General features: G+C 37.9%; 2 protein-coding genes and 2 pseudogenes across 9 annotated transcripts; 3 read left to right on the top strand and 1 right to left on the bottom strand.

Annotated features, from left to right (window-relative positions):
• Nucleotides 1–1,828: 1,828 nt before the first annotated feature.
• STAG1 (STAG1 cohesin complex component) lies at nt 1,829–410,046 on the bottom strand. Of its 5 annotated transcripts, XM_058295000.2 has the most exons (36): nt 409,658–409,858; nt 386,125–386,192; nt 360,133–360,167; nt 297,226–297,334; nt 276,112–276,214; nt 257,113–257,277; nt 221,538–221,634; nt 182,393–182,469; nt 159,512–159,716; nt 144,569–144,720; nt 135,518–135,591; nt 117,328–117,451; nt 114,572–114,670; nt 113,573–113,652; nt 102,715–102,822; nt 94,092–94,206; nt 86,777–86,894; nt 80,259–80,362; nt 69,628–69,720; nt 69,442–69,531; nt 69,088–69,291; nt 67,891–67,961; nt 66,182–66,269; nt 61,199–61,279; nt 31,391–31,483; nt 29,247–29,421; nt 27,465–27,604; nt 23,471–23,572; nt 19,040–19,188; nt 18,295–18,423; nt 13,937–14,142; nt 9,554–9,728; nt 6,332–6,442; nt 5,668–5,782; nt 3,953–4,033; nt 1,829–3,862 (listed from the first exon to the last, which is right to left on the bottom strand). In XM_058295000.2, exons 4-36 carry the CDS (start codon nt 297,252–297,254, stop codon nt 3,839–3,841), a joined length of 3,777 nt encoding a protein of 1,258 aa, XP_058150983.1. In that variant the 5' UTR covers nt 297,255–297,334; nt 360,133–360,167; nt 386,125–386,192; nt 409,658–409,858; the 3' UTR covers nt 1,829–3,838. The 5 variants fall into 5 exon arrangements, with proteins under 5 accessions (XP_058150983.1, XP_058150986.1, XP_058150982.1 ...); XM_058295003.1 differs by lacking the exon at nt 360,133–360,167 and having other exon boundaries at nt 409,658–409,998; XM_058294999.2 differs by lacking the exon at nt 386,125–386,192 and having other exon boundaries at nt 409,658–409,950.
• On the top strand, nt 185,424–186,770 carry LOC139438745 (ecotropic viral integration site 5 protein homolog; annotated as a pseudogene).
• Nucleotides 372,236–375,387, top strand: LOC105744634 (ras-related protein Rap-1b-like; annotated as a pseudogene).
• Nucleotides 410,047–501,755: 91,709 nt separating the features above from the next.
• Nucleotides 501,756–542,322, top strand: SLC35G2 (solute carrier family 35 member G2). 4 transcript variants are annotated; one of them, XM_058295006.2, is made up of 3 exons: nt 501,756–502,138; nt 503,064–503,142; nt 540,878–542,322. In XM_058295006.2, the coding sequence occupies exon 3, from the start codon at nt 540,896–540,898 to the stop codon at nt 542,132–542,134; it is 1,239 nt and encodes a 412-aa protein (XP_058150989.1). In that variant the 5' UTR covers nt 501,756–502,138; nt 503,064–503,142; nt 540,878–540,895; the 3' UTR covers nt 542,135–542,322. The 4 variants fall into 4 exon arrangements, with proteins under 4 accessions (XP_058150989.1, XP_058150988.1, XP_058150991.1 ...); XM_058295005.2 differs by lacking the exons at nt 501,756–502,138; nt 503,064–503,142 and adding an exon at nt 506,866–507,066; XM_058295008.2 differs by lacking the exons at nt 501,756–502,138; nt 503,064–503,142 and adding an exon at nt 507,232–508,360.
• Nucleotides 542,323–547,670: the final 5,348 nt, after the last annotated feature.

Below are 547,670 nucleotides of genomic sequence, written 5' to 3' on the forward strand. Positions count from 1 at the left end.
TTGCCCTCACCCTAAAGAGAAAAAGAAAACTGTTCAGTTTTATAACCAGTGAGGACTTGGGTTCACTGAGCAGAGCTGGCCAGTGTCTGCCCTTAAACTGAAAGCACGTAACGTGGCGAGGACTGTGGCGGAGGTTGGGGCACTGCTGGGGTCCTCCTGGACCTACCCTCGCTTTAAGTTAGTGAAGTTAATTTGTCTTGAGCTACAGTTAATGAATGGTAAACCTGGGATTTGAACCCAGACAGATCTGTCTGACCTCAAGCCTGTGTTCTTATTACTCTAGAATACTGCCACTCAACTGACATTGCAGGTGGATGAAGGAAGGATGGGCAAGAGTGGAGGTCAGAGTGGTGCTGGTCTGCTCTGCTGAGAATAGATCATAGGCCCCAAAGAGCTACTAAATTGGGAGTTTTCCTACCTCACACAAATCCCTTACACAGCAGTGTCAAGAGATGACCAGTCATCTTTTTTGAGTTGCTAGAGTAATGTAGAGCACATTCACAATGTAGCCATACTGTTCAGTGCTTGTTGCAAAAATTCTTTCAGCTCTTAAATCCTGACCATGGTCTTGGTCTCCCCAGCCCAGTTCTCTGCCTTGGATGTACTGGTTGTAATGTCATTCTTATTAGTGCTGATGCTTGAGATGTGGTCTGTCCAGCCAGAGAGAGCTGTGAAGGACACCAGACACTGAGTTAAAACACTTGATGTTGAACCAGCCGTCTTCACCTATTTGATGAAAGCAAGTATTTTATGTTCTTCAGTAACGAAAGGTTTTTGGAGAGCTGTGGCTTTGAATGAGTCCTGGTCCTCACGCTCTCATGCCTCTAGTGTCAGCATGGGATCCCACCATTTCAGCAGGAGCTGCAGCCACTTGAATGGACAGGGCTTCACCACAGGAACCTCTGCAGAGTCCTGTCAGCACACTTGGGCAGATGTGGCAGCCTCAGTTGTTAGGTTTTGGCCATGCCCCTGATGTCCTGGATGGTGAGAGCCACTTCTTCACACCCACACAGCAGGCAGGAACCTCCGGGGTTTGATCAGATATGACTACTAAACCAGTACTTTGTTTCCCATGAAGAAACTGTTCCCTGCTTGATGGACTCTTTCTCTAGAAGCAGGGACAAACAGGGAATCAATCAGTCAGGTCACAGCTAGGAGGTTTACCAGCCTGTCCCAGTCTAGAACTAGATACTAGTTCCCTTCAAGATAGGCTGCCACAGACCCCATCCCCGTCACCTTCCCTCCTCCTCTGCTGCCTCGAGAGCTCCCTGCTGATTTATCCCCACATCCCTGCCAGTTCTGCCACCGGTGTCTTAGGCCATTTAGTGGACTCAGCCCAGAAAAATACTGCCAGGCCATAAGGTGTGCAGGGTATGACTTTTTAAGAGTGCGGTATGGCACCAAGGGCAAGAGAAAATGCTTTTCTGCAGCTGTGTAGAATCCAGGTGGTTTTCAAAGGGCCACTGCTATGGGGCAACAATGCATAAATGCGTAAGCCCAGGGTTTGGATCTCAGGCAGGGAGAGGCCAGGGCGATTGGATGTTCCCTGAATACCTCTTCCATAACTCAGCCTGCGGAGATTTCCTCTTAACCATGGACTACTTGGTTTACCCATTCCCTCACTCTTGCCAGGGAAATCCAAGGAATCAAAGAGAATTAGTAGCTAGTCCTAAATTTCTGTTTTCTTTAAAAAAAATCCTCACTGATAGAGTAATCTTGTAATCACTTAACAAATTACCTGAAAGAGCAAACTCTCCTGAGAGCAGGACAGGAAATAGTCTCTTTATAGCTTTACCCAGTAGGAACAACAGGATAACTACCACAAGCCTGATTTTGAATAGTTTATTAAAGGAAAGGTGAAGCATCAGTTTCAAATTGTACAAAAGGAAAAAAACCTCATATTGCAAATGTACAATTTACAGAATTACTAGCAAAACCAATCAAGGAGACACTGAAAATACAAAAATTCGATTGACTTCAAACTGAACTGGAAACCCATTGGAGTAGATATTAAGCCTTTTTTTTGTTGTTGCATGGTAGTCTACAATTCTAAGTCAGCATTTGTTTTCCACATGAGACTGTCAAGCAAAGTACTAGTCTGTGGATGTGCCAGAGCCCCTCATGGTTTGCTTCCTGGCCAGAACCACAGGCGGGCAGGGCTGGTGTGTGGAGAGTCCAGTCATTCCTGCCCCTCCTCTTCCAGTGAAGCCCATATTTTTGGAAGAAAGTGAGACTCCATCCCCTCTAGCTGGAGCCCGGAAATTGCTTAATTAGCAGATAAAACATTTTTGGCGACCAAGTTTTTGTTTCAGAACTGTACAAATGTTGAGAAAAATCTCAAGTGTTGTGTCTGTTTACTAAAAGGATGAATAAAAGCATCTATTTTACTTTCCCTCACAAAAGATAATCATTGGGTATACAGATTTTTAAAAAATGCTTTTCATTTTTGGTAAAAAGAGAAAGCCTTATGATTCTGTTGAAGCTACTTTAAAAAACAGCTCAGAAACAGCTGTGGATGGATTGGTTTGGAATTTCTGAGGCTACTTTAAAATCAGAAAGGAAGAGATTTTTGAAAACAATAGCAGCAAGTCATAAAAGTCTAAGCAGAATGCCACTGAAGACTGTCCTGAAGATTCATAATTTCTTTCCCCAAAAGAATTATTTTTCATATGCACAATTAACACTGAAATGTAGCTGTATTTCAAGGTAAGCTTAAGAATTTCACCCTCTAAGGACAGACTTCTATACAGCACATACTTCTATAATTGGTAAAATTAATTCACAAAATTAGTGCTTTAGGGTAGTAAGTGTATGGGAAGAAGATACAGTTGTTACACTTAAAATTACTTTTGAATGGCAAAGTGATTACTTCAGGATTTCCTCATGATTATCCTAAGAAATTGGAAGTCTGTGTGATTTGAATTTGACAGGGCATGAAATAAGTGGGAAAAACAGCAAACTGATTAACTTGAGAACCATTTGTTTTACTGAGAATACTTTATTTGCTGGTAGAAGTTGCTAAAAATGCACAAAACAAATACCAATAGAAAATGTACTGTATTTGAATCTCCCTATTCTATATAAAATGAATGGCGTAACAGCATCTGTTGGAAAAATGGCTGCATGGACATTTCTTATTTATGCCCCCTTATAAATAAAAATAAACCTTTTTATTCAAGAGTATATAAAATCTGGGAATTCATATCCATATCCACAGAGGGTGTGTGGTTTTTGGCAGAGATGCACTGTGTCAGATTTCATCTTAGCTTGTCAATGTTCTCCTCCGTATTTCTGTGTTCCACAAGGTCAACCAAATCCAGTGAGCTCCAAAACACTCTTCGGCAATTAGGATGAGCTGCTTACTCATAGGTTTAATAAAAATGGTTAGCTCTTAAAACATAAAAAGGCAAAATGTTAAAACGGTTTTTAAATTGTACAACAGGAAAATAAAGTTAAAAATATTTTTTTCTTTACTCAATGCTGAGTTTTCATAAAACAGGTGTATAACAGTGTTTATCTTGACAGTTGTTTTAAAAATTTAAAATTTCTTCCTCCCTCCAGAAAAACACACACACATCTGTACTGAGATAAGTCCAATATTAGGACACAAATGATTTTTCAGGTCAGTCTTTCTCAGGTGACATTACACCAACATTTCCTTCAGTAATTTACATGCTCCTCTTCTCTGTCACTGCAAAAAAGGGATTGACCTCAACCATTGGATTAAAAAACAAATCAGATCACATCAAAAGTGTTCTTTCCCCATACAAGCTATCACAGTATATAGGCCTCTAGCTCTAAATAATAGAGTTCCGGATTTGTAAAATTTCTTCAGACTTCAGAACATAGGCATTCCAAATCCCTAGAAAAATGAGAAACACAGTTACTAACTTCATGCGTAAAAAAGTACCCAGAAACTCCAGATAAAAAGCAGCAATAATTTAACACTTACCGAATCATCTTCTATGATAGCTGCAGAGTCAAAGAAGTCTGGCCTCAGCTCAGCTCTCTCTCGCCGATTTCTTGAAGGGGGCTATGTAAAGAGATGTCAGTTAATTTTTTCCCCCTGAAATACATTATGATAACTGTGATAATAAGCAGCTATATTTCTGACATCATCATAAATATGCAAAAGTGTTAAGGAAAGGAAGGAAATAATCTTTTATTTGGAGCATAGTTTTTTTTTTAAACTGCTTTTAATTATTATTTAGAGAAAAAAGAAACTTTGAAAATAAGTTATTTGGCCCACAAAACATAGAACATACCTTGCCTATTAAGTCGTAAAATGGTTATAAAACTGATGAAACACGAGGCAGGAAACTTCAGTGAATGCCCCAAAGCAGATAAATGGAAAGCGACTGGGGGTGGGAAGGGAGCTTCAGTGTGGACTGGAGTAACATGTTCTAATTCACACGAGGCCTTTCCACGTACCCATGACTGAGCTTCAACATGGTGAAACTTGGTCATTTGGCAAATCTTGTTTCATTGGGCTTCCTCACTGTGTTTTCTTCCATCTGTCTTTCACCTATAACTACTTCAGTAGTATATATACTTTAGTATGTATCTCCACCTAATAAACTTTAGAAAAAAGATTTATTTATTTATTTCTCCCCACCCCCTTGTTTTGCACTTGTTCTGTCTGTTCATCTTCTTTGTTTCTTTTAGAAGGCACCGGGAACTGAACCCAGGACCTCTGATGTGGGAGGAAGGTGCCCAATTGCTTGAGCCACCTCCCTGCTTTGTTGTTATCTCATTATGTTTTCCTTCTTGTGTCTCTTGTTGTGTCAGCTTGCTGCATGTCGCCATTGCACTAGCTCACTGTCGTCTTTAGGAGGCAGAGGGAAAAGAACCAGAGAACTCCATGTGGAAGGCAGGAAGGAGTTCAATTGCTTGAGCCACATCTGCTTCCCGATAAACTTTAAAAATTTTTAAAAAAGATTTATTTCTCTTCCCTTCCCATCCCCCATTGTCTGCTCTGTGTGTGCACTTGCTGTGTGTTCTTCTGTGTCTGCTTGCATTCTTGTCAGACGGTCTCAGAAATCTGTCTCTTTTTGTTGTGTCACTGTGCTGTGTCCGTGCTCCGTGTGTGTGGCGCCACTCCTGGCCGGGCTGCCTTTTACATGAGGGGTGGCTCTCCTTGTGTGTGGGGCCCCTCTGCATGGCACAGCACCCCTTGCACACGGCAGCACTGTGCATGGGCCAGCTCACCGCACAGGTCAGGAGGCCCTGGGTACCGAACCACATCCACTTCCCCCGATAAACAACTTTTAAAAAGCATAACCATCACAATGCTATTCCTGATAAAATGACTAATTTCTTAATATTATCTAACGTCTAGTCCATATTCAATTTCCTTATCTCAAAAAGATGTCTTATTACACCAAACAAGGCTTATATGGTGCATTTGCTGTTTGTTAGAGAACAGTGTATAATGTTAAACTCCAATTTAAAAGTGCAAGAGGCCAAATGGACATGCTGGAAAAGAGATCTGCTATGAACTCTTTTTCAAGAAGGTACTAAGCAGCAGGCAGTTGTCTGACTGCTTGAAAAACACGTAAGTTCATCCAAATGTCTACGAGAACTACACTGGCCTACTGGTGGTCAGTGGTGTCTCCTTTCTGAAAACATGAGCATTGCCTTCACATATTTTAAGAAAAATTTCCTTACCAGATCAATAACCATGGTGTCTTCAAATTCTTCATTCATATCTTCTAACTGGCTCCTGGATGACATCATGACATCTTCAAAGATGGGCTCAGCATCATCCTCCATCAGACCCCGTCTGATTAGAAAAAAGGCAGTCATACAGCTGTTCAGACCATCCAAGGGAAAATTCTGGCTCTTTCCCAGATCAGCTCTTTTAACCAAGTAAGAACTACACAAATTATGATACTTAACTCCAAGATAGTTAAGGATTATTCCTGTGGTTCACTCAAAATTTCACCTTGACTTATGAGAAGTATAAATAAATTAGCAAAAATAACTGCAAATACTTTTTTAGCTATGTGTCGATCCTCACAAAACCCTTAAGTGACTAATACTGTTATTATCCTGATCTTACAAATGAGGAATCTGAGACACAGCTTTTAAATCTTGCTCAAGGCCACACAACTGGCAAGTAGCAGTAATCTAGTGATCTTGCTCAAAGTCACACAGCTGGCAAGTAGCAGTGCCAGGATTTTAGTACTGAAAGCCTCCAGAGTCCCTGCTTTGTCTTCCATTCCTATCCTGTACCATACCCTGAATAGTAATTTTAACTATTCTTCTAAGACTAAATATTGACAATCATATAGAGCAGTGATATTTTTGTGATACTTGATGTAACACTTACACGGCATGCCTTACTCCAGTTCTCACTTTCATGTAGTTCATTCCTGTTCTGTCCTTCCGATTTAAGTCTTCTAACTTCGGCTGGCCTAACCAAGAGATCTGCATCTGAGGACTAAGAGAGGGCACTATTATTCATTTTGTGGCAAGAGAAAACAGATATTGAATTTAGATAATCATAATCAGTTCCATGCTAAGAGGGCCATAATTGGCTGGCCTAATCCCCATGTAGGAGGGAATTAGCTGATCTATTCCAGGGCCAAGAAATCCTGCTCACAGTATGGGTGAAAAGTCATAAAATGGGCCAGGTGAGAATGTATATGCCAGGTGTAACATACATCTGTAGAACCGCAACACTGCCAGGTAGAAGGGTACTTGCCTGGCTGAGAGTGGGTCAGTGGCAGAATTTCTGTATAAGGAGAACATGTATTCACTAGAGCATTCTAAACAGAATTGTAAAGAAAGTTGATCAGAAACTGTTAATGTGGGCACTTATCTGATCATTCTCCATTACTAATCTTAAGGTTTATTTTTCCAAAGATGTATTTACTATCTTGTAAGATGATATTCTGTGCCTCCTAGTCCCTAGTTAGTTAGCGCAGAGGACCTCCTCCTGTGGAATCTCTGAAAAGTAAGCCATTTTAAGAAGCAAGAAATTTAAGGTTCTAATCTGGCAGCCTATCCATGGGCATGGACATGAACTTTGGCTCAGACCTGCCTTGGTTAACGGTCAGTAAATTGTTATTAAGCTCCTACTGAGTACAAGATGCTGCTTCAGGGGGTTGGGTATAGCAATGAAATGAGTCCTGGCCTCAAGACGTTTATACTCTGGTAGTGGTGAGTGATAGGAGAGACAATAAGCATATAAAGAAAATAATTCTAGCTATTGATAGGTGCTATAAAAAGATAAAACAGGTATAAAATATCTAAGGACGTGGTGGACTTGGCCCCGTGGTTAGGCGTCCGTCTACCACATGGGAGGTCCGCGGTTCAAGCCCCGGGCCTCCTTGACCCGTGTGGAGCTGGCCCATGCGCAGCGCTGATGCACACAAGGAGTGCCGTGCCACACAGGAGTGTCCTCCACGTAAGGGAGCCCCACGTGCAAGGAGTTTGTCCCGTCAGGAGAGCTGCCCAGCGTGAAAGAAAGTGCAGCCTGCCCAGGAATGGTGCCGCGCACACGGAGAGCTGACACAACAAGATGATGCAACAAAAAGAAACACAGCTTCCCATGCCGCTGACAACAACAGAAGCAGACAAAGAAGATGGAGCAAATAGACACAGAGAACAGACAACCGGGGTGGGGGGGGGGGAAGGGAGAAAAAAAAAAGTCTAAGGAAATATTATCTGTACTAAACTGTAAATGAGGAGACAGTTATGCAGAGATTTGGGGGAAGACTGTTCCTAGTAGAAGTAACCAAGTACAATATACCTGAGAGGGGAAATAACTATGTGTTCAAGGGTCAGAAAGAAAAGTCAGTGTTGCTGAAGCACTTCAAATGAGGGGGAGAATGGAAGGAATTGAAGTTGAAGAAACAGGCAGGGGCCAGATGGTGTAGGCCGTTGTAGGTTGAGGTAGGAAGCCTGGGCTCTACTCCATGTTATGGAATGCTATAAGGAGCATTGCCAGGTAAAAGGGTACTTGCCTGGCTGAGAATGGGTCAGTGGTAGGCAATCATGCAATGCAGAGAATGGAGAGAAGAGGAGCAAGAACAGAATCAGATGGAATCAGAAAGACCAGTTAAGGACTGGTAGACATTTACATGAGGAATGATGATGACTTAGACTACATTTTAGGGATAAAGCCTAATTAACGTACGGATAAGGACTGGAGAGAGTATAAAGCAGGGAAGATTCAAAGATGACTCCTAAATTTTTTGTCTGAGCAATAAGAGAGATGGTGTTGCTAGTATTGGAGCAGGCAGAGACAGCAATGGTAGGTCACAGGGGAAAAAAATCATTAATTCTGTGTTAGCTGTGCTAAGTTTGGGATTCAGCTGATCAGGTGCCTCTAAGGATTCGTAGACTGTATAAGGCAACTGTGTAGAAGTCAGTCTTCCTGGTGACAAGTTTGTCGATGGTCAGGAGAATCCTTGATATGATGGGGATGGAGAGTGCCCACAGTACACCCTAACCTCAAGAGCCCTGCTACAGGCAGAAGGGAGGGCAGAGAGAGGAAAGAGGGAGGTAACATCTGTGTTCCTACACGTTTATTCTCACCTTCTCTAGGCTGCTTACACTCCAACTCCTTGCAGTGGGTCCCTGCTCTTTCCCACCTTCATTTCTTTTCTAATTGGCTTGGTAAAAAAGGCAATCAAGTTGGCCAAAGAGATCCCTGATGTTACCTCTTTTGACTTTCAACCTACTAAATTTGTTGAATTTGAGTGAGAATTTTCTCTCCCAGAGTAATTCATAACATTACCCCAATCTGAACAGAAACACATCCAGCAAGGAGCTAAGAAAATTTCAAGTTGGATGTAAAACCACAAAGAAAAAGCTAAGGTTCTTAGTAGGAAAAATGTCATCCTGTCCTACTCAAAATTTTCAGAGCTTCTCTGAAGCCTTTTGTGTACTAGAAAACATTTTAATTGCTAGGATGGGAAAAAGACCATGATCCTCTCCTAGAGAGAGGGCAACTAATCTCAGCATTTATCAGATAAGATCTTAACAATTCTTAACAACCTACGAACAGTTTAAATTTAAAATATAAACTTAACCAAGACAAAATACTATTAATTAATTAAATGGATGATAAAAGTAATACCCAGTCTATTTATTTGGTGTCCAGACTGATGACAAACTAGCAGAGATGCTTTCAAGTTCTTGCTAAGGAAGTAACCTTGAGTATCTGCTTGGCAAGACCTTGAGAAGAAACAGATCCACCTGATGAATGTGCAAACTCCAAATGAAATCAGCACTTGGTAAGACATTCATTTAAAAGTGTGTGAACCTTGGGGAACTGATTTCCACAGCAGTGTTTGCAAATGTTTTCATAGATCTTTTAATAGAAATTACTTAACCTCTGCTTGTAGTTTTGTTTTCTCATGAATTGACCAGCATATCGATAGCCTAATGCTGTCATTGTGAGAATTAACAAATGTAAATATACTGAAATTATCACATTTTGGAGATTGTAGAAAATAAGCCCTGATGAACAAATAAAGTTTTCTTAAGTTTTACTCTAATGGTTAAATGTTTTATGTCAAGAATGTGGATTTTTACTACTTACTTGTGTAAAAAGTCTGGTTCAGAACCATGTTCAGACTCAGGTTCCTGAATCTGCTCTCCCATGGGCCGGCTGTTTTCTCGCAGTACAGTTGAAGTGAGCTGTGGTGCTGGCAGTGGTCCAGGAGTCTGAATCGTGGTGTCAGTCCTGTTTAGCCATGTGTTATCCAGACTTTCATCTGTAAAATTCCAGTGAGAGAATGTAATGGGTGGAATGAACCCTGGTGGCAGTTATAACACAGACTTGAAGAACATGCCTCTGACGTCACATTCCCAGTTACGCAACTCACTAATTATATGACTTGAAATTATTTAAACCTCCAAATTTCAGTTTCCTCATACATAAAATGCAGATAGCAGTATCTAACTTCCTAGAGTTGTAAACATTAAATGAGGTAATGTTTTAATTACATCACTCAAATGTTAATGTTTACCACATCATCCCTTTTAAGTCCCTCCAGCTCTGGGATTCATTCATTTACTCTAGAAGGCAAAGAATGAGGCCAGTTTATGATCTGGAATTCAGTATGTAATGTGACTTCTAGATACCTCTCCCAACTTCCTTTGCATAAGCAATAAAAAGAGCCTGGTGCCCGGGCCTCACAGGCACCCCCGGCAGAAGCACTTGGGACCTAGCTGGCCTTTTCTGAGAAAGCAGCTAAGTGCTGTGCACAAGTGGACACTGGTTGCTACCGCAATGATTCTTTTGGCCAAGTGATCCCTGTGGGATGGGTTGAGAACCTCACTGTTTTCATGCCTTAAAGTCCTACCTCCTCAGAGAAGCCTTCTCTGACCAGTTCACCCACCCCTTACTTAACATTTTAACTTCTAGAGAAATATAATCATTCCTGCTCACTTAGGACTTAATTACACAGGACCCAGCATTGGCAGCCAATCTGCCAAGTGTACATGTTATCTAATTATATTTACAATTGAGGTGTCAAGAACTGTTTATTCCTTCTTCTGAAGATGGTTTATAAAGATTTGGACAGACTAAATGATTATCTGCATGCCTAAACTGTACCCTGATAAAACATTACCAAATTATACAATTTCTAGGTATAAAAATTCTAAACTATTTTCTTTAAGACTTATTATTACTGCTGTTTTTCTTTCAGAAGAATTTTAATCACATAGTATGAATCCCATTGTTTTTCACCCCCTATTATATCTCATAAATGTGTGCACGCTAGGTTCCTCATTTGCTACTAAGCACTCCACCTCTCTGTTTCTCAGGTTTCTAATATTTTGTCAGACATGTGTATATTCTGGATTGGCTCTTCTGTCTCTGAAAATGCCTAATTATCTTAATAAGCACATTCCACTGATCTGAAGCCCTCTATTGCATCTCAATCAACAAATGTGTTTCATCTTCTGTTCATACCAGTTTTCATTCAACATCAAATTCAAAACTTTTATTCTCTGCTATTCTTTAAAATTTTTGTTAAAAGTATGACTGAATTTACATTCTTAACCTGGTCAACTCTCATCTTTCAGTTCTCTACTTACATGTCATCTTTTCCCAAAAATTTTTCCACTCCGTTCAAAGTCTGGTTACTCCCTATATGTTCCCAGAGCACCCTGTGTTTGGTCGACCAACGCACTTACCATGTTGAATTGAAATTGCTTGTTACTCTGTCTCCCTGTCTGTACTGTTGAGCTTTTATTTCCGCTCCCCCCCCGCTGTTTTTGCTGTGTGTCTACTCGCTGTGTAATCTTCTATATCTACTTCTCTCTTTTTTGTCTTGTCTTCTCGTCTTTCTCCTCTAGGATTCACCGGGATTTGATCCTGGGGACCTCTGATGGTGGAGAGAGGTTCCCTGTAAATTGTGCCACCTCAGTTCCTGGTCTCTGCTGTGCTTCACCTTGACTCCCCCCTTCGTCTCTTCGTTGCGCCATCATCTTGCTGCATGACTCACTTGCATGGGCACTGGCTCACCGCACGGGCTCTCAGCTCACCACATGGGCCCTTGGCTCACCATGCAGGCATGCTTTCTCTCTCTCTTTTTTTTTTTTTTTAACAAGGAGGCCCCAGTGATTTGAACCTAGGTCCTCCCATACGATAGACAGAGGCCTTATCACTTCAGTCACATCCACTTCCCGTTGAGCTCTTATTAATATTTAATCTCCAGCACCTAGCACAATGCTTAGGAAAGTACTTGGCAAATGTCTATTAAATGAATAAACAAATTCATGAAGAGCTCACTGTTCTTGAATAGATTCTCCTAACTATTAAAGATCCCCAATGAAAGCACTTCTTTAAAAAATAACTATTGTATTAGCAAAAACTGAAAAACAATAAAAATATTCATAAAAGAAGAATGGAGAAACTGTGGTATAATCATTCCCTAGAATATTAAATAACCATGAACCTAAAAATTATAACTATACAAATATAGATGATCAAAATCTAGTCTTAAATAAGAAAACAAGGTCCCAGAAGGAGATAAAAATCATGAAACAAGTTTCTGAGTGAGGTAAAAGATAGGAAAAATATTCATTGTAACACCTGGGGACTTTAATGTTTGAGGACTATAGAATAGCACACATCTTGGTCATTATAAAATGAAGGAGAGTAATGCTGTGTTGGAGTGAGGGATAGGGGTGCACAAAGGAAGTATCAAAGATAATGGTTCTATTTCTTATGAGTTTATGAATGAACTGGACTTTGCACTATAATTATTCTATATGCCATTTATATATATATATATATATCAATTTTACAAGTTATTCCATTAACATAAGTAAAAAGTACAATAACAATAAATCTGCTTTGATCCGTGATTACACTCCTCCCTTATTTTTGTTCATCCCTCAGTCTTGAGGGATTTGGGATGATAACACTCTGACTGCTTCACGCTGAGAGGGGACTTAGATATTATAGGGCAGAGGAAAGAAACTGTTTTGCTTGCAGTTTAAAGATACTTGTGTAAGGCTCTCATTCTCATCCTATATCAATAGATGAAACTCTGCTGCCTAAGGGTTCTGGGCATGCAGACTCTTTTAGTCATTTGGTAAATTTCAAACTGACATAGAGAAAATTTTCTTTTCTTCAGTTTAATGATTACCAAATTACATTACCTAATTTACTTACATGTTTCCCTTGATCTTGAATTACTGGAAGATACTTAATTTAAACAATTTAAGTCTTAATTTCTTCTGTGTAAAATTTGGATAACAGTGTTGAACCCACAGTTGAGGACTTATGAAACATTTATGCAGCATTTATTATCTGCCAAAGATTTAACCAAATGCTTTACGAACATCAGTCATATAAATGATTAAATGTGATGCATGTAAAACACGTTCCTGGTACATAGCAAGGATTTGATGAGTGTTGGTCAATAAAAGATAGTACATTTAAGAAAAGTTGAGAGTAGGGGGAAAAAAACCATACAGAATACATTTTCAAAGAGAAATGACTGGAGTCATCCTTTTGAGAAAAAGTCCAAGATCATGCAGTACAAAGACAGGGCTTTGTATTTTCATTCTCTGAAACAGGAAGATTTTTTGTCCCAAATCTGAAACTTGAAAGGAAATCTTCAACTTTAACTTAAATTTTGTGAAATAGCATATGTTTTATTCTTTCTGAAATATAAATTTGGCCTAATCTAGTCACTGATGTTAGATAACAGGCATTACTAGATGATGACAACATTCTAATAATAACAGCTAATAAGCCAGGTACAACGTGCTTAGCACTGTGTGTAAGCTAAAGCATTTTATTTGGATCTAATACAAGAACCCACAGGGTAAGTACTATGATCATCCTTCATTTGCTCAGTGAAACTGATGAAACTGAAGCTTAGACAGATTAAGTAACATGCTGATAAATGAGAAAGCTGAGTTTGAAGTCTGTAACTCTAATTTTAGAGTTTGTACTCTTGTACGACAGTCAATATTCCCTTTCCAATAATGAAAGAAGTATTAGATTTAAATTCTAATTAGTTTTGCCTCAGATTTGAGCAAGATTTTTGGTAAGGCACTTCTTTTTAGACAGAGAGAAGAGATACTGAAAGATAATTAAAACAGAAGGTTGTGAAAAGGAGCAAAAGAGCAGAACTCAGATCACTGCCTTCCTCTCTTGGTTTGGGGAAAATATATTAGAAGTTTGGGGAAGGGGGAAGATGGTAAGTGCAAGAAACTTTGAGGCTTCTTAGTAACTTTAAGAGTAACGTTTCGTTTGTTTTAATAATGTTTAGTCTTCCTCTATGCTCTGCGCACCTCCAACTCCTCCTTTCACTCTTTATGTGTTCCAACCTTTTCCCTGAACCTCCTCAGTATGCAACAAATACAGAAGATCACTATTACCTTGCTTCAACAGATTGTCACTTTATCTTTATAAAACCAGGTAAAATATATGCCTCAAAGTGAAAGGCAGACTTACCTTCCACTCTTTTTTTGTGAAGTGGAGGCCGTCCTTTCTTATTTCTTACTGATGAGGTTTTGCTGCTGCTACTTCCACTGTTCACAGACATTCTGTCATCTTCACCCCCAGTGACTAAAGAATTTCTATAGGAGATGAGTGGAAGCCATACATCTTCCCTCCTTTCCATCATCTGCTCGGTGAGGAATTTCTCCAGGTATGAATGACTAGAAATACAACAGAAGCAGCAGTAATTTTCATGGAAGCAGTTGTTGCATCATTTATCTAATTTTTTCATAATCTGAAGATCTCTCTCTGTAGGTTCTGAAGACTCCTTAAGGATATGCATTTGACAGTGGGTTACCTCTTGGAAGAGACAGACTAGAATTTAAGGTTTTGCTTCATATATTCCTAGAATAATTTTAAATAACAGTATATATTACTAAAGGGTGTAAGAATGTGTGCATCTCTGTGTCCTTCCTTTCTTCCTTTGCTTTTTGTTATTAAGTTCATGTGTCAATTTGGCTAAGTTATTGTGTCCAGTTGTTTGGTCAAACAAGCACTGGCCTGACTGATTGTTACTGTGAGGATAATTCCTGGATTTAAATCATTAGTCAGTTGTTTTTATCTATGGCTGATTATATGTATAATCAGAAAGTCAACAAAGGAGATTGCCTTCAGCCATGAGAGAAATCTCATCTAATCAGTAGAAGGCCTTAAATGGAGAACTGATTATTTCAGCAATCTGAAAGAATAATTTCTGTCTCTATTTCAGCCAATCAGCATCTCCTGGGGAATTCATGGAAATCTATATCTGAGTTCCCAACTGGAGACCTGCCCGACAGAATTCAGACTGCCAATCCCTATGGCCATGTGAGACAATTCCTGTAATGAATTTCATAATATTTACATATATATGTATATTCTATTGGTTTTGTTTCCCTGGAGAACCCTGACTTTTAACACCGAAAGTCTAAAAATCAGGCTCAAAATATTATGGAATTTTCCTTCAAAGTAAATCAGGGCAGGATGCCTGACATAACCAAAGGTTAAAAACAACCTTTGAACTTGTGGAAATTATAAAATACAATCATTTCAAGTCTCTGGTAATTGTCTTATGGGCATATAGCAAATGGGGAAACACTCATTCAAAAAATCTAGTAAATCTCCCTAAGAACAGAGTTTGTAGCACTTGAGCCATGACCCACTCCCTTCTGTTGTTTCCCCCATCCCCAGCTAAGTTTAACAGAAACTTTGTTCCAGATGGATGTGGCTAAGACAGTGAGGGCACACTCTCCTTCTGGTTCTCAATCTAAGGCTACCTATGAGGGGCATGCCACTGGTGTTTCTTATCCCCTTAAGCCTTGAATTGAAGAAGTTCTATTTTGGGCAGGTGGAGTCAGCAAGAATGAGGTTCCCTGCTCCTACCCAGACCCGATTCATGGGGTAGACACACTAACCTAGGTGTAGCAGGCTGAGAATAATGGGGCATGAACATCTCACCTCGGCTCCCTCAGAGGGCAGAGGTTCCCAGTGTAGAAGCAGGAAAGGCAAACCCAGAACCAGGGGTTACTATCACCCCAATGCTTATACATCAAGTAGGGGAGAAGCAGCTGCTGCCTCAACTTTATCTCCTGTTCATGGCCCAGAGACTGAGGTAGGTCATAAAGATGAAAATCTCTGCAGCTTTGCCTGAAGGGACTGACTTTGGAATACAGTATGGAAAGGTCCTTGCCTAAGGAAACAAGGCTGATTTTGGTGGGGAGCAATTAGGAGGGTGCTGGTAGCTCCATGATACCAACAAGCAAAACAGCATAGCAGCCAGAAGCTTAACAGAGAAATCCAGGGAAAGACACATTCAAGATGAGCTCCACCGATGTACTCACCAGACGCAATGGATGTGACATGATGATGGGGGAGAGTGTTATTGTGGGGGGAGAGTGTTATTGTGGGGGGAGTGGTGGGGTGGGGGCGGTGGGGGCGAATGGGGACCTCATATTTTTTTAATGTAATATATTTTAAAAAAATGAATAAATTGAGTAGAATTTGGAAAAAAAAAGATGAGCTCCACCAAGGATCACAATCAATCCTGGGCGTTGGGAAGGCAGTGAACATGTACTAATAAATTGCACCCAGTTGGGGGCAAACAGAGCAGGGGATGGAGTAGACCTGAACACATTCCCCAAACTACATGCAGATCTACCAACAAAGGGAGAGGGAGATAGGTGGCAGCAAAGCTGTACTAAAGTAAGGAAATGATACCAAGTGGTAATCTGATTCCATAGGAATAAAGAGAACCAGAAATGGTAAAAAAAAAAAAAAAAAGGGTTAATATACAGTCTCAAAAAACATATACTTGCTTTCCTTTCTTCTCTCAGCATCTTTAAAGATATAACATTCTATCAAGTAATAATGATAATGCATTGTTTGGTTTCTAACATATATGATGCAATATGTATAATAATAGCACGAAAGGGGACAGCTGGAGTTATGAAGTGGTTGTTTTATTTCACTGGAAATAAGTTAGAATAAATGTGAAGTAGATTTTAATAAGTTAAGATGTATACTGTAAGTCCTAGAAGAACCACTAAGAAAAAACTAAAAAAAAAAAAAGTATTAATTAAAATATTATAATAATAAAAAGTAAAAAAAAAACCCTACTATTACAGTAGAAAATATCCACTTAATATAAAAGGCAGTAAAGGCTGAAGAGAGGGGCCAAAAAGACACAAGGGATATAGAAAATAAAAAGCAAAATGGCAGATGTAAATCTAACCTTAGTAACACCATTAAATGTGAATGGATTAATTAATTCACTCAAAAGGCAGATTGTCAGATTGGACTTCTAAAAATGACCCAAATAGATACTGCCTACTGAAATACGCTTTATATTCAAAGACACAAAGGTAGACAATAAAAGGATGGAAAAGGCATATCATTCAAATAGTATCCAAAAGAGAGGTGGACTGGCTATACTAACATCACACAAAACAGACTTTAAGATAAAAAATACTAGAGAAAGAGAAGGACATTTCATAATGATTAAATCCACAAGGAAGACATAAAAAATTATAATGGAACTAGGCAGAGTATCAACAAGGAAACAGAAAACTTGAACAACTCTATAAACAAAATTAAACCAACTAAATTTACAACAATTTACAGAACATTCTACCCAAGAAAAGAAGAATATATACTCTTCTCAAGTGTACATGGAACATTTTCCAGTTCACACATGTTAGACCATAAAACAAACCTCAATAAATTTAAATGGATTAAAATTGTACAAAGTAAGACCCCAATGGAATCAAATTTGAAAATCAGTAACAGAAAAAAAATTTGTGAAATTTGTATATTTCACAAATATCTGGAAATTTAAACACACTCCTAAATAACCAAAATGTCAAAGAAAAAATCACAATGGAAATTAGAAAATACTTTGAGATGAGTAAAAACAAAAAAAACAACATAATGAAAATTAAGAGGTGCAGCTAAAGCAGTACTCAGAGGAAAATTTATAGGTATAAATGAAAGTATTCAAACTATGCTGCCCCCATTAGTAAATACCCAATGCCAGTCATTCCCTATTGTTTACCCCATTTCTGTGTCCTACACTCTCATTTCTTTTTTGCATTTTTATTGCTCTGCTTCTCTGAACACAGGCTTTCTGAAGGCAGGTGTTTTGTCTTATTGTTCACTGCTTGGTCAGATCAGAACATAGGCCACAGAATAGTACATATTAGGGGCTTTATAAATATTTTCTGACTAATATGAAGTCAACATCTTTCCTTAGAATGAACGATGACATTCATAGAAACTTTAACCGCCCCTCTAGATTTGTTATTTTCCTATCAATTTATAAATCTAGAGACCCATTTATTATTACTGTTTTTAAAAAAGTTTCATAGTTTGTTCTAAGCAAAACTTACCAAATTTTTTTTCTGAAAATTACATATATATATTTCTTTAAAATGTCATCAATTATCAAAATATGACAATAAGAAAAGATCAATCTTCTTGAAACAAGTCAAATAAAATAAGAGACTAAAACTAAAACCAAATTATGAAAAGGAAGAAGAAAATGTTACACGATGGCTAAGCCATTGTTAATACATCTTCAAACTGCAGAATAAGAAATCATATCCATGTTCTCAATTTTATCTTACATCTACTTTTCCAGGGTACTGAAAGGTGAGCAGTGAATGAATTACATAAATATTTGTGAGAAGAAAACTGTATTTCCTTAAAAACAAATTATAGGAGACCAACTTATCAGTATTAATTAGATATAGATGATTAAAAAATATTTTTCAAAAAATAAACATTTAAAATGTACAATGGAGTGATGATAAAAACTTTCCTTAAAATATACAACTTACACAGTCTTTTTGTCCTGTCGAAGAAGTTTAGAAGAAAATTCACTTAGTACTTCAAGGAAAGCTAGATTAGGAGGCGGATATTCTTGTCCTTTTTGATTTTGGTATTTAAAGGCAAACTCTATGCCATCCCTGAAGTAAAAGAAAATATATTATTCTGCCAAATAGTTAACTGTATTTCTCTCAATAGGCTAGAATTAACAAAAAGATTTGGGACAGTACTGAAATCATCATGGGAGGGGGTGAAATCTGATCAATTCATATTTGTATAAATAACAATTTTATTTACAGTTAGAACACTATAAATCACGAAAAACAATAAAAAAAACCCCAGCAAGCCAATGACAAAACTATATCCCTATGTGTATCTTTTAGGAGCAACATAATTCCCTGGAAAGATAAGATTAAGTATCAGAAAATTCACTTCTAGAGCTGGTCCTGGTACCAAGCAACTGTTATTTTTTGTAAGTTACATAAAGTTTTTTTTACTGATGGACACGTTGAGAATATTTTAAAGCTTTACTTTCTATGTTTCATATGATGAAAAGGGTGTTTTAATTATAGTTTGTCCAATTAAAAATGCCCTTCCAGTTGAGAATCACTAGATTAGGTAAGTCTCGAAAGTTCTTTTAATTCTAAAATTATATAAATTGTCACTTTAGAAATTGGACAAATAACAGTTTTATTTTTTTTCAGTTCAAGTAAATAATATTCTGTACAAAATAAAGTGTCTGTTTAGTTCACTCACTTGTGAAGTGTGGCAACTGCTTCTCGTGTCTTGATCTGGTCCAGTCCGAAAGTAAGGGCAAAGCGACGGGCCAGTTCTTTAATGCCACTGACGTGGGCAGATGTCCTATCTAGGTTGGGACCTTGCTCTTGAACAAGTTCATTAAACAACTGGCAGAAAGAAACAAAGATGAAAAAACCTATTTATTGCCAAGAAATAGTTATTTTAAATTGATTTATTTTTAGAATAGGTAATATAATTTAAAAATATGTACAAGGCATATGATAAAGTAGGCGTTTCTTTTTGCAGTGAACTGTAGCCAACCTGTTTTCCCTATACACTAAGTTATCTACTATTTCCAGATTCTTGAGTTCATCTTCATGCTAGGTGTGTGATTAAATATAGCTAGGAATTTATTTTTTTAAATAATAAAATAATGCCTTTGGTTTCAGAGAAGGAAAGGTTCTATGTATTTTCAGAAATAAACTCTGTATTTTACAAACATATAAGCATTCTTTTTGTTACCATTTTCACAGGAATGGTAATATATGAAATACAGAGCTCAGAACCTTGTTTTTTTCCCAGTTATTTGATCTAAGACAAGAACATTATAAAAAGAAAATGATTTGGAGATGAGGTTATGGTTTCTTCCAGCTAATAACAAAATATATGAAAACATTCTTAAACTGGGTGGAGTGGTTTTATAAATTACACATATTCTGTCAGAATAAAAATAAGCCCAAAGCCTAAAAAATACTAGGGGAAAAAAAAGGAAAAATTTTTTAATGCTGAAGATGGGAAACCTTGCTAAGAATATGGAACTTGAAACTATAATACAAAAGGGTGAAGGATTTGATCATATAAAAATGTAAGTTTTTTTTGTGTGATCGATCTATCTTTTAAAAATAAATAAAAAATATATTAAAAAATTCTTAAGATTTATAACCAACATAAACTACTTTAAAAAGAGCTAAAAGGTAAGTAAGAGGGGAGCAGATGTAGTGTAAATGGTTGTGCACCTGCTTCCCATGAATGAGGTCTGAGGTTTGATCCCTGGTACCTCCTAAAAAAAGAAGTAAGAGAAATGGGCATGGAAAAAACATTTGCAACATGCAACAAAGAATTAGTAGCTGAAATACACAAAAAGCTCCTATAAATCAATAAGTAAAATAGGCACAAGATATGAATAGAAAGGTCATATAAGAAAAAGCCTGTTTTAAAAATAAATAAAAAAAAATTTAAAAAATTAGCATACAGTAAAAAAAAAAAAAAAAAGGAAAAAGAAAGAAAAAGCCTGAATGGCAAATAAACAAAAAAGTTATACAATTTTATTAGTAACCAGGAAAATGTACATAAATAAAATGAACAAGGAGCCATTTCACTCCCATCAGATTGGGAAACATTAGAAAAATTGACACTACACAGTTTTGGCATCAATGGCTTTCCCTTTTGCTCTTCATTTATCTGTTAGCTTAAATAATTATTCTACCTCCAGGTATGGATCCTTTAAATGACCCAAATGTCCCACCTATAGAGGAATGGTTAAATGTATTATGAAATAGCTCTGCCACACAGTACTAAAGACCATAAAAGCAATTGTTCTACCATCAAATCTAGAAAATTTACCTGTACCTGTACATATATGCCTTCCCTCCTGATAGGAGGAATGAACTATCCACGCTGCCATCTAAGGTCACTCCCTTCCCTTATGTACTGGATCTCAGACACTCCCTTTCAGCTTCTTAACAAATTTGCTCGTGCTATTCTCTCCCTGCATCAGTTTTCCTCCTCTCTATTGAATACATGCCTCTCAAAAATACTTCGAACTTCTTGACCCCATCTCCCCTGCCAGCTATCAATCGATTTCTCTGATTCCTTTTATCGCAAAAGTTTTGAAAGTATTACTTACACTTGTTTTCTTCACTTCCTCAATTCCCAATCTCTCAATTCACTCTAAACACCTCATTCCATGGGAATAGTTTTTGTCTTCTAACACACTGACCACCTCTTTAGTTTTCTTCAGTAATGGACTGAACTGAACTACCTGGTGTGTTATTACTGGAAGCAGCAATTCTCCAAAGATTTTAAAAATTTTCACAAGCAATTGTTTATAAACTTTAAAATGAATTAAAAGATAGTTGCATACGATAGCCTTCAATTTTAAAATTTATTTTTACATTATGTATCACTTTGTATGGATTTATGATTTATTAATATGTATCAAAATTGATTTGTTAAAAAATTGACTTTTGGGGAGCAGATGGAGCTCAAGTGGTTGAGTGCCTGCTTCCCATGTATGAGGTTCTGGGTTTGATACCCTGTTCCTCCTAAAAACAAACAAAAAATTAAAAAAACCAATTCTTATTGGGGAGCAGATGCAGCTCAGTGGTTAAGAACCTGCTTCCCATGTATGAGGTCCTGGGTTTAATCCCCAGTACTTCCTAAAAGAACAAACAAACAAACAATTTACTTTTAAAATGAATATATTCTATACATTTTCATTGTAAAAAATTCAAGCATCATTAAAGAAAATGTTCTTTTTCTTTTCTACTGAACACCATTCTACTCTCCAAAGGTAACCAACATAAATGTTTCAAAGTTTTCTAATCAGTTAAGACACCTTTATATATTACATATAAAGTTTTAATTTGTACATAAATGGTACCATACTGAGTATTTTGTCCTGAAACTTTTATTTCACTTAATATTTTGTCTCAGAAATCTTTTAATGACTTCAGGGTAACCTAGTTTATTTAACTAATCTTCTGTTGATGAACAATTAGACTACCACCAGTTTTTCGGTTACAGAGACTGTTGCAATGAAACAACTTTTACATATATATTTATATCTTTATACATACCTGTATGTATCTATGTAGCATAGATAACTAGAAGTAAAATTACTGGTTTAAAGGGAATATATACCTTGAATTTTGAAATATATGATTAAATTGTCTACCAAGAAAGCAAGAACAGTTCTTTCAAGTGGAACCTTTTCCTCCACATCCTTACCAATCAATAGCATTGTCACTCATTTTAATTCATGCTACTCTGTTCAACAGTAATACTTCCTTATTTTAATTTGTATTTCATTGATTATAAATGAAGTTATGCCTCTTTTACTGGTCTTTCAGGCTTTCTTTTCTGAAAGTATCCCTTACTCACTTTTCTATGGGGTTTACCTTTCTCACTGATTTATAGATTTTAATGTTTTAAAATAGTTCTGTCATTTGTCTTTTATTTTTTAAAAGATTTATTTTTATTTATTTCTCTCCCCTTCCCCCTCCCCTGTTGTCTGCTCTCTTTGTCTATTTGCTGCATGTTCTTCTTTGTCTGCTTCTGCTGTTGTCAGCAGCACGGGAATCTGTGTCTCTTCTTGTTGCGTCATCTTGCTGCGTCAGCTCTCCGTGTGTATGGCACCACTCCTGGGCAGGCTGAGCTTTTTTTTGTGTGGGGTGGCTCTCCTTGCGGGGCACACTCCTTGTGCGTGGGGCACCCCTATACGGGGGGCGCCCCGCAAGGCACTCCTTGCACGTGGCAGCACTGCGCGAGGGCCAGCTCACCATACATGCCAGGAGGTCCTGGGTATTGAACCCTGGACCTCCTATATGGTAGGTGGATGCTCTATCAGTTGAGCCACATTCACTTCCTTCATTCGTCTTTTAACTCATCAAAGTGCTGGTTGAAGTAAAAACCTTTTAAAGTTTGTGTGTGTATATACATGTATATAAATAAATAAATAAATAAATAAATAAATCAGTAATTTTACTTTGGGGGAATCTTTCCTTAAGAAGGACTTACCTAATCCAACATAAGAGAATATCCTCATATTTTCTTAAAAAACTTTCAATTTTCAACTTTTACATAAAACCCATCTAAGTAGCTTTTTTGGGTACATCTTAGGTATGGCTGTAACTAGCTATTTTCCAGATGCACAGTCACTTTTACCCTTGCTATTTAATGAATAGGACCAATCCTGTCCCCTCTGATCTGAAATGGACCTTTACCATAAACTAAGCTCCCCCACATATGTACATACTCCCACCTTCCCTAAAGTGTCTATTTTAGGTTGCCAGGTATTTACTAGGAATCTTATTTATGCAATATATGCAACATGTTTTCTATCTGGATACTACTGTTGTTCCTTCCTCATTAAAAATATTTTTAAAATGTATTAAAATTTTTTTATTTTAAAATTAATATTTTAAAAACTTCCAATTCCAAATTTCATCAGGTCAAACAGTTGGATTTAATCTATTTGATACCAAGGTTTACCTCCTAAAACAAAAGATACATAACACATGTCTTTGTACCAGAAAGTATCCACAGTAATGTAATGGTATAATGATGGAATTTAAATGAGATAAGATACCTAGCACATAATTAGCATCCAGAAGAGTTCAATAATGTCATTTTTGACTCTTTATCTCCATCCCTTCAAATTTCTCTTACCTGTTGCAAACTTAGAATGAGGGTCTTAGCACACTGTATTTTATCAATCTGCCTGGTTTTGCTCAGTGTTTCCTTAATAATATCACCATAGTCATTGTAATACTGTGGGGAAAGAAAGAATTTTCATGAGAAAAAGAATGAGTTGGTTGAAGAAATGGTTAAGTGAATACTGAGATGTTTAATTTCTTATCTTAAACATGGGAATTAAAAGATATTGTCTAAAGTTAAATGAATACACATTGGATATTTAAAATTATTAAAAAACTAATGACAAACTAAAACAACTAGGAATTCCAGGAGGAAAGGGGGTGATATAAGTAAGCAAAATTTCTCACCCTTCATAATATGGATTCTTTTTAGTTGATTTTTATTTGGGGGCTGGCTGAGCCAAGGGGTCAGAAATTCTGCCCTTTGCCCCTACCACTTGGTATTCTGGTTCTGGTTTATAGTTTTGAGTTTTCCTATGCTGGATGTATTTATATTAAATCCCTGGTTAGTATAAAAACAAACAAACAACCTAAAAGGTGACAAATTAAGAAACAGAACTGTGGTAGAAACCTCCTGAAGAACAGTTAAGTTGCTTACCCATAGGAAGTGGGACTGAAAGGGATGTAGGGCAGATTAGGGTAACAGACTTAACTTTTCATGAGTAAATAATTAGGAAAGGTTTACTTGAAACCATTAAATATGGATGTTATTTCAAAGCGAAAGCCTAAAAATCCAAGTGAAGTGGTCATATTAGCTTGGTAACTGGAATTTGAAAAGTCTTCAATAAGATGGGTATGCTTTCCATGACTTGAGGCTCAAAAAGGGCAGAAAGAACCTAAAAGGATGATTCTCTCAGTGCAATTAAGAATCCTCCCAATGAGGAAGAAAAGAGAAAGATATATAAAAACACTAAAATGGTTGAGTAGGGAGGTCTCTGAAAAATTCAAGTTTGAAATGATCACATAGAGAAGCTGGATGGGATGAAGGGAGTCACACAGCCAAGAATATAGGGCAAAGAATATTGAACTTATATTAGAATACTCACAGAAAGATTAATGCCTATAATAAGCAAAGGCATGCAAAAAAAAAAGGATGGTAAAAATTTAGAAAAATGCTCACGACTTGGAACCGATGCAGTATTGTTAAAGGATAACAAGGAGAAACCAGAACTCAACACATTTTATGCCTCTCTATTTCTTACTAAGTGAAACTACCATGTAAGAAGGATAGGATAAACGTTAGTAAAATAAAACTGAAGTCCAAGCTTAGTAAACACCTATGAGAGCATTAAGGCAATACAAAGGAATTATTTTCCTAGCTAAGAGGAATCATATTCTGAGAAAATTTGCAAAGATTATGGAAACACTTCTTTAAGGAATGGTGAAAAATAGGAAAAGTGCTGGAGGATTAGAAAGAGACAATCATGGTTCTGATTTCCAAAGGGAAAGATGGTCACAAGGAAAATTAAAGAAACAAAAAACAGGCAAACACACAAATAAACAAAAACAAGGCCTGAGTAAGCCCTAGATATTCTCAGTCAGGCTGAGTGGGGCCAAGTATATGTACTTTTCATTAATGCTCCAGATGACTGATGCATGAACCCGATTGGATATAACTACTCTGAAAAATAATACATCAGTTAGCTTGATGTTGAACCTAAGCAAGAATACAGAATGCATTATTAAAAAAAGTGCTTGTGAATACTTAGGAATAAATGATGGTCACTAAGAACAAGCAGAAGTTCACTTACAAGTCATGACATTTTCTTTTTGAAAGATTCAACAGGCATATATGACAGTCTATCTGGATATCAATAATCAGAGTTTGGTAGTTCTTTCATGATTTCTTTGTAGACCACATGAAGGAAAATAAGCTGAAATATGTAGGTATATTTATGCTGCTATATTGACAAGAGATTCCCCGCCCCCCCCCCCCCATGTTTCTCTGGTAAACTCCTATTCATCCATTCAAACCCTGTTTAGACATTGCTTTAGTAAACCTCCTTTGGTTCCCCTCATTTAAGTCTCTCTACATATTCTGTGCTAACTTTGTACTCTGTTCATCTGTCACTACAATATCCATGTTGAGGCTTTGTGGTCCAGTGGAAAGAGCTAGGCTTTGAAGTTAGGCAAACCTAAAATCAAGGGGCATTTTTGGGACATTGAAATTGTTTTGCATGATATTGCAATGATGGATTCAAGCCATTATACATTTTGTCAAAACCTATAAAATTGTGCAGTACAAAGTGCAAACCATAATGTAAACTACAGACCATGCTTAATAGCAGTGCTTCAATATGTGTTCATCAACTGTAACAAATGTACCACACTAACAAAAGATACTGTTAATGGGGAAAAGTGTGGGAGGGGGGGTACATGGGAATCCCCTATATTTTTGATGTAACATTTATATAATCTAAACCTTCTTTAAAAATAAAGGAAATTTTTGGAAAAAAAATCCAATCCCAGGTTTTCCTAGTTTAATTTGCTACTTTTCTCCTTGATAGTTACTCAATGTCTTCAAACCTTCGTTTCCTTATCTGTAAATGAGGATACTGTTTCCTGCCTTACAGAGTCACTGTAAAAGAATGTAAAAAGTACAGTGTCTTTAATATAAACAATATAAATGGCACAATACAAATGGCAGCTGTTCATTATTAGCAAGCTATATTATATTATGTTTAATTTCAGTTTCCCCATTAATCTGTGAGCTTCTCAGTGTAGAAATGAACTTATTTCTCAACCTATGACCATCAACATGGTACTTATCAAATTGTAGTTGTTCAGCAAAATATGATGAGTTAGTTACTATGACATAACTGCAGTTAGTTCCTACCTAAATATAAAAGATGACAAGTGGATCAATAGCACGCACAAAGTTCTGAAAATAGGCAAAATAGAACACTTTCTCTGACATGAGAACAAGGCAAATACATGTAAACTGAGAAGCCTTCCACTCCTATTTGTCTGTCAGACGACACCATGAACAATTCTGAGCACTTCTTTTTTAGACGGCCATGTAGAAAATGGAGCTTATGGAAAAGAGAATAGCCAAGTGGTGAATGTCTATTAAAATACTGTCATAAAATATTGAGAAATGACTGAAGAAACTTAAAAAATTCTTCCACATCTTCGTACCTCCCTCAGGGTAAAATCCAAACTTCTCAGCATAGCATAATAAGGTCTGACCTGTCAACGTCTTTAAATCTTATTTCTGGCTCCATTCTCATAAGTAACCCATGTTGCTATATCAGATTGCTTGCCCTCCCCACAAACAATTCATATTCCTTTCTGTCTTTGTAACTAAATTTCCATCTGCCTGCAAAGTTCTCCCACTAGTTCTTTGCTTGTCTAATTTGTGCTTACCCTCTCAAGACTTTGTTCAGAAGTCACTTCTGAGAAGCTATCATTAAACTTTCCTAAGAGAGGGCTATCTTTTACATATTTCTAGAAGCCCCTATAATAGCTCTTTTAAAATTATACAGTGTAATTGTCTATTTTGATTATCTTCAGGTTTAGACTTTAGGGCAAGAGATTAAAAAAAAATCTTTGTAATTTCAGTTCTGGCAGAGGGCATGGTATATAGGCACATCTATAAAAATATCTAAGAGATGTTGTAAGGAAGAGGGATTAGTTTTATTTCATGTTGATATAGACAGCCCATGGTTTCATGAAAATAAGGTGTTCTTTCATGTAAATGCTAGGAAATTCCTATGCTATGGAAGTGATATAATGGTACAGACTGATACAAAGTCTATACTTATGGGGAGCTCAGTGGTTGAGCACCTGCTTCCCACAAATGAGGTCCCAGGTTCAATCCCCAGTATCTCCAAATAAATAAATAAAAATTTTAAAGATTATATTTATATAGAAGGGGGAAACTCTTATCAGAAAATCATCAACAATACAGAGGAGAAATTTGTCAATTTTAGTTTTGTTATGATCCTTTCATTTTAATTGTAAATTTCTGTCATTTACATGGAAGAAAAAAAAAAAAGAAACTGTACCTTCATGTAGTGTTTGAAGATGTCTGCAGCTGCGTGCATGTCAACAATATCATAAATGATAAGTTTGCTGAAGGCAGCAAGTAGATTCCTTCTTTTATGTAAGGCCTCAATTTTATTAGCTTCATCTTCTTCATCACCCTCTAACCATAGAAAAGAGAATGGTTATAAATTTGACCCTTTATCCAAAGTAAAGTAGATAGTCTGTGTAAATAAAAATCAGCTTAATATTAACTTCACAAATACGAACAATTTAGTTTTAGAAGGGATGAAAAATGTTAGTAAATATACTGAATATTTTAGTGTGCTATATTCAAACATTAAACATTTAGTAGGCACCAAGATTTCTATCTTTTAAGAGACTATCAATAGCAAAGATTGGGTAAGATAAGCAAATTATGTATTAAGATATTTTACTGATACCTTTAGTCATAAATACTGTGAAGTGGTCAATTTACCTTAAAAATGCTATCTTATTTTCAATATTCCTTATGTGCTAACATATTCCCACACAGAAAAACATTCTGGAAAATGTCAAGATATAGGGAAAAAGTTTTCTTTCAGGAAGTATTTGTTGAGAAATGGAAATATATGGGAGTTATTTTCAGTTCTTCCTGAACATGATTACCTTATCACCTGAGAAATAAAATATATCTTGCAAACCATGTTTTGGGGTATATATACATTTAAAACAAAACTAAACAAAAAGATCTATCAAATACTTTCAAAACATGTAGTGTTCTTCTTCCTCAAACTTTTTAGTTTTATATGCCACTGGTTTGTCTATTTCTAATCCTAGGAAAAATTTCCTTACAAGGCTCCAGAGGATGGAAATTAACATATTTCAGGCTCTGCCTCTACGTACAGAGCCTCTCATGTCCTGGCCTGCCTTATTTTGGGAAAGCCTTCTTTCTTCATAAAATAGTTTATTCTCAACCTCTTTATTTCCTTTCTACTAACTGGTCTTGTTATGAAGTATCAATGCTTAGAGAAGCTGGTATTCTTTATTTTGTTTCAGACAAGTAGCTAGTAAACTTTACCTCTTTACAGTTTAGTATTTTTAAAAATGTTCTATGGATCAGATATGCCTCTTACATTATTTTATAGTGCTTAAATCATCTATTTCACATACAAAAAACTATTCTAAAAAACACTTATTTACAACTAAACATTAGCAATTCAGTCTAATTTTGCCAAGTTATCATTCTGCATGCTCTGTACAATTTTGACTGGTTAGGTTTGATCATTTAATACTGTATAGTTATATTTTGCTCATTTAAGTAATATATATGATGATCTGTCAGGAACAGAGCCTGGATGCTTTCCTTTAGAAAAATTGTGAACTTGGATGCAGTTTTAATTAGGAACAATATGTATCCTACATCTACACTTGCACATATGGGAAATGACAGATATATAGACTTATTCATCATAGCACAGTTTATAACAGCAGACAGTCAGAACTAGCTAAATGTAAATTAATATAAGATGGATTATAAAAATGATGCTATGTCCATATAATGAAATACTGTGCAGTGGTTAGAAAAACAATAAGGACACTTTCCATTTAGTGACATGGAAAGATCTCTTAGGCACAATGTTAGAGGAAGATTCACTATGTACATTTTTATTCTTATTGGTTTTTGAACCACATGAATGTATTTTTATTACTTTTTTAAAAGAGAAAAATCCCAGCTTAAAGGATTGAACATGAATTTTTTTTTCTCACATCTTTTGGGATTGGTAAAACAAGATCAATATTGAGAAGATGATAGCTACAAATACCCATGCTCTGGTTCTCCTCATCTTGGTCAATGAAAACGTGATCCATCACAAAACTGAGGAGTTCAGACTGAAGTCCAGTATCTGGATTAAACACCAAAGGCTGAAGGCCCTCCCTGCCACCTGTCATTAACTGATGACTAAAAATCATCAGAAGGTCGCAGAGCAACATGAAAGCCTGGAATACAAAGGGAACTCATCAGTAAAATATGGCTACAACTATAAAAAAATGAAAACACACTAAATTAAATAATGGTTCAATAGGAGTACTGTAGTAAGAATTTTAAGTATTTAAATTCAAATTACTTAGTTTTATCAAACAAACTTAATAAAATGACCTTTTACTCATTAAACATTAGTCATATTTAAGATGTTTTCCCTTCAAATATAATTTATTTCTTTTCCTTGGCTGTTATTAACTCAAAAGCAGTTTATTAAGAGATTCTGACTTGAACTTTAAAAAAGTAAGTTAAATGAATCTCTGGAAATGCAAAATTGACAGATTCTGACAGAGGTTAGAAATAAATTATATACTGCTTGACAAAAATTAGCATGTCTGAAGACAAACCACATAGTTCAACAGTGTAACAGGTTTTCTAACTTGTAAGCTATTCTGAATTTTCTTTAAAAAAGAAGTCTAATATGAAAAAACAAACCAATCTTTATTTTCAATAGGTTTAGAATAGAATTCAAGACCATTTACTTAAAAAAACCAGTAATATAAAAGTCTCCCAATAAATATAATCACATAAGGGAAACTCTGAATATATTCTTATGAAGATAAATTATTATAGTTACATTCAATATTTGTCCTGTTTAATAGATTAGGTAAAATAAACTTGGGTCCTCAAGTTTACTAAAATGGAAAGATTTTATTATGGGATAATTGAGGACTCTAGGTCTTCAATGCAATTCACTCACCCTCCTTTAAAAATTGATTTCTATGGGAAAATACAGTTTGGGATGCATTTGTGATGGCTGAATAGCTGGCTGTCCACTTTCAGCAAGAATCCTGGCAGTTCATGCCCTGACTGCACAACCATAAAATAAATGAAAATATTTAGTCACTTGAAAAAAGGGAAACATAAAGAGAACCCAGGGGAGTATTTTTTATCTTGGCCATAATTTTTGAAATCACTAAGCAATGTTGATGCAGAAACAGAGAATTTTTGGTTCAAATGGCCACAGAGCTAAGTAGTGGTGGGGTTTGGAAGGTTGAGAGAATAAAGCTTAGGGAAGACAATCTCTATTCCCATTTTTTAAGTTAAATGCTAAAACTCATAGAGTCCTGTAAAAACCTATTTGTAAGAAAAAGAAATGGCAAAGGATAAATACTACTGTGCCCTTTACTTAGAATCTTTCTAGCCCAACATAATAAGAAACAGTATGGAAAAGGCACACTGGGCTTTATACAAAAGTACTCTCTACTAGAATAACACTTTCTTATAATTAAATAATTTACAAAATCATTTCAATCGTTTACAAAATCACTTGGAACTCACTCTGACCCCCTTTTGGCTATGCTCCTCTCACAAATGGTGAGGAGTCTATCTGACCAAAGGATATGTCTGCTTGTACCCCCATCTCTGTAAGAGTGGTGTTGACAAGAGTTTGGACACGTGGGCTGAAGTGTTCACAGGCATGCGTGAGAAGCTCTCTTACTGGTGGGGGAAAAGATAAGAGTGCAGGCCTGGGGTCAGCTCTTACAGCATAGAATTCTTAGAAGTCAAGAACTGTAAATTTCAACCTACCCTTCCAGGTCATTATGCGAATATTATTTGTCAAGATAAAAGGCTAGAACAGACTTTAGACAAGGGTTTGTTAACTTGCTTTTTGAGTTAAACATTCAGACATCTAGATTTTTGTCGCAGGTTTCATAAATGTTAGGAATGGACCTGTATGCTGGCTACAACCATTAAAAATGATACCTTCTTACTGTTTTCCAATGCAATTGAGTTTTTTTTTTTTTTAATCAAGAGTTCTTCACTGAAAGTGGATTGTAATTGTGTGGAAATGGATAGAGTTGATGGCAACACATTATAGTAAGTATAATACTACCAATCCATAAGTGTGGAAGTGGTAGTGTAGAGAGGTTAAAAATAAAAATAAAAAAGTAATAAAAAAAGAGTTCACTGATAATCTCTTACCTGTTCCTTCACTGGAGTATTAACATTAGATAGGCACTGCTGGCAAACAGCCAGAAAGGATTTCACTGTTTTCCTCAATACCAACAAATCCTCCTGTAAGACATATTTAAATTAGCAAGCATGAATCACAGTATCTGAGAAAATTAACCCAGAAGAAATGATACATGGAAAAGAGCCAAAGTGATTTACTGTTAAGGAAATTCATAATCCACATTTATTATTGGGCGTCAAATCATAGTCATTTACTAGATATCGGTACTAATGGAAGGGACAGTGAAACTGATAAACCCAAACATTAAATTTAACTATGGAATGCATTGTACAACTAACCCCAACAGATTTTCCTTTATAAACATGGTTTACTTAAGCTGATATTAAAATTGTCTGTCATTCCTGTAACACATACTAGCTGAAAGTAAGGTAGGGGAGCACAACAGCAGAGTGAAAAAGTGTGTGTGTGGGGGAATCAATTAAGCAACAAATGCATACTGAACTTCTCCCATTTTCTTGGTACTCTGTGAAATGTCGGGAAAAAGACAAGTTTACGATAGTGTCCAGTGCCCTCAAAGGGTTAACATTCTAGCAGGGACCTAGACCAATTAGAGAGTAATTCAATGCTAAATTTTTTCTATTAACTCTTAGTAGAGAGAGTTGAGTTGGAGGAATCTTTACGGGCTTTAATCTAACACTGGATGGGTAAAGAGGACTTAAGATGGCCACATGATATTCACATGGAACAACGTTTGAAAAGTATGAAAGAAAACTTAAATTTATCAAACATCGATAATGTGTAAAGCACTGTGAAAGCTTACACTGTTATATAGTTTAAGCTTTATATTGATACTGAGAAATAGTCATTATCACCAAGGATTTGAATCCAGGATTGTCTGTGGTGGTTTCAAACTGTACCCCAGAAAAATCACGTTCTTAAACCTAATACATTCCTGTAGGCACAAACCTGTTGTTTCTAAGACCTTTTGATAAGGCTACTTCAGTTAAGGCATAGCCCAGGGTGGGTCTTAATCCTCATAATGGGGACCTTTACAAGAGAATGAAATTCAGACAAAGAAAGAGAAAGCCACAGAAGCAAGAAGCTGAAAGCAAGGAAAGGTAGAAGGGAGGGGAGAGACCAGCAGATGCCACCAAGTGTCTTGCCATGTGACAGAAGAGTCCATGATTGCTGGCAGCCAGTCTTTGGGAAGAAAGCAGTACCTGATGATGCCTTGATCTGGACATTTTTCTTGAAATAAAAACGAAATTTGCAAGCTAATAAATTCCAATTGTGAAAGCCAATGCATTTGATGGCATCTGCTTTGAGCAGCTTAGCAAACTAGGAAAGTAGAGTGCTTCTACTGCAAATACCAAAACTGTTAAGAAGGCTTTCTGATTGGGTAATGAGTAGAGGTGGGAAGAACTATTATGTGCTTGACAGAAAAGGTTTAGATTGCTTTGAAGAGACTGCTAGTAGAAATACAGATGCTAAAGGTACTTCCAATGAGGTCTTAGACAGAACTGATAAAAACTGGTCAGTGCAAACTGGAAGAAAGTTGACTCTTGTTTTAAAGTGGCAGAGAACTTAGTAAAATTGAGCTTTGATGCTGGATGTAAAGGAGAATTTGAAAGTGACAAGTTTGGATATTTATCCGAGGAGTTTCCAAACTAAATGTGGAAAGTGCTTCCTAGTTTCTCCTTGCAGCTTACAGTTAAATTCAAGAGGAAAAGGTTAAGTTGAGAGCTAGACTCCTGGGCACAAAGAAACCAAAAAATTGATGCTCTGGAAATTCTGAGCTTCTGGAAAGCAAGTCCCCAAAGAATAGGGCTCCATATGAGGGTTTAACTGAATCTGGAACCAGTCAGCCATTTCAATGCATGTCAGGATTGGAATTGCAGTTATCCAGAAAGGATCTGTGGAAAGTTCTTTTGTCTGACAGTAAGGACCCCTGTGTAACACATGTGAAACCAACATTTGTGTGTGTGTGTGAGAGCTATATGAAATGAACTACTGCCAACCTGGATTAAAAGAGAAAGACTGAAGGAAAAAGCATTTTGCGAGCAGTACCATGGAATTTGAGGCCTGAATCAAAGATATCTTCTTGGGTCAAGATTCAGACCTACCCATGTATGTGGGAAGGATGAGTATGCCCTGAAGCATAGAAAGGGCAGGCCTACTGTCCTTCTGCTCAGGAAGAGTGTTGCCACCCCAATTTTCTCAAGATGCCTGGGGGATTGTGTAGAGCCTAGTGGCCACCCAATGCATGTCGAGGGTGGAGCCTAGAGTCTGGCTGCCAGCCTGATGCTTAAAGAGGGTGCAGCCAAGAGCCTGGCCATCACCCCATGCCTGAAGATTTTGAAGTCTTCATCTCAGCATTAGAGAAGAGCATAACCACTGCACAAGCACTTACAAGGGTGCGCCTGCCACTTGGTCAAGCCTGGAGGAGAAAACATCGTTCTATAGAGGACTATCAGATCCTGAAATCTAAAAGAGTATGCTCTACAGGGTTTGGGAGTTGTTTGGGACCCATGACCCCTATTTTTCTTCTAATTTCTACCCATGGGAATGGAAATGCTTATCCTATGACTTTCCTCTTTTGTATAAATGAAGCAGATAATTTGTTCTCTAGGTTTCACAGGTCCACAATCAGAGTGGAACTGTGCCCTAGGACAGAGCACACCTATGATGAGAGTTTATCACTGAAATGATTTAAGGCTTTTGAGACATTCTGATGGAATGAATGTATTTATATGTGGAAAGAACATGTAGTTTGAGGTCCAAAGGGTGGTATGTGGTGTTTTGAAACTGTACGTATCCCAGAAGATCATATTCTTAAACCTAATCCATTCCTCTAGATATAAACCTATTATCTGTAAGATCTTTTGATAAGGCTACTTCAGTTAAGGTGTGGCCCAGGGTGGGTCTTAATCCTCCTACTGGAGACTTTCATAAGAGAATGAAATTCAGACAAAGAGAGAGAAAGCCACAGAAGCAAGAAGCTGAAAGCTAGGAAGCATGGAAGAGAAGGGAGAAACCAGCAGGTGCCGCCTGTGCTTTGCCACATGACATAGTCATCCTGGATTGCTGGCAGCTGGTCTTTAGGAAGAAAGTATCGCTTGATGGTGCCTTGATTTGGATATTTTTCTCAGGCTAAAAACTATAAACTTGTAAGCTAATAAATTCCTATTGTTAAAGGCAACACATTTCATGTATCTGCTTTGAGCAGCTTAGCAATATAAAACTGTCTGATATTAGAGCTCATATTTTCAATGAATAGTGAGCAAGACACATGCAGATGATTCACCATAATGTTGATAATCAAAATAATAATGAAGTATAATTACATAAATAATGGCTAACGTAGAAACTTTAAAAACATTCAAACCACCATTTTTAAGACTTTCTGTTAATCACAGATGACAGCATTTATTCCTTTTTGAGAGCTTCACATCCTAAATAGTGATACTTTAAAAACCATATACATGGACATCATCAATGTGGTGACACAGGAGAGCCCTTGGAAAAGTCTCCCCTAAGAATCAATACCAGGGAGCAGATGTAGCTCAAGTGGTTGAGCCCCTGCTTCTCATATACAAGGTCCTGGTTTTGATCCCCAGTACATCCTAAAAGCAAAACAAAAACCAAAAAAGCCCAACTCTCATTGGGGAGTGGATGCAGCTCAGGGGTTGAGCCCCTGCTTCCCATATATGAGGTCCTGGGTTCAATCCCTGGTACCTCCTAAAAAAAAAAAAAAAAAGAATTTGTCAATTAATAAAAGGACAAAGCCCACTTGCTTGGAATTCTAGAGGATGAAAGAGACTGGAAAAGGACTCCGCAAATGCTGAATCAAAGAAAGACAAAAATAATCTCCAAGATCGGGTAGGAGATTTCAGTTCTGGACCTGTCAGTTTGGACCCCTCCACCTCCCTTGGTCCCATGCACCTTAGCAGTATCACAGAACCCCCTGGCGAGGATATAGACTGTGGAGGTACTCACAGCAGTGAGTTATAACCTCATTCATATCCAGACAAGGGTACCCAAGGTCTACAGAAACCCAGGCTGAGACCGAAGCAGCTGAGGAGTGCTGCGGTGAGGCGGTGGACTTGGCCCAGTGGTTAGGGTGTCCGTCTACCACATGGGAGGTCCGCGGTCAAACCCCGGGCCTCTTTGACCTGTGTGCAGCTGGTCCATGCACTGATACTCGCAAGGAGTGCCGTGCCATGCAGGGGGGTCCCCCGTGTAGGGGAGCCCCATGCGCAAGGAGTGCACCCCGTAATGAGAGCCGCCCAGCGCGAAAGAAAGTGCAGCCTGCCCAGGAATGGCACCGCACACACGGAGAGCTGACACAAGATGATGCAACAAAAAGAAACACAGATTCTTGTGCCACTGACAACAACAGAAGCGGACAAAAGAAGATGCAGCAAACAGACACTGAGAACAGACAACCGGGGTGGGGGGAAGGGGAGAGAAATAAATAAATAAATCTATAAAAAAAAAAAAGGGGGGAGTGAGGGGAGGAAAATGACAGCAGAACTGTTGGCAGAAGGTACACACACACAGTCTAGTCTTTGTTGGCTGGATGACTTAAACACAAAGCAGGCCTTTTGGACTGACCCATAGTTCTAGACTGATGCCTTCTAGGTCTCTGGGGGTGAGATATCTTAATGGAAAAGAAACTGGAAGAAGAAAAACCTCACAGAAAAAAAGAAAGGGGGACAACTGAACTGCTATAAGACAGGACAGGTCCCAGACTGAAAAGTTTAAGGAAAAAGGAACATAAAGTCACAGAGTAAGAAAAACTTAAACAAACAATAGGAGCTAGGAAGAAAATTCTGCACAAAAACAATGAGAATCTCAGAGAAGGAAGAGAGGAAAGGAAGCTTTCTCCTGGAGGTGAAAGAATTGCACAAAATGTACAATTTTAAAAATTTCACTGCATATCCAGGGCAAGAATCAAATGAAGGAGAGATGACAAAATCTGATATAAACATGGGCTACTCTAAAGGTCAAGAGTAAGTTGGACCAAGTGGCAAAGAATTTAACACAAAGCCAATAAACAATAAAACCCAAGATAAGGGGGAGAAACTGACTTTCAGAGTTAACATATCAAATAATCAGATATCCAGACATCAGCAAAACATTAAAAGCTATACTAAGAAAAAGGAAGATATGGCATAGTCAAGGGTAAACATTAAAACTTCAGTGGAGACACAGAATTTGTTCAAAAATCTAAACCAACAGAAGGAGATGAAGGAAAATATGGATATAGAGAAGAAGGAAAGTAAGACAATGTGAGCATGGAGAGGAATTTGAAAGGCTGAAAAGAAACATTACAAATTATGTAGATGAAAGGTACAATCATGGTGATTAAAAATACACTAGAGTGGGGGGCAGACCCTGGAGCCTCCCCAAAACAAAAGAACAAACAAGCAAACAAATGAAAAAACCAACTCAGGGGAGCTGATGTGGCTTAGTGTTTTTTTGTTTTTGTTTTTTTAAAGATTATTTATTTTTCTCCCGTTCCTCCACCCCCTCATTGTCTGTTCTGTGTCCATTTGCTGTGTGCTCTTCTGTGTCCACTTTCATTCTTGGTGGCACTGGGAATCTGTGTCTCTTTTTTGTTGTGTCATCTTGCTGCATCAGCTCTCTGTGCGTGCGGCACCACTCCTGGGTGGGCTGTGCTTTTTTCGCGCGAGGCGGCTCTCCTTACAGGGTGCACTCCTTGCACGTAGGACTCCCCTACACAGGGGACAACCCTGTGTAGTGAAGTACTCCTTGTGTGTCAGCTCTGCACATGGGCCAGCTCACCACATGGGCCAGGAGGCCATGGGTTTGAACTCTGGACTGCCTCCTATATGGTAGGTGGACACTCTAATAGTTGAGCCACATCCGCTTCCCGTGGTTCAGTGGTTAAGTACAGACTTCCCACATAGAAAATCCCATCCAATGCTTGGACCAGGTACCTCAAAAAAGAAAATAAAATGAACTTAAGTTAAAGGGAAGTGGCTGTGGCTCAACCAGTTGGGCTCCCATCTACCATAAGGGAGGTCCTGGGTTCACATCTGAGGGCCTCCTTGTGAAGGCAGGCTCGCCCACACACTGCAGAGAGACACTGGCCTTGGCCCCTGCAGAGTGTCGCCCAGCCTGCAAGCACCACAGAGAGCTGACTCAGCAAGGTGATGCAACAAAAAGGGAGACAAGCAAAAACACAAAAGAGTGTGCAGAGAACGGACAGAGAGCAGACAGCAAGCAAGCTGCAAGGGGGGGTGTGTGGGGAAAATTAATTAATTAATTAATTAAGGTAAAATACACTAGAGGAGGGGAGCAGGTGTAGCTCAGTTGGTTGAGTGCCTGCTTACCAATGTATGAGATCCCGGGTTCAATCCCTAGTACCTCCTTAAAAAGGAATAAAGAAAAATGTGAACAGACAGAAGAAAGAATCAGTGAACAAGAAGACAGGAGAATCAAAATCATGCAGCCAGAAGGAGAGATAGAGAAAAGAGAAATAATTGGGCAGTATCTCATGAATTTGAGGGACAGCTTGAAGCATACAAACAAATGAATCATGGGTGTCCCAGAATGAGAAGGGAAAAGGGGCAGAAATAATATGTGAGAAAATAATCGTTGCAAATTTCCCAACTCTTATTAAAGGCATAAATGAACAGGTCAAAGAAACACAACATACTCTAAACGGAATACACCTCAATAGACCTACTTCAAGACCATATTAATCAGATGTCAAATGTGAAGATAATGACAGAATTCTGAAAGCAGCAAAAGAAAAGAGATTAGTCACATACAAGGGATTCTCAATAAGACTAAATGCTGATTTCTCATCAGAAACCACAGAGGCAAGAAGGCAGCAGTGTGATTAATATTTAAGGTAATGAAAGAGAAAAAGTGCCAGTCAAAATTTATCTGGCAAAACTGTCCTTCAAAAAGAGGAAGAGTTTAAATTAAACAGATGAACAGAAAATGAGAGAGTTTGTGAATCACAGATCTGCCCTAGAAGAATTACTAAAGGGAGTATTGCAGGTTGAAAGAAATAGGAGAGATTGGAGTAATGTGAAGAAATGAAGATCTTCAGTAAAGATAAATAAAATGGTAAATGCAAAACTCAGTAGTACTTTATCCTCAGTATACAACACTGTTCTTTAATTCTTATAAGCGTAAGAACACAATGAACAATAAAAAGGCTTACTTCCTGATAATGTACATGCAAAATACAAAGAGGAAATGAGGGATGAAAACAACATAAAGAGGGGAAACAGAGGGATATGGGAGAAGGGAAAGCATATGCTACTGAAACTGTTTTGGTATTTTTTCAAATTAGTAGGTTAGGAATGTAAGCTGTGTAATACAGGCCCCCCAGGGAAACAACAAAGGAAGTAGTTTAAGAACAAGAAGAAATAGAAATGAGAAAGGGATCAGATACATTACCAAAAAATCAAGTATATAGAAAGGGAGGTTGCAATAAAGGAAAAGAGAGAGAGAGAGAGAGAGAGAGAAAAGATATGACATGTAAAAACCAAAGGACAGAGACAACCAGCAAGATGGTGGTGGAGTAAGGAGCTCCTAGAGTCAGCTCCTGGTACAGGGCAGTTAGTAAACACCCAGAGCTACCTGGAAGTAGCTGAAGCACCTGTTTGGGGGCTCCAGGAGACCAGAAGAGCATCCTGCAACATCCTTGAAGGTATGGAAGGAGAAGACTGCCCATTTGCAGAGAAGACTCGTAAGCAGAGTGCTCTATGCCACGGAGGCTGGTTCCCATCCTCTACTGCAGGCACAAGCTGCCTTGGGAGCTGTTCCGTGGCTGGAACTGAAAGCTCCAATTTCCACGAATGGGGAAAGAAGAGACGGTTGGGCACCACTTCAGCTACTGAAGAGTAAATTCAGCGGGCTAAACTATAATCCTAAGAACAGCTAAAGTTTGAGCCCATCCAAGTCAGAAAGAGGCTGGTGACCACCATCTTAACTCCATGCCTGGCACAAAGGGAAGTGGGGTGCACTGAGATCACAGGGCTGGTAGGGACTGGCTTCTTTCCATCCAGGCCAGACTGCACGTCTAGCCTAAACTCAAGACCCACCTCCAGCTGGGAGGAACCTGGGGGAACCTGTGCCAGCCTCTTCAGGAAATTTCTGGCCAAGCCATGACTGTCCTACTTTGGCAGTGCAAGCTGCCTCAGGAGCTGTTCTGTGGCTTGAATTTGAAGCTCCATTACCCAAAAAAAGGGGAGGAGGAGATGGTCACCAATTCCAGCTACTGATTGGTAGATTCAGCTGGCTAGAGTATAACCCTAAGAACAGCTAAAGTTTGAACCTGTCCATGTCAGAAAGAGGCCGGTGGCTGCCATTTTGACTCCATCCCCACCATGCGGGGAAGCCAGGTTGACCGAAAATCACAGTGATGGTAGGAACCGGTTTATTTCACCTAGATCGGCCTTCAGCCTTAGCCTAGGCTCCAGCCCTGCCTCTGGCAGACAGGAGGCTGGTGGGCCCTGCACCAGCCTATCCAGGTAACTGCATGTACAATTGGCTGGCACAGACTGAATAATCGGAAGTCTACCAGAGCAACTGTGGTAATCTTGGACCCATACTGCATAGATTGCTGCTCACACCTGTAGCTCCATCCCTGACCCAGGCAGGGGAGAATGGGATGTGAAACTTCTTCAGGCTCTCTGGGCAACTAGAGTCTAGGCCTGCAGGACTTGGATTATTTCACATACTTGTGGCTCTGTCCCAACCTCTGGCTAAGGAGAAAGTTGGGAAAAGCTTCACCAGTATTTGGGGTAATGAGGACAGGCTGAGCCTCCACCACTTAGAGCACCAACTACATCCTTGGTTGCTACTGCACAACCAGCAAGGGAGAAAGGGCAAGAAGTCCTAAACTAAAGAGAAAAACTGCACTCAGAATAAATACTCTAGTAAGCCAGATGCCAAGACACCAACAAAAAATTACAATCCACACCAAGAAACAGGAAGATATGGCCCAGTTAAAGGAACAAGATAAGCCTCCAGATGACACAAAGGAGTTGAGACAACTAATCATAGATGTGCAAACAAACCTCCTTAATACATTCTGTGAGATGGCTAAAGAGATTAAGGATATTAAGAAGGCAATGGATGAGCACAAAAAAGAATTTGAAAGCATACATAGTAAAATAGCAGATCTTATGGAAATGAAAGGTGCAGTAGGGAAGCAGACTTGGCCCAGTGGTTAGGGCATCTGTCTACCACATGGGAAGTCCATGGTTTAAACCCCGGGCCTCCTTGACCTGTGTGGAGCTGGCCCACATGCAGTGCTGATGCACGCAAGGAGTGCCATGCCACGCAGGGGTGTCCCCACATAGGGGAGCCCCACCCGCAAGGAGTGCACCCCATAAGGAGAGCCACCCAGCACGAAAGAAAGTTCAGCCTGCCCAGGAATGGCACCGCACACATGGAGAGCTGACATAACAAGATGACGCAACAAAAAGAAACACAGATTCCTGTGCCGCTGACAACAACAGAAGCAGACAAAGAAGAACACACAGCAAATGGACACAGAGAACAGACAACTGGGGCCGGGGGGAAGGAGAGAGAAATAAATAAATAAATCTTAAAAAAAAAGATGCAGTAAATGAAATTAAAAAAACATTGTAATCATATAATAGCAGATTTGAGGAGACAGAAGAAAGGTAAGGTTTGGTGAGCTTGAAGAAATGGCTTCTGAAAGTAAACATACAAAAGAACAGATGAAGAAAAGAATGGAAAAAATTGAACAAGGTCTCGGGGAACTAAATGACAACAAAAGGTGTGATAACATACGTGTCATGGGTGTTCTAGAAGGAGAAGAGAAGGGAAAAGGGGCAGGAGGAATATTTGAAGAAATCATGGTAGAAAATTTCCCCACCCTATTGAAGGACATAGATATCCATGTCCAAAAAGCACAACATACCCCCATCCGAAAAGACCAACTCTGAGACACATACTAATCAGAACGTCAAATGCCAAAGAGAAAGAGAGAATTCTGAGAACAGCAAGAGAAAAGCAATGCATAACATCTAAGGGATACCCAATAAGATTAAATGCCAATTTCTCACCAGAAACCATGAATGCAAGAAGACAGTGGTATGATATACTTAAGATACTACAAGAGGGAAGCGGATTTGGCCCAATGGCTAGGGCAGTTGCCTACCACATGGGAGGTCCAAGGTTCAAACCCAGGGCCTCCTGACCCATGTGATGAGCTGGCCCACATGCAGTGCTGATACACGCAAGGGTGTCCCCTGCGTTGGGGAGCCCCACATGCAGGGAGTGTGCCCCATAAGGAGAGCTGTCCAGCATGAAAAAACTGCAGCCTGCCCAGGTACGGTGCCGCACACACGGAGAGCTGATGTAGCAAGATGACGCAACCAAACAAGACACAGATTCTGGGTGCCCCTGACTAAAGGGGACACAGAAGAACACACAGTAAATGGACACAGCAGACAACTGGCGGGGGGGGGGGGGGGGGCGAGGAAGAGGAGAGGGAAAAACAAAAAGGTTACTACAAGAGATAAACTTCCAGCAAAGAATCTTATATCCAGCAAGACTGTCTTTCAATAATGAGGGTGAGTTTAGAATGTTCACAGATAAACAGAAAGTGAGAGAATTTCTAACCAACAGACCAGACTTTCAGAAAATTCTAAAGGGTGTACTAGAGCATGAAAGAAAAGAAAGGAGAGAGAGGCCGGAAAAAGAGTCTAGAAATAAAGAATATATCTGTACAAGTAACTAAAAGTGTCAAAGAGTGATAAAAATAAAGCACAGCATATAAAATTCAAATAGCCAGGAATAAACTTAACCAACAATGTAAAGCAATTGTATTCAGAAAACTGCAACTCAATGTTCAAAGAAATAAAAAAAGGTCTAAATAACTGGAAGAACATTCCATGCTCACAGACTGGAAGAATAAATACATTAAAGTGTCAATTCGGGGAAGCAGACGTGGCTCAACAGATAGAGTGTCCGTCTACCATATGGGAGGGTCCAGGGTTTGATACCCAGGGCCTCCTCGCCTGTATGTTAACCTGGTCCATGCGCAGAGCTGCCACGCACAAGGAGTGCACCCTGCAAAGAGAGCCGCCCCACGTGAAAAAAAGGGCAGCCCACCCAGGAGTGGAGCCACACACACGGAGAGCTGATGCAGCAAGATGACACAACTAAAGAGACACAGTTTCCCAGTGCCACCAAGGGTGCAAGCGGACACAGAAGAATGCACGGCAAGTGGACACAGCAGACAATGGGGGGGGGGGGGGGGAATGAAGAGAAATAAATAAAGTAAATTTAAAAAAAAGTTATCAATTCTACTCAAATTGACATACAGATTCAATGCAATCCCAATAAAAAGTCCACCAGCATTTTTTTTTTAATTGAAAACACAATTATCAAAATTATTTGGAAGGGTAAGGGGTCCTGAATAGCCAGAAACATCTTAAAAAGGAAAAGCGAACTCTCCTCTCTAGACTTTAAATTATATTACCTAGCTATAACGGTAAAAACAGGATGGTACTGGCATAAAGACAGACACAATAGACCAATGGAACCAAACTGATGGTTCAGAAACAGACCCTCACATGTATGGTCAAATGATTTTTGACTAGCCTGTCAAACCCATACAGGTCAGGCAGAACAGTCCATTCAACAAACTGTGCTGAAAGAACTGGATATCCATAGCCAAAAGAAGGAAAGAGGACCCTATCTCACACCTTATCCAAAAATCAACTAAAAATGGATCAAAAACCTAAAAATAAAAGCAATAACCATAAAGCTTCTAGAAGAAATTGTAGGAAAATATCTTCAAGCCTTGGTGGTAGGTGGTGGATTCTTAAAGAAGATAAAAGGAGGACTGAGATGGACTAGTGATGTTTAATATATGTAGCAGTTTTAATTAGCTTTACTGTAAAAGTGTGGAAATGTATAGAGTGGATTTTAACACATAGTAACAGCTAGTTTATAAATGGGGATGTGGTTGAAAATGATAGTCTAGAGATGTAAATGCCAATAAACAATGCTAGAGAATATTCTAGGAATAGAATAGCACAGTAAACCAAGAGGTGGATGAGAACTGTGGTTGATGGTACAGATGCAAGAGTGTCTTTTGTTAGCTAAGACAAATGTATATCACTATTGCAGGGTGGTGGGAATGTGGAGAAGAATGAGAAAGATACAACTGGAGTGACCTATGGACTGTGGTTAGCAGTAATAATATATTCTTGCCTCTATGCCAAAGATGTACTGTGTTGATAATGGGACAGTATGGAAAATGTGTGCCAATTGTTACACAAATGTAACAATCAGATCATATTATATTATTTGTAACAAATGTTCCACCACACTGTGGTGTTCTGATAGAGGGGTGTTGTTTGGTAATTCTGAACATGTGCATGAATGTTTAATAAGTTTATAACTTCTGCCTTAAAAAAAAAATTTAAACAATAATAATAGGGTGGGTTGCGGGAAAAATACACCAAATATAAGATAAGGACTATAATTAGTAGTAAGATTTTGACCATATTCTTTCCTAATTTGTAAAAAAATCCCACAACAATGCAAGCTGTTGGTGGAGGGTTGATGTATAAGATACCTGTATGATGTTATGTATGTTTGCTTTTACTATACACTTATTGTTTATGTAAGTTCATATATAAATGATATAAAGATAATAATAACAATGGAGGGGTTAGGAGAAAATACTTCGGTTAGTAGTAATATTTTGACAATACTCTTTAATCATAAGTTAAAAAGGTTTAACAACAATGCAAGGTATTGGTAGTAGGGTGAGGTGCGAGAGTCCTGTATGATGTTATATATGTTTGTTTTATAAGTTCACAACTAATACTGTACACTTATTGTTTATGTAGGTTTATGTGAGTGATATATGCCAATAAGTTAAAAACAAAACAAAACAAAAAACCAAGGGACAAAATAGTGGAAGTACTGGCTTTACAGGAGTAACCTGAAGGGTAATGCATTAAACTTCCCAGTCAAAAGAAAAGACTGCCAGAATGGGTAAGAAAAAAAAAAAAAGAAGCATGGTACAGCTATGGGTTGTTTACAAAAGATTCACCATAGACTTAAAGATACAAACAGATTGTAAGTAAAAGGAGAGCAAAAGATATTCCAAGAAAATAGTAACCAAAAAAGAGCTGGCATACCTATAACTAACATTGGACAAAACAGACTTCAAATGAAAAATTGTTATAAAAGACAAAGGGCATTATGTATTCATAAAATGGTCAATCCACCAGTAAGAAAATAAAATCATAAATATTTAAGCACCTAACCATGGTGCTCCAAAATACATGAGGCAAACACTAGAAAAAGTGAAAGGATAAATACCCAACACTACAATAATAATTGTAGACGTCAATACATCACTTTTCTTATTAGACAGAATATCTTGACAGACGATCAATATGGAAATATAGAACTTGAATAACAGGATAAATGAACTAGACCTAACGGACAAATATAGAACACTGCACCTCAAAACAGCAGGATACACACTCTTCTCAAGTGCACCTGGATTGTTTTTCAGGATAGACCAAACGTTGAGCCATAGAAAAAGTCTCAGTAACTTTAAAAAGATTGAAATTATACAAAGCATGTTCTCTGACCACAGTGAAATGAAGATGGAAATCAATAAAGGGCAGAGAACTGGAAAATCCAGAAATGTACAGAAGTTAAATAACATACTCTTTAACAATCAGAGGGTCAAAAAAGAAATTACAAGGGAAATTAGTAAATACCTTGAAATGAATGAAAACAAGAACAGTAAATATCAAAACTTATGGGATGCAGCAGAGGCGGTGCTAAGGGAAATTTATAGTCCTAAATGCTTATATTAAAAAAGAAGGAAGAGCTAAAATCAAGGGCCAAACTGCACATCTGGAGGAATTAGAAAAAGAACAACAAAGTAAACCCAAAGTAAACAGAAGGAAAGAAAGAAAGATTAGAGTAACAATAAATGATATAATATAAGAGTATTTACAAAGCAATTGTTAGTTCTTTGAACCATAATATTGACAAAACCTTAGTAGATTGATTACTGATTCCAAAGAAATAAAAAGAATTATAAGAGGATATTATGGAACAATTCTTTGTGAAAAAATTTGACAACCTAGATAAAATGGACAAATTCCTAGAAACACATGCAAAAACTACATGGACTCTAGAAGAAATGGAAGATTCAACAGACCAATTAGAAATAAAGAGCTGGAATCAATCATTAGAAACATCCCAACAAAGAAAAGCCCAGGACCAGATTGTGTCTTAAGGGAATACTACCAAACACTACAAGAAGAGTGAAATAATACCAATCCTGCTCAAACACTTCCAAAAAATTGAACAGGAGGATGTCTACCTAACTCATTCTATGAGGCCAACATCATGCTAATATGAAAGCCAGATAAAGATACTACAAGAAAAGAAAATTATAATCCAATTTCTCTTATGACTATAGAAATAAAAATCCTCAACAAAATACTTCCAAATCTAATGAAACAGCACATTATAAGAATTATACACCATGATTAATGGATTTTATCCCAGATATCCAAAGGTGGTTTAACAAAAGAAAGTCAATGAATATAATATACATTAACAAAATGAAGGGGGAAAAAAACACACGATCATCATGACAGATGCAGAAAAGTCATTGACAAAATCCAACATCCTTTCTTGATAAAAACTTAGAAAAATAGGAATAAAAAAAATTCCTCAACATACATGAAAAACCCAGTTAACACCATACACAATTGTGCAAGACTGAAATGTTTCCCTCTAAGATCTCGAACAAGACAAGTATGCCACTTTCACCACTGTCATTCCAAATTGTACTGGAAGTTCTAGCCAGAGCAGTTTGGCAAGCAAAAGAAATGAAAGGCATCCAAATTGGAAAAGAACTACACTTTCACTATTTGCAGATGACATGATCCTACATATGGAAAGTCCTGAAAAACCTACAGCAAAGCTAACTAGAGCTAATAAATGACATGTGGGATAGGGCGCATCTGGGGCGTGCTTTTTATGGAATATGAAAGTGAGTATCTTGTCAGAGGGTGGATAACCATACAATAAACAAGAAAATTACTAAACTCCCATCCTAGGGAGTCCTACTATGTTCTCAATTAGAGGGGCAAGAATCTCTTGAGAATATAGGCAGTGTCTCATAAAAGAAAACAGACCAATGTCAAGCCCACAATATTAATGTATGGAACTATGAACCTTTATTCTTTAAAAATTGTAACTTAGTGGTTACCATTGGTTCCGGGGGAGGGGAGGAAGGGGGGAGAATAGATGGAACACAGGGCATTTTTAGGGCACTGGAATTGTTCTGCATGATTTTGTAATGACAGATGAAGGAAGCCAGACACAAAAGACAAATACTGTATGATTGCACTATTATGAACCAAATATATTGTGTAACATATTGTATGATTTTTAAAAAATTATACGTATCTAGTATATTTGAGAAATGTAGTTTTATTTTAAAACAAACCAACGTTGTAAGTCAATATCAGTACACAGCAGTGAATAAAGCATATATTTTAGTTAGTTTTCAAAATTAAAAAAAAAAGAGCTCTTACGGTGATGAAATACAATGCAAAATTTTTTTCTTTTTTCTTTTCTTTTTTAATTTTTAAAAATTATTTTTATTTGTTTTTGAGGAAGTTTTGGAATGCAGAATGGTGGAAGGAAACTGGCAGGGGAGGATCACTGGTGTAGGGTGTACGTGGTGGTGCTAGGTATGAGGAGGGGTGCGCCTGGGGCATGCCTCTAAGGAATATGAACATATTCAAGTGGTCATGGGGTGTTGTCTTGGTGGGTGGAGACACATACAATAACCGAAAGAATACTGAATGCCCATCCTCGCAAGTCTGGCTACATTGTCTAATAGAGTGGCAGGAATCCAGAGACACGGGTACTGCATAGTGAAGGAGAACAGACCAATATGCCAGGCCCATGATACTGATGGCTGTACTTATGAACCTTGTCCTTGTGAAACTGAAACTTAGCCTAGTATTTTTTATTAAAGATTTATTTTATATTTATTTCTCTCCCTACCCCCCCCCAGTTGTCTGCTCTGTGTCCATTTGCTCTGTGTTCCTTTGTGTCTGCTTGTATTCTTGGCGGCACCGGGAATCTGTGTATCTTTTCGTTGCTTCATCTTGCTGCATCAGCTGTCCGTGTGTGGTGCCACACTCCTGGGCAGGCTGTGCTTTTCTCACGGGGGGAGGCTCAACATGGGGCACAACCCTTGTGCGTGGGGACACCCCTGCATGAAAGGAGATTCCTTGCGCATGGTAATGCCACACGTGGGCCAGCTCACCACATGGGCCAGGAGGCCCTGTGTTTGAACCTTGGACCTCCCATATGGTAGGTGGATGCTCTATCAGTTGAGCCTCGAACAGTTCCCTTAGCCTAGTATTATATATTGCGTAAGAGTTACCATCTGAAAGTCTCCTTGTTGCTCAAATGTGGCCTCTCTCTAATCCAAACTCAGAATATAAACACACTATCTTTCCCTGGCATGAGACAGGACTCGCAGGGATGAGGCAACCTAGCACCAAGGGATTATTACCAAGAGCCGACTAGAGATTTCAAAGTGAGGTGGGAGGTCATTTCAGAGGTTAGGCTTATGCATTCTCAACAGAATATCATTGACTACCACAGTAAACAGTTTCTCAAAGAGCGGGGCTCCTGTGGGCTCTAGAGACATCTAGACACTGTAAGAAGGGCAGACAGTTCTAGTAATTTAGCACCCTGTCAGTGGAACTTACTTTAGAGTATATGCTCCCCAATGTAACAGTTACACTCATTTATAATTTCCTTGCACATGGCTTTTCTGTTCCTTTTATTTGAACCTATAATCAGCACTATACTTGTTAAACATATGTCCCAGAGACTTAAGTTTTCAGGTCTGTTCATATGGCAGTTGAGCTTTGAATCTCAGCAGAGTTGAAACACCTACTCTCCAGTTCATTGGACTCACCCAGGACAACTAACAAAAGGATGATGATGGACAACACCTACCCATGAAGTGGAAAGTATCTACAACTGCAAGCAAGACAGTTCCATTCATCTGCTCCATGTGATCTAAGCCCCCTCTCAATCAGAAGCAGAGTGGGCATCACCATCCCCAAATCCTCAAGACTGAGGAATGAAGAAACATGAGGAGGGAATTCAACTATGGACTAAGTAGACTTATTATTATTCTAGTAATGGAGGAAACTGAAACACTGATATAAGGCAGTGGTCACCATAGGTTCTGAGGGGAGAGAGAGGGAAGAATAGGTATAACATGGGGCATTTTGGGGACATGATTTGTTCTACCTGATACTGCAATGACAGATACAGGCCATCATACATTTTGTCAAAACCTATAAAATGGTGCGGTGCAAAGTGTAAACCATAAAGCGAAGTATTGACCATGCTTAGTACCAATGTTTCAATATGTGTTCATCAATTATGACAAATGTACCACATTAATGGAAGATGTTAATGGGGAAAAGTGTGTGTAGGGGGGTTGGGGTGGGATATATGGGAATCCCTATATATATTTTTTCTTTTATTTTAACCTCTATATTTTTAATGTAATATATATGTAATCTAAAGCTTCTTTAATTAAAAAAAAAGGGTTGAGTAATTTAACAAGGATAAATGGCAGGGAGAGATAAGGATTAGAAAGCATCACAAGAATAATGCAATTATGAAGTTGTGGGTGAGCTTGGACTCAGCACTTTCAGTGGAGTTACTGGCTGACATCAGATAGCAGTTGATTAAAAGATAAGGAAGAAGTCAACTCTTCAAAAAGTGTGACTGAAGAGAAAAACAGGATGGCTGCGAGAGACATCTTCTGGGGTTGATGGAGGACTTTTGTTATTGTTGATTTTTAATAGAAATGATTTGAGAATGTTTACTGAATGAATAAGCCAAAAAACAAAGCAAGTAATACTAGATATGTGAATTTAAATAAATTACTTATATGTCAGGGAAGTTTTAAAAAATCTATAAATGCAAGGGTTGAACTAGGTATTTTGAGGGTCTGTATCATTCTATGATTCTGCTGAATCAACTACCAGGCACTCAAAAGAGAACAGATAGTTGCTAACCTGCAAACTTCCCAGTATATAAAATATGAATGCTCACTGTTAGTAATATGGCCTGTGCATAAATCCAAACTTATCTAATTCGGTATCCACGTTGGCCTAGTTTCTGGAAAGCCAATTAACTGATATAGACTCTATAGGCTTTGAATATTCAGGAAGGATGCAGACTGAATGTATATTTGAACTTATTTCCAGATGGAATGTGGACGATATGTTAATTCAAGCTACCTGGTATGTGGGTGATATGTTAATCCGAACCTACCTGGTATCCAAACAAACTCCTAAAACTCTGAGAAACCAACAAAGAAAGTCCTTTTTGCATAAAAGCGCTGCTTGACCCCACTCCGACATTCTCTGTATAAAAGGGATCTGGAAATCCTATTTGATTCGGGGCTTGGTTTTTTGGACAGAAGTCTGCCAGGTCTGGCTGGCTGCTAATAAAACTGCCTTCTCAGAAGAGTCTTGCATCCTGGCCCTCAATACCGTGATCACCAACTTCTCTCTGCTGCTCTAACATTAGAGTTTCCTTATTACAAGGTTTGCAATGATTCAACAACCTGTGACATAAATTGAAGAAAGGCAGCCCCCAGCCATAATCGACTGAGGAAGCCAAAGCCTACCGGCTAGGAGGCTGCCCATCCCCTCCCAAGAATAAACAAAGTAGAGCATATTAAGGCCTTCACCCTCTCCTGGCCCAGGCACCACCAACCCCTCCCACATTCCACGAATACTCTACCTCCTAGCTCAGTTCCCCCTGGCCATTTGGCCCCAGGTTGTACTATATAATCATATCCACCACCCTCCAGGGGTGGGCCAAAATCTATTCTTCAGATCCCCTCCCTTGGGAGAGTTTCTCAATAAATGTCCTGTCTACAATCATCAGTCTCTGTGTCCTAGTGTGTGTTGCCTTTTCTCCAAAATTCACTATGTCACTGCTAGAACCTAGAATATGCTTGGTGCACAATAAGTGCTTAAAAATATTCACTGAATGAAATGTAGGTATAGATAATACAGATGATACCACAATCCTAGAAGCAAATATATGTGCTCAGTCTATCAAACAATAAAAATTATTGAGTTAAAAAAATGGTAGGAGTATTAATGCTCTTTTATTCCCTTAGATTTCTTGGCCAGTGTGCTGTCACAAAGAAAAGTCTAGGTATTCAAGTATCTTTAGAGTTGGACAAAAAATTCCATCATAATGCAAATGTAATAAGAAATTTTTTGTCAATCCATCTGAAGAGTTGTATAAGTATTTAACATTACAACGAAATATGCAATCATTGGTTTAATGGATTATTAGTAGTAACATTTTAAAGAGAAACTGGAACTGTGACACAACCAAAGAAAGAGAAGAAGTGAAAGACCTTCTTTAACAATAAAGTTTGGCCTAGATTTGGATGCAACTTAAACATTATTTGGGTACTCAGGAAAGTTAATTTAATTGCTATCAGTTAGATTCCACCGAGAGGATTATAAATACTCATAGATTTGGATGAATGGGCACAGATAATGAACATATTTAGCTAATCTCATAGTAAATCCCTTCAAACAGCTGGGAATAGAATTTAGGTACTTGAAACACTCAGGAGTCAGTTCTTTTACTCATCCCACAATTATCTACTTCATTCTGTTGGCATCTTGCTAAATTTCATTTTATTTAATTTGTTGGATTTATGATTCACAAGACTGATTTACCTCAAGTTGAGGGAGGCCGCCATTATTGAGGCATGTGATAGTAAGTATCATTAGTAATATTCAGTAAATTTCTAAGTTCAGCATTTGCCAGTTTTCATTGAGTGGGTTTTTCTTAATACCCTTGAAGAACAACAATAGATGATATTCAAAAGGAAAAGAAAAATTAAAGGAAGAGCAAAAAAAAAAAAAAAACTGAATAGGGAAAATAATAAGGGCCTGGTATAAATGGCCAGTTACCACATTCACTCTGAATGCCTTTAAAATACAAATCATTGGCTACTTTTGAATTTGAGAAAACCCGATATATCAGTTATATTCTGGTTGTCTTCACTTACCTCTTGCTAAAATAGCTGTAAATCATTAAGAAGTAAATCAAATATGCTTAACTTACACTGAATAAATAGAAGCATTATATATGTGGCGCTCTACCCCCATGCCCTGGATTAGAAGGCAATACAAATAAAAGTTAACAATTACTGGCACATATTATGTGCCAGGCACTAATCCACACTTTTCACATTTTAACTCAATTAATCCTCTGAACTGTGGTAGGTATTGATATTGTTACTCTTCTCATTTTACATATGAAGAAACGGTTACAGAAAAGTTAAGTGACAGGACCAGAGACCCAATGCTAGTAAACAGCAAGTGAATTTTTTAAACCAGTCTGGCTCCAAAATCTGTGCTTTTAACCATTATGTTATACTGAGATTTTCCTATAATTTGATAAAATTAATATGTGAGAACAATTTTCCCAACATTGTGGGAATCCCAGAAAGAGAAGTAAGAGAGAGTATTCAAAGAAATACTTTGGAAAGTATTTGGAAACCTCCCAAATTTAATGAAAGACATGAATGTACACATTGAAGATACTCAGAGAGCATAAACCCAAACAGACCCACATTGTGCCATGTTCTAATCAAGCTGTCAAATACCAAAGATAAAGAATTCTGAAAGCAACAAAAGAGAAGCAATGTGGGACATACAAAGGAGCCTCAATAAGATTAAGTGCTCATTTCTTACCAGAAACCATGGAGTAAAAAGGGCAGTGGAAGAAATAGTTGAAGTGTTGAAATAAAAAACTGCCAACCAAGAACTCTATATCGAGCAAAATCATCTTTCAAAAATGAGGGAGAGATTAAGACATTCCCAGATAAACAAAAACTGAGGGACATTGTCACCACTAAACAGGCCCTATAAGAGATGCTAAAGGAAGCTGTGCAGGTTGAAAGGAAAAGACACTAGACCACTGACAGAAGTCACATGAAGAAACGAAGATCTTGGGTATATTTACCATTACTACTACATTTTTGATTTGTAACTCCACTTTTTACTTCCTACAGGATCTAAAAGACAAACGCATAAAATGTATTGGTAAAATCAATGGTTTTGGATTCACAATGTACAAATATGTAATTTGTGATGAAAACTACATAAAGGTTGGGGGACAGAGGGGAACAGAGTTTACATATGCTACTGAAGTTAGGTTGGTACCAAAGCAAATGAGATTCTTATAGATTTAGGATATGTTAAATTTAAGCCTCAAAGTAGCCACAAAGAAAATAATCAGAGAATATGCCAACTTACAGAGACATGCTCTCAAATATTCAAAATAGAAGGATAGACAGATGGATGATAGAATGATATAGTAAAAAGGTGGTAAATGTTAAAACTGGCGAATCTGGGTATCCAGGGGTGTAGGGGTATGTTGGAGTTCTCTGTATGGGTTTTATATTGCTTTTCAACTGTCCTGTACATCTTAAATTATTTCAAAATGAAAAGTTAAAAAACAAAAACAAACAAAACATGCCAAGACCAAAACCTATGTATGCTCAAATATGAAAGGTTGAAAACTGGTTTTGGTTTACCAGCAATCTGTTTATAAGGAGGAGAGAAAAAAATCTCTTTCAAGGAATTGAAAAGATAATTTCAAAATACACTCTGGTTAGCAAGATTTCAGTAATTAAGAACCCAAATAAGGTTGGCACAATATGACGGCTAATTTATCAAACCAGCTCCATTAGCAAGAAGCTTTCTCAAAAGCACAAAGGCACAAACTTGACTTACCTTAACATCTTGGGTAGGAAAAATAGGACTATATCTTAAAAAACCATATCAATATAATGAAAATTGGTGAGGAAAGAGAAGAGTTTAATTCCAATACATACACACATATACACATGTATATATGTATACAAATTGTAAGTGGGAGATTTCCTTTTCATTGTTTATCACAATTTTATATGGTTAGAGGAAGAATAGATTTAACTGTCCTTTTATCCACAGCTAATAAATACCATTAAGATAATCACAACCAAAGCTGAAGTCATGAAAAAACTGGTAGTAAATACATATAACTAGTTCAAATTATCTGCTACACATTTTTGAAATGGAAAGAACTAAAACAGAATAAAGTAGTAAAATAAGGACCTAGACCAGATTAATATTAAAATATGAAAATTAAAACTGTCTAATAAACAAAACCAAGGGGTTACCCTTAATAGACCAGGGGTTGACAAACTTTTTCTATAAAAAATTAGATAAACTTTGCCAACCAAATGGTCTCTGTCTAAACTACTTAACTCTGTCGTTTTAGTGTAAAACCAGCCCTAGACAGTACATAAGCAGAACTTTATTTACAAAAACAGGTGTCAGGTCAGATTTGGCCTGTGGGCCTTAATTTGCCAAGTTTGCAACAGGCAATAAAGCTATTTGGAGGCATAAGTTGAGTTATGTCATCTGCCCCTAACACAGTGAGGCTCACTGACTTCATTCACTTGGGACACATCAGTGAACAAGAGACAAAAATCACCACATTGTGGTAGGATAAACCTCCAAATTTGCTAGACCACTGAATTTGCTTTCTATGAATAACTGCAGTAACTTCTTTTTTGTAGGGGGAGGGGATGGCCACTTCTGTGAAAACACAATAAAACAACTACTGGATATTTAAACCCCAAATGTAATACCTAGTTTTCAGTGTTGCTGCTGTTCTTGGCGATTTGAATCCCCACCTGCTGACTCCTGCCATTGCCTCAAAGGCTAATCCACTTATGATCCAGGAACCCTTAAGCTGCCTACTGTAGTTCCAAAACATCTTCTGATTTCTCTCTCCTGTAGTATATAAAGATGATGGAAGCTGAAGAAGGAGTCACAGGGACAGGGGAAAAGTAGTGACTGTTAGGACCGAAGTGAGAGACTTGAATCCCCAAATTATCCCAAAATACAGAAGAAGGAGGGCAAAATCTACTATGCTGTATCTGCACCAGCCTCTGAGCATGTTTACATACTCCCTTAGCCTAAGACAGTAGTTTGTTTAGTATCAAATTTTGGTTTTGGTAGGGGAGGAGATTTTTAGAGAAACATTGACAAATGCTGAGTTTTAATGCCAACAAAACAACACTTATTGTTTATTGAAACACTGATCTCAATTTCAACCTCTCAACAACCCTATCCAGGAGTGAATATCATTTCCGTTTTACATATTACGAAATTGAAGCTCAAAGGTGAAGTAACTTACTTATCTCGCCACAGATGCTAGGGGGAGTCAAAATTTGAACTCAGGTTTAACTCTAAAGTTCATACTTCAACACAAGAAATGCTGGAAATATACACTATTTGTAAACTGGGAGCTTCTATTATATAAATTGGTTATAAGGACAACAGAAACAAACACAGCAACAAAAAGTCATTTATTTAACAAATACTAGCAATTGTGGAATGCCCAATGGAAAAAAACATTTTTTAAAAATTAAAAGCCTACTATAGGAAGAAAAATACATTACAATATCATTCGGGGGGATGTTAAATAGGATACGATACCTATTTACTTTCTATTCATATAACTGTCCTGATAGGAAAGTAAAATTCTTTTACATGATTTTTGGCGGAGAAAAATCTCTAGTCTCTCCATTATCAAGTGGAGTGTTATATTTTATCTAAATATAGTTAATGTTGCTTTAGGCCTCTATAAGCTCAACTAAAACACATTTACATTGTAATAACTGTTACTTAGAAAAGATCTTCTCAATCTTCGCTCATTAATTAGATCATGAGGTATTAAACATCTTAAGGAGCTTGGGTATTTGTAAATTAGGTGTTTTAAATGTCCCTCCCTGTCCCTGTGTAGGTGAAAACAGCACCCAGGTAGACAAGCCTTATGCTATCGTTGTAGGAATGGACGGGGATTCCTGGCCAGAAGGTAAGCTCTTAAATTGGAGGTCCAGGAATAATGCTGCAAACACAGGAAGGCATTCTTAGTGGAATGTGGAATTATGACCTTGATGTTGTTTCCTAAGTTAAACATATTTACATCTGGCTCCCAGGGGCTTTTAAAATGTTGGAGTTGGATAAAATTTTGAAGAAGTTTAGGTTTGGTATGCACAGCCACGTACTTGTATATTCCAGAGTTTTGGAAAAACACATTCTGAAAGCTGAACAAGAAATGGATATAAAACAAGATCTGTTATTCTGAAAGGTGGATAAAGGAGAGGAAGTTAATAGGTATAGAAAGCAGCCTGTAGATTTTTACATATCCGGACCTATTTCTAGAATTTTATGTGTGCTGGGAGGAGAATAAAAGTTTAAACATGTCTCCTCACAGGAAATGGTCAACAACAGTCCTACCTTCACCCTTACTCCTCCCTTTCCCAGTCTGTCTGGAGATGAACAAGCTGGAATTTGCAGAGGAGACCCTTCAGTCAAGAGGTGATGGAGGAACAAACTTTGCAGCTAAACACCTTAGCAATAATTTTACTTGTAGCTACCCTAAGGAATAGTGATTTTCTTTGACTTAAGGATTAAGTATAGGGCCAAGGTCCAGAAGGCAGGGGTGTCTGCCTCAGGCCCTTCTTATTATAGTCCCTATTGCAGAATAAGGCAGAATACTACAAATGTAGGATTACTGAGAGCAGGACAGCTCCTCCCAGAAGGAAAAAAAATGAGGATAAATTCTAGATCCCCAGGCCAAAAAGGGAAAAAGAGGGGCATTATTTTAGCCCTAACTCTTATTTACCTGGCTCTTTAAATGTCTCTGTATATGTCCAGAAGGAGCTGAAGGAGGAAGGATGTTTTCTGATACAGAGAAGAGAAACTGAAGGCTGCTTCTACAGGACCAGCACTAGGGGGCACCGGAGCAAAGTATACTGAGCATGACCTGTGAGACTGCCAAAGAGCTCCAACTCTGGAAATTAGGGGAACAGAGGAAACACCCAATGGTGAAACCCAATGCACTTCCATTTCAAATAACGATCTAACCCTGTTCCTGTTAAAGTCTTTCTCGTATAGTTTTGTGCTCACTTAATTTTATAAAATCGTGTGCATTGTTGTTAAATTATAACTTGCATTTAAATTTCAAATATAATACAACTATCACCTATAATCTTCTGAACACAGTGCTCATAACAATAAAGAAGAAAAATAAATTGTAGAAAGTACTTTCTACAGAGCGATTTGGCAATCTGTATCAAGAACCTTAAAAATGTATTCTTCGACCCAGCAATTCCATTTTTAGGAATATAATGAGAAGAAACAATGAAAAAACAGAACAAGCTTTTGCACCAAAATGTCCATCACAACGGTCATTTTATTAGTAAAAATGTTAAACTACTATATCCAAGAAAGGAGGGTGGTAAAATAAATTATGGAATAACTACCTACTATGCATACATTAAAAATATTAACTATAAACATTTCTTAATAACTGAAGAAAATATTATGTTAACTGAGAGAAGATACAACATTGTAAATACAATATGATCTCAATAATATTACAAATAAACGTATAGAAAAGTAGTAAAAGAAAATACACCAAAATATTAACAGTGGTTATCCACAGATGGTAAGATCAGTGATTTTCATTTGATTTATATTTTTCCAATTTTTCAATGAACATTCATTTAAGAGAGCTCCAAATTTATGAAAACCTCTCTACCTACAACCAAAAACTGATAAGCATAATTTATTAATTTAAATTTTATGTGACCTTTTCAGAACAAATTTCTATAAATGTATTAATAAGTGGAGCAAAGCAAAGAAGATGGTGGGCACTTAGCTAGTTCTCTCACTAGCTCATTCCCTTTCAACATAAGAAACGAATAGTAAAAAACAAACAAAACAACAAAAACCCAAATTACTTCATGTAATAGGCTTTTGGGTTACTTATAACTGAGCAACAATATGAATGTGAAATACATAGATCACAAGGACTTACTGCATTACCTTTAAATTTCAGGGAAAAAAAACTGAAAGGAGGAAATGGAAAAAGATTTTTAGGTATGCCATTATCAACATCCTCCGTATACTTTTTTCTCTGCAATCCACTGTGCACTAAAATTGAACCATTTAAACCAAAATAACTTTTCAACTAAATGCCTTTGGGGATACAGAATGATGGCCATTATGTGACATTCTGTGTTATAACCAACTGATTAACAGATATTGCTAGTTTGTCTTCAATTGGGGAGTCAACCAATGTGCCCTCAAAATTTTTGTTTTAAAATAGAAACAACCATAATAAGACCTTCCAGAACTGGTTGCAGTAAAAGTTCAGTAATTCAAGGGTTTTAAGAATGGTAACGGAAAGTCTACTAGACTGAGAATCAAAATATTTGTGTGACAGTTGTAAAATCTGTGATTTTAGCCAAGTCCCAATCTCTGTTAAGACTTGGGTTCCCTAGGTGTAAAAAAGGGATTAAGATAACATACATTTTATAGGATTATTGCAAAGGTTTAATTAAATTTGAGCATTCATGTTTAGGTGATTCACAAAATGTTGAATATGAACAAGATAATAACAACAATAAACAATGTTTCCTTATGAGCCTCATCTAAAATGAGCAGGTTTGATCAAATTATTTCCAAACCCCCTAACAGCGCTAATATTACATTAATAAACAACAAAATATTGCTACATCAAATAAAATACAGAACACTCTATGCATTTTTCTAGTAGTCATTCCAACTCAAAAAATACTGTGTAAATTATACATGATAAACGCAAACCTGAGATTAGGATGGAGAATCAAGTTATTTCTGTTCTAGCAGTTAAAAAAACACTGCTGTGAAAATATATGTCTACTTTTTAAACATCATCAACAACAACAAAACTCTCAAACTGTGTAAAGTGAAAATTAAGTTTCTCTCATCATGCCTGAGCCAAAGAAATCCTATTTCCTAGAGGAAACCACTGTTAAGATTCTTGTGTATCTATCCAGACATCTTCAGTGTAGCAGTTATTATATTATCCTCACCATAGATTGAAGAATTTTAGATCTAGAAAAGATTGGCACAATACAACTTTCTACTTTACAAGTAAGTAACCCGACACAAAGAAAAGTGATTTTTTAGATGTTACTGATATCTGGAAAATACTTCACAATTCACAAAATGGTTTAACATTAATTATCTAATTTAAAATTAGGATTTTAAATCAAGGTTACATGACAAGTCAATGACATAGCTTGAACTATAGTTAGGAAGTTCCTATCATGTGGGATGTTAATAATATAAATTATTTGTATAAAACTTACATACATGACAAATTTTCAAAGACACTGTACAGGGGATCAGAAAGTTTGGCAATTCCTGATCTAGTTATTATTATATAATGAGTCACTAGAATAATTATTTTAATAGACAGGAACCTTAGAAATGAAAAATCAATTTTTAAAGTTTTCACTTGCCTTGAGGATTCACTTTTCAAGATTAACACTTAAAGAACAACTTTAAAACTCCAGAAACAAACAATACCAAATGATTACTGAATGTACTCTGGATAAGAAAACTAGAGCTTCAAGTGAAAATAAATATTTCAAGAGAGACACCTTTATAAGAAGGATTTCACTAATTACATAAATGCACACAAAATTATAAACAGAAAACAAATGAGTAATAAAGTACCTAAAATATGCTGCAGCACTCTTTTTGGCATAAGGAAAATCAGTGTGGACCATGAAACCTGGCTTGTCCCTGTGTCAGTACAACCATTAAATCTGCATGTGATCGATGATAAAAATAAAGCTATCTTTTATTAGTAAAATTTGTCAGACCTAAATTAAGATGAAAGGCAAAGAATCTCAAAATAATTCTGCTGAAAACAGGATTAAAAAAATAGAAAATAGTCAAAGAAGTGGTTTCAAGAAAAAGAGATCCTCACTCTAGTTACGGAACATAATTTAACCATGAATTAACCATTAATTAGGTTAAATTTTAGGCAAATATCTAAATTTATTAAATCTAATTATCAACATTCAGTCAAAATACAAGCAACTAAGACAACCAAAATGACCTCAGTGGAAAAAAATGGAAGATAAAAATCAACTAGATGGGGGAAAAAAAACCAGAATAAAAGTAATTGTACATAACATATAAACTCTTGCTACTAAATTTTACCATATTAAAAAACATTTCAAAAAATGTGAAAAAAATGTTATACAGGTTTAAAGTGGCTTTTGTTACTTATAAAAGAAGGTTTGCATTGATTTCTGCTTTTCAAGACTGAAATTGTCAATAAAACAGGAAAAGTCTGAAGGCTAACGAGCATATCCTCATCCCTCTAATTAAAAAACAAACCAACTAACTTCTAAAGGCAGAGAAATCCTCAAATTATTAACCAAAATTGCAGAAAATTATTCTTTCTTTTGAAAGAATATTCCTTATTAAGCTCTTGGTTCTATATGGTAAATTACACATCTTTACTGGTAAACAGCTTCTGTTTTGTTAAGATGAGGATATGTAAACATCCTATTTGGTTCTTTTAACCAAATGTTTGCTCTTACTCATATGTTCAAGCTGCTCTCATTTCATGAAACTACCAGAACATATTTATCTTGTATTTGTGTCAGACAATTCCAATGTGTGAAGTATTTTTTTGGTCTGATTCTCTTATCAGTTGTTGTATGCCTGGTTCTATTCATGGTTCTTTGTTTTCTTTTGAGTTGAGTGACATTTTCCTAAGTTTCTCATTTTTTCTTAAATATTATTTGTAGAAAATTCTTTAGAGGCATTCCTTCAGAAAGTATTTGTAAATTCCATTAGGTACTTGGAATATTTCAATCAAAATCCCAACCTGGGAGGTTTTTTTTCGACCCCTGAAGTAGTATGAATTCAGGGTGAAGACCTGTATGAAAGCTGGCTCACTGCTACAAACTCTTTTGGGACACCTATTTTGCCCCCTGAATCAATGACAACCTTTAAGACAGGCTTTTTTCCTTGCAATCTCCCAGTCCATGAATGGAGCTGGTGTACATTTAATTCTAATTTACTCCTCTTGCACTGGGATCCCAACTTTTTAGGATCCCAACTTTACTGGAGGGATGTGGCCACCTATTAGACATTCCACCTTGGAAGGCCATGGGCTTTATCTAGATTAGAAGAGATCTTCAAGGTGAAGATCTTGGAATCTACTTTCACTTAACATTGACCTGTTATTTTATTTTTGGTTTTGCTAACACTGGATAGATTTTTTTAACTAAAAAAATTTACCCAGCATTTAAAAATTTTTAAAAAAAATTTTGTCTTTTTTTTTTAAAAAGATACATAGATCACAAAAAATCTTACATTACCCAGCATTTTAAGATGTTTTTAACAGGTGGGGTGTTCAGTTTGTGCCCTAAGATGCCATATTGCAAGAATTAAAAGACACATCCTATTTATCTTTCAATATTATTCTACCTTTTTATAGAATGTCACAGCATCAGAGCTCTTACATTTTCTACTGCAGTTATTTCTCACAAAAATCTTAACTTTTTATAAATATCTAACTACCCATGTATGGCTTGAAGGAAACTTCGGCTATCTTTCAAAAGGAGTAAAAACATAGTTACTCATTATAGAATAAAGCAAAAACTGATAAAAGACACAATGTGTCTTATAAAAATGTATAATATTTATATAATAACTTAAAACAGTAAATTATTGAATAACAAATTAAGCAAGAATATTATTTTGGTAGTAACAGTTCTGTCTACAGAAACTCTTACTTACTTTGGACGGAGAACCATCAGTAATTTTCACCAACTGCCAAAGAATTGAGTAATGGGAACACTGTAGTGCCTGCACGACTATCTGAATCAAGTGAAAAAGAAAAAACATTTTTTAATGGAAAAAATTCAAAAATTTGAAAGATCATTAAAATCTTCACATTAAGAGAAAAATATTAAAAATGGCTTTTATTATAATAGTGTCCAATTCAAATTTTTATAGAATAAGAATGTATAAAATAATAGTTAAAAAAACATACAAACCAATATAGCAATCTAGAGACTAAAGACAGAAGAAATACTGAAAAATATGGACCCTATAATGCTCAGGTTTTCAAAAGTAAATTGGAGAAATTATTTTTATCAAAATTTTATAACTGAATGATTTAAGCATTTTGCTTTAAAACATTTTTACTGTGAAATATAATACTCATACAGAAATGTATGTAAAACACATATGAAGCTTAAAAAGCAAAAAGTTGTTTAACCACACCCCAGGTCAAGAAATAGAACACCGTCAGCACCATTCCTAATATGATCTCTTTACTCTTCCCTAAGAGTAACAGTTATCTTGACTTATGTGACAATCATAATGTTTGAATGACCTATGACTGCTTCCCTAAATACTATGGTTTATTTTACCCATCTGTGGACATTATATAAGTGGAATCATTGAATATGTATCACTTTGAATCTGACTTCTTTCATTTAACATTTATGTTTAAGATTTATCCATGTTGCTGCATATTGCTGTAATCCAATCAATTTTTAGCCCTGAAAAATATTTAGATTATGTCCCTATTTATTTATTCATTCTATTGTTGATGGACTTTTGCAATGCTTCTAGTTTTAGGCCATTATGAATAATGCTACCATGAACAATCTTGTACATATTTCCTGGGGCACTTGTGCACGTATTTCTCAGGGGTAGAGGTTCTCAAATTTCTTAGACTTAGGATTTAGAATTTGAAAAACATGAAAACACACAATTCCAAATTTTTGGAGAACAATATTCCCACTGCTCATCCTGGCACCAGCCAACCATCTTCAGCTATGGTGGGGCTGAAGAATGGGGATGGTAGCTGGTTTGCTCATCCTAACTTACAGAAGATCAGCATCCTGTCCTTTCATTGAGCGATCCCCCATTATTATACATGTTCAGTCAGATTCCAGAATTACAAAACAATTGATGTCAATTGCTCTTTCCAGTTCAACATTGAGTTGCTTCAGTAAAGCTTTGTGTGCTGCCATATTGCATATTAACTAATATTTAACTTTAATGGATACTACTAAGTTTTTCAAATTGGCTAGATCTGGTACTCTTTGCTAGTTCCTATGGCTGTACATTTTCACCAATACTTTACATTATCGGATATTTTAAATTTATTTATTCTATCATGTACAAGTAGTTTAATGTGACTTGAATTGACCTTTCTCTGATTAATGAGGATGGGAAACTTTTCATTTGAATATCCTGTTTTGTGAAAGAAATGCCTGTTTAAGTCTTTTATCTCTATTTTCCAGAGAAATAAATAACACAATTCAGGAAAATAAAATTAAGAACCATAAAGTAAAAAATAATTCCAGTTTGGATAGGTCTTTTACTACATTTTTGTTTGAATACATGTTACACCTTTAATGTGATAAAGCATATTGATGGTATGATATTGCATTTGCTAAATTTATCTACAGTATCACTAATATTGTCTCCACTTGTTAACCTGAAAACCATAAGGATGAATACATGCTGAAAATAAAATAAGTCAAAAGAGAAGTCAGTAAATGAAAGGATACAGTAACTAGTAGGCAGTTTCACCTAGTTTTACTTTAAGTATTTCAGATTTCAGATCACTTAAGCAAAAGGTATCTCCAAACGTGCCTACTCAGCAGTGAAAATAATTAGAATTAGAGGGATGCTTTTGATGCACAATAAATCAGGTGATATTGGGGTTTTAATAAATATAATTATTAAATGATTGATTCAGTCAGAATGCCCAAAACAAAAGAGACATCACTATTACACTTGGAAGATGCTCAAGGACAGTGCATCTAATGGTTCTAAGATACTGTAGCAGTTTGATATAATTGATGAATTTCAAAAAGAAATATTGGATTATGTTTGTAATCTGATCTGTACCTGGGCATGATTGAGTTATGATTAGGGCATGGAGTCCCCACCCCTTGGTGGGTGGGGACTCCAGATAAAAGGCATGGTGAAGGACAGAGTTGAGTCTTTGATGCCGGGCTTTTAATGTTGGAGTTTTGATTTTAGAGTTTGATACTGAAGACTTAACCTGGAGCCCTGGGAATTCAGCACGTGGAGGAAAGAGGAGCCAGCCCCAGGAACACAAGAACCCAGGAAGCCTGAACCCTTGCAGACGTTGGCAGCCATCTTGCTCCAAACAGACTTTGGTAAGGGAAGGAATTTATGCTTTATGGCCTGGTGTCTGTAAGCTCCTACCCCAAATAAATACCCTTTATAAAAACCATCCGATTTCTGGTATTTTGTATCAGCACCCCTTTGGCTAATACAGACATGTTCTAATAAATTCTAATGTAAAGTACAAAAGTAAAGTGATTTATATGGAAAAGACAAAATTAAAAAAAAATTCTGTTAAGACGCTATGGCTCAATCAGTTCATGTCTTGGGGCCTCCTTGTGAAGGTAGGCATGCCCACAGGCGCGAGGCGACTCAACAAAAAAGCAAGACAAGCAAAAATATAGAAGAGTGTACCGCGAATGGACACAGAGAGCAGACAGCAAGCCGCAAGAGGGGAGAGGAAATAAAAAAAAATACACAGAAGAATGCACAGCAAATGGACACAGAGAGCAGACAGCACACAAAAAGCCACAATGCTGGGGGGGCGGGGGGCGGATAATAAAAAAATCACAAACACAAAAACAATTCTCTTGAAAATGAAACAATCTGAATTGTTAAATTACTAAAAAAAATGATATAAAAATTGACAGTAATAATGGGAAATTAAGTTCTAGAAAAAATAATGTTCACAAATTGCTTTATTTGGACTATAACATTTATCCTAATCATTATAACCTATTTTGTTTCCTTCTACTTCTCAACTCACCTATACCAGGAATTTTTCAAGCTGTCCCACAGTTTTGTGGACATTTCCTGGTGGTGATTATGATGGAACGGGGTAGAGAGAACCATAGTCACCTTGATACATATTCCAAATAGAACATCCCCATTTTAATGTTTCACGTATTGGTGTATGTCATAACCTTATTTTTAAAAAGGGCTCCAATGCATTATTTTAAAATAAAAGACCTCTATCATTGATTGGGAGCATTTTGCTTTCTCACAGTTATAACTATATAACAACACAGCTGATCAAACTTCAAAAGAAAATTCGAAACTCTTTTCCAAGCTTCATATCTGTCATTTGGATATTTTACCTTCTTCTCAACAATGTCAATCTAACTTGTTCAGAAATCATTTAATCACCAAATTCATCTTTCTGGAGAAGAGATGAAATAAGCAAGGGAAACAAAGAAATTGAAAAAGCCAAAATAGATTGTTGTAATGCATGCGCACCACATTCCTTTTGCATTTTCTTGACTAACATTGTTCTAACCCTGCAGAAGGTCTTCACATAACAACAAATGTTAGTCTGGTGACTAAAAATTTCTTCTAACTCTCCTCCCCTGTACTCATGTTTCCATAAGGGTATGTTATATCTGAGAAGGAACAATAACGTGGTTCATATATTTCTGGGTGAAAACAGTGAAGAAGCAGAAGTACCTTCTCCATCTTCTCTTACTCAGTCTGCCAGGATACCAATGCCTCAGGATTTTGGGGTCCCTGAATGACTGGGTAGAGCAGTGATACCCTCCTTCCCCTAAATGTACCTTACAGTTTATGGGGATGAAAAATAAGATTGGCATACAACCTCTAAAGGGATTATATCAATTTATTTTTTAAATAGTTTTTGAGTGTATGTCAGATAATTTTAAGAAAGCTCCATAAGGGTTTTCTGATGTACACATACAGCTGAAAGTTACTGTAACAGAGCTTAGATGGGAAAGGGGGTGAAAGTAAGGAGGTTAAACAAAACAGGCAGCTACTGCTATGATCCATATAGAAAATACAAAGGACTAAATTCAGGAAATGGTTGTGGGGATAGAAGAGTAGAGAAAAGAAGAGCTATTCAGGAGGTAGGATTTATAAAAAAAGATCAAAAGCCTCTTGAAATTAAGATCTCCTTTTAGTGTGCCATTATATCTCCAGGGCATAGAACTCAAATATGTTTTGGAAAATGATGATGAAATAGGTGGCAAATAATAAAGTGTGATCTAAGCTTTCCATATTACCAAATGGGAATGGATGAGGCCACCCCTACACACCACCTACATCTAACTGTGGGGTTGGTATTTTGGTTTGCATCAATGTTTGCAGAGTACAAAGTAATTATTTCCTTTCTCACATAGGATTAAATTGGTTAACTATTCTATTCAGTTTCATTCAGACAAGGGTAAGTTTGTTGAATTCCAGTCATTTCTACTCCAACTTGTATATGAATCCAGAAAGTTCTAAAATTTACTAAAGGCCTCTAAGCTTACTTAACTATGGTTTTACTATATAAAACTAAACCATGACTAAAACTTAGTACCATCATTCATAGAACAGAATGCCTTGAATATAGCCATGATAAAAATTTTTCATTAAAATGAATTAATCAAATTTTGAAATTTTAAGTATAGTTATTAATGGTATATTTCCTAGGATTTCTTGTTTCATTTTAACATTAAATTTTTGAGCTATATTACAGCAAGGTTCTTTAGTGCTCCCCCTGTTCCAGAATACCTGAAGATATGATACATCAATTAGTAACGTTAGATCACTATGGCAATAATTCTCAAAAGCAAGTGGCTACATGAAAAAATTATGAATACTTTCTATGACAGGTCTTTAATAATCAGAAAAGCCTAGTTTTCTAAAATGACACAGAGGGAATAAGACTCCTACCTGTTCTGGCATAGCTCCATGCTCAATTCCAGTCTTCAATAATCTGTAGCAATTACCAAACAGATCCCATTTTGTGAGATCATGAGCACTAAAACAAACAAAAATGCATTAACTTTATTCTAGAGTAGAAGAAAAATGAATTCTGCTCAGTTTTAATTATTAGAATAAAATACTTCATTTTCTTTAAGACTGAAAAAGAAAAGCAAGCAAGTGAGCAAGCTAGCAAGAGGCTGATCTTAGGAAGTGATTAAAACAAATCAGTGACAATAAAACTTTATAATTTCAACTTGATACTTGACAAAGTCAACATGAGCTCATATGAGTTCATGTAACGTTCTTACAAACATATTTTAAAGTACATTTTAAACAAGTCTATACACATTAAAAAATTATAACCACATGTGTATTTGTTAAACAGAGATCAGTATTCACATGCTTGAGGTAACAAACTATCTTGAGGGAAAGGAAATACAGTAAAGTGCAAAAAAACACTAGCGAAGCTCTATGTATATGGGCTGAGAGCTTCTGAATAAAATACTCATGAGTTGTACTAATAAAAAGTAGACTTTTTGAAACTCACTATCAACTTTTATTTCAAACATCAAAGTAGTTTTTAAAATAAGAGTTTGTTTCCCATGGAATTCCAAAAAAATTTATGTATAAAGAAAAGGTTTAGATTTTAGAAAATGCTTTTGAACTTTGAAGTATTAATTCATGTAAGGGCTATGTCCAAACATTGTCTTTGACAACAATGTTGTTTTCTTTTCTTTGTGGAGAATATACGTCTACCTGTTCATAAGGGACATAAAGTTACAGGGTGAAAATGACACCAATCTCATTGATTTGAGCCATTTTTCCTCATTGAAATTCAATCTCGGCCTATAAAGTAAGACCACAATGACAAAAACCAAATAAAATAAAAATAAAAAGAACAATTCATGGAACGCATGGGAATAACTTGTATAATATTCTCCAAAATCTTTTTTGTTTAGCAAGCTTTCCGAAATCTAACAGTTGAAAATTAAATCTATATAACTCTAGCTAAAAGAACAAATCCACTTAATTTGTGAAATAATTCTTCATACTACTTGACTGAAAAAATTATTTTTTAAAGATTTATTTATTTATTTAATCCCTCCCCTCCCCCAGTTGTCTGTTCTCTGTGTCTATTTTGCTGCATCTTGTTTCTTTGTCCGCTTCTGTTGTCCTCAGCGGCAACGGAAGTGTGGGCGGCGCCATTCCTGGGCAGGCTGCACTCTCTTTTGCGCTGGGCGGCTCTCCTCATGGGCGCACTCCTTGTGCGTGGGGCTCCCCTACGCGGGGGACACCCCTGGGTGGCACGGCACTCCTTGAGCGCATCAGCACTGCTCATGGGCCAGCTCCACACGGGTGGAGGAGGTCCGGGGTTTGAACCCTGGACCTCCCATGTGGTAGACGGACGCCCTAACCACTGCGCCAAGTCCGCCACCTTGACTGAAAATTTTACAGTACTTTGAATGATAAATTTTATCCCTTAAGTAATCAAATTATAATACGGAAACATAGTCTACTTGAAAACAATATTGGAAAAAAATAAAAAAATACATCAAAAAACTTCAGTAAAGTTTTCAATTGTTACATGGATGCTAAACATTACAAAGACAATTAGCTTGCTTTATGTTTCCTGGTATATGTTATTTACTAAATGTACTTTAAATAAAGCTACATACTTGTGAAAAGAAGTTAACCGCTTTAATGTAGAAAGAACATTGTAAATATCATCATCATCAGCTTCTTCTCCCTATAAAAAAAATAAACATCACCTCATTACCATAATTTGACTCATGCTCAAATTCACAGGGAAATGAATATGTACTACCTACAGAAAAATTCTTTTTAGTATATAAATAGTATATACTCACTGTAGATAAATAAGAAAATACAAATAAGAGAAAAAAGCCCCACAATCCCAATATCCAGAGATTTTTAATTTTGGCTATTACGACAACGTTGTGGTAAACCTAACTTTGTACACCTTTGTGATTAATACCATAGAATAAATTCCTTGCAGTTGAAATTGTTGGACAGAAGGTAATACACTTCAAGAATTTCAATGATTATTTCAAATATTTTACTGATTGGCAATTACTTCTGTAGCTTGAAAATCACAAAGCAAAATCATAAATAATGCCTGATAAAAATTAAAAGTTCCAATAGAAGGGAAAATGTCTTTTAAAAACTGGTTATGGGAGCAGGTATAGCTCAGTGGTTGAGTGCCTCCTTCCCATGTATGAGGTCTCAGTACCTCCTAAAAATAAAATAAAAAGAAAAAATCCCAAATTGGTTATGGATTAAAAAGAAAATTCTATCAGCCTGGTCAGAAGCGCATAAAGAGCAATCAGGGCTATGGATTGTTTTATATGTATTGAGAGGAGAGGGAACAGAAGCAGAGACACAGAGATAACAGAAATAATTAGGAAAATAACGAGTTCTAGATGCTTGTCTACGATTTTGGGCATACCCCTGGTTAGCATGCTTAATTTATATATTCTATTCATCAGCACATCATAATTTAGTAATATTAAAATGCAAATGATGTCCCAGGAATAGGAAAACAAAAAAAAGGAGTTAAGAAAAGCCACACCTTAGCTTTTTGAAAAAAGGAAAAAAATCTAGGTTTTATTAAATAGATTTTTCAAATGAAAATAAAGTATAAAAAAGGTTGATCTTTATAGGATGTACAACCTCAGTAATGCTATTAAGTTCTGAAAAGGGTAGAGAATAATTCTACTCGTTTTTTTAAAGGAAACAATTTACATATTATCAGCTACCTTGAATAATTATTAGCCCAAATTTACATATTATCAGCTACCTTGAATAATTATTAGCCCAAATTATTATATGTACACATCAACTTTAAACCAGACCTCTTGCAATAGATCTTCCACAGAATGATTGAATCGGTCTACAAACTCATCAATCAGCTGGCTTCGAGCTATGTCAACTCTGTTCTGGATCGTGTATTCTTCACTGCATAAGATGCTATAGGTCTTACTGCAGGCTTCTAGAACATCTGATTCTACGTGTTTCTCTACAACAAATTTAATCTGTTTTAACAGAGCATCCAGATGCTAAGGAGGAAAAAACAACAGTGATATATATATTAATAACAAAAAATTAAAAATTAGCACCTGTCAAGTAAATAAAACTACTGCAAAAAATAAACAATCTCAATAAAACTGACTGTTAATAGAGTTTCAATTATTTGATTAGTGACTTACCTTTTCCATTCTTCCTGTGCTGTAGATTTCTAAATCAAAATACTGTGGGATCTGTAACAAGTTTGCTACCTTCTCTGCATCTGCAGAATACTAGAAGGAAAAAAAACAAAGAAAAAATAATCACTTTAACAATGTACAGTGAACAAAGTTAGTGGCATACTATCACAAAAACATAAATGAAACTACCTTTGATAGCAACATAGGAAGCGTGATAATAAAATGCTCAGTCAGTTTGTTCCTATCATCAATTTGAGTTTTCCTTTCTTTGGCAGTTAGCACCTACAAAATAAATTAAAATGAGCAAAGGGTAAGAAAGTCACGTGTTAATTTGTAAATCTAAAATGTTTCATAAAAAGATGAAGCACTGCCTAATTGAAAACAGTTCTAAGAATAGCTTAGAAAATTAGTTACTAAAATAAATACATCAATTTTATATTTCTCAATTTTTTTTATTAGAGAAGTTAAGAGCTAACGAATCAATTATGTATCAAATATAGGATTCCCATACACCATCCCACATCAACACTTTGCATTGGTGTGGAACATTTGTAACTACTGGTAATAGCACTTTTTAAAAAATAATTGTACTATTTTACAGTTACCTATGTTACAACTGATGAAAGATCATTAAGAGTTCTATCTATTGTTTTTTATTTTTAAATTTTTCTTCCCCTTCCCCCCTCAGTTGTCTGCTCTGTGTCCATTCGCTGTGTGTTCTTCTGTGTCCGCTTCTATTCTTGTCAGTGGCCCAGGAATCTGTGTCTCTTTTTATTGCGTCATCTTGCTGCATCAGCTCTCTGTGTGTGTGGCACCACTTCTGAGCAGGCAGGACTTTCTTTTGCACTGGGTGGCTCTCCTTTATGGGGCATAGTCCTTGCGCGTGGGGCTCCCCTACACAGAGGACACCCCTGTGTGGCATGGCACTCCTTGTGCACATCAGCACTGCACGTGGGCCAGCTCCACACGGGTCAAGGAGGTCCCATGTGGCAGGCGGATGTTCTATCCATTGAGCCAAATCTGCTTTCTATCTATTATTGATTTTTTACATTTTGAGTATTTTCCCCATTACCACTATATTATTACCACCTTGTATTCATATTGTACAGTTGTTATAATTCATGAAAGAAAATTTTTATACTTGAATAGTCCATTGCCTAGAACAGGGTTCACTGTGTTGTAAAGTCCTGTGTTTTAATTGTAATTATAGCAATATATACATCCTAAAGTTTCCCGTTGTAACTATATTCACCTATACAGTTCAGTGCTATTGATTATAATCACAATAATGTGCTACTATCACTACAATCCATACCCGAACTTTTACCATCAGCCTGAATAGAAAATCTGCACAAGTTGAAACATCAACTGCCTGTTCTCTAACCCTAATCTATTTCCTAGTAACCTATAATCTAGACTTTAACTCTATGAGTTTGCTTATAATTAATTCATAATAATGAAACCATACAGTAATTGCATTTTTGTGTCTGGTTTATTGATTTATTTCACTCAACATATTGTCCTCGAGGTTCATCCATGTTGTTACATGTATTAGGACTTCATTCCTTTTTTTTTTTAAAGATTTATTTTATTTCTCTCCCCTTCTCCTCCCCTTCACCCCCGTTGTCTGTCTTCTGTGTCCACTGGCCGTGTGTTCTTCTGTGCCCACCTACATTCTTGTCAGGTGGCACCGGCAATCTGTGTCATGTCATCTTGCTGCGTCAGCTCTCCGTGTGTGCGGCGCTACTCCTGGGCAGGCTGTGCTTTTTTTGAGTGGGGTGGCTCTCCTTGGGGGGCGTACTCCTTATGCGTGGGGCTCCCCTACAAGGGGCATGGCACTCCTTGCATGCATCAGCACTGCGTGTGGACCAGCTCACCACACGGGTCAGGAGGCCATGGGTTTGAACCCTGGACCTCCTATGTGGTAGGTGGATGCTCTATCATTTGCGTCAAATCCGCTTCCCAGGACTTCATTCCTTTTTACAGGTGAATAATATAGCATTGTACGTATATACCACATATTTATGCATTCATCAGTTGATGAACATTTGGGTTGCTTCCATGTTTTGGCAAAGGTGAATAATGCCACTATGAACATTAGTGTACAAATATCTGTTCCAATCCCTGCTTTTGGTTTTTCTGGTATATACTAGTAGTGAGATTACTGAAGTGTATTTAGGCTCCTGAGGAACTGCCAAACTCTCTTCCACAGTGGCTGCACCATTTTACATTTCTACCACTAATGAATGAGTGTTCCTATTTCTCCCCAACCTCTCCAACACTTGAAATTTTGTTTCATTATTTTTTAAAAAATTCTTCCCCAAAGAGTCAAACTGTCACTCCATGTGTTTTTCCTTTTTTTTCCAATAAAATTCTTATTGAAGTATATCATCCATACATGAACATACCTAAGTAAGTGAATACTAAATGTTCTGAACTTACAAAACAAACATGTCTATCATCATACAGGGCTCCCATATATCACCCCACCACTACCACCTTACATTATTGTGAATGTTTTTTTTTAAAATAGTGGCCATTGTAGTAGGGGTAAAATGACATCTTATTGTAATTTTGATATGCATTTCCCTAAATAGCCAGTGATTTTGAATATCTTTTCGTGTGCTTTTTAGCCATTTGTATTCCTCTTTGAAGAAATGTTTATTCAAGTCTTCTGCCTATTTTAAAATGGGTTATCTTTTTATTGTTAGAATTCTAAGATTTCTTTATATATTCCGGATATTAAACCCTTATCTGATATGTGTTTTCCAAATATTTTATCCCATGGAGTAGACTGTCTTTTCAGTTTTGTGATAAAGTCCTTTGCACCGAAGTTTTTAATTTTGAAGAGGTCCCATTTATCTATTTTTTCTTTCTTTGCTTGTGCTTTGGGTGTAAAGTCTAAAAAATATTACCTAACACAAGATCATGAAAATGCCTCCTCTCATTGTTTTCTAATTTTAAGGTCCTGGTTCTTATAATTAGGACTTAAGTCCACTTTGAGTTAATTTTTGTATATGGAGTTACATAGGGATCCTCCTTCATTCTTTTGTATATGGATATCCAGTTCTCCCAGCACCATTTGTTAAAAGGACTATTCTTTCCCAGTTGAGTGGATTTGGCAGCCTGGTCAAAAAGCAAATGGCCACTGATCTGACAGTCTATTTTTGAATGCTAAATTGAGTACAGTGGTCAGTATTTCTATCCAAATGTGAGTACCATGCTGTTTTAGGCACTGTAGTAGGTTTTTAATATGCTTTAAAGTCAGGAAGTGTGAGTCCTCCAACTTCACTCTTCTTTTTCAAGATGGTTTTGAGTATTAGGGACCCTTTTCTTCCAAATAAATTTGATAATTGGTTTTTCCATTTCTGTAATGAAGGTTGTTGGAATTTTGATTGGGAATGCACTGAAAGTTATAAATTAATTTGGGTAAAATTGACATCTTAACAATATTTAGTTTTCCAATCTATAAGCTGAAATATCCTTCCATTTCTTTAGTTCTTATGTATTTATATATATATGTTTTAACAAAGTGTTATAGGTTTCCATGTTTAAGTTCTTTACATCCTTGGTTATATTGGTAAATACTCGATTCTTTTAGTTGCTATTGTAAATGGAATTTTGTTCTCAATTTCCTCCTCAGATTGCTTATTAATAGTGTATGGAAATACTATTGATTTTTAAAAAATGTATTTTACTAGAAAAGTTGTGAACTCACAAAACAATCATACATAATGTGCAGAACTCCCATATAACATGCTTTCACCAACACTTTATTGTGATACATATGTTACAGATTGTGAAAGAACATTATCAAGCTTATTACCACTAATCATGGTCTAGAGCATACATTTGGTATATTTTTTCCATACCACCCCCAATATATATATATTTTTAAAGATTTAGTTTTTATTTATTTCTCTCTCCCCCACCCCCGCCTTGGTTGTCACCTGTGTCCATTCACTGTGTGTTCTTCTGTGTCTGCTCACATTCTTGCCAGCAGTACTGGGAGTCTGTGTCTTCATTCTGTCATCTTGCTGCATCAGCTGTGTGTGTGTGCAGCGCCACTCCTGGGCAGGCTGCACGTTTGTCGCACAGGGTGGCTCTCCTTGCAGGGTGCATACCTTGCACATGGGACTCCCCTACACAGGGGACACCCCTGCGTGGCACGGCACTCCTTACACTCATCAGCACTACGCATGGGCCAGCTTACCACATCAACCTACTGATGTGGCCCAATGAAAGTCTTAATCATTATTTAATCAAGTAAAAGTGAAACCTCTGAATCCAATATAATGGAATATGCCCAGAGGGACAGACCAGTTCACAAACATAATCCAATATCTATTTTTGGAATTCATAAACAGTATCAAATTGCTACAAGTACCTTAAATACATCATACCAATTTCTTCTCTCCTCCATGATGGTTTCTGATGAGAAGTCGGCACTTAATCTTATCAAGTTTCTCTTGTATGTGATGCTTTGTTTTTCTCTTGCTGCTTTCAGGATCCTCTCCTTATCTCTGATAGTTTTCATTCTGAATAGTAGGTGTCTCAGAGAAGGTCTATTTGGATTAATTCTGTTTGGGGTGTGTTGGTTTCTTGGATATTGATATTTATGTCCTTCATAAGGATTGGGAAGTTTTTGGTCATTATTTCCTCAAATATTCTTTCTGCCCCTTTTCCATTCTCTTCTCCTTCTGGGACACCAATAATGTGAATGTTTGTGCATTTTGTGCCGTCATTCAATTTTCTGAGAAATTACCTGTCGTATTTTTTTCATTCTCTGTCTTTCTGTTCTGTCTTTTCCAGGTCAGGTGTTGGTCTTTGAAATCACTTATTTCTGTCTTCAGGCAATTCAAATCTGCTCTTATGTGTCTCTAATGTATTTTTACCCTCATCCATTGTGTCTTTCGTTTCCATGAAGTCTGTTACTTTTCTTTGCAGACTTTTAAATTGTTCTTTATGCTCTTCCATGTTTTCTTAATATCTTTTATTTCTTTAATCGTATTTTCTTTAAAATCTTTGAAGTGATTTAGGAGAGTTGGTGGTTATCACTGAATAATTGTATTACATCCTGTATCTCTTCAGGGTATTTGGTTTGTTCTTTTGGCTGGGCCATCTCTTCTTGCTTCCTAGTATGGGTGGTAATTTTTTGCTGATGTCTAGGCATCTGAATATGTTGGTGTATTTAGTCTGATGACTAATTTCTCACTTGCCTATTGTTTTCTTCTCTATTTCCACAGTTCTTCTTTGATATGTTGTTCAACTTATTGTTGGTCTTTAAAAGTGGCCAGCTTAAGTTTTCAAAATGATTCCAGGGACTCAGCAGTGGGACGCAGATTTTTCCCAGGGGTTGGATACTGCTCTATCCCATAGAGTGTGTACAGTTTTTGCCCATGCAGTTTCCAGATTGGCCAGCAGATGGCGTTAGTTTGTGCACTTCTCCATGGAATCGCTTCAGCCTCAGCTTTTCTACATTCCTGTGTTGCATCTCTAGATCAGAGATTCAAAGCAGGCTCTGCTGGCCCAATTCACTGAATAAAGGCACCCGACCTCCCCTGCCTTTTCCCTTGAAACAGCTGACAGGGAGGAGGATGTCTGTTCCCCTCTCAGTCCGCTGCAGTGAGCCAGGGGTTTTACCTCGGCTTAATATCATGGAAGTGGGGGAGGGGAGCTCTTCCCAGCTGCCTCTGGGGTTTGGTAACTCTGGTTTGTCCTTTTGGCTTCTTCTATCTGGTCCTCAACATTCTGTCAGTTGTGTAGCACTGATCTAGTCTGCTGACCCCAAAGCAGGTCCCTTGGACAGCTTTTGGCTCTTTCTCCATTGTTTTTGTGAGAGCACTCAGTTCTTCCTGTTAGTCCGTCACCATCTTCCCACAATCTCCCATAGCATTTTCTTATGCTCCCTTTTCATTTCTGTGGGGTCAGTAGCAATATCCTCCCCGCTTCATTTCTGACATTAAATATTTGCATCTTTTTTCTTTCTTTGTCAGTCTACCTAAGGGTTTGTCAATATTATTGATCTTTTCAAAGAACCAACTTTTGCTTTTGTTAATATTGTCATGTTTTTAATTCTCTATTTCTTTTATTTCTGCATGAATGTTATTCTTTCCTTCTACTTGTTTTGGGTTTACTTTGTCATTCTTTCATTCTTTTTTCAGTTCTTCCAAATGTGTAGGTAGGTCTGTGATTTTACCTCTTTTTTTTTTTAATGTAAGCACTGAGGGCTATAAATTTCCCTCTCAGCACTGCCTTTGCTGCATGTGTTCTGGTTTAACATTTGTCCTAAAACATTTACTAGTTTCTCTTTTAACTTCTTCTTTGACCCTTAGATTATGCAACAGTATATTACTTAACTTTGAAATTTCTATTAAAATACACCATTACTTTATTAGTTACTTATTTAAGAATCACTGAATTTTAGATAAGTTACTTATTGTCTTAATTTTTCTTTTTTTTAAAGATTTATTTTATTTATTTATTTCTCTCCCCTCTCCCCTCCCACCCCGGTTGTCTGTTCTCTGTGTCTATTTGCTGTGTCTTCTTTGTCCGCTTCTGTTGTTGTCAGCGGCATGGGAATCTGTTTCTTTTTGTTGTGTCATCTTGTTGTGTCAGCTCTCCGTGTGTGTGGCACCATTCCTGGGCAGGCTGCACTTTCTTTCGTGCTGGGCGGCTCTCCTTACGGGGTGCACTCCTTGTGCATGGGGCTCCCCTACGCGGGGGACACCCCTGCGTGGCACGGCACTCCTTACGCGCGTCAGCACTGCACGTGGGCCAACTCCACACGGGTCAAGGAGGACCAGGGTTTGAACCGCAGACCTCCCATGTGGTAGATGGACGCCCTAACCACTGGGCCAAGTCCGCCGCCCACTTATTGTCTTAAGAATAAACAAAAACAATTAGTTTCTGTAAAATAATAAATACAAAAATATGAGAAGAAATAATTTTCCAGATTTTAATCACAATGCTGACAGTGTTATTTCTATGTTAAAAACACACTTTAAAAGGTAATTCATTTTAAATACCATCAGCAGCCAATAAACTTTCATAATTTTAAAGCATATACAAAAGATATCTTGACTGATTTATATTACATTGTCCTTATAATTAATATCATAAATCTGTTAGGAAAGAATCAACCAAGAGTGGTATAATCTCTGGTCATGGAACAAATCAAGCGGATAATGCTCATTTCCTTAGTCTGTATCCAACTAGTTAAACTATAGGTGGTTCCAAAAATAAGATACTACAATGCAACCTCAGTTAAGATAAATAGTTCCCCAAAGTACTCTAAATTTTACCATTATATTGAAGGGATCTGTCATTCTAATGTTAAATGGTCTTATAGAACAGAAACATTCCAATATAAATTGCCACTTATAAATGTGAATAGCAATATTTGAGAATACTTAAAGAAGTAACTAGATCTCTTATATGATTCTTCCTCTATGGTCTTTATTGTTATTCAACTTTTTAAACATAAAAAAAGCACTTTAGAATGATGAAATATTGTGTTTTGTTCTGGACAATGTAACTAAGTGGACTATATATACAATGGAATATATGTCTAGGAATATATTCATAATATTGAGAAGTCTTAAAATTCATTTGACAATCTGTAAAAGGTCTAAGGATATATTTAGGGAAATAGCTATCTTTGATTAATTGAGCCTTATGTCAGGCATTCTTCATAGATGAATTCAAATTAAGTCCTCACAATACATCAGGTGGGAAAACGAAATTGACGTAACATCATGAAAGGGGAATTTGCCAAAAATCCTTTTAGTTTCAACATATTATGTTTTTGAAAGTGAAGTCTGTCTCTTACAGACAGCATATAATTGAATCTTCCTTTTTAAAAAATCTACTCTGACAATCTCTACCTGTTATGGAGTCTTGCCTATATTCACATTTAATGTAATTTTTAATGTGGTTAAAATTGTATCGGCCATTTTTCTATTTGTTATCTATTTGTCCCATGTCCTCTGAATTACTGTTTCTCTTTTACTACCTATTTTATTTTTGTGTTAATTTTTTTAGGGTTCCATTTCAATTCCTGTTGATTTTTCTTTTAGGTATGAGTACTCTAGGGATTACCAGATATATCTTTAATTTATCACAATATACTTCAAGTTAATATTGAATTAATTCGAACAAAATATAGCAAATCAGCTGAATATGGTTCCATCTCCTCATCCCTTCTTCGTGCTGTTACTGTCACATATAATATGCCAATATATATTATAATCTCAAAACTACATGAGCATAATTATTACTTTAAAACAATCTCATGTCTTTTTAGAGGAATTAAAAGAAGAAAAACATCTATGTATAGTGTCTTTTATATCCACACATGTATTTACCATTTCTGGTGCTTTTAATTGCTTCTTGTGGTTTAGAGTTACTATCTAGCATTATTCCTCATAGTTTAAAGGCTGTCTTTTGTGTATTTCTTGTAAGGGAGGTCTACAAGCAATGCACTCTCTTAATCGTTATTCATCTGGGGATGTTTTCACGTCTCCTGGATTTGATTTTTTTGTTTTTTTTTTAAGGTATTGGGGCTGAGGATTGAACCCGGGATATCATATGTGGAAAGCCGGGCTCTCAACCACTGAGCCACATCAGCTCCCCTGAGGTGGATTTTCCATTTATTTGCTTGTTGTTGTTTGTTTTTGTTTTTAGGAGGTACCGGGGACCAAACCCGGGACCTCCCATGTGGGAAAGAGGCACTCAACCGCTTGAGCTACATCTGCTCCCCTCCTTCACTTTTGTAAGATGGTTTCACTAAATATAGAATTCTTGGCTGGGCTGGCAAATTTGTTCTTTCAGCACTCTGAATATGTCATTCCACTGCTTTTTGGCCTCCAATGTTTCTGATAAGAAGTCAACAGCTGTTCCTATTGTCATTACTCTCTGCATGATGAGGTGCTTTTCTCTTGTTCTTTTCAAAATTTTTGCTTTGGTCTTTCTACAGTTTGAATACGTGTCTATATGTGGACCTTTTTGTGTTGACTGTACTTGAGTTTTGTTAAGCTTCTTCATCTGTGGATTAATATTTTCCATCAAATTTATAAAGTTTTTGGCAATTATTTCCTAAAATATTTTTCCTGCTCCTGTTTTTCTAGAATGATTTTAATATACTTGATATTATGTACACATTTTGGGGGTTCTGTTCATTTTTCTTCAATCTTTTTTTCTGTCTGTTTTTCAGATGCACAATTTATATTCATCTATCTTCAAATTTACTGTTTCTTCTGCCTTCACAAAATCACTGTTGAATGTATTTGATGAATTTTAAATTTCCATTACCACACTTTTCAACTCCAGAATTCCAATTTGGCTCTTCTTTATTGAATTCCCTATTCCTTGTTATATCTTCCTGTAATCTTTTGAACATATTTATAAAAGGTACTTTAAATTCTTTGTCTGCTAAATCCAATTTCTGGTCTACTCAGAACTGGACTGTATATAATACAGTGTAGTAACTATGAATTTTTTACTTATTTTTCTAAGTTTCATTTTTTAAAAAGTAACTTTCAACTTCAACTGTGTAATCTGTTATCTCTGTGGTGATGACCCTGCTGCCTGTTCTGATTTTTTTTTAATTCTTAATTTTTTTTTTTCAGTCTATCCTCCTAGGGCTTATCGCTGAGTTTGAATAGACTAGGGGTCAGCCAATAATTTGGGCAGAGGTTGTGCTCAAACACTTCAACCCTATAAAACTTATCCCCTCTGCCAACTATCTGTATTAGAGAACACACCCAACATTCAACCTATTTAATTTGCCTTGACTTTTACTTCCTGTAGACTTTTCTCACATCTTTCCTGCATATTCACATAGTTTCCCAATCATCTGGGGATTATGGAGAGCTTATTTAACACTTTTTCCCACTTACAGGATTTCTCAGTTAAATTTTGGCTGGTTCACCACTCTTACCAATTGGGACTACAAGCTCAGAATATCAAAGCTGTGGGGGTTTCCTGTTTGTTTCTACCCAAGTTTGCCTCTTCTAGTTTAATAAAGCTGTGGGTTTTTGTCACCCAGCCTGTATTGAGGCCATCTGCCCCACTGTGGCGGCAAAGTTGCTGATTTTTGCAACTAGTGTCACCCTGTAAAACCATAGTTCTCACTGACCAAGCTTGAGGGGTATGTGTATATTTTAATACCAGGGAAGAATGCTGAGACTTCTGCTGTGCTTACCCAAAGTTCTAGCACCTTTTCAAGCACAAATGCTTCTCAATTTGTTGTCTACCTTTAGTGACCTACCAGAGTCCTGATACAGTTTTTTGACAATTTTTTTTTTCAATTTTACACTTGTTTTTCTACAGAGAGCATCTGCTGACCTCTTCACACTGTCAAAGCCAGTAGTCCCTCCATTTGTGATACTGCAACTCATCTTTGGTATCAATAGCAACTATATTATTAGCCCCATTTAACAGATAAGTAAATTAAGATACAAAGAAAACAAGGAGCTAGCCCACAATAACGTAGCTATTAAATAGGAGAGCTTGCAAACTAAACTAGGCAGTCTGCTTTCAGAGTATGTCTGTACTTCTAGCAGACATAAATAAGAAAAATTTTAAAGTACTACGTAAGTACTAAAATAAAGCAGGTACAGGTGCAATGGGAACACTAAGGAAAGAATCTACTTTTGTTGAGGATAATAGACCAGATACAAAGATAAGGTGCCACAACCTTAAAAAAAAAAAAAAAAAAAGAAAACAATGTTTATAGGAATACAAATAGTAAAATTTTCAACAAGGTAAAATAATTACATTAAAAACGTTTTTGTAGATTTCTCACTAATATAACTTACTCTCTTGCCAGTACCCCTTCCCACTGGAGGATGTGCCTCAGCAGCTTGACGAATTGTACAAACCATCAGCTCTATAAGAGCGCTCTCTTGACGATCAGACATTGCTAAGGTGAAACAAAGCACATTACATTATTGTGGAATAACCATGCACTAAAGATGAACAGAATTTTACAAAGCTGCAACCATATTCTATTAGTGGTTATTTTAATGACTGAAGTTAAATTCTGTACTTTGCTTTCTTTTGCTTTTTTGAAGAAGTAATACATGCTCTATGTCATAAGGCAAGCAAGAATGAGGTATTCCATAAAGGTAAATAAAGAGGATAAAGTCTGGTCTCTTCTAATACTGTACTTCTGAGTTAATGCCAAAATATTACTGTATTTCATTCTATATCCTTTCAAAGTTCATATAATGTTTCTCTTCTTCTAATGAAAATAAGATCATGCTATATATACATAAATTTAGATTTTAAATCTTTCAAGTCAATACATACAGACATGAATTATATATTTACAAAATATTACATAATTTATGTGACATAATTTAGTCAACTTTCTCCTGTTAATGGCTATTCAAACTGTTTTCAGATTTTTGATATTCTTACTTTTATAGAATAAATTTCCAAGAAAGAAAGTAATTGGTCAAAGGGTAAAAATCTTGATATTGCCAATTCAATGGTTGAATAATGGTATTTCACTATTTTTTGCTCCTTCTTATTTACTAACATGTCAAATAAAACACATGTTCTTGTTCATTTGCTTAGCATTCTTTTGCTAAGATTTTTCTATGTCTAGTCTTGTCTATTTTTTTATTGTATTATTCACCTTTCTTATTCATCCATGAAAGTTCTTGCATATTAGGGGTTTATCTTCTGAATGACACAGATATTTTCTCCCAGTTTGTATCTGTAATAAGGCTCAGAGGTATCTTTTGCCAGACAGAAACTGTTAATTTTTATAAAGCAATTTCTGTCCCTTTAGGGTTTCTTTTTTTTTCTTCTTCAGGATTTATTTATTTTTCTCCCCTTCCCCCTACTCTAGCTGTCTGTTCTGTGTCTATTTGCTGCATCTTCTTCTTTGTCTGCTTCTGTTGTTGTCAGCAGCACGGGAATCTGTGCTTCTTTTTTGTTGCATATATTGTTTTGTCAGCTCTCCATGTGTGCAGCACCATTCCTGGGCAGGCTGCACTTTCTTTCGCGCTGGGCGGCTCTCCTTACAGGGCACATTCCTTGCGCGAGGTGCTCCCCTGCATGGCACGGCACTCCTTGCGCACATAAGCACTGTGCATGGGCCAGCTCTACATGGGTCAAGGAGGCCCGAGGTTTGAACTGCGTACCTCCCATGTGGCAGACGGACACCCTAACCACTGGGCCAAGTCCGCCGCCCCTTTAGGGCTTCTTGTTTTGCTTTCAAAATCTGTCCTGGAGATTACAGAAGTATATTCATCATAATTTAAAAAAATATTTCTACTGCTTTTAAAAAAGAAGTTTGCATCTTTAACCTGTCTAGAATTTATTTCTATTGATATTATAAAATATGGCCCTCTTTCTTCCCACCAGATGAACAGCCAATTATGCCTCCACAACTGCTATATAAACTGGCTTTCCCCTGTGAATTTAAAGGTTATTTTTTAGCACTTTTAAGGCTCTAATATATTCTTGATCTATTTCTGGAGTCTTTATTTTCACTAATCTACTTTTCTATTTCTATGACAGTGTCATACTGTTTTCCTTAGAGCAACTTTATATAATATTTTAATGTTATAAACTAATATGGAACTTAATTCAACTGATTTGAATATTTACTTGAACAAGTTTCCCTCATCCAATTCTCTTTCTAAAATGTTTGGGTCATTTCTGTGCTTTCTATAATGCTAAGAACAAACAATTTATTAAGTGTTTTCTATGTGTAAGGCACTGCTGTTAGTGGTTTATATGTGTCAACTTGTTTTATCTCAAAATAATCCCAAAGGATAGAACAAATATTCTTACTTTACAGATGGGCCACAGAGAGGTTAAATAAACTTTTAAAGCACTCAGTTAGTAGTAGAGCCACGAGATGAACCCAAATAGACTGACTCTAGAATGTGTGCTATTAAGCATTATGCTGTACTGCCTGCCTTTTTATAAACCCAGCATTCTACAAGAAAGTTAAAAATTATTTTGCTCAATTTGTCCTACCTCACCTCTCAGAGCTCATTTAAACCACTGGAATTTGGACTGGAAAGGAAATTATGTATTATATTGGGAAGAATGACATTTTTATATTCTTTTCAGCCAAGAACATTGTATATCTCTTCACTCATGAAATCTTATTTTCTAATTTTCATTCTTGAGATCTTGTCATTTAACAAAACATTTTGTTCCCCCCCATAGAGATTCTATACTTTCCTTGCTCAACTGATTTGTATATATATTTAAAGAGATTTTATAGTTAGTTAAATTCTCTCCTTTTCTCTGTGTATTTATTTATATAAAAGACCAATAGATATGGGAAATACAGTAACAGAACTAGATGTAAGTTAGAAGATTTAAAAAATCCTTTATTTTCTATCAAAATTATCCTATATATATGTGAATGTAAAGCTTATGCATATGTATTTACAGGAATGTACATGTACATCTTAATTCAATCATTTTTATTTCAACATTTTAATTGTTTTGGAAAAACACATGAAACTTCAGCTTTTCCATCTATATTTCCATGATCTAATGCCTAATCATTTCTAAAAGCTGTGCACTCAATAAAATACTAAGTTTCTATTTTAAGATTGTAGACTGTCATAATTTTTCACATTTGGCTGGGGATAAAGGAACTACAAGGTTTTCTAGGAACTATAGGCAAATCCTTTTATTTAGGAAGAAAATCTAGTGTCATGGGAAGTGAGCAGGAGAGTAAGAACAATAATCTCAAGAATGGGAGCATTCCTCATATACATTAAAATCACTGTTAGTGTTGAAGTATAATCCAACTTTACTGCGTCTAATGTTATCAATTTTTATAACTGAAACCAGTAATTAATTAAAAAACCCTCAAACAGTAAATCTGAAAGCAAAGCAAGCCTTAACCCACATACAAGAGCAAAACAGCCACAATGACTGAAACAAATGGGTAGCTAATAACATTATGAATTATAAGATAGCTACACTTCTAGCTTTTAGGAACCCTGTTTGCATATCATCTCCATTTCCTCACTACTGATTTTATTCTTATCAACTTGAACTCTGCCTCCCTCTTCACTAACACTTAGAATGAAGGCTTTAAAGTCACCAATGACCTAATCATCACTAAAGCTAATGATCTTAGTGTAGTCTTTTTTCTCCAGTGCAGTACATGATATTAACCATACCTCTCCTTCACCATCCTTTACTGGACGTCACTAGGGTATAATTATCTTATCATCTTTTTTTATAGCTAGCTCATTCTCAAATTTTTGCTTCCTCACTCCCACCTTACCCTTATTCATGCTTTTGTTCCCTATATATAATCTTTAAAACCCAGTGGTGGTCTCTTCTTTCTTTATCTCCCTCTTCCATATTTTTCACAATCATTTCCCAAAGAAATGATTACAACAGTAACCGAATTGGTCTTTCTGGTCTTTTGCCCATTCTAAACCATGTGTATAAAAGGCATTTTCTCAAAATATGGATTAAGTCACATTGTTCCCCTGTTTAAAATCCTTCTATGGCCCACCATTACACTTCGAATGAACTTATCAACTAAAATGTTCTGCATGATCTAACTCTGTCTCTATCTTTCCAGTCTCATCTCTTGCCTCTGGCTCACTATGCTCTAGCTATTGCAGCTTTTGTTACATAATAATATTCTTGCTTTAGACACTGCAATTGCCATTTTGTCTATCTAGAGAGCTATTTTTCGCCACTTACCATGGCTAGACTTTGATTCTTTGGTTCCTTGACTCACATATGTCCTCTTCTCTCCTCTTCAGAGAAGCCCTTCCTAAAGATTCAATCTAAAGATGAACTGCTTCCCATCATTATCCATCACAGACCGTTATTAACCCTTAAAATTATTTTGACTGTTTACTTGGTTTGTTTGCCTCCCTCACTAGAATGTAAGTTCCAATGGGTAGTGAGCTGAACTTGTTTACTACTGCATGCTCAGCACTTAGTATAATATGTAGCTGAATAATATATTTTTGAATTTTAAATGAATTACTGAATCTCTGCTTTGGTGAATTTCACTTATCGATACTTCCTTCAACTATCAACTGGATCACAGAATTTTAGCATTAGAAATAACCATAGAATTAGCTAGTAACATGTCTATATTTTACAGATGACAAAGCTGAGGTCCAGTGACGTTAAATGGCTTGGTTATAGTTATGTTGTTACCTGTCAGCACAGCTGTAACAAGAACCCAAACCCTCACTTTTAATATAAATTTGTTTTATCAAAAACTTGATTTCATTCTAGAATATAAAAAATTTCTCCTTAAAAACACTGCAAGATAGTCTTAAGGCTACCATCATTTAAACTGCTTTTGGTTATCTCTGATATTGTCTGTTTCCCCAAATTCTAGTTCTGTATCTTCAACTGCTAACTAGAATTTCTCCACCAGAATTTCTGTCATGCCTCAACTACTTAAAATGTAACTTAATTTCTAATTGGTCTTGTATTTTTGTTATCATAAAGCACCAGCACAGAATATTGATTTGGATGCCATTCCATGACAGAGCTTATGTGTGGCAGAGCATGCATATAGCAAATGTATGTAAAAAGTTGAGTCATGATGTATATAAGACATGGTTTTCCACTTATTATGCCTAATTTCTCTAGCCTTGTTTACCTAGTTTTTATCATATCCATGAAATATGGTACACTTAAGAAATTTTCCACCTTAAAACTCACTTGCCTAACCAAAAACAAAATAAAAATCCCAAGCCAAGCAAGCCAAGCCAGACCAAAGTGACCTCTTGATTGGAAGCTGAAGAAACCCAATTATCAACTAAACTCAAATCACAATGAAATGTCTAATAGTGTATAATTATTTTAACAAGATAACTCCGTCTAGAATAAGCTGATGACTGGCGGTAATTTAATTACTATTTACTGACATACCCTTCTTATTCAAATGAGAACAAAATATTAACAATATTAAAGCATACCAACTTGGGTCGTCTTCCCTTAAATTTATATCCCCTGCCTCCGTTCTCCTTGGAAATTGTCTTACAAAACCTGGGGTGACAGGTAAGTAAGGGAAAGTCAGAATACAGATGGGGTTTGGCCTAATGAGCAGAGGGTCCTGTTAAGTTAATAAGGGCCATTTTCTTTGCTTAGAATATTATGGAGGAAAAAATGCAAGTAAAATAATAGAGGTAGAGCCAAATATAATATAATAAGCCTGGAGAAAGTCTGGGAAGGATCTGTTTCACAGATAAAGAATGATGTCATGAGGCAAATATTCTGACTTAAGTTTAAAAGAGGTTTTTTGAGCCAGTTTACTGGCGTTCACCTGAGTATGACGCATACCTCTTGGCTCTCTCATTGAACTTTGTCAAAGCCAGAGTAGATGACATCAATTAACATCAGAGTTTGGAAAGACCACCGGGGAATATTCATATTCCTGGTGACCTAAGTAGGCTGGCTTAGGATGAGAACAATTTAGGTGGTCTACTTCAAGGCATGGTTTTTCCTCTTTTCTTATTATATCCCAGAGTTGAACCACATAGGAGGGTAGGGGAAGCAGAATAGAAAATCAACGGTATACTAACCCATTTAAAACTCAAAACAACTGTATAGGGTATGTAGGAAAATAATTTCTATGTTATAGAGAAAAGGAAACTATGATCGGGAAAACTGATATGAGCCACAAAGGGAAGAGTTTTCTAGGACTCTTTAATGGAATAGAATGAAATACTTTTAAAAGCACTGTTTAGCTAGTTTGAAAACCTAGCCACATATAGGAAAAAGCATTTCTAATTCTAAGGAGCTAATATATATCTAAACTTATAGAATACATATCCATTTTTGCGGTGCATGCTATAATGCAAAGTGTAATAAAATGTACACTTCAGAAATTACCATACGGCTTTATTTCCCCTTATTTCTTGAAAAGCTTGTCAAATGATCTTGTTTACATTGATTTTCTGGTTTTAGCTTTTAAGAAAATATAACAAGAGAGGACAGGTGGTATCTAATCAAATCCCTGTGAGTCAAAGGCTTTTCCAAGTTCACATAAATATAGAAAAAAATATTCTAATTTCTTTTTATGTAAAGTACATTTTGTGCCTCAAATCAGCATAAGGAAAAACTTTTAAAAATATTACACTATATTTACATGGATTGAAAAAACGTATGTGGCGTGACAGCAGACAATCTTGAATGATGTTATAAACAACTGAGATACCCTTACTTGTTACCTGAAATAAATTTTCTCTTTGCATAATGATACACTGCATGCTTACATATATTCATTTTCAAGAAGTAATCTATGCAGGATGTATAATTACTAATAGAAGTAAAAAAACATGTAAATCAATTTATTGAAATACTATACCTTCTTCTCCTTGAACAGGTTCTTCTAATAGCAACTCTGTCATACATTCCCAGTCTTTCAACAGTTCTTGAGAGCTCTCCCACAAACTGTCCACCAAGTAGGCTGCATGTTCATGTAACTAAAAATAACAAGTAAAATGTGACTAAAGAATATTTCATGAAGAAATTATTAATATTAAGATAATAAATTTTTCTTTTACTTAAAATTGGCTGTTTTCCTGATTATAAGAGCCATTAGAGAGAGAGAATGTATACAGTATTCTGTCAATAATATAGATGCAATATTTAGAATTACTTTTTTACACATTTATAGTAGTGAGGTTAAGGATCTCCTAGTTCAACCACATCACTTATGGAGAAAAAATTTATGGTAAAGCTAGTTAGCAAAATTCCTGAAATTAGAAGCTGAATCCAAGTCACTTTTCAGTATTCCTGTTTGTCTCTGTCAAACAATGATTCTGTTTGTTGTTGCTGTTTATTAAGGAATTGATTACTCTCTCCCAGAATTGCATTTGAAACACTGGTACCAGTCAATCCCTCCTTTACTTCACTTTTTTGCCATCTTGGTCAAGGTCTTTAATTTAAGCTCCTTCATCTTTCCTACTCTCTACTCTCATTTCCATTTGACTCAATGTATTCACTTCCACCACCACACTTCTGGTTGTTCATTATTCTCTAAGTAATTTTCTTTTGAACCCATGTTCCCACAGTAAACAAACACACTCAAGCACCTCAGCAAACACTTTACACAATACTCTTTACTACCTGGCAGTGATCCTAAAGAATTCTATTCCATGAAGTTCTTTAGAAAAGGTAAGAGTATTGATAAGTGTTGGCACTGTTCTAATTCCTAACTGCTACTTTTAATTAACTTTTCTATCTTGGTATGAAAGTGCTTCCTTCTTTGAGGCTCATAACATCCACCTAAACTACCCACTAAATCAGTGTTTTTCAAACTATATATAGACTGTAACTCATTTGTAGGTTAACTCTTATTTCAGTTATATGTGCTTGTACTTGGGATGTTTTTCTCAATATGAGTCATGGTCCAAAGAGTACAAAAGTTACTTTTCTAAGTATTCTCTGATATCCCGCCACATTTGGTAATTGAATTGGTTTTCCTCCTTACTACAAATTCTATCATTATTAACTTCAATGTGAATTTTTATAACCTATTCAATGCTCTGCCTCATCTGATATTAATTTGTACACTTCTGATGCACTTCAAAACTCACACTTAACTCCTAAAATGCCTCAGGAAAATCACATTCACAAACACATAAGCACAAAAGACTCAATGACTTATATCAAAGTCAAAGAAGATAACACTAATTGACATCAGTGCTTGGAAAGAAGACGAGCAAAGGTTTGCAGCAAGATATCCTTAAACTTTCCAAATTCATATATCCTGAGACTATTCCTAGATCACCAGTAACATCATTCCAACCGTGAAAGGCACAAGAGGTGCACAACAGCAATACTTGGTGTCAAAGACAGAAAATAAATCAGAAAACTGTAAAAACAATTGTGTCAAAATTGTTGCTATTAAAACCTATGCTGAATAAACATGCTTCCATGCCTTGACTGTGTATATGTACAGGTATAGAAAGGTTCATGAGTATGATGTTTTTTGCAGAATTGTATCTTCTATTCCCAACATACCTGTTAAGGTTTATATATTCTACTCCCCTCTCTATCCATTAAGGCTTCTGGTCTTAAATTCTGATTTATCTTCTATGATACTACCCCTTCTGCTATTTTTTTTATAAGCATTTGTCAGTTTTAAGTTTAGTCCTTTATTTGTAAACATCCTGCATTAGGTTAAGGTGTGTTTGTAAAGAGGATATGCTATTTTTCATTTCTTCATTTTACCCTCAAATGAGAACCTGTCTTTTGGTAAGGCATTTTTAATCAATTTATACTTACTTGGATTACTAATGTCTACACTTACTCCTGGCATCCTATTTTCTATGCTCTGCTTGAGACATTTTCTTGATTATTTTGTCAGTCCTTCCTTTGAAGTTTTACTTAGCACATTTATTTCTTTTCATTTAATTAGAAATAATACTCCTAAATTTTAAAAATAATTTTTAAATATTTACTTTAAGCTTCACAACCCTATTACTTAGCCATAGGTTTTCTGATCTGTACTGCCTGTCCCTTAATTTCTTTTACTTTTCAATTTAACTCTCCTTCTCTTTCAAAATAGCCTCTTCTTATATATGGGGTAGTCATTAAATTTTTCATCAGTATGTCGGGTCGTCTGTTTCTTTTTCATGGTACTGAATTTTTTCAAGTATTAATGATCCTTGGCTGGCTCAGCTCTATTAATAAGAGTCTAGACTGAAGAATATTGGTAGCTAGAATCCCTTCCTTGATTCTGATCTCAAGGTCCTCGTTCCCCTGGTTGTGCAAGGAAGTGGAAAAAAGGCACCTGTAATTAGGCTTTTTCCTCTAATACATAGGCATAACATTTATCTTTTGAATAAAAAGTTTTCTGTCCCTCCTGCTGGTCATAAATTATCTGGGGGCATTCACAATCTTGCTTTTCAGATACACTGTCCAGATTGCAAATGTCTGGACTAGAGCTCTAAAGGAATAGTTTCAACTAAGGGTAGCCACTTAATTATTACCTATAGTTAACTCCTTCACTAGTCCCCACTGCTCTGAACTCAGGATTCTGTCAGAGTGTCTCATTAAAAAAAAAAAAAAAAAGAATGATTTTCTACTTTTGCCTCATGGGGCTAGGGTTACTCAGCACTAATGGAAATCTTAGTATTTTCCCATTTACTTCATAGCTTCCAGAAATTCCTCACTGTTTTGGTAGGCTGGTAATATTTCTTTCATCTCAACATAGTCAGGTTTTCATTTGGATGAATTGACATAATTCAAGACTTTATGTAATTAGCATTGGCATTCGTTTTTTTTTTTTAATTTCTCTCCCCGTCCCCACCCCGGTTGTCTGTTCTCTGTGTCTATTTGCTGCATCTTCTTTGTCTGCTTCTGTTGTTGTCAGCGGCATGGGAATCTGTGTTTCTTTTTGTTGCGTCATCTTGTGTCAGCTCTCCGTGTGCGGCACCATTCCTGGGCAGGCTGCACTTTCTTTCACGCTGGGCGGCTCTCCTTACGGGGTGCACTCCTTGTGCGTGGGGCTCCCCTATGCGGGGGACACCCCTGCGTGGCACAGCACTCCTTGCGCACATCAGCACTGCACATGGGCCAGCTGTACATGGGTCAAGGAGGCCGGCGGTTTGAACCGTGGACCTCCCATGTGGTAGACGGACGTCCTAACCACTGGGCCAAGTCTGAGCTTTGGCATTCTTATGGATGACTTTCTCATAACCAAAACCAAGCATATTAAAATTTAGCTGTGGTATGTTATTGCTGTTTTTACCAGAAATATCCTGGAGTAGAAGCCAATTTTTAAAATGTAGACTTCTTTGACAATTTCCTCATCTTTCTGGCTACAAGATTGAAAGCTCAGTTAAAAGCATTAATACAAACAACCAGTTGTTTCAAACTTACTATATAAACCAAAAGGGCATGATAATGTGTTTGGTCCATTTTCTGAGATAAACATTTCAAATTTACTGATATTAGAATCAACAATTAATACAACATGGTTAGTCAGGGAATGGCTGATATGTTTATGATACGGTGTCTGCATTTTGGGGCATCAGTGATGGCCTCAAAACTTGCTGGTTTCAAATTTCTACTAGAATACCAGGTAAATCCATGACTGGAAGAAAAAAAAAAAAATCTAACATGGCCAGTAAAGGTAAAAGGTTATAATCACCTTTCAGACACTTTTATACCAAATGACCTTCTATTGATAGTGAAAGATGAAGGTATGAAAAAGTAGTCCTTGAGGCACTCTCAATGGCTATTAAAAAAGCCCTGGGATTAAAAGAGTAAAAACACCATAAAAATGAATTTCCTAAAAACAGTTTCTGGGGTCATGATTTTTAAAAACAGTGTGAAAATCACATACCTGTAAAGCCATTCTTTGTACTCTTCAGGAACTAGATGAACAAAAAAGGTAACTCTAATGGATAAAGAGTCACTGTATAGCAAAATGGCTAATGAAAATTATATTAAAGCTTACTTATAAATTATATACAATATATGTTACAACTATATATAAAACTGTATCTAATAGGCTTTCATTTAAAGTTTGATTATAATGCAAACGAATCCCATTTTCCTGCTGCCTTAAACAATTTTCTGGGTAAATGCTGATTCATCTTCAACTGACTTCAAGGTTGCTCCTAATATTTTAGCTCTGCTATCCTTTCTGTCAAATAGTTAAATGTACTACAAGTTCACTGTGTAATGGAACCTTATAGTGATTCTTTTTATGAAAAATAATTTACAATGCAAATAATCATCTCAAGTTAAGCCTAAAATTCCAAACAAGTATTGAGGATTGAACCTGGGACTTCATACATGGGAAGCAGGTGCTTAACCATTGAGCTACATCTGCTCCCCTCCAAACACTCTTATATAAAGGGTTTTTTACTTCTGCAAAATAGAGCTAGTCAATAGCAAAACTTGAAGAATGTTTTTCCTCTTAAAAAAAAAAAAACAAGCAAAAAGACAATCATTCCTTCACTAGGAATGAATATTCTGAAATTTCTAACATATATCAATAATACAACTGTCAATTACCTGTCAAATAACTGTCGCCACTAGCTTCATCATTCCATATACCTATAGGGAGAGGGACCATGCTTCTCAGTTTGTTTGGGAATGATTATTAATAGCACCCAATGAAAGACACTGCAGTTTATACAATAAATTATATGGTCACACTACATATAGGGGAGAATTTGGACTCATGATATTCTTGTACCAATTATCCTACTACTTATTATGCGCTTAAAATATCTAAGGCATTCATTGAGTCGGCTGACACCTATGACTGCTATAAAGGTTGTGATGGCTTAAAAATGTCACTTTTTGGTACAAAAAAGAGAAGAAAATCAATATCCAGTTTAGGCAGATTTACTCATCTCCATTATTCACCTACAGTTCATATATAAAATGGGAAGACTACTCCAGAGACTTCAAGAGCTCTTTCAAATCATTTTACAATTCTATTATTAAACTGTTACTACTTCACATCTCAGGAAAAACAAAGAAAACTGAGAATCAATTCAGCTAATACCAGTTACTTGATCCGTAATTCATTTTTAAGATGGGCTCCTTCTACTCTAATTTTTAAGGTCTCTTTCAGTAAGACATTTTATGAGTCTATTACTAAAATAATATCAATTAACTTGTATTGCAGCAGAACAAAATCATGGTAGGACACCATCAGAATCTCATCATAATATATGAATATGGCATCACTAAGCACTCAGCTCTAGGTGTGGTGTGGGGGTAGGGATTAGTGTAACAAGATTAGAAAAGAAATATTAAACAAAGAATGTTTTTTGTGACACACAGGAGACCATAAAGGTCAATATAATGACTACCAATCAACTAGATACCCTTAAATATGATTTGCAGTTGCCTTAGCAACTGACAAGAATGCCATACAGAAGGACTGGGAAATATATTTTAATGCTTGTAACACTTTAGCAAAGCAGCGAACTCAAGAATATGGCAATAACATCTGAAAACAGAGAAGTAATAAACATTACAAATTATTGGTTTAAATAAAAGATAAAATGTCTTTTCTGAAAGAAAACAACAAATCAAAAAGAAAAGTCTTGGAGCTTTCAGAGATCCAGAACATTTTCATTCAATTAATTCAAGTAGCTTAGATTATTAATTTTTCAGTGAACAGTTAGTACTTTATCCCATCCCTCTAAAACTTAAGGGGGCTAAATTGGTCTATTTCAAGTGTGATATTATGCTGGGTATTTAATGTTTCATCTTAAAAATTCAGAAGCTTTTAAAATTTTACTCTATAACATGTCCACACTACCTTTGACAAGAAAATAGTGTTTTAAATCCTAACTAAGCGTGAGCTTTTTAGACCAGGAGCACAGGCAACACCTAGGAGCCTGTTACAGAACTGGGAAACCCAGTCCCACCTCAGAGCTACTAATTCAAAATTGGCATTTTAACAGATCCCTAGTGATCTGTATGTATATTTAAAACACTGCCCTTATATACTCTATTCAGTATAACTCTCCAACTTGTTTTCTTTAAAAAAATTTTTTTTACTCTTTCTGATTTGATTCTTTCCCATTTTATTATCAACTTTTAGATTCTTTGAGCGCTCTCAAACTTGAACTGTCAGCACCTTTTCAAATTTCTTTTCTTCCTTGACATTCTAGCACAACCAAAATCATTTCCTTCTCATATAAAATTGAGAATCCTGTATGTCTAGATTTTCTTCATTTCCTGTACAACTCTGTTCTCGCTCATTTCTAGGCCAAAGGGTTCATTTACTTTGGAGTTCTTTAGGTTTAATATTTCATTTATTCAGGAGCTCTTCAGGTTTAGTTTACTATTCTCCCAATGTCATGGCAGTAGTAAGTAATACAGTTCTAATATCAAAGAGCAATTTACTGGGCAAATTAAAGTTTACCGGCAAGAACAGCTTTTGATAACTAATATATTATGAATATTAGTTACAAATTGTTTAAGTGATAACTGACTATGGCACATGGAAATATTGCTATGGTGGTTGTACAACTACTAACTAAAATATTTATATTTATGTTTTTTCTCCTTAAGTAATCCAATTATCAAACAAGTTAGAACTAATGGTTTTTAACAGCTTAAAAACTTTTAACAAATCAGTTAAATAATGTATCAAAAGCTAAAGACATAGGTGGAAGAGAGGGAATGGGGAGTTAATGATTAATGAGGTGCAGAGTTTCTGTTTGGGTGATGGAAAAGTTTTGGTAGTAGACAGTAGCGATGGAAGGACATCACTGGAGGCTTAGCAATGAAATGTATTAAAATAGTTAAAATGGGAGATTTTATGTTGTATATACATTACTTAAAATAAAAAGTCAATTATAGTGAATTAAACAACAAAAAAACTTCAGACACAAATTCAAGTAAAACAAAAAGCAACAATTGAAAAAATGTATGAAGTATTACAATGCTGTAAAATTTGAATAACTGCTAAACTAACTTAGGTGCTGATCCTCACCTACACATACATTCAGGAAAAAAGGTAGAGAACTGATTCCATTAACAGTCAACTGATGAAGGCAATTTTATAATGAAGAGTCTTGTTTTTATCTAATTGAAAATTATCAATTACAATGAATTAAATGACAATAATTTAATACTCAAATTTTTTGTACTAAAATACAAAATATAAAATGAGGGATTATGTAAAATATTCATACCTCACTTTCAAGAAAGAAGAGAACCAGCATCCTAATGAGGTTCCCATTTGGACTGTTCCTTCCCCTTCTCTTCGCTAATGCTTCTTCTGCTTGTGGATCATGCCTGCTGAACAGCCTGAATATTAATTACAAAACAAGAGCATTATAAATTTACATGGATATGAATGTCAATCTTTTCCTTCACTATGCAAACTATTTCAGTGTTAAAAAAACACCACCAGAGATCAGGCTACTTATCTATTTTAACACAGTAATATGAAACTCATGTTTTTGTGGCTCAAAAAATGGCTGGGTATCAGGGAGTGGGTGTAGCCCAGTGAATGAGTGCTTGCTTCCCATGTTTGAGGTCCCAGTTTCAATCCCCAGTACCTCCACCTGAAATAAAAAAGTTGGATATCGACAATTTCATACAGTTCAGCCTCACATAAAATGAAAAGGAAACATTTTTACTGATATTTTTTTTACTGGTCTGTTTTATTTTATTAGGCACTGTCTGTGTTCTTGAGAGAATCTTACTCTTCTAATTGTGAACATAGCAGGAATCCCCAGGATGGGAGTTTAATATTTTCTTTTTTATTTTGTGGATCTCCACCCACTGAGATAACACACTATGACAAGATGAACTTTTGTATTCCATAGAAGCATGCCCCAAGTGTGCAGTATCCCACATATACCCCATCCCCAATGCCCTGCACCACTTACCCTCCCTCTGCCATATTTGCCAGAACATTCCCACCATTGTAGTTTTAACTACAGTCTTATAAATCTCCAGTTTCCTGCTCCTTCCTCCACCGCCCCCCCTCCAGTTCCATGGATGGCCCAATATCCCCACACCCTACTGCCCCTTACATTCCTGCCCCATCCCGAGCTGATACTTAATATGGGCACATTTCAGCAACATGGTGAGCTAATGCTCAATATGGGCAAAATGTATGCTAAGTTGGAAGTGGATGGTTGGGCAGTGGACGGCTGTATGGATAGTGGTACAGTGATGTGATTGGGTTCAATGGTATAAAATGTTTAATAAGTGATTGTAAATGTCTGGAAATGGATAGAGTTGACGATAACATATGACAATGAGTATAATTAACACTGCTGATTGGTAAATGTGTTCATGTTCAAAGGGATAATAGAGGGAGTTCAATGTCAATTGAAAGAAAGCTAGAGGATAATCTAGGGACTGTAAAATGTAGTGATTCTGATGGTGGATGAGGATTGTAGTTAATACTACAAATATACCTATTAGTAAGTGTTTAGAATATGATGATACAAGGGAAAATTCAACTAATGTTAACTTATAGAATTTAACAGCAATATTGTAATATTTTTGCAGCAATGGCAAAGAAGACCCTATATCAATGCTAAGTGTCAACAATTGGGGGATATAAGAGGGATTTTTTTCCTTTTGGAGTAATGAGAACATTCTAAAATGGACTGAGGTGATGACAGTAAAATTCCGCAATGAATTTGAGGGCCACCAAGTGTACAGCTTGGAAGGATTGCACAAGGCAGAAAACATATAACACAGTGAACCCTGTGGTGGATGACAGACTATGATTAACACTACACAAATGAGAAAATTTTCTCATAAACTATAGCAAATACTAAGAGATAGTGTTAATAGTATGGTTTGTGGGAATTTTTACTGATATTAACTAATGTTCAAATATTTCTGACAAATATACACACTGCTAGGATTCTATTTTCTTAAATATTGATTTCATAGTTAAGTAATTTAACAAAAAGTTCCATCAATAAAAATTCACACTTCTAATCACAATTACTCCCTGCATTCTTTTCTGCTTATAACATAATACCTAGAAAGAGTTTTAAGCCAAAGGTAGTCACTAAAATGAAATTAATATTAAATTTATAAAAATAGCATTTAGTAATAAAATATCCAAGTTTGGCAAAAGAAGTGGTTTAGAATTTTTGATGTATTAAGTAGATTTATTCCAACAAAACTTAAGGACTTTATTTCTATACGGTCAATATAAATATATAAAGGTAAGGGTATTAGTCAGCCAAAGGGGTGCTGATGCAAAATACCAGAAATCTGCTGGGCAATTATAAAGGGTATTTATTTGGGGTAGGAGCTTACAGGTAGCAGGCCATAACGCATAAGTTACTTCCTTCACCAAAGTCTATTTCCACATGTTAGAAGAAGATGGCTGCTGAGGTCTGAGGGTTCAGGCTTTCTGGGTTTCTCTGGGCTCAGCTCCTCTGTTTCCTCCACAAGGTCAACTGTAGACTATCAGGAGAATGGCTGTTTCTCTACCTGGGGCTCCAGCTTCAGCATCAAACTGCAACATCAAAACTCCAACAACTTTGTTCTTTGCCATGCCTTTTATCAATGCCCTAATGACATGGCACAATTAAAGACCTAATCATAACTCAATCAGGACCAGGTACAGATCAGATTAGAAACACAATCCAATACCTATTTTTGGAATTCATAACCATATCAAACTGCTACAGTAAGTACATATTTATGTTTTTAATCTAGGATAGGTGCTGAGAAATCAACTGTGAAAAAAATACCCATGATTGTAACACTCACTGAGCTATCCTTAATTCAAAAAACTTTATTGAGAATATGATATATCTAGTCAGTGCTTTATAGAGATATAGCAGTGAACAGACAAAAATTCTTGTTGTCATGGGGCTTTTGTGTTAGTGGACAGAAATAATTAGTAGATATAATTATACTATCTCAGGTGTAACAAAGAAAAATAAGAAAATGGGGATAGAACATGTTCTAGTTTAAATACAGAAGCCAGAGTAGGCTGCTCAGATTTTAGACTAAATAACTGAATAAAATAATTTCATGTGATATGAAAACGAACCAATCCAAGCAGAAAATGATGAAGGAGAAGATGAAATTTTGGTGAGCTGGCACATTGATTTAAGAGAAGGTTTTGTTTACTTTAAATGGGTGGCTTCGGTGGGGGCAAGGGGGTGGACAGAAAATATGGGGGATACCTACCTGAAATGTAGTGATTTGGATAATCCCATTTTTTGTATATAATCATATAGTACTTAGGAATTAGCTTAAATTTTCAATATTAAAATGTAGAATTTTAGATGAGAGAGACTGAGCACATAAAATGGATGGTCAATCCATATACAAAAATAAAACTCTGGCCTATAGGCTGCAGCAACCAGATCAGGAAACTCTAACCTGCTATCTGCAGCAAGCCATCCAAGAAGATAACCATGATGTATAATAATCAGTCCAAGAGACTAAATCACAATCCCTATAATATTTGGCCCAAAATACCCAGGACTTGATCAATAACTGACAACTTTCCTAATTTTTGCCCCTGCTTCCAACCTCAGACAAAGTATAGAAAGCCAAATATATAGTACCCTAACCAATCACACAGGATGCATCACTTTAAGTTAGTCCACTTCTAGCTTCCCTATGCCAACAGCCTTCTATCAGGGCATACCTTAAGCCTTCCTTTTGAACAATATAAAGCTTCCATTCCTTGCCACCCTTTAAGTCTCTCCAAATCCAAGTTGTGGTGACTGATTCCCTTGCAATAGCAAGCTTGGAATAAATAGCCTTTGCCTGTTGTTCTCATTCCGATGTTCTTTGTTAATTTATTTTCATAGTTACATGCAAGTACCACAGAGAACCAGTTCACAGTATACATGACCACAGAGCCCAGCATTTGACCTACAAGGGAATCCTTGTAGGATTGGGTAAATCAGCACTGAATATGAACTGTTTTCTTTGTTTTGAGTTCCTCTAAGTTTGGTACCTGGATTTTGTTATTGGTTCCCATATGTGTGGCATTCTTGGCAGAATAGGGTCATGCCTTTTCATCCTTTTTTACTGTCTTTTGTATGACTGCTTTGTGTTGTGCTGTTTAAAAGTGTTATTTCTAATTAAGAGAACCAGGGGATAAAACACAGGCACAGGTCAATAAACCTGTTGTTTGAAATGCCCTCACAGACCAGTGAGTTTGTGATATTCACTGAAGAGGTGTCCACTTGGACAAAAGTTGCTTTGGGTCATGAATAAAAGTGGATGAGGTTCTCCTTCCATCTCAGTTTTCTGTCCTGAGAGCTTAACTTCGAGCCAGAGAGACTGTTCTGTTTTTTTGCCTGCTGTTGATGGGTGGGGAGGGAAAAGATGCAGCACAGTCAGGTCTGAGTACAGAAGTGGTTAATCATCAAAGGCTTGAAGACATAAGGTGCACAAATATTACATTCTGATGGATGACAACTCTCAAGGTCATCTAAGTCTAAATCCTCTCCTCAACCAGGATAAACTCCTGCTTCTTATATGTACTCTCATTACAATCCTAATTCTTTAGGCTATTTTTCTAAATGGCATAATTTGGGCCTTCAACGGCCACTCTAACAAACATATGACTTGAAGAAATTGTTTATTTGAGAGGGGAGATCTGAAAAGAGAGGGAATAGGATTTCTTAGGCCCAACAGGCAGCATTTTATTTTATTTTTAAAAAATGGTACTGGGGTCAGGGAATGAGCCCTGGACCTTGTGTGTGGGAAGCTGGAGCTTAACCACAGAACTACATCAGCAACCTTGAGTTGTTTTTTTCATGTGTGCTTGTTGATCGTTTTTACTCTTTTTACTTTTTTTAAAGATTTATTTCTCTCCCCTTTCCCCCCCAGTTGTCTGCTCTCTCTGTCCATTCGCTGTCTTCTTCTGTGACCACTTCTATCCTTATCAGCGGCACCAGGAATCTGTGTTTCCTTGTGTTGCATCATTTTTGTGTCAGCTCTCCACGTGTGCGGTGCCATCCTTGGGCAGGCTGCACTTTCTTTCGCACTGGGCGGCTCTCCTTACAGGGCACACTCCTTGTGCATGGGGCTCCCCTACACGAGGGACACCCCTGTGTGGCAGGGCACTCCTTGCGCACATCAGCACTGTGCATGGGCCAGCTCCACACAGGTCAAAGGGGCCCGGCGTTTGAACCGCAGACCTCCCATGTGGTAGGCGGATGCCCTACCCATTGGGCCAAGTCTGCTTCCCTGTTGATTGTTTTTAGAAGGCACCAGGAACCAAACTCAGGATCTCCCATGTGGGAAGCAGGCACTCAACCCTTGAGCTACATTTGTTCCCAGCATTTTTTGATTGGTACGTAGAGGACTCTAAACAAGATTTTGAATAAAGAATTTCTTCACTGAAAGATTGTTTGGACAGCGTTAATGGACAGTGAGAAAAACTTAAGCAGCGACAAACTAGACTCATTTCCCTAGTAAATTCACCATCACTGCCCTGCAGTTGCCCCCTGTATCCATCTCTTCTTCCCTCCTATCCATTTGATCTTTCTACTTCTACACCTCCACTGACTCCTCCCTGCTTTTGCTCCAAAACCTTTTCATACCAACTTTGCTAAAACTCCCAAACACCAGTTGCCACTAAAAAGCCACGCCCCCAATGAGACAGGTATGCAGGAAAATGTAGAATTTAAACTTGGACAAGAACAGAATTAAGAATTATCATTAAAGAGTTCCCTAAACCCAAACAAGACCTTAAGAATTGTTCTTGGGTGCATTTGACTCTGGATTTCCTGACCTACATCAACATTTACACATATTGGTCAGAACCTCAGATGTTCAGTCATTGATGGAAAAAGCAGATAGGACTGACCTAGAAAGGGATCTACAGGATTCATCGTTCTACAGTAAACCTGAGGGTCAAAAAGACATTGAAAAGTAGGGCAAAGTCTTCTAAAAGCATATCTGAAACATTTTGAATAAAAATTGAATGGACCATAATTCATTTATGCACACAGAGAAAGACAGTTTTTGGGACAGACTAGAAAATACCATCTAACAACTTTAGGGAGTTACAGAAGGTGCTGATGTAACATCCGCTGTTTCATCGTATTTTGTCAATTGAATTCAAAACCTGAAAATGTAGATCTAATTAGAAATCTCAGTGTGAAATAGCCCTTTTATATGAACTTAAAACCCTGGCAGAACACTTTGAAAGGGATTTAGAACAAAAATGAGATAGGATTTTCAGAGGGGCCATACCTGAAGTTTCCACTTTTTTCCCACTATAATCCTTTCCCATAGTTCTGCCTATCTTTGAATTTTTGCCAAATACAAGTGATAGTGACTGGCTCCCTTGCTAGAGCAAGCTTGGAATAGTCTTTGCTTGTTCTTATTTGGGTGTTCTTTATTTTCACAGGAGACAGAATAAAATATTTCAGGTGTGACATTATTTTTGGCATGTTTTGTTTATATAGTATAGTTTAAAAACAGACAAATGTGTGTGTGTGTATGTGTGCTTATTTTAAAACTTATAAAACTTAACCATGGAACTCCTGGGAGATTGCTACAGTTTAATTATTGAGATTTTAAAAGATTATTATATTAAATGGTGGAAGAATCATTAAAATCAAAATTTCTCAAATTATGAATTTCTGTAGGGCAGAGGCCTAAAGAAGCTTGAGGAGCGCATCTTTTGTTTGTAGAGACATTCACGAAGAAATAAGAAATAATGGAAGCATAATCTTCTGGACTTTTACATAAAGTATTCCAATTTAAAAAATTTTATCGAGATTTCAACCTCAGAAAAACACAATAAAATAAAATATGCACAAGGACAATTTCTGGCCTCTATTCTATAGATTAACCTCTTTATTTTCTCTTTGAAACTACTGGACCAAGAAATTTTCTCTAGAGGGGGTGGGAAGTGGGGTATATGGTAATGTCTTATATTTTTGATGTAACATTTTGTGTGATTTATATAACTTTTTAAAAAAATTAAAAAAATTCTAAAGGTACAGAATTTAAAAAAAAATTGAACAGAGATGAAAGAATACAGCTCTGGAAAAGGAAGGAAAGTGTATTTTTCTGACAGATACTATCTCAAAATAAATACATAAATATCACTATTCTATTAGCCATAGATGTTAGAGTCACTGGCAAATTCAATATATTATTTTGAAAGTCATGCCTAAAAACCAAAGCTTCCTCTTCACTTTCATCACCATGCTCTAGCACCCAACATCTTTTTTAGAAAGATTTTTCAGACACAACTTTTCTCTCTTTGCAAGGTATGACTGTTTAGACAATTTGTTCTTGCAGCACTGAGATGCAGATGCTGGATCTAGGGCAAAGTTAATCATCTATCCACATCAATTCCCAGTACATGATTTACACATGTGCTTCAACATAATCACAAATCACTGCATATAATGGACCTTTGGGTTCTCCTCCCAATATTCAAAGCAACTAAGTCAAATCTATGAACAACAACAAGAAAATCCCAAGAATGTATTTATATATTAAGAATGAGGGAAGCAGAGTTGGCCCAGTGGTTAGGGCATCCGCCTACCACATAGGACGTCCGTGGTTCAAACCCCGGGCCTCCCTGATCCTTGTGGAGCTGGCCCACATGCAATGCTGATGCGCGCAAGGAGTGCCTTGCCACACAGGGGTGTCCTCCGCGTAGGGGAGCAAGGAGTGCGCCCCGTAAGTAGAGCCGCCCAGCATGAAAGAAAGTGCAGCCTGCCGAGGACCGGCACTGCACACATGGAGAGCTGACACAACACGATGACGCAGCAAAAAGAAACACAGATTTACAATGCCGTTGATAAGGATAGAAGCGGTCACAGAAGAACACAGCGAATGGACACAGAGAGCAGACAACTGAGGGGGGAAGGGGAGAGATAAATAAAAAACCAAATCTTAAAAAAAAAAAAAAAGAATGAGTTAATTTACTAATTATAGAACATATCCATAATAGATTAAAAATGTAGTTCATAATATAATGTTTAATTATATCTATAAACTCAGTAGCTGTATACTTTCCCTCCCCCAAAAAAGAAAACTAGATGAGTCTGTTTAAAAATGAAAAGTTGGGAAGCATTTTGTAGGTGATACCGTTTTACATTTAAGATTTCAAATGCTGAGAAGGTAAGCTAAGAACTCAGAATTTTTATCTTTACATTAAGCAAAGAATAAGTTCCTTTATTGTTATGTACCATTCATTAAATAATTTATAAGATTTTTCCAAAGTACAAAGCAACTCTCAGAAATATAATTCTTATTTTAACAAACAAGGAAAAAGAGACATGAAAAATACTTTACATAGTAAGTGTTCTCAATAAACATGGTAAAATGTGGTAAAACCATCTCTTTAGCAGTTTTTCTAGTCAGGGAAAAATGCAGTATGACTTACCTCCTAAAAAAAGATGCATTGCAATACCAGATCTCTTGAGAGATGAACTCCAAATTTTAAAAGTAAAGAAAAAAACAAAAAACAAAAACCAAACAAACAAAAAACCCTCAAAAGTAGTGAAAAGAAGCAGAGATTTTACAAACATTATGCCCTTCCCCAACCTCCACTTACACCACCACCTGACAGCCACCGTTTCAGATTTCAGGAAAAAGAAATGTGTCACACGGTATACCATTCTCGGGGATGTGATTCATGATGTGTATACAGGCTGTGAGGATACTACAGTCCCCTGAGTTTGAAATGCCTACTTTCAGCACTGTATTCAGTCACTGTTATTCTCTTCTAATAACCCTAAAAACCAACCAACCAACCAACCAACCAAATAGACAAACAAACCCAAAAGAACAAAATGCAAATGTGGAACCCAGTTTCAAAGACAAGCAACTCACTTTTTGTGAAGGAACTCTCCAGCTGCAACAGCAACAGGGCGATGTGCAGAATACACCAAGTGATAAACATTTTCACAGTCTTCATTTGAAAGGGCTTCTTCACTTCCACTGAAAAATTGAGAAAGTGACATCTGAACCAAAATAAATGTTTACTTTCAGTTCCCTTTTCATTTAAGTTTTGTTAAGTTTATTGCAAAACCTCAAGACATATTGATTTTATTTTCATCTACTTTTATGTTAAGTTGAAAGTACTATTTTCCATTAATTATAAAAGACATCTGATCATTATATAAAGTTCAGAAAATAGATTAAACAAAAAGGAAATAAAAAGTCTATAATTCTTCCTATACACACCTACAGATAATGACTATTAAATATCTTGGGATATAAAAGCCCATTCCAGAATGGTATTCTTTTAAATATTTTATCAACATATTTATACTACTATTTAGTCTTCTTCACATGTAAAATGGACTCAGCAGTCACTGCCATTCCTTTACCAATATACCTTTCCCACCTTCCATTCACGTATTATTAAAGTTTGAGCCATTTCTTAGCCAGAATGTAGCTTCCCCGCCCCCCCGCTCCCAAAAAAGGAGCATCTATTTCCTGACCATTTTTATGTTTTTAAATGTTTGATATGATTTCAGATTAACAAGCAGAGGGAGTATTAAATGTTTGGGATGCATAGGTGCAAGAGATTCTAAAGGAGTTTTACAGGTTGAAAGGAAAGGACAATAGACAATAGATCAAATTCATATAAAAAAAATAAAGCTGTCCAGTGACATTGGTAAATATAAATTCAAATATTTTTGTAAGTCTACTTTTCCTCTCTAACAGCATCTAAAAGGCAAGCGCATAAAAAGTAATGATAAATCAATGGTTTTAGACAAAGTATAAACATGTATTTTGTGAGAAGAACTAAATGAAAGTACACAGGAACATAGTTTTTGTACATTCAAAGTTAAGTTGATATTAAAGCAAACAAAACTGTTACAGAATTAGGACTGAAATTTAAGCCCCATGGTAACAACAAAGAAATTATAAGAAAATATGAAAGCTTGTAGAAACAGAAATTAGGGTACTGGTTGTAAAGAGTGGGGATTTGGAGAAAGGGGAGTTAATGAAAAAAGGGTGGAGGATTTCTTTTGGGGGGGATGGTAAAGTTTTATTAATGTAAAGTGGTAAGGGTCCTGAAACAATGTGAATCTGATTAATCCCACTGAATGTTGTTATGCTTAGGCATGATTGATGGGAAAGGGAAAGGAAAGAGATACTAAAGAGATAATGACAATTATAGGAAATACATAATCCTAGATGGGAGCTAACAAGGGAGGAGAAAAGGACTTCCAGTCGACCAAAAAGGCGGTGTAAGGGCATCGGACTTGGCCCAGTGGTTAGGGCATCCGTCTACCACATGGGAGGTCCGTGGTTCAAACCCCGGGCCTCCTTGACCTGTGTGGAGCTGGCCCATGTGCAGTGCTGATGCACGCAAGGAGTGCCCTGCCACGCAGGGGTGTCCCCCGCGTGGGGGAGCCCCATGTACAAGGAGTGCACCCCATAAGGAGAGCCACCCAGCGCAAAAGGAAGTGCAGCCTGCCCAGGAATGGCGCTGAACACATGGGAGAGCTGACACAACAAGATGATGCAACAAAAAGAAACACAGATTCTCGTGCTGCTGACAACATCAGAAGCGGACAAAGACACAGCAAACAGACACAGAGAACAGACAACCGGGGTGGGGTGGGGAAAGTAAATAAATAAATCTTAAAAAAAAAAAAAAAAAAAGATAGTGTAAGATGTCCAAATGTTTTATTTCCCCAAAGAATCTCTGAACAACTAGCAAATACAGGTAAGGCCATTTACCCCAAAACTCCAGAAAATAGTTAAAGGGTTGCAGTAACTGGGAAAGTGTGGAATAAAGAAAAATTAGTCTGAAAAACAATAGACAAAGCTCCTGGTGCCCTTGATGGCCTTTCTTCAACTCCCTCCTGGGTGAGATCAGCCTGCATTACCATTGTGGGTCCTTGGAACTGTATCAGAGGGAGCAAAGGGACCATAAGCAAATACCCGGGTACCTGTCTGTCAGTAACAATCTATATAACAGAAACCGGAATGACCAAACCAGGATATCTGTCTCTGGCACACCCTCCCTCACGACATGCCCTGCAGGCAAAAGCAGCTTGTAGACAGCTAAAGCACTATAAGAAACAGTTAAGTCAAAGAAGCTTGGGGCAAAGAACTACCTGCAATAAAGCACAACAGGAGAGGGGGAAAATCTACTCATTGGGGAAGAGAAAAGGCATTGGAATTACCGTACAAGTGGCATTCCTAAGGCCTGGAGCAAGTACAAACCCAGAACAAGCCATAGGCTCAGAAAAGACGGGGGTCTTTCTGCACTGCACATTTACCTTGGGTGATCTTCCTGAGGGGTCAGGGAGCTAAAGTCTGAAGGAGAATGAGGGCCAAGTCAGCCAATTTGTGAAGACTATGAACAGCGTATTTTTCACTGGTTTGTTTCTCTTAGTTCTTGGCACTCACAGAAATCTCTCTCATATCATTAGTTTGATAAAAACTAATGAGAGTTCAGAGACTAAATCCCAGATTTAACACTTTAAAATATTAAAAGGTATATAGTGTGTAACAAAAAATTCAAGATAAAGAAACAGGAAATGATGGTCCATTCAAAGACACAAGATAAAGATCCAGAAACTGTCAACAAAGACCAAAATCTGGAAGACCAAAACTGATCATCAGTACACTTAAGGAGATAAAAAAAAACTCAAAGAACTAAAGCACACCTGGAAAACAAGGCATGAATGATATGAAAATCTCAATAAGGATACAGACATTTAAAAATGGAATCAGGTATACTAGAGTTGAAGACCAAAATAACTGAAATAAAAATTCTCTAGAGTGTTTTAACAGTAAATTTTAGCTGTCAGGAGAAAGAATTAATGAACTTGAAGATAAGACAACTGAAATTATTCAGACTGAGGAGGAGAAAGAACTTTTTAACAGAGCCTAAAGGACACCATGAATCACACAAACAAAAGGATTATTGCAGTCCCAGAAGGAGAAGAGAGAAAGGGGCAGAAAAAATAATGAAAGAAAATAATGGCAGAAAATCCCCCAAATCTAACAAAAGAGAGGAATACTGCACATTCAAGAAATCCAAATCTCAAACAGAATAAACTCGAAGAAAACTATTCCCAGACACAGAGTAGTCAAATTATTGAATGCCAAGGACAATGAGAGTTCTAAAGGCTGAAAGAGAAAAGCAACGTGTTATGTACATGAGAATACCAATTGGATTAAGTTTTGATATTTCATCAGAAACCACAGAGCCAAAAAGGCAGTGGGAAGAAATATTTAAAGTGCTGAAACCTAACAATTGCCAACAAAAGATTTAATGTCCAGTGAGACTATGTCTTAAAAGTGAGGGAAAAAGTAAGACATCCCAGAAGAAAAAAGCTGAGGGAGTTCACTACCCCTAGACTTGCCCTACAAGCACTGGTGCTCCTTAGACTGAAAAGAAAGGTCACTAAATAGTGGATCAAAATAATATAAAATAATATCATGAGGCAAATTTAAAAAAAAGCAACATACCAAAACTTATAGAGGAAGTGGATGTGGCTCAAGCGATTGGGCTGTCTACCATATGGGGGGCCCCAGGTTCAGTTCCCGGGGCCTGCTGGTGAAGACGAAGCTGGCCCATGCTGGGGAGAGCTGACTCGCACTGTGGAGAGGAGGCCCATGCTGCGAACTGATGCAACAAGATGACGCAACAAAAAGAGACAAAGAGGAAAGAGAATGAGAGACACTGCAAACCAGGGAGCTGAGGTGGCTCAAGTGACTGGGTACCTCTCTCCTATGTCGGAGGTCCCAGGATTGGTTCCCAGTGCTCCTAAAGAGAAGACGAGAAGACAAGCAGACGAAGAACATGCAGTGAATGAACATGGAGAGCAGAGAGCAAGCATAGGTAGCGGCAGGGGCGAGGGGAATAAATAAAATAAATCTTTAAAAAAATAAACTTATGGGATGTAGCAAAGGCAGTGTGGAGAGAGAAATCTATAGCTCTAAATGCTTACATTAAAAAAAAGAGAAAGAGACCTAAACATTCACCTGGAAGATCTGGAAAAAGAAGAGCAAATTAAACCCAAAGGGAGTAGAAGGAAGGAAATAAAGAGCAGAGCAAAGTTAAATAACGAATATGGAAACAATAGAGACAATCAAAGAAACGAAGTTGGTTTTTTGAAAAAGCAATAAAGTAGAAAAACCTTTAGCTAAACTGACCCAGAAAAATAGGATACAAATAACTAAAATCAGAAATGAAAGGGGAATATTACTATCCATTCCATGGAAATAAAAAGGACTATAAGAGGGATAGTATAACAACTATCGAGCAAGAAATTAGGTGACCTAGATGAAATGGACAAATCCTAAAAACACACAAAGTACTCACACTAACTCAAGAAGAAATACAAGATCTCAGCAAACAGTAATAATCAAGCTATTAAATCAATAATCAAAAAACTCAAACAAAGAAAAGTCCAGAACCAGACAGCAGCACTAATGAATTTTACCAAATATCCCAAGAAGAATTAACACCAATCCTGCTCACACTCTTCCAAAAAATTGACGAGGAAGAAACATTCCCTAACTCATTCTATGAGGCCAACATCGCTCTATATCAAACCACATATAGGACACCATAAGAAAAGAAAACTACAGACCAAACTCCCCTAAAAATAAAATGAAAAAAATTCAACAAAGTACCAACAAACCAAATCCAACTGTACATTAAAAGAATTACACCATGATCAAGTGAAATTTATCCCAGTTTTTCAAGGGTGGTTCAACATAAGAAAATCAATTATGTAATACACCACATTAATGGACTGAAGGAAAAAAACCACATGATCATCTCAACACAGAAATCTGACAAAATCCAGCTCCTTTTCTTGATAAAAATACCTAGAAAGCAAAGCATAGAAAGAAAGTTTCTCAACATGATGGTCATAGATGAAACACCTACAGCTAACTGGACGGTTATGGTGCAAGACAGATAATTTTCTCGGTAAGATGAGGAACAAGATAAGGATGCCCACTGTCATCACTATTATTCAACATTATATAAGAAGTTCTAGTCAGAGGAATTAGGCAAGGAAAAGAAATAAACAACATCCAAACTGCAAAGGAAGAAGTAAAAATGTTCCTATTTACAGATGACATGATCCTATAATACAGTAAATACTGAAAAATCTACAATAAAAGTACTAGAACTAATGAATGAATTCTGCAAAGTGGCAGGGTAGATTAACGTGGGGAAAAATCAGTATTGTATCTATTTACTAGTAATGAACAATCTGAAGAGGAAATCATAACAATTTCCATTTCCAATAATGACTAAAAAAATCATATCCATAGGAATAAATCTAACTCAGAAAATAATATAAGGAAGCATCTTCAGGATCTTGTACTAGACAATGGTTTTTTAGACTTCACACCCAAAGCATGAGTGGCAAAAGAAAAAAACAGACAAATAGGACATCATCAAAACTAAAAACTTGTGTGTATCAAGGGAGTTTATCATGAAAGTAGAAAGACAGCTTAAAGAATGGGAGAAAATATTTGGAAGCCACATAAGTAATAAAAGTTTACTATTCAGAATACATAAAGAAATCCTTCAATTCAACAGCAGAAAAGACAAACAACCCCGCTTAAAGATGGATAAAAGACTCAAGTAGATATTTCTCTAAAGATAAACAAATGGTCAAAAAGCACATGAAAAGATGTTCAACATCATTATCCATTAGGGAAATGGAAATCAAAACCATGATGTGGGAAGTGGACTTGGCCCAATGGATAGGGTAACCGCCTACCACATGGAAGGTCCGCGGTTCAAACCCCGGGCCTCCTTGACCTGTGTGGAGCTGGCCCACGTACAGTGCTGATGTGAGCAAGGAGTGCTGTGCCACGCAGGGGTGCCCCCCGCGTAGGGGAGCCCCACATGCAAGGAGTGCGCTCCCTAAGGAGAGTTGCCCAGCGCAAAAGAAAGTGCAGCCTGCCCAAGAATGGCGCCGCACACACAGAGAGCTGACACTAGATGACACAACAAAAAGAAACACAGATTCCTGGTGCTGCTGATAAGGATAGAAGTGGTCACACGGCGAATGGACACAGAGAGCAGACAACTGGGGGGCGGGGAAGGGGAGAGAAATAAATAAAAAATAAATCTTAAAAAAAATACTATGATGAGCTCCTACTACTATATCCCACCCATCAGAATCATTAGTATGGAAAAAAAAAAAGAGGAAAATTACAAGTGTTGGAGAGGATGTGGAGAAAGAGGAACACTTATTCACTGTTAGTGCAAATGTAAAATGGTTCATTTGTTTTGGAAGATATTTTGGTGGTTATTCAGAAAGATCTAGGATAGAATTATCATATGACCCAACAATCCCACTACTGGGTATATACCTAAAAGAAGTAAAAACAGGGACAACAATAGATATTTTCACATTAATGCCCAAAGTGGTATTATTCACATTGCCAAAAGAAGGAAACAACTCAAGTGTCCATCAACAGACGAAGAGATAAACAAAATGTGGTTTATATATATGAATTCGGATGTATGTGACAACATGGATGAACCCTGAAGACACCCTGTTCAATGAAATAATCCAGACATGAAACGATAACTATTGTATGATCTCACTGTTATGAAATAATTAGAAAAGCAAATTCATAGTCACAAACTAGAATACAGGTTTGCCAGGGGCCAGGGTAGGGGTAGGGAATGGGGAGTTAATGCTTAAACTGTACAGAGTTTGTATTTGGCACGATGGAAAAATTTTGGTAATGGATGCTGGGGATCTTAGCACAACAGTATGAATATAATAAAGCAGTGAATTATATATCTTAATGTGGCTAAAAAGGGAACACTTAGGTTGTGTAAATGTTACTAGAAATTTTTTGTTTAAAGTAGGACTACATGACATGAACAGGGAACCCCAAAGTAAATGATGGGCCATAATTAATAGCATAATTATAATAATATTCTTTCATCAATTTTAATAAAATGTACCACACTAATGCAAGGTATTAATAATTGGGGGATATATGGGTCCTCTGTATTTTCTACATTGTTCTGTAAACCTCAACTTCTTCAATTTCAAAAAATGGAATACAAATTCTAAGGTTTGTATCAATATTAAATTTCTTGAACCTGAGAATAGCACATAAGTGAATATTCTTCTTAAGAAATGTACACAGTAGTGTTAAGTGTTCAGGATGAATGTTGTATACAACCTACATTCAACTGTTCAAAAGATGGGGTGATTAATAGAAAGATATAAAGACAGATGGATAGTTAGCTAGCTAATTAGCTAGAATGATACAGTAAAATGGGCAAAATATTAAAATTAGGAGATTGAGGTATCTGGAACACAGGGGTAAGTTGGAGGTCTCTGTATTATTTTTGTTAATGAAGTTGTACATTTGAAAGTATTTCAAAATAAAAAGTAAAAAAAAAAAAAAAAAAAAAAAAAAGACAATTCCCCGAAGGGCTAGGGCTACCTATAGGGCAAGTGACCCCACTCATTTTAATAACTGCTTCAGTAAGAAAGGATAATTCTGGAAGAGTCTATGAGATAATTACTGTTCCTAGGACCTAAGGGAAGAGGAAATATCAAAAGAAAGATTACTACTATTTAAATAAGCAAATATTGAAACTAAACAAACAAGCGAGCAAAAAACAAGTTATCTTTAAGAATACAGAGTTCAAATTTTGGACAATACCAACAAAATGAATGGAACGTTAAGGTACTTTTTTGTTCAACTCAAAAACACTGTTTTGCTTGTAAAGTTTACAAAGAAAAATATAACTGGGGGATCATAATGAAATAAATTTAAAGAGAAAAACTGTCTTCATAAATGATAAGAAAGAATGTTATATAAGAACACACGTTATATAAGGAATGTTATATAGGAATGCTATATATGGACACCGATGTAAAGATAGTGTAAAAATGATAAACACAAGGTACCTATCTATATATTCTGAAATAAACAAAGTAAAAACTGATGTACCTATAAGTAAAGATAAGCCATTAATTGTAGTTGGAAACTTTCATATATCCTCTTGTAAGTGATTAAATCGACAAAACTTAAGCAAAGGCACAGATAATTAAAATGAGAGCAAATATATTCAAAGTAATGAATATAAATATGTAACTGCATATGTTTTTAAACATACTCAGAAACTTCAAATAATTTAACAAACTACTTATACTCTCAAATTATATACTAGAAAAGACAGCGTAATATTTGTGGTTATATCTGAGGAGAACAAAAATACACTAGTGAAAAATTCACTGTTAAACTAGGAACCACAAAGGTAATCATAACATTTATCAGTAATGTCTATGAAAATACATACTCAAGGAAGCAGACTTGGCCCAATAGATAGGGCAATCGCCTACTGCATGGGAGGTCCGCGGTTCAAACCCCCGGCCTCCTTGACCCGTGTGGAGCTGGCCCATGCACAAAGCTGATGTGCGCAAGGAGTGCCCTGCCATGCAGGAGTGTCCCCTGTGTAGGGGAGCCCCATGAGCAAGGAGTGCGCCCCGTAAGGAGAGGCGCCCAACACGAAATAAAGTGCAGCCTGCCCAGGAATGGTGCTGCATACACGGAGAGCTGACACAACAAGATGACGCAAAAAAAAGAAACACAGATTTCCCATGCTGCTGCTAAGGACAGAAGGAGTCACAGAAGAACACACAGCGAATGGACACAGAGAGCAGGCAACCGGGGGTGGGGAAGGGGAGAGAAATAAATAAAAAATAAGTCTTAAAAAAAAAAAAAGTCCAAATTTTTAGGACACAGGTAAAGTAGTACCCAGAGATATTACTTTAAATACAATGATCAGAAAACAAGAAACAAAAAAGCAAAGTGTTTGTCATGAGAAGCTGGTTCTTTGGGAAAAATATTAAGACAGAAACCTCTGTCATGACTGGTCAAGAAAGGAAGGATATAAATAAAATAGATAATAAAAAAGAGGAATTAATAAAAGATTTGGCAGAATTTTAGAAAGTAAAAAAAATTAAGTATAAAGTAATTATTTTAAAACTGAGATGTAATTGATATATTTTTTTAAAACTTTAAAAATGCCAAAATTGGTGAAAGAAGAGAAGAACTTCAATTTGAATAGCTAATCATTAAGGAAAAAGAAATGGTAATCAAAGATCTCTCCCACAAATGAAACACAAAACTGACATGGCTTTAAAAAAAGAATTATCGCAAAGATTCAAGGCATAATTAATCCCTGTCACAGACTACTTCAGAACAGAAAAAGAGCGAGAAACTAAACTTATAAACAACAATATAAACTTGATTATAAAGCTGGATAAAGACAAGAAAAAAACTTATGTTAAATTTATTCATGAACACAGATGTGAAATCCTAAATAAGATACTGAATACAACACTGTATTTTTAAACAAAACAAAATATATAAATAGTATTTATTCTAGAAATGCAAAGGTGATTTATCATTAGGAAAGTATATCAATTTAATTCAGGCTCAATCAATGGATAAAAGGAAAAAAAGTCTTTTATTTATAACTTTTCAAAAATCTGAAAAAAATCATAATACAAAGGAATTTTTATCATATACCAAAAATCTATCACACACAAAAAGAATTACACAAAGAATTTTAGATGCCTTCCTGGAAAAGAAAAAATATATTTGCTATCAATGGTATTGTTATAGTGTGGAAGGTTCTGGATAATACAACTACACAGGAGAATGAAACAAAAGTTGTAAGATTAGGGAAGGAAGAGACAAAACTGAAATTATTTGCAGATGATACAATCAACTATACAGTAAACATTTTAGAATCAATAAACCATCAAAATGATTAAGAGATTTCTAAAGGTTGCAGAATATAAGACCAGCATAATAGTTAAATGTTTCTCTACTTCAGCAATAACCAAGTACAAAATGTAACACTAAATAGTAGTCATATAACAACAAAATAATAAAGCATTTATTATATAACATTTTAAAGAACTCTATGCTCTCTTAAATTTATCATAAAATTGAGTGAGTTCTATTTTGGAAAATTCTAAAGTTTTAGAAACTTGACAAGTGTTATTTTAAAAACTTGCAAAGAAGAAAAAAAATCCATGAATAGCTAAGCGGATTTTTTTTTAAAAGGCAAGGAGGAGAGATTCACCCAGTAAGAGAAGAGGCCATATTATAACATATACTATGTATCATAAAGCTATTATAATAACGATATGGTATTGGAGCAGAAAGAGATGAAAAGATCAACAGTAGAAAAGTGAAAAACAGCCTTCTTCCAGATGATGTAGGTTCATGATAGATATGGCACTACGAAGTAGGGAAAGCAATACTTGCAATGTCTTTGCTAGGACTTATATTTTGCCACATAGCTGGTTCTTCATAGTTTTAAGTCAAAGTCCTACAGATCCTATAATATTACTATTTTTAAATCTCTACCACATTCATAATACAATTTAAATGCTTTATTTCCTTTCTCCAACTTCTATAGTATTCCAAAGAAGCCAGTCTAAAAAACACTTTTGAGTTCTTTTTTATAATAGAAAGGTATATTAGTTTACTAATATTTCATCTAATAGTCAAAATATAAAATAAGAGAACAGAAAATCCTTTGTTTCAAACTAATCTTAAAATGAAAAAGTAGAACTAAACAAGGAACATAAAGTGCTAAAATACATGTGTTATAATATAAAGAATATAAAAAATGCTGAATAAAGGACAATAAAATATTGATACATTAAAGTAAAATATTATCAGATATTATACTTACTGAAGAATCAGAGTAACCAACCGAATGGCTTCCACTGCAACATCATATTCCTTATCAAGTGTCATTGACACAATACGATCCTAAAAAGAAAAAGTTATAAACCAACCAACCATGAGTAGAAAATAAAATCAGGGCAGATCTGAGGTAATGTGCTTTGGGGAATACATGCAACACTAACAAAAGGTTAAAGGTATATCCTTACTCTTGAAACCACATTATCATAGTTGTACTCTTCCTCAATTAGTATAAACACTCATAATACAAAATCTTTCTCATCAACTGGGATTCCCTAACACTAGGGTCATTTTTTTTTTCTTTTTCTTTATTGGGGAGTGGATGCTTGGGCCGTGACTGGGAAGGAGCATACACGGGAGAGGATGGGGAAACCAGGTGCCCTGAGAGAAGTTTAATTTCTAGCATGTTAAAGCATGGGCAGTGGATCGTTTGGAGGTGGGCTGGGTGGTGTGATAGTGTCTGGGGAACACATGGTCAGGACAAAAGGCAGCAGAGTAGAAAGATTTCCCTTAAGCCAACAGATTCTGAGGATACTGATTTAGAAATCAATAATTTCTATCTAAGGAACGGACTCCCTTGATTTAAATCACATATTTCTAACTATATTTACAAATACAAAAATGATACAATATATTCTGCTTGATAAAACAAATTCAAACAATACAGAAGGACATAAAGTAAAAAGAGAAAGTTCCTCTCTTCCCAAACACTGGAATCTTAACGTGCAAAATTAATATATTTATAAAAAGCCATACATGAAGAAAATCGTATTTTAAGCAGAGAGCATTCTCTCAAAGGCAACAGGTAAAATCTTATGCTGGAATATATTAAAGCATAGAGTCATTCATCTTTCTTATAAGGATTTACTTTAAAAATGTAAGAATATGACCTAAATATTTGTTATTATAGAATCATTCATTAAACTAGTAGCAATTAGCATTTCAAAATGAAAAATAAAACAAGCTTGGCATTCTTGATCCTTACCTTGAACCGATTAGTGAAGAGTTCCAATTTGGGGAATAATTCTCTATTAGTATACAAACTCTGTAGAGCTTTCAAACACTTCAGCCTGACTTCCCCTTGCTTCAGAAACACAAATAAAAACAAAGCAGAAACAGTCAATTCCATGCAAAAAAGGTTGAACATATTTTCAAATTTATAGAAACTAAAATAATTTTCAATGTAACCATCTGACAACATCATACGCAGGATGGGACTAAGCAACTGTGCAATTTGTGTTGCACTTACATTTAATAAAAATGCACTAAAACCCTGTTACTTGGGAGTAAGGTATAATTTTTTTAAACATTCAATAACTCTAACAGCTGATTTAACATGGAGTATTTCCCATCCTATCCTATGGCAGCCAGAGAGAATTTTTAAACTATAATTTTAATTAGAGAAGGGTATGTACATTTGTCCTTTATACAAGTGCTGAATAATTCTGTGGATAAACCTACTTTCATATTAAAGGGTCTTTGATTATTCATGCAACAAGTATTTACTGAATGTCTTGAATATGCCAGAGAGAGCAGTTAGGAAAACAAATAAATGGCAGAATCTTTGAGAGGCAGGACAATACAGTGAAAAGAATGCTGGGGTTACTACTTACTAGTGGAGTGTCTTTAACAAAGTTATTACCGAGTAGAGAATGTTTGTTATCAGTGGGCATTCAGGATCACCTAAAATTCATCCAAGTCTCTGAAAGGATTCAAAAGAGACTGGAGTTTTTATGCTCAAAAAGAAGCAGGGAGTGGATGTAGCTCAAGTGGTTGAGCACCTGCTTCCCAGATACAAGGCCCCAGGTTTGATCCCCAGTACCTCCTAAAAACAAACAAACAAACAAACAAACAAACAAATGAAAAAACCAATTCTCATTGGGAAGCTGGTATGACTCAGTGGTGGAGCCTCTGTTTCCCATGTATGAGGTCCTGGGTTCAATCAATCCCCAGTACCTCCTAAAAAAAAAAAAACCAAAACAGCAGCAGCAGTAGCAATATGCTCTAACTGTAAGTTCAAATTCTGGAATTAGATAAAACTAGATTTCATTTTCACTTCAATATCTCATTAGCTATACAAGAAATTGTAAGCAGATCAATCACTCTGAAACTTAGTTTTCTCATTCCTAAAATGACATCAATTTCATAAGGTTGTTCTACAGACTAAATGCAGAGGTATGCTGGTAAATGTTTTAAAAATCAGCTTTGGGGGGGGGTGGGGTCATAAATTGTTGCATTTGTAGAATTCTGTGGCATAAATACACCCTCTAATTTCAAGCTACCAGGGAGAAACTATTTTACTCAGATTTAGGAAAAGATATGCAGAACAGCTTCCTTGAAGGCTGAATCTAGCTGGCTCTAGCATACCACCAGCTATGATGTTTGTTAGTAGAGTATCTAGCACATAGAAAGTACTGTAGCAGATCCTGCTGATGGCCCAACAAGATCCACTTTACTGGGCTAATCCTCCAGCCTTTACCTGAGTTCGATGTTAACCACTCATATCTGCATTTTCACAGAAGAAATGACCTTGGTTGACAAGAGCCTCCAGGGAACAGATCCCTGGGGGTTTTGCTCTATTTTGCTGAGCCTCTCCCCTCACCTCCAGGAGGCTAAGGCCTCAAACCAGTTAGGAATCATACAAAAGTAAAACAACCCAAACTCCTTGCCTCTGAGCAGGACAACCCTTGAGATGCAATTCCCTTTGGGATCAGGCAGAGGCTAGACTTGTCCTGAAGCTACATTTTTGCTTAGATCTTCCTTGCTTAATCCTATTTTTTTTTCTTTCTTTTTTTTTTTACAGGATACTCCTGAGAGTACAACCTTAATAAGTCACTAGCACAAAAACTTCTGGCTCAAGCTTGGCTTAATAGGGACAATGGCAGGACGGACTGCTATCAGGAAGAACACAATTACTTATGGTAGGTGAAGTAGTGATAGTACCTAGTGTGGGACAGTAGTGCATTTGCTAGTATTTTCACCTACAGGGTGAAATGGGATGCACTTATCTTTGAGGATGTTCCCAGCATTTGAGAGAGCAGGGTTAATAGTAACTATAAGGACCATGGAATTGGGCAGCTTTTGCTAACTGCCACTGAGATTCTGAAAAGATACAGACATAGGCTAATGAATCGCCAGTTTAAAAGCAAAGTGTAATTAATAATAATAATAAAAAAAGCAAAGTGTAAGATGCAGAGGACCTCTCTGGCAACATTTAAAAAGACCCATATCTCTCTCTAGTCAAGAGCTGATCATAGAGAATACCAGGCCCAGGACTCAACTGTAAGATAAAGTCAGATCTTCCTTTAGGGAGTAGAGAGAGAAACATATTTTTAATCAAACAATCTAGAGTCCAACAAATTGATCCAAATCTAATGAAACACTCTCCTGTAATATAATCCTAGATAATTCCAACCAAGAAAGCTTATCTAGATTCTATATATTAAGAGAAAGAAGGAATCTCCTTTGCTTTCAAACTAGAAACAGACTATCAATTTCTTGGGCTAATATATTCTCTTAAAACTCTAGAGGTACCGGGTCGTTTATCTTGGTTTAAAGACAGCATTATAACTAGTAAAAGACAGGGTCTTCACACATGGGCCAATATCTGAAGTTTCATCATAGTCATCAAATAGTTATTCAGCAAAATTCTTGAAAAATCAACTACTGCCATCTTAACTTCTTGGCATTTCAGTATTGAAACAAGCATATTTTCCATGAAAGCCTGGTAGAGTAACTTACCCTGTCATGAAGTGTCCAGCCAACATATTTTAGGTAACTGTCATTTAGAAAGGCGTCACTATACATTTTCATCCATACACCAATTTCTTCAATACAAATAGCTCTAATCTCAGCAATAGCATCACTAGAGGAATAGGAAAAAAAAAGACACACCTCTGATTAATATCCAAAACTGGAATGCACTTCATACTTACTTTCAACAAGCAATGTATATTAGAATTATTTTTAATACTGCATTTATACCTGTACTCTCAAAGGCTTCCAACTTTCATATCTTCTGTTTTCACACGGTTTTTGCAAATATAAACTACCAACATCTAACTGAAAATAATGCTTCCAAAAATCATCTTATTTTAGTCTAACTGCTCTATTTTCATTAGGTTAGGATACTACATTTGGAGAGATCCCCACAACTATTACGGAGCCAACAAATAAGCTAAACTTCTGAGGACAAACCAGGGTACCAACATACAGGTACAGAATAATGCACAGCTCAAAACTGTTTCTCTGAGGAATTGTGAATTTTTCAGCTAGCATATATTTAATGAATTTAAAGAAAATAATTTTTATGACAAGACAACAATTAGTTATATATCATGAGACAAAATCACATAGAAGTCAATATCATTGGAAAATGTGCAATTGTTTATAAAATTCAAGCAGTTTAACAACAAACAGATCCTCGACTTTAAAAACAGGTTTTTACTACTTCACTCAAGTCACGGCTCTTTCATCTTTAATTTATTTTTTAGGTTGAGGCACAGGTAATTCACCTTAGGTCACAATGGGGACAATTTTGGTAACTACACTATGAACTGGTGGTAGAACCAAACCCAGGAGTCAGGTTCCTGGCTGTGCCCAGAGGCTTTTCACCTCACTATAAGCTAATTCCTGTGATGATTTTCCTACTTTAAAATCTCTGAATCAAGAACAAAAAAATGTTACTATTTTCACCTTATTTTCCACCAGGGTATTAGTCCTCACTTGCAAAAAATTCAAATTAAGATAATAAGGTTGAGTCCTAATTTTCTCTTCTGATTTTCCATACACTATTATCAGTTTCTCTTGTGGCAAAATGCGTGTTAAGCATTCAACTATTTCTTTCCTAGTTCTGATAGATCACAGTTTCTCGAAGTCTATGTCTAAGAATTAAAATGGAGGAAACGTTCTTTTCCAAAGCCAAATCACCAACCATAATCTTTAGTTTTCCTACATTTTTCCTTAGTGCTTTTTGGGAGGGAGGTTTCCTATATCATAGTGGCTAACAGTACAGGTTCTGGAGCAACACATACTGAATAGAAATTCTGCTTCTGCTACTTACTACTTGTGTGACTGTGGGCAAGTTATTTCCCTCTTTCTTCGGTTTCCTTATTTGTAAAATAGGGAAAGTAACAATATCTTGCTCACAGAATAAGATTTAAATGACTTAACATAAGTAAAATACTTAGAATTGTGCCTGGTACATTGGAAACCTTCAATAAAAGTTGCTATTATAATCTTTCATATAAATTTCATCAATCTAGACATTTACAGAGAATACAATATTAAAAGTATCTTTACTTCAAATGTGAGAGTATGTTCTTAGACCTTTATAATAATGAATGAATGGATCCAGGACATTACTTTTTTTCTTAATATGAAAACTTTAAGAACTATGAAAGGTGTAAAGGACAATATAGTGAATACTTGTGTATTCACTGTTCAGTTACAGAAGAAAATAGTATAGCTGATACTTCCTATATACTTATCAATGCAATTCTCTCTCCAAGATTAAATGAATATACTTGATTCAGTGAGTATCATTCCTGTCCATATATTTATGATTTTGCTACATATATATTGTTTCACATACTTTAAAACTTTACATAAATATTGTTCTGTGCGTATCCTTCTGGTTTTTTTTTAACCATGTTTTGCAATTTATGCACTGACTCATGTAGTTCTAAACACTAATTTTAACTATTGCTGAGTGTTCCTTTCTATGAATAGATTGCAAATTATTCCTACCTTCCCTCACTGACAGACATTTACACAGTTTCTAAGTTTTGCTTTTATTAACAATGGTGCCATGAATATTCTTATACATGTCTCCTTGGCTTCATATAAGAGTTTCCCCAGGGCAGAGTTTTCCAAATGGTGTATCACTATCCGCTAATGTGTCATGAAATAAATTCAGTGAGTGGCAATAAATACTTAAAAAATACACAGGGTAGAAAATATCAGGTTGCTTTACATGTAGTAAATGAGTATTTTTCCTTACAACGTTTTGGGTATCAAGGTAGGTAGGACATGGCAACAAAGGTCTGCAAAGATACTTTTTATACCTAGAAGTGAAATTACTGGGTGAGAGAGGCAATGTAGAGTTTCAACTTTACTAGATAGTGACAAATTTCTTTCTAAATCAAGGCTTTACATCCTTGTCTGAAACTTGGCATTGTCCTCCTCTTTAAATGAAATTTCTGTCACTTTGAACTGCAGGTTCACATACTATAACCATTTTCTATTAGGCTGTCCAAATAAAAAGGAGTAACAGCAAAAAGCAAAATGAAGTAAAACACCTCCTCCCAAATAAACCAAAATAAACAACAAAAAACCACAAAACACCCAAATCCTAGTATTTTAGCTCTCTCAATCCTATCAAGTACTTGTCTCTATCAATGATCCATTATACTTATCCTCTGTTGCACTGCCCTTATTAAAAATCAATCCCAAGAAAAAAACAAAAATTAAAAAAAAAATTTTAAGTAAAAAACAAAAATTAAAAAAATAAAATCAGTCCTAAATAAAAACGAGGCTAAGTTTTCTACGATATGCTGTGGACAAAATCAACAGGTATAATATACTGATTAAAACCAGTGACTACTGAGTATGATAAGTACTTTATCATTCTTTCATCACTCTTAGTTTGATTCTTAAAATGGTCAGTGATACTGACAGTATGGGAATTCCCAAAGGCCAGAGAATATACAGGCTCAACTTTGTTTCAGCAGGGAAATCTTGTTCAAAATATATTTTATACCCACCCCTTCATCTTACCTTCTTTCTAATGCTTTTTTCTTTCCTACTAGACTCCTAAAAGATTAGGTTTTGGAAGACAGTGCTTCTCTATAAGAACTGTCACTATTTTTATACAGTTTATCTTGGAATCCCAGTCTGATACTCTCCACCTGAACTTCTTGGTTAATATTCCCTTTGCTAATATTATATATATAAATTCTTTGCTAATATTCCCTTTGGTAGAGACAATTTCCATTTTCTTGATTACTGGTATCCTTAGTAACTTCCTTCTAATGCATATAATGTGCTGGAAATGTTAAATTTTGAGTTCTCAGGCTAGGTCATAAAAGATATTAAAATGTAATTTGTTTTGTTCTCTCTCTTCAAGCAGTCTCTCTAGGGGAAGTCAGCGGCCATATCTCGAGGACATTCAAGCTGCCCAATGGAAAGGTTCATGAGGTAACTGAGGCATTCTGCCACCAATCATATAAATGAGCCACCTTAGCAGCAGATCTTCCAACACCAGTCAAGCTTGCAAAGGACTGAAGCCCCAACTGATGTCCTAACAGTCAGTTTTATGAGATCCTGAGGCAGAACCACCCAGCTAAGCTGCGGCCAAATTCCTAACCCACAGACATTATGACATGATACATGTTTGCTGTTTGCACTGCCAAGTTTTGGGGTAATTAGATACAATGCAAAAAGTAATTAATGCATCCTTCGTCTGGTATTAAAATCCCTTACCACTCTAGCTGTAACCTATCTTCTCATCTGGTTCATGAATGAGTTCTTAGGTTCACATTAGCTCAAATCAACCAGTGCTTACATGTCTGTGATTGTCCCTGTACCTACAATGTCCTCATAATGCTCTTTTTACCTATACTGATTATACTTTCAAGTTCCAGAGAAGTCTCAGCTCTTCCATAATTTTCGGTATATCTTCTTATTACTAGAAATATCCTTCTTGCCTTCTAGGAACTAACATTCTATTAAGTAGACAGTGTATTAAAAAAAAAAAAGGTTATTTAAAAATATTCCTTGATTTGATCACAACTTATCTTTTGATACACAGATATGTTTCTCATATACAAGAATCCTCCAATTCTTGGTTTCCAGATTAATTTTTTTTTAACACCTTAATCTTTACTTACAATGACCTCAACCAATTTGAAAAGTAATTACTTCAGGCATTTTTAGAGATTACAAGGCAAAGATTAAAAGGGTAGGAAATGTAGTAAATAAGACAAAAGATAAGGTAAAAAAATCATAAGATGAAGTAATTTTCATAGCTTTGTGATATTTGGGCCTTGAAATCAAGAACTAAAAGTGAAGTTAGGATACACTTTACTTGGAAACTCAGAAAAAGAAAATCAACTAGGAAAAAATAACTCTGATATATATTAGTAACAGCATAAACTAATGATTAAGCTTGTTTCAATGAAAAACTTATTTAATTTATAAATCCTTAGAGTTAGTATGTTTTTTTGGGGAAACATGACCCTTTAATATCTAGACGTAAGTTTTCTGTCTGGATTTTTTAGTAGCAGACAGAATTTTAATTATTTTCTACTTAGAACAAAATGAAATTTAATTCTAGTAAATTTTAATTAAATATTTCTTTACTACCCTTACATATGCTTTTCCAGTAAAAATGAAGACTAAATTAAAATGATCGCAACACATAGAGAACTCTAGGCTAATAATGATATTTTGACATTGACAATTATTCCTCATGCATGCCAAAAAAAGTCTACTCTAAACACAATGAATTCATGTCTCAACCATTTCTGTCACTAAGATTTGGCTGGGCGAAAAAAAATCAGCTCAAGGAGTTACTGATAAGTTACACTGTATTCTTCATTAGCATTTGAGCAGTAACTGAGAATAGAGACCATAACCTACAGCAAGATGAATAATAAAAATAAATATCTTGGTGAGTACTAAATGATCACAATGGGCATTACAAGGACATGAAGCATGTAATCTCATGGGGAAAGAGGGTATCAAGGAAGGCTTCTGAAAGGTACTAAAATTTAAATGCAGACTTGAAGAGATGAAAGTCTTTTGCTAATAACATACAAAACTTTCATTTACTGATTTCAGGCATTAGAAATTTAATAAGTTTATAAAATTAGAAAATATTTTTCATTTCAGTTACGTTCCATATTCATTAAATAGTGAAAACATAATAAAGAGAAAGGCAATTCATCCCTAATAGTCTCATACAATGCAAGTTACATGACCACCCTGTGTTTTACTCCTTAAATGTTTTACTACTAAAAATTTAAGGCATGAATAGCATTAAAAATTCAGTATCAAGGATACATTAAGGGAAGCAGACTTGGCCCAGTGGTTAGGGCATCCGTCTATCACATGGGAGGTCCACGGTTCAAACCCTGGACCCCCTGGACCCGTGTGGAGCTGGCCCACGCACAGTGCTGATGCCCACAAGGAGTAACATGCCACGCAGGGGTGTCCCCATGGAGGGGAGCCCCACACACAAGGAGTGCGCCCCGTAAGGAGAGACGCCCAGTGCAAAAGAAAGTTCACCCTGCCCAGGAATGGCGCCACACACACAGAGAGCTGACACAACAAGATGACGCAACGAAAAGAAACAGATTCCCATGCTGCTGACAACAATAGAAGCGGACAAAGAAGACGCAGCAAATAGACACAGAGAACAGACATCCGGGGTGGGGGTGGGGGAGAAAGGGAGATAAATAAATAAATAAATCTTTTGGGGGGAAAAAAAGGATACATTAAGATTCAAAGAAATGTATTTTTAAATTAATGTACACATTCCAATGACCAACCTGATCACAAATTCAAGGGGAAATGCTGGGAAAAAAAAGACTGAAATAACAGAATGAGAGCTTTCTCAAAATAACCATACTTTGATATTGAGTAAAAATAGCTCTGAAAATGATTCTCAAAGGTTTCATTACAGTAAAAAAAAAAAAAGATTCATTTGGAAAATAAACATTTACTTTAAGCCTCAAAACTGTTGAAATTGCCAGTTGTTGTTATCTATTCTCTCATTAATTTTGTTCTTTTGGCCTAATAAAAATTTTATTCTTTTATTATTACTGAAATAACAGTTACGGTCTTTCTTCTCTAGTTGTTTTTAAGACTTTATCTTGATCTTAGACATTTTGCACTTTCATGATGGTATGGCCTAGATATGGATTATTTTTCTTAATTTACTCAACACGCATTACATATTTTCAATCTGAAAATTCTACTTTTTAAAAAAGAACTGATTTGGTAAAAATTTCAGTTCTCTAATACTACTTCTCCCCAGTAGTTTCCTCCAGTTTTAAAATTCCTTTTTAAAACACTGAAGGGAAGCAGAAGTGGCTCAGGCAATTGGGCTCCCGTCAACCATATAGGAGATTCAGGGTTTGATACACAGGGCCTCCCATGTGGTGAGCTGGCCCACGTGGAGCGCTGCCCCGCACAGGAGTGCTGGCCCATATGGAAAGGTAATGCAGCAAGACAATGCAACAAAAAGAGACACGGAGGAGAGACAATAAGAGACGCAGCAGACCAGGGAGCTGAGGTAGTGCAAGAGAATGATCGCCTCTCTCTCACTCCTGGAGGTCCCAGGATTGGCTCCTGGAACCACCTAATGAGAATATAAGCAAACACATAAGTACACACAGCGAATGGACACAGAGAGCAGACAATAGAGGGAAGGGGAGAAAAAAAAGTCTTTATTTAAAAAAAAAAAGTTAGCCTTAAAAAACAAAAAACAAAAAAACTGAAGATGCATCTCAAACTAATCCCATGTATCATAAATGCCCTTCCATATTTTCTATCCCTTTAGACTGTGTTTTGAGTAAATTGTTCAGTATTACATTCTAATTAACTATGTCTTCAACAGTCTATGGCATATTCTGACCAAAAATATTTCCCTGAATATATTTTTCATTTCCAATACTTTAAATACTGTTTTTACACCTACTAAATCTTATTATAGGCCATTTATTTGTTGAAGAAACTGAGTTATTTGGTTTGTAGAATTTCCCACATTCTGAATTTAAGTAATACCATGAGGATTCAGTTAGACAATATGTTCTTTATTACATATTTCCTATAAACTAGCTGTCAACTCTATCACTGTGTAGATTGAGTCAAGTTTTTAAATTATACATATATATATAAAAAGAGCCAAGTTTTGTTTGAAGTAAAAGTGGAAGGTGGAAAGCAAAGTGTTAAGGTAAAAGGCCATCTCTGCACATAACCTTTTATTTCCATTATGGACATGCAGTAATACTTCTTAAACAATATAATAGATTACGTGATACTTTTAGAAAAGCAGCAGTCAATGCCAATGTCATGTTGATCAATTTTTAAAATTTTTCTTGTGTTAACATTTGAATAATACAAAATTTCCCATTTTAACCATTTTTAAATGTACAGTCTAGTAGTATGAAATACATTCACAATTTTGTACTACTATCATAATTGACCATTACCAACCTTCTCTATCGCCCCAAAAAGAAGCTCTGTATCCATTAACCAATAATTCCCCCTCTCCCCTCACCCTTGGACCTTGGTAACCTTTAATCTACTTTCTGTCTGTATGAATTTGCTTATTCTACGTATTTTATATAATTTGAATCACAAAAATCTGTTCTTTGGTGTCTGGCATATTTCATTCACCAAAATGTTTTCAACACTCAGCCATGTTGACGCACAAATCAGAACTCATTCTACTTTATGGGTGAATAATATTCTGCTGTATGTATATACCACATTTTGTTCATCCATTTTTCTGTTGATGGACACCTGGGTGGTTTCCACCTGTTTTGGACAGGGGCTGCGCCATTTTACATTCTCACCAGCAATGCTGGAGTGTTACAATTTCTATGTGATTTCTCCAACACCTGTTATTTTCTTTTTTTTTTTTTTTAAATAAAAGCCATCCCATTGTGATTTTGATTTGCACCTATCAAATGGTTCGTGATGCTGAACATCATTCCATGTGTTTATTGGACATTGGTATATATTGTTTGGAGAAATGTCTATTCAATTCCCATTTTTTAGAGTTGTTTGTCTTTCTGCTGTTACTTTGTAGGAGTTCTTCACATAATCTGAAGATTAAACAATTATCAGGGGAATAAATGCGGCTCAAGCAGTTGAGCGCCTGCTTCCCACATGAAAGGTCCCAGGTTTGGACCCTGGTGCCTCCTAAAAACAAAAAACAAAAACAACAACCAAACCAAAAACCCAGCTCGGGTAGTTGATGTGGCTCAGTAGTTGAGCACCAGCTTCCTACATACGAGGTCCTAGGCTCATTCCCTGGCCTCGGTACCATAAAAAAATAAAAACAAACAAACAATAAAACAATAACAAAAAAACCCACACTTAGCAGATATATTTTGTAACTATTTTCTCCCATTTGGTAGGTTACCTTTTCATTTCATAATGTCCTTTGATACACCAAAGTTTTTAATTGTGATGAAGTACAATTTAATTATTTTTCTCTTTTGCTGTTTGTGCTTTTGGTGTCACATATAAGGTCATGAAGTTTCCGCCCTATGTCTAATTCTAAGAGTTTTGTGGTTTTAGCTCTTATATTTAGGTCCCTAGTCAATTTTGATTTAATTTTTCTATAAGTTATGAAGAAGTAGATCATTTACATTTTTTGAGCTTTGGACAGCCAGTTTTCCCTGCACCATTTGTTGAAAAGACTATTCTGTCCCATTAAATATACTTGGCATCCCAGTTCCAAAGAAGCTGGCCATCAATATGTGGATTTATTTCTGGGTAATGAATTATATTTATTGGTCAATATGTCTTTCCTTATGTCGGTACCAACCTGTTTTGACAATTGTAACTTTGCAGTAAGTTCTGAGCTGATCACTTCTGGCAGGGATCATATTCTCAACCGTAAATGCAAATCTTGTTCAGAGTTCTGGCGGCGGACTTGGCCCAGTGGTTAGGGCATCCGCCTACCACATGGGAGGTCCGCAGTTCAAACCCTGGGCCTCCTTGACCCATGTGAAGCTGGCCCATGCGCAGTGCTGATGTGTGCAAGGAGTGCTGTGCCACGCAGGGGGGTCCCCCGCGTAGGGGAGCCCCACGCGCAAGGAGTGTGCCCCAAAAGGAGAGCCGCCCAGTGTGAAAGAAAGTGCGGTCTGCCCAGGAATGGCGCCGCACACACGGAGAGCTGACACAACAAGATGACATAACAAAAAGAAACACAGATTCCCGTGCCACTGACAACAGAAGTGGACAAAGAAGAAGACGTAGCAAAGAGACACAAAGAACAGACAACCCAGGTCGGGGTGGGAAGGGGGGAGAAAAAAATAAATAAATCTTTAAAAAAAAACCCTGCATTCTTTACTTATAAATTATAATCTGTGACAGTTCTAATACTAGCTTATGCAAAGTCTGATTTAAAAAAACATGTCAATGAAGAGAGAGTTGGAAATTTAAAAATTATTGTTTCTATGAGTATAATAGGTTGAAAGCTTTGGAAAGACTCAATGAAGGGAAGTCACTAAAATAAATGCTGCTTTATTTTGACATTAGAGATAGAGGAATTACCATGAAAAGTGATATGGAAAGGATTTATGTTTCTACCCTAAAAAATAACTAAAATCTGCATGAAATATTAAAAAATGGATTTTTTAGATGGCATCCATCAGGAAAAACAAGACTGTAATCTCTGGGAGAGGAGTAAAAATGAGGTGAGCCTTAAGACTGCCCTGGGTTATTGCCAGTCGACAGTTTTCAGGCAGCAGTAAAGGCAGAGAAATCTAAGCAGAGCCCGGGAATGGCCCAGAGTTGGGACTCTAGTAAGGTCAAGTGGCTACAGTCTGCAAGGCAGAGTATCAGAGATAAGACAGTTAAAAAGAGCAGGAGCACACTCTAGAGATGCAGAATGATGACCTAATTTTTCAGCTAAGTATAAACTAATGCACGCATGTGAATAAAGCACCTAAGGCTGGGAAAAGAATTAAAAGAGCAGAAAGAACCATCTCCGGAGTGAACATAGAGCTGGGAATAGTTTGTGTTTTAATAAGCTAGAGTGGTAACGTCTCATAATTTATATGGCATTGCGTAGAGCACAAAGACTGGTGTTGCTTCGGACTAAATAATCTGTTTTTGCTAAATAAATCCGTAAAACAAGTCATGAAAGAATCAAACACCTGTGTCCCAGAAATAAAGGGGGGAATAATTTATAAGAATATAAAATTATCTGGCATGCAAAAAGGTACAAACCACAACGGCTGGACCCAATAAAATTACCAGGCATGCAAAGAAGCAGGAAAATATCCCTAATTAGGAAAAAAAGTAATCAATACAGAGCCAAAAATGGCACAGATGGTAAAATTAGTAAAAAAAAAAAAAAGACATTAAAAACAGTGGTGAGAGGAAAGTGCACAGAGGAAAGCGTTAAGCATGTAAAGGATATGAACAGATAAAAGAAACACAAAGAATACATACCAGAAAAAAAATTAAAACACAAAAACATAGGACTGTACAAGACACTGAACCCTACTGTAGATGATGGACTATAGTTAATAGTATAAGAATGTTCATTCATCAATTTTAACAAATGTATGGTACTAATACAAGGTGGTAATAATAGAGTGGCATATAGGGAAAAATACACCTAATGTAACTAATGGGTGATAGAACTATTTTAATAATTTTTAATCAATTATAACAAAGGTAACTACTGTTAAAAAAAATAGTACAGTTATTGTTTTTTTAAAGTGCTACCATCAATGATAACAAAGGTTCCACACCAAGGCAAGATGCTAGTGACGGGAGGGTATACAGGAATCCTGTATTTTATGTATGATTCTTTTGCAAACACAATACTTCTCTAATAAAGAAAAAAACACCAGAGAACATCATAGCAGAAATGTTTAAAAACAGTGTTAAAGAGAAAAATCTTAACTGTAGCTAGAAGAAAAAGACCCTAAAAGAATGTAAGATAAGAATGACAGTAGACTTATTTTTAATTGGAAAGAAGGCAAACCAGAGATAGTGGATCAATATCTTTAAATTATTGAAAATAAAAAATATCAATCTAAAATTCCATACCAGATAAAGTATCTTTCAAAAATGAAGGCAAGGGAATAAGTAAGATGGCAGAAAAAGATACTCCTGGTGAATTCTCCCATCTCTGGAATATGGAAAAATAGAATCTATTAGAACAAACTTTACCAGCACTCTGGAAAATGGTGAGAACAGAAAACAATTGAGCAAATGCTGAATCAGGAAAAAGAAACCTAAAGAAGGGAGGAAATGTTTACTTGTCTTAGCCCCTCCTCTGGCTCTGCAGGATAAGCTGTAAGGTTTGCCTCGTATGGATCCTGAGGTCTGGTTATGAAAACACCTAATGTGCAGATGTGCTGTGTTTGTATGTCTGATTGAGCTTGTTCACTAGAGACTGACTCAAGGTGCGCATTTGGGTTGTCTAACTAGGAATCACCCAGTAAGGAAAAATGGAACAGAACTGAGCAAAACTGTAGCAACCTGGGGCAAAAGACTGAGGTTAAGTCATAAAGCACAGTGCCTGGATTCCAAGAGGAGAAACTAGGGAGAGAACCTTTTTTCGAAAGCCAAACAGAAGAGAAAATACAAAAAGCAGCCAGAAAGAAGTGACTTGTCATATACAAGCTTTCCTTGATAAGATCAAGTGTCAATTTCTCATCAGAAATCACAGAAGCCAGAAAGAAGTAGGATCATATATCTAAAGTTCTGAAATAAAAAAATTATCAATGAAGAATTCTATATATGGCAAAAAGTCTTTCAAAAATGAGGGAGAAATTGAGATATTCTTAGATAAACGAAAGTTGAAAAAAAAACACAGCTTACAAGAAAGGCTAAAATGAGTGCTCCTGAATGAAAGGGAAGAACTCTCAACAGTAAGTTAAAGCATTATGGAAAAACAAAGATCTATAATAAAGGTAATGACATGGGTAAATATAAATTCCAGTATTATTGTATTCTTGGTATATACCTTCACTTTTCTTTTTATATCTAAAATACAGGTGTATAAAATAATATTTCTACATTATAGGGCACACAAACACAAAGATGAAATTTATGACAAGAAAACATAAAGATGGGGGATAGAGGGGTATAAGAACAGAGACTATATATGCTATTGAGAGTAAGACGGTATCAATTCAAACTAGACTGTTAGAGATTTAGGATGTTAAATGTGAACATCATGGTAACTACAAAGACAGTATCTAAAAATATGTAGAGAAGAATAAAGGAGAAGGGGGAACCAAACTGTTTTACTCTAAGTAAAGATCTACTATACCAAAAAAGGCGGCAGCAGTAGAGGAAATGGGTGGGGGAAGGATAAGATTACAAAAAAACAAATAGCAAAATGGTTGAAGTCCTTTCTATTCAGTGATTACTTTAAATGCAAATTTAGTAAACTTTCTAATCAAAAGCCAGAAAATGACACAATAGATGATAAAGCGTAATCCAACTATATGCTGTTTATAGGAGGTTCACCTTAGGCCAAAAGACACAAATAGGTTTAAAGTGAAAGAACCGAAAAAGTATTTAATGCAAATAGTACCCCCCCCCAAAAAAAAAGAGACAAAGAGGCTATATTAATACCAAATGAAAGAGACAAAGTAAAAAACTTTTACAAGAGATTAAAAAAACCATTACATTGATAAAAGCGTCAACCCACCAAGAAGATATAATAATTACAAACATACCTGTAACTAACCACGGAGCCCCAAAATACATGAGGCAGATACTGACAGAATTAATGGGAAAAAGAGACCATTCTAAAATAATGGAGACTTATTAATATACCACTTCCAATAATAGATAGAACATCTAGTTAGAAAAATCAAGAAGGAAACAGGTACTGAACAATATTCTAAACCAAAAAGACCTAACAGACATATATAACACTTCACCCAACAAGAACAGAATATATATCCTTTTTAAAGTGCACATGGAACATTCTCCAGAGTAGACCACATGCCAGGTCACAAAACGAGTCTCAATTAATTTAATTTTTTAAATAAAAAAAAAAATTTTATTTCTCCCCACCCCCTTGTTGTTTGCATTCGCTGTCTGTTCTTTCTATTCTCACCTTCCTTTTAGGAGGCACCAGGAACTGAACCCAGATCTATGTGGGAGGGAGATACCTAATCACTTGAGTCACCTCTGCTCCCTTCAATTAATTTTAAAACAGTGGTATCATACAAAGCATCTTCTCTGAGCACAACAAAATGGAACCAGAAATCAATAAAAGGAAAACTGGAAAATTCACAAATATGCAGAAATTAAAAAGAACCCTAAACAACCAAAGAAGGAACTCACAAGGAAAATCAGAAAATTCTTACATATGAGTATGAAAAACACAACATACCAAAACTTATGGGATGCAGTAAATGCAGTACTCGCAGGGAAATTTATAGCAGTAAACACTTATATTATAAAAGATAAAAGATCTCAAATCAATAACCTAACTTCACATCTTGAGTAACTACAAAAAAAAAAAAAGAGCAAATGAAACCTAAAGTTAGTAGAATGAAAGAGAGTATAGAGATTAAACCTCAGATAAATGAGATAGGGAACTATAAACAACAGGGTAAATCAGTGAAACTAAAGGCTGGTTCTTTGCAAAGATCAATAAAAATGACAAAAGTTTAGCTAGACTGAAAATGAGAAAAAAAGAGTGAAGACACTCATATCTAATATAACAAATTAAGTTGGAGACATTTACTACTGATCTGGAACAAAATATTTTAAGAGACTACTATATACATAGAACAGTATACCAACAAATCAGATAATCTATATAAAATGGACAATTTCCTAGAAACACACATTTTACCTAAACAGGAACTCAAGAAGAAATAGAAATCTCAACAGTGCAATAACAACTAAAGACACTGAAAGAATGAAAAATCCCCTAACAAAGAAAACTCCAGGATCAGATCAGATGACTTTTGTTTGGGGTGATTAAAAAGTTTCTGTAATAAACAGTGCTGATGGTATTACAAAATTGTGAATGGATTCTCAGGCACAGCATCAAAAGGATTTATCCCTTTCTGTCTTTTTATCATTATCTTTTTTTAAAAAAGATACAAAGATCACACAAAATGTTACATTAAAAAATATAAGAGGTTCCCATATACCCCACTCCCCACACCCTGAACTCCTCCCACATAGGCAACCTCTTTCATTAAGTGTGGTACATTTGTTGCATTTGATGAGTACATTTTGAAGCATTGCTATACAGCATGGATTATAGTTTATGTTGTAGTTTACACTCACTCTCAGTCCTTTCAGTGGTTTATGGCAGGATATATAATGTTCTGCATCTGTCCCTGAAATATCATTGAGGACAACTTTAAGTCCCAAAAATGTCCCCATAACACACCTTTTTCCTCTCCCTGCCTTCAGCAACTCCCGTGGCCACTATCTCCACATCGATAATATAATTTCTTCCATTGCTTGAGTCACAATATTTCTATAGTAGAATATCAGTAAGTCCACTCTAGTCCATATTTTATTCCTCCATCCTGAGGTCCCTAGGATGGCGACGTCCACTCCACCTCTAAATCAAGTGGGGGCTTAGATCCCATATGGATGATGGATGGAATTCTCCTGCTTGCAGCTTCTGTCATTTTCTAATTGTGAAATTTGAAAACTTTCATGTGGTAAAATAGCTTTAGTTTTTTTTTTTTCTTCTCTGCCTTTGTTATCATTCCTCAAAAGCCCTTTCCATCCATAAATTTTAAAACTTTCACATTATTTCCTCTTAATTATTTTGGTTTGGCAGATAACTGGCAAAAACGTAACTTTATTTTTTGCTAGAAGTCTATCATTCTTGTATCTTGACCAATTGATCCTTAAGGCACTTTGGTTTGCACAGAGTAAACAGTCCTACATAATTCTGGTTATGAGATTTCTATCCTATTCTTTGTCTATTTTTTTAATCCTAGAGGTAGTAATTATTTTAATAATTGATATTTTACAGTATTTTATACATATCTATATATATAACAGTACAGTTTACCTTCACTGTTTGTAAAGTATTCTTGGCTGCCCCTTACTGAAAATGACTATTAGAATTCATTGTTTTCCAATTCCAAGGAAACAAAATCTTTCTAAAAAACAAAAAAAGGGGATTCTTTTTCTGTAAACCTACAACTTCTCTAATTAAAAAAAAAAAACACATTAAAAAATGGTGAAATGACCTGAATAGATATTTTTCCAAAAAGGATATAGAAATGGCTCAAAAAACATGTGAAAAGAGGCTCAAAATTAGGGAAATAAAAATCAAAATTACACCGAAATCCCACTTCACACCATTGAGGGTGCTCATTGTTTAAGAAAAAAAAGGATAATATTAAGTGTTGCGGAAGTTGTGGAGAAACTGGAACTCCAGAGCATTTTGGTAGGAATATAAAGTGGTGCAGTCACTGTATTGTGGAAAGCAACATGGTGGTCCCTCAAAAAGTTAAATACAGAATTAGTATATGACTCAGCAATTCCACTTCTAGATACATACACAGAGAAAGTGACAACAGGACCTCAAATAGGTATTCGTACCAACGTTTGTAATAGCATTATTCACAAAAGCTAAAAACAGGTAGGAAAAAACCACAAAATTCCATTAAAAAACAAGAGATAAATGAAACGTGATACATACTAACAATGGAATGTTATTCAGCAATTAAGAATGAAGTTATAAGACAAACTGCAATATATGGCAGAACCTTGAAAACATTATGTTCAGTGAAGCAAGAAAGGCACCTAAGGACAAATTTGGCTTCAACAGTCCTGCATGTGGGCCATGGAATCTACATACTAAATATTGCATTTAAGGAAAGACGATATATGAAAATTAACCCAATATCTGCACAATATGTACCATACTTCTAAGTAATCCAGGGGTGGAAGGGAGTAAGATGTGAAATCCAAAGTAAGTGTAAGGAAGGAAATAATAAAGCGTAGAGCAGAAATAATGAAATAGAAAACAAAAATAGAGAAACTCAGTGTAATTAAAAGCTGGGGGAGGGAAGGAGATTTGGCTCGATGGATATGGAATGTCTGCCTACCACATGGGAGGTCCAGGGTTCAAAGCCAGGGCCTCCTGACCCATGTGATGAGCTGGCCCACAGGCAGTGCTAACGCGCACAAGGAGTGCCGTGCCACACAGGAGTGTCCCCCACATAGGGGAGCCCCACGTGCAAGGAGTGTGCCCCGTAAAAAGAGCTGCCTAGTGTGAAAAAAGTGCAGCCTGCCCAGGAATGGCACCGCACACATGGAGAGCTGACACAGCAAGATGACGCAACAAAAAGAGATACAGATTCCTGGTGACAAGAACATAAGTGGACGCAGAACACACAGCGAATGGACACAGAGAACAGACAACTGGCGGCGGGGGGAGGGTTCGGGGAAGGGGAGAGAAATAAAGAAAAAATAAATAAATCTTAAAAAAAATAAAAATAAAAAAGGCTGGGGAAACAGCTGTGGCTCAATCAGTTGGGCTCCCGTCTACCATGTGGGAGGCCCTGGGTTCGTGACCCGGGGCCTCCTTGTGAAGGTGGGCTCATCTGCATGCCGTGGAGAGCCGGCCAGCTCGCAAGCACCACGGGGAGCCAACTCAGCAAGGTGACACAACAAAAAGGGAGGTAAGTAAAGAACAAAAACAAAAAAACAACACACAAGCAAATGGACACAGAGAGCAAAACAATAAGCAAGCCAAGGGAAGGAAATAAATAAAATAAATAGACACACAGAACAATGCACAGTGAATGGAAACACCAGAGAGCAAGCAAGATACAAGGAGGGGAGGGGAAAGCTGGTCCTTTAAGAAAATTCAATAAAATTGACTGGTTTTATTCAGATAGACTGACAGAGAAAGACAATGAAAGACAGAAAGAAAAGAGAAAGATAAATGGGGTGGGTGTGGGAAGAGGAGAATGAGAATAGAAACAAATTATCAATATTGGGAATAAGTGAGGGGAAATCACCAAAAGAATATTATGAACAACTTTAGGCAGGTAAATTCAATAACTCAAATGAACGTGCCAATTCCTTCCAATAGAAAAACTAACAAAAGGTCATTTAACATTTCCACAATGAAAACCTATATGCCCTGACAGAAGGCATATCTGAAGGAATAATTTCAATTCTACCAAACTCTCCCAGAAATTTTAAAAAGGGAGAAGACATTGCAACCCATTCTACAATGCCAACATTACTCTTATAACAAAACAGTGGCAGAACATTACAGTTTGGAAAATAAAAAAACAAAGCCAGAGTTTTCTACTACCTATTACTATAATATTTAGGACTGTGAGGCCAATGGATAGACAAATAGATTATCCGAATAAAATAAAGAAACCTTAAATATGCCCACATATATATGCTCAATTATACTAAGATATGCAAAGCAAAATTCTTATGAACTATTACTACACACTTACTAGAAAAGTTAAAATTAAGATGCCTGACAATACCAAGACAGTGGAGTAACTGGAACTTCCACTGATGAGAAAAATGTAAAATTGTACAAACACTATATACAACTGTTTTATAGCTTCTTTAAAAGTTCAACATGTACCTAACACATAACCTTGCTGTTAAACTCTAAGGAATTTACCCGAGAGAAATGAAAGTGTGTGTGTGTATATCTGTATGTATGTATATATATAGACTTGTACACAAACATTCATGGCAGCATTATTTCTAATAGTGAAAAACTAGAAACAATCAAAATGTCCATAACCAGGTAAACTCATAAAAGCGTTTACTCTCATGTGCATAATTTAAGATAAACCAGTGAAGCTGCAGAGCTGTTTTATTATCTGTAGGAGTACCCCTTAATGTCTTCTTTTCTTCCATCTTAATAGAATTATTTAAAAAGACTGTTGGTAAATTTGACCATGTAAACAAATGACTACTGCAGGGCAGAAAGTAAGGTATTTAATTTTTTCAAATTTGAAGATAATCAATGATATTTTATTAAGGCCACATTAAGTTAATGACATCTTAAATTTGGAAGTATGTGGCTGTGATAGTACAATTTCTTTCATACACAAGGTTGCTTTCCAGAAAACAAAACAACAAAAATAATTAGTGAGAATTTTATAGCTTTAGAATAGCTAGATACAAAAACACGCAAAAATTAAGTTAAAAGCCTTTTAAGTGATTTAAAAGAGAAGTCCCTTACCGGTATCTATGAACAAATATACCCTTAAAAATTGAGTTCATCATATTTTCAATTTCATCCTGATTTTCTTGTAGCTGAAATGAAAACAAAAACAAAAACAAAAACAAAAAACAAGAAAAAATGTAGATTAAAATATTGATCATTTTTTTTTTTTGAATGAATAGTTCTAACTGTTATCAATCTCTTTTCTCATGTATTGGGAAACAGATGTCTGAAACTCTCAATAAACTTGCATTATTTCTCTCCCATCCCCAACTCCACACAATACACAATATTAACAAGGAAGAATGGAATGGCTAACTGGCCACATTATTATATCCCAAATACCATCTACTTTAGGGGAATGCACCCACTTGTATGTTCCTCTCTATAAACGAGCACCCCAGGTTGGTTTTTCCTTCCATGGTAATAGATCATCACTGATTATCATATTTGTGATTATACAAGAAACTTTTCACTCAATCTGAAGTATGCAAATATTACCCTGCATTGGATTAGCCCAGATTACACAGAGTAGGCCAAGTTTCCAAGATAGCAGACATGGAGACTTCCTGAAAGATGGCATCAGAGGAGGAAAACGGGGCTAAACTCTCATAAAAACAATGGAGGAAGGGCAAAAAGCTGTCCAAGGGAGCTGCTTTGGGGATCTGCAGATCAGGAGAGGCTGCACATCCTTCAGGAGGGCAAGGAACAGAGAGGTGAAGAAGCCAAAATGAAAACTGTGAGTTACTTGACCCCATGGATGGGAATGGCACCCATCCCCCACCCTCAGGGTGAGCAGCCTGGGTAAAACTTGTAGCTCCCTGCAACCAACTGAAAGGGGAATGGATGTCTATCTCCCTGAGAAGAGGAAGGGAGCAGCTGTGGGAGGAGAGTGGTTTTTCTTCAATAATTTTGGCCAGGAGAGCCTGCTTTTAATTTCTGCTCCGGCCACACCAGAATTAACAGCAAGTGTAAATTGAAAAAAAAAAAGCCTCCAAAGAAATATTCATTGACAAGTTCCATCTGCTGGCCAGCCAGGAAACTGCAAGGAGAAAAACCGCTTTTTGAGGTATCCTTTTCCAGTTCCCCTGGTTTTGATCTAGGCCCCATTAGTGAGACCCTAGCACAATTTTGATAACTTAAGCTGGACAATTTTAAAGATTTAGAATGAGTTGAACCAAAAATCAAAGAAAAGCCGTGGGGGAAAAAAAAAAAAAAAAACACTGGCAAGAGAGAGAAATTGACCGTCAGAGTAAATTCACTAACATAATCAGGTGCCTAGACATCAGAAAAAAGGAAAAGACATACTAAGAAACAGGAAGAGATGGCCCAGCCAAAGGAAGAAACCAAAAATCCTGATGAGACATAGGATTTAAGACAAATAATCAATGATAATCACACACATCTTCTAAATCAAGTCAAAGTGTTGAAGGAAAATATAAAGACATATAGGATATTAAGACGACACTGGGTGAACATCAAGAAAAATTTAAAGCCCATAAAGAAAAGTAACAGAGCTTATGGGAATGAAAGACAATGGATGAAATTAAAAATATATCAGAGACATTTAACAGATTTGAATTGGTGGAGCACAGAATTAGTTAGTTGGAGGACTGAGCATCTGAACATAAAAAGAGGAACAGAAAGAAAAAAGAATGGAAAAAATGGAACAGGATCTCAGCAACTGAATGACAACGTGAAACACAAACATACGTGTTATCAGTGTCCCAGAAGGAAAAAAGAATGGAAAATGGGCAGAAAGAATATCTGAGAAACACTGACTAAAAATTTCCCAACCCTTATGAAAGACATAAATATTAATATCCAAGAAGGACAACGTATCCCAAACAAAATAAATCCAAAAAGACTGACTCAAAACACATACCATTCAGAATGACAAATAGCAGAGATAAAGAGAGGTTGCTGAAAGCAGCAAGAGAAAACCAATGCATCACATACAAGGGAATCTCAGTAATACTATGAGCTGATCTCTTATCAGAAACCGTAAAGGTGAGAAGAAAATGCTGAGATGTATTTAAGGTACTGAAAGAGAAAAACTGCCAGCTAAGAATTCTTTATCTGGTAAAACTTTCCTTCCAAAACGAGGTTGAGTTTAAAGTCTTCACAGACAAAAACAGAGTAAGTTACCAAAAGACCAGATTTACAAGAGACATTAAAGGAAATGCTAGAACCTTCTAAAGACTGTAGAAATGAATATTATTAATAAGGGTAATTTAAAGAGTAAAAAGACAATAATAAGATATGACAACAGAAACTAAAAGGATAAAATGGACAAAGTAATGCCTTTGCAGTAAATAACACTGTACATTAATGGAATAAACTGCCCAATCAAAAACAGACTGACAGAGTGGATGGGGGGGGGGTGGGGAACAGCCATCTATATACTCTTTACAAGGGACTCATCTCAGGTCTAAGGACACAATCAGATTGAAAGTGAAGGGTTGGAAAAAAGGTATTATTCAAAAAGTAACCAAAAAAGATCTGATACTAATATCACACAAAAGAAATTTTAGATGCAAAAATGTGATGAGAGTATATATTAATAAAAGAGGCAGTTCACCAAGAAGAAATAACTAAAATAAATATTTATGCACCTAACCTGGGTGCCCCAAGATACATGAAGTACACACTGGCAAAACTGAAGGGGGAAATAAGACATCTCTATAATATTTGGAGACTCCAATACACTGGTCTCAGAATTATTTTAGGAAATCTGGACAGAGAATAAAAAAGGAAACAGAGAGCTTGAATAATAGGATAAATGAACCAGGTCTAACAGATATTTATAGGGCATTACACCCCAAAACAGCAGAATGTACATTCTTTCCAAGTGCTCATGGATCAATCTCCAGGATAGACCATATGTTGGGTCAAAAGATAGGTCTCAATAAATTTTAAAACATTTAAATTATTCAAAGCACTTTCTATGATCATAAGGGAATGAAGCTGGGAATCAATAAAGGACAGAAAAAGGGAAAATTCATAAATATAAGTAAATTAAATAATATACTTATAAATAATCAGTGAGTCAAAAAAATTACAAAAGAAATCAGTAAATATCTCAAGACAAATGAAAATGAGAACACAACTTATCAAAACCTATGGAACACAGCAAAGGCTGGACTGGGGAAATTTATAGCCCTCAATGCTTACAGTACAAAAAAAAAAGACAGATCTAACTGAACACCTGGACAAACTAAAAGAACAGCAAACTAAACCCACACCAAGTTGACAGAAAGAAATAATAAAGATCAGAGCAGAAATAAATGAAATTGAGACCAAAATAACAATGGAGAGAATCAACAAAACCAAAAGTTGGTTCTTTAAGATGAACAAAATGGACAAACTCTTAGGTAGACTGACAAAGAAAAAAACAGAAGACGCAAATGAAAAAAAAAAAGAGAAATAAGAGGGGGAAAATTACCACAGATCCCACAGAAATAAGAGATCAAAAAAGGATACTATGGACAACTATATGACAATAAACTAAACAACGTAGATGAAACAGACAAATTTCTAGAAATGCACAAACAACCTACACCAACCCTAGAAGAAACAGAAGATCTTAGCAAACCAATCAAGAGAAAGAGCCTGAAACACTAATTGAAAACCTCCCCAAAATGAAAAGCCCAGGACCAGATTGCTTCACGGTGAATTCTACCAATCATTCAAAGACGATCTAATACAATCTTGCTCAAGCTCTTTCAAAAAATTCAATAGGGGCAAATGGATGTGGCTCAAGTGATAAAGCGTCCACCCATAGTATGGGAGGACCTGGGTTCAATCCATGGGGCCTCATGGTGAATAAAAAGAGAAAGTGTGCCCACACAGTGGGTCAGTGTCCACGTGATGAACCAGTGAGCGCAACTGCCCATGTGGTGAGCCAGCACCCATGCGAGCGCCCACACGAGTGCTCATGTGGTGAAACAGTGCCTGTGCATGTAAGTCACAGAGCAAGATGATGATGCAACAAAGGAGAGACAAGGGGAGAGTCAAGGTGAAGTGCAACAGAAACCAGGAATTGAGGTGGCACAGGTGACAGGGAACCTCCCTCCACATCAGGAGTCTCCAGGATCAAATCCCGGTGAATCCTAGAGAGAAAATGAGAAGACAGTGTAAACAGCAAAAAAGCAGCGTGGGCAGAGGGGAAGGGGGAAAATCAATCAATCAATCTATCTTAAAAAAACTGAACAGGAAGGTACATTACTAAAGGTACTCTATGAAGCCAACATCACCCTAAGACCTAAATAAGATAAAGATACTATGAAAAAAGAAAATTAGACTCGTTTTTCTAATGAATACAGATGTAAAAATCCTCAACAAAATACTTTCAAACCAAATTCAAAAGCACATTAAAAGAACAATACACCAGCATCAAGAGGGATTGATCCCAGGAATGAAAGACTGGCTCAACACAAGAAAATCAATTGGTGTAATAAACCACATTAATAAATTGAAGAAGGAAAATCACACGATCCTCTTGATTGATGCAGTAAAGGATTTTGACAAAATACAGCATTCTTTCTTGATAAAAACACTCCAAAAGAGAGGAATAGAAGGATTCATTTTGAATTCTCAAAATGGTAAAGTGCATATGAAAAACCCACTGCTAACATTGTAATCAATGGTGAAAGACTGAAAGATTTCTCGTTGAGATAAGGAAGAGGACAAGGATGTCCATTTTCACCACTGTTTTCAATATTGTTCTAGAAGTTCCAGTGAGGCCAATTAGGTAAGAAAAAGGCAACAAAATATGAAAGGAAGAAATAAAACTTTTGCTATTCACTGATTTGTCTCTTCATCTAGAAAATCCTGAAAACTCCACAACAAAGCTATTAGAAATAATATATGAGTTCAGCAAGATTAATATGCAAAAATCAGTAGCATTTCTAAACACTACTGACGAAAAATCTCAGGAGGAAGTAAAAAAAAAATTCCATTTATAATAGCAACTAAAAGAATAAAATATTTAGGAATAAATTTAAACAAGATTATAAAGGACCTGTATTAAGAAAACTATAAAACATTGCTAAAAGAAACCAAAGAAGACATGAATAAATGGAAGGACATTCTGTATTCATGGATTAGAAGAATAAATATCATCACAATGTCAATTCCACCCAAACTGATTTATGGATTCGGTGCAATCCCAATAAAAATCCCAACAGCCTTTTTTTTTTTTTTTTTTTGCAGAAATGGAAAAGCCAATTATCAAATTTATTTGGAAGGGTAAAGGGTCCCGAATACCCAAAAATGTCTTTTAAAATAAGAATAAAGTTGGAGGACTCTCATTTCCTAACTTTACATCAAGTTGCTCAGCTAGAGCAGTGGTTAAAAAAAAAAAAAAAAAAAAAAAAGCATGGAATTGGTATAAAGATAGATGTATCGACGAGTGTAACCAAATCGAGAACTTAGAAACAACTGTCCCTCACATCTATAGTCAAATGATTTTTGACAAGCCTGTCAAACCCACCCAGCTGCTGGTGCAGAACAGTCTATTCAACAAATAGTGCTGGGAGAACTAGATATCCATATTCGAAACAAAGAGGACCACTTTCTCACTCCCTATACAAGAAGCAACTTAAAATGGATCAAAGACCTAAACATAAAAACCAGGACCATGAAACTCCTTGAAGATAATGTGGGGAAACATCTACAAGACCCTGTAGTAGGTTATGATAGGAAAAAATAGATAAATGAGACCTTCTCAAAATTAAACTTGTGCTTCAAAAGACTTTCTCAAGAAAGCAAAAAGGCAGCCTCCTTAATGGGAGAAAATATTTGGAAACCAAGTATCTGATAAGGGTTTGATATTCACCTTACATAAAAAGATCATAACACTCAAGGATAAAAAGACAAGCAACCCAATTTTAAAAATGGTCAAAAAAAAAGAAAAAGAAATGGGCAAAAGACTTGAATAGACATTTCTCCAATGAGGAAAAACAAATGGTCATAAAGCATGAAAAAATGTTAAACATCATTGGTAAGCAGATGTAGTTCAACTGATAGAGCATCCGCCTTCCACACAGGAGGTTCACGGTTCAAACCCAGGGTATGGTGACCTGTGTGGTGAAGCTGGCCCAAGCACAGTGCTGATGAGTGCAAGGACTGCCGTGCCACACAGGGGTGCCCCCCGCGTAGGGGAGCCCCACGCGCAAGGAATGTGCCCTGTAATAAGAGCCGCCCAGCGCGAAAAAAGTTCAGCCTGCCCAGGAGTGGTGCCGCATACATGGAGAGCTGACGCAGCAAGATGATGAAACAAAAAAGAGATGCAGTTTCCCAGTGCTGCTAGATAATGCAAGTGGACGTAGAAGAACACATAGCAAATGGACACAGAGAGCAGACAACAGGGGGGGGAAAGGGAGAGAAATAAATCTTTAAAAAAAAAAGTTAAACATCAATAGCTATTAGGGAAATGCAGGTCAAAACTGCCATGAGATACTATTTCACACATTATAGAATAGCCAATATTGAGAAAAAAACAAAACAGAAAACTACAAGTGCTGGAGAGGATGTGGAGAAACAGGAACACTCCTTCACTATTGGTGGGAATGTAGAATGGTGCAGCCTCTGAAAGACAGTTTGGTAGTTCCTCAAAAACTGCTGTATGATCAAGCAGTCCCACTTCTAGGAATATATTTAGAAGAACTAAAAGCAAGTGCGCAAACTGACATTTGCATAAAATGTTCGTAGCAGAGTTATTTGCAATTGCTAAAATATGGAAACAGCCCAAGTGCCCATCAACTGATGAATGGATAAACAAAATGTGGTATATACATACAAAAGAACACTATTTATAACCTGGAGAAAGAAATGAAATCAGGATACAAACGACAAAATGGATATGTTGAGTGAAATAGGCCAAAATACAAAAAGACAAACATTGTACAGTCTCAATAATATGAACCAAAAACAAGTACACTCACAGAGATAAATTCTAGAGCAGGAGTTCGTAACCTTTTGTGTTCCATGGAGCCCTCTGCCAGTCAGGTGAAAATCACAGACCCCTTACTAAGTCCACGATACTGAGTATTATTTAATAAGTATATCATACCTGCACCAACACATCCCCAAAAGAATAATGTTTTATTGAATTTCAAGTCAAGCTCACGGATCCCTTGTGAAGAACCCTCTGCTCTAGAGCATACTTTACTAATAGATAGAACGTAGAGTAGGTGGTAATACATTACAGTGAGTTTAACTAACACTGCTAATTTATAAATGTGATTGTGGATGAAAGGAATTGTCTGTGGATATAAATGTCAATTGAAAGAAGCTAGAAAATAATCTAAGGAATGTATAACAGTGATTTTGGTGGTAGATGAAGATTGTCGTTAATAGTATAAATATAAGAATGTTCTTTTTACAAAGTGTTAAGAATAAAGTGATACATGGGAAAATTACAACTAATGTAACTTCTGAAAGATAGTTAACACTAATATATTTTTGCAGGAATGGCAAAGATGATATTTCATTCTAAGGGATAAAAATAGGGGGTTAAATGGGGTATGGGATTTTTTCCTTTTGGAGAAATGATAATGTTCTAAAATTTACTTAGGTAATGAAAGCACAACTCTGATGAAAATCAGAGCCACTTAGTGTACACTTTGAATGGATTGAACAAAGCATGGGACTGTATAATTAGGGAACCAAGTGGTGAAGATAGACTATGGTTAAAAGAACAACTATGAGAATGTTCTCTCACGAACTATAACAAATACATAATACTAACACAGGGTGTTAATAATCGGGTAGGTTGGGGGATAATACACCAAAAGCAAGTTAGTAATATTTTGGTGATGCCCTTTCATTTAACAACAGTGCAAGGCACTGGTGGTCGGATGATGTATGGGAGATTCCACCATGATGAGACGCATGTCTGTTTGCTAAGTTCACAACTTTTGCTAAACACTTACTGGCTATGCATGGTCATTTACGAATGATATATTTCAATAAAATATTTTTAAAATGAAAAACAATGTTAGCAGGCATAATAAAAGAAAGGGATCTTAGCTAGTAATTATGAAATGCAGCAACAACATAACAGTAAAAACAAATTTTAGGCAAAAACAAGTTTGAGTTTATTCAAGTCTCAAAAACAATAAAATTACTCATATACAATTACATTCAAACTTTACTATATAATTTACCTGTAATTTGCTATATTGTAATATTCAGTGAAATATTTGCTTTTACTGCAATGCATGAATGTGATGATAAAATTCTTTCAGACTTATTTTTTTTATTTCAGTTTTTCCGAAATAAATTTGGGAATACTTTCACAGTACATCATTCAAATTATTGCAACTTACTGCAAATTTTTAAAGTGAAACTTTAGCTATATTTATAATATAAAAATTAATTAGTTTAAAAAAGAGGCATATATTTTGGCTAGCAGTACTTACTGAAGCACAAATACAGTATTTACTTTCACCATATTTCTTGAATGATATGGATTGTAATTTCATCAGTAAGTCTGTTGTGGTTTGTTACCTATTATAAACCCATTTTTCACTGACAGTTATTTCTTTGCAGCAATGTGATATTGTTTTTTATTTTTTGGTTTAAAAGATAAACTAACAATGCAGATCTATTATTTAGTCTCCTAGTGGATGAATAAAAGTGTTTCCCATTACTGTAAAATCACTTCCAGCACATTTGTGAAAGTTTCATTATAAAACTGGGACCAATCTTATTCATAGAAATGCTTTATACATCATCTTTGGCTTTCTCTTGGATATACAGCACCACCAGCCCCAGTTCTAAATTAACATTTATTCTATTTTCTGAGGCCACAGCCTGACAGCCTTTCTGAATTGCCTAATTCCCAAGTCACTTTCTTTTAAAAGTAGGACTGTTCTTTGATTTCCCTCTGCCATTGACAGCATTCACACAATCACTGGTTGAACTTTCCAGTTTCAATGGACAACACTGAGATCAACTAATCTACCTTAAAAAAATCTTAGTACAGAGAACAAAAAACTAATTGACATATTTACTATACATTTACGGAACATAAGAATCTCAGTTACCATTAAAGTTACTTACCTCTTTGCGTTTCTGAAGTAGTAACTCCAACCTTTCATTGGCTCTCTTTCCAATCATTTTATTTCTCTCAGCTTCATACTGTCTCTGTGTATTATCCTGATGAATACTGAGGTTTAAGGCAACATTCACCAGAGCAGTCATGAGTTTCATGGCTATGAAATAAAGGAATATTATAATATTCACCTATGAATTAGACCATCACCCATAAGATTACAAACGTATAAAGTAAATGGATGAAGGAAGGAAATTAGTTCTTTCCATGTTTTACAATCCAGGCATAGTTTTTTTTTTAAAAGACACAAACTGATTTATAAAAACATACATTCCTATTAGTTTGCAACATAATTTTGTCTGCCTCATTGTCCCTCATAAATTGGCTCTCTGACATTTCCCCTTAAATAGGATCATCTTAACTGTGGGCAGGAAGAATTTAAGGAACATCTTCAACAACCCTTCCCCCACCTCCAAATACACACATCTCAGTGAGGGCATATTCCTCAAGTTTAAATCTTCCCTCTTACCAACGGACCTTTATATACAATTGCTTAAAGATGCCTTAAATGTTTATAACCAATTAATGATTTTACCCTCAAAAACAGTACTCTCCCTGTTCTTCACCTCAGTGAATGGCATAACTTCAACCATTAAAAAAAAAACAATAATGCTGCCAAACTCCATTAAGTTTATTAAAAATGTAATCTGTGAACTTCTGATTGACCTATTTTCCTCAGATGAAGTATTAAGGCACTTTAAGGATTGTATTTATAAATCATGTTAAATACTTTCAAATTTCTGATTTCATGTCCAATTATAATAGCTATGACAAAAAACCTCCAACTTTTACTTGTTCATTTGTATTTGTTTTCATTATTGAGATGGTGGGAACGTAGAAAATATTAGTAAAGGAATAAGAGATCTTGTGCTGGTAAATAATTTCTCTTCTTTTCTTTTAGATTATTCATCTGCAATATGAAAGTTCAGTTATAGAAAATGAAATTGTTCAGTGCTTTGGAAAAACTGATTCGCTATCTGTAAACACTTCCACATAATTCACAATGAGGATATATTTCTTCTAAGATTACCTGATTTCACTTCAACTAGAAATATAGCCACATATGCATGCATGCTGTATTTATCTATATAGGTACACACACACACACAATTTCTTATTCTGAGGTCATGTCTACACTTTGGCCAACTCCATGTTAGTCATGACTGCTGCTGCCCTTAGACCAAAATATGAGATGAAAATTCATGAAAACAAATGCATTTAAGTTAGTGACCACTAAAAACTGTATTTAATAAAAAACATTTCTCTTTTCCTGAGATACAGTATCTGATTACAATAAATTGAGAAATATTCTTGAATTTCAAAATGCAAGCTAGTAATTTCACAGCTTTATACATTATCTAATAGAAAATACTTTTGAAATTATTCTGTATAAAAAAGAAGCATGGTTCAAAGACAAGAGAGATCTGGAGTATTCAAACTGTCCAAGTCAGAGCTAACACCAGTTTCCAACAGCTCATCGTACATATACAAAATAATACCCAATGGACATCAATTTAATATAAATGCCTAGCTCTCTAAAGCAAAATGACTTGGAAATCAAGGAGTTGGAAAGCATTAAAATTAAAATCAGCCTGGCTGGAATTCACCAGTGGATGCTGAGTTACATCTTTTACTAAATTTAATGATTTTTGTTTCAGCTATATATCTCCATGTGAACCCAGATGCTAAACTCCAACTGCCACTGGGTAATTACCCTTCTCCCACCTCAGACTTACAAACAACAAAATAATAAACACAATTTAAAAAAACAAAACAAAACAAAACAATCATTTCCAGAAAAGTATTTCATGTAACAGTATTTATTCTGAGATAAATTATTTTCTGATCTATGAAATTTAGATGGCATTAAAATTTCCAATTCAATGACCAACATACAAGGAAATCAATAGTAACTTAAAGGGGACTTTTAATTTAATGACATAGACACAACTTGTGATGTTTTATTGAGTCCATTGAAAAAGACTGATTCCTGCATAGAGTGGGTATTTTTGAATTTTACTGGCATTGCTAAAAGATCCATTTTCTAAATTAGCACACTTTTATTCACATAGGAATTGAGTTGTAATGTGACATGGGCTTTTAAGTGGCTTCTCCTCTTCTAACAAGGAGAAAAATGCTTAATTTACCCATCACGTATTAACTGCTGGCTATGGAATGGTGACTGTGTTCTAGAGCAGTGCTACTCAAGAGTGGTCTACAAATAGGTGCAGAACACAAATGACTTGTTAACAGTTCATGAGGAGATAGTAAAATTGAAAGCAAATGTTCAGAAATGTTAAAGGAATCTGACAGTAATTTTATGCCTGTTGAATCTAATAATTAATTCACTTTTCTTAAAATCCAAAGTGTCATGTGGTGGCAGATTTGTAATTAGAACACTGGTCTTTCACTATAGAAGCTCTGATTTAGGGCTCCTCCATTCATCTATCAATCCAACATATATTGGACACTGTTCTAGGTGCAAGGGACACAAAATTGAACAAAGTACCTGCCCTCTAAGACAATAAACAAATAGATAACATGTGGTGTTCTAGAAAGAGAGGATTACAAATACAAAGTTTATGAGGTAGATTGTTGTAAGTCAGGCACTTAGAAAAGAACAAGGCATTTACTGTGGCTGAAGCACAGAGGTAGACGGATAGAAATGAGGTTGAGGAGGAAACCAAAGGCCAGATTATAAAGGGTCCAATACTAGTATCGGGTTAAGATTTGGGATATAAATCTAAGGTAGGGAAAGATCCACTGGAGGTTTTGATGTGGGTGAGGGGCTGGTTTAAACTCCCATGTGAAGAGACTACAGAAGATTAAAAGGAGAAGTAGGGAGGGAGACCAATGATGAGGACACTGAAGTAGAGCTGAAAATATTTTGTAAAAAGTTTGGAACGATGATTCTCAAGTTTTTGTCCTTGAGAAGTGAAGTGAGGCTGGTTTGGATTTAAAGCGGTGGCAAGAGAAATAATGATTAAATGTGAAGTGTATTTTGAAGGTAGATCCAGAAGAATTTGATAGATTACAATGTGGGAAATGAGAGAAGTAGAAAAGACACACACGCTTAGAGCAGATTGGAGAGGTCTAGTAAATATACATTTGGAAGTTACCATCATAGAGATTTGGTATGCAGAGCCATAAAACTGGATGGAACACCAATACAATGAATAGTTATTCAACCATTAGAAAAAAAATGAGGCAGGATTTTTTGTGCTGAAAAAGAAAGCTCACAAAGATATTTGACAGTATGCATCATCTGTACAGAAGGAAGGAATGTTATTTATTTTTATGCGCCAGTCACTTATACATTTATATTAATACCTCACAAACCAATGAAGTACTGGATTATTAGTTCCTTTTTACGTAAGAAAAAACTGAGGCACAGATGAGCTAGGAGACTTATCCAAGGTTACATAGCTAGTACCTAACAGAGATAGAATGTAACTACAGAGAGTCATGCTCCATAGTTCAAGGTCCTAACCACTACATTATAATGCCTCTCAGTATTTGCAACTATATGCCTAGTAGACCTCTGGAAAGATACATATGAAATGGTAACTCTGACTGCCTTAGGGAAAAGAATTTTATGTCTGAGAGCCATATAACATTTATCACCTTAAATCTTAAATCATGTGACTATTTTATCTCTCCCACCATCAGTGTTTTTTTAAATAAAAAATAAATAAAACCATGGAATTGGGTTTCACTTTATTCACTGAGGAGAAGATAAAAGGTCTGAAGACTGAGTCCCAGGATAATCCAATATTTCCATTAACTTTCTAGGATCCATCAGGTCAGTGTGGTATTCTAGAAAGCAAGTGAACAGAGTATTTCAAGAGAAAAGAAACAGCCATGTCTTTAATGAGAGAGAAAAATAACAATGTGGAGCTGCCCACTGATTTGGCCAGTAAGAACGTAATTGTTCACATCAACAAGAGCAGAGAAACAAATGGCAGAGACAGAAACATGACTGAAGTAGTAGGGAGGATCAAGGAGAATAAGATGACAGTGAGTGATGACATGACCGTGAATATAAACAATTCCTTGAGGGGTTTTAATAAAAGGAGAGCAATGAGCTTGTAGCTGGAGAGGTATGAGAACTAATGGAGTGTTTCTAAAAGATGGGAGCTGTTATAGCATATTAGTATATAAGAATTATTGTTAAATGGTTGGGGAAGAGGAACTAAAGTCAGGAGAAAGTGAGAACAATATGAAAAGCAAAGATCTTGAGTAGATTAGCACTAAGTCACTGCCCAAGGGCAACGACACGCCTTAGACTGGGGGCACTGTGATGAGAAAAGGCAGAGTATATTTGTACAACTGCAGTTAGACAAGTAGGTTTAATGCTCAAAGGATTCTCTTCTGACTGCTTCTATAAAGGAAGCAAAATAATCAGCTGAATGTAAAGAAGATGTGGAAGGAGAAGGTATAGATTTGAGAAGATACGAAATAATCTTCTAAGAAAGTGGGCGTAACCACGGAATATGATACTGTCACAAGATTGCTAGTAAGCACTCAAGGTTCATTTGAGAGAAAAATGTAAAGCCAAGCCATTACAGTTATGTGGTTTTCTCCAGAAAAATTTAGCTACTTTGGTGCAGGTATGGAGCAGGTGGAGACTTGGGATTTTCCTATCCTAGGGAGTATGAGGGAGAGAAGTACAGGCAAAGAAATTGAGCATATGTAGGACATGATTATAATTAAAGATAACGGAATCTAAACTGGAAAAGTAAAGGAAGTGAGAACATAAAAGTTGTGAAGAACAGTAAAGATATAATAGTGTCACAGGATTTGAAGTCCTGAGAGAAGAAAAACATTATTGGAGTTGGGGGCACTGAGGAACAACAATGGAACAAATGGAGGTGGCTATCAGCAAATGGGAGGCTTGAAATTAAGATTGTGGACACTGAATGTTTAAATTAATATCCAACAATTTGAATTTAGGTCCCCACAAATAAAACTGAAAACCAAAAACCTGCATTTCTGTTTAGTGATATCTACTATATATATATATTTTTTATTCCCCCCGCCTTGTGACTTGCTTGCTGTCTGCTCTCTGTGTCCATTCGCTGTGCATTCTTCTGTGTGTCTGTATTTATTTTTATTTATTCCTCCCCCCTTGAGGCTTGCTTGTTGTTTTGCTCTGTGTCCATTCGCTGCATGCTCTTCTGTGTTTTTACTTGTCTCCCTTTTTTTGTTGTGGTTATAGTGTCACTGGGCTGGGAGGCACTTGTAGGCCGGCAGCGCTCAGTGGTGTGCAAGCGAGCCCCAGGACCCAAACCCAGGACCTCCCATTTGGTAGATGGGAGACCAACTTTTTGAGCCACAGCCGCTTCCCCTCTACTATGCTTTTGAAAACCAACTACTATTACTACTCTAGATAACAGAACAAATTAGATACTGTTTCAGCTTTAAAAAACTTAAACTACAGTTTTCCAAACGTAGTTAACCAAGCCCTTTTTCTCTCAAAAACCCAGCCAAATAAAAAGGAGAAAACAATTTTCATCTCCAATGAATACAGAAAATATCTGCAACCACAATATATGAATAATGAATATGGAAAGCAAATGGATGAGCAGACAGCATACAACCAAACCAAAGAATGGAGAAAGCATTACAAAAATTATCTATAAGCGAAAAGAGCTGTAGCATCCAGAAGGACTCAGGAATTAGAAGCACGAGGCTCCACAGAAGATGGGGTGAAGAATGTAAGAGTACCATTTCAAAGTCTGTATAATAAGCAATTAACTCCCCAAATCTCCACTCTAACCTATGCATTAAAAGCAATTTCTCTACCACACATCCATCTTGGATGCCCAGAAGCTTATTCCCTGGTGAAAATAAACCAGAGATTTGAAGTTATCAGACACAGAGGAGGGATATGTGCAGAGTGCTCTGAGTTTTCTCTCCTCCTGTCCAATTCCCAGATGTTAACCAGTACCCAAAGTTAAAGTAAACTGAAAAATCCTTCTGCAAAGAAGTCGAACTTCCCCAGGAAAAATAATGATTGATACTAACATTTGAGAGCCTACAAAGAAAATGCTAGCTCACCACTACTGGATGACTCTGTTACACTGAAGTCCTCAGTTCTAGAAGCCAGAGTGAACCCTCAACCTGCCAATCTCAACACACACACACATAGTCAACCAGCCTTTTAGTTTTTAGTGTCTTATTCTCAGCAATGCATAGGGAGCCCAGAAACAGACATTTGTGGAAAGCTTCCAACATGAACAACAGAGAAAAAAGCAGAGAATCAGAAGAAAAGAGGTCAGAGAGCAGAAGAAAATCTCAAAGAAATAATTAACATAGTCAAAGAGATAAGACATTACATTCATGAAACATAGAATGTTATATAAAAGACCTGATGGCTATGAAAGAATTCTTAAAGTTTAAAATGATAGTAAAATTAGGTTCAATAAAGTTGAAGAATTACAAGAAAGGTAAACGAAAGGTAAACAAAAGGGCTAAAAAAATGGAAAATATAAGAAAAATATGAAACTCAAGACCGATTCAAGAGTAACATCCAGTCAATAGGCATTCAGAAACAGTACCGTATAAAAAATGGGAAAAACACACACACACACAAACTAGGGTATATTACCATAAAATTTCAGAGCACTAGGAATAAAGAAAAGCTTTTTCAAAGACAAGAAACAGGATTCAAATCAGAACCCAAAATGTTATTGGATGTCTCAAAAACAAACACTAAAAGTTAGATGACAAATTTGAAGAAAATTATTTTCAATGATGAATTCTATTTTGGGTCAGACTATTAAATATGAGGATGCAATACATTTAGGGGCATAAAAAGACTCAATTACATTCTTTCCCAATACACTTATTCTCAGGAAACTTTTGGATAATATGCTACACTAAAAGGAGAGAATAAATTAGAAGAGATGAGAGGTTGGATGATAGATGACAGAAGATGCAACATAAGACAAAGGATACAAACAAAAGCAGGGCAGTTAAATTAAAGAACATCGAAATAATAGAAAATGAGCCAGCCATTTAAAATAGTTATAAAAAAATTTAAAACACAGAAAAATGCTTGCTACAAGATTGATTATATTATACTTGGCCTAACTATAATCAACACCTGAGAGTTATTTCCTGAAAACCTCCCTGTTACTCAAACGTGGCCTCTCTCTAAGCCAAACTCAGAAAATAAACTCACTAACTTCTGCCCAATGTGGGACTTGACCCCGAGGGATGACTCTCCCTGGCATCATGGGATTACTGCCGAGTGCTAACCAGCAAATGCATTTAGAAAAAACTCTGACCAAAAGGGGGAAACATTAAATAAAAAAAGAGTTTTTATGACTGAGATTTAAAAGTGAGACAGAAGGTCATTCCAGAGGTCATGCTTATGCAGGTCTTGGAGATTTCGCAAACTGCCACAGTAAACAAAGCCTCAAGGGAGAGTGCTCCTAAGGTCTCTAGGGACATCCAGACTGTGTAGGAAAGGCACACAGCATCATGAAATGAACACCCCTTAGCAGGCCCTATTTGAGAATGTCTGATAATCTATTTCCCCAAAATATATTTCCCAATGAATAATTATACTTATTTATAATTCCCTTATTCATGATTCTTCTTCTCCTTTTATTTGAACCTATAATTATCATTTTACTCATTAAATACATGCCTCAGAGACTTAAATCTTCAGATTGTTCACTTGCTGGTTGAACCCTGAATCCCAGCAGAATTGCAGCCCATTCCTATTCTCTAGTTCTTTGGAGTGCTAACAAAATGATGATGACACAAGATGATGAGGGACAAGTCTCATCCCCCCAAAAAAGGGTATCTACAACTGCAAGCAAAACAATTCCTTTCATCTGCCCTATAATAACTAAGCCTCCTCTTGGCCTGAGATTTTCACAGCAGACATCATCATCCCAAATTCCTCAAGAGTGAGGAAAGAAAAAGCTTAATGTAACCAGGGACCAAGGTAGATTTATTATTACTGTAATTATTTTATGGTAATAGAACATTGATATAAAGATAGTGGTTACCAGGGGTTCAGAGGGGAAGGGGAGGATGAATAGGTAGAACACAGGGCATTTTTAGGTCATTGGATTTATTTTGTATGTACTGCAATGATGGATATATGACACTGTACATAGGCATTTGTCAAAGCCTATAAAACAACATATACAGTACAAGGTGCAAACTATAATGTGAACTATGGACTTTGGTTAGTAGCAATGTCTCAATATTGGTTCATCACTTATAACAAATGTACCACACTAATGTAAGATGTTAATAATAGGGGAATATGAGTATGTAGGTAGTGGTGGTGGGGTCATATGGGAATCTCTGTACTTTTGATGTATTTTTCTGTATCTTAAGACTTCTCTAAAAATAAAGATTATTTAAAAAATAATTGTAACATGATACTATTTGTTTTTAAAAATCTCACAAATATGCATATGAGAAAAAGACTTAACAGAAACACTAAACTGTTACGGCATTGTCTTATTATACCTAACTTTAAGTTTTGCATTTTTCTGTTTTTCAAATTCCCTGTAAGTACTACATGCAATTTTGGGTGTACAAAAATGTTAAAATTTACAATATAGAAAACAAATTAAATCTACAAATAATTTTCTCAAATTCTCTACTAAGTGACTTATATGTTAAACATTTAACATTATTTAAATTTCACAACACTCCAGTGAGATAGGACTATTTAATATCAACATTGTACTGATCAGAAAGTGAGGCACAGAAGTTAAGTAATCTGTCCTAGATAACCAAGTTAATAAACAGGAGATATAAAATGTTTACAAAATGATTTTTTTTTTTAAAGATTTATTTATTTATCCCCTCCAGACCCCCATTGTCTGCTCTCTGTGTCCACTTGCTGTGCATTCTTCTTTGTCTGTCTTCTCTTAAGTGGCACTGGGAACTGATCCTGGGACTTTCTGGAGTGGGCCTCAGCTCCTGGTCTGCTGCATCTTTTATTGTCTCTCCTCTGTGCCTCTTTTTTGTTGTTGCTGCATCATCTTGCTGCATGGGCCAGCACTGCGCATGGGCCAGCTCTCTGCTTGGGCCAGTGTGTCTTCACCAGGAGGCCCCAGGAAACAAACCCTGGACCTCCCATATGGTAAACAAAAGCCCAACCGCTTGAGCCACATCCACTTCCCTATAAAATGATTTAAAAACCATAGTCCGGGAAGCGCATATGGCTCAAGCAATTGCGCTCCCATATACCACATGGGAGGCCCCTGGTTCAGCTCCTGGTACCTCCTAAAGAAGACAGCGAGCTGGCATAATGGGCTGGTGCAGCAAGCTGATGCAACAAGAGACACAAGACAAAGAAAAAAAACATAATGAGAGATACAACAAAGCAGCGAGTGGAGGCTCCCGGTACCTCCTAAAGAAGACAAGCAAGATAGCAAGCTGATACAACAGGCAGGCATGGCAAGCTAATGCAACAAGAGACACAAGAAGGAAAACACAAGAGACACAACAAAGCAGAGAGTGGAGGTGACTCAAGTGATCAGGCATTTCCCTCCCATATCAGAGGTCCCCATAGTCTCCTGAAGAAATAGGAAGATGAACAGACACAGCAGCAGCGCAAACACGGGGGTGGGGAGAAATAAATAAAATAAATCTTAAAAAAAAAAAATTCTTGAAAACCATGGTTCCCCAAAGAAAGCTTATTTACAGACTTGATGAGTGAAAGTGAAAAAAGTAAATCTAAGGAAATGATAGTTCTTAAAAAGTTATATACGTCGCTGTATTTTATGTTTTATGGGTACAATTATATGATACAGTGCTATTGGCCTAGAGTGGGCATTAATCCTACACCACCACCAAAAGTCTACTATCCAAACCCTAGAAAACCGAATAACAGGGTTGCATTTAAAGGAGGGGTAAGAAAGACAAAGGTGATAAAGTAAAATACACAACGGTAAAATTACAAAGCAATTTGCAATGAATATAAAGAAAATAGAATACAAAGATAAGAAAGAAGAGAGATTATACCCTATGGCCTGTTCTTTGACAATGCCAAACTGACTGAAATTTTTCAGGTTCTAACCATAGAAACTAGAATAATCTCTCTAGTGAAGAGTTAAAAAATACTTATTGAACTCAATAATTAGAACTTCGGTGCTGAGAACTAAAGACAAGTAAAATGAAAATGCATGCTCTTAGTTTCCTTAGTAGCAGTTTTCAAAAGATCTAATTCATTTGTTTATTTCTGATCCCCTATTTACTATGTCTGTTATTACCCTAAAATAGAGTAGGTTCAATGAATTCTGAGGAAAATGTGAATGAAGGAAAATATTGGGAGACTACCATTAGCCCTTCTTGTCTTTTCAGAATAATGATGGCAATTTACTAAATGCCAGGCACTATTCCAAGCACACCTCATCTGTTGAAATATGAGGTAGCTGCCATTATCTGCCCTGCTTTACATATGAAGAAAGTGATTCCAGATAAGTTAAAGACTTACTGGAGGTTACCAACTAGTAAAAGACAGAAAGGAATCTGAACTCAAGACAGTCTGAACCCATTCTATCAACCACTATATTATATGGTTTCAGCAAAGGAAAAAGACAAAATGATTTTCAGCTTCATATGATTAAACAACAAAGCATTTTCAAATGACATATCTTTCCTCAGAAGGAAAAGTCTAGAGGTGCTGACTTGATAAAAAAATATTATCAATGAACCATATTGAACAAAATCAACCACATGTCAACATAAAAATGTCCAAAACATAAGGTGTAAGGAAACTTTGTCTACTTCCTCAAGAAGCTGAGAGTGACCTATTGTTAAAATGCTGGTGAAAACTGGTTTCTCAATCTTCTGAAGCCACTGGACTGTCATATGATGATTTTAACCACATTTTAAAATTTTTCCAAAATTCATCTTAGAAATAAGTAGAAGAGAATCAATCACCATGCCAATATTAATACAAATTTGTATTCTTAATCCCCTTTTAAAAAATTAGTATCTATACCTTAAAAATGATAGTTAGCTAGTATTACCCTTAGAAACATCTTAGGAAATTATGATGATAATAAAATGTAAAAAAAATTTAAAAGTCAAACCAACATTATTCATTCTGCAAATTGCCATCTAATAAAAACTTGAAGTCAACAACTTATAAAGTAATGGAATGCATTTAAAAGCAAAGCTCTAAAAATATGAAAGATTGTTATAATTCTCAAAAATAGATTCCTTAAGGATAAAATAATCTTCATAATACTAAACAACAACATGGTAAAACAATGGCAATAATATCTATTTTTGACCTTGAAATAAAATAACTTTTTCTCATAAAATGTGAAAATTTCATCAGATTGGGGAAAAAAATGTGCCCAGCTTCATAATTTAAATCTACCAAAAGAAGAACTAAAGAAATTATGAAAAAGTGCTTCTTATATATATTAAGGCTGTAATATGTCAACTGAGATAATTATTTAGAACAGAAAAAAGAAAGGGCACTTAATTCTGAAAGTTAACTGTTAATGAAAACTGTGCTGCAAGGTGAAGCATGTTTATTAAAATGGATCAAATAAATATGACAGTATATTTTAAGACTCCAAATAAGACAAAAATAAGAAGAGTATAATATAAAATGCAAACATAATGGTAAAAAGCATTTTAAAAAAGGGAGGAAAGTATGGTTTACCTCTAACAGAAAAATGAGAATAATTATTCTCAAAACTGGGATAACAGACCTGAAGAACTGCAGAATGATGAAAACTCTTAATAAAAATGTTGTAAAAGTAAACAAATAAATGCAATGCATAAACACCAACAATAGGAAGACATTATTTAATTCATAACAAGAAAGTGGGTATTTGGAAAACATAGTAAAAGTACTATTGATAAGACCACTATGATGACTTATGAAGCTCTGGAGCTCATCACATCTGTACCCTACAAAATAACTAACCTGATTGTCTCTCTTCTCAGCTAAGATATAAGCAATGTCAAGGAGCATTTTATTCCAAAGCCGATAATCATATCTGGCCATAACTGCCTTGTAACTGTCCATGCACATAGTCTTTGAAGCAGAGGATTAAATGTTCCTGCCCATTTTATCTAGTCCCCAAGACTCGTCCTGCAAAGTGAATAAAAACGATTATCTTTTAATCTACCCCTGGCACACATACCATAAAATGACAGAGAAGAGGGCACAGATGAGGAAAAAACTAAAAAACTAAAAACCCTTGAAAAGATGGATAATTACTGCCCAGCCTGGAAATAAGTTCTCAGCAAGCCTCTGTACTTTTTTGAAGGGCAGGTGAATGATTATGTCTCACATTTTATAAAGCTAACCCTTGGGCATCATGACCATTAATGTGAACACTTGGGAATTATAGCAATTTTGGAAATAAATTTAGACTAAACAACAGGTTTTATCCTTTGAAGAACCAGTATTAAATATAACATTGATCTGTTTTTCTTGATATTTGATTTTCAAAAATATTTTCAAATTAAAACTAGTTAGATGACGATGTAAAAAGAGCTTAGGGACAAACAAAATGGCATTTACCAAGCAATTTTAAAAGCTATCATAAACATAGGTAAACTGTAGAAAGAGAGATACAAAAAGGCACTGGAGATAAAGGGGAACCACTCAATACAAAGTGAGTAAGAGGAAGACCTTAATGAAGACATATTTAATCATGTGCAAATTTAGTAGATATAGATAACCAAAGGGATAGAGTTACAGAAAATACCATAATAAAATTTATTGAAAATGGGCCAAGTGAAAAGAGAGCTGAAAAGGACCCTCACTAAGTCAGTAAAAAAATATAGTAATGTTAAAATATAGTAATGGCAGTGAAAGACAAATGCAAATGAATCAATGTGCATTTTTCAGAAGACTGGAACACTGTTTTAAGAGGTAGAACATTCTGTGTATTTCCAAAATACATCATTCCTATTCCTATGCTCTTAAGAGTATGTGGCATATATTTAAACTTTATACAAAATGCACACAGCTTTCTGTATTAAAAAGCAGTAGCTTGTCCCTACAGAGAAGCCCCAGATTTCTATCTTGAGATTTGTAAACACATTTTTTTGTATTATGTTCTGTTATGAGTTGTTATTTAATAATACCATCAGCAGGAGGGGCTCTTAAGGTTGGCTTTTCATAATCTGTTCCTTCTCCTTCTCTGTTCATTTTGGGAAACAAGATAACTTTTTGTATCAAGGCAAGTTCATTAACTTTAGTGACAGCAAACTTGGCTATTCAGAAACAACATCTATCTTAAGTTTTTTATTTCAAACCACTGAATTTACCATCCATCTGAAAATCAACTAAATGACATTACTATACACATAAGAAAAAGGAGGAAAATGAAAGAGAAAAAGGAAAAAAGAAAAAAGCAAATTCCAAATACAAAAAAAATGTATAAAATAATTTTAAAAATAATAAATAGTATTTTTACAGTATCTTTTTAAAAAGGTCCCACTGGGTACATCTCCTTCTCTTCCTAATAATGAGGAAGAGAATACTCTCATCAACACTATGTTGATGTTTATACTGTACAGAAATTTTTTCAATAATAAACGGTGTTTTTTACCATTTTTAAATAGGTAAGATTGTATGAAAGATCTTCCACTCTTCCTAAAAATAAAGAAAAAGGAACTCAAACTAAAATGAATTGTTTTAAATATGTTTTGTTGTGGAAATAAATAAGAGACTAATGATGCTAATATGGCCTAACTACCTTGAATTTTTTAAAAAAAGAATGGAAAACAGGAGTGGAAATCTATTAATAACTCCAGATAATATTATCATATTGGCTTTAGGAAACAGTTCTATGTCAGAAAATGACAAAATTTTAATCAGATGCTTACAATGTATAGTCCCCAAACCACATCAGCATTACCTAGAAACTTGCTAAACTCTTGGTGTGGGGTCCAGCAATCTGTTTCAAAGTCCTGCAGGTGAATCTGATGTCTGCTAAGGTTTGAGAACTAATGCTTTAAGTAATTAGATACATGAGAAATTTAAATTCAAATGCAAGATGAAAGGCAATTAATGAAATTTAATCTGTTTTTTGGCAGGGTAATAAGACAACAGACAAAATTATTGATACTAAGAAATATCTAATTTGGGGATATTTAGATATATGTGTGTGTATACGTGCACATTCTATTATGAATAAAGAAAAAGAGTCATTTTAGGTAAGCATAGTTAAAGCAGTGAAGACAAAATAAAACAATTTCTAAATTAATGAAACTACCTTGTCATAGAAAAACGAGGGAAAGATGAATATACTTGACTGAGATGTTATCTAGACAATTCTAATGTGATGAAAGCAAAAAAACTGCAATCAGTGTTATCTATAGACTACCTGAATGAAGTGATCTTAGAAACACTATGTTTAGATATAATTCTAAGTTATTATAGGAATAGGAAGAATTATTTACTACCTTATTAGTTTGATGGAATGTTTCTTTAAAATATATAAGCAAATAAATATTCGTATATAAGTGTATAATAACAATGAACAATAAAGCAATGTAATTAAGTGGAGATAAAACACTGTGAATTTAAAATCTCAACTATTATTTGGTTTTACTAAGAATATGGCCTAGTAACCTCCTAAAATTACTTTGGATATAGAAAAAATAACTAAACCTTCAGAGATATTTGTTGACATTAGCCAGCAGATTTCATTTTCAAGATTATCAAATGCCAGTTATCAAAATAAGCATACATATGACCTAAAGAGATAAGAGATAACACAAACCATTCATATTAATTGGGGGGAGGGGAGGATGTTATTTTTCAGGGGAGAAGTGATTAGTTTAAATTAATAGTTAGTGTAAGGGAATTTTAATTAGAATAAAGCATATTTAACAAAACTAAATGAAAAGGAAATAAACTGTTGGTTACTTACCAGCAAGAGTACTTGTATGCCTAAAAGCTCTGACTTGGGAATCTGACAAACCAGTCAAAAGGGAGATTACTGTGTCCATCATATACTCATCATAAATAATGCTATACTGACACTGTCGAATCAGGACTCCAATAAATTCACAAAAATTTGAACGAAATTTTTTCCACTGAGGTCCAGGCATGGTAAGAGGATAATCACCACTGTCCTAAAAAAAAAAAAAGGAGATAAAGAACCTATTAAGTATAACATATAGTATCAGCCTGATAAAAAAAATTTTTTTTAACTCCTACCTGCATAGGTATCCTTTTGTTTAAAGTACATGAGGACAAGATAGAAAATGACTTTGACAAGAATACTTGATTTCTTTATCATTGTTTTTTGTTAGTCTGATTTGATCTACCACAACCACTTAATTCTTAAAATGCTGAAAATTATTATTTAGAAAAGTATTTACTGTTCTAAGTCATTCAATCAAAATAAAACTTTCAGGTTTATTGTGTTTAAGTTCTAGCTGAGATAATTTGTAGACAATTTAAAGAAAAAATTTAACGAATTTAAGAGTAGAAAAGATTTGCCATTCAATTTACATCATGTTAACCATGTCATCTGTCTCACAGCATTTTTCAGTTATTTTAAACTGAGTTTTTAAGAATTGATACTTTCACAAGTATAAGTATTACACTGAGAAGTCCAAAAGTAACCTTTTACAACTGTGGTAGACTGAATTATATACCCCAATTTAGACATGTTCTTTATCTTAACCTGCATTCCTGTGGGTGTGAAGCCCATTATAAATAGGATATCTTGAAGATGTTATTTTAAATTAATGTGTGGCCCAACTGAATAAGGTTGGTCTTAATCAGGAATACTGGAGACATTATAAAGAGAATGTGGAGGAGAATAGAAAAAGTCTTATAAAGAGAAGGAAATTGGAATCTATTGTCACGGAGAGCTACTGGGAAGAGATGGAAGTGGATGAGACATGGAAGGGACAGGAGAAGACATTGCAAAGAGGTAACAGCCAGGGATATAAGTCAAGGATTCCCAAGGATGGCAGACAGCAAGCACCAGAGTGTTACAGACTTTGAGAAGAAAGCATCTCCTTGTTGAAAGCTTAATTTTGGACTTCTCCCAGCCTCAAAACCCTAAAACAATATATTCCCATTATTTAAGTCAACCAATAACAAGTGTGGTATTTGTTATAGCAGCCTGAAAACTACAACATCTAAAATTCAACCCCATTTTCTTGTAATTTTTCTAAGAACTTAAAAAAGTTCTTAGAGTTACAAAAATAATTCATTTTTATTGAATGGATTAACTTTTTAAGTTAACTTAATAGAAAAATTCTAAGGTGGGTTCTTGATGTCACCAGATTATATTATCTTGTTTAAAACACAAAAAAACTTGAATTCAACTCAAAATTTGAAGGTTGTTTCCCACCACCATAGCCTAAAATATTTTGGTAAAGAAATGGAAATTCGCAAGGCAGAGAGAAGAATTCAGTGAACATGGTTATTTGAATATTCTTAATTTGTGGCTTTTTGTCTTTTCTAGCAAATTGCTGCTGGGAAAATTGGGTATAAGTAAGGCTGTGAGCACTGCTGGTGTCCCTGGAAAGAGAATAAGCATGATTCTTAGAGGAGAAGTAAATGGCAAAAGCAAGAAACAGAAAGGAGGGAGTGGCACTCAGGCGTAGGAGAAAAGTCAGTGTTGTAGGGTTCACTGGGCCCTCAAAAGATTAAGAACGGAAGAAGCAGGCTGAATGTTCCCAGCCCTTAAGGCTGTGTGTGTGTGTATGGGGTGAAGAGAGGTGTATAGACTGGACAAAGTAGATACAACTGGACAGTTTCCTAAAGGTAGATTTAAACAACCTGCCTACGAAATCTGTATCACAAAAGCCCACTAGGGTAAAGTTCCTCTTGCTTTATACAAACTGAAGTTCAGCATTTGGTGCTCAGCAAAACCAAACCTGGACCCTAAAGAGGTTACCAAGAAAATAAACCACCCAAAGAAACCTAAAAGCAAATGAAACAAAGGACAGGCAGAACAACAGTCACACAGGAAAACTTGATTTAAAAATTAAGCAAACTTCAGAAGATTCAAATGCAGCACACATTTTAGACTCCAGTGACCTAAAATATTTAATTTCCTAATTAAATAATTCAGTTGCTGGATTGAAGGAAAGAAGATACATGAATAATAGGCAATATATTAGTAGCCTAAAAAACAATATCCAAGAAATATCTGAAGAAACATGGGTAATTTGCTATTGGGATTTCTAGAAAAGGCCTTTTAAAGACTTCACTAGTACAGTTTCTTCAGTCTTCTGTATCTTCCTTCTTTCATTACCCTGGAAATCAAATGTGGTGCTGGATGTTTTGCAGCCATTTTGTAACCATGAGGGGATAAGTATGAGTAAGAAGAATGTGGAGGAGGAGAGAAAAATTCTAGGTCTTGTATTGCTGCTGAGTTGCAGTACTGGTCATGTACTATCCATTCTCATATTTATTTTGTATGAAACAAAAACTATTGTGAATTTAAGCTGTGTTGGTCAGGTTTTCTGTTACCCACAGACAAATGCATTCCTACTATTACAGGAGAAAGAAGAATTAAATGGCAGGGGGGAAAGATTAATTATTCAGTAAATGATTATGGATCACCCGGGTGTCCATTAGGGAAATAAAAAGATATATACTGCACATTACACAAAAAACACATTCCTAATGAACCAAAACACCTAAAAAAAATCAACCACAAAACTAAGAGGTGAAAACATGGGTGATATTGTGAGAATGGATTTTTTTTTCTAAATATGATACAAAATCCGTAAGTAATAAAAGACCAATAACTTCAACTGCATAACAATAATCTTTGAAAGTTCCATCATGCATTTAACAACAAACAATAACCATAAAGAACTATTCAAGTAAATTATTTTGGCTGACTGCTTTAATGCAATTAAAGTGAAATTACTCTTTATAATAGGGCCTCTTCTAATTAAATCTAAGCTAGCTTTTCTGACTCTGGCAAAGCTTCATACTTCTAAAATACCAAGAAATTAAAATAAAAATTTTCAAAGTTTTTAACAGATTTCATTTGGTCAAGAGAGTCACAGACACACCAATTAAGAAATGATGAAAAAATATATTTGGTCGGGACTTGCAGTTATCCTAAATGCTACTGCAGGGACAGATGCAGGACATTATATATCCTGTCATAACCCACTGAATGGACTGGGACAGAGTGTAAACTACAATGTACCCTATAATCCATGCTGTGTAGCAATGCTCCAAAATGTATCTATCAAACGCAATGAATGTACCACACTAATGAAAGTAGTAGTGGATGTGGGAAAAGGGCAGGGTGTGGGGAGGAGGGTATACGGGAACCCCCTATATATATATCTTTTTTTCTTTTTAAGATTTTATTTTTTAATTTATTTCTCTCCACCCCCCCTCCCCCAGGGTTGTCTGCTTTCTGTGTCCATTCGCTGTGTGCTCTTCTGTGCCCACTTGTATTCTTCAGTGGCATCGGGAATCTGCATCTCTTTTTTGTTGCGTCATCTGGCTGCGTCAGCTCTCCATATGTGCGGCACCACTCCTGGGCAGGCTGCACTTTTTTTGTGCAGGGCAGCTCTCCTTATGGAGCGCACTCCCTGTGTGCATCAGCACTGCATGGGTCAGGGGGCCCTGGGTTTGATCCTTGGACCTCCCATGTGGTAGGTGGATGCTCTATCCATTGAGCCAAATCTGTTTCCCTCCTATATTTTTTAATGTAACATTCTGTGTGATCTTTGTATATTTTAAAAATACATTAAAAATGTATTTTAAAAAATACAAAAAATATATATATTTGGAACAGCAATTGTACAAATCAATGCTGTAAAAATTTATTAAAATTTTCAAAGTTCATATCTTATTCATTTTTCTATCTCTGCATTTATCTAAGGCACTGTCTACTGTTGCAAGTATTACTGTGCCAGCTGGGCCCTGAATCTCAACAGAGCTGCAACACCTACTCTCCAGTTCACTGGACTCATCCAGGACAGCTAACAAGGAGATGATAATTGACAATGCCCATTACAAGCAACAGAGAGAATCTAGAACTAGGACATTATATATTTTGTCATAACTTAGAAAATTGTGTGGGAAAGAGTGTAAACTATAATGTAAACTATAAACCATGCTTAGTGGCAATGCTCCAATGTGTTCATCAATTGTAACAAATGTGCCACACTAATGAAGGATGCTGTTAATGTGAGAAAATTTGGGAGGGGTAGGGAGTGGGGCATATGGGAATCCACTATATTTTTTATGTAACATTTATGTAATCTAAAGTATTTTAAAAATAAAAAGTATAAAAAAAAAAAAAAGATCAGGGGGGAACTAAAAGGGTTGGGTTGAATTTTCCCAACTCTTGAGACTGGGAGTGTGGAAACAGACTGGAGAGGAAGGTGGACAAAACAGTAGACAAGAGAGGATTCCCACAGTATAACTATTATACTTAGGAGTAGAACAATGTTTTGGGGAAGGCTTCCTTATTAGCATCAGATTAAAATCTGAGTCTGGCATACAGGGTTTGTGATAACCTGGCTTCAGATCCCAGTTTCTTCCTATATATCCTAAACACTCCACCTGTCCAATGCCTCTTTCCTATTTATTATGGTGAACTTGTATTTTTAATCACCTAGTTCTAGGGTTAAATATTTTGTGAAGTTCTCATATCTCAGATGATTAACTCAATCCTATGGGTTTCTCACTGATTCTTGTATATTCCTCAACTATTAAACTTGTCAGTGTATTAATGGTATTAGTTTATACAGCTCTTTCCCAATTTAGAATGTGTTCATCATTGCCCAGAGCTACTATCGTATTGATCTCTATAAACACAGTTTCCAACTAAAAGTTGTGCGTATGTTTCTTAATAACAAAAATTAATTTATCCCACATAAATTTGAAAGATGAAATAATTCATTTATACAACACTTGTTAAAGTAAAAAGTTGTATCTATGATTAAAAAAAAAGACTCTCATGGAGTTAGAATCTAGAGCAGGGGTTCTTAACAATTTTTGCTCCATGGACCCCTTTGCTAGTCAGGTGAAAACAACAGACCCCTTACTAAGTCCATACGATACTGTGTATTATTTTAATAAATAGATCATACCTGCACCAACACAGCCCCACAAGAATAACGTTGTTTTGATTTTCAATTCAAGCTCACAGACCCCCTGAAATCTTTCCATGGACCCCTTGTTAAGAATCCCTGATCTAGAACATAGATTGCTGGGGTTTTGGTTGGGGAAGGGAATGGAAAGTTGGTTAGTGCTTTGTACAGAATTTCTCTTTGGGTTGACTATAAAATTTTGGAGATGGATGGTGGTGATGGTACAACATTGTCAGTGTGGTTACAGGCACTGAACTGTATATGTGAATGTGGTTGTAGAGGGAAATTTGGGGTCATATATATGTTAGTAGAAAAAGATAAAATGATAAAACATAGGACTGTACAACACAGTGGGAAAAATATATAGAATTTTTAATACTTAACTTTAATAACTTAACAGGTCTTATAATAACTAAAAAATATAAATGTGATTAAGTACCCTGCTGCAAAAATCATGTTTTACAGATATATCATAAAACTAAATGAGAAAAATCTTGAAATTGCCAAAGGTGTAATAATAATCTCAATATATAGTCAATCATGACTAGTACAGACAGGGATTTAATCTAGCACTCGTTGATACAAATATCATTGCTAAGTAATACTTAGGCTTCACGAGTACATCATTTAAGCTTCTCTCAAAATGAGTGTTTGGCTCTAGACAATATAATGAAAAGGCACAACTCACTCTAAAAACATTTCCTCTAGGTTCAAGATACTTGGTGTTTTTGTTTTTAATCTAAACTTATTTTAAATACTTTCTAACTTAATAGAAAGTTACAAAACACACACCTCATTCAGATAATTCCAACATAATCCTATCCCCCCCCCAAATAACCAGTCATCAATTTTAACATTTTTGCTACACTTGCCTTATCATTCAATCTATTCATCAATCTATCAACCCATATAGCTATCTATCCATCTATCCATCTCTTTATCAATCCCCTTTGTGAAAACTTCAGTGTAGGTTATGTACGCCATGCTCCTTGAACATTTAATACTGCCATGTATTACATGTATTACATGTACAGTCCCTAAGACCAAGGACATTCACGTTTATATGTAACTTAAGTACAGTTAGCAAGTATAAGAAACTTAACACTGATATGTAAGCTTAAAATCTATATCATATGTCCCAATAATGCCCTTTTGCAGCTTTTCTCTCCTCTCTTGTTAGATCCCATCCAGGATCATGTATTGCCTTTAATTGTCACTGTCTCTTTAGTTGCTTTTTTTCTTTTGTTTCTAATTGTGGGAACATATATACAACATAAACTTTATAATCTCAACCATTCCTGAGCATACCATTCAACAGTATTAATCACATTCACCACACTGCAGTATCCTCATCTCCCTCTACGTAACTTTCCCATCAACCTAAACAGATACTCTACACCCATTTTGTACTCACTCCCCATGCGTCCTGACCGCCACACCACTGGAAACCTAAACTATAATTTCTATCACTATGAGCTTGCAAATTCTCCAGTTTTGTCTTTGCAGTTACCATGAGGCTTAAACATAACTTCCTAAAACTAAAATAGTATCCTGTGCTTTGATCAACTTAACTTAAAGAGCATACAAAAACTATGTTCCTATACTCGTCCATCCTCCCATCATTCTTTAGTTCCTGCCACAAATTACATATTTATACCCTGAGTTCAAAACCACTGATTTACCATTACAATTTATGCATCTGCCTTTTAGATCCAGTAAGAAGTAAAAAGTGGAGTTGAAACCAAAAATACAGTGATACCGGAATCTATAATTACCCATTTTTTCACCCTATTGTTTCTGTGTGAATGTCTTGAACATACCCTCATTTTTTTTTCTCCTTTACTGGGGAAGTCGTAGATTTACAGAAAAAACATGCGTAAAATACAGAATTCCCATATGCCACCCTATTATTAGCACCTTGCATTAGTGTGGTAATTTGTTACAATTAATGAATGAACATCCTATAAAATAGGGTTCACTGTGTTGTTCAGTTCTAGATTTTCTAAAAAAATTTTATTCAAGTAACAAATATACCACCTAAAATTTCCCCTTTTATCCACATTCACATATATAACACAGTGCCGCTAATTATATTCACAAGGCTGTCCTACCATCAACACCATTTATTACCAAAACTTTACAATCAGCTGAAGTAGAAACTCTAAAATTTAAGCATTAACTATTTCCTATTCCCACCCTATGCTCTCATAACCTATATTCCAGATTCTAACTTTACAAGTTGGCTTATTCTAATTATTTCATACTGGTGAGGTGATACAATATATGTCCTTTTGTGCCTGGCTTACTTCATCTAATATGATGTCTTCAATGTTTGTCCATTTTATCACATGTATCAGAACTTTATCTCTTTTTAAGACTGAACACTATTTCATTGTATGCATATTCCACATTTTATTTATCTGTTGATCAGCTGATGGATACTTGGGTTATTCCGTCGTTTGGGTATATATGTAGAAGTGGGATTGCCAGGTCACATGGTAAATTTATACTTAACTTTCTGAGGAACTGCCTGTAATCGTTACATTCATGTGTCAACTTGGTCAGGAAATAGTTCCCAGTTGTTTGGTTAGGCAAGCAATGGGCTAGTTGTAAAGCAAGGACATTTCATAGGCTTAAATCAGCAGTAAGATGATTGCATATATGCCTGATTATATCTAAAATCAACTGAGCAGACTGACTTCAATAATGAGAGACATCTCATCAAATCAGCTGAGGGTTTTTAAAAGGAGAAATGATTTCAGTAATCAGAAGGGAGAATTTCCATTTCTACTTCAGCCAGCCTGCTTCTCCTGGGAAGTTCATCAAAAACCTTCATCAGAGTTCCCAGCTTGCAGCCTGACCTATGGAATTTGGACTTCTGCAGCCCACAGCCGCATGAAACAATGCTGTAAAATCTCTTATTTACAGATAGCTCCTGTTGGTTGTTTCCCTAGAGTACCCTGACTACAATACCACCAAACTGTCTTCTATAGCGGCTGCACCATTTTACATTCCTACCAACAATGAATTAGTATTCCTATTTTTCTGCATACTGTCCAAAACTTGTAATTTTCTGTGTGTTTTAACAGTAACCATTCTACTGAGTGTGAAATGTCATTTGTGGTTTTAATTTGCATTTCCCTAACAACTAGTGATATTGGGCATATTTTCATGTGCCTTTTGTATACGTTCTATGGAAAAATGTCTATGTACCTGTTGCACATTTTTTAATTGAGATGTCTTTTTTATTGTTAAGTTGTAGGATTTCTTTTATATTCAGGATACTAACCCCTTGTCAGATATGTGGTTCTTAAATCTTTTCTACTGTTGAGTAGGTTGTCTTTCTACTTTCATTATAAAACACCTTTGAAATGCAAAATCTTCCATTTTGATGAGGTCCCATTTATCTAGTATTTCTTTTGTTGCCTGTGCTTTAATTATAAGCTTCCCTTTGTTTTCCTGAAGGGGTTTGATAGTTTTGGCTCTTATATTTAAGACTATGATCCATTCGAAGTTGGTATTTTAATATGGTATGAGGCAGAGAATCAGTTCATTCTTTGGATACACGTGAACATCCAGTTTCCACAGCACCATCTGTTGAGTGACTGTTCTTTCCCCATGGAATGAACTTGGCATCCTTGTCAAAAATAAGTTGGACATAAATTTAAGTATTGACTTCAGAATTTTCAATTTGATTCCTTTGGTCTATACGTCTGTTCTTGTACCACTATCATAGTGTTTAGATTACTATCACTTTGCAATAAGTATTAATATCAGGAAGTGTGAGTCCTCAACTTCTTTCTTTTATAAGAAGGCTCTATTTGAAGCCCCTTACCTTTCCATACAAATTTGATTATTAGCGTTTCCATTTCTGCAAAGAAGGTTGACAGAATTTTGAATGGACTTGTATTGAATTTGTAAATCGCTTTGGTTAGAATTGACATCTTAACAATACTTATTATTCCAAACCATGAGTATAGATTGTCAAATGAATTATTTAGGTCTTCTTTGATTTCTTTTAGCAGTCTTGTAATTTTCTGTGTACAAGTCCTTTGCATTCTTGCTTAGATTTACTCCTAGGTATTTTTAAATACCTACTATTCTAATACCTATAATTCTTTAATTGCTCTTGTAAATAGCAAATTCTCTTGATTTCTTTTTCAGATTGTTCATAACTAGTACACAGAAGCACAGCTGATTTTTATGTGTTAATATTATACCCCAACACTTTGCTTATTAATTCATTTATCAGTTCCAGTGGCTTTGTTGTGGAATTTTCAGAATTTTCTGCATATAGGATCATGACATCTGCAAATAGGGAGTTTTGCTACTTCCTTTCCAATATGTAGGCCATTTCTTTCTTTCTGAACATCCAGTACGATGTTGGTTAGTCGTGACAGAAGGCAACCTTGTCTTGTTCCCATATCTCAGAGGGAAAGCTTTCAGTCATTCACTGCTGAGTCTGATGTTAATTCTGAGCTTTATATAGATGCTTTTTTTTTTCTTGCTCCTTCCCCCCGCCCAGCTGTCTGTTCTCTGTGTCTATTTGCTGCATGTTTTTCTTTGTCCGCTTATGTTGTTGTCAGCGCCATGGGAATCTGTGTTTCTTTTTGTTGCGTCATCTTGTGCCAGCTCTCCGTGTGTGCGGCACCATTCCTGGGCAGGCTGCACTTTCTTTCGTGCTGGGCGGCTCTCCTTATGGGGCGCACTCCTTGTGCGTGGGGCTCCCCTACACGGGGGACACGCCCGTGTGGCACGGCACTCCTTGTGCGCATCAGCACTGCGCATGGGCCAGCTCCACACAGGTCAAGGAGGCCCGGGGTTTGTACCGCGGACCTCCCATGTGGTAGAAGGACACCCTAACCACTGGGCCAACTCCGCTTCAGATATATATAGATGCTCTTTATTATGTATGTTAAAGAAGCTTCCTTCTATTCCTAGTTTACTAAGTGTTTGTATCAATAAGGGGTGATGAATTTTGTCAAATGCTTTTTCTACATCAATTGGTATTATCAAGTGGCTTTTTTCCCTTTGTTCTATTAAAGCAGTGTATCACATTGGTTTTCTTATGTTGAACCCTACATACCCGGAACAAATACTACTTGATCATGATGTAGGACACTTTTGCTGTTGGATTCAGTTTGCTAGAATTTTGTTCAGGATTTCTGCATCTATATTCATAATGGACATTGATTTGTAGTTTTCTTCTTTCATATGAGGGTAATGTTGACCATACAGAATGAGTTAGAGTGTTCCCTCTTCAAATTTTTGAAGACTTTGTTTAGGATAGGTGTTAATTCTTGGAATGTTTGGTAAAATTCACTTGTGAAGTCATCTGCTCCTAGTCTTTTCTTTGTTGGAAGGTTTTTGATTACTGATTTAATCTCTTACCGGTATTTGGTTTGTTAAGATCTTCTATTTCTTCTCGAGTCTATGTAGGTAGTTGGTGTGTATCTAGGAAGTTGTCCAATTCATCTAGCTATCCAATCTGTTGGTGTATGGTTGTTCTTATTATTCTAAGTCTTCTTTACTTAAGCGAGGTGACAGTCATGTCCCTCTTTTTATTTCTGATTTTAGATATTTGCATTCTCTCTCTTTTATTTGGTCAGCCTAGCTAAAGGCTTGTCAATTTTGATCTTTTCAGAGAACCAACTTTTAACTTTGTTCATTTCCTACTTTTTTAAATTCTGTATTTTATTTATTAATGCTCTAATCTTTGTGACTTCCTTCTGCTTTGTTTGTTCTTCTAGTTTTGAGGTTAGGTCTCTGAGTTGAAGTCTTTCTTCTTTTTTAATGTAAGAATGTAGAGTTATAAATTTCCCTCTTGGCACTATCTTTGTTGCAGCTCATAATTTTTAATAATGTTGTGTTTTCATTTTCATTTACCTCAAGATATTTCCTAGTTTCCCTTGGGAGTTTTTCTTTGACTCAAAGGTTAAGAATATGTTGTTTTATTTCCAAATAGTTATGAATTTTCCATTTTTCCATTATTGATTTATAGCTTCATTCAATTGCAGTCAGAGAAGATAGATTTTGGAACCTGTATATATTATCTACATATAATTATATATTTATAATTATTATGTCTTCTCATTGAAGACATTTATCATTATAGAGTGACCTTCTTTGTCCCTCATAATAGTTTATCACTTAAAGTCTATTTTATCTGATAGTATAGCTGCTTCAGCTCTCTTCGTTACTACATGCATGGTATATTTTTTTCCTACCCTTTTACTGCAAACTTCTTATGTCTTTGAATTTAAGGGAACTCTCTTGTAAACAGTGTTGGATCATGCTTTTGTAGCCCTTCTGTCAATCTGCCTTTTGGCTGGAGAGCTTAATCCATTGACATTTAAAACAACTACAGATAATGCAGCCCTTTCTTTTGCCATTTTGCTATTTTGTGTTTGTAAATCTTATACTTTTTGTGACCCTCAAATCTCCCATTAATGCCTATTTCCACATATATTTGGCTTTTTGTACTGTACCATTTTGAACCCCTTATTTTTTTAATAGTTAATAATATTTTAATAATCTTTCATCAATTGTAACAAAGGTAACTACTGTTAAAAAGTAGTAGTATAATTACTAAAAAGTGTTATAATCAGTTGTAACAAATATTCCACACCAAAGCAAGATGGTGGTAGGGTGGAATATGGGAATCCTGTATTTTATGCATGATTATGCAGGATTGTTCTGCAAACCCACAACCTCTCTAACAAAAAAATTTTTCTCCTCTAAAACAAATATACTTTTAAGATACTTAGATTATATAAATGTTACATAAAAAAAATAGAGGGAATTCCCATATGCCCTGCTCCTTTCATCTTATTTTTCATGAATTTTCTTTGTGGTTACCATGGGGGTTAAAATTTAACATCCTGTATATATACATATCAATCATATTTGATTTGAAAGCAACTTATCTTGAATAACATATACAGACATTGTTCGTATACCCCTTCATCCCCTCACCTTTTTTATACTTGCGACAAATTGTATCTTTGTACATTGTAGGACCAAAACCATCAATTTATCACACTTTTTATGTATTTACATTATACCTCTTACATGAAGCAAGAAGTGGGGCTACAAAACAAACAATACAAGCATACTGGTAGCTTTAATTATCCACATGGTTACCTCTACCAGAGGTCTTTATTTCTTTATGCTACTTTGTTCCACTCTCTACTGTCCTTTCCTTTCAGTTTGAGATTTTTCCTTTAGCATTGCTTGTAGGGTAAGTTTAGTGATGACAAATTCCCTCAGTTTTTGCTCATCTGGGAATGTCTTAATCACTCCCTCATTTTCAAAAGGAAGTCTTGCTAGGTACAAAATTCTTCACTGACAATTGTTTTCCTACAGCATTTTAAATATGTTGTTTCACTGCCTTCTTGCCTCTATGGATTCTTGCCTCTATTAATCTAATTAGTGTTCCCTTGTACATATCTCATTTAGTCTTTCACAGCTTTCTGAACACCCACCTTGTCCCTGGCATTGAACAATTTGATTATTATGGTTATGGGTGTGGCTCTCTGAGTTTATCCACTTTCAGTTTGTCGGGCTTCTTAAATGTACATATTTTAAGTCTTTCCTCAGATTTGGAAAGTTTTTAGCTATGATTTATTTGAATATTTTGTGTGTCCCTTCCTCTTTCTTCTTCTGGGACTTCCATAATGCGACATTAGTACACACGTTCCTTAGACTCCCATCACTTTTCTTTATATGAAAATTTCTTCCTTCTGCTCCTTAGACTGGGGAACTGCAGTTGTCTTATCGTCAAGTTCACTGATTCTTTGTTTTGGCAGCTCCAATATGCTGCAGAAACACTACAGAATTTTTAATGTCTGTTACTGTGTCCTTCAGCTCTCTTTGGTTCCTTTTCATAATTTCCATCCCCCACTGATATTCTTTTTGTTTACCTATCATTTTCCTGATTTCCTTACTTCTTTGTCTACATTTTCTTTTAGCTCTTTAAGCATATTTAGGACCATTTTTAAAAGTCTTTGTCTAGGTATGCCCCTAGTCTGATCCTACTTATTGATGGTTTCTATTGCTATAATGTTTTCCTTTGCATGGGCTAATACTTCCTCTTCCTTTGTATGTTTTGTAAACTTTCCTTGAAACCTGGACATTTAGAAATTTTAATGATGTGTTCCTGGTGGAATTTAGACTCTGAGGCTACCACTCCTTAAGCCTGTATCTGGTTAGTGTTATGATAGAACTTTCTTTGATTGCCAGGAGTTAACCACAAGAAGAAAAAGTAAGAGTAAGTAAAAAGAGAAACTCTTTTTCCAGTATTTGCTGACTAACCTGGGTAAGTGTGTTCCTTAGGTATTGAACATTAATGAGTTTATAAAAAAGCCTCCTTGGCCTTTCTGAGCATATGTGTTATGTGAGCCTAGGAATTTCCCCATTTACAGGGATGTGAATACCCCATCTTCCCTAGGATCCAATTTCCCCACTGTCTAGGGAAACTGCACTGTATATCCTAGAGACAGTGCCCCAGGCCACATGACTTGCCTGTTCTTCCACAGTGTTCTGTAGGAGGTCCTTGAGCTATCTTCCACGTACAGGGCAATTTCTGGGACAGCAAGTCCCTTAGGCCAGCACCAAATAGAGTCAGACACATATTTTCCACTAAGTGCACATTGGTTACTCTGCTCTCTCTGGTCTGGGACTAGGGATCTGGTTCCATGCCAAGCCAGTGAGTGGTGGTGATGGGAAAGAGGCCAGCCATGGCAACAAGGGAACTTACTGCTTTTAAGCAGCTTTTTTTCTTGATTTGGAACTCGCCTTGTTACTGCAGGCCTTTAACTGTTTTCGGGAACTTTGAGAAAGATGTTTTTGCCAACTCTTCTTCTTTGTACAGAGCTTTTATAATGGGATGGAGCCCTGTAGTGTCTCACTCTGATATACTCATCAGGTCAGGGTCCAATTGGTCCTTTTTAAAAATACTAAATTTCATAACTTGTCGGATTAGTCACAGACATTGGTAATAAAAACAGCCTGAAATTTATCATATCATAAAAAGCATACAAGTTGAAAGAGCATACCTGTCATTTGACTACTGTTTTCCCAGCCATTTTAGGGTTATAAACAAGGAGTTATATACTACCAGAATAGGCAGTGGTTAAGAAAGTGGAGCTTGATGATATGTGTTCAACTTTTGGCTTTGTCATTTACTTTTTGTGTGAACTCAACCTAAACTTTTTACCCCCACTGCCTCAGTTTTCTGAGCTGTAACATGGTATAACAATACTAGAGATAATTTGATCTTTCCTCTAATATATCTTTAGCATTTCTCAGTTTGTATACGATTTAAACTTTTAATCCTTTGATTAAATAAATGCCCAAATGTATAAAAAGATTAACAGTTCTTTAAGTTTATATAAATTAATGCACAGAAGTGCACCGATAAAAGAAAAAAGCTATAGGACAAGTTTTATAATCATATAAGAACATGACATGAAAAATCTGTATTAAAATTATGAGCAATGCAATACAAAATAAGAGACAAGAATGAAAAGTACTAAATGAATGCATTAAAATGTGTTGTGTTGCAACAATGTATTTCCTACATATAAGTCACAAAAACTTAGGGAAAACTATGCTGACATTTGAGAAATATACCTAAGAGTTTATGTACACATGGAGATGTGATTACAATAATCTGGAGAAGAAATAATATATCTTTGCCTTAGTCTCCAGAGGTTAGCTCCAACAAGTACAGAATGTAACTACTGACTAAAGTACAATTCACAGCTCTAGGAATTAATATATTTCTAAATTAGGCTGATGTTATAATTGCAAAACACTTTTGGCTGAATGCAGGTTTTAGGATTTGAAAAAAGGTCATCTAATAACAAACATTATAACCAATCTGTACTAAAGTATAGGAGATAAAGTGTACTTCCAAGGCAATACCAAATTCCTGGATTGCCTTACCAAAATTTACATACCTTCAATCTAAGTTACTTCAAATTCACCTTATCTTTACTTTTCTGTAATATAATATGTTCTTTCAGTCAGCAAAATTTTAATGACTATTCTTTGTGAATCAGACACTGTTCTACACTGTTGGGACTAAATGTTTGTTATCAGCTATTTCAAAATTTTATCACAAAATGCAATTTTTAAAAATTCCCTTCCCCTTGTTCTCCAGGGAACTAAATGACCCACTGAGTATTTTGAAGGGAAAAAAAATCACACACAAAATAAAATATTGTATATTTAAGATTACAAAGGATTTAAACACAGTTTCTTGGGAAGCAGATATGGCTCAACTGATAGAGCATCCATCTACCATATCAAGAGTCCAGGGTTCGATCCCCAGGGCCTCCTCTTGACCATGTGCAGTGCTGTGACGTGCAAGGAGTGCCCTGTCATGCAGGGACGCCCCCTGCATAGGGGTGTCCCATGGTGAAAGGAGAGCCACTCCGCATGAAAAAGGCTCAGTCTGCCCAGGAGTGGTGCCTTACACACAGAAAGCTGACGCAGCAAGATGACACAACAAAAAAGAGATGCAGATTCCCAGTGCCACCTGATAATGCAAGTGGACGCAGAAGAACACACAGTGAATAGACACACAGAGCACACAACCAGGGGGAGGGAAGGGGAGAGAAATAAATAAAATAAATCTTTAAAAAAAAGTAAAATAAAGCAAATACAGTTTCTTGGATATATACAGAGTAGCTAAAGAGCAATTATCTTGCTAAAGATGTTGAAGATATAACAGGCAGACTTAGAATACATCTAATATATAATTTTGCTTTAAACAAATATAATCATACTGAAAACTGTTAGCTGTACTGTCAATTATGAAAAAAGCGTTATGCTGATTTTTTTAACTTCTTTTTTCTTTATTAGAAAAGTTGTGGGTTTATGGAACAATTGTGCATAAAATACAGGATTCCCATATACCACCCTATTATTAACAATTTGCATTTGGTGTGGAATGGAATGCTGATTTTATAATTAGATTCTTCTTTGATCAGGGCACTCATCTCAAATATTGGGAGAAAAAGTATATAGTAATAAGAAATAAATACCTTTTCAATAATTTTATTTGCAAATCCTATGGTTAAACCATTATGAGTTTTGGTAACAGCTTACTATGCTTTCAATTTACCCTGAATACTTGACAATATTTACACGAATGTTTTCTTTGGAATATCATGACTCTTAATTCCATAAATTCCTTCCTCTAGTTATGTCAAAAATCTTACTATAAAAATAACAGTTTTGGAGAGAACCAGCAAGATGGCAGCGGAGTAGGGAGCTCCTAGAGTCACCTCCTGCTAGGGGCAGTTAGCAAACACCCAGAGTTCTCTGGAGCTAGCTGAAGCACCCGTTCAGAGGCTCCAGGAGGCCAGAAGAGCATCCTGCAACATCCTTGGGGGAGTGGGAAGAGGAGACTGCGCATCTGCAGAGAAGACTTGTAAGTAGAGCACTCCATGCCACTGAGGCCGGTGCCCATCCTTTACTGGAGGCACAAGCCACCTTGGGAGCTGTTCCGCAGCTGGAATTGAAAGCTCCACTTCCCCAAAAATGGTTGGGCACCAATTTCAGCTATGATGAGGAAATTCAGTGGGCTGAAGTATGATCCTGAGAAGAGCTACGGTTGGAGCCTGTCCAGGTCAGAAAGAGGATGGGAGCCGCCATCTTAACTCCGCGCCTGATACAAGAGGAAGTGGGGCAGACTGAAAATCCTAGTGGTGGTGGGGACCGGCTTCTTCCCATCCAGATCATATTGCAGGTCTAGCCTAAGCCCCATTGCCACCTCCAGCAGGGAGGAAGCTGCAGGGATCTGCACCAGCCTCTTCGGAAATACCAGCCAAGCTGCGGAGGCCAGTAATTGTCCTGCTCTGGTGGCACGAGCTGCCCCAAGAGGTACTCTGTGACGGGAATTGGAAGCTCCATTTCCCAGGAACAGGGGAGGAGACGGTTGGCTGCTAATTTTGGCTACTGAATGGGGGACTTGGCTAGCTAAGAGATAACCGTGGGAACAGCAGGGGTGAGAACCAGCCCAAGTCAGAAAGAGGCCAGTAGCTGCCATTCTGACTCCACCCAGCCTGAGGGGAAGCCGACCTGACTGAAACTCTCATCATCAGCAGGAACCAGTTTCTTTCACACAGATCAGCCTGTAGGCCGCCTAGGCTTCAGCCCTGCCTCTGGTGGGGAGGAGGCTGAGAAGCCCTATACCAGCCTATACAGGTAACTGCAGAGAATTTTAGCTGGCATAGACTGAAAATCAGAAGTCTGCCAGGGCAACTGCAGTCATCTTGGAGCCACATTGCATAGACTGCTGCCCACACCTGCAGTTCTGTCCCCGTCCCAGGCAGGGGAGAATGGGATGTGAAGCTTCATCAGTCTCTCTGGGCCACTACAGTCTAGACCAGCGGGTGGATTATTCCACACAGCTGTGACTCTGTCCCTACCCCTAGCAAAGGAGAAAGTTGGAAGACACTTCATAGGTCCCTGGTGCAATGAGGGCAGCTTGAGCCTCCATAGGTTACAGCACCAACTATGTGCTTGGCTCCTACTGCACAACCAGCAAGGGAGAAACGATAGAAGCCCTAAACTAAAGAGAAAAACTGCACCCAGAAAAAAAACTCTAGTAAGCCAGATGTGAAGACACTAATGAAAAATTACAATCCACATGAAAAAACAAGAAGATATGGCCCGGGGTAAAAGGAACAAGATAAGCCTCCAGATGACATAAAGGATTAAGGATATCAAGAAGACATTGGATGAGCACAAACAAGAATTTGAAAGCATACACAGAAAAACAGCAGATCTTATGGGAATGAAAGGTGCAATCAATGAAATTAAAAAAAAACACTGGCATCGTATATAGCAGATTTGAGGAGGCAGAAGAAAGGATTGGTGAGCTTGAAGAAATGGTCTCTGAAAGTGAACATACAAAAGAACAGAAGAAGATAAGAATGGAAAAATTGAATAAGGTTTCAGGGAACTAAATGACCGCAAAAGGCATGCAAACATACAGAAGAAGAGAAGGGAAAAGGGGCAGAAGGAATATTTAAAGAAATAATAGTAGAAAATTTCCCAACCCTATTGAAGGACTCAGATATACCTGTCCAAGAAGCACAACGGTACTCCCATCTGAAAAAATCCAAACAGATCAACTCCAAGACACATACTCATTAGAAAGTCAAAGGCCAAAGACAAAGAGAGAATTCTGAGAGCAGCAAGAGAAAAGCAATGCATAACATATAAGGGACATCCAATAAGATTAAGTGCTGATTTCTCACCAGAAACCATGGAGGCAAGAAAATAATGGTCTGATACATTTAAGATACTACAAGAGAGAACCTTCCAGCCAAGAATATTATATCCACCAAGACTGTCTTTCCAAAAATGATCGCAAAATTATAATAATCACAGATAAACAGAAACTGAGAGAATTTCTAAGCAAGACACCAGAATTTCAGGAAATACTAAAGGATGTGCTAGAGCTTGAAAAGAAAAGACAGGAGAGAGGGGCCCGGCAGAGAGTCTAGAAATGAAGATTATATCAATAAAAGTAACTAAAATTGTCAAAAGAGTGGTGAAAATAAAATATGACAGATAAAACTCAAATAGGAATAAACTTATCCAATGATGTAAAGCACTTGTATTCAGAAAACTGCAACTCAGTGTTAAAAGAAATTTTTAAAAGGCCTAAATAACTGGAAGAACATTCCATGTTCATGGATTGGAAGACTAAATATCATTAAGATGTCACTTCTACTCAAATTGATATCAGATTTAATGCAATCCCGATATAAATTCCACCAGCATTAAAGAAAAAATTGAAAACACAATTATTAAATTTATTTGGGAGGGTAAGGAGTCCTGAATAGCCAGAAAAAAAATAAAAAGGGAAAGTAAACCCTCATCTCCAGACTTTAAATCATAATACCTATCTACAGTGGTAAAAACAGCATGGTAGTGGCTTAAAGACAGACACAATAGACCAGTGGAACCAAATTTATGGTTCAGAAACAGACCCTCACAGGTATGGTCAAGTGATTTTTGACTAGCCTGTCAAACTCACACAGCTCAGGCAGAACAATCCATTCAACAAATGGTGCAGAAAGAATTGGACGTCCATAGTTGAAAGAAGGAAAGAGGACCCCTATCTCACACCTTATCCAAAAATTAACTCAAAGTGGATCAAAAAACTAAAAATAAAAGCAAGAACCATAAAACTTCTAGAAGAAAGTATTGGAAAATATCTTCAAGACTTGGTGGTAGGTGGTGGATTCTTAAAGGAGAGAAGGACTGAGTGGACTACTGATGTTTAATGTATGTAGAAGTTTTAATTAGCTTTACTGTAAAGTTGTGGAAATGTATAGAGTGGATGATAATACACAGTGAGTAACAGCTAGTTTATAAACAGGGATGTGACTGAAAATGGTAGTCTAGTTATGTAAATGCCAACTGACAGATGCTTGAGAATAATCTAGGAACTGGATAGCACAGTAAACCAAGAGGTGGGTGAGAACTGTGGTAGATGGTACAGAACAAGAGTGTCCTTTGTTAGCTAGGACAAATGTATATCACTACTGCAGGGTGTTGGGAATGTGGAGAAGCACGGGAAAAATACAGCTGGAGTGACCAATGGACTGTTGTTAATAGTAATAATATAATATTCTTGCATCTATGTAAAAGATGTACTGTGATGATACTGAGGCAGTATCGAAAATGTGAGCCAAATGTACACTATGAACATGGCAATAATCAGATGATATTATTTTATCTGTAGCAAATGACAGATGTGTTGATAGAGGGGTGTTGCTTGGGAATTCTGCACATGTGCATGATTGTTTTATAAGTTTATAATGTCATAAAAATATATTTAAAAAATAATAGTAGGGTGGATTGGGGGAAAATACACCAAATGTAAGATAAGAACTATGATTAATAGTAAGATTTTGACAGTGTTCTTGAATAGTTTGTAACAAATGTCTCATGACAATGCAAGGTGTTGGTAGAGGGTTGATGTGTGGGACCCCCGTATGATGTTATGCATGATTGCTTTGTAAGTACACAACTTTTATTATACACTTGTTTATGTGTGTTCATATAAAAATGATGTAAAGATAATAATCGGATTGGTTAGGGGAAAAATACTTTGTTTAGTAGTAATATTTTGACAATGCTCTTTAATCATTAGTTAAAAAGGTTTAAAAACAATGCAAGTTATCGGTGGCAGGGTAAGATGTTATATATGTTTGATGTTATGTATGTTTGATGTTATGTATGTTTGTTTTGTAAGTTCACAACTATTATACATTTATTGTTTATGTATGTTTGTGTATAAGTGAAATATTTCAATAAATTTAAAAAAATAATGGTTTTGTCACGACTAACCTTCTGTCTCTGGAATTGTTTCAATTAAAGAGTTATAAAATAATAATGAGGGAAGCGGACTTGGCCCAGTGGCTAGGGCATCCGTCTACCACATGGGAAGTTCACGGTTCAAACCCCGGGCCTCCTTGACCCATGTGGAGCTGGCCCACGTGCAGTGCTGATGCGCCCAAGGAGTGCCATGCCATATAGGAGTGTCCCCCACATAGGGGAGCCCCACGCACAAGGAGTGCACCCCATAAGGAGAGCCGCCCAGTGCAAAAGAAAATGCAGCCTGCCCAGGAATGGTGCCGCACACACAGAGAGTTGACGCAGCAAGATGATGCAACAAAAAGACATACAGATTCCCGTGCCACTTACAACAACAGAGGCAGAGAAAAACAAGAAGACACAGCAAATGGACACAGAGAACAGACAACTGGGGCGGGGGGGAAAGAAATAAAATAAATAAATAAATAATGATTTTGTTATTGTACATTTTCAAAATGTATTCATTTCTGTTTTACCCATTCTCTATGTGCAGTGTTTTAATTCTTGGCTTTCTTCCCTCTCCTAAAACTTGTAGCTCACAAGTTTTGCTGCAAATTAGAATCACCTGGGAGCTTTTAAAATCCCTATGCCCAGGCTGCACCACTTACAAATTAAATCAAAATAACTGGGGAATGGGGGAGGGAGCAAAATACCAATATTTTTTAAAGAATCCCAGGTAATACTAATGTGCAGCAAAGTTTGGGAAATATTTCCTTCAGTTCTTAAGAGCTGCATCACATGTAAGTTTCCTTAGATTCCAAAATGTACACTACTTTAAAATTTCTGATTGTAGTCACCTGTGTTGTACAGTTGGCAAGGCAGAGGCAGTCTGGTCATCGAAGAGTAAACCTGCCACTCACACCTACCTTAATCTTTGATTTGCCACATATAACTCTTGAAGTAATAACAACAAAATTATTTTTATCAGTAAAACGTGGCCCCAGAGAAATATTTCAGATTTCAGAAAGTTTTTAATTTTAGAAGTTAATAGGGCATATATACTTTATAGACTATCACATGCCAAAAGAATCTGCAGCACAGCAATCTAGGTTTTGTGACCAAGTGAATTACAAAAAAAAATTAATAATTTGGAACTTCAAATCTTCATGGAATTCAAGACAAGAGATTGCGCACATGTGTGTGCATGCACGTGCGTGCATGAAAACCTGCTGAGGGGGTGGTATGGATACATACACATGGATCACCAATGTAAAGCCCTAACTACTCCCCATGAAATGTGGCTATAACTGTGAAAATCATCGGCAGAATGTTTCTGTAAAGATGCTCATAAAAATGTTTTTGTATGTCTTCCTGGAATAGAGGCAAACACCTGATAAGAGACATATTGTGCTATGTGTGTTCTCTACTTCTGAATGTGTTCATTTTGCTGTTTGCATTTTTTCACTTGAAAAAATATCTTTAAAAATCTGAGTCTTCTCCCCCTAGAAGAATAGAACCAGAAGAAAGCAATCTTTGTTGTTAGTGTTGAAAGTCATGAAAAAGCAAAATCTACTAGATTACAGAAATCTTATTTAAATGAAAAGGGCAGAATGTTAAAATTGGTGGTGGCCTAAAGCATGAACATGAATAGGTTCATCAAAAAGACAATATTGTAATAAAACTGTGAAAATGTTTCAGCAATTATAATTAGTGTAAAACTACTCAAGAGAGCATTTCAGTGAAAACAGAAAAGGCAACTAATTTGTGAAGACAAGCAAAGAAAACATGTAATCTAAATGGAAATTAGAATATTTCTCAAAGTGAGAGAGTGTCCCAAATAGAAGCTTACATTTTATACCAAAAGGGGGAGGTTGGGAGGGGTGCCATTTAAATTAATTCTGGAAAATTCTGGGTTAAATAAAGTTAAACAGGATTTTCTCCATTAGGATTTTTCAGGACCTTAAATATAATGTATTTTGACAATCTCCAAGATGGGTACAATCTGAAGCCCTCCTCAGACCTCTTTAACTAAAGCATTTAGTGCAACTAGCATTCCACAGAACATGAAAGTAATAGAGATGCACCTGTAAATTTGGGGATTTGAGGTCTTCAAGAACGAATGCCAATTATCAACTTGTACCTCAGACTACTAATTCTCTTATCCTATCAGTCATTATATAATGATAGTCCATGCAATGTAATATCAAATCCCCAAGATTAAATGAATTTAGTCACAGGAATTATCATATAAACAAGAAATAGTATATCTTCCATTATGCTAAACTCCAATCAAAACACAACTTGAAATAATCAACAGATTCACCATTAAAAAATATAAATAGGCAATTTGTATAAATATTGGAATGCTATACCTCATCAAATTCTTCGGTCATTTTTCTGATGATTTCTGCGTTCTGCATATTGCGAAACATCTCTATTCTCACAGTACCTGTGGAACAACAGATTTTTCCTGTTAATCTTTTTCTATCCCATGCCAAACTTGAAATTTAATCTAGCCATTATTTAAGAAGTTACATAAAATTACTAAAATAGTGGATTTGTCTTTTTTCCTCAAAGTTCCATACCATTTATTTTAAAGGAATCTCTTCTTTGGGATCCTCATAGTCTATAGATATTTTAAAAGAACTGACTATCCTTTGAAATAGATAAATATGAGGTGAAATACTGAGAGGAGGGTGGAAGAAGGAGAAACAGAGAATGAGACAATAGATTTAACATTATAAGAAGGGACCTGAAGATGGATTTATGCCAATGCTAACCAGATATATAACTGTCTTCCTTTGTCTTAAAAACCTTCAAATATACAGTTTATATCCTTTCATGGCACTTAAAAGATATTTTTCCTCAGAATCTTTTTCTATAAATTAAAGCAATGGCACTTGACCTAATATCACATTTCAGTTTTTCTTTGAACATGAAAGTGGCTCAATAACTTCTACACCAAAAAAAAGTTAAAGCTTTCTTACCTTATTCTTTTATACCACTTCTAGCTACTTCATTTTTATTTCAAATATGCACAGTGAGATAAATATGATCACTTTTATACTAAACATAACAGTGTTTATAGAGAAAAGTTTCTTAAGTGTAAGTGTAAATATTAAATTTTAAAAATCACAAGATTACGACTCACGGAATCAGGAAGAAAAGAACTTAATCTATAGCATCTGACAGGATCCTTGACAGTGATTACAAGCTCCAAATAAAATAAAATTTAAGAATGTAAGAAGAAAATTGTCTTTGAACTGTATTATACTCTTATAGGAAAGAGCTTGAAGTACGAGAACAGCCCTGAAAGTCAAGAAAGTGTGGTCTTACAAAAATAATATTAATAACATTTGGCATATTAAAATTAATCTGTACATAGTTCTTACTAATCTGTTAAATGGGAGAAATGATACCTGCTCTTTTAACCAAACCATTCTCAAGCATGTTTGAACTGCTTGCTACATAGCTCCCTCCTTTATTTTCAGAACTCTAAATTCATTAAGTACTACCAGTAGGTTTTCCCTAAAACCAAATGCAGGGATGACAAAGGAGAGGTCTGGAGCAGATTTCCTCACAAACATGCAATCACCTGTTCAAAATGGAGAAATTTTATATTGTAACTTTACTATTTTAATGGCAGATAATAGTACTGAAAACATAGCTTGTACCCTAAAATATAACTTTTATTTTTGCAAGGATTTAAAAATATTAAATAAACAGGAAACCTGTTACACATTTTACATCTCAAGCAAAAGTAACTTTGTCAGACATTCCTAAAATCACACAAATCAAACAGACGAAAAAAAAGGCATTTAATCTTGTTTGGGCCACAAAGTACTAGGTAAATCTGAAATAATCTCCAAATATAAAAAGCGTAAGATTTCATGGCACCCTTAGTAGGTAAAACTCAATTAATAAGTTCTAAAGGAAGCAGATGTAAAATTAAGATTTTAAATTATTAAACATGAAGTACTTGTTAATATATACACATATAGATTCTAATGGCTATAATACTGCAAAAGCTGATAAAATAAAAAATAAACCCTTCTTAACAGCTTCACTCTGCAATTATATACTTCAAAGGGTTGGAGACCCAGGAGATCTTTAGGTATTTGGTTTAAATTAAAATTTGTAGCTCTGTTAAGTAAACCTCTATCATACTATAATGACAGCAAGGCTCATGCTCAATATAACTCCAAGTCAAGTTTTTTTATTTAATTCAAAATACTCTCACTAGAGCTACAAATTAAAGAAACTAGTTCATATGTAGAAATACTGACATGAACTGAAACCAGTGGTTCTCAAACCAATCAGGTCCAACATGTCCTTTAACCATACTGTAACAAAATCCATAGAAAATATAACAAATATAACATATACTATAAATATATATAATGCCCTATTTTATAAAGAAGTGTGAGAAAAATATTTATAATAAAATATGTACTTTATCTCATTATTTATTATGCTCAGGCAAATTATGGTAGCTCCACATAGCACAAAGTTTGGAATGCCCAAATTGTCCCAAATAAGAACTCTGAATCCAACAACCATCAAAGGATAAAGAGACTCTACTCAATCTTAAGCTTCCACAAGTCTATTTATATATTTAAAAAAAAAAAAAGATAAATGGATGAATGGACAGATGGAAGGAAGAAAGGAAGAAAAAGGGAAAGAAAAAAAGAAGGGAAGAAAAAGAGGAATAATAGAGGAAGGGAAGATTATTTAAAGTTTGAAAGCACCTTTACCACTAAATATGAAGAAAGAATTGGGGTACTATATATCTATAGTTCAAAATAAGATATCCACGCCATATAGAGGACAACAGATAGATATGACTGATCACTTGACTTACTCTAGATTCAAGGGACTGTGCAATATTGGAGATTAATTTTTAATGGATTAAAATTTTCCCAATTATTAGATAGCTAATCAGAGACTGAGACTGCCTAAGACATTATGATTGCTCCTTCTTATGATTTTGTTAATGGTTTATTATTAAACACTCATTAATCACATACTATGTGCCAGGCATAAATGTTAGATTCTAGGAACAAGGATACATAAGGCATAATTGGTATCTTCAAAAATCTTTGTGCTTTGTGCTATTAAAAATGTGTTCTGTGTGAAATTATGTAAAAAGAGGAGCAAAATAATCACCTTTTCCTTTTTATTTTAGAATCTTTTCTTGGCTGCTTTTCACAGTGGGGCAAAACTTTTCAAAATTCATTTTCAAGTAGATAAGGGTCTTGCTCTATAAGAAGAGTCTCAAAGGGTCAAGTAAATGGAATGCTATAACTCAATATAAAAAACAATACAGTGTTTCCTCATTAATCTTAAAATACATTTAACAATATCGAATTCAAATCTCCAGTCTCCTTGTCTGCTTTTCTTATCATGATTACCACCAAAATGACTGCTGTCTTTACAAACCCTAATGGGAAACAGATATGGCTGTTTTTCTTGACCATACCTGAATGTACTAAAGCTTTCAGAATACAACCCAAATGGTGGTGACAGACAAGGCTGCAGAAAAATTGAATTCTACTCTCTCATGGGTGAAGAATACATTACCACATACAATCAATCAGATGACCAGTCAGATGGCAAGTCCACCTGCTTCATTACACACATCCACATCTACCATACTATCAACACCAGCCCTTCCCCATCGCACTTGAGTGCAGATGACATAGAACTCCTGGCTAACCTGGAAGAACAAGAGAGATTGTTACAGATGGATAGTAAGTCTTGAAGATAAGTAAATGGACCAGGAAGAATCAGTGGCTTCTCTATTGTATCAAGTTCATATGATAAATCCTCTAGCAAACTTAGCCTCCTTGAAGAAGATTCTTGGATTCTGTGGGGAACAGTTGTTAATGAATGGGAAGATGTATGGAAAAAAGAGGAAAAGCAAGCAAACGAACTTGTTTGTAAAGGAATAAGACATCACTTTAGAATAGTATGGAAACTTTTATGCAGGGCACAAAGTAGGCCAATTAAGGATCAGTATTCAGGACTCTTGAAATTAACATTACCACGTGAAAAAGTGATCTGAAGGTATATTGGTAGAATATATCCTGAACATATTTTTTAAAGGAAAAAGATAGCCTTGGACAGGATGTTTTATTTAATGCAATGAAGGCATATTCTTTAGTGGACCATGAAGTTGGTTACTGTCAAGGAAGTTCTTTTATAGTTGGATTACTACTTATGCCAGATGCCAGAAGAAGCAGTTTTCTGTATTCTTGTTAAGTTAATGCAAGATTATAGACACCGGGAACTTTTAAAATCAAATATGGCAGAATTGAGCCTTTGTATGTACCAGTTTGAATGTATGATACAAGAGCATCTTCCAGAGCTTTCTGTTTACTTTCAATCTCAAAGTTTTCATACCTAAATATATGTATCATCTTGGTTTCTACCTTTCCTACAATTTTTCCACTGTCAATTGCTACAAGTCTATCTGATATCTTTATGCCTGAGGGTTTAGAAATAATGTTTCCAATAGGATTAGCATTTCCTCTGATGAAATCCGGCAGAACTAACGCAACTCAACATGGAGGGGAGGGTATAACACTTTCAGGAAGTCATTCCACATCAGTGGGATGGTAGTCCAGACAAATTAATTCAAGCAGTTAACCAAGACAAAAAATGAAAATACTCGAAAAGGAATATACTAAAATAAAAACCAAAGAAATGGAAGAACAAACTGAAATTAAATTATCCACGAATAAAGGGTAACATTAAATCATACCCAGTACTTCAACCTACTGAATGTAAAAAGTACACCATCCTGACAAGTAGGGAGAAAGTATGGTTATCACATACCACAAATATTTGGAACAGCAAATAAAGACTCTGAGGATAGGGAAGCCACCCTGTTCATTTTACCTTGTGATACTGGAAAAAAAAGTCAGTTACATGAACAATCCTTACTCGTGAAGAAGTTTCTTCTAAAATAAGTCACATGAATACAGCACCAAAATGCATTTCCAAAAGTAATCTTTAGAAGACTTTAGCCTGCATTCAGATTTTTTCATATTTTGTTTTTTGGGGTAGGTTATAATTCATACACTTCACCAAACAATTTTTAATACCTGCACCATGTGTCTCAGATATATACAGATGGTGTAAATGGTTTATAGAGAAGAATTTGAGAAAAAGAATTTAAAAAGTTGGTAGACCTATCAGTTAAATAAAGTATGCTGATTACAAACCAACAAACCTATGCTAAGATATAGCCCTAGAATTGAAGTAATCAGTGCTTTTAAAGTATATTGGCTGTAAATTTTTTTAAATAGAGTGAATATTGTTTTTCCATTCATTTCTCCCAGGAATTTTGAAGAATGAGGATTTATCTGCCCCAGAGTTCAACAAACTGATTATGATAACGGTAGTATTTGCTCTCAAGTTTTCACTTTTCAGAAGTCAGATACATAAAGGTAAATACGCATCATTTCAAAGTCAAGACTGTGACCGTTGTTAGGATCAGTCTTTAGTAACAAGCCTCTAAGATGTTCTTCCCAGTAATTGCGACCTCTTGGTATTGAAGACCTTATGTAACCTCCTCCATTGGAGTTAGGGCGAAACTTAGTCACTCTTGTCTAACAAATTCAATAAAGAGTCTGTGACTATGTGTGACTCTCATTAAGGTAGTGTGGCATCACTCTATTGGATGTCTAGTACTGGGGAGAAGCAAGTTTTCATGTCACAAAGGCACTCAGGGAGCCTATGGAAAGGCCTAGGTGGTAAGGAAATGAGGACATCAACTGAAGCCATGTAAGTGAATGTTCTTGGCAGAGAATTCTTTCCTAAACAAGCCTTAAGATGACTGTACACCTGTACAGCAGCTTGATCCAGAATAAGAACCACCGGAGGGATAATACAGGAAGATGGCATCTGAGTGAGTGCACCTTACAGTCAATCCTGCAAAGAGGAGGCCAAGTGGGGTTGGCGTCTTGCCGGAGCAGGCTGTCTTGGGGGCTTGCAGGGTGGAGGTGCAGGGAGGGTGTATGGACCTCAATTTGGAGAGACAGTGACGGAGGTGGTGCTTGCTAAAGGTAGAACTGCCGGTTATAAGTACAGAGGTCAGAAGCTGTGGGCTGGCGGGACCCCTCCCCCTGGGGCTGGCAGCAGTGGTGTTCCCTGAAAACTGTTGATTGTGTGGCGGCATTCCTGGGCTCAGTGGTCCCTGGATGCGTGGTTCCCAGGTCCAAGTCCCCTGAGCCCCCGTAGCCCATGTACCACGGACCTACGTACCAGACTTCTGGTATGTGCAATGTCCCGGACTTCCCTTTCCCAAGTCCAGCACTCCCGGAGGTCTGGGATTGCCCTAGCCCTCTGGTTTTGGACTGATGCCATGGGGGATGCAGCAGGGGGGCCTGGCTAATATGGGTTTGATTCTCTGGTATTTCTCACCTCCTTTTTTCTTTTGCACTTGGAGGAGCATACCAGCTGGCTTGGAGAGAGCCTGGGAATAAAGGAGTGGTGAATCTGCTGAGAAAGCCCAATTCACCTAAATACCCTAGGATAGGAAACTTGGTCTGGGAGAAGGTGGAGTCAGAAAATCAACTAGCCCACTCGTAGCATACCTAAAGGAGAGGGACTGTAGGAGGTGCTTTCCAAGCTTCGAATAGAATACTTGGGGTTCCTGGTGAGATGTGAGTGCTCTCTCTCTGGAAATTAAGAGTCACTGTTTCCTGTGGGGAATTGGTTCAACAAGTACCCACTTGAATCTCCTATTAGACGTCTCAGGCAGCTTTCCTGCTGCCCTGGGAAAGAGGGAAGTGAGGAATGGAGAAAGGGAGAACATCAGATCCCTAAGCGTTTTATTTAACTGCAAAGAGGATTCCTTGCTTCAAACTTTGCCTGGTATTTTTTTGGTTTGTGTTCTTGTTTTTCCATCATCTTTATCCCCTCAAGGCCCTTTTTTCTTTTTTCTTTTCCTCTTTTTCTTGCTTGCTTCCTCCCTTCCTTTTGCCCTCCCCTCCACCCCCGTGTTTTTCTTTTCTTTCTTTCTTTCTCTTCTTTTTTTATTTTTATATTAGGTGCTGCAAGGAGCACTTCACATTTACTGTACTTCCTCATCCTCCATTTACTCTTTTCTGTGTGTATTGATTTTGGCCACCAACATTATACCCATTCCTCTACATCTTTCTATCCCCCATCATTGATTGTTTCTCATATATTACACCTCTCTTTGTTTGCTCCCCTATTTTTCTGACTTTTTATTTCTAATACCTGTGTTCTGCTTTCTGTCGTACATTTACTCTTCATATTATTGTCCTTTCTTTTCTCTTTCCCTCTCTGCTGAACACAATGGCCTTTTAATTCACACTATATTCCTCCCCAAATTCAGTTTACTGTCTCATTATACGTATTCTACTTTTCTTACTGTTATAACTCTACATAATTTACATGAGTCTAGTATCCATTCTCCTAGATCTCACATGGTTCCTCTGTTAATATTTACTATCAATACTACTATTCATTTTCTTTCCTTACTCCTTTTGCTTTCTCTGGTCCTAATATTTTCCTTCAAGTGAACTTAACCAACAACAAGGAAATAGGATAAGAAGAACAAAGTGACAAAGAGAAGACTTAACACACACGCAAAAAGAACAACTAATTAAATCCAAAACTAGACAAAAAAGCTAAGCAATTTATTAAACTTGTCAAGAAAAAATGATGACCACACAGCAACAAAAAACTACAAACCAAACCAATAATCAGGAAAACATGCCCAATCCAATGAACAAACTAAAAATCAGGAAGAAGAGCAGAACATCGAACAAGTAATTAAAGTTCTCAAGACATACGTTATGGACCAATTCAATAAGGTGAAGGAAGAGATTAAGAATATGAAGAAAACACTTGGAAAGAATACAGAAGAAACTGCAATCATACACAAAAAGATAACGGATATGATGGTGATGAACAGCACACTTCAAGAAATCAAAAATACACTCTCAGCAAGTAACAGCAGACTTGAAGAAGCAGAGGAGAGAATTAATGATGTGGAAGACAGTACATCTGAAATCAAACAGATAGTAGGATTGACCGACAAAAAGATAGAAAAAATCCAGCAGGGAATTAGGGACCTGAATAACAACGCAAAATATGCAAACATACACATTATAGGCATCCCAGAAGGAGAAGAGAAGGGAAAGGGGACAGAAGGGGTGTTGGAGGACATAATGGCTGAAAACTTCCCAAACCTATTGAGGGGGATGGATGTACATGTCCAGAAAGCACAACACACCCAACAGGCCTACCCTAAGACATATACTTGTCAAATTATCCAGTGCTCAAGACAAAGAGAAAATACTAAAAGCAGCAAGAGAAAAGAGAACCATCACATACAAGGGAGGCTCCATAAGATTAAGAGCTGATTTCTCATCTGAAACTATGGAGGCAAGAAGGCAGTGGTACGACATAGTCAAGATACTGAAAGGAAAAAATGTCCAACCAAGAATACTCTGTCCAGCAAAGTTAGCATTCAAAAATGACAGAGTTCAAAATATTCACAGATAAACAGAAACTAAGAGAGTATGACAAAAAGAATCCTGTGCTTTAAGAAATACAAAAGGGAGTTCTGCAGGAAGAGAGAAAAAAACAAGAGACAGAATTGGAGGAGAGTGTAAGAGCAATTAAAAAGAAAAAAATGGAAAAAGAAAATCAAACAAAATATGACAAACACAAATCCAAAGAAAATATGGCTAATATAAGTAATTCCTTGAAAGTAATAACACTGAATGTCAATGGATTAAAATCACCTATCAAGAGACTCTGACTGGAAGATTGGATAAGGAAATACAACCCATCTCTACGTTGTCTACAAGAATCACATCTTAGACACAGGGATTCAAGGAGACTGAAAGTGAATGGCCAGAAAACAATCTTACAAGAAACAATAACCAAAAAAGGGCAGGAGTAGCTATATTAATATCAGACAAAACAGACTTTAAATGCAAAACAATAGTGAGAGACAAAGATGGATACTACATATTAGTGAAAGGGATCTTTCAAAAAAAAAAGAACAATAATAAACATTTAAGCTCCTAATAAGGGTGCCTCCAAATATGTGAGGGAAACACTGGAAAAACTAAAGGAAGGAATAGATGCCTCTACAATTATAGTGGAGGACTTTGATACACCACTATCAACATTGGACAGAATATCTCAAAAGAAAATCCCTAAAGAAACAAAGACTTTGAACAATACATTAGAGAAGCTAGACCTAACAGACATATACAGAATATTACACCCAAATACAGCAGGATATACATTCTTCTCAAATGCACATGAATCATTCTCAAGGAGTGACTACAGAGTAGGCCACAGAAAAAGTTTCATTGAATTCAGAAAGACTGAAATCATACAACATAATTTTTCTGACCACAGTGGAATGAAGCTGGAAATTTGCAAGGGCCAGAGACTCAGATTAGGAACCAAGATTTGGAAGTTAAACAACATACTCTTAGAAAAACAGTGGGTCAAGGAGGAACTCTCAAAAGAAATTAATAACTTCCTTGAAACTAAAGAAAATGATAACGCAAATATCCAAACTTATGGGATACAGCAAGAAAAGTATTGAGAAGGAAATTTGAATCCATAAATTCATACATCAAAAAAGAAGAGCTAAAATTGAAGACTTAACTACACACTTGGAGGAATTAGTAAAAAAAGACAAACTAATCCCAAAGGAAGAAGAAAGAAAGAACAGATCAGAGGAGAACTAAGTGAAATAGAAAATAAGAAAGCACTTGAAAAAAATAAACAAAACCAAGAGCTGGTTCTTTGAGAAGATCAATAAAATTGACAAACCCTTAGCTAGACTAATAAAGAAAAAAAGAGAGAAGATGCAAATATACAAAATAAGAAAGGAGAAAGGAGATATCACCACTAACTCCACAGAAATAAAGACTATCATAACATGATACTTTGAAAAACTATATTTCAACAAAAAGAATAATTTAGAGGAAATGGACAAATTCCTAGGAACACATAAGCAGTCTACATTGACAAAAGAAGAAATTGACAATCTCAACAAACCAATCACAAGAGACAGAATCAGTCACTGAATACCTCCAAACTAAGAAGTGCCCTGGGCCAGACGGCTTCACAGGTGAATTTGACAAAACATTCCAGAAAGAATTGACACCAATCTTGCTTAAACGCTTCCAAAAAATCAAAACAGAAGTAACATTGCCTAACTCATTCTATGATGCCAACATTACTCTAGTACCAAAGCCAAAGACATCACAAAAAAGGAAAATTACAGACCAATCTCTCTAATGAACCTTGACACGAAAATCCTCAATGAAATACTTACTAATCATATTCAACAACACATTAAACAAATTATACACCATGACCAAGTGGGTTTCATTCCTGGTATGCAAAGATGGTTCAATGTAAGAAAATCTGTTAATGTAACACATCACATAAACAGATTGAAGGGAAAAAAAACACATGATCTTATCTATAGATGCAGAAAAAGCATTTTACAAAATACAGCACCCTTTCTTGATAAAAAAACTGTAAAAGATCAGAATAGAAGAAAACTTTTTGAACACGATAAAGAGTATATAAGAAAAACCCACAGCTAGAATCATTTACAATGGTGAAATCCTAAAATCTTTCCACGATAAGGAATAAGACAAGGATGCCCATTATCACTCCTTCTATTTAACATAGTCTTAGAAGTACTTGTTCAAGCACTGAGGCAAAAGCCAGACACAACAGGCATCCAAAATGGAAAGAAAGAAGTCAAAATTTCACTATATGCAGATATGATCCTATACATAGAAAACCCTGTGAAGTCTACAACAAAGTTTCTAGAACTTATAAATGAGTTCAGTAAAGTCACAGGTTACAAGATCAATGCACAAAAATCAGTAGCATTTCTATACACGAATAATGAGCAAACTCAGGAGGAAATCAGGAATCAAATACCATTTACAATAGTAAATTTAAAAAATCAAATACCGAGGAATAAATTTAACTAAAGATGTAAAAGACTTATACACAGGGAAATGGACTTTGGCCCAGTGGTTAGGGCATCTGTCTACCACATGGGAGGCCCACGGTTCAAACCCCGGGCCTCCTTGACCCGTGTGAAGCTGGCCCATGCGTAGTGCTGATGTGCGCAAGGAGTGCCGTGCCACACAGGGGTGTCCCCCGCGAAGGGGAGCCCCACGTGCAAGGAGTGCACCTGTAAGGAGAGCCGCCCAGCGTGAAAGAAAGTGCAGCCTGCCCAGGAATGGCGCCACACACACTTCCTGAGCCGCTGACGACAACAGAAGTGGACAAAGAAACAAGACGCAGCAAAAAGACACAGAAAACAGACAACCGGGGGAGGGGAGGGGAATTAAATAAATAAAAATAAATCTTTAAAAAAAAAAAAAGACTTATACACAGAAAACTACACAATGCTTTTCAAGGAAATCAAAGGAGACCTACCTAAATAAATGGAAGAATATTTCCTGTTCATGGATAGGAAGACTAAATATTACTAAGGTGTCTATCCTACCAAGAGTAATCTACAGAGTCAATGAAATACCAATAAAAATCAACACAGCATTCTTTAATGAACTACAGAAACTAACTATGAAATTTATTTGGAAAGGAAAGAGCTCCTGAATAGCCAAGGACATATTGAAAAATAAAAATGAAATTGGAATAATCACATTACCTGACTTCAAAACATACTACAAAGTGACAGTAGTGAAAACAGCATGGTATTAGCACAAGGAGAGACACACTGACCAATGGAACTGGATTGAGAGGTCTGATATAGATTCTCATATATACAGCCATATGGTATTTGAAAAGGCCACCAAACCCTCTCAAATGGGAGAGAATGACCTCTTCAAAAATGGCGCCTGGAGAACTGGATATCCATATGTAAAAGAATGAAAGAGCATTACCAATTCACAACACCTTATACAAAAATCAAAACAAGATGGATGAAAGACCTAAATATAAGAGCCAAGACCATAAAGACCTTGGAAAGCTATGTAGGGAAGCATCTACAGAAAGACCTAAATATAAGAGCCAAGACCATAAAGACCTTGGAAAGCTATGTAGGGAAGCATCTACAGGACCCTGTAATAGGAAATGGCTTCATGAACTTCACACCCAAAGCATGAGCAGCAGAAGAACAAATAGATAAATGGTACTTCCTCAAAATTAAAGCCTTCTGCACCTCAAAGGAGTTTGCCAAGAAAGTGAAAAGAGAGCATACACAATGGGAGAAAATATTTGGTAACCATATATCTGATAGGAGACTTATTTCTTGCATATATAAAGAACTCCTATGTCTCGAAAATAAAAAGACAAACAACCCATTTTAAAAATGTGAAAAAGATTTGGACACCTCCCCGAAGAAGATATACAAATGGCTAAAAAATACATGAAAAAATGCTCAAAAGCACTAGCTATTAGGGAAATGCAAATCAAAACAACAATGAGATACCATCTTACTCTCATAAGACTAGCAGCTATCAAAAAACAGAAGACTATAATTGTTGGAGAGGATATGGAAGAATGGGAACACTTATCCACTACTGGTGGGAATGCAGAAGGATCCAGCCATTCTGGAGTACAGTTCGGCAGTTTCTCAAAAAACTAGCTATAGATTTCCCATATGACCCAGCAATTCCACTGCTTGGTATATATCCAGTAGAAGTGAAAACAAGGACACAAACTGATATATGCACACCAATGTTCATAGCAGCACTATTCACTATTGCCAAAAGTTGGAATCAACCCAAATGCCCATCAACAGATGAATGGATAAATAAAATGTGGTATATACATACAGTGGAATACTACTCAGCTATAAGAACAAATACAGTACAACACATGTGATAACATGGATGAATCTTGAAAACCTTATGTTGAGTGAAGCAACCCAGGCATTGAAGGACAAATACTACATGACCTCTCTGATATGAAATAAGTAAACCAAGCTGTGTCAGAGAGCTAGAGAATGGATGATAAACTTAAAGGAAGTTGGGGGGGCAGAGAAAGGTTGCAAGCTGACACCTACATGGGCGAAATCTATGATAAGCTGGAAGTAAGTATTTGTACAGGTAAGGGATAAAATTGGGCATAGGGTTACCTTTGGGTGGGGCTTGTGGACTTGACTGGGGCTAGGGATGGGAGGATGGGTCAGATGGCCCAAGAAATTGGGAGGAGAGTGAGGGGAACATTTGAACATAGGAGACTGTCAGGTATGTGACTGAAATTATAACACAGAGAAAACTCTTTAGAAAATATAATACAGAAGGTTACCTGTTTAAGATGCTTAAAGGAGGGCATCTGACACAGGGTAAGCTTCTTAGGGAGTGTGTGAGTGCTCATTTTGTCATGGTGTGTTATGTCATTGGGTGGAGACCCATGAGAGTGAAGGCATACCCATATCCTGGGGAGGACGGATGTTCTCAGACAGAGGGAATTGTATCTCTCGAGAGAACTGGTGGCTCCCAATAGGTTAGAGCAGTCAAGTATGTCAAGTCCTCAACATTGTTGCAAGTATCTCTGAATATGGTCCTTCAAGTAATGAAGACTGATTGTCATAGTGGTCCCTGAGGGGAGGGGGAAAGAGATGTTGAATAGATGGAATCAGTGTAACTGTGGGGCAATAGAAGTGTTCCACAAGATGATGGAATGATGGATATAGGACATGTTAAATTACACCAAAAATGTATAAAAGTCTATAGGCTAAAATGGAAACCATAATGTAAAACATAAGATAACTAAAAATTTAGAAAATTATATAATCTAAAATATAAACCATAATGTAAACCCAAATGTAACCACGTTTGAAAGTTATTATTTCAATACCTGTACGGTAGATGCAGCGAATATAATATGAACATGTAAAAAAGATCATTGCTGGGGAAGGGACAAAGGGTTTGATGTTGTATATGTGGGAGTACCTTATATTGTATACGTGAATTACTGTGATCTAAAACTTATGTGAAGAAAAACTTAATAATCTGGAAAAAAAGAAGAAAGAATGTAGACATTGAGGAAGAAATGGAAGAATTTGCCTCGCCACTGTACATACAGGGCAACACCTATAGCAGTGATGAAAGGCAAAATGTCAAAAACAAAGCTTTTTCATTTTTTCATACTCCAGTTTATTTTTCCTTTATTAAATTTTTCTAAATTACTATGTATTCTATATCTAACCTTCAAACCCATCACTATATTCCATTTTAGTATTAATGGAACCTGGTAATATATTAGGCTGCCTTTTTAAAGAAGTTTTGGACTACAGAGAGGTTCAACTATGGCAGGGAGGAACACTGGTGTGGGGTATTACTGATAGGGGGCATACAGTTGGAATGGAGTTCTCCAGGGCATGTATACAGGGTACATAAAAATGTCTGGATATTTTCATAGTGGTTTCAGTTAAAAACGACAACTGAGAGAGTGCTGAGTGCCTAGCCAGGGGAGCACTATCACATTCCCCAATGGAACAGCAACAATTCCCCAAGTGAAATGGCAAAGACCAATAAAGATGGATGGTCCAAAGATGAGCCCTTGATACTGATGGCTCCGATTATAAGCCTGTGTGCCTGAAATATGAACTAGGCCTAGAGCTGCAGGGTGCCTAAGAGTTACCTCCTGAGAGCCTCCATGTTGCTCAAATGTGGCCACTCTCTAAGCCAAAGTCAGCATGTAAATGCTTTACCTTCCCCACAGCATGGGACATGACTCCCGGGGATGAGCCTCCCTGGCACTGAGGGATTACCACCAAGCATCAGCTGACAATGTAACTAGAAAAAGACCTTGAATAAAAGGGTCAACTCAGACCAGCAGAATATCTCAGCCTACATGTAATACCAGGTGTTAAAAACTGCTTTTTGACCTTCAATAAAAGGGGGAAATGGAAAGGACAAATGAGTTTATATGGCTATGAGTCTTCAAAAAATAGTCAGGTGGTCATCAGAGGGGTGATGCTTATGCATGCCTCAGCAGGGTACTAGAGACAGCCAAAGTAAACAGAAACCCAGGTCCTGGTTCTCCTGAGGGCTACAGAGACCCACAGGTTCTATGGTCATGGCAGATGTCTCTGTAGTTCAGGGCCATGTCAGTTGGCCCTACTTTGGAATTTGTGTTCCTTAGTGTGATGGAGTTGGACTCAGATATGACCTTTCTACACATGCCTCTTTTGTGACTCTCTGGACTGTCCATGTGACAGCCAGCCCTGAGCCTCGGCAGACTTGCAACTCCTACCCTCTGGTTTATTGAACTTGCCCTGGCCAGCTAACAGGGAGGTGAAGAAGATCAACTACCACACCAGGGAGCCAAGAGTGCCTACAACTGCAAGCAGAAGAACTACATCCATCATCCATGTGGCATCTAATCCCCGTCTTGATGTAGAGGGGGACTGGACTTAACGATCCCAGGGTCCACAGGATGGAGGAAAAGAGTATAGATTATAGTGGACTTACTGGTGTTCTGCTGGGGAACTACTGTGATTAGTAAGGGAAAAAATTGTAATATTGAGGGAAGCGGACTTGGCCCAGTGGATAGGGCGTCTGCCTACCACATGGGAGATCCACAGTTCAAACCCCAGGCCTCCTTGACCCGTGTGGAGCTGGCCCTTGCGCAGTGCTGATACGCGCAAGGAGTGCCATGCCATACAGGCATGTCCCCCGCATAGGGGAGCACCACATACAAGGAGTGCGCCCCATAAGGAGAGCCACCCAGCACAAAAGAAAGTGCAGCCTGCCCAAGAATGGCGCTACACGCAAGGAGAGCTGACACAACAAAAAGAAACACAGATTTCCAGTGGCTGCTGATAAGGATAGAAGCGGTCACAGAAGAACACACAGCGAATGGACAGAGAGAGAAGACAACTGGGGGGGTGGGGGTTGAGGGGAGAGAAATAAAAATAAAAAATCTTAAAAAAAAAAAAAAAAAGAAACTGTAATATTGATATGGAGAAAGTGGCCACGGTAGCTGCTGATGGTATGAAAAGGGAAGAAGAGATATGATGTGGGCGCATTTTCAGGAGTTGTCCTGGGTGGTACTGTAGGGACAGATGCTGGACATTGTCTGTCCTGCCATGGCCAACTGGGTAGAATGGGGGAGAGTGTAGAGTACAATGTAGACCACTGTCCATTTGGTGCTGCCGTGCTCCACAATGTATTCACCTGGTGCAGTGAATGTGCCACGATGATGGAAGAGGTTTTTGATGTGGGAGGAGTGGGGTCGTGGGGGTTGTGGGTATTTGGGGACCTTATATTTTTTTAATGTAACATTTAAAAGAAAATAAGGAAGAAAATAAAATAAAAGATGCACTCTAAAAAAAAAGAAAGAGGACCAGTATCTCACACCTTATACAAAAATTAACTCAAATTGGATCAAGGACCTAAATTTAGGTTGTTTTTCACTTCCTTGATGGCATCCTTTGATGTACAAAAATTTATAATTTTTTTATTTTTGTAAAAATTTTAGGTTACCTAAATGTTATATTAAAAATATGGGGCACGTTGGGGGTGATGGAATTGTAGTACATGATCATGCAATGATGAGTGCAGGCAAAGTTAAGTTTCATCAACATTTATAAATGTGTATGGTCCTGTACTCCATGTTGCGTAGCCATGCTCCAGGGTGTATTCATCAAGTACAGTGAATGTGCCACACTGATGAGGGGGATTGCTGATGTGGGAGGAGTGTGGGGTGATGGGGAGTGGGGATATATGGGAAGCTCTTATATTTTCTAATGTAACATTCTGTGAGATCTATGTATCTTTTTTAAAAAGTTAATAATAAAAAAATTTTTAAAGTTAAAAAACAACAACAAAAACACCAAAAAAAAACAAAAAAAACAAAAAAGGAGACGCTGAGACTCAAAGAGGAGGCCTGGTAAGAGACAAACCCTATGCATGATCATTCACAACTGAGCTCCAGAAGATCGTAGATTCTGGAGAGCAGAGATCCATGGCCATCTTCACCACATGGCAGGTCCCCAGAATCAACAGTGGCTGACTTTGGTGAGAAAACATCTCTGCTGATGCCTTGATTTAGACATTTCACAGCTTGAAACTGTAAGCTTTTACCTCAAATAAATCACCTTTCTAGAAGCAAAAAAAGAATAAGAACCACCAAAGCTAGGATTCTACCAAATTCCTGACCCAGAAATTGAGAGAGAAAATAAATGGGTAATGCTTCTTTAAGCCACTAGGTTATGGGGTTAATTTGCTACACAGTAAATAAAAAATTAATACAGATTTCTTAAACATGTACAATTTCCAGAGAAACTGCTGTATTTTAAGAGGATTTCAAACATGTTTTAAAAACTTAAAGGAAAAGGACAACAGTAACATCACAATTTCAGAAATAATTTTGACAAATGATCAAGCAATTCCATTCTTAGGTTAGTCAAGAGGAATACAAACATGTCCATAAAGAAATACTTATACAAGAATAGTCTAGCATATTTATTCATAATAGCCATATATATGCATATGTATATGTATGTGTGTATATATAATATTCATGGAGTTACAACCAGTGAAATAACCTGGACCACTCAGTAATAAAATGAAACAAACTACTGATACAGGCCATAACATGGATGATTCCTCTAGACATTATGCTATGTGAAAAAAATTACCAAAAAAGGAGAACACATTGTATGGTTTCATTTTACATGAAATTCTAGAACAAAAACTATATAACTATAGCTATATAGTTAAACAGTTGCCTGGGGTGTAGAGGTAGGGTGCATGCATGTGTAGGGGAGGTGAGGGAATGGAGATTTAATACAAAATGATGGAAACTTCTGAGGCAATGGAAATGTTTTATATTTTCATTGGAGTGTTGTTACATGGTGTCTTACCTTAGAAAAATCATCAGTCTGAATATTTAAAGAGGGGATAAAAAAAATAAAACGGAGGTACATGAAGGTTGAACAACTTACTAAGAATATACAGGATGGTTTCCCAGTGTGAGAATTAGGGTATGCAAGTAGTGTGGAGACAGGGTCCAAGTTTAACCACTATTCTTAATTGACTCTTAAAGAATGTCTCTATACAATGGAATCTATGGCGTTGTTGAAAAAACAAAATTTTAAAAAGTGGTCTATGACTGATATGGAAAGAGCTGTAGGATATATTTATACATAGGAAAAAAAATACATATATTTGTATATGCATTAAAATATTTCTGAAAAGATTACACATGTGTGGCTGGGCTCCAGGAATGTAAAGAAGGCATTACATTGCATATCTCTGCATTTCTTCAAATTTTAACTACATGAATATATGACTAAAATAATGAATGAATACATTTCAATAGGCATTTTAAGATTCATTATAAAAATCTTGGGATGTATGTGATCTGTATAGGTAGTATGTGCAAAATAAAAAAAAATTTACCTCGCAAGTTATTATAAAGAAACATTTCCAAAAGCCTCCAAACAGTTTACAATGCCTTAAAAATAGAAATTGCTATATATGTATTTTCTTCTGATGAGTCTGTCTCTAGATGGCAGCCTGTACTTTTCGAGATTTCTTGGAGAAACTAATATACTTCTTTCTCTCTCAATTCAAAAGACAAGTGAAACACCAAACTAAATACTAAGAATAAATAAATAAATTATGTACAGGCACATGATATCTGAGTATCAATTATAGACTTTCATGACCACACTGGGTGTATTCCATTTATTTTAAAAACAGACATGGGAGCAGATGTAGCTCAAGCAGGTGGGCGCCTGCTTCCCAAGTACAAACGTCCCATGTTCAATCCCCTGTACCTCTTAAAAACGAACAACAAAACAAAACAAACAAAAAAACCGACTTGGGGGGGCCTATATAGCTCAGTGGTTGTGTGCTGGCTTCCCACCTATGAGGTCCAGGGTTCAATCCCTTGCTTTGGTACCTCAAGAACAAAACAAAACAAACAAAAAAAACAGACAAACTTACTAAGTATTAAGATTTCAAATTTTGGAGCTTGGTTGAGTGAGTCATGCTAGTATTATCCATGACCCAAAGGCGAGCATTGTCCTAGAACTACAAGTTTTCCAAGGATTGTCAAAATATTTTCACCAAACTATCAATGACTATTAAACTCAATTTCAGTGCTAGTACTGGTCAAATAAGATAAGAACTGGGGGAAATGACATAGTGGAAAATATAATTTTTTTAAAAATGTCTGCCATTTTCCCAAAAATATACAAATGGCCAATAAGAATATGAAAAAGATGTTCAACTTCATTAGGGAAATGCAATGCTCAAAAAACAATTTGAGAGATGAGCAACGGGTTAGGAATGGGAGGGGAAGGGAAAGTGGAGGGGAGGGGAGACGGGGGAAGGGAGATAAGTGCTGGAGAGGATGCAGAGAAATTGGAACTCTAGTGCATTATGAGTAGTAATGTAAATTGATGCAACCATTGTGGAAAGAAATACGATGTGATCTCAGAAAGTTACCTACTGAATTACCATATGATCTGGCAATAATTCCACACTAGGTATATATCCACAGAAAGGGAAAACAAGAACTGAAACAGATACCCATACACCAGTGTTCATAACAGCATCATTCACAAAATGAATTAAAAAAGGGTGGAAGAAAACCAAGTATCCAACAACACATGAGTGGATAAACAAAACATGGTACATGCACACAATGGAATATTATTCATCCTTAAGCAGTAATGAAGTTCTGACACATGCAGCAACATGGGTCAACACTGAAACCATCATCCTGAGTGAAATAAGAAAAGCACATAAGGATAAAAATTATATGCTGTTATTTATATGAGATATCTAGAAGTAGCAAATTTGCAGAGACAGAGCAGATTAAAGGTTACCAGGGAATGAGGTGGAGGGCATGGGGAGATTTTGCTTGGTAGCTACAGAGTATTTGTTTTTGTTTTTTTAAAAAACAGTGGCAGGTGAATGAATGAGGGAATTTTATGAGGCCACATAAATTAATGCAGCTATAGATTCTTGTTTCTTGTTTTGTCTGCCTCATTTGTTTTGTCAATTTTCTTCATTTTGTTGATTTTAAGGACAGAGGCTCTATCTAAATATATGATATACATGGTGCTCAAAATATACCATTTAATAAAGTTGAATATCAGGCTAATATTCTTCTGCCAAAATAAATTATGTGGTGCATTTCATTAGAAGTTTTTAAAACTCTTTTTGAGTAAGCCACTATGAGCAACATTTTATAAAATGTGGTGTAAAAATACAACGGAATGTTATTCCACTGTAAAAAGGAATGCAGTCCTGATACATGTGACAACATGGATGAACCCTGAAGACATCATTGTTGAGTGAAATAAGCCAGACACAAAAAGACAAATATTGTATGACCTCACTGATTTGAAACAATTAGAATAAGCAAATTCCTAGATTGACGATCTAGAATATAGGTTACAGGGACAGAATTGGAATAGAGAATGGGAAGTTAAAGTTCAAAACTTACAGAGTTCCTATTTAGAATGATGGAAATGTTTTGGTAATGGATGGTGGTGATGGCTGCACAACCTTGTGAATGCAATTAATAACACTGAAATATATATATCATAATATGATTAAAAGGGGAAATGTTCGATTTTATATATGGGAACAGAATGAAAACAAAAAAAATACATGCAACTACACTATGCAATGAACCCTAAGTTAAACCATGAACTTTAATTAACAGTAAAATTAGAAAAATGTGCAATCATCAATTGTAACAAATGTTCCAAACCAATGCAAGGTGTCGGTGGTGGGGTAGTATATGGGATTCCTGTATTTTATGTATGAGTGTTCTGTAAACCCATAACGTCTCTACTGAAGAAAAAAAAAGTAAGCAGTGATATAAACTAAGTTTGGGGGGAAAAAGTTTTGTGCCTTCTCCTTCTTAAAGATTTGCTATGAATATGGCCTAAATTCCATCTCCAAATGTGTGGAGCTACTTTATCACCTAACCCCAATGTTGGTCCAGGCTCTGGACTTCCAACCTTTCCACCTTCCTTTCTTGGTCACCCTGGACTGGAAACTTTGGTCTGCTTTGTTGGTGTACTATGTTGGCGGGGCTGTCCTTTCTTTGCCCCCTCTGACTATATCCTGTAAGAAAATTAGTCTTCAGATCATATCCATTGTTAATCTATATCATCTCCTATAACTGTCACACTCCCTCCCTCCTACTTCTACTGCCTCTGCCCTTGTGGAGACTTTATCCCCACATGCCAGTAACTTCTCAAAGGTAAAAAAAAAAAAGGCACAAGCCCTCCAGAAGGAAATGTTTTGAGGAGGCATGATTACTAACACAACCCCTAAACTACCTAACATAAAACTAAGTAAATTTTTATAAAAAATTTATTAGATATACCTCCATAAGGTAACCATTTGTATTTTCCAATAATATTAAAAATATGTTCCTGTATAGTCTCTCTATATTTTTTAAACCCACATAGTCAAAAACCAACAATTATAAAAGCATTCATTTAGTAAACATGTAATATGGAGCATACTAATGCAAAAATGGAGGCACACTCCCTGCTGTCAAAAGAGGTGTTATATTACAAACCAATCACAAGAGAGTGAATCAGTCATCAAAAATCTTCCAACAAGAAAAGTCTAGGACCAGAGAGCTTCATAGGCAAATTCTACCAAACATTTCAAGAAGAATTAATACCAATCTTGTCTGAACTCTTGCAAAAGAAGCGGAGAGAAAATTAGCAACACATTTTATGAAGCCAACATCATCCTAATACCAAGGCCAGAGAAGGATATTACAAGGAAAGAAAATTACTGACCAATCTCTAATGAACATAGATGCAAAAATTCTTAACAAAATACTTGCAAACAGAATCCAGCAGCACATTGAAAGACTTGTACACTACAATCAAATGGATTTTATCCCAGGTATGCAAGGGTGGTGCAATAAAGGAAAACCAATTAATGTAATACACATCACTATTCAAAACTCAACTCAAAATGCATCTGAGACCTAAACATGGGAAGCAGATGTGGCTCAACTGATAGAGCGTCCGCCTACCATATAGAGGGTCCAGGGTTCGATACCCAGGGCCTCCTGACCCATGTGGTGAGCTGGCCCCAGCACAGTGCTGCTGTACACAAGGAGTGTCGTTCCACGGAGAGGCGCCCCCACATAGGGGTGCCCTACATGCAAGGAGTGCGCCCCGCCAAGGAGAGCCACCCCGGGAGAAAAAAGCACATTCTGCCCAGGAGTGGTGCCACACACATGGAGTGCTGATGCAGCAAGATGACGCAACAGAAAGAGACGCAATTTCCCAGTGCCACCTGACAATGCAAAATAAATCTTTAAAAATGAAAGAAAGAATGAATGAATGAATAAAAAAGACTGACTGAATGAATGAATAAAAAAGACCTAAACATAAAAGTCAGGATCATAAAAATCCTAGAAAGCAATGAAGGGAAGCATCTATAAGACCTTGTAATAAGTAGGCATCTCTTAAACTTTACACCCAAAGCACAAGCAACAAAAGAAAAAAATTGATAAATGGGACCTCAAAATTAAATACTTTTGCATCTCAAAAGGATTTCATGAAGAGGGCAAAAAGGCAGCCCATCTTAATGAGGAAATATTCAAAAATCACACATCTGGTAAGGGTCTAATCACCATGATATATAAAGGAATCCTACAACCCAATAATAAAAAGACAAACGACCTGATTAAAAAATGGGCAAAAGACCTGAATAGATATTTTCTCTAAAGAAGAAATATAAATAGTGGAAAAACACATGAAAAAGTGTTCAACATCAACTAGCTATCAGGGAAATGTAAACCAAAGCTACAATGAGATATCATTTCATACCTTCTAGAATGGCCAGTATTTAAAAAAACAAAAAACTTAAGTGTTGGAGAGGATGTGGAGAGATATGAATGCTTATATATTCAGTGTTAGGGAGAATGTAGAATATTACAGTTACTGTGTAAGTCTGTTGGTGGTTCCTAAGGAAATCGGATATAGATCTACCATGTGACCCAGCAATACCACTACTAGGTATATACCCAGATGAACTGAGAGCAGTGATATGAACAGACATAACACATCAGCATTCATAGCAACATTATTCACAATTGCCAAAACATGGAAACAACCCAAGTGTGTATCAACTGACAAATGGATAAACTATAGTATATATCCAGGATGGAGTACTATTCAGCTGTAAGAAATGGAGACATGAAGCATGGGACTGTGGATGAACCTGGAGAACATTATGTTGAGGGAGGCAAGCCAGACACAAAAGTACAACTACTGTATGATTTCGCTATTATGCACTAAATATAATGAGCAAACTCATGTAGTTAATATCTAGAATATATCACCAGAAAATAGACTGTGGTTAGAGAATGTAAAGCTGAGGTTTAATCTGTGCAGAATTGGTAAAAAGTTGTTTGTAAATGTTTGGAATTGAACAGAAATGGTGAAAGCGCATCATAGGATTTGTAATTAGTAGCACTAACATATAGGTATAATAGTGGTTTTTATTTGTTTTGGGAGTAAAGAAAATGCTCTAATTTTGATTGAAGTGATGAATGCACAACTCTGTGATTATACCAAATGCAACTGATTGTAAACTTTAGATAAACTGATTTATAAACATTAAAAAAATTAGGGTGGGCTGGGAAAAATATACCAAATGTAAGATACAAACTATAGTTAGTCATAATACTTTGATGATGCTCTTTCACAATTTGTTACAAATGTTTCATAACAGCCAAGGTATCTGTAGTGGGGTGATGTATGGGAGTCCTATGATGTTTTGCATGTTTGTTTTATAAGCTCACAACTTACTATACTTATTACTATATACACACAATTACTATATACTTATTGTTTACAGAATGTTCATGTATGAATGATGTACTTCAATAAATTGTTTTTAAAATTAAAAAAAGAAGCTTTTGATTAAAAGTGGAACTGGCAACACTGTGAAATATTTTTATTTTTTGGGAAAAATAAAAAGAATCAAATATCAAAGAATAAATTTAACAAAGGACTTAAACATGGAAAACTGTAAAACTCTGATAAAGGAAATCAAAGATCTAAATAAACGGAAGGACATTTCATGCTCATGTATTGAAAGACTAAATATTGTCAAGATGTCAATCCCACCCAGAATGATATACTGATTCATCACAATCTCAATAAAAATTCCAACAACCTAGTTTGTAGAAATGGATAAGCCAATTATCAAAATTATTTGGAAGGGTAAGAGGTGCCAAATAGCCAAAACCATCTTGTAAAAGAAGAATGAAGTTGGGAGTACTCTCACTTCCTGACTTTAAAGACAATACTACAAAGCTACAGAGTCAAAACTGCATAGCATTAACCAGAGGACACATATACAGACCAATGTAAGTAAATGGAGAGTTCAGTAATAGACTTTCACATCTATGGCCATTTGGTTTTGACAAGGCTACCAAGTCCATTTAACTGGAAAATAAATAAAAGTCCCTTCAACAAATGGTTCAGTGAGAAAAGGATATCCATATGCAACAGAATGGAGGACCCCTATCTCAGTCCATATACAAAAATTAACTCAAAATGGATTAAATACCTAACTATAAGAACCAGGACTTTAAAACTTCTAAAAGAAAAAGTGCGGGGCATCTTCAGGATCTTGTCACAAGCAATGGTGTCTTAGACTTTACACCTAAATCACAAGAAACAACAGAAAAAAATAAATGGGGCCTAACCAAAATTTAAAAATTTGTGCGGAAGACTTTATCACGAATGTGAAATGACAGCCTACTCAATAGGAGAAAATATTTGGGAACCACATATCTGATACTGGTTTAATATCAGATTATATAAAGAAATCCTACAACTCAACAATAAGACAAACAGCCAATGGAAAAATGGGCAAAAGACTTGAATAAGCATTTGTACAACCTTCAAAGAGGACATACAAATGGCTAAAGAGAAATAACAGTATTCAACTTCATCGGCTACTAGGGAAATGCAAATCAAAACCACAATGAGGTACCATTTCATACCCCGTAGAATGGCTACTATTTAAAAAAAAAGAAAGAAAATTACAAGTGTTGGAGCAGATGTGGAGAAATAAGGACACTTATTCATTGATGGTGGGGATGTAAAAATGGCATAGCCACTGTGGAAGACAATTTGGCAGTTCCTCAGAAAGCTAAGTCAAGAATTACCATATGAACCAAGAATTCCTCTACTAGGTATATACCCAAAAGAATTGAAAAGTTCAAACAGATATTTGCACACTGATATTCATAGTGGCATTATCCACAACTGCCAAATGGAAGAAACCTAAGTGTCCATCAATCAAAGAATGGAAAAATGAAATGTGGTATATACACACAATTGAATATTATTTGGCATTAAAAATATGAAGTTCTGGTTCATGCAATAAAACATGGATGAACTCTGAAGACATTATGTTGAGTGACATAAGACAGAAAAAGATGAATATTGTATGATCTCACTGATACGAAATAATTAGAATAAGCAAACTCAAAGAGTTAGAATCTAGAATATAGGTTACCAGCAGCTGGGCTGGTGGTAGGAAATTGTAACTTAATCCTTAATTTGTACAGAATTTCTATTTGGGTTTATTGTAAAGTTTTGATAATGGATAGTGGTGATGGTAGAACAACATAGTGAAATATATTCATAAATGTGGTTAAAAGAAAATTATAGGTCATACATATGTTTCTAAAATAAAAATTAATAAATAAGACATAAGACTGTACATCACAGTCAACCCTATGGCAGAATATGGAGTATAATTGTATAGTTTAAAAAATGTTTTCATGAATTTTAATGAATGTACTGCACTATACAAAGTATTAATAATCCAGCCCCAAATATAGCAGTGTTGAGGTTGAGAGGCTGAGAAACCTGGATATGCAAATTCAATACAATACCACTGAAAATTCCTACAAGTTTATTTGAGAAACGTGATAATCTATTTCTAAAATACATTTGAAAATTAAAAAGGACAAGAAATTTCTAGCCAAGAAACTCTAAAAATTAAGAGAACAATGAACCAGAATAGTAAGCTAAGAAAACAAGCCTCTCATATATATATATATATATACTTAAAATATACCAGTGATGTCATTGCACAACAATGAAGTAATGAAGGATGTTTCAGTAAATGGTGCTGGAAGAAAATGGCAAATATGTAATCAAATAAATCACAACAGTTAAAAAATCCAACTCCAGATGAAGTAAATACCCAATGTGAATGGATAAACTATAAAGCCTTTATAAGAAAGCAAAAGTGAATATATTCTCAATCACGGTATAAAGAATTTCATAAACAACATGTAAAATGTTCATAAAAAAGAAGAGTAACAAATCTGATTATATTTAAATTAAGAACTTATCTTTGTTCACTCATTCAACATGTATTTGCAGGTGCCAGGGATACAGGAGAGAAAAACAAGACAAAAATTACTGCCCACAAGGGAAAGTTTACCATAAGATAATTAATGGAAAGGGGAAAAAACAAGATACAAGGAACAGATATGTGCAACAAAGGAGACTAGTATTAATTTTTAAAAATATTCCTCCAAAGACATACATCCCCCATAGAGTATTTAATAGATAATAACATTGCACACAAGAGAAAATCCAAATGGTTGTCAAAACGTATTCAATTTTCTTAATAATCAGGCAAATAAAAACCACAATGTGATACCTATAATCCTACCAAATGAAGTAATGTTAAAAGAATGACATAATTAATAACAAATGAACCATGTATCTGGATGTGGCTGAAAAGAAGAAACATTAGGTTATATATGTAGTATTAGAAAATAATTTTTTTTAAAAAGTCATGGAACTGCACTACACAGTGAAAGATAAATCATGGACTAGAGTTAAAAGAGTTAAAAGTACACTTAAATAAAAATGTGCTTTCATAACTTGTAACAAATGCACAACACCATTGCAAGGTGTTAATAACAGTGGTATATGGGAGTATATATGTTTTTTTATATATCATTATTTTGTAAACCAACATCTCTAATAAAAAATATAAAATAAAAAGAATGACACTATGTATGAGCAAACGTGAAGCCATTAGAATTCTGTAACATTAGTTGATTAAAGTGTAAAAAGTTATAATCACTTCAGAAAACATTTAGACATCAAGAAAAGCTGAAGATATTTATCTATTATAACTCAGCTGATTCACTTCTTGGTACACATACTACAGCATCTTCTGCACATGAACATCAAAAATTAACTTGTAGAAGACAGCCTATATAGTAGCACTGCTCATACAGAACGAAAGATGTAAACAACCCAATTTCCTTCAAGAGCAGAGTGTATAAATACACTGATATATTCATATAATAGGACATTTTACATTAGCAGTTTAGTTCTTAACTACGGGATATTTGGCAATGTCTGCAAACATTTTTGGTTGTCACCCCTGAGGGAGGGAGGGGTCTGCTACAGATAAACATGAGTAAAGGTCAAAATCCGGTTAAACTTTCTACAAAGTACAAGAAAGTCAAAGAATTGTTAGTTCAAAATGTGAATAGTGTTGTGGTTGAGAAATCTTGCTTTACATATCAATACAAATGAATGAATTGTGGTACATAAAATGTGAATGAATTCAAACATGTTTAAGCAAAAGAAGCAACACAAAAGAGTAGGTATAATTATCTACAAAGGAGTATATAGAATTAATTATCTACAGAACAAAAGCAGGCAGAAATATTTGGTTAAAGGATAGATCCACTGATGATAAAATTGTAAAGAAAAGCAAGGAAACAACTATGACAAAATCATGGTAGGGCTAATTTAAGGTAAAAAGCCTAAATTAAGGCTCAATAGCATGTGCTTCCCTTATATCTGTAAAAACTGGGAGAGCCCAGTACAACCTAGCCCTGAGTTCCCTTGTCAACTCTGCTTTAGAAGATAAGGTCCCTTAGCCAACCAATCTTCCTTATCAAGGGAACAGATATAATCCTTGCTTATCCCTGAGCAGTAAGTTTCAGTTCTTAGACAGCCTCTGGAATTATTTAATTAAGTCAATTATTTAAACAAGCCAATCTCATCTTCATATGGGACCAAAGGGCATCTCAACCTTTTGATGCTACAAAGCCTACCTCCCAGTTAATGATTGTCCACTTGTTCCCTGGTGTAACACCCTGCATGGCTTATGGTAGCATCCTTCTCCACAATGCTGTGAGTATATGTGACTTATAAACTGTCAGTCTCATCTGTCCATTATCAGATATAGTGTGTTTGGTCATCCACCTAACTCTAGCATGGAAACTAATCCCTCACTAACAGTGAACAGAAAGCAATAAAACACTTATCTCTATGGGGGATAAAGGTGGTTAGTAGAAGGGGAAGAGCATATAAGATGTATGGAGAGTGGACTACTGAGGTCTAGGTGAAATTCTTTTCCCTAACCTGGGTACTGATAACATTTGAGTTCACAATATAAATATTACTAAGCCTGTACACATACATTTTATGGAATCTTATGTATGAGATGTCATAATTAAAAAGGATTTAAGAAAAATAATATTCAACTATCTATATTTACTGTACAAGTAAGAAGATAGGAATTCATTAAAACAAATTTCTAGTCCCACCCTGGTCAAAATGTCAGAGTGAAAGCCCTGAGGGCTCTGTCCCCACACAGAAGCTTTGAAAAACCGCAAGACCTGGCAGAAAACAGGTAAAGGACTACAAAGCTCCAGAAAATAGGCAAAGGACTACAGTAACAGAATGGTATTGCATCACAAAAAAGACTACTTGTAGGGCCTCCTGGAGCCTGGCTGGTCCATTCCTACCCCTCAATAATTCAGCACTGAGCTTGCCAGGACCCTCAGTGTGCATCTTTGGTTCCAGTTCTGGACGGAACACAGTAACTACTGTCCATATACCGGGAGCATGTGTCTGCCCCAATCTGTATGGTGTTGGCCTAAGGGATTCACTGTCCCAGAATTTGCTCTATGTATAGAAGAAGGTGGTTCACAGTACTTTTCCACAGAATGCTGTGGGAGAGCAGTCAAGTGGCTGCCTGGGGCAAGGTATTGCTGGCTAGAGACACAGAGAACAGTGCCTGGTACCTTGAGGAAATGGTTTCCTAGGGAAGGAGAAATTCTGAGGGCCAAACAAGTACACAAAGATAAGACACATGCAAAGAAAAGGTAAGGGAGGCTCTGTGTTTTGGCTGGGAGTTATTCTGTAAACTCATTGTATAAGCTTTGAAGAAGAATTTGCATGGATCAATCTTCAAAGACTTAAAAATTATTTTTTTTTGTTCTTTGTTTTTTTGGTAGTTAGCTCCTGGCACTCAAGGAAAGCCCTGTCATAACACTAGCAAAAACCAAGTTTAAGAAACAGATGCTTCAGAATTTAAATTCCAATAACACCTTAAAATTAAAAAAAAAAACAAACAAAAAAACACACAAGGTTTCAACAAAATAGTACAAAACATAGAAAGAAACAGGAAATGATGATCCCAGCAAAGGAGAAAATTAAAGCATTAGAAATCATCAATGAGGTGGATCAGATCTGGGATACACCAAAGAAATAATTTTTAAAAATGGTCCTAAATATGATCAAAGAGCTGAAGAAAAATATGAACAAAAAACTAAAGGAAATCAGGAAATGAAAGATGAACACAGAAATAAATGGAGAGATGGAAATAATGTAAAGCAAACAGAATTAAACACCACAGTAACAGAAATTAAAATTTTCCTTGGGTGGAGGGGGGGAAGGGAGGGGTTCAACAGCAGGTTGGAGCTAGCAGTAGAAAGAATCAGTGAACTTGAAGATAATAAAATTGAATTCATCCAGTCTGGGAAGTGGACAGAGAAAAGTGAACAGAGCCTGAGGTACCAGTGGGACACTATCAAGCATACTAACACACATACTGTGGGAATCCCAGAAGGAAAAATAAAGAGAACTAGAAACTACACAAGGAAATAATGAAACTATGCCAAATTCAACCAAAGATGTGAAAATATACATTCAAGATAGTCAATGATCTCCAAACAGGATAAATCCAAATAGACCCATACCATACCATATTATAATAAACTTGTTGATTGCCAAAGATAGAGAATTCTGAAAGCTGCAAGAGGGAAGCAACATGTTACATACAAGGAAGCCTGAACAAAATTAAGTACCAGTTTTTTATCAGGAAACTTGTAGGCAAGAAGTCAGGGAAAACATATTTAAATTGCCGAAAGCAAAAAATTTCCAACTAAGAATTCAGTATCTGGCAAAACCATCATTCAAAACAATGAAGGAGAGAGGGAGCACCAGCATCATGTGACTGCCCAGAATTAGTAGTGCCAGGAGCCAGGGGGGAGTTGGGCCCAAGAAAGAGCACAGCACGAGTGCTGAGCCATGCCTGTCACATGCGCGCCTGTTCCTGTTCCCGTCCCCTGACCATCACCTAGAGAGGAGTGCTGGCATTACTGCATTTGCAGGGTTCAAGGAAGTCCAGAGTTGGCCTTTATTTCTTGTCTGCTGCACTCAGCACTGCAGTTCTCAAAGCCAAACACGAGAGCCCCTTAGAAGGTTTAACTAAAAAGAATGCTCATGTTTGACCTAGTTCCTGTTCAGCAAGAGGCCATGGACCCAGTCTTGGTGGCAGATGGTAAAGCTTTGGATTGCCTTGTTAAAACCTGCAAGACTGAGGGACTGAAATGACAACCCTCCCCGTCTGGGCCTTGGATCTCTGCTACACACCGGCCACCTAATGCTGGCAAAACCACCACCAGCAACCCAAGTCTTTGTTTTTTTTAAAATGTATAAAACTGTAAGTTTTAATCTGTAAAATATGAGACAGCATGTATATTTAAGATGCACATGTAAAGGAATTGCTTTTACATTTCCAAAGGAGGTTGAAAATTAAAGAATATAATTCAGGATGTGAGAAAGAAAAATAAATGGAGAAGTGACTGAAGTCCAATGAAGAAATAAAGATCTCTTGTAAAGATAATGACATGGGTAAATATAAATACTATTGTATTTTTGCTTTGTCACTCCACATTTTACTTCCTTCAGAATCTAAAAGGCAAATGTATAAATGTAATGATATATCAATGGCTTTGGACTCAATGTATAAATACATAATTTGTAACAAAAATAATATAAAGGTAGGGGGATAGAGGGGTACAGTAACATAATTTGTGTATACTATCAATGTTAAGTTGGTATCAAAGCAAACAAGATTGTCAAAAATTTAGGATGTTAAATATAAGCCCCTTCATAACCATAAAGAAAATATCAGAGAAAATGCAAACTTGCAAGGATCAGGAATGGAGGGCAAGGCCAGGGTGGAGGGATTAATGCAAAATGAGTGTAGGGTTTTTGGGGGTGAAGGGAAGGTTCAAGTCATGGACAGTGGTGAGAGTACTACAACATTGTGCATGTGATTAATCACACTGAATGGATGCTTAGAAGGGGCTGAAAAGTTGAGTTGTATATATGTTTCCATAATTAAAAAAAAAAAAAGAAACTGAAGTGTTAATGATAACGAAATGCAATACATGATACTAAATGGGATCTACAAAAGCTCAAAAAGACATTACTGGACATAAGAAAAAATCTGAATATAAGCTTTATATCAATGACAAATTTCTTGCACTTGTTAACTGCACTTAAGGTGATTATAGGGAAGCAGATGTGGCTCAAGTGATTGGGCTCCTGCCACCATATGGGAGGACCCGGGTTCAATCCCTGGGGTCTCCTGGTAAAAAGCATGCTTGCTTTGAGCCAAGTGCCTGCACGGTGAGTGAAAATGCCAACATAAGTGAGTCACAGAGTAAAATGATGATGCAACAAAAGAGAGACAAAGGGGAGAGTCAAGGCGCGGTGCAACAGAAACCAGGAATTGAGGTGGCACAAGTGACAGGGAACCTCTCTCCATATCAAAGGTCACCAGGATCAAATCCTAGTGAATCCTAGAGGAGAAAAACAAGAAGAGAAGACAAAAAGAGAAATGGACACAGAAGATCATATAGCAAATGGACATACACACCAAAAAACAGCAGGGGAGGGGTGGGGAGGGAAAATAAAAAATTTAATTTAATTTAAAAAGGAATTGAAAGCATCTGAAAAACATGCGAATTGTTAAAAAAAAAGTGATTATATAAGTAAATATCCTGGTTTGTAGGAAATGTGCTCAAGGAGCATGATGTATACAACCTGCTCTCAAATGTTCAGAAGGTAGTTGGTTGATTGGTTAGTTGGTAGGTAGGTAGGTAGGTAGATAGGGCAAAAACGGCAAAATGTTAAAATTGGTGGATCTAGGTATCTGGAGGGGAGATCTCTGTGTGATATGTATTATTTCTGCAAGGGTCCTGTGAGTTTGAGATTATTTCAATATAAAGTGGACTCAAGTTTGTTCTGTAACTTCTTCCTATTGGCCTTAGAATAAAGTTCAACCTTCATAAAAATAAATAAATAAATTTCTAAGGAACATACTGATAATAAACCTTTACTGTGGCAGACACCTATTCATTTCTATCCTGCACAAAAAGACACTAAAGGCAAGAATACCAGTGGCAAGTAATTTATTTAGAAGGGGATACCAGAAAATACTAGTAATGAAGCAGGAAAGTGAGACAAGGGAAGAAAGGCAGACAATAGAACGTATGAGCTAGTCAATTACTACTGTGGGTACAGAGAGAACTATGGAATTCAAAGCAGAGCATTCGTGTATACCCAAGACATTCCACGTGAAGAGTTAGGATCTTTATATACTAACTCCTAGTCAGTCATTGGTTATAATCTCCATGCCCAAACTGTCCACTGAAATGACCTGGAGCAATGGAGGGAACTCATAATGGCACTGGGTGACACGTTAAATTTTCAAACAGAACCAGAAATATTTTATATATTTTTGACACCACAGGAACTAGTGAGGTAATTCACCGTTTTGACATTAGCTTGAAATATATTCCTTTAACGACATCTTTATCTTTGAGAAGCTGAGTTTTTCCAAATACTGCTGGAAAACTAATGTAGAACTAGAAATGAGGGTGATTCCAAAATTTGCTAAGTGGTACAGTGTCCAACAGATACAAACATTAGTTACTGTGGTTAAGTATGGAATGAAAATTTATTTTTCTTTTACTTTATGTACAAAAAATTTTCAAGCAGCTACTACGTTGTTAGGACATAAATAAATTGTTTGGACCTTTCTATTTCATAATTGGAACTCTTAGGTATTTCTTTTGACCTAGACCCTCCAAAAAAATTACTGAGATACTAATGAGAGAGCCCATGAAGTGGGATGGGCCCTGAGTTGAATATTCCTGCCTGAGGTCAATTTTCTGTTATCCTGCCTTCTAAGAAAGCCCTCAGGCAAAAGTACTGCAAAATAGAGTAATTACTATTTGATAACCACACCCTACATTAAAAACAAATGCATTCTTAACTAAAACTATAAAAAAATACCTCCTTATATATATTTCTGAAATCTGTTATATTTTGGTTTAAGCATATACCAAAATATATAAGCCTGTACCAATATATTTAACAATAATATAATTTTGAATACACAGATTATTTTGTCATGCATATTACTATGACATGTTTTGTTGTTCTTAGCTCCCTCAGAATATATTCCCACATATATTTATTAGGTTAAACAGTTTTAGAATGCAACTCTAGGTCAACAGTGTTTAAATCAACTTTTTCTTTTGACATTTTTCCTACATCCATTTATACATCGAGTTAGTCATCTATCCTGACTGACTGAAGGTCTCAGGAGGAAAGGAGAAACATATGGTTCAAAAGAAGAAACTTCAATGAATAGTCTACAGATGAGTGGGTAGAGTTTAGGAAACAATTAAGGATGGTGATGCACCTTAAGATAACTAAAATAGGAAATGATTATTACTCCCTAGGGCTTGAAGGGCCAAGGGGAGAAAACAGTGTTTGTTACAGGAGCTAATGGAGGAGGGGCTGCTGCCCAAACTAGTCACTCAGGAAAGATGCTCCAAATTGTCCTGTCATTGGTGGGGTGTCGCTTCTAGCCAAGAACTAGAGAAAAAGAGAAACAAACAAACAAATAAACAAACAAAAGGTTTGTGAACTTTTCCACCTCTCCCTGGCTCTCTTCCCAATCTAAGCCAATCTTTTAACAACCTTATGCCCTTGATTCCTATGCAGCTTTAGGGGGAAATGGTCTAATACAGTAGAATACCAGTCAGGATTTTGGAAATTAATTTGCAACACAAGGAGAGTTATTTTGTTTGTTTTTTTAAAGATTTTTAAATTTTATTTCTCTCCCCTTACTGCCCCCCCCACCACCATTTGTCTGTTCTCTGTGTCCATTTGCTGCGTGTTCTCTTATCCGCTTCTGTTGTTGACAGCGGCATGGGAATCTATGTTTCTTTTTGTTGTGTCATCTTGCTGCATCAACTCTCCGTGTGCGGCACCATTCCTGGGCAGGCTGCACTTTCTTTTGCGCTGGGCGGCTCTCCTTACGGGGCGCACTCCTTGCGCGTGGGCTCCCCTATGCAGGGACACCCCTGCGTGACACGGCACTCCTTGTGCACATGGGGCCAGCTGCACACGGGTCAAGGAGGCCCAAGGTTTGAACCGCAGACCTTCCATGTGGTAGACAGACGCCCTATCCACTGGGCCAAGTCTGCTTGCTTCCCAGGAGTTTTTATAAAATGTAAAACTGATATCAATATATAATACAGAGACTGACCTTTATAATATGAAAAATTTCCCCATTTGTCTTTTGTCTTTTCCTATAATGTGTGTGCAAGTAAAAGTTGTTTGGTTTTGTCTTTAATGTACTTAAATTTATCAATCTTTTTTTTTCTTTCTATAATTTATACATCTTGGGTCACAGTTAATAAAAAGGTATGCCCCATTCCAAGGTTATAAATCAGGGATTCTTAACAAAGCTCCATGAGCTTGAATTGAAATTCAAAAAAACATTATTCTTCTGGGGACATGTTGGTGCATGTATGACATATTTATTAATAATACACAGTACAGAGTGGGCTATAGTAAGTATAGTAAGGGGTCTACGGTTTTTACCTAACTGACAAAGAAGTCCATGGAACAAAAGGTTAAGAATCCCTGTTATGAAGGAATACTTCTATATTTCCTTCTAGTCCTTTTATTATTTCTTTTTCTTTGTTTTGGGTTGCTGTTTGTTATAATTTTTGTATTTATACTCTTGAGGCACTCAGAATTTAACATGGTAAACACTATCAGAACAAGATGAAGATTTGAATTACTTTTTCCCACATTTTCCCTATTTTTGTCTTAAAAGGGGTTCTTTAATTTCATTAAACCTTCTAACTGGCAGTTCTTATACTTAACAACGATGTTAATTTCTCTATATTAACTCTGAGTAACTTTATTGTTTATATTAACTTGACAAATTGATTCTCTTATGTTTTTCAAATATTCAATATCATTTTCTTACTTCTAGTTTCTGTTTATTGTCTAAATGTGTTTGGCTTTTATCTCCAATATAATGTGAAGTAATAGTTGTGAGAGTAGGCATCCTTGGCTTGCTTGACTTTAATGAGAATGACTCTTCCGGTTTCCCTTAAGCATGATGCTGGGCTTGGGGTTTAGAGATTTTCTTTCCATTTTAATATGATTTTTGACTTACAGAAAAGTTGTAAGAAATGCACAAGGAATTTCTGACTGTGCATCACCCAAATTCCCCAATGTAAACATTTTACATTTGTTTCACCCTTCTCGCTCCACATTTTCTTTTCTAAACGATTTAAGAAAAGTCGTAGATATCATCTTTACTCTTAAAAACTTGTGTGTATATTCACACTACAACAAAAAAACCACTTATACACAGTGATCAAAATCATGAAATTAACAATGACACATTACATATGATCTAATTAACAGACCTGATTCAGATTTCAGCATTTGTCCCAATAATGTCCATCATATCAAATGAAAATCTTACAATCCTGAACAGTATTCAGTAGTCATGTTTCTTTAGTGTCCTTTAATCTGGGAACAGTTTCTGAATCATTTCTTTGTATTTCGTGGCATAGACATTTTTTAAGAATACAGGCCAGTTATTCTGAAGAATATTTTGAAGAATACACATCAGTGTGAGGTTATCTAATGTTCCTCATGAGGAGATTCAGGCTATGTACTTTTGGCAAGAATACTACAGAAGTGATATCAAGTTCTTCTAAATGAATATCAGGAAGGACAATCAATTACTTCCATAAATGGCAGTGTCCACTTTGATCACTTGGATAAGGGGTACAAATCAGATTTCTAGAAAGAAAAGGTGCTACAGGGGTTGGCGGGGGGTGTATGGGGACCTCATATTTTTTTAATGTAACATTAAAAAAAATAGAGAAAAAAAAAGGGTGCTATAATACCCACTATAATTACAGATATTTGTGGGCAGGTATTTTGAGTCTGCATAAATAGTGTGTTCATTATCAAAAGTCTCCCCACTAATTTTACAGCCCAAACACGGAATTCAAAGTTACTTTGGTTAGTATATTTTACACACTTCAATGCTGTTATGTTATTTATACTATGTCTTGGTATAGATCATTTGTTGTATATGTTTTGAGTTCTAGGATTTTCCTTCATTCTTTGATTTATTTTCATTTTTTCAAGTATGTGAAAGGATAACATAGTTTCCAAAGTCAAAACTATTCAAAAAGTATATTCAAATAAATGCCATATCTCCCACCCCAATTCCCTTTAAACATCCTATCCCACTGCCACAAATACTCTATAGGTAACCAATCTCATCATTCTATGGTTTATTTTCCCTGTGTTTCTTTTGGTCAAATGAGCAGACACACGTGTATATTCTACTCTTTTCCCTTCTTTCTTACAAAAAAATTTGCATAGTATAGATACACTTTTGTATATCTTGCCCTTAAAAATGCTACCAGAAAATCATCCTGCATCAATTCACGTAGATCTTCATTTTTTTTCCCCAAAGTGCCACAAAACGCCACTGTGTTGCTATAGTACAGTTTATTCAATCACTGTCCTATATATGAACATTTAGGGTTATTTCCAATATTGTGCAATTACAAACAGTGTTGCAATGAATAACCCAAGGCATTTATTTTTCTAGTTCTGGAGGATAATCTTCAGGGCAAAAAATCCTAAAAGCAGGATGGCTGGATAAAAAAGATAAACACATAATGTAGTTTGGTAGATACTGCCAAATTCTCTTCCATTAGAGTTGTACCAATTTACATTCCAACCAACAATGTAACTGTTTTCTCACAGTCAATTGCTATTATAAATCTTAAATTTTGCCAGTCTGATACACGAAAAAAATTACGTCCCAGGAAAGTTTTAATTTATAATTCTCTTCTTGTTAGAAGAAAAGAAGAACATATTTTCACATTTTAATATCCATTTACTAAAGTTTCACATGTACCTTAGTCTATTTCTGGAGTTTTATTTATTATAAATAATGATTTCTTTTTTTGTTAATCACATTAAGAAAGTATACATCAATGTCCCTTATTATCATTCATAAGATTAATCCAAAAATAGTATTAAAGTACTTTGGTCAAAAGGTTGTAAAGAAAAAGGCATTTTCCTATAACACTGAAGAGAGTAAAAAGGGGCACAACTACTATAGGAGGCAATTTTGGCAACATCTAAAATAATTTTAAAACATTTACCTATATTCTTGGACACATAGCAAATAATGTGTATACAAATTTACTCATTACAGTATTATTTGTAACAGCAAAAGACTGCAGATAACCCAAAATTCCATTAGCATAATACTGGCTAAACACAACTATTGTAAACCCACAAAGAAAAGCTATGATGCTGTTTTAAAAGAGAAAGAGAAAATTTCCACTATAAACCAGTATCTTTTGTATAAAGGATGTTTAGGAGGAAAGACTATATATTCATATTTAGAGATAAAGAAATGAGAAAAGGTGGGGGGAAAGAGACAGGAAAAGAAAGAAGAGACAGCAGGAGGGGATGACATCAAACTGGTTAAGAGCAGTTAACTGTGTGGAGATAAATGGATGGAAGGTAGGAAATGTTAAGAAATATTTATTTTAAACTTCTAAATTTTTGAATTTTGAGAACCATGGGAATGAATTTATCTAGTCAAAATATGAAAAATTTTAAAGACAGTTGTTTTTAAAGATTTAAAAAAACTGTTAAAAGATGAGGTAATACATGTAAAGCATCTACCTCAGAGCCTGTCTTGCCCTTTTTAAAGCTGTAAAATTCATAAATATGTGTACCCTCAAATAGCCTAATTTCTTGGATTGCTCACCAATGTTCTAGGATTCAGCCACAACTACCTTCACATACTAGAAAGTGCCATACTTACGTGTTTTCAAGCCTTTTTACACAATTTGTTAGTTTGCTTTCTTGTCCCCTTCACTATCTTTCACTCATCCTCCCAGTATTACCCTTCAAGTTTGCTTTCCCCAAGATGCATTTTCTTAAAACCTTCCCACATTTATACACACACACAGACCAAGACAAGCCTGACTCTGCCACTTACTAATTGTGGGACACCTGATAAAAACTTACCTAAGTCCTTTATCCTCAATCTCTGAGAATAAAGATCATATCTGCCTGCCAGGACTGTTAGTAAAGATTAAAGAAGTTAATGTATGTAAAGCACACAGCTCAGTGCTTAGCACATACGAAACAACCATTAAAATACTCATATTCTATCACTTCCTGAGAGCAGAAACTGTCTTGATAACTTTTCCACACCCTGGCACAGTACCTAGTACAAGGTGGTATGCTATAAATATTTGGTAAACGACTTATGTCAAAATGGTGAGCAATAACTTGGGCATAAATAAGCAAGCCTTCAGAAATCAAATTATTAATGATAAAAATAAAAGATAACTATTCTTTCTGTATTGGAAAGCAGAGAATGGTGATTTACCAACTATTTCCCCCATTTAGTACAATTTAACATGTATAGTTTCTTTAGTAGTCTAGAGAAGAGAGTACCTAATAACAATATACAACAAAATTCCATTTTAAATTAACAAATTGTCATATGGATTTCCAACTAACTGAAACTTAAAACCTCTGATTCTGACACTCATGTTACCTTCAGCAAATTATTTAGGCTTTAAGTATTTCATCTACAAAATGAGGACAAAAATACTGGCAAGGATTTAAAATAGTTAATATTAGCAACTAGCATAGTTTCTAATTTATGGTGCATAAATACAAATAGTATGAGTAACTATTAGTTATAAAAACTTATCTCAAGTTTTTCATAAAACCCATTCATAAATTCATTGACATGAAAATCAGATTTCTTTCAAAATTTCAGAAAAGATAGCAATGTGTTATTTAATAATAGTAAAACTAAACCAGAACAAAAATGGACTATCCATAAAACTTACCAATAATTTCCTCTATTAGAAAAAAATTAGCACAAAATTCTAGGTGAATTGTATATGACTAATGGCAGATGAAATAGAAGTCACACTGCTGGACTGACAGGTTCAATGTACATCATTTATTCCAAAGTTTTGTACCTCGACATCCTGAACACTGGATAAAAAAGTTGATTAAATCCAGAAGTGCGATGTCCCTGTCTTGTTTATATGATTCAATCCAGTCATCCACCACGGACTGTGGAAAAAAAAAAAAGAAAGAAAACTATCAAAAAAAACTCTTTAAAAAATTGATATTATAGCAAATAAATTTTCAAAAAAGTGTGTGTGGGTTTTGTGTCTATTTGAACAAAAAAATACTTACCTGTAATTATTTCTATTTCTCAAATAAAAGTAGAAATTACCTCACTTTTAAATTGGCCAAAAAAGGTGAGTTACTAGGTCTCAAGGATATGTTCACACTAAAGTACAAAAAACTCTGACTTTACTGATCCCAAGAGGTCCAATAATAACTAAGCAATAGCAGATAACACTATTCAATCCATATTGTGAATATAACAAACACAAAAAACTAATTTCAATTATACATACACTGATGTAAAGTTTCTAAATAAAGTTTCAGAAAATTTAATCCACTGGTAGTACACAAAAAGAATGCCTACCATATACAACAAAAGGCAATTTTATTCAGGAATAACAGGATGATTCAGTATTAGAAAAGCAAATAATTTAAAACTTCAACAAGGTAAAACTAGAAAAGCAAAATATTACTATATCCCAAAAAGGCATCTGAAAAAATTCTGCAGCAAATCCCAATTAAAGTTTTCTAGAAAAACTAGGGTTAGATGAAAGCTACTTAAACAAGATAAAAACAAAGAATAACAATATATTTGTTACTGAAATACTTAAAACATTTCAGCTCAACAAGAACCAAGGCAAGGATGCCATGCCAAACATTATTATTCAATACAGTTTTGAAGGGTTTAGTTACTACAGTATTAAATACTGGTAAAGGAAAGACTATTCTTTTCCTACAGTAAGAAAACTAAGAGTTAAAGTGATCCAAATGACAAATAGTAAAATTTGATAAGATGATTGATGAAAGATAAGTATATAAAATAATATTTCATAAACTGGTGATATGTAAGAAACATAAATGGATGACTAGTCTGTTCATGATAATAAATACCTAAGAATAAATTTTTAAAAGGTACAAACTGGGGAAGCAGATGTGGCTCAAGCAATTTGAGCACCCGCTTCCCACATGGGAGAGCCCAGGTTTGGTTCTCCATGCCTCCTGGAAAACAAAAACAAAAACAAACAACAAGCAAAACAAATGAAAAAACAAAACAAAAAAACCCAACAAACAAAAAAGTACAAACTTTAATGAGTAAAACTGTAAAATTTATAAAAACTTTATAATTTTTATAAAATAACTTTATAAAAAAACAAATGGCTTATACAGATTTAATGTGAATCAAATTAGCATTCCAATGGGAAAGATTGGTGTTGGTAGTAGAGTGGTAAGCATAGTGCCTTTCAATGGGAAAGACTGTTTGGCATTTTCTTAGGAGTTGTCAGGGGAAATATATAAAATAGTTTTAAGGATTTTCTGAAAATAAAAATTTCTCCTATTGAGTTATAATTTATATACAGCAAATTGCATACATTATAAAGTTTACAACACCTTGATGGATTTTCACAAAACCATGACCAAGATGAAGCTATAAAACATTTCCTACATGTTTTGAAACAGGCTCTTTCATTTGCCCTGCTAATACCTATGATGGTTAAGCTCATGTGTCATTTTGGCTAGGTTACGGTATCTAGTTGTTCAGACAAGCAAGCACTGGCCTGACTGTTACGGTGAAGATATTTTATGGATTTAAATCATTAAGTCAGTTGATTACATCTATGGCTGATTACATCTATGGCTAATTACATCTACCATTAACAAAGGAGACTGCCTTCAGCAATGAGAGAAGTCCCATCCAATCATTTGAAAATCTTAAAGAAGAACGGATAATTTCACAATTAGGAAGAATTTCTATGTCTACCTCAGCCAACCAGCTTCTTCTGGAGAATCCTTCAAAACCTTCATCAGAGTTCCCAGCGTGACCAACAGAATTCAGATTTATCAATCCCCCCAGTCATGTGACTGAACTCCTATGATAAATCTAATAATACTTACATATACTCATGTATTTCCTGTTGGTTCTGTTTCCCTAGAAAGAACCCTAATACAGTACTCATTCCCAGTCTGAAGGACTATCAGTCTGATACTTACCACAATAAATGAGTTTGACATGTTCTTAAAACTTATTTAAATGATATCATAGTACATTATTTTTTGTGCTTATTTCTTTCATTCTAAGCTGTATCAGATTTATTCATGTTGTTACATATATCAGAAGTTCCTTTTTAACATTGGGGGGACAGTATATCACTGTATGAATAACATACCACGATTGAGTCCTCATTTTACTCCTTTTGGACTTGAGTGTTGTTTCTGGCTTAGGGTCAACACAAATAAAACCGCTATGAACATAACTGTACACACTTTTTACCTAAACATTATTTCCTGTTGTATATATACACAGAAGAAGCCGACTCATTTAGAAACAAATTCAAATGTGTTGAGGTTTAGTAGATACTGCCAAACAATTTCTTAAAACAGCTTTAACAAATTACACTTCTGCCAGCAATTATGAGATTTTCAGGTGTTCTACACCTTCACCAATACTAAATATTGTCAGGCCTTCTCATTTAACCCATTCTTCTTGGGCATATTCCCTTCTTTAATGACCTCCTCTGTTGTGGAGAAACTACTTTCTGTTCTTCCACGTCAGAGAGGATGTTCTGCTAAGTGCTGAAGTACCAATTCTCTTTTTGTTTCCCTATCTCATCGCTTTAGTGTCTAGGAGTCTTGGTTTTGTAAAAAGAAAATGAGAAAGAATAATATCGTCTTAGGACATGGTAAAAAAGAATAAAAGAAAACAGTTTGATATACTATTAAGGTTCAACTCTGCTGAATAATGTGTGAGGACTTATGAGCTAGGGATGTGGTGAGGGCTAGGAGTAGACAGAGCAGGTCATGAGTGATACTGAGATTCAGGGCTCAAGCAGAAATGCTTTGTGACCGAGGCGACAAAGTGTGGTACAAAGATGGACAAGAAGGTACTTACCTTCCAGCCTAGCATTAGGGCCTAGCATTAGGAAGGCACTCAAAATAGTGACACATATTTTCTTTAATTCCCAAAGTGACAGAATTTACACTGCCACTAATAATATATACAGAATCCAAAATATTCTGAATAAGACTCCTGAGAACAGAGAGCAAAGAAATAGATACAGATATATACAGAACTTCAGCTATGGCAAAGGAGATACTTCATCTTAGAGGCAAAGAATGGTTTAAAATAAAAGATACTGATACACTTGATTAGTCATTCAGAATTAAACAAAGGTATACTTTGTAAAAGATATCAGAGATACATGGAACAAAGGAATCTAAATGACTAAACTCCAGAGAGGTGTGAACCTTTTTGGGATGGCAGAGATTGGTGTCTGTTAGAGGAATTTCTAAGCCTGGGCATAGGTCCCTGAATGACGCAGACTATCCCAATACAGATGGCCTTGGATGAGTTAAGGATAAAAAGACAGAAAACAAAAGAAGGCTCATCATAGTCAATTTGCTCAAATTCCTCAACAAAGAGAAAGTTTTTAAAGCAGTCAAAGTGCATACAGGGGTACAAAGGATAAGAATGATGGCATACTTTTTGTCAAAAACAATGTAAGCCAGTAGATAACGTAATGAAATATTTGGAGCATTGAAAGTGAAAAAAATTGCCAATCCAGAATTTTTAAAACAGCAAAAATACCTTTCAAAGGCAAAATAAAAACTTCTTAGACAAAAACAAATCTAGGGAAGCGAACTTGGCCCAGTGGTTAGGGCGTCCGTCTACCACATGGGAGGTCCGCGGTTCAAACCCAGGGCCTCCTTGACCCGTGTGGAGCTGGCCCATGTGCAGAGCTGATACGCGCAAGGAGTGCCCTGTCACACAGCGGGGTCCCCCGCGTAGGGGAGACCCACGTGCAAGGACTGCGCCCCGTAAGGAGAGCTGCCAGCACGAAATAAAGTGCAGCCTGCCCAAGAATGGCGCCGCACACACAGCTGACACAACAAGATGACGCAACAAAAAGAAACACAGATTCCTGGTGCCACTGATAAGGATAGAAGCAGTCACAGAAGAACACACAGTGAATAGACACAGAGAGCAGACAAGTGGGGGGGGAGGAAAGGGGAGAAAAATAAATTTAAAAAAAAACTTAAAAAAAAAATCTAAAAGCAAAAACAAAGTCTGAGAGACTTTGTCAACAGCAGAAAAATACAATAGGAAATGTTAAAAGTTTATTGACTGAAGGAAAAGCATACTAGATGTATACTTGGCTCTATAGAAAAGAATGAACAGTAAGTATAAAAAAACAAGAATAGTAAATAAGTGGAATTATTTCTTTTAAAAAGCACATTCTAGCTGGAAGAAAAAAACAGTATCCGAAAATAAAAATTAATTGGGCAAGCTTTAGTAGCTGAATAAATGCAAAAAAGAATAAAAGGAGCAGTGAACCTGAAAACAATATACAAATTACCTAAACAGAGACAGAAAGAAAAATAAGAACATTTTTTTGAGAGCAGAGTTTGGAAGATCTATATGAAAATACCAACTTGCCTAACATGTACAATTATATCCAGAAGAGGAATGAATGAGGAAAAAGATTACAGGAAGGCATATTAATCAATAATTTTCAAAAACTGATGAAAGATACTAATTCACTTAACAAGGAAGTTCAGTGATTGTCAAACAGGATAAATACAAAGAAGACTACACAAATGTACCTCACAGCAAAACTGCTGAGAAGCAAAGATAAAGAAGTAAAAATAATCTTCAAATATAAAAGCAAAATAAAGACAATTTCAGACAAATTTCTCATTAGGAAACCTGGACGAAAGAAATTCAGATTGATAGGCAATCCCTGATGGAAGCACAGAAATACAGGAAGGAATGACAAAACATCCAAAAGAATAAATTTTAGGGTAAATTATTGGAAAATTTTGATTTACAGAAGGATATACATATTCATGTTCTACATAGTCGAAAGATAAAATTTAAATCAATAAAGATGGGAAGAGGTAAAACTAAAAGTGAAGTAAATGAAAAAGTAAAAAATAAATAGAAACCTATGAAGCCAAATGTATTTCAAATAAATCACTGAGTTAAAAAAAAAAAGTTAATTGAAGTAACTAATAAGCATAGTACTTGACTACATACCTAGAGTCTTGGTGGATTTAGAGGTGATGGAGATGGGGGAATTACAAGCAAATCCTGAACTCCTTTAAGTAGCTTTGGATTTTATACTGGTATAGGTGAAGCAGTTTTGAAATAACTTCAGATATATTACAAGATTAAGTATGTGAATAAATACATTCATACTGCTGGGAGCCAAAGTTCTCACTGAGGAAGAAGGGACATACAAACAGCAAGAGAGAATACTGTGGGTATGGACTGAAATAAGGGGTATCAAGATGCAATATTTAGTTCCCTTTTTTTTTTTTAAGATTTATTTCTCTTCTCTTTTCCCCCCACCCCAGCTGTCCGTTCTCTGTGTCTATTTGCTGCGTCTTCTTCATCTGCTTCTGTTATTGTTAGCAGCACAGGAATCTGTTTCTTTTTGTTGTGTCATCTTGTGGTGTCGGCTCTCCATGTGTGCGGCGCCATTCCTGGGCAGGCTGCACTTTCTTTCACGCTGGGCGGCTCTCCTTACGGGGCACAGTCCTTGCGTGTGGGGCTCCCCTATGCGGGGGACTCCCTGTGTGGCACGGCATTCCTTGCGCACATCAGCACTGTGCATGAGCCAGCTCCACACGGGTCAAGAAGGCCCAGGATTTGAACTGCGGACCTCCCATGTGGTAGACGGACACCCTAACCACTGGGCCAAGTCCGCTTCCCAGTTCTTTTTTTTTTTAATTAATTAATTAATTTCTCTCCCCTTCCCACCGCGACCCCCCCACCCCCAGTTGTCTGCTCTCTGTGTCCATTCGCTGTGTGTTCTTCTGGGTTCGCTTGTATTCTTGTCAGCAGCACTGGGAATCTATGTCTCTTTTTGCTGAATCATCCTGTTCTGTCAGCCTTCTGTGTGTGCGGCATCATTCTTGGGCAGGCTGAACTTTCTTTTGCGCTGGGTGGCTCTCCTTATGGGGCGCACTCCTTGCACATGCGGCTCCCCTATGCGGGGGACCCCTATGCGTGGCACGGCACTCCTTGCGCACATCAGCACTCGCATGAGCCAGCTCCACACGGGTCAAGGAGGCTCGGGGTTTGAACTGAGGACCTCCTATGTGGTAGGTGGACACCCTATCCATCGGGCCAAGTCCGCTTCCCAATATTTAGTTCTAAAATAATATATGCATGTATTTATATGTGTATATATGCCCACTGCAAAATATAGGTGTGTGTGTGTGTGTGTGTATATATATATTTAGGTATGCAAGTACATATATGTTCAAATATTTGCATACAGCGCCTAACTTTTCTGCTGAAAGGGCTAATAAGCAAAAATACCACAGCAGTAATAAAGACATCTAGTGCCCAGTTCTTGGTCTCTAACCCATTCCAAAGTAAAAGCAAAAAGGGCTTCTCAGAGTTATGGATGATTCCAGGGATGAGGGAAGACACAATAAAAGATGAGGATGAAATAAGTGTCTTATGATGCCAGAAAGTTAGTAAATGCTCAAAACAAAAGATACAGTTACAGGGCACAAGAATGGGCTCCCACCAGCCAAATTTGAGCACAAAATAATTAAATAAAAAAATTGATAAGCTATTGGGAGAAAAAATAAAATCTTGAATCTAAACCAATAATAAATAAATAAGTATGGGGGATAAGGGAGGGCTATTGCTTACAGTAGAATGCTAAGTTCTGAATCGCAAAAGTGGAGAGAAAGGCAGAGCTGGAAAATCAGGATTTTGTAACCACATAGTAATGATTGGCTTCAGGCAAAAATCAGTCAGGGGTACTAAACGTAGAATGAAATTTTGTTTAAGCATATGATATTTGTATGGTCTTAAAAGTATCTCACCATAGACTACTTATATAAGCTGCAAAAGGGAAAAAGTAGCTACTATAAAGTAGAGAAATCAGACCATTCCTTAACTAAATATCAAAATTAACATCACTGAAGAGTGGATGATGAATATTGTGAGCCTTCAGATGTGATATTCTAAGAAAGAAACAATATCACCTGTGTAGCATTCCAGCCAAGAATGCATGACCTGCATCTAATCACTAGGAACAGATACTCAAACTGAGCAACATTCTTTTAAAAGGAAGACATTTTGGGGACAGTGGAATTGTTCTGCATGATACTGCAATGATGGATACAGGTGACTATACATTTTGTCAAAATCTAAAAAATTGTGTGCTGAAAAGTGTAAACCATAATATAAACTATAGACCATGCTTATTAGCAATGCTTCAACATGTGTTCATCAATTATAGTAAATGTACTATACTAATGAAAGATGCTGTTAATGGGGGAAAGTGTAGGAGGGGGAGAGGGTGAGGTGGGTATATGAGAATCCCTTTATTTTTGATGTAACATTTATGTAATCTAAAGTTTCTTTAAAAATAAAGAAAAAAATTCTCAAAAAAAAAAAAGTAGAAAGAACAACTCCATTTTCAAAAACGTCAATGTCATGAAAGATAAAGAAAGGCTGTAACCAAAAATATTTACAGAAAAGGTTTGCTGATCCTTGATATAGAGTAATAAATTTTAAAATACTACCTCCAAAAAAAGCCTAAGTAGAAGTAAATAGAAGAGATAGGGATACTTGGGTCAATTAAAAAATAAATACCAAGATGACATTTAAACTAGAAACCAGAAGGCCATATATCCCTATCAGATGAAGTTGATATTAAGATATCAAGATAAAGAGTATTAATAAAAGAGATGTAGTTCAAGTGGTTAAGCGCCTGCTTCTCAGGTATGAAGTCCAGGATTCGATCCCCAATACCTTCTAAAAATAAAAATAAATTAAAAAATCTGTGAGAGAAGAGTATTAATAAAGACAAAAGGAGATATTGGGTAAATTCATCAGAAAAGTTTAGCAACTTGTATACACCAAATGACAAGTCTCAAAATATGTGAAGCAAAACTGACAGAACTAAAAGGAGAAATTCACAATCATGGTTCAGAGTTATAACACACCTTGCTTGGTAACACACAAACATACCCGAAACCATAAATGAGTAATTATATAGAGGATCTGAATAAAACCAAGAATTAAAGAATACACATTCTTTTTAAGTAAACATAGAACACTCAATAATGAGACCATAAAGCAAGTCTCAATGAGTTTTTAGGGATTGAAATAGTACAGGGTTCTTTCTCTGGTCATATGAGTTTAAATTAGAAATCAGTAACAAAAATATACCTAAAATAATCTCTAATGTCTGGAAACTATAAAATATATTTATCTGAGTGATAATGAAAATATAGCTTATCAAAATTTGAAGAAGGCAGCTAAAGCAGTGCTTGGAGGCAAATTTATAGCTTTAAATACTTATATACTAGAAAAAGTTCTAAATTAATGATTAAAGTGTCTGACTTAAGAAACTCATCTTACATTCCAATGTGGGTTTGTCCTCATTTGGTGATAGATATAAGTACACAGTTTTATTCTAAGATTATCAAAAGAACTTTTCTGATTGTATGTACACAGAACAACAAAGGGAAGACCACAGTTTTACAAAATCTGAATCCAAGATTATAGGCACACAATTATTCTGTGATGTAAGATGACAGAGGCTCCACTGTCCTAGACGCATGGCTTCCAAGGTAGCCCTGTATCAATATCTAGCTGAGGAAGGGAAAAACATGCAAAGTATGCCATAGAATATTTTTATAAGTCAGGCTTAGAAGGGATACACATCACTCTTCCTAATAATTCATTAGCCAAAACCTGCCACCTAGCCACATGTGGATGCAAGGGAAGTGGAGAATCAGAATCTCTGTTTACCAGTACTCTTGAACATTCTTCACTAAGAAAAAGAAAAAAATTTCTGGAGATAGCCAATCATCTCTGCCAAAGAGAAGTGTATAATAAGATTCTTTTTTTAAAATAAGCAATATCTCAAACACATATATAGTAGTAAAGGAAGAAGTAGAGAAAAATTCAAACTGTGACACTGATAGAGCATTGTATTGCTCTAATTTCCTTCCAAACAGATTAATTCCAAGATTGCCAGAAAGAACTCCTCTAAGAATTTAGCCACAGATGCTCATGACAAGGACATAATAAGAAGCAACTAAATCACAGATAATAGTCAAATGACAAAAATCATGACACCTGCTTAAATATGATTTTATCATATTATACTAAAGGAAGGTATAAAAACTAATACTCTGTTATATTCCTTAAGGAAATGGAGGCACATAGAAAATAACACTTTAAAAAGTAAGAAAAAATAAAGAACTTTTTTTTTTAATGTCAAGGCTACTAATAGGAAAATTAAAATATGTAGACCAGAACAAGCAACAATTGTAGTTAAAAATGAATTTGAAATCTGTCTCTGTTTCTTATCAGCTAAACTAAAAAGAAAGATCTATTCAAGCTGGTTATCTATACATGGATATCTATATTACATGCATAATCTTCCAATTATATTAGGTAAATATACTTCTTTTAGCTGGTCATTTGACAGGTTAGCAGACAAGGGCATAGGCAGGTGCACTGTCTTTAGAAAAAGACGAAGTTGGCAAAGATAAAATACCACTTTGTAACTCAAGACTCTAATCAGAAATTTTAAATGAATGAGAGACCCTCCCTTTTCCAAACTTAGAACCTCTATATAACAAAGGAATATTTAGAGGATTTTTTTCAAATGCTATATATATGTTTTCCATGTGTGCACACATATTTATGCACACATAAATAAAACATAGATTTATTTATTACTCTACGAAACTAGGCTTATACTTTCAGGTATGGGTTAAAACATTCTTGATTTTGAGAGCACTCCAAGCTTTTTATTTTATTTTTTAACTTTTATTGTGCTGCTATAAACAAATGAAATTTGTCATTTTAACCATGTTTATGTATTTTACGTACATTTTACGTATACAATTCAATGGCATTAATTACATTTACAATGTTTTGCTATTACTACCACCATCCATTAGCAAAACCTTTCACCACTCCAAACAGAACCTCTGTATCTATTAAGCAATTAAGTCTCCATTCTTCCCTCCCCCAGTTCCTGGTAACCTCTAATCTATTTTCTGTTTCTATGAACTGTCTTATTAAAGTTATTTCATATAAGAAGATGCATACAATATTTGTCTTTCCCTTTCTGATTTCATTTACCATGTTTGCAAGGTTCATGTGCATCATAGTATGTATCAGAACCTTTTTATGGCTGAATAATATTCCATGTATGTAATATACCACCCTTTGTTTATCTATTTATCTGTTAGTGGCCCACTTGAGACTTCTATTTTTTTAATGTAACTCTTCAGGGGATCGTGCAGTATCAATTATTGATACTATAGACAATATCTATCACTTCCATTCCTACTTCTGTATTAATCAACTGCAGTTTCTGACCAATGTAATAATTGTCCTTTTATACAAGTATATTATTGCTTAAACTTATAAAAATGTGTTTTTAAGCTTACATTAAATGGTGAAGCCCTTCCTGTTATGGACCAGGTTTTATTTCACCTAATTAGGAATAGAATTACAGCTTATAATATCATTTTAATACTTCTTTACAGAAAAAAATATATAATAATTTACCCCATATCCAGCATATTTCATATTCACTTGATACTAATATTAGTTTTATTTTTCTTTTGCCTTGTGTTATTCTGCATTTGAAATATAAAGACATTATCAACAATTTTACTTTTCAAGTTAACTGGGTAATCAAACCAGGTTTAAGATGGGAGCCTTAATGATAGTTAAATAAAATGGCAGAGAAAAGAGGTATTTTAAATATCACCCCCCTTAATATCAAGTTTTTACAGTATTTCCTCCATTTTGTAATTTGCCTTTATACTTTGTGATATCTTGCACTCTTAACAGAAGTATTCTGAAAATGACAGTCTGAATATGCATTCTTTTTTTTTAATCTTTTATTTATTTATTTATTTCCCCTCCCCACCTCCACCCCAGTTGTCTGTTCTCTGCTGCGTGTTCTTCTTTTTGTCCTCTTCTGTTGTTGTCAGCGGCACGGGAATCTGTGTTTCTTTTTGTTGCGTCATCTTGCTACATCAACTCTCTGTGTGTACAGCGCCACTCCTGGGCAGGCTGAACTTTCTTCTGCACAGGCGGCTCTCCTTATGGGGCACACTCCTTGTGCGTGGGGCTCCCCTACGTGGGGGCACCCCCGCGTGGCATGGCACTCCTTGCGCACATCAGCACTGCACATGGGCCAGCTCCACACGGGTCAAGGAAGCCCGGGGTTTGAACCGCGGACCTCCCATGTGGTAGACGGATGCCCTATCAACTGGGCCAAGTCCGCTTCCCTGAATATGCATTCTTGATGCACTCCCCATCACAGTCGCATTCAGGACAAAGAAACAGCTAGGAAAAGCAAGGCAGCCAAGTTTGAAGGGTGTAAGCAAAGCTATGGAGAAGAGAAACAGCACAAAAAATGTCTACGAAAAGCAATCAGAATTTGTGTTCCTTCCAAAAGTGGGACCTGCAAGATATTAGAAACCCCTAGGTGTATGGTCTACTGAAAATTCACGGGCCAAGAAGAACTGCAGGGGAAGTATAAGAATAAGCTGAGGGAAGCAGATATGGCTCCACTGATAGAGCGTCCACCTACCATATGGGAGAATGCAGGGTTCGATATCCAGGGTCTCTGAACTCATGTGGTGAGCTGCCCACACAGAGAGCTGCCTCCCGCAAGGAGTGCCATGCCATGCTGGGGCAACCCCGCGTGGGGGTGCCCCACGTTCAAGAAGTGCAACTTGCAAGGAGAGCCACCATGTGTGAAAAGAGCACATCCAGCGGAGGAGCGGTGATGCACACATGGAGAGCTGACACAGCAAGATGATGCAACAAAAAAGAGATGCAGTTTCCCGGGGCCGCCTAGGGTGCAAACAGACACAGAAGAACATACAGTGGGTGGACACAGAGAGAAGAAAATGGGGGGGGGGGGGGGGGGTGGGTGGATAAATAAAATAAATCTTTAAAAAAGAATAAGCTAAGTTGCTTGCTATTCCTGAGGCTGGGAAAGCACAAGTCAATTAATGGGCTAGTGCCAGAATACTCACAGGACTAGAAACCAAGGCAACACCCATTACACATGAACTTGTGCCAATGGAGAGAGCCTAATTTGACTTGACAATTAAATGTGAAAAAAGACTTAAAGACTAAAAGCAAACTATTATGTCTAGGCCTGGTGGTAGGTGGTGAACTCTTAAATTTTACACCAGAAGCACAAGCAATGAAAGAAAACATGGATAAATGGGACCTCTTCAAAGTTAAAACATTTCTGTAATTCAAAGGACTTCATCAAGAAGATTAAAAGGCAGTCCAGTCGATGGGAGAAAATATTCAGAAACCACTTATCTGATAAGGGTTTGATTTCCATTCTTTATAAAGAGATCATACAACTAAACAATAAAAAAGCAAACAATCCAATTAAAAAATTGGCTAAAATAGACATTTCTCCAAAGAGGAAATACAAACGGCCAAAAAGCACATGAAAAAATGTTCTGAATCACTGGCTATTAGGAAATACAAATTAAAACAACAATGAGATATCATCTAACACTACAGAGAATGGTCGTTATTAAAAAAGCAAACACCAATCAGTCCTGGAAAGGATGTGGAGAAATAGGAATACTCCTTCACTGTTGGTGGGAGTATAAAGTGTGCAGCCTCTGCGGAAGACAGTTTGGCGATTCCTCAGGAAGCTAAATATAGAACTGCCACATGATCCAGCAAATCCTCTACTAAGGAATATATCCAGAACTAAAAACTATGACACGAACAGACATCTGCACTCCAATGTTCATAGTGGCATTGTTCACAACGGCTAAAAGATGGAAACAACCCAAGTGTTCATCCACCAATGAAGGGATAACAAAATGTGGTATATACATATACGATGGAATACTATGCTGCAGTAAGAAGAAATGAATTTGGGACATATGTATAACATGGACGAGTCTTTCGTTTGTTTTTTTTTTTTCACATGGGGCCGCTCTCCTTGCAGGGCACACTCCTTGCATGTGGGGCACTCCTACATGGGGGACATCCCTATGCAGGGGACGCCCCTGTGTGGTACGGCACTCCTTGCACGCAGCAGCACTGCACGTGGGCCAGCTCAAGACACGAGCCAGGAGGCCCTGGGTATAGAACTCTGGACCCTCCATATGGTAAGTGGATGTTCTATCAGTTGAGCCATAACTACTTCCCAGGATGAGTCTTAAAGACATTATACTAAGTGAAGTAAGCCAGACACAAAAAAACAAATATTGCATGGTCTTATTAATATGAACTAAATACAAATAATAAGCACATGGAATTAAAACCTAGATAGAGTATAGGTATCAAGGAGGTAAGAGAAGGGTTGAGAAGAACTATGGATGCTTAATGTATGCAGACGTTTTAATTAATTTGACTGTAAAAGTGTAGAGATGGATAGAGTTGATGATAACACATTATAGTGAGTAGCAAATGGTTTGTAAATGGGATTGTGGCTGAAAAAGGTAATCTGGGGAAGTAAATGTCAATAGAAATAAAGCTAAGTAATCATCTAGGGACTGAATAACACAGTGAACCCAGAGGCAGCTGAGAACGGTGGTTACAGTACAAATGCAAGAGAGTCCTTCTGTGAGCTGGAGCAGATGTACATCACTATTGCAGGGTGATGGGAATACAGAGATGCATGAGAAAACTACAATTGGTATGACCTACAGACTGTGGTTAACAGCAATACTATAATATTCTTGCATTAATGCCAAAGCTGTACTGTGTTGATAATGGAGGTGTATGGAAAAAGTGTGCCAAATGTCTGCTATGGACCATGATTGGTGGTAATAGTCTGATAATATTGTCTAATAATCTGTAACGATATGGCTCCACCATGGTGTGGAGTTGCGTGGGAAATCTACACATCTGTATGACTGTTTTAATTGTTCACAATATCTGTAGCAAAAATATATTTGGGAAAAAAACCAGTATGGGTTGGGGGGAAAATACACCAAATGTAAGGTAAGGACTATAGTTGGTAGTAATATTTTGATGATGCTCTTGCATAGTTTGTAACAAATGTTTCAGAACAATGCAAAGAGTTGGTGGAGGGGTGATGTATGCGACCCCTGTGTGATGTTATGTATATTTTGTAAGTTTGCAATCTTTACTATTATACTTATTGTTTATGTGTGTTCATGTACGAATGATATACTTCAACAAAAAAAAATTATTTAAAAAAAATATATTATGTCTAGGGATCCAGTAAAAAGACTGAGAAAGAAAAGTAGATGGTATATATGAAACAGGGAAATTTAAAGCACAGAAAAGACTTCATAGAAATTTTAAAAGAGAGACTTTAAAATTTAAATATTAATTGGGTGAATAAAGGAATAATCACTATAAAGAATCAATTTAACCACCTGGAAATCAAATGGGGGGAAAAAAGTCCCAAAGGAAGAAAACAGAAAACAAAAAACAAAACAAAACAAAAAACCATCATTCCTAGGTTGAGCAAATAGGTCAGACACAAAAGAATAGATATGATATGATTCCACTTATGTGAAATAGCTAGAACAGGCAAACTAACAGAAGCAGAAAAGAAAGTACCAAGGTGGGGTGGGGGGGAAATATAGAATTATTGCATAATGGGTTTAGGGTTTCTGTGTGGGGTGATGGGAAAGTTCTGGTAATGGATATGGTGATGGTAGCACAACACACAGGAAAGCTCATGCTGCATACATGTTTCCAAGATTACAAAAAAGACAGAGAGAGAGCAATTAAAAAGATAATAACAGGGAAACGGACTTTGGCCCAGTGGTTAGGGCGTCCGTCTACCATATGGGAGGTCCGCGGTTCAAGCCCCGGGCCTCCTTGACCCGTGTGGAGCTGGCCATGTGCAGTGCTGATGCGCGCAGGGAGTGCCGTGCCACGCAAGGGTGTCCCCCGCGTAGGGGAGCCCCCCGCACAAGGAGTGCGCCCGTGAGGAAAGCCGCCCAGCGTGAAAAAGAAAGTGCAGCCTGCCCAGGAATGGCGCCGCCCACACTTCCCGTGCCGCTGATGACAACAGAAGCGGACAAAGAAACAAGACGCAGCAAATAGACACCAAGAACAGACAACCAGGGGAGGGGGGGGAATTAAATAAATAAATAAATCTTTAAAAAAAAAAAAAAGATAATAACAAAGCAATACATAATCCTGGAATGGGTGCTATTAAAGGAGAAAATGCCTAAGAAGACATTATTGGGACATATGAAAATACTGGAGTATAGACTGTAAGCTTTATACCAATGTTAAGTTAAATTTCTTGAATTTGTAACTGCAATTAAGGTGGTTACATAAGTGAATATTCCTGGTCTTAGGAAATATACATGTAAGTATTAAGTGTTCATAGTGCATGATGTATACAACCTACTCTAAAATGTTTAGAAAACAGAAAAATATACAGAATGACAGACAGACAAAATGGTATGGTAATTGTGGCAAAAACTGGAAGCTGGTGGATCTGAGTATCTAGGTGGTTGGTAGATTCTCTGCATGTGGTTTATATTATTTTTTCAACTGTCTTGAAAGTTTGAAATCATTTCCAAAAAATTAAAAAGTATAGACTGCTGAATTACAACAACAATTCAATTCACTCTCACCAAGTTTCTCATGTGAAAATAAGACCCAGATTGGGAAAAAATGGGCTTCTGACGCTTGGAATGGAGAGAACTGGTTGGACTTTGATGAAACTAACAATCTTGAATCCCCCAAATCATCTGAGCCACTAATCCCAAAGCTTTCCAGTAACTGTGAAGCATAGCCTTCCTCAAAGAAGACTTGGAGGGGATACTTATTCTACTTAAGAACCACCACAGTCCGCCCCAATTATTGTTAGATCCACAACTAGGACCAACTCTTGGCATGCTGAAAAGGGGAAAGGCCAACACTTTGACCCAGGAGAAATAGCTTACATACCTAACAAAAATCTGAGAAACATGTGTGGGAGTAGATTCTAAAGGTGTTTGATGAAGACAGGTAGAATATAACAACTATATCAGGCCAAATTTACTGATATGAGTGAACTTATTAGGGACTCTGAATTTACTGCATTAGTTCACGCAGCTGGAAATATCTCTAACAGCTTAGCTAGTTGGTATACAGAAAGGCTGAATTCAACAGTTGAGAGATCAGAGCTTCCCTGGTATGACATGAAGGAAAGAATCCAAAGAGAAAGAATTTGTTTGTAAACTAATCTATTCTGGGTATGATACCCTTTGATTATACTACATTTAGTTGAGGGGCCCTTGATTAAACTACCTATTAAGATTAGGGCTTTGATAAGACCACATCATTAAGGTATGCCTCAGGCTGAGTCCCTGCTCTTTTGGTGGGCAATATAAACGCATACTCACCCAAGACAACACACAGGAAGAAAGCTCTGTCATTTCTTATTCTAGGGCCCCGAGGAGAGATAAGGCATTCAACTGATAGTTTGCAGGTGAGCTTGGGAAGAGACCAGATGAGCTGAGAGTGATATAGAAAGCCCAGAAAGAAATGAGCCCTGTCCCAGGAAAGAGAGGAAGCCCTGAGAGACAAGCCCTATGCCAGCCCGCAGGTGAGAGAGAGGAAGCCCAGAGGGAAAGCCTGAATCCTCACAGGGATCAGCAAACATCTTGCTTCAACACATGGCAACTGACTTTAGTGAGAAAGCAACCTTGAGTTGAACTCTTTAAGGCCTTGTAACTAAGTTTTACCCCCATATAAATATCCTTTATAAAAGCCAACAGATCTCTGCTACTTTGCATCAGTACCCCTTTAGCAGATTAATACATATGGCATAACCCCCAGTTTCCAACTATGTTCCTTAAGAAGGCCCAGAAGACAATAAGAACTACATTAGTGAAGGGAGCAACTACACCCTTTATAAAGCACTGTGGATGGTAAGCCAAGTATGACCATTGAGATGAGAAAGGATGACAACTCAGGGTGACACAGCCCAAGCAGCCACACTTAGCCACCAAAGATAAGGTAGGTATATTAACAATAAAGGGCAGCAGGAACATACTGCTAATCAGAATACCTGGGCCTAGAGAAATCTTTGTCAGTGGCTAACTGATTCACAGTGGCTTTAAGGGAAAACATGTAGACAGCCTAGTAGAGTACTGCCTGATCCATACAAGAGAAAAAAATCCTAGGTCTGGTAGCCAAAAACTTGACTTAAATCAACACAGTGGAAAGTCATGTCCTCTCACTCAGTTTTCAAAGGTCAGCTCACAAATCCCCTAATTGAAAGGGAAGCCATGTCCCTTGAAGGACCCCGCATCCTGCTGCAATTACAGTTCCTCTTAGTCTTCCCAAAAGTATCTTATAGCCATCAATTAGAGGTACAGTGCGTGGTGGAAAAGGAAATGCTCATACCTTTCTCTAATTAATAGATGCTGCTCTGATAATTGCCAGGGATCAAAATTATACTGTGGTTTACTAGTTATATTAGGGGCTCATGATGGTCAGGTGACAGACAGACGTGTAACTGACAGGAGACCCAAATGGCCCACAGACCAATCCTGTGGTTATCTCCCCAGGTACTGAACATATTGGAATTGACATACTTGGCAACTAGCAAAATCTCTATATTGGCTCTCTGACTCATTATGCAAGTGCCATTATGATAGGAATGGCTAAAGGCAAGTATATGGAACTTTCTCTCCATACAAGAAAATAAACTAGAAGCAATATAGCATCCCTAAGGAAACTATAGAGATTACTCAAAGACCAGAAAGAAGGAAGGTAGTGAAATCTATTGTATTTCCATTTAACTCATCAGTTTGTTTTGTGCAGAAGGAGAATGTATCTTGGAGAGTGTTTTAGCCTTTCCTAGATACAAATGGTTGGCTTAACAACAGGAATTTATTGACTAAGGGTTTAAGAGGCCAGAAGGATTGCATTCTCCAGGCTTGATATCTTCCGGCTGGCCAGAAGTTCCTGGCTTTTCTGTTACAAGGCAATGTCTTCTCCATTCTCCACCAGGTTCTGTTGATATCTAGCTGATCCCCACGGCTTTCTCTCTGTGGCCTGTACTATAAGGTCTCTGGTAATATGATTTAGATCCATCCTGATTTGGATGGCCAAAGCTTAACTGAAAATAACCTCATCAAAAGGTCCCACTGAAACTGGTTCATACCCATAGGAATGGGTTAAGAAGATTTTTTGGTTTTTTTGCTTTTTATTTTTTAACCTCTATTTACAGATAACATGACCCTATATATAGAGAACCCATGGAATCCACAAGAAAGCGACTATGGCCAATAAACTAATTCAGCAAAGTTGCAGCATACAAAATCAAAGCAAAAATCAACTCTTTCTATACATTAGCAATGAACAATATGAAGAAAAACTCAAGAATTTAACAATACCATTTGTAATACCATAAACAAGAATAAAATACCTAGGAATAAACTTAACCTATACACTAAAAAAAAACTATTGAAAGAAAGTAAAGAAACACCAAACAAATGGAAAAATATTGATGTCCTTAAAGCAATTTACATTTCAATGTTTACCAAAATTCCAGCTTATTTTGCAGAAATGGAAAAGCCAATTCTCAAATTTACATGAAACTGAATGGAGTCCCAAACAGCCAAAACATTCTAAAAGAACAAAATAGGAGAACTCACAATTTCCAATTTCAGAACTTACTACACAAAGCCACAATATTCAAAACAGCCTGGTCCTGGCCTAAGGAGAGACATACTAACCAACAGAATAGAACTGAGAGTTAAAGAAATAAATCTTCAAGTTGACAGCCAATTTATTTTTCACAAGGAAAGAAAGACCTCATGGGGAAAGAATAGTCTGTTCAACAAATGGGACTAGAAGAGCTGAACACATTGAAATGCTATAGAATAAAGTTGGATTCCCATCTCACACCACCTACAAAAATTAACTCAAAATTGATGAACAGAGTACACATAAAAGCTAAAATCATAAAACTCCAATAAATCACAGGGGCAAATATTCATGACCTTGTATTTGACAATGAATTCTTAGATATGGCACTAAAAGCATGAGCAATGAAAGAAAAAAATAGGTACAACAGAGTTCATCAAATTAAAATAATCTATGCAAAGGACTTTATCAAGAAAGTGAAGAGATAACCAACAGAATGAAACAAAATGATTGCCAATCATATATCTGACACAGGTTTAATATTCAGAATATATAAAGAACTCTTACAACTCAACAACATAAAGACAAACAACTCAATTAAAAAAATGAACAAAGGATCTGAATTAGACATTTTTGCAAAGAAGATATACAAATAGCCCACAAGCACATGAAAAGATGCCCATCATTAATCAGTAAGGAAATGCAAATCAAAACCAAAATAAGATACCCCTTTATACCCACTTCATACCCAATATTACTTAAAAAAAAAAAGGAAAATAAAAGTGCTGACAAGAATGCAGAGAAATAGGAACCTTCTTATATTCTTGGTAGAAATGTAAAATGTTAAAACACTGTGGAAAATAGATTAGTGATTCTTCAGAACGTTAAACATAGAATTATCTTGTGACCCAGCAACCCCACTTTTAGGTATATATCTGAAAGAATTGAAATCAAGTTCTTATGCTGCGCAGCAATGCTCCAAAATATGTTCTTCAACGCAATGAATATAACACACTAATGAAAGAATTTGTTAATATGGGGAAAAGTGGGAGATGTGGGGAGTGTAACATATAGGAATCCCTTATTTTTTTAATGTAACATTTTCTGCAGTCTAAGTATCTTTTAAAAATAAATAAAAAATATATTTAAAAAAACAACATCTGAAGGGAAGCGGATATGGCTGAAGCAGTTGGGCACCCGCCTACCACACGGGAAGTCCCAGGTTTGGTACCCAGTGTTTACTAAAGACAAGAAAGACAGGGAGCTTATGCAATGGACTGGTGCAGTGAGTTGATGCAACAAGATGATGCAGCGAGGAGATATAATGCGAAAACACAGAGACACAACAAGTAGGGAGTCGACATTGCTCACATGATTGGGAGCCTCCCTACCATATGGGAGGTCCCAGGTTTGGTGCCCAGTGCCTCCTAAAAAAAAAAAAAATGGCAACGAGCAGACAGCAAGCACAAACAAAAGGGGAGTGGAGGTGGAGGTGGAACAAATAAATCTTAAAAAAAACAACACACACACACACACACACACACACACACAAACACCTGGAGATGCACTGAGTGTCCAAACAATTATAAGCCAAATTTTTATTCTGAATCCTGAAGCCAGTAAATCTCTGAAGATAACTATGTCATTTCTATTATCTATGACCATTCCTAAATGTGAAGTTATCCTGTTTTTCCCCTTATACTCTAAAATACCACAACAGCTCTTAGTTTCTATGCTTTAATTCATTCCTCCACTGATCTTTCTTCTCAACTATTTCCACTGAAAACACTTGGAAATAGCAGTTCACTGTAAAATTTCCTTATATATTTCAATAGCTCACAAAGTGTTCCTCTATCTCCTTACCATTTTCTGAAACTTGGCTTTTCTCCCCATGACTTCAGAACACCGTATTACTTCCTTTATATTGCTTTTATACCAACTGTCTTCTAGCTATTAACTCTGATCCAAGCCATCCTACCTCTATCAACATTCAAAACTGATCGGCCTATAAGACCCTTGCCAAGGGGTATCTTCCTACTGCCACAACTTTTTCTTGGGATGTATCAACCTCGAGTCATTCTTTCACCAGCCCCAGTTACTGAAGCTTTGTTTCTTGCTCTACAGTTTTCCTCTCTACCCTAATTTTAGCCACCATCCTGGGGCATTTTAACACCCTTATTGAAGATACAGCCTCAGTCTTAAGATCCACAACTTTTTTTTTTACTTCAGTAAGTGGAAATAATATTTTTCCTTCAATCTTTTCTTCACCTTTTAGGGAACAAGGAATTGCTCCATCTTTAAATCATGTATTTCCACAGTACCTGTTATGATCTCAAGCCCTTGTCCATTTAGTATATAACCCCTAATAGTCACACTATGCCTCTCCAGTCTCATCAAAAACTTTAATCTTATAATCTCTCCCTTTACCTTGATTTCATTTCCTTCCCTATTCATGAGGTGTTATTATAAAATATAATTAGGACACTATAAAAGGTAAAACAGGGTGCTTTTAATAATTATGTCAGTTAGTTAAAGTCTGTCCTAAATTCTATACCTATCATTGAAATCTCTGGTCAGTTCTCTAAACTGGCTTGTGTTGAGGCAGGCTCCAACCTCTTTTGGAAGATTATTCTTGGAACCAAGGACTAGCAAATATTAAGGATTTAAAACAATATATAGGAAAGCAGACACCTGCACAGGGGTGTTCCCCGCATAGGGGAGCCCCACGCGCAAGGAGTGCGCCCTGTAAGGAGAGCCGCCCAGCGCGAAAGAAAGTGCAGCCTGCCCAAGAATGCCACCGCACACACGGAGAGCTGACACAGCAAGATGACGCAACAAAAAGAGACGCAGATTCCCGGTGTCGCTGATAAGGATAAAAGCGGTCACAGAAGAACACACAGAGAATGGACACAGAGAGCAGACAATGGCGGGGGTGGGGGTGGGGGGGAGTGGGGGGAGGGAAGATAAATAAAAAACAAATCTTTAAAATAAATAAATAAATAAAACAATATATACTCAACTTTTTTCTGCATTTGGAAACAAATTACGAATTTGTTTTTTGAAGGATTTTCTGCTATATGCATGATTAAAGCAGGCACTTAGAGTGAGAAACTGTGCAAGCACACTCTAGCCAAATTTACCAAGGGGAACAAAGGAAGAAATCTTAAGAAACCTCATTTATACCTGGATATATCTTTATTCACATCAACTCAATGCAAACACTGTTGAGGCTCCAAGGGAAACAGAAGCCAGAAAACAGAAAGAGCTGACTCATATGAAGGCAAGATGCCTACCAATGAAGCTTATATTGGATGACGACATAAATGAGAAATTAATGTCAATCATGAAAAGCCACTGACACATTAAGGGTTTTTTTTTTATAGTATGTAATATTACCCTAATATATGTAGTTGCTTAAGTTGTTCAAGACAGGTTAAAATACCTACAAAGTTCATTTCAGAGATTTTCTAATATGAAAGAAAACAAAAATTCACTTACTTTTAATATTAATCTATCATTTAAGAATTTTCAAAAAGCTATGAATCAAAATAAGCAGTTTATATCTTTTGCCCTAAAACAGTCTATATACTGCCTTTCATTTTAAGAAAATAGGGAAGCCAAAACTAAAATGCTAAGAAAAAAATTAGAGAGAGAAAACCTATACTCTACGGTCAGAGCAAGAGTAAGAAGTAATCAAACTCACAAAAGAATCAGAAAGTTATTAAATAATTTTTATGTTAACATTCTTATAAAAAATATGCTTAACATTATGCCCAACAAATAGCAAAATACAATTCTTTCTTCACCTATTCTTATTCTACTGGAGTAGTAATTAGCAATGAAGTAAATATGCATACATCTGTGAGGAATAGAAGATAATAATTCAAATACTATATAAGTAGAAACCAAAAAAAAAAAAATGCAAGAAAAGAGAGTTATGTGTAAAGCTTTCTTATTCTTGCACTCAAGTAACCTAAGAGTTAAGATTTAAGTGGCAGTGAGATAGCACTAAACTGTGAAATATCCTGGACTAGTTCCAAATGTCAGTTCAAGGAGTTTCCAACTGAATCTCTAAAAGAGCCACAATGATTACTGTATAAGAATGTAATTAATTGTGGGGGAAATGCATGGGCTATAAAATCTGAGCATTTCTGAGGATCAAATTAAGGTACTGTAATTCCATGATATGTGCACTGGTTTGATAACAGACTGATCAAGGTAACTTTTATTTATCTAATTAGTATTTGAGAAGTTCTACTTATTCATACACCTGCCTCTTGTGTAAAACCTCCCTGTAGGACCAGGCACAATATGATCCAAGTTCAACCTCTTTTACTTTATGCCCTTTATGTTTTACCTTCATTAAATTTGTTTCATTAAGAAAATCAGCAAAATTATCAAATTTTGTGCAAGTATTTTTATATAATAAAACATTACTATTATCACTGTAATAAAAGTGAGTAAACACTAACACTTTCTGGACAGAGTCACTTCTCCAAAAAAAAAAAAAAAAAAGTGTTTAGGCAGCTAAAATAAGATTCCTTCTTCAGTGAGATGTATATGTGTTGGAATATTATCCAAGTCCAAACAAAGCCAAATCTTCTCACCAAGAAGGCCACAATAAACTAGTAGATAATTCAGTGTAATGATGTCAATTTTTCATTTGTAATAAGATAAAATTCATCAAAATAACTTGAACCCAAGAAAGAAAAGAAATGTTCCTCACGTAAACTCACTTAACCCTCCAAAGGTATTCCATTACTTTCAAATGATCCTGAGATGTCATTTTAACCTTTTCTTTTATAGTTAAGCAAAGACATCAATCAATGGAGACCTCTCATGTCTGTCTTTCCTTAATTCCAGAGTCAGATTTCCTGTCCCTCGATCAGGAGGAAGGGATATTAGAAATAGTTCTTTGAGTGATGCTGGGGCACGAAGCCTGAAAGAAAGGTAGCCCTGACATAAGAATGTACTGAACTGGAGGATGGAGTAAGGAGGGGCAAGGAGGTTTTGGATGGTGATGAAGGAAGAATCTGCCCTTGGGACAAGTGAAATCAAGTTTTTCTCTGAAGGGGCCCTGAGCCCACCTTCATACCTTCCCCACTACATACATATAAGCTTTACTATATACTCAATTCCCCCAATCCTTGATCCCTACACCTTCCTCAACATCCTCCTGATGAACACCAGGATTGCAATGCCAGTAACAAAGAGCAACTGGACCACAAAGACAACAATAGACTAGTTGTTGAATGCTTCATGGGGGATGAGATGAGGGGTGGATTTCTTATCCATGTAGAGATTATTAGCAGGGGGCCTCCGCACAACTACATACTGAGAGTGCTACAGTCCTGGAATAGTGATTCTATCCTTGGCAGAGTCAGCAATATCTACCTCATCAAAGGCCTTCTATGAAGTGTTCTTTTGCTATAGCTTGATAGAGATAGCAGGCTGCTAGTAGTACACACCATCCATGTTCTTGAGATGAAGCTACCATCAGTCAAAAAAGAGTCACTGCAGCTCAGCTTCCCCTTCAGAAAGTTTAAAGACACAGGCATCCTAGCAATGATGCTTAGCAGAAAGGATGGTTTTCCTTGTCCAAATCAGGAGATGGCCATCAAGTTTACCAACCAGCACAATGACATGTGGTAGTACTAGTGGGCCTTCAAATACTCTTTCTGTCACAGATGGGGTTGTACAAGCATTCAACATGCACACAGACATGCTGGCCAGGCTTCAACAGGCTCTGACCATTCTTGTGGTCAATTAGGCATGCCTTAGTCAGCAGGAACTCAGAGGCTTAGAATGAAGTCATTCCCTTCAAGAAGCAGCATCACTAGCCCCCACCTCCACATAGCCTAACACAGTCAACTTGCACATGGAACACAGTAAGTACAATGTGACCAGTGGCATGGTCACCATCATTAGGCCCAGGTTCCCCACCAGGGTCAGACCAGGGAATGAAAACTGGACAGGACAAGAGGATATTCAGAGGGCTTGGAATAAGGACCCAGTGTCTACTGCCTGGGTGAGAGGCTGCAATTGTATTGCCCTAGCATCTCCATGCTTTTTTATTTTAATTTTTTAAAATCAAAGGTATAGCTGCTGAAGTTAATGATTATGTATATCTTAATGATTTTTAAAGTATTATTAAAGTTTCAAAAATTTTCGTTGTTTGATAATCCATCAGCCTCCACAGAAAAGATAATCTATATCTGGACTTTTACCTAAGAGTGAAATAAACTTTTATCATATTTAAATGACTGTTATTTTTTCGGTATTACACTGTTCTTTATTATTAATTCTATTCAAGTACTTATATTTGCTTAGTTCTATAAGGTTTTACTCCTTTTATCTCTATTACAGTACCTCCTTCCTTCAATTCCTTCTGCCTATCTTTGCCAGTTTCACTGAAGTCAATGAGTAGTATATTTCTTCTAATATCTCATTTAGCATTTCTTTCATGATTACTTAAAAATTCTGCAGTCACTAATATTTCTTGAAATTTTTAAGCTTTTAATGAAACATAAACACTCAAAGTTTCAAAAACTAATATGAACAATTTTTTTCTATTAATAGATCAAAAATGCATAAATAACACAGGTTAACAGGTGAGATTCTAGTGAGCTCACAGCTGCTTTTCATTTTTCTTGGTGTATTTTTTTTCAATAACCGCCAGCAAGACAAACACCCAGGTATCACTCTGGATTCCTATCTCTTTCTCATTTTCCAGAATCATTCCATAGCCTTAATATTTGTAGAATCTGTGACCTCTTCTTCATCCTCAGTGACACTATAAAAATTTGAACTTTCATTACTTCTCAAATGGATCAGTGAAAAAAGCTTCCTACTTGGTCTCTTTGATTCCAGTCCTAATAGCCTCTTTTATCAAATCATCTTCTTAATTGCTTCCAGAAAGAATTTTTAAAAATATACTTTCTTAAATGTCATTTTACAATAAAGTGAAAACATTCAGTGTTCGGAATCTAGCCTCTCTCTTGGTTCTATTTTTTATTAGACTATTTAGGCCCTTTATGGTCAGGGTATAAGGTTTCATATTTGTATGTGCTATTTCTACAGCAAGGAATGCACTCTGCTATTGCCTAGTTAATTCCTACTCAACTTTCAAGCCTCAGCTCTAGTTTTATCTACTTTGGTAAGTCTCCATGACCCCATCCTCCAGGAAGGCCTAAGTGAATTTTCTGTGCTCTTTATCCACTGTATTTATAAAAGTAGCTGATATTCATGATAAACAAAACTTTTGATGAACTAGGAATTTATTCTCTTATTAAAGTATTCTATTACAGAATATTGCCTCAAAATATAAAGGAATCATCTAGTACAGTCTCTGATTTTAGGAAGTTTCTATTAAACAGGTGAATCTGGTTCTTTATAATTTTGATAGGGCAAAAAGACTAAATGACAGAACAACAATAAATAACTACAGGGATCAAAAGTTAGCTGAATGTAGGATAAACAAAAGCAACTAGGTTCTTTAATATAAAGTTTATCAGAGACTTTACTTTCCATAGCTCCCCAAGGAGGAATGAGATATATTTTCCAAACATTTTTGATTAAAGAAGCTCTCTTTTTGAAAAACATTCTAGAAACTCCTTTTCAAAAAAATATCAGGTAACAAAATAAGCAAGATAGGAAGGTACAGAACACTTATCCCCAACAATACACTATTATATGTGTTTCTTCTTTTTTTGCTTCTGTTTCAGTTTACAGCTGAAGTACCTCATACATATCTTTTACGTCCCACTCTTTTTCTCCCACTCTTCTCATTAAATAATCAATATCATAAACATGGTGTTAAATAATCTTATGTATGCATTTACAGTTATATAAATAAATCATGCCTTATGTAACAATCTACAACTTGCTTTGTCCCATAAAACTCATTCCTGAAATTTATTCATAATGGTATCTATGCTCTAGTTCACTCATTTTGAGAAGTTAAACATTTAAATATATCACATTTATCAATTTTCCTGTTCACAGGCATTTACTATTTCTGTGCTAGTACAAACAAAATTAGCAATAAACATCCCTGAATATGCCTGCCTTATAAACATGTCCAAGAAATTCTCTAGAGGTTACATCTAGTAATTGAACTACTTACCCTCAATTAAAAAACAATGGTGGTTTACACAGTGTAAGAATTCATTAAATATTTACTGAATGAATGAAAACTGGATATGCCCTCCAATTAAAAAAAAAAGATGCTTAAAACTGTCTCCAAAATGATTATACAGATTTAAATTCCCATTAATCACTACTTTACAGCCTTGTTGACTTTTGGTATCTACTAGCCTTTTTTAATGTTCCTCAATATCAAGAGTTTGAAACAGTAGTTTATCTGGTTTCACCAAACTTTTATTAGATCTTTCCTTAGGACCCTACTGATTTAGCCTCTATTTTTAAATGGGCTTATGTTTCCCTTTATATGTTCTAATTGGTTATTACTGCTATAGAGAAGGTTATTGATTTTTTGTTATGTTTACTTTCTATCCGTGAATCTTGCTGAACACTCTCATTTGTTTCTTTTTTATTTTATTTTATTTTTTTTTTTAAGATTTATTTATTTATTTAATTTCCCCCCCTCCCCTGGTTGTCTGTTCTTGGTGTCTATTTGCTGCGTCTTGTTTCTTTGTCCGCTTCTGTTGTCGTCAGCGGCACGGGAAGTGTGGGCGGCGCCATTCCTGGGCAGGCTGCTCTTTCTTTTCACGCTGGGCGGCTTTCCTCACGGGCGCACTCCTTGCGCGTGGGGCTCCCCCACGCGGGGGACGCCGTTGCGTGGCACGGCACTCCTTGCGCATCAGCGCTGCGCATGGCCAGCTCCACACGGGTCAAGGAGGCCCAGGGTTTGAACCACGGACCTCCCATGTGGTAGACGGACGCCCTAACCACTGGGCCAAAGTCCGTTTCCCTGTTTCTTTTTTAATTCATTTATTTCTCTCCCCTTCCCTGACTCCCCCGCCCCCTCCCCCGCCCAGTAGTTTGTTCTCTGTGTCCATTCTCTTTGTGTTCTTCTGTGTCCGCTCGTATTCTTTTTAGCGGCACCGTGAATCTGTGTCTCTTTTTGTTGCGTCATCTTGCTGCGTCAGCTCCCTGTGTGTGCGGCACCACCCTGGGCCAGCTGCGCTTTTTTTGAGTAGGGTGGCTCTCCTTACGGGGCGCACTCCTTGCACGTGGGGCTCCCCTACAGGAAGGACAACCCTGTGTGGCATGGCACTCCTTGCACGCATCAGCAATGCACCTGGGCCAGTTCATCACACGGGTCAGGAGGCCCTGGGTTTGAACCTTGGACTTCCCATGTGGTAGGTGGATGTGCTATCCATTGAGACAAATCTGCTTCCCTCATTGATTCTTTTTTTTTTTTTAGTATTTTATCTCTTTTGTTCTTTTTTTTTTAAGATTTATTTATTTATTTCTCTCCCCCCTACCCCTACCCCCACCCCGACTCTGGTTGTCTGTTCTCTGTGTCTATTTGCTGCATCTTGTTTCTTTGTCCGCTTCTGTTGTTGTCAGCGGCACGAGAATCTGTGTCTCTTTTTGTTGCGTCAGCTCTCCGTGTGTGCGGCGCCATTCCTGGGCAGGCTGCATTTTGTTTTGCCCTGGCCGGCTCTCCTTACGGGGCGCACTCCTTGCGCGTGGAGCTCCCTTACGCGGGGGACACCCCTGCGTGGCATGGCACTCCTTGCGTGCATCAGCACTGCGCGTGGACCAGCTCCACACGGGTCAGGGAGGCCCGGGGTTTGAACCGCGGACCTCCCATGTGGTAGACGGACTCCCTAACCACTGGGCCAAGTCCATTTCCCTCTTTTGTTCTCAACAGTCAATAGTTTCTCTTAAAATTTCTACTTAGACAATTACATATCATCTGAAAATATGGATAATTTTGTGTCTTTCTTTTCAATTATTTTGGCTCATTTCTTTTTTTGCTTTCATTCCACTGGCTAGGGGTTCAGTATTCTGAGTGCTGAATAGTATCTATAATGCTTGCTCCTGGAAATTTCACTGTTAAAAGTTTCCTCATGTTCCTAATTCATCAAGAGTTTTTTTTTTTTATCATGAATATCAGCTACTTTTATCAGAGTTTCCTCTAAACATTCTGTATTCAGAAAAATATAGCCCTTTTCCCTCCTGTATTCTGATTATTTTGGTATATTACAGTAAAAGATTTTCTAGCATTAAAATATCCTTGCATTGCTAAAACCTTAAAAAGGTATTAAACTCAAATTGTTAATTTTTCTTTTTCTTTTTTTTTGTAGGTACCAGGGCCGGGGAATGAACCCAGATCTCATATGTGGGAAGCTGGTCCTCAACCACTGAGCTACACCAGCTCCCTGATATTTTGATTTCTCCACAGTTTCTATTTAACGAAATTTCCTTTTCTACTTTTATTATTCCTTTCTGTCTAATTTCTCTCTTTCTTTCTCTATCTTCTGTTGTTGAAAGCTATTTAAAATTAATAGATTTCAGACTATATATTTTCCAAGCAGTGCTTTAGTTAGCCCCAACAAGTTGTGATATGTATTGCTTTCACTGACTACATATTTGACAAAATTTGTGATTTTTATTTTTCATATTTTTTTAACACTTGTGTTATTTCAAAATGCATTTTCATATTTCCGAGTATACTGCAATTTAGAAGGGATTATTGTGTGTTTCAACAATAACTGCATTACAGTTGAAGAAATGGGTCAGTCATTCCTTGATGAGTTTTTTTTAGTCCTCAATATTCTACCGTTCCAGCATAATATTTATAGGTATGTAATTATTTTCACTTATCTTGCTCATTTACAAGAATACACTTTGGATCTGCAGACATATGTCTGGATATTTCCTTACAATTATCTCTTCAAAAACCACATCTTTTCTATCCCCTCTGATCTATTACCCTGGCATATTTTGGAACCCTTCATTCCATCTGGAAGTCTCTCAAGTGCTCTTTAATATTGTTTTTTACCTCCTTGCATCTCTGGGCTACAGTCTACAGAAATATCTGATGAATGTCAATTGATTAATTCCCTCTGTGATGGCATCTAATCTAGCATTTTTCTCCAATTAAATTAATTTACTTAATTTTTAAATTCTGACAATGTATTTTCAATTTTAAAGAATGGTTCTTTTTCTTATCTACCTATTCTTCACTTGACCCCCTCCCCTCATTTTTGGTACTACATGGATTTTCTTATTTCATCCCTATCTCACACATACTTATTTCTTTTACTATTCATCCCTCCCAACCCTAACAGTTTTGTTATTACCTCTACTTATCCCTGCATTTTCACATTACATAATGTGGACTTCTTGCTCTAAGAAAATATTTAAGATTTTTACAGATCCAGTCACTAACCAAGTCAGCAGACATTTCAATTCAGGCCCTGGATATAAGCACTGTGTCTGTCTTCTCTCTTCCCTTAGTTCTTGATTTCTAATAAGTGGATCTTTAGTATAATTTATCATCCAAACTATGATAATTTTGAGTATTAAAAGAGTCTTCGATAATAACTACACTGGGACAGTAAGCATCGAGTGGGAGTCTCCAGGCCAACCTGGGAAAGATGATTACCCTAAACATAAGCTCCCCTCAGTAGCTTTTTTTCAGCCTCTTTATAAGTACAGAGACTAGTTAGGGCCTGACATTATTTAGTAATAAGCCTGAATCCAGTATCCTATTCTTCGTGGAGCACTTTTAAGTCATTTAACACGCAAAAACTCAGTTCCTAGTTATGAAGGTCCTGAGTCGAAGCCTGTTCTTGAGGTTGCAGCTTTTCTTACGTTCAGACCATGGAAATATTTAGCTTGTTTCTAAACTCAAGGAAGTGGACTTGGCCTAATGGATAAAGCGTCCGTCTACCACATAGGAGGTCCACAGTTCAAACCCCGGGCCTCCCTGGCCCGTGTGGAGCTGGCCCATGTGCAGTGCTGATGTGCACAAGGAGTTCCATGCCATGCAGGGCTGTCCCCCGCGTAGGGGAGCCCCATGCACAAGGAGTGCACCCTGTAAGAAAAGCCACTCAGCGCGAAAGAAAGTGCAGCCTCCCCAAGAATGGCGCTGCACAGAGAGCTGACACAACAAGATGACGCAGTAAAAATAATCCCAGATTCCCAGTACCGCTGATAAGGATAGAAGCAGTCATAGAAGAACACACAGTGAGTGGACACAGAAAGCAGATAACTGGGGGCAGGAGAAGGGGAGAGAAATAAATAAAAAATAAATCTTTAAAATGAAATAAAATTAAAAAACTCAATGATGACTGTATTCTTTTAAATATTTTATCTATAAATAAGTTTGAAGTGTGGAGGTGGTAAACAATGAGAATACTGTGCCACCACCTTCAATGGATAGCTCTTATCCATTTTTAAAACATGCATTACCTTTGACCAGTAACTACTTCCAGGAATTTATATTGCAAAAATACTTCACAGAGGATTGTGGGAAGATGGTGACAAACTAACAGGCATAGCTGAATGCTCTCCAAAAAAACAATGGAGAAAGAGCCGAAAGCTGTCTGAGGGACCTGCTTTGGGAGTCAGCAAACCAGGACAGTGCTACACATCCCCCAGATGGGTGAGGGACAGAGAGAAGAAGCCACCAAAGTGACAAATGAGCCTTTCCAAGCCCCCATGGCAGCCAGGAAGGGCTCCCTCCTCCACCCCCAAGATATTAAGCTGGCGTAAAACCCCTGGCTCACTGCAGGCAAATGAGAGGGGAACAGATATCCTCCTCCCTGTCAGATGTTTCAAGAGTAAAGGGAGGAGAGGTGGGGGGTTGTTTTTGTTCAGTGAATTCAGCCAGCAGAACCTGCTTTGAATCTCCGATCTGGGGATTCAACAAAGGACTACAGAAAGCCAAGACTTAAACACCTCGCTGGAAAGGTGTACTGACTAGCACCATCTGCTGGCAAGTCTAGAAAATGCATGAACAAAAACAGTTCAATCTCTTTGTATCCAACCCTGGGGAGAAAATCTGTACCCACTAATGAGTCCCTTGCCCAATTTTGAATTAAGCTGGGCAATTTTAAAGACTGAGAATAAGTTGAACCAAATACAAAAGAAGAGCTGGGGTGGGGGGGGGGGGACGGGGGACTACTAGGCAAGAGAGAGAAACTAGCCATCAGAGTAAATTCACCAACATATTCAGATCCCTAGACATCAGCAAAAAACTATAAGCCATACAAGGAAACAGGAAGAGATAGCCCAGTCAAAAGAACAAACCAAATATCCTGAAGAAATAAAGGATTTAATACTATTAATCGGTGATAATCCCATAACTCTCCTAAATCACTCCAAGGAATTTAAAGAAAATATGACTAAAGAAACAAAGGATATTAAGACAACACTGGGAAAGCATAAAGGACAATTTGAAAGTCTACAAAGAGAAGTAATAGACCTCAAAGGAATGAAAGACACAAAGGATGAGATTAAAAACATATTAGAAGTACATAAGAGCAGATGTGAAGTGTCTGAAGACAGAATAAGTGATTTCGAAGACAGAATATCTGAAATGGAAGGACAGGAAAACAGAAAGAGACAAGAATGGAAAAACAAACTGGAACAGTCTTAGGGAATTGAATGACAATGAGAAATGCACATTCGCATTATTGGTGTCCCAGAAGGAGAAGAGAATGGAAAAGGGGCAGAAAGAATATTTGAGGAAATAATGACCAAAAACTTCCCAACCCTTATGAAGGGGACAAATATCAATATCCAAGAAGGACAAAGCACCCCAAACAGAATAAATCTTAATAGACCTACCCTGAGACACCTACTATGCAGAATGACAACTATCAGAGATAAGGAGTGGATTCTGAAAGCAGCAAGAGAAAAGCACAGCATCACATACAAGGGAAACTCAGTAAGATTAATGTCGACCTCTCATCAGAAACCATCATGGAGGAGAGAAGAAAGTGGTATGATGTATTTAAGATACTGAAAGAGAAAAACTGCCAATCAAGAATTCTGTATCCAGCAAAGCTTCAAAGCTGAGAGTGAGTTCAGAGTCTTCCCAGACAAACAAAAACTGATAGAATATGTTACCAAAAGACCAGATCTGCAAGAGATACTAAAGGGAGTGCTGCAGCCTGAAAGGAAAAACAAGGGCTAGAGATTTGGAGAAGAGTTTCTAAATGAAGATTATTAGGAAGAGTAAACTAAAGGATAAGAAGAAACATAATAGAACGATATGAAAACAGAGAACTTAAGGACAACATGGATGAAATAAGTAATGCCTTACAGTAATAACACAATGTTAATAGACTGAACTCCCCCCCCCCCAATCAAAAGACACAGACTGACAGAATGGAAAAAAAATATGAGCCATCTATATGTTGTTTACAAGAGACTGACTTCAGATGCAACCAAGTAGTAAAAGGCTGGAAAAAGGTATTCCATGCAAATAGTTGTTGCCGCCTTTCTCCACCCCTCCTCCCCTTCCAGCCCCCGCCGCCCTTCCCGCCAGTCCCGCCCATATTGCCAACCTACAATCTGCCCTCTTCCCCAGTAACTGCTTACCTCAGGTCTATCCATCAGCTTCAGCCTGTCCACAGCCGCCCCTTAGCCAACCCTCCCTTCATCACGCCCCTCCCTCTACCCAACCCTATATAGCTAAGTGTACTTCCGTAATAAAGCAGACCTGTTCTTGCGCTCAAGCGGTCTCCGTGGTTCTTTCCTAACCGCGCGTCCCCCACGCCTGGAGAACCGGTGCTCCATCTTGGAGCACCCCCCGCCGGCTGCCTGGCAGGAGCAAGCCCCCCCGACTCTTGGGCCTGAGCGAGGACGAAACCCTCACACTCAGCTACAAATAGTAACCAAAAAAGACCTGGAGCAGACCAGATTAATGTAAAATAATATTACAACACATGAGCAATAATTACTTGGTGCAATTGGCAAATTGTTCCTGTGATCAGTATACTGTAATTTTTTTCATATAAACTAAACACTTGTTTTTAATTGAGGGGGATTGGAGAAGAGAGATATTTTTGGATACTGCATTTTTCTTTAACCCTTTCTTATTTATACTCTTGAATTAAAATAATTTATCTGGCTCAATAATGATTTAGCATGACTACTGAACAAGATTTTGAATTTTTTCTGCCTCATAAAATTATGAGTTGGCAACTGTTATTTACTGTAATACATTCTAATAAGATATAAAGAATTTCCAAATAGGAATCTGTTTATCTAGAAAGAATTATGGCCTAAATGGAAATTAAATAACTAAACCAATAATGTATTTCATTCTTAGAGATTAGTATGTCCAACAGTTAGAGCTGTAATATAAAAATTAGAATTATGTTATAATTAATTTCTATATTTGAATTATTATTTACATTTATAAGTGTTGACTGCTATACTATCTATTTTTTATAATTGATTTATATGAAATCTAACCTGGTCTGCACTTTCCTTTAAAATTTTTCATTTTATTCAATCTATTTTTCTATTGATTTTACAATTTTACAATAAAGGACTTTTTAACAGCTAAAAAAACCCGATACTTTAACATGCACAACTTAGATGTATATATAAGAAAATATAAAGTGATATTGTTATAATAGGCCAAAACTGCAAATAGTCCAAATAATAGAAATTGGCTAAATAAATCATGGCTCAGTCATATAAGGAATACTATGCAAACACTAAAAAACCATGAGATAAATCTACAGAGGAAAAAAAAAAAATGCCCACAATATAAAGAGCAATCTAGACAAAGAATAGAGAACCTATTAGATGCAAGAAGCATATGATAGAGTAACCAATTATTTTCTTTCAAATATAAATGATTATAAGATTTTGTTCATATTAAATAAACTTTAAATGAAAATTCACTTCCCTTACTTTTTCATCTATTGATATTTCCATCTGAAGACAGGAAGCAATAAAACAGCTGTCAAAATTAATATTTCTGTAGTTTGTTAAAATTCCTACTATAAAAACTTAATGGGTAAAGGCCACTTAATTTATCTACTTTTAAATAATACTTATGTAATTATATTTTATAAAAATTACCTAAATATTCAAAGTCAAATTGAAAATGAAATATCAAAAGCAAATAACATAAACAGATTTAACATATTTTCAATCACTACTAATCAAAGAAATGCTAATTAACATAATAATGAATCATCATTTTTTCACCTATATTATTAAGTAATTCTTGAAAAAAAAATACCCAATTGCTAGCACTGGTAAAAGGAAAGGTGGGCATTCTGCTAGACTTCTGGTGAAAGGTGAAGTGTTGCAATTTTTTTGGAGTAAGACAGTACTTATATATCACAACAATTTAAAATATCCTTTAATAAAATAATTCCAATGTAATTTTCTTGGTATTTAATTGAAAAAATATGTAGAGATACAACATAATAACGATTAAATTTTATAATACTAAAAAACCTGTAAAGCTCCACTAAAGAAATAGTAAAGTGATTATGGTATATCCTCATAATGAATCACTCACACACACACACAATTAACCATGAAATATTAATTGTGGTTATTCCAGATTCACTTTTGTAGATCTTTCTTTAATATTCAAAAATATACATGTTTTACTTAAGATGACAAAATTCTAAAAAATACGATCTAAGGCAACTGAAAAACTCTTGGACAGCTCACATTACATGCAAAAGTCATTTCACTAAACACAACTAAATTTAAAGTTTATCTTACAATTGAACAAAATGCCTTTCCTGATGCTCTTTACGAAACAAATTTTTAAAACTTAAGCTAAACCTCTTGATTACAAAATCAACAAGAATATACAAGAAACACTTAAATCTTACCTGCATTGCACTTTTCCCCAGTTTCACCACCTCGAATAGCGTGACAGGCTCCCCTTCGCCATTCTGCTGAGGGTGCCCATTAGCTCTTCCACGGCCTGTTCCTCTAACTCCAGCTTCAATTCTGCTCTTTTCTCCTGGAGATTTTCGAGGTTTCTTATTTGTAGACTGAATAAGAGTTTGAGAAAAACATTACAATTAAATGCAGGCTGACTTTGCTTTATGCAAGATGATGTCAAATTGTCTGCTCCCATGAAAGGTATTTAGCACTATACATACCTGCTTCCATGAAAGGTTTAGCATTACTACAGATAAGACATAATCTCTGACCAATGAGCTTTTCCATTTATAATAAAAATAAAGTGCAAAAGGCAAAACATAAGTTCATACATTAAAGATATGAAATAAATAAATAAATAATGGATTATAACATATAACATCCCTTGAAAGTGATGAATATTCAACTTCTCCCTCTTCTGAAGTGTTCGGTATCTCATTATATTAATATCACTAAATTAAAGTATGTATTGAACATATTTGAACTATACTAGATACTAGGAAAACATCAATAAACAAAAGACAAATATCCTTGACCTGGTAGACAGTACATTCTTTAATTAACATCTCATACTCCCCAAATCCAAGTTTTAAAAAGTCAACATTAGGTATATTTCATCTGCGTCTCACTTTAGATCCAAGGGTAATTTGAAAGAATAGTCTGAGTCACTGTTGTATCTTCTATAATTTCATTTATATAAAAACTCACTGCAAGGCTGCTGCTTCAAACTCACTAATGACATCCAAATTATTAAACACAATAGAATTTTTTGGAACTTTCTCATAATGAGTCTCATGGTGTTCTTCCTTTCCTTTCAGATATATTTTCCTTCTACATATCCCTTAACTGTAGGTGTTAGCTAGAGTTCTTCTCAATCTTTATACACTACTTTGAGTAATTTAACTCATTCACATATCCCTGTTCCAGTTATTAATTTTTTGCCCCTCAGCTCTAAATGTATCCTAATTTGATCCGCTTTGTGATACTATAGTTGGACCCTGTAAACTTGCTCTTTTGCAATCTACAACCATAGGTAGTTCATACAGGGCACTGGAGTAAAACTATGAACGGAGCAAAGAGGACTTCTCTTCCTGGTGCCAGTACATGGTTCCTGCTTTTGCCATTACAGTGACCCTTAGAGTACTTTCTCAATCTTCTTAGAAGTTATAATCTTATGTAAGGATACTTAATGATTTCACTAATTTTTAAATAAACTTTTTTTTAAAGAACAGTTTGGACCCAAGGGACAGAGAGAGCCTGCAATGGCAAGCAAGACCAGCCCCAAGGGGTCTAAGCCCCCGCTCAATTAGAGGTGGAGTGGGTATCACCATCCCAGAAGCCTCAGGATTGGGGAAAGAACAATGGACTAGAATAGATTTACAGTTATTCTAGTATAGACTTATTGTTATTCTAGCAATGGAAGAACTTTTATCACTGATGTGGAGGCAGTGGTCACTGGAGGTTCTAAGAGGGAGAGAAAAAACAGGTGTAATATGGGGGCATGTTTGGGACACTGGAATTGTCCTGAACAATACTGCAATGACAGATACAAGCCATTATAAATTTTGTCATAATACAAAACTGTGCAGGACAGAGGGTAAACTATAATGCCACTTAGTGGCAATGCTCCAATATGTGATCATCAATTCTAACAAATTACTACACTAATGAAGGATGTTGTTAATGTGGGGAAGTGAGGGAGTGGGAGGGGTGAGGCAAATGGGAATCCCCTATATTTTTTATGCAACATTTATATAATCTGAAGTATTTTTTAATTTAAAAAAGTATTTTTAAAAAAGTATGGACATGCAGAACAATGCAAAGGTAGCACAAAGAATCCCATATATACAACACCTAGTTATCCCTATTATTAACAAGTACGCTCCATTTGTTAAAATTATTGCACCAATATTGACAATTAACTGAAGTCCATACTTTATTCAGATTTCCTTAGGTTTTGCCTAATGATCTTTTCTTGTTCTGTTCCAGGACCCCAATTAGGATCCTGCATTACATTTAGATGTCATGTCTCTCTAGGTCCCCTTGGCAATAATTTTCCTGGTTTAAAATAAACTTGATACTTCGGAAGAATATTGGTTGGGTATTTTGTACAATGTCCCTCAACTGGGATTTGTCTGATGTATTTCTCATGATTAAACTGAGATTATGAGTTTGGAGGAAGAAGATCACAAATGAAAATCACCATTTTCATCATCTCATATTAAGTGTACATACTAACAAAATGACTTATCACTGTTGATATTGACCTTAATCACTTGGCCGAGATAGTGTTTGTCAGGTTTCTCCACTGTGAAGTTACTCTTTCTCCCCCTTTTAATGCAGTACTCTTTCTTGGAAGGAAGTCCACTATATACAGCCCATGTTCAAGTGGTGGGGAATTTACTTCTCCTCTGAAGGAGAATAATCTACATAAATTATTTGAAATTCTTCTACACAGGAGATTTGTCTGTTCTCACCCATTTATTTATTTTTTGTATTATTTGAATCAGCATGGTCTCATGCTTATTTTATACTTTGGGTTATAATCCAATTGTATGTTATTTATTTTTCTGTTCCAATTGTTCTAGGTTTGGCCACTGAGGTCTCTTTCAGTTGACTCCTGTCTCCCTTTGACACACCCCTACTGTTGTCGTTGGTTTCTTTGAGCACTTCCATACTTTCTAGCACTATAAGATGCTTGGGGTTCACCTTCTCTATTTCCTGTCTCACTTCTAGAATTGGCCATTTGTCCCAGGAGACCTGATTTCTTTTGCTAGAGAACAATATTAGAAACCAAGATCTAGATAATAGGTTTCACTCATTGCTAATGGGGTGTGTCCTTACTCTTTGGCCCTCTCAGGAAAGCAAGGAAATATGTGCATGTATACTAACCTGAAAACACACATTATTACAAGTGTTTTATACATAACCATCTGTATCCGTATTAAGCTACACATAAATGCAAACTGATGTCTCCAGCTCTTTTCCATTACAACTGGATGCCTCCCCTTGTTGATCCACTAGCACCCACTCCAAAAGTAAGGAGCCTGCTACCCTGCTTACTTAATTGCTTGATTCCAATATACATGCATAGCAGTACTGGAATTGTTAAACAGTGACTCTATGGGAAACAACTTTATCCACTAGATTACAGTGCTTTTATAAAGTTTCTTTTGCCTTTAGTCTTAAAGATTCATTTCCAAAGTTCACCTTTTCCCCCACTGCCTTCCAGAAGGTTGTTTTACACATTTGTGATACAGTTAGAATCTCTTATTGCAGTCTGTGTTCCTTCCTTGGGGTCCCATATCAGTTGAATGATTTTTTTTTTCATTATATACATTCGATTCACTCTTTGCGCCGTGAAGTTTTGTGTGCAAATGCACTGTTATATCCATAAAGTATCATACAGAATAGCTTTACTACCATAAAAAATCCCATTCTTCACCCGTTTAACCCTCCCCTTGTCCCCTAATTTTTTGTCATCACTATGAGAGTTATGTCTTTTATAGATAATTGAAATCAGACTGATGTAGCCTTTACATATTGGCTTATTTCACTTAACAATATGCATTTAAAATTCATACATGTCTTTTTATGGTTGAATAGTACATTTTATTTCTGAATAATATTCCATTGTATGAACACAGCACAGGTTTGTTTATCCATTCATCCATTAAAGAACACCTGGGTAACCAATTTTTGGTAATTAAGAAAAAGCTGCTGGTTTTCTGTATAGATGTAAGTTTTTGAATCAGTCTTATAAATAGCTAGTAATGTTAAGTGTCAGATGGTATGGTAAGACTACATTTAGCTATGTTAAAAACGGTCAAACTGTCTTCCAAAGTGGTTATTTCACTTTGCATTCCCACCAGCAATGAATGAGAGTTATTCTTTCTTTACACCTTCACCAGCAATTGGCATTGTCAGTTTTTTGGATTTCAGCCATTCTAATAGGAGCATGGCGTCTTAATTTGCAATCCTCAAATGACAAATGATTATTGTCTTTTTAATAATAATGCTTTACATGAAATATTTTCCATTCAAATTACTGGCAAGGATTTTGTTTTCTGGCTGGACTATAACTGATTTTTACATATGCACTATCCAACACAGTATCCACTAGCCATATATAGCTAATTGAACAGTGAAATGTGGCTAGTTACTATAATGAGATATGCTTTAAGTGTAAAATATCCACAAGATTTTGAGAATTTAGTGAGAAAAAAAGGATGTAAAATATTTCAATCATTTTTATATGGATAAATATTTAAATATTTTGCATTCAATGTTTTATTATAATTAATTTCACCCGTTTCTGTCACTTACTAGATTATTTTAAATTGCATATGTGACTCACATAACATTTGTTCACAGAGCCACTCTATTGTAATACTGAAACCAAGGTAATCCTTGTAACATAGATCTAGAGATCCCATCACTTCCTTTAATATCTGACCTTAAATAGCCCTCATTACCATCAAGTTAAAGTTCAAATTCCTTGGTATGGCAGGTAAGTCTATCAATTACTACCTATTAGTCATCTACACATCAGATCTCTCCTTACATGCCACAATCCTACCAGATTGATCAAAGTTACCTAAAAGCATCGTTCTTTTATGAATACATCCTCTTCAGCAAGACTCCAGATTCTAGACCTGCATAACAAGTCTTGTATTTATTCACTCTTTAGAGTAACAGGTATGTTCCCACTAGTCTGGGCGGCGGGGGTAGGGAGTAAGTAAAACAGGCAATATATTCAAGTGCTTCAAAATTAAAAATGTGGTAAAAGCTATATAGTGAGAGTCTGCCTTCTTAATCCTGTCCCCAAGCCCCCAACTTCCTTTCCGTTGAGGCAATCAATTTAATAGTTTCTTAAATGTCCTGCCACAGATATTTAAACATATAAATACAAATGCATATATTTTCATGCATCCATCTATCTATTCTTAGTTACTTACACAATTCTGCACATTCCACTTTCACTATCAATATATTTTACAGTCAATCTATAGCATACCTAGAGAATGTCTTCATTCTTTTTGGAAATATGGAGAATTTCACTGCATAGATGTATACTAATTTAACCATTGTCCTATTGATGAGTATTTATTTCACTTCCAATCTTTTACTATTACAAATAATGCTGCAACAAATAAGCCTGTGCATGTGTGGGAATACTATACCTATACAGTATGAATGTAGTATGTACCAAACTCCATGAAAAAAGGAGAAATAATGTATAATTCCCATATTTTAGGGACTTTTTCAGGACTGGTATAAAGGGGAAAAGATAACATAAAAATCCATTTGATCTTACCTGGGGTCTGTCTACATTTCATTCCCATTACGACAAAAGTGATTTTCCTTCTACAGACCCAGACAATAATGCACAGTAAAGCAGCAGAAAGACAAACAAAAAAACTGTTCAGAAAGTATTTCCCTAATATGAAGAGTGAGAGAATGGCAAGATCAAAACATAACAGGATTCATGCAATCTTTGGCTTCTACCTGAGGAATACATTTTGTAGTCATGAAGTAATTCCTCTCTCAGGTATACAGCTGTGCCTATCTCATTCAAATTACTATATTTTGAAGATTTATTTATTTTTTAAAATTTACTTCCCTCCCCTCCTCCCGCCCCCCAGTTGTCTGCTCTCTGTGTCCATTCACTGTGTGTTCTCCTCTATGACCGCTTGTATTCTTATCAGCAGCACCGGGAATCTGTGTCTCTTCTGTTGCATCATCTTGCTGCGTCAGCTCTGTGTGTGTGCGGCACCACTCCTGGGCAGGCTGAGCTTTTTTTGCAAGGGGTGGCTCTCCATATGGGGTGCACTCCTTGCACATGGGGCTCCCCTATGCGGGGGACACCCCTGCATGGCACGGCACACCTTGTATGTATCAGCACTGTGTGTGGGCCAGCTCACCACACGGGTCAGAAGGCCCTGGGTTTGAACCCTGGACCTCCCATGTGGTAGGCAGATGCTCTATCCAGTGAGTCAAATCTGCTTCCCAAATTACTATATTTTGTTTTGGAGGTTTTTGTGAGTGTTTGTGAAGATTTAAAAATTAAGACTATGACAGTTATTTAATTCACCATGCCTTAGACCTACCAGTAACCCTACTTCAGGGACTAAAGTCTTATTCTTGAATCCCAGGCAATTAGGTACGGTCCCACAATAAGTTCCACCACCACCTAGATGGCAGCTCTAGCATAGATTTAGCTTAGTACAGATCTCTAAATGTTGACTGCTCCTAGAGATTTCATTTCCCTGGTGGAACATGAACAACGTACTTTATATCCACCAACTAACCCTGTAATTCTTAATTTCATTACTAGCAAACATATCTCTTTCCAAATATCTACCTAAACTTAGTGAACAAGTTAGTATCTATGTCTTGTCTCATGGAGTATGCTTATACTGTTTTTCAGAATTCATGTTTAAGAGACTCAGTGATATTGCCAAATACCTGAATCTAATAATGAGGAAATAGACAAATCAAAATTGAGGGACATTCAACAAATGTCCTAACTTGTATTTTTCAAAAATGTCAAGATGTTAAAAACCAAAGAAGTATGGAATTGTTGAAAATGAGGAGAAATTAAAAAGACAAAAATAAATATAATGCATGGGTTTTTATTGTATCCTACACTGAAAAACATTAATATAAAGGACATTATGAAAACTACTGGGGAACTTCATATATTGATTGTAATTAGAGAATGGTATTGTATCTATATTAAATTCCATGGTTCTGATAATTGTATAATGCTTACATATGATAACTGTATAATGGTTTTGATAACTGTACAATGCTTACATATGAGTACACACCTTGAACTATTTAGGGTAAGGGGTCATACTGTCTACAATTTATTCTCAAATGATTCAGGAATCTTTTGATTCTTATACCTCACACCATATATAAAATTATCTTGAAATAAATTTACACATATGTAATAGCAGGAAAACAAGAAGTTCTTGGAAATCATGACTTTGGCAAAGATTTTTAAAGTAAGATGCAAAAAATACTAACTGTAAAAGAAGATTATCAACAAACTGGACTTGATCAAAAGAAAAACCTTTGCTTTTCAATACAAGAAAGCAACTGCTCAAACATCATTTTCTGGTAAAGATTATCCTTTTTCACAAAATATTAAAGTGGAGCCATTATTGTAAATCAGTTGACCATATATGGGTCTTTCTCTGAACTCTCTTATTCCAGCCCACAGGTGTTATCTGTCACTGTGCCAAAATCAATCTGCCTTGATTATTGTAGCTTTATAAAAAGACTTGAGATCTAGTAGTGGGTGTTCTTCAACTAAGCTCTTCTTCAGTATTGCATTGGCTATTATAGGGATTTTGCATTCCCATGTACCTTTTAGCATAATCAACTTCAAAAAGCAAACATGTTAGGATATTGTTTTTGTTTTTTTCAAACTTGCTAGAATTTTGATTGAGACTGCAACAATACAGATCAATATGAGGGAAAGTGGACATCTTAAAAATGGCCATAAAACTTATTAAAAAGTGCCCAAATTCATTAGTCATCAGAAAAAATGAAAATAAAGTAAAAAATGAGCTACCACTATATAACCATAAGAAAGACTAAAATCAAATGTTACGCAAAATTACTGGCAAAATCAGGGGATGGTGAGGGTGTGGAATGAATGGAACTCTTCTATTGCTTGTGGAAAAACATACTAGTATAACCATTTTTGAAAAAATTTTAACAGTACATATAAATTCACTATTACTATGAATTTATTAATTGACATGAATCATTGATTCTACTCAAGGGTATATACACCCAACAGAAATGAACAATGATAGACACAAAAAGACTTGTAGAAAGTGTTAATAAAAGTATTCGTTTATTCATAATAGCCAAAAGGTAGAAAAAAAATTAAATACACATAAACAGGAGAATGGGTATATAAGTTAAGGAATATTTATGTACTCGAATATTAAATAGCAATAAAAAAGATCAAATTACTGAGCATGCAAGCATAGCTTCCTAGACACAATGTTGAGTGAAAGCTACAACAACACAAAACCAATAAATCACTTATATGAATTTTTCTTTTAATAAAGATTTACATTATTTATCCCCCCCTTCCCCCAGAAGGTTCTCTCATCTGTTTCCTCATTGTTTGCTTGCCTTTTCCAGGAGGCACGGGGAACCGAACCTGGGACCTCCCACATGAAAGCTCAATGGACTGAGCCACATCCACTCCCCCATCTATATGAAATTTAAAAACAGACAAAAAAAAAAATCTTGGCAGTAACAGTCATAATAGTTGGTACTACTAGGAAAGATACAGAACAGAAAGAGCACAAAGGAGATTTTCTGAGGGTGCATAAAATGGCCTACATCTTGACTTTGATTATAGTTACATGGATGTATAACATAAATAAAAAGTATTAGAGTGTTGATGTGGCTCCCATATGGAAGGTTCCAAATTTGGTTCCTGCCACCTCCTGAAAAAACAAACAACGGGCATAAAAAAAACAAAAAAACCAACTCAGGAAAGCTGATGTGGCTCAGTGGTTGAGCACCGGCTTCCTACATACGAGGTCCCTGGTTCAGTCCCCAGCCCCAGGTACCTCAAAAAAAGAAAGAAAGAAATGAAGAAAAGGAGGAAGGAAAGGAGGAAGGAAAGGAGGAAGGGAGGGAGGGAGGGAGGGAGGGAGGGAGGGAGGGAGGAAGGAAGGAAGGAAGGAAGGAAGGAAGGAAGGAAGGAAGGAAGGAAGGAAGGAAGGAAGGAAGGAAGGAAGGAAGGAAGGAAGGAAGGAAGGAAGGAAGGAAATTAAAACCATGCAATCTTAAGATCTATATATTTTATGTAGGTTTTAATTCAATTAAAAAAAAAAAAAGATCCTGATCCTACACCACCTTTTGTCACCATTAAAAAGTACAAACCCATCTGCACATCTACAGCAAAAATGAACAGCCCTTGAGGAATGACTCACTAATCAGTATAAATATTTCACGAATATAACGAGGTCAGTTTGTAGTTCAGGGTTTATTTACTCAGCAAATATTTATTTGAGGAAATACAAAGAAGTGGTTAAGAGCATGGACTATGGAATCAAAATTCCAGGTTTGAATGTGACTCAGCAACTTCCTGGTGAGGCTAGGGGAGTACCTTAATCCTTTCATGCTTTGGTTTCCTCCTCTGATATGCAAGAATAATAGCATGTATCTCCTCAGTATTATCATAAAGATTATATAAGTAATGTTTGGCACACAACGAATGCTCAGTACCTGTTAGTTATTAGATATTTTTACAACACAGTGCCACTGGGCAAATAGTGTAAAACTAAAAATGATAGTTCCAGCCCTCAGGGAATTTACATTCTAATAAGGAAGAAGCGCAGGCTAATTGACTTCAGGTAAGTTGATATTTCAGTATTCACATATAACAAAATATCTGGTGCCTAGAATAGTTAATCATCTTAAATCTTTCGAAGGTGTCACATTCAAATGCTGCTCTAAGACCACAAAGCAATGCATTATAGAAACTTTTTTTCACATGTACTTCTACAGTCTTGGTTTTTTTTTTTTTGTTTCATTTTGGGGGGGGGGGGGGGCGAGTAAGAAGAACTTATTGAGACATGGGGGAAAGAACAGAGCTTGCTGAGAAATGGGACAGAAGGGTGGAAATACCGAGATTTGATGTGGGATCCTCTAGGCAGAGAGAGCAATCTGGTTTGTACAGTTACTTTTATTAAATTATTGATTACTCCTTCCCTTACTAGTGCTAAGGGCTCGAGAAGCTGCAGCTGTTATTGGCTACTGCACCAATGGTGGGGGTCAATTGTGAGGAATGTCTGGAATATGTGGGGCCTCCCCTCAGCCCCGTAAAGAGTCCCAACACCATTTTGAAAGATATTCAAATTTACTTAAAAGTTGCAAGAACACAGTAAGAACTGCTGCATATCATTCACCATGATTTCTGGTTTTTAACCTTTTCCACATTTGCTTTATTATTCTCTTGATATCTGTATCTATATATATCTATGTATCTATACTACACATACATATATACATTTTTCTGTACCATTTGTGAATAAGATGCAGATATGGTACATCAAAATACACTCTCTCACATAGCTATAGTACAACCATTCAAATCAGAAGGTTAACATTAATACAATTCTACCATCTAACAGACAAACCCCAAGAAAATGTCATCAAATTTTGAAATGTCTTTTATAGTAAAATGATCCAATCCAGGATCACACACTGCAATTAGCTGTCCCTTTACTCTCATTTAATCTGGAACAATATCACAATCTTTCATTGTTTTTCATGTTCTTGACATTTTTAAGCATATCAGCAAGTTATTTATTTTGTAGAATGTTCCTCCATTTGGTTTTGTCTGATGTTTTACCATGATTAGATTTGGGTTATGCATTTTCAGCAGGAATATCGGAGAAATGATGGTCTGTTTTGAGTGTGTCCTATTAGGAAGTAAAGAATTTTAGTTTGTCCCATCACTGGTAATCGTAACTTCGTTAATTTGGTTAAATTGATGACTGCCGGGAAGCAGACTTGGCCCAGTGGTTAGGGCATCCATCCGCCACATGGGAGGTCTGCGGTTCAAACCCTGGGCCTCCTCGACCCGTGTGCAGCTGGCCCACGCACAGTACTGATGCATGCAAGGAGTGCCCTGACACGCAGGAGAGTCCCCGCATAGGGGAGCCCCATGTGCAAGGAGTGCGCCCTGTAAGAAGAGCTGCCCTGCACAAAAAAAGCGCAGCCTGCCCAGGAGTGGTGCTACACACACAGAGAGCTGACGCAGCAAGATGATGCAACAGAAAGAGACACAGATTCCCAGTGCCACTGACAAGAATATAAGCGGACACAGAAGAACACAGAGAGCAGACAATGGGAGGGGGGAGGAGAAATAAATAAAATTTTAAAAATCTTAAAAAAAAAAACATTTTGTGAGTGATAACTCCAAGACTATGTAAATAGCTTCACACCAGACTTTCACGAATCTGTCCTGGCATCCACTGATGATTTTTCCCTGAATAAATCATTATTATGATAGTTGTTAAAAGTGATTTTCTAATTCCATCAATCTGTCTACATTTATAAGTTTGCATCCTATGAATGCATGTATATATGTATGTACATATATCAATATGGATTCATGGATTCTTACATTCTTCAGCGGTTTACAGTCTGTTGCTATCTTTAATTGATACTCAAAAATTTCCAGTAGGAGCCTTCAAGCTGGCTTCAATGTCCCTTTGATATGTTCCCATTATTATTTGAGCATATTCTTACTTCCTATTATAAAAATATGTTACAGGCTCACCTTGAACTTTCTTTGGCCAATCCCTGGGATCAGTCATTTCTCTAAGGAGTACTGATAGTTCTTGGTAGCAAATGTTATTTAGAAACCAAGATATGGGTGTTAGACACACTTACTACTACTAAAATGTCAATTCCTATGCTTTCTCAGTAGTCTCTTGCAGACCAACACAGCCATATTATTTTCATATCTATATACAGATCTAGATAGGCAGGTGATATGTATCACTGATACCTCCAAATTCCAATTCAATACCACTTTCAAATCTGTAACCACCTTCTCTTACAGTGAAAATTCTGGCTCCTGTTATCTCTCAATGTATTTACTCATTTACACTGCATGTGACCAATCTCTTTATCTCATTGGCAAGCTCCTTATTCAACACTCAATCACGGCAGTTATATTCAATAAACAGTTTGGAAAAATAAAAGGAAACTATATTCTTTTCTTAATGTGAGATAAAATTTTCTTGAAAGAGAAGGGGTTCCTAACAAGGGGTCTGTGAGCTTGAATGAAATTCAAAAAAACATTATTCTTGTGAGGATGTACTGCTTGCTTTCTGAATAAGTAAAACGTATTAATCTGACAGTATAATAAATAGAGGGAAGCGGACTTGGCCCAATGGATAGGGCATCCGCCTACCACATGGGAGGTCCGCGGTTCAAACTCAGGGCCTCCCTGACCCCTGTGGAGCTGGCCCATGCGCAGTGCTGATGAGCCCAAGGAGTGCCACGCCATTCAGGGGTGCTCCTCGCTCGTAGGGGAGCCTCATAAACAAGGAGTGCGCCCCGTAAGGAGAGCCGCCCAGCGCGAAAGAAAGTGCAGCCTGTCCAAGAATGGTGCTGCACACACGGAGAGCTGACACAGCAAGATGACGCAACAAAAAGAAACACAGGTTCCTGGTGCCGCTGATAAGGATGGAAGTGGTCACACAGAAGAACACAGCAAGCAGACAACTAGGCAGGGGAGGGGAGGGGAGAGAAATAAGTAAATAAATCTTTAAAAAAAAAAAAAGAATAGAATGGTAAAGGGTAAGACTAAAGGTAGGAAGATATAAACACAGACTCAGACAAAGTGAGCTCCTAAAGACAGGAACTTGAGAAATATGAAAGAAGGGAAAGATGTAGAATCTCATATAGATCTAGGAGAGAAGGGGAGGAACTTGGGGATGATGAGAAATTAATAACTTAAGTTTCAATTCTGGATGCCTAGGAGACTTGTGATAGCCTTTACCAAAATTAAGAAGTCAGAACTAAAATCTAATCCGTGGGGAGAAACTCTAAATTAAAAATTATGAAAAATTAAGAAAAATAAAACAAATCTGGTTAAAGAGGATATACAAGTCCAACTGATAAATATACATTTCCAAAAGATCACAAAAGTATGTAGCCTTAACTAAAAAAATTAATTTATATAGAAGTTATTCATGGGCGGTGGACTTGGCCCAGTGGTTAGGGCGTCCGTCTACCACATGGGAGGTCCACGGTTCAAACTCCAGGCCTCCTTGATCCGTGTGCAGCTGGCCCATGTGCAGTGCTGATGCGCGCAAGGAGTGCCATACCACGCAGGAGTGTCCCCTGCGTAGAGGAGCCCCACGCACATGGAGTGCGCCGTAAGGAGAGCCGCCCAGCACGAAAGAAAGTGCAGCCTGCCCAGGAATGGCTCCACATACACGGAGAGCTGACACAATAAGATGACGCAACAAAAAAGAAACACAGATTCCTGTGCTGCTGATAACAACAGAAGTGGACAAAGACGACACAGTAAATAGACACAGAGAACAGACAATTGGGGTGGGAGGGGGAGGGGAGAGAAATAAATAAATCTTATTTTTAAAAAACTTATTCGATTTTAGAAAAAGAAAATTATCAGGAGAAAAAGTGGTCTAGGAAAGGATACAATAAGAAATTCACAAAATTTAAATCCAAATAAACATTTTAGAAAACTGAAGAAATTTTCAACTCTTAAATATGCCCTCTCTCAGCTAACCAACTCCGCTTTTAGGAATTTAGAATTTAAAAAAATATCAATAGCTCCAAAGCAAAATTGAATTGAAAAACTATTTATGTCAACATGGTTTAAAATAATGAAAATTATTTTTCCTAAATGTCTAATACAAATTAATTATAGTACAGAATAATGAGTCATTAAAAATGATGTAAAATATTTAAATATCATTACATTTAAAATATTCTAAAAATGTATCAAGTAACTAAAAAGATACAATTTTTATAAATAAATAACACCTGTTACCTTATCCTTCTGATGCTCAATGTTACAATTTTGTTGTGTATTCTCCATGTTCTTTCTATGTTTACAGACATATAGACATTATAAACATAAAAATAAACCGTTTTTATTCACCGCTCTTACTTAGCCTGGCCAAATAAAAAGTTAAATAATGTTGAGAATATAGAAATGCTAGTTCTCACTTAAATAGAACAAAGTCCTTAATAACCAGAAACCAACAATAATTTAGGTTACAGATGGGTTAAATTTACATAACTAAAAGCAACATGAAATCCTGAGCTAGATCCTGAATTAGGAAAAAACTTTTTCCTTTCGTCTAGGGCATTGTTAGAACCCTTGACAAAATCTGAAGGAGGTGGTATAGATAAGGTCTGAATTACATCACTGTTATTTTCCTGATTTTCATAACTGTACTTCAGTATTGTAGGACAATGTCCTTGATTTTAAGAAAATTAACATTTAAGTATTAGGAATAAAGATGCATCATGTCTGCATTTTATTCTCAAATGGTTAAAAAATAATAATAGATATATAGTATATAAATATATATATTACATGTGTTTAAATACTATATACATAAGGGGAGAGAGAGAATATAAAGCAACTCTAGTAAAATCTTAACATCTGCTCGAAGGTGTTACATGGTTCTTTATAGAATTCTTAGAACTCTTCTGCAACTGAGTATTTAAAAATAAAGACTTTTTAATACCAGAAAAAAAAGTACTGGTTAAACAAAATTAAATATAATTTCTTCATTCAACAAGCATTTACTGAGTATTTGCTATAACAAATTAGTACATGGGCAGTGGACTTGGCCCAATGGTTAGGGCATCGTCTACCACATGGGAGGTCCGCGGTTCAAATCCCGGGCCTCCTTGACCTGTGTGCAGCTAGCCCATGCACAGTGCTGATGCGTGCAAGAAGTGCCATGCCACGCAGGGGTGTCCCCGCATAGGGGAGCCCCACGCACAAGGAATGCGCCCTGTAAGGAGAGCCGCCCAGCGCGAAAGAAGGTGCAGCCTGCCCAGAATGGTGCCGCACACAGGGAGAACCGACACAACAAGAAGACGCAACAAAAAGAAACACAGATTCCCATGCCGCTGACAACAACAGAAGCAGACAAAGACGACGCAGCAAATGGACATAAAGAACAGACAACCAGGGTGGGGGGAAGTAGGGAGAGAAATAAATAAATAAATCATTAAAAAAAAATTAATACAAAGCAATAAACAAACCAGATAAACTTTCAACCTTCATGCAGCTTATATTCTAACTGGGGTAGACAAACAATTAACAAATAAAGGAGTAAAATGTATACCATGCAAAATGGCAATAAGTGCTATGTTGGGAAGGGGCAATCACACACACAGGGAATGGGAGATACTCAATCCCAGTGGGTAGATGTGGGAATTTGCAATTCAATGACAAGATTACATTTGAGCAATACCTGAAAGAAATAATAGGTAGCAATGATAACAAAGAGCAACATCCTAAGACAGGGTCCTGAAACAGGGAGTGAGCCTGATGGACTTGAGCAAAAGCAAATGATTGTGGTTTAAACCAGCTTTGTAGTTCAGAGACTGATGAAACTTACAAATAGATTAGACAGAATTTGCTGACAGATTAGCTACAGACTGAGAAAGAAAACAATCAAGGTTGACTCCAAGGTTTTTTCATCCTGAGAAACTAGAGGGATGGAGTTGCCATTTTGGAAGAGACATGAGCAGGGAATAGAAAACTCAAGAGTTTTAACACCGCATATAAATCAGATATCTACATCAAGTTGCTGAATGGGCATCTAGATATGAGTCTGTAGTCTAAGAATAAGATCCAGGCTGGAAACATAAATCTGGAAGACATCAGCTTAATGATGGCAATTACAGTCATGAGATCGGATAAAGGATGATGTCCATTATTTGCCAATATAATCATAAGATTATTGTAAACATATTTCTCTGATACTATACATTTGTTTTGAGACCATTAATCACTTGGGTAGAGAGCTACAGTAATAACAAATATTTATTAGGACCACTGTAAAAGGGTAGTTTTAATGGCATCAAAAACTTTTGAAATACTATATTGAAAAGAAATAACACAAAAATAAATACAAACAAAAAAAACAAAGAGTGAGATATCCTCTAAGATTTAGAAATAAAGAAAACAATATTGCTTGTAATAGTGCCTTACAGTCTCTGTTTTCAATTGACTAAATGAACAAAAACAAATCTACAACAAAAACAAATCTCCTAAAAAGGTAATGATGGCACTAACATAGCTAAACAATGCCTTTGTCAGTCTAAACTCAGAATTGTTCAAAATGATACCAGTTAACAGAGAATATCCAAACATTCTTCACAGCATGAACTTGTGGCATGACTCAAATCTAACCATTCTGACTCTTATTCCCCTCAATATTAATAGGCTGCTCTTCAGGCAGACTTAAAAGACAGAGTTGAGATGTGATGTGGGGGCATTTTTGGGACTTGGAATTGTCCTAAATGATATTGCAGGGACAAATGTTGGACATTAGATATCCTGCCATAACCCACTGAATGGACTGGGGGAGAGCATAAACTACAATGTAAACTATTATCCATGTGATGTAGCACTGCTCCAAAATGTATTCACCAAATGCAAAGAATGTGCAACAATGATGAAAGAGGTGGTTGATGTGCGAGGAGTGGGATGAAGGGGGGTATATGGGAAACACATTTTTTTAACGTAACATTTTTTGTGATCTACATATCTTCAAAAAAATAAAATTAAAAAAAAATTAATGAGGGTGGGAGGATGGGGAGTGGGGTACATGGGAACTTAGGTTTTTTAATGTAACATTTTGTGCGCTCTATTAACTTAAAAAAATAAAAATTAATTAATTAATTTTTTTAAAAAGATTTATTTTTATTTATTTAATTCCCCTCCCCTCCCCCAGTTGTCTGTTTTCTGTGTCTTTTTGCTGTGTCTTGTTTCTTTGTCCGCTTCTGTTGTCGTCAGCGGCACAGGAAGTGTGGGCGGCGCCACTCCTCGGCAGGCTGCTCCCTCCTTCGCGCTGGGCGGCTCTCCTTATGGGTGCACTCCTTGCGCGTGGGGCTCCCCTACGCGGGGGACACTCCTGTGTGGCACGGCACTCCTTGTGCGCATCAGCACTGCGCATGGGCCAGCTCCACATGGGTCAAGGAGGCCCGGGGCTTGAACCACGGACCTCCCATGTGGTAGACGGACACCCTAAACACTGGGCCAAAGTCCGTTTCCCTAATTAGTTAATTTTAAAAAGAGTTTGGGAGTTAGGATATAAATTCAAATCCTAGCTTTGCCTACTTACTTGCTGTGTGTGTGACCTTAGACAAATTACTACTTTCCAACTTTGTTTTCTACTCTGTAAACTGCATATAAGACCTCTTTCAAATTACTGGTACGAGGATTAAATGACATAAAAAGCACCACCTCAGTACAAAACCCATAGTAGACAGGAAGTTGTGCCACACTGTTCTCAAGATCAAGTAATGGGTCTAAGTTAGATGGAAGTATCTAATACATGTGAATTAACAGGTGTAATATATGGATTGAAGTCTAACCCAAGTCTCTAGAATACCACTCTCCTATACTGGCCGACATTTTTTCAATGTCATAAGCACAGGCTGAGTGTCTACTATTTTCCTACTAGGTTGCATTGTAGTAATTTCACTAAAAATCAAATAATATTTCCTATCACAAAAGAATTAAGATTACCTGTCACTAATTATTTGGTTTCACAGACTCCTTTCCATCAAGGAAAGTACAATTCAGGGATTATAACTGTAGATATATAAAAATTAAACAGGTTCGAAAGAATAATACAATAACCTGCTGAAGGAGTGGTAAATTCTCTTTAGGGACAATTATGACACTTTCTTGGAGTCAGTACTTAATCTGAATCTCATAAATGAAGAACTTTAACTGGGAGACAACAAATTCAAGGTAGGCGATAATCACCCACCTTCAAGCAATTTTAGTCTTATTTCCAATTTTGCAGATATAACCCATGAATCTTAGTAATGTAAACTAACTATGATCTCATAAAAATCACACAGTAGATTAAGGGGAATTAGAACTGTCCCCACCTTCCAAGTGTGGGAGTTTTTCTTTTCTCAAAATGATTTTGTAAAGAATATTGTATCACAAATGCCTCTACAAAATGAAGAGGTATTATAAAGAGTAATTAAAACACTAGCCTTTTAATTTGGCATGGAAAAGTTAAGGGTATAGAGTTTCCTACAGCTACTTAAAAATTCTGGCAAATATTGATGGAACAAAAAAAATCATCACAAAAGTCTTGTTGAATAACTGACACTACAAAGGACTTACATACAATAATTGGTTAAATAACATGACCAATTAAAATGGGTGGGTCTTATCTGCATCATGATTCAAACCAACATGTTGTATTTAAATAGTATAAACATTTGTGAAATTAATGTAAACTTTAAAATTGATGTTTTGTATCAATAAATTCTAGTTATCTTGGGAAATAATGATATTGTGGTGATTTTACAAATAGAATGATATCTAGGATGGTCTTCAAAGTAATGTGGGGAGGAAAGAAGGGAGGTGGGGCAGAGCAAAGAAACAAGACTGGCCATGACTTGAAGCTGGTTAATATTATATGGTGGGTCCATTACAGTATTATGCTTCCCATAAAAGGAGGTTAAAATTCTCAAATGCAGGTTTAAATTTTCCATAGTGAGAATGTTTAAATTTTTGAAATTAAAAGCTTGCTAGTAGCAAATAATAACATAAAAGTGAAAGCAGAATAGCCTTAACTCCTTGCCATATTGTTACTATCTCTCTGTATTTTAAGTATTACAATATTTTTGAAATAATTGTAAACTTTAAAATCAGTAGGCTTAAATTAAATGATTGATGCTGTAAAAATACATAAAGATATCCCTCAAAATATGGGTCACCCAGAACTTTTTCTACATTTCTCATTCATGTCTCAGTGAGAACATATTCTAAGTCTGGTACCAAACACCAAACTAATACCACAAAAATAAACACTTAGGTGTACATGAATCATCAGAGTTGTCTCTGAAAAGCAGGAAAATCATAACCAACTATCCTTGTTCCATGTTAATCACCTTCACTATACTTTCACATGGACCACCATTAATTTCATGACAAGCATGGAGAGAAAAAAAAATATTATAATCAATTTCCTTTTCTGATCACGGCCCTAATTTTATGAAAAGCAAAGTTTGCAAGAATATCTAATGTGTCACTGAAATTTTTAAAAATATAAACAATACTAGAATTAACAAACAACTCCCATCAAGCCCATTTAGTTGGTAATCATAATAGGAACAAAGAACATAAGCTTAATACATACTGGAGGCCGGCCAGGACGACCCCTTTTTCTTTTGCCTTTAACCTCTGTTTCTTCGAGCTCGCTGCCAGCATCTGAATGTGCAGTGGTTTCATTAGTTGAATCCCTAGAAAACATTATATTATTTTAGTGAACAAATTAATTAATACAATTCTGTTCCACAAATGCTCTTACCTCCTGTTATATAGCTGATTATAGAGAACCTATTTTCAGATACAATCTTTTGCAAATCAAAAACATATTCATCCTGCCAGATATCACATAACATTTGAGTGAAATGTATCCCCCAAATAAAGAGAAATATATGGCTAGAAATGGCAATGCTGCACAAAATATAAATGCAAAAGACTAATTCTTCAGCATGAAAGGTAAAGGCTTAGGAGGAATTTTATTCTTATTTTAAAATCAAGAAAGTGTGCTTGCGAGTAAATGCTTAACAACTGGCTCTTCAAAAAATATATGCATAAAAGTTTATTATAAATGTTACTGGGGAAGCAGATGTGGCTCAACTGATAGAGCATCCGCCTACCATATGGAAGGTCCAGGGTTCAATACCCAGGGCCTCCTGGCCCATGTAGTGAGCTGGCCCATGGGCAGTGCTGCCGCATGTAAGGAGTGTTGTGCCACACAGGGGTGCCCCCGCATAGGGGTGCCCCATGCACAAGGAGTGTGCCCCATAAGGAGAGCCCCCCACATGAAAAAAGCGTAGCCCACCGAGAAATGGTGCCGCACACACGGAGAGCTGATGCAGCAAGATGATGCAACAAAGAGAGACAGATTCCCGGTGCTGCATGTCAAGAATGCAAGCAGACAAAGAACACACAGCGACTGGACACAGAGAGCAGACAACGGCAGAGGAAGGGGAGAGAAATTAAATCTTCAAAAATAAATAAACAAATAAATGTTACTGATTTGTTACTGATATGATAAATAACAATTCACAAACAGTAATAAAATACATGATACTTACTGTAAATTACATATAGGCAATTAACTCTCACAGAAAGATTTTCATGATTTCTACCAAAGTCTTGTATTCACAGCTAACCTATGGTTACAATTAATGATTAGTGTTTTGACATGAACTATGGCTGATATTTTTATTCACTTTAATGAGTAGGATGCAAGTGAAACCACAAACATGTTTGTTGGAACTTCACTCATTAGTCACTGATGCGAGAAACTTCCTTGCTCAGATAAGCATAATCACACATTAGAAGAGTTAATTCCTCAAATTTTTGTGCCATTTATAATGTAATGGCTATAGACGTGACTGATAACACCTTTAAGTTTAATCTGCAGTATTAATACTTTCTCCATCACATTCTTAAGTCTGTAGACAATCATCAAAACAATAAATCAAGTCCTGATTTGTAGCGTTTGCTGATTTCCATGGTGTAAATACTTCCACCATTATAAAGTTCAAGCTACCAAAGTGATATCACTGAATGTCAAGTTGGAAAGCAATGAGCATTTGCATGTTATACAGATATAATAGATGTAAATAACAACCTCAGGAACATAGATAACAATAATACATAAAATAATTAGGCAGTGATGAGTTTTGAACATTATCTTTTAATTATAATATAATTTCTTTAATATTAAATTTGCAGTACGTAACTTTTTATCATGGCTGTATTTAACCAGCTCAAAAAAGTCCTGAAAATTTAATAATCAGCATATGCAAACCAGTACAGGCCGGCTCCAACATAATACTAAAAATATAGTTAGTATGAGTGAGAACTTCTTTACTAAATCCTATATTACTAACACTCTTACATATCTATAGATAATACATACACAGAGAGTTGTATTGCAAGTACACAGAAAATGGTTAGCTCTGGCTCCCACACTATTATGTCTCAATCTGCTCTAGTCAACGCACTTCCTAGTCCCATTCCTTCTTTGTGTTTATTTATTTCTCTCCCTCTCCCCCCACCCCCTATTGTCTGCTCTCTGTGTCCTTTCACAGTGTGTTCTGTGTCCTTTCACTGTGTGTTCTTCTGTGTCCGCTTGCATTCTCGTCAGGCGGCATGGGAATCTGTCTCTCTTTTTGTTGCGTCATCTTGCTGTGTCAGTTCTCTGTGTTTACAGCTCCACTCCTCAGTGGGCTGCACTTCTCAAGCGGGGCAGCTCTCCTTGCACATGAGGCTCCCCTATACAGGTGACACCCATGCGTGGCATGGCACTGCTTGAGCATGGCAGCACTGTGTGTGGACCAGGAGGCCCTGGGTTCAATCCCTGGACCTCCTATATGATAGGCAGACACTCTCTATCAGTTGAGTCACATCTGCTTCCCTGTGTTTATTTTTAAAACTCAATTCTTTACTATCTGCTCTTTTTCCTTTTATTACACTCCCTTGGAGGATGATCTGTTTGATGTTAATTTCTATCCAAAAGACTTCAATATCTTATCAATAGGGGTGGATATGGTTTAAGGGGTTGAGCTCCCACCTCCCACACGAGCTCCCAGGTTCATTCCTGTGCCTCCTAAAAAAACAAAACCAAAAAACAAGCAAGACAGATGAGAAAACCGACTCAGGGAAGTCAATGTGGCTCAGTGGTAGAGTGCTGGCTTCCCACTTCCAAGGTCCTGGGTTCAATCCCTAGTACCTCAAAATAAATAAATAAATAAATAAATCTTACCAGTGGATCTGAACCTATTTCAGACCTCTAATTCAGGATTTTTAATTGCATGCCTAATGTGCTTCCTTGAATACCACCTCAAATTCACTACATACATATCTAGCATTAAGTTCAATTCTGACATTTCTAGCTCTCTGCTCATGGTGATACCAAAAATTAACTGATTGTTTTAGTTAGCGCATGAGTGTACTTTAAATGGTTATTCTCATCATTCAAATTCAAAGAATCATATTAGAATCATATATCAATCTTCCTCTTATGCGTCCTGCTAACAAGTCCTTCTAAATCATCCTCATCATAATAATTCTGCCTCTCATTTTCACTATTATTACCATGATAACCACCACCTGAAATAGCCTCTACATATCTCCCTATTTCTACGATCTCCCCTGTCAAAGCATTCTACACACTACTGCCAGTAATGTATCCTATTATTTCCCTCCTTGCAAATCTTCACAGGAAATCTGGTATTTAAAACTGTATATAATACTGACATAGGCTGGGATGACATAGCTAATATTTTAGGTTTATAGGCCAAAATGTCCCTCTCCATAGCTACTACTCAACTCTGCACTGTAGCATGAAGGCAGCCATAAACAATACATAAGTGAATGGAAATGGCTTTCTTCCAACATTTTATTTACAAAAATAGGCACATAACCCATAAGCAGTAGCTTGTTAATCCCCGATACAGTCAATCTCATTTGTCTCTACTAAAAAGCAACAAAAAATTATACTTCTTTATCCAGCCATAGTCCAACTAGACCATATTTAGAACATAAATGTATAAAAATATTATGATTAGCATATATTGTTTACCAGAACATTTTTAAGACTGTCAAGAATGAACAATCATATAAACTCATCAAGAAACATATTATTAACCCATTTTTACAGATGAGGAAACAGAAGCTCTGAAAACCTAATAAACATGCTCATTATAAGTGAGAGAGCCCAGTTGGAACACAAAGGTTAAAACCCCATACCGGGAAGTAGATTTGGCTCAATGGATAGAGCGTCTGCCTACCACATGGGAGGTCCGCGGGTTCAAACCCAGGGCCTCCTGATCCATGTGGTGAGCTGGCCCTCTTGCAGTGCTGATTTGCACAAGGAGTGCCGGGCCACTCAGGGGTCTCCCTCGCGTAGGGAAGCCCCACATGCAAGGAGTGCGCCCTGTAAGGAGAGCTGCCCTGTGCAAAGTACAGGCAGCCTGCCCGGGTGTGGTGCCACACACATGGGAGAGCTGATGCAGCAAGATGATGCAACAAGAAGAGACGCATATTCCCAGTGCCACTGACAAGAATCCAACGGATACAGAACACACAGCGAATGGACACAGAGAACAGATAATGGGGTGGGGGGAGAGAAATAAATAAAAAAACAACAAATCTTAAAAAAAAAACAAAAACCCATACCAAGGCAGGACATCAGTACACAAATATTAATTACATCTTATATTTCCCTTATGTGAACAGCATCCTCAGATTCTTCTGATGCTTATAGAAATCTCCAGGAAGAGGCAAAAGCAGGTCAGTTTAAGCATATAATACATGACTCATTAATGAAACTAATTTATGCCTGAATAATGTAGTTTACTGACAAAAGAAAATATTACAGTATTTTCTAGCTCTGCCAACTGAAATCAGCATAACAGGTGACAGCTACTGCCTACAAACAACTTATATAGTCATTAGTGCATGTATACATATTAGAAGAAATATATAATTTTTTTATTTTATAAAATTTCAATCAAGAGAAGATACAGAATATAAGGAAAAGTTCGGGAAACAGGTTTGACTCAACTGATAGAGCGTTCACCTACCATATGGGAGGTCAGGCCTCCTGACCCCTGTAATGAGATGGCCCACGCACAGTGCTGATGTGTGCAAGGAGTGCCATGCCACACAGGGGTGTACCTCATGTAGGGGAACCCCACTTGCAAGCAGTGTGCCCCACAAGGAGAGCCGGGGACCCCATGTGAAAAAAGAACAGCCTGCCCAGGAATGGCACCGCACACACGGAGAGCTGATGCAGCAAGATGACGCAACAAAGAGAGACATAGACTATACCGGTGCCGCTGACAAGAATGCAAGCAGACACAGAAGAACACACAGCAAAAGGACACAGAGAGCAGATAATGGGGGGGGGGGGGGGGCAGGGAAGGGGAGAAAAATAAATAAAAAATAAATCTTAAAAAAAAAAAGTTCTACTTCACCTACCCTAAATCTCAATTTCAATCCTTTGTACATGTACAGAATAACCACTGTTAACAGTATGATCAATACTCTCTATAAATATCTATGCTTTTACCTATATATACCTAAATATAAATATCTACAGTTCATTTTTTAAATTTTTAAATAAATGGGAACTTTTCATACAAATACATGGGATTGCTGAATTGTATTTCATAATATGTAAGGAATTTACTTCTCTATGAATGAGCACATACATTATTTCTAGTTTTGTATTATCACGAACAGAGCTGAAATTACTACCCTTGTATAAGACTCCTACATCTACAAGCATTTCTCTAGGAGAGACACTGGAAATCCTCAGTCAAGGGATATGCACATTAAACTTTGACCAATTTCTCTCAACAACCCTGCAAGTGGCTAATGTTCTGAACATAAAATAAAAGCAGGGAGCAATCAGATAAAATCTTATCAAAACAACTTGGCCCCCATTATGCTGAGCAAAATAAGCCAGACACAAAAGGACAAATAATTGTATGATCTCACTAATATGAACTAATTATAATAAGCAAATTCACAGAGGTAGACTCTACAAGACACGATACCATGAGATAGAATGGGGGTAGAAAATGGGGAGCTGATGCTTAATCTGTATGGAATTTTATAATCAGCTTGACTGTAATTATTTCGAAATGGACAGAGGTGAACATTCTCGTGAGTGTAAATAACGGCACTGAAGTATGAGCATGAATGTAGTTGAAAGGGGAAGGTTTGGGTTGCATATGCTACTAGAAGGAAAGCTAGAAAGTAAAACATGGGACTGTACAACACAGTGAACCCTACTGTGGATGAGAACACTGGTTAATAATATGAATGTTCTTTCAGGATCTATAACAAAAGTACGTCACTTATACAAGGTGTTAATAAGATGGTATATGGGGGGGGGGAGTCACCTAAAGCAAAATATGGACTACAGTTAAGAGAAATATTTTAACATTCTTGCATCAATTGTAACAAAGATACTACACCAATGTTAAGTGTCAACACTGAGGAATATATGGGAATGTTATATTTTTTATTCTTAGAAAAATGTTATATGTCACAGAAATAACCAAATTTCCTTGTCAGTAATACTGTTTTACTGTGAGGCTTCTCTGAAAGTACATGCAGCCAGCCACAGGTCAAAAGCTTCATCTTCAGAAAAAAAAAGAAAAAGGGAAAAAAAAACTTTACACAGGAAGAAAGGCAAGTATATAAACTATATTCTACCTGTTAAATAACATAACCCTGGTTAAGAAGGTACAAGAGAAGCAAAGTCAGGTATCTCGACAGACAGGCCCTTTTGAACATCTTGAATATTATATAGATACACACCCCCATGGGACATAAATACAGCCTTGTTGTCATCAGTATGTTTTCTGGATAGATAGACCCTCACAGTAGCTAAAAATATACTAAGCTTCCTTCCAGGGGCAGTCCTGCTACTTTCTCAAATGAGGTGGCCAAAAGCTCTGGAATATATCAGGCTTGCCTAATTAAAAGAAAAGAATCTAATAACCCAAGCCCTCAATTTTAATGCTTGTACCTATGAACCTTATTCCTGTAAGAATGAAACTAAGCCCAATTATAATTAATGCTTAAGAGTTACCTCCTGAGAGAGCAGGAGGGAGTGCAAGGGAGCGGGAGGGAGCAGGAGGGAGCACGAGAGCGGGAGCCACTGGCAGGTGGTTAGTGCCTTTCCTCAGGGCCAGGGAGGGGACTTTACCGTTCACAGTGAGTTTACAGTGAGCCAGGCTGCTAAGCGCAGGGACCCCACACTGCAGTCCCCCTAAATTCCCAGGAGTGCGTGTGCGAGCTGGACGCAGGGCCCACCAAGGTCCTGCCGGCTGACTAAAAAGCAAGCTCTCCAAGAAAGACCCACATGGACTCCAGGACCGGCCGAGTGGTGACACGATCCTGTCGGAGCTGTATCTGGAAACTACAAAGCAGGAGGTGTCCGGATGTCAATCTGGAGAGACTGCAAAAAAATTAGTGCTTCTTCAAGGTAAAACTGTGGATTTCTAATAGTGAACTTGGAAGCTGTGGGAAGGTAAATCCCTTCTACATAGGGAAAAGCTTTCCCTGAGAACTATTGTCCACAAGGCAGAGTTCCCAAGCCCTGTGTTCCCCTAAATGCGTGAACCCTAAGCCCATGTTCCCTGAATCCTCACAACCCACATCTCACAGACCCATGTACCCCAAGTTCTCCTGGGCCTCTGTTTCCCAAACTCAGTACTCCTGGAAATCTGCCATTGCCCTAGCCCACCGGGATAACTCACCAAGTGAGAGAGTTTAGGTGGGAGGTGCAGAGGGGCCCAAGGAATGCAGGCTCAATTTTCTGGACACCCCCCCCCTTTTACTGAGTTTGGAGGAACACACCAGCTGACTTGGGGAGAGCCTAGGAAGAGAGGAGAGGCAAAACTTCTGAGAGAGCCTGATTTACCTAAAAGCCCAGGGATAGCAAACTTGATCCAGGAGAATGTGAAGTCAGAAAATTAACTAGCCCCTCTGTAGCACACCTAAGGGAGAGGGACAGTAGGGAGTGCTTTCCAGGCTTACAAAAGCATATCCTGGCAAGGGCTGGGTGCTCTCTCTCAAGAAAGTAAGAGACATTATTTTCTGAGGAGAGTTGGTTCACCAGAGACCCACTTGAATCTCCTCCAGGAGACCTCATATAGCCTTCCTACTGCCCTAGGAGAGAGGGAAGTGAGGAAGGGAGAAAGGGGGAAGGTCAGACTCCTAAGCGGTTTACTCAGTTGCAAAGAGGATTTCTTTCTTGAGGACTAGTGTGGTCTTTCTGGTTGGCTTGTTTTCTTGTTTTGCCTTCCTCTTTATTCCCCCATGGCCCTTTTATTGTTTTCTTTCCTTTCTCTTCCTCTTGACTGCTTTTTTTCCCCTTCTTTTCTCTCTTTTTTATATTAGGTGCTGCAGGCAACAATTCTTATTTGCTGTGCTTCCTCGTCCTCAATTTCAACTGTATTGATTCTGGCTACCAACTCTATCCCCTTTCCTTTACACCTTTCTATGCTCCATCATTTATTGTTTCTCTTATATTCCACCTCTTTTTGTTTAGCCCCCAATATTTCTTACTTTATATCTCTAATATCTTTATTCTGTTTTCTATCTTTTATTCACTCTTTATATTATTGTCCTTTCTTTTCTCTTTACCTCTCTCTGGACCACACTGGCCTTTTAATTCATACTATATTCCTCCCCATATTCACTTTACTATCCCGTTATAGGTACTCCACTTCTTTACTGTTATAACCCCACACAGCTTACATGAGTTCAATATCCATTCTTCTAGATCTCACATGGTTCTTCTGCTAACATCCACTATCAATACTACTATTATCTTTTTCTTTTCTTACCCCTTTTGCTGTTTCTGGTCCTAGTATTTTCCTTAAAGGCAACTTAGCCAACAACAAGGAAACAGAATAAGAACAAAAAAGTGACAAAGGTAAGATTTAATACACACACAAAAACTAACTGAACCCTGACACGAAAAACCTAATCAACTGAATAAACCCATCAAGAATATGGTGATAACCAGACAGCAACAAAAAACTAAAAACCATACCGATAATCAGGAAAACGTGACCCAATCCAATGAACAAACTAAAAATCAGGAAGAGAAGTGAAACACCGAACAACTAATTAAAGCTCTCAAAATATGTATCATGGACCAATATAATGAAATGAAGGAAGAGATTAAGACAGAACATATGAAATCAAACAGATAGTAGAATTGATTGATAAAAAGATAGAAAAATCCAACAGGGGCTTACAGACCTGAAGGACAACACAAAATACACAAACATACGCACTGTAGGCATCCCAGAAGGAGAAGAGAAGGGAAAGGGGACAGAATGTGTGTTGGAGGAAATAATGGCTAAAAAATTCCCAAATCTACTGAGGGAGATGCATGTACATGTCCAGGAAGCACAACGTACCCCAAACAGCATAAATCCCAACAGTCCTACCCAAAGACATATACTTGTCAAATTATCCAATGCACAAGACAAAGAGAAAATACTAAAAGCAGCAAGAGAAAAAACCATCACTTACAAAGGAGACTCCATAAGATTAAGTGCTGATCTCTCATCTGAACCCATGGAGGCAAGAAGGCAGTGGTATGATATAGTCAAGACACTAAAAGAAAAGAATTTCCAACCAAGAATACTCTATCCAGCAAAGCTAGCATTCAAAAGTGATGGAGAGTTCAAAATATTCACAAATAAACAGAAACTGAGAGAGTGTGCCAACAAGAAACCTGTCCTTCAAGAAATACGAAAAGGGAGTTCTGCAGGAGGAAAGAAAAAACAGGAGAGACAGAGATGGAAGAGACTATAACAACAACTAGGGAAGCAGGCTTGGGTCAATGGATAGAGTGTCCTCCTACCACATGGGAGGTCCACAGTTCAAACCCAGGACCTCCTAGACCCACGTCGAGGTGGCCCATCACAGTGCTGATGTGCACAAGGAGTGCCCTGCCAGGCAGGGTTGTCCCCCATGTAAAGGAGCACCACACACAAAGAGTGTGCCCCGTAAGGAGAACCGCCCAGTGCAAAAGAAAGTTCACACTGCTCAGGAATGGCACCGCACACACGGAGAGCTGATGCAGCAAGATGACGCAACGAAAGGAGACACAGATTGCCGTGCCACTGACAAGAATACAAGAGGACACCAAAGAACACACAGCAAATGGGCACAGAGAGGAGAAAATGGGGTGGGGGGGCAGGGAAGGGGAGATAAAGTAATTAAATAAATAAATAAATCTTTAAAAAACAAGCAAACAAAAACAACTAAAATGACCAAAGGAGATTTAAAAAAACCAAACAACATATGACAAACACAAATCCAAAGAAAATACGCCTAATATAAGTAATTCCTTGAAAGTAATAACACTGAATGTCAATGGATTAAACTTGCCTGTTAAGAGAGACAGATTGGAAGACTGGATACGGAAATATGACCCATCTATATGCTGACTACAAGAAACACATCTTAGACCCAGGGATTCAGAGAGATTGAAAGTGAATGGCTGGAAAATAATCTTACAGACAAACAATGACCAAAAAAAGGGCAGGCGTAGCTATATTAATATCAGACAAATAGACTTTAAATGCAAAACTATTGTGAGAGGCAAAGATGGACACTATATATTAGTGAAAGGGATACTCTTTCAAGAAGAAAGAACAATCATGAAAAACACTGCAAAAACTAAGGGAAGGAATAGATGCCTCGACAATTATAGTGGGGAACTTAACACCACTGTCACCATTGAACAGAACATCTCAAAAGAGAATCAATACAGAAACAAACAGTTTGAACAATATGTTAGAGGATCTCGACATCATAGATATATACAAAACATAACACTTCTCAAGTGCACATGGATCATTCTCCAAGATAGACCACATGTTGGCCACAAAGAAAGTCTCAATGAATCAGAAAGACTGAAATCATACAAAACATTTCTCTGACCACAGTGGAATGAAGCTGAAAATCTGCAAGGGCCAGAGATCCAGATTTGGCACCAAGACATGGAAGTTAAAAAACACACTCTCAGAACAACAGTGGGTCAAGGAAGAAATTTCAACAGAAATCAATAACTACCTTGAAACTAATGAAAATGATAATACAACATATCGAAACATATGGGAGTCAGAAAAAGCTGCACTGCGAGGGAAATTTATAGGCATAAATTCATACCTTGAAAAGGAAGAAAGAGCTAAAATTGACGAACGAATTGCACAATTGGAGGAATTGGTAAAAATGAAGAAACTAACCCCAAAGAAAGAAGAAAGAAAGAAATAACAAAGATCTGAGCAGAACTAAATGAAATAGAAAATAAGAAAGTGCTTGAAAAAATAAACAAAACCAAGAGCTGGTTCTTTGAGAAGATCAATAAAATTAATAAACCCTTAGCTAGACTAACAAAGAAAAGAAGAGAGAAGATTCAAATACATAAAATAAGTGAGAAAGGGGATATCACCACTGACCCCACTGAAATAAACACCACCATTGGAGGATACTTTGAAAAACTACGTTCCAACAAGAAAGACAATTCAGCGGAAAGGGACAAATTCCTAGAAACACATAAGCAGGCTACATTGACGAAAGAAGAACTCAATGATCTCAACAAACCAATCAAAAGTAAAGAGAATCAGTCACTAAAAACCTCCCAACTAGGAGGAGCCCTGGATCAGATGGTTTCACAGGTGAATTCTACCAAACATTCCAGAAAGAACTAACACCAATCTTGATTAAACTTTTCCAAAAAATTGAAACAGAAGGAACACTGCCTAACTCATTTTATGATACCAACATTACCCTAATACCAAAGCCAAATTAAGACACCACAAGAAAGGAAAATTACAGACCAATCTCTCTAATGAACCTAGATGCGAAAATCCTCCACAAAATACTTGCTAATCGCGTTCAACAACACAGTAAGCGAATTATACACCATGACCAAGTAGGTTTCATTCCTGGTATGCAAGGATGGTTCAACAGGAAAAAATCAATTAATGTAATACGCCACATAAACAGACTAAAGGAAAAAAAAACAACACATGATCCTATCTACAGATGCCGAAAAAGCATTCGATAAAATACAGCACCCTTTCTTGATAAAAACACTGCAAAAGATAGGAATAGAAGGAAACTTTCTAAACATGATAAAGGGTATATATGAAAAATCCACAGCTAATATCATTTACAATAGTGAAATCCTAACTTCTTTCCCTCTAAGATCAGGAACAAGGCAAAGACACCCACTATCGCTCCTATTTAACATTGTGTTAGAAGTACTTGCTCAAGCACTGAGGCAAGAACCAGATATAAAAGGGATCCAAATAAGAAAGGAAGAAGTCAAAATTTCACTATTAGCAGATGACATGATCCTATATATAGAAAGCCCTGAGAAATCTACAACAAAGTTTCTAGAATTTATAAATGAATTCAGAAAAGTCACAGGTTATAAGATCAATTCACAAAAAGCAGTAGCATTTCTGTACACTGATGATAAGCAATCTGAAGAGGAAATCAAGAAACAAATACCATTTAGAATAGTAAATAAAAAAATCAACTACCTAGGAATAAATTTAACTAAAGATGTAAAAGACTGAAACACAGAAAACTATACAACACTGTGCAAGGAAATCAAAGAAGACCTAAATAAATGAAGAATATTCTCTGTTCAGCATAGGAAGACTAAATATTATTAAGAAGTCTGTCCTATGGTGGCTGATGGGTATGGGGAAAGGCAAGAAGAGATGAGAGGTGGAGGCGTCTTTGGGACATGGAGCTGCCCTGGATGGTGCTTCAGGGGCAATCACCGGACATTGTAAATCCTCACAGGGCCCATTGGATGGAATAGGGGAGAGTATGGGCCATGATGTGGACCATTGACCATGAGGTGCAGAGGTGCCCAAAGATGTACTTACCAAATGCAATGGATGTGTCATGATGATGGGAATGAGTGTTGCTGGGGGGGGGGAGAGGTGGAGTGGGGGTGGTGGGGTTGAATGGGAACTCATATATATATTTTTTTAATGTAATATTATTACAGTCAATAAAAAAAAAAAGTCTGTCCTACCAAAACTGATCGAGAGATTCAATGCAATTCCAATAAAAATCAACACAACATTTTTTAATGAAGTAGAAAAACTAACTATGAAATTTATTTGGAAAGGAAAGAGGCCCCAAATGGCCAAAGACATTACAAAGCTACAGTAGTGAAAATGGCATGGTGTTGGCACAAGAATAGACACATTGACCAATGGAACGGAACTGAGAGTTCTGATATTGATCCTCATATATACAGCCATCTGATATTTGACAAGGCCATCAAACCCACTCAGCTGGGAGAGAAGGGCCTCTTCAACAAATGGTGCCTAGAGAATTGGATATCCATATCCAAAAGAAGGAAAGAGGACTACCATCTCACAACTTACATAAAAATAAACTCAAGATGGATCCAAGACCATAAAGACCTTAGAAAATAATGTAGGGAAGCATCTGGACCTTGTAACAGGAAATGGCTTCATGAACTTCACACCCAAAGCACGAGCAGCAAAAGAACAAAAAGACAAATGGAACTTCCTCAAAATTAAAGCCTTTTGCACCTCAAAGGAATTTATCAAGAAAGTGAAAAGAGAGCATACCCAACGGGAGAAAATATTTGGTAACCATGTCTGATAGGAGACTTACATCTTGCATATATAAAGAACTCCTATATCTCAAAAATAAAAAGATAACCCATTTGAAAAATGGGCAAAAGACCTGAAAAGATACTTCTCCAAAGAAGAAATACAAACGGCTAAAAAGCACATGAAAAAATGCTCAAAATCACTATCTGTTAGGGAAATGCAAATCAAAACTACAATGAGATACCATCTTACTCCCATAAGACTGGCAGTTATCAAAAAATCAAAAAACTACAAGTGCTGGAGAGGACGTGGAGGAGTGGGAACACTCGTCCACTGCTGGTGGGAATGCACAAGGATCTAGCCATTCTGGAGGACAGTTTTGCAGTTTCTCAGAAAGTTAACTATAGATCCGCCATATGACCCAGCAACTCCACTGCTGGGTCCAGAGGAACTGAAAATAAGGACACAAATCAATATATGCACACCAATGTTCATAGCAGCATTGTTCACTATTGCTAAAAGCTGGAATCAACCCAAATGCCCATCAAATGATGAATGGATAAATAAAATGTGGTATATACATACGATGGAATAGTACTCAGCTATGAGTAGGAATACACTACAAACACATGTCATACCATGGATGAATCTTGAGGACCTTATGTTGAGTGAAGCAATCCAGGCATTGAAGGACAAATACTACATGACCTCTCTGATATGAAACAAGCAAACCGAGCTGTCTCAGAGAACTAGAGACTGGAAGATAGGCTTAAAGGAATTGGGGGCGGTGAGAGGATGGTTGCAAGTTGATGCCTATATGGGTGAAGTCTACAATAAGCTGGAGGTAACTATTTGTACAGGGAAGAGATAAGATGGGGGCATAGGGATACCATTGGGTGGAGCTTTGTGGGCTTGAGGGGGACTAGGTTTGGGAGGATAGGTCAGATGGCCCAAGGAATTGGTGGGAGGGCCAGGGGAAATAGTTGAATATGGGAGAATCTCACGTATATGGTTGAAACTATAAGGTTGAGAAAACTCTTTAGAAAATAAAATAAGGAAGGATTACATGTTTAAGGTGCTTAAAGGGAGGTATCTGGCACAGGGGCTCCCTGCTAGGGAGTGTGTGAGTGCTCAGTTTGTCAGTGTGTTAAATCATTGGGTGAAGACCATACAATGAGTGTGAAAGTACACCCACGTCCTGGGGAGACCTGATGTTCTCAAATGGAGAGAATTATGTTCGAGAGAATCAGTGGCCCCCAATGGGTTAGGGCAGTCCAGTATGTCAAACCCTCAGCATTGTTGCAAGTATCTGTAAATCTAGTCCCTCAAGTAGTGAAAATTGATTGTCTTGTGGGCCCCAAGAAGAGGGGGCAAGAGGTAAAGAAAGATGGAAACAGGGCAACTACGGGCAATGGAAGTGCTCCATAAGACCATATAACGATGGACATAGGACATTTTAACATACACCAAAAATGTATACAAATTTATAAGCTAAATGTAAACCATAATGTAAAACATCAGGAAACTAAAAATGAAGAAATTTGTACAATCTATGTAAACCAAAATGGAACCATGTTTGAAAGCTATGTTTCAAAATCTGTATATCAGCTGCAGCAAATGTAACATGGACTTGTAAAAAGATCATTGCTGGGGAAGGGGGCGAGGGTTTGGTATTGGATATATGGGAGTCCCCTATATTGTATATGTGAATTACTGTGATCTAAAACTTTTTTTCTAAAAAATTAAAACAGGGCAACACCTATTACAGTGATGAAAGGCAAAACATTAAAAACAAATCTTTATAATACTGTTCATTTTCATTAATACACCAATTTATTTTTAAATTATCTTAGTATTTCTAAATTAGTATGTATACTTCTAATCTTTAAACCCATCACTATATTTCATTTTCCTATTAATTGAATTTGGCAATATATTACGCTTCACTGTTGATGAAGTTTTGGACCACAGAGAGGTTCAACTATATGGCAGGGGAGGAACACTGGTGTGGGGCGTTATTGATGGGGGAGCACATGGTTGTGAGGGAGTTCTTCAGGGCATGTATATAGGGGACATAAAAAATGTTTAGATAGCAGTTACAAATGACAACTGACAGAGTGCTGAGTTCCTAGCCAGGGGAGCCCTATCACATTCCCCAATGGAACAGCAACAATCCCACAAGTACAACGACAAAGACCAACAAAGAAGGATTTTCCAACAATGAGCCCTTGATACTGATGACTATGCTTATGAGTCTGTGTGCCTGAAATATGAACTAGGGCTAGAGCAGCAGGGTGCCTAAGAGTTACCTTCTGAGAGCCTCCATGTTGCTCAAATGTGGTCACACTCTAAGTCAAACTCACCATGTCAATGCATTACCTTCCCCGCAGTGTGGGACATGAGTCCCGGGGATGAGCTTTCCTGGCACCAAGGAATTACTAGCAAGCACCAGCTGGTGATGTAAATAGAAAAAGTCCTTGAATAAAAGGGTCAATTCAGACCAGCAGAATATCTCAGCCCACATGCAGGATCATGTGCTAACAACTGCTTTTTGACCTTGAATAAAACGGGGAAATGGCAAAGACAAATGAGTTTATATGACTAAGAGTCTTCAAAAACGAGTCAGGAGGTCATCAGAGGAGTCACACTTACACACTCCTCACGAGGACCCTAGAAACAGCCAAAGTGAATACAACCCCAGGTACTGGTTCTCCTGAGGGCTACAGAGATCCACAGGGATATGGTCATGGCAGATAGCTAGAGCTCAGGACCATGTCAGTGGGCCCTACTTTGGAATTTGTGTCCCTGAGTGTGATGGAGTTGGACTCAGATGTGACCTGTCTACACAGGCCTTTTCTATCACTTTTAATGAAACTTTGGTTGGTGCTAGCATTGGTGTATACTCAAGAGACTTGACTCTCTGGACAGTCCATGTGCCAGCTGGGCACTGAACCTCAGCAGAGTGGTGACTCCTACTCTCTGGTTCGTTGGACTTACGCAGGTCAGCTAACAGGGTGGTGAAGATGGTCAATCACCACACTAGGAAACTGAGAGTGCCTCCAAATGCAAGCAGGAAAATTTCATCCATTATCCATGTGGAATCTAAGCCCCGTCTCGATATAGAGGTGGAGTGGACATCACCATCCCAGGGCCCACAGAGTGGAGGAATATGTGGATTAAAGTGGACTTACTGATACTCTGCTATAAAATCTTTGTGACTACTAATAGAAGAAATTGTATCACTGATGGGGACAAAGTGGCCACAGTACTGCTGAGGGCAGGGAGTGGGAAGAAGAGATGTGATGAGGGGGCATTTTGGGGACTTTGGAGTTGTCCTAAATGATACTGTAGGGTCAGATGCTGGACATTATATATCGTGCCATAACCCACTGAATGTACTGGGGGAGAGTGTGAACTGCAAAGTAAACTTTTCCACGTGGTGCAGCACTGCTCTAAAATGTGTTCACCGAAGCAATGAGTGTGCCAAAATGATGCGTGAGGTTGTTGGTGTGGGAGGAGTGGGGGAGGGGGATGGGGGGGTATACGGGAACCTCTTATGTTTTTTTATAATGTAACCTTTTTTGTGATGTATGTATCTTCAGAACAATACAATTTACAAAAATCATGGGGGTGGGGAAGTGGGGTGTGGGTTATATGGGAACCTCTTATGTTTTTTAATGTAATGTTCTATGTGATATATTAACTTTAATTTTAAAAGTATTATTAAAAATAAATAAATAAATGAGCAACTTGGAAAGCAAAAAATTTTAAAAAGCCATCAACAATTCATACATGACTGAGTATGTAACTATGCTCCAATAAAATGTTTTTTACTAAAAAAAAAAGAAAAAGAGTTACCTTGTGAGAAATATCCTTTTTGCTCAGGTGTGGCCTCTCCTAATTCAAATTCTGCAAATAAATTCATTACCTTCCCCTCAACATGGGACATGACTCCTAGGGATGTGCCTCCCTGGCTCCACGGGATTAGTACCTAAGTATTAATCAGCAATGCATTTAGAAAAACACCTTGATCAAAAGGGAGAAATATTACATAAAATACAGTTTTTATGGCTAAGAGAGTTCAAAGTGAGTAGGGAGATCATTCTGGAAGTTATGCTTACTCAGGTCTCAGTCAAATTTCACAAACTGCCACAGTAAACAAAGCCTCAAACAAAAGTGCTCAAGGGCCCTAGGGACACACAGATACCATAGGCAAGTCCAACAGTCATGTGAAATCAACACTAGCTCTGCAGGTTCTATCTGGGACTATATGAAAAGTTATTTCCCCAGTACAAATAGTTATGCTCATTTATAAATCCCCTAATCATGACTCTTCTATTTCTTTTATTTGAACCTGTAATTTTCAATTTATTTGTTAAGTCTATTTGTCAGAGACTTAAATCCCTTTGATTATTCCTATACCAAGAGATCCCTGAAACCTGGCAGATATGCAGCAAACTCCTATTCTTCACTTCTTCAGACTAGCCAGAACAAATAACAAAACGATGTTGATGGACCAGCCCAATCCCAAAAGCAAGGCATTACCTTCAACTGCAAGCACAACAACTCTATTCTTCTGCCCCATGATATCTTTGTCCCTTCTCAGCCTGGAGCAATAGAAGTAGACATTGTCCCAAATCCCACAAGATTCAGGAATGAACAAAAATAAGGGGGAACTAAAGCAGATTTATTGTTTTTGTGGTTATCTTGTGTTAACTGAGTAACTCATAAGACTGAAAAAAATAATAATAAATTTTAAAATAAATAAAATTTTAAAAAGCTTGGTCCCCTAAAATTCTCTAAATTCTCTTTACCTCTCTCCAAATCTACTGTAACAACTTAAGTTCAAGTTGCCATCAACTCTGGTCTGGATATTGCAACATCCTCCAACTAGGTCTCTTTGCTTCTAGTGTCAGGCTTTCCAATATAATCACTATACTACACTCAGAGTGATCTTTACACTATCTCATTATATCTCCTTCATGCTTAAAACCCTAGAGTGGCTTCCCAATGCTCCTAGGGAAAAAAAAATTGTTAACACGACTTATTAGGTCCCTGCATGATACTGCAGTATTTCCACTCACAAGCCTTATCTCATGCCACTTCTCTTATCCACAACCTTGATTTAAAATATGGCTTTAGTCCCGCAAATATTTCATGCTTCCTCCAGCCTAAGGGTCCTTGCACATGCCATTCTTCTTCCTCCCCCTCACTCCTTGAAAACTAAAGCTCAACTATTCTTTCCTCAGAAAAGTAAGCCAAATCAAAGTACACATTAAAATTCTCATGTTACCCTCTACTTTTCCTTCAAAGCCCCAGTGATAGTTTAGCACAGGGGTTCTTAACCTTTTTTGTTCCACAGACCTCTTTGCCAGTCAGGCAAAAACCACAGGCCCCTTACTAAGTCCACACTACACTGTGTATTATTTAATAAATAGATCACACCCACACCAACACATCCTCCCAAGAATAATGTTTTTTTTTTTAATTACTATTCAAGCTCATGGACCCCTTGTTAAGAACCCCTGGAGTAATATATATCTGTGTGATTATCTGAGTAACGACCATCTGAATAGGCTTCATAGCTACAAGGACTTAGTCTGCTAACTGTTTTCCCCCAGAACCTACCGATACTGTATGATACATAAGTATGTGGTAATTTATAAAATGCTGATAATGCTTAACATTAAACAGCAGCAAGGTGACAAATTACCCAGAGGTTAAGATACTTACAATATTAATTAAATCAAGGAATGATAAACTCATTAGAGTGAACTTTCTATTGTGTACATTTTAAAAATTCAGAATCTCTAGATTATAATTTTTTAAATTTGTTTTGAGGAGAACTTAAAGATCAATTTCTAACACACTGTCTTCACTTAACAGATAATGGAATTGGAGGTTTACAGATATTAAGAGATATCATGTTTGCCTTCCTCTATAAGGAACAAAGAATTGCTGAATGGATGAATTAAGCTAGATAATATATGCAAATGCATCCAGCATAATCCCCAGCAAATTGACAGCTGACAAGTCCCATCTTCAGCTGATATATCTAAATCAAAGCTCATTTACTCAACTCTCAGAAGACCACTATAGGCAGCAGACTTGGCCCAGTGGTTAGGGCGTCCATCTACCACATGGGAGGTCCGCGGTTCAAACCCAGGGCCTCCTTGACCTGTGTGGAGCTGGCCCACACGCAGTGCTGATGCGCGCAAGGAGTACCCTGCCACGCAGGGATTGTCCCCCGCGTAGGGGAGCTCCATGCGCAAGGAGTGCACCCCGTAAGGAGAGCCGCCCAGTGTGAAAGAAAGTTCAGCCTGCCCAGGAATGGTGCTGCCCACACAGAGAGCTGACACAACAAGATGATGCAACAAAAAGAGACACAGATTCCCACAAGATGACACAACAAAGAGACACAGATTCCCTTGTCACTCACAACAACAGAAGTGGACAAAGACGACACAGCAGACACAGAGAACAGACAACCGGGGTGGGGGGGAAGGGGAGCGAAATAAATAAGTAAATAAATCTTGGAAAAAAAAAAAACCACTATACAGTACCCATAGTTACATTACAGTTTACATCTTTCTGAAAAACAATTACAAAGCATAATACAATGTTAATTGCTATCATGGCTATACAGCCTCTCTTGAAATACAACCTCTATTTGGATACAGCTTGTGTGTCATATTTTATCAAAGTTATTTACATAGAGTCTACCTAGTATTCAGCAGTGTACTAGGAATTAATTGGCCATACAAAAATCAGAGCATACCCCTCTCAATCTGAGGCAAATTAGCATCACCATCCCAAAATCTTCAAGGTTGAGGAATGAACAAACATAATGGGTGGGATGCAACCATGGACAAAGTAAACTCAGCAATGCTTCAATATTTATTATCAATTGTAACAAAATATACTACACTAAGGTAAGACGTTATTAACAGGATATGTGAGAGGGGGAGGGAGGATATATGAGAATCCCTTATACTTTTGATATAACTTTTCTGTAATCTAAAACCTCTTTAAAAATAAAGTTTATTATATGTATTTTTAAAAATCAGGGCACAAAAGGTACACAGCTTAGGCAGTTGGTCAGAAATAGTAAGAGTAGTTTATAAAACAGTATGTTCAGTGTAGTGATAGAGAAAAAGCACAGGGCATTATAGAAGCACAGTAGAGCATCTATCCAAACTTTTAGTTAAGTAGCTTAAAAGGTCTTAACATTTTATCTTCCTTATTTGGGGGAAAGAAGAGAGGTATCTTCCATATTTGGGGCAAAGAAGAAAAATCACTGTTGGTTTTTCAAGCTGCTCTTTCAAGGGATTTGGATAGGTTTATGGCTTACAGCTCTAGAGGAAAAACAAGGCCAGGACACTAAACAGATGTCTGCTGTAGTGTTTTGGAAAAGTGATATGTAAATAAACAGGAACAGTAATAACATACAATTACTTAAACCACTGACCATTTTCATGGTTTCTACACAATTGTTATAACATCAAAGCATGGAAACTTCTGACGTTCACGTTGATGAAAGTTTTGAAAGAAAACAAGATAATCCAAAGCAAGACCTCATTTTAAATCTATCCTACAGCTCCAACTCTGGATCTTCTCTGACAACCAGAATGGCAAGGCTCAACAACCTCAGTTTCAGGAAATAAAAAGAATATTAATGATGGATCAGCAAACTTTATCTGTTAAGGGCCAGGGAGTAAATATTTAAGGCTTTGTGGACAATACTGTCTCTGTTGCAACTACTCAACTTTGCCTTGGTAGCATAAAAAGCAACCATAGGCAATATGTAAAAGGAATGAGTGTGGCTCTATTCCAATAAAACTTTAATTGCAAAAACATGTAGCATGTGACCCATGGGCCAGAGATTTTTGACTACTAATATAAGTCTTAAATTAACACCAAATTTTTAAATGATTGAACATACTAACATTCTAATATCAAGGGCTATTGATCGCTATAAAAACTATACACCCTAATACTTATACTTCACCTGTCTCAAAGTCAGTATTTTCATAAACGTATTGTACATTTTTTAAAAATAATGAAACTACAATACTTACTGTAACACTGGTAACTCTGAAGTAATCATTGCTAGAGAGGTCTTCCCACAATGAATAAAAGAATCAAGCGTTTACAACTGAAAACTTTCAAAGTAACCTCAAAGGCAATCTGTTGATGGGGAAAAAAAAGATGAAAATTATTTTAAAATGAAATGAATATATACACTAAAATTTGTACTTTTACTAGCATAAAATTACAAAAAGTCACCTAGCAATTTAGACTTCTCCATTAGGTTTGTGGCCAATATCTTTTCTAAGATCTTCCCCAAGATTTTCCCCAAGATTTCTAAAGCATGTTAGAACAAAAGCTATTAACTTTTTAAAAAGATTGTCTATGTATGAACTAAGCCACATTGCACCAAAGAATACTTGACTACACTTCAGGAAATAATGATTATATGAACCAAAACTAATGTTAGTATAAAACCTGAGATTACATTTCCCAATCGTATTTTGCTTCCTTTTACTATCATCACAATTAATACTGAAGTTAAATAGATGCTTTATCTATACTTAAACCTTAAGGCTTTTTAATTAATAAGAACAGATCCTTAAGCTCGAGTCATCCAATCTATTACACACATAAAAATAAACATCTATTTTTAAATCTAGATCTCTATTATCACTCAAGGAGATCTACTGATTCAATGCAATCTTGGTCAAAATTCCAGCAGCCTTACGAAACGCAATGCTCAACCGCTGTGACAGCAAAAGGATGTTTCATTTGCCAGCAGGGGGTGGGAACCAAGAAGAAAGAGTAACTGAATTGTGAAACTGGTTGCTGGGAGGAAGTTAAAACAGACCAATACTTTGTGCCAGAATTTTAAGAGCTACTTAGGTGGAGGCACAACTACTTAAACCAAATATGTAACCTTCAAATTCTGTTCATTTGTTCTCTGTGCAATCGTTATGCTTATACAAATATCTGGCAGGTTTGTGCAATAAATAAATCAAATAATGAATTATCTACATAGTATTTACATCATAATATCATTTCACAATTCAGTTCTATGGGATTTTTTTTTTCTTTAGAAAATGAATATTCTGGTAGTTTTAAATTTCCCAATTTCAAAACTTATTATAAAGCTACAGTAATCAAAATAGCATGGTCCTGGCATAAGGAGAGACATAGAGACCAATAGAATAGAAATCAGAAATAAATCCTTGCATTGAAGTGCAACTGATTTTCCACAAGGGTACCAAGATCATTCAATGCAGAAACAATAGTCTGTTCAATAAATGGTACTGGGAAAGCTAGGTTAACAAATGCAACAGAATGAAGTTGGATTCCTACCTCATAGCATATTCAAAAATTAACTCAAAATTGATTAAAAGATTATGAATAAAAGCTAAAATGATAAGACTCATGACTTTGTATTTGGCAATGCATTCTTAGATATGACACGGAAAGAATGACAAACAAATGGAAAAATAAATAAATTGGACTTCATCAGAATGAAGAGGGCAGTATCATAAAAGCGAAAAGACAATTTGCTGAAAGGAAGAAAATATCTGCAGATGAAAGGATGAAGAAACTGAAATCCTCTTGTATTCCTGGTGGGAATGTAAAATGGTGCAGCTGCTATAGAAAACAGTTCGGTGAATTTCTCAAAAAGTTAAAACCAATTAACATATAACCCAGCAATTCCACTCTTAGCTATATATCCAAAGGAAGTGAAAGCTGGGACTCAAACAGATAGCTTGTATATCTATGTTCACAGCAGCATTATTCATAATAGCCAAGAAGGAGAAGAAAATCAATCCATAAATAGATGAATGGATAAACAGAATGTGGCATACAGATGAAAAAGATCATTATTCAACCACAGAAAAGAAAGGAAGTTCTGGCAGCATACTACAATGTGAATGAACCTTGCAAACATTATGCCAAGTGAAATAAGCCATATACAAAAGAATATATAATTCCACTTACGTGAAAAATCTAGAATAAGCAAATTCAGAGACAGAAGAGGTTAAGAGTTTATCAGAGATTACAGGGAGGGGGGAATATGGAGAGTCATTGCTTAATGAGCTCAGAGTTTCTGTTTGGGAGGATTAAAAAAATATAGGAAATAGTGGTGATGGTTGCACAACACTGTGAATGTAATTAATGCCAATGATTTGTGTATTTTAAAATGATTAAAATGGCAAATTTTATATTATATATATTTTACCACAATTGAAAATCAAAAATAAGAAAAAGATAAATAAGAGTTTTACAAGTGACTGTAGAACAGCAGAAGGAGTATCATATATTACGGTACACTGACCTAAACCTTCACAGTGTGTAGAGGGGTCCAGAAATACTCCATGTAACAATCAATCAATGAAATGCAATACTTTTACATGGTACAATGTGATTATTCAATGAAACATTTTAAGTGAAAGAAGCCAGACACAAAAGATGATATATTCTGTGACTCCATTTATGTGAAATATCCACAATGAGTAAATCCACATGGACTGGTGATTGCAGTAGCTGTGTGAAAGCAGGAATGGGGAATGACTAATTAATAGCTATAGTAATTTCTTTTGAAGTGATAAAAATATTTTAGAGCTAGATAAAGGTGGTGGGTGTGCAAACTGAATCCATTAAAGGCCAATGAATTGCTCACTTACTAATGTGTTTTGGGCTTATAATATCAATAAAAGCAACAAACATGATAATAGCACAAAAGATACAAAGAAGGAATTAGAAGTATATTTTGCAAGTTTCTTAAACTACATATGAAAGATAAAATACTTGAAGAAGAACAGTAATTAATTAAAAATGAATATAGTAAATCTATGGTAACCAACTAAAAAATTTTTTGATGTGTAATAAGTCAAATAAATAAAAAAAATCTCAAAATTACTCAGTTAATCTAAAAGAATGCAGCAAAGGTGGGGGAAAATGAAGAAGAGACGGATCAAATCAAAATGATGAGCAAATCAAATAAATATGATGAGCAAAATGATGGTTTATTTTAACCATATAAAAATTACATTAAATATAAATAGCATAAACACCACAATGAAAAGACAGATTGTCTTACTGGGTAAAAAGCAAAACCCAATCATGTAGTGTCTACAGGAAACCCACTTTAAATAGGAAGATATACAAGAACTGAAAGTAAAAATATGTTTAAACAAGGGGGAGGGGCAGGAGGAAGGGAAGGAACAAAAGATACCTAGAGTGGTTATTTTAATATTAAATGAAGTAGACCTAAGACCAAAAATATTACCAGGAAAAAAGCAGATCATTACATAATATGTATAAGACTATAAAGCAACAACAATTATAATACTACACAGTTTGCCAAGGACAGATAAATAAACCAATGAAACACAACAGAGTCCAGTACACATGCACATACATACCACAGATACACATACAGACAGTCAACTGAGTTTCCATAAAAGTACATAGAAAATTTGATGGAAAAGGATCGTCTTTTCAATAAATGGTGATCAACCATATGCAAAATAAAATGATTCTCAACTCATTCCTCACATTTTAGAAAAGGAACTCAAAATGGATAACAGACCTAAAACTACATATGTGAAATTGTAAAGTGGTTAGAAAAATAAGCAAAATCTTTGTGACACTGGGTTAGACAAAGCATTTTTAAGTATGTCACCAAAAGCAAAATTTATAAAAGAAAACAAATGATCATTTGGACTTTATCATTGCTCTGCAAAAGAAAGACAGTGTTCGGAGAATGAAAGGACAAATCACAGACAAGAAGAAAATACCTGCAAGCCAAACATCTTACAAAGAACTTATAAGTAAAATATAAAAGAACTCTCAAAACTCAAGAAAACAATTCAATTTTTTAAAATGGGCAAAAGATTTGACAGACAATTCACTAAGAAGCTATATGAGCAGCAAATATATAAATGGATGCTCAAACTCTTTATCATGAGGAAATTCTAACTAGAACCACAATGTGACACCATTACACACATATTCAAATGGCTAAGATTTAAAAGAGCAGTCATTTCAAGTGTTAATGAGGAAGCAGAGCAACTGGAAATCTGGTGTAAATGCAAGACAGTACAGCCTGTTTGCAAAACAGTTGGCAGTTTCTAAAAAGGTTACAAATACATTCACTTTCTGACTCAGCAATGCCACTGAAAGATGTTTATCCAATTGAAAGCTAATGTTCATATAAAAAGATATACACAAAGGTTTATGACAAATCTATTCATAATCACCCAAAACTGGAAATATCCCAAAAAGGTCCTCAACAGATGACGGGATAAACATTCTATAGTTCATCCATACAGTGGAATACTATTCAACAATAAAAACAAATTAATTACTGGCACATGCCACAACACTGATCAATCTCAAATGCACAGGATATATACATAGTATATAATTACATTTACATGCAGTCTGGAAAAAGCAAAAGCACAATGATGAAGAACAGAGCAATAGTTTACATTGGTTAGAGGTGAAAAGAGAAGACTGACTATAAAGAGACAGTATAATTAAATTTTGGGGATGATGGGGCGCCAATCTGTCCATTGTGGTGTGGTTATGGTTACTTTTTTTTTTTTTCTAAAAAAGACAATGTAGAAACAAAAAGAATAATTTTCCTGTATGCAAATTAGTTTTTTAAATCCCACCAAGATCTGATGCAGAAATACTCAAGATAATTCCTAAATAAATATGGAAAAGAAAATAACTGCAGTAGCCAAAAAAAACCTTAAAAAGTCAGAAGAGGGAAGCAGATGTGGCTCAAGTGATTGAGATCCCACCTACCATACAGGAGGTCCCAGGTTTGGTTCCCAGTGCCTCCTAGAAAAGATGAGCAAGAGGGCAAGCTGGCACAACAAGATGATGCAACGAGGAGACACAAAGAGGAAAGACAAGGTGAGACATAACAAAGCAGGGAGCTGAGGTGGCTCAGGCAACTGGGTGCCTCTCTCCCACATGGGAGGTCCTAGGTTTGGTTCCCAGTGCCTCCGAAAGAAAAGAAAAGCAGATAAAGAGCAAACAATGAATGGATATAGAGAGCAGACAGCGAGTGCAAACACGGGGATAAAAATAAATCTTAAAAAAAAGTCAAGACTCACACTATCTGATTCCTAAAAATGTACACATTTATATAATACAAAAGAAACACAAAAATTGAATGCTTTACATATTCCCATGCGATCTGCATTTTTTGCTCAGAAACGCATTGATATTTGACCTCATTTGTTTTAATTATGATTTCATACTACTTATGTGCCATTAATTTTTTGTTTTTATTCATTTTTTAAATATTACATTAAAAAAAATATGAGGTCCCCATATACCCCAACCCCCCTCACCCTACTACTCCCCCCATAGCAACATTCTCCTCCATCATCATGAGACATTCATTGCATTTGGTGGATGAATCTCTGAGTACCGCTGGACATCACGGTCAATGGTCCACATCATAGCCCACACTCTCCCACGTTCCATCCAGTGGGCCATGGGAGGACCTACAGTGTCCGGTAATTGTCCCTGCAGCACCACCCAGGACAACTCCAAGTCCCGAAAACACCTCCACATCTCATCTCTTCCTCCCATTCCCCACACCCAGCAGCCACCATGGCCACTTTCTCCACACCAATGCCACATTTTCTTCGATTACTAATCACAATAGTTCATGAATAGAATATCCATTAATGTTTTTAAACCATTCATTTGTGAAAATTTACCATGTATGTAATTTTTTACTTCTATAAGCAATGCTGTAGTATATCCTTTCTCAATTGCACAAACATTTTTGTAGGACAGATTCCTTGCAATGAATGCTTACCCAACATTTATACACATTTTTTACTGCTAAATTGCCCTCTAAAAATATTGTACCAATTTACATTCCTTTTACAAGGGTATATTGTGTAAGTTTAAATTTAAATATATATTAACTATATATATAAATTTCATATATATAAAACATTTTCAGTTTTAATCCAGTACAACTTTAAAAGGTAGAAATCACATTTTATCTGTCCCTCTTCTCTAGTCTCTAACCCTCTTAACTTTGAAAATTAGCACAATGTCTGGTATTGTTAATTTTGCCAGTCTACTGGATCATCTGCCAACCGTTCTAATGATGATTTCAGGATTTTTCAGAACCTCAAAGCATGGATATTTTATTCATTTAACATAACCTGGTACATTCTTACTCTCTACTCATGCATCTAATTCACTCATACTTTATTAAACACATGCAACTTTGCTTTTAAAAACTGTATATTTTGCTTTATGGGCCTAAACAACTTTAAAAATATATTCCTTGGTGAAGATATAAACAAAGAAATAGTAAGTTCTAGTCCCAGTCTTAACTTAACATTATACCACCCCTTAATCATTCTTTTTGTTCTGAACATTAGCTTTAAAATTAATCGTTTATTTTCGTATATTATTCATAATCCATTCTAACACTATAGTATATTCTAGGAAATCTTATATTAATTCTTGGTTATATATCATTCTATTCCATTTTTTAGGTTTTTGTCCTTGAACTGGCCTTTTTTCTTCCGTGTTGGAAACATGTTGGAAACATCCAATATTTATTAAACATGTATTTATTAGCACTTCCAAAAACCAGGCATTGTGCTCATTTTCATTTTTACACTTAAGAATGCCCCCATTCTTTCTTGGTTATCTTGGTTTTGAGATACTATACATAAGAGAACATATATATCCTCTTTCTCTACATGTTTTTCTAGTATCTAAGGTATATTTCTCAGGATCACCAAAGTTGTCTTCTAAGCTAATCTGACCAATTCACCTAATGATTCTTGTCTGTTTCATTTCTCCAATAAATTCTTACAGATACAGTGAAATACAAAATAAGTGCTTATCTCATTTTGCCAAACTTCTTAGTGATGAAAAATCAAAACAAGTAAATAATTTATCAACAGATTAAGGCTTCCAACAGATGCCAGTTAATTTATATCCTGATAACTTATTTCTTGTCTGGACAATTTTATCATCTCTGTGCTGACTTAAGCATATGTGTGCAAGAGCACATATGCATGCATACAAACACAGAATCACAATACCCTATCTACTAAAACATATAATATTCTGACCTGTTTGTCATGCACTCTGCCAAAACATGAGAGAAAAGGAACAACAACAACAAAAAACACGGAAAGACACACACAGAGTGTTAAAGAGTATGACTGCTAGCCTGATAAATAATATATGCTAGCTTCATTTACTAGCACAACACCGTGTTTCATAAAGGTTTATTAACTGAATCAAGAACAAGGATTTAAGGTACAATACCTGAAGCACAGTTTCCTTTTAATTCCATGCAGTACCATGTTTCAAGTATAATGACCTATGCTTTAATCACAGCAATTCCCTATACAAGTAAAGATTTATAGAATACAATCTCATTAATCCAGGGCCTTCTTTCATAATTCATATCTTTTACCGGAGTAGTCATACGGAATCTCTTAGCAATATATGTATAAATGCACTCACAAACACATAAACAGGTGGTGATGGGGTGCCACATAATTTCATAAGCAAATCTATGAATAAATGACAATGATATTATTTGTAAAATGGCTTTTCAACAGTATCTGGAAGTATTACTCTGTACCAACATAGAAATAGTACATCCATTAACTATATTTCAACCTCTGTTTCCAAAACTTAGCCTATATATGAGTCAGAATTTCTAGCTCTTTTAGTAACTAAAGAGAATGCCAAAGTAAAATTAAATCTTCCAACTTTCACAGAAATTCATGCTCTAAGGTGGTCTAGATAAGAAATACATATATGAAGAGACATGAAAGGGAAAGGCAGTAAATCTTTTGAAAACATTAACCTAGAAAATCTCAAATATTAAACAGAAGGATACCTTAAGCCAAAATAGAAGTATGTGCTCAGAGGGTCAGAGATAAAGCTCACTTATAACAGCAGGGTGGGTCATTATTTTACCCTTTCTCTCCTAATACTTTATTATATCCCTCTTTTTAGCATATCTTGGCAACATAAACATAAAAATCAAAAGGAAATATAAGGGAGACAGTGGAATAGTAAACTCCAGGAAACAGTCCCTCCACCAGAACTACTACTAAACAGGCAGCAACTGTCCGAATCAACTATTTTGAAACCCTAGAGTCCGGTAGAACACTGTACATAATTTAAGGAAGAAGGAGAGGAAGAGGCTTGTAAATCACAGCAAATACAAGAGAAATCAGCAGGCAGGGGGAAGGGGGATTGTTGCCCATCCCCCAGTCTTGCAGCTGATAGCAGGGAGGTATTCAAACCTGGCTCCTGATGCGGCATGTTGGTATCTTGGTGGGACATAAAAACTTTGGTCCCCAAGATCCAGAGGTGTCTGACCTGTTTGATCATCACTGCTTTGACTAGCTACTTCGAATCCCTGGGGGACCAGTTCTGAAAGCGGCCATTGTACCAACCAGCCCTGGACAAAGACAGTGGAGATTTAAAGACAGTAGGCTTCCTCAGAGCTGCAGAGGACAGTTGACGGACTGAATTTTCTGGGCAGGTGCCAACAAAGCACAGCTCTGGGGAGCCACAGAGGAAGTGCCAGGCACTCAACCTAGCCCCTCCCTTATTCCTTTTCCAGAGCAATGTGGAAAGGACCAGCACTCCTTTTGTGGGTCTCTAGACTTGTTCTAGTTGGGGAAAACTAACTCGGAAAAGTCCTCTCCACTATGCTCCCTTCTCCCAGAATTTGCCCTCCAGAGCAAAAACAGCAAAAGAGCAAGAAGGGATTTATGTATCTTTTTTTAAAAGTCAATTTAAAAAAAGAAAGAAAGAATTGAGCCAGGCAGCCTGGAGCAAAGGCTTATCTGCTGTAAGACCTACAGGGAACACCCAGAAGAGAAGTTCTGTTTCCTGGGGAGTTGTAGGAACATTCAAATCTCTGTAAAAGACCAACTTCTAAGGCAAGTTCAGGACAAGAGACAGAACCAGAAAAGACAGGGAGGACACTGCACTTTCCATTCACCTTCAGCTGACCTTCTTGAAGGAGGGCACTAGCCAAAGCAAAGCTAATTTTCAAAGACTCTGATAGATATTTTATGCTAAAATCTCTCCTATCAAAAACTGGATGCAAACTCAACAGACATCTCAGGGAAAGTTAGCATTTTAAAATATTTAAATGTTCAGTGTGCAAAAAAAGATGACAAGACAAACAAAATGATGTCCATCTAAAGGAAAATGATAAAAATCCAGAAAACATCAAGAAGACCAGACAGTGGCCACACCAGGCAAAGACTTTTAAAAAATTATCATCAATATGTTCAAGGAGATGAAAGAAAATACAAAGAAAGAATTACTAAAGTATATCAAGAAAACAATGAATGAGCAATATGAGACTCTTGGTAAAGAGATAAAAATTTTAAAAAGGAACCAAACAGAACTACTAGAGATGAAGACAACAATAACTGAAATGAAGAATTCCCAGGAGGGTTTCAACAGCAGATTGGAAATGGCAGAAGAAACAATCAGTGAACTGGAAGATAAGAAAACTGAAAGGAGTCTGGCTGAGAAGCAAAAAGAAAAAGAATTATAAAAAGGAAAGATAGCACAAGAGATGTCTGGGACACCATCAAGCACACAAATACATGCATTATGGGAGTCCCAGAAGAAGAAGAAAGAAAGAAAAAGAAAGGCGCAGAATGGCATAAAACTTCCCAACTTAAAAGACATAAATACATACATCCAAGAACAGACAACACCAAACAAATGAGCTTGAAAAGAAACACACCACAGCACATGGGAATGAAACTGTCAAATGCAAAGGTAAAGGAGAGAGTTCTGAAAGCTCAAAGGAAAATGCCATATGTTATGAACAAGGAAAGATTAGTTAGATTAAGTGTTAACTTCTCAACAGAAACAATGGAGCCAAGAAGGTAGGGGCTTGAAATAATGTGTTGACAGAAAATTTTCAAACAAGAATTTTACATTCAGAGAGACTTTCCTTCAAAAATGAGAGAAAATTCAATCATTCTAAGATAAAAAACCTGAAGGGAGTTCACCATCACTAGGAAGTTCTTCAGACTGAAAAAAAAGACACTATGCAGTGTTTCATGGCAGCAAAAAGAAATGAAATCTTCAGATAAAGGTAACCACATGGATAATTATAAATGCCAGTACTATTGTGTTTTTGTTTCTTGGGGGTTTTGGGTTTTTTTTTAGGAGGGGGCATATGTAACTCCATTTTTTTACGTTTGACAGGTGCTAAAATGCAAAGGCATAAGAAGTAATGGTAAAGCTACGGTTTTGGGCATACAGTATACAACAATATAGTTTGCAAAAGTACAAATTATGTGGGGGACAGACAGTCACAGGAATACATTATGTATATGAATTGTAGTCAAGTTGTTATCAAATCAAATATGACGATATGGATGATAAATTTTAACTCCATGGTAACTACAAGGAAAATATATGAAAAATACAGCCACAGAGAAGTGATAAAGGATTCAATATGGTACCCTAAAAAAATAAAATAAAAAATACCAAAGTAGGCAAAAGTGGAACAAGTAAGGGTCCAAAAATGTATAAGACTTACAAAGACAAAATGAAAAATGGCAGAAGAAATTCCTGAATTACCAATAGTTACTTTAAATGTAAATGGATTAAACTCTCCAGTCAGAAGGCATAAATTGGCAGAATGTATAAAAAGGTATGCCACTGGTATGCTGTTTATAAGAAACTCATTTTAAATTTGAAACTGCTACAAGGGACAAAGACAGACATTATATACTAATAAAGAAGTTACTAATAAAGAAGACTAACAATTACAAATTTAAATGCACCTAACAGCAGAGCCCCAAAATACATGAAGCAAATATCGACAGCTTTGAAGGGAGAAACTGAAGGCTCCACATTAACAGTAGGAAGCTTTAATACAGTGCTTTCGATAATGATAGAACATCTAGACAGAAAATCAATAAGTAAATAGAAGAAATGAAAAATATTCAAACTAACTTGACCTAACAGACACATATACTACACGGAGGTCCCAGGTTCAGTTCCTGGTGCCTCCTAAAGAAGACGAGCAGACACAAAAAGGAGACAGCAAGCAGACACAACAGGCAGACAGATGAGGGAGCCATCTGGGGGTAGGGGGAAATGCCCTATGTTCCATCTATTCTATTCTTCCCTCCACCTCCCCTCAAGACCTATGGTAACAGTAAAAAGGACTATAAAAGTATACTATGAAGGACTGTACACCAACATATTCAATAACCTAGAACTCAAAAAGAAAGAGAAGGTCTCAACAGACCAATAACTAGGAAAGAGATTGAATCAGTTATCAAAAATCTCCCAACATTTTGGTATTTATAAATGGGTCCTGTTCTTTTACTACCACCTGTTTACCTTTTCTTTCTTTTATTTTTTATTAACTTACTTTTTCATTTATCAAAGATTTGAATATATATAGTTTAAAGAGTAAAACAGTTCTATAAGGTTTATTATTTTAAAAAACCAGTATGCCCCTACTACTCTAATCTCCATTCCATTTCCCACTCCCCAGAGGCAATGACTTTCAACTCTCTCTCTTGATTTTCTAACGAGATGCTTGTATTACTACTTAAAAAAAAAAAAATGAGACCCTATTGACTCATCTGGAAGATGAAGATTTCACTCCCCTTATCTTCCTGGTCTCACCATATACATGCTCATTTTCCCACCTCCCCTTCCCATTCTCCTCATAAAGCTAGAATGTTAATTTGATTAGGTCAATATTTAGTGTCTACATTAGTGTTGTTATGTAAATGCTATTCACAGCAAAGCTATCTGTATACTATTATTATTTTTCCTTTCCCAGGCAATATTTTGTTTCCCCTCGTACTTAATAATGGGCTTCTTGGTTTTCTACGTACTTACCACTCACTCAATTACAAATTCTCCCCCAGTTTGTAAATCTCCTCTCAATATATTCAAACACATCAGACATTCATTAATTTCATGCTCTTGAATAAAGCTCTCTGGAGCCTACTGGTCAGCTCTAATGTGGACTGGTTGCTCTTCAGTGGTGAAGCACAGATATAATCCTGGGATGTCCCAACACCTATATACTGGGATTTCGTCTGCTTATGTTTCCTTTTGGAGCCTCCATTTTTTCATATCCAATCTTACTTTACTTTGGTTTTCTCCCTCATCTTTGCAAAATGAACTCTCTAGTAGCTTCATAGGAAAGGGTGTGCACAAGAAACAAAATTTTTTGAGAATGTCTGAAAATGCCTTTATTCTACCCTCATATTTCATTGACTATTTGAGTACAAAAATCCTTATTGGAAATTATTTTTCCTTCAGATTTTGAAAGAATTGCTCCATTGTCTTTTAGCGTCTAGAGGTATTATCCTTGGTATTTATAATGATATGCCTTGGTATAGCTCTATTTTCATCCCCTGTGCTTATTCTGGAAATGCATGTTATTTGTTTAGGGAATTTTTCCTGAATTATCTTTGACGAATACTTTTATCATCTAATTTATCTTTCCTTCCTTTTGGAGTTGCCATTATTCAGGTGTCAGATCTCTTGGAGATCTCCTTTTCTTTTCTATTTTCCATTTCTGATTTCTGTTCTACTTTCAGGGAGATTTACTCAACTTTATTATTATTCACTCAACAAGTTTTTATTGAGTGTCTACTATGTACCAGGCAATGTTTAAGGTGCCAGTAATGTTCTGTGAATAAAAATCTCTGCTCTATCAGATCACAGGCTTTCACCCTTAAAAACAAACAAAAACTCCCAACAAAGAAAAGCCCAGGGCCTCATGTCTTCATAGAGGAATTTTACCAAACATCCAAGAAAACTTAAAATCAATCCTGCTCAAACTCTTCAAAAAGAGAGGGAGGAATACTCCCTAATGCATTCTACAAGACCAATAGAGTCTTATAGCAAAGCCAGATAAAGATACCTCAAGAAAAGAAAATTACAGACCAATATCTCTTAATAATATATATGTAAAAATCCTCAAGAAAATACTAGCAAACCAAATTCAACAGCATATTAAAAGAATTAGATACCATGACCAAGTGGGCATTTATTCCAGGAATGAAAGGATAGTTCAACAAAAGAAACTCAATGAATATAATACACCCATTAACAGAATGAAGACATGATCATCTCAATTGATGCAGAAAAGGCACGTGACAAAACTAAGCACCTAGAAAACTAGAAATAAAGGAAAATTCCTCAACATGATAAAAGGCACATAAGAAAAACCCACCACTAACATCATACTTAATGGTGAAAGATGGAAAGCTTTCTCTTTAAGATCAGAAGCAAAGCAAATATGTCACTGTCACAACAATTTTTCAACATTGTACTGGACGTTCTAGCCAGAGCAATTAGGCAAGAAATAGATATAAAAGCTTCCAAATTGGAAAGGAAGAAGTAAAAACTTTTCCTATTTGCAGATGACATGATCCTATATACAGAAAATTCTGAAAATTCTAAGACAAAGCTACTATATCTAATGAATGAATTCAGCAACATGGTAGGCTACAAGATCAATACGCAAAACTGAGCAGTGTTTCTATACACTAGTAACTAAAAATGAGAAGATGAAATCAAGAAAAAAATTCCACTTTTGGCAAAAAAATCAAATATCTAGGAATAAATCTGATCAAGGATATAATGGACTTGTACATAGAAAACTACAAAACATTGCTAAGAGAAATCAAAGAAGTCCTACAAATGGAAGAATAGTCTATGTTCATGGATTTAAAGAAAAAATATTGTTAAGAGGTTAATTTTACCCAAACCAATTTCCATATTCAATGCAATCACAATAGAAATTGCAACAAAAAATTGTATAAGCCTTTTTCACACTGATGTTCACAGTAGCATTATTCACAAATGTGAAAAGATGGAAGCAATTCAAGTGTCCATCACGTGATGACTGGATAAACAAAAATATGGTATATGTACACAAGGAAAATTATTCAGCTGTAGAATGGAATGAAGTTCTGAAACATGCAACATAGAAAAACCTTGAGGACACAAAAGAACAAATATTATGAAATAATTAGAATAAGCAAACTCATGGAGTCAGTTTTGAATACAGGTTACCAGATAATGGGGTGGTGGTAGAGAATAGGGAGTTAACGCTTAAATTTTACAGTTTCTATTTAGAACTATGCAAAGGTTTTGGTAATTCATGACTGAGATGGTAGTACAACATTATGAGCATAAATAACAGCAATGAATTATACATTTGATTGTGGTTAAAAGGGAAGTTTCAGTTTGAGACGTGTTACATATCAAAATGCTTTTAAAAATCCATAGGAAAAAAAAAATTTTTAAGCAGAGTAAACATAGCTTAGTGGTTGAGTGTGCCTACTTTGCATGTATGAGGTCCCGGGTTCAATCCCTGGTACAGCCAAAGAAATAAAAATAAAAAATAAAAAATAAATAAAAATCCATGGGACTTACAACACAAACAGTGAATTCCAAGGTAGACTACAGTTAACAGTACAATTATAAAACTGCTTCCATCAATTGTAAAAAAATATACGAAACACTAATGGAAAGGTGTTAATAAATAGGGTGATATATGGAAACCCAGTATTTTATGCATGATTTTACTGTAAACTCACAATGTCTCTAATTAAAAAAAGAAAGAAAGAAATACAACAGATTCATAGTTTGGACTCGAACCAGATTTCTGAGCTCCTTTCAAAGGTATGCTACTTTTGAGCTTTGTACCCCACTATACCTCAGTATGCTCATTTGTCAAGCAAAAATAACAAAAGAAGCCTTAGTTCATATGACTGTTGCTAGGATTAAATGATAAAGTATCCATGGAGTAAATGGAAGAACATCTGGAACTCTTTAATGAATATTAACTCAAAAGCTACAGGAGGAAGGAATGGACAATAGCAGAAGAAATGTAAGCTCCACGAGGGCGAGTATTTTTTATTCTCCATGTTCAGTGCTTCCTTCAGGAAGAACTGTCTTATCTTTCTAGTCCAAAGAAATAGCACCTGGGAATCCCAAAAAAGGGACTTACTAATTAGCAAATGTAAAAATCAAGGTATTACATGCCACTAGTAGGTACCATTAATGGGGTAAGAGGGACTTGGAGTAATAAATGCCTAATCCCTTAGGAAATTTGTTTTAATGCTATTGTACATGAGATCCTTTTTTCATTATAGTTTCTAACTAGTTACATAGCCATTGTAAAATTTACCTTTTAATTTACTGAAAGCTCTCATCTCTGGAAATCCATAAAATGTTGTAGCTATGAAAGGAAGTCAGATTATATGTCAAGTTCCACTTCTAGCTCCTCTGTGGAGAAGGATAATGCCTCCTGGCCATGGTAATAAGTTGGGGTTCAGGGGTCAAACTAGAGTAGGTATGCTATCTTAAAAAGCTAGAAAACTCTAAAAGCAAAAATAGACAGATACAGTGTAGAGCTTGATGAGAAATCAAGTCAGATGGAAAATAACAAATCTAACAGAAGAAAAATTATAAATGACAAGTGGAACCATGAGAAAAGAATCTGACATGAACTACTAGATCAACAGGTTGGAAGCAAACAATGAAAATTCAAGATCTGCAAGATTTAGTGTATGGATATATAGCAGAGAGTCACAGCATCCATTCAAATCTCTAGCATTGGTTCCACTTAATTAAAATTTAGAAAGCATTACAGCCATGTATTCATTATCATCTTAAGTGAAAGTTTATACTTAAAAAGCCATAAAGCCCTTCTAAATTATCTTATACCACATTAAAACACCCACCAACTAAGAGATCAATAATACAAGTTGATTGAACTAACCTAAATTTAGAGTATTAAAATGCTATCTCTCAGTGCGTATTTCTGTCCTTCTCTCCTATTTCTCAACAAGCTTTGTTCTTTTCCCCCATTTCCCAAAAAATTCTTTATACTGACCTAACTTTAAAAAAAAATAAAGGTATCACTCTTTAAAATAACAAGTTAAAAAAGAACATCCAGGACATTAAAGACTAAAGAAAGAATGCTTGTAAACAGAAACATAACTGTCCTCTGTCAAACTACAAGAATTTATGTTTCTATATGCTGTCTAAGAAAACTATTTTGTGATTTTTGAAAATCATATTTTTTCCAAAAATCAAATACCACCTACCCAACCTATCCCAAGTTAAAAATTACGTCCTTTAAAATACGTTCCTTATTGATCCACCTACTCATGCAAATAACAATTGTCTGACAACGAACAGCTTCATTAAGAAGACCTATCATCAGTTTAATAGTGACTATACATGGGGAAACAATAAAAATATTCCAAATATATCCTTTGGCTAAAGTAAACATACATTTATTTTTAAAGAGCTTCTGAAAAAAATAAAATACCTGCAGGAAAATGTCCACTACATAAAAAAAAACATTATCAATATAATATAGAAATTATTTCAAATGTGTGGAAGGAACCACTACCACCTTACCACAACTCAAAGAAAAATTATAACATTTACCAAAAAATATATATATGGTAAGGTTTTTTTTTTAATGCAGTGAAGGAAACACTAAAGGCCAACCTTTTTTTCCCGATTTTCCTGAAATTATGGATATGTGGGAGTGTGTTTGTTTGTATATGTTAATGTCATTAAACAAAAATTTTTTTAACTAAAATTTCCCTCATAATTCATCTTAAGGTCAAAGTTTAATCAATTCCTTTTCCATCTAATTATTACTTTTATCTTCTATTAACTCAGTTTGTACAATATTAATTTTTAAAACTGGCTCTATAATACTACTAATACTATAATGCTACTATTCTATCTCTCTTACTGCAGCATGCATATTTGTTTTCCTTGAAATAAGAATGAATCAGTCTCCAGAAGAAATTCGGAAATCACTCGTATACTGTTCCACAGAAGCAAACCAAAAACTCATTAAAAGCCAATACCATATTTTCTTGGCCCCCTCCACCCATATACCCACTGGTATTTAAAACGTACAAAAAAAAAAATGTTAGACAATGATGGCATCAAATTATGGTGCCTAGCCTCAAGAAATTTAAAATTTTATAAGAATATACAGAATCTACAACAGGTAGGCTCACATTTTGATAGAAAAATACGTGCCTATTAAATTTAAAGCAGTGGAAAAACTAACAAATTCTGTGAGACCATATCTGGAAGGAATGGGTTCTTAATAAGTCCTTACAGCAAAATGAATTTTTAAAAATGAGGCCCAAACCAGATAAAGGATAACAGTAGTTCATTATGTTGTGGATTTGTTTAGGAAAGTAGTTATATAAATGAAAGTACAATGATATTTTGTTTATTGATGAATAAAGTGTCTAATTTTGTGTTATTTTAAATCCAGAGACAGTTATCTGTGAGTTCAAGTCTATACTTCTATATATCAAGTAAACAATTTACCTTAAATTCTGAAAAAAATCCTTCACATCTTGACCACAGCTATAATTAGATACATTTGAAAACTTAATGGATTATAATCCACATATTTGGGGAAATATCTAAGAGTTCATAATGAAATAAATAAATGTAGATGGAATGAATGGGGGGGAGGTGCAAAGTCACCATTTGACAAACATTACAGTAATAATTTTTTCAGGCAGGAATCATTAATGAATACAAAAACTGGTAGGTAAAAATATGGTAAGAAACATATGTGGAGCCTCAAATATTTTCCCCACAAGATATTAATTAATCACAAAAAAGGAAAATAGTAATTTTACAGTAGTAAAATATGGCAGACACCTCCTTAACATAGCACCACTAATAACAAGGCACATCATAAGGTGTTTCCTCAAATGATGAACAAACAAGGGCACAACTTCACATCTGTGGCATTCTTGCCAAAAAAATGTGTAACCTGAATTTAATCAAAAGGAAACATAACACATTCTACAAATAACTGGCCAAACCTCTTCAAAGGTATAAAGGTCTTGAAAGACTTAGAAAGACTAAGAAACTGTTCCAGATTGGACAACTAAATACAACCTGTGACACTCTAGATTACATACTGGACCAGGAAAGGACATTAGTAAAACAAAAGATGAAATCTGAATAAGGTCTGCATATTAATTACTAATACTGTATCAGTTAATATTTTGGTTTTGAAAATTAACTGTGCTGTGCTTGGGGAAGCTAAGTGAAAAGTACAGCAGAACTCTTTTGCAACTTATTTTTCCTCCCCTCCCCCCCAGCCCTGCTGGTTTTTGTTGGGTTTTTGTTTTTTTTTTTTTTTTTTTTTGGGCTGTCTGTGTCCATTTGCTATGTGATCTTTCTCTTTTTGTCTTCCCTTCTCATCTTTCTTCTCTAGGATTCACTGGGATTCGATCCTGGGGACCGCTAATGTGGAGAGAGCCAACTGTGCCACCTCAGTTCCTGGTCTCCGCTGCACTTCACCTTGACTTTCCCCTTCTCTCTTTCATTGCATCATCATCTTGCTGCATGACTCACTAGCTCACCACGTGGGCACTTGGCTCGGCACACAGGCACTGGCTCACTACGCAGGCACTGGTTCACCAGGCAGGCAGTTGTGCAGGCACTCAGCTCACCACGTGGGCACTCACATGGGCACTCAGATTGCCACATGGGCACTCATGAGGGCACTCAGCTCACTAAGCGGGTGCTCGATTTGCTGCACGGGCAACCACATGGGAACTTAGCTTGCTGTGCAGGTTCCCACATGGGCACTCAGCTCACCATGCGGGCACTGACTTGCCACGCAGGTACACTTTCTCTCTTTTTTTCTCCCATGAGTAGGCCCCAGGATCCTCTCATATGGTAGGTGGAAGCCTTATCAATTAAGCCACATCTGCTTCTCTTTTGCAACTTTTTAAAATTCTGAAATTATTTCAGGAAGGAGGGAGAGGGAGAATCCAAACTAACTTCCTAACTGTATACTAAAATGCAGTTCATTACAAGATCCCAGGACATGGAGAGAGAGAAAACATGTGAGGTATTTTATCATATGTCCTTCCCACTTTCTCTCGAGGGTTCAAAACATTTTTTTAAAAGATTTATTTATTTATTTATTTCTCTCCCCTTCCCGCCGGCCCGGTTGTCTGTTCTCTGTGTCTATTTGCTGCGTCTTCTTCTTTGTCCGCTTCTATTGTTGTCAGCAGCATGGGAATCTGTGTTTCTTTTTGTTGCGTCATCTTGTTGTGTCAGCTCTCCATGTGACATGGCATCATTCTTAGGCAGGCTGCACTTTCTTTCACACTGGGCAGCTCTCCTTATGGGGCACACTCCTTGCGTGTGGGGCTCCCTTACGCGGGGGACACTCCTACGTGGCAGGGCACTCCTTGCACGCATCAGCACTGCTCATGGGCCAGCTGCACACAGGCCAAGGAGGCCCAGGGTTTGAACCACGGACCTCCCATGTGGTAGACAGACGCCCTAACCACTGGGCCAAGTCCGCTTCCCTCAAAACATTTCTTTACTCTCAGCAATTCACTTATAGATGTTGAGTATTAGTGCTATGTCGGTTTCCCCATCCCCCAATGTGCTCTCTACCTCTTGATGACTGAGACCATGAAAACTATGTAACTCATTATAATAAAACTGTACTTAACATTACTCGTATATCCCGAGAGAAAAAGGGAAAAAAAAACAACAGAAAAAAAATGACTTGTATATCCCATAGAGTTCCATAGGACTATATTGTGCAAGTGATTGTCAATAAACCTTTGCTGGTAAAATAAAAACCACGTGCTAAAAATAGTTTTATATGCCTGAAAATATCCATAAGTATTCAATCTCACTAAGAAAAGTAGTAACCAAAAAAACCTTAAACCCTTAAGGTTACAGCAAAGAGAATAAGTTCTTCTTTTATCTTTTATTCTTACATTGCATATTTTTCAAGTGTCTTCCTTCTATTCCTCAAAATATTGTTTGTTTAGAAGTTACTTATTCAACATCACTTTAAGAAATGTTTATTGAGTAATTGCTATATGCTAGGCACCTTTCATTTGGTGCTGGGGGGAGAGTGGTAAATAAATTAGGTGAAATCCCTTCCTTTAAGAGGCTGGTATTTCTAGAACCAGACAATAAGCAGAGAATAAATAGGTAATTTCAGATTGTGGGAAATGCTTTGAGGAGATAAGGTGCTTTAAAAAAAGATATTTATAATTATAAACATTATCTAAGGGGGTGATATTTGAGCTAAGACTTGAAGGATAGGCAAATGCAATGGAGCAGAGTGAGTATTCTTGACAGTGGAAGACTGGCATATGTTTACTTACCTAAGTGATATGACTATGCAGCAATGTTGCAGACAATGTGCAATTTATTATGTGATTTTTATATAATTTTTAAAAGAAAATCTTACTGTATCAAATTTTGCACATAAAGTTAGATAATTTTTTATATCATATTATTCCAATTTTGGATCACTTAAATTTTCACATAGCCTGCAATCACCAAGTGAGAGAATTTGCTGATCACAGAACCTGAGTTCAAAAGACATGGTGAAATAAGACATTAACTAAATAAGTCAAGGATAGGTCAAGACAATGTGTTCCTACAATACAAAACTGCAATGATTAAATATTATAATCCATAATCAGTTAAATTTTTAAAAAAACTTCAGAAGTTAAAGAATGGACCAGAGTATTCCACAGAAGAAGGCTTTTCAGAATCCCACTGACTGTGAAATCTGGGGGGTGGAACAAAATGTTACGTATATGTATAAAAGTCTCCAATCAGTCAAACAATACCTCTTCATCACTGCTCACTGGAGCACCACGCATGCCAGCTGCCCAATACAATTATCTTGATTAAATATACTCCAGGGATACCTCCAATAAGGTTTCTCCACTTTCTTTCTCTCAGATTCCCCACCACCAAACTGACAACTTTCAACAGTTTAAAAAGATTCAAGGAATTAGTGAAGGCACAAAAACTAGTGTACTAAGTACAAAAATTTAGGACATAATCATTGAAGTAGCTGAATATAGCTTAACTCAGTAAACAGGTTTAGGCAGGAAGTTATATTTAAACCAGTTTACTAGACTCCTTACATCTCAGTTCTTAAAAAATCAGTATTTCTGTCATGTGGATTTATTAAAATTAGGCACGCTAGAGACTGCAACAAAACCACTACCAGACAGAACCTGCAGAGTATGAACGATTCTGTGCCTATCTGGGACAGTCCCAAAACTGCTTATGCTTACATTGTGTAGTAGCTCAGTGGTTGAGCACACACTTCACGTATATGAGGTCCCAGATACAATCTCCGGTACCTGCTTAAAAAAAAAAAAAAAAAAAAAAGAAAGAAAGAAATACTAAATTACCTATACTAAAGGTCCCCCTTGACTTCACTCATCAATTTATTTTCTCATAAAATAGCTCGAACTGGGATATCCTTATGGGAGAGTTGGGTTGCAGTTGGGAGAGTATGGTGAAAAGGCTGAAGGTTTAAGGGTTTTCTGGGTACTAAAAACCTTTCATTTCCAACTACCATCCCTCTCCCCCATTATCTTCAGCACCAACTGCCTCTACTCATTGCACGCACCTCCATTTCATCTATACCCCCACCCTCTTCTTCTATATTTCTGGATCCTTTAATACTTCAAGTGTAACATTCATTAGATGAAATGACAAATCTTCTCTTCAAAGGTTTCCTGGAGCATTCATAGCATCTATTTACAAAGCTGCCTCATTTTAAATTTATATAGATGTGCCTATTTTGAGTTTTGTGGGAGGCCAAAGACTTGGACATCTTTGTATAGAAACATTTTAGCTATCGGGGACGCAGTTGAAAACTAGACACTATATAAAAGTATATCTATATTACCCACTGCCTCCCCCAGACCATTATTCCTTTACCCACACATGAATATCACCCACTAATCATCCTCTTCAGTGTCATATACCCACTTGACCACCTAACATTGCTCTCCACATTGACAAAGACGTTTGCATCTTGGTCAGATTTCTGCCATGGACAACTTCTATCTAATTCATAAGTCTCACAGTTCCTGGACCTTTTCAATTCCAAAACCTCCACATACAGCCCTTGAACTTTCGCTAACAACTCTCCCAAATGGACACTTAACCAATTCAATCAACTTTTCCAATACTTTCTGCTCTTTTGTGCCCACAATATCCTTTTTAATGCTCCTCAAATTCCACTCCTTCCATTCACACTGACCCTATTTCACCTCATTTCCCTAGTAAGCCTAGACATGAATGATCACCTAAACCACTTCCTCACGAACACATTTACCTGTGTTTCTATTATAGGGTTGACTAAGCAAAACTTCAAGTCTAAAACAATTCTACAAACTATCTTCTCTCTTCCTAAACGTACAAACTATTGAACACTATTGGAAAAAGGATCACAGAGTCATGAAAATCAATACTACTACAAATGCTGGTCTCATAATCCCAGAAAACAATCTTATTATTTGTCTATGGTGGGTTCCCTCTCCCATTCTCTTCAACAACTATTTCAAATTTTCACTAACGATAACATCCCTTCCTATAGGCAACCTTTTACTCTCTCAGGAGACAATTTCACTTCCTAGTTCAAAAATTAGGTTGTTCTGGTCATCAAGATGGCAGAGTAAGCCACTCCAAGGCTCTGTCACCAACAGAGGCTTTAAGAAAAAACAAAGGCTGGCAGAACCATCTATCTCATGGTCAGAAAAAAGTTAGAGGGTTATAGTAACAGAACAAACCCCTATCAGTCTGGTGGCAGCCCAAAGGACTACACAAAAACACAACACACAGGCTCACTGTCCCAGAACTTGCCCTGCGTGTAGAAGGCAACTCACAGAGCTCTCCTACAGAATGCTTTGGAGAACTGTCAAATCACAGTCACCTAGGGCAAGGTCTGCTGGCTGTGACACATATAGTACAGTACCCAGGACGACTAAGAAGAGCACCCTTTCTTAGAGAAGAGGAGAAATCCAGATCCACGTAAACAGGGAATTCCTAGGGCCACCCATGCATGCCTAGAACAAGGCACATGCTCAGAAAAATAACCAGGAAAGACCCAACACTTTTGACTTGCACTATTCTCTAATTTTACTGTAAGGGTAACTAAACTCTGAAGAAGAACGACAGTACAAGCCTATCTGCCAAAATTGAGAAAGTTGGTTTCACTTTCTTTTTCTTTGTTAGCTCCTGGCATTCAAGGAAATTGCTATCATAACACTGGCTGATGCATCCTTACGAACAGTTATCTCTGAGTCTACATTTCAGAGACTGACAATTAAAATATCAAAATGTCCAGGCTGCATAAAAGGATTAGAAAACAAGCAAAGAAACAGCAACTAGGACAAAGGATCAAGAACAAATCAGATACCATCAACAAGGAAGACCAGACCAGAGTTTAGACATAACATACCAAACAGTTTTAAAAAATGGTCCTAATTATGCTCAAAGAGATAAAGGAAACATGGACAAAGAACTAAAGGAAATCAAGAAAACAAGAGATAAACACAAAGAGATTGTCAATAAAGAACAGAAATGATGAAAAGTATCCAAAGAGAGCTGAAGAACATAGTAACAGGGGGAAAAATTCCTACAGGGGTTCAACAGCATATTAGAGTTGGCAGAAGAATCAGTGTACTTGAAGATAAGACCCTTTAAATTATTCTGTTTCATGAGCAGAAAGAAAAAAGAATGAAAAATGTGACTAGAACCCAAGAGACTTGTGGAAAACCATCAAGTATACGTATTGTGGGAGTCCTAGAAGAAAGAATGAGAGAAAGAGGAGCTGGTGGAGGGATGATGTATGAGGGAGGGAGGGAGGGAAGAAGGAAGGAAGGAAGGAGAAAGAGTATAAGAAGATACAATGGCCAAATTTAACAAAGTACATGAATATACACATCCAAGAACCTCAACGAACTCCGAACAAGATAAACCAAAATAGACCAAAACTGAGGCATATCGTAAACTGACAAATGCAAAAAATAGAGAGTTCTGAAAGTCACAAGAGAGAAATAATATATCATGTACTAAAAGACTCAATAAGACTAAGTACCAATTTCTCATGGTAAATCGCAGGGGCAAAAAGGCAGTGATATAACATATTTAAACTGCTGACAGCAAAAAATTGTTAACCAAGAATTATATATTCAGTAAAACTGTCTTTCAAAATTGAGGGAGTGATTAAGACATTCCCAGGTTAAAAAAAAAAAAGACTGAGGGAGTTGGTCACTAGACTGACCCTACAAGAGATGTTAAAAAGACTTTTGTAAACTATGACATGAACAGACATCTGCACACCAATGTTCATAGCAGCGTTGTTCACAATTGCCAAAAGTTGGAAACAACCCAAGTGTCCATCCACCAATGAATAGATAAACAAAATGTGGTATATACATATGATGGAATACTATGCTGCAATAAGAAGAAATGGAATTAGGACATATGTGATAACATGGATGAGTCTTGAAGACATTATACTAAGCGAAGTAAGCCAGACACAAAAGGACAAATATTGCATGGTTTCATTAATATAAACTAAATGCAAATAATAAACACATGGAATTAAAACCTAGAGTATAGGTTATAAGGAAATAAGAGGAGGGTTGAGAAGAACTATGGATGCTTAATGTACGTAGAAGTTTTAATTACCTTGACTGTAAAAGTGTGGAGATGGATAGAGTTGATAGTACACATTATAGTGAGTAGCAACTGGTTTATAAATGGGATTGTTACTGAAAAAGGTAGTCTGGGGAAGTATATGTCAATAGAAAGAAAGCTAAAGAATAATCTAAAGACTGTGAATAACACAGTGAACCCAGAGGCGGTTGAGAATTGTGGTTAAGGGTACAAATGCAAGAGAGTACGGGGTGTGGAGCTGTATGGGAAATTCACACATCTGTACAATTGTTTTGCAGATTCAGAATATCTGTACAAAAATAATTTTTAAAAAAATACTATGGCTTAGGGGGAAAATACACCAAATGTAAGATAAAGAATATAGTTGGTAGTAATATTCTGACAATGCTCTTGCATAGTTTGTAACAAATGTTTCACACCAATGCAAAGAGCTGGTGGAGGGATGATATATGAGACCCCTGTGTGATGTTATGTATGTTTATTTTCTAAGTTCGCAATCTTTACTATACACTTGTTTATGTGTGTTCATGAATGAATGATATGCTTCAATAAAAATTTTTTTAAAAAAAAGACTTCTATAGATTGAAAGGAAAGAATACTAGACAATAGACCAAAGCCACATAAATAAATATCTCCAGTAAAGGTGATGACATGGGTATATATAAATGTCACTATATTGTATTTTTTATTTGTAATCCACACTTTTTACTTCTTACAAAATCTAAATTGCAAATGCATGAAGAGGATTGATGAACTGAGACACCTAGCAAGATAGGAGCAGGGTAAGGAGCTCTTAGAGACAGCTCCTGTTACAGGGCAGTTAATAATCACCGAAAGCTATCTAAAGCGCCCTACTGGTGGCTCCAGGAGATCAGAAGAACATGCTGCAATATTTTTGAAAGAAAGAATATCTGCAGAGAAGATTGATAAGTAGAGCCCTCCACGACCTGGAAACCAGTGCCCATCCTCCATGGGAAGCCCAAGCCACCTCAGGAGCTATTCCAAGGCTGGAATTGGAAGCTTTACTTCTCAAAAATGCAGGAGGAAGAGATGGTTGAGCACCAACTTCAGCTACTGATCAGTAAAGTTGGCAGGCTAAAGTATTATCCTAAGAACAGCTAAAGTTTGAACCTGTCCAAGTCAGAAAGGGGCCATTAGCCACCATCTTAACTCCACATCTGGCATGAGGGGAAGCAAGGTGGACTGAAAATCACAGCGCTGGTAGGGACCAGCTTCTTTCCATCCAGATCAGATTGCAACTCTAGCATAAGCCACAGCCCCACCAGGGAGGAAGCTAGCAGGCCCTGCACCACACTATCCAGGTAAGTGTAGGTATATTTGCCTGGTACAGACTGAATAATTGGAAGTCTAATGGGGTACCTGCAGTCATCTTGGACCCACACTACATAGACTGCTGTCCACACCTGCAGCTCCATTGCCACCCTAGGCGGGGGAGAAAGGGACGTGAAGCTTCATCAGTCTCTCTGGGTAACTACAGTCTAGTCCTTCAAGACTTGGATTATTCAAGGTTTGGATTATTCACCTCCCACAAAGGAGAAAGGTGAAAGAAGCTTCACTGGTTTCTGGGGCAATGAGGGCAGCTTGATCTTCCACAGCTTATAGCACCAACTACATCCTTGGCTCCTACTACAACCAGCAAGGGAGAAAGGGCAAGAAGCTCTAAACTAAAGAGAAAAACTGCACCCAGAATAAATAGTCTATAATTCAGATACCAACACACCAACCAAAAATTACAATCCACACCAAGAAACAGGAAGATATGGCCAAGTTAAAGGAACAAGATAAGGCTCCAGATGACAAAAAGGAATTGAGACAACTAATCACAGAAGTTCAAACAAATCTCCTTAATAAATTTGGCTAAAGAGATTAAGGATTTAAGAAGACAATGGATGAGCACAAAGAAGAATTTGACAGAAAAAACAGCATATCTTATGGGGATGAAAGGTGAAATAAATGAAATTTAAAATACACTGGAATTGTATAATAGCAGTTTTGAGAAGGGAGAAGGATTGGCGAGCTTGAAGAAATGGCCTCTGAAAGTGAACATACAAAAGAACAGATGAAGAAAAGAATGGAAAAAATTGAATGAGGTCTCAGGGAACTAAATGACAGCAAGAGACATGCAAATATATGTGTCATGAGTGTTCCAGAAGGAGAAGAGAAGGGAAAAGGGGCAGAAGGAATGTTTGAAGAAATAATGGTAGAAAATTTCCCAACCCTATTGAAGGACATAGATATCCCTTGCCAAGAAGCACAACATAGTCTCATCCAAAAAAAAAAAAAATGTGAATAGATCAACTCCTAGACACATAATAATCAGAATGTCAAATGTGAAAGACAAAGATAGAATCCTGAGAGCAGCAAGAAAAAAGCAATGCATAACATAAAAGGGATACCCAATAAGATTAAATGGTGATTTCTAACCAGAAACCATGGAGGCAAGAAGAGAGTGGTATGATATATTTAAGATGCTGCAAAATAAAAATTTCCAGTCAAGAATCTTATATCCAGCAAGATTGTTGAATTCAAAAGTGAGGGTGAGTGTAGAATATTCACAGATAAACAGAAACTGAGAGAGTTTGGAATCAAGAGACCAGCTTTGCAGGAAATGCTAAAGGGTATGCTACAGCCTAAAAAAAGATAGGAGAGAGAAACCTGAAAGAGACTCTAGAAATGAGGATTATATCAATAAAAGTAACAGAGTGTCAAAAGAGTGGTGAAAATAAAATATGACAGATAAAGCCCAAATAATCTGGAATAATTTTAACCAATGATGTAAAGCATTTGTATTCAGAAAACTATAACTGATTGTTAAAAGAAATTTTTAAAAAGGCCTAAATAATTGGAAGAACACTCTATGCTCACAGATTGGAAGACTAAATATCATTAAGACGTCAATTCTACTAAAATTAATATACAGATTGGATGGAATCCTGGTAAAAAATTCTACCAGCATTTTAAAAATAAATGGAAAACATGATTATCAAATTTATTTGGAAGGGTAAGGGGTCCTGAATAGCCAGAAACATCTTAAAAGGGAAAGCGAAGTTGGAGGACTCTCATTTCCAGACTTGAGGTCATATTATCTAGCTACAGTGGTAAAAAACAGTATGGTACTGGCATAAAGACAGATGTATAGACCAATGGAACTGATCTGATGGTTCAGAAACAGACCTTCACATGTATGGTCAAGTGATTTTTGACTAGCCTGTCAAACTCACCTGGGTTGGGCAGAACAGTCCATTCAACAAATGGTGCTGGGGGAACTGGATATCCACAGCCAAAAGAAGTAAAGGGGATCCCTCTCTCACACCTTATATAAAAGTTAACTCAAAATGGAACAAAAACTTAAATATAAAAGCAAGAACCATAAAACTCTTAGAAGAAAATGTTGGAAAGTATCTTCAAGACCTGGTGGTAGGTGGTGGATTCTTAAACAAGGTAAGAGGAGGACTGAGATGGACCACTGATACTTATTGTATGTAGAAGTTTTAATTAACTTTACCATAAAAGTGTGGAAATGTACAGAGTTGATGGTAATACATTATAGTGAGTAACAGCTGGTTTATAAATGGGGATGTGGTTGAAAAGGGTAGTCTAGGGATGTAAATACCAGTTGACAGATGCTAGAGAATAATGTAGCGACTGAAAAGCACAGTAAACTAAGAGGCGGATGAGAATTATGGATGATGGTACAGCTGCTAGAGTGTCCTTTGTGAGCAAGAGCAAATGTACATCACTATTGCAGGGTAAAGGGAATGTGGAGAAGCATGAGAAAAACACAACTGGAGTGACCTACTGACTGTGGTTAACAGTTATAATACAATATTCCTGCATCTATGCCAAAGATGTACTGTGTTAATAATGGGGGAATATGGAAAATGTCTGCCAAATGTACACTACGGATCTGGTAATAATCGGATATTATCTTATAACCTGTAACAAATATACCACCATGGTGTGGTGTGTTGATAGAGGGGTGTTGTTTGGGAATTCTGCACATGTGCATGATTGTTTTGAAGTTTACAACTTCTCTCATAAAAACATATTTTTAAAAAATAATAGGATGGGTTGGGGGGAAATAAGCCAATAATGACTATAATTAGTAGTAAGATTTTGACAATATTCTTTCATAATTTGTAACTAGCATCTCACGACAATGCAAGGTGTTGGTGGAGGGTTGATGTATGGGACCCCTGTATGATGTTATGCATGTTTGCTTTGTAAATTCACAACTTTTACTGTATACTTACTGTTTATTTATATTCATGTAATAAATGATATAAAAATAATAACAGAGTGTGTTGTGGGAAAAATTTTGCTTAGTGGTATAATTTTGAAGATGTTCTTTAATCATTAGTTAAAAATGTTTAACAACAATGCAAGGTATTGGTGGTAGGGTGAGGTATGAGAGCCCTGTATGACGTTATGTATGTTTGTTTTGTACGTTCACAACTATTACAATACACTTATTGTTTATGTATGTTCGTGTATGAGTTATATACTTGAATAATTATTTTTTAAAAAGTAAAGATGAATCAATAGATTTGAACTTATAATGTATACATACATAATCTGCAACAAGAACTACACAGAGGTGGGAGAAGAGAAGAGTTCAGTAACATAGAAAGTGTATGCTATTTAAGTAGAGTTGGTATCAAACCAAATGAGAGTCTTATAGATTTAGGATGTTAAAATGTTAAGTCTCATGGTAACTACAAAGAAAACATTGGGAAAATATGCACAGAAATATATAAGAAGGGATTCAAAAGTGTTCACTATAAAAATGGCAAAGGAATTGAATAGTTATTTCTCTAAAATAAATCAAATGGCCAAAGAGTCAATAAAAAGATGCTTCAATATCACTGACCAGTAAGGAAATGCTAATCAAAACCACAATGAGATACCACACCAAAACCACTAGAATAGCTAATTACTAAAAGAGCAGAAACTAACAAGTGCTGGTGAGGAGGCAGAGAAATTGGACTCTTAGTACATTGTTAGTGGGAATGTAAAATGTTTCAGCTGCTGTGGAAAACTGTTTGGCAGTCCCTCAGAAAGTCAGGTATAAATTGCCTTATCACCTAGCAATTCCACTTCTAGATATATAACCAAAAGAACTGAAAGTAGGGGCTTGAACAGATATTTGCACACCAATATTCACCACATCATAATTCACAATTGCCAAGAGATGGAAGCAACCCAAGGACCCAACACGAGATGGATGGATAAACAAAATGTGGTATTATTCATATAGAAGAAAATTATTCAGCTATAAAAAAAGAATTAAGTAGTTTTGATACACACTACAACATGGATGAACCTCAAAGATATCATGTTGACTGAAATATGCCAGATGCAAAAGGACACGTGTTGTACTTTCACTGATATGAAAGAATATGCAAACTCATATTCAGAAATTAGAATGCAGGTTACCAGTAGTGAGGGTGGCTGGAGAGTTTCTGTCAGGATGATAGAAAAGTTTTGGCAATAGATGGTAGAGATAGTAGTAGTACGACACTGTGAATGTAATTAACACCACTGATGTGAATATTTGCAAGTGTTAATGAAATGAGAAACTTTAGGTTGCATATGTTATTAGAATAAAAACAAACAAAAAACATAAAACTGAACAACAAAGAGTGGCCACCAATGTAATCTACGGACTATGGTTAATAGCACAATTATAATGATAATATTTCATCAAAGGTACCAAACTAATACTAAATTTTAACAATAAGGAAAACTGCATATGAGAGAGGGGAATATACGAACTCTACTATCTGCCTGACTTTTCTGTAACCCTACAACTACTCGTAAATTGGTGGTCTTGGATATCTGGGTAGGGTCTATGTTGATATTCTCTACGCGGCTTATATTACTTTTGCAACTGTCCTTCTAAGTTTCAAATATTTCAATATAAAAGTTTTCAAAAAGGTTGAGGTCATCAGTTATGAACTATCTGCTCAACGTTTTGCCTCTACTTCATTCATTCCTTGTCCTTCAATATTCAATACTATCTCAGAAAATATTCTTCCTCTTGTTCTTGCTCCATCCCCATGTCAATATTTGATTTTCTACCAGCTCTTTCTCCATGCCTAAAAACATTCAAGTGTTCCCTTATCACTTAAAATTTATAAAGAATGTAATTCCCTATCCTCTTTAGGCCCCACACACCCTCTTTACATACCTTGCAAAATAGCTTATATTCACTACTTCCACCTCCTGGTTTCTAACTAAAATAACAAACAAAATAACTAAAATAACAAACAAAAAAAACACACCTTTTTTTAGCACAATTTTCCTCGGAACTACCGTTTCAAAACTTCACCAGTAAATATGTTAAGGAATTGTTTTGTTGATGTTTTAGTGTTTCTTAAAGAGTTCTTATTTTTTATAGATATATATTAAAATATTTACAGATAATATATGATGTCAAACATTTGCTTCAATTAACACAGGACAGAAGAAAATGGGTGGGAGTACAGGTGAAATTATTAGCTATGATGTCATACCTGTTAAAGCTGGGTAATAAGTATGTAAAAGGTCACTATAAAATTTCATTTCTTGAAATTTTCCTTAATAAAAATAAAAAGATCTTGTTCTTCATTGCCATCATTCCACAGATCTCCACATTATCTCCTTCAACTAGACCAGGGGTTGTTAACTTTTTTGTTCCAAGGACCCCTTACTAAGGCCACACTCTATTACGTATTATTTAATAAATATATCACACCTACACCAACATGTCCCTACAAGAATATTTTTTTATGAATTTCAACTCAAGCTCAAGGACTCCTTGTTAAGAAGCCCTGAACTAGATCACAGTTTTAAACCACTTCTGGAATCACTAGAGTCTCCTGGGTTCAGTGGATAGTCCTCTCCCACCAGCCCCCCACCCCAACACCCTCCAAAATCCTTCCCAACTCTTGCCCACAAGCAACAGTAAGTTGCTTTTACTGACAGAATGTGTTACACCCTTCAGGTATAAAAGGGTTGATAATGCTAATTTTTAGGGTATCTAATGACTCTAAAATCTTTATTTAGAATCCTGGTTTTACTACTTCTTCCTCTACACATATTCTTAGCTACAACATTTGACCTTGGTCATAGCATTCCAGAAACTGAGCTTTTCTTATTAATCTCATAACTCATACCTCCCTATTCTTCAAAAGATAAATTAATTGAATTTAATTTTAAATTATATTTTTCTTCCAAAGTATTTATCTCAGCTACTGGAATTATCTAGTCACCCAACCTGGAAAATCAGCAACATAAAATAAGCCCTGATCTCCCCTACTACCTCACATAATCCAGTTCAACTTACCTGTAGAATGCACACTTAAACCCATCCCTCTAATTCCACTCACAATGCTTTAAATAATGTTCCCCTCTGTCCCCTTGAATACTTCAACTGTCTTGGTGTTTGCCTTAATTCAATCCTCCACCCTGTAGACAGACTGATTTATTTAAAATACTAATTTGATGACCTGATTCCTTCTTAAAATCTTACAAATATTTCTCTATTACTTTTTAGGATAAAATTCAAGTTCCTAAGCATAGCAAGCAAAATTATTAAGGTTATGTTTCCTCCTTAGGATCACCTCTGATCTCTTTCTGACATTGTCATTTATGTCTCCTTTAATATAAACCTACTTGTATTTCATTGCAAACACCATTCTGTTTCATACTTCCATGCCTTTGCTCTTGCTATTTCCTCCCCACAACATTCTATTCACCATTTTGTTTGTTTGTTTGTTAAATTAAAGAGGCCAGTTTGAGCTAAGACTTTAATAAGCCAACCAATGATAAACAATGAAAAAGTATTAGCTTGTTTTTATTTAAAAAAAAAAAACTGAAAAATAGAGATCCCATTTAAAATAACAATACAAAAATAAAAACCTTTGTATAAACTTACCAAAGTGTAATCAGGATAAACATGAAGAAAGTAACTCTTCTTTAAGTTCATTTTTAAAACTTGACTTAAGATTATCTCTGAACGGTGGTATTTTATTACTTGCTTCTGCTTCTCTGTACTTTGTACAATAAACAGTATTAAATATACAATAAGAACTATATTATTGTTTTTAAAAGATCTGAGTAGAATTGAATACAACTTGTTTAGACAGGCACATACCACTGTAAAGTTATGTATACATATACACACTTCCCAGAGCCTAATCAAACTGTGACAGTCCAGGGAACTTAGGACTTTATTTTGCCCAATGAATTTGCATGAGTTGGGAGAATGACACTACTAAGACATATTTTACAAATATTAATTTGAGGCAGAGTATAAGAGAGATCTGAGGGATTAAAGCCTAGTGATAAGGAAACCAATTATAAAGCTATTACGATAGCAGGAGATGTTAAAGACTCAACCACAGTGCTAGCAGCAGGAAAACAAGAGAAGATAGGAGATCAAGAAAAAATGCAAAGATTAAACTGGTAGCTCTTAACAATGAATTTGATGTGGTAGTTTTAAAAGAGCCTTTGAAAACAACAGATTTCAAATTCCACATCTGACAGAATGGTGGTAGAACCTAAAATACAAGGAAGGAAAGCTGAATAGGTGGGGAGGGAAAAGCTCCCCACAAGGGAAAAAGGTTGACAATAATTGGCTCAGGTTTAGAAGTAAAAAGTACCAATGGAACAGTCACTCAGAAATGTGTAACACAAAATTACAAAGTACTTGGATTCAGAAAACCTAGACTCTAATCTTGGCTTTTATATTTAATAACTTCTAATTTAGCAATTAAAGTCTCATTTCCTGGTTTAGAACAGTATACCATCCAAACTGTTCACTCTCTCACGTTCTCCATCTCTCTCTCTCTCTTTACTGGCAGAGGACCTTTTTACATCCAGTCTTATACAGTCCTATACAGCCCATCTGTGCAGACCACCTTAAATGAACTGAACCTAATTTAAGAGGGACAGGAAAACTGGAGCATGCCCACTTATCATGTCCACTCCTGATATATCTCCATGATATTCCAAGTTCAGTGGAAACCAATGGGACAAAATGGAAAGAGATAATAAAAGAGTGGATATTCTTTATAATCACCTTCAAGTTTAGCACTTCAGGAGAAGTAACACCTGAACTAGGGCAAGTGATTCAGAAGAAAAGAAAAGTATAGAGAAGAATATCCTTGTTTAAGGAAATGTCACAGGCAGAAATGGAAAGCTGTCAGAAAATTTTCAGAAGGAAGTTTCAGGAAATTAAAGGCTTTCTTACGCATGTAAGATCTTGCAAAGAAAAAAGATATAGACTTGATTTCATAAAAATTAAGTTCCTGTACATCAAAACAAACAAGCTGAGAAAACCACCACAAATAACAGCCAAAAGGTTGACATTAACATAATAGCTCACAAAGTATAAAAATACTGAGATTTTTTAAAAACTAGTAAAAGACAAAGATAATAAAAATGGCTAATATAGAACTCTCAGTATGACTAGGTCATTTTCCTATTGCTTTAATTTCTTTGATCAGTAGTGAATTTTGGCATTTTCACCTCAAGAACATATTTTAAATAATAATACTCAATGGTGGCAAGGTGTGGCAGTTTGAAGATTTTGTAAACCCCAGAAAATCCCGTTCTTAAAGTTAATCCATTCCTGTTTGTGTAATGCTATTGTAGGAGGGAACTTTTGATGAAATTACTTCAGTTAAGAGTCTTAATCCTCTTACTGGATCTTTTATAAACAGAAGAATAAAATGCCAAAGACAGAAAAAAGCTACAGAGACAGAGGAATTCAGAAGGTGAGGAAGCCACTTTAGCCAGAAGCTGAGAGTAATAGGCCGGGAGGAGAAGGGAGAGATGAGAGGACATCACCATGTGCCAGATCCCACAGCTGCAGCTCATGGAGAAAGGATCTCTTCATGATGCCTTAATTTGGACATGTTCCTGGTCTCAGAACTGTAAGTTTTAACCTAATAAATCTCCCCAAAATAAATTGTAAAATACAACCAATTTCTGGTATATTGCTCCTAGCAGCTTTTAGCAAACTAAAACACAAGATGATGAGATTGGCATTCTCCTATATGAACCTTCAGTAAATATTGTGTATTAAGAGACTTGAAACTCATTTCATAAAATCTGAAACATGACAAAGATGTCCACTATCAATGCTGCTTAATATAATATTAAAGGTCCTAGTCATTGCTGTAAGAAACGAGAAACAGACACAAAAATTAGAAGGGAAGAAACTAGATCATTTACACTTTTAAAAAATCAAAATCTACAAACTATTAGAACTAAAAGGTTTAGCACAATCGCCATATACAAGTTAACATAAAAATCCTAACATTTCCCTCCATTAGTAATAAAAAAATTAGAAAATAAACAATTAAGACATCATTCACAGCAAGTAGATACAGCTCAGTGATTGAGCACCTGCTTCGCATGTACAAGGGGTCCCAGGTTCAATCCCCAGTACCTCCTTTAAAAAATTTTTTAAAAAGGAAAAGAAAAAGACATCATTCACAATAGCAACAAAACCATAATATCTAGAACAGGACTTCTCAACCTGCACATTTTTGACATTTTGAGCCAGATAATCCTTTGTTGTAAGGTTATCATGTGGATCCTGCAGGATGGCTGTTTATGTGCTAGCATCCCCTTAGTTTGAATCAAAAATGTCTCCAGACAGTACCAAGTTGTCCCCTGGGGAACAACATTACTCTGGTTAAGAACTAGTGATCTAGGATAATGACAACAATGGAGAAGGAAAATACTTAATTATATTAAAATAGATAAAAAGCTTTGATCATCGAACAGGCATTCCATGTCCTTGGAAAGGGCTACTTAAGATGTACTCTCTCCCACAAGTGTATCAATTCAATGCAATCTCATTCAAAATTCCAGCTGGATTTTTTAATTGGTAACAGCAACTCGCTTATACATTTAATATATGCCAGTCACTCTTCCAAGCGCATTAGACACATTCACTAATTTATTCCTCACAGCAAGGGTAAGAACTACTCTTAACCCTATTTTACAAATTATAAAACTAAGGAACTAAGTGGTTAAGCAAGCCCAGGGCCACATTTACTAAATGACAGAGCCAGGATTCAATCCCAAGTCACATCTACACCACTTCACTATCCTGCCTGGTAAAACACTACAAAGATACAATTCTGGAAAAAGTGGAAGTGCTTGAAAACAATTGCACTCCTAGATGTGGAGGCAGGCAGTCAACGGGGAAAAAAGTCTGGCTACCTTTCCTACCAATTTTGATAGAAATGACCAAGTTGATATTGGGATTTATCTGTAATGGAAATGTAGGAATTCTCATGTAACTGCTGGCGGGAGTGCAGATTGATAACATGGCAATATTTAGTGCAAGTAGAAATATGCTACCCAACACAGTAATCCAACTCTTGAATACACCCATAAGGGGACATATATAAAGATCCTCTTTTTTTTTTTTTCTTTGCATTGTTTGCGATAGCAGAGAGCTGAAAGAATCTAGGTGTCCACCACTGAGGTAATGACTAAGTGAATGTGACAGGTGCACACTATGGAATATTAAGAAGCCATTAAATTCAATGGACAAGATAGACATAGAGCAATAGGAATAGATTCTTAAAAGTGTTGAGTTTAAAAAACAAAAAAAGTAAAAAGCAAAATCAGGCCAGTTTCACATTATGTTCAAATTAAAGGACGTATATACAAGACAAAAGATTCATTTTACAGGAATGCACACATATGTATCAACCATATTAAAATGGTTGCCTATGGCCTATGAGAGGAGAAAGAAAAGGAAATAAATGAAATGAAAGCAAGACCTTAAATGAGTTAGCAATTACAACGTGACATGAACTGAGGAACAGGATTAATTCAATCCTCTGCTCTTGAGGTGCAGCAAGTAAATTTAAAATAAGTTTAACTCAAAAGAAATTAAATACTCCTGCAAAATGTAATTAGTAATATGCATCAAGAACCTCTAAAAGATCAGTAAGCACTGACTCAGTACTTTCTCTCCTAAGAATGTGTACTAAAGTAGAAATAAGAAAGGTAGACAGAGATTTACATTTGAAAGCATTCACCTCCCTGCACTATTTTTTCTAAGATTTTATTTATTTATTTATCTTGTCTCACCCCCTCATTGCTTGCACTTGCTGTGTCTGTTCATCTTTTTAAATTTCTTTTAGGAGGCACCAAGAACCAAACCTGAGACCTCTGATGTGGGAGGAGGAGCCAAACTGCTTAAGCCACATCCATTTCCTGCTTTGTTGTATCCCTCTGTTTTCCTCATGTCACTTGGTGTATCATCCTGTTGCGTCAGCTTGCCACACCTGCCCATTGCACCAGCTCGCTGTCTTCTCTAGGAAGCACAGGAACAGAACCAAGGACCTCCCATGTGGTAAGCTGGAGTCCAATCGCTTGAGGCACATCCGCTTCCCTGAACTACTATTTTTTTTTTTAAAAGATGTATTTATTTATTTATTTCTCTCCCCTTCCCCCCCTACCCTGGTTGTCTGTTCTCTTTGTCTATTTGCTGCGTCTTCTTTTTCTGCTTCTGTTGTTGTCAGCAGCACCAGAATCTGTGTTTCTTTTTGTTGCGTCATCTTGTTGTGTCACCTGTGTGGGCGGTGCCATTCCTGGGCAGGCTGCACTTTGTTTCACGTGTCACACTGGACGGCTCTCCTTACGGGGTGCACTCCTTGCGTGTGGGGCTCCCTTACGCAGGGGACACCCCTGTGTGGCATGGCACTCCTTGCGCGCATCAGCACTGCACATGGGCCAGCTCCACACGGGTCAAGGAGGCCCGGGGTTTGAACCACGGACCTCCCATGTGGTAGACGGACACCCTAACCACTGGACCAAGTCTGGTGCCCACTGAACTACTTTTGATATCAAGGAGACTGAAAACAACTTTCTATGAATGGGGAGCTGTTACTTGTGAAATATTTTTATATATCATTAAAAACAATGTGAAGAATTAAAACGTGAAATGATTATATAATATAGAAGGAAAATGGCAAAGCACAGACTTATAAAGGATGACCTCTACCACTCATATTTTATACACACTCACATGGCACAGAAAAAGATTAAAAAAAGAAATACACTGAAATGTTCATAGTTGCTACCTATATTACAGAATTTGTATAAGAATTCCTATACATTTCTTATATTTCCTGGCATTAAACATGAAGTGACAGCACTATTAGTACTTACATTAAAAATCAATACAAACCAGTACTAACATAAGTATCCCAAACTAGGAATATGGTCACCAGGTAACATGGACACTATCACTTAAAATTAAAATGATTTTTTTTTTAAAAAGAGACCACATGGATTATTAGATTTTAGTGTTATAGAAGGCATTTCTTAAATGTGTAAAGTATAGTTCTATCAAAAAAAAGTAAGGGTACCCAATATTTCTATGGAGGTCTATTATGAGAAATTTTTCTTTAATATACCAGTGTGCTCCTATAAAGGAAAAAAATAATTCAAAACTAATGTAGGGTATTAGCAGGTGCTAATTAATTTTATCACTAGCTATTAATAAATTATTTTATTCAGAAAATTAAATACTACTATACAAACCAACATAGTTGTAACTTAATGTATCAGTTTCAACACTGTGGCCATATTCAATAATTTCCAAAAAACCCTAAATATTAACAGCAGATACTAAAAATCAGCTACAAATCCTAGTACTATTTCCTGCACATGGTGAACTAACTTGCTACAGATGGTTTTACAAAGTGAAATCACCAATAGGGGGGTATTAATCTATTATTTTCTTTTCTGAATTATAAACTCCATAATCTTGTTTCATTTATGTTTGGTATGCAATTGCCAAAACTCGTAAAATATCTGTCAACCTAACATTAGCAAAATATCTGTAGTAGGTGGCCACTGATGAGCACTCCATTATTTAACAAGACAAATATTACTGTGCCATTTTCACTGGCTCTATTTAATTTTTATTATGGCAGTTCTTAATTATTCTTGATTTACTTTATAGGCCTAAAAATCCACAGTATATACCACCAACCTCCCTTTTCACACTCTCTCTGAGAGAGAGGCAGGTTAATGGGACTACCTTAAAAATCCGGGTGAGAACAGACTCTAATCTAATACACCTAAGCAGAGTAAATTTAGACATTTTCCTGCTTTTACCACTTTTTCTGACTCTGCAGGATTAACAACCTTCTCATGCTTCAACGTAATTGCCTCTTCTGTTGGAGGTATTAAAGAGGGCAGAACGCAGAATGTAACTGATAATTGTGATGGTTTCTTTAAACAAAAGTAAAATGAAGAAAAATGACAACACAAGCCTATAGCATAAAAGGGTTCTGAAAATTATTTTTCCCCAAAATCTGTCCTGTCTTACTTTCATTATTCACAGAAGTACTTCCAGCAAAACTGAGTAACAGTAATATAAGTGTTAAATTTTTGTGTTCTGTTCAGTTAAACTTCAAGAGGTTTAAGAGGATTCCTTCAAAACCCTCTTCCATTTGTTCAATTCTCTTCTCAAGCATATTAAACTCCATTAACAGCCAATCATGTAAGCTGAGCTGCAAGTGACCCAAGTGTTACCATAGCAACAACTGCTTTCTGAAATACGTGTTATGCATTTTAAAAGCTCTCAGAGAGGATACCACATCTATCAATTAACAACCAACGCTCAACACAGCACATTAACCAAATGAAATAAAAAGCTCAACTACCTTATCAAGGAAACTACTTTGTAATAAAATGGGTAGTTGATATTCGTGATCCAAAATGTTACTGTGGTTTATGAATTTCAAAATCAATCCTATAATTAATAACACAGAATAGCTGAATACTACGTTTAGTAATGCACAAAACTAATATAGTAAAGGAAAGCAGAATACACCAGGACTATATTTAGCAATGGACCATCATCAAGGATAATGAATGAGCATATGTTCTACTATACTGCCAAATTTTCCTGCACAATTTTACTAATGAAAAACTTGGCCCTAAATGTAGTATAATAAAATGTTTCCATTATACATATGGCACACACATACATACCTCATTCTTCATATATATGAAAAGATTTACATGCAAATAGTAAATACAAAAGACTTTCAATGTCTTCAAGAAAAAATATCGTCAATTCACTGGATAGACATCTTGCTTCAAAGACAGTCCTAGGAAAACTCTTCATAGAGATAAATAGCTAACCAGTTTACCAGCAAAGTCAATGAACAGCACACAGTTCTGCTACAGTAAGAAGAAACTTTTGCAAACAAACTTCTCTCTGCAAAATAATTTCAAAACTGATACTTAGTGAACACCAATTAAAGAAAAAAAATAGGAAATACATAGTAACTAAACAAAACACAAGCAATCTTTAAAAATACCAGTTTCTAAAACAATACTCAACCAACTAATTCAAGTAAAAAGGGTATATAAAATGTACTGTTCAAAGTGTTTAGCAGGGAAAAAATAGCTCCAATAAGAATAGTTAGTTCCTTTGTACTAAATGTTATTCCATCTCCAGATGGTGGAAAACAAGTCACATTTTTCCTTTACTATAAAAACTTCACCTTTTATTCCAATCCTGTATTCCTTATATTTACAAAAATTGAGAATATGATCAATGAAATAAAAAACTACTTCCAAGTAGAATATTAATACTACTAATAACAAAGATGTCTTGAATACCTCAAAGGTTAGAATCTAAGCAATTTACATGCACTAACTCATGAAATCTGCACAATAGCCCATGAAGTAGATATGATTATTTCCAATTTACAGATAGTAATTTACAGATAGTAAAACTGAGACAAAGTAACTTACCCTAAGTCAGAGAGCCAGTGACTTGTGCAACCAATGTTCTAACCCAGCAATCTGACCTTATTCCTTACCCTTAACTATTACCCATGAAGTGAATATAGTTTGTAGTCTCCAATCCTTCATCTTAACAAACGGAGAGTGTAGATCTCTGAGAATAACCCCTAGATGTTTCTCTAATCACCTTTCAACCTTTTCCTCCTTATTTAGTTTAGCTATCTCCTTAGTTATGCCACTTTGCCAGTTTAATAATTCCAGTACATCAAGAGATTTAAAAGAATCAAATAGGTTGAGAACAAAGAAAGATTAACAGGTTCATCTTTGGAGCCTAGATTAAAAACTGTATAAGTAGATAAAATTTCTTTCTTTTTAAGCGAAAGGGCATATATGTATAAGTGAAAATGGTTATGATGATGATCCTGACATGTAATTAAATGCTTACTACATGTCAAGCACTGTGCTATGAGCCTTCCTCACATACCCTAATAATTAATTCTCACAATTTCATGAAGTAGATATGATTATCTCTACTTTAGAACAAGCAAGGAGGCACAGAAAAATGAGGTAATTTACTCAAGGTCATATAGCTAATATGTGGTTGAAAGCTTGACCACAGATATCCTCTTTGGTATGTTATACAGTCCGTCAATCATGTTATAAACATTCCTAAAAAATGTAGGGCTACACTTACAGATTTAGCAATAAACTTGTAGAAAAACTGAAAAATACCCAAAAAAACCCACAATTGAGTACTGTTAGATAAACAGTTGGAAGCCTATAAGGCTTCCAATTCAAGCAGGCAAACTGAACTCACAAATATGCCGCTCATTCCATCTGGAGTCCTCAAATAATGAGAGGCTGTTTTGTTTTTAAATAAATGGGGGAAAAAATCAAACAAAAAATGTATGGAAAATGTCTAATCCCTGATTGGATCAAATAACAGAGGTGATGATTCAAAGATATAAAACAGATGAGATCAGATTAAGGAAAAGTGAGCAAAGGAAAATGCAGCCAAGATAGCAGTTTGGGTGTTCCCAATCCAGCTAACAAACTGCAAAGGCGGGGAGGCTACAGGAATACCAACAAGGTAAATCAGTAATTAAGTAATGGCATTCCATATGACTTAAGCCAACTGGGACTCTCCTCCTCTCCTAACTTAATAAAGAGAAAGAGCTGGCAAAAATGGCTTTCAGCCTCAGGATGAACCCAGGTACTACTGTAAAGTATTTTTTAAATCATAGGTTTGAAATAATTTGGGTGAGTTACAGCTAGCAATTTTTTAATGACCTAGAATGAATAGAAAACACAAAGAGAGGGTATGTACTGTTGTGGGAAACTTTTACTTAACTTACGTACTTATAAATTCATTTATGTGGGTACCAAATTACAATGTAAAACAAATTTTATATCGTGGATCACAGTTTTTAGAAAGTTGGAAAACTACTAAGTTAAGTAAACTATGGAGGCCAGGTATGCAGTGGGCTCCTAGGGTACTGCTGGGACCTGAAAAAGGAGAGTAGCAACTGAGACACTAAAGCATTCCACTCCCAGATAAGCCATCAATATTTGGGCAATCGTGGGTTTCTTATTGCCTGCTTCCTCCTCAACCATATACCTTAGTGCAGTTTTCTCAACATTTTTTAACCATCAACCCCCAAGGAGTCTTTTCAGATGGTCATCCCTTCCATAAAATTGTGTTACCACTGTATGTCTGTTTGTACTATATGTAACATATACAGTATAAGTTGTTAGTACTGTATATCTCCTGTGTACTGCATGTATATCTGTGCTTGATACATAAAAAAAAGAAAACTTTGCCTCCACAAACCAATTTTCACCTTTTTGAGAATGTGTAACATTAAGTAAAGAAACCTACCACAAATCAGAGTCAAGGGAGAGACTTAAGGATTAAACAAACCTACAGCAGAGAACCTCATTCCAGTTATCTAAACTGACTACTTTATTATACTCTATCTTTCATGAATATGGATGGGCAACCAACAACTGCCAAACCTGGGGTGAAAAAAAGAACAAGCAACCATAGGGCAGAATCACAAATTACAGAAAACCCACCTGGTTTTGAAATCACTAAAGACTGGTGACTCTTTTTTTTCTGGTCTATTTTCTCCTTTTTGAACCAGAATGTCTGTAGCTGTATCCTATGCCTGTCTAACCAGTGTATTTTGGGAGCAAATAAATTATAGTTTAGTTTCAGAGGTCCACAGATGGAAAGGATGGAGAGATTCACCCATACTTGATTTTAGCTGGGTCAAATTATGAGAATTCAGGGTTTTGAACTTATAATATTTAGATGAGATTCTGGAGTTTGAGTTGATGCTCTAACAGGATGAGACCTTTAGGACCCTTAGAATAGGTGTGAATATATTTTCTATGTGAAATGGACACAGATCATAGGGACCAATGGTGGATTGTGGTAGACGTGATTTTGCTCCCCATGACCTTCACCCCCTACTGTTAAGCCCGTGTATGTCACATTACATGGCAAAAGTGATTGTGCAGATGGAATTAAGGTTATGGACTTTAAAACAGGGAGTTTATTCTAGTTATCTGGGAACATACAATGTAATCACATGGGTCCTCAAAAATGAAGATGTAGGCAGAAGTCAGTCAAAGACATGTAGCAGCAGAAGAGGCAGGAGAGAATGGAAGCTTGAGAGAAACGATAACTCTCTGCCACTGGTTCTAAGATGAAGGGGACCACAAGCCAGGAAATTCAGGTAGCCTCAAGAAGCTTTAAAGAAACTGGACCTCAGTCCTATAATTTCATGGAAATCAATTCTGTCAGTAATCTCAATCATCTAGGAGACAGATTCTCTTCTAAAGCCTACCAGAAAGGAACCAGCCCTGCCAGCATCTTATTTTCAGCCTATGAAACTCTAGCCAAGCCAAGTTTGTGCTCTGAACCATTAAAGAGGACAAGATGAGAGACCAGGAATAGTGACAGTTGAACATCTAGAAAACAATCTGAAACTTCTTTGGTACAGCTGGTATACATGAAATTACATTCCTCCTATATAGTTTCAACCAAATTACCTGGTTCAGGACTAATTAGTATTTATGCAATTATAATAGTATATGCTATTATTGATTTTCAACTTTTAAAATCAATTTCTATTCAAAGCACAGTCTAAAATATATAGACATAATTAAGAATAAAGATTAACATAAGACTTAAGAAGATAAAAATAACATTACCACTTACAAATTAAAAGATGAAGAGGAAAGAGAAAAGGAATGCTAGGGAAGTGGATTTGGCTCAACAGATAGAGCATCCGCCTACCACATGGGAGGTCCAGGGTTCAAACCCAGGGCCTCCTGACCTGTGTGGTGAGCTGGCCCACGCACAGTGCTGATGTGTGCAAGGAGTGCTGTGCCACGCAGGGGTGTCCCCCGCACAGAAGAGCCCCACGTGCAAGGAGTGCACCATATAAGGAGCTGCCCCACATGAAAAAAGTGCAGCCTGCCCAGAAGTGGCGCCACACACATGGAACTGATGCAGCAAGATGATGCAACAAAGAGAGACACAGATTCCAGGTGCTGCTGATAAGAATACAAGTGGATATGGAACATGCAGCAAATGGACACAGAGAGCAGACGGGGGGGGGGGGGGGGGGGGGGGGGGAAGGGAAGAGAAATAAATTTAAAAAAAGAAAAAGGAATGCTAGGTACACTAATTTCCTTATCTTTCAAAATAGAAACATAATGCATACTATTTGAGGTTGATAAATCAAGAAATGATATAAGTAAGAATATGTTACAGGCAAAATAATGAGCATATAAAGATAATTTTCTGAGGGTTTGAAGAAGGGTGGATATTTAACTTTTCATTTTGTGATTTCTGTGCTTTATTTCTAATCATGGGCATGTGTTATAACTTTCTTTGTTGTAACTTTTTGGGTTTGGGATTGATGTTTTTTTGTTTTTAATAAACAAATCAATTTTTATTGATACATATTTAAAAAGCATACAATTCATCCAAAGTGTACAATCAATGGTATTTGGTATAATCACATAGTAATACATTCATTACTTCAATCACTACTGGAGCATTTTCATTATTTTGATAATAATAATAATAAAGACAAGCAAGCAAACAAGAAAATTCTTCACCTCTCAATCTATGTTTCCTTTGCTGTACATAGCTGCTGTGTAGCTTTTTAAAAATATTAAAAAATAAAACATCTACAGGAGTGTCAGTTCAGATTCTTTGGGAAGCAGACCCAAGATCGAATTAGAAGTGTAAGAAATTCGTTGTGGGAAATGCCTGTGAAGAATAAAGGGAGGAAGCGGTTGTGGCTCAACTGATAGAGCATCTGCCTACCATATGGAGGGTCCACAGTTTGATCCCCAAGGCCTCCTGATCCATGTGGTAAGCTGGCCCATTAGCAGCGCTGCCACATGTGAAGGAATGCCATGCCACACAGGGGTGCCCCCGTGTAAGGGTGCCCCACATGCAAGGAGCATGCCCTGCAAGGAGAGCCACCCCATGTGAAAAAAGCACAGCCCACCCAGGAGTGGCACTGCACACATGGAGAGCTAATGCAGCAAAATGACACAACAAAAATGAGATGCAGTTTCCAAGTGCCGCTGGATAATGCAAGCGGATGCAGAAGAACACACAGTGAACGGAATAAAGGGAAGAAAAGGAGCAAGAGAATTAGGCAGAGAAAGCCTTCAGAAAGCGATTCAGAGGAGCAGATGTAGCTCAAACAGTTGAGTGCCTGCTTCCCACATAGGAGATCCCAGGTTCAATCCCCAGTACCTCCTAAAAACAAAAAACAAACAAACGATAAAACCAACTTGGGGGAGCCGATGTTGAGCACCAGCTTCCCAGATATAAGGTCCAGGATTCAATCCCTGGTCCCAGTACCTCAAAAAAAAAAAAAAAAAAGAAGCAAGCAAGCAATGCAGGGAAGCGGACTTGGTTCAACAGATAGAGCATCCGCCCACCACATAGGAGGTCAAACCCACGGCCTCCTGACCCTGCTGATGCACGCAAGGAGTGCCGTGCCACACAGGGGTGTCCCCCACGTAGGGGAGCCCCACATGCAAGGAATGCGCCCTGCGCAAAAAAAGTGCAGTCTGCCCAGGAATGGCGCTGCACACACGGAGAGCTGACACAGCAAGATGATGCAACAAAAACAAACACAGATTCCCAGGCTGCTGACAAGAATATAAGTGGACACAGAAGAACACACAGCAAATGGACACAGAGAGCAGGCAACTGGATGGGGGGAGGGGATAAATAAATAAAAAATATTTAAAAAAAGAAAGCAATGCAGGTATGACAACTGTGAAAGTAGAGGGGGAAGGAAGGATGATTAGGTATGAAGAGCCTTGGCCAATAACAGCTCTGTCCCATGTTGGACAGAAATGGCCAGACCCTAGTATACTGTTTTGCTCAGTCACTGGCAAGAAGCTACTGAGGGAGAACATGGCCATAGCTCAATATTGCAACAGATCACAAAGAACTCTATAGCTAGAGGCTGTCAGCTAACAGAATTCCTCACGGCAGGTCTGTTTCAAGAGAGATCCAAACAGAACTTTCAAGGCTTCCTTCCAAAGATACCACATGATAGAATACCATGCAGCCATTAAATAAAGCTAGGTAGGCAAGGATTTCTCAACTATGCCTCCTATGTGAAGGCAATTTGTTCAAGATAGTGAAGAAAGGCAAACACTGAGATTTTTTTTAAATTTCCACCCTACCTTCAAAGAAACAACTCCTCTTTTACCTGCATTATACACAGCATTTCTCCATATACTGTTTGAACAAAGGATTGCACTGCTTTAGAAAAAGGTTCAAAGGTATGACAGTTAATAGCATGTTAGAATTCTGATGACAGTTGCCAAAAAAAGAAAAAAGTTTCAAAAATTATCTCCATCCCAAAAGGTGCTTTTAATTGAAAAAAGTAACAAAAGTGTTTAGAATCAAATCTTGCTCTTGAGAGTAGGCCTGAGGCTATAATACACACAAAAAAAAGGAGCTTGAAGGGCAAAACATAAAATATTAACAGTAGTTACCTATGCATAATGAGATGGTAAAAAAAATTTTTTTGCCTCTTCTGTATTTTTTATACTTTCTACAATTAGCATTACAGAACTTAGGTAATAAAGAAAAGTTAGCCCTCTTAAAAATGAACATAGCCCCCACCCCACCTCCAAAAAAGCCCTGAACTGACAAAATGACTCCTCACAACTTCAGAGCTATAGTACTACAGAAAATCATTTCGCCTCTTATAAATAGTAACAAAAACCATATTTAAAAATTACAACATTCATTTCAAAGAGCACTCTGCCTACTGAAGCACAATATATGCACTTAATTATTCCATACAAAAACTTTAACACTTTAAGGATATTTAACTCATAAAATCTTGGCCTTTATTCATAGCACACAGAGAACTACAACATATCACATAATTTTCAGGAAATTTTCCATGATTCTAGCAATAATTAAGAGTCAAATAAACATAAGCGGGGGAATACAACCATGGACCAAAGTAGATTTATTATTATTGTAGTAACAGAAGAACTTATAACATTGATATAAAGATAGTATTACTAGAGGTTCTGAGGGATGGGAGAGGGAAGAATAGATAGAACACAGGGCACTGGAATTGTTCTGCATGATATTGCAATGACAGATTCAGGTCATTATACATTTTGTCAAAACCTATAAAACTGTACAGTGCAAAGTGTAAACCATAATGTAAGCTACAGACCTTGGTTAGTAAAAATGCTTCAATATTGGTTTATCAATTGTAACAAATGTACCACATTAGTGTAAGATATTAATAGGGAAAATGTGTGTGTGTGGGGAGAGGTATGTGAGAATTCCCTATATACTCTCTATGTAATTTTCCTGTAATCCAAAACTTCTTTAAAAATAAAGTTTATTATATTAAAAATAAAGTCAAATTACTCACTAATCACTTCAAGTATATAGATTCATCCAATATTATTAGTGTCATCTGTGGTAAAAAGCACATAACTGTATGTAACTCTCCTGATTTTCCCAACCCTCTTAGAAAGAAAGCTTCCAGTATTCCCATTTAACAAACACAGAATTTGATGTACAAAGTTAAGGTCACCAAGCAAATAAACTGGCAATGGCAGAAAAAATAATAATAATAATTCATAATTAAGTGAATTTTAGACCACAATGCTAAGGCCCCTGCAGACCTCATGTTTTCTATCAAGATCCTAATTTACCAGACTAATAGTACACTTTAAGGAAAAGTGCTGAAAAACTAGTTTTTCTTTCCTCTTTCTTTGTAATCAACTTTTATTTTCATACCCAATTTGAAACACATGTGGTATATGACAGAAGTCCCTTTACAAATCTCAAAAAGAAAAAAATACTGTTTTTTAACTAATCCATTCCAATGCGTGTGGAGCTTTTTGATTGAACTCAGACAGTGAGGTGTGAGTAGCTCAGGTCTCCACCTCCTTAGTGGGTCTGATATAAATGGAGACACACAGAGAGAAAGGAAGCACCATTTCTGACCCTGCTATGTGAGAGAAGGCTTGAGGATCACTAGTAGCCAAAGTTTAAACACAAAGCCCTCAAGAGGCTGGGCCCACAGAGCAGCTCAAGAGACAAGCCCTACCATATGCCTGACAGCCATGTGGCAGAACATCAGGCAGGATTACCAGTAGCTGACTTTGGTGAAAAAGCATCTCTAATGGTACTATGATTTGGAAATTTCACAGCCTTGCAATTGCAAGCTTTTATTCTAAGTAAAATCCTCACTGTAAAAGACAACGCATTTCTGGTACTTTGGATTGGCAGCCCTTTGGCAAATTAAGACATTGAAGGAATTGTTAATTAACACCACAACTCAGGAAGCAGACTTGGCCCAGTGGATAAGGCGTTCGTCTACCACATGGGAGGTCCGCAGTTCAAACCCTGGACCTCCCTGACCCGTGTGGAGCTGGCCCACGCGCAATGCTGATTAGCACAAAGAGTGCCCTGCCATGCAGGGGTGCCCCCCCCTCCCCGCACAGGGGAGCCCCACGCACAAGGAGTGCGCCCCGTAAGGAGAGCCGCTCAGCACGAAAGAAAGTGCAGCCTGCCCAGGAATGGCACTGCACACATAAGAGAGCTGACACAACAAGATGACGCAACAAAAAGAAACACAGATTCCTGTGCCGCTGCAACAGAAGCGGACAAAAAGAAGAACACACAGCAAATAGACACGGAGAACAGACAACTGGGGGGGGGGTGAGAGAGGAGAGAAATAAATAAAATAAGTCTTAAAAAAAAAAAAAACACCACAACTCCAAATAAAGAGGTTCTTATTAGGATTTATTTTCCCTTTAAACATAAATTACTTTACAATCCAGTCAAAAAGGAATGAAGTTCTCCTACAACACAGATGAATCTTGAAAACTTTATGATAAATTAAGCCAGACACAAAGGGGCAAATATTATATGATTTCACTTATATGAAATATCTAGAATAAGCAAATATCTAGAAATATCTAGAATAAGAGTGATGCGGGGTGGAGTTTGCGCTTCATGGCACAGAGTTTTTATTTGGAGTGATTAAAATCTTTTGCTAATAGATGGGTGTTGACGTAACACATCATTGTAAATGTAATTAGCACTACTGTACTATACGCTTAAGAATTTTAACAGAATGGGAAAATACATCATGTATGTTGTCACAATAGAATTTTTAACAAATAACAAAAAATCTATCTGTTTATACACATTTGTATACACTAAGAATATTTATAGTATATACATAAGCTCATAATTATTTTTCTTCTATATTCTTTGAATACCTACAACAGGCACTATGTCATACTCCATTTGGTTCTCAATGCAGACTGCATTATCAAAGATGCAGATGGACAGGAAGAAAGGGCTAAAGCCACCATCTGGGTCCAACGTATCTCTATATAACTCCTTTGACAGCATTTTTTTAAAAGTGAGAAAGATAGACTTGAAAACTAGAAGAGATAATGAAGGATTTTAATGAAAAAGTAATATACTGAAATGATGAGCAGACCATCACTCACTAAGTACAGAAGCAGACACAGATATAAATTAATATTCTCCTTTTCAGTGGATTATGACCTTGTAATAAGCTTAGTGGTTGAAATATGAATTGATTCATATAATCCATTCACAAATAAAGCATATTTCTGAACATCCACTCAAATAAGTATCCACAAGCGTTTTGCTCTTATTTTTTGTTACTGCTTAACAAAGCTAGGATTCCTTTGATCAGCAGCTGCCATTCTCGACAACACACAAGTTCTAGACTATAATAGAAATGTCTCAAGAATTCAGAGTAGCCTGCAAAACTGAAGCCTAGAAATTGATAACTATTGCTCCTGATAAAAGCGTCATTTAGGATAGAAATAGAATTTTGAATGAGTGTGTGTACACACAAAGATGTGTGTTTGGACATGACAGAAGACTTTAAATTGGGGACATGGGGGTTAAAAGTTAAATAAGGATATATAGGGAAAGTAAGCTTCTATATCCCTTGATCTCAGAAGTTATCGGACTTACTCATAACAATTGTCTGTCCTTTCCAGATGTATTATACAGCTAAACAAAGACATATGTATATTTTGGATGTGTACTTTTCTTAACAGTGCCATTAAGAGAAAGAAAAAGACCACAAAGTACTACTATTTTGTGTTTTTAATACCCTCATTTCCACTAAAAGATTACCACAAAACAACCTGTAAAAATTAACTACTAGAGTACTTAGAACAAGATAAGCATTTAGCAAATGTTCCAACCACTCCACGCGAATCCCAAAACACACACGCACGCACAAGATGGTCAAGAGAAACAAAAGAGAATTATCATATAACAGGTAAACTTCAGGTTTTGAAGCTTATTAGACAAAAGTCACAGGGAAAAGGCTCAATAAATTGTTAATTCACATAGAAGGAAAAATAAAATATTATCCAGGGCATAATAATGAAGTATTCAAGTTCACCAGTCCAGAAGAAATATAGGACTTCCAAAATCAAGACTAGATGTTATTTACTCTTTTACTGAGTTTTCCCAATTTCATTATATTTTGAGCATTATCCTAATAGATGGTACATCCAATAAAGAGATAATTCATTTCTACTCAACTGGAAAGTAGTATAAGGAGGATAACTACTGAGGATAACCGAGACAAGATAGAAAGGGACATTAAATACAGAAAGTAAACCTTATTTCTTTTAACTTCCTAGAAACAGCAATGTTGGATTTAGGCCATTTAAACCTACATCATTTGTTTGTCAAAAATGACAGGAGAAAAATCTCAAGTATCAGTAAGTTACCAAATTATGCAATGAAGAAATGGCTACTCAGCTTTAAAATGCACTGAATAACTGAGTTTCCTAACAATGCTTAGTTAGAACTACTTTGTATCTTAAAATCCCTTCACCCATGATAAACTGCAGTATGTGCAAAGCCAGGAATAACAGACATTTAATTTCTATCTTATCTTGGGGGGAAAAAAAAGTATATTAAAAACTTAAAACTAGAAAAACATCAGTGATAAAATCTAAAAGGAGATGAGGGGTCAAAGAAAAAGAACTATTTCTCAGAAACAAGTAATTGAGTTTGGAAACTATACTATAACTGAGTCCAACAGCCCTACTTGTGTGCTATGTATATGTCACAATCCTCTTTCCTCAATTATTTCAACCTACTCTCATAACCATTATCTATGTCTCTCTACATAAAAGATGTACTGAATTTGGAACAATTTGAACATCAAAAAGAATAACTGCAATTGTTTATAAAAGATGAAAATATAAAAACCCATGAAACCTCAGTAGCAGATGAAAAAGAAACTCAAAAATGGAAATTCATTTGCCATGATAAGAGTATTGGTAACACTTACTCCATATTCTAAAAGTTAATTAAAGGTAAAAAATTAAGTTCTATCCCTGCAATTTTTAGACAGAAATATAGTTTAACCACAATTAATGAGGGAAAGTGTTTTATTTTAAAAATGCCAGCTAATAATGTAGACAACACTTAGAAAATTACCATCCCGCAACCCCTCAGTATGATTCAATCTATACTAAATTTTATAGAAAATTCGGTCACCTATAGTGACAGAAAGCAGAACATGGGCTGCAGATTTGATGTTGTGTTAGCAGGCATGAAAACAACAGTAATCTCATTGCACATCTCTATCAGAGCTCTTGATGCATTGTCAATGTGCAGTAATATTTTAAAAATAATCTTTCTCTAAGCAGAAAGTCTCAACAGTGGGCTTAAAATACTCAGTAAACCATGTATAAATAATCAACAAGGTTTTGTTGTTCTGTTTACAGGGCAAAGACAGAATAGATTTAGCATCACTAAGAGCCCTAGGATTTCTGAAATGGTAAATGAGCATGGGCTTCAACTTAAAGTCACCAGCTGCATTAGCCCCTAACAAGAGAGTCAGCCTGTCCTTTGAAGCTCTGAAACGAGACACTGACTTGTCTCTAGTTCTGAAAGTCCTAAATGGCATCTTTTTCCAATAGAAAGCTGTTTATTTACACTGAAAACCTGTTGTTTAGTGTAGCCTCCTTCATCAAAGATCCTTCTAGATCTTCTGGATAATTTGCAAAAGCTTCTACATCAGCACTTGCTGCTTCATCTTGCTCTTTTTTGGTTATACAGATGGCTTCCTTCCTTAATCCTTATGAACCAACCTCTGCTAGCTTCAAACTTTTCTTCTGCAGCTTTCTTACCTCTTCAGCCTTCAGAGAATTGAAGAAAGTTAGGGCATTGTTCTGGATTAGGCTTTGGCTTAAGTAAATGCTGTGACTGGTTTGATCTCCTAACCTGACCACTAAAACTTCCTCCATATCAGAAATAAGATGGTTTCTCTTTCTTATTCATGTGTTCACTGAATTAACATCTTTAATTTCCATCAAGAACTTTTCCTTTGCATTCACAACTTGGCTAACTAAAGCAAGAGGCCTAGCTCAATCTATCTTGGCTTTTGGTCTATCTTGACTTTCAACATGTCTTCCTCACTAAATTTAATAATTTCTAGCTTTTGATTTACAATGAAAATTGTGTAACTCTTCCTTGACCACTTGAACACTTAGAGACCATTAAGTAGAGGCCATTAATTGGCCTAATTTCAAGGTGGTTGAAATTGTGTCTCAGGGATAAGGGAGGCCTGAGTAGAGAGAGAAAGAAAGGGAAACAGTTATTCAGTAGAACAATCAGAAACACACTCAACATTTATTAAGTTCAAATGGGGATGGTTCATGGCACCCAAAAACAATTACAATATGTAATTACAGTATGTAATACTGTGAGAATTAACAAAATGTGCCAGAGACACAAACTGAGCATTTGCTGCTGGAAAAATGGTGCCGACAGACCTGCTCGACATAGGGTTGTCACACACCTTAAATGTGTTAAAAAACAAAACTACAATATCTAAAAGTGAAGAGCAATAAAACAAGATATGCCTGTAAATGAAATGAAAAATTCCCTTCAGTGTTTCAACAGTACTTTGGAGTTGGCAGAAGAAAGAATCAGTGAGCATGAAGACAAGACAATTCAACCAGAGGAGCAGAAAAATTAAAGAATGAAAAAAAGCAAACAGAGCCCGAGGAACTTGTGGATCACCATCAAGTGTACCAATGTATACATTATGGAAGTTCCAGGAGAGAGGGGGAGAGAGAGAGACAGAGAGAGAGACAGAGAGGAATATTCATAGCAATAATGGCAGAAAACTTGCCAAATCTAATGAAAGCTGGAAATATGTACAGTCAAGAAACCCAATGAATACCGAGAGAATAAATCTGAAAAGAACCAACCCTAGGCACATCGCAGTTAAACTATCAACAAATTATATACAAATGGGTTCCTGTAAGATAAAGTGCTGATTTCTCATCAGACAGCACTAAGGCAAGAAGCCAGTGGGATGAAATATTTAATGTGCTGAAAGGAAACAACTGCCGACCAAGAATATTTTTATCTGACTCTCTTTCAAAAGGGCAAGATCAAGACATTTCTAGATAAACAAAAGTTGATGGAATTCCTCACTACTAGACATTCCCTAGATAATGCTAAAGGAAATTTTTTAGATTGAAAGGAAAGAACTTCAGTCAGTGGATCAAAATGACAAAAAGATATAAAGAAACCATACAGGTAATTATAAATGTCAGTATTATTGTATTTTTGGTATGTAATGCCACATTTTACTTATTACAATTTATAAAATTCAAAAAAGTAATTATAAATCTATGGTTTGGGTCAAGAATAAAGATATAATGTGTAACAAGTACAACAAAAATGTGGGGGAACAAAGGGGCACAATGAAGAGTATATGGGTATGCTATTCAAGTTAAGTGGGTATCAAATCAAATGTAACTGTTATAGATTTACGATGTTAAATTTAACCTCACGGTAACAAGAAAGAAAAATATGAAAAGTATATACAAAAAGAAATGAGACTAAAAATGGTACACTAAAAATAATCAAATAAATATGAATGTAGGCATGAACAGAAGAATTAAGGAACAAAAAAGGAATAAGACTTACAAAGACCAAGTAGCAAAATCACAGAAGGAAGTCTTGCATTATCAGTAGGAATTTTAAATGTAAATGAATTAAACCTTCAAGTTGAAGGTGGATACTGGCAGATGGAGTTTTTAAAAAAATTCATGACCCAACAATATGCTGTGTACAAGAGATGCACCTTAAATCAAAACGTACAACTAGGTTGAAAGTAGACGAATATAAAAAATATACACCACACAAATAGCTAGCAAGAGTGCTGAGGTAGTTATACTAATATCAGATAAAACAGACTTTAAGTCTAAAAGTATTATGAGGAACAGAGAAGCACTACATACCAATAAAGGGGTCAATTAAAAAAGAAAACGTAAAAATTATAAATATATATGCACCTAATGGCTGAGACCCAGAATGTATGAATCAAATACGGAAATTTGAAAAGACAAATAGACACTTTTACATTAATAGTAAGAGACTTCAATACACCACTTTCAACAATGGATAAAACATCTACACAGAAAATCAATAAGGAAATAGAAGACTCCAACAATACTATAAACCAACTAGAACTAACAAATATATATATAGAACACTGCACCAAAGTGCAACAGAATACACATTTTTCTGTACTCAACAAGGATCATTCTTCAGGAACAGACCATATGTTAGGTCATAAGACAAATCTCAATAAATTCACAAACACTGAAATGACACAATATGCCATCTCTGACCACAAGGGAACGAAGCTAGAAATCAGTAACAAAGGGAAAACTGGAAAATCCACAAATATGTGGACTTTAAAACAATGCATTCTTAAACAGCCAACGGGTCAAAGAAGAAGCCACAAGAAAAAGTGCAAAGAGGAAAATTTATAGCTCTAAATGTTTACATTAAAAAAGAAAAACTGTGCACATTATGCTGGATTGTTTTGTAAGCTTACAACTTCTCTAATAAAAAGAAAATAAAAATCTCAGTTCAGAGACCTAACCTCACACATGGAAGATCTTTTAATCCTCTTACTGGAGTCCTTTATAAATGGGATGAATACAAAGAGAGACAGCAGGAGAAAGTAACAGGAACAGAGAGAAAGCCAGAAGAAGCCAGAAGTTAAAAGCAACAAATCCCAGAAGAGAAGGCAGAGACCAGCAGTCATCGCCATTTGCCTTGTCATATGAGAAAGAAGTACAGGATAGACAGCAGTTAGTCTTTGGGAGGGGGAAAGCATTGCCGATGATGCCTTGATTTGGACATGTTTCTCTACCTCAGAACTGCAACCTAATAAATCCCCACTGTAAAAGCCAACCCAGTTCTCGTATATTGCATTCCAGCAGCTTAGCAAACCAAAACAATTTGTTACTATTACAAGCTATATGTGTATATATACATATATGACTGTACAACGAAGTAACCCCTATTGTAAACCATGGGCTTATAGTTAATACCACAATTATAAAACTGTTCTTTCATGAATTGTAACAAATATACCACACTAATGCAAGATTTTAATAATAGGGTGGTATATGGGAACTCTGTATTTTATGCATGATTTTCCTATAAACCTACAACTTCTCTAATAATAAAGTAAAAAAAAATTACATATTTGAAGGTGATTAAAAGGGAAATTTTTAAGTATATATTACTAGAACAAAATTTTTAAAAGAAAATGACCATAGGACTGTACAAAATAGTGAACCCTAATGAAAACTATGGACTATAGTTAACAGTACCTTTATAATATCCTTTTACCAACTGTAAGAAAGTCACCACACTAATGTTTAGTGTGGAAATTCTGTGTTTTATAGATGATTTTTCTGTAAACCTGTAACTACTCTAATTTTTTAAAACCTACTAAAAAAAAAAATCTCATTTCCCAACACCATTTTGTCCCTAGTCATCTTCCAGCCAAGGATGTCCATTTGACATGGTTCAACCATTAATATAAGAATACCTCTTGCCTTCCTCATACAGTTGTTACTTCCCCTTCCTTTTTCCTCCAATGCCCAGACCACATTAATCATATACAGACATGAGGGAAAGGCCAAGATAATCATTGAGACATCTGTCCTGAAAACAATGTGCCAGGGTATGAATATGAGCAATCATGTGACTCCCTATTTATTATGTTTAAAATAAAGTAAAACAAAGGCCTGTTTTTTATCTAACCATTGCAACCTGGTTTTTGGTTATCTAAAGCCAAACTCAACCCTAATTTATACAACTACTGTCACCATTTTTTTTAACAGTGATATAACTGACATACTATAAAATTTGCTCTTTAAAGCATACAATTCAGTAGTCTTTAGCGTATTCACTAGTTGTGCAACATCACCACTATCTAATTCTAGAATCCAAATATAAACCCATTCCAATTAGCAATCACATCCATTTTCCCCTACCCACAGCCCCTGGCAACCACTAATCTTATTTCTTTCTCTGTGGATTTTCCTATTCTGAATATATATATATATATATATATACATATTTTTTAAAGATTTATTTTTTATCTGTCCTTATCAGCGGCACCGGGAATTTGTGTTTCTTTTTGTTGCATCATCTTGTTGTGTCAGTTCTCAGTGTCTGCGGCACCATTCCTGGGCAGGCTGCACTTTCTTTCGTGCTGGGCGGCCCTCCTTGTGCATGGGGTGGGCACTCCTTGCGCACATCAGCACTGTGCAAGGGCCAGCTCCATACAGGTCAAGGAGGCCGGAGTTTGAACCGTGGACTTCCCATGTGGTAGGCGGATGCCCTATCCATTGGGCCGAGTCTGCTTCCCTGAATACATTTTATTTTATTTTATTTTTTTTAAAGATTTATTTTTATTTATTTAATTCCCCTCCCCTCCCCTGGTTGTCTGTTTTCTGTGTCTTTTTGCTGCGTCTTGTTTTCTTTTGTCCGCTTCTGTTGTCGTCAGCGGCACGGGAAGTGTGGGCGGCGCCATTCCTCCGCAGGCTGCTCCCTCCTTCGCGCTGGGAAGCTCTCCTTATGGGTGCACTCCTTGCGCGTGGGGCTCCCCTACGCGGGGGACACCCCTGTGTAGCACGGGCACTCCTTGCGCGCATCAGCACTGCGCATGGGCCAGCTCCACACGGGTCAAGGAGGCCCGGGGCTTGAACCACGGACCTCCCATGTGGTAGACGGACGCCCTAACCACTGGGCCAAAGCCCGTTTCCCTGAATACATTTTATAAATTGAGTTATACCCTATATAAACTTGTGGTTCTGGCTTCTTTCACTTAGCATATGTTTTAAAGGGTCATCTTATTGTGGCATAAATAAGTCCTTTTATGGCTGAATACTCCATTCCATTAATATGCCACCTTTTTTTTTTAGATTTTATTTTTTATTTATTTCTCTCCCCTCCCCCCATGCCTCCTCTCTGTGTCCATTCACTGTGTGTTAATATGCCACATTTTGTTTATTCATTTATCAGTTGATGGTTGGAGAAAAGAGAATTCTGCAAAAATCAATCGTTTTTCCTTTTGGAGAAATAATAATCTTAGAAATGGAAGAAAGATTAATATGTTCAATTTACAACAGTAACTAGAGCTAGGTAATACTTTGGAAAGAATTTACTTAGACGACACTAATATGAAGAAACTAAACATTTTTATTAAAAGGCATTAAATGACCCAGGGTGACCAAATTGGACTCAGCTGTGGTTTCCCTACACATGGCTCTTCGGTCCCTTCTATTTGAACCTACAGTTAGTACTAGAGTAGACAGCTTATGTCCAAGACACTCAAATCTCTGGGCTGTACATGTGCCAGAGGGGCCCTGAATTTCATCAGAGTTGCAATGCCTACTCTCCAGTTCATTGGACTCACTCAGGACAACTAACAAGGAGATGAAGATGAACAACGACCATCCCAAGGAACAGAGAGAGTCTGCAACTGCAAGCAAGGTAGTCCCATCCATCTGCCCCAAGGGATCTAAGTCCCCTCTCAATCAGAGGCAGAGAGGGCACCATCATCCCTGAAACCTCAGGACTGGAGAATGAAAGATGGACCAGAGTAGACTTACTGGTATTCTACTACTGACTTATTGTAATTCTAGCAATGGAAAAACTTTCTCATTGATGTGCAGGCAGTGGTCACTAGAGGTTCTGAGAGGAGGGAGAGGGAAAAACAGGTGTAATATGGGGGCATTTTCGGGACATGGGAATTGTCCTGAATGACACTGCAATGACAGATACAGGCCATTACATATCTTGTCATAACTTGCAAAATTGTGCAGGATAGTGTGTCAACTACAAGGTAAACTATAATCCATGCTTAGTGTCAATACTCCAAAATGTGTTCATCAATTATAACAAAGGTACCACACTAATGAAGATGCTGTGAATGTGAAAAAATGTGGAAGGGGTAGACAGTGGGACATATGGGAATCCCTTATATTTATGTATATCTAAGTATCTTTTTTTTAAAATAATCTAAGTATCTTTTTTTTAAAGTGTATATTTTTTTAAAAAGGCATAAATGCTGTGCTCGTAAATTACTATCATAGAAGTATCAGTGGTTTCTTATATTGATTTACAAGTTCCCTGTATTTCAAATTAGACTCCAAAAAAACTTTTGTTTAAGGAAAGACTGATCAAGTTTATATGTAAGAAAACATACTGCAGAACAGCCAAGAGTTTAAAAGAAGGGTAAGTTTGACCCTATCTAAATAACCATATTAAATTGTCACTGGAAGCAAATCAATATGGTATTGATACAGAAAGAGAGAAATACATCAACAAAAGAGTAGACTACAGGGAAGCGGACTTGGCCCAGTGGTTAGGGCCTCCGTCTACAACATGGGAGGTCTGCGGCTCAAACCCGGGACCTCCTTGACCCGTGTGGAGCTGGCCCACGCGCAGTGCTGATGCGCACAAGCAGTGCTGTGCCACACAGGGGTGTCCCCCGCGTAGGGGAGCCCCATGCACAAGGAGTGTACCCCTTAAGGAGAGCCGCCCAGCGCGAAAGAAAGTGCAGCCTGCCCAGGAATGGCGCCGCACACATGGAGAGATGACACAGCAAGATGTTCAACAAAAAGAGACACAGATTCCCTTGTCACTCACAACAGAATTGGACAAAGAAGACGCAGCAAAAAGAGAACAGACAACGGGGGGGGGGGAGAATAAATAAATAAATAAATCTTTAAAAAAAAAAAAAAGAGTACACTACAAAGGAAAAGATATCCATAAATATGAAAACTTAAAAAAATAAGGCAACACCTCAAATCTGTGAGAAATGGATGGCTTATTTAATTTTTTTAAAGTGCTGGTAACATTCTAGAAGCAAAAATAGATGCTCTCATATTATACAATATACAAAATTAAACTCAAGATGAATATAAATTGTAAAACATACACAATAAAAATCCAGCAGAAAAAGAGAAAGGGGAACAACTTATTAACAAGGCAAGACCAGAACCTATAAAAGAATTCACTTAAAAAATAAGAAAAGCTTTTTTACCTGGTGAAAAATAAAAACATTTCCAACACAGTAAAAAAGTACTAATGTTTTTAAACCTATAATGAGCTCTTGCAATTTGACAAAGAGCCCAAACAAAATTTACACAAAAGAGGAAAACCAAATGGCCACAAACGTAAGAAAAGACTCAAACTCAGGAATATGCAAAGAAATTGAAATTTAAAATATGAAGGAGACATAACTTACACCTATTAGAATGGCAAAATTTTTACAAAGCTATAGCCCTATTCCTGGCAGAGTTATACGGGAAAGGGTATTCATACAAATTGCTGGAGGAAAATTTTTATGGAAAGCAATTTCACAACATCCACTGAAATAAAAAAAATATTTCAGTGGATATATATAAACCCTTCAATCCAGCAACTCTACTCCTGGGAATCTATTTCGCAAAAATAGAAATAAAAGTATCAGTAAATGAAGACGTAATTAAAAAAAAAAAAAAAAAAAGACAATGATGCAACATTGCTTGAAATGGCAAATAGCTAGAAACAGAGTATCTTCCCATAAATAACGGGGTACTGGCTGAATAAATTTTATATAATTCTCCATGAAACCTTCCTTACGAAGTCATGAAAGGAATGAATTAGCTGTATCTTAGATGGATATTAAAGTTATACCTTAGGGTATTTCCCTGAGGTATAATTATTGAAAACAGCAAATAGCAGTAAAGTATGTATGACAATCCCCTTTTTTCCCCTTAAAATAAAGAAAAACAATAAAAAGTCTACGTATGTACAGGGAATACAAATATCTATAAAAGATATGAACAGAGAGAAAAATATTGACCGCTACATAATACTAAACTGTTTACACAGAGTTAAGAAGTGGGGATCAGGAAGGGAAAGTTGAGAGTCAAGTCAAATAAATTCCTATTAATGTCTTCAAGAAAAATTATGAACAAATATTGTTAATTTTAAGCAGATGTCGATATAAATGTTTTCCAGATAAGAATAAAAGAATTGCTATTCACATACAAGAAAAACTAGTTACTAATTGTAGTATACCAAAAAACTGGTGGTAAAAATATATATATGAAATTGCAATATTGATTGAATTTCACTGAGAAAAATATAATCATTTAGTTATAGTATCTCTGACAAATTATTTTATGTCAATCTCAGAATTACAATTCAGAATGCTACCAATGACAATTTATACCCTAGTTGTAGAAGATGTACCTCTTATATTAGAACTAAAAACTGCATCAATCAACAATATTTAATTATATACTTTAAACAAGCAGTTTTTCACAAGGGAAATTAAGCCCTTCAGTTAAATAACATCTACCTGTAGACGTAGGAAAACAATACACTATCTTAATTCAAACATAATCCAACCAAGGCATACAGGAGCATGATGTCATAAATAAGCACTGAAAAACCAGGTTATGCAATCCCTCCATCTATAAAATGAAGACAGCCAATGTCATTTACTAAGATTGCCATTATATAAAAGAACAAACATAATTTTACTTTTAAATTGTTTCAAGATGTAAAAGTACACTGAAAATCATAAAATATTGCTGAAAGAAATTAAAGACCTGAATAAGAAATAGAAAACTTCTCAATTTTTAAAATGGGCAAAACATCTGAATGCACACTTCACTAAAGAAGATATGTGGATGGCAAATAAGCACATAAAAAGATGTTCAGAATCATTAATGATTAGGAAAATGTAGATACAACTACATAAATAATGGAATGGCCAAAATTAAAAATACTAACAGTAACAAGTATCGACAAGGATATGAAGAAAACTATAATTTCTTATGTACCAGTGGAAATGTAAAATGGCACAAGCACTTTGGAAAAGTCTGTCAATTTCTTATAAAGTTAAACATATGCTTATTAAATGTTCCAGCCATTCCATTCACAGGTATTTACCAAGAAAAGAGAAAATATATATTCATACAAAGACTTATACTTGAATATCTATGGCAGCTTTATTTGTAATAGCCAAAACTGGAAACAACATGCATCCACAGATGAATAAACAGATTGTTATTTAACCACACACTGGAATAATACTCAGCAATAAAAAGGAATTAATCCTGATACTTGCAACGACATGGATGAATTACAATATAATTATGCTGAATGAAAGAAGATGGGGGGAGGGGATACACACTGTATAACTTCCTTTATAATAAACTCTAGAAAACACAAACTTATCTATAGTGAAAGAAAGCAGATCAATCATTTCACAGGGATAGGAGGATTGCAAAGGGGAATGAGGAAACTTCTGGAGATCATAAAGGTTCACCATCTTGATTCTGGTGATGATTTCACAAGTGTTTATAAGCATCAAAAGTTATCAAATTCTACAGGAAGCGGATTTGGCTCAACTGATATCAAGTGTCTGCCTACCACATAGGAGGTCCAGCGTTCAAACCCAGGACCTCCTGACCCGTGTGGTAAGCTGGCCACGCAGGGGTGTTCCCCGTGTAGGGGAGCACCACGCACAAGGAGTGTGCTCCATATGGAGAGCCGTCCTGCGTGAAAAAAAGTGCAGCCTGCCCAGGAGTGGTGCCACATATACGGAGAGTTGACGCAGCAAGATGATGCAACAAAAAGAGACACAGATTCCTGGTGCTGCTGACAAGAATAGAAGCAGACACAGAAGAACACACAGCAAATGGACACAGAGAGCAGACGACTGGGGGGAAGGGGGACAGGGGAAGAGAGATAAATAAAATAAATCTTTTTTTTTAAAGTTATCAAATTCTACACTTAAAACAGGTTCAGTTTATTGTATGCCAAATATACTTCAATAAAGGTACTTTTTAAAATTAATAAGTTTCATTGTATTTATCAATCTTTAAAAACATCCAGTAATTCCACCAATATCACTTTGATTACAGAGAAGATTATATTAATCACAAACTACTACAAATCTGTCCCTGCCTACATGATCCCTGGCATTCACAGGGAGGCAGAATTAATAGTCACAGATAAATGCTCTGTAAATGTACACTGGGTTGAGTAATTACACAGTCAAGTGTTTACCTATCAGTATTAGCAAGTGATAGAACATATACAACTCCCGTAAAATGTGAAAACATGTCACCTTGAGTTAGTCAATGAATTCAACACCAAAAGGATCATCCATAAAAGCAAAAACTCAATAAATTGGATTTCATGAAAATTAAGAATTTCTGCTCTTTGAAAGACATCATTAAGAGAATGAAAGGCCAAGCCACAGATTGTCAAAAAAAAAAAATGTAAAACACTTATCTGATAAAGATAAATACCCAAAATTATATAAAGAATTCTCAAAACTCAATAAGAAAACAAACTTACTTTTAAATGGATGAAAGATTTGAAAACACATTTCAACAAAAATGAACAGATGGGACATAAGCAAAAAAAAGATGTTGAACAACATTAATTGTATTAGGGAAATACAATGAGATACCACTGCATACCTATTAGAATGGCTAAAATAAAAAACACTGAAAATATCAACTGCTGGGGAAGATGAAAAGCAACTTGGAACTCTCATACATTCCCAGTGGGAATGCAAAGTGGTCTAACCACTTTGAAATAGTTTGTCAGTTTCTTAGGAAGTTAAATATATACTTACCATGGGGCCCAGCAATTCCACTCCTAGGTATTTACCTAAGAGAAATCAAAAGTCATGTTTACATAAAAACCTATACATGAATGTTAATACTGTGGATTTATTTATACGCAGCAAAAACTGGAAACATCCCAAATTTCCTTAAATTGGTTAATGGATAAACAAACGGTGCTATACGTATTCAATGAAATACTACTCAATAATAAATTGGAGGGAAACGGACTTTGGCCCAGTGGTTAGGGCGTCCGTCTACCACATGGGAGGTCCGCGGTTCAAGCCCCGGGCCTCCTTGACCCGTGTGGAGCTGGCCCAAGCACAATGCTGATGCGCGCAAGGAGTGCCGTGCTACACAGGGGTGTCCCCCGCGTAGGGGAGCCCCACGCGCAAGGAGTGCACCGCGCGCATAAGGAGAGCTTCCCAGCGCGAAGGAGGGAGCAGCCTGCGGAGGAATGGCGCCGCCCACACTTCCCGTGCCACTGACGACAACAGAAGCGGACAAAGAAACAAGACGCAGCAAAAAGACACAGAAAACAGACAACCGGGGGAGGGGAGGGGAATTAAATAAATAAAAATAAATCTTTAAAAAAAAAAATCAAATAAGAAATGACAAAGCTAAGACGGAAACCTAAAATCTCCTGCCTGCCACTGCTAACATTTTAGATGAACTTCTCACATCCAGTTATTGACCCCCATCTTAAGACTTAGTGGTTCCTAGGAAAACAGTTGCAAAGTCAATCTTATAAAGATCTCTTCTTCCTGACAGTAAAATTTTCTATTCTGGGAATCTTGTTTCATATCATAAAATAGTAAACAAGTTTGTAGACAACACACCTTCTAGCTTTCCTATTACTTTAACCTAAATGAAGCATGGGAAATCATTGCTTCGAGGATAGCGGAGTTTCACGTAAAACTGGGGTTCCTCTTTTTTAAAGTCTCAGTTGTGCAGGATCTTTTTAGAGGATTTGAAAATAATAAATACTGGTGGAGATGCTATTCCCACGGAGACTATAAAGCAAAAATCTTCACTGCTGAGCTTCTGAAACAATTCACCCAACACGGGGTTTGTAGTCAAGAATCAAGAAATTGTTCCTGTTTTGCTCCTATTAAAAATCTGAATTTCCTTGTTTGGAAAATACTTTGAGATCTGCATACTGCTTCTTATAGTTTTCCAGTCTTTGTATTTGCTAACCAATCGTCTTTCTGGAGAGATCAAACTGTCTTTTGCTTCTATTAAAAATCTCTTCCTTTAATGTCTAACTAGCCTACATAATTTTATAGGGATATAATACCTTAGCTGAGATCGATGTTTCATTCAAATATTTAAGGATTCAGTATATATTTATTCACATAATCAAAAATTGTGTCTGTTTATTCACATAACCAAGAATTGTTCTTATCTAGAGAATTACTCAACCACATTTTCTCAACATCACTTGACTTTACTGGCCTGATGTTCTCTTCCTTCAATGTTTTACTCTATGACCACAATCTATCAAGAACTTTAGAGGCTAACACATCTATTCAATTTCATTCCTAAATGACGTTGACTCACAATACCATGTACCATTTCCAAAGTTGTATTTATTTAGCCTTAATTAACTTCATGACAACTTGTCATTTTGTGCCATTTTTCCTCTTATCAGACAAAAAAATAAAAATAAAGATATAAACAAATTTCTAAACTTGAAAATTCACAGAATTTATAGAACATTCTGAATTAAATAAATATCTATAAAGAGTAACTTCAGACAAAGCCTATGAAACTAGGTAATCTTTCACTAATCTACGAATATAAGCAATCAGCAGACATCAGTCTATCAAAAAAAGCAGAGTTTTAGTTGTAGTAAAAGTCAAAGGATTGGGAAGCAGATGTGGCTCAAGCATTTGGGCGCCCATGTACCATATGGGAGGTCCCGGGTTCACTTCCTGGTACCTCCTTAAAGAAGCCCAGCAAGATGGCAAGCTGACATGGCAAGATGACACAAAGAGGCACAGCAAGGAAACACAATGAGAGACACAACTAGCAGGGAGCAGGGAGCAGAAGTGGCTCAAGTGATTGGGTGCCTTCCTCCCACATGGATGGTCCTGGATTTAATTCCTAGTGCCTCCTAAAAAAAAAAGACAAACAGAGAGCAGACAGTGAATGCAAACAAGGGGAGGGGGAGGAATAAATCCTTTTAAAAGAGTTAATGGATGAATAAAACCTTTGTGTTAGAAGGTGTAGTTTACATAGGAACTTCTTGATTAAGCAGTTCATTACTTAATTTCAGAGTGGGATCAGGTGACAATTAAATTTAATAGCCATACTTCCTGTTAAATATATTATTATATGAGCAATGGTCCTTAATCTTTCATTATTTATCTTCTTTCATAAAACAATCAAAGATGTGTTGATTATATTTAATTCCAATAATTAGTACCATTATTTATTATTTCTTCAATTGTCACAAAATACAGGGTTGTTGTATTTTTTTTTATTATGAAGGTCCATGTCATGGTTTACATTCATACTTTCACTGAGAAACTCAGTCATATTTTTCTAAAGAAAACACTAACAACACTTTTCAAAAATTGTAGGGAAAAAATAATAAAAGGTGTATTTCAGGTATTAAATACACACAAACAAAAGTTGAGTAAGAAACACAACAAACCACATATAAAGACCTACCTAGGCATACAGTTCAAGGAAGAGTAATGTGAGAAGTTATTCCTAGAACTCATAATTTTATGTGGCAAGAGCTGCAGTTTATGACATAAATGGTTTTCTAATGGTCAGAGTACCAGTTTTCTATGATTTAAGCAATTTCATATCATGCAAGACTATCTGATATTTTAAATTCAATGATTCAAACTTTTGAGCTTCAACTTTTATCTTCAAAGACTACAAGTCTTTTATGTTTTGTTGAGTAAATTTATTTTTAAATTTGAAAAAACAAAGATAATTATAAACTGAAAAATAAATGAAAAGAAAAATTATACATTTGCCTAATAAAGACAAACATATTTTATTAAACTTATGAAGTACAGCCTAGTAGGAGACAGAACGTGAGCTGAGAAGGGAGAGCTGATACTGAATATACGTGGAATATTTAGCGGGGCGGATTATAAATATGTGGTAATGGACAGAGTTGATGGCAGCACATTATAATGAGTATAACAAACACTAATGATTTATAAATATGATTGTGGCTGAAAGGGGTAATCTAGGGAGATTAATGTTAATTGAAAGGTACCTAGAGGATAATCTAGGGACGGTATAATACAGTGAATTTGGTGGTAGATGAGGATTGTGGTTAATAATATAAATACAAGGATGTGTCTATTACAAAGTGTTAAGAATATGGTGATACATGGGAAAAATACAACTAATATAATTTATAGACTTTAGTTAACAGTAATTTTGTAATATTTTTGTAGCAAAGGCAAAGAAGATACTATATCAATGTTAAAGGTCAAAAAAAGAATATGGAATTTAGTTTTATGAGATATGAATATGATTAAGCATCTTTTCTTCATTTCTTCATTGTCAAGGAGAACTTGGTCATGTCATTTAACCAATTTGTGCTCATTTATGTATCTTTCTGAACACTAGAGAAATAACTGAGCTTATTTTTAGGATTAAATGAGATAAATGTGCCTGGAAAGAATTTTTTAAAGTAAATGCTTCAATATTTTGTTAAGCTGTCTTTTGTCTATTTTATTTTTTGAGGTTGAAATAAAGTTTACTTTAATAATTAAATAAATAAATAAATATTGATAATTTCTCTTCAACAATGAGTTTCATTTTTTGGACACAATACAATTGTCAAACAAGAAAAAATATTTAATTTCACTAGCAATTAGAGAAAAGCCAAACAAAACAGTAAGATACTTCTGTCACCTATCAAGTAAAAGAAATGAAAGGTTAGTATTTTTCCATCCTGGCAATATTCAAACTGAAGGTGCTAGTATAAACTGAAACAACCTTTTAGGAAGACAAATGTAGAGGAACTGATCCAACAATTCTTCAGGGGACCCAACAGATGTAAATACACTGAGCAATAAAGATTTAAAACCAAGGGAATTTATTACAGGATTAGAAATACACTAACTGCCCATGGTATAAAATACAGCAGAGTACTATACCATGGACTAACAATTAAGATGTCAATAATCTAATGCTTCCTTAACTACTTTTGGAATACAGCAATCACTCAATAAAAAGTAGCCATTAGAATTGGGAGAATAGATGGTACTACATCAATAGTAGGGGACTTCAATAAACCACTTATAATGGACAGAACATCTAATTTCAGTACAGAAATGGGAGACCTGAAAAACATTCTAAACCAACTAAATCTAAAAAACATCTGAAGAACACTATACCCAACTGCAGCAAAATATACATTTTTCTCTAGGGCTCATGGATCATTCAATATTCACAATATATTAAGGATATGTAATATATTACACATCACAAAACAAGTGAAACTCAAAAACACTGAAATCACATTCTCCAGCCAAAATGGAATAAAGCTAGAAATTAGTAACAAAGAGAGAGCTGGAAAATTCACAAAGATGGAAAGTAAACAAAACACTCTCTTTTTCCTACAGGAGCAGAAAGACAAGAGAAATCTTGAGAGGCTGAGAAATAGGCTGGAGGCTGCAATCAGAGGGCAGCCTGAAGCTGAAGAGATGAGGCCTAGGGAGAAGGAGCAATATGCCTGATCACCCACAGCTGAGCTTGGGGACAAAGTGAGCCTGCAGGAGAAGGTAGAAAACAGTGCCATTTTGCCTTGCCATATGACAGGTCAGGATTGCCAGCAGCTGAACTTTGGTGAGCCAGCATCTGTGATGATGCCTTAATTAGGACAGTTTTACAGCCTCAGAACTGTAACATTTTTACCCTAATAAATTCCCATGATAAAAGCCAAAAAAAAAAAACCCACAAAAACAATGGGTTGGGAAGCAGATATGGCTCAAGTGATTGACTACTGTCTACCACACGGAAGGTCCCAGGTTTGGTTCTTGGTGCCCCCTAAAGAAGGTAAGCTGACATGATGGAAAGGCACAGTGAGCTGACACAACAAGATGACACAATAAGAGATACAACAAAGCAGGAAGCGGAGGTGGCTCAAGCAATTAGGTGACTCCCTCTCACATGGGAAGTACCAGGTTCTGTTCCAGGTGCCTCCTAAAAAGAAGAGCAGCACACAACAAACAAATATAGCAAATGCAAACAAGAAGAGAGTGGGAAGAAACAAACACAAAAAATAAATCTTTTTAAAAAGTCAACAAAAATAAACAATCAACCAACCAACAAACCAACCAACCAGTCAAAGAAGAAATCACAAGGGAAATTAAACAATGTCACAGGGCAAAAGAAAATGAAAATGCAACCCACCAAAACCTATGAGATACAGCAAAGGCAGAACTAAGAGGGAAATTTAAAGCTCTAAATGCCTACATTTAAAAAAAAGATCTAATATAACAGATCTAAATTCTCACTTGCAGGATCCAAAAAAAAGATAAACAAACTAAACCCAAAGTGAGCTGACAGAAGGAAATAACAAAGATTAAAGCAGAGATAAAGAATTAAAAAATAAACAATAGAGAGAATCAAAGAAACCTAAAGTTCTTTCATCGAAAACAGCAATAAAACTGTCAAACCTTTATCTAGACTAACAAAGAAAAAAGAGAAAGGATGCAAAAAACTAAAATCAGAAATGAAAAGGAGAACGTTACTACTAATCCCACTGAAGGAAAAGGGCCTATAGGAGGATGCTGTAAACAACTGTGTATCTACAAAAATTGGATAATCTAGATGAAATGGACAAATTCCTAGAAACACACAAACTACCTAGATGGAATAGAAGGAAAAAGAAGATCTCAGCAAACCAATAAGTAGTAAAGAGGCTGAATGAGTAATCTGATTTTACAATCAAAGCATAAGCAATAATAGAAAGAGTGTTAAATGGAGCCTTATCAAAACTAAAAACTTTTGTACTCCAAAGCACTGTCATGAAATAAAACAACAACGGGAGAAAATATTTGGAACTCATATAACCAAATAAAGGTTTAGTATACAGAATATATAAAGAAATGCTACAGCTCGACAACAAAAAGACAACTCTATTTTAAAAAGGACAAAAGACTTGAAGACACTTCTCAAAGAAGATAGATAAATGGCAAAAAACAAAACCAACAACAAAATTAAAAAAAAAAAACTCATGAAAAGATGCAACATCACTAGCCATTAGGGAAATGCAAAATCAAAACCAAATGAAAAACCACTTTCACAGGGACAGAGAGTAGATTACAGGTTATCTGGGGGTGTGGGGGGTGGAGAGGTGGGAGTGGGTGGCTATTGCTCAATGGGTACAGTTTCTAAGGTGATTAAAAAAAAAAAGTATGAGTAATGGATGTTGGTAAAGGTAGCATAATACTGTGAAAACATTACTACCACTAACTGTATGCTTGAAAGTGGTTAAAAAGAGAAATGAGATTAATGTTTGCAACAAAAATTTAAAAATTTTTTTAAAAACCTCCAAGTTAAAGTACCCCAATTTCTGTGAGTCAGCGTAACAAAAAAATTACAAGGAAAGGATTGTGGGAAGATAGCAGAGTTGGAAACTCCAAGAACCAGTCCCTCCACCAAAACAACTATTAAACTGGCAGGATTGTCCAAATAAACAATTCTCAAACTCTGGAGACTAGTGGAACACTATGCCACATCCAAGGAGCTGGAGGAAAAGCCTGGTCAGCTGTGGTAAGTATCAGTGATATCATTCTTCCTGTAGTCTCTACCATTCCCCCATTCCCCCATTCCCCAACCAAGTGGCAGACAGCAATGGGTACTGAAACCCATGTACCTGGTACAGCTTGCTTGTACCTGGATGGACTATAAGGAGCTAGTGTTCCAAAATCTGGAATTGTGTGGTCTGACCCTGATCCCTGCCTTTTGATCAGCTTTTTCACATTGCTGGGGGACCAGCTGAGGGAGCAGCTACTGTTCCAACCTCCCTCAGGCAAAAGCAGCAGAACAGATTTGAAGAGGCAGCACCTACTTTTCCCCCCTCTTCTCCTTCCATTCCCCACCTGGGAACAAAAATAGTCTGTAAAAGTCACAAAAATAATAGCTCCAGCCCTCAAAAACAAAAGCAAAAATAAATGAACCTAGCAACAGTGGGAGAAATTTATTCCCACAATTATGACAACACAATATTCAGAATGACCCGTTCTAAATAAAAATTTACCAAACAAACAAACAGGAAAGTATGGCCCAGTCACACACACACAAAAAAGAATTTGCCAGAAATAACCACTGAGGCAGCTCATATACTGGAACTACAGTCAGCCTCTAAATCAACTGTCTAATGTTCAATGAGATAAAGGAATCTAAATAACAAAGAATTAAAGGAAATTGGGAAATACCTGAAGAAAATAAAGAGATGGAAATTAAAAACACAGAAGCTTTAAACAACCAGCAAGAGCTGGCAGAAATATCTTTATCAAAGCTCTATAAAACAGGGAATTGGATATGGCTCAAGTAATAGGGCCTCTGCCTACCATATGAGAGGACCCTGGTTCAATCCCTGGGGCCTCCTGGTGAAAAAGAACAGAAAGTGTGCCTGCACAGGAAGCCAGTGCCCATGTGGTGAGCGAAGTGCCCCCACAGTGAACCTAGTGCCCAAGCGGTAAGTCAAGTACCCGCATGGTGAGCCAAGTGCCTGCGTGGCGAGCCAATGCCCATGCAAGTGAGCCACACAGCAAGATGATGGCGCAACAAGAGAGACAAAGGGGAGAGTCAAGGTGAAGCACAGCAGAGACCAGGAACTGAGGTGGCACAATTGACACGGAACCTCTCTCCACATCAGAGGTCCCCAGGATAGAATCCTGGTGAATCCTAGAGGCAAAAGATGAGAAGACAAAAAGAGAAATAGATATAGAAGATCACACAGAGAATAGACAAAGACAGCAAGGGGGGAGTGGGAGGGGGGAATAAGTAAATCTTTAAAAGAAAGGCTCTACATAGGAAGCAGATTTGGCTCAACTGACAGAGCATCTGCCTACCATATAGGAGGTCCAGGGTTCAAATCCAGGGCCTCCTGACCTGTGTGGTGAGCTGGCCCACGCCCAGTGCTGATGTGTGCAAGGAGTACCGTGCCACGCAGGGTTATCTCCCACGTAGGGAAGCCCCATGCGCAAGGAGTGCGCCCCTCAAGGAGAGCCACTCCACGTGAAAAAAGCACAGCCTACCCAGGAGTGGCGCCACATACATGGAGAGCTGATGCAGCAAGATGACGCAACAAGAAGCAACACAGATTCCTGGTGCCACTGACAAGAATGCAAGCGGACAAAGAAGAACACACAGCTAATGGACACAGAGAGCAGAAAACAGGGGGTGGGGAGGAAGGGGAGAGAAATTTTTTAAAAAAAGGTCACTGATAACATTTTTTTAAAAAAGGCTCTATAAAACAGATGGATTGTGGTAATGAGGTGAACAGCAAATAAGGAAAAAGACTACTTTAAAGTGACAGGATCTCAGGGCGCCCTGGCTGGCCCACATCCCCTTTCCAGTTCAGTTAGGAGGTGGTCACACTCCAATGTATATCCCTTGACCCAATTCCACAAAGACAGAGTAACCCAATTCCACAAAGACAGAGTAATCCTCATGCACATACTGACAGCATGGGTGCCTGAGGGGCACACTGTCCCAGAAATTACCCTGCGAGTGGAAAATGGCACATAGAGCACTCCTACAGAACACCGGGAGAGCAGACAAGTGGATGCCTGGGACAAGAGATGACTGACTGGAAGAGATACAATGAAGCACTCAGACCATGAAGCTTTCCTAGTAAGGAGAGGAAATTTAGAACTGTGTAATCAGGGGAATTCCTAAGGCTAAACACATACATCCAAGAAAAGAATCATGCCCAGAAAGGACCCAGGAAGGCCTGTACTCTTTGCCTGGAGCTATCCTCTATACTAATTATATGGATAAGCTATAAAGAAAAGGACTTGTACATGTCAATCTGCAAAGACTGGGAAGGGTGTTTTCTTTGTTCTCTTCTTTCATTTTTTTTTTCTCGTTAGCTCCTGGCATTCAAGAAAGCTCTGTCATAATATTAGCTGGACGTTTTGTAAAACCTAAGGAAAAGATGCTTCAGAATCTAAATCCCAGCAGTAACATGTTAAAATATCAGAATATCCAAGTTCAACAAAAGATGACAAAACATACAAGGAAACAGAAAGTGATGGCTCAGGCAAAGGAGAAAATTAAAGCATTAGAAACTCCATCAATATCAAGGGGAATCAGATCTAGGAAATTCCAGACAGACCTTTTTTTAAAAAAGATCCTAAATATGCACAAAGGCCTAAAGGAAAATATGGATAAAACACTAAAAGAAAATCAGGGAAATGAGAGGTATCACAAAGAGAATATCAACAAAGAGATGGATATTATGAAAATGAACAAAAAAGAGCTATAAGAGCATAGTTACAGAAATGAAAAGTTTCTTAGAGAGAAGGGTCCAACAGTTGTTTGTAGGTGGCAAAGGAAAGAATCGGTGAACATGAAGATAAGGAAACTGAAATCATCCAGTTTGAGGAGCACAAACAGGAAAATATGAAGAAAACTGAACAGGTGCTGAGGAACCTGTGGTACACCATCAACTATTCCAATACGCATACTATGGACATCCCAGAAGGAGAAGAAAGCGTATGATAAAGAGGCAGAGAGAAGTTTCAAAGAAATAATTGTTGAAAACTTCCCAAATAAAACAAAAGACATGAATATACATATCCAACGTATTCAATAAACACCAAACAGTATAAATCCAAACTACCAAGTGCCAAAGATAAAGAATTCTGAAAGCTGCAAGGGAGAAACAATGTGTACTATACAAGAGAGTGCCAATTTCTCATCAGAAATCATGGAGACAAGAAAGCACTGGAAAGACTGAAAAGTGCTGAAAACAAAAATTTCCAACCAAAAATGCTTTACCAAGCAAAACTTCTTTCAACAATGAGGGCAGAATTAAGACACTCCCAATAAACAAAAGCTGAGAGACTGTCACCATTAAACCAGCCCTTCAAGAAACACTAAAGGAGATTCTGCAGGTTGAAAGGAAAGGGTATTAGACAACTGACCGAAGCTACAAGAATAAAGCTGTTCAGGAAAGACAATGACGTGTAAATGTAAGTAGCAGTACTCCTGCATTTTTTAATTTGTAACTCCACTTTTTACTTCCTATAGGAACTAAAAGGCAAATGCATAAAGTGTAATACTAAATCAGGATTTGGGACTCATATTGTATAAATACATAATCTGTGACAAAAACTACATAAAGGTGAGAGAAAGAGGAGTATAGGAACATAGTATATGTATGCTATTGAAGTTAAACTGATATCAAAGCTTGAGGCTGTGAAATATTTAGATATTAAATTTAAGCCCTATGTTAAACTACAAAGAAAACTCACAGAGAGAGAAAGAAAGTAGAATACAGGTGTCCAGCAATGGACCAATGCCAGCAATGGCAATGGGGAAGTTAATGCAAAATCAGCATGGGGTTTCTATTTGGGGTGAAGGGAAATTCCTAGTAATGGATGAGGAGGAGGATACTATGACATGAATGTGATTAATCCCCCTGAATGGTATACTTAGGTGGGTTGGGATGGGAAGAATTATGTTGTATATTCGTTTCTACAATTTAAAAAAGAGAGAGAGAAACTAAAGAAACAATGACAACAATATGATACTGGACAGAGCCTAAAAATGGAGACAAAAAGGATAAAAAATATGGTATTTGGACAAAAGAAAAATTGCATATCTGAATATAAGCTTTATAGCAATGTTAAATTTCTTGAACTTGATAACTACACCTAAGGCGATTACATAAGTGAGTATCCTTGTTCACAGTAAATATACATGGAAATTGTATATTGAACCTGCTCTCAAATGTACAGAAAATAGCTGGATAGACAGAATGATATGGGAGAGGTAGTAATAATGTTTCAAATGCTAGATTTTGATATTTTGACTGTGTGGAGGGGTAAGTTGTCATTTTCTGTATGGGATTTATATTACTTTTGTAAATGACATGAAAATTTGAAATTGTTTTCCAAAAAGGTTGAAAATAATTAAATTATTTTTTAAAATGACAATTGAAAGTAGCCATTGTGAGAAAAAGAAAAAATGACAAAAAAAAGAGCCTGAGGAACTTGCACAAACCTATACATCACTGGAGTATGAAGACAAAAGAGAAAGGGCCATTATTCTATGGAAGAAATAATGGTATAAAAAAATCCCAAACCTGATGAAATACATAAAAATATATTAAAAATATATATATATAGTCAGAAATCTCAGCAAACATCCAGCAGGATATACTAGGAAATCTACACAAAGACATTAGAGTAAAATTATCAAAATCCAAAAATAGAGTCAGGGTTTTGAAACCAGTAAGAAAGAAGCAACTTATCACATATAAGGTATAATGGTCTGAAGCTGTATGGACCCCAGAAAAACATGAAGAAGGGAGAGACCAGCAAACACCACTATGTGCCTTGCCATCTGACAATGGAGTCCAGGATGGCTAGCAGAGAGTCTCCAGGAAGAAAGCATCACCTTGATGATTCCCTGATTTGGACATTTTTGTGACCTCAGAACTGTAAGTTTGTAAGCGAATGAATCCCCATTGTAAAAGACAACCCATTTCTGGTATATTGCTTTCAGGAGCCTAACAAACCAGAACAGATTTTGGCACGAACAGTGGGGTACTGCAATTCCAACTACCAAAAATGTGGGAAGGGCTTTATAAATGAGTAAGGGGTATATATAGTGAGGTGCTTGATAGAAAAGGCCTAGATTGTTTTGAAGAGATTGTTGGTAGAAATATGGATGCTAAAGGTACTTCTGATGATGCCTTAGACAGAAATGATGAATGTGTCATTGCAAACTGGAAGAAAGGCACCTGTTGTTTTAAGTTGGCAGAGAACTTGGCAAAATTGTGTTCTGATGTCAGATGCAAGACAGAATTTGAAAGTGAAGAGCTTGGATATTTAGCTGAAGCGATTTCTAAATGTGGCAAGTGCATTTTGGCTTCTCCTTGCACCTTATAGTAAAATGCGAAAGAAAAGGGATAAACTGAGAACTGAACTCCTGGGTACAAAGAAACCAGAAAACAATGGTTTGGAAAATTCTGAGCTTCTGGAAAGCAAGTTCCCAGAGAACAGTGCTACATGTAAGGGTTATACTGAACACGGATCCAGTCAGCCATTTCAGTGCAAGTCAGGATTGGAAATACAGTTATCCAGAAAGGATTTGTTATTAAGTCCTACTGACTAGATGTTCTGGACACCAGTATACTACATGCAAAACCAATACATTTTTCGATAGATCTGTATGAACAGAACCACTGCCAACTCAGACTAAAATGGACAGAAAAGGGACAGATTGAAAGAAAAATTACTTCAAAGGCAGAACCATGAAATATGAGGTCTTGAATTAAGACATCTCCTTGGATGAAAGAGAGTGAACCCATCCTTGTATGTGGAAAAGAGGAGTATGCTCCACTGCTTGGAGGAGGCAGGCTTTCTGCCCCCATTGTTCAGGAAGAGTGTTACCACCCCCCAGGTTTCTCAGTTGCCTGGGAGACTGCAGAGGCTGGCCCTCACCTAAATGCTTTAGAAGGGTGGAGCCAAGAGTCCAACCGCCACCCCAATGCTTCAGGAGGGCGGAACCACAAATAGTAATTAAAAGAAAGGCAACCCAAATTTTTTTAAAGAGAAAGGAAGAGTTAACTAAAGAGACAATGACAATTAAATGCACAACATGATTCTGGAAGGGATCTAGCAAGGTAGGGAAAAGGGGTGGGGGGCAAAACTGAAATAGGAAAGTAAACTTTATATCAATGTTAAGTTTCTTGAACTTGATAACTGCACTTCAAGTGGTTATTTAAGTGAATATTCTTGTTCCTAGGAAATACACAATGCAGTATTAAGTGTTCAAGCAGCATAATGTATTCGATCTATACTCAAGGTTTCAGGAAATGGATGAATGATGGATGGCTAGATAGACCAACAAACAGATGGACAAACAGAAAGAAAGCATGATATAGCAAATGCAGCAAAATGTTAAAATTGGTGCATCTGAGTATATCTGGGCTGCAAAAGTATTTTGGAGTTCTCTGTATGGGGTTTGTATTATTTTTGTAACTGTTCTGTAAATTTGAAAGTATTTCAAAATAAGTTTTAAAAATTGAGAAGGACAGAGTCACTATATTACTGTCACAAAATTGACTTTAAGTCATAAAAGATTACAAGACACAAAGAAGGGTACTACACATTGGCAAAAGGTTCAAAGCAGCAAGAAGATGTAACACTTATAAACATATATGCACCTCACAACAGAGACAAAATACATGAAGCAAAAATCAACTGAATTGAGGGGGAAAATAAAGAGCTCTACACTAACAGTTCAAGTCTTCAATACACCGTTTTCAATAACTGATGACACTTCTAAACAGGAAATCAATAAGGAAATAGAAGACTTAAACAACACTATTAATCAATTAGATCTAATGGACATATATAGAATGCCCCGTCCAACACAGTCTTCTCAAGTGTACATGAACACTTTCAAGGACAGACCATTTATTGAGCCACAAACCAAATTCTAACAAATTTTAAAATATTAAAGTCAGAAAGTTATCTTACCAGACCATAAATGAATAAAACTAGAACTCAGTAACAGAAGTAAAACTTGAACGTTTACATATATATGGACATTAACACATTATTAACAAATGGGTCAAATAAGAAATCACAAGGGAAATTTGGAAATATCTTGAGGTATAGAAAAACACAACACACGAAAAGTTATAGGAATCAATGAAGGCAGTTCTCAGGGAAGTTTGTAAGTCTAAATGCCTATAGTAAAAAAAGAAAAACAATCACAAATCAATAACTTCACACCTAAAAAAACTAGAATAAGATCAAATTAAATCCAAACTTAGTAGAAAGAAGGAAACAGTAAAGTTTAAAAGAGATAAATTAAACAGACTAGAAAAAAAAATACAGAGAACCAACAAAACCAAAACACGGTTTTTTCAAAAGATCAATAAAATCAAGAGATCTTCAACCAGACTGACAAAGAAAACCAGAAAATACAAATAACTAAAATTAGGAAAGGGGGGACATCAGTACTAACCTTATAGAAATATACAGGATTGCATAAAACATATGCCAACAAATTTAAAAACGTAGATGAAAGAGTAATTTCTAGAAACATACAAATTCCTATAAACATACGCAAGAAATAACAGTAAATCTCAACAGACCTATACCAGGTAAAAAAAGACTGAATCATTAATTTCAAACCTCCCAGAAGATGCATCTATGTTGCTCCACCTGTGGATATTAACAAGAGCGTGTATGAATACCTGATATCAAGGCAACACCACTAAACCTCACCAAGAGTCAAGGTGTGTAACCAGCCAGAAAGGTGGCCAGTGGCAGTAAGGTCATGGCATTGGAAGAAGTGAACCTAAGGCAGTGCAACAGGTAGGTAGACCCTGAACGTGCCAAACCAGTGATAGCACAAGAGGGACTAGATTATGTGTTCCTGGCTCAGAAGGCATTGAAAGCCTACTCTTGACTATGCAGTTTGTTCAGGCAATTTTTGTTGAAAAATATGACCCTATAATAAAAGATTCTTATAGAAAGCAGGTTTAAGAAGAAACACAACAATGTATGCTCAAAATCTTGGGATACCGCAGGAAATGAGCAATTTACAACAAGGAAGGATTTGTACATGAAAAATGGACAAGACTTTACACTAGTTTATTTCATCACAGCACAGTCCACATTTAGTAGTTTTCAAAATCTGAAAGAACAGATTCTTCAGGTAAAAGACATTAATGATGTTCAAATTATTCTGGTTGGTAATAAGTGTGACTTGGAAGATGAAAAACTATAGGAACTGAATTTTCGTTAGGTCAAAATCTAGGTAGACAATGGAACAACTGTGCATTGTTACTATCTTCTGCAAAATTAAAAATAAATGTTAATGAGATCCTCCATAACCTAATGCAGCAAAGTAACAGAAAAAGTCCTGGGCCTGGGAAGGCCCACAAAAAGACATCATACCAGTTGTTTTCATATACTAAATGCATTGTAGATCTGAGCCAGGTCTGGAGAACTGTTGCTCAATTCAACAATGCCAGCATTCCAATTTTGTTAAACCAACAATACACTAAACAGACTTTCCTGTGGTGATACCCTTTAAAAACCAGATCAAAGCTACTATATCAGTTTGCATATTCTAATCACTTTCCAGTATCACAAAAGAGAGTTTTACTTATAAATATTAATATATAAGTAGGGTCCTAGAGTATGTAATTGGTAAAAACAGAGGCTACATGAGTATTACCGCTTAAGACACAGTCTTCATCCACCAATATTGTACATGTTTAAAAATGGTGTACTGTGTACTTTAACATGCCCCCCAAAATTTTTAGAATGTACAATAATGTAAATCCTAAAAGAACTACTCTTTTAGCACAGTAAAAATCCAAAAAGCTTACATATAGTCTAATCTAGATAACATCTCTCCTTTGGTACTTGTAGTTTACTATAACTTTTGTTAAGAAATTCAAGTTCATTATTAGTATAGTTTACTAGAAATTGCTTCAACACAGCTATACAGTTTCACTTAATTTTGGAAAAAATATGGAAACACTGATATTCTCCTTTGAATCCCTTCATTGCTCATGCATAAGTGTATTTGCAATACCAAATATACCAGTTTAGTAATTTTGCCTGTCAGTATTTGATTCACACATGTAATGTTTTGGTTGAGATGTTAAAATGGATGAATGAGTACTGTGGATGTAAATGTGGAAAGTAATTTTAATCATATGTAATTGGTTACAATGCCTAAATTGCAATTATTATTGCTGTTTATTTTAACAGTGGCTTTTTACCTTGTATCTATTAATGTTTGGGTGTAAATATTTTGTGTCTGTCCAACAGAGAGCCACAGTATTTAAATTGACCAACGTAATGTTACAACTACTTTGAGGCGGTCAATTGTGAGATAAAAGCCATAATTAAAATGGTACAATTTTGCATAATTAGCACCAGTAATTCAATACATTTGGGTAGCCATGGGGGAGGGGGGAGAAGTGGGAGGACTCTCAACAAAGTCCAGTATTGGGTGGTTTCACTGATGAATTCCACCAAACAGTTAAAGAAGATTTAACACCAATCCTGCTCAAACTACTGCAAAAATAGGAGAAGAGATTACTTCCTAATTCATTCTATGAGTCCAGCAGTACCCTGATACCAACACCAGATAGGTAGAGCATGAGAAAAGAAAATTACAGACCAATATCCCTTATGAATATTGATGCAAACATCCTCAACAAAATATTGGCAATACAAACATTTTACACCAGGATCAAGTAGGATTTATTGTAGTTATGCAAGGATGATTCAACACAAGACAATGTAATACACCATACATAAATAGAAGTAAAAAAAAAAAATTCAACTTATGCAGAAAACACATTTGACAAAATCCAATACCTTTTCATGATAAAAAGCACTGAAAAAATTAGGGATAAAAAAGAACTTTCTGGCGGCGGACTTGGCCCAGTGGTTAGGGCGTCCATCTACCACATGGGAGGTCCACAGTTCAAACGCCCGGCCTCCTTGACCCATGTGGAGCTGGCCCATGCGCAGTGGTGATACGCGCAAGGAGTGCCCTGCCACGGAGGGGTGTCCCCCGTGTAGGGGAGCCCCACGCGCAAGGAGAGCACCCCATAAGGAGAGGCACCCAGCGCGAAAGAAAGTGCAGCCTGCCAGGGAATGGTGCCACACACACGGAGAGCTGACGCAACCAAAAGAAACACAGATTCCCATGCTGCTGACAACACCAGAAGTGGACGAAGATGCAGCAAACAGACAGACAGAACAGACAACCGGGGGCTGGGGGGGTGGGGGGGGGGATAAATAAATCTTAAAAAAAAAAAAAAGGGACTTTCTCATCCTGATGGCATTTATGAAAAATTCACAACAAATATACTCAGTGGTAAAAAACTGAGTTTTCCCCCTAAGATCAGAACAAGAAAAGGATGTTCACTGTCACCATTATTCAACATTGTCCTGGAAATTCTGGTCAGTGCAATCAGGCAAGAAAAATGAATAAAAAGACATCCAAATTGGAAAGGAAGAAATAGAATCATCCCCATTCACAGATGACATGATTCTATACATAGAAAATCCCAAAAAATCCACAAGAAAGCTACTAGAAGTAATAAATGAGTTCGGCAACATTGCAGGATATAAGACAGAAATCAGTTGAGTTTCTATATAGCAGTAATGAACAATCTGAAAAGGAATCAAGAAAACAATTCCATTTACAATAATATCTTAAGAAAAGAAAATATCTAGGAAAAAATATAACCAAGTAACTTGTACACTGATCCTTATAAAATATTGCTGAAAGAAATTAAAGAGGACCTAAATAAATGGAAAGACATTCCACATTCATGAATTGGAAGACTTAATACTGTTCAGGTATCAATACTACCTAAAAGTGATCTACGAATGCAATGCAATCCCTATCAAAATTTCAGCAGCCTTTTTTGCAGAAATGCAAAAGCTGATCCTAATTCGAATTTCAAGGAGCACCAAGTAGCCAAAGCAATTTTTAACAAGAACAAAGTCGGAGGACTCATACTTCCTGATTTCAAAACTTACTACAAAGCTACAGTAATTAAAAATGTGGTACTCACGTAAGGACAGACATGTAGACCAATGAAATACAAAAGAGTTCAACGATAAATCAACACATTTGTGGCCAGCCAATTTTAAAAAGATGGGGAAAGAATAGTCTCTTCAACAAATGGTGCTGGGACACCCAGAAACCCAGGTTAAGAAGTGTTTCTGGACTTCTATCTCGTGTCATATACAAAAATTAATTCAAAATGGATCAAAGACCTAAATACAAGCACTAATACTATAAAACGCTTATAGAAAAACATACGGAAATATCTTCAAGACCTTGTAGCAGGCAACAGATTTTTAGATTTTACAGCAAGAGCATAAGCAACTAAAGAAAAAAAATATGTAAAACAGACATCATCAAAATTAAAAACTTTTGTATAAAGGACATTATCAAGAAAATGAAAAGTCAAGCTACAGAATGAGAGAACATACTTCAAAACTATGTGTCGTAGTGTAGAACTGTATATACCCACAGAAAATCATGTTCTGAAAGCTAATTCATTCCTGTGATTGTAAACCTATTTTAAGTAGGTTTTCATGAGGTTATTTCAGTTAGAATGAGGTCCAGGGTGGGTCTTAATCTTCTTACTGGAGTTCTTTATAAACAGGATGACTACAGAGAGTAAGCCAGGAAAGCAAGAAAGTGAAAGCAACAAAACCCAGAAGAGAAGGGAGAGACCAGCAGACACTGCTATATGCCTTACCATGCGGCAGAGGAGTCAAAGATTGCCACAGCCAGTCTTTGGGAATAAAGCACTGGCTTGATGATGCCTTGATATGGACATTTTCTAAGCCTTAAAACTGTAAGCTGATAAGCTAATAAATTCCCACTGTTAAAAATTAACTCATTTTATAGATTCTTCTTTCAGCAGCCCAGCAAACTAAAACACTATGTAACTGATGAGGGTTTACTATCCAGAATATATAAAGAATTCCTATAATAGATATTTCTCCAAAGAAGATATACCAATAAGTATGTGATAAAATACACAACATCCTTATTAGCCATAAAGAAATGCAAATTTAAACTACAATGAGATACCTACTATCTCATTGGCTATTAAAAAAAAAAACTGAAATCAACAAGTGTTCACAAAAATACAAAGAAATGGGAATCCTAGTACACTGTTAGTGGAAATATAAAATGTTGTAATCACTGGAAAACAGTTCGGAAAACAGTTTGGCAGTTCCTTAGAAAGTTAAATATAGAATTACCATATGACCCAGCAAGTATACTCACAGGTACATATCCAAAAGAACAGAAAACAGAGACTCCAACCTATCTGTACACCAATGTTCATAGTGCCATTATTCACAATATCCAAAAAGTGAAAACAACCCCAAGTTTCCATTAACAGATCAATGGATGAACAAAACAAAGTACAGATCCATACAATGGACTATGACTGAGATGCAAAAAAAGAAATGAAGTTCAACATGGATGAATCTTGAAGATATCAAATTGAATGAAATAAGCCAGACACAAAAGGAGGGCAAACACCAAACAGATTTCTCTTATTTGAAATACTTAGATTAAGCATATTCATTGAGACAGAAAGCAGCATAGTGGTTACCAGAGGTAGTAGGAGGAAGAAATGCAGAGTTATCACTAAAGGAGAATAAGTTTTGATAAAAACAGTTTTTCAAAAATTTTAGCAAATGTATTATACTAATGCAAGGTGTTTAAAAAAAAAGGGAGGTGGAGCGGTTTGATATTAATGTTGAATTCCAAAAAGAAATATTGGATTATGTTTGTAAACTGGTCTTTTTCTCTGGGCATATGAGATTCTACTGGATTCAGAAGTTTACTTGATTAAGTCATCAAGAAAACCTCTTATATCAGTAGAGTATTGAGTACCCGCCCCTTGGTGGGTGCAGACTCGCAAATAAAAGACATGGCAAAGGACAGTTTAGGGCTTTTAATGTTGGAGCTTTGATGCTGGAGTTTGATGCAGAAGCTGGAGCCCCAGGGAGAGAGAGACACAGCCCTTTGCCTGGTATTCTACAGCTGACCTTGTGGAGAGAGGTAAAGCCTAGAAAGCCTCACAGTCTACAGCTGACCTTATGGAGAAAACAGGAGCTGAGCCCAGAGGAACCCAGGAAGCCTGAACCCTCACAGATGTCAGCAGCAATCTTGCTTCAAAACATGAAAATAGACTTTGGTGAGGGAAGTAAGTTATGCTTTATGGACTGGTATCTGTAAGCTCCAATAAACACCCTTTATAAAAACCAACCAATTTCTGGTATTTTGCATCAGCACCCCTTTGGCTGACTAATGCAGGTGGTATATGGAAACTGTGTTTTATGCATGATTTTTCTGTAAACCTACAACTTCTCTAATTTTAAAAAATCTAAAAACTGAGAATTTATCCCAAAAAAATAATCTGCAAGTAGACAGTGGTGAAAATTACACTGTACTGTCAATGTGCTTAATGACAAAGAACTGTCCACTTAAAATGGCTAAAATGATTGTTATGTTCTGTTTTACCACAATTAACAGTAAATTGATTGGGGGAAAAAAAAAAAAAACCGTAAATTTGGCTCCCATTAAACAACTCCATAATCAGGACACTAAAAATAAAGGTGTTGTCTCTTAGTCATCTAGGCTTCATTTCCTTAGACTTCATATAGAAAGTGCTCTTGGAGTACTTTGGTATAAAAAATTCTAGAGAGATAAATATCAGAGGTGGCTGCCACTCTTATTGTAGACTCACTAAAAGGGTAGGAATAAATGAGGGTCTGGGACTGAAATTTTACTCCTATCTAGAAATATAAGGTGTTGTCAAGTAGTAAGGTCTCTGGAGAAACAGCTAACAGGCTAAGAACTGGTTACAGATATTAGAATCTTGATCTTGTTTTAAACTTTCAAGATTTTATCACCTTGATTTTAAAGGAAATAAACACATTTGAAAAAAATGAAAGATAGTACATACAATGGCATCAAAAAACAATTTTTAAAAAGGCATCAAGTAGCTAAGAATAAATCTAACAAAAGATATACAAGGCTTCTTTCCAGAAAACTTAAACAATGTCAATTCCTCCACCTAAATTCATCTAAAACAACAATACAATCCCAATCAAAAATCCCAACTGGATTTTGTGGTTTGATTTGGGATTTTATTGGTCTCTATCTCTATTTTGGGGGAGAAACTGACAGGCTAATTCTGAAATGTATATGGAATTGCAAAATAAAATAAAAGACTCAAAATTCTTGAAAAAGAATAAAGTGGAAATACTTCCTCTATAGTTTATTTAGACTTAATTAGTAAGCTCAATAAGTGTGGCAGTGATATTGGTATAAGGACAGAAAGAATAATTTAACAGAATGGAGATACAAGGCAGACCATGCATATACATACATAAATTTTTAAAAGATGACAAGTTGACTTTGTAGAGCAAGGGGGAAAGGTTTTGATATTTTGTTTGTTTCATAAATGGTGCTATGCCCATATGAAAGAAAAAGCAGTGAAACTTGACCTAATATCACAAATACACACACAAAAAAATCAATTCCAGGTAGAATTCGTACCTAATTGGGAAAATTCATTTTAAAAATTCTACATGATAAAGGAAAATAACTATATAACCTCCATATAAGGGAAGATTTTTGAAAAAGGACACAAAAAGCACTAAACATAAAGGAAAAGACTGATAAATATAACTTAAGAAGAACTGTTCACCGAAAGATACATGTTAAAAAAGGACCTACAGGCAAGCTACAGAATGGGAAAAGATATTAGTAACCCATTTAAGTTGACAAAAAAGGACTCATTCAAAATACACAAGGTGCTCCTATAAATCAAAAATACAGAGAACAGAAAATGTAGACAACCCAACCCATAAAAGGAATTAAGTTCTGATACATCCTACCATATGGATGAACCCTGAAGACATTAGGCTAAGTGAAATAAGCCAGACACAAAAGGAAAAAGATTATATGATTGCACTTACATGAAATATCTAGAATAAGCAAATTCATAGAGACAGAAAGCAAATCAGAGATTACCAGAGTCTGGGAGAGAGAGAAGGTAGAATTACTGCTTATGAGAACGGAGTTTCTTTCCAGTGATAAAAATGTTTTGGTAATGGATGGTGTTAAGGGTAGCACAACACTGTAAATGTAGTTAACACCACAGAACAATACCCTAAAAAATCGCTAAAAAGGCAAAATCTATGCCTTTCTACGCAGGTGCTATACTGACCAAAAGGCTTTAATCAAATAGTTGCTGAGTAATTTTAACAGTTAATTCCTATTTACAAAGTGGTATTAGTGTTCCACACACTGTAATATTCTAATGCCCTTTCAAAAAGAATTCAGAGGGAGAATTAAGTTTATAAAAATGTTAAGGAATAGCAAAATTGGTAGATATACATGGCAAAATTGGTGACATTTGTACCCAAATGACTACAGTTCAGAAAACACCATTTTGATGCAAGACTTTGACCATGTGCTTCTGCCAAGCTTATTCTACAACCTCGATTTAGCCATGTAAATAATATAATATAACTCAAACAAGTTTATGCTTTTGTAAAGTCTAAATTAAGTACTAACCAAACCCACAAACTTGGCTATATTAGAACAATATCCTAATTAGCTGAACTGGCCAACACAGCCCCTAACATTTCAGTGCTTAAATAGATAAGTAAGTAAAAAACATCTGTGCAATCTCATCCTGGTAAACTACTACTGCCCATAGCAAAAAGAAGCATAAACTTTGGATAAAGCCACCCTGGATTCAAATTCTGGCACTATTTCTAAGACATTCTAAAAATTTACTTCACTTTTCCAAGCCTTAGTTTCCTCAACTCTGAAGTGAGATTATTTCACATTTCCAAGCCTTGGTTTCCTCATCTATAAAATGAGGATAACATACGCCTTCTGACATAAGGATTAAATGAAAATTTATGTATACAGCTTACCACAGTGAGTTGTACTTAACGGGCACTGAATAAATGACCTCTATTTCCCCATTTCTCTTTGCTCTTCTTTGTAGATGCATGGAGCATAAAGTCACACACTCTTGTTAACCCTGCCCTAATACTTACATTCCTCCAAAAATTCACATGCACTATTCTCATCCTTTGGACAATCATAAGAGAACAGGACAGATATTAAAGTATCCCCATTGCACATAAACTGAAGCCCAGAAAAGCAGAAAGTCCATACAGATCAGTAATAGAAGTAAAACTAAAGGTGAGTTTTACTATAATTATCATTGCCTTTGGTATTACAGGCATTTTAGTACTGACAGGAAATCTTCTGAATATCAGGAAAAGGAAAATTGTAGTGTTTTCAGAAAAACAAAACAAAAACAGATCATGGATCTGCGAGTATCCAATGGATATATAATTTAAATCAGTAATCATATACAGAAAGTAAAATTTAAGAATTTATGTTTAAAGCAATTGAATTTTAAGTTATAAAAATAATTTCCTTAAAGCAAAAATAAAGTGAATTTGAAATGACAAAATTTTTCTATTCTCACTCCACATTCAAAGATATTTATTCTCATGTAAATGGACCAAATGAAAACATAATTCCTGCTTCCAACCCTCAAAATTTTCTTATGACTTTTTCTGGAGGGAAGGAAAGGAAGTATTGGACCTATAATCCCAAAAAAGGGGAGCATTTCATTTTATAAAATTAGTTTATGTATTTACATAAAACACTCATTTCCCCAGATTAAGAACTTCTTTTTAAGTGTTTCCATTTTTTTAAGGAGATAATGGGGATTGAACCCAGTAACCTCATACATGGGAAGCAGATGCTCAGCCACTGAGCTACATCCACTCCCAATGTGAGTTGGGGTTTTTTTTTCCATTTGTTTATTTCGTGTTTTTTTAGGAGATACCAGGGATCAAACCCAGAACTAATATATGGGAAGCAGGCATTCAACCACTTGAGCTATATCTGCTCCCATGTTTCCATTTTTAAAGGTAAAAAGATAATTAAAATTTTCTCATTTACTTCACTGTTCAAATTCTAAATAAGGAATTATTGGCAAGGTTTTTAGGTGTGATCATGGCAATATAATCAATTCTTAATAAGGAATTACTGGTCGTGGCTTTAAAGTGTGATGATGGCAACATGTTTCTCTTTAAAATGTCTAGGATTTGCTTCAAACTAATATCGAATACAGGAGAGTGGGTATGGCTGTAGAAGAAACAAGACTGGGCATGATTTAACAATTTGAAGCAGGGTTATGAATATGTAAGGACTCACTAAACTAGTCTATCTCTATCTACATCTATGAAATTTTCCATACCAGAAGTTTCATTTTAATAACGTAATAAATATATACATATATTTTAAAAATTTATTTCTTATTTCTCTCCCCTTCCCTGTTCCCCTAGTTGTCTGCTCTCTGTCTATTCACTGTGTAGTCTTCTGTGTCCACTTGTATTCTTGTCAGCAGGACGGGAATCTGTGACTCTTTTTGTTGTGTCATCTTGCTGCGTCAGTTCTCTCTATGTGCAGTGCTACTCCTGGACAGGCTGCACTTTTTCGCACTGGGTGGCTCTCCTAAGGGTCGCACTCCTTGCGCGTGGGCTCCCCTACATGAGGGACATCCCTGTGTGGCATAGCACTCCTTGCGCACATCAGTACTGCATGTGGGCCAGCTCATCACACGGGTCAGGAGGCCCTGGGTTTGAACCCTGGACATCACATGCAGTAGGCGGATGCTCTATTCATTGAGCCAAATTCACTTCCCATAACGTAATATTGACCACTGTTCCACATAGTGCTTTTTCTTCCTTTATTGACACCTTTCAAGTAGTCACATTTACCTGGGGGAAATTTAGGTTTTTAACCGTTAACCATTATATTTTCATGGTTATTGAGATAAATTTAGGTTTTTAATCATTGAGCATTATATTTTCAAAGTTACTGAGATACTAGCTCGAGTAGTAAAATTCTGTGATGCTATGATTCTTGACCCATGACAGCAGCTAATGGTCATATTTAACACCAAAGGCCAGTCAGGTAGACATCCTACATATTCAGATAAAAAAGACAACGTGAATTGGAACCCTCATGCAATGACAGCAGGAATATAAAATGGTACAGTCATCTGGAAAAGAATTTGACAGTCTCTTAAAATGTTAAACATGAACTTGCCGTATGAGTCAGCAATTCTACCTCTATATATCTACCCAAGAGAAATAAAATTATATGCCCACACAAAAAAACTATATATTAATGTTCATAGGAGCATTATTCATGATGGCCAAAAAAGTAGAAACAACCCAAATGGCCATCAAAATGGAATACTCTTCAGCAATAAAAAGAAGTACTGATAAATGCTACAACATGGATCAACCTCAAAAACATGTTAAATGGATGAAGCCAAACTGAAAAGAACAAATGCATAATTCCATTTATATGATAGGTCTAAAAAAGGCAAATCTATAAAGATAGAAAATAGATTAGTAGTTGCTTGGGGTTGAGGATGGGAATGGGGAAGTGACTGCAGTAGGTACAGTGTTACTTTGGGGGCAATGGAAATACTCAAAAATTAGATTGTAGTGATGGTTGCCCAGTTTTGTGAATTAACTGAAAATCACTGAATTACACACAAGAAAAAATACTTTTATGGTATGTAAATTATCTCTCTATAAAACTGTGGAAAAGGAGGGGAAGGGAAGGAGAAGCAGGAGGATTACAGTTCCTCTGAGAAGATGGATGGATAGATGAAGTAACATGCTCGAAGTCTCTCTAACTAAAATGGCAAAGCTGAGATTGAAATCCAGGCCCACGTGGAAAATCCATATTCTTCCTACCTGCAGAAGCAAGGAAGCACCAAAAGACTAGAAGCAATATATATTTTACTCAACTTCGCAAGGATAAATCCAGTTCTCAAGTGAGATAGTATATGGGACACATAGAAAAGATTCCTTTAAAACTGAAGTAAAGTTACACTGAGAATTAAATTCAGAAAAAAATTCAACATAAGAATATAAACCATCTGTAGAATGAAAAGAATAAAACTACAAAATCCAAACAAGTTGGCACAGGAGGAGAGATCTAGATCTTGTCCATGATTATATGAAAGCTGAAACCAAATTAACTAATGAGGAATGTCCCAAAAAATTAAATTTAGCAGTTTGTCTCCAACATTGTCCCTACAAAGAATCCTGATGACCCAGATCTGCTATAGGGCTGATAGATTTATCAGGCTGTCATAGTTCAATAATACTAGCAACTAAAATAATCCAACTTACTTTGAGTTCATTCCAGGTTTCCTGGTCAGTCTTCTTCAGATTATTCTGTGTTTCAGATATAGGTCTTTCTACAAAATAAAAGATTGTACTAACTGACAAGCAGAAGCACTCTTATTTCATTTGAAAGTCACACTTTCCAATGTATATCAATAATCGATACTCTAGTTATACCTCAGACTTGAAATCACTTAAAACTAAATGACTTCTGGATATAAATAACAGATTAAACTTCTAAACACATCAATTGAGAACCAGTCTCATCACGATCCTGCCACACTTAAGGACTGAATCATAACTAATCAGACTTTCTTAGAGGCACTCTTCTGTCCTGTTGCATGCCCCTGAAACCTGCAACTTCTGTTTTACAAATTGGATGAATGCTGCTTAGAAATCTGCATATCTTCCCAAAAGATAACAGCATATACTTATATTTCACAGCTTATAGACTATTACCTTAGCTCATTTGCTAGTCAACATTCTGAGATGACCAGGCATATCTGCTTATGCTCACTTTTAGATGAGGAATACAAATGAGGAACTAAGCTTATAAGCAATTTACAAAAGGATATGCTGCTAATAAACAGACTACCAAGATTAAAATCCAGGTCTTCAGTCTCCAAATGCATAAATTCTTTCTAATTTAGATACTCAAGTGTCTAAAAGGCCAACCCAATAAGATTTAAAAAGGCAACGTTTCTGTTAGGAAAACCAATGATTATTTTCTGCTGTCTAACAAACAGAGAAAGTCCCCTAAGGAATAAAAAAGATAAACTTACAGCATGAGATCAGGACAGAAATAATATAGAAAAATGCTCAGAATTTGGAGGGAGGGAGAGAAACAGGGAGAGAAATAAAAGGTTTATAAACAATTATGAAGTACTAGCAGGACCAAATAGTTCAATGTGGAACTAAATGAAAAAATTTTATTTTATGAGTAAATGAAAACAATGTGCCTTCTCTTAGAATCTTGTTAGAATACTTAATACTCTCTTCAAATTTATCAAAAAGTATAAAAACGCTTATAGATATTAGGGTAGGGGTGAAGCTAATGATTTGGTTCCATTATAAAAGTGAGATTAAGAACTCTAGTTGGTTCCCACAATTCCAACCTTGGTATATGTACCCAAAAGAAATGTGGGCATATATCCACCAAAAGACTTGGGCAAAAATATTCACAGCAGCTTTATCAAACAGCCAAAAACTGCAAGTAACCTAAATGTTCATGTACAACAAAATGAATAAATACATTTTGGCATACTCATACAGTGGAATACTACACAGCAATAAAAAAAAATAACTGAATAGATGCCACAATATGAATGAATCTCACAGACATTAGGTTGAACAAAAGAAACCAGAGAGAAAAGTACAAAATTAACTGATGGCTGTAGATGTCAGAATGAGTGACAGGGTTGGAAAGGTTACCTGGGAAGGGATATAAGAAACCTTTCAGGATGCTAGAAATGTTTCCTATCTTGATCTGGGAGGTACTTATACTGGTAAAAATTCATCCAGCTTATGACTAATGTACTTTACTGCATGTTACACTACAACAAAAAAAGTTGGCCCTAGGTATTTATTTGTACCTATTTCCTGTGTACCTTTTACAAAATACAGAAAACCTTTCTTCTATATATTAGTCTTAAATTTTAAAACACAAAATTATTCCATGAACTTACCTATAACTGAAAAAGTGATTTTATATATAGCTCACACAGAGTGTATCAAAATCACTGCAGATATATCTTTCAAACTAAAATTTATACCTTAATTTGCTGAATTCCTGAAAGTGTTAAGCCCAACAAATTTCAGGAAGAACTCTAAACTCATTTCAATCTTATTGACATTTTACAGAAATCAGGTTAGAATTAAATGCAACTTTCTCTGTGAATAGATGAGATCATCTGAAAAAGAGAGAAGTGGTAAAAAGAGTGTAAGTTTTTTTAAAAAAAACTGCTGTGACAAATAAGAAAGAGCTGACTAAGAACACAAAAGGATTACTGAATAATGCTAAGGATCTAATTAAGGCTGGGGAGCATGAATTTTTAGTGGCTCCAGTGTGCAAAGCTGTGATTTTTCTCCAACTGTGCTCAGCAGCTCAGAATCAGGTACACAAAAGTCAGAAATATGGGTTTTGATTTGCCAGATGCAATGAAGAGACAAAATGCAAAGTAGTTGAACGTTATTTCAAGAGTTAAATAGGTTCTAGGCTAGATAAGAAAATAAAGACAGGAGGTGGTGATATGCTGGGACAAAAGAGGTGTCAAGGGATTATGGGGCTCCATAAGGTTGAAAAGAGATTGTCAATGTCTATGTTCAAAAAAACATTTAAAAATTCAACAACACATGCAGAAATTCACAAATGGGCTTTCAATAGCAAAATGTCATTTTTTGGGAAGTGAATGTGTCTCAAGTGATAGAGCTCCCACCTACCACATGGGAGGCCCCAGGTTCGGTTCCCAGAGCCTTCTAAAGAAGACAAGCAAGACAGCGAGCTGACATGACAGGCTGGCATGGCAAGCTGATGTAACAAGATGACACAACATGCAATAAAAGGAGGAGAACATAATGAGAGATACAACAAAGCAAGGAGCAGAGGTGCCTCAAGCGATTAAGAGCCTCCCTCCTACATGGGAGGTTCTAGGTTTGGTTCCCAGTGCCTCCTGAAAAGAAGGACAGGCACACAATGAACAGACACTGTGAGTGCAAAAAAAACCAAGAGGGGCTAAAATAAGTAAATAAAATAAATCTTAAAATATATAAATATATATATATATATCATCTTAATGTTTTGGTAAGTGAAATGCTCTTGATTGACAATTCAAATTTCATTTTTTAAGGGAACTAGAAAGGTTCCAAATGGAAAAAGTTAAACATTTAAAGTATTGTAATTGCAAATCTATATGTTCCTCAACATTTCTATGTAAATCCAATATTTTCCAATAATATTTTGAATCAACTCGCTTCCATATTTAAATGAAAATCTATCAAAAATCTGCATGTAAGCAAACCAGTCATCCCATACACCAATATACTTCTTTTAATAGTCCAGAATTCGAAATAAAAATTGTATCTGCCTAAAATGAAGTTGCATGAAAAAAATATATTTCCTATTTCTAAACTCTGTCTACCTTGTCCTTAGAAGGAAACTGGTCAGCAACATGTAATGAATGAAGTAATAAAGTAGACAGAAGAAGGTGGCTGGGATGATTTAGGAACAAAGAGGACAATACAGAGAAAGAATTGATGCTGTCGTGTCATATACCTAAAGCTAGAATGAATTAAAAGTCTCAAAGTAGAGCAATCAAGCTTTAACCCTAATCAGTTACATTTTTTAAGAAAGCTTAAACTATGCAATAATTTTACTTAACCATTTCTGAAAGACTGTTTCAGTGAAAGGTTAGAAAGTCTAGAAAAGAAGAACCCAAGGATCAAAATGCTCCAGCAGTACAGTCATGCCTTTACCTCCAAGAAACAGATATATTAAAATTACCCAGCCAACTTCCCTTGCTCTCTGATTCTATGTTCATCAAGCAACTATCTTCTTTTAATTGATTTCCCATATAGAACTGCCTCTTAGGGAAGAACATGACACCCAGACAATAGAAATGTCCAATCTATTTCCAATTACATTTGAATTTCTAAATCCACAGAGCTGAGGATCACAGTTGCTTGTGGCCACCACAACATTTGACACCCTGTAAGAATACTAATTAAGAACCACTGGTTACTGAATGCCTACAGTGTGCTGAGTACTTTACTAAGTACTTCACTAATAGTTCCATTTAATTCTTATAAAAACTCTATCATATAAGTAATCACCCAGGTTCTGAGATAGTCCACTAAGCTGCCAGCTTTATTAAGCAGAAACTACCCACTTCTAGAACATAATAACTAGGTTAATGACATACTAGATGTCCAATAGGTACAGTATTTGTTGAATGACAAAAATGAAAGTCACAGACATTAATTTGCTGGACATCACACAACTGATAGGTGTAGATCTATTACCCAAAGGTGATCCCAAAGCCGCTGTGCTTTTCACTATGCCTTCCTGAAACAAGTCTAACCTGTCAGTTGACCTCTCTTCAGCATGTCTCTATCACCTCACTAGTTTTAAAGATTTATTTCCCCCCCCCTCACTGTTTTGTGCTCACTGCCTGCTTTATGTGTCCGCCTGTCTTCCCTTTGGCGGCACCAGGAACCAAACCTGGGACCTCCCGCAGTGGGAGAGAGCCACTCAATCTCTTGAACCACCTCAGCTCCCTGGTCTGCTGCATCTCTTACTGTCTCTCCTCTGTGTCCCTTTTTGTTGCATCATCTTGCTGCACCAGCGCTCCTGCATGAGCCAGCACACCCCGCAGATCAGCACTCCACGCAGGCAAGCACTCTACAAAGGCCAGCTCACTGCTTGGACCAGCTCACCATGCGGACCAGCTTGGCTTCATCAGAAGGCCCCAGGAATCGAACACTGGACCTCCTTATATAGTAGATGGGAGCCCAACCGCTTGAGCCACATCTGCTTCTCTCACTAGCTTTAACAAGGCAGTTTCAAGCCAATCCAAAAATAAACAATTCAAATTTGAACTTTAGTAATAAAAGAAAAATGTTTTTTCTCTTTTCTTATCAAACATGAAATCTTTTACCAATAGAACATGAAATCTTATAACCAATTTCATCTTTTTTTTTAGTAATCCTTCTTTAAAATTAGATTGTACTTTGAGAACCTTCAGTTCCTTGTAGGAGATAAAAGATTTCTAACTATGCCTTCTGCATTTCTCTTCTCCCATCCCAGTTACTTTCATTTCCTGCATTTCAGTTATATTTATGGGGTTTTTTTATATGTTTAAAATATTTCTAAAATTCTACATAATCACAAAGCATTTTATTAAAGGTATAACACAAAGATCATTGTTTTTCTAGTAATTGAGTTAAACAATTTTGTCCCCCTTTAGTCGAAGTGTATAACGCTCACAACCAACTGAAGTCAAAGGCAGACCTGCTGCAATTCTATTTTCTAAATCTAGTAAGAGTTCGAAGTTGTACAAAAAAAATCCAGTATCTTTATAACAGTAAACATTTTTTACCTTTTTATTAATCACCTAGCTCTTTTTTTATTCTACATGATTTCTAAAACCCTATCCATCCAAAAAACAATTGAGTGAAAAGTAAATCTTGCTTCCACCTTTGCCCATTTTTCTCAGTTCCCTTTCCCTATGGTAACCACTACCAATTTTATGTGCCTCCTTCCAGAGATAGTCAATTCACAAAAGCAATGCAAGCATACACACATAGAATCTTTCTCTCCTGTTTTTACACATATGCAAACTTTTATATATTATGTTGCACCTTGCTAACATTTTGTATTTTAACTAACAATAATAGCTAGCACTTATGCAAGACTTAAGCATCACAGACGTTCTTAACATACATTCTCACTCAATCCTCATAACAACCCTTTAAGGTTAGTAGTGTTATAATTCCCTTCTTAAGAGTTGAAGAAACTGAAAAAAAGAAGTAAAATAGCTTGCCCACAATTACATATCTAGTAAATAAAGCTAGGCTTCAAAACCAGATCTGGCTTCAAACCTCTACCTGCCTAATTCCCAAACTGTACAAAAGTTAAGCAAATCAAATATTCATTAATGCTAGTAATAATCCCAATACCATATTTTCTTCCAAAACAGTAAAGTGACTTATGGGTTATGAGAACAGCCACAAGTAGATGAAGCTATGATGCATTTTCCTGCTGAGATACATGCAAAAGAACAACCTATCACATGCCAAGCAATGCAAATGAAGGTAGAAGAAATTGTCAAGTCCCTGAGAATAGCTAAAAGATGTCAAAGCAATGAGTGGCTGCTGTCATCAATTATGGACTGCATAGGACTATCCTACGGCATACATTTCCTTCTTAGCATACATAAATAGTGGTGTGTCTTCTATTAATGGCAAAGCAGATTCAATGAAATGAGAATTTTAAAAATCAGAACCCTTCATTCCTGGACTTTGCTCTGTTTTCCCCATTTAAGGATCTACCACCATTCACTCAATTATTAAAGTCAGGAAACTGGAGTTCATCCTTGATTTAATCGTTTCCCTTACTTGTCTACTCTATCTCCAAAACACACCTAGAATCAGAACACTTTTCACTATTACCTCTATTTAAACCATGGTCCAAGACAGTCATTTGTTGCCTGGACACTGCAACAATCTAACCACCCTCTCTTCCATTCTACTACCCCACCCTTCCAATTCCATACTCATACAATAGCTATAACAAGGGGTTCTCAACCTTGGCACTCTTGACATTTGGCCAATAATTCTTCGTTGTGAGGTTGTAGACTGTTTAGCAGCATTTCTGACCTCTGCCTACTAATGCCAAGTTAGGAAAACCAAAAATATCTGCAGATATTGCCAAATGTCCCATGGAAAGCAAAATTATCCCTGCTTGAGAACCACTGAACCAGGATATTTTTTAAACATTTCTCTGCTTAAAACTCTCCAATGGCTTCTCATTTCACATATAATAAAAATCCACACTCTTTAAGCTACTTACTATCTCAATTCTTATCCTACATAATTGAGGCTCTGACTACCTCTCTAATCTCATGTGATGCTACTATACTCTTCCTGCATTATACTCCATCCAGTTATTATGGGCATCTCTCAGCTCCTAGAATACCACAAGCCATTTCTGCTATACAGCTTTTCCCTTTACCAGGAGCATTCTTGCCTAGCATCTGTGCATGTTTCAGTTTAAATTTCACATCTTCAGAAATGCCTTTCCTAACCCTCTCTATTTAAAATATATATCCCATTATTATCTACCACAGTTCCACATTTATTTCCTTCATACACTTACACACTCTATTATTGACTGTCTCCCCAAGAGGACAAACACCTTATCTGTCTTATTTTTCAGTGCCTACATAAAAGAAAAATAACTGGAGAACATTAAGCACTAAGTGAGTTGGTATCAATGACACCTTCAGTACCATCCCTAGCTCATCTCCCACCTATATTTATGATCATTTCCCCTTAAAAGATAGAGATGAGAGGGTGGGAGAGAGGGACTAACAAAGCCCTCATTTGTAAAACATGTTTGCCAACATCATACTCTCTGCAGTATGAGTACAGAATAACTGATATATGAAATTAATCTAAAGCACATTAATGGGTTGATAAACAGTTGGTGTTCAATAAATGATGGCTATATATGTAAAACACAAAACCAAAAGCAGACAACTGAGAAATGGCAGTTCTCTTGCCCTTTTAAGTTTCATTCTCACCCCCAGCTTAACCTGAATACACTAAGAATGGAATTCTGTACCTGAGAAATACTTTCCCCTTCTGTATCTACAAGAACACATCATACTAGATATAATGTAGGTTATGTATTCATATAACGCTGACTAGGGAAAGCCAAATACCCATTAACCAAAGCCAATTCATTACAAAATGACCTCAGAATTACATTTCAATTAGTTCAGTAAGTCAATAGCCACATTATTATTCAATTTCTAAACCTAGCTTTAAATTAACCTGTGGGGTAGGGGGGAATCTAAAGTACTGTTTATAATTACTTCAGTGTTGGTTTTTAAAATACCTGCTACAATTACAACAAATAGTTTACTTACAGGAAATAAAATAAATAGAAGATAGAGTCTATGATTAGAATCAAACAATAACAAAGGATAAAATGTTTTATCTATAGTTGTTCTATTAAGTACAGCAAATTTTTAGCTAATAATTAATTAGAACAAAATGACTTATCTTAAATTCCTTTTAACAAACTATATTTCTGAAAGCATTCTGTATATGCATTTGGGGGGTTGGGGAAAGTAGTGAGTACTCCAAGAGAAAGCATATTTTAAAGGGAGCATAAAGAAAGTCAGACTGCCAGGTTCTGAATCTCAGCTCTGCTAATAACTATGTCTCATAAGAAAGTCACTTAACTTCTCTGTGCTCCATCTGTAAAACAAGGCTTAACAGTATCTAGTTCATAGGGTTATTGTAAGGATTAAATGAGTTAATATATGTAAATTGCTCAGAACAGTGCCATATAATTAGCTATTATTATATATTATCATATTTGCTGTTAGCTTTTATTATTTTGATTCTTTCCATCATTGTGGTTAATAGCTACAATGTTGGACAACACATACACAAAACATTTCCATTACTACACAAAGTCCTTCTGGACAGTCTACAGGATAGAATGCCTATTGAGTTAATGCATATTAGCATCTTTCCTAATTTTTAAGGAAGTACTTACAAAAAAGCATTCTAAGCCCAAAGTATTTCCTTTTTTAACAGTCAATGTATTTGTTATAATCACAGTTGTGCATTCATCACTTCAATCATTATTACAGCATTTTCATTAGTTTAATAATAATAAACAAAAAACAGACAAATAAGAAAATTCTTCACCTCCCAATCTCTGTTTTCCTAAGTATTTCTTAAGCTAATAACTTTGACATGTAATGAAGGCCTAATATTTAGATTTTCATCCTATTTAATACGACAAATAGAAGTGGGGCGGGGGAGGGTGGAAAAGTGAGAGAGACAGTCCCTTCTATAAGGATGTCAATTCTGAGAGATACCCAAACAAATGCATTTTTTATTCCCTATCTACCTTACATTAAGCTATCCACTAAACTCTCCTTCTCAGTTAATGGTACCATGCTCACAAAACAAATTAATTAGATTCAACTACAAGTATCAATACATTTAAAAAGTACTTTTGATATAATAGTGCTTCTTTGCACAGTATATAACAAGATCTCCAAGGAAGTCTAACAATTAGCCTAATTTTAAAGTACTGACTAGGATAAATGATATTTTGAGATATCTGCAACATCTGTAGTATAACATGAAAATATTTCTGATTTCTATTGGTGACAAAGTCATAGGTATTGCTAATACAAGTGTGAATTGTTGCCTACATTCATAACTGATATGAAGAAAACGCTAAATTCCAGTTAGAAGTTAGTGAAGGGAAGCAGATGTGGCTCAAGTGATAAGGCCTCCGCCCACCATATGGGAAGACCCGGGTACAATCCCTGGGGCCTCCTGTTGTAAAAACGAAGTGAAAGCATGCCCACACAGCGAGCAGTACCTGTGTGGTTTGTGTGCCCACATTGAGTGCCCACATGGTGAGCTAGTGCCTGCGGCAAACCAGTGCCCGCGCAGCAAGCTGAGTGTTCGCACAGTGAGCCAGTGCCCACACAAATGAGTCACACACCAAGATGACAATGCAACAAAGGAGACACAAAGGGGAGAGTCAAGGTGAAGCATAGCAGAGACCAGGAACTGTGGTGGTGCAGTTGACAGGGAACCTCTCTCCACATCAGAGGTCCCCAGGATCAAATCCTGGTGAATCCTAGAGGCAAAAGATAAGAAGACAAAAAGAGAAATATATACAGACTATAACACAGGGAATGGACACAGACAGCAAAAACAGCAGAGCAGGGGAGGGGGAGGGGAACAGAGGAAAAAAAATAAAGCTATTTAAAAAATTAATAAAAAGAATTAGTGAAAATAAAGATGTGATTCTTTTCCCAATCAAGTTCTTGAACCCCAGACTAGGGGGTAGTGAGAGAGGGAACAGAGTTGCTTGCTTAATCTGGACTCAAATTCACTACTTCCTAGCTATGTAATATTGAGAAAAGGTACTTAGAGGTTCATCTGTGAAATGGGACAAATATATAAGATTGTTGTGTTCTTTAATTATCATACATGTATGGGACTTTATACAGAACTTGACATGTTCTTAATTGTTTGCATTATCACAGGCAGTAAAAAAGTCCTGTGAATTATAAAATAATTTTTTATATATATATATATGTCAATCACAACCCTCACTGTGCATCATCAATCTGGGCTGAATACCAGCCAATAGTAAATTTTTAAAGTTCCCACATCAATCTAATGTGCTGTCACTGGCCTACAGACAAACTTCAAACTCTAGTTTGGCACCATAGGCACTATGGTCACTACTTACAGCCCTATATTTTGGTCATTCCTCCATAAGCACTCCATGCTCCAAACATACTTAACTAATGCCTCCTGAAAAAGTGGCTACAGTAGTGATTCTCAAACTTTTTTAGCCAACATCAGAATCACCTGAATGACCTGTTAAAATACAAATTGCTGGTCTCCCCTCCCAGAATTTCTGACTTAGGAGTCCTGTGTTGGGGTCCAAGAACACACATTTCTAACAAGTTCCCAAGTAATCTGATGCTACTGGTCCATGGGACCACACTTTGACAACCACAGGGATGAAGTTCAACCCTGTCCCTTGCATATATTGTTCCTTTAGCTGGAATGACATTCCCATCTCCATACTCCAACTGTCTTTTGGCTAATTTTCACTTCTCTTTGTAAACACACATAAGAATTCACCTCCTTCAGGAAGCATTTCTTCACTTCAACAAACCATTACACGCATTTAGTACCTATTCTAAAATCTGGCTACAAAAAAAAAAACAAAAACACTATAGAAAGTTCTTAATATTACAATAACACATAGAGTAGATATCTACTACCCTACACGGGTTCTCTTGTACACTTTAAAGGGAAAAAAAAAGGTCTCCTTTGAGGAGAATTAGAAAAAGTTGGGGAAAGCAAATGGACAAAATTCATCAAGGCTGGATTTCATTCCCTAAATGCCTCCTCCCTGGCCAGGTACCTTTGTGCAGGGAACCAATTCACTAACCATTTGTGGCAGCCTGGGAACAAGTATACCACTAAAACACAAAGGAAAAGCACTTAGCCCAACCCTGGATGGGAGGTAAACAGGGAGGAAGGAAGTTCAATTAGACTATTAGAAAGGCTTTCTGGGGAAGGTGCCACCTGGAGTCTTGATGGGTCCAGGAAGGCAAGAGCTGTAATTTAATGTCTTTATACCCACATATATGGCTTGTTGGAGATGTTCAATAAATGTCTGATGAATGACTCATAATGAACAAAAATTTTATGGATTATATAATTCCATTTATATAAAATGTAAATATAAATAAATTTATAAAGACAGAATTAGATTAGTGGTTATATACAGGCCTGGAGAAGGATCGAGGGATTGAGAGGTGACCACTAAGGGATATAGGTTTTTTCTTTTTGAAGCAACTGGAAATGTTCTAAAATTGATTGTGGTGATGAATGCACAACTCTGATTATACTAAAAGCCACTGATGGTACGTACTCGATGGATTGTATGTATGTGACTATATCTCAATAAAACTGCTTCCGTTTTTAAAAATTATGTGGAAACATTTTCTATTTTTCACCAAATAAATAAACAACACATATGCATACATTTGTTACCAAAATCTGCAAATGCTATTAAATATCAATATTGTGTTTGAGCTGTACACTTACTAGCCAAAGGAAAGCATTAATTATTCTTAAAGCCAGTTGGGAGGAGTGGAGGCAAAAAGAGACCGCTGGTATCACACTTAGGACTTCCAAAACAGAAAACTTTCTAATAAAAAAATCTGCACTACCTAATTCAGAGTTGATTTCATGATTATCTCAACAGGCACTAAAAAATTTTTAAGAATCCTGAAAACCAGCTATCTGGCACAACAAACTAATTTCACAGATGAAGAAATCAAGGCCTAGAGAAATAGGTCCTAAAAGACAAACAGCTAGTTAGTGGTAGAGCTGTAATTAAAACGCAGGTCTCTATACCTCTCTCCTATACCTTGCTGCCTTTATATTTATGAAATAAAATTTTAAACATCCATCATAAAGAAGAACCCACTGTGAACCAGGATTTTGTATGCTGTACTCCATTTTTATGAGAAGAAAAAGCAATCATCTACCATTTTATTTTATCTAAGAACTTACTTAAAGAGGCACCTTCCTGGATGATGTTTTACACTGACAAAGATTCATTCCTACTCCCTTTATTTGTAGAGGTATACACGTAAAACAAATATTCATAAATAATAAAATTGGTAGGGCCATCAAAATTTCTCAATTAACAGCGAAACATTCCTGGAATATTTTTCCAGGACACTACTTTCCAAAGAAAAGAGCCTAATTTTTAAAATATGCTTAATAAGCAGAAAATTATGGTTTTAATCTCATCTCTCAATTAATCAGAGTACCTCATCCTCTGACCATTCTCATGCTGCTAGCCCTACGTACTGATGAGAAACAATTAATTAAAAATCTTTGGTTCTGGAAAGTTATCTCACCATTTACCTAGATTATAACTTTACTCACCTTTTACATTTAGGAATAATGTTGAGTCTGTGTACAATGCTATAACACATTCTAATTTTTAAAGAGTTGAATGTTTAACCCTTATAGCAACCCATGAGAGAAGCATGTTTATATTAATCCCACTTTACAAATGAGAAGACTGAATTGTAGAGAGGTTAAAGAACTTGCCTAAGTTTACAAAGTTAAGAGAAGGGTCTAGTTAAAATTTCACACTAGCGTGTGAATTTTTTTTTTTTAAGATTTATTTTTTTATTTCTTTCTTTCCCCTTCTCTGTGTTCATTCGCTGTGTATTCTTCTGTGTCCGCTTGGATTTTTCTTGTTAGCGGCAGCAGAAATCCGTCTCTTCTTGTTATGTTAGCTTGCTGCATCAGCTCTCCGTGTGCGTGGCACCATTCCTGGGCAGGCTGCGCTTTTTTCGCATGGCGCGGCTCTCCTTATGGGGCACACTTCTTGGGCATGGGGCTCCCCTACATGGGGGACACCCCTGCGTGGCACGGCACTCCTTGCGCGCATCAGCACTGCGCGTGGGCCAGCTCACCACACAGGTCAGGAGGGCCTGGGTTTGAACCCTGGATCTCCCATGTAGTAGGTAGACACTCTATCCGTTGAGCCAAATCTGCTTCCCTAGCAGTGTGAATTTAACACCAAGAACTCTTTTAGACAATGGGCAATGGCTTTCTTAGTCATTTATCAGTGACACTGCTTCCTTCATCTGTGAGCTTATCAACGTCTTACCTATCACCAGTACTGCATAATACACTGTAAGGCATTTTCTTCCCAAAGTTCATTTAGGCTATAACAGTAAAACAGAAAATAGTTTAAGATACTCTTTAGCTTTTATATATTGTATTATGTCATAAGAATTTCTATACAGAAATTCTACCTATACCTGAATCTTGAAACCAATTCACCAATTAGAAAGAGAAATCTTGCCAGACAGCCAAAAAACATATAGATAATACTTAAACATGAATGTCATCTTTATTAGGAAACAAAAGGATTCTACTGAAAAACTCTTGTGACTCATATTTGTCACTTCCTGACATATCAAAATAACCTAATTATTATTTGGGGGGACCAAAGAAGGAAATAGCTTTCTCTTCCTATCTTTGCCCTTTATGCTTCCCAAGTATCCTGAACCCAAACCCTCCAAAACATTTCATATATTTTCCCTGTTAGTTTGTTTTGTTATTTGGGATATTTTTGTTTGCTTGTGTGCTTTGATTTTAATCTCTCCCAATAGAATAAAAGCGGTTTAAGAGCAGAACCTATATGTTTACACCTTTTTTAAACCCACAACCAGACACAGAATAGACACTCAGGTGTTTTTTGAAAGAATCTTAACTGTGTTCCCATCACAGATATGAGACAAATGAGGTCTCCAGAAATTAAATGTCCTATTAAAGATCACACAACTATCATTTGGTGTAATAGTGAAGACACCAAATCTCAGTAAAATAAGCTTCAAAATTAAGCCCAGGTTCAAATCCTAGTCTATCACTAATTAATTGTGTGGCCTTGAGGCAACTGGTCAACATTACATAAGACAGAAATCTGTACCTTATATAAACACCATCACTTACCAAATTTAGCACACAGAGTGATATGTTGTTGAAGTTATAAGGAAAGATTTTACACAGTTCCTACAGTTCAACTGTGTATTTGTTTTCTCTGTTTTTCCTTTCTTTATAAACTATATCAAATATACAGTGGAATGCATAAAACCTGAATGTACAGTGTAAAGGATTATAAGGCAAACACCCATGTAACTACTACCAAGGTCAAGAAACAGAATATTCTAAAGTTTCTCCACAATATGCCCCTCCCTAACCACATACCTGGGAAATTTATTTAACTCCTCTAAGCCTTAGTTCCACACCTGTAAAACAGGCTAATAGCAACATAATACCTACTTCATAGTTACTATAAAATCTTTACTGGTACATAGTGAAAGCTCAAGAGTTTTCTTACACATACACATACACACCAGAACAAAGACAAGGGAGGGGGAAAGATACAAGTATACAATGCAGTTTGGAGAAAGCAAGATCCCATAAAAAAACATAGTGTAGACATAAAGCTGGAAAGCTAAACTGGGGCCATGCAGGAAATTACAGGTCATCACACACACACACAAAAATTAAGCAAAAACGCAAAGTTGAGAAAATTCCTTTGGCAGTTTGGGGAGACAGTTCTCCATAGGTTTCTCTTGTTTCTACATGTCTTGAGAACAGAGACACTGACTACCTTTGCTCTGAACTATCTTTTCAAGGTTATTTGTATAGAGACTACTTTTGAAAGGGCAGGCACACTTAACTATCCAGTGTAAAAGATTGAAGTTCCCTAGGCTCGGAATTCCTCTATAATGCAACCTACCACCTAAGCCTGTATAAACTGGAGCTCAGAGATGTGATGCAAACTCTCACACTATGGGGACTATTATTGCTGAAATATACTTTTCTTCATCTCTGGCAGAGGATCTCATGGCTTCTACCAGGATCAGTTAAACTGTGGCAGGTTAGCCTACAAATAGGGTAAAATCTCAGACCTATCAGATCTTGACAGGCATTAGCACATAATCAATGTTTATCATAATTGAAACAAAGATTCTACTTCCATACTGTCAAAATGGACAAAAAAGCAAAACTCATCTAACTACATGCTGCTTTATATAAAACGAGTTTTAAGTAAAAAGATGGAAAAAGTATAAACTGGAAACAGTAAGCTTAAGAAGGCTGAAGTGGATATATTACTATTAGACAAAGTATACAAGACAAAGAATATTAACAGAGATATAGATAAATCACAGTGATAAAGAGCCAATTAATCAAAAATACATAACAATCACAAACCATACGTACCTAAAATCAGAGCTTCAAATTATATGAGGCAGGGAAACGGACTTTGGCCCAGTGGTTAGGGCGTCCGTCTACCATATGGGAGGTCCGCGGTTCAAACCCGGGGCCTCCTTGACCCGTGTGGAGCTGGCCATGCGCAGTGCTGATGCGCGCAAGGAGTGCCGCGCCACGCAAGGGTGTCCCCCGCGTGCGGAAGCCCCACGCGCAAGGAGTGCGCCCGTGAGGAAAGCCGCCCAGCGTGAAAAGAAAGTGCAGCCTGCCCAGGAATGGCACCGCCCACACTTCCCATGCCGCTGACGACAACAGAAGCGGACAAAGAAACAAGATGCAGCAAATAGACACCAAGAACAGACAACCAGGGGAGGGGGGAAATTAAATAAATAAATAAATCTTAAAAAAAAAATAATAATAATAATAACAAATTATATGAGGCAAAAACTGGAAGAAATAAAGGAGAAACAGACAATTCCACAGTAACAGTTAATTTTAGCATCCCTTTCAGCAACTAATTAACCCCCCCCCCCAAAAAATCAGTAAAGACATAAATGATGCAAAAAACACTATCAACCACCTTATTCTAATTTAGAATACTATACTCAACAACTGCAGAAGAGATACTCTCTTCAAATGTGAAAGGTACATCCACCAAAACAGATCATATGCGAGACCATAAACTTTGAAAGATTAAAATCATGCATTATGCTCCCTAAACTCAAAATGAAATATGTCAGAAATCAGTAGCAGTAAACTATCTAGAATAATCCAAATACTTGAAACTTAAACAACATACCTTTAAATAATCCCCAGGTCAAAGAAAAAAAATCACAAAGCAAATAAGAAACTACTTCAAACTGAATGATAATGAAAACACAACATCTGTGGATACAGGAGTACTTTAAGGGAAATCTATTGCTTTAAAATACTCAGAAAACAAGAAGGATTTAAAATCAGTGGCTTTAGGTTTCCACTTTAAGCTAGAAAAAGAAAAGCAAAGTAAGTGTAAAGGAGAAAATATAAAGCACAGAACTCAGCAAGATAAAGACCAAAAAGAAAGAAAGAAAGAAAGAAAACATTACAGAGTCAAAAGTTGGTTATTTGACAAGGTCAACAAAACTGATAAACCAGGGAGTAGATATGCCTCAAGTGGTTGAGTGCCTGCTTCCCACATGGGAGGTTCCAGGTTTGGTTCTAAAAACAAAAACAAAAACAACAAGCAAACAAAGGAAAAAACCAACTCAGAGGAGCAGACGAGGCTCAGGGGTTGAGCACCAGCTTCCTTTATATGAGGTCCCAGGTTCAATCCCTGGCTCTAGTTCCTCACACATACAAAAAAATTGATAAACTGCTAGTTAGGATATCTAAATAAAAAAATAAATATATAAAATTTTAAAAGGGAACATATTAACAATACCAGGAATTAAAGAGGAGTTTTCACTACAGATCCTAGAGACATTAGAATGTTAAAACAAAGGAATCTTAAAAACGATTTTATGCCAACAAATTAAATGAAATAAACAAATTTCTTGAAAATTACTATTTAACAAAACTGACACAAGATCAAGCAGAAAATCTACTAAAGAAATTAAATCTGAATTTATCAAAAATCTTTCCACAAAAAAAAATACCAGACTCAGATGGTTTAACTGGTAAATTTTAGCAAACATTCAAGGAAGAAATGATACCAATATTACACAAACTTTTCCAGTAAAGTAGGAAACATTTCCAAACTCATTTTTTATAATCCTAATACCAAAACCAAACTACAAACTAATATACATCATGAAGAAATATGTCAAAATCCCTAAAAGGATCAGTAACATATAACAAGAATACACTGTGACCAAATGGAGTTATTACAGGAATAAGATTGTTTCAGCTTTTGAAAACCACCACTTTTTAATACATTCAACCACTGAAGGGCTTAAAGCTTCCAAATTATGGCTACTGCAAACTAGGCTGTTACAAACTATTTTGGATACATATATATCCTGATATACAAGAATTTCTCTCATCAAGAACATAAAAAAGAATTATAGCTGCTAAATTTAAGATATATGCCATCTTCAATTTAGTAGATTATACAAATATTTGTACAAAATTGTACAAAATGACTGTCAATTTACACTCCCATTTAGGTAATTTCTCCACATTCTCATCAACACTTGATACTATCATCTTTTTAATGTTTTCCAATCTGATGGGAGTGAAACGGTTTCTTCTTATGGCTCTACTTGGTACCTTCCTGATTACCAATGAGATTATAATCCAATGCTTTTCCAACTGTGAATTGCTATTAAATCATGCTATCACTTAGTCGAGGTACAACTGACATTCTTAAGAAAATTTTTAAAACTCAGAAAATAGAGTGCACTGCATACAAAAAGGCAGTGTTTCATGAACCATATATTCCCATTGTATGTACACACATGTATGTGTTTGTAATGTGGGCCACAATGTAAAATGTTTTTGTAACCCTGAACCTCTAACAAATGTTAAAAGCAATGGCAAGGCTACAGCTGCTAAATTACAGCAAAACTCTAGATATTTGGGTAACTAGTGCATCATTTAGGCCCAGAGCACAAAGGGATATATTTTACAAATAAAGCAGGTCTTGGGTACTGACCTGTAAGAACAGAGAAACAGAAGAGGTGAAAAACCTAGTATATGAAAGAAAAAAAGTTTATAAAACCAACTGGTCTAACTAGGACCTACTTAGAGGTCACTTAAAAAGAATCACATTTCCTAATAAGACAAAGTTTCTCAAGCAGCACTAAAAGGTAGTAAGCTGGGATTGACCTCTCAACTACCAAGGGGGCAGAAAACAGACCCCTCCTTCTCTGTAGACCCCTAATTCCTACATCAAGAATCACCTCATTCTGGAGCTTATGCAAAGTCATCCTTTCAGGTCTCTGCTTCCTATCTGGTTTCTCTAAAGACTGTCACAGTAGAGTCATCTAAATTCTTAAGTCTTATATTTTCATTCAACTGACAAAGATTTACTGAGCCCCACAGTATATCACTTCTCTACTAATAAATTAAGTTGTATCTCCCTAATAGTGTTAACTCTTGATTTTACCATTTAACACCTAATATCCTTAACTAAAACTGTCCTAATTGCCCCTCTTGAAAATATTTGCTTCTTTGAGAGTGAAACCATCTCAAATACCATAACCAAACATCTGCTACCTTCTTTGTTCCAGTAATATCCCTAACTATGCCATTCTTAAATACATACCCTTTTCATAAGATTTCCCTCTTCACAAGCTGCTAGGTCAATCACACCACAGCAACTGTCAGACAGGTGCAGTGAGTGTGAAAATACACCTACCATTCATGAGTGTAATCTTAGGCACTTAAATACCTTAACTTCTCTGATACTCAACCTCATCTCTAAAATGGAGAAAATATAGGCATCAAGGAATGGTGGAAATTACATAATCTCCTTTTTCCCACTGCCTTCCTTCTTTTTATTTATTTAATTTTTAATTTTCTCTCAATGTAATAAAATACTTTTACAGAGGAAAGTACTTTAAAAACTCCCACTGATTTAATAAACTGCAGTAGAGGAACATATAGAAAACAAAAAAGTGTGAGAAAAAGACAAAAAGTGAGAAGAACCTTAACAAGTAAGCTATTATTGCTCTGCCCATGCCCTCTCCTTGTATGTCCAGAGTCTAAAGATACAGGACACAACCTTACAAAACTTATGGATGTAGCCAAAGCAGTGCTTAGAGGAAAATTTATAGTAAATGCCTACATTAAAAAAGAGGAAAGATCTCAAATCAATAACCTAACCACCCACCTTAAGACACTGGAAAAAGAAGAGCAAGCTAAACCTAAAACAAGCAGAAGGAAATAAAGATTAGAGTAGAAATCAATGAAATAGAGAAAAATCAACTAAACCAAAAATTCATTCTTCAAAAGGGTCAACAAAATTGGCAAAACTTTAGCTAACTCAACCAAGAAAAAAAAGTCTCAAATTACTAGAATCAGAAATAAAAAGGAAATTACTACTGACCTTACAAAAATAAAATGGATTATAAAGGAATACTATGAACAATTGTATGCCAACAAATTAAATAACAATGATGAAATCAACAAATTCCTAGAAAGCTACAACTACTGAATCTGACACAAGAAGAAACAACAATCTAAACAGACCTATATCAAGAGACTGAGTCTGTAATCAGAAAACTATCCACAAAGGAGAGCCCAGGCCCATAAGGCTTCACCCCTGAATTCTACCAAACATCCAATGAAAAATTACACCAATTCTTCACAAACTCTTCCAAAAAGAGGGGACATTTATTACCCAGATACCAAAATCAAAGACATACAGGAAAACTACAGACCAGTATCTCTTATGAATATGTACATAAAAATTCTCAACAAAACACTAGCAAATAGAATCCTGTAACAATAGATGAAGTAGGATTTATCCCATGGATGCATGGTTCATTTAACACAAAAACATATATTTTATCAATAGGAAAAGAAAAAATAACAAAAAGCAGACGATCATCTTAATAGATGCAGAAAAAGCTTTTCACAAAATCTAACACCTTTTCATGATAAAAACAATCAACAGACTAGGAAAAGAAGGGAATTTCCTCAACTTGAAAAAGGATATCTACAAAATAAATCCACAGCTAACATGATATTGTAATTAATAGTAAAAGACTTGATGTTTTCCCTAAGATCAGCAACAGGAGAAGACACCCACTCCTGCCACTTATATCAACAATGAACTGAAGATTCTTGCAAGGCCAATTAGACAAGAAAAAGAAATAAAAAGGTTCCAGACTGGAGAGAATGAAGTAAAATTACCTGTCTGCAGATGACATGATCTTGTGTATAGATCTTAAAGATACTTCTTTCCTCATTGCAGGTAGAATTCTAGGAGCCCCCAAAGACCCACGCTGTTGTATAATCCCCTCCCCCTGTGTGCAAGCGAGAATTATGAATAGAATGGATATCAGCCCCAAGTTTATATTCTATGGCAAAGGGGATTTTTGCATATGTAATTAAGGCCCCTAATCAGTTGAGTTAATCAAAAGGGAGAGTACCCTGTTTAAGCCTGATCTAATTAGGTAAGGCCTTAAAAATAGAGTGGTAAAAGGAGATCTAGGGAAGGGGATGTGGCTCAAGTGATAGGGCTTCCACCTATCATATGGGAGGACCCGGGTTCAATCCCTGGGGCCTCCTGGTGAAAAAGATGAGAAAGCATGCCCGCACCGCAAGCCAGTGCCCGTTCAAGTGCCCACATGGTGAGCCAGTGCCCACGCAAGTGAGTCACACAGCAAGATGATGACACATCAAAAAAGAGAGACATGGGGAGAGTCAAAGAGAAACGCAGCAGAAACCAGGAACTGAGGTGGTGCAATTGACAGGGAACCTCTCTCCATATCAGGGGTCTCCAGGATCGAATCCTAGTGTATTCTAGAGGAGAAGACAACACAGATAGCAAAAACAGCAGGGCAGGAAGAGGGGAAGGGGAAAATAAATAAATCTTAAAAAAAAAAAAAAAGGATATCTAGACAAAGCTTTAATATGTGTTCATTAATTTTAACAAAGGTACCACATTAATAAAAGATGTTAATGGGGAAAAGTGTGGGAGGGGGAGGGGTGAGGTATATGTGAATCCCTATATTTTCGATGTAACATTTGTGTAATCTAAAGATTCTTCTAAAATAATGAAAAGCTTAAAAACAAAAAAAGGGGGGGGGCTAGGGATCAGACACAGAGGGATGAAGAAAACAGCCATGTTGTGAACTGTCTATGAAGTCACATAGCAAGGAACTTGAGTGGCCTCTAGCAGCAGTGAACTAGGATTCCTTTTTTCTCCAAGTTCACTCCTTTCCCAAGTTCCAGTGAACTAGGAAAAGGAATCCTAGCCTCAGATGACAACTGCAGCCACTGCTGAAACCTTGATTTCAGCATGATGAGACTCAGGACAGAGAACCCAGTTACCCCATATCCAGACTTTTGAACTACAGAAACTGTGAGATAGATGTTGTTTAAGTCCCTAAATTTGTGGTAATTTATTATGCATCAATATAAAATTAATACACCTTATCAACAACACATAGGACAAGGTAGCAAAGAAAAAAGGGGAAATATATGTATCTTTTTCCCCAGAGTAAATCTAATTCTTCACTGCACTGAGATTACTAAAATATGCAGATGTAGTATCAAAGATTACAACTTAAAATATATGCAAAGCTTTAGCAATTATAACACTTTTTCATACACAGCCCCCATTTTAGAGATGATGAAAGTAAGGTACAAAGAGTGACATCCCAAAGATCACAAACCTAGGGAAGGTTCAATGTACCTCCTTCTGCGGCTTTCTATCCCCTACTTACTGCACAGCTCCCTTAAACTTTAAAACAACTCACATGAACAGTAACTGCATTACTTCAAAATAGGAAATCCTAATAACAGACATCACCACATATAACAATTTTCAATTTTCCATATTTCACATCTCATTAATTATCCCTTAGCTTTGTCAGAACATCAAAACTAAAACAGATACTAGGAAGCAGATGTGGCTCAAGCAATTGCGACCCAGCTAGCATGGGAGGTCCCGGTTTGGGGGACCTCCTAAAGAGGAGCAAGACAGCGAGGTGGCAAGACAGGCAAACAGGGCGCTGAGGTGGTTCAAGTGATTGGGACACCTCCCTCCCACAGGGGGAGGTCCTGGGTTATTCCCGGTGCTTCCTTAAAAAAAAAAAAAAGACTAGCAGACAAGGAGTGTAAACAATGGGGGCAGGGGAACAGATCTTTTAAAAAAACATACTAAAAGAAGATACTGAGAAATTCCCACTCAAAAGTAGTTTGGTTGTAAAATATATACATATATATATCACTTGCGATCATTCTATCATACTAAAGACTATTGGAATAAATTTACTTTAATCAAAGTACACTTTGAAATTATAAAGGGAAAAAATTCAGCAAAACACCTGTAGGTTTTCTAGAACTTTATTCAGGTAACAAGCAATTTGTTGTAAGTATTCTTAAAAATCAAGCAACCAACTTTTCCAGATCTTGCAAAGATTCCCCACTGTGCAAAAATCTTAGTCTGAATCCTTCATACATTACAAATATGAGAAAGTGGTACAATACCATACAATAAACGAGTCATTTTTATTTTCACTGTTCTGCATATTTACAAAAGCGTTACATCATGAGAATTTTCCATTTTAAAAATACAAGGAAAACTAAACGGTGGTAACATTCAAATTCTAGGTAAGTTACTAATAACACTTTTTAATACTAGATATTTCACTAAAGCAAACATTTGCCGAGAAGATGCAAAATATAGTCCTTTCTAGACAACCAAGAAAAAAGAGTAAACTCTCTTCATTATCGTCACACCAACTTTAACAACAAATAATTGGCTATCATCACATACAAATGGCATTGTTTTGAGTCCATAAGTTTCCAAAAACCAGCTCATGATTTATAAACCCAGGGCACGATATCCCGCAATAATGAGAATCGGTAACACTTCAAATGTGGGTAGATGCGGCGACGTGACAATTCTAATACCTGAACATTTTAGTCCCTACAGCACTCAAGAAGCACCCAGCTCAGACCATCCTCCAGGTCCAGGTCCAACTCCAGGCACTCCAGTTCCCCAGCTCTTCTCCCCGCCCCCACCCCGAGAAAGGAGGGAAAACAACTTTTATTGGCCTCGTCTCCCAGGGAATAGGCGAACTAGCGAAGCAGCGTTGGGACCTGGACACGTTTCACAGGGGGGTCTCCATCCGAGGCGGGAAGGGCAGAGAGCAGGAAAGGCGGGTCTCGACGCCCCCTCTTCCCCAGTCGCCCACCCCCCTGCCCCACCCCACGAAGAGGCCTGGACAGCTACCACACCGCGCGACCCCCAAGCCCCTCCGCGGAGGCGAGCTCGCGGTCATGTGACGACGCCGCTAAAACACCGCAGAAACGCAGGTCGACGAGCAGAGCAGGGCGTCCGCACCGGCCCACCTCGGCCCGACCCCGCCGGGCGCGGGCGAGTCCCCAGAGCCCGGGCGGGGGGGCGGGAGTGCAGAGGGCGGGCTTGGCGGCGGGCCCGAGCGCGCCACAAAGGCTTCCGCGCCCGTCGCCGTAGTGCCACGGCGGGCGGGGGCACGAATTTTCCGAACCCGCGGGAGGGGCGGGGAGCGACGACGGCGCCAGGGTGCCCGCCGCGCCCACAGTCGCCCCCACCCCACCCCGTGCCCCGCGCCCCGCGCCCGGACGGCCCGCGGCCGCCGCGCCCCGTGCAGGCCCGCGCGGCCTCCCTCCCCCGCGCGCTGCCCGCCCGCTCCCCGCTCGCGCTCTCTAGCTCTCGCCCGGCCTCCATCTTGGATCGGCGCTTCCAGCCCCCGCGCCGCTGCCGCCGCATTCCCCCTCTTTCCCGCCCCCCGCCGCCGCCGCCCGCGCTCACCTCAGTTGCCCATCCGGGCGCCGCCGGCCGTCGACCCAGTTTCCCCCCAAAAGTCTCCGGTGTGTTATTCCCGATGTGGGGGGGTTCTTATAGGGTGGTCGCCGGGGGTTCGGGAGCGGGGGCCGCGCCTTCAACGGAGCTGCAATCCTAACCCGCCATCTGGTGGCATTTTCCACACGCCAATGGCGCCGCTGCAGACTTGGTTCCGGACCGCCCTCTGCTGGCCGTGGTGCTTACTACCTCGCTGACGGGACAGGCCTGCCCGGAAAGGGGAGGGGGCTGAAGCGCGAGCCAGGGCCGCGGCGGGGGCGCGCGCCAACGCTGGCCTGTCGGGGGTGCGCGCACGCGCACCAGCGGGGCGGGAAACGTGGCCCGTGCGTGGCGGCTCCGCCCTCACAGGGAACGCTCTCCCGGCTGAGCCAATCGCGGGCGGCGAATTCCTCTCAGTGAGGGCGCTGTGGACGGTTTGTGGGCAGCGGGAGGCGGGCGGAGGACGGCTACGGCGGCGCCTGCGCGCGCCGCTGGCCCAGTCGCGGCCCGCCATTTTTGGAGCTTTTCCGAGACCTGGGCGGGGGGGGGGGGGGGGAGCCTCCCCCGGCCCCTTCGCAGAAGCCCCTCCCTGGCCTGCGGGCCCGCCCTTCCCGCTCAGCCCGCCGGCTCCTGGCCGGCCGCGATCCACGGCCGAGGAGCGTGGCGGAAGCCGGAGGGAGCGTCGGCGCAAAACCCTGCTTTTCCCGCCTCTCCCGGGTTTAGCGAAGTCCTGAGAGCTTAGCGATTTTTTGTTAACAAGGTGCTTTCTTGAGCGAGGGTGGGAAGATTTCGAGAAAGGTTTGGGACCTCCCCAGACGGAAGAGTGCACGCCCGGGACCGACTGGCGTCGTCCCTGCCTCTGAAAAGCAAATCCTCTCCGTGTGCTTTGCATAAGGCGGCAGCATTGGCCAGTTGGTGAGAAAGGAGTGTAGGCAGGCTGAGAATCGATAGACTTAGCCTTGGAATTAGATTCCTCCTCTCACAGCCTAGGGTTGTCCTCTGTACCCTGAAATGGACGTAATCATCCTGCCCTTCTAGTTCCCGAGCTTTTCTTTTAACTGACCAACGTGAGATCATAACTAAATGATCCACTGAGTTTCGCCTCCTCACTCCCCTCCGTGCATCTCCGTGGCTGTGAGTCCTACCTTTAACCGGTCCCAGTTTTTCACTGCAAACGTGAATCCTTACTCTCCGGGGTGATCAGCCCCGTTTATGACTCAGATTGTCTGCATAGCTAGCTTTGTTTCAGTATTGCCTTAGAATTGCTCAATTCCCTTATAGGGCTTCAGGGCCAATCTCGAATAAATGATCCTATTTCTGGTTTCTCTCCCAAGGATGTCAAAGTGTGACTTTTCACTGGAAAAGACCACAACCGACCGTGTTGGGTGAACTCCAACTTGAATTGGACTCTCACTTATAATAAATTATTTACTAATCTCTGGTTGGCTTTCTGTGGAATTCTCAAAGACTTTCTAGCTTTCCTTTTTGTTAAAAGAGCCCGTTCCAGTCTGTATTAATAGGTAACTTCATCTAGTTTACTGGACTCAATGCTACGAGACTCCAGTTCGACTTTGATTTTTTCATCTTAAAATATCTATAGGCACTTCTTGTGATCTCAAAAATTCTCACCAAATTAACCCATTCTCTCCTCCCATCCCTTCAAAGCTAACCCTTCTGCTGAGCTATATATGTCAAGCCTTCGCACTTTCCCATTCCACCACTACTTTTGTAGTGTATCTTCAATATCATCTGCTGGCTTCATTTCTGTTTTTCAAGTTTCCATTATCTTTTTTTAAAAAATCAGTGTTGTTACTCCCTCCAGTTACTATAATTTTCTTCCACTGTCAAATTTCTCAAAAGAAGCAGTCACACCTTCATTTCCATCTCACTCCTTATCTTTTATCAATCTGACTCCATAGTAACAAACAAACTACACTTTAAAATCACCAGAGTTCTAATTTCCAAACCACTTTCTCATTCCTCCTTTTCTTGGCACATGCCCTCCTTGAAAACCCTTCTCCCTTTCTTTTAAGACAATTCCCTGGTTCTACACTTACCTGGTTTTTGGTCCTCTGACTCCTTTGCTATTTCCCCCTCTTGTCTTCCATACTATGAATTAATCCCTAGTTCTCTGACCTTCTCTACTACATTGTGTCTCTTAGAAGTCTGCCCCAAAATACTGTCTGGTCTGATTTTTCCTTAACTAGGTTTCCTCATATTCAGCTGCTTGCTCAAAAGTCAACATTTAAAATAATATGAATTTCTTATTCAAATTACCTAGGTTCTCTTAGCTTCATAATTTTAAGACAGGAGTGATAAAGAGCACAAACTCTGGAGCCAGCTTGCTCTTCTACTTACAAGCTATGAGACCTTGGGTAAATCTATTTGTGCCTCAGTTTCCTCAACTGTAAAATGGAAATAATGTTACCCCCTCCTTGCTTTTCCCTTCATTTCTGCTATCCTTCAGGCCCTTCTCTCCCCACCTTCACCCACATCCCATTGCCTTACATCAACACAATTTTAATAGCCTTCTCAATAGTCCTTGTCCTTCATTCACAACCCTTTGAAAAATGCAACATTGTTTTGCCTACATTAAAAGTTTGACTGGTCCTTAGACTTACAAAATATCCAAAAAACTTAAGCAACATTCAAGATATGCTCTGCTCTTTATCTAATTTCTCTGTACTTTGTCACAAATTCTTCATACTAGCTGATCTGCTTTGATCAGTCATAAATATAAGTAAGCAAAGGACAGATTCATCCTTTAGCTATTTGGTAAGATAAAGTAATAGAGGTCCCATAACACATTGAATTTGTTATAGAATTCCATATTTCCCAGAGCCTGTGCTTTCACTTCATTCTTAATCAAGATTCCAAATATCTTGGCAATTGGTAAACAGTGAACAGGACTCAAATGTATCATAAAGTATTAATATAGTTTACTTTAAAATAATTCTTATACAAGGTAGTTTTACCTGGAGTTTTAAATTGCTTTTCCTTTTTTTCCCTTGCATGTATGTTAAATGATAATGTGTCTGAAAATGCATAAACTGATACATTAACCAATGACATGAAGAACTTTGCTTTATAACACAGGGCTGGTTTGTGATTTTTCTTCTCTGGATAATGTTAGCATGCAGAAATTTTCAAAGTAATCCCATTGACCTTAAAGCTCTGTTTAATGTCAGAAACATTCAGCTAACTTCTGTTTTGGTGGCAATAATGATGGTATTCCTTTCACAGGGAGGAGTACTATTTGATTCATAATACTTCCCTAACTCCTTCCCCCTTTACAGAGTTCCAGGTGCGTTTACTGGATATTTAGACCGAAGGGAGGCCTTCTGATCATGCTTTCTCACTCTTCTCTCTCACTTACAAATCTAATGAATGCCCATACTAGTGCTTTAGGAAGTATTACCATTGTCTCATTTTATTCTCCTTAAAATAAAATATTCTTCCTTTGTATTTTTCACTTGGTTACAGGGCATTTGCTATGGCTTCTGTTGCTAGACCTTTGCAAAAAAAAGAGATATTTCATCTCCTTTTCTGCTCTTGCAATTAAGGTATACTGCCAGCTGATGGCAATAATGTGCCATGTTGGCCCACCTACCAGATTAAACCATATTTTCCATTCCTTTTTTAATAGTAAAATCATAATTCCTTCCAAACATGAGAAATCAATGCATAACCAAGATTGATAATGAAAGGGATCCAGAATTTGTCAACTGGTTGCAGGTAAAACCTTATCCCCAAAAAAGTGAACCAACAGAACTGCTCTGACCAAAAAAATAAAAAAATCTCATAAGCAGATGGTTGGAACTAGTGTGGTAAGGGGCTAAGGGTTGTTAAATACTATTTGAGGTAGAGAATAAAGGATCAATAGAAGAAACATTTGCTTAGTCCAAATTTCTTGGTGTCCTTGGAATTTCTACCTCATTGCTTATTTCAAAAGATCTGAATTTCCAGGAAGATGACAGAATAGAAAGACATGGGACTCTCTTCTCTCCAAGATAATAGCTAGAGGACAGGTAGAAATGGCCTAGAAAAAACCATCCTATGATTTAGGACACCAGGGGAAGGCTGGACACCACTCAGAAGAGAGAGGAGCAAGGAAAAAAACCTCAATGGAAAGACCCTGAATTAAAGCTGCAGCAGTAGCTGCTGGTGCACTTCCCCCACCATGCAAGCAGACAATTTTGAATTCTCCAAACTCAGGCTAGTGACTACAGACAGAGGGGGCTGCAGGGATCATCTCCCTAGGAAACAGAAGAAAGATTCAGCTTTTGGCCAACAAATATGGCTGGATGGGGCCATGCCATTGTTTCATTGGGAGACTGCACTGTACTAAAGAGATCCAACACTCTCAATCTCCCTCTCTACTGACCAGGACTGGTTCTTGAGGATGCAGAAGGGAGTGAAATTATTTCCTACCCCAGAAAAGAGAGGGGGCTACCAGCAAAGGTTGGAGAACAGACTCTGAGAATGTTTGAAGTTCAGGCTCTGAATAGCTTCAAGGCAGGATCCTCTGTCACAATGTTGCTATCACTGTTTGAGCAAACACACTCTGACCAGGCTTTGAACTGAGAGTGTGGCCTAAAAGTGCAATCTGCAGGCAGACCAAGGAAGTGCATGCAAAGAAATTAAAAGAGAGACTTTTTCCACCCTTTACAGCCTCCCTCCCATTGAAAAGAGGTCTACAACCCCTTACAGGTGCAGGGCCCATTTGAGCAAATAACAGGGATAATCCTAAAGACTTAGAAAAGGTTGAACCAAGAATCAACAGAATAACACACAGCCTCCTGCCACTAAATCCCTACACAAGAGAAAGAAATTAATCATCAGAGTCAATTCACTACATAATCAGATGCCTAGCCATCAGCAAAAATTACAAACCTTACTAAGAAAATGGAAGAAATGGCCCAAGCAAAAGAATAATCAAAGACCTAGATGAGACACAGGATTTGAGACAACTATTTAAGATTCATACAAATTTCCAAAATCAAATTAATGAGTTGAAAGACAATGTGGCTAAAGAGATAAAGGACATCAAGGAGACACTAAGCAGGAAGTAGGTGTGGCTTAAGTGATTAGGCTCCCATTTACCATATGGGAGGTCTAGGGTTCGATTTCTGAGGGCTCCTGATAAAGGCAAGCTGGTCCATGCAGTGAGCTGGGACAGCAAGATGATGCAACAAAAAGAGATACAGAGAAGAGACACAGCAGACCAGGGAGCTCAGGTGGCAAGAGAGATTGAACACCTCTCTCCCACTCTGGAAGATCCCAGGATCAGTTCCCAGTGCCACCTAAAGAGAAGACAATCCAACACAGAAGAATGCACAGCACAATGGACACAGAGAGCAGACAGTGGCGGGGGGAGGGAGAGATAAATAAATAAATCTTTTCTTTTAAAGAGTTTTCAAATGAAGACACTAAGCAAGCACAAGGAAGAATTTGAAAACCTGAATAAAAAAATAACAGACACAATCAGTGAGATCAAAAACACATTAAAGGCATACAACAGCAGACTCAAAATGATAGAAGAAAGAATAAGTGATGCAGAAACAAAACAGCTGAAATTGAAGAAAGAGAAGAACAGCGAGAAAAAAGAATGAAAAAAAATTGAGCAGGGCTCAGAGAGTTAATGATAACATGACACGCAACAACATATATGTCATGGAACTTCCAAAAGGAAAAGAGCCCAGTAAGAGTGCAGATTTCTCATCAGAAACGATGGAAGCAAGAAGACATGGCATGATATAATTAGGATATTGAAAAAGAAGAATTGCCAGCTGAGAATTCGTTATCTGGAAAAATTGTCCTTCAAATTGGTCGGTAAGTTTAAAATATTCACGAATAAACAGAAATGAAAAGAGTTCGTAAAAAGAAGAAACTGCCTTTGCAGGAAGTATTAAAGAGAGACTTAATAAGATATGATGAATGAAAACCAAAGAATAAAGTGGTAGAAGTAAATAACACATTTACAGTAAAATCATTGAATATAAATGGATTAAACTCACCAATCATAAGATACAGGCTGACTGAATGGATAAAATATGTTGCTTAACAGAGACTTACTACTTAGATCCAGGGACACAAACTAGTTGAAAATAAAAGGTTGGAAAAAAGATAGTCCATGCAAACAGCAACCAAAAAAGATATTGGGTAAAACAGAGTTTAAATGCAAAAAAGTTATGAGACACAGAAGGCCATTATATATTAATAAAAGGGACAATTACCAGGAAGAAATATGTCATAAATATCTATGCACCTAACCAGGGTGCCCCCAAAATACATGGAATAACTCTGAAAAAACTGTAGGGAGGAATAGACATCTATGCAATAATAGTTGGAGACTTCAACCAACATACTACTCACATCATTAGATAGAACAACTAGACAGAAGATCAACAAAGAAAGAGAAATTGAATATGTTAAGCAATATGATATACAAAACATTGCATCCTAAATCAACAGATTATACATTCTTCTCAAGTGCTCCTGTATCATTCTCCAGAACAGATCACATGTTAAGTTGCAAAGCAGGTCTCAATAAATCTAAACAGATTAAAATTATAGAAATCACCTTCTCAGATCAAAAGGAATGAAGCTGGAAATCAATAATAAGCAAGAAAGGGGTAAATATGCAAATGTGTGGAGGCTAAACAGCACACCCTTAAACAATCACTAGGTCAAATAAGAAATTGCAAGAGAAATTAGTAGACATATTGAGACAAATGAAAATAAGAACACAACTTATCAAAACTTATGGGGTATAGTGAAGGCAGTGCTGAGAGGGAAATTTATAGCCCTAAACTCCCATACTACAAAAGAAAGAGGTAAAGATAAAGATCTTACTGAACAACTGGAGAAACTAGAAAAAGAACAACAAACCCTTCCTAAATCAAGCAGAAGGAAAGAAAGAATAAAGATTAGAGCAGAAATAAATGAAATTGAGAACGACAACAATAAAAAAATGATAGAGAAAATCAACAAAACTAAAATCTGGTTCTTGAGGAGATCGATAAAACTGACAAATATTTAGTAAGACTCACAATGAAAAAAGAAAAGATGCAAAGAAATACAGTGAGAAATGAAAGGAGGGAAGTTATGATTGACCCCACAGAAATAAAAAGGATCGTAGGAGGATATTATGAGAAACTGTATGACAATAAACTAGACAACCTAGATGAAATGGATAAATTCCTAGAAACACACAAACAACCTACATTGTACAAGAAATATGAGAACTTAACAAACCAATCACATTTAAAGAGAATGAATCAGTCATCAAAAATCTCCCAACAGGGAGTGGTTGTGATTCAAGCAGTTGAGCTCTCAACTCCCACATGGGAAGTCCCAGGTTCAGTTCCAGTGCCTCCTGAAGAAAAAAACAAAAACAAAAACAAGGAAACAAAAAATAATTTAAAAAACTTACTCGGGGAAGACATTGTGACTCAGGGGTTTGAGCTCCAGCTTCCTACATAAGACGTCGAGGGTTTAATACATGGTCCCAGTACCTAAAAAAAAAAAAAAAAAAAAAAAATCTCCCAACAGAGAAAAGTCCAGCACCAGATGGCTTTACAGATGAATTCCACCAAGCATTTTAAGAGGAATTAACACAAATCCTGTTTAAACTCTTCCAAAAAATTGAAGAGGAGGGAAAATTACCCAACACATTTTATGAAGCCAACATCATCCTAATATCCAGATAAAGATACTATAAGAAAATAAAATTACAGACCAATCTCTCTAATTAACATAGATGAAAAAATACTCATCAAAATACTTGCAAAAAAAATACAACAGCATATCAAAAGAATTATATACCACAACCAAGTGGGATTTATTCCTGGTATGCATGCATGATTCAACATAAGAAAATCAATTAACTTAATACACCACATTAACAAATTGAAGGAAAACACCATATGATAATCTTTTTTTTAAAGATTTATTTATTATTTATTTCGTTCCCCTTCCACCCACTCCCAGTTATCTGCTCTCCGTATCCATACACTGTTGTGTTCTTCTGTGACCGCTTCTATCCTTATCAGCGGCACCAGGAATCTGTGTTTCTTTTTGTTGCATCATCTTGTTGTGTCAGCTCTCCATGTGTGCATCTTCTTCTGTGACCACTTCTATCCTTATCAGTGGCACCAGGAATCTGTGTTTCTTTTTGTTGCGTCATCTTGTTGTGTCAGCTCTCCGTGTGTGTGGCACCATTCCTGGGCAGGCTGCACTTTCTTTTGCACTGGGTGGCTCTCCTTACGGGGTGCACTCCTTGCGCACATTAGCACTACACATGGGCCAGCTCCACACAGGTCAAGGAGGCCTGGGGTTTGAACTCGCGGACCCCCCATTTGGTAGGCGGATGCCCTATCCGTTGGGCCAAACCCACTTCCCTGATCATCTTGATCAATGTGGAAAATGCATTTGACAAAATCCAGCATCCTTTCTTGATTAAAAAAAAAAAACTTCAAAAGATAGGAATATAAGGAAAATTCCTCAATATGATAAAGTGCATATATGAAAAACCCACAGCCAACATCACAGTAAATGGGGAAAGGTTGAAAGCTTTCCCTCTAAGACAGTGAACAAGACTAAGATGCCCACTGTCATCATTGTTATTTAATATTGTGCTAGAAGTTCAAGCTAGAGCAATTTGACAAGAAAAATAAAGGGCAACCAAATAGGAAAAGAGGAAGTAGAACTCTCACTGTTCATGGATGACATGATCCTCTATTTTAAAAATTCTGAAATGTCTCTAACAAAGTTACTTGAGCTAATAAATGAATTTAGCTAAGTAGCAGGATACAAGATCAACACACAAAAAACAATATTTCTGTGCACACTTGTATTGAACAATCCAAAGAGGAAACCAGGAAAAAAAATTCCATTTGCAATAGCAACAAAAAGACTCAAATACGTAGGAATCAATTTAAACAAAGAATTTCAGGTCCTATATTCAGAAAACTTCAAATGAATGCTAAAAGTTATAAAGAAGACCTAAACAAATGGAAGCCATTCTGTGATCATGGATTAGAAGACTAAATATGAAAATATCAGTCCTTTCCAAGTTGATTTATATATTCAGTGCAATACCAATCAAAACTCCAACAGCCTACTTAAGTTTTTTTGTTTATTTTAGGTTTTCGGTTTTTTTTAACAGCTTACTTTACAGAAATAGAAAAGGCAATTACCAAATTTATTTGGAAGAAAAAGTGCACCTAAGTAGCCAAAAGCATTCTTAAAAAGAAGAGCAACGTAGGAGGACTCTCCCTGCCTAAACTTGAACAAAGTCACAGTGGTCAAAACAGCATGGTTTTGGCATAAATACGGACACATTGATCTGTGGAATAGAACTGAGAGTCCAGAAATAAACCCTCACCTCTATGGTCAATTTATTGTTTTTGTTTTTGTTTTAAAGATTTATTTCTCTCCCCTTCCCTGCCCCACCCCCAGTTGTCTGCTCTCTGTGTCCATTCACTGTGTGTTCTTCTGTGTCCACTTGTATTCTTGTCAGTGGCACTGGGAATCTGTGTCTCTTTTTTGTTGTGTCATCTTGCTGTGTCAGCTCTCCGTGTGTGCGGTGCCACTCCTGGGCAGGCTGTACTTTTTTTGTGCTGGGCAGAGTACACTCCTTGTGTGTGGGGCTCCCCTATGTGGGGGACACCCCTGTGTGGCAGGGCACTCCTTGTGCACATCAGCACTGTGCATGGGCCAGCTCATCACAGATCAGGAGGCCCTGGGTTTGAACCCTGGATCTCCCATGTGGTAGGCGGATGCTCTATCCATTGAGACAAATCCACTTCTCTGGTCAACTTGTCTTTAAAAAACCTACCAAGTCCCCATTCCTGGGACAAAACCAGTCTCTTCAACAAATGGTGCTGGGAGAACTGGATATCATAACAAAAAGAATGAAAGAGGACTGCTTTCATTCTTTATGTAAGAATCAACTCAAAATGGATCAAAGATCTAAATAGAAAAACCAGGCCCATGAAACTACTAGAAGAAAATGTAGGGAAACATCCTCAAGACCTTGTGGTAGGTGGTTCTTGTAGATTACACCCAAAGCATGATCAACAGAAGAAAAAAATAGATAAATGGGACCTCCTCAAAATTAAACACTTTTGCACCTCAAAGGACTTTGTCAAAAGGTTGAAAAGGCAGCTGACATAATGGAGAAAATATTTGGAAATCATGTATCCGATAAGGGTTTAATAGCCATGATATGTAAAGAGATGTTACAATCAATAACAAAAAGACAAACGACCTGATTCAAGAATGGCCAAAAGATTTGAATAGACATTTGTCCAAAGAAGAAATACAAATGGCAAAAAAAATCGCATAGAAACTGTTCAACATCACTAGCGATTAGGAAAAGCAACAAAGCTAAAATGTGATATCATTTCATACCTTTCGAATGACTACTATTAAAAAGACAGAAAACAACAAGTGTTGGAGAGAATGTGGAGATTTAAGAATGCTTATTCACTCTGTTGGTGGGAAAGTAGAATGATACAGCCACCGTGGAGGACTGTTTGGCAGTTCCTAAAGAAAGTGAATGAAAATTTGCCATGTGACCCGGGAATACCACTACTAGGTATATACACAGAAGAACTGAGAGCAGTGGCATGAACAGACATCTGCACACTGATGTTCATAGTGGCATTATTCACAATTGTCAAAAGTTGGAAACAACCCAGGTCTCCATTGACCAATGAATGGATAAACTGTAGTGTATATACACGGTGGAATATTATACAACTGTAAGAAGAAATGAAGTCATGAAACGTATGACAACATGGATGAACTTGTAGGACATTAAGTTGAATGAAGCAAGCCAGACACAAAAGGACAAACACTGGATGATTGTGCTATTATGAACTAAATATATTTTATAAACTTATGGAGTTAATAAGTTTATAAAACTTATTTTATAAGTTTATAAGTTTATGGGTCACCATAAATAAGTTTATAAAACTTATTTTATAAGTTTATAAGTTTATGGGTCACCAGAAAATAGAATGAGGTTAGAGAATGAAAAGATGAGGATTAACCTGTGCAGAATTGGTAAAAAGATTGTTAATTTTTGGAAATGAATAGATGAGGTGAAAGCATAACACAAATGCTTTTAACTAGTGGTGCTGTTATATGGGTATGACAGAGGTTGAAAGGGAAAGTCTAAGGTCATATATATTACTAGAGGGAAAGCTAAGACATATAACATGGGACTGTATAGCATAGTAAAACCTCATGTGAAATATAAATATAGTTAATATTGCGTATATAAGACTATTTTTCTTTGAAAATAACAAATGTATGTTAATGTTACAATATGAAATGACCTTACCCCACTTTGGGGAGTCATCTTTGATAGTATAGATATCTAAACTACTGTTTCCGTGTAGACAGAGAAACCAGGCTCTAATTTTAAAAATATTTTTTCTTCTTAAAATGTACATTTCTTCATTTGATATTTTTTCCCAAAGAAATAAACACATGGCAACATACCAAAGGAAATAAATTAAATTGTAATAAATAAAATAGCACGAAAGAACGTAAGATGAAAAACAACAACCTTTCACTTCTACCTCCAGGACTACTCCCCAGAGACCACCTCTTTTACATGTTTTTATTTGTGGTGAAAGCTTCAATATTTCTAAGTATGCTCATATCAACTTTAGACACTATATAGTGGCTCTTTGCTCTGAAAGATAGGATTTAACTTCTTTATATTAATACCGGCTTCTCCAATATTTAATAGTTACATTAATTTTAGCTCTTCTGTAGGTTTTCTTTGTAACTTTAAATAACGTACTGTAAAATTCTAGATGTATTTCAACTCCCTACTTTGCATGAATGAAACCATTAACACGGTCATACTTCCCTTTCACCTTCTACCTAACACGCTTAAACCCAATCAACAAGTCTTCTGTGTTTTGTACAAAGGATGACTCAAGGTTGACAGCCAACTACCAGGCTAAGGATCTTGCCAAGATTATATATTCTTTTCTACAGGACCACTGTAAAAACTACTTAAAGGCCACTCAAAGGAATATGTGAATCAGGATCAAATGGTTTGCCTCCCATATTATCATTATCAATCACTCAAATATTTGTGCTTCATATTTGGGCCACAATTTCTTGTCTGGCTTTGTTTTTCCAGGAGTTTCAAATCGCTTTTTGCTTTTTATCCCCCTTCATATTTTACCTAAATTATATCAAATTTTCCATTCTCTCTCTTTTTTTTTTTTCAAATTCTATTCAATTTATTCATTTTTTAAAAAGATATTACATTAAAAAAATATGAGGTCCCCATTCGCCCCCACCGCCCCCATTCTCTCTTTTACCCACTGGTACCTGCCCCTAATGAAATTTGGCCTTGTGCCTCCATTTAGACTAGTTGTTCTTTGACTCTGTTACATCCCTAGGACTTCCCTTAAGTGCGTTCCAAGGTTGGAGCCACTCTTTCCTAGAATCCACGTCTTCTTTCTTGATTTATCTTTGTATTTTACCAGAGAACATCCTCAATAACTACCTGTGAAGGAATGGGAGGTAAGCTTTCTGTCTTTGGTTATTTGAAAACTTCATTCTGCTGGGTCAGTATAGCTGAGTATGAATTTATTTACCATCAGAACTCTCAAGGCATTGTCTAGTGGGTTCTAGCAGTCAATGATAAATGAGTTTTATTTTTGATAAATGACTAGTTTCTTAATCCCCTTGTCACCACCAGAAGCTTACTGCTCAAACACATATTTAATTTACTTTATTAGCTAGAAATCATCTCTTGGTTAAAATCTTTTATGGGAATATATTCAAATCTCTCATAAAAGGTGGCAGGGGGAAGAATGAAAAGTTACTTGCCCATTCTTTTCTGCTAGCATCTTAGTTCTCCCCAGAGGCAATCACTGTTAGGCATTTCCAGAAGCTTTCAGGACTTTCTTCTCATTCTTAATGTTATGACATTTCACAGAATGAAAATTTAAAAATAACGTAAATTATCAGGGCCATATTTGCAGATTTTGTTCCCAGACTCAAAGCAAGCAAGCAGTGAATAAAACATGAATATAAACAGCTTTGTCATTGGCACCTAAGTAAATATACTTTGAGCACTTACTACTATATATGCCAAGCACTGCTTCTTTTTTTTTTTGGCACAGCGTTTTGAAGTATGATCGACATATAAGAAACTACATATTTTAAAAGTGTACAAATTGATGAAATCATCACCATAATCAAGATAATAAATAAATCCATCAAATCCAAAAGTTGCCTCACACCCTTCTGGAATTCATCCCCTCCACTCTTTATTCATCCCATCCCAGGCAACCACTGACTCACTTTCTGTTCAGTGATCTGCTTTTTATCACTACAGGTTAATCGCATTTTCTAGAATTTTATATAAATGGAATTGTACAACATGTACTCTCTTTGACTCCTGTCACTCAAAAATCATTTTGAGAGTCATCAATGTTGGTGTGTGTATCAATTGTTCATTCCTTATTAGTGATGCTGTAGTATTCAATTGTATGATTGTCCTACAATTTTATCCATTATCTACTGACAGAGTGCAGTGGTTTGAAGCTGTAAGTGCCCACATAAAAAAAAAAAAAAAAGAAAATATCTTCCTAAATCTAATCCGTGCTTGTGGGTGTGCACCTATTGTAAGTAGGACCTTTTGATGAGGTTACTTCAGTTAAGGTGTGGCCCAGCTCAATCTGGATGGGTCTTAATCCTATTACTATTGTCCTTTTTAAGTGGAATGAAACTCAGACAAAGAGAAAAGCCACAGAGGAAGTATCCAGAAGCTGAAATCAGGGAAATCCAGACGAGAAAGGAGAGATCAGGAGATGCTACCATGCACCTTGCCCTGTGACAATCTAAGGCTCACTGGCAGCCAGCCCCAGGATGCCATCGTCTTCATGGAGAAAGCACTGCCATGATGACTCCTTGGTTTGGATCTTCTTTTAGCCTTAAAACCATAAACTAATACATTCCCATTGCTCAAACCAACCCATTTTCCTAGGTGTGCTACTTGCAGAGTCTTTGGTCCCTTCAGAATTGCTGCATTTGTAGAAAGCAATCTTGTCCACAGTCAGGTCCCTTCCCAGGGTGGCGCACATACAATGACAGATCAAAGTAGGGATATAAGAGCCTAACCATCTTAGAACCCAACTTGGAACAACTCTGAAGAGCAATTTTAACCTGCAGAGCTCCGTGTGAGGCCTGCATCACAGCTTAATTTCTCCCTGTGTCCAATCCCACATCCTTCCCCTTCCTTCCACAAGCATTACTCCCAAGAAGGGCACGCCTTCATAAACATCCCACCTGTTCAACTCTGTTTCATAGTTTGCTTCCCAGGAACTCAGCTCGTGGCAGTTGGTGTCAAGCTCCTGGGATAACCTGCTGTAACAGCTGGCACCAGGAGTGAGGTCTGAGAAAGCAGGGGTCAGCTTGACAGTGAGGATCCCTGTCACAACACTGCAGTCCAGCTCCAACTTTCTTGGGGGTAAATTGGGTTAGTATACCAGCAGAATGTATTGATTGGTGTGGGTGTATCAGATATTTTATAAATGTGGAGAAAATAGTAAATATTAGAACAATGGCATCGGGTGATCATTGCTTGGCCAGACTGACACACTGGAAAGAGATCGTGAAAAGCCGAGAGTGAATAATCACCAATTGAAAGCATAAAATGAAGACTCGAGGGTTTCCTTGGTAGCACACAAAGTGGCTGTCATCTCCTGCTGTGGGAGGCCAGAGTCAGCTGAACAATAAGCAGAAGGATTGCCTCTGCTGCAGAGAAGCATCTACTTCACAGGGTGACCCATGTTCAGTGACTGACCAATGCCAGGATAAAAAATCTGGCCAAAGTGGGACAACTCTGATGGACCATTCCAGCTCCAGAACTCCCTGTGAGGTCACCTGAAGCAATCACTCGGTTTGCCTTGCAGTTTAACTTTAGCTTCTGCTCAATTCTGCTTTCTTCCTCTCCCTTCCATAGATCTTGGGCCCAAGGGTGCTCCTTGATAACTACACTGCAAGGTAAACTTCATTTCAGAGTCTGCTTCCCAGAGGACTCAACCTGAGATAGTCATTACAGCATATCTTTACAATAGATTACTGTGTAGCCTATTAAAAAGATGCTGTACCTCCATATTATCTATTGGCTTTGTAAAAAAGAAAGTAAAAACCAGGGTAGATTAAGTTAAAACAAAGTTCATGTATATTAGGAAAAAATCAGAATATATATACCTTAGAGTTAACAGCAATTGACTCTCGATAGTGATTTTTATTTTCCTTTGAACACCTTTCCTATATATTCTGATATTTAGAATAATTAGTATATATAATTAGTATATTTAATATGATAAAACTTTTCATCTTGGAAATCAGCTTTATTGTAAATAATCTCTTACAGAGTTGGGATTGTAATTAGTATAATCATTCTGGAATATAATTGAACCATTTATGTACAGACTTAATTTCCAGTAATTCTACTTTGAGGAATTTATCCTAAGAAATAATTTAAAATGGACTTAAATAAATTAATGGACTTGTATATATATAAAGGTTTTTATTAGAGTTTACTTACATTAGCAAGAAAGAAAAAATAAACAACATAAGTCATGTACACACAGACACATGTACATGTGTGTATGTTTGTGTGTGTGAATTTTCATACCCATTAAAATGTTCTTTCTTTTCAAAAAATATTCACTGACATGAAAAAATCACAATATCATAGGGGTAAATGGGAAAGTTGAAATAGAAGATTGTATATACAGTTTGATACCAATTTTGATATCATTATCTTGGGGATCATTTCTTATCAACATATATGCATGGCTGCTTATGTATCCATGTGCACACACATATTCCCACAGAGGGAAAGACTAGGAGAAAATGTATCAAAATATTAACAGTGCCACTGTGGAAAAAAGTTTGGCAGTCCCTCAAAAAGTTAAACTTAAAATTACCATATAACTCAGCAATTTCACTCTTAGGTATATATACCTAAAAGAAGTGAAAGCAGATTCTCAAACAGATACTTGAACACTGTTAAGAATAGCAGCATTATTCACAACAGTCAAAAGATGAAAACAGGGAAACGGACTTTGGCCCAGTGGTTAGGGCGTCCGTCTACCATATGGGAGGTCCCCGGTTCAAACCCCGGGCCTCCTTGACCCGTGTGGAACTGGCCATGTGCAGTGCTGATGCACGCAAGGAGTGCTGTGCCACGCAAGGGTGTCCCCCGCATGGGGGAGCCCCACGGTCAAGGAGTGCGCCCGTGAGGAAAGCCGCCCAGCGTGAAAAGAAAGAGCAGCCTGCCCAGGAATGGCGCCGTCCACACTTTCCAGTGCCGCTGACGACAACAGAAGCGGACAAAGAAACAAGACGCAGCAAATAGACACCAAGAACAGACAACCAGGGGAGGGGGGGAAATTAAATAAATAAATAAATCTTTAAAAAAAAAAAAAAAAAAAAGATGAAAACAACCCAAACGTCCATCAACAGATGAATGGACAGACAAAGCTGTGGTATATTAGTCAGCCATAAAAAGGAATAAAGTTCTGATACGTGCAGTAACATTGATGGACCTCAAATGAAATAAGCTAAATGAAATAAGGCAAACACAAAAGGACAAATATTGTATAATCCCACTTAGATGAAATATCTAGAATAAGCAAATTCATTGAGACAGAAAGTAAATTCGAGGTTGCCAGAAGCTGGAGGATTGGGAAGAGGGAGTTATTACTTAATGGTTACCTAGTTTCTGTTTTGGGTGATGATGAAGTGTTGATAATGGATGGCATTAAGTGATGATCTCTGGCAGCAAGTGCCATAAACAGACATCTAGAACTGGAAAGGGATTGTGGCAGTTGATAATATTTACGAATTCCAAAAAGAGATATTACATTTGTAAACTGGTCTGTTCCTCTGGCCATGATACCCTTTGATCGATTTAAATTCAAAGGCTTTACATTTTACTTGATAAATCAGGATTAGGGCTTTGATTAGGACTTGCAGGGTTGACTCCCTGCTCCCTTGGTGGGTTATATAAACGGATGCTCAGTCAAGAACACAGAGAAGTAAAAACACAGAAAAGATAGTGGAGGAAGAGAGACAGCTCCATAGACACTGCAGTGACCCCAGGAAGAGAGATGAGGCTGATAGTTTAGAGCTGACTTTGTGAAGATAACAGAGCAGCTGAGCCCAGAAAGAAACGATCCCAGGGAAGAGAAAACAACCCTATGCCAACCTACAGCTGAGATTGGAAGAAGCTGAACCCATGGAGCCTTAAGAAGGAAAAAGGAAGGCTGAACCCTTACAGACATAGCCCACTATCTTGCATCAACACATGGCAACAGAGTTTGGTAAGGAAGTAACTTTGAGTTGGACTCTTTATGGCCTTGTAACTGCAGGCTTTTACCTCCCAAAAAATACCCTTTCTAAAAACCAACAGATTTCTGGTACTTTCATCAGCTCCACTTGGGCTGACTGATACAGGGCCCATGAGATCAAAGTCCATGAAGACTCTCACTAGAAAGAGTGAGGCTCAAAGAATCTGCAGAGGGTGAGAATAAAATGACTTGTGAGTTATGAAGAAGAGATTTTCTGTCTGACAGAAAGCAGAGAGAACTCTGGGAATGGAGCAGTTATCGTAAGTCATGCTTTCATTCATTTAGCATATGTTTCAGGGCCTACTATATGTAAAGCATCATGTTGGGTATTGGAGAGACAATGGTGAATAAGACAGATTCAATCCCTGCCCTCTTGGAAATTTATATTCTAGCAGGGGACAAAGATATTTAATAGCTGATTTCATCATAACTACTTATACAATCAACAACTACTTATTGAAAGACTAGGTATATAATAACTATGCTACTATCATTGTTGTAAGTACTATGAAGAAGTACAGGATTTTATGAAGCCACATCAGTGGGGCACCTGACTGATGTGTAGATTGTCAGAATGGTGACCTCAAAGAAACGGTGCTTTAGCTGAGACTGAAGATAATGGGTCTCCAGGGAGGGGGGAACCACATGTACAAAGGCCCCGCATCAGAAGGGAACATGGAGAAGTCCAGGACTAAAAGAAGGCCAGGGTGAGCAGAATCAAGGAGAATGCACAAAGCTGCACTGGGTCTGCTCTGACCCTTCTCCAGCCACACTCCTTGCCATGGTGGGAGGGATCCTCAGGGTCAAGGTGACATGCCCACCTGGGCCTGCAAATCCCTCTATCTAGAAAAGACTCTGGTACCCTGAAATTCCCTGCCCAAATTTCCCTGATCCTGCTCCCAGGGACTGTGTGAGCCTCTTCCTTCTTCTGTCCTCTTGAGTGTGGACCTAGTTACTGGTGTGGGCCCAAATGGTGTCCAAGGAGCAGCTATTTATCAGGAATGTGGAGCATGCAGGCTTGGATGACCACACAAAGCATTTGGGGCCCCCAGTGGTGCTAAACGGAACCTGGGGTAGGAAGAAACATGGGGAGAGTCCGAGGTTAGAGTTCCACTCTTCCTGTGGCAGATAGTCCAGTAACTTCATGTCTGAGGGTTCTAAGTGTAAACCTGGCCTTCCAGGGAGTCATGACGATTTATGTGTAAAGATAGGAGAATATTAAATATTTTTGTTTTACCTATTCATCAGCTCATTTTGTAAACTTTTAATATTTAGAAATTTAATGTGTGGGCCTCCGTTTTTATTCTAGACCCAGGCTGGTAAATGTTAGGAACGAGCCTGACCATAATTGAAAGTTTCATTTTGATCTTTATTCTAAGAATAATGGGAAGCAATAAAAGGATTATAAACAGAGGGGTGATCAGATCTGATCTGCACTTTTAAAAGATTATTAGCTACTGGGTGGAGAATAGAGTAGAAGTAGACCAGAAAAGTTGTGGGGAGAAGTCTCTAGAAGTAGTTCAGGCTAGAATGGAAGAAGGGGATGTAGTAGAGAAGATATCAAAGAGTATATGGCTTCAAGAGAAGATTTGACAGTGAAGTCACCTCCAAAGGACAAGGTGATTGATTGAATATGAATTACTCCAAAATTTCTGACTGGCACAACCATTTACTGAGATGAAGAGCACAAAAGGAGAACCATGGTTTTTTCTTTGCTTTGCTTGCTTTTTTCTTTTTTCTTTTTTCCCTTTCCTTCTCTTCTCTTCCCTTTCCTTCTCTTCCCTTCCCTTCCCTTCCCTCCCCTCCTTCCTCTTCCTCCTCCTCTCCTCCTTCTCTTCTTCCTCTTTTTGGTGAGGGTGGTCTGCTGGATTCTTGAGGGAACAAAGTAAACACTAGCCTATGTTTATTATTAGCTACTAGAGCTAATAAACAAATTCAGCAAAGTTGCAGGGTACAAGATCAACACACAATGAACAAAAAGGAAATCAAGAAAACAAGTCTATTTACAATAGCAACTAAAAGAACAAAATATTTAGGATAATTATTTTAATAGATAAGTTGTAGGTTTACAGAAAAATCATGCAAAAAATGTGGAGTGTCCATACACATGCATAGAAACACACACACACATACACTGCATTATTAATACCTTGCATCAGTGTGGTTCCTTTGTTACAAGTGATGAAAAAACATTGCTGTAATTGTACTGTTAACTATACTCCATGGTTTACATTAGTATTCACTGTTTGCATTGTAGAGTCCTACGTCGTTGTTTTAAAATATTTATTCTAGTAACATTTATGCAAGCTGAAATGTCCCCTTTAAACCACATTCAAATATATGGTTCAAGGATATTAATTACATTCACAGAGTCGTCCTGTGACACCACCATCCATTACCAAAACTTTTCCATCACCACTTGTGGCAGTTTGGTATTATTTTTATGAATTCCAAAAATAGACATTGGATTATGTTTGTAAACTGGTCCGTTCCTCTGGGCATATTAGATTGTATTAGATTCAGAGATTTCACTTTTACTTGATTAAATTAAGATTCGGGCTTTGATTCTATCACATCAGTCGGACATGGAGTCTCTGCCCCCTTGGACACTCACACAGAAGTAAAGGCATGGTGGAGAACATAGAGGAAGAGAGACATCTCATTAGACATGGCAGAGGTACTGGGAAGAGAGATGAGCCTACAGCCGCAGCTGAGGCCGGGAAGAAATGAGCTCTGGGGAGCGAGACAAGCCCTCCAGCCTATAGCTGAGATTGAAAGAAGCTTTGGGACAGAGAGGAAGGCTGAACACTCACAGAAAATGGCAGCCATCTTGCTCCAACACATGACAACAGACTCTGGTCAGGGAAGTAAGTTCCTCTTTTACGGCCTTGGGACTGTAAGCTTCTACCACAATAAATACCCTTTATAAAAGCCAACAGATTTCTGGTACTCCCTCAGCCTCTCAGGGCAACTGCAGGTGCTTTTCGACCACATGGATTAGATTGTTGGGCACTCCAGATGGTCCATGCCCACCACTGGCAGGGGAGGAGGGGTGCTAGTGTTATGGCAGCCTACCTGGGCAACTGCAGTTCAGTTTTGACCCATACAGCTAGGTATGCTGTGCACATCTGCAGGTTCATCCATGCCCCAGGCAAGGAAGGAAGGGGTGTGAAACTTCATCAGTCTCTCCAGGAAACTGCAAATGGTCTTGGCCTGCACAGCTTGGATTACGACACACAGCTGTGGCTCTGTCCCTACCCCTGGCAGAGGAGAAGGGGGGAGAATCTTCATTGATCCCTGGGGCGGGAGAAGCTTCATTGGTCCCTGGGGCAATGTGGGCAGCTTCAGTTCCACAGATTACAGCACCAACTACATCCTTGGCTTTTACTACACAACCATCAAGGGAGATGGGCAAGAAAGTCTTAAACTAAAGAGAGAAACTGTGCCCAGAATAAGTACATCTAGTAAGCCAAATGCCAAAACACCAACAAAAAAATTACAATCCATATGAAAAAACAGAAAGATATGGCCCAGTCAAAGGAACAAGATACGCCTCTGGTTGACATAATCATAGATGTTGAGGCAACTAATCACAGATGTTCAAATAATCTTAAAAAGTTCAATGAGATGATGAAAGAGATTAAGGAAATTATGAAGACACTGGGTAAGCACGAAGAAGAATTTGAAAGCATACATAGAAAAATAGCAGAACTTATGGGCATGAAAGTCACAATAAATGAAATTATCACTGCAAAAATGAGCTAGACTCTGCCCCTGCCACAACAAGCAGATGCCACAAGCCAGCAGATGCCACAGCCCATGGGGAGGAGATGTAGCTCAGACTGCTGGGCACTCACCTCTCATGTGGGAGGTCCTGGATTAAATTCACAGTACTCCTAGAAAAGGTGAGCAAACAATGAGCAGACAGGCAAGAGAACCATCCAGGGGAGAGGGGATGAGTAAAGAAAAATAAAGCAAATAAATAAATCTTAAAAAAAAATTTTTTAATTAAAAAAGTGTAATTCAGATCATTCAAATGATTATTTAAAAAAATACACTGAGGCGGCAGACTTGGCCCAGTGGTTAGGGCATCCGTCTACCACATGGGAGGTCCGTGGTTCAAACCCCGGGCCTCCATGACCCATGTGGAGCTGACCCATGCACAATGCTGATGCGCACAAGGAGTGCCCTGCCACGCAGGGGTGTCCCCTGCGTAGGGGAGCCCCGCACGCAAGGAGCGCGCCCCGTAAGGCGAGCCGCCCAGCAGGAAAGAAAGTGCAGCCTGCCCAGGAATGGCACTGCACACACGAAGAGCTGACACAACAAGGTGACTCAACAAAAAGAAACACAGATTCCTGTGCTGCTGACAACAGAAGTGGACAAAGACACAGCAAATAGACACAGAGAATAGACAACCGGGGCAGTGGGGGGAAGGGGAGAGAAATAAATAAATACATAAATCTTTTTAAAAAAATACACTGAATGGGAAGTGGATGTGGCTCAAGCAGTTGGGTGCCTGCCTAACACATGGAAGGTCTCAGGTTTGGTTCCCAGTGCCTCCTAAAGAATATGAGCAAGTTGGTAAGCTGATGTGACAGGCTGTGTGGTATGCTGATGTAACAAGATGACAAAATGAGAAGACATAACAAGGAAACAAAATGAGAGACACAACAAGCAGGGAGCAGAGGTGGCTCTAGTGATTGGGCACCTCTCTCCCACATGGGAGGTCCCATGTTCAGTTCCTGGTGCCTCCTAAAAAAGAAGACGAGCAGACATAGAGAACACATAATGAATAGACAGACAGCAGACAGCAAGTGCAAACAACAAGGAGGGGAGAAATAAAAAAATAAATCTTAAAAAATATACCCAGGTGTCCATCAGCTGATGAATGGGTAAACAAACTGTGGTGTATTTACATGATGGAATATTATGTACCTGTAAGAAGAAATGAAGTTATAAAGCATATGACAACATGGATGAACCTGGAAGACATTATGTTGAGTGAAGAAAGCCAGACACAAAAAGATAAATACTGTATGATTGCATTACTATGAACAAAATATATTGTATAACATATTGTATGATTAAAAAAATTATATGTATCCAGTACATTTAATTGAGAAATGTATGCTTTTATTCAACTGTGTTTTATTTTTATTTTTAAATTATTGTTTATATTTTAAATAGTAAATGTATAAAATTTTAAAAAATAAATTAAAAAAAATACTCTGAAGGTATGTAACAGCAGATCTGAGGAGGCAGAAGAAAGGATCAGTGATCTCAAAAACATGGCATCCAAAAGCAAACATAAAAAAAAACAGATAAAGGAAAGAATGGAAAAAAGTGAATAGAGCATCAGGGAACTAAATGATGGCAAGAGATTTGCAAACATATGTGTCATGGGTGTCCCAGAAGGAGAAGAGAAGGGAAAAGGAACAGGGGGAAGATTTGAAGAAATAATGGTAGAAAATTTTGCAACCCTATTGAAGGACATAGATTTCCATGTCCAAGAAGCACAACACACTCCCTTCCTAATAAATCTGAATAGACCATCTCTGAGACACATACTAATCAGAAGATCAAATGCCAAAGACAAAGAAAGAATTCTGAGAGCAGCAAGAGAAGAGCAATGCATCAAACACAAGGGATACCCAATAAGACTAAGTGCTGCTTTCTCATCAGAAACTATGAAGGTAAGAAGGCAGTGGTACAATATATTTCAGATATTGCAAGAGAAAAACTGCCAGCCAAGAATCTTATATCGGAAAGACTGTCTTTCAAAAATGAGGGTGTGTTTAGAGTATTCACAGGTAAACAGAAACTGAGAGAGTTTGTAACCGAGAGATTGACTTTGCAGGAAATACTAAAGGGATTAGAGCCTGAAAAGAAAAGACAGGAGACCTGAGAGGCTTGGAAGAGAGTATAGAAATGAAGATTATATCAGTAAAAGTAATTGAAATTATAAAATGAGTAATGAAAATGAGATATCAGAAATAAAATTCAAAGGTCATTCAAAGGTGAAGTAAGAACTGTCTTTACAGTAATAACATTGAATGTTAATGGGTTAAACTCCCCAGTCAAAAGACAGGCAGGCAGACTGGAAAAGAAAATATGAGCCATCTATATGCTATCTACAAGACACTCACCTTAGACCCATGGATACAAATAGATTGAAAGTGAAAGACTGAAAAAAGATATTTCATGCATGCAGCAACCAAAAAAAGCTGGAGTAGCTATACTTATATCAGATGAAATAGACTTTAAAAGCAAAACTGTTATTAAAGACAAGGAAGGACATTATATATTAATAAAAGGGGCAATTCACAAGGAAGAAATAATAATCATAAATGTATGATTTATCTTGGAACCTAACTGAGATGCCCCAAATTACATGAGGCAAACACTGGCAAAACTGAAGGGAGAAATAGATGTCTCTGCAATAATAGCTGGAGACTTCAATACACCACTGTCAGCATTGAATAGAACATTTGGGCAGAAGATTGATAAAGAAACAGTGCTTGAATAATATGATAAAGGGACTAAACCTAATACACATATACAGAACATTACATCCCAAAAAAGCAAGGTATACATTCTTTTCAAGTGCTCGTGGATCTTTCTCCAAGATTGAACATATGTTGTGTCACAAAGCAGATCTCAGTAAGTGCAACTATAAAAAGCACTTTCTCTGATCATAATGAAATAAAGTTGGAAATCAACAACAGATGAAAAAAGGGGAAATCCACACATATACGGAGATTAAATGATACACTCAAATAATCAGTGGGTCAAAAAGAGGGGAGCAGACATGGCTCAAATGGTTGAGCAACTTCTTTCCACATGGGAGGTCCTGGGCTCTGTTTCTGGTGCCACCTAAAAACAAAAGAAAATGCAAATAAATGAAGAAACCAGCTCAAAGGAACAAATGTTGCTCAGTGGTTAAGCACTGGCTTCCCACATATGCAATCCTGGGTTCATTCCCTGGCCCCAGTACCTCAAAAAAAAAAAAAAAAAAAAAAAGTGAGAAAAATCAATAAATATCTCAAGACAAGTGAAAATGAGAACACAACATATCAGAACCTGTGGAATGTAGTGAAGACAGTGCTGAAAGGGAAGTTTATAGCGCTCAATGCTTATGTTAAAAAAAGAAGAAATCGCTAAAATCACTGTCCTATCTACACAGCTGAAGGAACTAGAAAAAGAACAGCAAACTATTCCTGAAGCAAGCAGAAGGAATGAAATAACAAAGATCAGAGCAGAAATAAATGAAATTGAGAACAAAAAACAATAGAGAGAATTAACAAAATCAAAAGTTGGTTCTTTGAGAAGATTAACAAAATCGACAAACCCTTAGCTAGACTGAAGAGAAAAGAGAGAGAAGATGAAAATAAAATTAAAAAATGAAAACGGAGACATTACTACTGGCCCCAGAGAAATAAAAGAGATCATAAAAGGATATTATGATCAACTATCCACCAACAAACTAGAAAAAATGAAAAAATTCCTAGGAATGTATGAACAACACAAACTGACCCTAGAAGAAATATATCTCAACAAACCAATCACAAGTAAAGGGATTGAAGCAGTCAACAACAACAACAACAACAAAAAAAAAAACAAAATAAAAAGTCCAGGGTGAAATGGTTTCACAGGTTATTCTGCCAAGCATTCAAAGAAGATTGAATAGCAATGTTACTTAAACTCTCTCAAAAATTGAACAAGAAGGAGCCCTACAAACCACTCTAAGACAATATCACCCTAATACCAAAGCCAGATAAAGATATTGCAAAAAAAGAAAATTACAGACCTATTTCTCTAATGAATATAGATGCAAAAATCCTCAACAAAATACTTGTTAATTGAATTCAAAAACACATTAAGAGAAATATTCATGATGTTCAAGTGGGTTTTATACCAGTCATGCAAGGGTGGTTCAACCCAAGAAAATAAATCAAAGTAATACAACCCATTAAAAAATCAAACAAGAAAAATCACATGATCTTATCAGTTGATGCATAAAAGGCCACTGACAAAATTTAGAATCATTTCTTGATAAAAATAATATAAAAGATAAGAATTGAAGGAAACTTTCTCAACATGATAAAGACCATATATGAAAAACCCACAGCTAGCATTGTATTCAATAGTGAAAGACAGAAAGCTTTTCTGTTGAAATCAAGAACAAGACAAGGATGCCCACTGTCATCACTGTTGTTCAATATAATGCTAGAGGTTTTAACTAGAGCAATCAGGCAAGAAAAAGACATAAAAATCATCCAAATTGGAAAGGAAGAAGTAAAACTTTTACTAATCACCGAAGATATGATCCTATCCCTAGAAATCCTGAAAAATCTACAACAAAGCTACTAGAGCTAATAAACAATTTCAGCAGAGTGGCAGGATACAAGATTAATATACAAAAATCAGTAGTGTTTTTCTACATTAGTAATGCACAACCTGAGGAGGAAGTCAGGGAAAAATTCTATTTACAATAGAGATTGAATAATCTAATATTTAGTAATAAACTTAAGCAAAATGTAAAGCACTTACATTCAGAAAACTACAATGCATTGCTAAAAGAAAATTTTTAAAAGGGCCTAAATAAATGAAAGAATATTCCATGCTCATGAATTGAAAGACCAAATATTGTTGTCAATTCTATCCAAATCGATATACAGATTCAATGCAATCCTGATAAAAATTCCACCAACATTTTTTAAGCAACTGGAAAACACAATTATCAAATTTATTTGGACTTTATATCATATTACCTAGCTACAGTGGTAAGAACAGCAGGGTACTGGCATAAAGATAGACACATAGACGAATGGAAACAAATTGATGGTTCAGAAATAGACCCTTACATCTATGGTTGTGATTTTTGACAAGCCTGTCAAACCCACTCAGCTCTGGCAAAACAGTCTATTCAAAAAATGGTGTGGGGAAAACTGGATAACCATAGCCAGAAGAAAGAAAAAGGACCCCTATCTCACACCTTAAATAAAAATTAACTCAAGGTGGCAGACTTGGCCCAGTGGTTAGAGCATCCGCCTACCACATGGGAGGTCCGCGGTTCAAACCCCGGGCCTCCTAGACCCATGTGGAGCTGGCCCATGTGCAGTGCTGATGCGCGCAAGGAGTGCCCTGCCACACAGGGGTGTCCCCCGCGTAGGGAAGCCCCACGCACAAGGAATGCGCCCCGTAAGGAGAGCCCAGCGTGAAAGAAAGTGCAGCCTGCCCAGGAATGGTGCTGCACACATGGAGAGCTGACACAACAAGATGACTCAACAAAAAGAAACACAGATTCCCGTGCCGCTGACAACAGAAGCGGACAAAGAAGATGCAGCAAATAGACATAGAGAACAGACAACTGGGGGGGGGGGGGGAGGAGGGAAGAGAAATAAATAAATAAATAAATAAATAAATCTTAAAAAAAAAACAATTAACTCAAAATGGATCAAAGACCTAAACAGAAAAACTACAACCATAAAGCTCCTAGAAGAAAATGTAGGAAACACATTCAAGACCTGGTGGTAAGTGGTGGATTCTTAAATCTTACACCGAAAGCACAAGCAATGGAAAAAACCATAGATAAATGGGACCTCCTCAAACCTAAACACTTTTGTGATTCAAAAACATCATCAAGAAAGTAACAATGCAACTGATTCAATGGGAGAAAATATTTGGAAACCACATATCTGATAAGGGTTTGACTTCTATTTGATATAAAGGGATCATACAACACAACAATAAAAGAGCAAACAATCCAATTTTAAAATGAGCAAAAGACTTAGACATTTCTCCAAAGAGGAAATACAAATAGCCAAAAAGCACATGAAAAAATGTTCAATATCACTGGATATTATGGAAATGCAAATCAAAACGACAATGTGTCTTCTCCCACCACGTAGAATGACCATTATTTTTTTTAAAAAAACAAAAAATAGTAAGTGCCAGAGAGAATGTGGAGGAATAGAACACTCTTCAATGTTGGTGGGAATGTAAAATGGAGCAGCCTCTGTGGAAGACAGTTTGGCAGTTTCTCAGGAAGCAAAATATAGAACTGCAGGGAAGCAGACTTGGCCCTGTGGTTAGGGTGTCCGTCTACCACATGGGAAGTCCGTGGTTCAAACCCTGGGCCTCCTTGACCCTTGTGGAGCTGGCCCATGCGCAGTGCTGATGCACGCAGGGAGTGCCAAGCCACACAGGGGTGTCCCCCGTGTAGGGGAGCCCCACGCTCAAGGAGTGCGCCCCATAAGGAGAGCCGCCCAGCACAAAAGAAAGTGCAGCCTGCCCAGGAAGGGTGCCGCACACATGGACAGCTGACACAACAAGATGACGCAACAAAAAGAAACAAAGATTCCCAGTGCCGCTGACAACAACAGAAGCAGACAAAGAAGAACACGCAGCAGATAGACACAGAGAACAGACAACTGGGGTGGGGGGGAAGGGGAGAGAAATAAAAAATAAATAAATAAATCTTTAAAAAAAACATATTTCAGGGAAACAGATGTGGCTCAACCCCTTGGGCACCTGCCTATGACATGAGAAATCCCGGGTTTGGGTCCCGGTGCCTCCTAAAAGAAAATGAGCAGATGCTGCCTCCCACTGCAACAAGCTAGATGCCCCCTCCCACCACAACGAGCTAGACTCCACTTCTGCCACAACAAGCAGATGCCACAATCCAGCAGACATGGGGAGAAGATGTGGCTCAGGCTTTTGGGCACTTGCCTCTCAGTTGGGAGGTTCCAGATTCAGTTTCCAGTGCCTCCTGGAGAAGGCAAGTAAACAAAGAGCAGACAGACAAGAGAACCATCGGGGGGAGAGGGGACAAATAAATAAAATAAATATTTTTTTCTCCATTTTTATTATCTTTTTTTAAAAAAGAAACATAGGTCACACAAAAAGTTACATTAAAAAATATAAGACGTTCCCATATACCCCACTCCCCACACCCCACACTCCTCCCACATTGACAACTTTTTCATTAGTATGGTACATTTATTGCATTTGATGAGTACATTTTGGAGCATTGCTACACAGCATGGATTATAGTTTATGTTGTAGTTTACATTCTCTCCCAGTCCATTCAGTTGGTTATGGCAGAATATATAATGTCCTCCATTCTTCTCTGCAATATAACTGAGGACAACTCCAAGTCCTGAAAATGCCCCTATATCACACCTTTTCCCCTCTCCCTGCCTTTAGTAATTCCCATAGCCATTGTCTCCACATCAATGATATAATTTCTTCCATTACTAGAGTCACAATAATTCTATAGTAGAATACCCATAAGTCCACTCTAATCCACATTTTATACCTCCATCCTGAGGGATGGCAATGTCCACTCCACCTCTAAATTGAGAGGGGGCTTAGATTTCATGTGGCTGATGGATAGAATTCTCCTGCTTGCAGCTATAGACTCTCTTGGTTCCCTGGTGTGGTGGTTGACAAGCTGACTTGGGTAAGTCCAACAAACCGGAAAGTAGGTATTGCGACTCTGCTGAGGCTCAGGGCCCAGCTGGCACATAGACAGTCCAGAGATTCAAGTCTCTTGAACATACACCAACCTGAGTGCCAACCACAGGTTCAGTAAAAATGACAGAAGAGGCATATGTAGAGAGGTCACATTTGAGTCCAACTCCTCACACTCAGGGGCACAAATTCCAAAGTAGGGCCCACTGGCAAGGCACTGAACTCCAGAGCCATCTGTCATGACCGTAGGGCCTGGGTGTCTCCGTAGCCCTCAGGAGCACCACTACCTGGGGTTGTATCTACTTTGGCTGTCTCTGAGAGCCTGCTGAGATGTGCATATGCATGACCCCTCTAATGACTTCCCAACTCATTTTGAAGTCTCTTAGCCATATAAACTCATTTGTCTTTACCATTTCTCCCTTTTATTCAAGGTCTTTTTCTAGTTGTATCACCAACTGTTGCTTGGTAGTAATCTCTTGGTGCCAGGGATGCTCATACCTGGGAGTCATGTCCCATGCTGGGAGTATGGTAATGTATTTACATGCTCTGTTTGGCTTAGAGAGTGACCACATTTGAGCAACATGGAGGCTCTCAGGAGGTAACTCTTAGGCACCCTGCAGCTCTAGGCCTAGTTGGAATTTCAAGCACACAGGCTCATAAGCATAGTTGTCAGTATCAATGGCCCATCATTGGACCATCCTTCTTCATTGGTCTTTGCAAGGGTACTTGAGGGGTTGTTGCTGCTCCACTGGGGAGTGCAACAGAGTTTCCTGCATTGGGAACTCAGCACTTCCTCAGTTGTCATGTGAAACTCTACCCACTATGTGAATACCCAGCGAACATCCAAACATATCTATGTACCCTATATGCATACCCTGGAGAACTCCCTCCGACCTATGCATCCCCCATCAATGATACCCCACATCATTGGTCCTTCCCTGCCATAGTCGAACCCCTCTGTGATCCATATTTCTTCAAAAATGAAGTCTAATATATTGCCAAATTCAATTAATAGGAAATTGAAATAGTAATGACAGGTTTAAAGATTAGAAATAGAATACATAATAATTTAGAAAAACTAAAATAAAGTAATGCCTCCTGGAAAAGGCAAGTAAACAAAGAGCAGATGGACAAGAGAACCATCTGGGGGAGGGTGGATAAATAAAGTAAATAAAATAAATCTTAAAAGAAAATTGCAAAGCTACAATAATCAAAACAGTAGTGGTATTGGTAAAAGGACAGACATATGGACCAATGGAACAGAATTGAAGGTTTAGAAATAAACTCTTAGATCTATGGCCAATTGATTTTTTTTTTTTTTTTTTTTTTTTTGGTAAATAAGTTTTATTGGAACAGAGCCATGCCCATTCATTTATACATTGTCTGGTCTCAGCAGAGTTGAGTACTTGCAGCAGAGACCTTCTGACCTACAAAGCCCAAGAAATTTACTATCTTACCCTTTGCAGGAAAAGTTTCCCAACCTCTGCACTAATAAATTCCTTAGGAAGGGTTTTTGAAAGTACAATATTGCCTGAGTTCTTTCATTAAAACAAAACAAAAAAAAAACAAAAAACCCACCAAAACTTTTATCTATAGCCTCAATTCTTGAAGAACTGCTTGGATGGATATAAAATCCTTGCTTCTCACTTCCTTTCCTTAGTGTGTTGAAAATGCTGCTCCCTTAATGCTTTGCTTCACATACTGTTCTTGAGATGTTTGCAGGGATAGGATTCCTAGTTCAGGTGCTCCCTCCTCAGCTTCTTTCATAGATAACATCAGTGGTGGTGACCTGGGAAGAATTAGTTTGTTTTGTGGTTCTATTTCATTTTTAAAATTTAAAAATTTCACTGTACTGTACTGTGTCAGTTGATTTCCTTGAATGGGCCACATAGGTGTTGTACTAACATACTTTCTTGAATCTTCATATCTGAGAATGTCTTGCTTTTTCTTGATGTGCAGGAAGTTTATCTTGTTGACTGGAAAGAGGGTTCTTGGATTTCAGTCTTTGGTCTCAAAATAGCTCTAGCTTACAAGATGGACAGGCATTACTACTGGGCAACCAAGGACAAATAATGAACAGAATGAGAGTAGAATGTGGACCTGAATAACCAGAAGCTCTTCCATCAGTTAGATTTGAAACAAAAATTAATATGAATGGAACAAATAATTCCATTGGAATGGTGGATGTCTGGAGCATAACAGTGTTAGCAAAATGGTAAAATTCATATAGCATTAAAGTTGTAGAACTAAGACGTCTAATGATGTCCAAAGAAAATATGAAGCTTCCACAACCACCAGAAGGACAAACATACAATTAATATTAATGGATTTCAAAATTGTCTTAAATCAGCAAATTTCTACTCATGTTAATATCTTGATTAAGTATCATAACACAAAATATGCCTTCAGAGGATGCATCTTCCCAAATTTGATGGGAAACAGCACCCTTCCTTGAGTCCTTTTAAGTTGTTGGTTAGCTCTAGGGAGAGATTGTGCTAGGCCTGCTGGGTTTGGTATGAACTGCCAACCCCAGTTCCTGTGGCGGTGGGTATGCCTAGGACAGCTAAGAGAGGTACGAGGAGAAGCACTGCCCTAGACACAAACTCACAAAGACAGTATAGTCAGCCAAAGGGGTGTTGGTGCAAAGTATCAGAAATCTGTTGGCTTTTATAAACGGTGTTTATTTGGGGTAGAAGCTTACAGTTATCAAGCCATAAAGCACAGGTTACTTCCTCGCCAAAGTCTGCTGCCATGTGTTGGAGCAAGATGGCTGCTGACCTCCGCAAGGGCTCAGGCTTCCTCTTCCTCTTCAGGCTCCGTGGTCCCAGCTTCTTCCAATACCAGCTGGAGGCTGGGATAAGTCTCGTCTCCCTCCCAGGGCACATTTCTCTCTGGGCTCAGCTGCTCTGTTCTCTCTACAAGATCAGCTGTAGACTCTCAGGCTCTCTCTCTTCCCAGGGCCTCTGCTATGTCTATGGAGCTGTCTCTATTTCTCTGTGTTCTTCTCCTGTGTGTTCACTTTCCAGGGCTCCAACATTAAAACGCCAACTAACTCCTCTGCACTGTAGTTTTCTCTACTGATTTGGTCCAATCAAAGCCCTAATTATAATTTAGTCAAGTAAAAGAGAAACCTCTGAGGTTAATACAATCTAATATGCCCAGAGGAACAGAACAGTTTACAAACACTATCCAATATCTATTTTTGGAATTCATAAACAATACCAAACTGCTACAGGCAACAACAAGACAATCATATTGCAAGCAAAACAGAGACAGTACTTAAGAGAGCCATTCCTTTATTTTATAGATACATTCATTAACTACTTTGAAAATGAATTAAGTTTACCAAGATAGGGAAGCAGACTTGGCCCAATGGATAGGGTGTCCGCCTACCACATGGGAGGTCCACGGTTCAAACCCCGGGCCTCCTTGACCCGTGTGGAGCTGGCCCATGTGCAGTGCTGATGCGCGCAAGGAGTGCCGTGCCACGCAAGGGTGTCCCCACGTAGGGGAGCCCCACGCGCAAGGATTGCGCCCTGTAAGGAGAGATACCCAGCACAAAAGAAAGTGCAGCCTGCCCAGGAATGGAGCCACACACACAGAGAGTAGACAAAACAAGATGACACAACAAAAAGAAACACAGATTCCTGGTGCCACTGATAAGGATAGAAGCGGTCACAGAAGAACACACAACGAATGGATACAGAGAGCAGACTACTGGGGGGGGGCGGAAGGGGAGAGAAGTAAATAAAAAATAAATCTTTAAAATAAAAAGTTTACCAAGACTTTTAACATGTTTGATATTCCCCTGCATATGACCTAGAATAGAAGAGATATATTGAACAGGTATATAAGTATAGCACTTAATATCAGTTAATGCACAAGTTCCTCTTTGAGCAGCAGTTACTAGACCTAAGTTTCAGGTTTGCAATACTTGACATGTTGTCTTTCCATGGGAGCAGGCCATAATGCCAGTTGTGTTTAAGTTCTGCTCACGTTACTCTGGTAGTTATTGCTGCTCTCGGGGTGCCCTTCACACAGGCAGCATGCTGCAGCACTGTTAACTCTCAGAGGGAAGCTCCTGGGTTCCACTGGCCTGGCACATCACGCCCTTCGGCACTAGATTTCCCTGAGACTTCACGGACCTCAGTGAGCATATAACTGGAAGTAGTCTTGCTCATTCAAGATCTGTCAAAGCCAACATGGGAAACAAGCAAAGTTCTGAAGCAAAGGCAAGTGTTGCAAATTGTATTTTAAACCTACCTCAAAACCAACAAAAAGGAAATGGGTGTATGGATATGTGATTTCAAGATTAAAGTTAGTCTTAAAATGTAAATAAAATGTGGGAAGTGTCCTCAGGGAAAACAACACAAAAAACAACTCTAGCTGTTCGTTGTTTAGCTTCCAGGGATGCATATAAGATGCACAGAGCCCATCAGTTAAAACACTCTGGAGTCTTTTTCATGTCAACATCCCCTCTTCTTTCTCCATATTTACTAATGGAATTCTGGTGCTTAACCTTGAAACTACAGTTTTTCCTAAGCCCTCATGAAAGGAATCCTCAGGAAGAGCAGGCACTATGTGCAAAAGCTAGCTCTGGTGAAGTAGTCAAAAAAGATACTTACAAAATAATTCCCAGGCTCATCTCCAGTATTTTGGGTGAAAATAAGTAATCCACTTCTACTACTACAAAAATGCCTTCAGAATATTACCTGTACCTAGTGGCCTTTTTTTTTTATCCCCCCACCCCCCTGCCTTGCGGCTTGCTTGCTGTCTGCTCTCTGTGTCCATTCGCTGTGTGTTCTTCTGTGTGTCTGTATTTATTTTTATTTATTCCCTCCCCCTTGCAGCTTGCTTGCTGTCTGCTCTCTGTGTCCATTTGCTGCGTGCTCTTCTGTGTTTTCACTTGTCTCCCTTTTTTTGTTGTGTCACCTTGCTGAGTTGGCTCTCCATGGCACTTGTGGCCGGCGGCTCTCCAAGGCACGTGGGCGAGCCCGCCTTCATAAGGAGGTCCCGGGACACCAACCCAGGGCCTCCCGTTTGGTAGACGGGAGTCCAGCTGATTGAGCCACAGCTGCTTCCCCTAATGGTCTTTTAAGACACAAATGTCATAGATTGTTACCTTGTCTTGTAAAACTAACCTAAAATCTCTAATGTCTGCACTTCTGATTGGTTGTTTTAATTTTATTATTCAAGTTTTCTGAAACCTGTTTTCTCAAAGTTTAAAATGCTAGTAAAGGAAGCAGATGTGATTCAAGAGATTGAGCTCCCACCTACCACATGGGAGGTCCCTAGTTTGGTTCCCAGTGCCCCCTAAAGAAGACAGTGAGCTGGCACAAAGGGCAGGCATGGCAAGCTGACCCAACAAGATGATGCAACAAGAGACACAAGAAGGAAAACATAATGAGAGACACATCAAAGCAGGGAATGGAGGAGACTCAGGTGATTAGGCACCTCCCTCCCACATCAGAGGTCCTAGGTTCAGTTCCCAGTGCCACCTAAAGAAACACGGAAGATGAACAGACAGCAAATGCAAATAATGAGGGGGTGGGAAGAAGGAAATAAAATAAATCTTTTAAAAATATATGATTATCTTTTAAAAAAATAATATGTTTGTGTTTCCCTTTTTTTAAAGATTTATTTTATTTTTCCTTATTTGATCCTCCCGCTTCCCCCAGATGGTTCTCTCACTGGTCTGCTCATTGTTTGCTCGCCTTCTCCAGGACACACTGGGAATGAACCCAGTCCCTCCCACATGACAGGTGAGTGCCCCATGGACTGAGCCACACCCACTCCCCTTGGGTTGAGGCATCTGCTGCCTGGTGGCAGCTGCTTGTTGTAGCCGGGGAGGTGTCTAGCTTGTTGTGGTGGGAGGTGGCATCTAGTCCTTTGTGGCAGGAGGTGGCATCTATTTGTCTTATTTTAGGAAGCACCAGGACTGAACCTGGGACCTCCCATGTGGTAGGCAAGAGCTACATTTGTTTCCCTGTAAGCAATTTTTTGTTTTGTTTTGTTTTTTCAGCCAGGAGAAAAGCAGTGCAATTTTCTCCTTCTTCCTTATGCATGCGTGAATTGGGTAAACTACTTAAGACCGTTATCAAAAAAAAAATCACCTTCGAACATTCTTGAAGATAGTTCTTTTAAAGCAGCAATAGTGCATGTATTTTAGGTATATTCCAAATATAACAAAAACCAAGGAGACTTCCTGGAAAAAAACATTTTTTTCTTATTGTACAGTTTTTCTCCCTGTGGCAAAGTCATAAGCAATTTTAAAAAACCCACAAATTGCACATTTTGTGAAATTACAAATGCAAAACCAGAAAGTTAAAGTAATGTGCACACTCTTTGTTTATTTGTGCATTAAAATCAGACTACCGGGAGTGGATGTAGCTCAAGTGGTTGAGCACCTGCTTCCCATATACAAGGTCCTGGGTTTGATTCCTGATACCTCCTTTAAAAAAAATCAGACTACTTCTTCATGATCTATTGTCTCACTCTCTTGCTTTTGTTAATGACTTTTAAAATTTAAGATCTTAATCAATTGGCTGACCCATTTGACTTTTTTTGACCCCAAAGTAAAACTTCCTTCCCTTCAGTTAGCATTACCTATTAAGTAATTGTTCATTTATTCATTCACAAATAAGAGCACTCCCCCAAATACTGGGATTCCAAAAAGAATTAAATATTCCTTCTCAGGAAGATCCCTGAGAATAGTGGATAAAGGTCAAATAAAAATAATTATTATAGTATTACGTAAGATTTATCAAATTGAAAGGTGAATGCAATAGCACTTAGGAAAAAGTATGTTTTTGGTAAAGAGCATGTACTTTTAACACAGGGAGATTCTGATTTAAATTAGAGTTTTTACAAAAGTCACATTTATCCTATTCATAGTCACGTGGTCTCATTACTTTTATCTTCTGTGCTTTTGTTTGTAATCCACTCTTACTCTTTGTTTGCTTCTCTTTCCTGAATTTTCCTAACTTGTTGACTTTCTTCTGCACATTTCTCCTCCTCTTCTTGGGAGTGACTTGGAAGTCATCTGTTGTGTTTTTACCTATTTTACACTCACTGTTTTGACAAATCTAAAAAGTGGTAGATTCAACTGGACAAACTAAACAGATACCGCTGGAGTAAATGAAACCAGGCTTGCTTTTCTAAGATGTAAACAAGGAAGTTATTATCACTCAGCAAGGCAGAACGACCCACTGCAGGAGTTCCTGGACTTCCCAGGAGGCTGACAGGACAGCCCCAGTCGTGGCTGGTGACACTGAATGAACCATGGGCAGAGTTTCTGGAAGACTTTTACTGTTCCTCCCCAAGACTGGTCTCGGGCGTCGTGAACTGGACAAGTTCTCCGCATAGATTGGTATGGATTGAGCGGGAACCACTGCTTCCACCCTGGATGTGTCTCATTGGCAGTTGAGTCCTCTCCAGTGTGGTCACCCCCAGCCTCCCCAGGCCAGCAAAACTTGGGCTATGGACATCCATGAAGATAAAGCCATGAGCACAGTAAGATCTCGTCCCCATGTGTCTTCTCCATGTTACCAGACACCAATCACGGTGCCATTACAGGAGTCGATGTCATTCATGGGTCTGGCTGTGGGCTTCACCCAGGAGGAGAGGCAGCAGATGGGCCCTGGTCAACACTGGCTGGTGCACATTTTTCTTTGAAAGCTGTAACCTTCACCCAATGCCCTAAATCTCACATAAACAGAGGGTTTCAAGCCAGGGTCACTGAGCACACAGATACATTTCTACTGAGTCCATGGAGAATCAAGCTACGTCAGGGAGAAAGCCCCAGCCAACCCACAAAACACCTTTCCAGACACGGGATCCTCCTGGCGCCCTGCGGGGGCCTTGCCCCAATGCCCACATCCATTCAACAGGCCAAGGAATGTGCCGAATTGCCGGGGTCTGGAAACCTTGACGCCAGAGGCCTGAGTTTGGAGTGAGGGCTTGGGTCTGGTAGTCACAGGTGGTGAGACAGCGGAGCACGTGGGCACTCCGAGAGGCCTCTGTTGTGAGCCTGGCCAACTGATTTTTGACAAGGGTGCCAAGTTCACTCAATGGGGAAAGAATTGTATCTTTAACAAGTAGTGCTGGAAAACACAATAACCACATGCAAAAAAATGAACATGGACCCCTATTTCACACCACATACAAAAATGAACTCAAAATGGAGCACTAGCCTACACAAAACAGCTAAAACAATAAAACTCTTAAAATAAAGCATAGGGGGAAGTGGATGTGGCTCAAGCAGTTGGGTGCCTCCCTTCTACATGAGAGGTCATGGGTTTGGTTCCCGGTGCCTCCTAAAAAGATGAGCACACAATGAGCAGAAACAGAGAGAAGACAGCAAGCATAAACAATGAAGTGGGTTGGGGAGAAATAAAATAAATCTTTAAAAATAAAAAAGGCATAGGGACTATCTTCATGAAATTGTTGAATGAAATAACCCAACACAAAAGGACAAATATTATACGATCTTGCTTACATGAAATAACTGGAATATGCAAGGTCACCAGGGTTAAGGGTAGGAGAGGGTGAATGAAGAGTTATTGCTTATTGGGCACAGAGCTTCTGTTTGGAATCATGGAAGAGTTTTCGTAAAATATGGTCGTGATGGTAGCACAACATTGTGAACGTGATTAATATCACTGAATTGTATACTTGAAAGTCTTTAAAATGGGAAATTTTATGATATATATATGTTGCCACAATAAAATTTTTTTTAAAACAAACATACAACACAAAGAGTGAACTCTAAAAGTAAACTATGGACTTTAGCTAATAATATGTTCTTCAATATTGGTCCATCAATTGTAACGAATGTACCAAACTAATGCCAAATTTTAATAATAGAGAAAACTGCATGAGTGGGGGTATATGGAGCTCTGTACTTTCTGTGTTATTTTTTGGTAAAGCTATAAAAATTAAAGTCTATTGAAAATAAATACATAAAAGAAGCAGCACTACCAAAAAAAAAAAAAAAAAAAGCCTCAGATCCTACCTCATTAGTTCTCATTTCTCCAGCTGCCTATTGAAAGTGTCTAGCTGTTTCTTGGAAGAATGCCACCAAGGCATATCATCATTATCCTCAACCTAATGTGTCTCAAGCCAGAGTTATCATCTCTCCCTTAAAACCAAATTTTCAAATATGCACACCAAGAATACCACTAAACACAGTTACTGATTAGGTTAGGCTTTGGGGAGAGGGAGGGTTCTTTTCATGTTAAGTTTGCCTACACTATTCTTATTTTTCACAAGGAAAACATTTAATATAAACATATAATAAATGAAAAAGGAGAGATGCTACTTTAAGCCCCAGCCAGCTCTTCCTCCCGAGAAGCCGTTCCATTTCTGGTCACGGTTTCCCATCCGGGGTCACTCAGACTCTGTCTCCTCCATGGCTCTCCCCCTTTCAGGGCCCTTTCAAGTGACTGAGGTGATGGACAGTGGTGTCACTTACTACGACGAGGCTAGAGAGGGATGACTACAACACAAACTAGAGACACTCCAGAGGAAGACTGTGATAAACCTAATCAGAAAGAGGCTATGTACGGGGACAAAGGACAGACATTCTTGAAGCCTCCGTTGATTTTTTAAAAAAGATTTATTGTATTTATTTCTCCCCACTTCCTCATTGTTTGCACTTGCTGTGTCTGTTCATTGTGTGCTTGTCTTCCTTTTTTAGGAGGCACATGGGAAACAAACCCAGAATCTCCCACGTGGAAGGAAGCTGCCTAATTGCTTGAACTACCTCTCCTCCCTGCTGCTTTGTTGTGTCTCTCATTATGTCTTCTTCCTTATGTCTCTTGTTGAGTCATCTTATTGCATCATCTCACCATGCCAGCCCATTCAGTCACTTGCTGTCTTGCTTGTCTTCTTTAGGTGGCACCGGAAACCAAACTCAGGACCTCCTATGTGGTAGATGGGAGCTCAATCGCTTGAGCCACATCTACTTGCCCCTCCATTGATTTTGTTTTGTTTTTTAAATGTATTGAAGTATATCACTAATACATAAACATACATAAACAATAACTGTAGAGTAATAGTTATGAACTTACAAAGCAAAATATATATAACATCATACAGGACTCTTGTACCTCACCCTACCACTAATACTGTTGTTAAAGCTTTTTAACTAATAATTAAAGAGCATTGTCAAAATATTACTACTAACCAAAGTATTTCTCCCAATCCCCCCATTATTATTATTATCTTTATATCATTTGTATATGAACATACATAAACAATATGTACACAGTAAAAGTTGTGAACTTAAAAAGCAAACATGCATAAAATCATAGAGGCATCCCGTACATCAACCCTCCACCAACACCTTGCATTGTTGTGAGACGTTTATTACAAATTATGAAAGAATATTGTCAAAATTTTACTACTTATTATAGTCCTTAACTTAGATTTGGTGTGTTTTTCCCCCAACTCACCCTATTATTATCTTTTAAATATATATATTTTTGACAGAAGTTGTAAACTTATAAAACAATCATGCACATGTGCAGAATTCCCAAACAAACCCTTCTATCAACACACCATACTCTGGTGGAACATTTGTTACAAATAATATAATGTCATGTGATTTTTACCACATCCATACTGTACATTTGGCACACATTTTCCAAATTGTCCCATTATCAACACAGTACATCTTTGGCATAAATGCAAGAATATTATATTATTACTGCTAACCACAGACCATAAGTCATTGCAGTTGTATCTTTCCCATATTTCTCCACATTCCCACCGCCCTGCAATAGTGATGTACATTTGCTCTAGCTAACAAAGGACACACTTGCATATGTACCATCAGCCACAATTCTCATCCACCTCTTGGTTCACTGTGCTATTATTCTGTTCCTAGAATATTCTCTAGCATTCTGTTAATTGGCATTTTTATACCTAGACTAACATTTTCAGTCGCATACCCATTTATAAATTAGCTGTTACTATGTGTTACCATCCACCCTATACATTTCCACAATTTTACAGTAAACTAATTAAAATGGCTACATACATTAAACATCAGTAGTCCATCTCAGTCCTCCTCTTATCTCCTTTAAGAATCCACCACCTACCACCAGGACTTGAAGATATTTTCCTACAATTTCTTCTAGAAGCTTTATGGTTCTTGCTTTTCTTTTTAGGCTTTTGACCCATTTTGAGTTAATTTTTGGATAAGGTGTGAGATAGGGGTCCTCATTCCTTCTTTTAGCTATAGATATCCAGTTCTTTCAGCACCATTTGTTGAATGGACTGTTCTGCCTGAGATGTGAGGGTTTAACAGCCTAGTCAAAAATCACTTGACCATACATGTTTGAGGGTCTATTTCTGAACCATCAATTTGGTTCCATTGGTCTACGTGTCTGTCTTCATGCCAGTATAATGCTATTTTTACCACTATAGCTAGGTAATATAATTTAAAGTCTAGAGAGGAGAGTTTGCTTTTCCTTTTTAAGATGTTTCTGGCTATTCAGTGCCACTTACCCTTCCAAATAAATTTGATAATCGTGTTTTCAACTTTAAAAAATGTGGTAGACTTTTTATTGGGATTGCATTGAATCTGTATATCAATTTGAGTAGAATTGACATCTTAATGATATTTAGTCTTCTAATCCACGAGTATGGAATGTTCTTCCAGTTATTTAGGACTTTTTAAAATTTCTTTTAACATTGAATTGCAGTTTTCTGAATACAAGTGCTTACATCATTGGTTAAGTTTATTCCTGAATATTTGAGTTTTATCTGTCATATTTTATTTTCACCACTCTTTTGACACTTTTAGTTACTTTTATTGATATAATCTTCATTTCTAGACTCTCTTCTAGCCCTCTCTCTTCTTTCTTTTCTTTTTAGGCTCTAGCACACCCTTTAGAATTTCCTGAAAATCTGGTCTCTTGGTTAGAAATTCTCTCAGTTTCTGTTTATCTGTGAATATTCTAAACTCGCCTTCATTTTTGAAACAATCTTGCTGGATATAAAAGTCTTGGCTGGAAGTTTTTCTCTTGTAGTATCTTAAATATATCTCACCACTGTCTTCTTGCCTCGATGGTTTCTAGTGAGAAATCAGCACTTAATAATATTGGGTATCACTTATATGTTATGCATTGCTTTTCTTTTGCTATTCTCAGAATTCTCTCTGTCTTTGGCATTTGACTTTCTGATTAGTGTGTGTCTTGGAGTTGGTCTATTCAGATTTTTTCGGATGGAAGTACATTGTGCTTCTTGGACATGGATATCTATGTCCTTCAATAGGGTTGGGAAATTTTTTACCATTATTTCTTCAACTATTCCTTCTGCCCCTATTCCCTTCTCTTCTCCTTCTGGGACACCCATGACATGTATGTTTGCATGTCTTTTGCTGTCATTTACTTCCCTGAAACCTTGCTCAATTTTCTCCATTCTTTTCTTCATCTGTTCTTTTGTATGTTCACTTTTCAGAGGCCATTTCTCCAAGTTCACCAATTCTTTCTTCTGCCTCTTCAAATCTGCTATAATATGACTCCAATGTTTTCTAAATTTCATTTATTGTGCCTTTCATTCCCATAAGATCTGCTATTTTTCTATGTATGCTTTCAAATTTTTCTTTGTGCTCATCCATGTCTTCTTAACATCCTTAATATCTTTAGCCATCTCACTGAATTTATTAAGGAGATTTGTTTGAACATCTATGATTAGTTGTCTCAACTCCTTAATGTCATCTGGAGGCTTATCTTGTTCCTTTAACTGGGCCATATCTTCTTGTTTCTTGGTGTGGATTGTAATTTTTTGTTGGTGTCTTGGCATCTGACTTACTAGAGTATTTATTCTGGGTGCAGTTCTTCTCTTTAGTTTAGGGCTTCCTGCCATTTCTCTCTTGCTGGTTATGCAAATAGTTGGTGCTATAAGCTCTGGAGGCTCAAGCTGCCCTCATTGTCCCAGGGACTGATGAAGCTTCTCCCAACTTTCTCCTTTGCCAGGGGTAGGACAGAATCACAGCTATGTGGAATAATCCAAGTCATGCAAGCCTAGACTGTAGTTGCCCAGAGAGACTGATGAAGCTCCACATTCATTTCTCCCCTGCCTGGGGCAGGGATGGAGCTGCAGGTGTGGGCAGCAATCTAAGTAGTGTGGGTCCAAGATGACGGTCATTGCTCTGATAGACTTCCAATTATTCAGTCTGTGTCAGTCAAATGTACCTGTAGTTACCTGGATAGGCTGGCGCAGGGTCCTCCTCTCTGCCAGAAGTGGGATGGATGCCTAACCTGGGGCTGCAGGCCAATCTGGGTGAAAGAAACCAGTTCCTACCATTATTGTGATTTTGGTCAGCCCGACTTCCCCTCATGCCAGGGGCAGAGTCAAAACGGCCGCCACCAGCCCTTTTCTGACATGGGGAAGTTCAAACTTTGACTGTTCTTAGGGTTATATCATAGCCCAGCTGAATTTGCTAATCAGCAGCTGAAATCGGTGGCCAATCACCTCCTCCTTCCCTGTTTTTGGGAAATGGAGCTTCAAATTCCAGCCACAGAACAGCTCCCAGGGCAGCTTGGACTGCCAAAGTAGGATGATCACTAGCCTCTGTGGCTTGGCCTGTAATGTCCTGGAAAAGGTGGCACAGATCCCCTCAACTTCCTCCCTGCTAGAGGTGGGGCCAGGGCCTAGGCTAGAGCTGAAATCTGACCTGGATGGAAAGAAGCCGGTCCTCACCAGCACTGTGATCCTCAGTCCACCCCACTTCCCCTGTGCCAGGTGCAGGGTCAAGATGGCAGCTCCTGGCCTCTTTTTGTCTTGGACAGGCTCAAACTTGAGTTGTTCTCAGGATTATAGTGTAGCCTGCTGAATCTACTCATCAGTAGCTCAAACTGGTGCCCAACCATCTCTTCCTCCCCCATTTTGGGAAAGTGAAGCTTTCAATTCCAGCTGCGGAACAGCTCTTGAGGTGGCCTGTGCCTCCAGTGGAGGATGGGCACCGGCCTCTGGGGCATGGAGCCTCTACTTACGAGTCTTCTCTGCAGATGGGCAGTCTCCTCATTCCATTCCTTCAAGGATCTGGCAGGATGCTCTTCTGGTCTCCTGGAGCCCCCAAACAGGTGCTTCAACTAGCTCCAGAGAGCTCTGGGTGTTCGCTAACTGCCCTGTAGCAGGAGCTGACTCTAGGAGCTCTTTTCTCCGCCACCATCTTGCTGGTTGTCTCTCCATTGATTTTGATTGCTCTTATGGTGCATTGATCTGAAAGGGAAAAGTCCAGAAAATACATAGGCAGTAGGAGCAGGCAGGTCAGAAGACCATCTGGTGAGTTCTTGATTGGTATCAGGGACAAGTCCCTCCCAATGGCAGAGGGAGAATTATCATAAAACAGGTCATGTATTTCTATAAACCTTGCCAAAGTCAGAGGTTGCCATCTGTTTTCACTCTTAATTCTCCTATATTGTACTTCTTGAGTTATGTAGGGTTGCACTGGGGATGGGCATTTTGGAGATGTGATTTAGGGAAATTTAAGTTGGGGACACACTCAGTTTGTATATTATGTACTCCTCAGCCAATTCCATATGTAGCAGGCTATTTCTTGCTGCCCTGGGTTAGAAATGGCTTTCAGGAGATAAACTATTGCCCACTGTGCTAACTCACCAGGCATCATGACATGGAAGTGTTGAGTTAGAGGCTGAATCACAATAATATAACACTGTCTATAGAACCTGACAATAGAGGTATGTGGGTATTGGAAAGATTGTTAGAAATGTGTGGGTCCAGAAGTCAGTCTGTGAAATATTTTACCAATCATTACACGTGAAAAATTGTAAGCAGGTAGTTCTATTATCATCCATGCCTGTTGGGAATATACTTAATAATGCAACATTTACAATTATAAATGCTTATAAGATATTTTAACCTTTTTTGATGGGACATCCAAGAAATAGAATTTGTTAGAATTTCTGTATTTAGTTTCTGGTTGATTTGATGCTAGATATTAATGTGCACAAAGACAATATAAAAAATAAAATATGACATGATAACTAGGACATCAGCAAAATACCAATAAGTGAGTGTTATCAGTTCAAAAGATATTTAACACTAGTCCCTGTACACTATAGCTTCACATATGAAAGAATTTAGAGGTTTTCCCATTTGGCAATAATCCAAAATTAACTTACAATAGACTATCAATAATGAGTTGCAAATCTGAAAAAAACTTTTCTAAACTATCAGTTGTTTCTTTAAAAAATAGATCTTGATTAGTTTGATTGATGGAAACCTTAATTATCTTTTTTCTCTCTATAGGAAATTATATCACAAATTGGTCAGGGTATATGTAATACCATAAGAAAATACCAAACTGCTTTCCATAGTGATTGTAGCATTTTACATTTTCAAAAGTAATATATGAGAGTTCTAGTGGCTCCATATCTTTATCAAAACTTGGTATGGTCAGGCTTTTTAATTTCACCCAAACTAACAGATGTGTGGTGGCATCTCATTATGATTTTAACCTGCAGTTTCTTAATGATTAATATGCAGAACCTCTTTTCATTAATGATTAATTTGTGGAGCCTCTTTTCATGTGCTTATTTATCTATATATCTTTTTTTGTTGTTTGAGGTACCCAGGGACCTCATATGTAGGAGGCCAGAACTCAACCACTTAGTTGGTTTTTTTTTTGTTTTGTTTTTTCAGGAGGCACTGGGAACTGAACCCAGGACCTTCCATGTAGAAGGTAGGTGCTCAACTGCTTGAGCCACATCTGCTCCCTATATATCTTCTTTAAAGAAGTGTCCAAATATTTTGCCCAGTTTTTTATTCAGCTTTTGTTTTCTTTTAGAGTTTTGAGACTCCTTTATATAGTTTGGATACAGGTCCTTTATCAGATTCATGATTTGTAAATATTCCCTCCCATTCTATAGGTTGGTCTTTCTCTCTCTCTCTTTTTTCAGGATGTACTGGGGGTTGAACCAGGAACCTTATAAGCTGAAGTAGCTCAACCACTGAACTACACCTGCTCTGCTGATCTTGCCTTTAACAGTGCCTTTCAAAGAACAGAAATTCTTAATTTTGATGAAATTCAATTTATTTTTTTAATGAACTGTGAATTTTTTTAATCCCCTCCCTTGTGGCTTTTTGCATGCTGTCTGCTCTCTGTGTCTATTCACAGTGCATTCTTCTGTATCTGTATTTATTTATTTTATTCCCTAACCCCCCTTGTGGCTTGCTTGCTGTCTGCTCTCTGTGTCCATTCACTGCATGCTCCTCTGTGTTCTTGCTTGTCTCCCTCTTTTTTTTTTTTTTAAAGATTTATTTTTTATTTATTTAATTCCCCTCCCCTCCCCCGGTTGTCTGTTTTCTGTGTCTTTTTGCTGCGTCTTGTTTCTTTGTCCGCTTCTGTTGTCGTCAGCGGCACGGGAAGTGTGTGCTGCGCCATTCCTCGGCAGGCTGCTCCCTCCTTCGCGCTGGGCGGCTCTCCTTACGGGGTGCACTCCTTGTGCGTGGGGCTCCCCTACGCGGGGGACACCCCTGCGTGGCAGGGCACTCCTTGCGTGCATCAGCACTGCGCATGGGCCAGCTCCACACGGGTCAAGGAAGCCCGGGGCTTGAACCGCGGGCCTCCCATGTGGTAGACGGACGCCCCAACCACTGGGCCAAAGTCCGTTTCCCTGTCTCCCTCTTTTGTTGGGTCACCTTGCTGAGTCGATTCTCTGGAACTTGTGGGCTGGGCGGCTCTCTGCAGCGTGTGGTGAGCCTGCCTTCACAAGGAGGCCCTGGGACGGGAGCCCAACTGATTGAGCCACAGCCGCTTCCCTGGACTGTGAATTTAATGCTCTATCTAAGAAATTGTTACCTAACCCAGATCACAAAGATTTTGTCCTTTGTTTCCTTCCAGAAATTTTATAGTTTTAGATGTAACATTTAGGTCTATGACCCATCTTCAGTCATATTTTGTGTAATTATGTGAGGTACGGATCCAGGTTCAATTTTTTTGCATATGATCTTCAACTGTTCCAGAACCACTCATTGAAAAGACAATAACTCAAACAAATTTGAAAAAAAAGTGATTACAATACCCAATTAAAAAAATTAGTAGAGAAGTTGGAGGTTTACAGAACAATCATGCATAAAATACAGGATTCCCATACACCACCCTACCACCCAAAATTTACATTGGTGTGGAATATTTGTTACAATTGATGATAGCACATTTCTGTAATTGTACTGTTAACTATAGTCTATGGTTTTACTTAGGGTTCACTGTGTTTTGCAAATCCATGAATTTTTCAAAAAATTTTAATTCTATTACCATACATACAATCCAACATTTCCCTTTTGAACCACAGTCAGATAGATATTTCAGTCCTGTTAATTGCATTCACAATTTTGTGCTACTATCACCACTGTCCATTACCTAAACATTTCCATTATTCCAAATAGGAACACTCTACATTTTTTAATATGTATTTTTTATTAAAGAAGTTGTGAGCTTGCAAAACAATCAGTCATACATAATGTGCAGATTTCCCACACATCATCCCTCCACCAACACCTTATGTTCTTGTGGAATATTTGTTACAGATTGTGAAAAAACATGATCAGATTATTACCACTAACTATGGTCCATAGCTTACATTTGGTATATTTTTTCCATACACCCCCAATTATTAACACTGTGTATTAGTATTATACATTTGTTATAGTTCATGGAGAACACTCTCATATTTGTACTGTTAACCACAGTCCATCTTCCACCACATAGTTCACTGTGTTATACAGTCCAATACCTTAAACAGTTTATCCAAAGTGTACACTCAGTGGCTCTCACTTTCATCACACAGTGGTGTAGTCATCACCGAAGTAAATTTTGGAATGTTTTCCCTAGTCCAAAATAAAAATTCCCATACCCCACTATTATTGTCCCTTAGCATTGACATAGTACTTTTTTTGACATTTGATGCAAGATATTACAATATTGCTGTTAACTATAGTCCATAAGTTACATTAATTGTATTCTTCCCATGTATCATCATATTCTTACTACCTTGTAATAGTGATGTACATTTGTTCTAGTTCATAGAAGAACATTCTTGTATTTGTACGATTGACCACAATCATCATATACCTCTGGGTTCACTGTATAATTCAGTCCATAGATTATTCTCTAGATTTCTTTCAATTGACGTTTGTGTACCTATACTACCCCCTTCAGCCATAATCCCATTTATAAACCAACCATGGGAATTATACTCACTATATTTACACTACCCAATTTTAAGATATTGTAAAGCTAAAAGTCTGGTATTGGCAAAGAGGTAGACATATAGATCAATGGAATAGAATAGAGAGTCTAGAAATAGACTCACATAAATTTGGTCCTTTGCTTTTTGATAAAGGTGGAAAAGTAATTCAATTAAAAAAGACAGTCTTTTCAACAAATAGGTTGAAACAACTGGATCTCCACAGGCCAAAAAATGAACTTCAATTTAATTTCACATTTTACACAAAAACTAATTCAAAATGGATCATAGATCTAGATGAAAAATGAAAAACAATCAAACTCATGGAAGTGTAGAAAAAATCTCTATGACTTTGAATTAGGCAGAGTTCTTAGATATGACACTAAAAGCACGATCCATTAAAAATTGATAAATCGGACTGTCAAAATTTTAAATGTTTATTCTGATTATTTCAAAATAAAAAGTTAAAAAAATTTGCTCTGAAAATGGGAGAAGTAAATGAGAGAATAAAAAGACAAGCTATAAAGTGGGAGAAAATATTTGTGAATTACATGTCCAAAAAAGAATTATCCAGAATATGTAACTAAATAGTAAGAAAATAAACAACTCAATTTAACAATTAACAAAAAAATTTGAGGAAACAGTTCACCAAAGAGGACATACAGGTAGCAAAAAAAAAAAAAAAAAAAAAAAAACCTTAAAAAAGACTCCATATTATTAGCCATTAAGGACTTTAAAACCACAATGAGATACCATTACATATCTATTAAAATGGCTAGAATGACTTAAATAAAAAATACTAACAATACCAAGTGCTAATAAGAATGGAGAACAACTGAAACTTTCATTCATTACTGGTGAGAATGCAAAATGTTACACCACTCAGGAAACCACTTTGGCAATTGCCTATGAAGTTAAACTTACACTTTTCCATATGACTCTGCAATCACTGTCAAGGGTACTTACCATAGAGCATGCCTTCTTAATGGGGGTGAATATTGCCCCTCAAGGGGTAAAAACAGGTTCTAGGAAGGGGAAGGGGAATGTGTAAAAACATAAAGGTTACTCTTTTTAAGTATAAGGCATATTTATTTATAGTACATTAACTTATATTGTATATCTGTAATATTAAAATTTCATAGTGAGGGGAGCTATTAGGAGAAAAATGTCTAAAAAGATTCCTTAGAAGGCCCACAATGGGAAAAAAAGATTGAGAAATACTGCCTAGAGAAATGAAAATGTATGATCATGTAAAAATCTTTACACCACTGTTTATATCATCTCCAGTCATAATTGCCTCAAGCTAGAAAAAGCTCAAATGTCCTTCAACAGGTGAACAGCAAACTGTCTTACATTTCTTTAATGAAAAGGAATGAATTTCTGATATAGCTTGGGTGAATCTCAGAGACATGCTGAGTGAAAGAAGTAAGTCTCAAAAATCTACATATTGTATGATTCTATTTATATGACATTCTTGAAAAGATAAAACTAATTGGGCAGGGAGAGGGAAGAAAAGATGTGATGTGGGGGTATTTTTGGGACTTGGGGTTGTCCTAATGATACTGCAGGGTCAGATAAATGGAGATTATATATCCTGCCGTAACCCACTGAATGGACTGGGGGGAGAGTGTAAACTACAATGTGAACTATAATCCATGCAGTGCAGCAGTGCTCCAAAATGTACTCACCAAATGCAATGAATGTGCCACACTGATGAAAGAGGTTGTTGATGTGGGAGGAGTGTGGGGGTATGGGGTATGGGGTATATGGGAACCTCTTATATTTTTTAATGTAGCTTTTTGTGTGATGTATGCATCTTTAAAAAAAAAAAGACAATTAAGAAAAAAGGAAAAAACTAGCAGTGGTGGTAAACAGAACAATAGTTGCCAGGCATTAGGTAGGGGTCAGGGGAGACTATACTATAAAATACACCATGAGGGCATTTTTGGGGGGTGATGGAATTGTCTTGTGTCTTGACTGTGATGATGGTTACACAAATGTATATATATGTTAAATTCATAGAATTGTACACCATAGAAAAGTCAATTTCATTAAAAAGAAAAAAATATGGACTCAACGCCTTCAGCAGTACTTGTTTCTTATTGGTTCTTTTGTCCAAGAAGGTTGGAGGATCAACAGGTTCAACTATTTAAAAAATTGGTATGGGGACTAGATGTGGCTCAAGCAGTTGAGCACCCGCTTCCCACAAGGAAAGTCCCAGGTTCAATCCCCAGTCCCAGTATCACCAAAAAAAAAAAAAAGAAAGAGAGAGAGAAAGAAAGAAAGAGAAAGAAAAAGAAAAAAAGAAATGGCTTATATCTCAATGTTGTGGATTGAATTGTGTCCCTGTAAGATATATTCAAGTCCTAACTCTTTGTCCCATAAATGTAATCCTATTGGAAACAGGATCTTTAGAGACATTATTCATTAAGATGAGACCCAGGTGGATTAGGGTGGATCCTAATCCAATATGATTGGTGTCCTTTTAAGGAGAAGAAATGTGGAAGTAGCAAGAGAGAGAGCTGGCCATGTGAGAGAGGCAAAGACTGAGCTATGCCACAAGCTGAGGAACATCATGGATATGTAAGAAATCTGTTCCTTTTCATTGCTGAGTAATATAAGACAGTTTGTCTATTCACCTGTTGAAGGACATTTGAGGGTTTTTTTTCCCAACTTTAGGCAATTATGACTAGATTTCACCAGAGTTCTGCAGACATCAAAGGAAGCATAACCCTGCTGACACCTTGATTTTGAACTTCCAGCCTCCAGGACTGTGAGACAATAAATTTCTGTACTTTGTGATAGTAGCACTGGCAAACTAAGACATTTGGGCGGTTTTCTTCAGAAAGCAGACTCTGAGGTCAGTGTACAGGATGTTTATCGGGAAGTGCTCTCGGGATCAACTCTTGCTGAAGCAGGAGTCAGGAGAGGAAGAAATCAAACTGTAGCGCAGGCTCAACAGCAGCCTTGGGTGCCCTTGAAGGGAGTTTGGGAATAAGAATGGCTCTTCAGAAGTGTCCAAGTTGGTCTGAGATGGCCTGACCTTTATTTCCTTCCTCCAGTAAATCATCAGACATGGCCAGTCACAAAAGCCTATGACCTTGGGTGAGGTGACTGGAGAGAAAACAATCTCTGGGCGGCGGACTTGGCCCAGGGGTTAGGGCGTCCGCCTACCATATGGGAGGTCCGCGGTTCAAACCCCGGGCCTCCTGACCCATGTGGAGCTGGCCCATGCGCAGTGCTGATGCGCGCAAGGAGTGCCCTGCCACGCAGGGGTGTCCCCGCATAGGGGAGCCCCACGCGCAAGGAGTGCACCCCGTAAGGAGAGCTGTCCAGTGCGAGAGCATGAGCAGCCTGCCCAGGAATGGCGCCGCCCACACGGAGAGCTGACACAACAAGATGACGCAACAAAAAGAGACACAGATTCCCATGCCGCTGACAACAACAGAAGCGGACGAAGAAGATGCAGCAAATAGACACAGAGAACAGACAACTCGGGGGGGGGGGAGGTGGAGAGAAATAAATAAATAAATAAATCTTTAAAAAACAAAAAACAAAAAACCATCTCTGAAGGGGCTGGTGGCGGAAGGTTGCCTGCCAACAGCACTCCCATCAGGTGGGTCAACAAATCTGCACTGGTGGGGATCTGAGAGGCAGGCCACCACGTCCACGACATTCACAAAGCAGACCCTCCCCAAAGCTGGAGGTGGCCTTTGACATCATATTTAAGCGAAGGAAAAATACAGGTGCAGCTTCTCAACGACAGATTTTCTAAATTTGATTCTAATTTCTAATGTCTTGCTAAGTGGTCCCACAAAAATATTGCTAATAATTAGGGAATATGTCTCAGAAATAATATTTTCAAACCTTGGGGTAAGGAGAAGGGAGAGAGGGGCATTCCAACTGCCCAACAGCTTGAATCTTTACAGTCTCTTCAAATTGGTTTCTCTGGTACTCTATTTTGGCACAATCTTTGTCCAGTCCCAGAAATTCAGTGATCATTAATTCTTCAGTTTTCCTGACGGCAGTGAAGGAGCAGGGAGGCATAAGCTCCTTCCTTTATGGGATCTTTTGGCCCTCAGCCTACTGGCTCCTTGACCCAAAAGAAACACAGGGCCCCGCCAGAGGAGGTGCAGCTCCCGGCGTGCAGCTGCAGGCTCTGCAAGGGCAGCTTTCTGGGCTGGTCTCCTGCCTGCAGCCAGCAAGCAGAGCTAACAGGTCTGGCAGGGAAGCTGGCCTCGCCATGTTCGGCTTCCGTTTGAACCTTGATCATCTGAGGCTCCAAGAAGACGCAGAGAGCAAAGGAGGAGGAGGCCCTCAGGGCGGGGATATCCTGGCTGCAACGCTGCTCCCCAAACCAGGAAGCGCTGGACAATGACCAGGCAGGGTTTCTGTTTGTGTTTCTCTCACAGTGTGGCTGTGCTTGTAAAAGAAATACTCTCTCCTTATTTTCTTGGCAGAAGAATTTTAGTCCCTTCCAATGTCTGGGGCAGCATGGAATATTCCCTCGATCTGAGTCACGAGGTTTGCATTCTAATCCTTGTTCTTCTGCCACCTTAATCTCACTTAATCTCCTCTCTGAAGTAAGAGAGTTGGATTCCGTGGCTACTGAGTTCCCTCTCGGCTGATATGTGCTGCAGGGAACTGAACATACTGAGATGGAGAACACACTGGTAGGCAGAGGAAAGAACACTAACTAGGATTTAGGAGACCTGAGTCCTGATTCCAGATTCTTCTATTAACCAGCTGGGTGACAACAGGCCCATCACTCTGTCTCTCAACCTCCAATGAGAATGGAGATAAGATAGCATTTAAAAATACAAACCTCACTTAATCCTCACTAAGTGAGATAATTAATGTAAATTACTTACCGTGGTGGTCTTCTGACTTAACTATCCCTTGTAAGAAGTGAGAATTAAATGAGATTATTCACATGAGAAGTGCTTTGTAAAAGAGTAAGATGCCTTATCCATTTTAGGTGTGAGAAGCAGAATGAAGTGAGAAGAGCACAGCCAGTGGAAGCAGAAAGTTTCCAAAACTTTTTGGAAGGATGAATTGATGCTCACCTGTCCTCTGTCTCTCCTCCGGTTTCCTCAGTAAATTAGTTGGACTCCTACCTTCATCACTCCACCGAAACTGCTCTCACTATGGTCAACAACGGCTTCTTCATTCCTCAATCCAATGGATTATAGGCCTTGGAAGACCAGTGGAAAAGAAGTCCTCCAAGAGAGGTTACCCATCTGATTTCAGATCAGAGCATCACAGAAGCTACCAGGGAGTTCGGCCAACTGTGCAGAAAGAAGGCAATTGGCACTAGTTTGCTGCTGGGTCCAAAGTTCAGCACCTGCCGTGGGTAAGGTCCACTAGCCATGTGCCTGGCTCGTGTTTCCACCAGACTCCATGTTTCTAGTGGAGTCTCACGACAGCTGAAATACTGTGAGCGTGATGCACAAAGCTGGGCCGACAGCCCAGGTCCCCATATGAACTGAGTTTCCGTACCTGTAGGAAGGGTACAATAGCATTGCTAGGCTGGAATGCCCCTGTTCATGTGTATGTGAACTATAATCACAGTAATAATTCAAGGTAACAAACCATTCCAAATTCAATGGCTGAAAACAACATTCATTTGCTCTTCTTGTGTGTCTGGGAGTTGGCTAATCTAGGCTGGATTTGGCTGGGTAGCTCTCCTTCAAACTGTTGTTTCCCCTGGGCAGCTACTCAAGAGTAGGGTGCAGGTCCGTTCCACATGTTTCATTCTGGGCTCAGACCAGTTGGGGCAGTAGTTACCTGGGGGAAGATCTCATGACAATGGCAAGGTGCAAGAAGACAAGTCCAAATGCACAAGTGTATTTCAAGTCCCTTTTTTTTTTTGTATCATTTCTGCTAACATCCTTTGACCAAAGCAAGTCACAAGGTTGAGCCCACAGGAAGGGAGAGAGAAGTACATTCTGCCTCTAACGAAAGGAACTGCAAAGCCACGTGGCAAAGGAAATGGATACCAGCAGAAATGAAGAATTGGGGCCAATAATTCAATCTACGATACTGTCCAAAAGTAATACCCATACACTTACTGGGCCACACAGGTGTGATGGGCATTTTGTTCCACATTTCAGACAGGATGTATAACAGAACAGACGGCACTCGAGTCAGCTTATGTGAAGGGTAGTACATTACTGTAAGAGGTCAATAGGTAATGTCTTAAGCATTTGAGGGCAGGAAATGAGACCACTCTGGTCATGCAGGATTTCCCCCTCAGAATTATCCTCTGTGTTTTCAAAATTTTTATTATCTTATTTTATCCACCCCTCTCCCACCCCACATACTTGTTCTTTCTGAGCTTGCTGTCTGCTGTGTCCATTCACTGTGTGTTCTTCTGTGTCTGTCTTTGTCTTCTCATCTCTCTCTTTAGGAGGCACCAGGAACCAATCCCAAACCTCCGGTGTGGGATAGAGTCACTCAATTGCTTGCACCACTTCATCTCCCTGGTCTGCTGCGTCCCCCCGTCTCTCCTCTGCATCTCCCTTTGTTGCATCATCTTGCTGCATCAGCTCTCTGCAGTGTGGGCTGTTAGCTCTCTGCAGTGCAGGCCAGCTCGCCTTCACCAGGAGGCCCTAGGACTCGAACCCTGGGCCTCCCACATGGTAGACGGGAGCCCAATTGCTTGAGCTACATCCACTTCCTTACACAGGATTGAAATTACAAAATCAGGACATGAGGTTATTCCTCCAGTTCTCATGAGGTTGAATGCGTTTTGATCTCCACTTCCCTTCTGGCATTTGATCTGTTTCTCTGTGAGGATCAGTTTCTTCTGCCTTCCCAATGTACCTTTTCCAGTCTTTCAGTTTTCTACTGGCTGTGGTGTTGGCTCATCTCCAGGCTGATTAAGTCACATACTCTATATGTATTTTTAATTAAAATATCCATGAGAGACTGTTACTGGGCCTCTCCATTCACATTTACCAGAAAGAATTTGGTTGCCTTTGGACTGACTTCCAGTCATTCTAATCAACAGCGGTGGGGTAGGTGAGATCTTATAGAAACAAGGCAGCAGGAGCTATACAAGTGTCCAAGAAGAGGCTATTGGCTTGGAGGCAAAGAGGGGCATGTCTCTTTCACAGGCCCAGGAGATCTGGAAAAGGGGTATGTGTGTTTGTTTGAAGTTGTATGTACCCCAGGAAGACATGTTCTTAAATCTAGTCCATTCCTGTGGATGTAACCTATTGCAAGTAGGGCCTTTTGATGACCTCTCAGCATCCCCCATGCTTGCTTCTCCCTCAGCTCTCTCTTTAAATGTTGGTGCCCCTGGGTCTTATCAGCTTTGCACCCTGTTTGACTGGACATGACCTGCAGCCATGGCCACCTGCCTGTTTACACAGCTGGGTTCCAAGACTCAAACAATGTCATTTGGACTCTGGCACTCTATATTTCTCTACTCGTTTCCTCTCAGTTGGTGCTTCCAAAATGGGCTCCAGCAGCTGCATGCATATGTCCTACTTACTTCACAGTGAGCAAAAAGAGAGAGATCTTCCCCATGGTTCCAATAGAAGTTCCAGAATTGAATCTCTGCTGAGATTAGTCTGTGTTTAGTTAGCTAAAAGCTGTTGGGAGCAGCATACCAGAAATGTGTTGGCTTTTGCAATAGGAATTTATTGGGTTAAAAGCTTACAGTTCTCAGGCCCTGAAAAATGTCCAAATCAAGGCATCAGGTGAAGCTCTTGCCCTAAAGGTTGGCTGCAGATGATGCTGGACTTCTGCTGCATGGAGGGCATAATTGCAGCTTTGCTGGTCCCTGATTTCTCCTCCAGACTGTGTTGCTCTCAGATTCTTGCTTTCATGATGGTCTCTCTTCTTAGTGGATTCCTCTCTGTTTCTAGAGCTTTTTTTCTGGGTCCGAGGTTTTTTATTCCTCCATTTATGAAGCACTCCAGTAAGAGGATTAAGACTTACCCTTGGCTATGCCTTCCTGGAGCAATCTAATCAAGTGGCATTTAATGGATCTGATCTAATCTAATAAAAGTTTCACTATAGGTTCAATTTAAGAAACATAATTTTCTGAGGTCCACAAAAGACTCAAACCAACACAGCCTAGCTCAGCTGGGACATGCGCTGTAGTAGATGCTTTTGGTGCTCCACCCAGATCCCCTTTACCAGCTGGTACACCCTTCACCTTCTAGCTGTTTAAAGGCTGTGGCTAGCAGCTTAAATCTGTGACCTTGCCAGAGAGTTGCCTTTGGCTGATGAGAACCTCTTGGCCCAGTGATGCCTGGGAGATTACATTGCCTCCAATTCCAAGCCAGTGACTGACAGATACGGGGTTACAAAAGGTCAGCCATTATCTCAAGGCAGAGTCAACTCTGTTGTGCAATTTGTTCCAAGGCAATAAAATCAGGTATAGTCTATGTTATACTTGACACCAGCTCTGCTTATCTCCTTACCCTTTTTGCTCTTTTTTCCCTGGCTGTTACAAGTTTCTTCTGAGAACATTTCCTGTCTTTCTGCCATCTAAATCCTTGCCTTAGGCTCTGCTTCTAGAGAAGCCCAGCTAAGACATATGCACATTTCTGGATCAGTTCCTGACTGAGAGATCAAGGGGAGAGCCTATGCTAAGGGACTAGCCGGGTCACATCCCCAACCCCCAATCCCTGCACACATACACCTGAATTCCCAAATACAAATTTCATCAAAGACTTTGATTTGTTCACTGCTGTAACCCCAATATCCAGAACAGCACAGAGTAGGTGTTTAATATATATTACTTAAATAAATTAAGAAAAGACGGGAAAGGAATGTGGTTCAAGTCATACGAGAGGTCCCTGGTTCCATTCCCAGTGCCTCCTAAAGAAGACAGTGAGCTGGTGCAATGGGCAGGCACGGCAAGCTGACACAACAAGATGACACTACAAGAGACACTAGGAAAACATAATGAGAGACACAGCAAAGTGGGAAGCAGAGGTGGTTCAAATGATTGGGTGCCTCCTTCCTACATTGGAGGGCCTGTGTTCAGGTGCCGGTGCCTCCTAAGGAGACAATGAGTGGGTAGGGAGAAATAAATAAATAAAATAAACCTTAAAAAAAACACCAATATGTATATGTGTGTGATTTATGACTTCTCAAGGAAAATTGGGTAGAGTGCCCTGTTACCAGAAGAAAGGGGATTGAGTGTAGGATTGTGAAATAACTATGCATTACAATGATGAACAAATATGAAGAACCGGACTTAAAAACCCAAACTTCTTTCCCTGTGCCGGAAGCCAGGTTTCTATCAAGCATTTGTGACCCTAAGCGGTGTTTTCACTTTGGGATTTTAAAACTTTTCTGGGAAATGTATTTGTTGCTTGTTTGCCATCTGCTAAGTAATGTAATTACTTCAAGTAGATAATGAGAATCTGCTTTTTTATTTAATATAGGAAATGTGGAGAGCAGCAGCTAGAATCCAGGAAACAGGTTTTTTGCTGAGTCATTCACCCTTGCTCCAGACAAGCTTTGCCTTTGCACTGAATTTTAATATGCGGTTTCTTCATTGTTTTTCCCCCACCTTCCTTCCAGCCACCCAGTGAGTGTAGTCAGCTAGCCAGGAATTTCTCTGTGTCTGCAATAAAACTGACCCCCCAGAAGGGTCAGCCCAGCCCTGCTGAGATGCTCCCAGGGTTCCCCGTCCTGTCCACTTCCAGGGGCCTGTTTATGGTCTCTCTCCCAAAGGCCTGCGTGTGAAAGACCTTGTTACGATGCCAATGGTGTATCTGAAAGAATGACCGATTTGTTTTCTCAACACGTATTAATTGTACCAAGCATGCTGGTACAATTCTGGCTCAAAATAAAGCAACTTTTAAGTAGTTTGCCAAGTATTGCTGAAGCAGGCTAGTAAGATAGGGAATCGATAGATGGATCTAGAACCTGGCAAGAAGTCGATAAGGACATCAATACACCTAAGATGGCAGCTGGGAGAAGTGGACTTGGCCCAGTGGTTAGGGCGTCCGTCTACCACATGGGAGATCCACGGTTCAAACCCAGGGCCTCCTTGACCCGTGTGGAGCTGGCCCATGCACAGTGCTGATGCCCGCAAGGAGTGCCGTGCCACGCAGGGGTGTCCCCCGTGTAGGGAAGCCCCACGCACAAGGAGTGCACCCCGTAAGGAGAGCCGCCCAGTGTGAAAGAAAGTGCAGCCTGCCCAGGAATGGCGCTGCACACACAGAGAGCTGACACAACAAGATGACGCAATGAAGAGAAACACAGATTCCCGTGCTGCTGACAACAACAGAAGCAGACAAAGAAGAACATGCATCGAATGGACACAGAGAATAGACAACTGGGGGTCGGGGGGAGGGGAGAAAAATAAATAAAATAAATCTTAAAAAAAAAAAAAGATGGCAGCTAGAAGACCGTCCTCAAGATTCTGCCGTTCAGAACAAGACTTCCTCCAGAAGCCAGGAGAAGCCCTGGATATTCCCCAAGGACTTTATTATTGGGCCCTCCTACGGGACTGATGGGTAGGGTAATCTATCAAAACAGCAAACAGCTGGAACTCCTCCCCTGCCATTAGCAAAGGGGTGGAATAATTAATGGTTCAAAAAGCCAGGCACCCTGAGCTCTCTCTTGCCTTTGGACCCCAATTCTCCCCCTCTTAGATCACTGTGCAAGTAAATGGGGGCATTAATAATCTACCATGGGGAATTGTAGTCTGTAAATCAGCCTGCTTTATCACTTTTAAGCCCCTTCTTCTCTGCCTGAGGCTCCTGTTCTGTTATTTTCTCCCACTTCTCTTCCCTCCCTACCTGAATAAATTACTGGCCTAACTCAACCGGCGTGCTCTTCAAATTCATTTCTGCAGCACAGCCAAGAACCTAGATAAAATCCAGTAACATTGCCAGGAGTAAACGTAGGATTTCCATCAAGCCCTTGGAAATAATGAAAATATGAGGAGTCACTGAGCAATCTTATTCCCTCAGGACCTCCAGCAGAAGGCTGCTTTGGTAGCTGTATTAGTCAGCCAAAGGGGTGCTGATGCATAATACCAGAAATTGGTTGGTTTTAATAAAGGGTATTTATTTGGGGTAGGAGCTTACAGTTACCAGGCCATAACGCATAAGTTACTTCCCTCGCCAAAATCTATTTTCACATGTTGGAGCAAGATGGCTGCCGACGTCTGCAAGGGTTCAGGCTTCCTGGGTTCCTCCCTTCCAGGGTCTTGCTTCTCTTTCCTCTGTGAGCTGACTTCCCGGGGCTCCAGCTTAAGGGTTCAGCCTCAAACTCCAACATCAGAACTCCAACATCAAGAACCCTCAACTCTGTCCTTTGCCATGCCTTTTAAAGCCCTAATGACATGGCCCAATCAAAGCCCTAATCATAACTCAATCAGGCCCAAGAACAGAGGAGATTACAAAAATAACCTAATGTCTATTTTTGGAATTCGTAACCGTATCAAACTGCTACAGTAGTCCAAGAGAGATTTGTTAACACCCAAAAGTATCCACGTGCCCTGCGGAGTAAAACTGAGCCCCTCAGCAGGTCTGGCTTTGCTGTGCCAAGTAAGGCAGGCCCTGCACTGCTGGGACCAGAACTAGCAAGGCCCTCCGAACCGCAGAGCTCAGCACCCCCTGAACAATCTCTGTAGCTGTCACAGGGTGGCAAGAGATGGAAACCGGGATCGGTGGTTAGGCCTGCCAGCCATGGGCAAGTGCAAGGGGTGCAGTCCTTCTGATTCAGTCCAGAATCACAGAGCCTGTCATCGACATGAATTAGCCAACGATGCGCTACTAGGAGGGCCAAATTATGACTTTGTGGACCTTGGGCACTTTTACCTTTGTGGGCCCGTTCTTCCACAGAAATATATTTAAAATTATAACTGGGATGGAATGAATATGAATATAAGCCAGGGTATATTCATTTTTAATTTTTTATATTTTTATTTTTGTTTCCCCTCCCACCTTGTGGCTTGCTTGCTATCTGCTCTCTGTGTCCATTCGCTGTGTGCTTTTCTGTGTTTTCGCTTGTCTCCCTTTTTTTGTGTATTGCATCACTTTGCTGAGTCGGCTCTCCGTGGCACTTGTGGGCTGGGCAGCACTCTGCAGCATGCAGCTGAGCCCGCCTTCACAAGGAGGCCTCAGGACGCGAACCCAGGGCCCCCCATATGGTAGACAGGAGCCCAACTGATTGAGCCACAGCCGCTTCCCTATATTCATTTTTACATGATCTCATTTATTTATTTTTGTTCTGATTTTAAAAGAAATTAAAACATTTTCATGGGCTCCTGAAATTATCTTGGGCCCTAGACACAGGGCTTACCTAGTGGATTAGTTGGTCCCGACTATAGGATGACAAAAAAAGGCAAGAAGAGCAAAACTGAGGTGCACTCAAATTCAATTTATAGTTATACACATGTGAAAAAACATTCAATTTCTTTCCCCCATCCCCAAGATGGCTCCTTCTCTCTGCTTTTTGTCTGCTCATTGTCTCTATTCATTGTGTCTTCTCATTGTCTCTGCTCATTGTGTCTGCTAGTCTTTAGGAGGCACAGGGAACTGAACCCAGGGGAGGTAGGTAGCCAACTGCTTGAGTCACATCTGCTCCCTGCTTGTTGTATCTGCTCGTTTGACAGCTTGTTGCATTAGCTCGTGTGTCTGCTCATCTTCTTTAGGAGATACCAGGAACTAAACCTGATACCTCCCATGTGTGAAGCAAGTGCCACCTATTTGAGCCGCATCTACTCCCATGACGTTCAATTTCACCTTACCTTTCTACATAGAGATATTAACCCTGGGAAGCAGTGGACGGAACACAAGACTCAGAGCCAGGCAGATTATGATCAAGGCCTATTTTTGCCCCTTACTAGCTGTGCATCACACTCAGCTCAGTGTGGGGCTAGAGAGGCCCAGTGGAGGAGCCAGAGAGGCTCAGTGCCAGCAAACTCAGAAATAGCACCAGCTCCAGGCCAAGTGGTCAGGAGCAGAGTCTCCAGATGACGCCCAGGACAGTCACCAGGGAGCCACCGGGGGGAATCCGGAGTTCAGTAGAGGCCCTCTTTATCGGTCATAACCACAAACTGGAGAGTGGAAACATAAGCAAACAGGAGGCAGAGGGCAGAGGGGCAAATGCCGGTCAGGCCCGCTGAATGCTGCTTTGCAAGAGCCAGCTTGAGTCTCCGTGTGCTTGCTGCTTGTGTCACCTGTGGCCTGAAATTGTGCAGCCTTGGGCACTTCCTCTCTTCAAGCCTCAGTTTCCCCCACCGGTGCAATTAGGAATTGGAATAATGATCCCTAAGTTCCAGTCAACCTGTTTGCCTGTTTCCAGCCTCCTGATCTTGCCACGCTTTCACCTGCTTTAACTCTAGATTGCTGAAATTCAGAGATCAATCCCCAAAATTCAAGGCAGAAGTGGCAAATTGGTATCTGCAGGGCCAAATCTGGCCCTTGAGCTTTGTTTGGCCAGCTCGATGTTTTAAAACTTTGAATTAACTGCCAACACCCAAAAAGCAGGAGATGGCTCATAAAAATCAGAAATACTGCCTTTCCTTGAAAAATTGGCAGCTCTCCCTTCCTTGGCCCTTGCATTCCCACAAGGCCATGGCTGGAACTGAGTTGGAGCTGCCCACTCTGGAGGAGGCATTCACTCTTGCCTTGTCCCTGGAGGCAGTTGGATTTGCTACCCCTGCAGTTAAAGGCCAAAGTTTCGTCTTTCCTGCTTGCTCCAGGCTGGCTGAACCTCATCTAGCTGGTGCCCAGGCCCTATCCATTGGCAGGCTGCTTGGAGCTGACCTTGGGATCATCCAATCCAGCCTTTGTGGGTCAGTTTTGAACAAATCCTCTGACCATCAAACCACCCATAGCCTGGCTCCCAGGGTGACCTTGAGTCAGCACATGGTTTTCCCTGTCACCCATCTGTCCCCTGCTCCGTCTCGATAATTGTTCTGCACCCAGGGATACGGGGGTTCCCCAGACCCATACACTGTTGTGCCCCTTTAAAACATCGATTACACAGTCCACAGGTAGTTGCCCAGGAGGCCCCAGATGATTGAGGCCTGGAGGGAGAGGAGGGGAAGGGCCAGCTGGAAGCTGTCACCCTGAGAGAGAGGACACGGGAGAGTGTGGCAACCAGGAACCATGGAGACAACAGACTACGTGTCCACCGCCTGCCGCTCCAGGAAACTTCCCACCAAACCTGCTGCCCCCAGTCGAGAGTTCCTCACAAAGGAGTTCTCTCTTTTCCTTGCTAGACATCTGAAACCCAACCGGTCTAGAGCAGAATGAGCTGCTGAAACAGTTCTGCAGGGGTTTGATCACAGCAGGCTGAAACAATTGGAGGTTAATTTTAAGTCAAAATGATACCAAATTGGAACAAAGAAATTCAGGAGCAGTACCCCTTGCAGGGTTGTTTTTCTGAAATAGTTCTGTTATCCACTCCGTAATGGCCTCTCCCCGCCAATGAAAGGCTGTCATTTCTGCCATGGAATTTCCCTGCCAGCCCTGCATGCCTTCCCCACAGTCTGTCTTTGATTTAAGCACCCCGGCCTGCCCACAGCTCCCTGACAGTTCACACCTCCTCCTCAAAGTTGTCAGGGTGAGAATTCTGAACACGAGAGCCTTTTACCTCCCATTTTAAAAAGTTACGTATTCGTTTACTTATTTTAGGAGGTACTGGGAATTGAACCGGGAAACTTATACATTCGAGGCCAGCGCTCAAACCACTGAGCGATCCCCGTACCCCTTAGCTCCCGTTTTAAGCCTCCAGGAGCCCCTCATTGCTGCCAGGGTACAAGTCAAGTGTCTTTACTTGCTGCCAGAGCCCCACAGACCGCTGGCCCTGCCTCCTTCTCCAGCCTCACCTTGTGCTCGTTCGCGTAAGTTGCGTGAAATTACCCACAGTACCTCAAAAGCTGCCTTCTGTTTTCTGCCTCTCAGCCCTTGCTCTTGCTCTTTCTACCAGGAATCTACTTCTCTCCCTTGTCAAATTGCTTCCTCCTTCCCAGAAACTCCTACTTCTCCGTCAAGACCCCGTCCAAGTGACTACCGATCAAGACCCCTTCCTGTTAAACGGAAAGGGGACAGGTTGGGACTGATTGCGGCTCCCTGGACGCTGAGCCTGGAAGGGAGGCAGGGCTCTGGCTAAGGTCGGAAGAGGGTGCTGGCAAAGGATTAGACCAGGAGGGACAAACTGGCAGCTTCCTTAGTCACATTGTCTCCAGAAATTTGTCAGGCGTAAGCTTTTAAATTATTTTGAATTTGAACATCTGTCCTCTATTTATGTGACCGCCCATGCCCCTGGAAGATTCTGGGTAAAAGGATGAAAGGGGACTGTATTAGTCAGGGTTCTGTAGGGAAACAGAATGGACAGGAGCTATCTGTCAACAGTAGGAGGTTTATGAGTCTCTCCCGTGACCATGGGATGCACAAGACCAGGGTCCGCAGGCAGGCTGCAAACCAGGGGCTCTGAGGAAAGTTCAGTGAAGGTCCTGGATGGGAGACGTTGGCTGTCCAAAGACGTTGACTGTCCAAAGCTGGGAACTTCTCCCTGAATGCTGGAATCGCTTCCCCTTTAAGGCATTCGACTGATTGGATAAAGTCCCTCAAGGCTGATGGAATCTCCCTGGTTGATGTAGATGTAATCAGCAGCGATCAGTGTAGAAAACTCCCTGATAACTAAAGCCCATCAGTGTCTGTATTACAATTAGGCCGGTGCTTGCTTGACCAAGCAACTGGGGACAGTCGCCTGGCTGAGCTGACGCATTAGCCTAACCACCGCAGGTGCCTAAAGAAGGCTGGCCACCTTGTATGGCCTGAGAGTCAGGAATGCTGGCTCTACCTGGCTCCACATCCGTGGGAGGGACCGAACATTCCAGTTGAACAGAAGCCTTTCCCTTTCCTTACCTCCTCTCCTCACTCCCCATTCTCCAAAGATGGAAAGACACCATTAAAGCCAAAACCGAGAGCTGCTGGTGTGTGTTCCTGGGCGCCCCATGTGCGCTTCACGAGGAGTAAGGCTGAGAGGGGACAGAGGGGAGAAATCTGCAGCCAGACCAGACTCACATCTTGGCTCCTTAAAGGATGTGGTGCTTTGAGCCTCTCTGTGCCTTCATTTCCACATCTGCCGAAGGGGGAACCTGCCTGTAAGTTTGTTACACAGACTGAAGGAGTTAATTATGAAAGGCTCTTAGAAGAGTGGTGTGCTTTTACATAGGAAGGAGAACAGAGCGTTGGCTCTCCTTGGTTTTGGACAGTGCCATCCCTCCAGGCTTGACGCACTAGCGCTGGAGCCACAGGGTGCGTGGTAAGCCACGAGGGCCCATAGAGCTGCTTATTATGCTCACTGGAGGACCGCCCCCCCAGCCCCATGAGTAGCCCTGCTGTAGCTGGCAGTCAAGCAGGGTATGCAGCCGGAAGGGCAGGGCTGATGCTCGTGGACCGGCCATCAGTGCCCCCAAGACTAGCCACCATCCAGGCTTTCTGCCATCTGGGTGTCACAAGGGGAGGTGGGTGTGCCACGTTGACCTAATAAATCTAGAGCAGGGGTTCTTAACAAGAGGTCCGTGAGCTTGAACTGAAATTCAAAAAAGTATTTCTCTTATGGGGACAGGTTGGTGCAGGTGTGATATATTTATTAAATAATGCACAATACAGTGTGGACTTAGTCAAGGCTCAGTGGTTCTCACCTGACTGGCAAACGGGTCTGTGGAACAAAAAAGGTTAAGAACCCCTGGTTTAGAGAGAGAGAGAGAAAGAGAGCAAGAAAGCAATTTGATTTGTATCCTGCTGGTAGAGTCCTGTATCTTTTGCTGGATCCAAATAATTCAGCACCAAAGCAGAAGCTTCCCAGCGAGCTCGGTGATGATCATGCTGCTACCCCCCACCCTTCCTTTGCTTTGCCCCTACTGAACAATTGTGCTTTTTTTTTTTTTAAGATAACAGTACTGGGGATTGTACCTGGGACCTCATATGTGGCAGGCCAGTGCTCAACCACTGAGCCACATGGACTCCCCTGAATTGGCTCCCCTGAGTTGGCTCTGTCATCTGTTTTGTTCATTGTCTGCTTGTTGTGTTTTGCTCATTGTCTGTTTTTGTTTTTCTTTAGGAGGCACTGGGATCCCCGTGTAGGAGGCAGGCACTCAACTGCTTGAGCCATTTTGGCTCCCTGCTCATTTGTTTCTGCTCCTTGTTGGCTCATTGTTTTTCTTTAGGAGGCATCAGGAACTGAACCTGGGACCTCCCATGTGGGAGGTGGGCACTCAACCGCCTGAGTCACACCAGCTCCCCCCTACTGACCTTTGTATGTGTGTTTGCCATAGCCCATGACATACTAGCATGCCAAATTTTTTCAGTTCTAAGAAGTCATAAAATTGTAAGACATCTTTTTAGCCTATTAGCTTAATAAGAGATACCTGGGTCAGGGGAGCCCGTATTGGTAAATGAACTCATCTATTGATTCATCGGATTTCAGAAATTTCAAAATGTAAAAAAAAACACTGCAACTTCAAATCCAGGAAGTAAGGCAATGATTTCTCATGCTCCAACAGCCTGTGAACTTGGTGGGGTCAGGGACAGTCATTTTTGTCCCCCTTCTCCCTCCCAGCCCTCCCTGAGGGCCCTGATGAATGTTTCATTTGGAAAATTTTCGAGATGCTCCCTTGGTTACCATGGTAACCCAAAATTGGTTTCACAGTCCTGTGTACCAAGGGGAGCCCTGCTGGGGAAGGCTGCCTGCCAACCTGGACGCTGGACGCTGAACCAGGCTGCACGCAGACCTCCTTTCCCCAATGAGCAAAACGACGACCGGAATAAAACACTTGCAATCAAAACCAATTTGTTAATAAAGCCCTTGCTAATATAAAAATAATTTATTTTTAAAAATCCTATCAATTGTCAGATTTCCTTATTAATGCAAAAAAAAAGTGCCTTCCCAACATCTTTTCCTTAGTGAGCCCGAAATAATTTGAACAAAGGACTCTTCGAGGAATCTGTTCTCACAGTCCAGTAATTCCTTGAACTCCGGTTGAATCCAGGTATTCTCTGAAAGTCTGGAGATTTCAGCTAAGAAAGAATGCCTGCAAAAACAATACTCACTTCTATTTTCTAGACACCTGTTCATGCTCCAGGCACTTATTTAACACATATTTATTATGTGCCACTCACTATATGCCAGGCACTTCTCTAAGCACTTGAAGTATACTAACTCATTTAATCCTCATAACATACCTCTGAGACAGCTTCTGTTATTAAACACCCCATTTTTAAATTAAGATTTAAAAAATTTATTTCTTCCCCCTCCTCCTCCCCTCCCCCCCCCCGTTGTCTGCTCTCTGTGTCCATTCGCTGTGTGTTCTTCTGTGCCCACTTGTATTCTTGTCAGCGGCATGGGAATCTGTGTTTCTTTTTGTTGCGTCATCCTGTTGTGTCAGCTCTCCGTGTGGGCGGCGCCATTCCTGTGCAGGCTGCACTTTCTTTCACACTGGGCGGCTCTCCTTACGGGGCGCACTCCTTGCACGTGGGGCTCCCCTACGTGGGGGACACCCCTGCGTAGCAGGGCACTCCTTGCACGCATCAGCACTGCGCATGGGCCAGCTCATCACACGGGTCAGGAGGCCCAGGGTTTGAACCGTGGACCTCCCATGTGGTAGGCGGACATCCTATCCGTTGGGCCAAATCCGTTTCCCTTAACACCCCATTTTATAGATGAGTAGACTGAGGTACAGAAAAGTTAAGTGACTTGCCCAAGGTCATACAAGCTGTGGAGCCGATATTCAGACCCCACCTGCCTGGCTCCAGAATCTGTGCTCCTAACCACATTGCCTCTTTTAAGCCGGTCAACAACTCAAAAAGGTGTTACTATGCCCATTGTACAGGTTGAAAACTGAGGCTTCATTAGGTGCAGTAATATGTCTCTATGCTTCTCTGCTCCTGACCACATTCTAATCTGGAGAAATTCTGGAAATTGTCCTTGTGGTTAGAATCAACCTTTTACTTCCCATCTTCCCAAATACACATAAACGCATTCACAGGAAATTTATAGTGCTTCCCTCAAAATTATTTTTGGGAGATTAGGAACCCTGATCTTATAGACAAATTATGCTGAAGTGATCTAAGGCGTGTGCTGGCAGGAATTGAATATGCGAGCATAATGAGTTTAATTAATGAAGGAGTTTAATTAATTAGAAGAGAGTGTTTCTTTTAAGATCACAAAATAACTGCCAGTTTAAGGTGCGTGCTGGTAATTGGGGTTACCACAATGTAAACGGTTAAAGCCTTTGAATTGTATTGTCCTAAAATAGTGCTCCTGGAATATGGATGAATGATTGTCTTTCACAGGTGAGAGCCCTGTCAGCAGGGAGGTGACATCAGGTAACATCCCACAGCTGGGGCTACTTTCCCCAGGCCTGATGGTTAACTCACCACCCTGGCTTGCCTGGACTGTCCCGGTCTTAGTACTGAAACTCCCTATCCCAGGAAACCTCAGTCCTGGGCAGACTGGGATGGATAATCACCCTAAATTAAGGCCCAGTTACAGATGACAATTTCTGGGCGGGATTTCCCTGTTGTAGGGGGAAGAGGAGCAGAAGAGGTTGCCAGGTGAAGGGTGTCCCGGGGAGCAGCTTGAGCAAAGGTCCAGAGGCATGAAACGTTAGGGTGGTTTTGCAAGACTTAGGAAGGTCCAGTACGGCTCTGGCTTGGAGCTGAGGGTGGGGCAGAGTGGGAGGGGAGCAGAGGTGACCAGCTAGATCTGAAGCTGATGCTTTCTAAGTCCAGCTCCATGCTAAGGAGTTTTTCCCTCAGCGCAGAAGCAGTTGTGGGGACCAGGAGCTCGCCCTTAGCGATGGTGGTTCTTTTGGGTCTTGGTCATCTTAAAACAAAACAAAAAAAATGTCCTGTCTTGCAAAATCTTGACTCAGTGGTCTTCAGATATGTTCGCTCATATATTCCCTAAAATAATATGAAAGTTACGTATCCCCTTGCATATTTTTAAGGAGACATTTAAAACTTTCATCACAAATTTAATCATTATAAAGGCTGTCATTTCTGGCACTTTATAAATATTGACTTTTTTTTAAACTTTAGTTTGTACATTTAATAATTGAAAATATAAACAATGAAAAAGAAAAAGAAAACAGTTGATTAAAAACATACATTTCTCAATTAAACGTGCTGGATACATATAATTTTTTTTTTTAATCATACAATTTGTTTCACAATGTATTTGGGTCATAGTAGTGAAATTATACAGTATTTGTCCTTTTGTGTCTGGCTCGCTTTACTCAACATAATGTCTTCCAATGACATTTCAAAATAAGCTGTTATAACACTCTTAAAGAAATCCAATGGAATTTCAATACCAAAGCAATCCAATACCCTCTCCCAACCAATACATCCATTTAAAAAATACGTGAACAACCACTTTTTCAGCAGAAAATTTTACACGGCTCTTTTTTTTTCTCCTGGAACTTTTATTTCCATTCTGTTTTCTCTACAGAATTTTATCATACTATATTTTTATGCTTGAAAGCCTTTTATTGATCACCCCATCATACTTCTTTGCAAGAAAAGTTAGGTATATAAATTGCAATGAAATTTTAAAACATTTCCTGTGACTATTAAGCTTTAATTATTTACATATTTCTTCTGGATTGAATTATCATTACAATTAATGTAAGTATTAATTTAATCAAAACAACAGAAATATATCACTACTTTGATAAATATTAAACATAAAAATTAATTTTTATTGGAAATAAGTATATTAATGAGCTGGAGAACTATTTTTTGCAATTAGTTCATGAATATATGTATGAAAATTATTTATTGCTGGGATGAGACAGCATGCACCATTAATCCTATTCCTTTTTTGATTGTTTGTATACAAGCCCTGAGAAATCTTGCTTATATAAATTAGATGATGGAAATGGAAGACATTTTATTTTACATAAAATCAATGCTTCAAACTAAGTAGTATATAAAAAAAATCACATAATCATCCTAAGTAGTATGTAAAAAATCACATAATATCTTATAAAAATTCTTTTTGATGAGCTATCAGCTGACGACTTCTCAAGTCCTCCTTCAATTTTGTTGAAATCCAAGAATAGAAAACACCTAGCTTTGAAAAAGTTTTATCAAGGATTCACTTTCTCAGCATCAACACCAAATATCAAATGCCACCTCCCCATACACACATACCCTTTTTTGGTGCATGATAATGAGATTCAGGAGAAGGGTAAATGTGGAAGTGTAGGTGGGAAAGGAGAACCTGAGGCTACAGGAAAGAGTCATTAAAGAAGAAAGAGAAACAGAGAGACAGAGAGAGACAGAGATAGAGAGAGAGACAGAGAGCGGGAAAGTTGAGGATCTGAATGCTGGTTCCTTAGAACCGTCCTGCCCTTGGTGCCCTGGAGAATCCTCCCATACTTCCAGGGCTGCGTGTCCCTCAGGTTGAAGGCCACACTGCCTTCGCCGACGCTGCTGACCTGTAAGGGAGCGGGGGTGTGAACGTCTCTTCCCAGGTCCAGAATGGACTCTCGAAAGAAGAATTTTCTAAGAAAAGGAAATCTACCTTCCTGCATCTTGCCATACCGGCCTTGGCCCTAACCTTGAAGATGCTGATTTTGGGAGGGCTTCTTCGGCATCTTCTTTCTTTCTCTGTCTTGTGACCTCCACTTAACTCTGCTTCTTAACCTCGGGCCCTCCCCTGGTTGCTGTCGTTAATAGATGAAAAATACCAGGAGGCACCTTTCCTAGTTCTACCATGATTCACAGGGGCCGATCCCAGGAAAAGATGCCAACGGAATCATTTGCTTTGCTGGAGGAGAGGAAAGCCAGACCCTTGTCTTGCAAGGACGATGGGAAAGAATCCAGAAGGCTGCTGTTCTTTAAGCTGGGTCCCTGGCACTGGTCTTCCCAGCTCTGACCATGCACACCTCTCTGAAGTCACCTTCCCAGAGGCCTGGAAAGGTTTTAAGCATCAGAGAATCTACTTGGCAAGAGTGTGGAGACTATAACGAAGGGGTCAATACTAGAAGCAGTGAGGTCACTTAGGAGAGTTTTATGCAGGAGATGATGGTTTGAACTGAAGCAGGAGCAGTGGAGATGGGAAGGAGTGAATGGACTTGGGAGGTAGTGCTGTTCAGAACCTATAAAATGTATGGTACAAAATGCAAACTGTAATGTGAACCATTGGTCACAGTTAGTAGCAATGTTGATATTTGTTCATCAGTTGTAACAAATCTACCATACACATGCAGGATGTGTGTGTGTGGTGTGTATGGGAATCCACTACATTTTCCATGTGACTTTTCTGTAATCTAAAGCTTCTGGGAAAATAAAGTGAAAAAAATACAAGACACTGGGGGACCATATAGAAGAACTTGTCAATACACTTAAAAACAGATCTCATTGTGATGAAAGGCACACTGCAAATTTTTTTTTTAATTTTTAAAATTTTAAATTAAATTAAATTAAAATTTATTACTATTTGGCTTAGTTTGGGGGGAGGTTTTAGAATGCAGAAGGGTTGCAACTGTTGGAGGGTAGGATTACTGGTGTGGGGTGTCAGTGGTGGTGGGGAGGTGTAGGCAGGGGTGCACCTGAGGTATTCCTCTGTGGAATATGAATGTGTTTATGTGGTCATGGGGTATGGTCTCTGTGGATAGAGACCCTCACAATAACAGATAGAACATTGAATTCCCATCCTCGTGTGTCCTGCTACATTCTCTAATAGAGGGATAAGACTCTCTAAAGTACATGGACAGTGCGTGGAGAAGGAGGACAGACCAATACACCAGGCCATTGATATTGATGATTATACTTTGAACCTTGTTCTTGTGAAATTGAAACTTAGCTTAGTAGTATATACGTCCTAATAGTTACCTCCTGAAAGTCTCCTTGTTGCTCAAATGTGGCCTTTCTCTAAGCCAAACTCAGCATATAAACACACTGCCTTCATACTGATGTGGAACATAACTGCTGGGGATGAGCCTCCCTGGCACTGAGGGATCATTCTCAAGTGCCAACCAGTGATACATTGGAAAAAGACCTAGGCCAAAAGGGGGAAACATTAAAGACAAACGAGTTTTTATGGCTAAGAGATTTTAAAGTGAATTTGGAAGTCATTCCAGAGGCTATGCTTATCCATGTTTCAGGAGGATCTCACTTACTGCCACAGTAAGCACTGCCTCAAGCAAGGGTGCTTCTGAGGGCTCTAGAGACATCCAGACACTACAGGCAGAGTAAATAACTCCAGAAAATTGGCACCCTGTCAGTGGACATTACCTTGGAATATATGATAGTTTATCTCCCAAATGTATCAGAATTAGACTCATTTATAATTTTCCTACATATGGTTCTTCTGCCTCTTTTACTTAAACCTATAATCAGCACTATACCCATTGTATATATGTCACAGAGACTTAAATCTCCCAGTTGTTTATATGCTGGTTGAGCCCTGAATCTCAGCAGAGTTGCAGCCAACACCTACTCGCCAGTTCATCAGACTCACCCAGGACAATTAACAAAAGGATGATGATGAACAACACCCATCCCCCAAAACAGAAAGTATCTACAACTGCATGCAAGATGGTTCCATCCATCTGCTTTATGAGATCTGAGTCCCCTCTCAGTTGGAAGCAAAGTCCCAAAGTCCTCAAGATTGAGTAACAAACATAAGGTAGAAACGTAACTGTGGACTAAAGCAGACTTATTATTATTCCAGTAATGGAAGAACTTGTAACATTGATATAAAGACAGTGGTCAGCAGAAGTTCTGAGAGGAGGGAGAGGGAAAAATGGGTGTAAAATGGGGCATTTTGGGGACATTGGAATTATTCTGCATAACGTTGCCATGAGAGATACAAGCCATAATACATTTTGTCAAAACCTATAAAATTGTGCAGTGCACCAAGTGTAAACCATAATGAAAACATAGACCATGGTTAGTAGCCACGCTTCCATGTGTGTTCATGAAATGTAACCAATGTACCACACTAATGAAAGAAGTTGTTAATGGGGGAAAATGTGGGAGAGGGAAGGGGTGGGTTATAAGGGAATCTATTATGTTTTCAGTGTAACATTAATGTAATCTAAAGCTTCTTTAAAAATAAATAAATTTAAAAAAAGAATTAGTAGCCCTGAGATATCACATACAAAAAAGAATAAGTGATGCAGAAGAAAGAACAACTGAAATTGAAGAAAAAGAAGAACAGAGAGAGAAAATAATGGAAAAAAATTGAGCAGCACTCAGGGAGCTGAATGATAACACGAAGCCCAAAAATATATATGCCATGGAAGTTCCAGAAGGAAAAGAGAAGGGAAGAGGGGCAGGAAGAGCATTTGAGGAAATAATGGCTGAAAATTTCCCAGTTCTTGTGAAAGAAATGGATTTACATGTCCAAGAAGAATAGCATACCCAATCAGAATTATCCAAATAGAAAATTCTGAAAGCAGCAAGGGAGAAGCAAACTAATCACATACAAGGAGCTTCCAGTAAAACTTAGTGCTGATTTCTCAGTAGAAACCATGGAGGTGAGAGGACAGTGGTATGCTATTATTAGGATACTGAAAGAGAAATCTGCCAGCTGAGAATTGTTTATCCAGCAAAATTGTCCTTCAAATATGAAGGTGAGTTTAAAATATTCACAAACATATGGAAACTAAGAGAGTTTGTAAAAAAGATTCTGCCTTTTCAGGACACATTAAAGGAAGCCTTGGGAAGCAGATGTGGCTCAAATGATAAGGCCTCTACCTACCATATGGGAGGACCTGGGTTTGATCCGTGGAGCCTCCTGGTGAAAAAGAAGAGAAAGCATGCCTGCACAGTGAACCAGTGCCCATGTGTGAGCCAAATGCCCACGTGGTGAGCTGAGTACCCATGTGGCGAGCCGAGTGCTCGCGTGAGTGCCCATGTGGCAAGCCAAATGCCTGTGCAGCGAGCCAAGCACCCACATGGTGAGCCCAGTGCCCATACAGTGAGCCAGTGCCTACGCAAGTGAGTCACGCAGCAAGATGATGACGCAACAAAAGAGAGGCGAAGGGGAGAGTCAAGGTGAAGCGCAGCAGAGACCAGGAACTGAGGTGGTGTGGCTGACAGGGAACCTCTCTCCACATTAGAGGTCCCCAGGATTGAATCGTCGTGAATCCTAGAGGAAAAAAAATGAGAAGAGAAGACAAAAAAGAGAAAAAGATACAGAAGATCACACAGTGAATGGACACAGGCAGCAAAAACAGCAGGGCAGGGGGAGGAGGAGAGAAGGAGGAAAATAAATAAACAAATAAATCCTTTTTTTTTTTTAAAGGAAGCCTTACTGCCTGAATGAAAAAGGAGAAGGGCTTGGGGGAGAGTGTAGAGGGGAAGACTAGCAGAAAGTATAACCAAAAGAGTAAAAATACTGGTAAAAATAAGATATAACATATGAAAGCCAAAGAATAATGTGTTAGAAGTAAATAATGCATTTATAGTAATATCATTGAATGTGAATGGATTAAAATCCCCAACTAAAAGATATAGGCTGGGGAGCAGATGTGATTCAAGCAGTTGAGTACCTGCTTCCCACATGGGAGGCCCTGGGTTCAGTTTCTGGTACCTCCTAAAAACAAACAACAAGCAAACAAACCAAAGAAACCAACTCAGGGGAGCTGATGTGGCTCAGTGGTTGAGTGCCAGTTTCCCCCATCTGTGGTCCCGGGTTCCATCCCTGGACCCAGTACCTAAAAAAAAGGCTGACAGAATGGATAAAAAATCATGAGCCATCCATTTGCTGCCTTCCTTAGACCAAGGGACACAATTCAGCTGAAAGTAAAAGGTTGGGAAAAGATACTCCAGCAAACAGTAACAAAAAACAAACAAACAAACAGACAGAGCAGGGGTAGCTATACCAATATCAGACAAAACAGACATTAAATGCAAAAAAGTTACAAGAGATACAGAAGGCCAATATATATTAATAAAAGGGACCATCCACCAGCAGGAAGAAACAAGTCATACATATCTATGCACCTAACCAGGGCGCCACAGAGATTATATAAGGCAATCTCTGGCAGAACTGAAGGGAGAAATGGACATCTCTACAATAATAGTGGGCCACCTTAACACACCACTCAGATCATTAGATAGAACAACCAGACAGACGATCAACAAGGAAACAGAATTTGAACAATATGATAAGTGAGCTAGACTTAACAGACATAGACAGAATGTTGCATCCCAAATCATTGAATTATTCATTCTTCTCAAGTGCTCATGGATCTTTCTCCAGGAGAGACCACATGTTGGGTCACAAAGCAGGTATCAATAGATATAAAATTTTGAAATCACGCAAAACACCTTCTCAGATCATAATGGAATGAAGCTGGAAATCAATAAAGTGATGGGGAAAGGAAAATTCTCAAATGTGTGGCAGCTAAACAACAATTTCTGAAACAATCATGGGTCCAAGAAGAAATTGCAAGAGAAATTAGTAGATATCTTAGGACAAATGAAAATGAGAACACAGCTTACCAAAACTTATGGGATACAGGGGAGCAGATGTGGGTCAAGCAGTTGGGTGCTCACCTCCCACTTGGGGGTCCTGGGTTTGGTTTCTGGTGCCTCCTAAAGAAAATGAGCAGATGCTGCAAGCAGCAGATGCCGCAACCATCATACACTACAATCGCCACAATGAACAGATGCCTGCAGCCAGCAGCCGCCGTAGCCAGCAGATGCAGCAGCCAGCAGGGAGCAGATGTCACTCAGGAGGTTGGGCATTCATCTCCCATATGGGAGGTCCTGGGTTCAATTCCTGATGCCTCCTAGAGAAGACAAGCATGCAGTGAGCAGAAAAAGAGAAGAAAGATGAGAGACCATCTGGGAGGGGTGGTGATAAATAAATAAATAAATAAATAAATAAATAAATAAATAAATAAACACATCTTTTAAAAAACAAACTTATGGGATATAGCAAAGGCAGCGCTGAGAGGGAAATTATAACCCTAAACACCTTTATTAAAAAAAAAAAGAGAGTGGGAAGCAGACTTGGTCCAGTGGTTAGGGCGTCCATCTACCCCATGGGAGGTCCGCGGTTCAAACCCCGGGCCTCCTTGACCCGTGTGGAGTTGGCCCATGCGCAGTGCTGATGCACGCAAGGAGTGCCGTGCCACGCAGGGGTGTCCCTGCATAGGGGAGCCCCACATGCAAGGAGTGTGCCCCGTAAGGAGAGCCACCCAGAGCCAAAGAAAGTGCAGCCTGCCTAAGAATGGTGCCGCCCACACGGAGAAATGACACAAGATGACGCAACAAAATGAGACACAGAGTCCCATGCCGCTGACAACAGCAGAAGCGGACAAAAACGAACTCGCAGCAAATGGACACAGAGAACAGACAACCGGGGTTGGGGGGAAGGGGAGAGAAATAGATAAAATAAATATTTTTTTTTAAAAAGAAGAGAGATCTAAAATCGAACAGCTTACTGAACCACTGGAGAAACTAGAAAAAGAACAGCAAACCATTCCCAAAGTGAGCAGAAGGAAAGAAATAATAAAGATTAGAACAGAAATAAATGAAATTGAGGACAGAAAAAAAAAATAAAGAAAATCAACAAAACCTAAACCTGGTTCTTTGAGATCAATAAAATTGACAAACCCTTGGCTAGACTCACAATGGCAAAAGGAGAGAAGATGCAAATAAATAAAATCAGAAATCAAAGGCGGGAAGTTATGACTGACCCCACAGAAACCCCACAGTTATGACTGACCCCACAGAAAAAGGATCATAAAAGGATATTATGGTGAACTGTTTGCCAGCAAGCTAGACAACCTAGATGAAACTGACAAATTCCTAGAAATGCACAACCTACTTTGACTCTACAAGAAATAGGAGAACTTAACAAACCAATCACATTTAAAGAGAGTGAATCAGTCATCAAAAATCTCCCAACAGAGAAAAGTCCGGAACCAGATGACTTCACAGGTGAACTCTACCAAGCATTTTGAGAAGAATTAACAACAGCACTGTTTAAACTCTTGCAAAAAATTGAAAAGGAGGAAAAATTACCCAACCCATTTTATGAAGCCAACATCACCCAAATACCAAAGCCAGATAAAGATACATAAGAAAAGAAAATTACAGACCAAATTCTCATCAAAATACTTGCAAATAGAATCCAACATCATATTGAAAGAATTATATACCATGACTAAGAGGGATTTTTTTCTTGGTATGCAAGGGTAGTTCAACATAAGAAAATCAGTTAATGTAATACACCATATGAACAAAGTGAAAGAAAACACCATGTGATTATCTTGATCAATGCAGAAAAGGCATTCAACAAAATCTAGCATCCTTTCTTGATTAAAAACACTTCAAAAGATAGGAATAGAAGGAAAATTCCTCAGTATGATAAATGTCATATATGAAAAATCCACAGCCAATATTGTGCTCAAAGGGGAAAGGTTGAAAGCTTTCCCTCTAAGACTGGGAACAAGACAAGGATACCCCTGTCACCATTGTTATTCAATATTGTGCTAGAAGTTCTAGCTAGGACAATTAGACCAGAAAAAAAAAAAAATTTAAAAGCATCCAAATAGGAAAAAAGGAAGTAGAACTATCACTGTTTGTGGATGCCTTGATCCTATATTTAGAAAATTCTGAAATATCTATAACAATGTTATTTGAGCTAATAAATGAGTTCAGCAAAGTGGCAGGATACAAGGCCAACATGCAAAAATCAGTAGTGTTTCTGTACACTACTAGTGACAACCTGAGGGGGAAATCAGGGTGAAAATTCCATTTACAATAGCAACAAAAAGACTCAAATACCAAGGAATCAATTTAACCAAAGAAGTGCAGGACCAATATTCAGAAAACTACAAAACACTGAGAAAATAAATCAAAGAAAACCTAAACAAATGGAAAGACATTCCATGTTCATGGATTGGAAAGCTAAATACAATGAAGATATCAATCCTACTGTATTAATCAGCCAAGAGGTGTGCTGATGCAAAGTACCAGAAATCTGTTGGCACTTTTTACCCCCAAACAAAAGGTATTTATTTGGGGTAAAGTCCTACAGTTACAAGGTCCTAAAGAGTCCAACTCAAGGTTCCATAAGAGGTACTTTCTCACTGAAAGTCTGTGGCCGTGTGTTGATGCAAGTTGGTAAGCAACATCTGTGAAGGTTCAGCCTTCCTCTTCCCTCTTAAGGCACCATGGGTCCAATGTCTTTTTTTAAAAAAGATTTATTTATTTATTTATTTATTTATTTACTTATTTATTTATTCCCCCCCCATTGTTTTGTGCCTGCTGTCTGCTCTCTGTTTCCATTTTGTGTGTGTGTGTTTTTCCCACTCTAATGCATATTTTATTCTTCCATCCTGTGGACCCTGGGATGGTGATGTCCACTCTACCTCTAAATCATGAGGGAACTTAGAGCCCATATAGCTGATGGATGGAATTCTCCTACTTGAAGCTGTAGACACTCTCAGTTCCCTGGTGTGGTGGTTGACCATCATCACCTCCTTTTTAGCTGACCTGAGTAAGTCCAACAAACTGGAGAGTAGGTGTTGCAACTCTGCTGAGGCTCAGGGCCCAGCTGGCACATAAATAGTCCAGAGATCCAAGTCTCCTGAACACACACCAACCCCAGCACCAACCACATGTTCAGTAAAAGTGACAGAAGAGGCATGCATAGAAAGGTCACATCTGAGTCCAACATCATCACAATCAAGAGCACAAATTCCAAAGTAGGGCCCACTGTCCAGGCACTAAACTCCAGCGCCAACTGTCATGACCATAGGGCCTAGGTGTCTCCATAACCCTCAGGAGCACCACTATCTGGGGTTGTATCTACTTTGCCTGTCTCGGAGATCCTGCTGAGATGTGTGTAAGCATGACTCATTTAGTCTCTTAACCATATAAACTTGTTTGTCTTTACCATTTCCCTCCTTTATTCAAGGTCTTTTTCTAGTTGCATCACCAGCTGGTATTCAATAGTAATCCCTCGGTGCCAGGGAGGCTCATCCCCAGGAGTCATGTCCCACACTGGGGGGAAGGTAATGCATTTACATGCTGAGTTTGGCTTAGAGAGTGGCTACATTTGAGCAACATGGAGGTTCTCAGGAGGTAACTCTTGGGCACCCTGAAGCTCTAGACAGAGTTGAAATTTCAAGCACACTGGCTCCTAAGCATAGTCATCAGTATCAAGGACCCATCATTGGACCATCCTTCTTCTCTGGTCTTTTCCCTTGTACTTGGGGGATTGTTGCTGTTTTGTGCTCACTGTCTGCTCTCTGTTTCCATTTGCTGTGTGTTCTTTTGCTTGTCTTTTCTTTAGGTGGCACTGGGAACTAATCCTGGGACCATCTGGAGTGAGAGAGAGGAACTCATTCTCTTGTGCCACCTCAGCTCCCTGGTCTGCTGTGTCTCTTATTGTCTCTCTTTTGTGTCTCTTTTGTTCTGTCATCTTACTGGGCCAGTTTCCTGCTCGTCCCAGCTTGCCACACAGGCCAGTCACTCCTGCACAGGCCTGCACTCTGTGCAGGCCAGCACTCCATGTTGCCCAGCTTGCCTTCACCAGGAGGCCCCAGGAATCAAGGCCTGGACCTCCCATATGGTAGCCCAATCACTTGAGCCAATCTGCTTCCCCCAGTGTCTTCTTGTTTTTTTTAAAGATTTATTTATTTATTTATCTCTTCTTCCCCCCACCCCCACCCCAGTTGTCTGTTCTCTGTGTCTATTTGATGCATCTTCTTTGTCCGCTTCTATTGTTGTCAGCAGCATGGGAATCTATGTTTCTTTTTGTTGCGTCATCTTGTTGTGTCAGTTCTCCGTGTGGGCAGCACCATTCCTGGGCAGGCTGCACTTTCTTTCATACTGGGTGGTTCCCCTTATGGGGCACACTCCTTGCGCATGGGGCTCCTCTATGCAGGGGACACCCCTGCGTGGCACAACACTCCTTGTGTACATCAGCGCTGTGCATGGGCCAGCTCCACATGGGTCAAGGAGGCTCGGGGTTTGAACCTTGGACCTCCCATGTGGTAGACGGATGCCCTATCCACTGGGCCAAGTCCGCTTCCCTTCCCAGCTGTAGCCTGACATAAGGTTCATCACTTTTTCTGTGGTTCATTTCTTTCCAGGCTCAGCTATTCTGTTCTCTTCACAAGGTCAGCTGGAAACTATCAGGTGAATGGCTCAACTCTTCCCAGGGCTCCAATGTCAAAACCAAGTTCTCTCCCCTGCCATTTCTTTTTCTGCATATCTACTTCTGTGTTCTCCATATGTGAGTGTCCATATATAGCCCTCAAAGCGGGGGCAGAGACTGAAACCAAGTCACCTTAATGATGTGGTTGAATCAAAGCCCTAAACTTAATCAAAGTCATCTCAGCGGAATCTAATACAATCAAAGCATATTGAGCCCAGAGGAACAGACCTGTTTACAAATACAATCTATATCTCTTTTGGGAATTCATAAATAACATCAAACTGCCACAACTACCCAAACTAATTTATAGATTCAATGCAATACCAATCAAAATTCCAAGAGCCTACTTCACAGAAATAGAAAAGGCAATTACCAAATTTATTGGAAGGGAAAGAGCATTCACTGGGGCAAAAGTATCCTACAAAAGAAGAGCGATGTGGGAGGACTCTAACTTCTTGAACCTAAAAACATACTACAAAGCTACGGTGATCAATACAGCATTGTATTGGCATAAAGATAGACACATTGATCAGTGGAATGTAATTGAGAGTCCAGAAATGAACTCTCACCTCTACAGCCAACTGGTTTGTTTTTTTCCAGGGGGTTAGGGGGACAGGGGAGAAGCTATCCAAATTTATTCTCCAACAGACAGAAAGCATCAGCAGGTAAAACTACAGGGATTAGGAAGCAGATGTGGCTCAATCAATTTGGCTCCCATCTACCACATGGGAGGCCCTGGGTTCGTGTCCCAGGGCCTCCTTCTGAAGGCAAGCTGGCCCACACCTGCAGAGAGCTGATGGCCCACCCCCATGGAGAGCTGATGGCTCACACCCACGGAGAGCTGGCACAGCAAGATGATGCAATAAAGGGAGACAAGACACAGAAGAATGCACAGCATATGGACACAGAGAGCAGACAGCAAGCAAGCGGGGGGGGGCAGGGGGGATAAATAAAATAAATATTAAAAAAAAACAAAAGACTACAGGGGTTTCTCTATAGATCATATATTCACAAGGCATGATTAACTTGAAAGTGAGAAAGCCTTCCGTCTGTTCTCTTATCAATACCTACATCACAGTATAAACAGGTAATATTATTATGTTCATTTACAATTTTGGAAGGAAAGGCACAACTTGGTAAAAAAAAAAAAACATTTTTTTTTTGGATCCTAAAGTCTGGTACAATAATTAAGAGAAATTTTGCTAACAGTCTTTTTTTTTTTTTTCCAGGTAATTTTTATTTTTATTTTTATTTTTTAAATTATTTATTTATTTTTAAAAATTACATTCAAAAAATATGAGGTCCCATTCAACCCCACTGCCCCCACCCCCCACTTGCTAACAGTCTTGATCCACATTTCAATTTGCAGACCTTCCACATCGAGGGGAAAGATTTCTCTGCCCCAGAAGTTAGGGTATTTCTTTCTCTCTCCTTGTTTTTCATCAGAGCAACATTTCATTACTTGCTTATTTTTACATGTACAAAAGAGGATCAAAAAATAAATCACAAGAACACCTTGAACATTCTGCTGCTCCCATCAATATGTCAACTCTTAGGTTTAAAACATGGTCTAGGGAAGTGGATGTGGCTCAAGGGTTTGGGCTCCTGTCTACCATATAGGAGGTCCAAGGTTTGATTCCCAGGGCCTCCTGGTGAAAGGCAAGCTGGCCCATGTGTTGAGCTGGCCTGAGCAGAGAGCTGGCCCACTGAAGTGCTAGCCTGCACAACAAGCTGACCCACGCAGAGACCTGGTGAAGCGAGATGACGCAACAAAAAGAGACACAGAGGGGAGACAATAAGAGAGGCAGCAGATGAGGGAGCTGAGGTTGCGCAAGAGATTAAGCACCTCTCTACCGCTCTGGAAGGTCCTAGGATTGGTTCCTGGTGCCGCATAAGGAGAAGACAAGCAGACACAGATGAACACACAAAGAGCAGACAGTGAGTGAGCCCAAAAACAATGCAGGGGGGAGTGGGGGGAAGGGGAATAAAAAAATAAATCTTAAAAAAAAAAGACATGGTCCAGGAATAGTTCTGCCATCATAAAATAGGAAAAGAGAGACTATGGTTACAAACATAAAATATATAAATGATGTAGATAAATTAAAGCTTTCACATGCAGGACTTGCCTGTTCCAACATCATATCCTTCATGCAATACTCAGAAAAAAAATCTTCATGATTATGTGGCATTAGTCAGTCACTAAGGAAATTTTTAAAAATTAGTGTGTGAACCTAACACAAGAAACATGCCCTTCTATGACAGTTTTTTCTTAAGAATGAAAACTCAGTTCTTCAACAGAGTAGGCACTGGTGAAAAAAATTAAGTTCCCTGAGATACCCTGCTCACCTACCTACCTCCCTGCTTCTGTGTTCAGGAAGACGAAAGCACCTGGAAAGCATGGGAGTACACTGGTACTCTTGGGGCTCCAACTAGACTGTGTTTAGATATGTAGCAACACACTTATTGATTCACTAAGGACTAAAACAAGTCCAGTTGAGGGCATTCTACTTTTATTGTTCTAAGGTTGAAGGGATTTTGTAATTGTACAACCTTAGTTTTAAAGAAAAGTATATTCAAAAAAGAAAACAAATTGGATGTGGGGTTGGCGTGTGTATTAGTCAGCCTAAGGGGTGCTGATGCAAAATACCAGAAAATCGGTTGGTTTTTATAAAGGGTATTTATTTGGGGTAGGAGTTTACAGACCCCAAGCCATAAAGCCTAAGTCACTTTCCTCACCAAAGTCTATTTTCACATGTTGGAGCAAGATGGCTGCCAACGGCTGCGAAGGTTCAGGCTTCCTGAGTTCCTCTCTTCCCAGGTCTTGCTTCTTTCTGGACTCAGGGTTCCTCTCTTCCTGGGGCTCCAGGTAAGGCTTCGGCATCAAACTCCAACATCAAAAACCCTTAACTCTATTCTTTGCCATGCCTTTTATCTCTGAGTACCCACCCACCAAAAGGTGGGGACTCAGCACCCTACTGGCTCAAGAGGTGTACATAATTACTAAATCAAGTAAACGTATGAATCCAATATAATCTAATATGCCCAGAGGAAAAGATCAGTTTACAAACATAATCCAATATTTCTTTTTGGAATTCATCAATAATATCAAACGGCCACAGGGTGCATACAAAACAGGTTCCTAAATAGACAAGAGACCCTGCCAATTAACCAACAAAAATGGTTACTACTTTAAGGATACATTACACACACACACACACACACACACCGTTAGGTTAAGTAATTGTCTAATCCATTGTTAGTTCAATAAATTCCATTTTTTCCACCTTGAAAGAGGTGACAGTCTTTGGAAATAGTTAACCTAGGTTGTACAAAGTTTCTATGTACAGTTTGTTGCAAGTAACAAAGCTACTTCGCAAGACCTGTTTCTTTCCTAAATGAAAAAAAATCTAATCTGTACAGTATTTGTTTTGGTATGCTTCCTTTTTTCCTTTCTCTCTCTCTCTTTTTTTTTTGCAAAGCAGCATAGCAACATAATGATTGTAGGACTGCCTGAGGTTGTGGTCACAGCCTTAAACGTTATTTGCACATAAAGAAGTGGAAAAAAAAACACACAAAACACAGAAGCCAGGTGGGTTCTTAAAAAAATACAGATGCTAGAGATCTCACTTTGCCTGCGCTTCTTCATTCCATGGTCTCCTTTCACTTAGTTGACGGCAATCTTGTTTTCTTCCAGGAAGTGAGGAAACTGGTGTTTGAGGACACCATGGGTAGCACCTGGCTTTTCCACATCAGCACTGATACCTGACTGGGAGCCATCCATCTTGGAGATGGTGGCATTACTCACTACAGAGTTGGCCCCCAGGGACACTGGGAGGGCAGAGATGCCACTGTCACCCTGGATCACCAAAATCTCATTGGCCTTCTTGGCCATGGCTATGGACAACTGGTTTTTGACAAACCTACCAAGTCATGTTACCAGGACAAAACAGTCTCTTCAACAAATGGTGCTGGAAGAACTGTATATCCAAAACCAGAAGAATGAAAGAGGACCCCAACCTTACTCCCCATACCAGAATCTAGTCAAAATGGATCAAAGACCTAAATATAAAAGCCAAGACCATAAAACTACTAGATGAAAACATAGGGAAACATCTTAAAGACCTTGTGGTAGGTGGTGGTTTCTTGGATCTTACAGTCAAAACATGAGGAACAAAAGAAAAAAATAGATAATGGGACCTCCTCAAATCTAAAAACTTTTGCACTTCAAAAGACTTTGTTAAAAGGTTGAAAAGGCAGGCAACTCAATACGAGAAAATATTTTGAAATTGTGTGTCCAATAAAGGTTCAATATCCATGATATTTAAAGAGATGCTACAACTCAACAATAAAAAGATAACCCAAACAAAAAATGGACAAAAGACTTGAATAGACGTTTGTCCAAAGAAGAAACGGCAAAAAAACACATGAAAAAATGTTCAAAATCACTAGTGATTAGGGAAATGCAAATCAAAGCTACAATGAGCTCCCATTTCATACCTATTACAATGGCCACTATTAAAAAGTCAGAAAACTACAAGTGTTGGAGAGGATGTGGGGAAGTAGAATGGTATAGCCACGGTGGAGGACTGTTTGGCAGTTCCTAAAGAAGTTGGATATAGATTTGCCATGTGACCCAACAATACCACTAGTAGGTGTATACCCAGAAGAGCTGAAAGCAGTGACACCAACAGACATCGGCACACTGATGTTCCTAGCAGCATTATTCATGATTGCCAAAAGATGGAAACAACCAATGTGTCCAACAACTGATGAATGGATAAACAAACTGTGGTGTATACACACAAAGGAATATTATGCAGCTCTAAGAAGAAATGAAGTTGTGAGGCATATGACAACATGGATGAATCTGGAGGACATTCTGCTGAGTGATCAAGCTAGAGACAGAAGGACAAATACTGTATGATTGTGCTGTTATGAGCTAAATGTATTACGTAAACTCATGGAGTTAATAACTAGAATATAGGTCACCAGAAAATAGAATGAGGTTAGAGAATGGAAAATAGAGAATGAGGTTAGAGGGTTAACGTATACAGAATTGGTAAAATGGTTGTTTGTAAATCTTTAGAAATGAATAGAAAAAGTGAAAGGACAACATAATGTTTGTAACTAGCAGAGCTATTATATGGTATGTCAGTGGTTGAAAGGAAAAGTCTAAGGTCATGTATATCACTAGAAGGAAGGTGAAAAACTTTAACATGGGACTATATAGCAGGGCAAGCCTCATGTAAAATATGAGTATGGGTAATATTACGCGTATGACTGTTTTTCTTTGAAACTGAACAAATGTACATTAATGTTGCAAAATGTTAATATCGAGCAAAAATGCAACTAAAGCAAACTATGAACAGTAGAATATAGCAATATATTAATAATCTACCATTAAGGGTTGAAAAAGGAAATATACTCAGTGAACAGTTGGGCCCCTCCCCTGAACTTTTCTAAAGGGAGGAATAATTAAGAGCTTAAAAGGTAACCACACAAGCCAAATCTCACTCTCTCTGCCTAGAAGTGTCCACATTAAATCTTGATATGTTAAAAAAAAATTCTTGGTGCATATTTCCATTCTTTTTTCCCACTTCTTAGCAAGCTCTGTTCTTTCTCCCCAGTCTCAATAATTTTTTATTGGCCTAACCGAAAGAAAAAAAAAAAAGAAATATACTAAGTGAAAGAAACTATACACACAAGGTACTACATATTGCTTGACTCCATCTATATAAAATATAAATGTAAATAAACTAGAGAGGGAAATGGATGTGGCTCAAGTAATTGGGCTCCCTTTTACCATATAGGAGGTCCACGTTCGATGCCCAGGGCCTCCTGGTGAGGGCAAGTGGGCCCACACGGTGAGCTGGCCCACGTGGAGTGCCGGCCCAAGCAGGAGTGCCTCCCTGCACAGGAATGCTGCCCCACGTAGGAGTGCCCACCCCAGCACAGGAGTGCGAGCTGACGCAGCAAGATGACGCAACAAGAGACACAGAGGACAGACAATAAGAAGATGTAACAGAACAGGGAGCTGAGGTGGCGCAAGGGAGCGATCGCCTCTTTCCCACTCCAAAAGGTCCCTACATTGGTTCCCAGACCTGCCTAATGAGAATACAAACAGACACAGAAGAACACACAGCGAATGGACACAGAGAGCAGACAACAGGGAGTGGGGGTGGGGGGAGAGTAATAAATAAATCTTAAAAAAAAATTTTTTTTAATGAAAAAAATAAACTAGAGAGATGGAAACAGAATAGCAGGGGAAGCACAGGGAGATTGAGAGTTGAGGAGGGTTTTTGTTTGCTTATTATTATTATTGGAATAATGAAAATGCTCTAATGTGATGAATGCACAACTATGTGCATATACCAAAATCATGGATATTAAACCCTTATTGGACATGCAACTTGTATATTTTGGATGGATTGTTAGTTTTATTAATATATGTCAACAAAACTGATTTGATTTAAAATAAAAACTTTTTTAAAAAAGACGGTAGAAACAGAAGAGCTGTAAGAGGTGAAGGAGGAGAGAGAGGAGGGGCTTCCAGGAGGAGAGGGTGGTCCTAAAGACAGTGTCTAAGAATATGCATGGATTTGTCTAAGACAGATGAAAACAATCGCTCCCCAACACGACTGCTTGTTTGTAACCCCAGTGTTTCTTTCTTCCCTCTGAACGCTAAACTTCCCGAAAGCGTTGTTTCCCATTTGTGTCTCCACTTCCTCATCTCCACTGTCCCCTTAGAACCCAGCCATGTGGCTTCTGGTCTATTGACCTTGATCCCTCAAGGATTCCCAGGGCAGCGGATCATCAGTGGCCTTTTCTCACTTGTCTTTTGGAAGTGATCCTAGGAAATACCCGGAGAGGCTGAGAGCAATGAGAGAGAAGAGGGAAGGACGTCCATCCACGGCGTGTTATCCCTCACCACTGTGGGTCATCAAAGCCTAGCTCCCGGCTGGGGACCGCAGAGAGGGAGCTGAGAGCACAGGCTCAGAGTTAACCCACCTGGGGGGGGGGGGTGCGATTGGGGTATTTCTCTAGCAACCCCAGCCAGTCGTTGGCCGAGGACTGGGGCACCAGGGTAAAGGAGGAGAAGCGTTAGCTCTCCAGCACTTCCGGCTTGGCGCTCGAGGGGCAGGCTGCGCTCTGGCAGCCAAAGGCGCTTGGGCAGCAGGAGTCAGGGATCCTTCGCTCTAACTCTAAGACGAGAGGCGGGCGGATGGGGCTCAGTGTGCCTGCTTCCCATATGGGGGCTTTGGGCCAGGGTGCCTCTAAAACAAAAACAAACAACAAGTAAACCAAAGGAAAAACCAACTCAGGGGAGCCAGTATGCCTCAGAGGTTGAGCACCAGCTTCCCACCTATGAGGTCCTGGGTTCAATCCCTGGCCCTGGTACCTCAAAAACAAAACAAGACAAAACAACAAGAAACAAACCTGTAAGACCTGAGAATATGCAGCTAGGGCGCTGGTCCGGTCTGCCACATTCCTCCTTCTTAGTCTCCTAACATCTTTTAGTCTGCTAACCACCCCTTTTTTTTTTTTTTTTTTTTAAGATTTATTTATTTCTCTCCCCACCCCTCTGTTGTCTGTTATCTGCTTTCTGTGTCCATTCACTGTGTGTTCTTCTGTGTCCTCTTGCATTCTGACAGCGGCACGGAAAATCTGTTGTGTCATCTTGCTGCATCACCTCTCCATGTGTGTGGCGCCACTCCTGGGCAGGCTGTGTTTTTCTTGCATGGGGCAGCTCTCCTTATGGGGTGCACTCCTTGCGCAGGGGTCTCCCCTACACGGGGGAGACCCCTGCATGGCACGGCACTCCTTGAGCGCATCAGCACTGCGCATGGGCCAGCTCCACGTGGGTCAGGAGGCCCTGGGTTTGAACCCTGGACCTCCCATTAGGTCAATGGATGCTCTTTCAGTTGAGCCACGTCTGCTTCCCAATCACCCTTTCTTGAAGCATTTACTTTCTTTGATTTCTGGCCTCTCTACTAACTTGAATAGCTATTTTTCTTTCTTCTAACTCTTAAACAGGAGCAAACTGGATGGTGGAGCTCTAATCTTCGCTTCTTTATATACTTTTGATGTTTCCCCCATCCTCATTACCTCAACTCTTCCTTCTAAGCAGATTCCTCCCAGTATGTTGTATAATTAGGTTCAATGACTTAGCTGTTGAGATCAAAATTTATTTAAAGATCTTTAGGGAAAAAATACTTTGGGTATCTTTTATAACTCAACAGACTGAAAAATCTATAAATGTGTGCTGGGTGTCATTCAGGAATTACACTTCCTGCTGACAGTGTGAGAAGCAGGCTCAATATATGACTCAGCTTGCAATCAATGGAGCATTATGCTTCAAGAAAATGGGAAAGTCTCATGCCAATTTAGAATTTGTCACCAAATCTAGCCTGAGTCTTTGTCCAGGAAGAAGTGTAGCTTTCTACTGTCAAGGCCTGAGATCCTGGGATCTTTGCCTATTTCCTGGGTAGAGCCATAATTAGCAATGTTTGCTCTTAGGAAGAGCAATATGATGCATGCCCTCAAATCAAAGGTATGTGTGTGTGTGAAAGAGAGAGAGAGAGATGGGGAGGGGCAGAGAGAGGGGTAGGGAGGGAGAAGGAGATTGACAGTGGTGGCAGTGCATAGGAAAGGGTGGGGTGGTGGAAGTGGGTGTCTAGAGGAAGAGTAAAGGAATGGCTGCTGGGCAGGCAGATCCTTGGTTCCTGGCTCCATCCGTCCCACTGGTTGCTCATGGAATAGTGGAAAGGGGAGGAAGTTTTAGTCTGTGCTCTCCTAAATAGCCTTTTACAATTTTTACAATCATCACAAATTTCCTTTAGCCTCTGTCTTTGAGTTACATTTAAGTGGAAGCTCTTAGCACATGGAAGGATCTTGTCAAGAAGCCCCAGAACTCTGATTCCTGATCCCTTGTATATAGCCTATTTTCTTAAATTATGTTTTTGTTTATTTTCTCTCTAGAACCTTGAAGATGTTCTCTTTGTCCCCAGGGATCTGAGATTTCATTGAGATGTACTTTGGTTGTGAGAGCATTTCATTCCATATGCTGGGCACTCTGTAGGCTCTTTCAATCTGCATACTCTGGGATAATGTCCTGAATTATTCTGAGGATGATTTTCTTCCCTTGGTTTTCTTTCTATCTCTGTCTGGACTCTTTTTATTTGGATATGGGACTTCCTCAGCAGGTCTCTTAATTTTCTTATCTTTCTGTTCTATATACCATTGTTTTGTCCTTTTGCTTTATGTCTTGGAAGATTGTCTCAACGTCATCTTTCAACCATTTTTCTAATTAAAAATTTTTTTCCTTCTATCATGTTTTAAATTTTCAAGGCTCCCTTTGTGTTCTCTGAATATTCCTTCTTAAAAATACATGCTTTTTCTCTTTAATTAATATAATATCCATCTCTCTGAGTATTTGAGTGATTTTAACAAATGTTTTCTTCTCTCCTGATAGTGTCTGTTTCCTCAAACTTATCTTTACCTGTTTTGGTCTCTTTGAGGCTTTCTTCAGATATGTGATCATCTCTGGCCATTGCTCATATTTTAAAATGGGTCATAAAAAGCTGAGTGGAAGCTCTGAGAGCTGGACTGGAGCTTGTTGATTGTGGATTTCACTACACAGTGGTCTAGATGAGCCATTTGGTTGGTGGCAAATTCCCATGCTGAAACTTTAATGTCTTTCTCTTGGGCTCATCAGAATCCTCAGAGAAGGATCCCCCAGTCTCCTGGTTGGAACAGGCCTGGATGCCAATGTTTGGGGGGAGCTGAGAGGGAGAAGAGGGGTGGTTTCTGCATTCAGTATGTAAATATTCACTTAATCCTGCTATTTCCCATAAGGATCTCCCCATCCTCAACTCTGTCTATTGTCCAACAGTGCACAGAGAAGATCTTCCTTCTCTAGACAGCATTCCTCTCCACTCTTAGAGGAAAAGCTTCAGCCTCCAACTGGGGTGGGGAAAAGGTAGTTTCCCTGCTGTGTGAAGTGGGGTAGGGGATTTGGGGATCTGACTGCTTCTTAAAAGAACTTTTGATCTCAACCCTTACTTCAACCCATGCCAGAGGTAATCTGAATTTTGCAGTCTAAATCAGGCTGCTTCTCATATTTTGCCATCAGTGACCTAGGATTCACAGGGTTTTCAAGAGTCTACTAACGGAAGCAGATGTGATTCAAGTGATAGAGCTTCAGCCTACTATATGGGAGGACCCAGGTTTGATCCCTGGGGCCTCCTGGTAAAAGAAAAGAAGAGAAAGTGTGCCTGCACAGCGAGGCAGTGCCTGCATGGTGAGCCAACTGCCCTCGTGGTACACCAGTGCCCGTGCAGCAAGTCAGTGCCCACATGGTGAGCTGAGCGCCTGCGTGGCGAGCCAGTGCCCACACAAGTGAGTCATGCAGCAAGATGATCATGCAACAAAAGAGAGATGAAGGGGAGAGTTAAGGGGAAGCACAGCAGAGACCAGGAACTGGGTGGCACAGCTAATAGGGAACCTCTCTCCTCATCAGAGGTCCCCAGGATTGAATCCTAGTGGAGAAGAAATGAGAAGACCAAAAAAAGAAATGGATACAAAAGATCACACAGCAAATGTATACAGACAGCAAAAACAGCAAGATGGGGGTAAGGGGCAGGGGGAGGGGGTGAGGGACGGGTAGGGGGAAATAAAATAAATTAATTGAAAAAGAGTCTACTAAGCCAGTTACCACTCATCCAAGCATTTTCTAGCTGCCAAGATTGAGTTGCTGCCATTTCCTCTCCTGTTCTTTTTATCCTTGTGGATTTATGTCTTTTTAAAAAATCCCTTCCTTTGTGTTCTAGTGAGCTTTTGGGAGAGATTGACGGCTACTTCTTGCTTTCTCTTTATCATCTTGATTTAGGTGTCCTGCGACACCTCGTGAGGATCCTCCTGTAGGAAACAGGGGTGATGGGAGAGAGGCCTGGGTCCCTGGAGGAACATCTGAAGAAGGGAATCCTCTGAACCAGACAACGCAACTTCTCACCAGCCCAAAGAAGATGTGGACCCCTGAAGTCCAGGCCCCACTGCCTCCTGAGGCTGTGCACCTGCCCTCTGAGGTCCAGTCCCCAGCCTCCTGAGGCTGTGCACCTGCCCCCTGAGGTCCAGTCCCCTGCCTCCTGAGGCTGTGCACCTGCCCTCTGAGGTCCAGTCCCCACTGCCTCCTGAGGCTGTGCACCTGCCCCCTGAGGTCCAGTCCCCACTGCCTCCTGAGGCTGTGCACCTGCCCTCTGAGGTCCAGTCCCCTGCCTCCTGAGGCTGTGCACCTGCTGCCTCCTGAGGCTGTGCACCTGCCCCCTGAGGTCCAGTCTCCACTGCCTCCTGAGGCTGTGCACCTGCCCCCTGAGGTCCAGTCCCCACTGCCTCCTGAGACTGTGCACCTGCCCCCTGAGGTCCAGTCCCCACTGCCTCCTGAGGCTGTGCACCTGCTGCCTGAAGTCCAGGCCCCACTGCCTCCTGAGGCTGTGCACCTGCCCCCTGAGGTCCAGTCCCCACTGCCTCCTGAGGCTGTGCACCTGCCCCCTGAGGCTCACCTGAGACTCTGGAGAGGAGGGTGAAGATCTCGTTCTCCAGCCCCCTGCTTCACCACACCCCTGCTTAAGTGTTCAGCCTGAAGACTGTCTCCTGGTGATTTCCACTGCTTTAGAAAAGATAAAAAACTCTACTGATAACTTCTCATTCATGAACTGTTGACAACAAAATTGATTTCTTAGAAAATCTCAGGATGCTGGTAGGGTAAAGAGCTTAGAGCACACTGAGTCTAATTCTGTTGGTTTAGAATTGAGGAACTGGTAGGTTCAGAGGGGTTAATTGGTTCGCTTAAGCTCACACAGCTGCACAGCAGCAGAGGTAACAGGAGAATTCAGGTCTACTTCCTCTAGGTAGGAGCCTGTGCCCAGCACCACCTGCTGTGCGGGCAGGCTGCCAGTCTGCATGTCTGCTACTCTTAAGGGTCATTGAAGTGGCTCATAAACCACCTTGCTGCTAAAGCAACATTTGTTCTGATTTTGATCACATTGGTTATTATTACATCTAGATGTGAGCAATCACATCTAGAGCTTCAGAATGAAAAAGCTCTTGAGGAGTGCGGTAGTTTGAGATTACTTATGAATCCCCGAGAGAGAAAGATTAAGTTTGTCAACTAATCTATTTCTCTGGGTGTGATGCCCTTTGATTGTGTTAGATTCAGCTGAGCTGTCTTTGATTCAGTGACCTGTTAAGATTAGGGCCTTGATTCGACCACTGTCAGTAAGGTGTGACTCAGGTTGAGTCCTTGGCCCCGTGGTGGGCCCATATAAATGGGCAGTCGTTCAGGAAGACATGGGAAGAGGAGAGAACTTGGTTGTTTTGATCCTGCCATGTGACAGAAAGGAAAGGCTCAGACAGCTAAAGGCCCAGGAAGAGAGATGAGCCATTTGCCTGAGCGTTTGCAGCTAGCTTTGGGAAGTGAACAAAGACTGATAGAGGAAGTCCTGAGAGATGAGTCCTAACCAGCCTGAGACCAGCCCCGTGCCAGCCCGCAGCGGGGAGAGGAAGCCCAGGGCGGAAGCTGGGCCTGCAGGGGTCGGCGACCGCCTTGCTTCAACACGTGGCAACTGACTTCGGTGAGACAGCAGCCTAGAGCGGGACACTTTAGGGCCTGGTAACTGTAAGCTTTTACCCAAATAAATACCCTTTATAAAGCCAGCAGATTTCTGGTACTTTGCATCAACACCCCTGTTGGCAGACTAACACAAGGAAGAATGGAGAGAGAAGAGAGAAGTTACTTTCCATTTAGGAAATTTGGTGGCAGGCTGGCTGACGTTCTTCATGCTTCAAGAGGGTGCAGGGGGATGAAGAAGTGAAGGGCTGGAGGGACAAAGATGGGAAGAAGGGTGAGCGACCAAGGCCCCCAGGTCTTCTGATGGGACTAGCCCTGGTGACCCCTCCTCACATCAGATGAGCCCCTCCTCCCTTTTGTTTCACTGAGAGAGGGCCCTAAGCCAGGGATCTGAGCAGGTCCTAGGGCAGGGACAGAGACTGATGGGAAAAGCGTCCCAGGATTCCCAGGAGATAGGTGGATTTTGGTATATCAAGTGCAGCCACTAGGGTGTTACTTAAAAAGGAATTTCCCAGAGCAAGGATCAGGAGTCAGAAAGGATCTGTATTGTGGAGAAGAGCTGCAAGATTAAGTGGCTTCTGTTGTGCGTTTTTTCTTTTTTAGTACTTTATTCCATAAATCGTTGTTTAGCAATAAGCCACATCAGATCTGGTGGACACTGGAGGGGTGTCCACCCAACCCGCCTTCCCGCTTTTCTTGGTAATGGTATCTAACGCATATTCCCACAGCCCTGTGCTCCAGCGGAGGCTGGTGCTACCCCTCCTCTGCTCTAGGAATGGGATAAGTGGTTTCTTCTTAAGCACATAAACAGCATCCCGGTATCGCAGTGATCGGATCAGGGAGGGGCAAGTCCAGCCAGACTCAGCTCAGGACTTGGGTTCAATGCCTGGGGGATGAGAAGCGCCCTTCCTGCACGTGAGCAAGGAGCATGCCGTTCCAGAGCATCTTGAAAGCACAAGAGGAGAAGCTTCTAAGAATGGAGCCAATAATGAGGACGTGGAATCGAGAAACAGAGAGAAACTGGGCTCTGATCCCGTCATGTCAGCAGCTGGATAAAACCTGGCCTGAAATTCTGGACTGCTCAGTTACGGGGAGTATATTCCCTTATTGCCTAACTCAGTCCATTTTACTTGTAAAATGGAGATAAGAGTTAAAAGACTCTACGTCAACACGCTCTTCTCTGTTTGTGTTTCTATGTGTATGACCTCTCTAGTCAGCCAGAGGTATCTACCGACCACTGGGGGAGGGCATGGTGGGGTGATTCGGGCTCCTAAAAAATGAATTCACTGATTCACAGAAGGAAAAAAAAAGTCAAAGTTCGGCTTGGTACTGCAGTGCAGAAAAGAGGAGAGAGAGAAGGGGGAGCAAGCAGGTAGGCTGTTGTAGTATGCCTTCAACCTTCTGACAGAAATCCCAGTGAGGCTCTTAAGTAGCCTGAAGAGAAAAGGAGACGCCGAGGAAGTCTGCGCTCCACTCGCTGTTTGGAAATGTGGGAGGAGAGCGCTCGGCAGGGCGGCTCTGCCCCAGCGAAGGACGGCTGAGCTGGCGCCGCTGATCTCCCTGCTCCTTCCCGGGTTCCTGTGAGGTATGGCAGGGATCCAGGGGTTACTGCAGCCCTGGGTGGGGTATAGGAGCTAGTTGGGCTGGTCAGGGGTCACCACGGTGGTGGCAAGGTGACCTTGGAGCCAGGAATGCAGGCGGATTCCCTGGTGTGGGAATCCTCTGGGAGTCCCAGTCCACATCACTGCATGGGCTCCCCAGTACCACCGACCGCCTGTAGGTTCTTAGAACATCTTCACACTCTGATTCCTCACGTGGTTTTTAACTGTTTGATAGCTCCTCTTTTCTGGGAGTACCGTGTACCAGGGGTTGTGGATGTGCTCGACAGTGTTTCTACACTTGCATTTTTAATAGTTGTATTTTCACATAAAAACCAAGTTTTCTACACTCCCCCCTTAATAAAGGAGATCTGTAAACTTTGGAGTCACATTTCCCTGTGCCTGAGGCTCACTTAGGAGCTCCTTATTTCAGACAATGCACTCTTCTGTCACCATCAACACCTAGACTTTTTCAGAAAGTTCTTTTACACACCTAGCCCTGGAAGGATTTACGTTTTTTGGTTCCTGTAATCAGAGTTGCCTACAGGAATTGAGCGCTTACTGGGTGTGATGGTGAAATTCACGGTTCAAAGCCCTTTACGTGTATAAATTCATTTAATTCTCAGCCAGCCCTGTGTAGTTGGTTTATTATTATTCTCTTTTTGGATAAGGAACTTGAAGCACAGAGCTAGTAAGTGGTGAAGCAAGCAAATGCGGCAATAGAGCAGTATTTATTTATTTATGTATGTATGTATGTATGTATGTATGTATGTATTTATTTATTTTTGAGGTACCAGGGCTGGGGATTGAACCCAGGACCTTGTGTGTGGGAAGCTGGCACTCAACCACTGAGCCACATCGGCTCCCCTGAATTGGTTTTCTCGTCTGTTTTGTTTGTTTTTGCCTTTTCAGGAGGCAAGGGGATCCAAACCCAGGACCTCCCATGTGGGAGGATGGCGCTCAACTGCTTGAGCCATGTCTGCTCCCCAAGGTAATAGAGTATTAAATGTTAACAGAAAAAAGAATTTTAGGTTGGATTGGGGGAGGCAGGGGAAACAGCTGTGCTTATTATTGGTGTCATTAGATTTACACACAATTTGAAGACTAAGGTAAGTGCTTGAACTTAAGGTAAGTGGCAAGTTTCCTCACTTATTTCAAGGTTTGAGGTTGTCGACCAGGTATTTGAGGTTGATAAAAATCTAAATGCTCCTGAAGTGGAATGTTACTACGTGCCTTCCTGTGTGGGTATAACAAACGAATTCTTAGTTATCTAGCCCAGGGTGCTACAAGTATTGAGATTTTTTTTCTAAACTCTGATCTGATTGCGAGAGTGAAGTCGTGGTGGTGCTGATGGGAGAAATAAGAATTCCAACAGTGGTAATCAGGAACTCTGGTAACTTCTGGGCTTTCTGGGCTTTAAGGGATTGGAATCATTTGCTGGGATCAGAAAAAGGGTTTTTACTTAAATAAAGGCTGTTAGTATACAGAAGCTCAGACCAAAACACATTTTAAAAATGTTTTTGGGTACTTCTTTCCGTAGGAGCAGCAAGACATTTCACTTTATATTTTTAGAGTGAAAGAACATTTCAGCTGCCTGGCTACACATGTCAACATGATGTTATTTTCTAAAGAAACTGGTATCCAAAAAAACATTGAAAAGTAATATAAATATTAACTGAAGTTTCTCACAGAGGTGCTATTTACTATAGTGGCCACGTCCTTTTCCACCTGCCCATCACCATGTTTCTTCTGGAACAGAGTCTTGATTTTCCCTTGGAGAGTGACTCCTCCCTTCCCCCATTCCTTGTCCTCAGACAAGAAAGAGATATATGATCCGGAATTTGCCATAAGACTCAATTCCAAGAATTTATTGGAACGACTGGGAAATAGAATAAACTGAATGCTGGGGGAAGGTGGGAACACGGGAGGAAATCACTCCACGAGAATAGATTCTCTGAAGCCAACGGAGAGGACAGGAGAAGAAAGGAGAAACCAAGTTCTGATGGATCGTTTGCGCCCCTGGATCCAGCCATGCCTGAAGCTATATGTCCGTGGATTGTTCAGTTATTAAGCCAAATAGATTCCTTTTCTCAAGTCAGTTTGAATGTACGTTTTTGACGCTCGTCAGAAAAAGCACTCGGTATTACAGCACAGAAGAAAGAATTCCATTTATTATACATAGCATCTAAAATTCCTCTCTGTTATCTCTCAGTAGCTCCCTCAGAATGGCAGCTGTGCTAAATCCCCAGTCTCACTCTCAAAACTCCCAGAAACCCTCCCTCCTAAACAGCTCCCTCTGGTCTTCTTTCTCATTTCCATCTCTAAAACTTTTCTGGCTCTCTGCCTCGCCACTTCCTCTAGCTGAGCCTTGTCGATCAGTCTAGCTTTCTGAGGCGCCTTCCGAATCACTGCCCTCCACTCCCAGAGCAAAGCAACTGAAACCCAGGCTCCTGCCTGCACAACCCCGGGCGCTTCCTCTCAGAAATGGTGAAAGCCTGGAAATATTCACATGTTAATATGTTCTGGTCTCATTCGTATTCAGTACAAATAGTGTATTTGCTTGGACATTAATTTTGTTTGCAAACCGCTGCTCCTGGGGTAAGTTTTGTGGAGATAGTGCCTTGGGTTTCTTTTTTGTTTTGTTTTGTTGGGGGGCGGGGGGAGGGCGGGAAAAGGAATCTAACCGGTTTGGTTGTTTTACAAGCCTGGCAAATGGTCAGGTCCTGGATTCACACCAAGCTGATAGAAAGTGCTTGGGGCAACTTAATGACCTGACTCCCTCCATTGCCTCCTCACCCCCCCCCTCCCCGTGGGAACATTCTTTGCATTTTCTACAGACAGGGCCAGAGACCCTCAAGAAGCTTATGGATTAGAGTGGACTTACTGGTGTTCTGCGGGGCACTATTGTGATTAGTAAGGGAAGAAATTGTTGTAGTGATGTGGAGAGGGTGGCCACGGTGGCTGCTGGTGGTAGGGAGAGGGAAGAAGAGGTGTGAGGTGGGGGCGTTTTCAGGATTTGGAGTTGTCCTGGGTGGTACTGCAGGGACAGATGCTGGACGTTGTGTGTCCTGCCATGGCCCACTGGGTGGACTGGGGTAGAGTGTGACTACAATGTGGACTGCTGTCCATGTGGCGCAGTGGTGCTCCAAAGTGTATTCACCAGGTGCAGTGCATGTGCCACGATGATGGAAGAGGTTACTGATGGGGGAGGAGTGGGGTGGGGGGCGGGTATATGGGGACCTCACATTTTTTGAATGTAACATTTAAAAGAAAATAAAGAAGGAAAAAAAAAGGACCTGAAAAAGAAGAAAAAAAAAAAAGAAGCAATCGCCTCACTCAGCAGTTCCTTCACAAGCACATGGATCGGATTCGGAGCACAGGACGCAGGAGTGTCCTGAGAAGGTGGACTCCTCCCACGGCAGCTAGCTGCAGCTGGCAGGCACCGGCACCCTCTCAGGCAGGCACAGGTCGTCTCTGCTCATCAAGAGGTGGCCAAAAGTTCCAGCGCGCTGGGCGCTCCGAGGATCCCCAGCCCCTGGCCAACACGTCGGTTATGAAATCTTTCCTTCCCAGAGCACCCGGCACCCGCTGGGCGGAATGACTTCTGTGCTTGCGTCTACTCAGACTGTCTGTGGTCCCCTCAGGCCTGGGGTGGGGGTCGCGGTGGAAATGCCACCCGGCACGATGGCTGCCTGGACTCCAGGGAACTGTTAGGATGGTGCTGGGACTTACCCCACGTTTTGAAAGCCCCTCTTTCTTTTAAACATTTCCCCCACACACACAACCATGAATCTCAACCACACTGTACTATATAATATAACAGAGTGCCCTGGGAAGGGAGGAAGCAGGTGGCAGACCCCAGGAATAGCTGAGGAGAGTTTAATAAAGGGACTATCTTAAAAAGCAAAGGCAGCTTTAAAGGAAACCCGTGGGAGCCATCACCAGCCCCAGGCCTGAAGGGGCACAGGCAGCGAGTGGCAGCCAGAGCCGAGAGAAACTGGAGCAGACGGCCAAACGGGGGGAGATACAGCTTTCCAATAAAGAACTAGCCTCTACCACCAGGATGCCCGGCGCGGGGGCGACAGAGAGGCCCCGGATAATCCCCCACCCTCTGATCTGCAGGTGTCTCCCACTGGCCAAACCCAACTGGAAGCCAGAGGGCAGCTGATGCAGTCACGGAGCAGAGTGGAGAGCGGATCCGGAGGGACAAACAGGAAAACCCAGCAGTGTCCTCTTGTCTGTCCCCACAGCGAGCACCTCGGTTCGGGCCTCGCCTTCTCTAGCCGGGCCTGAGGGGTCACGCCTTCCTACCTTCTCGCCCCAGCTCATCTATTGCTTTGATGATCATCAGGGCTATTTCCAAGGGGCCAGCGGCCTGTGGCCCGGGCCAGGGACCCGAGTGCAGGAACCAGCTCTGCAGGGTCAATAGCTTTCCTTTCCAGGCCGCGATCGGCCGAGGCTGGACAGGTTTTTAGAGATGAAAGCTTCGAGTCAGGCTTTTTAAGCGCCAGCAGTGGGAGGAAATGGGCCGAGGCTGCCCCCCGCGCCCCGGCAGAGAGCCTCGCCGCCTCCCTGCGAGGGCGTGGGCTCCACGGGCTGGCGACGCGCAGCTCCCGCGCGCGCCAGGCCCTCCCACCGCAGGGGCAGGGGGCGCCCCCCGGCCGAGGCCCACGCCCCGCGCGCCCCCCGGCCTCCACCGAGCCGCGGCGGGGCCGGCGCAGCGCGCAGGCGCACTGAGCGCGTCGGCCGAGCCCCCTGCGCGCCCCGCTGCGGCCTCCGCCGCCCCGGCCGCCACTTCCCCGAGGAGCGAGGAGCGCCCGGGGTGCACTGGGCTCCACGGCTGGCCTGGTCAGGCGCGTGGCCCCGGGCAGCCCCGGCCGGAGCGCTGGGCGCGCCGTCCTCGCCGGGATCGCAGGTAACCCGGCCCGGGAGCCGGTGGGCAGCGGCGGCCTGGGCACCCTGACCCCACCAGCCGCGGCCGCCCCGCGGGGCAGGAGCGGACCCCGAGCCCCACCCACCCCCTCCTGGCCGCGGCACCTCGTGAACGGGAAGCGCCTTTCTGGGCGGGAGCCGGCCCGGGCGCAGCACCCCGCCCCCTTCGGAGACCTCTCCCCGGGGTCCCCACCCTGCCACAGGGCCCCCACTTCCCTGCCCAGCTTTCCTGGAGAGCCGGGGCCCGGAGCCGGCCGCGGTGCCCCGGCTGCGCCCCGCGCCCCCATTTCCTCCCCTCCCGCCTCCCTGATAATTTAGGTTAGGGGCGACCGCCTTCCTCGCCCTCCCGGGCTCGCCCAGACGTGGGTGGTGCCGGGGGCGTCAGGGCAGAAATTCCAAATTCCAACTTTTAAAAATGCCTGCCGGTTTTTAGAAATGGCCAATATGGCCAGTATTTTGTATTTTTCCTCCCTCTTGTTTCACGTCCATGACTTTTGAGCGCGAATCTCTGGGTTGAGATTTTCGTGGTCAATAAACGGTTCGTAGAAATCTTTTTTTCCCCACGAGAGGCGAGGGCAGGGAGCTGTGCGGGGAGGGGCCGAGCTGCCCCGAGGTGGCAGCTGGAGGCGCCAGCCCTGCGCTCGGGCTCCTCGGGCCCCAGGGAGGAAAACACGCGCCCCCTCCCCGGCCACCCTCTGCGCGCTGTGGAATTTCCACGCCACGCGCGCCCGTTCGGCTTCGATTGAGAGGAGATCAAGGAGGAAGGGTCGCTGGGGCCAGCAGGAAGGAGCCTCGTCTTGGGGTGCCTCCCCGTCCAGGCTGTCCCCGGGCTCCGGCGGGAGTCACCTAAGGGGTGGAGAGGTCTGGGGGCGGCGGGGCAGGGGCGGCCTGTGCGGCCCCTCGGGGTGAGATCGGAGTTGCCCATGTCCGTGGTGCTGAAGGGCCTCGCGGGTCCCCCCCCCCCCCGGCTGAGACTGACAGCGCCGGACGCGAGCTGCCCGAACGCAGAACCCTCTGCAGGCGGTTGATGCCGGTTTCCTGAAGACGAAATTAAGGCAGTGATCTGGCAAATTGTGACTTGCCTTGGGGGTGCAAAGGGAGCGTAGGCACGACAGGTGTGACTACCAAGATGCGAGCACAGCCGCGACCATGCCCTCACCTGCGCACACGGAGATGCGGGCACGTGAATGTGCGCGCAAACATAACGCACGCGGAAGTACACGTACCCCTTTTCAGAGCCGTTGCAGGCCAGCAGCCACACATTTTCCAGGGCGTTGGTAATCCATCTTTATTTTTTGATACCTCTAGTGTTTCTGAACTCTGCGGAAACTTTAGTTTCCATAATACGGATGAAATTAGTGTTGTCCAATGCCAAAGGCATAGAACCTGTGGATTGGAGTGTTCAGTATTTTGCTGAGCAAGTAAATATTTTAATTCTAGGACACAGGTAGTCCAGTAAGATCTGAATTTGATACTGATAGCAAAAGGAAAAAAGCTCCTAAAGGAAGTTTAAGCAAAAAAGGTTAATGTAAATTTTCATACAGAATAGTATCTAGGTAATAATCTGACAGAAATTTATAATCTGAAGAAAATATGATGAAGATGTATCATAATGCTGGCAATTTAAAATAAACTGGTGGTTAATGGTTTGTGACGTTCTTAAAGACTACATTTGTGTGTTTAAAATTTTAACAAAAGGCATGTTCATTTAAGAAATTTAGCTAAAATAGAAATGCATAAAACCAGAGAAAACCATTGTAAACAGATTTTCTTTTAGATGAGCGCACATGCAATCTTCTATTGGTTGCCTTCTCACTACATAATTTATCAAAAATATCTTTCAAACCAATACATGTAAAACTAGGTCATTATCATGGAAGACTGCATAATATTGCACTGTGTGGATAGAATATGATTTATTTCAACATGACATTTAGGTATGTCCAATTTTCATTTGCTATTATAGACAGTTCTGCAAATAGCATCTTTGAATAAACATCTCTGCACATTCCATTATTTTCTTAGAACAAACTCCTAGAAATGACCTTGGTAATTCAAAGGTTAGGTACTCTTTATTTAATTATTTTTAGTATATTTTTATTACAGAAGTTGTGAGCTTACAAAACAATCATGCATGCATGAAAACTTAATTTTTTGATTCCTTAATTTGTATCATTTATTAGTTCCACTGTTTATTTCATGTCTCCTCTTTTGTCTTATTCTTCCATGTACTCTCAAAATCTACATCAATGCCAGATATATGGGTGTTCAAGACATATTTGTTGAAAGAATACACATTTCTAGATTGTGCTGCAGAAAATGTGTACCAATATAAACACTAAATTAGAGTGATATTATTCCCAGACTCTCACCAAAATTATGTTTACTAGTTTTTTAAAAGTATTTTCCAATTGGATAGGCTAAAAAGAACATTTTTTCATTTATTTATTAGCTATATTTATTTCTTGTTCTGTGAATTCCTAGCTCATATCCATCTTTTTCTATCAGCGTGCTTATAATTTTCTTATTTGTAAGAGCTCTTTGTAAATGAAGGACTTTTATATGTTGCATTTTTTCTTGATCTTTATTTTCTAACTTCGTTTATGTTGTCTGACACTATAGAAAATTTCAATTTTGTGCAAATATATCTTTTTTCTTTATAATTTCTGGCATTTATATCAATCTTGCATCCCTTGATAGTAATTTTTTTTTTACAAATTTTGAATAGTAAAAGCAATGCTGTATTGAACATTTTTATAATATACCCCATCTATTAGTGGTATTATTTCCATTGGATAAATTCCTAAAATGAAATTGATGGGTCAGGGAGAATGCACCTTGTACATTTTGGTGCATATTGTTTGACTGCCCTCCAAAATTCTTGTACCAATTTACTCTGCAACCAATATGCAACCATGATGTTTTAGTTTCTTCACTTATGTTACTGATAACCAGGCTTTTAAATTTTGTTTATGTAAGAGGCAAAACAGATATCTCACTGCTCTTTTAATTTTTGTTTCTGTTACTTGTACAGAAGTTGTGCATCTTTTCATGTAATGTTCTTTTATATTTCTTCTTTTGTAAATTACCTATTCATGGCCTTTGCCCAGTTTTTGTAAGAGCCCATTTTATATGTATTTGTTGTATTTTTTCTAGATTGCCATTTTTTCTATTTTTTTTCTTTATTTTAAAAGCAGTTTTAGATTACAGAAAAGTTACATTGAAAATATAGGGGATTCCCAGATACCCCACTCCCTCCCCTTTTCACATTTCCCCTATTAATACCATCTTTCATTAGTGTGGTACATTTGCTACAATTGATGAACACATATTGAAGCATTGCTATTAATCATGGTCTATAGTTTACATTATGGTTTACACTTTGCACTGCACAATTTTATAGATTTTGACAAAACGTATAATGGTCTATATCCATCATTGCAATATCATGCAGAACAATTCCAGTGTTCCCAAAATGCCCTGTGTTATGCTTATTCGTCCCTCTCTTCCCTCAGAAGCTCTGGTGACCACTGTTTATATCACTGTTACAAGTTCTTCCATTACTAGAATAATAACAGGTCTACTTTGGTCCCTAGTTGCATCCCCCCTTATGTTTGTTCATTCCTCAACCTTGAGGATTTGGGGATGGTGATGCCCACTCCGCTTGCAACTGAGAGAGGGCGTAGATCCCATGGGGCAGATGGATGGGACTGTCTTGCTTGCGGTTGTAGATTCTCTCTGTTTTTGGGGGAATGAACATTGTCCATCATCATTTTGGAAATTGTCCTGGGTGAGTCTGATGAACTGGAGAGTAGGTGTTGGCTGCAACTCTGCTGAGATCAGGGCTCAACTGACATAATTTGCCATTAAAAAGCGAACAAAAAAATTAACATTTTCACGGTTTCTTCTTTTGTACAGAAAATTTAGATTTTGATGGAGTTAGATCTGTCGCTCTTTTTCTTTTGATGTCTGACCTTATATTACACTCAGAAAGAGTTCCCCATCCCAAGATTAAAAACATTCTCTAGAGAGAGAAAGAGCACAATTAAATTTACTACTTAAGACTAGAACTTAAAATAGTAATATATTTAGTCACTCATTCTGTTTCTAAATAGTATCAAAATAAGCGTTGTCTCCTGTTTGTTTTGGTAGACCTGTCCAACAGCTTCAGTCAGGGGGTGGGTAGTTGCAAGGAAAAGGGCCTAAACTGTACAAGGACCAAAATCATACTCTTTCCTAATGTGGTTTGATTTGATTTGTTTTTTAAAAAATAATTTATCCTTTTTTTAAAAAAAAAATTTATTCTGTCCCCTCCTTGTTTGTGCTCACTGTCTGCTCTCTGTGTCCATTTGCCTTGTGTTCTTCTGTGTCTGCTTCTCTTCTCCTCTTTCTCTTTAGGCAGCACCAGAAACTGATGGTTGGACCTTCCAGAGTTGGAGAGAGGCACTCAATCGCTCATGCCACCTCAGCTCTCTGGTCTGCTGTGTCTCTTATTGTCTCTCCTCTGTGTCTCTTTTGTTGTTGTTGTTGCATCATCTTGCTGCACCAGCTCTCTGCTTGAGACAGCACTCCTGCACCGGCCAGAAATTAATGCAGGCCAGCACTCCATGTTGGCTGGCTCGCCACTGGGGCCAGCTCGCCTTGCAAGCCAGCTTGCCCATCCCAGGAGGCCCCGGGAATCCAACCTTGGACCTCCCATATGGTAGATGGGAGCCCAATTGCTTGAGCCACATGGCTTCCCAAAGTTTATTTTATTTATTTCTCTCTCTTCACCCTGTTGTTTGCTCTTGCTATGTCTGTTCATCATCTTTGTTTCTTTAGCAGGCACTGGGAACCGAACCTAGGACCTCTGACATGGGAGGGAAGTATCTAATTGCTTAAGCCACCTCTGTTCCCCTTGATTTGATTTTGAAAGCATTGTTCATTTAGCATCTATTCAAAGACACAGGCTATATAAAGTACAAGAGAACATGTACAAATGTCTATATTTCAAAAAATCAGGTATAAGCTCGATTGGAGCTTTTGAAGTTAATTTTCACAATCTCTTAATTCAAATGGATGCCTGACGTCCCCAGTACCTTTTACTTTAGATAGCATTATTATCCACACTTCACTTCCCCCGGCTGACCTTTGCAGTTATTGGCCCCTTGAGTAATCAGATAGCCTGTGGTTATCACAATGAGGATTAGACCCTCCCCAATTATTAGTTGCTTGAGGAGTCTTTGCCTCCCAGTGACTTGAGTAGGAATATAATTTTACAGTTTGGGACTGGAACTTGCTGGTAATGAAAAAGATGATGGTTATAGTCATATTCTAACCAGACCCTCTTTTTTTTTCTTCTTTTTCTGGGCACTTTTAAACATTTCCTTGGTGATAAGAATCTTGCTTCATTTTCCTTCCCGAGGCCACCTTGGATCTCAGGCTCATGGGAAGTGTTCCTAAACGCTGATAAATTGCTGTTCCAGGATGCCATGGGCTACCGGCATGTCTTCCTTCTTATTTCATGGTCCTCCTGAATATTTTGATTATAGAATCGAGAAAAGTCTCCCCTCCCACTATCGTACATCTTTTTTCTCTGACATTCTGTCCTTGGTAATAATTCTCCAGATAGCCAAAGTGTTACATTAACAGCCACTGTCTGTTGGCCACTGGTGTGGTTGTGGGAAGGAGAGTGATAATCAGCTTTCACACCAGTACTTCTCTTTTCTCATTTTTCACCCGTCTACCCTCTGGTCTGGACTCAGGAAATACACTTCTACTTGATAGGGAGATGTCAGAAATGAGGTGAGATCACAGAGCTTTTTTCTTCCTTTGGACCTATAAATGTTAATAAGCATATAATTTTTTTGGTATTTATATAACATTACACATGTTAAATTGTTCATTCACTCTAGGTTCCCTTATAGTTATCACTGAAGTAAAATTATATAGGCTCTCTGGGCATATATAATACTCAATGTGCACTTAACATTATTTCATAGCTATAACCATAAGTGAACCCAGACCACAGGCCCGTCATCTTATCTAAAGTTTATTTAATCATTTCCTGACTATTATCAAAATCATTTGCCCTGTATCTTTCTTCTCTTTTATTTAAGACTCCAAAGTAGCAGCAACTTTACTTAACTGACTTTTACTTTAAGAACTTGATGAAGGAAAGGAGAATGTCTGGGTAAGCCCATTCGTTTTGCCACACTGGCTGCTGTGTTATTCTGGCTCAGCCACTTTTCTAGATGGGGCTGAGAATCCCAAAGGCGAATGAAGCTGCTCAGGGTGGCAGCCGGTATTCGCTTTACTGCTGAGGGGAACACAGACAGATTCTCACAGTACTTCATGAACTCCCTTAATTTAAAGTTAGGAGAAAGAAGGTAAAATTAGGTTGCAAAATGTGGCAACCAGGGCTCTGCACCACGACTAACTAGACCCAGAACTGGCGGTCTCTGGTTAAGAGAGTGACTTTCTCCTAAGCAGGCCAGCTCTGCCAGAGGACTCGTTCATTGTCTAAAGGTTTGCTGAGTCAGGCACAGTGCTAGGACCTGGAGACACCAAGAAGATAAGAACATAATTCCTGCTCTTGGAGAGAGAACATTTTAGCAGGGGTGGTGTTATATATGCAACTCAGTGACACAATGTGTCAAGGACTGTAACAAAGCCCTGTAGAAAATGTTCTAGAGCCCAGGGGAGGAACAGATTGTTGGGTGAGAGCCTTGTCAAAGTAGGTTACCAGGAAGGTTGTGGGAGTTTGCCAAAAATTGGTTTGTTGGGTAGTAAGAAATTTGTGGGATCAAGTTGTAAGCAAATGTGCTGAAAGATAATGCCAAGCTTCACTTTATTTATTTTTTTGAAAAAGGAGGGCTAGATAGTGCCTATCTTGTTGGAGTACTTGCGGGACTGAGATCATACGTGTGAAACACTTGGTACAAGCCTGGTGCATAGCAGCATCTGTTTTCTTGACTCTGTAGAGTTGCAGGCAGATCACTGTGGACAAATGAGTTATCGATGCCATTGTCTGAACTCTCAAGATAAAAGATTATATCAACTCTTTGTCTCTTCCGAATCTGTGTGACAACTCTAACGCTATCCCAAAACAAAATAGGTCGTCTGGAATTGTCGTGACCTTTGTTTTGTTCTCCAGCACTCTGATGTAAAAGCAAGTCCCTATTTACTTGTACAATTTCCTTGCTTTAACATGCATAGCGCTGGTTGCATCTGTTTTTTTGGTTCTTATTAGCATATGTCTTTTCTCCCCCATTAACATCATTAACATGGAAGTTTCTTAAGAGAAAGCTTATATCTTCTTCATCTTCTCTCTCCTGATGTCTCAGCGGAGTGTCTTCTACAACATAGGCATTCTCAAATATTGAGTAAATGAAGGAGTAAGGGAACATATGAATGCCTGGGGCTGCCAGAAGAGCTGGTGTGATCTCAAGGAAATGGAATAGATATGGAATCCTCTAACTAGGGGAGGGTAAAGAAACTGGCATTTGTTCCGAGGGGAGTAGTTATGTTGGTGAGCCGACTGAAAACCATGATTATAGTGTCAACCATGGAATAGTCGAAAAAAGAGGGGGTGTTGAATTTGGAGAAGATAAAACTTATGGTAGGAGGCCCGGGTGGTAGGAAATAGTGGTTCCTGATATTGAAATATTGTCATGTAGAAGAGGGAATCGATTTATAATCCAGGGAACATATTTGGGAACATCTTCTGGAAATTACATGTCTTTTAATTTTTTTTTTCATTTTAAAAACAATTTATTGAAGAATATCATTCATACATGAACATACATAAAGCACTAAGTGTGTGGTAAAAGTTGTGAACTTACAAAACAAATATACATAACATCATACAGGGCTCCATACATCACCCCACCGCAAATACCTTGCGTTGTTTTTTTAAGTTTTAATCTATGATAGTTTCTGAGGCCTTTCCTGTCTTTAGCTACCTTGATATTTTTGAAGACCATCCATATTGTAAAGTGTCCCTCAATTTGAATTTATCAGTTTGGTTTTCTTTATGATTAGCTCTCAACTATGAATTTTTGGCAGGAATCTGATAGAAATGATACTGTGTTCCTCCCAGTGTATCATATTAAGAGGTTCACGATATCCATTTGTCTTTTTGCTGGTGAAGTTAACTTTGATCACTTGGCTAAGGTGATGTCTGTCAAGTTTCTCCATGGTGAAGTTATTATTTTTTCTTTTTTAATTAGTAGGTATTTTGGGGGGAGATATTTTGAGGCTATGTAAACAGTAGACATCCTGTATTTTTTATTCTAGGAGGCACCGGGGATCGAGCCTGGGGCCTCGGGCATGAGAAGTAGGTGCTCAACCACTGAACCAAACCCACTCCCCAACATCCTGTTCTTCAACTTTTATTCACTTATTTCATGCAGATTCTTGTGGAATAAATTATTGCTATGATGACTGGCAGAGGGAGAGTTTTCTCTATTTCCATTATTTTTTTTTCACATTTCCTAATTGGCCCTCCATTGTAAGAAAGAGCTTTTCCTTCGCCTTATTATTTATCTGTTTATTTATTTATTTACATCAGTATGGACTCGTGGATTTGTTTTATTCAGTGGATTATAACCCATCAAGGTCATTATTGATTTGGATGCTGAAATTGTCCCAAATTCAGCCACTGGAATCCCCTCCAAGTTGCTTCCCATGTCCTTTGACACATCGGTATCACTCTTGGAGCACTTCCTTTCTTTTTGGTGTAAGAAGATGTTTCAGGCTCAGGATTTTCCTGTCCTGGTGGTGTCTGTCGTTTCTTCAGCTATTTCTCTGAGGAGTCCTGATGCCTTTTAGTGGGGGATGCTTTTTTAGAAGCAAGATCTGGGGACCAGGTGTCATCATTGCTCTTGGGGTGTCATTGTTCTTAGTGCATCACAGACCCAGGAAATACAAACAAATGCTCACCTACATCTCTATTTCTGTCCCTCTCCATCTATTTATGCCAAAGCCCATGGGCTTGCTCCAGGAGCTCCAACGCTGCTCCAATACCTCAGAGTTCTTTATAGGCTTCACCCTTTTCTTATTTTTAATTTCATTCTCTGACAAGGAGAAATCTGGCTCCATTTATCCTCAATTTTTTTGGCTGTTTGCTTGTTCTCCCTCTAGGAGACCAGTCTCCTGACCCCACAGGCCACCTTCTCGGGCCCAACGCCTCCTTAGCGTGGGTCCCACTGGGCCCACCCGCTCCTCAGCCATAGCCACCTCCTTATGGCCTTAGACTACAAAGCCAGGAAGTGGTAGAGCAGGAATTCAAACCTCAAAACTGTTCATTTCTTGACAGAGAAACCATGATTGGGTTTTCTAGTTCACGGGGTCTCTTTGTGAAACGGCTTCTGTGAAGATGCTCGTGGCAAAGGGGCCCTTGAGCTAATGTCATGAAGATTTCACCAGGCAGAGTGACAGCCCCTCGGGGACGTGCGGTCCAGGAGACACTTGGGGGATCAAAGGTAGAGGCAGCCAGATGCTGCCACCTGCTAGGAAACACAGTGAGGGGGTTTTCCAAAATCGGTGAGGCTTGCCACTTCCCTCAGCACCAGAAATATCCCACTGCCTTCTGTGGGTACGTTCTGTTGACATGAACATTTCACTGTGCTGTATTTCTAAAGAGGAAAATACTGCTTTTATTAGCAGCTTCTTAAATTGAAATTCTAGGGGATGGATGATAGTGTCTGCTGTTTTAATGCTGACTTAATTTCCTGGTCCAGAAGATCAGAAATCTGTTCATGTTTTAGAGAACAGCATGAGGTCCATCTGTACAGGTCAGATTTTTCCACATTAACATGAAGATTTATGGGTTGATAACTTATGTAAGAAAACCCAATGATAATTATATGGTATTCTTGGCTGCCATTTGGAATCTTCATTATATTTTTGTCTAGTCATCAAAATATAGTGATAAACACACACAAGCAGATTAAAATAATTCAACATATGATAAAGGCATCCTCCTCAGTTTGTGTAGTATTTCACTTCTGTTTGGGTTTGGGTACTGGACTCCATTCAAATTCTTTCTGTAATATGGTCCTGTTTATCCACAATTTTGCTTCTAACAGAAGATACAGAAACACTAGAGCTACATTTGGCTTTCTGGGTGATTATTCTGGTCTTACTGAAGTACAGAGAAATGTTTTCTTTTCCTCCCATGAAAATAACCTGATTTTTAAAATTTTAAACGAAATACATACTCATATAGAAAATTTTAAAAATAAAAAGAAGAAAGTACAGAATAATAGATAAAAATTGTTTTATATAAATAGAATCACATACTGAATACTCTTTTTTACCTTTTTTTGAAACTCAGCCATGTAACATGAAGATATATATATATCTGTTTTGAAACTCAACAGCGTAATGGATATTATCTATCTAGATATATATATATATATATATAATCCTTTGGGTGGCAATATAATGTATTGATGTTTTATTAACCAGTTCCCCATTAGTGGACAGTTAGGTTATTTCTGATTTTTCATTGTGTAAAAAAAAGTCATGATAAATATCCTTGCATGCATATCTTTGGGTGTTTTACTGGTGGTTTCCTTAGGATATATTCCTGGAAAGAGCATTGCTGGGTCAATGAATACACACATTTTACGTTGTAATATATGTGCTGATAAAATCAACTCTTGATCAGCTGGCTCACTTTATCCTTGTCCTTCATATACAGTGACAGGACTTAGTAAAGTCTCTCTTCAACTTTGCAGTAGCATTTTAAAAAAATGTATATTTTTAATTTATTTTAAAAAGATACATAGATTACATAAAATGTTACATAAAAAAATATAGGGGACTCCCATATGCCCTGCTCCCCACACCTCCCACTTCTCCCACATTAACAGCTTCTTTCATTAGTGTGGTACATTCTTTGCAGTTGATGAACACATTCTGGAGCATTGCCACACAGCATGGATTAAAGTTTACATTGTAGTTTACACTCTCTTCCACTCCATTCTGTAGGTTTGGAATGGAGTGATTTTAAACAAATCTAGGTGTGCCACTTAACCAACCAGGTATTGTCAAGTTTCATTCAAATTTGGTTTATGGTTTGGTCTGAAACAGGTGGCATCTGGTCACCATTTCTTAGTTGCCATATCTTCTGTTTTTTTAACAAAATATGGTATTTGGGAGAGACAAGTGAATTATTTCATTGAGTGATGTATGTCTGTGAAGAACTGTGGAGAATCAGTTCTGATTAAACAAAACCGAACTTGTAAAATTTTGAACCCATTTCTATAAGCCTTGACCCCAAGAGGGATTTCAGGCTTGGCTTTCTCATGGATAAACAGCAGCATGAGTAGAATGGAGTGTGAGCAGGTGCTACGTGTAGAGTTTAGGGACGTGAGAGTAGAGTCTGTTGATCCTGGGGTGTTCCTTTTTTGTTCCGGCCTGGTACATATCCTCAGGGATTAGCAGTCTTCTTTGAACCCAGTTGGGCTATTTGTTCTCTCATGAGAGTTAGGTAGCTAATAAGCAACCAAGAAGTACAACTCGAACAAGCATATTTGAGCAGTAGTCTGCTTCACGTTTAATTAGCCTTTTACGTAATTCACATACAAAAAAAAGATAGTGGAAATAAAAAAGGATCATTTATTTCCGCCCCTCCCCCTTCCAGCAGTGGCTCCCTGCCGTCCTTGACAGATTCCCCCAGCACAGCTGAATTTACTTACAGGTGCCGATTCACTGCAAACTGATTGTACTGTTCGCTTGTTTTTTTTTTTTTTTTTTTGAAAGGACAGTAGGAAAGTGATAGATGATAACTGGGTTCATCGAGAATGGCATATTTTTACAAATTGATAAATCCCCTGCTTCAGAGATTAGAAAGGCTCTTTCCTGGAAGAGTAAGTGTCAATTATAGACGGTGAAAGACTCTTGCATTCCAGCAAGTACTTAACTGCCAGCCAACACATTCATCACAGTGTGCCAGGATGGATTTTTAAACGGCACAACATAAATTGCTCTGCTCCAAATCAGGCATCATTGCCTTCACACAAGCCAAATCAACCTGCTTGTTTGGAAACTGTCACATAAAAAAGGCTATTTTTTTCCAGCCTTAGTTATTAACCTTTTCCTTTCCTGGTATGCACGGTTCATTCCAGGCTACTGAAGTCATTAACCACCACAGAGGAGAGAGTAGCCCAGCCTCTCATTTAGGTTTTGTCTACACAGTAAACACGCCTAAGTGCTTCCAGACTGATGGTAAGACTGCGTAGCTAGCTGACTCCAATCAGACCGATGACTTCCATCCCTCCTGCCCTTCTTCAGACCTTCTGTTCTCACTTAATTCCTTCCTTTTCCTCAGTCCTGTCTCTTCAAGAGCCAGTCGTGGACTCCCAGCAGGTTCTGCACGGAGGAAAGCTCCTAGCTATCCCTTGTCCAACTTTCTGCTCTACAACAGTCACCTGAGTCTCCAGCTCACACTTGGGCTAGCCCTCCTGTTGGATGTATCCCTTCCCACTTGCCTGCCTCACCCTATCCCGCCATCAGACCACTCCCTTTACCTCTCCTCAACTCCATGTCCATTGGGTGTACTTTTCTCCCCTTCTATAACTCAGATTAGCACAGCCCAGCAAAATCCTAAGGCCTTTCTACCATTCTCTCATGGTCCAGTTCACTCCAACCCTTCTTAGTTTCCTTATACCTGTACCTTGCTCCTCCCAGTCTGGCCCATTCTGGAATCCAGCAGCTGTTGCCTTTTCTAGTTCAGCTCTGCAGGCGTCATCCCCAACCCTGCTGGCCACGTCCCCTAATTCACCTAGCCCGGTCCTGCAAAGCAACTCTCTCACTCTCTAGGTCAGTTTTTGCTTTCCAGCCCAGCATAAGGACTCTTTCTCCCCTACATATCCCACTCTTGAGCCAATTTGGGCTAACATGCCAAGGATATCATCACTCAGCCCAGTGTGCTCCGAATCTCTTCTAGTATGAAAGGAGCAACCCATCATCCAGTTTGGGTGCTGCTGCGCATCTGTTAGCACTGCAGGGAGTCATGCTTACAGAGGCCGTCACCACCAAGGTACAGTGATGATGATGGAGTTAGACTGATGCACCCACCTTCCTGCTCTGGCTCTCCTGAGCAAAGAAGATACACTGTAAGATAGCTGCAGAGCCAGGAAGTGCAGTGAGTGGCTATGGAAACAAAAGCCAGCCCTTGCCACAGTATTACAGAGCTGCCTCCTATTTAAAGTGTGGACTACCAAAGTAAGACCACTGAAATCAGGTTCCAGAATGTGACAAGGTTGCCTGTGCCTCAGACTCTCAGAGTCAATTGTTTTTTTCTCAGGAACAAGAAGCTCCTGGATAGAGGGATAGATTTCATACTCTACTAATTTTTGAGTCAAATTTCAGTTCCCTACTAGTCAACAATGTGGATATGAAGATCAGAATTTATCCTAAAGAACCCCCAAAATAATATTTTTAGGACAAATACCTAACAGTTACCACCATGTAATTGTGTGGGGAAAAAAATGCCAGTGAATAGCCAATTTAAAGTCCAGTATAAAATTATGTCTCTTTAAATCTAAAATGTGGAAGATAATCACCTGTGGCTAGTATACATAAAAAATACTAAGTAATAAAGCAATCATTTTAATATGGGATTTAAAGAATATAATACTTCTGGTAAATATTCACATGAATACTTTGAAGTATTTTGAAATAAATAAGACACTTTCCATATTTCTTAAAGCTACTTCTAATAATGGTGATATTTGTTCTTAAATGAATTCATTCAAGTATATATTCATGATTTTAGAAACTTTTGATTCCAGTATATTTTATTATGTTTTATTCTATGCCCCAAACATTTTTTAAAATCACTAATTTTCTAGTAACTGTATTCATTTTAGCAAATTTTTTTTTGTTTTTTAAAAGATACATAGATCACACAAAATGTTACATTAAAAAATATGAGGTTCCCATATACCCCACTGTCTAACCCCCCCACTCCTCCCACATCAACTACCTCTTTCATCATTGTGGCACATTCATTGCATTGGGTGAATACATTTTGGAGCACTGCTACACCGCATTACTTTTTATGATTTATTTATTTATGTATTCCTCCCCCCCCCTGCTGTTTTTGCTGTCTGTGTTGTTTTCTCTTCTCATTTTCTCTCCTCTAGGATTCACCAGGGTTTGATCCTGGAGACTCCTGATGTGGAGAGAGGTTCCCTGTCAATTGGCCACCTCAGTTCCTGGTTTCTGCTGTGCTTCACCCTGACTCTCCCCTTGTCTCTCTTTTGTTGTGTCATCATCTTGCTGCGTGACTCACTTATGAGGACACTGGCTCGCCATGTGGGCACTTGTGCTTACCAAATGGGCACTCGCCCGGGCACTGGCTCACTGTGCAGGCATGCTTTCTCTTCTTCTTTTTCACCAGGAGGCCCCAGGGATCAAACCCAGGTCCTCCCATATGGTAGGTGGAAGCTCTATCACTTGAGCCACATCTACTTCCCCCAAACATTTTGAAATGGAAAAAATGGTTAAAAAAAAAAGACAACCAATTTTTTTTTGACTTTTCCAAATATTCAATACCAGACTGAGCCCATTTGGTTCAGCCCAATTTAATTGCCACTTTCTTATTTCTTCCATGTGGAGTGGTTCAGGATTTGCTTCAGAAGACAAGGAGGTGTGAGGATTGGGGTTCAAGGACTCTTCTGTTTTTGCACTGAAAGTTCTTCAATGATGTAGCGCAAATAAAAGTTCTCTCAATTTAAGAATTTTTAGGAGATGCTGACCCCTCTCCCATGTGAGTCTTGGCTGGGTCATCCTGGCAGTCATAGGATAGCATGGGGCCAAGATAGAGTCCAGGAGCTGGCAAGACTGGGAAAAGGGTCCCTCAGGGATCTGGAGCCAGTGTCCCCTGTATGGAGAATCAGACTTGTAACAGAGTGGCAAAGATAACAGTGTGAGGACAGTCTCAAAGGTGAGACAGGACAGAAATGGGGGAGTGACTAGCAGAGCCGAGGATGGTAACAGCTGATAGCAGAGCGGGACAAAATTCAAAAAGCAGTTGTAGGGAAGTGGATTTGGCTCAACAGATAGAGCATCTGCCTACCACATGGGAGGTCCAGGGTTCAAGCCCAGGACCTCCTGACCCATATGGTGAGCTGGCCCACGCGCAGTGCTGATGTGCGCAAGGAGTGCTGTGCCACGCAGGGGTGTCCCCCGCATAGGGGAGCCCCATATGCAAGGAGTGCACCCTGTCAGGAGAGCTGCCCCATGTGAAAAAAGCACAGCCTGCCCAGGAGTGGTGCTGCACACACGGAGAGCTGATGCGACAAGATGACGCAACAGAAAAAGGGACCAGATTCCCGGTGCCGCTGACAAGAATACAAGCAGACACAGAAAGAACGCACAGTGAATGGACACATAAAGCAGACAATGGGCAGGGGAGAAGGGGAGAGAAGTAAATTAAAAAATAAAAAAAAAGAAGCAGTTGTAGAATGCAGTTCAGGGCTGGATATTTATTCAAATGTTCAATCAGCATTTTTAAAATGTGCTCTGTGTGCCAGGAACACAAACATGAGTAGGACCTCTCTTGCCCTTTGTGGAACTCACAGACCACCAGTGAGATCATAGCTCAGAGCGCTCCCTTTACATGATGCCAAATATGTTGAAGGAGCGCACGTGGCAGATTGAAGGAGCTGCCTTGGGTGGTGCTCAAGTCACAGAACTCGAGAAGTGTGACTTGTCCTGCCCGGCACGTGTGTGGGAGGAGGTGGACTTGTACTGTGGTGACTTCTGTCCTCTCTGTGGCTCTCAGTCTTCTCAGAAGGAGCACTTTAATATTCAGAGGTCTGAGTGGATTTGGCCTGAAATTTGTCCTAGATGAAGATTTGAGTCAATGTGTTTGGAAGAAGGGACAGAGTAGGCAAGAGAGTTATAAAAAAACAATTTGCCTTGATAACTGTGTTTCCAGAGAACTACCAGTAATCACATAAAATTACTTGCCAAACATTACTCGAAGGAATTATTCAGACTCTGTCCTTATTTGTGGTCCTAAGTTCTTATTGACCTCAGTTGTCATGTGTTCCTTTAGTATAAGCTCAATAAATGCCATCTACCCATATTTAGGGAAATCTTGTGCTATTATCCAAGACTACCAACCAATGCTGGCTGGCATCCTTTAAATAGCTATTCTAACCTCTTGATAAATTATACCTTATTCTCTTAAAACAATAACACATAAGAAGAAAAACGAAGGCAAATTGTTTACTATAAATCGCTTTAGTACACTCTTCTACTTCATCAAGAAAGCAGTTAACAGTAATTTAAAGCTATTAGGTGCGACCGTCAGTATTATCTTCAGTCTTTGATCATTAGACAGGCATATGTGAAAGAATACTCTACCCATAAATTTCAAAATATCAATGCTTTATTGGAATCTTTATTAAAATAATGTTGCTTAAAGTAGAGTAGGAAGGAGAAGTTTCTTGACTGATGGGATGCAGTTTTAAAAATTATATGGTATGCCAGTGTATCTGTGGCTCTGACCAGGGCGTTGTAGTTTCCTGGCTGCTAACACAAATACCATGCAATGGGTTGTCTTAAACAAAAAGAATCTATCAGCTCATGGTTTTGAGGTTAGGAGAAGTTCAAAATCGAGGCGTGGGCAGGGCAATGCTTTCTCCCGGGAGATTGCAGCAGTTCTGCGGCTGGCCGCCAGCTATTTTAGTCTTCGGCTTTTCTGTCACTTGGCCATGCCCGTAGCAGCTTCTTTCTTCGTCTGACTTTCACTCTGCCTGTAAAGGACTCCAGTAATGTGGATTAAAGCCCAACCTGATTCAGTTGAGCCATCCTTTACTCGAGGTAACATCTTGGGCCCAAGAATGTGGATCAAGACCAAAAGCATGTCCAAGCTGGGGTACGAGTTCAAGCTGCCACATAAGTTTTGGTTGCAGGTAACAAAAATCACTCTAGCTCTGTCAGACAGAAAGAAATAGAGGGAATCAAATTTTCTAAAATCATTGGAAGGGCTGGAGGAGCAGGCTGCAGGTAGGGTCTTCAGGCAAACTTCCTAGAATCTATGGTTTTATCCTTGTAAAAAATTCCTAATCTAAAATGTTGGTATAGCGACTGAATAAACTACATGCAAGCCTTCTTGCTATAGAAACAGAGCAGAGAGGGAAATAAGCATCTGCCTTTGTGCTAATGACAAACTCTCCACAGTATTTGACTAAGAGGAAAGAAGAAAGCTAGTATTTATTTAGTACCTGCTATGTGCCTAGGCTTTGTGTTAGGTGCTCTTGATTCATCATTTCATTAAATCCTTATTAATAACTTATCCGAATTGGTAATAGTCCATTGTACAGATGAGGTTTAGAAAGGTTAGGTGATGTATGTACAGGTAAAAGGTGATAGAGCCAGAATTCAAATTCAGCCCTCCTGTATACAGAATTGGTTAGACCTGCTGTACAGCTCTGGGTTATTAATCCAAAGTCCTTTTGATGGCATTCAGCCAATGTTCTGATTTAACCTGCAATAACTACATCTAGGAAGCTGGTCACTCAGCTATTGGGAGAGATTTTACAATTTGCTTTTTCTAGATGACCCATGAGGATGTGGGTTTTAAAAGCAGAATTTCTTGGGAGTGGAGGTGGCTCAAGCGATTAGGTGCCTTCCTCCCACAGGGGAGGCCCTGGGTTTGGTTCCTAGTGCCTCCTAAAAAGAAGATGCACACACAGCAGACAGACATGGAAAGCAGACAGTGAGCTCAAACAACAGGGGCATAGGGGTGGGGTGGGGGGAGAAAAAACAAATCTTGAAAAAAAAGGAGAATTTCAAATGGGATCACATGGGGCAGACGTGCCAGCAAGTATTTATTGTATTGGGTTTAAATCATCTCGTCCATGTCACTTGACCCAGAACTTTCAGTCTCATCCAAAACTTTCCTAGGTACTTAAAAAGAAAAAGAATTATTTTCTAAGGAAAATCCTGGGTTTGTGTATAGGAAGTGTGCACACAAAGTGTATATGGGTCTGCTGTCTGAGGAAGAATGCAAATCTTATATTCACACATCCACAGGATGATGGTATATTTGATTTCTATTTGCTGCTATAGCAAATTATCAAAAATGTGGTGGCTTAACAATAGGAATGTATCCCCTTATAGTGCTATACTTCTGACATGGGTATCACTGGGTTAAAACCAAAGTGTTAGTAAGGTGCATTCCTTTTTGGAGGCTCTCGGGGAGAACCCATTTCCTGGCCTTTTCCAGCTTAATCTAGAGGCTGCCCACATCCCTTGGCTTGTGAATCCCGTCCATCTACAAACAACAGGTTGGGTTCTCACATGGCAGTGCTCTCACCTTGCTTCTCTGACTATTTCCTGCCTCGTTCTTTTCCTGTCTAAGGACCTTCTGGTTATATTGGCCCCACCCAGATAATCCAGGATAATCTCACTCTTTTAAGGTAGGTGATTGGCAACCTTGATTCCATCTGCCACCTTACCTCCCCTTTGCCATCTAAAGTAACATTCATAAATTCCGGGGATTAGGACCGGAAATCTGGAGGGGTGTGTGGGGGTGCATTTTTCTGCCTATCCTAAGTGACTGCTTTGCAGGGTGGCATAGAAGAAAGAGCTTGGGTTTAAGAAGAAAATAGACATGACTCCACCGTAAACTGTCTGTGTCACTCCCTAACTGGCAAGTCACCTGACCCCTCAAAACCTATTTCCTTATCTGTAAAATGGTGATTGTGATACATACTTCACAGAGTTGTGTTGAATTTTAAGTAAGTTTTGCTTGGTATAATGCCTGGCACAAGAAATTGCTTAACATTTGTAGCTATCATTGCAATTAGAAGTTCTAGAGCCACGTTGAAGACCAAATAATCAGAAAGAAGACATTTGGGAGTGTCTGGGCTTGATGCTTCCTGTTATTTCATTTTTAAATTCTAATTGGGGAAGTGGATGTGGCTCAACTGATAGAGCATCTGCCTACCACATGGAAGGTCCAGGGTTCAAACCGCAGGCCTCCTGACCCGTGTGGAGCTGGCCCACACGCAGTGCTGATGCGCGCAAGGAGTGCCCTGCCACGCAGGGGTGTCCCCCATGTAGGGGAGCCCCACGCACAAGGAGTGCGCCCTGTAAGGAGAACTTCCCTGCACGAAAAAAGCACAGCCTGCCCAGGAGTGGCGCTGCACACGGAGAGCTGATGTAGCAAGATGCTGCAACAAAAAGAGATACAGATTCCCAGTGCCACTGACAAGAATGCAAGCAGTCACAGGAGAACACACAGCGAATGGACACAGAGAGCAGACAACGGGGGGAGGGAAGGGGAGAGAAATAAATAAAAAATAAATCTTAAAAAAAAATTCTAATTGAATAGTTGCCTCAAATCTTTTGAATACCAAACAATCTATTGATTCTAAACAAGCACACAAAACATTAATGAAGACACACTTTAGTTCACTTTTAGTCTCAACCAGTTTTTCTTCACGAAGGCAAACACGAAGGCACCAATTTCTCTCCTATTTGTTAATTCACAACCTTCCCCTGGCCTTCAAGAACCATTTCTTCATTTGCTTTTAAGGGGGAAACTTCAAAGTCACCTGTTCCTTTTCACTCGTGTGGCTCTTCCTGAAGTGGTTATGGATCTGTCTGCCCGATGGTAAAGAGCCGGTAGCAGTGGTCATTCCATCTGCCTTTCAGCTCTCAGAGGCCTGAAGTTAATGAGTGACCTGTTGTGTCCAAAGTCCACTGCTGGCTCTCTATTAAGTGGTTATTAAAAAGGATGATGTAGAATATTTAAGGCCATGGAAAAATATTCCCTATGTATTGGTAAGTAAAACAAGGACGTTACCATGTAGAACGTACAGCTTGACACCGGTTTTGAAAAGAAAATATGTACACAAATAGAAAAAGGCCTGAAAGGCTCAATCCCTACCTCTGGGTGATAGGATTATGAATTTTTTTCTCACTCACATTTCTGAATTTTTCATAATAATCATTTCTTGCCTTTGTAATAGGAATAAACAAGAAGTTGTGTTTTCTGTTTTTGTTTTTTTAATGTGGAGCTCTAGCGATGGTAAATACTGCCTGCTGGACCCTGAGGCAGAACCTGAGGCTGGGGCCCCACTCACTTGATGGGACCTAACTGGGAGGTGGGTGCCAGCAAGCAGGGAAATAGGAGCTGAAATTCAGCCCGGAGGTGTTGAATGACAGGTCTCTCCAGCACCCTTCCTAATTGATTGCAAATGACTTAATTGCAAAAAGCAGATTCTAGTTAGTTAAGGAACAGTTCCAGTTATGCCTGGGGAATTTAATATCAAAGACAATCTGGGAGACCTAGCAGCAGAAGTAGAGCCAGAGGTAGAGAAGCTAAATGGACACATTCTCTTAATAACCAAACTGCAAATCCTGATGTTTTATTATTCTCGAAGCATTAGGAAGGATTTTAGATTTAAGGAAGTATTTAAATGGATAAGTCTCCCTAGCTACTTTACTTGCATTTAAATCATTTATTTCTATTACTTCTATTTTTGTTGTTAAGAAAATTGGCTTCATTTTTGAAATGGTCCTTTCATTCATTCAGCAAACACTTATTGAATGTCCACCTCAAGCCGGGCACTGGGCTAAGGTGCTGCAGATAGAAAAATCAGCGATATGTGTTCTCTGCTCTTAAAACCCTCACTTGTTCTAGCAGAAGAGAAAAGCAAATAAAAGCACGGTTGTTAATCCAATGTGATAACTTCTATAGCAGAAGGTGCCAGGAAAGCACTGGGGTGGGGCATCCAGCTCTGATTTGCAGTGGAAGGTAGGCTTAGGAAGTTTTCCAGAGAAGCTGGTATTTAATCGGGACCTTGATGAATGAGAAGGAATTAACCAGGTAAAAAAAATCAGGAAAAGAGCATTTCATAAAGCAGCAACAGCATATGTGAAAACTGAAGGCACGAAAGAGCACGGCACGTTTAAGGGCTTTCCAGGCATGGGATGAGGCTAGCGGAAGAAGGCAGCGGTTCTGCTGAACATTTGGGCCAAATATTTGGGCCTGACAGATCCTGCTGGGGTGTCAGTAGGCTTAACCTGGTTCCCCGTTCTTTTCCGTGTCTCCCTCTTTGTTTTCAAATCCGTTCAGCAAACACGTACTGAGTGACAGTGTGTTCCAGGGACTGAGGCTATAACGGTGAGGACCTCTGCTATCGAGAAGGGTACGGTTTGTTGGTAAAGACAAGGATGTAAACAAATGAATGCAGGGACAATGTGGGCAAAAAGAAGGGGAGGCCCAGGAAGACTGTACAGAGGGGGCGGTGACCCTCAGGCAGGCTCCTGAAGCACCAATATGAGCTATCCGTTTAGACCGGGAGGAAGGGGCGGCCCGGGTCACTCCAGGCAGGCAGAATGATGGGAAAAAGAGCCGACATTTATTAAGCACTTGCTGGATGCCAGATGCTGATTTAATGAACGTACAAATCATTATACGATTTTATAAAAGAGGAATGAGGCAAAGAGGCAGATTAAATAAGTTATGCAAGGGCACGTATTCAGTAAATGCTGTAGCTAGAGTTCAAATCCAGGGTTCAAAAATACCATTGCCTAACCCCCACCCCTACTCCAACACACACACTGGAGGAACGGCTACTTTTTAAAACTTAGCAATGCCATACACATAAAGAGAATAAAATGATAAAAGGAGGCCGAGCTAAATACCCAGCGGCACAGGGCAAAGGCTCAGAGGAGTGAACCGGTGTGCCACGCTGCAGCCGCAGGAGCCAGGTTTTGGGGATGGATTCTCAGGGTTTTGAAAGGGAGAGCAAGTGGTTGGGGCTTTTCTCCGGCTTTCAGCTTTTGGTACAGATACTTTGCCATCATCAGCCCTGTTTCCTGTCAATGAACTTCTAGCTTCAGGAAGTGAAAACAGTTCCTTCTGTTCTGAAAGAAGAATGTGATTCTGATAGCAATAATGCTTTGTCATTTAAGGTAATGAAATAAATATTATTTTTCCTGAGATCATTTGCAAGAATACGTGGTGGCTACTTCTGGGCTAGAATGTCAGAGAGGGCTGTATTTGTGGGAGACGGGTAAAGTTGAGGAGGGTAAGTGGGGAAAGAGGGAGGGGACTGGGCAGAAGAAAGAGAGACAGAAGGGTGGGACGCCAGAAGAAGTTTAGATACTACACAGCAAGGTTCTTATTTTTATCTTTTATTATCTTTTTTTTTTTTTAAAGATACATAGATCTCACAAAATGTTGCATTAAAAAAATAAGAGGTTCCCATATACCCCACTCCCCACCCCCCATAACAAGGTTCTTGACAAAACCTTGAAACAAATTCACTTCAACAACAGAGCCTTATTGTCCTCTTCCACAGGGCCTCCTACCCTTCACAGAAGAAGGAAATAAATCTCTATTGAATTCGTCTCCTAAAATGTATATTTCTTTTTTACTTCCCTTGAGGTTAGAGCAAAGTAAGATAGGCCCTTAACCTATTCAGAGTTTTTAGTTGGCTATCCCTCTCCACTGCTCCCACTCAAAACCTGCTATGGTTTCACTTCCGCTCAAAGCTGAGTTAACCCATATGAAGGGCTGAGCACAATGTCTTGACAAGTGTAAGATGGGGGTGGTATGATCTACTTCTCCCATCTTTCCTTCTGGTTTCACTCGATTTTAGAACCATTATCTTTAGCTTTCTTTACTTATTCTATTTGTTTTCCACTTGCTCTGTCCTAATTCTGATCGTTTCTCTTAGAATGCTGAAAATGTTCTCATGATCTCTGGCTCAGGCAAGGACTTTCCTGACTTCTTGGTCCCTTTCTGAGAGTCCCTTGCAAGGTGGTTTTAAGACTTACAAGGGCGAAATAATTACGTGCCTTATCTTGTTTCCCTAAGAGAGATAGAGATGGACTGTTCTTTGTCAAGCAATATGAGTGATATTTTTATTGACATATGCAAGTTCTTCCATTACATGTTTGTCTGTCCTAAGTAAAATATCTGATTTAGAATAACTTAGTCCAGGCTTTTTGAAGTATGCTACTCCAAAAATTTCTTTTTATATTTTTATAGAGATACTATCTAATTGGTTTACCATAGCAGACCATGAGACTGAGTGTGTCATCTTTTATTTTTTTCCTTCTCTTGAATTTGCCCATGGTAGGTTCTTATATATCTATCTGGTTGAAATCCTACACAATTAATTTTTTTTGTTAGAGAAGTTGTGGATTTACAGATAAATCGTGCATAAAATACAGGGTTCCCATACTCACTGTACAATGCCTTGCATTGGTGTGGTATATTTGTTATAAATTTTTTTTAAGATTTATTTATTTATTTCTCCCCCCTCTCTCTACTGTCTGCTCTCCATGTCCATTCACTGTGTATTCCTTTGTGTCTGCTTGTATTCTCATAGGAGGCTCCGGGAACCGATCCTGGGACCTTCCAGAGTGAGAGAGAGGGATCATTCTCTTATACCACCTCAGCTCTCTGGTCTGTTGCGTCTCTTATTGTCTCTCTGTGTCTCTTTTTATTTGTTGCGTCATCTTGCTGTGTCAGCTCTCCACACGGGCGGACACTCATGGTTAAAATTTCCCCTTTTAACCATGTTCAAGTATAAAATGCTGTGCTGTTAATTACATTCACAGTGTTTTACTACCATCAACATGGTCCATTACCTCAAACAGAAACTCTGTACATTTTAAGCTTAACTCCCTACTCCCTATAAACAAGTCATCACCTATAACCTGTATTTAAGATTCTGACTCTATGAGTTGGCTTTTTCTAATTATTTCATAACAGTGAGAGTATGCCATATTTATCCTTTGGTGTCTGCCTTATTTCACTCAGTGTGATGTCCTTAGGGTTCATCCATGTTGTCACATGTATCAGAACTGCATTCCTTTTTATGATGGAATAGTGTTCCATTGTGTTTATAGACCGCCTTTTGTTTATGCATGCATCTGATGATGGACACCTGGATTGCTTCTATCTTTTGGCAACTGTGAATAATTCCACTATGAACATTGATTGGTATGCAAATGTCTGGTTATATACCTAGAAGTGGAATTGCCAAGTCACATGAAAATTCTATACTTCACTTTCTGAGGAACCACAAACTGTCTTCCATGACTGCACCATTTTACATTCCCACCAGCAATGAATGAGTGTTTCTCCATGTCCTCTCTAACACTTAACAGTTTTCTGTTTTATAAATAATAGCCATTCTAGTGGGTGTGAAATGGTATCTCATTGTGGTTGTGATTTGCATTTCCCTAATGGCTGGTGATGCTGAACATCTTTTCATGTGCTTTCTGGCCATTTCTAAATCTTCTTTGGAGTAATGTCTATTTAAGTGGTTTGCCCATTTTTATTTTTTTATTTTTTATTTATTTCTCCCCCCGCCCCAGTTGTCTGCTCTCTGTGCCCATTCACTGTGTGTTCTTCTGTGACCACTTCCATCCTTATCAGTGGCACCAGGAATCTGTGTTTCTTTTTGTTGCATCATCTTGGGTGTCAGCTCTCCGTGTGGGCGGCACCATTCTTGGGCAGGCTGCACTTTCTTTCGCACTGGGTGGCTCTCCTTACGGGGCGCATTCCTTGTGCATGGGGCTTCCCTACCAGCAGGGGAAACCCCTGTGTGGCAGGGCACTCCTTGCGCGCATCAGCACTGCACATGGGCCAGCTCCACATGGGTCAAGGAGGCCCGGGGTTTGAACCGCGGACCTCCCATGTGGTATGCGGATGCCCTAACCACTGGGCCAAGTCCACTTCCCTGTTTGCCCATTTTTAAAATTGGGTTGTTGGTCATTTTGTTGTTGAGTTGAATGATTTCTTTATTTATTCTGAATATCAAATCCTTATCAGATATGTGGTTTCTAAATAGTTTTTCCCATTATGTAGGCTGTCATTTTACTTTCATGATAAAGTCCTTTGATGCACAAATGTTTTTAATTTTGTTGAGTTCCCATTTACCTATTTTTTCTTTTGTTGCTTGGATGTAAAGTCTAAGAAATCATTGCCTAATAAAAGATCCTAAAGGTGCTTCCCAATGTTTTCTCCTAGGAGTTTTATAGTTCTGGCTCTTATGTTTAGGTATTTGAGTCCTTTTGAGTTGATTTTTGTATATGGTGTGAGGTAGAAGTCCACCTCCATTATTTTGCATATGGAGATCCACTTTTCCCTTTACCATTTCTTGAAGAGACTATTTTTTCAAAACTGAGTGGTCTTTGACCTTTGTCAAAAATCACATGGCCATATAGTATGAGGGTTGATTTCTGAACTATCAATTCTATTACATTCATCTCTATGTCTGTCATTTTTCTTTAGAATTCAAATAAGTATTTTATTATGGTATTAATCTTTATAATTGAATAATAATGCATGATTAAAAATATTTATCTCAATATTGCAAAATGGGCCAACACTATAAAATTTAGCAATTTATTGTATTTAAAACAAAAGGTAAACATTCTAAGATAGTCTTAAATGATGTAGAAAATACATTTACTAAGATTCAGCAGCCATTCCTGGTAAGTAGGAATAAAATAAATTACCTTAGCTTCAAAAGAGAATATCTTTTGGAAACCTCTGGTAAAATATTGCAATGATTCTCATTAAAATTAGGTAAAATTCTGTTTGTCTTTGTGCCAATACCAGGACTGATTACTGTGGTTTTGTGATAAGTTTTAAGATTGGAAAGTCATGCCCCCCATTTCATTCTTTTTTTTCGAGACTTTTTGGTCATTTTGGAGCCCTTACCCTTCCATATAAATTTGATGATTCGCTTTTCTGTTTCTGCAGAGAAGGTTGTTGGAATTTTGATTGGAATTATGTTGAATCTGTAAATCACTTTGGGTAGAATTGATATCAATATTTAGTCTTCCAATCCATGAACACAATGTCCTTCCTTTTATTTAGGTCTTCTTTGATTTTTCTTAGCAATGTTTTGCAGTTTTCTGTGTTCAAGTCCTTTTTATCCTTGGTTAGATTTATTCCTAGATATCTGATGCTTTTATTTTCTGTTGTAAATGGAATTTTTTCTTGAGTTTTTCTTTTGATTGTTCATTATTAGTGTGTAGAGACACTTTTTTTTAATAGTCTTTAAAACAGTTTTACTTCTTTTCAGCTTTAGCAGCAGCTTTTATTTTCTCCTATGTTTTTTCAACAGATAACTGGACTTGTTCCCTCTCTACCAGGGGTTGGCAAACTATTTCTTTAAAGGCCCACATAGTAAATATTTTAGGCTTTTTTGGGCATATGGCCTCTGTCACAACCACTTAACTCTGCCACTGTAGAGTGAAAGTAGCCAAAACTAATTTGTAAACATATGGGCATGGCTGTGTTCCAATAAAATTTTATTTACAAAAACAAAAACAAAAAACTTGTTTGCAGGCCATAATCTCCTGACTTCTGCACATATATGTATTTCTCAATGTCAGCTATTCATTAGAATCACTTGAAGAGCTTTAAAGAACTACAGGTAATATACCCTCAGATTTTCTGATTTAATTACTCTGAAGAGGGGATCAAGACGTTGTTATTACCTTAAAATTTCTCAAGTGATTCTAATGTGTAGACAGTGTTAAGAACTACTGATTTGGAAACTACTGATTTTTATATGTTGATCTCGTATCCCACCGCTTTGCTGAATTCATTTATTAGCTCTTGGAGCTTTATTGTGGATTTTTCAGGATTTTCTATATAAAATCATGTCATCTATAAATAGGGAAAGTTGTGCTTCTTTTCCAATTTGGATGCCTTTTATTTCTTTTTCTTGTCTAATTGCTCTGGCTAGACTTCTAGCACAATGTTGGAAAACAGTGGTGACAGTGGGCATCCTTATCTTGTCCCTGATCTTAGAGGGAAAGCTTTCAGTCTTTCACCATTAAGTTTGATGTTAGCTGTGGGTTTTTCATAAATGTGCCTTATGATATTGAGGAAGTTTCCTTCTATTCCTAGTTTTCTAAGTGTTTTTATTAAGAAGTGGTACAGAGTTTTGTCAAATGCCTTTTCTGCATCATTTGAAATGATCATGTGATTTTCCCCTCCGTTCTGTTAATGTGGTATATAATGTTAATTGATTTTCTTATGTTGAACCACCCTTGCATATCTGGGATAACTCCACTTGATCATGGTATATAATTCTTTTAATGTGCTATTGGATTCAGTTTGCTAGTATTTTGTTGAGGGATTTTGCATCTATATTTATAACATATATTGGTCTGTAATATTCTTTTCTTGTAGTATCTTGATGTTAGCTTCATAGAATGAGTTAGGTAGTGTTTCCCTGCTTGTATTAGTCAGCCAAAGGGTGCTGATGCAAAATACCAGAACTCTAAAGGCTTTTATAAAGGGTATTTATTTGGGATAAAGCATAAGTTACTTCCCTTACCAAAGTCTGTTGCCAAGTGTTGGGGCAAGATGACTGCCGACGTCTGCAAGGGTTCAGGCTTCCTGGGTTCCTCTCTTCCAGGACTTGCTTCTCTCCTGGCTCAGCTGCCCTGCTCTCTCCACAAGGCCAGCTGTAGACTATTAGGTGAATGGCTCTGTCTCTCTCCCTGGGGCTTCTGCTGCGTCTAAGGAGCTGTCTCTATTCCTTTGTGTTTTCTCCTGTGTGTTACTTCCTGGGCTCCAATATCAAAACTCCAATCTCCCTTCTCTGCCGTGTGGTTTCTTGTGAGTCCCCGCCAATCAAGGGGGCGGGGATGTAAAGTCCTGCTGTTATGGTACAATCAAAGCCTTAATCATAATTTAACCAAGTAAAAGTGAAACCTCTGAATCCAATATAATCTAATATGCCCAGAGGGACAGACCAGTTTATAAACATAATCCAATATCTATTTTTTTGAATTCATAAACAATATCAAACTGCCACACTCCTCTTCAAACTTTTGGAAGAGTTTCTCATGAGAAATTGGCATTCAATCTAACTGGGACTCCCTTGTACATAATACAGGCTTTTCACTTGCAGTTTTCAGATCTCTCTCCTTGTCCTTTGCATTCAACAGATAAGTATGTAACAGGGCATATTTCTCTTCATGTTTATCCTGTTTGGTGTTCTCTGGATTTCTTGGATGCATATACTCAGATCTTTCGTTAAGTTTGGGAATTTTTGTCATTATTTCTTTGAATGTTCTCTTTCTTTTCCTTTCTTCTCTTTCTCTCTTTCTTCTCTTTCTAGGACTCTCATAACGAGTATATTGGTGTTTGATGGTATCCCACAGATTTCAGGATATTTTTGCCTTTATTATTCCCTTTTCTTTCTGCTCCACAGTCTGACTCATTATCTTGCCTCTAGTCCACTGATTCTTTCTTCTGCCTGCCTCAATTTGCTGTTGAAGCCCTCCTGGGAATTTTTCATTTCAATTGTCATCTTCAACTAGAGTCGTTGTCTGGTTTCTTTTTAAAATTTCTATCTCTTTAATGAGATTCTCATATTGTTCACTCACTGTTTTCCTCATATCCTTTAGTTCTTTCTCTGTATTTTCTTTCATCTCCTTGAACATATTGAAGTTGGTTTTTTTTTAAGTCTTTGCCCTTTATGTCTCCAATCTGGTCTTATTTGTTGATGTTTTCTGGATTTTTATCCATTTCCTCTGGATGGGCCATCATTTCCTGTTTCTTTGTCTTGTAATCTCTTATTGCATATTGTATAGCTTAATATTTTAAAATGTTAACTCTCGGACCTATTCCTGATATGTCTGTTTCTTGAGTTTGTATCTTGGTTATGATATGGCAGAGATTATCTTGATTGTCAGTAGATAATAAAACAAAGCATATGTAAGTGAAAAACACCTTTCACAGCATTTGCAAATTGATTTTGGGTTGGCTGGTGCTCTCCTTCAGAGTTCAGCTGTCCTATCTTGAAGGTCGGGCCAAGGGCAGTGCAAATTGTAGGGTCCTCCCTATCTCCACTTCTGCCTCCCGAAATGGCTCCCCATCTGTTTTTGCTTGTTGCCTGTTTTTCTTTAGGAAACATCAGGAACTGAACCTGAGACCTCTCATGTGGGAAGCAGGCACTCAACTGCTTGCCCCACATCTACTCCCTGCTTGTTTTGGGGTTTTTTTGCTCATTATCAGCTATTGTTTGCTTGTTATTTGCTCATTGTCTTGCTTGATGTCTACTTGTTGTCTGTCGTTTGTCTTCTTTAGGAGGCAGTGGTAACCAAACCTAGGACCTCCCATGTGGGAGGCAGGTGCTTAGCTGCTTGAGCCACATTTCCTCCCCTCCCTATCGTTTTTGCTCTGTGTCTTGTCCTGGAATGTGCTTGCTAATGGCCTCGGGAGTTCCCATGTTCACAAGAGTTTGAATGTCCCCTCTGCTTTCCAGGAAGCACACCTTCTCCCTGTCAGGGGTGTTCCACCACAGAACTCAAAGCAAGCAAGACCTCCCCTTAGGCTATCCACTGCAATTGTTTCTTACACTGCTTTTGTTGTTTCTAGTTGCTTTTGCCTAAAGGGCCAATTCTGGGACAGAGGTCCATGCCCACTGGAGAGGAGCTTCCCAGGTTGGTATTTCCCAGCCAGAACAAGGCCAAGTACTCACAAAGAGAGTGCTGGCCAGCTCCTGCCCTTGGGAGTGACTGAGAGTGGGCAGGAAGAGTGTCAGGGGATTCTTCTATGGCTCCCTGAAGCTGTGCTCTCTTGACTTGGCACCTGCCCAGCAAGTGCAGCTCTTCAAGTGTCCTCTGCAGTTCTGAGGAAGTGCATTGTCTTTAAGTCTTCTCTGCTGCATTTATCCAGGCCAGGTTGGAATAATGGCTGTCCTCAGAGCTGGGCCCCCAGTTACCGGAAGTAGTGAATCAAAAGTAGTGATCAGCTGTTGGGCTGTACCCCCCTCCTCCCTTCAGATCTTGGAGTACTAGGTTTTTATGCCCTGTTCTGGTATGAGCAAGATAAGCCAGGTTCTGGACCCCACTGTTGTGTTGTTGTGGATTTCTCAGGATTTTCTGAATATAGAATCGTGTCATCTGCAAATATGATTGCTTACCTGACTGTTCAGGGTTCCAAGCACAAGTGTCCAGCTAGGAAGGTGGAAGGTAAATCACCTTTTATGACTTAGCCTCAGAAGTCATATTGCATCACTTCCACTGTGCTGTGTTCCTTGAAACAGTCACACCTATTTTCAATAGAAGGGGACATAGACTTTGCTTTTCTATTTAATAATGTTAAATTCACATTATCTAAAGAACAAAACAAAACCAACACAGATGGGTGATACTAGGTTAGTGGTCATCTTTGGAAAACACAACCTGTCACAGGGATTGTATGGTCAGTCATGGGTCTTTGGTCTAAGGCTAATATTATTCTCTTTCCTTATGAGGCAGGGGAGAAGGATGCCCTTGAAGTCAACTGAGGACAAAGGTTACCAGATCGTTACTTGAGAAGACTGGGTGTGTTTCTCATTACCCAATTGGAAGTTTGCTTAGCAGATTTTAATTTGCCCTTTGCTTGCTTGAGCAAAAAGAAAAAAGAAAAAATTGGAGAGAAGGGCCATCAGTGAGCAGCCTGTACACTCACTTTTTGGAGTAACAAGGATACAGGAGTTTCCTGGGGCCAAGTGAATACTGTAGGTGCCTGCTGAAGAGAGCTGTCCACAAGACAGGAAGACCGGGCAGCAAAAGTCTGTGGCCCTATGCCCCAGGGCAGGAGCCTCTGTCACTTCAGAGATTTGTGGACTGTGGAGGCCTTACAGATTTTACCAGGCAAAGCCTGTGTTTGGATGCTTGCAACACAGAGGAAATCAATGATCTATCAGATTTAACAGAGAAACAGCAACACTGAGAGAATGTTACCATATACCAGAGCCAGGGATCAGCCTGAGATGCAGAACCAGGAAGAGTTTATTACAAGGAATTGGTTTATGAAATTGAGGGGACTGGATATGCAGGGTAGGCAGCTGGGAAGGGAAGAGCCCAAACAGGTTGAAACCCCATGAGCACAGGCTAAAGCTTGTCTGTAGGCAGGAAGGAAAGAAAGGTCCTCAAAAGGCTGGCAGCTCAGGGGCATGAGTTGTTTGGAATCGCTGAGCTCAGGGCTAAGCTCCCTTTGAAAGGGCTTGTCTGATTAGGTCAGGCCCACCCAGGATAACCTTCCTTTGATGAACTTATAGTCAACTGCTCAAGGACTTTTTATGACTTCTGCAAAATTCCTTCACATAAGCACCCAGACTGGTGTTTGAATGAGTCACTGGGGACTGTAGTTCAGTTTAGCTAAGTTTATACATCAAAAAACCATCACACAACTGCAGCCAGTATATGAGACATTTGTCCCTTTCCTCTTCCTTCTTCCGTGTGCCAATACACTCTCTAGTGTATTTTCCAGACCTTAGAAGAGAGAGAGAGGCATTTTTCCAGAGGAGGACAATGTCCCCCCATCCCCTTCAAAGAAAGAGAATGGGAGGTGTAAAACAGCAGAACATATCCTCTCCGTATTCAACAGAAGCTACAATTCTAGCCTGCACTGGGGAAGAGGGAAGCTTTGAATGGATATAAGATAATATTTTAGCAATGGATAGCAAGTGAGAAGTTATGGAATCTGTTGGAGATATTGTTAAGATACTTGCTGGCCAGAAGGGAAAGGAGATTTGACATAGCAAATTTTGGTGCAGTGACTGGAGACAAATAAAACCCTACGGAGTTGAGGCTGCACAATCAGCCCATTATAAAATGTGGAACACGTAGCTTGGCACATACTTGGACCTGTAAAGACTGTGAGCCTCAGCGGACATCCATGTTCTTCTTTAATAAGCTTCTGACCACTTACCAAATGTTTGCTATGTATCTAACGTGGGCTGTGGGGATTTTTATATAAAAAAGATATGTTTTCTTGCCATGTTCACTCAAATGGGAATACGAGACGACTACAGATGTCCATACAAGGAAGGAGAAAATGACGCTATAGAAAGGTCAGAGATGGCCTGTTTCTAAGAGACAGAAATGGGCCTTAAAAGCTTATCAGTGTGTGGAAAGTTGGAGCAGAGGGGAAACCAGCGAGAAGGCGTAGGGAAATGATGTGTACTTGCGTGAAGGGAAGACAGGGAGGGCACTGGACTGATCAGAGCGAAGTGTGTGTGTTGTTAAGGAGCTGAGTACTGATTGGGTCTACATTAGGCAGGGTATTGAGGGCGAGGCAGGGGAGTTGAGATTCAACGAGGTAGTCCTTTGGACATCACGTAGGTTCTTGAATGGGAAAGTCTGAGCTACGTTATTATTTTTAAATTTTAAAGATAGATCCATGTGATAATGGTATTATATATGGATTTTTCAGGACTAGGACGCTGTTGCAGTACTCCAGATAGGAATTCACAGTAGCCTAATCCTGAAATACCAAGCTAACCATGGAATTGTAGGGTAAAGGGGAGATCTAAGAAACATTTCAAGATTCAAAGAAACAATAAGATTGTTTCCCACAAATTGATGTGGGATGGTAGAATTCCTTGGTGTGTAGCTTGGGGATCTGGAAAAATGGTGATATCGACAATATAAATGAGGAAGTTAGTGGAAGGAAAATCTATTTGGGAGATCACAACATTAGTTTGTGATTATCAAAACTGAAGTCAAGATTTGAAAGGGAAATGTCTGGGTAAATTTGGAAATAGAAGGATTGCAAATGGGAGGACCAGGTTAGGAAACTGAAGGGTTTGGAGGCCCAGGTAGTGTTTTTTTAAAATGACCTCTTCCAATTCAGTGTGGTGTCCTTAGAAGAGAAAAAAGTATATAGGAATTAACAGTTGGCTATCCAGATGGTGTCAAAGAACAAAATGGGATATGATTTCTGGACCTTGGTTTAAGATTCTGAAACAGATGAATTTTTGGCAAGAAATAGGGAATATGTCATGCGGGCCAAAAAAAAAAAAAAAACCCCCCCAAAAAACCCACCTGGATTTGACTGGAGAACCAAAGACCTGTACAAGAAAGCTTAATTGTTCTCTCTTTTTTTTTTTGAGGGGAGGAGGGAGGAAACATTGGGAAGGAAAAAAATTTATTATTTGAAAGAAGGAAAAATGGAAGGAAGAGAAATGAAGAAAGAACAAGAATGTAATGAACAAAAAGAGGTATAAAAGAAAGAATAACATTATAAGAGATACCCAGTATTTCATAACAGATATATATAGGTGAAAGAAAGCCAAAATTATGGCTAACATTTATAGAGTGTTTATTGTATGTCAGCACTGTGCAAATGCTTACTGAAATCTTAATATATATTGCCCAAGAAAAGTTGTAGTTTATGTTCTCACCAACAATGCATGAGTTTTACTAAATTCATTTTTGAAATGTATTGTCTAATTAAGTGTATTTATATATCTGAAAATTTATGGGAATCCAGTTAAATGTAAAAAATTACTGTAACTTATTAAATAAGGCTAAATATGGTATTATAAAGAATTGATGATACAAAAGTCTTTCAACTTATTCATTCGTATTTATAGCATAGAAATAAAGACACAATGAGAAGGAAAGGTATAATCTAAGTTGTTATTTATTTTTGTGTTTTTCTTGTTGAATGGGGGGGACAGATGGGAATGGAAAGATGGAAAAATAGTTGGTGAAGTAAAGGTAGGAACTATAGGTGAATGAGACAAAGAGGCAGCAAAATGAGAGCTAGGGGCAGATTTGAGATAGAGTGAAAAGAGGGTAGGCAGTTTCATAGGCTTCATACATGTAAGGTGTATTGCCAGGTCACCAGTTCCTATGACTTTAAGGCTTCTGTTATAATCTCTACTTTCTATCACTGAATTGATACATATGATTATATTACAAATTAAACTAAATTTAATTAAGTTTAATTAAAACTAAGTTTTCAATTGAATGCATTTATAAATTTATCTCTCTTTTTTAAAAAATAGACTTGATTATCTGAAGAAATGGATATTTCTCCCTCCAAAAAATACCCAGTTAAAAAACGGGTGAAAATACATCCCAACACAGTGATGGTGAAATATACTTCCCATTGTCCTCAGCCTGGGGATGATGGATATGAAGAAATCAATGAAGATTATGGAAATTTTATGGAAGAGAATCCAAAGAAAGGCCTGCTGAGTGAGATGAAAAGAAAAGGAAGAACTTTCTTTGGAACCATGGATACCCGATCTTTACCAACTGAAGACCCAATGGCCAAGGAGATTGGACAATTCCAGAGTTTTGCAGAAAAAAATATTTTTCAATCTAGAAAAATGTGGATAGTATTGCTTGGATCTGCTTTGGCTCATGGATGTGTAGCTCTTATCACTAGGCTTGTTTCTGACCGTTCTAAAGTTCCATCTCTAGAACTGATTTTTATCCGTTCTGTCTTACAGGTCTTATCTGTATTAGTTGTATGTTACTATCAGGAGGCCCCCTTTGGACCCAGTGGCTACAGATTACGACTCTTCTTTTATGGTGTATGCAATGTCATTTCTATCACCTGTGCTTATACATCTTTTTCAATAGTTCCTCCCAGCAATGGGACCACTATGTGGAGGGCCACAACCACAGTTTTCAGTGCCATTTTGGCTTTTTTACTGGTGGATGAGAAACTGGCTTATGTTGACATGGCTACAGTTGTTTGCAGCATATTAGGTGTTTGTCTTATCATGATTCCCAACATTGTTGATGAAGACAACTCTTTGTTAAATACCTGGAAAGAAGCCTTTGGGTACACCATGACTGTGATGGCTGGACTGACCACTGCTCTTTCCATGATAGTATACAGATCCATTCGGGAGAAGATCAGCATGTGGACTGCCCTGTTTACCTTTGGTTGGACTGGGACAGTCTGGGGAGTATCTACTATGTTCGTTCTTCAAGAACCCATCATCCCATTAGATGGAGAAACCTGGAGTTATCTGATTGCTATATGCATCTGTTCTACTGCTGCATTCTTAGGTGTTTATTACGCGTTGGACAAATTCCATCCAGCTTTGGTCAGTACAGTACAACACCTAGAAATTGTAGTAGCTATGGTCTTGCAGCTTCTAGTGTTACACATATTTCCTAGTGTCTATGATGTCTTTGGAGGGGTAATCATTATGATTAGTGTTTTTGTCCTTGCTGGCTATAAACTTTACTGGAGAAATTTTAAAAGGCAGGATTATCAAGAAATACTAGACTCTCCCATTAAATGAATACCTGATTATCTTGTTAATGTTCAATTATTATATGTACACTGCCATTTAAATGTTCACCTATAAATGTTTTTTGTGTTGTATAATTGACAGAGTGCTGTAGAATATATAACTAATATATGCAGATGCAGACTTATTTATTCTAGCCTAATATATCCAAATGCAAATATTAAATATGTGAAAGATCATTGGTGTCTTTACTGTTATTAACAAAAAGTAATTGTGAAAGAAGGAAAATGTTAACTTTATCACTAAAGAACACAAACCTTGAAGAAATGGCCCCTTTCAGATCTACAGTCCTAGAGTTGAAAAAGTAGAATAATGTTCAATATTCTGCAAATGTTCAACAAAAATCCTTCAATATTCAAAAATCTTCATTTGTGAATGGTAAACTTACAGTGAAATACTGAATACCAAGTCCTGTTTTGTCATCTACTTGCATTAGAGGTGATAGGGCTGGAGTAAGGGAGCTTGAGTTGAGGCAAGATAGAGGGAACAAGGAAAGAGGCTGGGTTTTCAATGGCAGTGGTGGTTCTACAAGGTTAGATCAGGAAATTGGTCTTCCCCTTGCTATGGTCACATTAAGGAATGCATAAGAAATGGAGGTAGGGAGAAGACTGGGTTCTTGCCAGCCCTACTTAATCCATTCCATTTTGTACCTGATGGCGGGACACCTAACATTAGGGAGGGTCAGTCTACTTATTCTTAGTTGTACATGCCTCTTCCAGAAATGCCCTTTCTATGATTCTGTGCCAAATATATGCATGAGCTTCAGTAAAGGTACTCCTAAACCCTGAAAAAGACTCTAATCATGGTGGAGCAGAAAATTGATATGACATGGTGTCTTGAGGTTCTTTTCAAGTGGACCTAAAATCTGTAAGAGTTTATAAGGTAGCATTTTCTTAATTTGGGCCATTCTTACTAATTTAGCACAATGTTAATATGGTACTAGTTTTTCTTGTCTCTCAACTCCAAATTCACCCTGCTATACTTTCCTCTGTGATGCTATGGCATGGGCTCTGCAAACTACATTTTTCCTATGTCTCCTGGTACCTCACTAGATTCTACCAATAAAGGGCATTAGAGGGAGACTGGAAGGCAGAAAAGAAGGGATTTCCCCCTAGTTTGCTTGCAGTTCTTGTCATTGTTACCCCAGCAATAAGCAATAACCCTTTCCCCAACAATAGCAATTGTTCCAGACTTGAGTTTCTTTTGGCAATCCCTAAACCAGGCTCATCATAAGAAACAGGACCAGCTGGACAGCATCCCCTCCCAAGGTTCCGAGCTTCAGCACAGTAGGGTCATTCCTCTGAGCTTTTGAGACTTGATAGTCCAACCTCTTCCCCTTTTTCAGTAGCCCAAGGAGCGGTAGCTTCACCCTGCAGTTATCACCTCTGAGCTACACCAGTGTTCATTTTTGTTTTTTTTTTAAGTCCATCTACACCCAATACTAAATACTCTCTATGGTCATATCTTGTGATTTCTGTTTTCCTGAATGATATGCCTGCAAACATTCCCCAAAGGAACACAGCCATTAGTAGGGTGTTTATGCTTTGGAAAATGCCATCGTTTGGCTTTTTCAGGGATTACTAGTCATTGAATCTCAATAGAAATGATCCAGATTGAAGAACACAAAGAAAAAGTTGAAAAAAGTGAACAGAGCTTGAATGACCTGTACTGAGTACTAAGAAGCCTAGCATAAGTATAACTGTAGTACCAAAAGAAGAGGAGAGAGAGAAAATGGGGGCTGGGGGGTGGAAGGGGGGAGGAATACTGGCCAAAAATTTTCTGAATTGATAAAAATAGTAACCTACTGATCCAGGGAACTAAATGAACCCAAAACAGGATAAATACAGAGAAAACTACACCTAGAAATATCGTAGTTTACTGATAAAGTAAAAGGAAAAAAAAAAGTCTAAAGAAGCCAGAGAAGGACATATGACATATCAGAAACAGTGGAGGTCAGTAAACAATAGAATGACATCTTTAAAGAGCTGAAAGCCCTTTGATGGCTTCTCAGTGCCTAGAGGATAAAGTCTAAGGTCTTTAATTTATTATACAAGACCTTCAATGACCTGGCTATTGCTTACATTTCTAGCTACCTTCTGCTCCAGCAATATTCTACTCTTTTTAATGCCTTTTTTTCCCTCCTATGCAGACCCCTCTACATGGAATGCCCTTCTCTCATTGCCTAGTTAACTGACCGACTAGCCTGACCACGCAATTCTCCCTTCTGGCTTGATGTCCCCCTGTGCATTTCTATTGTTGTATTTATTACATTAATAATAAATACGTTTGCGGTCACCCCTCGGGCTGAAGTGTGGTTTGCTGGCCTGGCGGGGGAGCAACCGCGGCAGGCCAAGCCGCTTCCCCCATAATAGGGTGGCTGGTCGGACTCACCGCCACCCCTGAAGGAAGCTCGGCATGGGCGCAGAGTGCCCTCGGGGCTCCCCTTCTCGGCAGCCATGCTTCCGCGGCCGCCCCTCCTCCCAGATGGCGCCACAGGATGCCTTGTGGGGCGGCACCCTTCTTCTTCTTTCTCCCTGCGCAGGCGCAGGGCAGAAAATTCCAGCCTGCCCTTTCCCCTCCCCCGACAGCAGCAACAGCCAGGCTCTGGGCGGAAAAATCCAGTCTGCCCTTTTCCTTCCCCCCCCCCCCCCCCACAGCAGCAACAGCCAGGCGTGGGCGGGAAACTCAAGTCTGCCCTCTACCCCAGCAACAGCAGCCACCAATCCCTAAACCCTGCCCCTTCCCCCAGCAACAGCGACAGCCAATCCCTAACCACCACCCCTCCCCGTCCAGCACCGCCCACTGACCTTTCTCCGGCAACCAATCAGAACAGGGCGTGGCTTCGACCAATCAGCCTTCCCCAGCCCCTATAAAACTGTTGCCTCTCCCTCAGTAAAGTGGACTTGCGTGTTTACCTTGTCTCCGCGGTGGTTCTTCTGCCGTGCGCCCTCCAGTCCTGAGAGCCCCCGACAAGGGCCTGGCCTCCCTTGTCCCCAGTTCGTCGCCGGGTTCTCCGGGCGACCCCGTCAGCCGAACCGCGCAACCCCTGTGAGACCGACCCCTCGTCCGCAGCCAGACCCCACCTCTACCGTCCGAGCAAGCCGCCGCATACGTTTGTCTCTCATTCTCTGAAACTGGATTGAGCTCCTTTAAGGTAGGGACTGAGATTTAGATCTCTAATACCTAATGTACCTACCAAAGAGTGGAAATGCAATAAATGTTTGTTGAGTGAATTCCCATAAAAGCATAAAAATGCTCCATCCAGAAATTAAGCTTATTACCAGGGACTACTGACTAATTGTGATACCTCATGTAGTTGAGCCTATAATTAATTAGTTACATTTGCTGATAGGGCTATTTTGTCCTTTACATTCCTGTCTGTTGGTAATATTAACCAGATCATTCTCTAATAATTTCTAACTATAAACTACCAGTAGTTTCCTAGGAAAGGACTTGAGACATGGAGGCTCATTTCCCCCTTTCTTCTCTTTCCAAATCCTTTGGGATAAATGAGGTAAGTCACCTGCATGTTGTTATTTCTAGACAGGTTATCTGCCTACTTCCCAAGCCCCACCTTCAGTACCTAGGTCATTGGTCCTGACCTAAATTTTGCTGTTGCCTAATTCTGGCTAGTCCCTAGTCCACTCAGCATTAATTAGCAAGGATGGTTCTTGTTTTTAGTTTGTGTTCTGCTGAGAGGAAGCCACAAGCAGCTTTATGTTGGGAAGTTCAGAGTGTGTGAAAGGTAGTCTCTGGGACAACTCTCACTCCATAAGAACATGGACTCCATTCCATACTGAAATTTCCATACATGAGTTTTTGCCTAATTGTCTTTTCTCCCTATTATTTCCTCTTTCATTGCTGTTTTCTTATTTTTCTACTTTGGTTCCTTCTCTTTTTCGTGGATCTATATATATGCATATAGTTTTTTATTTAGGTAGTATGGGGGATTGGACTCAGGACCTCGTACATGAGAAGCAGATGCTCAACCACTGGACTACATCTGCCCCTCAGTGAGAGTTTTTCTTTTTTTCTTTTTCTCCGTTTGTTTTGTTTTTAGGAGGTACCGGAGATTAAACCCAGGACCTCATACATGGGAAGCTGGTGCTCAACCACTTGAGCTACCTCTGATTCCCTCATACATTTTTTGAGACTTTTTAAAAAAAAGAGTGCTTGGTAAGAATGGGTGATGAAAGAAACTAAAGAAGGAAAAAGCATATTTACAGGGAACTGACACCCTTTTATGAAAACGCAGATATAAACTGTCTCCCTTTCTTGCAGCTGCTGCTTCTATTGCTTAAATTGTTGACATAAAATAGTACAAGTCAAGAGATCTTTGAAGGGTCTGCTCAGATCACTGGATCATTCAAAATACAGATTCCCTCACAAAATAAAAATCTAAATTTATGACTTCAGCTTATTTTTTTCTGGGATTATCTTCCCCGCTTCAGGTATCGGTATAAACTACCTGAAGTTTGGAATTGTATTTTACCAGTTGTATTTGTATTTACACCCCTCTCCCCCATCACGTTAAATACACATCTACAATTGAATTGAGTCAGGCCCTACTAACAGTTTGCTATGTGATATTTTGGGCAAATTATTTAACTCCTGGGCATTTGCTTCTTCAGCTTCTAAACTGAATATCTCAGTCTATAACCTTTATGAGACCTATCAATAAATAAGAAAGCCGTGATAAAGCAAAGTTACTTAGACCCTTAGAATAAATAAAAAATTCACTTGAATTACTGATTTAGTTGCTAACAGTAGATACAGAGCAGCTGTTGCCCAGCGCTTCATGGTCGAGCTGGCCCAGTCAACTTGAGGCCAGGAAGTAACCACAGGTGACTTGTGCCTGACCTTATGATTTTACTGTGGCAGGCAAGCGACATACATTCATCAGCACTCAAATGGATTGTTCTTAAATTGACTCATTAAGGCAGGTGACTTCCACGGACGCTGGTATTTATTTAGTCAGGGCCAGCATTAAAAGAGGTGAGAAAGATGTATTGCTGCCTTAAACAAATATTTATTGATCGTCTATCGTTTGCACTGGGGAAAAAAGGAACACTGATATAGTTCCTGACCTAATGGCGTTCACGATTTAGGTAGGAATACAGAAAAACCATTTCAACAGCTGATAGGAAATGGATCTGTGTTCGGAGAAAAGAATGAGACCTAGCAGGCGTCCCTGAGTGCGACACTTAAATGGAGCAACAGAGTTAGCAAGGCATGAGGCAGATTACCGGGGTGGAGGTGTGGGGGCTGTTGCTTGGGGAGGGACTCCAGGACCGGCGTGGGGAGAACCAACTGACAGAGCACTCAGCAGGTGGCTGGAACTGGGCCACTAAGAACGCTCTGAAGAGTTTTGCCCTCCTCGTAGCACGGATACGAGACTGGACGGTGCCCTCGCTCCAGAGCACTTTTATTTCGGTTTGTGGGCCCAAATGAAAGCATGCAACCTGCATTTTCTCTCCCTCGTCCCCATTTCCTGGGCTTTTTGCTCGTTTTTCTTGGTCGCTACCCG

The sequence above is a fragment of the Dasypus novemcinctus genome, chromosome 4, assembly GCF_030445035.2.
Source record: "Dasypus novemcinctus isolate mDasNov1 chromosome 4, mDasNov1.1.hap2, whole genome shotgun sequence".
NCBI lineage: Eukaryota > Metazoa > Chordata > Mammalia > Cingulata > Dasypodidae > Dasypus > Dasypus novemcinctus.

Excerpts from the sequence above, each read along its gene's own strand:
- STAG1 (XM_058295002.2), bottom strand. The coding sequence starts at position 297,254 with ATGATTACTTCAGAGTTACCAGTGTTACA. Across the intron at positions 144,721-159,511 it reads GCATACAAGTACTCTTGCTG|CCATGAAACTCATGACTGCT; the intron begins GTAAGTAACCAA and ends TTTATTTCATAG. Across the intron at positions 3,863-3,952 it reads CTATCATAGAAGATGATTCG|GGATTTGGAATGCCTATGTT; the intron begins GTAAGTGTTAAA and ends TCATTTTTCTAG.
- SLC35G2 (XM_058295006.2), top strand. The coding sequence starts at position 540,896 with ATGGATATTTCTCCCTCCAAAAAATACCCAGTTAAAAAACGGGTGAAA.